The following is a 529,282-nucleotide window of genomic DNA, read 5'->3' as shown; positions in this document are numbered from 1 at the left end:
CAATATTGGAAAGTTGAATGGGAGGAAAAAATTTAGAAGAGAGGGTAGCACAGCCAACAGATAATTAAAGAAACCCCAAATCAAGTGTTTTTATTATACGCTACACAGTGATGCTTTCACATATACAGAACTAAAAGTCAGTTTTTATTAGTCATATGTAAAGTTGTTTTTTTGGGGGGGTGGGGCGGGGCTGAGAGGCTGGCATACTTTTGAGATTTCACTACATGTAAGTCACAATCATTAAAACTGACAGAGTAAAATAAGCACCTCAAATATAAACAGAATATGTCACTCTGTCTAATAAATCTGTGAATTATGAGTTTAATTTTTCAGAATTGAACTACTGGTATAAATTAACTTTTCAACACATTCAAGTGCCTTGAGATTCTCTAATATTTCTTCTTCTTCTCTCCCAGGCTTCTACCATATGGTAAGAAAATGGAGACAGTGGCTGATGATGTGTTAACTCAGTGGAAATGTGGTCTGATTGCAGTGTCAGCTCGTAGAAACACGTGACATTATATAAGTTGAATTTACCAGAAAATGTATGAAAGATGAAGAAGGATAAAACACAATCTAATCTACGCACAAGCATAAACTGAAATGACAGGAAAAAGCATGAATAATGATAATGAAAGTGATTATCCGCAGAGACTTGCTAAGAAAATACCATGCTACTTAGATGAATTGCTTAAGCCTCTCATCTCTTTGATTTCCAAAAAGAAGGTGGTTTAGAATATCTTTGTGCAGTAATTGAAGTTGGAGAGCTCAAACATCGCAGTCAGTAATTAACTAGAAGATTTATTTTTTTTTAACCTACAGCATTAAAAGAAGATCAGACACAGTTCTTGATAAGGCTGTTAAAAAATAGTTGAGGAAGAACTAAATTTGCACTATAGGACAAACTAGCATAAACAGAAAACACAATTAAACTTAACATATTAAAAAAATCATAGATTTTGATTTTGAGTCATGCCCATCATTCACCTAAACACAGAATTTATTGGTATTTTGCAGCTCCAGGGGCACACAGTGTCGAATTCAGGGAAGTAAATTTAATAGTGCAGCGCTTTTGTTTTATTCAGCAGCTGTATTTCTTATTGCAGAGAACTGTAATTACCTCTGACATGCAGGCACTTCTTCCCCCAGAGCCACTGAGCATACATCTGTATTGTCAGGATTTATGGGGTGAAGCAGCCCAGACGCTTGCTAACAGCAAGTAATTTTATTGGATGCATGTAGTGAAACAGCAATTACCAGTAATTGGAAATAACTGTCAGAAATGTGGCCAGATCATTAACGTACAAATGGACAATGTTCAGAACCAGTGCAAGGGTCGCCATGTTTGTTTATTTCCAGCAACAAATATCAATATGATCAGAGCAAAAATAATGTCCTATTATTTTCTATATTCATTACTTACAGGCTTTCCTAGGTACAACTCCAAACTAATCTGTGATTATGTACCCATGTGTATGTAAGGAACATAGTAGTTTGTTGTTATAATGTGACAAAATGAGAAAAGGTTCAAGGGGAGTTGAATATTTTTTTGATGCTCTGTATAGCTCAAATACCTACAGTTGAAGTCAAAACTTATTTTTATGCTTGCAGTTTTACAGTATTCCAACACAAACACAGACAGTCAGCACAGTTACGACTAAGCTATTGGTCTGAAATGTTACAGACTAGACTGATTCATTTCATCTGCTGAGGAAAAACATATCAAGAGCTCATCGTTGTTAATGTTGCTTCTTCATCTTTATGGTTGATATGAATCCTATAAGCCGTCCTAAAGAAACACTTAAACCCTGCAAACTGCCCCAAAAGGAAAAAAATATATTACACCCTGCATTTTGGAATTTATTAAGGATCCATGTTGTGGGTTGTAAAACAGTCTGCAGCTCAGATTAAACATGAACTCACCCATAAATAGATGAATCAAGCTCTGCTCCTGTGCCTCAGTGAGAGAGAAGCACATTTATAGAATGATGCACAGAAAACTCTTGGTTGCTCACATCACCCCCACCTCTTGCAGCGCTCTGACTCTGGGGTCATTCAGGACAGGGGCTGAGTTGGTGCACAGCGACAACTGGCATCTACTCTTCAGCACTGTTTTCTGATGGTGGAGCAACTCTATTTTTATCCACACAGACACGTGCACGCACACACACACACACGGGGACTATCTGAATGCAGGAGGCCTGAAGCACAAACGCTCCTCTGCGCCAACTCTGTAACTGCTCTCATGTGAAAAATTTTTGCTTTTGTTGAAAGAGCAAAATTAGGTTCCAGTTTTCTAAGCAATATCGCAAATCAACTTTTGTCTGAAAAGAAAGAATAATGCAGTGGTTGTGCTTAGGGTTTGAAATTGATAGATTTGGATTGCAGCACTAAACAGTTTGTAGAAAATCCATACACACTGCCCCAGTTCACTCTCTGCTGAATGTATATGAGGAGCAACAAACTGACAGGACAGAAAAAGAGGAAAAACCAGGGAGTGGTGAATGGATGCTGCAGCCACAGGCATTTACTCTCTCAGAACTGTTTTGCACTCAGAGCTCTTTCTCTGCAATGTGGTTGATGTTTTTAGCACATCAACCCCTGAAGCCAGCTCTCATTGTGTCTTTATTCCCTCCCCTTACCCTCAAAAAGAAAAAAAGAGTTAAATTAAAAACCTGTTTTTCTGAAAATTAATGAATCTCAAGTGGGATTGCAACACAGAAGACATGTTGTGCATTCCTCTGTGTTTTCCACCTTGTCATCTCGCAAAGTTAAAATGAGATCTGAGACTAATCAAAAAGGTTGTGTGAGATGCAACCCAGCAATGCGAGAACAGAAAGAAAACACTTTTCTTTTAAGAGCCCAACAAGAGCCCACTAATGAGATGACAGAAGTGCAATTTCACAACTCGAGTCAAATCAAATAACGATGCTAGCTGGGACAGTATTGACCAATTGTCGTGTGTTAAGCATCAAAGAGCCTTAAAAATAATTAGGAACATCAAATCTACATAGTGCGCAGATTTGCATTGATCAACGGTTCAACAAGCATGTGATTGCTTGTTTTAAAAAACAAAAGTAGAACAGTTATGTGTAAATATACAAGAAAACATATAGTTTATTGGTTATAATGCTGACAAATTGGAAAACAATAAAAAACAAACACAAGAAGCATAAATTGTCTAAAATAAAACTGAGGGTGTAGGTGTTTTTTTTCCCCTCTGTTTATGTTTTTTTTTTCTTTTTTTCTTCATCATGCGTCTTGTCGTGGCATATCCAGCACATGACATACAGAAACTAGCTGCCTGCATGTGTTAGAGTAGCTTCACTTTTCTAAAAGGATATCCATCTACTTTTACTAGCTCATACCGAATAGACTTTGTCATCCACGTGACAAACCAGCATCCATAACCCATTTTCTTTGAAGTATAGTCAGCTAAGGAGCACATCTGAAGCCAAATTTCAGAAATGTCTTTTAATATTTATAGACAACAGAGACAAGTGGCTTGGCAGCTCTGTGAGGCTTAATCACTAATTCTTAGCCTGATTTGTTTGTCAGCAAATGAAAAAGATCCAAAAAACATCTAGTAACAGGCAATAATAGAAATCAGTTCAGTTCAAGATTGTCGAGGAATAAAAAACAAAGAGGCCAATTGTTGGGCTCTTAAAGAAAACTGCTTCACTATGTTTACACCTAAAGCAAGACCTGGAACCTTTGGGAATTCTGCTTTCTGCTCTCCAGATGTTAGTCAGTTGTACAAATGATGATGGATGAATAACACATGTAGCCTACAGGAAATCAGAAAAGCTGTTGAGACTACAGGATGCTACATTCAGAAAGGTTCGATGTTTCTGTAGCTGGAAGAACATTTTATCAGGCAGCAGAGGAGCAGCAGAGGAGGGCAGATTTGTCTCTCTGGGCTTACAGCAAGAAACTACCCCGTTTGACTGCATACCAAATCCAAAAATGAATAATCAACTTCTCTAATAAGAAAAGGAACATGTAATACACTACATACTCAAATGAATTAGATGAATTTAACTTGTTTTTTTTTTTACTGGCTCAGAGTTTCCATTGTGCTATTGTGGAGACCAATCAGCAATGGACTGTCACTGTTTCTAAGCGGAGAGAGCTGCATCAAATATTAATGATGCTAAAAGACAGAGTCTGCACCATCTTATGTAAAAATGACTTCCAAACTGTTTGCAATGCTATAGAAGAAATAATAGAAATTATTAACACAACATATTCATGTTTAAAAGGACAGTATTTGTTTCTGACTGCAGTTTATGTTGAAACAGAGTAGTATTAAACAGGGAAAAAGCATAAAAATATAGGATAATAAAATGTAAAAGTTGACAACTGTTGCATCACACATTAGCAGCAGTAGTTTTGGGCTAATTTACATAAATATTGGTGGAGATATATTGCTGAAAGATTTCAGTAGTTGTCGCATCTGATCGACATATCAGTGGAAAAATAAGGGGGAGTTTAGAGGAGTAGATCTATAATTGATATATCAATAACACCAGTTTTGTGTTCATTAATTATCCTTCTTTATCCTGATTATTGTGGCGAGGTATCAAGGCCTAATCCTGCTGTCACTGAGTAAGATGGAGGATAAGTTTTGGGGGCTTTGAAAGTCCATCACATTGTCTTTCATTTTAAGCTTCTAAATTTTCCTGAAGAAAAGACAAAGACTTAAATAAAACAGTCAAATGTTGAAATGTGATAAAAACAGCATTCACTTTGTAGGAACGCAAGTTGGTAATGTGATCTGTAAAAACTCATTAATTAGCAAAGAAATTAGGTTCCTAAATTGTTTACCTATATTAGGATAAATCCTCAAAATAAAAATCCTCAAATAAAAAATAAAAATATTTCTACCATTGCCAAGTAAATAATTGCTGTGCCAAATAACCTTTAAAAATTCAAAATGGTTGCCAGCTTATGTAAATGTTACACCCCAATAATCAATGCATATTTTCAATTAATTACTTAGTAACAAAATACATTCACTCACTGTGATTGGAAGCTTTAATGTATTTTTAGAGCATTCACAGCATTTACAACACACAGTGTGAAGTGTCAGAATATGATTAAATAAAAACCTGTGACATAGACTCATATTTAGCACCTTTACTCTGACATCCCCAATCTAAATACAAAAAAATGTCTTTGTTATTGCTATTTATATAGTCTGACTATTTTGCAAATTCAGTTTGCAACTGATAGAGAAAAGCCCGAAATACTTGAAGGTCTTATTGCAGTGAAAGCTGTTGTCAGGATCTTGGGTTGTTTGAGCTGATTTCGGGTTTTGTTATTTCTATGTTCCTTAGTTTCCTTTATTTTATTAGATCTGGCATGTTTCTGTTTTCTTTTGTTCAGTCCTGTCTTAGTGATTCTAGTTTATTAGGTTTATTTCTTGTGTCTAGTCCTTTCTTAGTTTAGTTCTGTTTCTTATGTTTACTCATTCTTTAATGTTAGTCAGTGTGCCTTCCCTCACTCTGCCTTGCCACTTCCTCTTTCTCTCTCTTCCCTCACACCTGCAACCCATTAGCTCATCAGCTCAGGTCTTTTGTTCCAGCATTCACCCTCACAGTATTCAAACTCTTCTGCTGCCCTGCTGTTTCCTCCAGTTAAATCCTATCCATTCTTCTTTCCCCCCCACTGCTGCGCTTCTTGTTCCAGTTTAGTTTTTTTGATCTCCTGGCTGCTTGTAAGTTTCTGTTTTCCCATCATTATTTTAATTAAACCTTCACTATCAATTTGACCTCTCTGCCTATGGGTCCACTTCAACCGCCACGTGACATGACGGTTTTTGCAAAGTGTTGACTCACAGTTGCTGAAATCAAATGCATGCCACATCATAATTAATTACTACTCTGTGTTAACACATCATATAAAATCCCAATAAAATACATCAAAGTTAATTGAATGACAAAACTACAAGAATTGTGAATCTTCTTGCAAGGCATTTTAAATGAATACCTTAGAGACAAACCTGCAAGTCTCTTGTTGACACTTGGGTCTGGAATACAGGTATTGTTTAGAATATTTGATCATGTTAAAATGTCACCAACCGGCTAATACATCCCAGTATTAAAAAATGATGCAGTTACTGACACTTGTCTACTAGATTGCAGCATGTTGTACAGTCCACCAGGTAAGGCTACGAAGCATCATGACACTCCAACTGTTGTAGCTAATATTGCTGTTCAGATCATCCCTTCAGTGATCATTTCATGTTTCTTGGCCCTGGGCTTTGGTCCTAGCTTCATCTTTCATCCATATTTAGAAAGGAGTGCATTGCCCTGTAGATTGAGGGCACCAATTAGATCACTCTGAGAGGTCTGCTGAAGTGGAACATGGTGTGCTGGATAGCAGAGGACGACTTGAATACATGAGTACTCCTTTAGAACCGCTGTTTGGATATGTATGAGCTGTGTCTCCCTTTAAGGCGAGGCACAGTTCAATCTTGAATTTATGTTGGCAGACAGGAACATCCTGATGGGAGGAATCAATTTGGTTTTGGCCGAGCTGTGAAGCTGGGGAGAGGCATCATTTAAGATGAACTTGAGCCTCTCCTCCTGATGAGTGTCGATGTGAGAAGTTGACCAGCTTATTGATGACTAAACATCTTCTTTTTTTCTGCTTGACTAAGCAAAGCTCACCCCAACTCACACACACACACCCACGCACACGCACGCCCACACACTTCCACCATTTACCAAATATACCTTAAGCCCTATGGAGTTAGCCACTGATCAATGTAAAACCTGTCTCCTAAAAAGAGTCACAGCTCTGCAGTCAGGAGCTCACACATTGCAGCAATGCAGGGAGTGGACCACAGACCGGGAAGAGGTGGAAAACACCCCTCAATTCATGCAAGGTAGATTTCTCCTACAAAATGCTTTTTAATATGCATGTTCTTCAGATTTATCTAAAAAAGATAGACACACAGAGGCTTTGCTAAACTTGATAAAATAAGGTTAGAATAAAATGCATATTACAATTGGGCTTATTACTTCTTAGGAAGCAGACTGCAAATGTATTATTTATTATTGCACAACTTATAACAGAGCCAAAGTGAAGCTGATAAAACGACCACCAGTGAGCATAATTGCTCCATGCAATCAACCGGAGGAGTCGTGTTTGATTCTGCTATAATGGACAGTTTTCTACTGTCTCAGGTTTTGGCTCAGAAAATATAGAGAATAACAAAACAAGAAAACTTTCAGCTTCTGGTGTTGTGTTGAAATGCTGCTGGTGTCCTTAGGTGATGCAAGCTGGGAATGACGGAACAGAGGGAAACCCAGAGGCTCTTCATGGTGCAAAAAGTTGTCTGCTAACTGAGCTGGTTTGAATCACTTCTGTGCTAGAGAATATTTTGAACATTTGAATTTTTTATGGTACAATTGTCCCCAAGAAAAAAAAAAAAAATAAAAATATATATATATATATATATATATATATATACATGAACTGTTGGCTATAAGAAGCATCACAAGGTAAAAAGGAAGTCATGAAATATTGAAACCCTAACAAATGTGAAAACAGTGCATGCAGCTATTTGAGCTTTAACGTGTGTCTGTTGAACCTAACTTATGTATTTTGTTAATGGGAGAAATGTTAGTTGCAATGCTAATTTAATATAAGACAATTGCTTATTTATTTATTTATTTTTGTATTTTCTAATCAATTCTGGCCAAGCCCTACTTTTGAAGTTAATTTTTAACTTTTGAAAATTAACAAAGGTCTGCGCCCCTTGAAGGAGATATTTTCTTGTCTTTCCCACTTTGAAGAGCTGCTTAGAAAAAAACTACAAGGATTTGTGAATGCTAATAGCTCTTTGACAATGTGATGGACAAAAATCAAACGAATCGTTTAGTTAATGTTACTTTATAGGGTTGGTGTTTTTCTAAATAAATAAATAAAAAAACTAAAAATAACAACAAAACAAAATAAAAAAAATAAAAAATAAAGTAAAAATATAAAATGTTTGAGTTCATTCCTCTGTGACAAAAAAAGGATTTACTTTGACGGCTTTTACACGTTTAGAATTTAAAAACGAAGTCAGAGCTGTAAACCTTGTTTGGATCAAAGATGGAACAGATCGCTCTTCATAGTGGAAGAGCGGTCTTCCATCATAATCCTGGCTATCCGGGAGATGACGCTGTTGCCGTGCCGCCGTCAAGGCGCGCGCGCGCAGCGGCAGGCATCCAGAGCGGTGCGCATCCAGTTAGTTGAAACAGTCTGCGCTGTAGTGGCCAGGCATATGCTCGAGGAGATGAGCAGAAGACGGACGATGGTGCTTTTGCATGTTTCCGCCAGCCTGGATGAGGTTTTAGATTATCTGTAATCGTGCGCTGCAGTGCGTCGCCCCCTCTCACCTCCGGAGGATGTTCGGCGACAGAGAGGGCATTGTGTGGGACCGGGTCGGACGGCCACACCGGGACTACATGTGCTACCTTGGACCTCCTGCCACTCTTTTGCCTATGTAAGACATCTTAACTTAAAAAAGAAATACTCTAAGGGAAGCGGGAGAACCTGTTGCGCTCTTGATTTCACCTGTGCGCATGGAAAGTTGACTTTATGTGCTGAGCTGCTGCACTTTATGCGTGATGAATGGTTCAAATGCAAATAAGTAGCTAAACTTACGTGGCATTTACATTTGAATGGATTTCCAGAATGGGTCGGTAAATGCTATTTTACCGCCACATGACGATGGTTTTATAACAGCTTAGGGGCTGACAGATCAACACGAGCCTCATTGTTGGGTTGCTGCTTTTTCCTCTTTTTCCAACTGGTGCTTATTTGGTATCAAATAGGCTACTTATCTTCTCTGCATGCAAACATAACCCTGGATAAGCTCATGCAGGTTTTGTGGTCCAGTGCCCACTGGACGCCCTGAGGTGTCACTGGAGTTGCCTCTCCATCTCTGCAAATCACTCATGATCGATTCATTAGCTACACACTCAGATAAGCCTATAATAAGAGATGCCCTGTGCGTAGTGTACAATTGCAGGACCAGTCAGTTTGGTTTAGTGTCATTCAGTCTGCCGCTGTGCGGACCACTGAGAGATGATGATGATCATGACTTCTCTACGGTACAAGGGAGGCGCTACGGAGGCCCTCGACGCCTGTGGGACACGCAATACCAACCTCCCTGGTTTAGCCTCTTATTTCTCCAGGTCAAATTTTATATGCTCCCCTTCCCTTTACCAAGCGGCCTCGCTCGGTCTGATAACATTGTCAGCCCCCTTTTGTTTTCTCTTCCCAGCGGGATGCGCAAGTCGCCCGACGTGAGCCCCAGAAGGCTTTCGGACATCAGCCCTCAGCTCAGACAGCTCAAGTACCTGGTAGTGGACGAGGCCATCAAGGAGGACCTCAAATCATCGCGCTCAGTGGAGGACATCAACAGCGCGTCCATAGAGGAGCGGATATTGCGAATCACAGGCTACTATGGATACCAGCCTTGGAGTACAAGCTACAAGAGTAAGTCTCCAAACTTGGATCTCTTTGTCGATTTGATCTCTTGATGACAAGTCGATGTGAAATTTTAATAAGAAAACAAGCTTCCTGAATAAGACACTAAAAGAAGTCTCATTAGATACAGAGTTGACAGCTTTCATTGTGTACTTAATCAGAATACTTTATATAAAGAAACTTTGAAAGTGAATAACTATTGGTATTGAAATTAATCAAGCAAATATGTTTAGTATTGGGTAAATTCAGTCCATTTTAACAGAGTAGTGCCCTATTATTCATGGTTTTGCAAGTTTCACATTGTGTGCTTTCCAAAGATGGTGGAAACTATGCAGCCTTCAGTTTGGGCCCTCCGATTTCCAAAACCTCTTTCTTCTTTGCTAATTAGTTTATAGAGCAAATATAGTTCGTAATATTATGTCTTCAGCACTGAATAAATTTACCGTTCCTTCTGAATCAATACGGAAGAAGCTTTAATTCCAGGCATGATCTTATTCAGTGTTGCCGATAAGCACACTTGCTTTGTGTTTCTCAGTTGCTAAATCCTCAAAGTAGTTTTCTTTTGTTGTTGTTGTTGCTGTTGCTGCAGAAAAGTGGAGCTTGTCTTTGCTTCTGTGGATCTCAAGCTTGGATTAGATCAGTGTGAATGTTGCTCCAATTAGCGGATTCTTTGAAGAAAGTTTGCTGTCAAAGCATCTTATAGCTTTTATTCCTCATTCTCCTCTTCCACATTGCAAACAGAGGTTGCTTGTGTGAGGAGTATTGGATCTGATGCATAATAGCTGCAGATGTTGTTTGGTTTGTTCATCTGGCATCATACTGTTGCTGTCCTTCTCTTATGACAATACGCAGAATCAATGATCAGCCTTCTTGTGTTTGCTATTCTTCTGCTGCTGTCGGTTAACCGGTGGCAAATCTGCGCAATTTTATGAGAATGTAATATTTAACAGATGCAGCATCTTCAGAAATTATATGACTGTACATAACACCATCTGAGCCCTGCAGAGCTAGACGGAAACTGTTCATATTTGAGTAGTGTGTTTATTTTGTAGAACTGGCTTAATGTGGTGTAATGAAAGAAAGTGAAAAAATAAAATAAAATAAGAGCTCTAAAATTTTATGAAAAGTGCATGTTTTTTTCTGTTTTTGACACCTTTCTAGTAATATATCCTGATGGTTGTAATTGTTGTAGTCATAGAGTGCAGAATACAACTCCTGACCAAGTTTCTTTGCAATGCAGTAGATTTGAAAGTTGCTTTGTTCAAGATACAACTTTAGAAAGGGCAGATGTGAGCAAAGATAAAGTAAATTCTGAAAGTTCCTAAAGAGGAAAAAAAAAATCTTTGCCAAAATAAATATTTTTGAAGAATTCTGATGAACTTCTAGAACACTCCAGTCTTCAGGTCCCATCTCTGCACAAAAGCTTTTGTTTCATACAAATTGTCTCTCAAAATGGAAGCTTGTTAGCTCCAGTTTAATGTGTCAGATATTCTGGTGGTTCTTCACGTTGTATTCAAAGAATTCCTGAAGAACTTGTGAACTCCTGTAGGCAAAACCTCCAGCTCATTCTCATTTTTTCCTCTTTGAGGTTTAACCTTAAAAACCAACTCCCTCAGGAGCTGGCAGGTTCTCGGGTAGGAGTCATCCATAGATCGTGAGCAACCAATCAGAAGCATAATATGGATGGGTTAGGTCACATGAAACTTAGCCAAGACAAAAGGATTTTTTTCTATTTTTGTTCACTATTTTTAACGCAACAATGAAACCATTAATGCCAAATACCTTTACCATGCATCAAACACCATTTCCAGAAGTTTTTCCCACATAAGATTTCAAAAACCATACTGATTCTAATTAATAAAAAGAAGACTTCTGATTAAGAGTTAAACATCTTTACTTAAAGTTATCTAACCTACGTCAAAGCCTTTCTGAATTTCTGCATCAGCAAAGTAAGATTTTCTCTTTTCTGCGATTTACAGATACTACTGAGGCGATAAAAATATTAATGTGTTATAGATTTAGGGACACCATCAGTGTCACCAACTGTTAAGTTAAATATAAATCAGGTCCATCAGGTACAGCTTAAAGGGCCTTCGAAGCATGGAATTAAAGTAAATGAAAGATCATATCTCATGTATTATGTGCAGTAGATAAATTATTTCATACCATAAATCTAGCCTATTCATTTGCACCAGTTAATGACAAAATGCTAACTAAGAAATATTGCAGAAGAATTATTGCAGAATAAGGACAAGACTCAAGTAACTTCATGTGCTGAGAATTTACAGATATCATTATGAGCAATGTTTTAAAATCATTAAGGCAACTTGTTATTTTTGAGTGTTCATTTTACCAACTCGGCTGACCGATTTTGCATGATTTGCTTTCAGACATAATTGTCAAAACTAGTCATGAGAGCACTTGAGCTGCCATTAAAAGCAGTGAGAGGCATGACACTTTTTTCTTTATTTTGCTGGATGTCCAAAAACATTGTAGATCCAGTGGGAGAGAAGGAAGTGTTAATCTAAACTGTATGTAGGTTTTTTTTTAAATATAGCAAATTTTAAAGCGCATCCAAAAATGTTGGAAATACTTACAATTATACATGGTTGTGGAACTCCAGTCATACCATTTCCAAGGCACAATTATTTCCAGCAAATTTGCGCCATTGTCTAAATGAACTTATTTAGACATTTACTGTACCCAAAGCTGTGGTGTGTGGTGACAGAATCTGCACACACTTCAGACAGATTTCATTGTCAAAGAAACCAGTTCTCCCTAGCAATCAAACTACCTGCCACCAGGACTCGCTGGGAACAACAAAAGCAACATTTAATGCTAAGGAGTGGAGGACTCGATGCTGAAGGCAGCCAATTTCAAAAGAGGCTGCAGGCAGAGTGCTTTTCAGCAGAGCGCAAACAGAATCCTGCTTGTTTCATTTAGCACCAACCTTTCCAAATTGGCACTTGTGCTCTTTTGCACAGCGGTAAGCTGGGTGAAAGCGGGAGTTGCTGGTCAGCCATGACTCAGGCTGCAGCTGAGAGGTGGCTTTGCCTTTTGTATGGACTTAATAGATCATCTCAGTGTCCTAAGAGGGAGGCTTCAGGGTTCACACACACGCACGGAGACATGCTGTATTCTGTAACAGACATTTGAGGTTAACAAAGTGTGAAAAAAACTTGGCTTTTCGTTGAGTCAGTGAGTCATGTTCCCCCTGAATCCAGTACATGCAAACTCAAAGCAGCATAGAAGTAGTGTTTTGCTTTTGATGTGGCAGACATTAGTCATTTATGCTGCTGCTTTGTCCATTTTATCCCTTGGTACCACTGCCCTGTATTTAAGCTGAGTTAGGCTTTTGTGGACAAGGCTATGATAGCCACAATAATGTACCCACTATGTCTACTGTTTGAATGCAAGATTAATGTGAGAGCTTTCTCCTTTCAAACAGTACAGCCAAAATGGTAGCAGCCATTTCCCTTTTGGAAGATGAAAGTGTTGCTCCATCTTCCTGAGAGAATTTTTTTTTTACTTTACTTTGAAAAACAGATAGAGAGATCGGTCTCAGATTAAGAGAAAATGAAGACTTAACAAAGAAAAGATAGTGAGAACAGATGACCAAATGTAATTCCAATCAGAAGTTTGTATTCACTCATCATGGATATGTTTTTTCTAGGAAGCGACCATAGGGCATTCAGCATGAATGATTCTGTAAAACAAGAATTCCCAGGAAGGTGAATAGGATTTCTCTCATTTTTACAAACACAGTTGAAACAAATATCAGCATTCATCATCTAAAGTGAATTTTAAATTAAAGGAAGCTAACATCAAGCTTCTGGAATGTTCTGTCTTAATTCCAAAATGAGACATTGTGAAAACTATTAAACTGTACTAAAAGTCTCTGTCCAGGACAGAAAACCTACCAACACTTCTGATAATAAGGGATGTCTAGCAGGTAGAATTATGACTGAACTATTTTTGATATCTACAAAGCGAGTACCTTGTCTGCAATATTTAGCTAAACCTCTATATACCTATTGTCTATTCACACTTATTTGAGTGATTGTTGTGCTGGTTGTATGTCCGGCAGTTATTTGGCAAGAGGCGAGGTTGAGCTGTGCAGGTCATCAGTCCATCATGGAGCAACACAGAGTCACATAAGATCAACAACTGTGCACAAACACACTCATGCAGGACAAGAAATGCAAAAAGGACAAATTAAGCAAACGATTGTGATTGTGGGAGAAAGCTGATGTACTGAGAGAGAAGCATTGAAAACGAGGGGAGAATAAGCTGACTTCATGCATAAATAACCTAGGTGCTAAATCCTAACCAAAATTTCCTTTATGTGTATTTTGACCCTACGTGCACTAGGCATAGTCTGTAAAAAAAAAGAAGAAAAAATTTAACGTGTGCTCAATTATTATTTCTAAAATTCACTGAAGTCCTTGGTTATTTAAATATTCCGGTGACGAAGGAAAAAAAATCAATCATTATGAGCCTAAAATTTATTCATTCATGCCGTGTATGTAAATATCTCCCTGGAGTTGTACACCATAAATTAGTATCTCACCCATCATTTCATGTATTCATGTATTCTCTATATATAACTACTTATTTTGTGTCTTTTCATCTTTGCAGATGGTAAATTTGCTTAGCTTGAATATTTAAGGGTTTAACAAAAAAAGTGGCTGACGGACTTCTCATCACTGAAAAAAATTTGAACTTTCCAGTTTTATTACAGAGCGGAAGAACTATCACAGTCAGATGCATTCTGACTTTTCTGCCTCATGTGTTCCCTCTCACCGCTCAGTATTACTTCTGCTGAATTTGAGCAGGATGTCATCCGATAACACCTCCCTGATATTACGGATAATAAAACCCATCAGAGTGTCATCTTCTCAGATAGATAAGAATTTCAAGTGGAAAAAATGGTGAAATGTTAAAGTTACCAAAAATGTTTTTACTTGCTGAAACCATGAAAAGAAAATGGATGAGAGTGGGTAATTACCATTTTCTTCATCCAAAGAAAACACCACATTTTTTTGTTTCTTAATTAAATTAAGAAAATTAAGAAACCTAAGAAAACATGAGAAACGATTAACAGGGGCAATTTGTCAGAACATTAACTAAAAACAATGACCTACATTTTTTTGTGTTGTTCTGAATGCATTAGTGACTGTATAGTTGCTCAGGAAGACTTTCTAGGCATGAGTTAAGTTTGAGGGCAAACAGAGGATGATGTTTGAGCAGATAGAAAGTATGTTTTCTTAGCTCAGGTCACTGCCTTTGTCAGTGCAATTGTTATTTTGGGTTTGTGATGGTCTTCTGAGAAGTGAACCATTTGTCAGACAAACAGACTTGGTTTATTTTCCTAATTTACTCACACTATCCATCACAAATGTAACTCCCCTCTGGAGCAAATTTAGAGCTTCGCGAGGCATGAAATGAGGTTGAGTTCTATTTTAAGCTGAGGGGTTGGACGTGGTGAGACACAACAGTAGGGCAGGTTTGAGTGAACATGTACCCACATACATGTTCAGTGCTGCCAGTTACAGGTTTGGGGAGATATGGCTCAACGGTGGAGGACTCCTTTCAACTCAGCCGGAGCTGAGAGGAAAAGCGCAGTAGCTGGGTAAATGCAGAGGGTTTACTAATCTTTCTGTGAAAGAAAACTATTTGAGTTGAGGAAAACATCCATTGTACAGCAGTTTTCATGTTTTGTGATTGAGCAGTGAGGCAAATTTACTTTAGGCTACAAAAAGCGAATTTAGATTCAATGCTTAGAGCCCTTTGTTATTCCTGTAAAGGCGTCCCTGAGCAGTTTTTCTGTTAGTTTATGCTCATTTTGTTTTGTTTTTTTCTTTGCCGTTGCCATGGCAAAGTTTTTTTTTGGTCTGCAACAGAGACACAAAATGAAAAGAAAAAGGCTGACTTTTGTGTGACTTTCTCATTATTTACATGCAAAATGTGCTTAGTAAGTCGTTTTATGTTTTTGACAAGTTTTTCTCCTCTGTGCACATCTGTAGCTGCTGTCAAAGGAAAACTCCTGCTCTCAGTGAATGTATTAGAGATCTATCAAGGGTCAGAACCACATGTGCGTGGCATTTTGGCTCTCGGATTCTGCATGCTCACATGCTCATCTACAGTCCTCCATAAGGAGATAAGACAAAAACAGATCGAGGTGGTCGTATCTCTGTCCAGTTATCTCTAAGAGGCTACTGGTGCTGTGCATAACATATAATATTCTAAAACTATCTGATACCACTAGCTCTATAACATCTGGGTATTATTAATAATTTATATATTTATGTAAGTGGGTTGTAGGACATTTTGAAATGTGTATTAATGAGAACATGCTGCCACGTTGAGTTCATCCAAACATGCCGGCTTTTCTATTTGTAGTTACTAATGTATCAATAGCTGTGAAGTCATGCCGACTAACTGGAAGAGCAGAATCTTTAGTTTCGATTCTGTCTCTGCCAAAGGGAGTAAAATGTTGGAGACAGAGTCTGCAGATATAGACTTTCCTTGGATTGTGAGCCATTTCAGCAGATTTTTATTAAAAAGAAAGTAATTTTTAGAGTTGTACTATGAAATTGTATCCACCAATCTGTGACTAAAAAGCTTCCTGTTTGTTTTTGGTTGTTTTTAGGTTTTGCTATCAAGAAAAAAAAAACCCTAAGGTGTTGTTTGGCACATCTAATAATGTAGTTTCTCCTACTACTCCCACTGTACCAGAATTTTCAAGATGTGAGAGAAATGTTTTATACTTTTTGGCTAACAAATTTGGAGCCATCAGGTTCAACATAACATTTCTCACCATCCATTTCCCTCAGAGTCTGATCTCAGACATAAACAGGAAATCATAGCTCTAATTGGTGACGTAAAATCTGCTTCATGCCCTCTAAGCATTTGTGTTCAGACTTCTTTATTCTTTAGGATGTTTGATACGCTCAGCCTCTGCATGGTGGACATGCTTCATGTGTCCTTAAAATCTTTTAAGAATACATAATAGCTCAAAAAAGTGCTTTTCTGAGCTATTAAAATCTATTGTTGGTAATTTTTTGAGCCATTAGAGAAAAACACAATTTAGACCAATCTCCTTCAAGCAGCCACAGATGTGGTGTCAACCAAATTTAAAATTTTCTCTCCAAAGACTCTTTGCTCTTTAGATTAATAATATACTGTAGTTGACCAGCTAAAGTTTTATTATTCATTTATTATTCATCACAGGGCATTGCCAAGACCATCAGTCATGTCTTTGGGCTGTAGGAGGAACCCAGAGCACTGAACGACTCCCACGCATACATGTTGAGAAAGTGCAAACTTCTTGCAGAAAGACCCCCTTCTTGCTGCAAGGCAACAGTAAAGCTGTTAGCGTGATCTATTTATAACCCGCTACATGATTTAGCTACATAATTTCTGCAATTAAGCAACATCCCAGCAGGCTTCTTTAGAAACTGGCCTCTGAAATCTGTTTTTTTTTTCTTCACTTGAGAATCAATCCAAACTGCTGATTTGAATTTGCTGTTATAATTTGAGAAATATATATATATATATATATATATATATATATATATATATATATATATATATATATATATATATATATATATATATATATATATATATATATATATATATATATATATATATACAGTGGTGCCTGTGGTCATCGGGACCCTCGGGGCAGTCACCCCCAAACTGGAACAGTGGCTACAACAGATCCCAGGAACAACATCAGACATCTCAGTCCAGAAATGTGCAGTCCTAGGCACAGCCAAGATACTGCGCAGAACCCTCAAGCTCCCAGGCCTCTGGTAGAGGACCCGAGCTAAGAGGAAGAAGAATCACCACCCGCGGTGGGTGAGAAGGGAATTTTTTTTTTTATATATATATATATATATATATAAACTGAACCTCTTGCTGTCAAACGCTGAATGGGAGATCAGTATGCATGTTTTTTATACAGAATTATGCTGATAGTCATACCTCTTTTAGCCAAAACTTCAGTTTGTATGAAATGCAACAACTAGACTATAAACAGTTTACAGCAGAGCTGTTTTGGCTTACTTAAACTGCTCAAAATCAAATCTTAAAATCTGTTTATCTTTTAGTACCTGCCTTATATTGAGAAGCTGGATACATTTCAGACTTACTGTAGCCCTTTTTGTTCTGTATGGTTCTTAGCTCTGTAGGCTTAAGGTTGCTGATGGTGACATTTCCTTGTAGTTCAACTCAGTGGAAGAGAGAAAAGAGGTTTCAAAAGCATCCATAAGGGTTTTTATATAATATCTACAATTAGATCTATAACTTTATTGTTTGCTGCTTTAAAGTTGCAGAAAACATTATGTATTTTAAGATAATCAATTTTGCGAATTTATCTGTGAAAAATGCGACATAAATTAACTTTACTTGTACATTTTTATGTTCAGTCAGAACACCACTGTCAAAGCTTGTCTGCAGAAGTTTATTTTGAGCTGTTATCCCTCCAGTACAGTGAGAGCAGCTTCTGTTGTGTAACATTGCATCTATAATTGAAGAGGATGCATAGATCAGCACACACCTGCTTCAGAAGTCTCTTTTGTGCATATAGAGCTGGAGGAGCTGCAGATCAGATCTGTCACACTGAGGAAGAAAACCTCCAATCTTGTCTCTCACAGCTGTTCATCTGGCTTTGTGTGCCATGCAAAGTGGTGGAGTTTACTGTAGTGTGGAGGGAGTTAGCAGAGCTGCTGACAGTCCACCAAACTTAAAACAAAAAATGCAGTTTATCTCAGAAGTCAGACTAAAGTCTTCTTGTATGTCACCTCGCATGGGTTATAAAATTATATTTCAAAAATACTGCATGCATGAAACAAATGCATCTATTTCAACGCTCAATGTAGCTATTTATACAGTCAGCTACTGTTACTGGTCGTACTTTTCAGAATTATTCCTAAGGACAAAACCTCTAACCAAATCATGGCTTTGATCCTCAGTTCTTGGGACTAGTGCTTCCTTCTCATGGAAATTTTGCTCAGAGGAAAATCCTGTCCTCCTGTCATCCCTTTCTCTTCCTCACTTCTTTTATCTGTTGTTAATTAGAATCTGTGAAGTGATGACTCCTATCTCTGTGTAATTAATTAAGGGTCAGTTGTGGTCATACACAGCACATCATTTCTTGCTCTGGCCACTGAACAGCCAGGCTCAACAGGGAGAGCAAACTGTCAAGAGGGGTTCCTGAAGTAATTAAGGTACTTATTTGGGTATTTTAATAGAAGAACACTGAGAGAATCAGAACATGTGACACTATGAAACGTGGACGTAAGCTTTCCTTATGTGATTGATGCACTTCTGAACTTGAATATATTCTCGTAAAAGAAAAGTGACAAGGAAGGTAAGGTAAGGTTATCTTAACAGTCTTCACACACAAAACAAGTTGAAGTGCTTTACAGAACGTCAAAAGAAAGACAAGTAGAAAACAATTGAAAAAAAACAACAGCTTTGTTCTCTGAAACAGAGTTAATATGTCAAACATATTATGCCATAGCTTAAAAGTGACAAATGTTGAAATTCAGTAAATAAACATTTTCAGTCCTGATTTAAAGGAGCCAACAGTGTCAGCACATCTGAGAATTTTAGGGAGCTTGTTGCAGAACCAAGAAGCATGAAGACTTTAGAGCAATGAAAATTACTTTCAATTGCAATATAAACTATTTACTGCATGTTCACTTAACATCAAATTGCACAGTAGGCTCAGTAGTAGACACACAGCTATGTGTGTCTGTGCCTGATATATTTTTGGTTAAAATGTGTTGGTACGTCATGCAGTGAAGTAACTTACTGTAGATCAGCCAGGCATTGTAGGAGCCAGTAGGAGAAGTGATATTTCAAGATACGTAATAAAATTCAAGTAGAAGTAAAATTTCTACTTGAGTTAGCTGAATCTATGCTAGAAATGCTTTTATTTGTCTATTTAAAGTTACTCATACACATGGAAATCACTAAATGTAACTAGTTACTGCCCACCTCTGATAAAAATAAATGTTAAGTTACCAGCAGATCATATCACTGACTCAAACACTTAAAGAAATCAGCTGTGGGAAAGTGTTATATGGGTGTATCACACCCACTGTACAATATATTAATCATTTCCCTGCCCTTCAATAAAAAATAGAAATCTGAAAGTGTTTGTTACTCATCCGTGACTCAGAGCACAGGCCTGAGTCACAACATGAGTCAGGAAGAGTTTACAACATGTTGTGAACTTTTCGAGGATGTCTCCAGCTGGCACTCAGAGAGCATCTGTAACCAGAACTGTGACAATAATAATAATAATAATAATAATAATAATAATAATAATAATAATAATAATAATAATAATAATAATAATAATAATAATAATAATAATAATAATAATAATAATAATAATAATAATAATAATAATAATAATAATAATAATAATAATAATAATAATAATAATAATAATGGAGGAAGTGGGTTGCAGTCTAAGAGAGAAATTAAAATGACTGACGTTTGAAGTATTATTCTGCTATGATATAAAACAGTATTACTTTAATTGGCAAAACCAAAAAGAACTTTGTTTGCAGGAGACAGTTGGCAGTGGTATAACTTATTTGACTCTGCAACCAATTTACTCTGCAAACTGCAAACTGCAAACTGCAAAAGCATTAGCGAAACTAACAATGATGCCCTGACATTGACAGTTTTATTGCCTTGCTCAACATCATATTACCAGCAGGCATGACACAATACTATAAAATTAAATACGGTTCAATTAAAAGACTTTTCCAGTGGCAAAAGTTCACATTGGAAAGGTCATATTCCCCCGGTGGCAAATTTTCTTTCAACAAACAATTTTGTTTTGGCTTTTCAGAGACAAAGCATGCCCAAGTTTCACATTAGCAATAAAAGAAAATAAAATATATTAATGTTGTCATTCTGCATCTGGTATCATCTTCCTAATTTGTGCCGTTGGGTGTCGATGCTGACATTGTGGATTACACTTTGTGTTACTAAACACTTTGGATGAAAGACCCACACAGTTTGTGGTGCGTGTGTATTTATACACACAGTGAGCCAACTATGACTATTTTTTATTTTTTTTGGCAGGATAGGACCATTAATCACTTGAATCTTAGCCATGTTCTTAATAAAACCTCTTACTTCTTTCACATCCATCTCAGTTTTCTATTGGAGAAATATTGACTAAGTATCTGATGTCTGTAGCATCTGATGGATCATTGCTTTTTTTTAAGAGACCAGAACAGATCTTTCTATTTTTGAAAGGAAAAACTGAGGGAAAATGACACTTTAATAAAGAATTTAACATGACACAATGTAACATGACAGAAAGGAATCACATTTAACTAAAGATAAACATTAACATAAAATCTAAACCCATACACCAAGAACAGAGCACAACAAGGAACTAAAAATCAAAAGTGAATACAGTTAGGAATCATACTGACAAACTGAAAAATAACAGCAACTCAAAATGATCCCAATACAAAACCAAGTAGCAATCAAAACAGAAAGACCCTCAGATTCTGACAAATAACAGTTCTGGCACATTTTGATTTCTCTTTAAGATCTGTATGCAACATTGAAATGTTTGTTTTCTACTTTCTGCATCCACTGGAAATGTTGCTGTCTTTGCAACAAAATGTTTATAGTCAACTTCTTACAGTTAAATAGCTATTGTTCTCTGAATAAATGATAATCTTCAAGAAAAGAGTTAAAGCCTCCCTGGTCCAACACACTGACTTGATTCCAATAGCTGAATCACCTCCTCAGTGCAGTCAGGTTCTACAGAGTCCTGCTAATGACCTCATTATTTGACTCAGGTGTGTTGAAGTAGAGATACATCTAAAAGTTGCAGGAGACCGGCCCTCGAGGACCAGGAGTACCCACCCCTGCTCTAGGTGATGGGACCATTAAATATAAGCCATTAAACGTGTCTCATTCTGTGATATTTGTTTTCTTGCCAGTTTGTACATTTCAAAATGTAATAGTCACCATATCAAATTACTTTTTTTGACAAAATTTATTAAAACAAGTAACTGCTGGGCCCAATTTAATTTTGTTTGACATGGTCATGGAAATGTCTCAGAGTGGACGGGAAGATTGATGAAGCTAAATACAATCCTGAAAGAAAATCTTTTCAGAATTACACACTCACTCACACTAAAGACTATGGCAGAGTAGGGCATAAATACAATACTACAGTGGAATAGTTTAAATTGAAGCATGTTCATGATTTGAAATGGTCCAAAGAAATTCCAAACTGAAATGAAATTATGAATGTAGGAATTTAAACTTGAAATGTGTTTGCAGTCCAGTCCAATCTGACTGATCTTCTGTTTTGTAAAGAAAAATGGCAAAATAAATTAGTCTGTGGTGTAAAAAATGGGCAAAACAAACACCAGAAAACTAGAAGGTATAACAGCAGAGAAATGTGGTTCTACAAAGTAGCGACTGAGCGAAGCTGGTCACATGTAAATGTACAGGCCTCATTTTCACATTTATTTGTACAATGAATTGAAAACTCTATCATTTTTCCTCTACTAATTGATGTGACATTAAAGTTGTTATGCAACTTTTCTCAACAAATCAAGAAAATTAATCTGTACCTTTTATAAAACAGTGTATTCTTGATAAGAATATGGGTTCTCTGTTCACCTCAGAGGTCACCTGGTGAATTTAAAGTGCAACTCTCTGAATCTGAATTTAGAGAAGGATCTTTAGATGATTTTGTGTGACTTCAAATTTCAGGGGTGCATGGTTGTTAGACATGACCCAGAACATTTTATGTGGGAAACACTCTTGTACTGTCTGATATGAGTTGTAAATTTGGGTCTCTGCTGGGGCTGTAGACTGTAAGCAAGAGCTGGCATAGCCGAGGGAGTGAGTTTTCCCCATGGATGTCACTATACTTCACTATTATAACCCCTAAGCCCTAGTGTACCAAGTATTCAACGTGGGGTCAGGAATCAGGCAATTAAGAGTGCTGTGGATGTGAATGAGAACCGACAATTGATGGGGGAGTGCAGAAGGAGTCAGGAAGGCTTGAACCTCTTCTCCCCCCTCAGGGAACTGACTGGTTTGCAATCCTCTCCCATCTACATGTACAGAGCAACTACTTAGTCATAGTGCTTATTCAAATCAAGCCAGTACACAGGCTTCCATTTGTGCTGGGACTTACTGTACGATGTTCAAACCTTGCTATAAGCATAATTTTGATAGTGTACGATGAATTGATAGAATAAACAAGGTCCAAATGAGACCTTGTTGAATAATTTTTATAGATTACAACGGACTGGTATTTTGGTATCTAAATATAGTTTAATTAACTGTGTGTAGAAAAGAAAGAATCCTTTTTTTAGTTTTTAAAAATAGTCAAATAGCCTAATCGAAAGGAAATTGTAGAACATACCCTTCATAAACCGTTTGGTTTTAAAGCGCCTCTCCCACTATCATTGGTGTAAATACTGCTGAGAACTGAACACAAGTAAGTCATCCTTGTTGCTTACACCGCACATAATGAGAGCACTTCATCATAATAAAAACCTTCCTCAGCGGGATGATAAATTGCCTCATCTTTTCTAATTCCATCTCCAGCTGATAAAGAAACAGCTCTCCCTCAAACCCCACAACAGGAGCACAAAGATGCACATTTACAGCTATGGGAACATGAGAGCATCAAGTTCTATTTTTGTCCGAAAGTGACTGCTCTTTATTTGCCTACATGCTCTGCTCTGTGAATGCAGAATTGATGGACGAAAGAAAGGGTATGAGTTTTAGACCACTGACAGTGCAGTGCATCCGCTTTTCTCTTTTGAAAGGTTTTCAAACACCTGCTGCTGCTGCTGCTGCTATGGATGGGAAAGCTACGTTTTGCTGATCAAACACTGTTTTTATCAGAGTCTAAAGGGAGTTGGCTGTTCCTGCATTCCAATCTGAACACCTCAAAAACTGCTCTAATGCATTAGGAGTCTGTGGATCCTGATTTATTGGCATAACTTCAAAGACATCTCAAAGGAAGAAACACAAATAATGACAACTGACCTTTCAGCAGTTTTTTTTAATAAATAAGTAATTTTAGGAACCAAAATGAATGTTGACGTTCACCTTCATACATAAATGATAACCTAGCACAGTGGTCCCCAACCACCGGGCCGCGGACCGGTACCGGTCCGTGGACCAATTGGTACCGGGCCGCGCAAGAAATAATTAAATATGTCCGTTCTATGTATTGAGTCTGGAGGAGCTTTTATTTTGAAAATCGTACACCGGATGCCGAGGGTTGAGTCTTGCGCCAGCTCACAACGCGCCACCCCTTTCGATCCTCACAACGCACGCAGTCCCCCCCCCCCCGGTCCGCAGGAAGTTTACGAAGGCTTGGGCCGGTCCGCTGTAATAAAAAGGTTGGGGACCACTGACCTAGCATACATACCACACTGTTTTGAAGTTCATCTGTGGTTGTAAACTAACTAACTGATTTCATCATTAACAGTACATTGTTGAGTGACTGGTTGGCTACTTAATGGTTAAACAGATAAAGGATGGCGTGAACACTTTTGCTACAAAGATCATTTATCCAGAAGATGTGTGCGAACTTGGGGAATAAGCACAGGGGAATAGTCAAGTCAAGTTAAATTTATTTGTATTGCAATTTTAGCAACAAGGCAGTTCAAGGTGCTTCACACTAGTGTGAGTATGTAGATACTAAATAGGAGGGACTGACCTGTGTGGTAGCCCACATGTGACTTCTGCCCATTCTGGTGAGAAATTATCTGTAGACACAAAGAAGTACCTGTTTGATTGGTAAGATTTGAACCAATTAAGTACTAGACCAGAGTCCAACCCAGATCTCCAGTCACTTCAATAATATAACAAAAACAGCTTCTCAGTACTTTTTACCCAGGACAATAAAAAACAAATTAGATCTATGGTAAAAAAAAAAAAAAAAAAAAAAGCATGTTTGATGTAAGAGGAAAATAAAAGTTTAATCATGGCTAAGGCAACTATGATGAGCAGAGAGTGTGTTGGCAGATCCCTGTGTGTTTGGGGGAATTGTTAGTGGGAAATATGTTTTATCAAGTCAGAAAATGTTTTTTGCTTTTTTTTTTTACTGCAGCATTTACTTTTCAATGCATTTTATGTCTATTTGTGTCTACTTATGATGGACAGTATCCTCAGAACAACATTTTGTCAGCTACATTACTGTTTCTTTTTTTAGTCATAAAAGATCAGAACAATATTAAGAGGTGACGCAATGGTCTTGCTAGGTAAAGCAGAAGTATTGCAAGGGAATCCAAAAGAAAAAAAAAAAAATCCTCCATATCCCCCTATGGGGGCTCCGTGAATTCTTGTACATCATGATAGTTGTATTTCCTTTTAGAATTAACGCAAAATGAATAGTTATTTAAAAAAGAACAAAGTGTGCTCTTTAATTCTGCATGTCACTGTGGGACATGGGGAGAAGGTTGTAACAAGCTTTTTTCCACAGTTTCCTTTTTGGAATTTCTGCTAATTTATTTATGTCAGACATCGGTGCCAAGTGTTTCTAAGTTGTACATCAAGACAACTCAGAAACATATGTGTTATATATATAAAACACATGTATAACGTGTTATATATTTATGCAAATATGTAACACATTTGTATAAATAATATTTACGTAGGATATATTTTTCTTCTGTACAGATCTATTTTACTCTGTCTATCATTATTGTTTTTTTGGTCCAACAACAATTTCAGTTGATTTATGGATGTCAGAGCTGCCAGACACAATTGTCTTGATGCAAAAATGATGAAAATCACTAAATCTCATCATAATTGAGTTTCAGAGTCTCAGGTGTATTATTTCCCTGTTTTGTCAGCTATCTCCTCAACAGCTGTTACAAAAATGGAGATTTGTTGAAGCCCTCATTTAAGCTTCCATGTCAGCGCTGGTGAGACAGCTGATGGCTGTTTGTGCTGTTCTAAAGAGAAAAAGGGTTTCAACAAGTCCAACGTCCAGAGTAGGATTCTTCAGGCTCCGATAAGGCTCTTTTATTTGTCACTCACGAGACGCAGGTTCTGCCTTGTGGTCAGAGCTTAGCTGTTTCCAGACAGGATGTAAGGATTAAAGAAAGAAGGAAAAAAAATACAATTCAGTGTGCACTTTAATTAGCCGTAAAATAGCAGATAGGACTACGGGTCATTTTTTACCCGTACTCTTCATTTCCAGTTGTGTTTGAGCTTGTAGCGAAATCATCTTTTCAAAAAGTGTGATTGACAGAAAGCGAAGCTAAAGAAATAGAGCATTGAGAAATCAATGCAAAACACAATGGCCACTTAAAACGTCCATCCATCCATTGTCTAAGCTTGCTTATTCTGGCAGGGTCGAGGGGCGGCTCGTGCAAATCTTTTCAGTCACTTGACAAGAACCAGGTCTGCTTAGAATAGTAGTTTTAAGTGGACCCTTAAAACTACTTTACTACTACTTTACTACTTTATCAGACCAAGTCTTATTGCTTTAATACGGTAACTGTTGTCTAACAAGGGACAGAAAATCAGGAGAATTGTTTCTAGTACCCATACATTTAAAAGTGCTCTATATCGAAGCATATGCCTTTAATTCACTACAATGGGGACTATCTACTTAAAAACTGTAATTCTAAAAACCAAAATGGTGGCAGCCTTCAGGTAGACATTCTAGTTTTTGCTTTAGTTCTGATCAGCATTTTTGTGCTGAGAGTTAGCACTTCAGTTTCTTCAAAGACGTTAGCACCAGAATGTTTTATAATATATTTGTAAGAGATTGTGTGGAACATAGCAGCAATTAATGGAGGCAGCTGAAGGTTTTCTACACTTGACTAGCTCATGCTTTTCATTGAGTGGGTTTAACTACCAAAAATTAAACATCAAATCTTAATTCAAGGAGAAGGACAAGACATTCAAGCTACATAAATCTGAATGTAGATTTTAAAAAATGCAGACATGCAGCAGTAATGTCTGGAGAGAGCAGTAATTGGTTCAATTATTAACTAAAGATGCCAGTCGGTACTTTATACTGGCAGAGGACATGGTGAATACAAATCCCACTGCAAAACGACATAATCACCCGATTATGTTGATGACCAACACAAGCCATCACCTTGAAGATTTGGCCATAGCATAAAATGCACCCTTGGTGCTTCTCTGGAATCCCAATAATTGCTACAGAAACACAGTTTTTGGTGAGTAAGGAGAGATCGCCCTTCAACTGCTGACTTTTATGACTCTGATCGACTTTTAGTACTTTGGCTCTCGCAAGAGCTTTCACACCATCCTTTATTGTTTTATCAATTGAGCCACACCTTCAGTGCTTTCATTGCATATATGCTCTTTTTTCAGAAAAACACTTTTTTCTGGTGAAACCAATTGGCTGTCGCACTCTGCATTTACATATGAAGTATAATTATTCATATTTAACTGTCGTATAGTATTAGAAAGTTGTTGCTCCATAAGCAGGTTTTGTGCCAAAAGCATGAAATTTATAACTACTGAGCTGTTTTGAAAAATAATGGAAAGTCAGTTTGTGATTTATTTATGCATCATACCTTTCAAGATTTCTACGTTTTCTACCCTTAAATTTTGATTCAGTTTGCCCTTTAATGTTGAATCTCTGAGTCGATAAAAGGGAATATATACTTTTTTTGCTTGAGGGATGAATAAAAATTTTCAGCACAGAGGGGAAACTCTGGAACCTTGTTTGGGAATTTATTAAACCTCATTGGGATTCATGCTCATTTACAGCTCTAACAGTGGGGATAAAAAAAAAGAAACCTGCAATGCAGTAGTGCATGAAATCCTTTTTTTTTGCATGTTAAGTGCATGCTTTTTACACGCTTCATGCTTTTCTGTTTCTGTTAATGATGAACATGTGTCTGCGTAAAATTTGCAAAACTCATCTATTTAAAAAAATTACTAATTTTGTCAGATATAGATGTTAACCGTCTTCTAAGAGTCAAGTTTTTTAAAAACAACTGACATTCATTAAAAAAAAAAAAACTTGCACTGAAAAAGTATGCATTTCTTTTTACCTTCTATTGACTGTAATCTTTCAGTGTAAAAGCCCATTTAAATGTCAATTTGCAATAAACAATATATATTCCATGGCTTCTTTAAGAGCTGCCAGTGTTTTCCAGGTCACTCTGGACTCCCTGCAGCTTTTTGTCACCAGACAACGGAGTAAAAAAAATGTCATAGATTGGAGTGAGTGCCTCACACTCTCTTTGTGCTTTAAAAATATGCTCCAAAGGAGTGATGTCATCCCAAAGAACAGTTTCTATTTATGTATTTTTACTATATTTTACCTATTATTATATCATGTTTAATTCATTCACTTATTCATCATCTGTTACGTTTCATTACTGTAAGTTCTTGAAGGTATCTGTCCTTACATATTTCTTGTACGGGTAGGCGTTGTGTAGGCGTGTGTGTGTGCGTGTGTGTGTGTGTGTGTGTGTTAAAGCAGTGTATCTGGGTCACTTTATAACCTCCATTGCTGCTATCCTGTCTTTCCTTTAGTACTGTCCTGGAGGTTGATTTCCTAGCCGCCTTTTATCTAAACCCTGATCAGGTGTCATTTTTGTCTGACACTGTGGTCGCAGTGCCCTCCAGAGGAGTAATAGTTCAACTGCAGTGTTACAAATCCTTCAGGACAGTGAGAACACCTGAGAAAAGAATGGCATGAATTAGACCCTCCAGCAAGTTGAGCTGATGCAAATTAACTCTTTCTGTAATTTTTTTAGTATGATATATTTGATGACAATTGTATATCTTCATAGATGGGAAATGTTTGGTACAACACAAAAGTATTCAGTTTTTATTACATTTTTCTTTTCTTTTGCTTTTTAGGGCATTGTTCCAACAATGCCTTTGTTTTACCATGAAGTCCAGAGTTTTGGACTTTATGATAAAACAATCAATCCAGACTGATTGTTGTCTTGCTGACATATTATTTACCTGAATCTCTGCAACTTCTTGGCTGCTTCTCTGATTAATGTTTTTCTTGCCTGGCCTATTAGATTTCAGTGAATATTTTTTAGATTTTTACCTTTGCACTTGTACCAAAGTCTTGTCACTGAACGTTGCTCTATTATATGGTTAAAACTTGGAATCTTGTCTGTAATCTAAGTCTGCTTTAAACTGATGTTTGTTCACTAATATTCTTCAGCTATGTCATATTGAGGTTAAATTATTCACAGATGGCGTCTATTTACTAATTGGGTAGCTATGGAAGGTAATTGGTTGCAGTGGCTTTACATGTATCAGAATAAAGGAGATTGGAGACAAGTGTCTGACATATATTTTTTCCTAATTAGATTTGCAAAAACCTTTTAAAATCATCCATCCCTCTTCTTCCAATGCACAATTAGGCACTACTTTGACTTGCATCTTTCACATAAAGTTCTAAGAAGTCTGAAAAACTAAAACCCTTGTAGTTCTAATGTGACAAAATATGTAAAATATATTTTGCCAGGCAATATAAGAACAAAAAAAAACAAAACAAAAAAAAACATCACATCTGGATGATTGCAGTTATTCATGTTATAACTGCTCTGATGTTTAAATGCATGAAGCAATTATCTGTATTCTGGGATTGCTGTCTTATAATCACAGCAATTGTGAACAATTTAAGTAATTCAAGCACAGAGCAACAAGCTTGGTTCAAAGGGGAGCTTTCATTCTGAACAGCTGGGGAGCAGCTCAGACTGTTTAAAATGCTTTAAATGTACAAAATGGAAAGGAGCTGCTAATGTTCGAGACATGAAGATTATGAAATGTGTCTAAAGGTTGTGTAAAGCTATTGAGGAGTCTTTAAAACTCTTACTATGCTCCCGTTTTGGGATGGTAAGATAGATCTGTGGAAAAGACAAGCATTTCAGAGAGACATGTGATATGCAGTCTGGGGGAGTTGAATTTTAGGCAGGGGACTTTTAGAAGGACAGTTAACTAGAGCATCCATTCAAAATCACAAATCAATGGCTGAAAAGAACAAATAAATTGGCTTACATATACTCAGAATGAGCCCATTTTCAAATTGCTGAAATTTAGAACTGGGGAAAAGAATCCTGTGCAAAATAAAAAGAAACTGAACACATTGGAACAGAAGAGAGGCAAAAACTTAATGCTGGTTCTGTTTTTATATCACAATAATAACACTATATGTGTGTTTTGTTTCACTGTCTGATAGCCATTGCTATTGTTAAAATGTTTCTTAGAGTTCGCCTTCTCTCTCTGAGGTTGTGTTTCACCCCTAGGAATTACTACTAGAACCAGTAAAGCATTTTCATAATTAAAATATTCATATCACATGGTAGCTTGACAATAGGGGGAGCCAGTGTTACTTACTGAAGAAAATGTGTATCCAGCAGCTGTTTAGGTTGGAGGAGGAAATGGTAGATGAATACAGTTGAAAAATGATATTTATATACACTATATGAAAAGACACATTCTCTGTCTGACATTAAATCAAACTGAATTTTTCCTCCTTTAGATTTGTTACAATTGCCAAAATTATTTCTATTTCCTAATTTCCAGTATTATAACAAACGTCTTTTTATCTCTTTCTTCAAATTCAGAAATGTACATTAGGAACACCAACAGGATCACCAATCTTTTTGTTACATAAGATTGCCTCAAAATGTTACCAACAAGATGGTTTAAACCAAATAAAACTCTTAATATGCAGCATTAAAATATTAAAAATGCTAAATGTCCTGCTACATCCAATGACTTACTCATAAACACATTCACACAATGTGAAAGAGAACTCCAAATAAGTATAATTTCTTAAAGAATCCAAGTTTGATGTAGGTGCAGTAAAGACTGCATTAAATAGCTGTTCCAATTGTTCAACAAGGAATTGATTTGTCTTAAGATTAGCTTTGTAATGGGATTGGAAATGCCAATAACAAATCTATTAATGCTCTGGCAAAGAAAGAGTCTATGCCACTGCTGTACGCAAATTGAGTCAGGCACATTCTCACACAGGCCTTATTGTTTAATTTTAATCAAATCATCCCCAATCATTCACACTTAAATGCACCTAACAGCAGTCTGGGCTGATTAGTTTCCACTAAAAAGTAATCAATATCCTCTTCTCAATTGCAACAGTGTGCTGTTTCATGTTCAGCTGTAGAAATAGTAATTATGTAAGCTATTAAAGAAAACATTGTATAACTAGAGATTTGTTAATACTGTTTAGTGTTGTATACACATTGTCATCTCCTGTGATCCGTTCTTTGAACTCACTGTTTGTTTTATAAAATTGCTTTGCTTTAATAAATACTTGTGGGATTAGCTCTAGTGTCAATTTAGGTTGTGAAAATGTTGTATAAATGCTTTTGTTTTTGTTTTGCTACAAAGCCTTTCCTGCAGTAAGATTACTCCAGTACTAACATACAGATTCTTAGATGTAATTCACTATTTTTTTCCATCCCAGAAGTGTCTCGAAATCCAAGCACCAGTTAAAGATTGTGTGACCTGGCAGTCTGTATCTTCCCTCTTTCAGCTTAAATAAACAAAAGACAGAAAAAGCTCATAGTGCTCTTTGGAGAAATCCAGAACATTCCAGTGCGTGTTGAAGAAAAATCACCTTCCTTTCCAGATCTGCTTCTTTCTGCCTCTAGATAAAAAGAGTGTGCAGATGCAGCCACCTCAGAGCATTTTCTTCTTCTTCTTTTTTTTTTTAGTCGACATGCTTGACTATGTGCAATTATCCCAAATAGTGTATGTTACAAAGATGAAGTTGTCATGTGGTATTTTGGAGGGTTCACTTGTTTGATCCTCCTCCATGTTTGCAGATAAAAGTCTACGAATCACTGACCAGAATCTCTTAATGATCTCAACTGCTCCAATCTTTCCTCCTCCCTGGTTTATTGTGACTGCTATATCACATGCGCTCCTTTCATTAAGTCTTCAACCTTTCTTCATGCTGAACGACTGAAAATTGATTACCTTGAAGTAAATGCAAGAGATACAGGTGACAGGTGCAAGAATGTGACTCAGGCAGAGACAAGTTTGCCTTTTGCACCGTACAATTCATAGACGTCATGTTCACAATTTTTATCCACTCTGTTCTGTCCACTGAGGCCATTTAGTATAAATTTTTGTTCTTCGTTTGTTTCCTCCTTTTGAGTTTTCCCAGGCAATTCCCATTTACATATCCAAATGCAGACCGTATGGGAAGGGAGCAGTGGATTTGGTTGCAGCGTTTGAGTTTCTTTGGAGCTCCCTGTCCTATTTTGGCACAAGAGGGGATTCTTGTATGAGTGTGTGGTACAGTGTAAGTGATGAATTATTCAGAACAGCTTCCTTTACGCATGCTCTTATTAAGTGGATTTTGTACACACATCTGCAAAAGGCTTAGCTGACACACTAGCCTGTATTTAAATTACTTTAAGTTTACATTGCAGAATTGGGAAAGGCCCCTACAGATTAATATTCTGCAGACCTCTCCCTGCTTACCTCTCCTCCTCTTATCATGTACTATGGCTTCCTTGGGATCCAACAAAAATGAGATTGTGTGAAGTTACAGATACACTAAGCCACTCTCTCAGATGAACAGCTGGCCTTATCAGTTGTCTGACAGCTTGGAGTTTGAGAAAAATTGATCTGAAGGTCGAAATTGCCACTTGAGGCTCCAACACCAATCTCTTCCTGATTCAAAGTCAGAACAAGAGTTAAGAAGCAGTCAGAAATGTATGGAAAAGCCTCTGAACAAAATTGGTTTTGGTAAAGTTATGGTCAGGAACAATGAAGACATGGTAGAACAAGAAAACCAGACTGGGGCTTCAGTTGTAGCCACTAATCAAGTTCATTAATCATGTTCAGGCACAACAAGAGTTTGACTTTAGGTTAAACTAACAGAAATGAGTTTAACCTACCTGTGTGACAGCTCTGTACTGTAGGAGCTCTGTACTGTACTGTACACAGTCTGTACACAGCTTGGTATATAGATGAGAAAAAAGATTAAATATATTTGTCAAAGTTATGAACACTACAAAGAAGATTTATAATGAAAAGAATGCTCATATCTAGTCTTGTGATTTGTTATAAGCTGAGTGACCAATCAGATTTTCAAAGGACTTAATGAATAAATAAAGGCCATGCATAAAAAGTGTTCTCCTACCTTGCATATTTTCCCCAAACATAGATTTTTGTGAATTGTTTACTTATTTGCCTTCATCAGAAGAGGTGAAGATAAAAGATTTCTGAGTATTGGTGTTTGCAACCAAAATTGTACACACAAATTCTCAGTTCACCAGGATTGTTGACACCAAACTTTTGATTGGTGTTTACAAGATTTTGTAAACACTGATCACAATTGTGGCTGATAAAGTACTTTGCATAGGTAGGCTATTCATGTCATTTGAACTTGTTCTGCTGTATATTTCCCTGGTGGTTGGTGGCCATAGAAGACGCAGTGGAGAAAAAAAATTACTTCACAATTAAAAAACTGTGGAGCATTAGTAATCCAGGCTTTTAAAGCCAAACATTCTACCTGCGGCTACAAGCCATACACTGTTCAAAAAAAATAAAATAAAAGATTTCAGAAGAGCACATTTTTGTTCAGTAGAAAAAGGAAAGGTCATCTAGCACCTCCTAGTTTATATTTGTGCACATCTCTTTAAGCCTTAAACACCAACTTTATCATAGCAGGTATATTTTCTTCCACAGTTCATGCCCACACATTGACTAGACGTGATAAAAACTAAAATTTAGAGTCCCAACTGATTTATATCAGCAACCCAATGTGGTGTAATCCCATCAGCGTCCAGGGTGATGAGCCATATTGGCAAAAGTATATTAATTGCCTGCTGTTCATTGGAAAACCAGCACATAACCCTCCCATCCCCGATGTCTTGGTCCCATTTCTGTCACTAACTGTCCATTTATAGAGCTGAAATTTGTTTTTACGCCTCCGAACCGGGTCAGCGTCTCTTGCTTCTGGGCTGCATGCGGAGTTTCCTTTTTCCATATGGAGACCGCGGCGGGAGGAGGAGGAGGACAATCTGGGAGGACCACCGGGCTCCAACATGAGGGGTGATGTGTGGACGGACGGACGTGGTTGTGAAACTAATTAGTTCGTGACGTGGGCGAATTGCAGCAAATGCCCAACTATACGTGAAGGAGATTGCAGCCAGGACGCACCGAGTGAGGCAGATTTGGGACGGAAAGGAGGGAGAAGGTAGTGGGGAGAAGGGAGGGGGGGAATAAATCTGAAGCAGTGGAGTCGGATGGATACGAGGGGACAGAGAGCAGGGGGCCGAGTGTGAGGGGTCCCATCAAGAGGTCTGGAATCTGCACCGAACCAGCTTCAGGGATGTAGTCGAAGCGGTCTGGAGCTCAGCCCATCCGAGCTCATCATCATGAAGAAACACTCCGCCAGGGTTGCCCCGCTGTCCGCCTGCAACAGTCCGGTGCTCACCCTCACCAAAGTGGAAGGTAGGGAGAGTCTTTGCCCATTCAGAGCGCATCTGCACAGCGGGACTCCGGGACTCCGACCACCGCTTTATTTCACAAACCCGCAACCAATAGGCAGGAACAGGGTTAAAAAAGGAGACTGCGACTAAGATAAAAAGGCTTTAAATCAACTTTGCACTCTTCCAGCATTTGGACATCTGAACATTTTTAAAACAATTCCCTCTGTTTTCTGTTCATTTTGATCAATAGTCCTTGAAATTAGTCCAAGTCACAAGCTATTTTTCCAGACGCTTGTGTTGGTGTGATGTGCTAAAAACCCAGCACGTCCTCAGGGAGCGTTTTAAGTTGTTATTGCAGCAGGGATTCCCTATCATTCTCCCCACCCTTCATCCATTCCTGGCTGCAAGTGTAAGTAGAATACAGAAGAGCAGCTGGAATGCGAGCATAGATCTTATGCCTCTTTTTCATGAAATTTACTGAGAAGAGGTTCAATCTAACAGTATTTTGATGCTGTGATTTGCTGGGACCAGAGAGGCGTACCTCACTTATACATCATCTGATTTTCTCTACTGACTCATGCTTGTGCAATGATGCAGCCTTTTAAAAATTTCAGCTCAGGGTTTTTGCCTGAGCTGAAAGCAAAAAGAAAAGTTGAGTGGCTGCTGATTTCACAGTGCCGTTAACACAAGTGTTCTGGATCATGTTTTATTAAACACATCCAGATTAATATGGTGCAAATGGTGCTATTATTTATTTTGAAAAATAGGGGCGAAAGAAATTAAGCACAAAAAATACAGAGGCGGGTAACTTCTAAAGGATTTGCTCTGAAAGGTTGTTGCTTTGGGAATGACCTTTAATTTTTTACTGCAGCCCTGCTAATGTTGCATTTGACTGCTTGTCTATGTACTTTGTAGATTATGAAATTTTACTATTTTTCAAGCAGTTTGCACATCATCTTTCTTTCTAAGATCAGCTCCTGGAGTTACAGAGCAACAACAACAAATGGCCTGCATTTTTAAAGAGGGGGAGTATTGTACAGAATCAACTATTTTTGAGCTTTACATCATGTTATAATGTTATTCCCTCATCAAAAATATACCTGGAGTGTTGTTTTGATTCCATCATGCATGTTAGAAGAATCCCTGAATCTCCCATATCAGCCATTGAAGGGTGTCTAAACATTTGTTCTTACAAAGCGCTGCCTATTTCTACAAAGCACCTCCTCAGAGTTGCGGTCTCTGGCCGAGCTTCCGCCTCACAGTTGGTAATCCTGGCTCATCTGATTAACTGGACTCTCAGCCACAGAGATTTTGGAAGATATGCAGTATCTTGCTACAGGCATCAAATGGCCTGTGTGCCTTCAAGAAGTGCAGTGTTTCTGTCCGTTCTTGTAAACTTGCTTTTCTTGTCTAAACTGATGTGCTCCATCACCTCCACCTCTTCTTCCAGGGTAAAACTAGGGTGTTGCTTGTTCATACTGCTTCTAAAGTCTACAGCATCGTATTTTGTCTAGTTCACATTCCGGATGAAGAGACTGTTCCCACGTGAAATGACCCAGTGGTTCATCTCTGATCCATGGGTTGTCTGAGTATTTCTGTGGATGACAGGATTTAGAGTTACCAGATGCATCTTGTGGTGCATCTTGTGTCAGATTTGCAAAATTTCTGCTTTTTTTTTTTTTTGGTTTTTGTTTTTGCAGTGATAATGTCCCTGTGACTTTAGTCCCCTTGTCACATGTTGTATGTGCTGTTTTCAAATGAACAATCCTTTATTAGTTTGGAATCTGTTTGACCACAAAAATATATCTTATGTTACTTTAAATAAATTCAGGCATTAAGAGTTAAAGTTCTACCATGAGCCATGCAGAGAACAAAGCAACCATGTTGAAGGAGATTCCAGTAAGATTATGAATAGAAAACAACTTTTTGCCTACGTTTAATATACATGGGTGAGAAGCTGTGTGATAGAAAACTAACTGCACCGTGTCCAGGTCACACATGGCCAGGACGCTTTACTTAAGCAGGGAAAGGCAACTTAGTCAGTGATATATGCAAAGATGTGTGGACCTAAACACAAGGCAGTCCTGAAAAAAAATCTGCTAAAATTATCTACAAAATACATATATGTTATACACAAACCATGTAGACAGTACTGTGTATCATCTTTTTATCTCTTTACCCCTATAATGCAGGTATTTTGTCCTGTTTGCTGACTAATACGCATCAGTTCTCACCTCTCTGTCTGCACTCACTGTGTTCGAGAGCTGCAGTGTTGGGGTCTCGATCCGGAAATGCCTGACTGCTTTATTCATAATAAATGACCAGCTGCAAGAATATGAATAAGGAATTCCAATGCAGTTTTAGATGCACACTGCAGAAAATTAACTAATAAAATGCCTGAGTTGTTTACACCATGTTCCCTGCAGAATAATCACAACTGCTGAATTCTCAGCTTATTACTGCAAAATTTTATTTATTTTCAGAACAACTGAGATATTAGGCCACAGTTCGACAAGCTCCTTGTTCGACAGAATTTCCAAAAGTAAACCGAAAGTGACCAAAAAGAGAGGAGAAAGACACATTTGGGAATGTTTGTTTAGGGTGATACTATATTGTAAACCAGCGAGAGGAGATGTGAACATTCAGCAGCTGCTTTGAAGGAGACAGGAATCACAGGGGGCCTTAGCAGATCAACACTCAGCCTGTCAGAGTCTCACTGTTGCTTATGTAACACCAGCTTTAAGAAAAAAAAAACTCTGTTCTCCTCACTAACAACTTGCACCCAGCTGACAAAAAGTTCCTGTTTTTGCAGTTTGGGGTGTACAGTGGACTCCTTTTTATTTATTTATTTTTTGTCTCCAGTTAGCATCCCCACAGGTTTATATAAAATATGTTCCACAAGATGGAACCAAAGCCACGGGTCTAATTGGCTGTTTTTCAAATTCAGATACAAAATTATAGCTTACCCAATAATGTCAGTAATCCTCATAAGCTCCATGGGGCCAGTCACATTGTGTACTTTTAGGGAGCGTCTGAAACAGACACAGATCAATGCTGACACCAGCCTTGGTGGAAACTCATCTTGAAGACAGCAGCAAAACAATTCAGAGAGATCCATTCTGGGTATATACTGACATTTTCTCTCGCCCTGGGTTTGATTCACTGACATCGTCTGAAATAGTTACTGCCTCCTCTGTGCGCTCTGACAAATTCACTGGCCAGGAGGCGGGGAGGGTGATTATTGATTTCTCTTTAAATGAAAGAGTGTCCTTGGGGAGTGTGTGTGTGTGTTGTCCCTGTGTTGCTAGAACAAGGGGTAAGAAGTTCATATCAGTCCCTTTAATCTCCATAACTTCATTATGCAAGCTTTGAAAGAGAGCAGGCATCTAATAAAGGTGATTCAGCGTTCATGAGTCCCTCAGGATGACGGCCATATTTCACCAGCTGCTGTTCTGTCTCAAGGGTCTCGTGTGTTTTTAGCATGAATAACTGTTTATAGTCAGACCGAAGCAAAGTCAAGCAAATGATAGGGACAATCATAATTTCACTGCAGCAAACTTACCCATTTTTAAAATGATCTTGATTTATTGCATGACGGATATCTTTACGAGTTTAATTAGCCTAAATTCTAAACTATGAAGATATTTTGATCAACCCTAAAACATAAATGACATCATTATTTCTGCAAGTTTATTTGCATGGAAGAATGCTTCTACGCTTGGTATGAATAGAACAACTTCAATATGGAGATGACGTTTCATCTTTCAAAACACATTGTTAGCACCCATACATATTGAAGGAGTATCACAAATATTAGCAACAAATGCTTTCATTTTGAAGGTTTCCTTTAGAAACACCTTTAAATAGTTTATTCTTCCAGTGCTTTTGGCTTTTGAGTGTGACTGAAGTTGAATTTGAAGGTAGTCGATGAAGTAGAAATGAGACTTCTTATGGAAGAGGCCCATTTTGCTTGATAAGTGTGGAATAAATTCACAATGACAGAACTTCTAACTTTTTTAGGAGGTAAAGCTTTTACATATGTTAATCAAACGCAGAATCAGTGCAGATAATTGGAATAGAAGCAAGACATTTTAATTCATTTGTCATTTATTTGAAGTTTATTGTAAAAATTGTTTGTAATCAGAGTTGTATTCACTACTGCAGGTAAAATGTGAACCACTTATAACCGTCAAGCAGTCTCACTTCAAAAACATTCAAATGTCCCTTTAACTCAAGTTGATTTAGTTTTTCTTGTGTTTTCACTAGACTTTAAGTTGAAAGAAGAGTAAAACTATTCCTTGTGAGTCACACACCAGCAGTGTTAGCCTATCCATTATTTTAACAAGGATGTTGTGGCCAATCTTTTAAATATTGATTTGCCATGCAGTGTACTGGGCCTTTTGCCAGTCTATTAAAGTTCAGGGCCTTCCACAGTGATTCACTCCTCTAAGGAACTGCAGGAGAGAGGATTGAATGGGTCAAAGCAGGTAGTGTTGGCGTTTTGGGGTTTTTATGGAGGGCTAAATACAAATAGATTTTTATGCTATTTTTAGGTTATTTCTTGTAATAAAACCCAGAGACCCACACAAACTTGAGCAAGGTCATCTTTCACACACAAGTGGGTCTTCGAGGAGACGCATCGACCATTGTCATCTGCAGATTAGAGCCCCAAGACTTCATGGGGCCCTAAGCAAAATGTGGTTTTGGGGCCCGCTAGTGGACTGGCTACAATCAGTAGCCCTATCCTTAGATCATTCACACACCTGCTATAAACTTATTGCGTCTTTGGCAGTGCTGTTTACATTATATACCTGTATAATAGGATACATTTATTAGCCAATTGATTTGTTTATCAACCAGTTGATTTCTGGGTGTTGATTTCCTTAATTTTTGGGGATCATGATCAGCCAATATTTACATGTGAAGCCCTTTTTGTCCCCTAATCTTATCTTTGTCAGCAAAGGTTTAAAAATCGGCCTCTGTCCTCTTCTGCTCTACAGTGAGAGGTGTGACTGACAGACCGGCCCACCAGGTCAGGTCTGAACATTTGCAGTTAACAATATTCACCCCTGTACATTTCAGACCAAAAAGAATCAAATCAGCCAAAATCAAAATCGGCAGGTCAGACTTTTTAGAGATCGGTAACCAGGGATCGGCCAGAAAATTGCAATCGGTGCAGCCCAACTTAAGATGGAATACATACACACATATTCATGACATTTTTTGATTAAATATATATATTTTTTAAGTGTTACTCCAATAGCTAAACATTTAATTTATACCAGGTGAGTCTTTCTCCCCTGAGAATGTGGATTGATACTGGACTTATTCTGAGCCTTCAAATGATTTTAACAAAAGTTTCCCATAACTTAGCAACAGCAACAAACAAAAAGTTTGCTGATGCTCTAAGAGGAAGTTGCTTCGCCGTCCTTTGAGGCTGAAGGAGAAAGTGATCCAGACTGAAGTCTAGGGGGATCAGTAACACTTGTCCCTCCCTTGTCTGTCCTCTGGGGCCGTTGTCCCCGCAGCCCACGCGGTCAAGCCTATCAGCTGTTTGACGCAGCAGGGTGTGTTTTTAGCTCCTGTGATATGGAGTCAGACAGGCTTGTCAGAAGATCTTGCTTTGTTGTGTTGAACGGGCTCTTACTGACAGGATGGCCTGACCCAGCTGTCAGAGCCAAGTTTCACAGACCACTTCTGTCTGTCAGAGTCAGATATTACAAAGACAGTGACTGATGTCTGCCGGACTGTCTCTGCTGTGGTAAAACTACGACTCTTATGTGTAGTCTTAGCCTAACAAACATTTCACACTCAGACTTGTCTTTCACTCTGTGTTTGTCCTCACCTTTAGAAACGACAAACCTCGTAGGTCAAGCGGGGACGGAAGGATTTTTTTTTTTTGTTATTGATTTATTGACTGATGCTGCGTGACAAAGATCAAGAAAAAAATGGCCTGAGTGTCATTTATAATAATTCTCCTATAAGCTTAGCTATAGATTAGAGGTTATGAAGTGGACATTTGAGGTTTTGACCATTCAATATATTATTTGAGTGCATAACTTCTTTGTCGTTAAGCTTACATGCAAAAGTATAACTGTATCTTAATATTCAGTTTATGTTTTTACATTTTTACACTACTACCAGATGTGTGTTGAAAAGTTATTTAATCATCTGGAATGTAGACAATAAAGTTTCATTAAATATTGGAAATATGGCTAAGTCAAGAAAATTGTTCAGATGGTTCAGAGAACATACATTCTTGTTGCACAAGGAAAATGATCTGAAAAATACTGAAATTGGTGGTGACACTTGGTAACAGAGTTGGCGAGATTATCAGTAGCTACACGAGGTAGATGTGGCAGAAAGATGAAGCTATCTGGAGGTCAAAAACCCTCAAGTGACTGGAATATGTTCCACTTCTGACCCAAAATCACAAGGAGTTGGCTCCAATTCACTCATGAGCTAAAACAATTTTTGGATTCTGTTTTGCTTTAACCTGGGAACCTGGGAAAATGAGCTTGACAATTTCCATTCTGATGATGTTTTTCAAAAGGGAATTTTGTTTACAGAGACATAATAATTTATTTGATTAGGTTTTGTTTATATGTGATTTTTATTTTATTAAATTTTTTGGTTGTTGTTCTTAATTTTAGATATTTAAATTTCTTCCACTTCCAGTGTGAACTCTTCTTTACAAAATTAAAGTTTACTTGTCTTTGAGAGAGCAAACTTCTATTTGTATGGCATTATCAATATAATACTGGAAGATGGTTTTAAAACGACAGGATTATTGTTTTTCGCAATAATTACTGTGACAGACCTAATCTTGGTACAACATAAATAACTGAGAAACATGTCTACATTTAGAGCTTTCACTGTATTGATTTCAGTGACATAAGCTGAGTACGTAAATAGCTATGGCAGGAGCTCATGTGTTTAATTAGAAGAGTGGCGGTCAGTTCCCCAGGTCAGTTCATATTCATCACCAAGCTGAGCCAGTAGCAAGACAAGGAGAAGTGTTCTTCTGAAGTGTGTACGGGTGATTGATTTGTTTACACTCATAAATCAGTGAGGCAAAGCGCTGCAGTGCACTCCTGCTTCTATGGAGTTGTGACCTAACAGCCAGCCAGATAAAACTCCCTCATAGATCTATTTCTCCCACTCACCCAAATCTCCAGAAATGTTGCAAGGGCCACCCTGTCTAACCAACACAAGCCTGATGCTACCTTACACACAACGCTGCTCAAATGGATCCATGTTCTTGCTTTCGGGAAAGCAGGGCACGACAGAGTGGTGAGTGCCATGGGTTGCAACCGACTTCTCAGCCTGTCATAACCAAGTTGTGAGACGTGTGAGGTGGGACAGCCAGGCAGGGTTCTGCTGGCACATTTGGGATTTGCATCTATCAGCAGGAGAGATCTGCACTGCAGAGGTTGCAGGGGGAGGGAGGAGAACAGACGTAGAAGAGAGGCTGGTTGGGAATCGGGGAAAAATGGGCTTGAAGGGTGGAGAAGAGCTTAGAAAATAGACTAACTAATGGGAAAAATAAGCTGAACATCTTTTGGTGTGCTCCCATGAACAAGTAATAAGTATGCTAAAATAAAGCAAACTGATAAGTGAGGATGTAAGATAAATAAATATCTCCAATATTTTGCCCAAGTAAACTTGAGGGACCTAAACAGATGCAAGTTTACACAAGTGGAATTCTTTGTTAAGGGAGGAGAAAATGTACAACAGACCTAGAATAATAAGAATTTTTAAAAAATTCCTGTGCTTAGTAAATCTAGAGAAGTTCTGATTTATAGAAACAGCTGAGAATAAATACCTGAAGAGAAGGAAAAACCGTACAGAGCTGTCAGAGCAGATCAGTTTGTGTCTTACTTTCAAGCCAAAACACTCAACCTGTCTCCAGGGATTCCACAGCTTCCTGTTATGATTGATTTAAGTGCATTTGGACACAAAATGGTTCAGGTACATGAAGCTGTTGAGTTAAAGATCTCTGTTAATGCAGCAATAAAAGGTTTTAACCACATTTAGAGCTGCTGTTCATTCCCAAATGCTTATTTTTGAGCTAAGACAATTTGTTCCCACTAGTATTCCATACATACAGTATCCTTGGTGTCTCCTTGACAGGAAATTTGTTTATGCACTGATGGGTTTAAAAGATCACAGTTAACAATTTAGCTGTTACATCATTTTTCAAGCGTTTTATTTACAATTAATTGCTTCAAATGGCATTACCGGCAAAGCCTCCTTTTTTTTTTTTTTGCTCTGCCAGTCCAGCCATTCAGCTCCATCACAGTAATTAGTTCATCCTACTCTATATTGTTCATCAACAGCACTCACTGTTGGTATGATATGATTAATCAGCTAGTGTTTCCATCAAACCATTAATGGTTGATGTCCTGCTGGACGTTGAAGGAAAGACCATCTGGATGTATTTAGCGCCATCAGTCTTCACGTAAATCAACCAGCTTCCCATTCTTTAATAAAGAAAAACATTTCTAAAGGAAGATACTGCCACCGTCAGAGATCATCATGGTGTGTTGAGGGTGATGTGTACTGTTAGTTTTCTTTTCACACTGCATTTTACATATTAACCTGAAATTGTGGTATAATTTTACCAAAGTTATCTAAAAAACCTATGGCAAACTTTAAATAGAACTGCCTTTCTTTTGACAATGTCTTTTTTCTTGCCTCTCCAGCACGATTAATAGTTATCCTGTGGACATTTGGACTTTCTCACATTTGGTCTTCATGTGGTCAATTTCCCCCACCAGAGCTGTGGATCTCCAGCCCCTCTAGACTTTTGGTCGTGTCTCTCTTTGTTTTGCAAGGCACTAACTATGTAATAACATCTGAGAAGTTAATCAAAGGAGCTCCAATAAAGCAACAACCCTCTTTTACATGTAAATAAAAACTTATATTTTGTTTTCCCGTCAGGGAGGCTTGAACGTGTGGTTCAAGGATGATCAATATTTTCTTCCTGCCATTTTTATTGCCATGTCACTAGAAAGGGCCTGCTTAAGACCCTGAGCGTGCCTGGGGGCTGATTGGATTGGCTGAAGGTTGCATTTGAGAGATTAAGCCTTGGTGCATTATAGAGCGGTAGGCGGGAGCGGCAGGATGTGGGACGGGTTCCCAGGAAAGACACAAACTGGGCAGCACAGACATGAGATGACCTTCAGAAGAAGACAAAGAGGTTTGGAGCTCAGAATAGAGAAACTTAACTCTCATCCTTTTGCACCAGACATGTATAGACATCCATATTTCTCTTTCTTCCTTTTTCAAGGTTTTACTGATTCATCATGTCACAACAAAAACAGACTGTGATTTAGAATTATATGTTACTGGTAGAAAAATTGCTCTTGGTGCTTTCATTGCAGACACTGATTGGATACAAAATCATTTCATTGTTTTTTTTGTTGTTTTTTTGTTGTTTTTTTCTAGTAGCAATACTCAAGCTTTGAAATTTGAAATACAGTTACATGCATTATGAAGCCTGAGGGTGGGCATTGGGGGAGGGGTAGAGTATTAGCACTAGAGTTCATAGAGGGAGTTAATTTGTGATGAGCTCACCTGGCAAGGTCAGCCGTTCTCAGGAGAATGAGCCGCTTCATTGGGCATGATGGATGACAATTTATGCAGCTCCCTTACAACATCTTAGCAATGCACTTAAACAAAAGGGGAAAAATCAAGTGCATTTGGTTTCACAGATTAGATTAATGCAGATATTTTCTTTTTCTTCTGGTTACCTTCAAACCTTTCCAATAAGATTTATATTTGTTGACTGAGATTGCCATTGCAGAAGGTTAATCTTATGCTTCTTATACTTTTTGGATCATTATCCTTTTCAAAGATCCAATCATGAATCATTTTCAGTTTTTAAGCAGGTGGCAAATGGTTTTTAATTAAAATATTGCTGTACTTTGAGCATGATGCCATGCCCTCTAATACCTTTGAAAAAAGAGCACACCCTCAGCATCACTGGCCCTCTACCATACTTAACTGTGGAGATAATGTGCTTTGCAATGTATTCATCCTTTGCTTTACATCCACCTGGAGTTTGTTTTGAATCTGATCAAAGTAAGAGTAATATAAAGTTAGATTAATCATTTTCAATTGATTTAACGTCAGAATAATATAAATAATCAGCTACTACAATAATCGTTATCTGCAGCCAGACATCTTCTAGAAATCTAAAAATGTGCTGTTTTTATGACAGTTGCGCTCAAAAACAAACCAGATTTTTATTGTTCTTTACCAAATAACTTCTTTAGAGAGGGTCTAATGGTTATTATGCAGACTTTGCACATCCAACATGTACTTGATTTATAGCATTAAAACAATATAAACAATACAGGATACTTTTCCTCACAGAGTAAATTTATAGCTTAATATGGGCTACTTACATTTAAGAGGGAGGTTAGGCTATCACAACAACAGATACATTTGCTTTGATGCTTTTTATTGATGTTTTGCAGTGGTTTCTATATGTGGCATGATGTGGCAGCTGCCTCCAACTGGACAACCAGCTAAAAGCAAAGGCTTAGTTGAATGTCCTGTTATTTCAGCACAAAATACAATTTATACAGTTAGAATAATTGTTTTCTCACTGAAGCTTGTTTAAGTGTGTTCAGTATTTCAGTCAGGTGCATACAGCAGGGATGAATCAGCTTATTGTCTCCTGCGGCACCTCATCATATTTTAAACTCTATCGGGGACGTACTCCCTTTTAACTTTTTGGAAGGCAGCCATAGAAGATAAACGGATCTTATCATAAAGCTGCATTGAAACAAAGCTGCTGTTGGGTTGCTGTGTGCTGTTTACTATTCTGTTGCTGTTACTGGAGACATATGGTTGACCGATAGCCACAAGACAGACATGAATGTGTTAAAATGAATTTGAATAAAAGGTTTTGATATGGGTAATGTGACACAATTGTGAAGAAAAAAAAGCAAGAGCATGTTCATAGGGGCTTCCCTGCTGTGCAACTCCTGGCCCCACTCCAAGTGACTTTTTTTGCTGAGATGTACCAAAACCTAGATATGCTCCATGAAGCTCTATGCTGTAACTTAGAGCAGTCAGTCCTTTGTTACAATTTAGGATTTTTGGAGAGGTCTTTGTGTGTCCACTTTCAGGTTGAAATCTCTTAGACAGTCAGGCCTGGTCAGTGGGGTTGAACATTCCTCACTGAAGATTATTTTTTCATACCGTATGATGGCAGATTTTAAATTCCCTCGAAATCCCATTATAGACTCATATGGTACTACTATCCTCCAGGGCTTCAGAAGATAGTAGTATTCTTTTGACCACACCATGGTGGTTTCTTTCAACAGTCAGGACTTCCTAAAATATTTGTTTATTTTTGACTGTTCATATTCTTTTCTTTACAAATAATATTCTTCATCCATACATAGTATGTATAGTACACAATAGTATTCTTCTGTAAGCTGTTTTAAAGGATAAATGCAACAAAATAATCTAGATAAGCAGATCTAAAGCAGTCGAGTGTGTGTATGTGTGTGTGTTGGATGATAGACACTAGGATTTATTGAAGACATATGGAGGCTGTTACATTTTTTGACAGGAAAAATGGAAAAGTTAAAAGGTGCTGTGTGTGCATGTGCCATTGTTGGCTTGTACAAATGCACATGCACCCCCGCCCCTACCGTCTATAGGAGAGGAGGTTTTGGATTAGATATCAGATCTGTCCTCTTTTGTCCTCTGTTTGGCTGATGCCTGTCAGGCTTCATTATCATATTTTTAACTCAGATGTTTGACTATTTTCAAGTTCATATAAACCACAGAAGCAGCTATTCTTATCTGGAATAGTAAGTGGTGCAGCACACACAATTAACACTTCTTCTTTTGCTTTGACTGCAAATGTAATTATAACTATACCCGTTTGTATTAAGTTCCTTTTAAAACTCATATTTTCACGTTTTGTCAAGTTTTATCTACAAACTATAAAGCCTTTTATTGTGATTTTTATGTGACATACCAACATAAGGTAATTCATAATTGTTCAGTACAAGGAAAGTGAGGAATTGTTTTCTTTTTATTTTGCTGATAAACATCTGGAAGCTGATGCAATGCATATGTATTCATTGATGTTACATCGTAATACCCTAAATAAAATCTGGGCAAATAAATGCCTGCCAACAACCTCTTTATGGGAAATGGAGTCCTGTATATAATTTTATATACAGCAGATCATCTGGTCAGATGGGAACAAAGATTGAGCTTTTTGGCACACGTTGAAAATGTGTTAGAAAATGTGCATCTCACCCTGATATATATATATACAGTACAGACCAAAAGTTTGGACACACCTTCTAATTCAATTCAATTAGAAGGTGTGTCCAAACTTTAGGTCTGTACTGTATATCTGTGGAGCACATGGTATATATGGTTTGAGCTGATGGATGGATGGATGAAACTAAATTCAGTGAAATGTGAACCAGGTTCCAGAAGACTTGAGAATGGGGCTGATCATCACTTTCCAGCTGCGGATTCCTGAAAAAAGTCTTCAGCTGCAATTGCAACTGAAGACTTTGGAGATCATGTGTCATTCTCCTTCCACACTCCTTTACAAATTGTTAAAATTGTTCATATGATTGTTTAACTTCTCTCTTATGTTTTTGTCTGTCCACAGGAGAAGACCGGACCAGAGAGAATGTGGTGGGCTCCACAGATGCACAGTCGGCCAGTGCAGCTGGCGGAGAGACTAGCACCAGCAGGCGGAGGCTACACTGTTGCGTCAGAGTAACAGCCGTGCAGGTGCGGAAGGCCCTGTGGGGGGTCGCCATGGTGATGTGCGTGTGCTCGTCCTGGGCGGGTTCCACCCAGCTGGCCAAGCTGACCTTTAAGCAGTTTGATGCCCCCTTCACGCTCACCTGGTTCGCCACCTCCTGGAACTGCCTCTTCTTCCCAGTCTACTACGTCGGCCATTTGTGCAAGAGTCCTGAGAGGCAGACGCCCAGGCAGAGATTGAGGTTGGAAGAATTGCCCTCTGTCAGCAAAAAAAAAAAAAAAAAAAAAGAGTAAATATAATATCCAAATTTAAAAACTTGTGTGCCAATTTCTGCTTGCCCGAAGCAAAGTTTGAACCCCTACAGCCCAAATATTTCCATTCCACTGCACCAGGCTTCACTTCATAGCTGAGTTGACTACAGAGGTTTCATGCTTTGACTTAGGTATTTTACAGCTTACATCCTATTACATTACCACACTGAAAAGCATGATTTATTTTCCAGATGTTTGTAGAAGCAGTCTGTATACGTAGGTGATGAATGATTTTGGTCATGGAGGTGATCACATCATTTGAATTCACTTTTTTTGACGACTCACCCAGTGCTTTCTGGCAAAACTTTGTAGTTTAGCTAACTAACAACCATTCTGTTTCTGTACAAGAAATAGCTCAGCTCTACTGTATATAAACCAGCTTCTTTATCATATTGTAGTTCAACTAGCAATATAATCTGTCATTTCCATATTCCCAGTTGGGTGACTTTAGAGATCAAGATGCTTGTTTAAAGAGGCATTAGCTCTGTACGTCCGACACAGTTTTATGATGTAAATCTTCCTTCTGAGATGCAACCTCTCAACTGGAGCTGATCTGCTCTGACTGTGAAATGTTTCATCTGCTTAGTTTTCTTCTCAAACCATTAACCTCTAGAACCCGACGGACCCACCGGTGGGTCCAGCTGTCATGTGACCTCGGCTCGCTTAGGGTGTAAGAGGTTAACAGAACTATGAGCAGGACATGTAGGACAGTTATTGCTGCAACACAATTCAAAGCTAAATAAATAAAAATCAATCTAATCTTTAAATCCAAATTTTGATTAATTAAAATTGTATTTAGACTTTTGATTTGATGAGGTCTCACTCTGCAATGCTTTTAGAAATCCCACCCTAAATCCGATCACTTACTAGAAAGAAATGTTTTAATTAGTTTTGCACGTGTTTATCAAGATATAATTGCACAAGTTGATCAGTTTGAAAAAGAAGATTAAATTAGATGTGTACAGGTATCAGAGAACAATTAGCAAATACGCAGCTTTTCTACAATATCTGCTGTTGTCTAATATCTGTCCAGGTTTTGACTTTCATCATGAACCAATTAACAATCTTTTAAAATGTTGATTGAAGCAACCATTTCTGTTTGCAATTTGCTAACACAGAGGTCAGAAATTTGCAAAGAAATTGAAAGTGCAGAAGGCACATTAGGTTGAAAAAAAGGGGACAATAAAAAAAGGCTTCCAGGAAGCTTAGAGGCTGCAGGTGTTTTGAGACTCCTCTATTATCCCCATGTTCTGACTCTACTCCATCTTCATAATTTTATCCTTTTATATGTAGCGCTTTGAGAAAAGTCCAAAAATGCTGAGCTTAATATTGTCATTAAAGGCTGTTTTAGATTTCTTTATGGAAATGTCCACAGTGCAATAACTTATTCCTGTGGCATTTCAAATAAACGAACACAATGGAATGGTACTATTTCCTCACAGGATTTGCCCTGGTTCCACGCAAAAAAGTTAAAGCAATATTTATTTTATGTGTACAAAAACATGAATCCATATTAAATTCCTTTCCATAAATCTTGATGTACCAGGAATAATTTGATTTGCTGCTTAGTGTTTTTCTCTACATTGGCAACTCAAGCTTTGAGGCACAAACCTTATTTTTTTTATAAATTTTTATCAAAATCCAGAGATTTTGTTTATGCCAGAATCAAGACTTTCCACAGGTATGGATATTTTGAGTCACCACAGAGCAGCATGCCATGTTATAAAACAAACCATGAGGTTGAAGGATGGAGGGCAGACTTTTCTTCAACAACTCAGGCCAATAATTTCTAGTTTGCCAGTTTTTATTGAAAGAATTTTCTAGCTGGAATCTCCCTTTATAGATCAATGAGCTGCAAGTTTTCAAAGTTGCTGCGTCTGTGGTTAGCATATTCAGCCTCTGATTGAGAAATAAATAAATATATGGAGGATTCACTCATGTTGGTATGAAATGCTAAGATGTTGGACCTTCATCAAAACACTTCTGCAGATGTTTTTTATCAAAAACTTAACATGATGATGAAAGACAGCTTTTTTGTGGTAAGAAACTTCTTCCTTTTATCCAAATAATTTTTATTTGTTTTTAATGATTTGTAGCACATCCAGCCCTAGTTGTAGCTAAAACTAACATATGGTAATTCCTTAGACAATTATATCTGCGAACTTGGAAACAGATGTGAGTCCAACGAACTGGTACAGCCTCAAACTCTTTGTAATAAAAATCTAGAAAGTAAGACCTGCATTTGTATTTTGCTCCATTTTCAATTACAAGTTTTTGGGTGTATGTTTCAACCATCTTTGAACATCTAGACACTGATTTATTTTTATTTTTCAATTTTTCTTTGCAAAATAACTAAAACAAATTCAGACTAGCTGTAAACATTCTTGTATAAGTCTTGACAAAGATCCTTATTAGGATTTATACTGGACTTTGATTGGACCACTCAAAATCACAAATACAATTTAATTTAATCCAACTGTAAGGTTCTGGGTTACAGTAACTCAAAGTTATTGACTAAATTTCTTTATTTTGAGATTAAATAATAAAAAAAAACACTAATAATCTTTGATCATATTCATGCCCTAAATGTCATGAGAGTCAAAAAAGCTAATTAGATAAAAACTATATGTTTGCTGTAGATGATGTTTGTGTCATTATAATTCTGCTTTTTCAATGACTTAACAACAGTCATTTAAACAGGGCTTCACTACGTTGGGGGTTGAGTCACAAAATTCTTCCAATTTATTCACAGTGACAGGAGAAAATTAATCGCTTTGTGGCTTTTTGGCAGATCTTATTGTATTTCTAAATGTTTACTCATTTCTCCCTTACACAGTATGATGTGGGACAAAAATCTGTTTGATCAAACTGCTGAGGTGGGAATTGCTATGCACACTCATTACAGATAAGTTTTTAGGCTACAGTGTGATGAGACAAATTTTTTCATTTGAATAAATCTTAACCTCAGTTCCAAAGTAGTACTACAGTGCTCTACATTTTGCATTTCTACACAGGGAGTGCTGCAGGTTTTTCGGGGACGAGGGCCTGACCCCCAAGGTGTTCTTCACCAAGGTCGCTCCCTTTGGCCTGCTGTGGATCCTCACCAACTACCTGTACCTGCAGGCCCTCAGGAAGATCAACACAACAGATGTTTCTGCACTTTTCTGCTGTAACAAAGCCTTCGTCTTTCTGCTGTCCTGGATTGTGCTCAGAGACCGCTTCATGGGGGTTAGGGTGAGTGTATTTGATTTGCTGTATCAAATCACAAGAGAAAACATATTTGTATCAGGAGATGACTGACAAAAGAAGCTGCAGCATTTCATCCTTTTTAAAGTTTTTTTTTTTTTTTTGGCATAAAAGTGACACTTTGATGTAAGAAGTGACTCACAGAATTCCCAAAAATGCTTGAGCTATTTTTACATCAGCATCTATGGGTAAATCCTTTGTCTCTTGGAATCTACTGAGTCAAGTGATCCTAATCTTTTAATTTAGTGTTTCCTGGCTTTTATCTTGCAAAATAATGTTTTTCACGGATTTGTACTAAGATCAAATCATGACGTGTAGTCAAAAATAGAGAAAGCAATTGGTTTATCTTATTTATGGTTATCATAGACAAACATGTTCTTCTAGATTAAATCTATTTCATGATGCTTAGAGAAGAGACATGGAATTCCATCACAGCATAAAAAATTGCAACTCCTCTCTTCTCCTTCTTCACATCTTCATGCTTCAGGCTAACAGTGCTGTGGAAAATATTTTACAAATTTCTTCTGTTTTATTTGTCACAGCTAAGTAGTCAAATTATCAAGCAAACTGTAATAATAAAGGTAACTAGAGTAAATATAAAAAGCAGTTTTTAAATGATTATTTCATTTATAAAGAGAAAAACGATCTCCAAACCAATATGGCTCTGCGTAAAACATTTAATAGATAAACCAGATGTTTTTGGTTCAATTTCATCAGCCTAACCAAATCCTGTTTACTGTCTGAATTGTAATTGACTTACCTGTCTGACAACATGGAGTAGGAAGAATGAAGATCTCAGAAAGCAACACGTCATGTCTCGATCTAAAAGAAAAATTATTAACAGATGAGAAACAAAAGTTATTGACATTTGTCAGTATGAAAAGGTTTATAAAGCCATTTTTAAAGCTCTGGGACTGCAGCAAACGACTGCAGAGAAAGGGAGTTTAGCCTCGCTATGTTTTTGTTTCATTTACATTTATTTAGAGGACAACGGAGGTCATCCGATTGTCCTCTCCGTAAAGGCAATAGAGGACAATTGGATGACCTTCAATTGACGATCAGGTTCTATTTGTCCCTCTCTAAGCTTTTGTACAATATAAATGGGACACATTTTATCTTAGCTCTAATGGTCAGTGATAAGTTAAAATGTTGCCTCCAATTAAGCAAATAACTCTTAAGGTTCTTACTTGGTTGTATGAGTTAAATAAACAGTACTAGAGAGTAGAATGACAGCATGTTCAGTCACGATGATCCTGTCTAATTTAATCTTGTCTTGCCTGGACAAGAAGAGACAAGCAGAAAAGTAATGGTTGGAGAGTGAAGCGTGCCCTTCTCTTTTCCCACTGTAGTTTCTAAACCACTCACCTCTGCAGACGTTACGGACTCTGCAGAAAGCATTGCCCTTATTTAAATTTTTTTCAAACCCTGACAAACCACCCTATCATTCTCTCATGCGTTCCCCCACTCCCTACTGCCATTATTTGTAATAAAAAGCGTCAGTAAGGCAACCGTAAGAATGCTGCTTGACTGCCTCTTGTACATCCTCTCGCTCTGCTCCTTGGTGGTGAGGACTGCATTGTGTGAAAAGTCTGCAGCAATGCAGGGGATCTACAATGGGTTTGTCACAGAAGAAAGAGAAAGATGGAGTATGCTAAAATGGCTTTGTTGAACAGATGTTAGCGATATATTAGTGTTATTGTGTCCCTAAAGACATGATAGTAGTCCGTTACCTTCTTTTGTGGCATCAGTGGAATCACTATGAAGAATTTATGGGAACCTATTATGTGAGTTGTGTTTGGGTTTATGTCTTATAAGGCTGAGTTTGTTCATTGTTCGCTTACACAGTAACTTGCAAAAGTGTTCAAAGGAAGTGTTAAGAAATTCACTCAAAAGCTGAAATTGAAATGCACAAATGCACCTTACTGTTCTGACCAAAACTGATAAAAGATTCCTTCCCACTCCAAGGCATTTTGTGCAACATTAGATTGTACTAATAATGTTGAGATTGCCTGAATGCTATCATTGTGCTTTTGTCCTGATAAAATGTTTGAAACATCTTTTAAAAATGTACTTTCTCCTCAAATGTATTAGTTCTTTCCTGTGAGGGTAATACCTATGTTTCTCTTTTTGACAAAGTACAGAACTCAGACCTTGAAGAAATACACTCTTCCAGACTGTAGTATTTGTATCCGGCATGTTATGAATTCCCTGTCCTCTGAGGATTTAAACAAAACCTTTTGAAAGAATAACAGAATCAGTTTTTCCCAACAGTTATCTAATGTAGATAAAGTAAAAACACTTTCTTCTGTGTGGGTGAGAGCTTAGTCACACCGATGAGCAGATAATAGGAAAATACATTTTCCTACCAGAGGAATAAGTAAACATTCTAAAACCTTCTGCCCAGAGAGACTTGAATGAACCTGGAACAAAGGCCCAAGCTGGTTCTGAGAAAATAAACAGCTTCTAAGAAGCCTGGAGAGTCTCTCCATCTTGTCTGATGATGACGCTGTCTTTTGGCACCCAACCTCACTTTATTAGGATCCTCTTGTGAATTCTTCCAAAGTTTTCTTTGGAGACCTGACAGGTGTATAGAAATCCAACTTCTTTGTGTCTAAAAGTCACTTTTCAAGCCGACAGAAGTCACAAATGAGGATTACCCCATGGTTCACTCCTGGGGCCCTTTCAGTTTAATATCTACTTGCTCTCACTAGCTCAGATTATAGTAACTAATAATATTAGTTGCCTTAGCTAAATTACAGTGTGAACAAATGAGATTTGAACCCAGGACCTTCGTCCTGTAAGGCAAAAAAGCTGACAACTGTGCTTCCATACAACTCCAGGCATTCTAAACTTTTAAAACTTTATTTCTAAATTAATTTGAAAAGTACAACGTGAAAAATTTATTCACTTTGCAATTTTGGTCTAACTTGTGTTGGTCTGTCAGATAAACTGCTGTTAACACACATTAGTTTGTGTTTGTAACTCTAGAGTTCGAGGAATATAAATACTCTTGCAAATTACTGTCATATGTAGCCATATCCAACACTGTTTGTGCCAGTAAAGGTAAAGTCTTGCTTTTTTTGAGCTTCTGACAAAACGCTTGTGCTGAAACATCTTTCGTTGTTGCTGATCCGGCAGGCAAACTGGCGTTCACTAAAATGAAACGTACTGCTGTGACTGACAGGCAGCCTGCAGTGCGGAAAGAGCAATTTTGCCAAAAGAAGAAAAAAAGTGCCTCGGTGCTAAGGCCAAGCAAAAACACACGGCTCATTTATCTTCTTGACACCTTCTTAACGCAAGAGCTAATCCACTCAGCTGGGCTCCACCGTGAGCCCAGCGCCGATTCCTGCTTTTTGTACAATTCTAGGAAGAAAACAAAACATGTGACAGACACAAATGAGTGATGCTTATTTGGGTACATCCAGGCTGACTGCGAGCGGGATGAAACAGATGATCTGGTGTCATCTTGGAGGCATGTTAATCATAAAGGCAGAGAGTGGGAGAAGTGTGGGGGGACTGCTGGATCATGGTGGCGTGTTTGGTTTGTAATCACGATGGCAGCGCAATGGAAATCAATGTCAGCACTATAGAAGCTGCTGCTTGTGTACTGAAAGCTCTTGCACTCTGAACCCAAAGCGTGAAGCGTGACTGTTAGGATTTAGAAGAATGTGAATCAAAAATCAGATGCCTTCTGCAAACAAACCGCAACTCAAGCCTTATTAGATATTTTGTATACCCTTGTGGGGCATTCTCATTTAAAGAGCAGGTGAAACCTACTGGGGCCCCAAACTGCAATAAAATATTAATTATCATAATTACTAAACTAGATAATGTGTCGCCCATCCATAACTCACTGCTGCTTTGTCTCTCCACAGATAGTAGCAGCTATCTTGGCCATAGCAGGCATTGTCATGATGACCTATGCTGATGGGTTTCACAGCCACTCAGTCATCGGCATCACTCTGGTCGTGGCATCTGCTTCAATGTCAGCGCTCTACAAGGTAGACTCTGTTTTCATTCAATCAAAGCTCAGAATCAATGAGTCTAAAGGCTTTTTATTGATATATTTGGCCTCAAGGGAGCAAACATTCAAAATGGCTTTGCATATTTCATCTGGCTTATTTATGAAATCCTTCTTAGGTGGCAGAAGAGAGGAAAAGATTATAGTGTAAAAGCCTCATTCTTTATTGCAGTAACGACATTTTACAGAAATTTAGAAAAATCCAAATGTAGTTCATTCATTGGGGGGGGGGGGGGGGTGATTCATGTTATTAATATCTTTTAATAAAAGCAACACTGGCACAATTATTGATACCCATGATGACAAAGTCTAAAAAATGAACAGAACTGAAGAATTGTTTCTAATCTTGCCCTACTTTTTTCAATTCAACATGAGCTTGGAAACCTGTAATTAGTCTTGACTCTTTCCTTGGGGTATAAATATTACATGACACAGAGACCCATTTCTTTTAGCCACCGGCCACAAGGCCGGATGAGGACCTAAATGTATTTTTAACCACACACAAAATCTGTGGGTGATGAGCTGTAGAGGGCATAAGAAATGACAATGGACAGAGATTATGCGAAGAGGAAGGGGCAAAGTGAGATATTTTGACTTGCAAAATGCTATATTTTGTTTTGCTTCAGTTTGTTAGTGTTAAATTGACAACAAAATAAAGCATTTTTAAAACATACACGTATATTTTGTTTTGCTTCAGTTTGTTAGTGTTAAATTGACAACAAAATAAAGCAGTTTTAAAACATACACGTATATTTTTTTTACTAGGGAGTTGAGAGTTTGGTAAATGAAGTTGCAAGTTCACATTTAAACTTTTAAAATCTAGCAAAGTATGCAGTTTCATAAACTACAGTGAAATGACAACTTTTTTGTAATTGTTCTACAAGACTACTGTAATTTTATTGTGATAAAAATGTGATGAAATCATAGTAACCATGTTATATAATTACTGTGCTACTTTAAAGAAATTACAGTTAAACTAATCAAATTACAATAAGATTGTAATAAAATTACAGCAAACCTGCAATAAAATCACAGTAAAAGTGAAAGTAAGGCTACATTTTTTTTACAGTAAGGATACCGTAAAAAAGAATTACAGTAAGGTTACTGTAACGTTACTGTAATTTCTTTACCGTAAATTACAGTAACTGGCTGGCAACCCTGCTGCCAGTAAGTCACTGTAAATTCTACAGTGAATTTTCTTACAGTGCACCCTACTGTCTTTGTGTTCTAATGTGATACAAAGCAACAGCCATAACATGGCAGGTAGCTGGCAGGCAAACCCTCTGTAATACCCTTCAGCTCTATAAAGTGGGAGAGTTTTTTTGGGTTTTTTTCCAAACACATTTCCCCTCTTATGTATCCTCAGGTGCTCTTCAAGATGGTCCTGGGTAGTGCCAAATTTGGAGAGGCTGCACTCTTCCTGAGCATTGTCGGAAGCGCCAACTTTGTTTTCATCAGTTTTGTGCCAGTAATCCTGTATTTTACTCATGTGGAGTACACTGGCTCGCCTGCAGATATCCCCTGGGCCTACCTCTGTGGAGTCGCAGCATTGCTTTTTGGTATAAGACAAATATGAGATTTTCATACAAAACCAAGAGTTCTCCTTCACATTCTCAATGCGTAACATATTTGTAATATGTTTTCTCTCAACAGCTTTCAACATCCTGGTGAACTTCGGCATTGCAATAACATACCCAACATTAATTTCCCTTGGCATTGTCCTAAGTGTCCCTGTGAATGCCAGTAAGTGTCTCAACCTTTCATCCAGTCCTGAATCTTCAGATTTGATTACAATTTAAAATTTTGTGGGTTTGGAATTAATAAATATACTCTTAAAGTCAGTTTAAGTGCCAGTGATATGTTTATATACATGTGTAGCTGTTAATTAACATTTACTGATTTTATTGATACACTTGTGCCACACCTTTCACTAAAGAAATATTAAAACAGGCGTTGAAAGACTCTGCTTAATGGACCAATTAGGTACTACAGTAGTACGTAGTACCTAATGCAGTGTCCTCGTCTTGTTGCAGCAGGGAGTTAGCAATTGGTATGACTAACATTTTCCTTATTTTTTTCCACATAAGGTTTATTCAAAAACATTATAACAAAGACATGCCGTTAATTTGCAAGAATCAAAATGTCCATGTGTGGATCGTTTGCACACATTATTTTTAGAAATTTAAAAAGGTAACTGAACCCTTAAAGATTTCTTCTGTTTTGCATTTTTTGGCACATTTATTGTTTCAGATCAGTATTAAAAAGACTGTCTTAGGAAACACAACAAAACTGCCATAAAACAGTAAAAAAAATTTGCATCCGTGTGGAGGAATTTTGGTCCAGTCTTTAGAACTGTTGTAATTCAACCACAGTGGACTGGTGTTCAAAGCTTATTTTTTTGCTTGTTTGTTTGTTTTTCTGTGGACAGTCACATTTTCACAAAGGGCTGAGTTGTTTTGGATATATTTTTCTCTTAATGCAAGAAATCAACATTTCAAAACTGAATTGTATATTTACTTATTTTTGCTTGATATTAACATTTTGAAGGCAAAAAAAAAGAACAAACAGAAGACACTTGTGGAAGTTGACACAAATACCTGCTTATAGTCCTGTATTAACACATTCTGGTTTGATTTCCCAGTGGTTGACTTCTACACCTGTGACATCAATTTCAACACAGTGCGCCTGATTGCTGTGTTCATCATCTGCCTGGGATTCCTCATGCTGCTGCTGCCAGAGGACTGGGACCAGTGTATCATCCGGCTCACTACAAAGTTGCGTAAACGGGACGATCCTGCCGAGGTTGCCGGGGAGACGGGCGCCAACGCAGGCCTCAACTGGAGAGGGAGAGGCAGGACCTCCCTGTCAACATATGCACGTTGACTCCATTATAACTAAACGGGGAACATTAACACATCTTATCTGGCTAGTGGCTAGTGGCCTACATTGTGTTTTGCAAAGCTACCATAGGTTTAGACTGTGTTATGATCAGACAATTCAACAAAGGGAGAGAGATACCAGAGCCTCAGAATGCATAGGAATTAAACACATTCTCATCTTTTTTTATTACTTAAAAATGGTATCAACTATGACTAAAGTCTCACTCTTGCAGAACCTTTAAATTCTTCTAATTATTCATCATATCCCTTAAAGACTTGCCAGCTTGCCTGATCAATTCCAGTTACAAAAACAGAAAAAGAAACACGACAGGTTCGCATTTACTCACATTTTCATCCAAAGAAAAATGCCTGAGAACAAAAGAAACCCCTTCCTGCCTTTTCTGTACTGTACATAGCTATATTTCACACTTGGAATGCCCTGGGAGCTGTGGACTAATAGGCTCATTTGTTGTGAGGAGATCTGTCTGATCATCTGAGGATCAATCGGCGCTAAAAACACATCTTTTCAAAACTCCTTTCTTTTGGATTAGAACAGAAGAGCTACTTTTAACCTCCATCCTGTGGGTCTGGGCTTTCATGGGGCTAATCTTCCACAATCATTGCTCACATCTCAATATGGCCAACATGAAAGTGTCTTGAAAAAAATTCGAATTTTTTCCACATTTTGCCAAGTTATAACCATAAAACTCACTGTGTTTTTACAATCTAATGAGATAGATCAATACAAAGTGGTCCGTAGTTGTAAAGTGAAAGGAAAATATGTGATTTTCAATTAAATCTAAGAAGAAAGGGGTTCATTTGTTTTCTGACACTCCCTGATTCAATACTCTACAATACTAAGTCTTTCCAGTATAACCAAACTCAGTCATAATGAGTGATCCCTGGCCCTTACATTCCCATGGCCCTTCAGATTATGGGAATTGTGTGTCAGAGGTGATGCAAAGTGTTTCTGCCAGCAGTGTATCTTTTTCCCTTCACCTACCAATAATGTGCTATTTTATTTTTATCTATAACATAAAATCCCAATAAAATATATTGTGGTTAGAATTTGACAAAATGTGGAAAGATTCTAGAAATAAGAATACCTCCACAAGGGACTGTATTTAAACCAGTACATTCTCATTCAGTGCATGAGATACACAAAGTTTGGTTGCTAAATATATATGTGCTTCAAGAAACCCAGACAATGGGTTTGGTTAAAAGCTTACTTCAAAACCAGCAGCCAAAATGAAAACTAACCAGTTATTAAATCTGAACATGAATAAAGGCAATCCCCGAGCTTCTTAATATAACACATTACACCTTTTAGACTTTTAGGCTATCCTATAGAGCTACAGCAGTTTTATTTCTGGAGAAAACAACAGATGGTAAAAATCTATCTCACTGTGACTTTAGGAGAGAGTTTATAAAACATGGCGTGGATTTTCTCCAGCTTCTATACAAAAGTAAAATATATCATTTGATCTATTTTCAATGATCATATTTCAAACATTCGCATCTTTTAGGAAAAGGTAAACAGGAGAGCGAGTGAGGCCCTCGCCTTGTGAAGCGACACACCTGAACTCTGCCTTGTTGTGAATGTATGAATATCACACTACACACGCTCACTACGAGCTGCTAATACAGTGCTACCAGACTGCTGCAGAGAGATACACTTTATTATGACTCTCCTTGTCCTCATCTGGATGAGTTATTGCTTTTTTTTTTGTGGGGGGACAATTTCTTGATGTATTGCAGAAGACTTTTTATATCGCTTTTTGCATTCAGTTGCTGACTCACTTCAAGGACCTGTAGGAGAAAAAAAAATCTGATGACTGAAAACCACAGAACGAGCATGCACATACCAGCTGAAATGTCCACTTCACTGCATTTTTTTTATTTTATTTTTTGCAATACAGTACATTTAGCACTGTTTCCCATTGTCATTTTCTATGGCAATAAATAATTATATTGTATTCCTCTGGAATTAACGCAAGACTTAAATGTAAACCTTTGTAAGGAATGATTTTTACACTAAGATGATGCAACATATGGCTATATCACGTCTGAGGAAGAAATATTTAGAGCGTGAATAAATGATGGATTTGTTAGATCTGCTACTGAGTGTCTTCAAGTGTAATCACATGACGTAAGATATAAAAAGATTTGTTTTTGATAAGTTTCCTTGACAAGGTTTGTTCTTCCATAGCTTTCTGTTGTGGTTCAACAATTAAGGTAAAAAGGTATATTTATCGTAAAAGCAAAAAAAATATATTTTGACTTACCATATTTGCATCGTATCTACAATGATTATTTTTAGTTTGTTTTTTTCCCCAATAAAGTAATTGATAGGAGAAATACAAGTCTGCAACATCAGTTGCTAGTGATAATTCTGAAAGATGTAATATCTAATTAACTTATTCACTCAAAAGTAAAACAAATTTTTTGTATTTTACAGATTAAATGCACACGGACTAATCCATTTCCAGCAGTTATTTCTCCTTGCTTTGATGATTATGGCTGAAATAAAGACCCAAAATACAGTTTCTAAGAAAATCAGAAAAAAGTCATTTTTAATACAGAACTGTCATGTTCTCTCCATGTTGTTGCCAACACAATCATGGGAAAGACTACTGACTTTGCAGTTGTGCAGCAGACAGTCATTGAATCCCATCATAAGGAGGGTACACAACAAGAAGCTGCCTCTTCACAGCTTGCATGCACAAGCGTAACCTCATTCTTCAGAGGATTAGAAAACAAAGTCGATTGTCTCGAAAGACTAAATTCATCCTTCATACAACTTCTGTATTTCTTGTTTTCATTTCTGAATTTAAGTTTATCAGCTCCTTAGGAAATCCCAGTCCAAATCATGGCAAGGGTGGAGAAACACACAGTCTATGTTGCAGTGTGAAGTTATCACAGTCAGTAATGAATGGAGGAACTGTCATCTGTTGGTTCACTGTTGTTGTTTTTTTTCTTTAATCAAGTTCAAAGTTAGTCTAGTCCTCTACCAGGTAATGTTAGAGCACCTCAGAATTTCCTCTGCTGATAAACTCTATGCTGCAAACACTGCTAAAAGTACCAACATCTGGTTTAATGAACGTGGTATTCCTGCTTAATTGGCAATTTGGCAAGCAACCTAAACCCCATAGTTTGTTGTCAAGAGTAAGACTGATGCAGATAAACTGAAGGCTGTTATTAACCAAGTAACTTGGTTTTCTTTAAGCCCTTACAGCAGATCACCTCCCTTCCACACTGCAATGATGCAGTAATTTATAGAAAAGGAACCAAAACCAAGCTCTGAGTGTATTTAATACAAAGTACATGAATAGACTTTTCAGTACAAAGTCGTTTCAATATTAAAAATTCCTTTCTTTTTGTCTTTAGAAACATATTTTCAGAGAAACTGAGTTTGGGGATTTATATACTAAACAGATTTTAATTTAGAAATGTTTTAATGCCTCAATAGGTCTTTTGGAACTGAACTACTGAAACAAATGACCTTTTCAATATTATTCCAATTTATTAAGAATCAACAGTAAATAACTAACAGACATCATGCTCCACTGTCACTGTGATCTGGCCATAGAAAAAAGTGGCCTGCCGCTCCTTAGTTAGAGCGGAGAACGGAAGTCTGCTGCCCTCTTGAGGACGAGAAGGGACCTGCAGATTGTGTGTCTTCTCACTATCAGCCTCCTGGAACACAGAGGGCGTGTTTTCATGGTGGTACACGTTACAAAGATACACCTCAGAGTGGCTTTTGAAGTCGGTGCTAACAGTGAAAACAGACGAGGAGAAGTTTGAGTTGTCACAGTTCAAACTCTCTGTGCTGGCATGTGTACTGGGATGGGCTGTGGTCAACGTGCCTGGGTCAGTAATTCTGACGTCATCCCCATCTCCTCTGACCTCCCATTCTGTGCTAAACAAGCTGCACAGATGAGCTCTAATTCTGTGCCAGAGTCCCTGAAGAGCAATCTGGAAGCGCTGGCTAAGCAGAGCATACAACAAAGGATTGATGTCAGAGTTGAGCAACATCAGCCAGTAGGAGAAGGTGATGGCAGAGTCTGGCACGAGGGTGGACTGGCCTGTAATGGCAGTTTCTGTGGCCTGAACCAGAGACACACAGATGTAGGGTGTCCAGCAGAGGAGGAAAGCGGAGATGATCAGGATGAGGCGCAGCGCTCCATGATGCGGCTGCTGGTGGTTTGGCTCGGGTGGCTGTGAGTTTTTCTGAGCCAGGATGGAAAACAAACCCCTCACTTTGTTTCCCTGCTGTTTTGGAGCTTCCTGAACAACCTGGCTGATATTCTCTCCCTGTTTATTGGTTTGAGATTCAAATTCATTGTTCTTGTGACATTTAACACTCCAGGGTCTATGGAGGTTCCCGCAGTTCTGTTGGGATGAATCCCCTGGACAAGAGGGGGACCTGCTGCGCTGGATGGAGTCGTGTAGGGAGTGAATCCTACGTGCGTGCCTGCGTGCCACCCTGATTATGTTCACATAGCAGAAGAGAATCACCACTGCAGGCATGAGATAGATCAGAGCAGCCATGAAGGCTGTGTAGCTGACAGTGCTGGCCCAGGTGATTGCACAGTTATACATGGGGACCACATAGCTGACAGAGCTCCAGCCCAGCAGAGGAGGGCTGCAGATGACCAGAGCCTGAAGCCAGATCCACAGGACCACAGCAAAAGTCTTCCACAGGGTGCAGCGGGAACTGTAGCGCAGGCAGTCCATGATGGAGTAGTAGCGGTCCAGAGCAATAGCAGTCAGTGTGAGCACAGAAGCTGTGCAGTACACAGTGGAGGAGTACCCAACATATAGACAGAGAACCTGGCAGAGGAGACATAGTTAATGGATCAAAGACACTAAAGGTCACCTAAACAAAAAACATAATGCGACAGGACAGAATATGCTTACAGGACAACACACCCATCCTGGGTTCATGATGGACATAGCAACAAAAGGCATGACTCCAATGCCTACCAGGAGGTCACTGACGGCCAGGTTCAGGATCAGGATAGACGTCACTGCATGGAGGGTCTTGGTAGCTGCCACAATAATGATGACAAGAACATTGCCTGCACAAAAACACATCGTAGAGATTCAAACCCTGAGGTCAGAGGTCACATTGGCTGGACTTTAACCAGCCAATGGTTAAAGTCCATTGGCTGGTTAATGGACTTAACCAGCCAGTTTAGAAATCATCCCAAACCGTGGAAGCACAATTCTGCCTCTTTGGTAAAAAACAAACAAGCAAAAAAAAAAAAAAAAATGGATCTCATGTATTTTGGATATTCATATCTGAATTACATGATATTTCAGAGATACAGAATCTTTTTTTATTACAGTGGCAAAAAGACTTATGAACTAACCCATTTTATTCCTAGATGGAAAGGGTTTATTAAATCATCATAAAAACAAAAATGCTAGAATTCCTAAGACATTTTTTTTTCCATTTATAAAATTACAAAATAAAAAAAGTAGGAGCATTTTGTTCTTTTTAAATCTTATGGTTAGTGTTTTGAGAAATGATAATGTTCTTAAGTTAGATACACTTTCAAAATTTAATCTATTTTCTCTTCCTGTTCTGCACCAACAGTTTGCTAAAAGAAATTTTAAAAAAGTCAGACATAGTGTCACATTTTCACACACAACTTAAGCGTAGGTTGTAATGAAAAATTTAATTATTTCAAAGTTATGGATAGTTCATTACAGATAACTTGGAATGTGTTTCTGACCTGGTAACAATGAATTATTATTAACAAGCTGCAGGTGTTAATAAATACAGGCCAGCTGATATCACTCTGTCAACCAGATGAAATCAGATGAAATCAGATGGGCAGAATGGTTGCCTTAAAAGGGAGGAGGTGTAAAAAATTTATTTTGCATTTGTCATTCATTACATCTAAGAAAATAGATGCTGTCACTATTACTTTGCATCAAAAGAGCCTCACAGGTAAGATTATTGGTGCCAGTAAGATTGAACCCAAATCAACTATTTAGGCAGTAACTTCAAGGAGAGAAGTTCATTTGCTTTGTTGGTAGTATTAGGGTTCCCAAGAAGTCTAACAGGTGGGGGGGGGGAACCTCCTAGAGAGGATTTAAATGAGGAGTTAATTTTCCACCAGTGACAAGCTTGCTCTAGAAATAGTGTAATCATTTCTACACACACATAAAGGCACTGGCCTAGTTTCAGAAAGGGATAAAAAGAAACCACTTTTCTATCTGAACAACATTCAGGACAGACTAACATTCTGCAGGAAGTCACTTAAAGTTTCCATCACAATATTTGGGACACCTTGACAGAGGACGGTCTAGATAAGAAAATGCGTCCAGAAACCACTCATGTGGGGTTGCCTCTCGTCCAGAGGATGGACTCACTAACAATTTTGGCTAAAATCATCGACATTAATAAAAGAAAATACACAGAAAGATCAAAACATCCTACAAGGTGAACTTTACTAAAAGACTCATGCGTTCACAAACCCTCATGTATTAGGCACTGATATTTTGAGTCTATTGACACTAAACTCTCATTGTAACTTATGTTTGAAGTTGTGACTTTTTCTTATTACTGAACGAGATCCAAAAAAATCATGGTAAAAATCATAAAAAGCAAGAGCTTCAATATTTCAGGCACAATTTTAATGTTATATTTCCTAAAATATCTTGGAGCAAAATGATCAAATATTAACATGTTATCTTCTCTACAGCAATAGAAGTAAAACTGTAACTTAAGTATTCTCAAATTAAATTTTCTACAGAAAAAAACAAAACATAACTGTATAAAAATAAAGATGTAAGCAATATTTAAGTATTATAAACAAAGTTAGGTTTCCACAGGTCAGTGTCGTACCTATGATAGCTCCCAAACACATGAGCACCAGAAGAGCCTCCAGCAGCAGCCGGGTCTGCTTGGACAACCCGCCCTCCGTCTCTTCTGTTTGGCTTGCGTTGATCCCCGCAGCCTGCAGAGGCGACCTGAAGCCATCCTGATCATCCATACTACTGTAACTATAGAACTGTCGTGTTTACATGTTGAAGAAATGATAAGCATTATATCTTTGAAAAAGCAAGTGATTGCTGTCTCTTGTGACCCATATCCGCTTGAGCTAATGACCGTCTCCAGGTAAAGCAGACAGTTTTTTTATGCGAGGGGGAGGAGAATACACACATGCAAACATGGCTGTACTCTTTAACCCTTTTAAGGTTTTAGTTCTTAATGTTTTTTTCTTAATAATTAGTAATTTTATGATGAAGGGGAGCAAATGAAGTCAAGTGTGAAAAAAGGTTAGTTTATTTTTAGAATATAAAAAGTATGACTTGATTTTAAAAAACAAAACAAAAAAAAACATAAAACATTTAGAGCATAGACAATTTAGCAAAAACTAATATATACAGTGGTATGTTACATCGTTTGCAATTAGAACAAAGTCCATAAACAACTTTCTGCCCGGAGCAACAAATGGCTTCTCATACAGCAGTTCTGCCAACACAGATACAATCTCTGTTCATTTATGATAAGCAATATTTAGATAAAATTACTGACCCCCATACAGGGATCTTATTAAAACATAAAATGACTGCCTACCAGACTGAACCCTGACAGGACTCTGGGTCACATACAACATGCAAGACCTTATGGTCCTCTAACACACCAACTGTGTGTACGTTTCTTTAGGCTCTGTGGCAGGTTCGACATCGGCTGTGTTGCCATGTCTGCATCTTCTTCTTCTTCAGCCGCAATGTGAATGGACTTCTTGTGATTCGGTGATGAGGTGCTGCCGCGTATATTCCCAGATCAACAGGGCAGCGCTCACGTGGACATTGAGTGAGCGGATGATCCCTTGTTGAGGGATCTCCACACACACATCCAACATCTGGAGCAGATTGGCAGGAATACCTTCCCGCTCGTTGCTGTCAAAGGGAGATGGATGTTAAACGGTTTGACGTGGGAAAAAGTTTTAGTTCAACTCCAACAGGGTTTTGGTACTATTTTGAAAACAACAGTAAAAGGACATTCAAGAACCATGTTTCTAGTCTTAATTGTAATTCAAACTCTTCTAATAAACATGAAGTTTCAACAAAAACTTCTAAAATAATTTAATGCAATTACATTGCATGATGGCTGAATGATTGACTGTAGTGGAAACGCTCTGAAGTCCTCAAACTTGATAAGGCATTTTACAAAGCAGACCATTTACCTTGTTTTATTAGTCACCCTAAATAAAATCCAGTTCAACCAACTGCATTTAGAATCACAATTAAGAAACCGAGTCAATCTGTCCTATTAATACTTTCAAAAGCCAATATGTATTTATTATTCCTCTTCATAATGACACACCATTTGGTGTTGGTCAATCCCAGAAAACCCCAATAACACATGTTAAAGTTTGTAATTTTACAAAATCTTTAATTTTTTTTTTTTTTTTAATTCCCAGTCAAGCACACCTGTAGTAATCATTGAAATTAAAATTTAGCTTTTTATGAAGATGATTTATTAGTTTAATTCCGAGAGCAAAACAAACTGTAATAAAGCGAGAACGCTCGCTGCCCCATATCGGCCACGGAAAGTAAACATAAAAGGGCAATAAGTGCCTGGCCGTTTAATCTCGGCAGTCGGCCCCACAGCGAGGAAACACTTGGTGATGGGTTACATTCATCTGGAGGGCAAGTGGCTGAGACAATAGAGAGGCTGATGGGAAATTAGAGCCAATCCACGCGGTGCAGAGTAGAGCGCAGCTGTGAGAGCATTAAAGTGAGAGTTTACACATGAGGCCCTTAAGCCAACACCACAGCTTCCATGTTTGAACTGAAGAAAACAAACTGGCACGCCTAAAGGGCGGGGGATCTGTACTGTTCTTCTGCCTCATGAGTGCCACTATATGCCACTCATGTTCCAACTGTATGCAGCTGGTACATGAAAGAAAATCTGGTGACCAAACTAGTGGATGTAACAGATTATAGAAGTGAAAGACTCTTGTAATCATGCTCATTGTGTCATTTTGAGTAATTCCTATCCCTCGTTTCCCTCAGGAACAGCCAATTATAGACCAGCATGCCCCGACAGGTACACAAGGCGAAGGAGGGGAGCAAACTCCACGGGGGCGACAACTTAACGGGTGAGAGGACACTAAAACAGCCTTGTCAGCTCTCGGCTTCAGCACTAAGAGACCCACAAGGGCATGGAAGACAGAGACCGGTGGCTGCTTTGATGGAAAAAAACAGAACTCTGACCGCCTTTTTAAAATATAATGTTCTTAGTGCCTTCCTACCCCAGAAGTAGCAGAGTTTTTTCAGGGAACTTGAAGTCCTGGAGCTTCTGACTATTGGCAGTCTGCTCCACTCCGATAATACAGTAACCTTCGCTCTTCTTTAACTGGAGGAAATGAGTGAGCTCCACGGGCTTCACCTGAAAGAAAACAGAAGAATGTTGGAAATGAAATAAACCATCAAACTGTAAAGCATCTGCAGAATTTAAAAACGGCACAAAAGTTCAACACACAGCAAAACAAAAGCTGTTTGCACACAGATATGGACTACACTAAATCAGGATTCACACAGTGTAACAATCATTCAGAATGGCTATTACTTATGTATGTGTTATCTCCCTACTGGGATTTCCTCTTTATCTACACTAAGCTTTTCCAAAACATTCACACACCATGAACTTTGTTCTATTTTTTTTTTTTACATTTCATCGACAAACATTCTTTCATTTTATTACAATTCAGACCCCACTTACTCTACCAATACAACCCAATCCAACTAAGTGTAATTTCTACTCAGTTCACAACAACTGCTTTTAGAAAACTTTAGAGAACAACCCACATGATGAAAAACAGTCTTGAACATTCTGGGCTAAGAACAACATGCTTTATTTGGAGAAGGTGGCAGCAAAAAATTTGAAAGGCTTCAAAAGACCTAAAACTAGGGTGAAGGTTGACGCACCAGCAGCATAACCATAAACATACAGCCAGAGCTGCACTGTAATAGTTTACATTACAGGTAATTTACATGGTTAAGTCAAAGGCCAGATCTAAATCAAACTGAAAATGTGTTGCTAATTTTTAAAATTGTGCTTCATAGATGTGGGAGAGCTATTATTACTGTTGATGGGCACTGTACTTTAATCCTCAGCAAATGTTGCTAAGGCTAAATTCCACAATTCACCTCTAGCAAAGGAAGCCAAAGCTCAGCTGAAACGCTCAGAGACTGGAAGTGTTTGTCATTGAGATGGTGCAGACTGTCCAGAACCAGACCGCTCGCCCCAAATATCTCACATGTTCTGCAGAGACCTGGAACAACAACAGCAACAAGTCAAAAATTTTAAGTCCTGTTTCATGGAATTTCACTCAACATGATGGTGGCAGCATCATGCTGTGAGGAACATTTCAAAGGCTACAAAAGACTTGGGACTGGTGCAGAGGTTAGCCTTCTGGCAGGAGAGCGACCTGAAACATACAGCCAGAGCTCCACTAAAACAGTTTGGATGAAAAATACTCATGCATTAGAATGGCCCAGTCAAAGCCCAGACCCAATATAGTATGTGTGATAAGGTTTGAATAATTACATTTAGACACAAACCTCCTAAATTAGTGGGCTTGTCAATCAAGGAGGCCACCACCAGCAGGGTGCCGTGCTGTTTGCCCAGCCGAGCTGCCCGCTGAGCTGGAACCAGCTTCAGTTCGGCCTCCTGATCGTTGACCCCTGACCTCCAGGGTGTGATCTTCTTCTGCACCTCAGACCAGCGCTCCTCTTTATCCTGCTCACCTGGGAAATATGACATTACACACACACACAGTAAGGATAAGATGTGCTAGCCTCATGGATTAGTTACTCCAGCTGAGAGAAACATATCTGTACTTCGATCTTGCTGGACCCAATCTCCAGCCTGGAGCTGGCCCAACTCAGGAGCAGCATTCTTCAACGGGATTAACAGACTTTCAGGAAAGAATGTCAGCTTTTCAAACTTCCACAGTGGGATCCACTCATCGTCGGCTAACTCTGACAGACTGGGAAAAGTTTGAAATATGGTCTAAAAGACAAAAAAGGAAAACAGTTGATTTGTGTGACTGTGCTTCAGCAGACCTTATGTGTTCATAGAACAATGAACCCACCTCCATGCTGTAATCCCTGATGGGATGAAAGGCTCCGAAAAAGAAGTGTCCCTGAATCCTCAGCCAGTTCTTGTTGGCATTTCTTAGAGAAAAACAGCAAAAACCATCTTTGAATAAACTCATTATGTGCATTGAAACACGTTATTGCTGCAGCTGTTCGCATCTAACCCAGTGCTCTGCATGGCCTCAGCCTGGTTCAGACAGGCTGTCACCACAGAAGACAACCCTTTGAAAGCTTCCTCATCCTCTTTCTCTGCGAGGCTCCACACCTTCTTCAACGCTAGTAACGCATACAGGCGCACGCTGAAGTTGTGGTTGAAACACGACTGCAGGATGACGTCCAGAGCTCTACGCAGCTGCCCGACCTTTTAACAGAAACAGTGAAAAACAAAAGCTGACCATAAATATTCAGGAATGGCACTAGAATATAGAAAGCTAAAGAGAGTTACCTTATCCTTAACCTGTGGAATGATGACATTGAAGTGAACCAGGACAGACAGGAAGGTGCAGATGCTCGTCTTGGTCTTTTCATGATCCTGTGCAATACAACAGTAAAAATTATGGCTCTCTGATGTTTTACTTTTATTTGTTTAACCATATAAGTAGAAGATGAGCTCACAAAGTTGAAGCAGCTCCAAAATTTGTGAATATGATGCGGATACTTGACAAGAATAAGAATCATCATCCATTCAATCAGGTACTTCACTGAGGCCTGGTTGCTGCAAAATCCAGCTTCAAAGACGTGGTTCAACAGAGTGGCAACAAAATCCTGCAGGCACAAACTCAGGTTTTATTCTGGAATCTCTTCGTTTCAGAGAAACTGTCAGTAAACATCTTTTTAACTCACCTCTTTGAGTTTGGGAAGCAACAGCAACAGTGTTTGCCATGCTCTGTTTTTGATCCGATGCTGCAGGGAGTTACCATAGTAACGGACTTTGGACTTTGATATGAGACTGTCCTATGGAGAGAAATGGTGTGAACTGCATTGGCTGAATTAGTTCATGCATTTATGGTACAAATAAATCAGTAAAACTGCAATTTTAAATATTACAGAGCAAATACAAAAAGCTGATTTTATTTATTAAATGGAAAAAGTTATCTAAATTAACCTAGCCCTATGTACCTTCCTTTGCTAAATAACTAGTCACTGTGACTAACCCGAGCTGAGTTTAATTTTACTAGCATTTTGTATTTAATCTTTTTCTGACAGTGAAATGTGTCAAAAAGAAACAAGCATTACAAATCTGGAAATTTACCAATTCTTTTCAAAGCACTGTAGCAATTTTCTTGTAGCCATTTCTGGCTTATGGAAATCATAACCCATTTATCTTACTGCTTCTCTTTTCCAGTTTGGTGAAAAATGACTGCTAATTTTCTACTACAGGAAAGAAGGATGTCATGTATTACTAGTTCAGTGTTTTATGTCTAACTTAAAAAATTTTTTACTTACATTTATTTATTATCAAGAGTAGCAATTTGTGTAGCAGATGTTAGACTAGTTTTACTTTAAACTATATATATATATATATATATATATATATATATATATATATAGGTTCTTACAGAGCTCCTCTTAAACTTGTTTCCACCACAACACTATCTTAAAATAAAAAGTAAAACATTTTGGTAAACTGATTTGCATGCTGCATTGGTCCATTTTCCCATCCACCCAAAGTACAACTAGTACCTTTCTCAGCAGCTCCATCACTAATTCCTCCATGAATCTCTGATGCTGCTCAATAGAAGGATCCAGGCGGCTAAGAAATGTCAGCACCCATGTGCGGGGCAGTTGATCATCCCTGACATCACTGGGAAACAAAAGCAGCAAATCAGCAACAGTGACCTCTAGTGGTGATCTTGTTATCTCGCAGCATCTGGCGAATTATCAAGCCAGATGCTAGTTCTCCATAGAGGTAAGACGTTGCCTACCTTGTAACTGCAACATTAGCGGCACACTTTGCACCAAGTTGCTCTACATATATCTGGACGTCCAGGACGAGTCTTTGAAAAATGAAAAAAGTAACATTGTGAAAAGAACATTGAGGAACAAGAACAGAAGCCTAGGGAATGTTGCTTGGATTAACCGTTGATCTCTCCTGAACACTGGTCCATAAACACAGGCCTCAGTGACTATATCCAGGTGGTTAAAAACACTAGAGAACATAGCAGCAGCCTGATCTCTGATGGCTGGGTCATTGGGCAGCCAGGTCTGACAGCAGTGCTGAAGTAGCACACCGAAGACACCGCTCTTCGACTGAGACAGCTCCAATAAGTCTGAGAAAATCTAAACACAAACATTTAACACCATCATAGATTTGAAATTCGAACATAGAAAATGGAAAATATCGAGAGGGGAAAAGTTGCTTTGTCTCAGTGTGGATAACCTTTTTCAGTGCAGTCGTGAGAATCGGAGCCTGATCATGTGTCAGCTGCAGGAGTTTGTGCTGGAAGGCCATGGAGATGAAGCCCTTTAGTGCTGGCCAGAAGTCATGAGCATTTGTGCTAAGCCCCTGTACAAGCTCCCAACTCAGAGTGACCGCCTGCACACAGAGATTTTCCTGATCCTGCACCAACTGCAATCAGAAACACAGATTATGAGAATGAAGGTTAACAGCCTCAGAACTTCCTTAGTGTCATCATGTCCTTAAATTTCTCATTCTTGCTGGACTGACACTCACTTGTGGGAGCAGCGTGTTCATGAAGTTTAGCACGGGCAGCACAAGGTCACTGGGCAGCAGAGCCAGGGCCTCAATGCTGCAACTCAGAGCAGCTCCAAGGGTCTCGGATACTTGGGAAATTTCTACAGATGCTTTAATCCCTACAGTCCTAATCAGGAAGTTTAGACAAATCCACTGGTCCCGCAAGAAATTGGCAGCAATGCGTCCCCAGTCCTGTTGCAGGAGGCCTTGGGCTTCAAGGTCACTACCCCAAAAATATAAAAATTATTTAAAAAAATTGTAATTATGGCACCACAATACTGAATTTAGATTTTTTTTTTTCAGTTTAGTATGGAGTCTCCACAAACCTTGAACTACCTAATAGCTGTGGTTTCATCAAAGATTTATTAATGTTTCCAAGAGAAGACTGACACTGTGAGGAAGTCTTCAAAGTGCAGAAATAATCATTCATGGACTTCAGGGCAGAAGCAGTATCTGCTCTGATACTAATTCCCCCTTGCTGCAAGAGCTCACACACAGCAGCCAAAGAAGCCATACTGACAGCCTTGGACACCTGATTGGCCACAGATGGAACCTAAGACAAACACAAAACAGTCCTTGCTTAACTTTAGGGCAGCAAATCTGATGATGAGCGCATATATTTAAATGTATACCTGTTGGGTTGGCTCAAGCAAAACTGAAAGGCTGTACTTTATGAGTTTGGGGAAAGCAAACTGCTGGATATTCTTGTGGCAGTGAGACGAAGAGCTGCACATAACAACCAGCTGCCTCAGGACACACAGATACAGCTCGGCCCGTTCAACGTCAAAGAGCTGTCAAAGAATAAAGCATGTGCAGACATCTGAGTTCTTGAGCACTTCTTTGTAATTGGACAGTCATGTAGAATGCTTTTCTTCCTGATTACCTCCTGCAGCTCCCCACACAGCCTCCTCAGGATAAAATCCTGGACTGGGTCGACAAGTTTAAGAAAGGTTTGTTCAATGGCAAACATGACCTCATCCTCTGTGAAACAAACATAAGGCTTAATAAGTGCAAACCAAAATGTCTTCTTGTGTTTTACTCCCATTCATTATGAAGTTCCTATTGTATTTCTTTGACACATTTCTCAGTAAAATTTCCACCATTTTGATTTCTTTAGGTGTTTTTTCCTCAGTTCAGCTTCTTCAGCAATTTGGCTTACTAACTCAGCTTAGTACTCTACCATGTACAATGCCTATTTAAAAGAAATGCTAATTGTTCTTGGCGTAATTAGTCAAAAACTAAATCAATCAAAGCAGAAAAGGCTTACACTGGCAATTTCATTATGCTGGGTAGTAAAATGAACCCAGCATTACAGTAAGTCTAAATCTGTAAGAACTGAGGGTCGGGCACTTTCGAATTAAAAGTAAAACTGCTTGGTGTGTTTGTTTTTACAGGCAAAAAAGTGTCTTATGCTAACTTATTTTGGAAAATATTTATACACTTAGTTAAGGGGCCAGAATGAATGGTGCCTACTTTTTAGTGTTGGAGAATATTCCGAGAATATTTGTGATTTTTTTACCTGCCGTCACTCAAAGAGAAGTACTTTGGATTGCTAATAGGTTTTGTAAATCATGTAGTGCATTTTTACTTTCCAGCCCATCAAATAAATTGTTGGATTTTCTGGAACACTCAGAAAAAGACAGGAAAGAGCCTAGAAGTCTTCTTTCACTGAATTAAATCTATGTATAAATTGAATTTACTGTATTAAAGCCAAAATTTATAGGGGAAGATTTAAGGAGTTTCAACGCAAACCTTCCACTTCTTTTTGCTGACCACAAGGCTTCGTCCCAAGCTGCAGCAGTCTAAGCAGGAGCTGCAGACTCTTGTCACTCTTACGGACAGGCAGGTAGATATTGGTATAAACTCTGCTCAGGGTGTCCAGTAGCGGAGACAGCAGTGAACCCAAAATTTCACTGGTTTCTCCTCCCAGTCGCCTCCTCTCCATGTCCACACACAGCAGAAGGGCTCTTGCCAGCTTATCAGCCTCTCTAGTGTCAGGTAACTGTTCTGCCTGACCTGTGTGACAGAGAAACTGACTCTGATAAGAATCACATGCAAATACATCACATATAGATACAATTCTTCTCTGTATCTAAAACACTCCCACAACAGACTCACCTGTGCTTGCTGGAACACGAAGATAAGCAAGTACCTCTTGTTGAACATAGGCTCTTATGGTTTCTTTTTGTGTGGGATCATCGGTGAAATCGCCATCCAGAATTCTGGACTTGAAGCTGCATTCATGTTCCAATAACCAGATGCACAACTGTCCCAAGTACATGAAGTGATAATCAGTTGTTGCAACCTTTCTAATACAGTATTTGAATATACTTAAGTGCGCATGTGTATGTAAAGAGCAAACCTCATTCCATAACTCTGTCCCCCTACACAAAGACTCATCAGCACGAAAATGCATCAGGAAACTAAATATGTCATCTATAGTCACTTCACTCTGAAATCGAAAAAAAAAAAAAAAAAAAAAAGATTAAAACAACTTAAAACTTTGTTGGATTTTTCCAAGTACCCAATACAACTAGTACACATAATATGGAAAGCAGTGAAACTTGCTTGTGCATAATATTTATTAGCGCCAGCAAATCGTTACACTTGGTTTAAAATCACATTTTCTGATTTTTAACCATGTGTTTTCACAATTGACTTAAAATAATGACTTACTATGAAATAGTTACCAGGAGTGTAACAAATGAAAGTCATTTGTTTATTTTTTTCTGATAAGTTTTTGTTTCTAACGGCATCAGTTACTAAAATGTCAAAACAACTTCTACTTACCAAAAGTATTTCTTGCGATATTCATCTTAAACCATTTATTTTATTTTTTTAAAGTACGTTTCTCATACAACCATAATTATTTTAAGGATATTGCTTTTTATTTTTAACATTCTAGATCACCATTGTCATCTTACCACATCCATCAGAGAGAGGGCGCTCTTTAGTAAAAAACACTGTGCAGCTCCTCTTAGCAGAACCTGATGAGTGATCATGGTGCAGCGTAGCACCTCCCTAGAATGCCAGGCACAAATATTGTAAAATCAGCCTCATCGCCTAAAATAATGTGTCCAAAGATAACGCATCAATTACCGTAGAGCAGATAGGCCACTGATCTTCAGCAGAGGACTTGGAGGGAGATGTGAAAAAGCCTGACAGACAAAGAGGAGCGGTACGGCACACCAGTGCTTGGCGCTGAGCTGCTGAATCAGCTGAAACAAAACACAACCTGCAGAGCAAACACAACAGTTAGAAACAGATTATGAAATGTGATTCATGGATTTGGATTTGTTTTCCGGCTGCACCTCTGTCTTCCGATGGCAGGCTTGTGAAGAAGGTGACCAGGAAGACCTGGAGTTTAACCGCCAGCTCAGGACAGTCTCCTACACTCTGCCCTGGTGATCTACATTTGACAGAAGCTGAGTTAGATAAAACTAATATGAAACTAATGGCATAATCTCCTGAATTTGAAGAAAACAAAACAAATTTAAATCCTCACCTACAGAAGAGGGACGTTTCAGACAGAACATTTATGAAGGAACTCACGACAAACTACAAGAGCAATGCATCAAAAGAAGAATTTTAAAAGAAAGGAAAGAAAGAAAAGGAAACTATTTTTGTGACTTATGATTTGAATTGCTTTGCAGCAAATACACTGTGCACCTGAGAAAAGGCTGCTGCAAAGGCCGGCTGCTGAAGAACCTGCAGCTGAAGCAGATGGCACACTCCTTCTCTCATTAAGGATTTATTCTCACTGTGGAACATGCGCTGGTACACACACAGCAGCCAGGACGGGTGGAACAGGCCTGACCCTGCAGCACCGGTCAACAAACTCAGAGTTAATTCACTACAGTCTTGATGTATGCTAGTTGTTTTTAAAAACTTTCATAATTATGTCAATAGATTTCAGGTTTTTGTTTAGAACCTTCAAGAAAGCAACAAAAAATTATTGAGAAAACATTCCAAGTATTTATTATCTTTAGCTAATTAAGAATAGCGCACTTCTACCATTAGACAAAACTAGAATGAATAAAAAGATAAGTCATTTGTCCAAAGATGACACAGCATTCAAACAATTAAAACTTACCTTCACTATCATTCACTGTTGCTTGGATTAACGTGTCAATTCTGTTTAAAACTGGCCGAACAACATGAACCTGCAAAGAGGGGCACAGGAGGAGGCTGAGCATCGTTCATATTATAACGTCTCAAAAAGGGTGTGAGACAACAACTCCGCAGAACTTTCTACCTGATTCTCCTCCAGCGTTTCCATCACCAGAGTGTAATCCTCCCAGAACTCCCTCAGCGCTTTGCTTTTGCTGGGGGCCCATTTAAACAATGTCTCTCCTACAAAAAAAAATTTTTTTTAGCCAACTGCATACCATTCTGAAAGGTGAGAGTTCTCTGTGTTGCATCAATTATGTAGAAAAAAATATCGTCTGCTGAAAGGTGGATGTAGAAATAGAGAAAAAAGGCTGCCTGTTTTGCTGCCATTAGATATAAAAAAGTCAAGAATGCCACAAAAGGTACACTTGATTTTCTTGTGTTTTAAGGCCAGCCTGTTGCTTTTGCAAATAATTTCTCTATTCAAGTAAAATAGCTTATCTATGCAAGAAAAACATTTCTGCCACTTTTTAAAATGTAAACATTACTGCAGAATATTCCAACGGAATCTTCACCAGCTGAGTTTTAAATACACTGAAAAAAAATATCTTTACTCAACTGCAGAGGGGAAGCAAGAAAATTCTGCTTTCTCCACTGTTGCTATAGGTGATTTAATCAGTGAAAATGTTACATTTTCATTCTGATGCAATTACAAGATGGTACACCGAATCTGTATAGATTGTATGTAATGTGAGAATTTTATTATCCAAAATATTTTGTCCAAAATCAAAGCTAATTAGTTCAAACATTTAAACGAGGGATTAATAGTTGCAGTGCTACTTAGATTGCAATGTGATTCCTCCAGTCAGATTAATCAGTTTTATAAGTTAAAAGTCTTTCTCTTTTGCCTGCTTCCGGACTTTTTTGTCTATGATGTTTTGCGTGAGAAGCATGAAACAAATACTCCGCATAACTTGTCAGCATGTGATTTTGACAAAGTATGAAAAAAGCTGAATGGGTAAGATCGCTTTTGCACGGCACTCTGTATGTTACCATCCTGTGATGTAGAAGAACGGGAATCAAAACCCTCCTCTTCGGATAATGCTGCGCATCTTTTCAACAGGTACAGTGCCCTCTTGCGTGACACGCTGTCCCTGTGCGTCAGTCCGTCCTGACAAATCATCCAGAACTGAGGACGCAGACGTGGGTCGGCCTCGCCACACTCGGAGGAGGTGGCGATGTGAGATTTCAGGAGATGGTCTGACAGGACGGTCAAACACAGCAGGGTCCTCTCTGTGACCACCGGTGTTCGTTCCGTGGAGTGCCAGCTGCAAACATCATCCAGGATGCGCTTGAGAATGATGTTGGACCTCGCATCGCTGCAGCAACTGAGCGAAGTTAAAATTATCCTAACCATTATTTTGGGTACCAGATGATCGGGGAGTGATCTGACAGAGGACAGCGCGCAGTTTAAAGTGTGGAGTGTGAGTTCTTCATCCGCTGTAAGAAGAGGCATGAGAGCAGCCAGGACTTCAGCAGCAATCTGCACACTTAGAGTCCCCGGCGTAAGGAGCTCCTCCTCTGACATCCGCTGTAACGACGGCAGGATTGATGAAACCACTCTAGTCCGCACGTTTTCCCCGCACACAACCACGGAGACACGGAGCAATCTGCAGACAGTGGCTGTGCTGTCTCTGTAGCGCGTGTCATCTCTTGCTTCTGCTGAGAGTCTGCAAAGAAATGGCAGACATTTCGACCAAATGACCGACTCAATTTTGTCACGAATGCCACTTCTGTTTACACCTGTGAGTGGAGTCTGAACCGAATCTGAATCGGTCAGAAACGGTCCTAGAGCTTCGATAAGAGCAGTGAGCGCATCAACACGCTCCGTCTGCGGCCACGAATCCTCCGGCCAGCATAGAGATTCAAACAAAGTATCGTAATTAGGAGAGCTGCTCAGTACCGCCTGAATCAAAGTGGAAGACATTGTTTATGAGCTAGGCTGATACTGCCAAGCATGCAAAAGATACGACAACCGGCTTTTTAGCAGATAAATGGCACAGACTGCACGTTTTCCAATAAGAATGTAAACTTCCGTAAACGTAATCCAGAATTCTCGCGAGAGTAGAATGAAACACACGTTCGCGTAATTTTGCGGCTCACCAAATAAACAGGTTCATCTCTAAATTATGTAAACTGCTGATGTGTTCCTTGGTGCTTTAGTTGTACTAAAACATTAAAAAATGTTTAAGCTCGTGTTTTAACAATGTACTCAATTTTTTTTGTTCATGCCTGTATGAAATAATCTGTTCACTTTGATTATTGAAAAGCCCATGTATTTAACCTAGGACCTTCATCACAATAAAACACGCTGATGGACGTCTGCTAATTAGATTTTTTTTTTCTCAAAGCTAACCTAAGATTTAAAATTAGAATATTACATCAGACCATTAAAATAAACATTAAAGAAGAGAAATTTGAGCTTAATTATGAGTATGTTTAATGTCTGCATAGATGTTATTTTCAAAAGGTATTTTACAAGCGTGCGTCATCTGAACTCAATTCTAATTTTATAAATATGAAGATATGTGCATTTGTTAAATTCTTTTCTATGTGTCACATGCAGTTCAGATGTGTGATATATTAAATAATTTTGAAGATGTTGCCACATATGTGACGTTCTCTACATTTAGGATATTAAAATATTAAATAATCAAATATGTTGGATGTTGAAATGCGGAATTAAAAGGTTCTTTTTTCTATTTTCAACTGCAGAAAAAGTAACATGTGAAGCATTCAATAACTCTTGTCAAATAGTCGTCTGCTTTAAGGTAAAATATTGCTAGTGATTCAAGATGTTCACTTTTAACATTATGGCAATTTTGTACCAGCAGTCAATTGCTGTTCATGGATTTTACACATATATAGTTTGAGCCTGAAAGTGTACTGGCCTTGGGATTTGAATTTCTTTGTGAACTTACACCTACTGTCCAGTTGGAGGCAGTTTATGGAACGACAAGGATCATACAGTACAGCGTCAACATTTACTTTCAAACTACTGTCTGTAATGCAAGAAAAACTAGACATGCATCATAAAACAGAAATACAAAAATTCTTGAATAATTTCATACCATGAGTATTTTTTTATTTTTACTGGCATTTAAAAAAATTGTGTTTTTTTACAGTTTAACATTTAGAGTTTTTGCAAAGCAAGGCTGTTTTTAATAACAATTTGGCATTATGTAAATGTGTGTATGTTTCATGACAGAACATAAATCCAAGTGGCTCATATTAGCTAAAGACTTCACTTTGCACCAATAACCAAGGTTGTGACAAAATTGAGAGGGAAAACCAACAAAGGCTTTTTGTTCTGGGAGGAGTTACATAATACAAAAATGCTTTGGATCCATAAAAAAAAAAAAAAAAAAAAAATAAAATGGAAGAAAAAGTACTGGTTACAAAAATAGTGCTTCACCAATAGCACATTTGTCTTGCAATTATGGCAGACAGAAAATAGGATAGACTGGAGAAACTTTGGATTAAGGCACTGCCATCTGTGAAAGGTTAAATGTTGTACATTTGTAGATAGTGGTTAAAGACTGAATGAATGGAGACTGACAAAGATCTATGCAAGACAGCATATCATAAAAGATAAAAAAAAATACAAAAGTTCTACATCAAATTTGATTACAATATTAGAGTAAAAAAAGCAATGCGAGTGGGTTGTTAGTGTTAAATGTACAATTGCAATGGATGGATTTAAAAAAAACAAACATGAAATTCTACTCCATTTTAAGAAAGACTTAAGGAAATGTTCATATCGTGGTCTTTACAAAAGACAATAAAAAAAAAAAAATCCATGTCTTTAATAAATGATTTAAATGCATGTCAATAAAACAAGTGCAATATGTAAAAAATAATCATCATGAATAAATATGGGCGGCTTATTTGTTGAAATCTTGCTGTTTTAGTTTCCCGCCATTGGAATCACATCTTAACAGAATTTCCATATCTTGCCTCCAATATGAAATACAAATATCCCTCATGACACAAAACGCAGTCAGAATGCCTCAAGCTTCGCTGCTCTCTAAATGAAGGAACACCAAGTATATTACTCATGATCTCAGAGTATGAATTCCAGGAACTGTTCATCACTTAAAGTGTCCAGGGAGAGGCAGTTGGTCGACCTGTGGCCATAGAAGGAGGGTTTGGCTTGGCAGTGCAAATAGGGGTAATAACTGGGATCTACTGATGTCTTTGTGCCTGATGTGACGTCTGGGAGCCCAGAGGTGTAGTTGTGGGACGAAACAGATGGTAAGGCCATTCTAGCGGGTGCAGAGGGTGGACAAAGACGGACATCATCTAGGCTGTGGCGACTGGGGAAAGTCTGCGGCCTGGACTTCAGGATCGATGAGAAAGAAGAAAAAAAAAAAGTTAAATGAAGGAATTACAATCTAACACGAACTAAAGGCGTGTTGGGTTATAAAATTTCAGAGTGACTGATTTTTACCATTTTCTTGATGGGCAACAAAGTATCATGATCAGCATGTTGAGGCTGCCTTTTGTATTCTGTGGAGCCCATATTATTTAAATTGTCAATATTGATAATGATGAAAGTGGATCGAGTTTCAGAATAAAAGCCACTACTTTTACAAAGTGTGGAGGAAGACATGCACTTCTATGATACCTGGTGATTGAGTCTCTGCAGAGCGTCTTGCAAAATCCACAGACACTCCATCAAGGAGATCAGCCAGCTGGGACATTTCGCACCGCTCATCAACAAAAGCCCCCTCTGGAACACCAACACTGGTTTTGATCGCTAGAAAACAGCATACATTTTAAGCAGGCAAAATAATTTTTCACAATCATGAATCTAGAAAAAATAAGTTTTCAATTTAATATTAAGGTCTAATAGACATTAGAAAAATAATTCTAGAATACAACAATACAGTGCTTTGAAAATTCATTAGTCTGCATACATAATTCTGTCTTTGCTTTACTGTTGCAGTTAAACTTTTCAGGTCATTAAATTAACTTTTTTTTTATTAGAAGCAGTTCTCAAACGATAACCTAATTTACTAAAAAGGCCTAAAAGCCATCACAACCATCCTGGCCATGTGTGAAATTTAATGCTCCTTAAGCATAACTGGTTTTGCCAACTTTGAGATATATATCGGGTTGCTGTGTGGCTCCTAGATGAGGCATTAATGTACACTTGGAGAAATTTTGGAAGGCTAGTCTGGGAATTCATTCATCATTGTTCCAGGTTTCCTCTATTTAAGGTTAAAGGTTCTCACTGTGATTTTCTGATATCCCAAATCTTTAGCCTTAGACATCAATGACTTTCATCTGTTTTTGAATTTCAGCTTATTGGGATATGATGCGTTACATATTTTAGCCTAATTCAGACTAGTTCTACACTAGTGATTTCTTAGTTTGACAGGTCTGGCAGTAATCTGATATGGATGTGGCTAGTAGCATAGGATCAGAAATTGTGCTTAGTTATAATTAATTTATGATTTAAGCTTTCAACATAAGGCCAAATTAGACTAGATAGCTCCTCAACCCCACTTATAAAAGAAAAATAATCACTGAAAATTACATTTTAATTTAATAACGTTACCTTTGACTGCTATGAAAGATAACTGATTAGGACTGTAGGGAATTAGTATCATGTGACTAAGAGCAAAAACGGAAACAAAAAGAAACCACAAATTCTGTGAAAACCTTTTCAAGTATTTAATGCAAGAACAAATCCCACCTCCATCTTGTTGCTCTTCTCTTCGATTTTTACTGCCTACATCAGAGTCGGCGATAGAGGCGCTGTCCTGGCTGGTTGCTGAGCTCAAACATTTCTCCCTGTGTTGTAGACCGTCTTCCCCCATGGAGGTAATATCTGTGCTGATGCTGTGTTGGCGGGCGTCTGCTTCAATGCCTGAGCTGCCAGTGGAGCGTCGAGACAGACCAGGGCTGCTCTCACTGCCAGGCGGATCCAAATCCAGGTCGTCACTGATGTAGGACTCTCTGTAGCGCTTCTTCTCTAAAGATTAAGACAAGTGACATTGAAAGTTGTAAAGCCAAACATTTAATATGTGCTTAAGTTAGATAGACTCCTTTTTTCAGTGGAACGATTTTTATTAATGACAGATTTTATTACCAGGTCAGAGTGGTAAATTTTGTTTCATTGAGTGTCTTCTTAAACCTCCTGGTGTTGTTTGGCTGTACTCTCAATAAGAGGGACTGTAGAAGTTAGCTTGTGTGGTATTGGATGTTCATATTTAGGTATATTTGGTGTTTCAACTATTTAAATATAAATTTGACTTGGATACTCTAAGGGAGGTTTATTTATAGGTTGAGGGAAAGTCAGGAACTGGAAACAATGCTGTTAAATTGTCAAATAGAAGTGGGCACTGTATTTGTGTTCATAGTGTAGAGGTCCTAAGTACTGAGGTCTGTACAGCGGCTCTACCAAACAGCACTAATCCCACACTTTCTTCTCTTTACCTTTGCTTTCCTCCACCTGTCGCAGGTGTTTGAGGGCCGGCTGCAGGCTGAGGTAGACCTGGTGGCTGTTGCTCAGATGCAAGAGGAGGTGTCGAGAACGGAATGACGAGCCGGTGTAGTAAACCAGCTTCCTGGCTGATGGCAAGCCATCTGGCTGGATCTCAAATTTCTTACCCTAAACAAGACAATGTAAAATTAACTGTGAATGTCCATTAAATAATTATAAGGAGTCCTCTTACTCCCAAGAGGGAACAGAAATGAGAAAACAAGAAGCGTCCGTACCAGGAAAGTTAGACGGCCGACATTTGACCAAGGGAAGTCGTACAGCAGCTGTCGTATGTTGTTCACTTCCTATAGAGACAAAGCAGACATTTAATTAGCAGCCTTTTGAATGTGGAATCTGCTTTAATATCTTTTAGAACAAGTGATAATTAAGTCATTTTTTTTTTATTTTGGTGCCATCTGGACTTAAATAAGACCAAGAGATTCTCCAGATATCTCACGGTCTGTTGGCTTCAAAAATCAGTCAGGCCTGGTGGCTAATCGCTAATCCCTCCACCCCCACGCTAACGGCCCGTGATTGACAGATCAAACAACTGACAGGCACAGCAGGCGGCTATCTCTTAACGGATTACTTGGTGGCAATCCCACACATTCCTCTCACAGCTAGTCGGGGGGGGGGGGTTACTAGGACTACGGATACAAAGGAGAACATCTTTGAGCTAACACAGAATCGGTTTTTGTGTACACATACGGTGATGTACAAACTGTGCATTAATAACACGCACCTGATAAACCTGCATTCCTCGCAGGGTAAGACCAAGCAGCGCTGTTCCTTTCTCCTCCTTTTTGTCCTGAAGGAAAGAATGATGAGATGTCAGAGAGGCATCCGAGCTGCTCAGATAAGATAACTTTTTCACAGCCAAACCTCCCTCTTAGGTCATGGGGAGAAGCAGAGCTGATGCCAACAGAACATTTCAAACTGCAGTCTATTGTGCAATAAATTGATCAGGTTTCAAAATATGACTCAGTAGATAAGTTGCTTCAAATATGAAAGATGACATACTGGAAACACAATTGCTAATGTAACAGTATGAGCCATCAAATGAACACGATTACCCGAGTTAAACTTTCCTGGCAGTTGCTACAACATTCTGTTAAGATTCCATAATCCATGTATGTTCATAAAATTGTAAAAAAAAAAAAAAAAAAAAAAAAATAACTTTGATCATTGCAAAGAAAAAAAAAAAAAAAAAAAAAAAAATAAAATAAAAAAAATCGCAAGTACAATATAAGTCTGGACTGGATTATCTGGAAAACCTTTTTCCATACTTGTCTAGAATGACAAAAATCTAATTTCATCCTTCTCAAAACTCCATGGGCCACTTTAACTGAAACTTCAATCCAGTTGCCCAATAATTCAAAGAGTTACACCCATAAATCGGAAGGACTCCCTTTGAAGCACCATGATGAAGTGTCCTGACCTTTTGAAGCCTGTAAAATGTGACGGGGACATCTTCCAGTTGGCACGATTCTCTGATGAAGGAGAAAATAGCATCACGAGTGGACATGCCCCACAGCTCCTGGTGCACTTTGGGCCCATGACAGAGAAGGTACTTCACCCCACGTTTAGCTATGATCTTCAGAAGAAAGGTGGGACACACACAGCTGACATTTAGTGCCTTGCAAAAGTATTCAGACCTCTTGAGCTTCTTCAGACTTTGCCACAAACATCTTTGACCAAACAACCTAAATACAATCTGCTACACTTTGATTTTTATTTATTCAAAAGAATGGTGAGAATCATGTATCATTTTTCTTTCACTTTACAGTTTCGCAATGCATTTTGTGATAGTTTATCAAACATGGTAAAAAAAATGAAGGTGTTTGAAACTTCATTTTCTACAAGTAATCACTAAATTTTTTTTTAAATGTTTAAGGAGAAAATATCAATTTCATACACAGGTTTTTTTTGTGCTTTTCTGGCAGATGTTAGTACATACCCAGGGGGGAAAGTAGTCCTTAGGTTCAAAATAGGAGGTGACCTCCATGCCCTCCCTCTGCATCGGGCAGTCACTGAGGTCAGCCTGCAGAGCGTAACCTGCCAGCTGGAAGTACACCTCCTCCTGCTGACGACATTCAGAGCGCCGGACCCGCTCCCGCAGATCAGAGTAGTAGAGATGCCGCGCCTTTCTCTCACTGGTGCCAGGAAAACAAAAACAATCCCCCCAAAACAATTCAGATATCAGTTACAAAAATGACAAATGTTGATGGAAAATAGGGAAAAGAAAAAACGTCATGAGCAGAAGTGGAGGCAGTGCATGTTAGGACATACCAAAAAAGTCTTCCATTTTCAACATAGAATTGCACTTTAAGGAAGAGCAGTAAAGGGATTTGTCTCTTGAGTGTTCCCTGTGGGGGGAAAAAAAAGAAAAAAAGGGAAATATTGCACTAGGGTTGCATGTGTCACCAAATAAAAAAAACAGCTTTTATAATGCCTTGTCAAATATTTCCCATTTGGTTGGGTTCGAATCACAAATACTGGATGCCATTAGAATTAAAATAAAATGACAATAACAACCAGTGCATACTTGTGACACTGAAAAATGTGGTGTGCACCAGAGCAGCTTGTTCCATATGCTTGCTGCGTCCCCTGCATTGACTAATGGAAAACTTGTGGTTTTGTCTCACGTAAATTGCTTTATCATTAATAAAGATACATTCTCTGGAGATTACAAATAGTGACTCCGTCTCATTCTTCCACATCCTGTCAATCAAAGTAGACGGCTACATTTGGGTAAGCCTGCAGTTTTTTGACAAACTTTCCATTTTTAGATGATGTATTGAATGGTGCTTCATTAGATGTACCGAGCTTGTGTCATTTTATAGCCCAACTCTACTTCTCCGTATTGTTGTTCCAGGCATAACTGCTGTATTCCCTGATTTTCATAATGCTGCTGTTCTCTTAAACCTCTGGGGCTGTTAGCTGTTCATTTACAGACAGGTAAACTCTATCCACTCCAAATATATCTAGGTGATTCCTTGCACTTATTTAGGGGTATCAAAGTATGTAAATATAACCCATACTGCTTATATATATTTTTAAAATATATATTTTATTCCACATTGAAGTACTACTTTGTTCTGTGAAGTTTTGTGTTTGCAGTGTGACAAAAATGTGTAACATTCCAAGTCATATATAGACTTATGCAAAGCAACGACATGTCCTGCTTAACTGTCAGGTATAATTTAGTAAGTAGGCTAAACAAAAAAAGGGCAAAAAGAAAAATCATTAAAATTCACTGCAGGTGTTAGCTGCTTTACCTTTCCTGAATCTTGCCTCCACTCCTTGGAAAAGTACTTGGCAAGTTTCTCTTCCATGTCTAAAAATATGTGTTCATTGTCTAGGATGGAAATAGAAAAAAAACAATATCAAAGAAAAGGAGACAAAAAACAAAAATAATGACATGGGCTATAAAAATCTACTCCCACTCTAACTAGAGTCATTAGAGTGATAGAAGAGCAGCCTGATATGGCACATTCGAGATAATCTGCCCAGGAAGCTGCAAACACAGTGGTAATTTATGTGGTGTAGTCTTCTGCCAGATCTATGAGTCATGACTTGGACAATATTTTTTCTTTTTTTTTCGATTTTGTTCAACGGTGTGTAGCCAAAACACGCCCGTCAAGTTATTTCACAACTTGTTCATTTAACAACCCATCTCCTCATTTCCACTCTGACTCACTCAGACTCCCTTGCCTCATATTCCTCATCGAGGCCCTTTGTGTAACAGCTGAATGTGGCTGCCTGTGTCATGACAGATCCATCCCCAACTCCCACTCTCCTCTTCTCATCATCATCATCATCAACCCGTCCCTCCTCAGTGAAGCAGAGGAATGCAAGCGTGCATTCCAGGATTAATGAAGTTAATATTACAGGAATCCAGGCCCGAGTGATCGCTGAACCAACACCACAAAAACAAAAGGCTGTTTGTTGAAGTGGTGAGCCGAACATGATTAGCAGGGCATTTCCACACATTTGTAAAACAGGAACGCTGGAAAACAGAAAGTTCAGGACTTTGCTCTGCGGCTAAACTCGATTACGCTGTTACATTACGCAAACGTGGAGAGCAGAGTGGCATTTCTTGTTTGAGCAAAACGGTTAAATTGTGGACAAGTTGTTTCTAAAGTTACATAAACAATTGACAGTGGAGCAAACCATTGTCGCATAGTGTAAAGAGAAATAAAGCAGGCTGTTAATGGTCATGTCTTCTCAGGCTTTGAAATACCTTTGTAGGAGTTGAGTGTCAACAGGAAACTTACCTCTAACTACTGTGAGGCCAAAGAAGTGCATCTCTTTAATTCCAAGAAGCTCCGCAATACTGTTAAAAACATCCTGTCCGGTAGACTTCAACTGAAGTTGGTGAATAAGAAAAATAAAACGGAGAATTATGTGTTTACTACACATTCACACTGAACATATCACTGTGTAGACAGGGGCTGGTCATTGGTATCAAGGTAAGCCAAACTTTTAGAAGCTAAAAACTTTGTAATTGGTAAAAAAAATTTATACCATTCCCTAGGTTTTTAATGAGATGCATTAGAAAGTGCTGGGGTGACCACAATTTTCTCTTTCTGTAAGGAGTTCTGCCCCAACCCCCACCTATTGCTGAGCAAAGGCAGGAAAGTATAGAAGCTTAATAAGAAAACACAAAAATAATAATAATAAAAAAAAAGCTCTTGCACTTTCCCCATTGCGTACAAGCAAGTTAAATGAGGTTGTTTAGAAATATTTCTGGACACGCACACAAAAAATATGGCAGACTATAAACAACATGTCTGTACAATCGCAGACTGCAGGTTTAGAAAAATATACCAGTCTGTGCCATAAACATGTTTATATAAGAACAAAAATTATTATTACTATAATAATCCATAAAGTGTACCATTTCACTAGAAATATTTATAGCATTTCTTTGTTTTTAATAAACTTATTTAGATTGCGTTCATCACCGCTAGGTTATCCTGCAGTAATTTCTGATTTTATTAAAGCACAGCTTGCAATCTGTGCCACCTTTACTTTGTATTCTGTCCTGAGAGACTGTCAACAGTATGGTGGGTGTGGCTCTCCTGCAGTGTCAGGCCAGATTTGCTCCAAAGGGGTGGGAGGATTGAGATAGCTCTCCTCTTGCAAAACTGACTGTTTGTGAAAAAAAAAAATAACCTGGCTAATTAAAATGCCCAATATCTGCTTTTCATATATACTTTTTTAATCTAGAAATAAATCAGAACAGTTAATACAGGATGACATTGCAAGCAATGAGAATGTTAACTTAGTAAGTAAAGGTTTACTCATTTAACACCTTTCAGAGAAATAAAGCAATTACAAGAAATAAACTTAAATAACCAAGAACCATGAAATATATCCTTAAAGACACAAGATCACAGTTTTTAAATGGAACTGCAATTAGATTTTGATTTAAGGACGTGAAGCCTCAAGTTGAGTTATTGATATAGATGACAGGTACTGATTAAATTTAGGGTCTATTTATTTAATGCTTTTGCTGAAGTGTATACAGTAGGCTCAAATTATTTACTACACGTGATAAAAAAATAAATAAATAAAAAAGGATTTTCAATAATCAATGTTTTGTTTTAGAAGTTTTAGAATATATTGTAGCTTTAAAAATCAATTAGTACCTGTTTTTCTATTAAATGTATTACTTTGCAACAGGTTATCATGCCTTGAGAATATTATACCAGCCCACGCCTATCACTGTGATAAAACAAAACCATCAAAATATGGAGATTTAGATTGAAAGCTCCATTGAGCACTCACCCCGATAGTGACGTCCAGCTGGCTTTTGTTGGGAAGGAGAACACAAACGGTTCTCTCATGCTTGGTAGGTGTTGACATGTCTCATATGGGTCTGTGAAAAGTTCTGTCTGAAATTAACCGCTTCACAACTGTTTCCACTTCTCCTGGCTTTTGCTTTTTATGTGTTCAAGTCAAGTTCAGCCATGTTGCATCTAGTAAAAGAAAAGTACACAAATAGCATGATAATTAAAGAAGCAATAGAATAAAGAAAAATAAATAATGTGGTGCAGCTAAATTCAGAAAACGATCAACTCAAGTGTGATCTGATGTACTAATTTGGCATCACAAGTCATGTTCCATACTAATGTTGAAGCAGTTTTTGAATTGTCAAACAATAAACAAATTATCCAGTTTATGTTTTAGCTATAATCAAATTATTCCGCATATTTTACTTCTGCCACATGTAAAAGGCAGATGGAGGAAAACTGGAATATTGTGCGACGCTCTTTTAATATCCTGTATTACTGCTAGTCATTTATGAAATGATGTCCACAAAGAAAGAATCCTGATATTACTTTAATTTACTATGATTACTATGATTTTTCCCAAAAATCAATCAGTCTAAAATAATCCCCGACTAGGATATTTAATTATCCAACAAGCTTTTATTTATTTATTTTTTGTTAAATTTGGTAAAATGAATCCAATAAACTTGAATTTAACAATACTTAACAGTTTAAGAAATTTTGCTGTTAAGTAAAGACATGTGAATATCTTAGATTCCTTGCACAAGCTGCATTTTATCATGATAATAGTTTCTAGACTGGAAATATTGGAACAACTATGTTGATTGTGTTTGTAGTGTACCCAACATAAAATCTGAAGTGATAATTTCGTTCTTCCAACAACTAAGGTTCATATATTTTGCCTCGTGGGGGCCCAAAGCCCCACCTGGTACGTCTAAGAATCATTTAATCAGGTTAATTACTGCTGTGCCCTGACTCTGATTCTCTTAATCCCCACCCTGACCAAAAAAAATGAAGCAAAAACAGAACAGGGACCTGAAGGGAAAAAAAGAAAACACACAACTTCCAAAACTAATGCTTCCTCTTGTGTAAAGATCTATAGATAGCCGCAGTTAATTAAGTTGTATTTATTTATTTATGTCTGTTTGACACCGAGAGACCTCAGGAATTGAGTTTACAGGAAGATACAAGATAAGATTAATCTACAGGAGAAAAAAGGAAACATTAAGAAGAGGTGTTGCCAGTGAGAATAACAAGTTGCGTGAACTACCAGAGCAAGTTTTCTTGGCTTTTAGGGTCCAACTGAATATGATTTAGGAACAAGTTCAAACAAGACCTTGCTGATGACTGGGTGTCGACACAAACAGACATTAAAACAAACCTGAAATTCCAGTAGCATGAACTCAAGGAAGTCGTACTGAACTTTAAATTAACATTGAAAAAAAAAATAAGCCAAAGTTGCAACACTAAGTTTATTTCCACACTGGAAATCAACTTTAAAATACTTTTTTTTTTGTTTTACTTTAGGTAAGATTACTCTAAACTAAACATTCAGATCTGCTACTTGAACCGACTCAACATTTAAAAGAAGGTCGAGAGGTTTCTTCAGGAAGGTACCAGCTGTAGGAAATTATGTTTTTAAGTTGCAAAAAAAGGAGAAAGAAATAAAAATATGATATGAACATAGACCACATTTATATATTGGATTGTATGTCTGAAAAAAGAGTAAACCTTTGCCGTTACTGCATTTAGCTGCAAAATAAGTAATAAGCAAATAAAAGTCCAAACTGCTCAGATGGCATCACATGAGAACTGCCATCTGTATGCTTTAATTCCCCTCCAAGACTGGTATAATCCTGACCTCTGAGCACAGTGCTCCTGGCCCGGGAAAAAAAACAACATCGCTTTTCTGCAATGTGCAACCTCTCTCAGGTTTGAGGAATACTTCACTAGAACCCTTAAAAACCCGACTAGGAAATATAAAAGGGAGCATTAGCATAAACAGGGGAACACCATGTACATTCATCCCACTTTAAAACAATAGAGTGAGCCAGATTTTCAGCTTGAGGGGAGCGCGTTGGCATATGAGTCCTGACAGGCGTTAAGAGTTTACAGCTTTGCAATATAGATTGTACTGAATGTACAAATTTTAATATTTTAATATTGTGTTTTATTTAAGGAAATGGCTACTTGTAGGCAACTGACGCAACATCCCTAAAAGTTTCTACCAAAGTTATTTACTCGTTTTACTAGTTAAATCACGAATCAAAAATCTGGAAGGGAAAAAAACCCAACATTCTGCTCGTTTCTATTTTATAAAAAAAGTTCGGTTACTCAGATACTGCAACAAATGTAGTGCAAATAGTTTAACGAATAACTTACTCTTACAGAAATTACTGCCAGAGGCGAAGGAGCCCAGTTGTCCACTTGCAGGTATTTTCACGGCTTGATAAAAACGTTTTTAATCAAAGAATGATGAGCAAAAAAACTACAACAGTTGTACTTCTTAAATGTTGTACTCCACCTTGCATGTGTATGCCTGCGTTTAACCACCCTGAAACCCAAACGTTTGAGCGACACCATCTGGGATTTTTTATGGGGGTGTTGAATGGTTCTTTCAAAAACTTTTCTTCGCGGATGTTGCGATTTAAAGCTCCCTTTTTAATACATTTTCGGTTAAAGTAGTTCATAAGAGAAAAACCAACATGTTAATTAATGGACAAGGTTCAACCCATTAATATTTGAAAGAAGCAGTTTTTCCTCCCCCCAACTTGGGTGGTTTGTGAGCTGTGCTAATTAGAGGCCCAGGCTCTAGTCTACAGGATCAGTAGGGGCATGTGTTATGCAATTAATTTGAGTTAGGCTATTATTAAAACATTTAAGAGAAGGAATGTGCTGAGTAAAATCCACTTCATACCGTCAAAATTCATCACGAAATAAGTAAACAATATGACCAAAAAAACTTTAGCCAGGATTTCATCCGATCAGATCTAATTTAGTAAATACTGCCACCTTCAGGATAATTTGCGTCATTGCAAATGCAGGGAAACAATACAAGACCTGACATTCTTCTAGTTTTGCTCGTTATTGCATAATTAGCAGCACAAACGTCAGCTGCTGATAAACATGGGGTCTGCAACTTTTACGATCCATAAAGCTATGTTTGCCCACAGTTCAGCTAAATACAACTCACTTATACGTGAGCTTTATTTAAAAAATACACGACAGTACGTTTGACAGCAGTTTAATTCTATTCCTGGTTTTAAAAGAAAAACACAAGACTTGCAATACGCTGACTAATATTTCCTTCTATAGGATGTTAAAATGTGTGAAAAAAGATAGTGTCAACCTAATGTCAGGAGAAAATAGATGTAAAAATATTATTTGTACTTTTGGTGTCCTTTTCAATTCAATTGTATGACACAAATGGAGACATGCAGGGATTTCATCAGAGATGCAGACATGAGGAGCTTGATAAATATAGAGGAGTTGTAGAAATCCTCAGTTCAGATAAAGAAACATTTAACAGGACATGGGCTAGTTGAGCATGCCACAGATTCTGGCTCTACAGAGGAGAAAAAGATACTAGTTTGTTACTAGCCATGTTGGGACCAAACAAAAATGTGGATGTTGCTACGCTCAGAGGAGACAAAACACTAAACATTTTGACTGGCGTGAAAAAAAAAAGCTGTGACAGAAAACCAACACTGTAAGCCATACGTGACACACACTCACGCACAAATGCACTAAGTTATGTTGGTCTAACGCAAACACCTGATAAGTTATGTAGTTTTCAGTTGCAACAAATATTAAAAACTTCCAAGGGGCATCATTACGTTTACAAAGTAATTTAAATTCCAGAACTGCGTTTAAAAAGAGCACATTTACTCATAACAATAAATGTCATGAATAAATGTCCTTTTTAGGACTTTATAAAATCAAAAGACCACACTTTAAAATGTGTTTGATAAAATTGTATTGACATTAGCATTGTAACAATTTATTTTATTTGCTATAATTTACTAAAGTTTTTGAAGTGTCAGTTCTTTTTTTTCAAAAATGAACATAAAGACAGACAAGTTAGGTTATCTACTGTATAGTGTACATTTTAATGGTAGAGTACAATGATATATATAAACAACTGTTCAGAAAACAAATCACCAGATACTTTCATTATGTGCTTTTTTTCCCTGTATGATCGTTACTTTGAATCTGTATAATGAAATGCCATCATGTTAAAGGCAAAGCTTTAGTCTCCCAACACCAGGCTGGGTACATGTTCAGAATGCTCCACATAAAGTATCAAGAACAAAGCCAAAGCTGAAAAAATCTGAGCAATAATCCTATTTCAGATGGAACCTTTGCCTTTAAAAGTGATGGGAAATCGTTGATAGAAAAGTAACTTTTATTTATTTATTTTACAAATGATGTTTTCAGTAAAAAAGCTTGTAAAATGTACTTGGTGCAAAAAATGCTATGTCTCTTAAAATTGGTGGAAAAACATTTGCAATGCAGAGCACAGTATGTGCACAACTGACTTGGGACAGCTCACCAAAAACAGCCATTATAATATGTAGCAGCTACATTTCCAGTTCAGCATTTAAAATATCTCAATTAGCTTAAAGTAAAATAGCTCAAATAAAGACATAGCACATAAATACTAAAATATACTTTAATGGGAGAAATTAATTCTTAAACAGAAAAAAGTTAAAAAATTAAGGTAGAAAAATAAAAAATGGTAAACTCCACATCTACTGATTCCAGTATAAACATAAAAAAAAAAACATGATCTTTCCTAAAATGTGCTTGAATGGTAATTAAGTGTATTTTAAAAGGAGATAATCTAAATCCCACTACCAGAAGAAAATACAAACAAAACAATATATAGTAGCAGTGAGGTATCAGCACCACATTCCTTTTGTCCAGCCAAGTGTTTGATTCAGATTCTGTTCTACTGAAAGTATTTGAGGCCAGCAACGAGGAAGAACTTCTCCAGAAAGATCTCAGAATCCAGGACGGCGATGTGCGCTGCGCGGCCAATGAGGGAGTTGGCTGTGTTGGGCAGGGCATGAATGACGTCATACCTGACTAAATTACAGTCCTTGTTCTGAAGTACTGGCAGCAGCAGATTTTCAATCATCTCAGCATACACGGGCCCTGGTGTTCACAGGAGAGACGTATAAGGCTACTTTCCAAACATAAATTAAAAAAAGTGCTTTTGTGTAATATTCAAACTTTGAATTTCCATCAGCTACTGGCCATTATAATTAAGAAAAAAAAAACAAACAAAAAAAAAACATCAGATTAATCACTGTGTAATGATTTTTTTTTAATTACTGGAATAAATTGAGTGTTGTCTTATTTGTATTATAAGTACAGAAGAGTCAGAAGTAAACTCTTAAAAAATTTCCTCTTAACTAAAAAAAAATTAAATAAATTGAGTGTTGTCTTATTTGTATTATAAGTACAGAAGAGACAGAAGTAAACTCTTAAAAAATTTCCTCTTAACTAAAAAACAAAAAAAAAAAAAAAAAAAAAACACTATGGGAACGCTCTGAAGCAAGACGTTTTCAGAGTCTTGCTTCATGTGGATCTTTGTGATTACATGCAACTCTCTAAAGAGAAAAGTGGACAGTGGCTTTGATCTTAGCTCAACTCACCTGTTTGTTTGTCTTTTAATGCCGTTTTGCACATCTCTATTCGAGCAGAATGATAGGGAACATAGCGATCCTGCAGTGACCCCACCAGCACCACATTCCTGAAGAACTGCAGACCTTAAAAGGCAGATGGTGAGGCAAGTTAGAACTATAATCTCATTCTTCCTTTGAAATTTACAACTATAAATACCAAAGCTAACCAGATTTTTTGCTGAGTTTGTACAGAAACGTTTGGCGAGGGTCAGAGTGATCCCGACACGTCAGCTGCAAGAGAGATCCTGATTTTTTCCATTTCTGCATGAACCAAAGGCCTGAGACAGAAAAACATTTACATTTTAGTGCTCATTACTTTTAACCGTGACATAAAATTAGCTGAACCAAATGGCCAGTAATGTATATGTTATGTTTACCTGTGTTGACCAGAGCAGAGCTATTGTACAGTGTGCCCAGATGAGGTCCTGAGAGGGAAAGAAATGTGTGTAGCTTGCTCAGGTAGCATTTAAACCTGGGTCTGGTTAACACTGAGCGAACTATAAGGTTCCCCAAAGAATGCCCCACAAAGCTGGAAAGTAACAACATGGAAGGTTATTGGTCAGCTATAATGTGGTTAATTCAAGATCAAAATGAGCAGAAAATTACAACAAGTTGTATTTATTAATAAAATATTTTGATAGTAGTTTGGGACTGAACAGTTTACCTTATCTTTGATATAGTGAGATTGTAAAGCTGAATGTACTGGACGATTTCATCCAGCAGGCGGTCTGTCATTGACTCAAAGTCAGCAAATGTGTCATTCTGGAAATAGAAATGGTGAGAGAAACAAGAAGAGGGAAGCTGTCAAAACTGTTTTAATTGAAAAAAAGACCCAACAAAATCTGAGTAAAAGATCTGTTGATCAGCTGTGATCAATGATCAGCAGGCCAGGTGCTCAAAAGTCAATTTTATATTTATTAAATGGATCAAAACTAAGAACTACCACCACTCCAGATGGTGAGTTCAATAAAATATAAGACATCACATAAAAAGTTAGAAACATCGATGATAATCAATTAATCTTGCAATTGTTTAATTTTGTTCAACTCAAATCCCATACATCTGTAGCATATTTTTGATTCTTTATCTCTTAGTGTCCTTAGAAAGGCAGATCAGACCTAAAATGAATGGAACAAGACAGGAAATTCTGATCAGTGAATCTCCATTCATAATGGCAAGCAAAGATTTCATAATCTGAATACCTGATTCCTCTCAGACATTAGGAAGTCTATCCGAGCGCCAGGCAGACCAAGCTCCAGGTACGTCTTCACCAGCCTCAAGTCTGCACTATTACCTGCCGCGATAAAAGAAAAGGAGCGACTTTAAAACTGGCTGACTAATTTTACCGTCAGAGATTCTGAAGGAAGGTCACCCACCATCCAGACCATGCACACACACAATGAGATGGATGCCTTCCTCACAGCTCTCATCCTCCTCCAAGCTGAAATAGGGAACGGTGGAGGCCAATTCAGGGACCTCGCTGTACAGGAAACCAGGGAGCTTTAACTGCTTCATTTCCTCTTTAGCTTTGATGAAACTGTATATGTGGAATGAAATGCATTAATTATTAATTAGGTATAAAACACAGCACTGAAAATTTATATACATTTTTATATATGCACTGAAGATTTTATGTTTCAGAGATGACTCACGCTTTCATCTGTGGCGTGGGTGCACATTCGTACCAGTGCAGACTGGATGATGTGGAGGAGGAATAGGGAGACTTACTTAAACTATACCTAGTGCTGCTGGAGGGCAGGTTGGAGCATAAAGGAGCTTTTGATGAACCTTTAGTTTCATGGAGATGAGCAGCGCTGAGCTGCTCAAACAGTAGGCGTGGCTCTTGAGGCGCAGCAACCCCAGCTGGATCATCATCGGCAACGCCGTTCACAAAATCATAGCCATCGCCTTCTTCGTAGTAACCGTTCTCAATCATCTCATGTTCCGTTTGATCCTCATCCTCCTCAACCTGTGCTTCTGCCCGGATACCAAGAGTAATGGCGGACGTTTCTACAGGGCTGATCTCAGACACGTCTGTGCTGGAGCATGAGCCAAAGTAATTCTCTACCATCCCACGCTTCACCAGATCAGTGCTACTTGTGGCAGAGTTACTGGAAGGGCAAGCTGTGTGAGGATCGCTACGGGATTCCTTAGATGTTCCCTGTCCACCGGCTTCCTCTACTCCAATGTCCAAACTTCCTGCAGATTTTAAATCTGCTGGAAGTTGAAAATCACCAGCAATTGTGTCAAGGTTGCAGGCTACATCAGTTCTTAGAGTAACATCTCCAGAGAACACAACACTCTGCTCTTGTACCAGAACACTGGATTTTCTGCCACTGGAACTTTTAGAAGAACCTTCGCACTCATCATCTGAGGGCAGGGAGTTGATGGAAGCAAGCGAGGACTGGACTCCGCTTAAAGCACTTGTACTTTCTGGACACAGAATTTCTCCTGTGCCGCTAGGTCGTTGCGTTATGTTCTGCTGGACAGGGAGCGGAGCGGGAATTTGGACTGTTCTTTCTGTGTGTGAAGCAGCGAAACCTGATTCAGTGAAGCCTACTTGTGGTCCTTGAGCCAGCTGAGTGGCAAAGGAGCTGGACTCACTCTCAATGCCGGAGTCCGAGAGGCGAGATGAGGCACTAGGGGCCCCTACATCTTGGAACCTGATACAGTCGCTCTTCACCTGCACTGTGACCGCACAGGCCTGACTACGTTGTGCTGCAGTTTTACTTGGCCTTTCAAAAACAGATTCCAGGGCCGGCTGCTGCGAATCACACACATCCGTCTGGGTGAACTTAGGAATATTACTGCTATGGCCTGAAACAGTCTGATTTGGCAGAAGAATGTTTACTTGTTCAGCTTGGATGACATCCTTATTACTTGGTTTAGACTCATTTTCCATTAAGCCGAGAGAGCACTGTCGCTGTTGTTGGCCAAAGCGCTCTTCATGAACACCTTTATGAACATGTTGACTTGTCATAATAGCCCCAGAACCAGCCTGAGGGCTGCTTTTTGAGTCCAAAGTAGAAAGATTTTTATGAACATCTTTATTACAAGCAGCAGTTCTATTGTAGCTTGTAACAGAGTCATCAGCAGTGTTTCCCATATTTGTTGACGTCCCACTAAAATCAAAAACAGAGCTTACATTAGTCCGTGAATAGCTACTTGAGTCAAGCCGCAAGGTACCTTGCTCCTCGTCTTGGTTAACAGAGCCCTCCTCTTCTTTGTATTTTGTGCTAATATTGCTGTGGGGTGCTTTAAGGTTTTTATAACCCACTAAAACCACAGAGTCCTTGGAACCCTGTCTGGTCAACTTTTTGGAGTTCTCAGTTTTTGAGTTTTTCTTCAGTTTTACTGATTTGCCTTTGGACTTAGGTGGTGGATCAAAGTTTTCTGGCCAGGCATTATCCAGCAGAGCACTCTGTGATTCTGGTATTGTACTGGCTGATGCACTGCAGTCCTTTGAGTTAGCCTTGTCAGTTTTACTGGAAACAGAGGGAATTCTTGAATTGTGCATGCCCAGCCATGGTCCATCACGATCTTGAGGGAAAAAAAAAAAAAAGATTCAATTGAATGCAGACATGAAAAATGAGTGCAACCATATATTTTATCATAAACTATGAATCATAAATGCTGTGTTACTGACCTTCAGTGATAGATTCAAGGTATCTATCCTCAAAGATGATTGGCAAAGAACTAACGTCTCCATCAAGGTCTGCACATTCCACTGGTAGTGGAGGCAAACACAGGAAGTAACAGGAACTTTTGATGGCATTAGTCATCTGTTGGTGGCTGTGAGCACTGATGGATAAAAAACCCAGAAAGAAAAGTAAATCAAAGCTATTTATAAACAATCAAGACAAAGTCTGCAGAACAACTTACTATAGTTCCTGATATGCCAGTGCAGATTGCCTTGGATGTTCAAGACAAAAGAAAGCCTCTGCAAACCGTCTTACCTGTTAAAAAAAAAAAAATTAAATTAAAAAACAAGCTGTGCAAGTACAATTGCTCAGGTTTATTTTGATTCATTTAGATATCTGCATATTTGTTTTTTTAATGAATAATTTGACTGTGATATTTTGCAATGCATTTGTACTCAATCGTTCATTATTTTTTTGGTTTGTTTTAACAAATTTTGTTTTACTTTTCCTATGAAAATAATTTAAAAAAACTCAAAAAAAAAAAATACTATACATTTTAGGAGCAGTTGTCAGAAAAGAAAAAATCATCTTTGTAAATTAGTCATAACTATTGGTGTTTTTTTAAGCAGGAGAAGTAATTTTGTCATTGACAAACCAACTTGTACTTTACTAATTTGTGGGGAACACATTGCCACCAGTAAGGACAGTGACACTTATGTTGAGTGCAGCATAAATATGATAAAAAAAATAAAATGCATATACACCATGGCTGGATGGTGATGCTAAGATGAAACTAGTTTACTGTAGTGGGTAAAAAACATTTTTTGTGTTCTTTTCTTACAATGTCTAAACAAAGTTGGTGAAAGAACAAAATCTTTTTTGCAGAATGGACTATGTTGGTGGAGAGTGTGGGTTTAACCAGTTAAGTGTATCCAGATGTTTACATTTATGACCAACTGACATGCCGTACTCACTCTTAGTGTGTGGTGCTCCATTGCTAGTAGGGCAGCAACGTGTTCCTGCAGGGACACAACTTCCAGGAACTGTCCCCAGAGAGCCATGAGCAGAGAGCAGAGCTGCGCCAGGTTCATATTAATAAGTTCTGCAAGCTCGTCAGGTGACTCCGCCTTTAACTAAAAATATCAGAACAAAGGTTAAACAAATGAAAAGTGAACATATTTTTGTTAACAAGACAGTAAGTACCAGGAAGTCAAACAATTCAGCATTAAAATGAGGAATGTTTGTCACAACCTTATTGAATCAGTTTGTTGCAAAACTCTACAACAAACTGAGTTTTCCAACTATACAGAGTTAAGAAATTATGATATCACCTTGGTAATTATATCTAAAAGATAAACTACTTTTATTACCATTTTAATAACTGAAGAAAAATTTAAATAGCTCAGATTTTGATGACAAAATATTTGCTGTCGGCAGAAGCTGACATCACTCCATCATAGTTGAGTGCCACACCTTGAATCATAAAACAAAAGCTTCTAACCTACGAAAAAAGCTCTTCTTCATATTATCACTTCTATATAACTAATACTTGCACCAATATTTCACAAAATGTCAACACTACAAGCAGCAAAACACTTTCCTGTCAAGCAAATAAACGCTAAATGACAAAGACAAAAAGGGAAGGAACTCTGACCTTTACTTGTTCACACAATTCCGTTAGACGGGCCTCTAAGTCAAGTTGTTCTGAGCAGGAGGAAGTAAAAATAATAATAAAAATACTGTTATTTAACTGTACAGAAAATGACAAAAAGAATGTGAAAGCTGAAAAGGTTGTTGTGCCAGATAGAACAGATGTTGGAAGGTGCTTTCTATAAGACATGACCAGACAAAGCTGAGAATTTTGATAGAAAAGAAGCATCAATAAACTTTTTTGCCCTTGGTCTTTAAGCATATAAACCAGCAATAGAAGAAAAGTAGCTGAAGAATTTTTCTCTGGAAAGTGGATACAAATTCTGTTTTCTTGACGGAAGAAACTGGAGTGAAGAGAAGGAGGGAGAGAAAGGCAGGCTGATTCGATGAGCTGAAAGGGTCAGGACATACCTATGTAGACGTGCCTTTGCCCTCGAGGATATGGTCTTCTGAGTACTCTCTCATATAGCGCCTGCATGCTGGGCTTGGCTAGTAAGATTGCACATATAGGCATGTTTAACCTTCATTAATTATCAGATTAATAATTTGTCCACTCACTGGGATTAGCTACGGTAACCATGGTTAGTTGTGCTTTTGTTTTGGTTTTAGTCCACTTGTCTAATGAGTGCAGGCATTTTGTAAGCTTAATTACCCAAAATTGCTATGTGAATAAAAATACTTGTTTCTGAAGTTTCTACAATGGTTTAATATGGTAATGTGACAGGGCCAGGTGAGTTAACATGGGATTACAACTACAAACACACATTTTAAAATGGTAAAAGCAATGCATTAAAACAAAAAACAAATTTAAAAAAAAAAAGGTGAAAACAGGGTAATGCCTAATATTGTGTCCCATTTACACCCATAAGTTAAATCTGATTTAATACCCCTAAAGTCAGAAAAAACAACTTTGAATACTGGGGCTTCTTCAACATCTGACCTTTAAATGAAATGCTTATTTACACTTCTTTCTGCATATTAGGTCAGATGGACAAACAGTATTGTCCACCTGGTTCTACAAGTCGTTGCTAAAGGGCAGAAATGTCCAAAACCCAGATAAGTATGCTATCAGTAAATATTGTTATTAGCACAGAACATTCAGAGGGTAGCTGTTAATAAATCACAGGTTTTCTGAAGTGTGGCTAAATAATTATTAAGCGATTTAACTTCAAAGGTAAATGGAACAACATGGGCATTACTCATTTTCCTGTGTTTTAAAGAAAACAAAAACATGCAAAAATAAAAGTCACAACAATGCAGTTATATAATTCATAAAGTAATATTTAATACCTAGTTCCATTCGGTGTGAGGAGGGCAGGTCCTTGGTTATAGAGGTAAAGTAATCAAAGAGGCCCCGGTAGACTATTAGGAGAATGGAGCAGAGGTTATGGTGCATGCTGAAGGCATGTTGCAAACAGTTGTCGGATACCAGGAATGTCCTCCCCTAGTGGAAGACAAAAAAAACCCCAAAAAACCATTTGTAAGCACAATTACTTTTGCCAAGTGCATATTTTTACTTTAGGAACTGAGAGAACACAAGATCGAAAGTAATGTTTTAGAAGTTAAAAAAGAATATCTATTTTCTTGGCTAAAAACCCCCCAAACTGTCAATATTTTTAATTTTGGTAATGCAAGTGCTAAATTTATTCTGTCTTTAATCCCAATTCCCTTAGAATAATAAAAACAATCAATGAGTTGTTATTCACAAGCTGAGCATTAGTGATGCACCTGGGATTAAAGAGGACCGCCGTCTTTGTTCTGCCTAAATAACTGTTACGAGAGTTACAGTACAAAATCTCAGGGGAAGATCTGGATGGCTGACTTAGCTGAGAGCGCCAAATCACTCACATCCAATGGTGAAAAGAGCTCCAATTTTTTTCTCTCTTCTTCTAGCTTATCCATCAACAATCTGACACATACCTGCATGCTCCTACAGCTAAAAATGCAACTAAACACTACCTGAGGAGTAGAATTTCAAAAGTGTTAAACTAACAAACCCTAAATAAATTCATTGGGAAGAATTGTGTATTTTATTGATCATTCAACACCACCATTTCTCTTTCATAAGTCTAAAGTATTCCAATTCTCTTATTTTACTGATTGTTTAATGTATAAGAGTTCCAAACCTAATACTCCAACAGCTAAATAAATTTAATAGCATCCACAACTTATGTAGGTTTTTTTTTTAAATGATAACTTACATCTGGTGACACCTGCTTCACATAACTGCTGCCAAACACAACATTCTCGAGAAGTGGGATGATTGAATCTTTGCTCTGTGCGGGAGCATTTCGGTTCAGCCATGTGGTTTTCACAGGTCGAGGAAAACTAAAGAAACATAACCAGAGTTGTGATTAGGATAGTAAATACTTAAAAAAAAAATTTTTTATAGGCATGCATAAATATTTCTGCTCATCAAACCTGATTAGGGGTTGATGTAGCGCCACAAGGGAGGCATGAATGGCTACAGAGATGACAGATAGATGGAAGTAGTCAAACATGACATTGATGTGTTGGTGGATGCCCCGCTGAAGGCTAAAGTGCAAATGAAGTATGCGGCTGCTAATATTCTGCAGAGAACTTGGATCTTCTGGTCTGAAGGGATAATGATAAAAGGTTTTAGCAGTATGTGATTTACATTGGCACTGCTGTTAGAATCGCACTGTCATACACCTACGTATAATCGCCATCTGTGAAATACAAATCCAGGCAGAGCTGGAAATCCATTTCATTGAGGGACTCTTCTACCTGAGAACAAAAAACAGTCAAATCAGAAACCTCTCCACATAAAATAGGGTTTGTGTGGATGTAAAATGAACTAAATGGAAAGCAGAACAGACAATCAATAAATAGAAAAAAACAACATATTGCTTTATAATTATTAAACAAGAAGCAGTGGAATAGCAGAAAATGTATTTGCAATAACAAGTTAAAGCCACACTCCAAATCGTACCTTTTTCTCATCCAGAAGCATCATCACTTTGAAGAGAAGAACATCATTGACAACAATCTCTTCGTTCTTATACAGGATTTGGAAAGTTTTGCTGCAGATGACATCATCCTGGACTGAAGCAGGAAACGCCAAATCTGAGCCTAGAAAGAAACAATCATTAAATACATGTGGTTAATAAAGAAAATCCTAAATAAATGCAAAACTTTACATTTAAATTTAAGTTTGTTTTAAATGATGGCAGATACATTTTGTATAGTTATTCCACTATGGTAAAAGAATAGTTAAAAGGAGACATTTAATAACTGCCATATTATGCTTTAGCAATTCTGTGACTCATCAGATGAGCTGGACTCAAACAGGCAAGCATTAGAAAAATCCAAATAAAAGGCAGTGTCTCGTTACAAATTTACTACATTTTTACTAACAAGACACTGAAGGCTAAAGTGCAAATTATGCTTTTTTGAAACAAAAAGATTGTATGAAAATTAAAATAAATCTACTTTTCTTCCAAAAAATAAAGCAAAACATTAAAAAAATAATAAAAAAAATCACATTGCAGTCATAAGAGTACACAAAAACTAACATAAAAAAGTGGCAACAGAAACTAATTTCTAATTGCATGTTTGTTTGAAACTAGGTCTCTGTCTTGAATGATGCAAATGATGTACCTGAATTACTGCAGAAAATTGCAAACACTGTGCAAACCACATTATGTTAAAAACTATTTGGGAATTGCAGTTGCAAAATAACTCCTTTGTGCATATATGACTTTACCTCCTGGATGAAGGAGACTGGTCTCCACTTTGTGTGGGACACGAGGAGGCACCTTAAGACTGCCACGCATCTGGTAGAACCTGCAGAAGATTTAGATTTTTCAAAATGATTATAAGAAGGAAATCAATAAAACTGCATCATTGGCTTCCAGAACTTTCTTACAAACTCTGCAAATGGAGAACAAATTGCACATATTAGATACAAGTGTCCTGTAAAAGGACACTACACCTCTCATAAATGAATAATGAGCACTTCTTTTGCAGTCACTCATCTAATAAACCTAAGCTCTTAAAGCTCTGATGAGTCACAAGCCGCTGGAAAGAGCTTTATCAGAGAACACCAAAGTATCAGTACACAGCTGCTGTAAACAGAAACGTCTGAATACTGAAGAATTCAACAAGTGCAGCTTGAACACTGGTTGGCATTTTGTCCCTCTAAGTTTCTATGAAATTAGGTAAAAGTATTTTAATAACACATTTCAGTCTTGTTTTACCAGGCTATGAAAGAGTAGGCATATGTATTTATTTTTTTAACATTGAAAAGTATTTATTGTCCTACAAATCTTCATCAATACTTAAATAGCCTGTAGAAGTCAGGGATCAAACCAAAGAGATGACGATTAGCTCACAGTTTGAGTCACATCCGGCCCACAAATGTGGAAACAATGAGTTTGTTACACAATACTTGATACAGTCTGTGCTCTACATATATAGGATCCTAGTAGAAACAGTTACAAATTACATCTGTCAAATATGCCTATTCCTTTACTCAAGACAATGTTATTACATCATTAGAAGTATTGAAGGTGTCTTAAAATTTAGCAATAGTTCTACTGTAAAATAAAGATGACTTTAAATTTACTAATGCTCCCTTAATCAGACTGAGCCTAAAGTAAATTTGTGAAGCATTTATCTTCCCACAGGATTTATTTTCAATTTTTTGTTTAGATACATCATTCCATGATTGTTAGCCTTGTAGGACTGAGCACACCACAATAAATTTCAGATAAGCTGGTCACAGAAACACAGTTACAGTCATTTTTATTTAACAGTTGGAGGTTATTGTATCTATAAACATTTATTCTTGAGTCTTTGGGATTCTCTTATCAGAAAGATTTGGGTGAGAGAAAAAACAATAAGATGAATGTTTGACGCATTCAGTTACTAATGTCAAAAGGTTAAACTAAGAGTATATAATGTGTCCTGAGAAAATCTCCAAAGTACAAAGTCTTCCTATCAATTGAACTTAAACAGAGGTTGATGGATATGCATAGATATATTTAGCAACATTTCAGACAAAAAAAGTCAGTACATCCTAAAATTGAAATCGGCTGGCCAGGCTTTTTAAAGATTAGTAATTGGCGATCGGCCAGAAGACTGCAATTGGTGTACCTCTAGTTTTACAAAATGATCTAAATGCTTTCATTATAAATGTAATCCAAGACATGCCACATATAAATAAAGTGAATAATGCTAATTTAGTTTTCACATCATGACTGCCCATGCTCTTCACAACTGGAAATATTTACAAAAGAGACAACTCTGATTTCCTGCAAGTGAAGTAAACATGTAGTAACCTTTTTTCATTCAGGTGACTGACAGTTCTCTGCAACAAGTAGCATTCATCTATGGCATGTCTTTAAAACGGGATTTCAACAACAATTTAAGACCAAAAAATAAAAATAAAAATAATAAAAAATTGTTCATCTCTATCTTCAACCTGCATAAAAGATCTGCAAGATCTCAGAAACAATACATCACTCATGCCAGAAGTGTTGACTTTAACCTCACCCTGTCATCTGCATTTTTATAAAAATTTTTATCTAGACAGCAAAATGATGTCTTAAGTACTGCTTGAAATGTTTTATAAAAGAGGGCAAATTCTGTCTTTGCTAAGAACATCTGAGTCTGCTGAAAATGCCTGGAGGTGCAAGAGAGTCTGCCATCTGTCCTAGATTGGCTTGGTCAATCACAGAACACAATCTGTTCCCCCTACGAGACAAACCGCAACGCATTTGTTTTTGCAAATCCCTTTTAAGTACACAATAAAATTAATCACAAATGCCTTCAACAGAGCACTGGGTAAAGCATAAAACATCAACAAACTTCCATTGAGCTAAGTCTTAACAAAAAGAGAGAACAATCTTAAGCAACCTGGAAGCAAGAGAAAACTCACCCTCTCTGGAACAGGTCCACATTGTAGAACTTGTGGAGCTCTACAGAGAACTCCACTGTGGCCTGAACTTCAGTCATCTTGGTCAATACAGGCAGAGGTGCCTAACATTATCTCGGATACATCTGTACTCCTGAAAGGAAAATGAATATAGACTAATTATTCCTAGGAAGCTTTGGAGAAAACTTAGCAGAAATAGTTGAAAGAGTGGAATTACAGTTTAGGTATTGTCAATTACATGCTATATGTATGTAATATAACATAATTCTAAAGTATGTTACATGACATTTTAATGTTCTTATTGTACCAAATACAAAGACAGCCACAATTTGTCCATGATGTCTTTTGTATTTATTATTTCCAAAATACTTGGATTGATACTAATTGAGCTGACTGAGTCAAGCTATGTAATAATATCACAGACACAGGCACAGTGATATTATTAGCTGCTTATAGTCACTATGACAAAAGCAGAGTGGTGTAAATGCCAACACTAAACACCAACAACACCAACAAAGAAACATCAATAAAGAACCATTTATTCATGGTTCTTTATTTATGAATTTAAGATGGCATAATAGGCACTTCAGTGGTGTACAGATGATTTATCTAGTTGTTTAAAAAAATATCAAAATATATGACTAGATGTAAACAAACTTAAATCAAAATCTAATAACAGAGCAAACTGCAAAATAATGCAATAGAAAAATATCTAACTGCTAGCCTGCTGGTGTAAATGTGTATTCATATCCAAACTTATTAGTTGCAATACAATGGTAAACAGATAACTGGCAGATATTAATAGACAAAAACAACAACAGAGAGAAAAACTATGTAGTCTGCTTGATCAAAGGAGGGTCACACGTTTATAATAGCTAAGTAACGGGGACTTAGGCTTAAAGATCTGTTTGCACAGTGCTGACAACTAAAAATATCTGTTCAACAGGTCGTGATATTACTTAGTGTTGCTGAAACTTAAGGGCAACCAATTCCCGTAATCAAGAGGTCAACAGGAAACCACATACAAATACGACAGCACAGCCGTCTTTGGAAACTGCTATTCAAATACATGCAAACAAATCGGAAACTTTTCATCAGCAGCTTGGTTGTAATCATTTTAAGCCTGCAGTTTTCGATTTTGCTTTTCAGTAAAGAGAAATTCCGTCTTGCACTTAGAGCTCAAGCAAGGGCACATTAAAAAAAACAAAAACAAAAAATAAAAAAAAACTACACACATATAGTTAACATGTTAAGACGTAAGGCCTTAATCAATCGGCGAGACAGTTCCTCTTTTTCACAAGTCTGAAGAGTAGCTAACATTGACGAGTTTAACAATGAGTAGCGAAAAATCTTAAGACATGTAGTGAGTTTGATTCCATTTCGAATATGAGTGGGGGTGACAAGTCTACAAACCCTGGTGGGCAGAATCTCTGCACCGGTATGGTTTCACTTCTTGAGGTAACAAACGACAGAAAGGCCAACAAAACATAGGTTCGACACAAGGATGAAAGATATAAAAAAGGACGAAAATAATTCTATTTTGGTTGCCAGTCTGCAACCACGGTTAGCCACACACCGAGCAGTTGTCACTGGGAAACATTACACAGACAGACAAGCAAGATATCGCTACTCACCATTGCGTTGGCAAGCTAACATTAGCTCGCTAACCAACGTTAGCTCCAATTTCACTTCTGCTGTCGTCCCTTAACTAGTGGCTACAGACTAAAAACACCTCTCTTCGTTCTATTTTACTTTCTTATTCGGTAAAATTGACTTGACATGGACCGCTAAAATGGGATAAAAAGAAGAGCGGACATGTAGCCGTCAGACATAGCTGTGCTTGCTATGCCAATTCAGCTAACAGTGCTCAATCTGAGGAGTTGACGGCAGCTGCTGCTCCCTGAACACTTAACTGCGCTCAGCCGCACATTACACAGGGGCAGCTGACAAAATTGCTCCCTGTGATTGGACTATCAGTACCAACTACCACAAATACAACAGAGTCAGAAGCAATACGAATAATTATTATAATAGAAATAATAATTCCTAAAACAAATATTGATGGTTTCATGTTGCTTGTTTAGTCTTACAGGTTAATGACATAACCTAACATATAACATGCATCAAAATGGTCTTTTTGAGCCATTAGTTATTTCGCACTATCTTTTTTTTTAATAATCTAATACGTTAAATAATTTCATTCTAAAGGTAATCTGCGATATTTATTTTGAAGGTTAATTAAGGTTTAAATTAAGGCTAAGATATGCAAGATATGTCAGGCTTCTATTTCTAAGACTAACATTGCTTTATTTTATTTTATTTTTATTTTTTATTTTATTTTATTATTATTATTTTTTTAAAAAGCTCAAATGTGTCTCTGCTTTTAAAATAAGCAGAGACACATAACCATAATATACCCCAAAATGTTTCTGACAACCAGTTAGTTTTATTCAGACTCTCTCCGTCCATCATTTGCCAAATGATCCGTCCCGCTGTATTTTCATGTCAAGTTAATATATCTGCTGTGAGCGACGTCAAGTTTGGCGTTCTGCTCCAGAAAACTGCAAACATCGAGACTAATGAAGAGCGCAATAAACGTGAAAACAGTCATGAAAGAACGTGTCCGTAGAGTTGCGCAACTAAACGCCATTATAATCATCAATATTAAGATAAGTGTCACAAATCTGTGCATCGGGCCATCTAAGTTGTGGAGCAGCAGGAGGAGCGATGTGCACTGCGCTGTGACAGCAAACGCAGGGCCGTAACGCAGAACCTGGAGGCTGGGGCAAGGAGCAGGGTGGGGAGGGGAACTCAAAAATCCTACTTAGAGTTTCGCAGACAATAGTGGAACATTCAAAAACATGCAAAAATTTCTAAAGTCTGGTTTGTACTGTTGTAACCATTAAACAACCCCCCCCCCCCCCCCCCTCAGCTCAACCTTATAAGTAGAGACACATAATTGATGTTATCATCATACAATGACTTGCAATTAAGTATCGGCAAAGATCAATGTAATTTTCACAGGTGGTGGAACGTTATTGTCAACAGCTGCTGAAAGTAACTAAAAAAGTTACCATTAGCTACTTTCTAAATCAAGTAATCAGTAATCTGTTACTTTTTCAAGGAGTAATCAGTAATCCTATTAAAACTACTTTCTCAAAGTAACTATGCCATCACTGATATTAATTATATGTAATTAACATAAGTTAATTACATACAATTAAAGTTAAGCAAAACTTCAGTATTGATTAAACTGGACAGCAATTACTTCACTCTAGTTCAGAATTTATAATACATTAAGTTTAAATGTAGCAGAGATTAGTTAAAACTCAGATTAAGATTAATATAACCATCATTTAATTTTTTTGAAATAAAAGGAAATATTTTAATGCTTCTTTTTGCCCTTGGGACTATATTGAGAAAAATATGCGAACTTCAGGTTATAGACTACTCAAACCTGGATTGAGTTACACTAGAGAAATTTTGAAAATAGGGTTTTGAATTATGATACCTTTATTATATTTGTGAAAACAAATAAAGTGTATCACATGCTGAAGTAATGGGTTGCCTAGGAAACCCCTCATGCCCCAGCCATCTTGTTGGTACTATTGGAGGGTCATCATTTTATCATTTAAACCAAATTAAGAACAGAGGGATGTTGGAAGGAAATTTGATGGAGTCATATTAGTTCATCAGTTTCCGATGATTAACCATAAAATTCACATGAAGCAATTATCACAAAACATTTCTTTAAAATCCAGATCTCATCAGCATTTATTTCTTACCATCAATCAAAAGTGGGGAAAAGCCTCTGAGCTTGACACACCCTGGCCTGAGTTTTATCAGGCATTGGGCCTTTTCTTTTTTTACTGCATTGGAACTATGCAAACTGAATACCCTCCAACACAAGCGAAAGGAAGGAATTGTATTCTAAAAGTGAAGAAAAATAAAGTCATCCTGGGGTAATTCCCTGTTTTTCATCACTGTTAAAAACGGTGGTAAAGACTAAACAATGAGACCAAGGATGGCACTGGAATACAGAGTTGACATTGGGGAAACTGTTTACTTAGTAAAACCTATCAGGTACCTCACTGTGTGGTCTGAAGTTTTTCACTTCCACTTACAGTGTGACAATGCAAAATTATGTTCACTCTTGGAAATCTGACTAAAAATAACCAAATATCTATTGCGACATTCCAATTCAATCTGTAAAATAGGTGAATTCCCAAGGTAAACAATTACTCTAATAGCCACTGTCTCAGCTACCTGTCCTTTTATTGATGCAGATCAGGCATTAAAGCAATAATTAAACGGCAATTCCACTCTGCATGAAACTGTCTCTAGCTCATAAAGTGATACAAGCAGTTTGTTTCTGACTCTGTATTTCAGAAACTCCATGCTGTTCTTACGCCAGCAGCAGCTGCTGCTTTGTGATTCCACAGTGTTTTTGCGCTGGACCTTTCAGGGTAAGTAATCTGTGCTGCTTAGCACTCACACAGAGATATAAAAACAAGATGACTCATAAAAACACAAAACTTTTCTTTAAGCAAGACGTTTTTGTTTTGCTGTAATACAAAATGTCAAGCTTTGCTTTAAACATGACCAAGGTAATTTCTTTGCTTCTATGCAATGAGTCATTTGGTGTTTTAGGTTGTTTTATGTTTTCAGGTCTGCAAGATTGTTATACCACAGAGATGTATGTTTGCATTGTTTGCCTTTCCTCAGTTGGTTTCTCTACGGTGCTGCTGTGCTTGTCAATATTTGATGTTGCACATACTGTGGTTTGTGTTAACCTTATTTTAAAATGCACTGACATGTACAACTGTGGCAAATATGGAATAATAAAATATAAGCCCTGAGCCAAACTGCTGAATAGCATCAGGCTTTCAAAGCAGCACAGGCTCCTGGAAAATGGAAGAATAGCTCTTTTCCAGACAATTTATTCACACTTAATTAAAGTCTTTAGATTCAAATTCTGACATTTAGTAAAAACAAGTTAATCTTGAGAGCTTAAGTCCTGTTGCAAGAATCACAAACACTCAGAGAGATAGTCTAATATTTATTCAAGGCAGTGGCACAGCTTTCCAAACACAGAGCTTTTGTTCCCTTGCCACAAGATGCGCAGACTTACCCTGACTACTAACACACTGCTTTTGCTTTCTTCTCCCCGTTTTATAGCTGTGAGGATTCCACCTCAAGCTGGCAGTCATGTGAAGGAGGGGTTCTCATTTACTCAAACAAGCGGCGAGGAAAATAATTTCTAAGGTTGAATCACGGAACATAATTTCGAATACTACTGGAGGTCCCAAAAGAGTACATAAGTATTCCACCATGTTATGTGAAATTCAACTTAAAGATCAATTCAATAATGATTGTGCCAAGTAAAATAAAAGACAAGATTCATGCTTGAGTTTCTTGAGAGAATTATGCTTCAGGATTTGATGAGTTTGTATTTAACCATTGTTTAACCAATGTTCCACATTGTTGAGCTGGCAAGAAGAGAAGGACTTAGAATGTTTGCAGTACCATCTCTTCATGATGGCTCTCATGAGATAGACCCTGGCTTTAACTTCAGAATAAACACAAAGTTTACTGCAGTGGGTGGGTTTTTTGTTAGTTTTTTTTTGTGTGGGTGATGACTGACATCTAGTGGTTGAGTTGTTTTAAACACCACTTACCCTGTCCATGGTGCTGAACATCAAAGACTGATCTTATTTGAGCTGCACAACAATGCAACAATATGGCATCTTAACAACTGTGTAAATGATCTGTAGATCTAAAACGCAACAGGTGCTTAATTTTTATTACAGTCATCAGAGTCCATCTTTTCTGATTTAAATCAGTTTATCTACAGCAGGGGTCTCACACTCCAGGCCTCGAGGGCCGCAGTCCTGCAGTTTTTAGATGTGCCACAGGTACAAAACACTGGAATGAAATGGCTTAATTATCTCCACCTTGTGTAGATCAGGTCTCCAGAGCCTTAATTATTCTATTCAGGTGTGCTGCAGCAGAGGCACATCTAAAAGTTGCAGGACTGCGGCCCTCGAGGCCTGGAGTTTGAGACCCCTGATCTACAGGGAATACCGCTGGAATTTACCTTTGTGGCGGTACAGTCATGTTTGGTTCTCAGAATATTCCACTACACCAAAAAACTTAGTCACTGTGAAGGCATAGCTCATAAAGGAGCCAGCATGTCCTGCTACGATTGCAAACACATACACAGCAAAACTGTGAAAAGATTACAATTTCTGGATGAAAAGTAACCAACATATCATATGTCTGTTTAGGGAGAATATACTACTAAGAAATAAAATGAAGAATGAAAAGAAAAGAGCATAAAGAAGAGGTACTAATTATATTTTTCTCCTGGGGGAAGTTTCATGCGCCCTCTGACAACTGAGAATTGAAAGTAATTTAAACTTCAATAATTTATTCTTCAATAACAAATTAACTTTAATAATTCATGTCTAGTTGTAGAAAGTTGCTCAGAGATGTTTTGGTTTGATCCAGGGCCATGAGGCATTTTTTCATGCCAGTCATGAAAAATGACTGGCTTTAATTAAGGGTGAAGAAAAACAGAGCAACGGAATGAAAGAATGGTAGGAAAATCTTTTCTTCTTTCTCTGTTTATGTTTCTTTTCCTCTATTTTTTTTCTGCCACAGTAAGAGCAAAAGCGTCTTGACAAGTGTCAGAAACAAAGGTTTAATTATTAGATATTGTTCTAAAGGTAAATAATTGAGAGTACAGAAATACATTTAAGTAGTGTTCACAAAGTTTTGTTCTTCAAAATTTTAACAGTAAAAATCAATTGGACATAAAATGAAGAGTATGGACAAACTGCTGGTAGTCTGGATGTAGCAGAGGTTAAACTGCCCGCTGACACTGCTCATTGGTGCTTACTGCAGGGTGGCCCCTCCCCTGTGAAGGCCCCTGAAGGCCTCCTCCAATCTCCTTTCTGTTTCCCCTCTCTATATGAATATGCATGAGCCCCTGACAGCCCTGGGACCTTGCACCTAGCAGGAAAGCTGCAGTGGACTTAGCTGCCTTGTTTTGACGGGGGCTCCCTCTAGCCAACAAATCCCTAGGAAAGGACTCCAACGTTCACCTTTCCTGGTCCTGGGAAGATCATGGCTGGGTTTGTGTCTTTTCTGGTGGTGATCCTGCAGCTTGTTCTCCTTTGCTTCTCTCAAGTAAGACCTTGTAATATGCATCTATCTTTGTGATTCTGTCTTAACCTTTAGACTGATTCTACAGAGGAGCAAATGAGTATTCTCTATTTGCATGCAAAATCTATTTTTTTACAAACTTTTGTGATTGATTGTTCAGATTATTTTATAAAACTAAATTATTTGACAATCTACTGACAATTTACTGGACATTTCCTTCAAAAACTTGATTTTCTTGTAAAGTCTGGTTTTATAACAGAAATATAGTTCAATCTCTAAAAGAAGCCAGCTTTTCCAGTCTAGGCAGTCTGATTCCAGTCGGATTTTAACTCGCATCATGCAATGAAGTGGTGCACCTGCTCTTTCTTTCACATTAGCTATACAGTTGCATGTTGATCTAAGAAAGGACAAATTTAGCAGAAACCTCAAATAAAAATCTGCATAAAACCTTCTTACTTTTCTAAAATAACCATTTCACACAGAGGAATCAAGGGCCCACTGGCCCACCTGGACCCCCAGGAGTCCCAGGAGTTGATGGCATAGCTGTGAGTTGCTTTAGCTTTGTAAAAATATCCATTTTTGGATTCAAATGCTAACAATGTTTGCGATTAGCTTTTGTTGACCAATAAAATTGCATGTCTTTTCTTCCAGGGTGAAAGGGGGATAGATGGCCAGGATGGTTTTCCTGTAACTATGAAATTTAATCAAATTCCAATCTCTTGATGTTTCCTGTAATTGCTGGTGAATCATTTGTGGGACCTTTAATCTTGTAGGGCCCTGATGGGGATGCAGGTAAACCCGGCTCCTCAGGATTACCCGGAATTCCTGGAAATGATGTGAGTAGTCTCTGTTTCATGTTTCATATAATAGCCGCTCGCCATGTTAATGGTCATGACGAGGTCAGCTTGCAATCTTTGAGCTGGTTCTGTGGGTGGTGACTGGGCGTTATCCTCCCACCAAAAGAGCTCATGTTTCACACTAGTTTTGTAGAGACCTAGGAAGTATTGTATGTGTACAGGGGGTTATTGAGGGAAAAAAGATGCAAAAAATTAAAGGAATTTATTTAACAGGATTAACTAATTCAGAGCAGAATTACGCCTCATTATAATTAAGTTAGAGGGCAAGGTTGTGATAGCAAGAGCCAATAAATCACACATTTTAGCTGTTGAATAAATTATAAAAATAACTGTATTATAATTTACCTTCATGTGATGGTTACATTTTACGTGCTTTATTAAATTCCCAGTTTAAAGGAAAAATTAACACTTCTATCTAGAACCTGTGTGGAGAATATGTAGCAGGATTCTGAAAACAATAGGTGCCCTATTGGGACACTGTTAGTGTCTCCAGTTGAGAATCCTCAAACAGGTGTGGAATGACTTCTTTCAGTTCATTTGTTTGAAGAGATCCGGACAGGAATGCTGCTCCCAATTGAACAGTCTGAGAGTTTAGGTGTCTGACTTAGGGTAGATAACTTTCTATGTACACTATTTAAAGTTGAAAACAGATACAGTGTATGATCAAAGGAAAACGGTCTGTTGTATGTAAATGTTTAATAAGCATAACTGTGTTTTGTCATCTCACACGTACATTAAGATTTTGATGGAATTTGACAAAGATATGCTTATGTGGGGTATAGATTTCTACCTATTTGTATTGAAAACATTGATACTAATTTGCTTCAAAATGTATGACATTATCTGGATGTGTTTCTGCTACAGGGTTTGACTGGCCCTGTTGGAGACCCTGGGCCTGATGGTCCCCCGGGACAGAAAGTGAGTGACCAGTGAGCCTTTACTTTTGCACTTCAGAGGCAGTCAGTGAAACTGTGCCAAGCTGCTGTCCGCTGTTTTGGCTTGGCAGCAAGCGTCGCAGCGCATAAACCAATTCCTCTTGACAAATGAGACATAATCCTGCAAGCCTAAGTAATCCCTGTAGGGCATGAAGCTCCAACATTGCTCCTCATTAGGCTTAATATTGCTGGGTCAAGTATGCCCAGTCCCAGTCATATGATTGTGCCTGTGGAATGTTAATTCTGACAGTCTGCAAGTTCGCACAGCTTAATTTTACTTGCTCAGTATTTCTGTTTGTCTCACTTCCTGCGGTATTTCTGAAGAAAATGTGTTTATTCCTTTTCTTCAGGGTGAACCTGGAAAGTCCGGACCTCGTGGAGCTGCTGTGAGTAAACATGGCAGTCCAAGAGTCATCATATCTTCACATATTCCAGTTTTAGAGTTTTGTACAAACCCAATTTTCACACTGCCAACTTCCCTTTAGGGTGTTGGGCCTGATGGATCCCCTGTAAGTAACTCCTATATGTAACAATATCAAAACAAACATTTGCAATGAACAAAAATAACAATATAATATAATACATGAAATGTACTTTTAAACAGGGACCACCTGGGCCTGGAGGACTTCTGGGTGAATTGGGAAAAGTTGGACCTCCTGTAAGTAAAAACAATCTCTACTGCAAAGGAATTCCTGTGTATCCAAACTAAGTATCTGCTCTGAAATGTCAAATAAAGATCTGAATAGCCCGACTTAGATCTACTTCCTGGACAATCTACAGCAGCATCTGAAGCCTTATGCATATAATCAACAAAATTGTTGCAACACATTTCACATCAAATGTAAGTTAAACTAGAGTATTTTTAATATTAGTTTTAGATAAAGTAAAATATCCTGTATTAAAACAGAATTCAAGGAGTCATGTAAAACAAGGTGAAGCCACACAAGAATGTATTTTGTTCTGTGGAGCACTTAAAATATTTATGCAAACACAAAATAGCCGACAGCACATTTATATGCTATGCAACACAAACTAGTTTGCAAAAAAATATTCTTCACCACTGCATCTGTTTTCAAATGTTTCAGTATTTTTCTGTCAGACTAATTACACATTCAGCTTTTTATTTACTCACATATAATAGAGGTGAAAGCTAAAAATAGTTTTTTATGGAACTTTGAAAGAACCTCATTTTTTTATTTCAGCTTCAACTTTTGGATGTACTTTTCATTAATATACTTACTAGGATAAGTTATTGTTGTAACTTATCTACTGGCTAGTAGATTTAGTGCTGTGGAACTGAAGACCTCTGTTTTTCTCAATATCTTTCAATTGGTATCTGTGGATAACACATAAAACCTATAAGTACAATTAAACAATTTTCTGAATGGTGAAATAATCTATGTTAATTAGAATACTCAGTCGTCCTAGTAGCAGTTTAATCAAGTTCAGATAGTTTTAAAATGCTTAGTTATTATGAAGCATGGACAAGATAGTGCTAAATAGTTTAAACTGAAAATCACATTGTAAGCAATAATGCTTTTTTAGGATTTCTACAGCTGTGGAATCTTGAGAATGATTATTAATCTAATCTCTAGTTTGTTTTTATGCATTTATGTTTTTTCATAGGGAGCAATGGGTGTGAGAGGGCCACAAGGACCCCGTGGACCATCAGGGCCCAGAGTAAGTGAGAAAACGTGTTTAATTTGAATACGTTTTCATACACAAGTGCATCTGAAATAAAATGAGTATCATCAAAGATGTAATTAAATTCAGTAATTCAATTTAAAAAAATTAAACCTGCATCCTATTTTGATTCATTACAGACAGTAAAATATTTCAAGTTATTATTACAGAATTACGATTAACAACTAATCATAATCAAAAACTGAGTTTCACAAAATATTGAAATTATATATGAGACCAATAAGGAGTAGTCTGAGTACAGAAATCTTATTTTTTTGCATACATAATCATGTGAAACAATGTTGAGAGGCTTCTGACTTGACAATTATCCCACATACAATAATACAGATTTTTTTATAATTAAGTTGGAGAACACCTTTATTCTAAAAGTAAAGATGCTACCCATTCACTGAGTGCTGTATCCAAACATATTCATGGAAAATTCAGTGAGAGAGAAAACATGTGGCCATAAAGGATGCACAAGTAACATGGATAACAACATACTGGAGGGGATTTTAAAGCAGAGGTTCAGTTCAACTTCAGCATGTGGACTGAAGCTGGAGCCAGTCCACAGAGTTAACACACACTGACAACCCAGGAAGTGTTGTCTTTGAACTGTCTCTTAGTGTCCCAAATGGGCGTGTTCATAATGAAGTGCATTTTTCACTCCATTTACAAATCATTGTCTCAGAGTGTGTGAGGAGAGTGAAGAGGCATAGAATTAAAGTTGCCTGTGCAAGATGAAGTTTTCACAGTCAGTGAACATTTAGGGGACCATACCATCTGCTTGTGTTCTCTGTTTTATCAAGTCCAAAGACAACAAATGTAAGAGCCCTTCATACTTCTCTCTGCTGGCAAGTTTTATGAGAAAAGGCTTGCCACCAGAAGCTGGTAGGACTTGGCTTCTGCCTACTCTGCCAAAAGTAGCCATGGCATTACCATGCTTGATTTGTTGGCAAACTCACCTGCAGCAAAATAACTAAGACACCTGATCTAACTATGCAGAAAAACTGATGCTTGCCACAGGATGATCACCCTGATCCCTGCCACACTGAATTGGTGGAGTTATTCATGGAGGAGTAACTCAAGTATTAAGCTCATAGCACATGAACATACTAATCTCTAGGCAAATGCTTTGGTGTTTAAATGTATTTTGCTGAGAAAACTTTTTTTTTCTCCCCCCCACCAGGGGGTCCTTTTTGTGGGCTCTAGTGTCCCTTTTTTCATAGTAGGCTGACAGGAAAGGGGGGAAGACATGCGGCAAATGTCGTCGGGTCTGGGAATCGAACCCGCGACGGCCGCGTCGAGGACTGGGGGCCTCCAAGCGTGGGGCGCGCTAGCCTCTACGCCACCGGAGCACGCCCCAGAGAAAACTGAATATTTTTACTAGCTCTAAGCCATAATCATCAAAACTGGTCATAAAAAAGTAGATTACATTAGTCTGAGTGTAATAAATAATAAACATATGTAATATATGAGCTTCACCTTTTAAATTGAATTCCTGAGATATATGAACTTTTGTAGGATGTTTGAATTTATTTAGAGTAATTGCATATTTTTTAAGGGAAGACGCAAGATGTATTAGTTAGTTTCTCATTATGGCAGATTTTGTCTCTACAGCAGCAAAAAGCTGAATGTGTTCAGTAAAAAGTCACAAATAACAAGCAAGGTCCCTGTTGCCTCTTGTCTTTATTTGACAACATTTATGATCTGTTTCCATCATCATAAGATATCAGTGTTTTATGAATACATATGTTGAAACTCTTTTATGTCCCAGCTGGCGTGGTCCCACTGCTGGTTGGCATCTGGTCGTTTATAATGCACTGATTATGTTAATAGTGCCAACGTAATAACTTTATTTTTCCCACTTTCAGGGTGCAGCTGGGATGCTCGGTACTTCTGATCTGGTAGAGAATTGTTTCATATAAAAACATGTAGAGGTAATTTCTTTGCACATGGTGCCAAGCATAGCGACTGACTGACTTATTTTGGTATTTAGTGTCCAAACTCTTGTCCACCTGGTACCCCAGGGCATCCTGGTCTACCTGGTATGAAGGTGAGGTTGTTTGCTTCTCTTCTAAAATCAATCCATCAAAAATCATTACCAGTTTTACTGATCTTTCTGGGATGTTTCCAGGGTCACAAAGGTGTGAAAGGCGAAGCAGGAGAACCTGGGAAACAGGGACACAAGGTAAAAAATGATGTTTACTTAAAAAAAAAAGGTTCAAATTTGTCACTATTTACAAATTAATCAAAATTGCATCATTTATCACTAGAAAATGCAAATTCTTGAAAAACAGTGTCAGTTAACATTGCTCCAAATTAAAAAAACCTGCATTATAGACCTGTTTGTTACCTTTTAGAAACTTTTTACAGATGCTGCTCTGTTTAAAACAGCAGGGATGCAAGAGCATTTGTGCAATTCCTCTGACATTTTGCAATTCGGAAAGGATGACGTATTTGAAATGATGTGCAAGCATGGCAATGCTTACCTGTTAATATTCCTGTGCACCATATGTATGGAAATGAGTCTGGTCTAATCTTCTGTTATCTCCCTCATGCTGGAATATAATTTACTGTCAGTCGACTCTCCCTCTCAGATGCAATTTTCATACTTGCTTGTCACATATATGAACATATACTGAATATGTACAACAACCAAGAAAACACACCAGCTGTTTAGGTGTGTAGGTATATTATTCAAATAGAGAATCATTTTGAGATGTATTTACTGTGTTGTGAAAAACTGATTGCCCTGTTTTTGTTTATTATTATTATTATTATTATTATTATTATTATTATTATTATTATTATTATTATTATTATTATTATTATTATTATTATTATTATTATTATTATTATTATTGTTATTAATAAATTCAAATATGGAAATTACAGTAAATTCATAATCCTACAAGGGGGGACAATTTCTCTTTTTCATATTTTCTTTTTTTCTTTTTAATATAATAAGTGGAACCATTATTTACTCAAGTTGTTTGCTTTGTAATTTTTGTGTGTAAAATAGAAAAAAAAAAAATAAAGGCTGTTTTTTTTTTTAAACATCCTTCTCATCCCAACATTTGCATATAAAAGAAAAAAAATGTTCTTAACAAGAGAAAATAAGAAAAACTCCAGGTATTAAGCACAATCTCTCCAAATGTAAGATCATCCTCTTGTTACCTCTGATGCAGAGTAGGGAATTATTTGCAATGATTATTTTCCTTTGGAACAATTTGCATCGCAATTTGTATTTAAATGCTTTTTCACTCATGCAATCCATTAAGAAATGTGCATGAGACTTTTATTTAGAGCGGCAACCTCGCTGTATGATTAACACACAGCAAATAAGGTCAACATTTTGCTGGAAAAGAGACTGATGGAACGTCAGTCCTAATCAGATTAGAGGACTCACTCTTAGTTAGGGCTGCTGCTAATTATTTCGTCTCATTAAGGTTATTCTGATTTTTGTCTGTTTTTTTTTCTTTTGTTTGCTCAGGGTGAGGAAGGAGACCAGGGAGGTCCAGGAGACGTTGGGTCCCAGGGTCCAATGGTGAGATAATGTCTCTATTACATGATGTTAGGTGGTATTTATTTTTGGAATCAGAATTCAATCTCATATCTGCCTCATCCTCATCCTCTTCCTTCTGACGTTTCTGTTTGATCCAACCGTTATTTTAGGGACCACAGGGAATACGAGGAGCCACGGGAATGATGGGCCCCAAGGGAGAGATCGTAAGTGTTTTGAATTACAATTAGGGTAGTTGTGCTTGTCAACTTTCCTAATTACTTCTAATTACATAATTACCTTCATTTATTAAAAAATAAATTGCTGTTTTACCGCAGGGTGCTCGAGGTCCTGATGGAGATCCAGGTCCACAGGGAGTTGCGGGGGCGACTGTAAGCTCTTCAGTCAGAACATGTCTATGTACGTGTGTGTCAGCTGTGTATTATATGTTTTGACCTTTTATTTCAGGGAGACAGGGGTCAAAGAGGAGTAATGGGGGAACCTGGGATTAAAGGTGAAATGGTTAGTGGGTAAACCTCAACATCACAGACACAAATAAATCAGGGGTATAAGATAGTTCTGGAAACCTGGGTGTTGTTTGTCATGTAGGGTGTTTTAGGGCCACGGGGGATCACAGGGCTTCCAGGTCCAAAAGGAGAAGCTGTAAGTCTCTAATCATTGTTGAATAATTCTGCATTAGTCTCAGATATATTGTCCTAAGTGACACGTATTTTAATGTATTCTTTTTACACTCAGGGTTTACCCGGTGTTGACGGCCGTGATGGCATTCCTGGGTTGCCGGGTGCAAAGGTAGAGAGTGATCTGCGCTGTTTCACTGATCATTTTACATGCCTCAGTCATTCACATGAAGGCATTGCTTAGATCTTTATTTAACATTCAGAAGCTGAGGTAGCTAAAACTTTTTTCCCCTCCATGTTTCTCTGCAGGGAAACATCGGCAAGCCAGGAGTTCCTGGAGAGATTGGACTTCAGGGGCTTCCTGTGAGTATGACCCTTGACCTCAAACTGTTTTGGCTGACTTTAATTGGACTGAACAGTTTTGGTGCACTTTAAAGCATCACAGCTCATGGTTTCTGCACAGCAGGACTCAGTTTGCCTCCTGCCTTGGAATGACTTAAAACTCCTTAATAAATGCTTTTGCTTCTTACATTTTTGAATAGCATAGGTTTCAGAGCCTAGCCTCTGAGACAATACAGAAAAACATTCAGTGCCTTTTGATTTGTCTGGTTCAAGGAAATAATGGCTATCATTTTATCACATAGCTGACTAAAACAACCTTATGAATGATTTTAATTTGCATTTCTTCACAAAAGCAGTGAAATGTAATTATTTTCAGAAGTTTTAGTGTTTTATTTTACTAGGAAAAAACACAAATGTAGTTTTCAAATGTGTGATTCAACTTCAAATCTGTTTTTTCCTAGTAAAAAAGGAAAAATATTAATGTGTTCTACTAACACAAACTAATGGTGTGAATTTGTTTTGAACCCCCTTTATTCCAATACCGTTTAATATAATCTATTGCAAATAATTTCAAAACACTGTGAAGGCCAAGAGAGATACCAAACATAGGTTATTTTTTATTTAATGTCATCTGTTGCATGATATACTATTTTTCTCTCTTGTTAGGTTAAAATTAAATTTTAAAAAATTTCACAACATGCTTTTTGTTTTCAGGGTTTGCCTGGAACACCTGGACCAAAAGGCTTGAGTGGCCCAAAGGTTAATTGCTCTATTAATTAATAGCAGTGATTGCTTTTTTTTTTTGTCATCAAAAACATGAATGAAATCAGACATGAATGATTTCTTTATTTCCAATCAGGGAGATTCTGGGAAGCCTGGGTTTCCTGGGACATTGGGATCTTCTGGAAAACAAGTAAGTGTGAGCATAAACATTCTGAAACTTCAGCATGGTTCGAGTCTTTTTTGCATAATTTTACTGTTACACCACAGGGTGAAAGGGGAGAACAGGGAGAAGTGGGACCCATCGGACCCATCGGGGAGCCTGTGAGTGTTCAAAGCCATCTGATGCAGCTGAATAGAAACAAATGAACTAACAGTAACGGGCCAAAGATCCTCCACAGTAATGTAAGAGTAATCGTTATTGAAGAAAAATACATCCTCTTGTTTATCTGCTCTGGTGATCAAGGTCTAAAATGTTTTAGTGTTTGATTATTTGAAAGGTTTAAGTGGGACAAAAATACAGCCAAATCTTTGGACTTATTATTAGATTTAATTTTGACCTGGCTATAGTAAAACAGAATTGAGTGGAGCTAATACTTCTGATTTTTTTCCTCATGCATTCAATTTAACTTCCCTTGACCTCTTCATTGTGTTTTCATTTTATTCTTAGGGAGATCCTGGAGAGCAAGGTCCTGTAGGTCCAGCTGGCAAGCCAGGTGCAAGGGTGAGTCATAAAACACAAATTGAAGAAATTGAATGCATATCTAGATTGATAAAATGTAATAAATGATATATTAGCTTACTCTGTATATATGTAGCTTTATCTTGAATTTTCAATATTCTTGCAACATTCTTCAACAAATGGGACCATACCATAACTGATTCTATAGAAAAACCATAGAAAGACTCATAACACTGTGAGAGTGTTAATCTCACACATTCCTGATAACTTAAATGAAGGAAGTTTACAAGAGGAAAACATTGGGAGTCTGTCGGGCAGGTCATTGTTTCTCTGGAATTTCTAGGGGAGTAAAAAAGACTGGATCTCACTTGAGGTCTATTTTCACAGTAAGGGGAGACTAAGCAGCAGGCTGAAAGAGCTCTCTGTCTCCTCTGCATTCCTCTGTTGGTCGGTGATTAAAGGCAGAGCGGCACACAGAAACATACCTGAGAAAATCCCGATCCTATAGTTTAAAATAACGTTCACCCTGCGCTCATGTAACTGACAGAAAGCCAACTTCACCCTTATGTTCTGTTGTTGAAGCAGTTTCAGAATGAATGATGGTTCGTCATAATAATCCAGCCTCTTGTTTTCCCCTTTGATTGCAATATTTCAAATCCTGCTGATGTCATTCTGTTTATTAGAGGTTTATGTTTTTTTTTTGTTTTTTTTTTATAAAAGGGACCAAAAGGTGATCCTGGTCTTCCTGGTCTCCCAGGGCCCCCAGGCCTGCCTGGAGTGAAGGGAGAAAGGGTAAGAAATGAAGACATATTCATTAAAGAGCAGCTGTATAATACCAGTCAGCAAATCACAACATATATAAACATAAACAAAGCCTTATGTTTTGAATTTTCAATTTTGCATTCAGGTTTGGTAACCCCTTCAATGTGTTAATTACAGGGTGAGCGTGGAGAAGCAGGTCCCAAAGGAGAACAAGTAAAAAACACATCAAGGCCAACAACAAAGTATTTGAAAAAAAAAAGTCGTCTGCTTTACTTAAATTAATACACAGGCTTTGCTTTGACAGGGGGCTCAAGGTGATGAGGGAAATCCTGGAGACAGAGGGGAACTTGTAAGTTCTTACCTGACCGCTATCAACAATCAGAATTTATTTATATATTTTTTTGTTTGCGCCAGAGCACATTATTAAGTTTCAGTGATGTCATAGGGAGATGCTGGGGAATCTGGATCAAAAGGAGAGGTGAGTCCCTGTTTCTATAAATGCCAATAAAGTTAAGCACTTTTGTAATATTTGTGTGGTGATTAAATGATTTACTCCCAGGCTGGTATTCCTGGTGAACCTGGCAAAAGGGGTCCTGAGGGAAGTCGAGGCCAACCTGGCATCGAGGGCCCTCCTGGCACACCTGGACCACGTGGCATGCAGGGGAACAGAGGTCCACGTGGGATCCGGGGGTCTCAGGGGCCTGCGGTAGGTTATCTGCTTCTGAATTGAACTTTTCTCTGTGCTGTGCAGGGAATAGATGTTTAAATAAGTTTATCCTGTTTATACAATAAAATTATTTTTATCCTAGATATGATCAAATGAAAATTTCAACTATCAGTGCGATACTTTCATCATTTCTGTCATGTCTGTATAAATATGGCATTTTGTGTTAAATATTTTATCATTACACAAGAAGAATGTATATCCCAGTTTGATATTCCTCAAGTTAAATAAATTCCCTTAAACTGATTCCCAGGAGTCACATGATCACAGTGAAAAACTTTGACAAATCCAACCTTTGATTTTTTTTTTTTCAGTTGAACCTAAACATTAAGTTTTTTTAATAGTCTCAGTGCTTACATTGATGTTTTTTTTTTATTCAAGTATATAAGTATATTAGTTTTTCTTCCCCTCTGCAGCATAAACATGCTTTATCTCTTAAAATAGGAAAGACACAAGAACTTACCATTTGAGCAGGTCAGGTGTGAATTGATCTTCATAAGTACAAAGTAGCTTTAAGATAATAGTTACTTTACCTGAAAAAGTAGAATTGTGTTGAGGACTGTTAGAGTAAAAAGAAAATCTTCAAAGCTCACACTTCAAAGCTAGTTTCCTGTGTTGGATTCTGATGTTCCAATAAAAGGAACAGTTTTAAGATGTTTTATGTATCTTTAAGAAGGGTGGCAGTAAATGTGAAGGATGAAATAAGGAACTTTCCTCTGTAGAATCAATTTTTGGATTTAATAATGTGTTTTACTTTTTAACCAAGGGTTACTAAATTTAATATTAAGATGTCAAAGGTTGATATCCAGATAAGGGTGATTTTTATACAAATGATAAATACATCACTTTTTATTACATTTGCTCACAAGGCAAGAGTTAAGAAAATCACAATTGGTATCACCACTTGTAACTTAAAGCTACTTTTACTTTTCACAGAAAATCTTAATGAGAATTAATAAAAAAAACTAAAAAAAAAACTTGATCCCCTTAATTGCTTTTAAAGGCCTCAACAAATGAGCCTAAAGTGAAATGAGACTCACACATACCCAAAGACATTTATAGTGCAACTTAATAGGAAACATGGCACTGTTTGCCTCTAATGAAGCTCCATTAAACTAGTTTTAAGCTGCTACTGTTCCCTGTTCATTAAATGCATCACATCTAAGTAGCTCCACCATTTCCATTCTATAAAAACATCAATCAACACTTTTCTGAGTTTAATGCAAATCAAATTAAGTTTGAATCAGCAAGTAAAACATAAATTAAAACCAGAAAAAGAGCAAAGAGAATAACTGACAGTACAATATAAAAAGAATTGTTCCAACCTTCTCAATGATTCACAAAAAATTGGGACTCTGGCACCTTCTGTAAAGTGCGTGTGACATGATGAACAGTGTTTGGGAATCATCGCTCCTATAGGTCCACTTTCATCCTTCACCAGAATATAAAATGAGAACTAAAACTTCGGGATAGAAGCGATGGATTTATCTCATATGGAAAAGGACCGGGGCAAATTCTAAGCACATACAGTCAGGTAGTTTGAAACAAAAGGAATTATATCAAACTTTGTTTAAAGTGAATCATCTCTTGTTTGGCTTTACTTGCCAGCAGCCGAAACCCCCCCACCCCCAAAAACAAACAAACAAAAAAAAAGTATACCTCCTTATAAGAGCCAGCTGAATATTGTAAAATCCATGAAATGTTTTGTTTTCAACTTTTCTGCTTCGGATGCAGGGACAAAAAGAAGCCCTTTTCTTTTATTAATGAGAAATATAATTAATTTTCTTCACCTACTTAGTCTTTCAGCTAAAGCAAATGAGCAAACGGCATCATGGAGTCTATGTCTCAGGCACCGGGATGAAAGGTATTAAAATATTTGTTTCCTTTATAGGGCAAGGAGCCAAGCGATCAGCACATCAAGCAAGTCTGCATGCGAGTTATGCAAGGTAAGAAAAGAAAAGAAAAGCAAAGCTTTTGACCCCATTTATTATTCCCTTGTGTCCTATTTCATGGCTGTAATGTTTCTCATTACCACCTCAAAGCGTTGTTTCATTGATCAGGGCTGTCGCTGGATGGTCTGTGGTTAAAAAACCGGAGGGTCCTATAACAAAACCATGAAATAAGCTTCAGCCTTTGTTCATGTGATGGATGAAAGCCTCCTTCTCTGAGCCCTTCGAAATGTTTCACTGAAGTCACAACATCTGCTCCCTTCATTCTTCTGTTCTTACATCTTCACAACTCATCTCCTGCTCTCATGACTTTTTTATACCCGCCGTGTTGAAAAATTAATCTCACCTCTAGGAGACCTGCTCTTCCCCGCTCCGAGCAAAGTCAGCCTGGAAAGGAAATCTTAAGAAAAGGAGCAGGCTAACTGCTTCTGCGGCATGAATCTCCTTCAGACACAAGAAAACTGAAATCTAGATAAAAAGATACAGGAGATTAATTTTAGTTTGTTGGCACTGTGGGCTTAAAGTTTCTGTTTTGTATGGCAGAATATTATTTCTGTTTGGCTCAGCTTAGTGATGCTTATTAAAAAAAAACTGAACAACAGAAGGCGCTCAAGGGATATTATGACCAAGGTTCACCTCACTTAAATTCAGTATTCAAGACATGCAGGAGACATTGCATAATCTCCGCAATATGCATTGCTTTGAGCTGTCAGAAATAAGCCATGTAAGCTTCCTGTATTATTTATTACGATATGTTATGTGCTTAGAGATCCCTTCGCAGCTATAAGCTGTGAACGAGCGTTCATGCTGATAATCGTCTTCTTTCTTTTGTTCCTCAACAGAGCAGCTGGCTCAGTTAGCTGCTAGTCTAAGGAGGCCAGAGTCTGGCGTTGCAGGTTTACCAGGAAAACCTGGCCCTCCTGGGCCTCCAGGACCCCCAGGAGACAACGGTTTTCCAGGGCAAGCTGGAGCAAGGGGTCTTCCAGGACTCAAAGGACCACCAGGGGCAATGGGAAATAAAGGTCCCAAAGGTACTAAATATTTTGGCTGTGTTCTCTTTTAAAGGGTCAAACTTGGTCAAACTTGGTCAAACGAGACAGGAGACAGTGGAACAACTTGTATAACTGTTTTTACTAATCTGCTGCAGGTGACATGGGAGATAGAGGTTCCAGAGGGCCCACTGTACGAGGACCTAAAGGCCAGTCAGGACCTCCTGGGCTTCCAGGTGACTATATATTTATTATTTATAATGTTGCAGTTCAGGTCTTGGATCTTTGAATGTTGATCTGACGACTTGCCTCAGGTTCTTCATAAGATTTAGATCTGGACTTTGACTTGGCCAGTTTTAACATATGAATATGCTTTGATCCAAATCATACCATTGTAGCTCTGGCTTCTATTATAGAGCGGTTGTCATGCTAGAGGGTGGACAGGTCTGCTACCTCAGCAGGACTCAGGACTGTCCTGTATTTGGTTGTGTCCATCTTCCCATCAAAGCTGACCAGTCACTTTTTCCCTTCTGAGGAATGATGCTGCCACTGTTTAATGTTTCAGAGGACTAGAAAGTATTGCTTTCCTCCACATAGAATTTTCCACATAGGTGAAAAAGTTTGGTTTTGCACTTTAGATTAGACTTTTGATAACTTTCATGTTAGTCATCCTGAGTCTTGTGACTGGGTCTCTATGGATCGTCCAGAGTAACCAGGAGCTTCTTGGCAGCCTCTCTGCTTGATGCTCTCTTGGTGGGTTGGGTTACCATCCCATTTATATTTTCAGACAATGATAGTGAAAACATTTGGAAATTAGGGATGAATTAATGCGAAAAGTTTGGGCGATATTGATATCCGATATTAAAGTTGATATTATGGCCTATAACAAAAATTTACAAAAATATATGTGATATATATTTCACTTTTATATATGTAAAATTACCCTCCAGAACCAAATGGCAACGAGTTTTATCTTTTGGACCAATACCGATATTTTAAAAGATGACAAATATCGTTCAATACCATTGATAGAGCTGATATATTTTTCCTTCACAAATTCGTGATACTTTGTAATAGTCTATCACGTTAAAAGTCAATATAACGTATGGAATTTTGTAGAGCTGTGTCAAACGTTTACAGGGTACAAATACATTTGCATAGCATCATAGAATCCTAAACACCACAATGAATTGATGGCATAAAAAAACATTTGAATCTGATACAAATTAATAGTCTCTTTAAAGTTGAACCTGGAATTTTAATTCACCCATTTTGTAATCACAGGAGAGCCAGGGAAACCTGGGTATGGTCAAGATGGTCAGGATGGGCAGAGGGGACCTCCTGGCGTGCCAGGACAGCCTGGCGTACCTGGTCCTCCTGGTCCAGCTGGCCTGAACGGCTATTGTGACCCGTCAGCCTGCAACCTCCAGGCAGGAGCTGTCCAGCAGTCTCTGGATGTGAAGGGACCTGCAGGGAACTAAGAGCCACTCTGGCAGAGACACAAAGACTGCTGGATAATCTCCCCAAGCACACAGCATTTGCCACGCTCTCCTCCCAGGGGCCGTCGTCGCCGTTGTGTCTTTGATACATTAACCTCTTTGTGTGAGCATGTTTCCTGCCAATAACATCTCCATCAAAAGGAGTCATCATCTTTGAGTTGTGAAAAAAGGGCTTATTTCATTGTGCTTTTCTGGATGAGAGGTGTTTAAATAAACCCAGAACTGGGCTCACATCTCTAAATGAAATGATCAAAAAAATACATATTGTTTATCCCATTTTCCTTTTATCCCATCCTCTCTTTATGCGCCTCATTTTGAGTTTTCTCTTTCACTTTCTCACAGAACAGCTCACAGAATCCCCCAGTGCCAATCAGTCTATTTTGATTTTGCATTATTTTCTCTTATGATGTTGTCTTTGTGAAAGGACAATCAAGAGGAAATCTGTTAAAGTCCAAAAGTCTGATTTCCTGTCCAACTGCTTTATGAGCAAACAAAACAGACAGGCTGAAAATCTCTTAAAGTCACGCTGACTTTAGTACATTTTGTAAATCTGTAAAAAATAATTGTGAAATGTGGTTAATTATATTTCCTACAAAAAATAAATAAATAAATAAATAAATCTCCTGATGTGAGACTTTGCTTCACTGCACAGAATAACAGGATGCATCTGTACATGAATGAGAATAGATTTTGCCAGTGAGAAAAATGTGCAATAGTCTAACAAAATAAATATAACATGAAGTTTTTTTATTTATTTATTTGGTACACTGATAATCTTTATATTTTCTGAGGTATCTCAAAATGCATTTAAAATGAATAATACAAATAACATTTTAATAAAATAGTTCTGAGATAACTAAAATATGTCATTAGCAATTGTTTCTTTTAAAGGCAAACAAATCTGTGAATTGTTTCACTCAAAGTGGGTTTTATTTCTCACCATCTCCATAATTATAATGACATAACACAGACCTTACATCTTGTACTGCCACGCACACCTCTGTGCCCTGTATTTTTAGGACTGGCATGATGAGTTCAGGAATAATAGCTCAGGTTTATATGTATTGGGTTTTGATTTCCAGCAACGGTTCAAAATCATGCAAGTAAGGTGGATTGATGCTTCAAAATATACTTTAACACTGAATGAGTCATTTATCTCATTTGTCAAGACTGTGTGTGTGCTTGTGTGTTGACAACAACCTTCACCTACAGCTGTAGGTTATATAGCTAGATGTTTTCCCATTCTTCAGTTATATCACAGTTTTATTGTTTTGTAGCTTTATGGCTTTCAGTTCACTTCATAGAATGGAGAGATTTAAACATGTGGAACAGAGAACCCATCTTAAAGAGCATACATCATAACTTATTCTTTTCGGTTGTGTTCTGGTCTGTAACATTTATTGTTAATTTACATGAATGAGAAATATCTAGAAAGCATGAATATACAAGGCAGCCCAGAATGTAGCTGCAGCTAAAAATGGCCAGTAAGAGAGATAATGTTGCATTTAGAACAACAAACTCAGGAATTGTGGCAGTAAAACAATGGCCACTAATGACAAACGAAGTAATAGCAAATGTGAAACTGCAGTTTGAATGCACAAATCAATTACTTAAATTGCAATAACAACTGGGAAACTTAAGTCAGAAAAAAAAACACTGTCTGAGCACACTGTCTTTGAGACTTAACAATCTGGCACCATATGGTTGATTTAAAAGCACTTTGTTGCACGTCTTCCTGTAATACGCTACAATGGTGAATGGCCATTCATACCAAAATCTGTCATTCAAACAACTTCTGATAACATTTGAATATCAGATATAAATTCTGCTTCACTTTAAACAACATTGTATCAGGACAATGTGTTGTAATATTGGATGACACATCAAAATAATTTTAAAAAGACAGGCAAGATTTATTTCCACAAACAACAGTTACTGTGGCACAGCATAGACGTTGTTGTGTCCGCTTCCCTCAGGGTTACGGTAACTTCATTCTTCCTTTTAATCCAAGTTTCCAATTGCTTCATTAACCTGGGGCAAAAGGTTTTCTCACCAGAGTTTTTTTTTTTCACTTGTTCACCCCTAAATTATTTTTGTAGAAAATTATATTTTTTCTGTTGCCAGTAAGCAGCAACACTACATTTTTTTTTAAAATAAAGAAAACAACCCATTCTATAATTAGTGTGGTGGAACTGTTGAAGGTGCGTTTACAGATGGTATGTCAATATTGATTTATGGTAGTTTTTACCTGTTTTTCTTGTGAGTCATATCCATGAAAGAAAAATGAGGAAAATGTGTTTAAAAATTACTTATCTTTTGAAACACAATAAGATAATGAGTCATGAATGTTTCTCACAAATTCCAGATATTAAACTTAATCTTATGCAGTATGCAGAAGTTTTAATTTGGATCATAGATGTGAAAATGAACAGTTAAAATGAATTTGTCTACCTAAATGTCTTTATTTTAATTCAAATATTGCAAAAGAGACAAAATAATTCTAATACAACAACCAAGTTGTTATTAAAGCCTAATAAATATTACTTAACTAATATTTCAACAAGCAGTAAAAAATAGACACATTTTAAAGCATTCAGGCTTTGTCTTTGTTCTGTTTTTGCCTCAAGGAAACCACAGATAAGAAATACTTAAGAGTCTCAAACACCTATTAGGCTACATAAAGGTGTAAATAAAGTAGACTTTTTGAAGGAACTACTAAAATAAAACCCAGCACAAAATATAAAGCACTTGAGAACATTTATTGCACACAGAAAGGCAGATGGCATTAATAGACGCAAATAAAAGATTCTGCAAAGAGTAAAATACAACCTCTGATACCTGGTAACCACAGTTACATTTTCTTTTTTTGTTTGTCAGTGAACTCACACCGACATTGACAAAAATCCAACAATTGTTTCTTGCATAAACACATGAGGGTTTTTCCATTTTTCCAAGGCAATATTTCACCTATTTTTTTTCCTGATCACGTAGACATGCGATAAACCAAGAATGAGGTAGTTATTCAACTGAACAAAAACTTTTAACCCCCCCCGCCCCCCCCAAAAAACCAAACGTTAAAGTCACACAGCATGACAAACTTATGCGAGAGTAAAGATACGTTTCAGTGAGAGCAGCAGGTAGGCGCTTTTAATCTTGAGGGTCCTCGCTGCGAGGCTGATCCATATTTTCCCTCATTACAAGCTTGCTCACAAGATTAGATTACACGTGGCAACAGGATCACCTTACATTACAGTTAAACACAAGCAATGATGAAATATGTGGACATCTGAGGTTCATTGTCTTGAGTGAATTTTACATTATTTAGCAAGCTTTTGTTCAGATTCATTCTCAAAGGAAGCTGCTCCTTTGATTTTGCCTCCATCAGACAATTTCCACTTAGAATAAATTGAGCTTAACTTGGTGTGATGGATAATAGCTTGAATTTGTAGCGAAGTGAGCTGTGACATTAACGTCCTCCCTTCTTATCACAGTTTGGATAAATGGGAGTACTAAAGTGGAGCATATTAATAACAATTCATGCTAAATTCAATAGGCAGTGGGAGTTGCTCTCAGCAGTACACAGCAGAAAAAAGTTTAGATGACATTAATCTGCTGTTGCTGTCTCATTTGAATCTCATCAAGATCAGCATAATTGTCTCTGGTGGGAGCCCATAAACTAAACATAGAAATTACAAAGATGAAAGGACAAGATTAGGTAGAAGGAAGGGGAATTCAAGTGGCCCTAAACCCAAAGATGGTTTTCCCTTGCAGACTACAAGGTGGATGGAAATCCAAAGACGTCCAGCAGGGGGCTCCTTTTACTCACAAATAAAATCAGCTAGATGCCTTATATCTAAAATTAGACTCCCTCACACTGATAAAACCAAGCTGGCATCATAAAAAAATAATTGTTCTGCAGCATTTAAGTCATGTGTGATTGGAAAAGAAAAACATAACGTCAAAGTCTTGAGACAAGTAAAAGCAAAGGCAGAAAAAAATTATCAAAAGGATATCCTAACACACAAAAGAGCACTAACCTTTTAAACATTGAACTGAAGCCAAACAAAAAAAAAAAAGTAAAGCTTTTCAGTCAAACCCCTTATTAAAAATAACTGAAAATGAAAGCTTAATATTAATCATATACATTCATCACTGTCCAGTTACCACTTTGCTGTTCAATATGTTATGTATTGACTAATAAAATTGAAGTAAAATAAGCTAGTTAGCAGCTTAAATCTTTGCTAACGGGATGTAAATTCAAATCAAGGGATCAGGAAGAAAGTGTTTGCAGATGATCAAAGGAGTTTCTAGAAATTAGAGTGGTCTGGTTGGGTACAATAATCTCAAACCATAAAAACAAAACAAGTGAACACATTAAACTAATTCAGAAAAAAAACTTAAAATAAATAAATAAAGCAAAACAGCAGCCTCAAAGCAATCAAAAGCCAGACAATTTATGATGACACACAGTGCTGGTTAGAAACTGGAAAACCTGGATGTAGAGTATGAAGCAGCTTAGACAGTTCAAGTACATTCACGAGTAAAACGTCTCCTCCAAACTGAAAACAACCGTCTGTTAGCTGTAGTGTGGTAGTCCGATTTCCTTCGTAGTGATGAAGTTAAATAATTCACACTCAAACCAGAGGAATCATCATTCGTGACACTATGTAAACGGCGTATGTGAATAATAATCTCAGATGCAACACATTCTTGTACAGTTGCAGCAACGTATGATTGACAAGTGATAACCTTGAAGTGTTGTTACAATGACAGCCAGCTTTTAAAGTTATATTGTCAGGTCCCTTTTCAAGACTAGAAGAGTTAGACTTAGAAGAAAAAAGTTGAAATAAAGCACATGAAAGATATTTACAGTTAAAAACAAAGTACAGAGTAAATGAAGAGCTACATTAATTGAAAATAGACATTATTTCAAAGTACATTCTTTGTTTTTTTGTGGAAGAATCTGCCTTGAAATGGATCGTAGGGGCTGATTTGAAAGAGGCCATCTCAGTGTTTGTAAAAATAATGAAGGATACCTTCGAGTGGTTGAAGGCTAACTGCTAGTTTGATGAGATTTCTGCAAATGAAACACCTTGAACTGAGCAAACTATGGGAACCTAATGTTAAATTTGTAGCCCTCTTATTTAAACAAATTCAGTTTTTTGTATTTAAGAGTTATATGGATTAACTGCAAGCTGTATTCATTCACTTTATCAGTTGCAACTCATCGATCTGCCAAGAGCGGATTGAGGATTTGGATAGCGTGTCCCGCTGTGATTTGAGCAACAGCATTAGTGAGAATAGGTTCCTTTCCAGGTCTCTCAAGTCTTTGGAAAACAAAATGGCAGACTCAAGATCAGTTGCAACGATACAATGGCCAACCTTTGCATTGTTATGTTGTTTGGGGTGACAGTGTTAGGACTCGGTTTGATTCCCGCTTCACCTGCCTCTGTCTTTGTGTCCTTGGGCAAGACACTTCACTTGTTTTGTCAGAAGGGCGATAGTACAAAATGCCCTCCATGCTTCTGTCAGACTGCCCCAGGGCTGCTGTTGCTACACTCCAGTAGCTTGCCATGAATGAAAACGACTGATTTCATTGTAAAATGTCTTTGAAAGGGTTGGAAAATGCTACATAAGTCTGATGTCACTTCATTAACATTTGTGTAGAAACACAAAGGTTTTTTGGCTGTAAAAATCGCAACAAATGTTTTGCTTGTGAAAGTGGAAACATCTATTATTTGCTAATCTAGCATTGTATTTCATGAATGGAAACATAATCAGCTGTGTAGTCAAGGAAACTACTCTGGATATTTTGAAACTGGTGTTCCTGTATATTTTATGTATGTTCCTGAATATACAGGAACATACATAAAAACAACAAACATTGTTGACATTCTGGACTAAAAACGCCTTTTCCCAAAGTTGTTCCAGCTTACGTTTTATTTGAGTGTTTTGAAACTTTTTCTCTCAGTCAAAACTTTTTCTATTCACATTTTGCATTTACTGATAACAAAATCAGGGCAAAGGGAGAAATATGTGGGAAGAAGAAAGAAATATGACTTCTTTTGGCTGCTGTTGAAGTCGTTTTTAACAATGAGAAAATGTGAAACGGTCTCTGTGTTACTGTTTTCAATAATCTGTGCAACCAGTCATATACAGTACAGACCAAAGGTTTGGACACACCTTCTAATTGAACTCAATTAGAAGGTGTGTCCAAACCTTTGGTCTGTACTGTATATATAGATATAGATATATCACAAAGAGCATTTACATTTTGGAAACCATTTGAAAAATCTATCTTTTTGCAGGGCCTAGCTATTAGCCTCAACCACTCTCAGGATTTATAAATTTTTCATGGAAATATTACATCTTCCTTTGTCAGGTAATGAGAAATATATCTAACAAAACCAAACTCATAAACGAATCCCTACAATAGTTTAATGTAATGAAATAAATCTGCCCTTAATTCTTTGCTTGTATTAAAAATAATACCAGCCGGGTTTCTTGGGTTTAAAAAACTGCTTTGGCAACTTAATAAGTGCTCAGTAATGACACGTGAATAACAGAAAATGGGAAGACATCTTCAGCTATAGTTTTGCCACGGATTCTTAAAAAAACACAAACACCTCATCAGTTCAAAGAAACAGAAACATTGAAAGTTATCAGCAACTAAAACTTGTATGACCTCATGTCTTTATAACCTAATTACTAAACAAAATGACATGTTTTCCATGCTACATTTCTAGCTGGCGAGTACCATCTTTTAAATACATTCTTAAGGAGCACACTTAAAATAAATAATTTCCATATCAGACAAACTGGCTGCTTTAGTTACAGAGGAAGTCCTTTTACTTACATTTGCTTAAAAATAAGTACATTCACTCAGTTGATCATTCTCTCTCTCTTTCTCTCTCTCTCACACATAAACAAACAGCTAAAAATCAAACTTACCTACAGCCAGTTTAACCGAGTAAGAATAGAAGAGTGCATCAACAAGCCCGTTACAGAGGCAAACAAATAATTATTAATGTTATTCAGCTGGGGCTGAACCTGATGAAACAGTTATCTCTAGGTCTTGAAAGACGACTTCAGTCGATAAGGAATGCATTGCATCACAGTAAGAGTTGGAAAGACAAGAAAAATACTTCAAAGTACAGCACTGCAAGAAGTTTTCGGCTGCATTCAAAATAAAACACAACAGCACACCTAGAAAAAACCCCCACAGCACCCAAATGTTATTGTGAAGTGAACAAAAGAGGTCAGTTTTGAGTCCGTTTGATACAGCAGAACAGTAGAAGCTGTCAGACACAGCGAGGTCATCCACTTTTTTTGCTCTGTGGCTGCAGCTTGGAGATCATGGATGACAACCTTCTTCGGAACGCACAATAACATTTTAGACTCCTGCTCTCTGCTTACAAGGTAGGAAGAATGCAGTCATTCGGGTCACAAATTCCTGGGGGTCCACGAGGCCCAGGAGAGCCAGGGGGGCCTTGTGAAGGAATCCCAGGTGGCCCTTTGAGAGAGAATTTTGTTAATTACTGAAATAGGCTACACCTTATCAGCGCTAGGAAGAGCTTTCCATTGACAGCTAATCTGAAGGGTGGCAAAGTCATAATTTTCTTCATACAAACTGTAATTATCTAATATATAGCAAGTAATCAGAAGTACAATGTTCTGCTTAGAAATGCTCTGCTATCAGGCTGCAAGCAGAGCATTCCTAAGGATTTAGTAGGGCAGGAGAGGGCACAAAACTATAAAGACTCTGACATTTTACTGCCACTTGACAGACATGGCCTCAAATCACCCCCAGAAAAGCAGATCAGGAGATTCTTAAGACGGAAAGAAGATGCAGAAGAACTGACTTAGCCTTCAAACTCCTCAGACAAGTCTGATGTTTTCACACTGCCTCACGTTCATGAAATGTCAAACTTAGGAGTACGAGGTTTCCTGGACTAGAGCCAGTTTTTTGCGTGCTATCCACCCTTTTACTCTGGAAAATTTGGTTTAATTATAGGAAGGTCCACACATCAGTGAGTAAATTTAATGTGTGGTTTAAAACATCCCCTGGTATGCATCAAAATCTTGCTGTTGTTCAATTTGACTTGGGTTTGATCAGAAGAGGGGCTATGACTTCACAATTTTCAAACACTTTAGTATTGTTAATATTCGTAAAATATCAACAAAATTGAGACACCTTGACTGATACTTGGCTTAGACTCTCAAATGAAGCAAAAATGTTGCAGAACATACATTCATTGAAGAAAAAAAAGAAAGATGGGTCATCAAAGCCCTTTCTAAAGTTTAACTAGTTTCAAGCTGTTTCAATGAATGAAGTGAGATGTGAGTAACATTAGGGTAGGGACCTTTGATGATCAAGGTGGAGCAACTTGTAACTCTCAAAGTCATGAAATATCAGAATCATGGTTTTACGTGAGCAGAACAAGATGCTATGAAATCCAATTAAAATTGTAGGGACATAATTGAATTGCTCACTTTTGAAATGCAGTGATATCAGATGGACTAACAATCAAAAAAAGGACAATAATAATTTTTGATGATCTTAAAACCTCTGAAAAACCATAGACAGATAGAGAGAGGAGAAGAAAGAGGGGACAGTTGAAAGGAATGAAGGCTGCAAGGAAGAAACAATGTAAAGACAGGATCAGAAGAAAGAAGGAAGAAATGGAGGATGGAAGCAAAGAAGGACGTAAGAGAGGAACAAACAAGCAAACAAAAGAACAAATGAAGGACAGAATGATGAAATGAAGGAAGAGGAACCAACAAGGAAGTTCTGAAGAAACAAACTGAGGACAAAATGTACAGAATAAACAAGATAACAAAGGAGAAGGAAAGGAGGGAAGGAAGGACCAATGGAAAATAAACAAAAGCAGAAAGGAGCAAAGGAAGGAAGGCTACGAAAACATTCAGACGGACGGCAGCATTCATGATGCTAAATAAATGTAGTGCGGTATTTCACCGCACTTGAAATCTTCAGAATTTTCAAGCATAAACAAACCATTGCTTTCATTAATCATAATACAATGTCAGACTGTGATTTGGTATTTACAAAGACCCATTTTAAAATGACTCAAATTGTTTTAGAGGGAAATAAAGTGATTAGAACATCACCTTTAGTGATCAGTTTGTTATATTATCTTAGCATCAGTACAAGTACCTTTTGATTTTCTGTTTCTAATGCCAGCAATTGGATTGGAGCAATTAGATGTTATGCATACTTGCTTAAAAATCGAAATATTCTGAAAACAACACTATGTTACTCAAGGTTATATTGACACGTGCCTGTTTGGGCTGCTTGCTTTTAATTCCTGTAGTTTGTCATAATTATTTTATTTACAAAGTAAGAAAGGTTTCACTGGTTTGTTTGGAAATGAAGTCATGGATCATTATGTTCCAAAGTGACTTTGGAAATGTTCACAACATCTGTGTTTGAAATGTATTCATACCAAAGGATTTCTCAATTACAATTAATGAATTTTTTAGCTGCACTAATGAGGATGAAAAGGAGAACTAACATTTCTCTGCGCTCTAATATGTTGAGGCGATTATGGCATCTGGGACATTATTATCTCATCTCACCTACCAAACAGGTTGTTGAAGCTACAGTGCCTGTGACTTTTCATTTACGGTCTTTTTCGCACTGTTTATATTCTGGTCATCAGATACAGTGGCCAGCGTTAACACCGTCTGTTAGAGAATTTTCGGAATTATCATTTTGTTATTACTTTAGTTGAAATTCAGTCTAATTAAAGTGTTCTCTTTCTTATGTGTGTATTTTCTGACGTGGAGGTCAGGATGTCTGTTTATCTTCATGTGAGCAGTTGAGTAGTTTTCTAGTTGATTAGGTTACATGTTGATTAGGCTACACGTTTACAACCTCTGTTCTTTTTACGACCTCTGCCCCTTTGACTGTTTTGACTGTTTTTCTTTGACAATAAAACAGGAGCTCGCCTAAAAGGAAATCAGAACTCTCTGAAAAACAGCTTGGAGAAGCTGCTTCGGAGACTTCTCCTTTTGCAAAAGCTTTGTCATAAAATTCATATACGTTGTCTGTGATTCTTTATTTAGGTATATAGGAAAAGTACCTATCACCGTCTTTTAAACAGATCTCGATAAGCCTAGAAAAAAACAAGAGTCCTCCTTTGCTTCAGTCCTCCCAAAGGACTGTCCATTACATCACTCAGAGCAGTGACAGCTCAACAAAGGCCTGCTCACTTTGAACAAAGAGACCTGCTTGGCTTTTACTTCAGTGTGATAACACAGCTTGCCCCTTCCATCACTGCCACAGCCATCTACTGCTTAACCGCTCACACAAACAAAACGATTTGGTAAACTGTTAACACAGACTGTACGAGAAAAGAGGTGTTTGTTAAATCTCTCCACTTGGGCAGCAGGGTTAAAACTACTAATTAACAATTCCAGACAAATGTTTCACTTGTGGACATAAGGACAAAGACTACAGATGGAACATGTGGACATGCCAACTTAATTATTTTCAGTTTAATGCATTGGGGTTGTCTTTGCTCCTGTGTTAATTTTCCCACTTTCAGAGCACAGACATTGGAGCCCAACATGAGAATTTTTAGTTCTCAGCATTTGAACTGATACAACAGCTGGGTGAATCTCCAGAATGGAGCGGATCCCAGCCTTTAGACTCCAAGGGAAACCAGCTCTGAGTAGATGCCAAGGATACTGGATATCTTTGATCAAGATGGCAAGGTGGAAGAAATTTTGGCTGAAAGAAAAAAACCTTTCTCCTCTAGTTTACAGGAACCTTGTAAATCTAAAGGTATGGAGGAAAAAAAAACAAAAAACCCAGAAGTCTGTGGACCTGCATTCATATCAGTCAGTTTGAAAAACTTTCTGATTTTTTTTCCAAGATACAACTACAGCTTAAGTCTAACCCCCACTAGTTATGCCGCAGGTGCTTCCCATAACCGAGCACCTCTAGAGATGATTTCTTTCAACAGCTGTGATTTATCCTCTCCAGCGGAGCTACAGCCAACTTTCCTTTGCCCCCGCACATACATTATGCACAGATTGCATGAGTGACTTCAAGTTCAATGATAAACTCCTGCTGTCACAGACTTGAAGTAAGTGAAGTAATCCCACTTCTCAAACCGGCAGGGGGATATGCCAACATCATGGCTTGGTCTTTTTGTTCAGGAAGTTGGCACAATAGGATTTTAGTTTTCAGAACAGATGCCATTTTCCATTACTGCAGAAATTTCTCTTCTCTGGGGGGTATTTTTTATTTATTTATTTTGTCAAAGCAGCATGAGGGTTTAACAAATAGAATGCAGCCTGGGGACTGCATTTTGCCACCAAGATGAAGATAATAAATGATGGCTTAAAAAGCTGTGAAGGTGTTAGTCTGACACAAGTCTAATGCATTTCCTTCTTTTCAGCAACTATGTAAGAAAACTGATAAAAAAAAAAGCGAATGTGGAAGGAAATAGCTGTCAGTACAATGTCTGGTCAATCTGACCTAAAAGTGGCAGCTCAGAAAAGCGCTCTTACATTTTTCTCTACATATTTTACTTTATGTGAGTGCTTAAATGACCATAACATAGCTGTCAGAGCAAAATTCAAACTCTGACAGAGGAAAATTGTGAATATTACGATTTTATTTATTTGTTTTTAGAATGATTGGTAATAGTTTGGCTATGTCTACAATCTGTGTCTACGGTTGCTTTTAATTTTTAACTTAAAAATTAATCGACATTACAGTTGTCTTGTTTAAGTAACTTAAATTATTAATGCCAGTATCAAGAACGTCATATTCACTTGTTTTTTAAGGATTAATGAAAAATATTCTGATTGCAAAAAACAAACTCTTATGTTGCACTTGCCAAATCTACATTTAACTAAATGATTAATATTATGTTAAACTAATTTAACACAATATACTATAAACTATAGTAAGCATGCTTATGCTTACTATATTAGTGGTGGGCAAGGGAAGGGGAAGAGGTCAGGTTTGTCAATACAATCAGCATTCAAGTTAAAAGGCCTTCTATGTTTCTTTCTCACCTGGTGGCCCAGTGGGTCCTGGGTCTCCTGGTAACCCCAGACCAAGCTGTCCTCGTTCTCCTTTCTGACCCCGATATCCTGAGGACACACAGATATACAATAACACAAATAAATACAAAAAAAAACTATCGTTTATATAGAGTACGCAGTACAGTTAGAAAAATTAGAACAAATGCCACAGCATGTTAAAGTGTCAACATGGCAACACATTGTGCAACCTTTTTATCTGGCAAAGAACCAAGACATTGTATCATCTTAAATACTGCTAGCAGGACAAAAATGTCAGACATCTGTTGAGCCCTGTGTTTGTCTGAAGGACACAGCTTTAGTCTGTAGATACTGACAGCCGAGAATCCCCCTTTTCAGTGTTACGTCTTTAAATAATAAAAGATGTGCTGACATATTGTCAAAGCAGAAATCCTCAAACAATTCATCTGCAGGTTAGTTTCTTGAAGGGCGTCATGGACAATGACAGGATCACAAGAACATGTCTTTCAAGACTTCAGAGGAGAGTAAAGAGGATTATTTCAACCAGCCATCAAATATGTGGGTCACTGCAGGTGCTCTGATTTTGGAAACTGGAGGGCGAATAAAAAACAACCAAATCAAAAATACACACACAAAAACTGTTACGATTAGAAAAATCCCTGTTGATAATCTAAATTGTGTTTATCCTTTTTCCATGACTCTACAGCACTGTCCACTTTTATTGGAAACAGTCGTCAAGATGTTCAAGAAGCAATGAAATTACACCATCTTTTCATATAGTAGCATAATCTCACACTAAAGACATCAGAAAAAAACAATATTTACCCAATAATTTATTCAGAAGCAAAAAATTCCATGTTGATAAAAACCCCCAAAACAAAACAAAAAAAAACAACAACAACATTGTTTTAGGTATGGCACAGTTTTAGGCAACCCTAACGATTTCTATAAAATAAATGTAGTTGGCCAGACTCAAAGCGATGACAAAAATGAATTGATGAACTCCAAGTTTATCTTACCACCAAGTACGCTGAGCAGGATGGTGAGGAGGAAAAACAAGGAAACTGTAATATTTCTAATTTGATTATGCTCCTTCAATAAAAGATGACTATGATATTGAAGCCACCATTTCTTAAAGATATTTTTACATCTTTAAAAAGAGTGGTAATAACCGTAGAGGACACTGAAAATATTTGAAATTAATTATTCACAAACATGCTGTTTTTTTACGCATTTGTTAAAACTGTCAATGTGTTGTGACAGAATAACATGAGTCAGAAAATATGAGGAAAAAAAATTGAACTCCTCCACTTCCTCCCAGTGCTCCAATTGCCATCTGCAGCAATACATATACTGCTCCTGATTAGAAACAAACAATCAGAACTAGAAAGAAGGTCTTGGCGCTGTCAGTCATGTTTGTGTATATGCTGCAGCTGTGCTAATAGCTTAGAAACAACTTACCAGTACAAGAAAACAGTTTCTCAGCATCATTGGTAGCCATGCTTAATAGCTCGCAAGCATTTACAACAGGTTCGACTGTGGGGATGTTTATGTAGCGTAACAGAGAGCAATGGGGAGACAGTGAGCAGTGCATACATGAGCCTGATAGACAGTGCTAAGACTCTCCTTCTGGCTCTGATTGGTTAGTGACAAGGAGCAGGTTGTTCATGCAGATGGAAGACGGAATAACACAAAGGAGCTACATTTTTTTCATAGGTTATTTGTCTCATATTATGCTGTCACGACATAGTGAGAAGTTTTAACAAATATGCAAAAAAAAAAAATATTTTTATAAATGTTACCTACAGCAGCTGCAATAAAAAAGCTTTTTAGGCAATTCTTGCTGCCAGTGATAGTGCAGGCAGGCTTGACTTGACAAGCTCTCTGCCTTTAATAAATTAAATCATTCATTGAAAAATGACTTTTTGTATTTAATCAGGTGGGGTTTTTTTTTCCTGGTATTAAAATTAGTTTGATCATCTCATGCAATTACCTGAAACAAAATGCAAAACTAAAAGAAATTTCTAAGGGGAAAAAATACTTTTTTATAGCGCTCTAATAATAAAACCATGTGTTACAGCAGCTCCTTTCTGACTCACACAGATGTTGTCTATGCTTTGAATATACAGAAACATGCACTCCAGGAAACCTAGAGAAAATTTTTTTGAACACTGTTAGACATTGTTCTTAAACATAAATAATAATTGGATTACCATGAGGTTTGAAAATTGATCAAATTTCAGACCAGTGCATTTCCACAAGCGTGTTAAGAAAAAAAACGCCCCCACCCCCCAAAAAAAACCAAACATTAAAAAGGCAGACCAGGCAATGTTGGTGTTCATAGCAAAAAACACACAATCATCCTTTAAAAGCTTTTCTCTGCATGCAAAGTGGGTAAGTCTTCACAGCTGAGAACAGCAGCATACCAAGTAAAAAGGCAAGGGGCCACAACAATATTTCCCCATGAGGCACTTAAAGTAATGGAGTCTCACGACCAGGAGTTGCATGGAGTGCGTCAGAAACATTGACAGGAGTATCAAGCATCTTGCTGCCTGGCCCAAAGGGGAAACGCTTCAACGCTTACATGTCAGAGAAAATCTCAGAAGAAAAGGCTCATGAATGCTCCAAAACGGAATCTCAAAGAAAGTGGGGCTATCCACACATCCCTGCAATAATGAGAGTTCTTTTAACACTCACAGGGCCGGGGGCATTCATTCAGGGAGGAGACGTTCCATGGAGAAAAGTGCACTGTACCTTAAGCAAAATGAAAAAAATTTACTGAATAGCACACAAAGCAATAAGCTTGGAAGCCACGCTGGATTGGTGCACCCTGATGAAATCGAAAATGTCACATTGGGCTTGGTTGAAAACAAATTGTTTCCAGGAACACTACTGGACAAAGTACAAAAAATAGAGATATTGTCATATAATACTGTTTCATTGTTGATTGATAAGACTGCAGCAGTACACCTCCATGTACCCAATCAAAAACATTATTGACAGCAACAACCATGAATTCATGCTAACAGCATGCGCTAAAAATGTATAACACACACCTATCCATAAGGAGTTTCTCTAGCGAAAACATTCGGATTTTCATCCATCCTGCACAAGAAAGATCAGAGCAATTCCAAAACAGAATGCACTGACTGAAACTGCAAATAATATTAATAATAAAAAAAACAACACTTTTTTTCAGTAGGTATAAATAAGCATACAAAGAATAAATTACAACATTAAAATAAAAGCAACAACAAAAGAAACTAAATAAAGAGTTAATTAATTATACAATGACACTAGAGATTTTTATTGTGCTACTAAAAAGTAAAAAAAATGAATAAGGTTATAGAAAATCACCAGCTTACAAAAACAAGAGTACAGTAAAAGAATAACTGCTTTTTAGCATGTGTCCTCAAGGGCACATGCTCTAACAGTTGGAGACCTCCTCGCCTGTGCAATCAAACCACAAACAAGAAAAAAATAAAAGAAAGACAATGATTTCAACAGGGTTATTTTTCTCCATAAACAATTCATTTTGCCACAATAGGGAAGAAGTCAAATTGGATATTCCAGAGGAGCATGGTCTCCAGTGGAGGATGACGAGAAATAATGAGGAAATATTACCCCAAACTCCCTCACCAGCTGAGTGGAGTCACAAGTCAACAAAGAAAAGAAAATTAAGAAGTTTTTGAATTCTTGATGCATCAAGGGAAATAACTTTTCTCTTTATTTTCAATAAATATTTATTGCAAAGCTGCACTTTAAATGGCCTATAAAACACACTTTAAAAGCATAAAAAGCACAAACAAGCAAACAAAATCCAAGACGTGTAATGCCTGTGGCAAATATTTAGAGTTGAGTAGTTACTTACATTAACTACAGTGGAAACCAGATATTTACATGCACTTTACATGCACACCACCTTTTTCTCATTGAAATAAATCAGTCCAAATGTTTCTTGTTTTAGTTCAATTAGGACTAATAAAAATAGTTTTTTCACCTCTTTCTTCACCTCGACCACACTGCTTCTTGTGTGGCATCATTGGGAAAACTAAAGAAATCATCAAAGATATCAGAAAAGTAGTTGTGAACCTGAATTATCTGAATAATTATCAAGCAATTATGCAAGTTTAAACACCGTGGGACTTCCAAGCCATCATAAAGTTCAGGAAGGACATGGGTTCTGTGTCCCACATGTGACAGCCCTGCTGTGCGGTCCGGTATGCATGTGTGCTATATTGCTGTCAATTAACTCTATCAATTAAGGTCCTCTAAGTGGGAGGCACTTCCATTATGCGGCCACCTGGGTGGTATTTAAGGAGTGGAGGGACCAGGCATGATCGCCCCATCCGAGTTGCCATCTGATGCCGACGCCTAGACCATTTTTGATTCTTTTAAATAAATGCCTTTTATAGGCTTAAAGCACTGCCTGTTTCCTTGTCCCCCCAGTTTTTTGCTGCGACCAATCGAGCTGGGTCGTAACACACATATGACTGTGTTTTGAATTGAGATGTGCATATTAACAAAAGCAAAAGAGCTTGTTAAAGTGCCAGTTAAAGCAGGTAATCCACAAAGAAACAAGTTCTGTATCAGCATGGGCTGAAAGGCCATTTCGCAAAGACATTAATTTGAAAATAACATAAAATGCAGGGAGCAAGACCTTCCTTTTCAAAGACCTGTCCTGTGTTATGACAAAATTAAATTTGAAGTGTTCCACCGTAATGACCATCGGTTCAAGTCAGAGGAAATTATTATAGCTGTGAAGTACAGAAGTATGGCATTACGCTGAGCTGATCTCATGCTTCTGAACTGACTGTTGTGCTTTGAAAAATGTAGTTATATTCAATCAATATTACACACCCTTTTCATTAAGCCCACATTTCTGAATTAAAAATGCTTTTTTTATTAGTCTAATGTTTTATTCTGATCTCAAATCTTATGTTTTCACTATCTGTAAATGGAACAATCATTTAGGGAAAAAAAAGAGTCTATTTTGAAGTGTTTGTAAACATCTGGTTTCAGCTGTATTTTATTCATGAATGAAACGAGCATTAGAAGTTCTAGCTTTGAGTTAAAATATATGTATGGTCTTGAACAATGTGAGGTAGATACAAAAGTTTAAAGAGAAAAGCCAATGCAGCAGTGCTTTGATGTGCACCAACACATGAAGCACTCCTTCTCTTTCAAAGCTTTACCAAAGTTCTGCTGAGGACACAAAATAAATCTAAGCATGTTGGAGGTACAAAGCCTGACCAGCAAACCATTAGTGTTGTGTGAGCAATCAGAGAGTCAGGATTAGTCCTATAATGAATGTCCATCCTCCAACTCAACTACGCTCCTTTTGTATTTCAGAAGCTTTCTCTCCTTGAGTGAGGTATCAATAATGGAGCTCTTTTCTGTCCACACTGATAACATTTTCTCTTATTCACAGCCAATTCTTCGTTTGTCTTCATATTTCCCAGAGAGCTGCAGTGCACCACACTCCTGGCCTTTCCTCTGCTCCCAGCCCCTCAGTCTGCATTGATATATGGCTCTATGCAAGAGAAAAATACTCATGAATCCATACAGAGTAGAACTGTCAGCCTGACCCCATTCCAAGCAATCTACAACAGTTCAGATCAGCTCTTCTCATAACAAAAACATGCATAAGTGAGTAGCCTACATGAGATGGAAAACAGTGCGATTTTACAACGGTAACTCTTCCGTCTATCAAGTGCAGTCTGGGCAACAGTGCAGAGTGCAGTTGTTTGCTCAAAGTTTCATTTTATTTATTCATTCATTTTTAAAGCTCTGGTGCAAGTATTAATTTTCCTAAATGTTTTCACATTTTGTCATGCTGCAAAGACAAGCTTCTGTTTACTTTATTGGGATTACATGTATTGATAGATAACTAACATAAATGCTAAATTGTGAAATGAAAGGGAATTAAATAGGGTTTTCCAAATGTTTAGACATGAAAATTTTAAAATGTGGGATGCATTTTTATTTGCTATTTGCAAGAAATATTTAATAGAAAACTGGAAGATGGCATTAGTTCTCATTCTTCCAAAATTGCAAAATACAAAATTGCTCAAATTAATGAAATCCGACTGGATGAAGAGGATGTCTGAAAAACAATAGTGAAGTCTTGCCACAGATCCCTGAAGAACTTAGGTGTGGTCTCTAAGAAATTTTAACACCTGAATATGCTTTGATCTTGGTGGAAGATAAACCTTCACTCTGGTCTCAAGTTTCTTTTGCAACCTCTAACAGGTTTTTGTTCCAGGATTGTCTTGTCTTTAGCTCCAGCTGTCTTCCATTCATCTATTACCAGATTCACCATCTGTGCTGAACAAGAAACATCCTCATAGCAAACTGTTTTATACTCGACTATAAAGCAGTTTGTTCCTTTATTGTTTCGCTATGTACCTTACATGACTTTTGGCAAACTGTAAACTGGACTTCTTATGGCTTTCTTTTAACAATGGCTTTCTTCTTGGAACGCTTTCATAAAGTCCAGGTTTGTGGAGTGCATGACTAATAGCTTTCCTGTCAAAAGATTCTTCGCTCTGAGCCGTGGAACTGTGCAGCTCCTTCTGAGTTACAATGGGGCTCTTGGCTGCGTCTTTGATTATTGATCTCCTCCCAGCCTGTCAGGCTAGGTCCAATCCTTGAAAGCTACAATCCTGAAACTTTTACATGGTTGCCTTCTCCACCACACCTGAATCAAAAGAATATCTCACTACTAGGCATCTGTAGAGTTGAATATCATGCTGATGAGGGAAGACAGCCAAGTGATTCAGATATGTTGGAGTAGAGACATATCTTAGCTGTCGCTCTCCAGGTCTGGACTGGATGGCCGTGTCTCGGTAGACTTTGCTTCAAATCCTAATCTTAAACTTGTTCACAACGTTCTCTTGGACCTTTCTGGTGTGTTCACTAGTCTTCATTACGCTGTTCTCTAGGAGTTTACAAAACCGTCGCATTTATATTAAAAATGAAGTTAAACACAAGAGGACGCCAGTTATGAAATAGGAAAACTGTGAAGACGATTGATAGCATGAGATTTTTCTGAAAATTACCGTAGAGTCGTGGGTTAAGGACACAACCTTATGCAACCCTTTTCAGATTTTTATTTGTCAAAAAACATAAAACTGTGAATTATTTCCTTTTGCTTTAATTTTAATTATTCACTACTTTGAGTTGATTTATCACAAAAGAGACAAGAAAAATGCACTAAGTTTTGGTGAGTGTAAGATGGCAAAATGTGGAAAAGTTCAAAGCACTTGATGGGTCAGTATTAGTATATTAAGACACCAACAGGTAATCCAAGCCATTTATGGTTATTTTTTAGTTTAATGAGTTGGTGGTTAAATCAAGCCTTCAAACTCAGAGAATTAAGCTACTACCTTGAGTTCCAGGTGGCCCAGGCTCTCCTGGTGGACCTGGGGATCCATCCTTGCCCGGGGGTCCTGGAGGACCTTGGAAAGTTGAAGCTAAGATGCCGGCAGGTGTCTTCTGTTGCGTGGCGGCACCAGACACTTTCTCTGCAGGGCAGGAAAATATTTTCAAAAAGGCTGTATGAGTAAAAACTTGGAGAATGGCAAAAAGTGGAGGTGTTAGCGTGAACAAGAACACATCAACTAAATTAAATGTCAGACTATTTTTACCTTCAAAAATCCTCATTACTTCACTTTGGATAAAGATTTTGAGTTCTTCTGTAAAGCTGGGATCATCCTGTGTGAAGGGAGAATAAAAGATCACTTACTGAAGCATTTTAACTCGGGCAAGAAAGATGGAAAATCCAATTAAGAGACAACACAAGCTAAACCTTCATTCTGAGGCATATGGAGGCAAAGAACATACAGCGAAGATTAAAGTTATCATGGCATAACAATTAAATGGATACTCCTCATGTATTCATACTCCACAAAGTCCGCCAACAGACATTATTGAAACCAAAAATTGTCAAAAGAAAGAACAACAGAGAATAGTAAATGCTATAAAAATCTTTCTTTAAGACCTCTTTCAATCTCAACTCAAGATCGGAACTCAGCAAGAAATAAAACATATTCAGGAAGAAATATTAAATTTGATACCATAACTCTCCAAAGTGGTATTACTTTATGTTCAGCTCAGCAGTGATGCACCCCGTGCCACGAAGGAATTATGTTAGCTCTGTGTGCCTCTAAAATATAGCAAGCTATTATGAAGATGCATAATATAAATATAATATCCAGAAATATTTCCACAGTCAGAAAGTCTTTAAGCCGCTTGTAAAAGAAGAGCATAGTTATGACCGCCTAAGAATATGAACTTGAAAGGTAGGACAGTCAGCAGTAATCAAATTGGAAGAAGAGTTTATTCCTTGTAAGGGTGCAATATGCAAATCTTGCTCCGTTCAGGACTTACTTTCGACTGTGCAAATTGAAATAAGCAAAAAAATACATGTTAATTTAATTATTGTTCTCAGAATCTCCAGTGACAAATGCCTGAAGCGTGTCTCTTCTGAGTGTCTTTGTGACAGGCTTCATCTTTTGTATAATTCTTTGTGATTGTTTTGGTTACATGGCCTGCACAGTGGCGCAGTTGGTAGAGCTGTTGCCTTGCAGCAAGAAGGTCCTGGGTTCGATTCCCGGCCGGGGGTCTTTCTGCATGGAGTTTGCATGTTCTCCCTGTGCATGCGTGGGTTCTCTCTGGGTTCTCTGGCTTCCTCCCACAGTCCAAAAACATGACTGTCAGGTTAATTGGGCTCTACAAATTCTCCCTAGGTGTGAGTGTGTGTGTGAATGGTTGTTTGTCCTGTCTGTTTTCTGTGTTGCCCTGCGACAGACTGGCGACCTGTCCAGGGTGAACCCTGCCTCTCGCCCGGAACGTTAGCTGGGGATAGGCACCAGCAACCCTCCCGACCCCATTAGGGACGAAGGGTGATTAGACAATGGATGGATGGATGGATGGATGGATGTTTTGATTACCTAATGTATGTTCCAGGGTTTCCTCACTTTCTCTGAAAATGGAAAAGGATAGGGCTGCCCTACAAATACAGCATAATGAGAACTGCGGGACAAAATTATGCATTTGCTTTTCTGGTGATCCCTCTACTACTGAACCAGTTCAACACATTGGGCTATACTATCTCCATGTGCGAACATGTTTATTTAGGGTCTGGATTCATAATATGGAAATCAATACACAATAGATAGCCTGGTTCCTGACTATAACAATTAATGAGCTTTACTGGTATCTGATTTGCAGCTAAGTCCTGCTAAAATTGGGTGTTATGTGATTCTCGTATGTGAAATCCAATTTCCAAGGGAAATAAAATGGGGAATAAGCCCCACCTTTTGAGCAAACAGTTCATCTTAAAATCAGAAGTCCTTGGGATGTACACTCCATGTCCTACGAGCTGGACTCTGTTGCTAAGGATCAGACTGCCAAGGTCAACATAGCACCTGAGCCCTTTGTCTATGAGCTCATGATGGATGGGAAGGAAGACCCAGGTTTACATCTCGGGTTCTGCCCAGCGGGGCTCTAGGGATACCTGGTCCTCCCCAGCATACCCTACCCCTAGATGTGACTCCAGCAGGGGGCCCCAATGACCTGCATCCAAGTGAGGAAACATTGTTTCCATTTATGTTCCCCATAGTAAGGGGTCATTAGATTGTGCTTTGTCTGTAGTTCATCTGGGGTCTTGTTCAGGGATAAAGGAAAAAATAGAGTGGGCGATCGATAAGCAAATTGGTGTGGTGTCTGCAATGATATAAGTGCTGCACTGAGCTACCCTTTAAGTCTGATTGTTCACCCAGCCCTGCCAGCCACCCTCAATGGAGCAGTCAGTTAGACTGTTTGTGTTGCAAATAGATTAGCATTTCAAATTGAAACTTTCACACTGAAGACCAATTTCTGGAAGGATACAAAATAGTCCCCCCACCCCATCTTTTTAACTTCATATCTTGGCATGCTATTCATTGCGATCTAAGACTACAGGGAGTTTTGATAAAATTGCAATTTCAGTGTGTCACCCTTCTACCATCTGTGCCCCTGCTTCGTTCCCCCCAAGAAGGAAAAAAATAAAATAAAATCTAGATATATCTCTGACTGCATCAGGCTCTTTTTAAGTCACCTAAAATAAAAAAAAGTGCTTCAGTTTTTATTTTTGTTTACTTTATTTAGCTTGTCAATATCTCAACAGTGTCTCCAAAACATTTTGGCTAGCCTCCTTTCTGCAGTTCAAGCTGTGTTAAAGCTACAGCTGCTCTGTAGGGCACAGAGAAGCAATGGAGGCAAAGTGAGTGCTAACACTATGAATGCTCTGGCACATCGCTTTAACAAAAAAGAGCTGTTTTGTCCAAAAACATCAACACATTTTCCCATAGTTGATTTAAAAAAAAAAGAAAGCTGCCAAAGCTCCTCAGAAGCCAGTCTGACAGCTCTGCAGCCAAACCCCCTCCGACCCCCCACTGTCTTTGAACTAAATTCAGAAAATATTTCAGACGAATGAATGGATGCGAAATACAGCCAAATGCTCAAGTTTACAGATAATTTCTAATAATTTGTTCATTAATAACATCTTTGACTGTGAAGTTTTTCTGCTGCGGTAAACCGCTAAAACAACTTTACTTCTCTGCATACAGTACATGTTGTTCCACTCAAAGAACTTTCAGGCTCAAGTTTATGTCAGTCGGGAGAACTGTTCTCAACTGCATTACTTTCCAGTGCAGCATTCATAACAATAACACACAACAGGCTCCAATGTTGTATCGTTGCACTCAAAACGGCTTTTCATCGCTGTGAATGTTATATAACTACTGTGAGCGTAAAAATGTCTGTGACAGATGGAGGTGTTTTCTCCGCTCTGCAGAGCTCTTGGCACGCCCACATATCTCTGTCTTTCCCTCTGTTTCCGACTCTCTCCTGCTTTGACCTTCTGTTACGCCTAGATGATCGGGAGTGGGAAGCGCTGAGCAGAGAACGAACAACGAGCTCCCTCGCTCAGCTTTGTTTGATGTTTCATGCAAAAAGCTGTAGATACATTGCTTCCCAACCAGGCAGGAAGAACTAAGCTAGTTACACAAACTGCCACCTCCTGTCAGATGATTTAAGTTATACGAGAAGAAAGAACTTTAATGTGAAAGCGTTTGCAAATTTTCAACTTACCAGGAGTTTTACGCTCCCCAGCTGTCCAGGGGGCCCAGGATCTCCTTTTTCACCTGGAGGCCCCATCGGTCCAACCATGCCAGGGTCACCCATGCGACCCCTTTCACCTTGAACGCCTCTTTCTCCAGGAATGCCTGGATCACCCTGCATTAAAAAGAAAGCTCTGCTGTTTATTAAGCTTGCTGTCTGTGCAAATTCCACATGTATATGTGGCACACAGGTTTTACCTAGTTGAGACTTACTTGTAGTTTTTTTTTTTTTTTGAAGTTGGAACATATTATTCCAATCCCCCCGCCCGCCTAGAAAGGCCTGCTGTTGGTAGATTTAATTTGCCAAAATCCTACAACTTCCTAGTTTTATTGCATTTAATTTACAAAAAATTGGCTGATTGTATCCGACTGATTGTTCAGCATTCATTTGGGTTTCCTACATAAACCCATAGGTCTCAGTTTTGTCTCTAATGATTATTAAGAAAATCCATTCAAACTGATCAACACATCTTTTTATTAAGACTTGTCTTGGATCAAAACCACAAAGGCAATGAACATTGCTCTATTATGTAACCCAGAAAAAAGAGCATATGGGATAATTTTTCAGATCATTTCCCCCAATGTGGGCCCAATTTGTAAATGCTGGATCGGGCTTTAGCTGCTGAAATCAGTGTAAGGTCTGATACTTCCCTAAAGCTTCCATAAATTGCAGCATTTGCCTTTGCATTTACCTGTTCTGCCTTAGTAGCAAAAAAAGTAAAAAGTCTACTTTTTCCCTTCTCTATTAGCTACATTTTAAAAAAAGAAGAAAAATTAACTAAGTATAAAAGTTAAGCAAAATTATTCCAGAACTGTGACAAAATTTGGCAAACACAATAGAAAACCCACAATGAGCATTACATGCCCTTTTTTATGTTTATGTGCTTGTGGGGATTTGTAATATTTGTGCTGAAATGGACATTCCTTGTAACTTTGATTGCTATCCTTTCATCACCATTTCATGAACATGTTCTTTCCATTGTTGTTAGAGACATAAACCAGATTCTACTCCAGAGAAGAGGATAATGCAACTTACACGTTCACCTTTGGATCCTCTGTCACCTGGTGTACCTGTGAAGCCCTTTGAAAAAAATAGGCAAAACAAACTTTAAGACTGTGGCAGAAAAATGAGATCCTTAAAATAATAACTGTAATAGACATATACTCTTTTCTAGTAATAGGAACCAATAAATATTATAAAAGCCTCCATCATTAGAGATGCACAATTGGCAGGTGACAGGAATTTGGTGATTTTATGTGTTATACAACCTGGTCCATCATAAGCAAGATGCAAGCTTTTTGAAACATTACAACTTGCTTTGAAACACTTTGAAACTTTATGCTTCCTATATCATATTTGACTCACAATATGTTAATGCCAACATCACCAATATTGGAGCCATGGGCTAACCTCAAAATAAGTCAGAAAATGAAGTGAAGCCATTTTTAATTTTTAATTAAAAATGGCTTCACTTCACTTTCTCTCTTTTAAACACATATCTGATCAAACTCATCATAGAGCTGTCCTTTTAGAAAAAGATTCAGTATAGCCTTTAGGCATTGGTCATCAAATGTTATCAAAAGCTTTCTGCTACATCAAAGCATGTGGGTGTGGCCAAACTTCAAAATCAGCATTTTCACCATAAAAAACAAATAAATAAATAATGACTTCTACACATAAGGTTGGAGTTGTACCTAAAATGATGTGTGTGTCATCACAGAACAGCCATCAAAACATTCACATGCTCATTTTCTGACATTACTTGTGCTCCACCCACTTAGAACAAGAAGGGACTGACTTTAAAGTCAGACTTATACACATTTCAAGTTGCCTTTGATGAGAGAGATTACGTTCTTGTTAAATCATACGCTGAACAGACACTGTCGGCTACACAATGTTGGTGTGATAAGTTTGTACATCACACGTGTACGTTTTGATTTGCACTAAGCTAGATATGAATAATTTCTGTCAACCCCAAAGAATCTCATTAGGATTACATTGGAATTTTAATCAGCTGCGACTCCTGGAATGTTTCATACAGATCCATACCAAATTTTGTGCATTTCCATGGGAACGACCATTTAACATATTGATGTGGTAAATTTATTACATCACCTTAGCTCCAACAAGGTCATAGATTATTATGGTGAATGACCCTCCATGACACTGTAAACCTTTCAAAGTTTCTCCAATAATAGATAATAATGTCATATTCAAAATATTTCATTAATGCTGCACCTTCCATTAAGAAGGTAAGTTTTACACCAAACTTTGAATGCTTGTCCACGGAATACAAATGAGCCTGACTTAATGTAATATTGAAACTTCCACATTGTACCACCTGGTGGCAATATCTAGAATTGATTTGCAGCTTGGTAGAGCCATTGGGTTGTGAACCTTGAGATGTACATTCATAAAGTGAAACTGTAATTGGCTACACCAGGGGTTTTCAAAGTATGAAAGGGTGAGCCCCCCTTCAAGGAGCTTAAGGCCTGCTGCGCCTCCCCCCCCCCCCCCACCCCCCACCACCTTCAGCCCTGCTCTGGCCAAAACCAGTGATGTCATAGTTACTTTGAAAAAGTAACTTTAATCGGACTACTGATTACTCCTTGAAAAAGTAACTTAGTTATATTACTGACTACTTGACTTGGAAAGTAACTAAGTTACTTTCCAAGTCAAGTAGTAACTAACTGCAGGAAAGTAACTAACTGCAGGATTAAGTAACTTTTTAGTTACTTTCAGCAGCTGCTAACAACTGCTGGCAGAGCGCCTCCTGTGAAAATCACATTGAGCTTTGCCAATACTTAATTGTAAGTTATTTTATAATGGTAACATCAACAATGTGTCTCCACTGATAAGGTTGAACTGAAGAGGAGATTGTACAAAAAACAGTACAAAAAATAAAAAACATGAGTAATTTGTGTGGTCCACTGTTGTCTGGAAAACTCTAAGAAGGATTTTAAAGCCCCCCTCCCCCCAGCCTCCAGATTCTGCGTTACGCCCCTGAGTTTGATGTCGCAGCACAGAGCTCCTCCTGCAGCTCCACAGCTCCGATGGCTGCGACACTAACCGTAATATTAATAATTATAACGGTGCTAACTTGCCATTATAACTATTGCCAACTACGGACACGTTTATTCGTGGCTGTTTTCACGTTTATTGCGCTGTTCATATTGGTCTCGATGTTTGCAGTTTTCTGGAGCGCAACGCGAAGCTCGATGTCATTGAGAGGTAATAAATTAAGTTGACATTTACAAAGACACAGCGGGACGGATCATCCGGGAAATGATGAACAGGGAGAGACGGAGTAAAACTACCTTAATGACGGACAAATTCTGGGATTTATTGCGTCTCTGCTTATTTCCAAGCCCAAATGAGCAACTTCACGTTCAAAAACGAGCCCAAAAAGGCGCAACCCGCCGCTCATTAAATCTGCAAGCGACTTTAAAAAAATGAAGCCCAAAGCCGCTTATAATAATCGGACTTGTCGACAGAAACTCAAAATAGTTCCAGTTTTTCCACCAACAAAACGCGCATCTCCCTCCATTGTTTACATTTCTGTCGCATAGAGACGTCGGTCACTCGACAAGACACGTAGAGGAAATACGATTAAATAACAAAAGAAGACAGTAACGCACAGTGATTTTGATAAGTAACTGTAGTCTGACTACTGGATTTGAAATAGCAACGCGTTAGATTACTCATTACTGAAAAAAGTGGTCCGACGTCAGTAACGTTACTGACATCACTGGCCAAAACATCCTCTAAGGGGGGAAACATTTCCACTGATCCCCGCTCCACACGCGCACCCCACAGTACCAACTTTTTCCTAAATCCACAGAGTTGATCGTGTGCGTAAAAGACGTTTCTCTCACATCAGTAGACAGCAAGCAGATAGCTTTTCCGGTTTATTTTTTTCCCTCGCACCGCGCCTCCCCTAAAGTGCTCTGGCGCCCCCCCGGGGAGGCGCGCCTCACACTTTGAAAACCGCCGGGCTACACAATTGGTGAATAGAAATTGGCAACAAAATCTGATGATGCAACCTGTGGAAAAAACCAAGATGATGAACATTACATAAGTGTTGTTTGGAAATGTTCCAGTATTTTACAGTGAATCTTTACAAAAACTCCTACTGTTACTTTTATACAAACTCCAGGTACACTCTTATCAGATGACTGTGCATTGACTGCTTTAGACTCTGCTCAGGTTCTACTGCTTGTATAATATTTCCCATTATAGTGCTTCACCTTCTGCAATGTCACGGCTCCTCTGCATCACTCCGGTTTTGTTTGACAAAGGCCTGCTTTCCCACCAGCTGTCTTTACTGTACGGATGAGCCGCGAGGAAAATACCTGTCTCCGGCTTCATGTCACAACATTTTGAGTCATCTGGTCCCCTCCCTGTCACTCCTCATTGCTTCCTTTTACTTTGCTCACAGCATTACCTCGGGGAGCATCTTTGTATCAATTTCCCGCTGGATTACAGGAGGCACGCAAAAGACAATCTGGCATGATGTGGTTTTAAAGCGGGCACCGCTTTGTGATGCCATTCTCCCTTGCCTGCTTTAATCTGCAGCATGCTGTATTCCCCACTGCCTGATGGGAAGCTTAAATCTATCATCTTGCCCACTGAAATGTGCTTCCTTGAGCATTATATTAAAGCTCAAAGGAGTGAGCAAGCAATCTATGCAGATGAGAGAAGCCACCAACTAGATGGCACTGTTGTTCCACTAGAATGAGAGCCTCAGTGGAATGGAGAGATTATAGTGGAGGAATACTAAATAATAAAAATGAACAAACAATAAAGCGTTGGGTCTGCCATTTAGGTGTAAGGTGGAAAACATCTTGTATATCTGGGCAAAACAGTAATAACCACAATCAGTCAAGTTTTGGTGTTGGATCATATAATGTGTGTGGGACGGCCATTCAAGCGGATCCATTCTGCATCCTCCAGGACCATTCTTAGTTTTCATGAGGTAAACGGTGCATAGTAAATTTGATCAGCAATCTAAAAGCAGACTTTTTTCTGCTGGATTTGTCTCAGTTCAAGCCAGGTTCAGCAAGCAAAAAAAACAAAAAAACAACAAAAAAACAACAAAAAAACCCCAAAACCAAACACATCATTAATTTGAAGTGTCTAACGCCCTCCATTACAAACATTTTATCATTGTCTGAAAGCCTTAACTGTATAATTAGGGTAAGAAGAATAAAAGTCAACAAACCCTTAAACCTTCAGGATTCCATTTAGTTTCTATCGCTAAAATCTCAAATATGCAAATCGCTTTAATGCAGTCAGCACACTGTTGCCGTAGGGGGGGATAAAAATCTGCTGTGCCATCTCTCTGTAGCCCGGCTGATGTAAAGCACTTTCTATAAGGGGATTTAAAACTACTCACCTTGTATCCAGGAGTTCCATCTTTTCCAGGCCTCCCCTGCTCAGGAACCGCAACACAAACAAAGACATTTTGTATCAGCTCCCACCTTCGATTGGATCAGCACTGTTGCACTCCTAGTAATCTCCACAGTTAATGAGATATCTCAACCGAGGGATAATGATCCTGATTGCTGAGTGAACACTGTTCCATTGTGCACTTACAGGGAATATTACAGAAACTATCTCTGATGGTAATTACATAGAGGAATGTGGGAATATAATAATCTACAGGACGAGTGGTAGATAACATACATATTTCATCCATATTGTCCTTGAACCATGTTGGCCTTTGTTAGCACAAAAGCTGGAATTGTGAATGAATCTACAAGTGCAAAGGTGTGTGGACAGTGCTGTAGGGTTCTCTAATGAAAAGATTTGCATCCTTACAGGAAGACCTTGAGGTCCCTCGGGTCCAGGGAATCCGGTCTCTCCGATGGGCCCCCTCTCGCCCTGTCCAAGAACAGAGACAGTTGGTGTGTCAGACTGAAGTGGCAAGGGGATCATACGTGGATTGACAGTTAAAAGAGAGCTAGAGACTGCTCCTCACCGGCTCTCCTGGGATCCCTGGCTCTCCCCGTGTTCCGGGTTTCCCCTGTCAATCACAGACAGTAGGGGAACATGTCTTGTTTGATAGGTCCTCAGTAGTGTCATGTCTGCAGCCTTGCATTTATAATATAGTCACTCTATAATCCCTTTATATACTCCAAATGATTACTAGTGTTAACTAACTCATGTTGTTCAATTCTTAATGGAAACACAGCTGAACTGATGCTAGCAGAGGACTTAAAGAATACAGATCTTGGGTCAAAAACAATTATGACACAAATGAGTAGAAATAATAATAAGCAGAACATACATAAATTACTTACTGGAGGACCTGATGTCCCAGGAGGACCAGGCAGACCGATATCGCCCTGAAAATACAACATAAATCAGGGAGATGACAAACTGTAAAAACCTGTCATATCCAGGAGATACAATACACAGTAGGTAAAGTGCCCTGCAAAGGTTTTCACAAGCTTTGAATTATTATTCTAATTTTGTCATGTTATAGGCACAAACTTAAAAAAAAATCACTGGGACTAAAAGTCAAATGTGAAAAAGTTCAAACGTTTTCATTATAAGACCCTGCACTTACATGTGCTGTGAATGTTACTGTGAAACTCATGGTTTAATGAAGCAAATGCGGGAGGAGATAAAAAGGCTAACACTCCTTAGCAATCCACTTAGATGCATAAATTAAGTTTGAATAAGCTTTATTATTATTATTGTTTTGCACAGCTGACACTTATGTGCGCATACGAAACCTCCGACAGCATTTCCTAGAAGAATAAATGTCCCTTGATGTCACATATTCCAGTTTCACAAAATCTCCACTCAGCTCATAGTCACACACTGCCAGTCACACAAAGTTGGATGCTGGTTCCGTCCAGCCCAGTTTCGTTATCTTCAAGAAAATGCATCTCCCTAGTGTTTGCAATTCATTGTGCAGCCATTTTATTAAATTGCAGTATATCCTTTCTGGACATGTAGACCTGAAATTGCTCCAGGCAATATTTAAACAGAAACACAAGTAATTGAATTTCTCTAAAACAACAAAAAACCCAAAACATTTAGTTTCCTTGAAGCTGGCTCATAACTTTAACTAGCACCTATAATGTTCACAGTGCCAAGCATTTTTACTCTTCCGAAGATGGATATGTCCTTTCACAAAGAAGCTCTTTAGAACTTTGTATAATGAGAATGCTCCAGAGAGAATGCATTTTACTCATGCTGCAATCAAGGGAAGCTCATTTGCGGGAGAGAAACGGCTCTGTTGCCTACCTTGGCACCGGGGAGCCCTTCAAGCCCGGGTAAGCCCATGGGTCCTGGTTCCCCCTGTGAGAGAAGAGCACACCACCTGCAGTGTTAAGCTGATCAGGTCACTAATAAAGTAGATTAAGAGTTGCTGCTTCCACCTATTTCGAAATAAAGAATGGTGCTATTTTTACCTCACATCCCACAAATGCAATGCCATTGGCAAAAGGCATAATTATAAACCTAAATTGAAATGCATAATAATGAATCTTCATAAACAAGGAAATACAAACTAAAGTCACAGGACTGCAAATAAGTTAGTTGCCAAATATGTTTCTGCTCAACAAACAAATTTTAACATCAGACAACGATAAACCAGTTTGAAAACATTTTTCCAATAATGCCAAACATTATTCAGGAAAAAAAGCAAGCCAATCCACCCTGACTATGTGAAAAAGCAAAATCTCAGTTGGCCTAAAAATTGGTTGCTGCACCCCTTTAATGATAACTGCAAAACAGTTTTCTCCATTGGCATGGGGGAGTTTGCCTTTAAAAAAATTGTTCAATGGAAGAACTTTCTCTTTACCCAATCTCAAGATTAAAGTCCAAAATCTTCATTTAATTTTTTATTCTAGTCATTTCTTTTCCCCATGGGTTTAATATGTTGCTTTTTCAATCATTTTCAAAGTGTTTTTGAAAAATATTAGACACGCCATTGTGTGTTTTTCAATCTTACTTTTCAGTTTCATGGTGAGATTTTTTTTTACCTTGTAACTCTCCCATCAACACCCTTTGTACACATCGTCCCTCTAACTGTTGTACTAGTAAACTCAACTGAGTTTATTGCAGTGAGTAAGATGCTGAGTTGTTTTTTTTTAGCAAATTTCTGGATGTCGATGCATTATTTGAATAAGTGTGAAGGCTGGTCACTCCTTGGAAGGTTCACATCTGTTTTCCTCCATTCAAGAACATTTCTAAGCTATACATTCTTAAGTTCTTTAAGTTCTTGTGATTGTGTTTTGAGATCCTCCAGCCTAAGTCATATTGTCAAATATGTTCTATTTAGGTGTTCTGTTGATTCTTCTGATCTGGCAGTAAAGACGACTAGGTGTGTCAAAGTTTTCTTTGTCTGATATTAAAATATGCTGTATTATTTGAAACATGTAAGCTGCAAAAGAGAAGAAAATTGTATGGGTAAAACCTTGCTCCATTTGCTTGGTAATTTTTGATTTATGTCTATGAATTTACCTGTAGGAGGAAAGTAATTTTTCAAAGAAATGTACATAGAAAAGAAAAGTGTATTTGGTTGCATAATGCAGTTTCTGCATTCTGTCTCTTATCTTAATATTTTTAGTCCTCAATTGATGCGTGTCCCTATGTATCCATTTGTTTCAAACGGCTTTGGGTTAAAAGCTTCAAGTCTTCTACTGCACATACTGTTACATCATGTGGGCTACAGGAACATTAGAAAGAAAACAACCTCATTTCAAAATCAGTCTTTCATCTGCTCTAAAAATAAAGATCCATTCCCGGTTCTTGCGCAAGTGATGGCCTCTGTCTACCTCCTCTTGCTCAGGCTGCCATGGAAAAACACCATTACACAGAACAGAGAAGCAACCGGTGCCGACATAGATGAATTGTCCGGGTAATTGTCACACATGCAGATTGTCACGAATAAGCCATTGTGGCTAACGGAAAGAAGGGAGAGGGTGGATGAGCCAGAGGATCAGCTGTGAGACAGATTGGGGCAATTCCAGCATGGCTCTGTGGCCGGACGGCACAATTTATTAGGATGTCAAATTAACATTCTGGTGAAAAATCACTGTGCGACCAACACAATAAAAAATGGAATTGGTCCCATGAGGATGAGGAATTCGGGGTTACAGCAGAAACGTCAAGTCGGTTGCATGTATATGTGGATTGCAAACGGATTGTTTTCCCAATTTGGTACAAAAGCAAGCGGCTGAGGAGCACATTAGAAATGCAGTAAGTGTTTGTAGGTCCCTACTAGCAAAACAATATATTAAAAAAGCTTCATATTTGTTTGAGACAAGGTCATTTCTTTTCGTTTTTGTGTACTTTGAGTTTCTACTGAGAGTGTTTAAGCACTCAGGCTTGAGGCTTTATTGACTTATGCTATATAGTGAAAAAACCTGTGAGATCATGATAAAAAGCAGCTCTGAATTCTTCCTTTCTGTGTTGTATGAAAAATACACATTTCAGAACGAACAGTTTCTACTCACGACAGGTCCTTCATCTCCTTTTGGGCCCTTAAAGGAAAAAGAAACAAAGAAGACAGATTACTGCCATAGATGTGACAACCAGAATAATAGAAAGTCTAAACTCAGTCTGAAATGACAGGTAGATATATTCTGTTGTAGGTAAAACTCATACTATTCATTGTTGCTTCATTTTCCCTCAAACGTGTCTGTCTGTAAATGATGACAATTCTGCAGTATTATTTCAGGTGAGCATTATACAATCCAATATGACTTTACACACCAAAGCTGCATTTTTCTAATAAATAAAAAGAAAAAAAAAAAGATACATTATCTGTCTTATACCTCTTAACACTGATGAGGAAGCTCTCTTATTGATTGCTCCCGAGGAGGTGTTGGGCTGTGATAGATGCAGTACAGGCTGAGACGTTCTTGAGATTTAGCTGTAGTTCATGTGCATTGTGCACTGGGGGGACAGCACAACGTCTGCTCTTTGTCACCTCCCTAAGTGTTCGTTTCAGCGAATGGATGCCTGCAGGCCCTGTGACTGAACGTCTCCCTGGACTGGACAAGATTACAAACTGTCTGATAAGGCAAAAGGAGGTTGGGAGCGATAAGCAAATCGGGCCACGTCTCCACCGCTCAGAGCATACCAACTTCTAAAGTTTCCTTTTGCATATCAATGATGTTGTGAGTCCCGGCGTTGATCAGAGGCACCTGTTTGGGAGTCAGGAAGCCTCTTGGCCTTTGCCAACCCTAAGTGATTGACTGTGATATAAATGCTTCAGAACCATGATAACACTGGAGGCCTGGTCAGGTTGTTTGTTATTCAGCCCTCGCAGGCTCTGCAGCTCATACAGTATCAGCATGCCTGTTTGCTAGAGTTCCTTACAGCACACTTTAAAGGATTTACCTGAGGCACAACAACACTTACCGGAGCACCGGGCGCTCCAGGAGGTCCTAAAATAGCTCCACCACTCTGCAAAGACATTTCTTTATGTAATGACTAAATATTTTACAATGTGGGTCAAATTCAATTCACTAGCCAGGCATCATCAAATTCATTAAATCAAATTACAAACATAACTTAAAATCTATATATCTTTTTTACCTGCAGCTTGTACAGACTGCTCATCCCGTTTCCCTCCACATATGGGGCACCCTGAAACACAGTCAGAGAATCACACATCCCCTCTGCAAGAGTTCTCTGGTTTCAGGTAGAAAACTATACTCTGGGTCTTGAGCAATTATACACAGCTAAGCCCTTAAAAGCAACATAGCATCTGCATCTGGTGACTACACTGAGAAAGAAAGAGAACGAATGTGTGGCTGAGAAAAGAAAAGAGTTGAACAAGTAGAAAATAACAGATTTTCATAAACCTGGAAGCAGTCCGAATCCAAAAGACACGGATGTTAAAGAAGTACAAAAGATCTCTTATAATTTAAAAGATTTTGGGTATCACGAGGTAATCCTGAATTTATGTTTTAGCATTGTAAGGATGTTCTTTAGTGATAGATTTTTAGAGGGCAACTAATGTAAACCAAGAAGAAGTCAAGGCTCTCATTTAGAAGCAAGTGAAGGCCTGTGCCCTTTTCAGGCCACTAAGCCATCCCCTTTCCTCCCTAGCTGCAGGTTTATAAGACCAAGGTGTACGTGTGTGTGCGTGTGTGTGTTCCAGAGGCGCTCAGTAAGTTCAAGGAGATAGCCAATGAATTATAGATTTGCCACTGGAAGTGCTTACTCACTCGTCTTTTAAAAAGGATGGAATGAGACTCGGTGCCAGCAAGCATGTGGCCGCAATTTCATCATGTTTGTACTTGTTTGTCAGTTGTGCTGTGCTATTACGAGAAACGCTAAACAAGCACCAAACAGACGACTTTCACACTCTAACCTTTAAAGGTAACATTACATGTCCAGCCAAAATAAAACCTGTGACCCTTGTGGGGTTTTGAGACACTATAGGAAACTAAATCCTGTGAAGACTGGAGCAACTTACTGGAGGCCCTGGAAGTCCTTGTCTGCCTGGAGCTCCATCGTTTCCCTGTTAGACATAAACAAAAGAAAATCTTGAGCGTAGTGAAATTATTGCTTAATATTGGACATATTTTCAGAAGACTCATACTTGAATTTATTCACATAACATTGAAAATTACCTATATTTTAATGTTTTAAATAAACAATTCTCAAATATTTTTGAAATTGCCAAATTGTAAAATCCTACATACAGCTTTGATAATGTTGATGTTAAAATTCACAATCATTTTTTAAATTCTGATTTTAATGCGATGCAAAGACAATAATGAGTCTCTTGGGGATTCAATTTTGAGACATTTACTCGGGTCATTAAAAATGAGCTTGGCATCGACAAATGTTCACTCTGAATGACTCAGATCAGAATTAGGAATACAAATCGGTATCTGGTATTGGAACATCTCAGGCAGCCTACATAGACAAGATATAAAACATTGTTTCACAGAGTTAAAAAACACATATATGCAACAAATGTACATATTATTATAGAAACAACTCAAGAAAGACACAAAGATACACATATTACGTACACATTATACATAACTACAACTGCAACAATACACTGACATGAAAACAAGCACTTAGACATTAGGTGCAATAAAAATAATAGCAAAACACAAATTGATTGTTTTCATACCACCAGCCTAGTAATACACTACTTTTCCTCTAACAATGTGTCGACCTTAAATAAGGTCTCAAAAATCACTTTGCGTCATTTTAGTACAGAGTTGTTGACAAGATTTTTAGTGTGTCCTCTCAGGTGTTTGATTCCATTGTTTGATTCCATTGTGCCAACATACCTCCACATACACCCAGGTACATATCACAAAAAGACCAAAACATACTGTTGGTTTTATTCTTAAAGCTAAGAGAAATTATAAGCAAAACTAGATGTTTCAAACACCACTTTTGTACTTTCCAGGATTTTGTAAGTTTTTAAAACTTTATCTACTTCAGATCCTGTCACTGTAAACAAAAACTGTTGACTTCAGTCACTGTTACATTCTTTTAGAAATGTAGCTAAAAGAAAGCATTATGCCTTTTCCTGTACCTCCGCAAAGTCAAGTAAAGATGACTCAGTAAAAGCAATGCTGCTTTTAACATTCATCAGAAAACTTTGAAAGAAAATGCATTCTCTAGAAATGGGACATTTTGTCTTCTTTTGCATTGCTGTTAAAAGTAGCAAAGCACTTTATCCCTGTGACTAACAAAGACATCAATAAGATATTTAATAGAAGGTCATTTATGAGAAATAACACCTTCCTTTTTCATCAACCTCATCTACCAAATTGTGAACAAGAATGACATTTACTTTACTTTTTGTTAAACTACATTTCATAGAAAGCATTTCTTACTTTTTCCCCCTTTGATCCTTGTGGGCCCATAGAACCAGGTCTACCTACAACTCCCTGCAAAAAAAAAAAAAAAAAACAACAACCATGAAATCTGATTTCAGCACAAATTATATTTAAAAATGTCATTTTCCCTTATGCATAACTGAGTGATTGTTGTAGAGATGTTCAATCTGCCCAGGCCTTTGAACTCTTTTTCACACTTTCCAACTTTTTAAACTGCATTTATTTATTTCAGACATCTTACTTCCACGACACCTTTTTACAGGGGCAACAGAGCGCTTAAGTTCACATTTCAAAGGTCCAAAACTGATGTTTTAAGTCCAATTGTCTTGGACTTAAAACATTGTTATCTGGATACTAAAGTAATGTTAACCATCTTGTGGTGTATGTTGGGATATTGAAAAAAGAATATCTTGTATAAAACCAAATCCTTCAATTCCATTAAAGTATGGGTTCTAATTTTAAAGTTATCTAAGTTGAATGGTGTGCGTGCATTGGGATCAATGATGTGGAATTTACTGTGTTATGTGTTACTTTCATTATTGCGTTGCTGGCGTTATCTTTTTTTTAATGCACGAATTAACTGAAAGACTGTGGGGGAAAATTCAATGCTCTGTTTGAGCCTCAAGTGATCAGACAATTATCATCTAAATTGATCCTAAAGTAAGTCACCCTGACAGTTCCACTTTTTCTCTCAGTCATCTTTAAATCTACATAAATTGCCAACAGAGCTTTTGCTTAATTGTGTATGAAACTAAATAATGTTGTCATTGTGTCACTGCTGTCATGACACAATGCTGTCGTGACACAAAAATGATGCATTCTACAGTGCCAAATGAACCATGATGCTGGAGTATCATTTAACTAAGAAAACTATTTTTCTACACAATTATTTTTCTATGCATCATCTGCAAGGTAGACATGTATTGGTGTGAGGCGGACACACAAATATTGTTCATTTTGCATAGTTATTTCAAGTTTGCTGTAAATTTTGATTTCCACAATCTTATTCTTGCTGCTTCCAAATCAGGTATTAGAATCAGGTATCTGCTCATCTCAATAAGAGACACTTGGTTGTGAATGCTGAGCAAACATCAGTTGCGGAAGAGCAATACAACTTTGATTGTATTCCATTAACACTCAATACAAGGTGATAAAAGACAAAGTCATTTGTGGACCTGATTACTCCAAAGTAAACCCAATGTAGCCTCAATTATCCCGAGTTTGGGATAAGTGTCTTCCTACTGAGCGGTCAATGGCACACCAGATTTTATGCTGTCTGGTGTTAGCTACCTTTTAGACAGCACTTTTGGTACATTTTAAGATCATACTGCAGCAGCATCTCAAACCACTAAGGACCTGGACGGATGCTTCCATTCTGTGTTCAGATGAGTGTGCACTTTGGAATGGTCGTACCAAAGAAACTAATTCTGTTCAACTAGAAATTTGTGACCTAAACAAGCTACAATGTGGGGATGTGTGAGCTCTTCCTTCCTTACATGTAGCATTAACCCTCATTTCAGAGAACATGTTGAATACCTGCAACTCATTTTGTCCTTAATGTCATTAAAAGATTAAAACATGTTTAATCAATCATCCTATGTTAGTGTTGTTATGAGATCAATATGAACTGCATTTCATTTTAACCTTTTTTTTTGTTGTCATTGCTGTATCTCATGCCCCTTTTGCGATGGTATTTTTTTTTTTTATTATAAAAATGCCAAAGTAAAAAAAAAAAAAAAAAAAAAGACTTACTGGGGCTCCTGTTCGACCTGTTACGCCTGGAAGTCCTGGAGCCCCTGGAGGGCCCTGGAGACGACAGTAAATTGATGCTCAGTTTAAAAATCTAAGAATAATTGCTTCAAATAATTGCAATAACTGATTTGCAGAAGTTGGCATTTACAAATACTTGAGGAGAACAGCACAGAGAGCTTTAGCATTCACATCAGCAAACCCTTCAGTCAGTCAGAGCCTCTATTCTGTCTGCACATCTGCTCAGGAGCACATGTTTATAAAATGAGATATCAGCTTCAATATGAACACTAAGCAGGTGTGAGTTTCAATAATCCGCCACCTTGTGTGAAAAGTATAATATCCGTTTATTTGAGTGTTTCGATCTGTGACAGTACTGTAGGCATCTGGACCTGCAGAGTGCTGCACAGCTGACAACAGCTGGGAGTGGGAGTGAGGCCTGCTGCATGATGAATGCTATCAACCTATAGGATCAATTTATATATTAAATCTAAAAGTAAAACAAACAAAAAAAAATGCAAATTGAGAAAATCTTACAGTACAAAGCTTTTAAAAAATGTTTTTCAAATTTCCTGCTGTCCTACTGCATAACCCAAAGCTGCTTGACTTTAAGGTCATGAACTGATGGCTGATCTTTCTTCTTTCTTGAAGATTACAATTCCACATTGGGACAGACTGGTTTGAAAAATAGTTATTTGAAAACTGCCTCTGTTTACTCAAGACATCTCTTTTTTTTATTGCAAAACGGGTTGTATGTTCTGAAACATCGACGAAAGACAAAGAAGCCAGAAGAAAATAAGTAGTGTGTTTTTCACAGCCTGCAGTTGTCCATTCCACTGTCCATTCCAAACAGCCTGATGACAAGTGGTTTAATTTGCTGGATTAAACATCGTCCTTGCTTACCTCATCACCCTTGTCTCCGGTGGGGCCTGGGAAGCCTCTCTCTCCCTTTACACCCTGCAGGGTGAGCAGAACCAGTGAGATAAAGAAAAAGTGAATGTTTTTCACCAACCACCAAAAAGCCTCTAACTAAAGGCTGACAGGGGTAAACTTCAAAATGTCTCTTCCAGCACACAACGTGAAATTGCTGAGCCTGTTTCACTGGTGCAAGGCTGTATCCATAGCAACAATTTCTGCAGAGAGCACCAAGTGATCCTAATAATATTAATAACAGAAAAACTCTGTAGGTTGCCAGCAATGACAACCACACATGCAAAACGTAAATATTTGATTTTAAAATGTATGCATATTTTATTAAACAACATCAAATCACCACAATTAATTAAATATTTTTTCTTCCATGGGTTAAAAGCTGCGTAATTAAAGTCAATTCTAACATATTGTACTAGTTTTTAAAACCCTGATGTTACCTTTGGGCCTTCTTTTCCTGGATTACCCATCGGACCTCTTACACCTGGATCCCCCTGTGCAGAACACACATACTGAATGTTACTATAGGCACACCGCTCCGGTTTATGTTACTGTCAGCATAAGTATAATCTCTTTGCTGATTTTTGTGTAATGTGACATTACTTTGACACTTTAGGATATATATTTTTAAGCTTCTCATTTCACAGTGTGTTAGTGTTTGGCACATTTATGTGTCTGCTACGCGTTACCCCAGTTTTCCAACATAAACCGCCTTAGTTCTGAAAATAAGTGTATATAACTGCTCCACCTCAACAACTGAGTCTAGTTGTCAACAACTCATTTTCCAGCTTCAGCAGTCTGCACAACTTCCAAGAATTCAGTTTGAAGGACCTCTGTTTCTAAATGTTTTATCAGGATGCAACAGATTTTTGCCTCTGAAGAAAGTTTTCTGAAGATGGTAGGAACTTTTGGCTATGAATCAGCAGTACATTGATGAGTCACACCTGTAAAAAATTATAATTCTGTTGCTTATATTTGGGCTTCTATCAGCCTATTTTATGGCAGACATTTGGGGCATATGCATCTGTTTCAATCAGTGCTGCTTGTCATCTCTAAATTCATGCATGTTGGATATTTTGTAAAATGCAGGTAAAAACAGAACTGTATTTAAATTAAATATCCCCCTTATTAGCAAGTCTTTGTTCTTCTTTCCCTTTTTCATAAAAATATCAGCTGTGAAATAAACTGTCTGTCTGAAAAGACTCTTTTTTTTTCAAATAATACATTAATACGACACAGATCAATTTGAGCTCAGTCCTTTGTGTAGATTTTTCTGTTTCTGAGTTATTTTCTTATTATCCAATTATTTTGCTGTATCAAAGTCTTTTTTTATGGCACCAGAGCTAAATCCAAGATTTGTTTAGATGTTGCAGTTTGAAAAAAAAGTATATTTGCTTTTTGTGTCAATTTGGAGTAAGCTTCAAAATATCTCAAAGCAATTTCTTTTTTTTATATTTTGCGAGGTTAATTCTAAAACTGCTATAAAAGAAACATGTAACTGATTCAATTAGCATGTTATAACTAGTAAGATGAGTTTGATCCTTTTTAGTAAAGTTTTGTTTCTTTTCATCCGTCTTTGTCAAATGTTTTTATATTTTTTTTATTGTACTAAATTCTGTAGTTGTTTTCATTCAGACTTCTTATTCTTTCCATGGTTTTATTTGAAACTGCTTTAATTTCAGGCAACTACTTGTCAACAGTTAGTGTGCATGAAAGATTACAGCTGAGACACAAGGAGCAGAATTTACAAAATTTATTTTAAGCAGCAAAAACTCAGATTTTATCAATTTTGAAAACAGTAAGCATACACTTAGTGCATATTTTTTTTCTTAAGCCTTTTACAAAACCTTCTCATTGAGCCTAAGCAGAAGAAAGTCTTGCACTTTCAAATATATCACCTTGTTTTTGGTTTATATAATCTTGAGCCATATTTGGACAGTAAACTGTTGCAATGCAGTCGTGTCTAAAATATTTAAATGTGACTACATCAAGCCCCAAAGGCTGAATTACATATGCAAAATAAATTAAAAATGTCTAGAACTGGATGTACCTTTTCTCCAACCAAGCCTTCCACTCCTTGCACTCCAGGGGAACCTTTCTCTCCCTTCTGCCCCGGCAGCCCAGGAACTCTTGTCTGGCAAAGACTGCAGGCGTTCTGCCAAGGCAGGCAAGGCGAGAAGCAAAACCAGCGGCACAGATAAGATTTCATCAAGCAGAGCTGGCACACTGCATTTTCACCTCATATTATGTGACATCAACCCGGTAGGACTAAGGACCTTGACTGACACAAAATGTTCCCTGAATGTCTCCTGAGCAGAATTAATGGGAACCAAGTAGTCTCACACCATGTCACAGTCATGGAGTGAGACTTTTAGGATTGTGTAATTCCAGGAAACAGGTGCAAAGTTGGGCCGAATTAATGAATAGGAAAAAAAGTAAATACAAAAACCAAATGTGTTTATTGTTTGTCAAAAGTATGATTATGTTTCACCATTAAATAAGTCTGTAAGCAATAAATGAATTTGACTGGATAAAAGGCTTAAAATCAGTTTTGCTCTGAATAAATAAATAAATAATAATAATAATAATAATAATAATAATAATAATAATAATAATAATAATAATAATAATAATAATAATAATAATAATAATAATAATAATAATTATAATAATAATAATAATAATCACAACATCAATATTTTTGCAAAATAAAGAAAGGTAACAGCTGTAAGTGTCTAAAACTATGCAGAGGACATACCTTCAGTAATGCACCCATGTCTCCAACGATAGGCAGGGCAGTCTGTCAGTTAAAGAAGAGAGGGTTTTGGTCTTTCAGGGCAAATCTTTCATGGTATTTAATAACATGCTGCAGCTGTTTGGTTCAGCTGCATCTTGTAAATTGAACACACTCACACACACCTACACAAAAACTTTACCAGATCCACCAGGCCATTATTTATTCCAAGATGAGTTTTTACACACACACATACACGCCTTTATCAAACTGTTTTGTTCCAGTTTTTATTTGCAGCACTTGAGGAAAACCTTAAATCATAAAGCTTCGGGATTCTAACATACTAAAAATATCCCTGCCAAAAACCTAAAATCATTATAAAGCCAAAAATGAATGAGAAAGGTGTTATGGATCTTTAGTTTGCAGGAGATTTAGTATATTGAAAGACTGTAATTACATAAAGGCTCCAGTTCCTATAGGGTAAAGGTGTGATGTATATTCGTGGCACAAATTTTCCATATAGTCTTTTTGGTATGGCACTTATATGCACATAAACATTATAGCATTGCTTTAAACCTGCACATATGCACAAAACTAAAGTTCCACCATGTAACCTTTAAAATGCAGCACATGCTGCAACATGCCCAGAAATCCATCTGCTGGTCAAAGACAACATGAAAGTCATATATAATATGTTGAGTAATATTCTGCCACAGAGCTGCCAAGGAAATGGCAGCTAAGTAAAAGATAGTAAAGACAGCATCATTACAATCCATCTTCAATAAATTGATGGTAAGAATTATTTTTAAGAATGTTGGCTGTTTCAGGACAGAGCAGATGGTGCCCACTTGTCAGTGTAACCCTGACAGAGTTTTAGATGTAGAATAACGATCTGTTTAATCAAGTCAGCATTAACATTAATAAGTACTGATGATGTTAATTAACCAGCAGATCAGAGTCAGATATGTAAATGTTGGGCAATTTTAACTAGGTTTCTTGCTGAAAAATGAAAGGATTTTTTATTTCTACCTCCACAAAACATGTAGGTTCTTATTTGACTAACTGTGTCACTGCTGCAGGTGTAATGTTCAGATGTTTGGAGCTGTGACATTGGGAAAACCATTATTTATATACAGAGTATGGCACATATACAGCTTGCAGTGCACAACGCAAGGTTTCTGTGTTTTTTTTTTCTTGGAGTCAGTGATGTATCTTCTCTGTTTCTGCAACAGAATGTGACAGGATATTTCTCTAAGCTGGGACAGCACTCTTTGCATCTTCATCTTCCTCCTGGTTTTTGAGTGTGAATTGTTTCTGGTGTTGAGTCACAGATTAAAGTTGCAGATTCTCCAGGTGGTACGCCACACACTATCTCCATTTACAGGTTGTGCACTCTCTCAGGGAGGGTAATAGGTTTTTACTGATCTGAGTTTTTTTTTAGTACAACATGCAGTTTTTATGCAGGAATATATATATTTTTTTACTGGCTTAAAATACAAGCCAGCAACTGGCTTAAAATACAACCGAGTACAATCCCAAATGTTCTCAAAAGTAAAAATAAATATTTTATATTATAGATATTATATGTGCTCAAATACAATAACACAAGTAAATTTAATTCCTTATTTTCTAAATCTGAAAATGGAATGTAAAATATTCAAAGAACTTGCTGTGACATAGAAACCAATGTTTTTCATTCATTGCAGTGTTTAATCAAGGTAAGGGGCTGTGGCATTGCTGATGGAAAGCCATAAAAAATGCTACAGAAGTGGTTTTATAAATACAAACATGCTATTTTACATAAAACAGGGGTCACAACCTGCAGTCCTCAGTGTCCAGACTTCTGCAACTTTTAGATGTGTTCCTTGTCTTACATACTTGAATTAAATGATAAACATGCCTCACCAGTCACTTTGCTAATGTGCTAATATTGGAGGTGGGTGTGTTGAACCACAGAAATGTCTAAAGGTTGCAGAACACCGGCCCCTGAGGGCTGGAGTTTGAGACTACTGACCTAAAGCCTTGGTTCTGAACACATGCTAAAAGTGACATATCTGTACTTCCCACTGCTGCTCAGTGATCCTGAATTGGACAACAGTGATATTCTTACTTACTGGTTCACCTGGAGGTCCAGCAGGGCCCGGTGGACCTGGTCTACCAGGGGAGCCCTTTAATTGAGACAAAGAATAGATTTAACAGTCCTACTGGGAGCAATATCATGCAGACGTGAAGGTCTATAACTTTTCACAATCATCTCAGTTGGTGGTGATTTGTGGCCGGCAGCAGTGACATGACGCACTTGAACATCCACAGCAGGAAGCTGACAATCTTTTATGCAGCCAGTTATCTTTTATCTGCATACTTGTGGGACTGGATAAAAATAAAGTAATAGACTGTACCCACTAACCTCTCTTCCTGGAGCTCCAGGAGGGCCGGATAAACCTGGTGGTCCGCGGAGACCCTAAAGAAGACTTATAGTTAGTTTATAGATTTATTTTGGCAGAATTAATTCGTTTTTATTTGTAGCACAAAAGATTCTGATGAAATTGTTCACATCCCAATTTTACCGAACCTCTGTGAAAAACATGAACATGCTGTTTCTGTGTTGCTTGCGAAAGTGAGAATTTGCTACAGACCTCAGCTCCTGGCTTCCCAGGGGGTCCCGTGGGGCCCTACAAACACATCACACATCTTGTTAACACCATCCGCCCTCTACCACCCAGATCCAGTACAGTAATTGTGTTAGGCACCTTTTTCTCTATTGATTCTTTGTCTCAAATATCCTGTGTTTCAAAACTGAACACGCTCATTCACAGTCAAATTTGCGAAGTTCAAAGTATGTATCGATGGAAAGCTACACTTTGTAATGAATCACAAATGTGATGCGCCGACCCCTTGAAATAATACCCAATGTGTTCACCTGAAGAGGTATTTAATGAGCACTTATCTTGAGACTCTTTAGTGTCTATGATAAGTTATCATGGTTTGAGCTAAATAATAAATGAAAGAATGATAGGTGGATCAATACAACACTGTACTCACAATGATACTCTCTCCAGGTTCTCCCTTTTCTCCATGGTCTCCAGGCACTCCAGGCACACCTCTTTCACCCTGACACAAACAAAAGGTGTGATGAATTCGGAAGACGGGAGAGCTCCTGCACTGCATGATAACTAACTATTGAACTCAGTGTGCCTTATCGCTTGTGTCTGAAGAAAGACGGTGTATTATCCATTACTTTCAAACTCAGAATTCAGTTTTGTCTATGTAAATAACAACACTAGTAATAACGGAATCACCAGAAGGGAAAAACTTCACCAACACACAACATTAACCAGAATGTGAAAATATTTTCAAAACTGCATCACCTTCATAAAAGCTGTGTGGTCTATTGAAAAATCAAGCACAGCAAAGTCATTTAAATTAATCCTATTTTATTACTGCCACCAGTTGCCTTCTGATGACTCATAAGCAGTAAATAGGAGTCCAGATATGTACAATGTAAGCTCAATATATAGCTGTTCTGGAAAGGTTTCAAGCAAGATTAGGTTTAAAAAGTATTTCCTAAGGGTTCAACAGGACACTGTTTAATTCGTCGTCTAAAATGAAAATGTATAAAGAACATGGCTCAACTGCAAACCCAACAAGTCACATGTCTGTCTGTCTAAAACCGACAAAGAAGTCAACGAAGCAGCAGTGAAGATTACAGTAACCTTGAAAGCACAGCAAGGATTCAGAGTCCAAGTAATGGAATCTGTTTAAAGGACAACTATTAGCTATGCCCTTAAAAAAGAGGTTTCTGAAAGTAAATGGAAAAAAAACAAAAAAAAACTTTTTGGAATAAAGTGGTTTCCAGGTGCAGTAAACAAGACGTGTAGAAAACACAGTAACCATGTAGAAGATGCTCTAGTCTAGTCAGATGAGCCCATCATGTGGCTTTTGTTCCCTGTTAGCAACCTAAACAGGTAGTGGGATTGCTCTGAGTACAACCTATCCATATGATTAATCCATTCTGTATTCAGAAACAAAGATGATTTTTGGATGGAAGAAATGAGAAAAGATTCTACTACTTTCTACTAAAGCATTGAGATGGTTATCTCCAGGACAGAGAAATTACAGCAACATACTGTTCACATCAACTCTAACTAGTTTTTCCATTTATGCTGAACAAAAACAACTTCACTTCATAATACCAGCACCTTATTAGAAGATTAATGGAGATAAATATTGGACAACTCTGAAAAACAAAACTGTTTAGTGTGTGTAAAAGTCCTGATACTGGGGTGGAGGTTCATTTTTAGCGGGGCAACAACCCTGAACATACAACGTCATCACAAGGGAGCAATTAAATGGTTTAGATTAAAGCATTTTTGTATGTCAGGATGACAAAGTCAAAGTCTTGACCTCAATTTTACTGCGCATCTTTGACAAAACTTCAAAACATCTTGTCTCAGAGAGCACCAATCTAATTTGCTTGACTTAATCTATTTGGCAAAAGTTGGATAACATTTCTCCAGATGTTAAAAGCTGTTAGAGGAACACCTAAAACAACCTTCAACTGAATTGAAGGTTGGTGGTAAAAACATAAACAGATTTTTTTTCTTTAAGAAGATGTCTATGGTAACTATGCTCATATCCAAAATGCTGTATAAGACTATACAAGTTTTACAATCTGGAATTTTTTTTTTTTTTTTTATTTTTTATAAATGATCAATCAGCTTTTAATTTAAGCTTGGTTTTTCATAGTGTGAAAAATTTTGTACATTGTGGCTTGATCTCTTTTTGTTACACTTTTATTTCAGCAACCTCATATATTTTTCTTTAACTTGAAATAGATATTACTTGTCAACACCAAAATACACCCATCAACATTGAAAAGGCAATACATGGACCAGTTTCAAGAGAGATTTAGACCAAATCCCTAAATGCCGTTTGATCAGCCAAGCAGCAAGATTCTACTGTACTTTTATTTCTTGGTTTTAACTTAGGCCAAGCTCCACAGATCATGTCTAAGTTGTTAAAGGCTTATTCTTCTAGACACGCCCTCCAGTCTTCTAACAAGAGATTATTGGTAGTTTTCTAGCCAGAGCTCGGTTAAAAACAGGAGGGGAAGAGGTTGGAGAACGGGGGGTTGTTCTTTTTAAGCTGTCACATCTTGACTGTAAAATGATCTTCTCATTGCCTTTTTACATTGCATTGACTGGGCTGGCTGCTTTAAAATGCAACTAAAGCGTTGTTTTTAATTATTGAATCAATCAACCAATCAGTCAATGAGTTATTCATTTCAACCATTTTCCTCCTCCCCATAGTATGCACAATACATAAAGATAATTGACATGTCAATATCAAACAGCTGCACTATATATGCAAATCTATAATAATATAAGCAGTTCTCCAAACAATTAATTTAGTTGAAATTTAGATAATGTTTGTTCTTTTGCTGATTTAGTTTCACATATAATCTAGTCATGTCTGACTATAGTTCTAATGTTGTGGAATTTGGTTTGTAAGCACTGCAGTCTAATTGTTTTGTTTTTCTCTCATTTATTGACCAAACATTGAAGAAAGAATAAACATGTTCACTGCTGAGATCATAACTGGTAACTAATTGACATTACTGCCATAATCATCAGTTACTCTCCAATGACTAATATTGGAAAATAGTAAAAAGTGAAAAAAAATAAATATGTGTAAGAACAGGATGTTTTGTACATTAACAAATTCCAATTCTTAAGATCCAAGTTAAAGGTCAGGAGGTTCTTATTTATTTTGCCTTGAGACATATACCTGTAGCTTGCTCATGTTTTGAAAAAATAAATAAATAAATACAAATAGATATGTTCTCTTTGGTTCTTACCTTCGGCCCACGAGACCCCCTGCTCAGAGACAGCCCATCACTCTGAAAAAACAACAGGAAGAACGAGTCAGATCTGGACCTCTGTCTGCAAATCTTGTCAACTGAGCAGCTGCTCTCCTCTCTTAGTATAAATTATACAGCTTTAATTAAAACTGGATTCTTGAACTTGTACAACCTCTACAGACGACAGCAACCTGAACACAGGAATGCATTATGAGTTCATGTTCGGTGCTGTTTTATTACTTCCAATGTGAAGAGGCACAGCGATAATGCTACAACGTGGAGAACAAAACGTTGATTGGAACCGAGGCTAGTGTAAGCATTATTTACTGTGCCATCCAGATGAGACATTGATTTCTTTGGTCAGCATGTATTTGTGTTACAAGCTCTACAATGCACAATGTAAATTAGTTCTGCCGAAGTTGGATTTGGACTAACACAGCAATTCTACGGTATTGAAAAGGGTGGGGTGTGGTGCACACTTAAACTTGAAACAAAAAAGTTGGGGAAGTAAAGCATTTTTCTAAGTACAGTTTAATGATTGCTTTTTTTAAAAAGAGAAAACTTCTAATAAATTTAATGCATCTGCACTTTAGGGAAACAAATAAAACATTTGCCATTGTTTGAGACAACAGAGTGATTGCTAATTTGAGATAATAAAGGCACAAAAAGCAAACAATAAGAAGTTGATTGTTATTTATTTGAAGGCAAAACCAATTAAGTTACTTAAAGTACACATTAAAAAGGCCTAAATTCTTCTTTATTTATTTTTAGTCCTAAAATGTTATAAATGTGCTTCTCATAGAAATGACCTCTGTAAAACAGAGCTATAAATAAAAGCTTTTTCTCTTTATATTGAGGTCAATAAATCACCATAAACACAAATCCTTCAAAGAATGCATGTAGAAAATTTTGAAAGCTGGAGCATTTTCAAGAGGTTTATATATTTCTCCCTGTTATTGCACTGCTTACAGTGGGGCTTATTGCTGAGACTCACATTTCTACAGACAAACAAACATGATTGTTTAAAGAGCATTGCCTGTGACTAAGGAGCGCGAGTGCTATTGAGCACGACTCAGGCACTTCTGTGAGTGTGAAGCTGTTTCCATAAAGGAAAGTGCTTAAACAGCTATCAGCCCCAAAATGGAAGAAAAGGTGATTACACAGGTTGGAAACATCCAGAAATTGATTGGTTAATGGCCTTGCATCTCTCTAATATCACAGAGTGGTAAACCGTCCAACAGGAATGCTGGGGCAGCAAGTGCACTCACTGGTGGCAGAACACGATTCCAGTACAAGGATTTCTTCCCCAGTGCAACCCTTGTTTCCGTATATCCAGGAATAAAGAAATTCTGGGTTCAGTTGGACATTAGAGGCTCAGACAATTTAAAGTCGTTGTTAATGAATCAGAGGGTTTAATGTTCACCTTGTCAGCGAAATCAGAATGTAAAATTAAATGATTAGGTAACTCATATATGTATTAATTATATTCAAAAACAGTTTTACGTGGACATTTCCTCTGTTTAACAACTGAACTAAATCAATGTATAATGGCCTAACTGGTATGTGTATTGCATGACACCCACCATATATGCACCACCAGGTTCTCCAGGCTCCCCCTTAGGACCAGGAGGCCCTTGTGGCCCAATCACTCCACCAGAGTCTCCCTGTGGGCAGGAAACCAGATGCAAGTTAATAAAGTGGCAAGTTGGTTGTCATCTACTCAGTGAAATGGAAAACAGAAGTTGAAATCTTTTTCTAAACAAGAGTTCACATGACAATTTTTTCTGATTTTAGGTTTTTTGTTTTGTACACATGAAGTCTTTGTGGATTATTAATATAGCTTATGCTTCTTTTTCAGTCTGAGATGTCACTAAACACATGTATAAATTTCATTAAGGAAAAAGCAAATTAAAAAAAAGCATGTTTTCAAAGATTCTGCAAAAAGGACAAGAAGTATTTCACTTATTACTAAGATACCATAATAAAGAAAAACATCACATTGCGTTATTTGGTAAATCAAATTTGAGGTAACTACAAAAAACTAACTTGACAACAAAACTGAAAATACAACACACAGTAAAAAATTTAATCAGTGTTTTATGAAGTGAGTTTTGTCAAATGTTGACCTTTGTGTTTTTGTTGTGCTTTGGATTTATAGTTTTGCTCCGGTCAGATTATAGTTCTGCAATTACAGATCAGCTGGTCATTTATGTTATATGAATTGATGCACTGAGATTATTTACCAAGATTTTTATGACATGCAGCTCAGATTATGGAACTGAACGTTTGCAGCATTCGCCTCAGCTTTGCATCAGACAAAACTGAGCTCCATGTTGGGATCCTCACACAGGCTGTTGTAAACACATTCAGGATTTTAATACAAGCAAAGAGGAATGAAAAGTTGATTGGAAAAGTGCTTATTTTTATTGTTTTGTTTTTGTCCTTGTGATTTACCATTGTGTACTTTTACTGATCTTAGCATATCCAGATTTGTGGGCACCACAAAGGAGCCACCTGTCATCTGCTTTAAATTGGTTTAGTAATAAAAACAGATCTCAATTCAGAATGAGTCCCCAATGTCAAATGTCCCTAATGTCTGAATCTCAACTGACTACTTCTTTCTTTATAGATCAAATTTAAGTTAGAAAAAAATATTTGATTGAAGACAAATGTCAAATTAATATGAATTCAGTGTTTTGCAGTCTTAACCAAACCTCAAATGTTTTAAAAACAGAAAGGCAAAAAACACATTGAATAGGCTATCACCTATAATCTATTTAATAAGTAAACTAAATGCAAATTGCAAATTATACTGTCCAAAATTAAAATGTTGACAAAAGTACTCCCACGAGGGATTTTGGTTTATTTCACTCTTAAGTACACCAAAGTGACTCCAGTGGAGAGGAAACCTCGAGTACATCGTTGGAGGTTAAATTTAAACTACACACTTTTCCACTTTCCTACTTTGCTCCTTTCAACTCTTCCATTGAAAGAAATCCAGCATGAGAACATAAAGCCACAATGTAATTGAGGCTGGTGTGCAGGACGAGCAATCTGAAATGTGTCTGCACAAGTTGTCTAGCATGTTCAAGTTGTGATAAAAGATCTTTGGTTTATATTTGTCTTAGAGGTGAAAGCTTGATTTGATGTTTACCTACCTTTTCTCCTTTCAGGCCATCTCTCCCAGGCACCCCCGGATCCCCCGGTACGCCCTGTAAATAGTGGTAAAAAGAGACACATCTATCACCAGGCCTTCATCTCCCCACACACATTTATCTCCTCCTCCTCACTGCTTCAGCGGGCAGCTGTGCTCCAACAAAACTTCCCCTGGCCAGGATTTATGAAATGCCTCTTTCCCTCCCTGGTTTTGAATAAAGACAGATGCTCATTACCGAAGCAGGTGCAGAGAACAGATTGGGCTGCTGCCTCCGTCGCTGGCATAAAGCGCTTAGATTTGCCTCTTTCCACTACTTAATTCTTAAATTTGATTACTGATCGTCTATGTAAAATAAAAAATACTAATCTGGACTTTTTCTCCTGACCTGAACTCTGCCTGTTCAGGTTCTCTCTTTTGCCTTGACAGGATGAGTTAGTAGAGTAAAGGATATGGCAAAGTGACAGATAAGGCACTGGGGGAAAAGAAAAGCTTGACATTAAGTGCTGCTGTTTAGTGCCAGACTACTTACAGAATCGCCTGGGAGTCCAGGAAGCCCAATGGATCCAGGTACACCTTGTTTTCCCTGGTAAAGTATAAAGCAAAAAGCAACACCTTAGGCTACCTTTTGCATTTAACTATATACTATCTGGCCCAGCATTTATGGCCGGGCTTAGTTGACAAAATCCCTAATCAGAGGAGTTACATTGTTGGTCTGGCAAGTAGGAGTTTCTACCTGCTATTTAATGTTAAAGATCGTTTTGCAATGTGTGATGTGACAAATTTTTCCCATATGGAATTTGCAAATCTAATGGAAGGCTCAAATCCAGACAAGTGAATTCTATGTGTAGCTTGCATGTTTTTCCACTGCTGTGAGATGCATTCTTGGATTTTCTCTGGGTACGGTACTCTGTTTTCCTGCCACAGTCCAAAACCATGTATTTTTTAAATGAATTAGAGATAAATGGAGATAGAGTCACAGTCCTGAGTAGCATTAAGCAAGTTTGATGTAACTGGTAGAATTCAACTTAGTATTTTTGGAAAGTTGTCACTTTTTTGAACAATTTTTTAAACTAATAGTCTGAAAAGTGTGGTGCGTGTTTGTATTCAGCCCCCTTAAAATACTGTAGAATTAACTTGTGCTGGAATAATAGCCGAGACAAACTCCAATCCTCAAAGGCTGGTGTCCTGCAACTTTTAGATCTCTCTTTGCTTCAGTACACCTGGCCAGATTAGGAGAGTCTGTAAACAAAGGTTTACACATTTACAATTGGGTTAAGTTTTAGACTCGGATTGGGCCATTATGATACATTATAACACACCTTCTTCCATATAGAAGAAGGTGTGTTCTTCTATGTGGAAGAAACATATTCTTCCACATATTTCATGTATCTTCTCCAAGGCTTCCAGCAAAGTCCAAGATGACCTTCTTATAACTTTTTTTTTCTGAGATGGCTTTTTCCTTGCCATTCTTTCATAAGTGATGACCGTGTCTCAGTACATGTGCAACTGAGCCAGACTCTTTTTATATTTAGACGGATGGAAGTGTCCTCTGAAATATTCAAAAAGCTTTGCATATTGTTCTATATATAGAAACACAGCTTTAAACTACTACAAACATGACTGGTGTGTTCCTTGATTTTCATGATACTGTTTGTTAACTAATGCTCTCTGTCAAAGAGAAACCAGCTGGATTTAAACACTATCCTATGTGATCTGTCATATGAAATCAAAAATGTCTTGAGGTTGTTGGTTGTAAGATGACATTTCCCAAGATTCATGGGTCGTTGAAATGTTTTTGCAAGGCATTGCTTTCATGAAGACATTTTCCCTAGACAAAACCACTCCTCAAAGAAATGTAACAATTCTTCACACAAAATCTGAAAATTAAAACTACCTGCGTGTCACAGCAAAATCTTAGATCCAAGTCTTACCTCCAATCCTTGATCTCCCTTCAGTCCCGGAGGTCCCATGCTTCCCTGTTACATCACCACAAAGCGAAAATAAGAGGGAAAAGGAAAAAAGGAAAATTTGAAAAGAAAAACAAACACATTTGTATTTGTGCTTTGTTAGAAATCATGTGTTTATTTATGACTCCTATTTCAATCAAAAAGTATTAGAACTTTTTGTATATATAAACACTATTTCTTAAACCTTTTGGAAAACAAATCGGCACTTTCCTTGAAGAGGAAATAAATGAAATGACTGATGACAGCTCAAAAGTATACCTCTTGGTCTTATCTGAGAACTTGTGTCAAAGGAAGAGTTTTTTCCAGAGTAAAATTACTTTTAACAGTCTATAAACCTAAAGTACTATAACCTTCTGGTACAGTTTCTCAAATCCTGAGAAAGACTACAATGGTTCTTTACAGATATGAAGGTCTTTTGAGCCTTATTTTGGTGGCAGTGGGTATTGATGTTCAGAATTTAGTGCCAGAGTGAAGTCCTCAATAAGTCACCTTTAGGCCCGGCAGTCCTTGAGCTCCTTTCTCGCCCTGCAGACAGGTAAAGAAACAAGAGAGCATCCTTTGTCAACACAGACACAAAAAAGACAGTGAAGCAACTCATTCGTCTTCCTGATGATGGCGAGCATTAAAAAGACTCCATGAGGAATTTCAAGAAGTAAGTTTTTGGGTTAAAGCTATTAGTGGCAAGAAAAAAAGAATGAAGTCTCTGTAGAGTCTGAATAAAATCAAAATATTTTTTTTTTCTTGCTTTATAAACTTTAGCCTCATTTTAACCAAACAAACAAATGTTCACCAAACTGCAGAACATCTTCCGTCTTTTGCACACTATATAGAATGTAATATAGCATAGTACATTGTCACCTTTCAGGAGAAAGCTCATCTATGTGTGCCTCTAGTGAAGATGAGATAGGGAACGCTCATCTTCACAAGTTCTCGTCTTGTGAAGATGAACTCTCGTCTTTGGAAGATTTGCATAATCCTGAGTCATGGATCCTTCCTTATGTTGCCGTTTGTTTCAACTCTCACACAAGTTTTCTATTGGATTTAGTTCTGGGGACTGAGGCGGCCACCAAAAAAGGTAGATTTTATATCCGGTGAACTATTTCAGAGGCTGTTTAATAGCCTCAGAGAATATGTTTTATGTCATGTCCTGTTTAAAGACCACATACCAACCCAGCTCTTACCATATGCTTTTTATCAAGACCTATCAGATTTCTATTTAAAATTGTCTTTATTTTGCATGCAAAAAAGCTCCAACATCATCTTATCTGACCAAAACAAATTATTCTGATTGAGATCCATGCATATTTAGAAAACATATAGATATATTTGGGACTGCAGGACAGAAAATGGCTTTTTTTAATTTTATTTCTGGCATTATTCTCCATCAGCCAAGGTGGCATGTTGAAAATATAATGATTCTAATGGAGACAAAATAACCTTAAGACCACCTCCCTCCTTTCCTGCAGTCCCCTAATAGTGATCTTTGAACACTGTTGTACTTGTTTTTCCATCCTGCTCATTGTGATTGAAGGCAAAATAAAAATATGGGTTCTTTCTCTGCCTCATGGCCAGCATCTGAAAGAAATGGGCCTCTGTGTCATGTGATGTTTATATCCCGGGGAAAGAAAAATGTGTCCATCACAAATTAGACGTTTCTGCAAAGTCTCACCACCTTAAAAAATAAAGTAGCACATTGGAAAAAATATTTTAATGGCAACAAATGCTCTATAGTGGTTTTGATAAAACCAATTTGTTTCTTAACACGTCGTTACCAGGAGTGTTAATACTGTAAATGCAACCAAATCCTCTCTGCCAACACTAAGCAAGCCATTTTGTCACTGACTTTTTTTCAGAGTAATGAAGTCTGAAGAAAGAAGTAATATGCTGGAGAACTATACTGGCATTTCTTTTTCATGGCGGTCAGCAGAGTGGTCACACACTGCTGTAGTGTGGCATGTCAATTCATCAACAAGGACTTTTCAATGTGATTGTGTTGATTAGTCTGGCACAAACGGTGGTTAGGATTGCAGGAAGGCCGTTCCATCAACTTCACTCCCAAATTCTGGAGGTAGCCCATGTCATGTATTGGCATCTTGGATGATAGAATTTGGTCTCAAAAGCCCTTTTTTTCACTGACTGGCCTGGTTTCAAAAGCCAGGTCTGCAGTTTTTGCATTAGCACTTCCATCCTGGTCCTACCCTGCTGTCTGGAACCCTGAGAGCTGAGATCCCAATCGGACTGGCCAGTCAGGGCTGGTTTGAAGTCAGCTGTTGATTGGTGCATTGGCTGTGGGGGTGGATCTCCCAGGAGTGTTTTGGGCTTTCTTGATGTCTGTTATCTGGCATCAAAAAATTCATAATCCATCTCAACTTGCAAGTTTTTAAATGATAAAATGGCAACAAGAAACAAAAGGGTTCCTTCCTGAGAGGCCAGCCTTGGTAACTTCAACAATAATTTAATTGATATGATGCCCACTTTTGAGGCGGCAATCGGCTCCATGCAAAAACAACCAGCGTGGGTGTACAACAGGGCAGAGCTGAAGGAGGCCGGGCCCAGCAGCGAAAAAAGGCCTAACTGTAGCGATATGGGATTGCTACTGGTTGCAGAATCTTATCTGAATTTGGTTAGCTTTGAGCCAAAGCTTTGAGTCATAGTCCTCCTTGTTTTACTAGGGAGGACAATGTCAACACACCATCAAACTGCTTCCATCAAAAGCTGTATGGTATTAGAAGAGATGATTTGTCCAGTTTTTCATGGAACAGATATCGCAGATGCTGTTGCATTAGCCAAAGGAGTATTTTCCTTAAAACAAAGCATCATTTAAGAGGAAGTTATCAGACTTCCCAAGTGTGTGAATTGCTGGCATTATTTCTAGAAGAAGAAAAAAATGACTGAACAGAAAGGTTCTTAATTTTTGTGTTTTTATTTAAACTATAAGTTTGGAAATATACAGTTTTGATACATTACGATTTAAAAATTTAGTTGGTATTAAAGTAAATGAGATGTCTCATCACAATGCCTTCACTTTGATTGCATTTGCAATATCCTTGGTAACGTCTTTAGGATGCAAAATACATCCTAAAGAATATAATAATTTGATTAAATGAAAGTTTCAACTGTTAACTAAAAATGTTATGCTTTTATAGTTTTGTAGTTCCTGCTGTAATTCCCATGTAATTCAGGTTCACAGGAATTACACCAACAGTATGTTAGATAAGTGGCTTTATTTTTGCAGCAGATCAGTATAAATAAAGTCTTGTTCTTTATTCCCCAACCACATCTTTTTAGCTTTGTTCACCTCTGCACTGCTACCAATTTTTCTGTTCTATAAAATGTTTGCTGAGCCCTGATTTTTCTTTTTCTGTTGCTTCATGGCGTTCCTATGTGGCCTTGATCATCTGAACTCTGGTCTTCTTCTGCCCTTTTTCTTTAACACCTGTTTGTTGTGTTTGTCTCCCTGTGTGTCTGTGTTTTGACCACTGACAGAAAAGGTATGGTTTTGGGTTATCTGCGTATTAGGTTTAGCAGATCTAGATCTAAACTTTACAAAGAAATTGTGATTACCCCTGTTTGCAAGACGCCATTTAGTGTTCTTTTTTATGCATATGCGTCAATCTGTGTGCTCAATTCTTGCTTTTGTCTGCCTCCGTTTTCAAGGTGATGTTTTCAGAGTAAGGCATTTGACACCTATGCAACTATTTGATCAAAAAAGAAGCTGATGTATGTTGTTTATTTTTTTTTTTGCAAACCTCTCTTATGAAAAAACATTTATTACTGGCAGTGAGGTTAATTTGTGTTTTCTTTAAACATTTTTTTCTCAATTTTCTTGTGTGTCACATTTGATCTTGCTTCTTATTTCAGCATCCTCTATATCATTTTCTCGATCATATCAGAAGCTGTTGATTCCTAACTTTCTATCATCGCTGAGCCACAAATGACATTTTCTGTACTTTAACAATGATTCCCTATCAAACACAGCACTTATATAAACCTACTCCAGTGGAAGTTCAAATGGGGCCCTTTAATATTGTTTATTTCAGAATGCGGTCACACATAAAATCCCTGAAGATAAAAAATGAACTACTGCCTAAATATTTATGATGTGGATTATATGGAGATGCCTTTTGATGTCTGGTCAAAAGCTGCATCAGAGGCTTTTATAATTTGCTGGCCTGAAGTGGATGCATCTACAATTCTTGGATCCAAACAATAACTCCAAGCCGCTTTATTCTGCAATTTGCTTTGTGCTTTCGATTGAGCACAAGGGTGCTATAAAACCTTCCATCTGAACAGCAGGTGATCAATTGTTATTTCGCAATCAAATGTCAATAACACGTTTGTTGACATTACATAAGGAATGTAAAGTGTTATTCATGCTGTGGTGTAGGATGCAGTGCTTGAAAATCAGAGTTGAATCACAGTACAGCTTTCTTCTGCAAGCAATAACAAGAGAGAATAGTTACCTCATCTCCCTTCTCACCCTTCTGGGCTCTTTCATCCTTGAAAAACAAAAGAAAACACACCTCATCAAAAATATAACTGGGTAATGTATTTGGTGCAGCTTCAACAGAGAACATGAGACAATAAGAAGGCGTATGCAAACACGCAAAATATGTATTGCATACACGTTTGCTTACAGTTCCAGAGAGCTGTCTTAACCCATGAGCTGTCATCACCTACAAGTAATGAAAGACACAATATTCTGGAAATGCTCTTCAAAAATCTGGTAGTTACTGCCAATAAACAGTAAGCAGTCTACATAAACATGGGAAATGACTCTCTGGAGCTAACTCACTGATTCAGAGTTTAATTAGAAAATATAACATGTATAATTAGGCCACTAGCTTGTATTTTTTTAAATCTTTACAAACCTTGTCTATTTTACATCTGAACAATCCAAACAATTTGTCAAAAAAAAAAAAAAAGACATTGTTGCAATTAATGGCACAATATTTCCATTGATAGTCCAACCCATCCTCAATCCCTACTTGTCATATATTGACGTATGGCAAGGTCCGTCATCGTCATTGATAGTCATATGTACCCTGACTCTGTGCAAGTATGGCTACTTCAGACTTTGCAAGACAATATAGACTGTAGACTATAAGCTGATCTATATCTAGCATATGTTGGTGATATTTTGCTGTTTTCATTAGATGTAAATTTTGTGAAGCTTTTATTGTCTTTTTTATACGACTTTATTTTCAATTTGTATGGTTCTGATTCTCCTGATTAAAGTGTGCCTTTGAGCCCTATCTGATCATTTCTCTGATTACAAGCTCTATGAACTTGACATGAATGGCTCTCTTTAGCAGAAGCGTTCCAGGCAAGTGCTGATTCCCGGTGGCATAATCAGTAAGTCCTTACCTGCTGTTAGAAAACAAAGAGGTCGCTTTGTCCTCAGATATGTAACAAAGCTTGATTGCCATTAGTATAAGACAAAATTTCTTGAAAAGCTTTCTTGCAAGAACAGGGCTGTTCTGCAAAACACCATTTCCTTTTAACATAATTTGGCACAACAGATTTGGCTTCATAGATTATAAAACACCAGTGTTCAGAGGTGGAGCAATAAAAAGAGGACTGTTTTCTCCCTTAAAGGGCATTGCTTGATGTGACAGCCGAGCATGCCTGTGAGTCGACTTCCCCTCCTTGTCACTAATAAACAGAGGCACGGAAGTTTTATGAAGGGAGGGTAATGATGTGAACCCTTGCTTCTGCTGCGTAAGGGAAATCAATGCGTAACTGCCAAAATTATCTGCCGTGGGAAGGAGCAGAGCACAGACAGAGACCGGTATACTAAAATATTCAAACAGACTCATTTATCAAGTGACTAATGCCTCCCTCTCCACTGCACATCCATAGAGGCAAACACCTCACTAAACAACAATGTTCATATGCTCAACCCTTTCATTTATAGCCAGGCAAAAACTACTAACTAAACCCTTGGTGCTTTATAAAGCCTTCCAAACCTTCTCTCCCATTAAATTAACTGCCTTTTCTTTGGTAAGATTGAAACCAGTGAAACCAAAAGAGAGCAAGCGATATTTCTTCAATCTATAATTAACATGTCTCATTTCCATATGAATTGCTCGTTAACAACCAGGGAAAATGAGAATATGAATGAGAGCGTTCAAACTTTGTTTCCAAGCTCTTGTCCAAGGCCTTCAGTGGGTTCAATATACAGCTGTTCTTCAGAACAAAAACCATTAGCAGACAGTAATCAAAATGCCAAAGCCCTCACTTTGAGAAACAAAGGCTTCAAGAACATGTTTTTATTTGACCATTTAAAGCATTTTTTTCAACTGGTTTTTGTGATATTGCCACCTTACACGTCCTAATTGTTTCCTCCCACAAAATTTTCCTTTTACTTTTAAATATCTAAGAAATTAGTTCTACTATTCAGCCACTTTGTGTTTCCTTTAGTACTTGCCAGAGCTTCACACTGACATAAGTTTCTTCTCAAAGTGTGTCCCTACTTTTTAACTAAAAGCTCCACTTACCCAAACCACATAATTTTCTATAATTTACAATTATTAACATAAAAAACAATCCGTGCCCAGTGACCCTCATTTATTCACACTATGAAGCCTTTTGAGTATCACGAAGAAGATTAAGCCATCATCTGGAGCCAGAGTTTCTTTTTTTTTCTTCAACGATTCTCTGCAATCAGCAAAGATCTTTCACATGGTGCTTTCTGGAAATGAGAAAATAATTACTCAAAAGTAACAAAGAAGTTTTTTCTCAGTTAAGTTGAACTCAAAACAGCTCATCTACCATAAAAATAAAAGGTTTTCCAAAGTTCAAGCTCTTATGTACTCTTTTCTGCTGTTCATACACAGCACACAAATCAAATCAAAACAAAACTCCAGACAGAATAAGTCCATAGAATCTTCGAAAGAGAGGAAATTGTGTACAAAGTCACATGGTAGCATGTTGGGGGTGTGACAGCAGATGCAAACACTGTTCTGCCTTTTGATTCCTTCTGCTTTGTCTCGAGATGGTATCAGGTCAACACTCACTGATGAAGAGATGTTCTGGTCTGTTCTCACGCTGGTGTAAGGTTAGGCAATGTATCACTCTTACTATAAATGTAAGTAAAATAGAAAGAAAAAAAAAACTGTTGTGGAGCTTGATCCCAAAATTGTACTTACAGAACTAGGAGGACAAGGAGGACCAACATCGCCCTGATGATAACAAGAGAAACAAATTGCCTGTTACTTCCTGCAAGCATTACTAACAATAAAATTAGCAAAAATAAACGTGCCTAGCTCTGCATTGCAGATCTTTTGAAACACCACAGAAGATTTTCCCGTTATACCCCCAAACCCTTTTTTGATTTATTAACCAGTGTTTTGGAGTTCATGTAATTTTTTTTTAGAATCTTGTAAAAAAGGTTACAGTTCTTAGCTCAAGTTATTTTTTTGCAATGGATTTACGGGGAGCTCCGGGGAACCTTACAGAGTTCTTAATTGTGACACTTGCTGGAGGGAGCCTCCACATTCATAATTTACATCTCAGAAATGTTTTCCCTCCAACAAAACTAGAAAGCATCATGTTTGTACTCTGTGCCATACTGAACAATTAACAAGCATGCGGGGAGCACATGCTGTGGTTTACCAAGTATTCAAACTGCTGTTAAACTCGTAATTTTGATCACAAATGGAGGTTTTTGAAGTCTTTAAATCCCCATCAGTGTGAAGATACAAGACATGCCGATATTCTGAGACAATATGTAAATCCTGAAATTGTAAGGGTTGTTCAGTAAACCAGTCAATTATTTAATTTGAAGCATTGCTTCAGGAGCCTGTCATTATTTATTTGAGTGAGACTGAAATGTTGTTGTGAACTAGACTGCTTAGAATGTAAATCATTTAAAAGAGAGGATTAAAAACAGCAAGTTTCTCTTTCATTCCTTGAGTGCCAATCTACATAAATAATCTTTTTTTCTTCTCTTTGCACCACCAGCAGAACTATTCACAGCTTGCTTTTAAAGAAACTGTGAAATATACATAACCTCTTGAATGGTGGGTGATATATTGAAGTTACATGCTGGAAATCAAAAGCAATGGCAAAACACAGTAAAATAGCAGCTTGGTACCAACAAGACAAAGAAAAGTCTGCTTTGAGGACAGAAAAAATTTGTACAAATTCAGCAGATTATGCCAAGTGGTCGGTATTGGAGTTCATGGCATCACAACCCGTATTTGAGTTTTAAGTGGTTCAGGCAACTTTCATTTTTAGCTCGACATGAAACCAAGAAATTGACTGTTGACAGGAGTCAGACGGTCTGATCAGGCCAGACCGTCTGATCAAAAACTTAAAACTCAATCTCTCTTCTTTCTTCTTTTGATCAGCAAAGGTGCCTTAGGTAAGTCTCACAGGTCACACTGGAAGTTATACAGAGTGAATAAGGCTCAATTCACTATTTTCTAAATCAATAAAGTAAATAAAGCTGAAGTCAGATATCTATGGAGGCATGGAGACTGTTTATTCAGACTGAATTAGCCAGGTGTTAAACTTCAGCAAAAAACAGGGAGTGGAACAAAGTTTCTCTGTTGTATCCTTTTGACTCCATGCTAAATTATATCATGCTAAGATAAGGACATACATAAGTCTACAAAGAATATAAAAAGTGATTTGTTTATTAGTAACATGGAATTGACATACTTTTAACTGTTTGCAGGTGGATGTGTTCTGCCACACACTGATTTTAGAATATAAATTACACAAGGGGGATTTGATTTATATTTAATCTTTAGATGAATTCCGAAGGCAGCAGGGTTTTTATTTTTGGCATTTTAAAATAAAGAGCCAGAAATGCAAATGCATACTTTTGACATAATAAAAAATGCACAATATATTTTTCCTGAATTTCAATTTTGCACTGCTTTGTCATGATCTATCACATAAATCACAAAACAGTGCAGTGAAGTTTGGAGTTTAAATGTGACAAAATGCAGTAAAATTAAAAAGTAGACTTCCACAACCAACTTTCTGTGTTCAAGTCTTCCTTCAAAATATTCAAAAAATATATTTTTAGATGCTCGAATGAATGAAAACAAACTGAGAAAAAAAAAATCAAAGCAAGGTTAAGTAGTTTTGTTTTTTTTAAACAGTTGTCGGTTTCTAATGCAAAACATAAGTTGTACACTGATAAAAAGGAACAAAGCGAGCCACTCAACGACACACACCCAGAGATTAAACACAATCTGTCAGTAGTAAGTAAATCACTGGAAACATACTTACTGGAGCACAAGAGACAAACAGGTAATACACACCTGCAGATTCATTATTTGATGCATTACAATTTCAAAGACCTTTGAAAGGTACCCTATTCAGAGTCCAGGAACATAACTAGCACAAAAGAGACTGAATCAAGGTGTCAGTAAATCTGCTTGAACTTGCCTACACCCTTTCCGCACCCAAGCACAGTGAGTTTGAGGGAGCATAAACAGAGGGACTCATCATGCTTGACATTTGACATTGATGTGACTTACTTTTTGTCCTTTCGCACCGCCAGTCCCCTTGGCACCTGGCTGACCCTGTGGGAGGAGGCCTCGGTTAATGACTCTGTAACACAGCATCATTGTAAATGTCACGGCAGGAAAATACGTACGGGATCTCCTCTCTCTCCCTTTTCCCCAGGGACGGCGCACTCCCCCTTCTCTTTCTGCGTGTGAACAGAGCAGAGCGCTGACAGTGACTGACAGCAGAAGCGGGATAAAAAGACAGACAGATTTGAGACTGACGCTAAGGCATGGACAGTTGCTATGAATAAGTAATCAGAAAAACATACAGTCCTGTGTCATCTCATACTCCTGCCATGGTGGAGTAAAACAGAAACCCATTTTACACATATGGCTTCATGAGGCTGTGGTGTTACATGAGTCTTGCAAGATAATGAACATTTTTAAGCTCCTGTTGCACTGCAGTATGTGTCTGTTTTCATAGGAAATAATTTCTTTGTCTGCCAACAGATGGCACTTTAACACAGCTGGTGCAGGCTCCTTAGAGCTTTTTGATTGGATTTTCTTTTCTCAGTTATATTGAGAAAACTGAAAGAAAAACTTAAAGTGAGACACATGGACTTGAACCGTGGTCCAGGTGGTAATGAACACTTATGAGGCTGAAATCTGTATTTTGAGCAACATAAACCCAGGAGAATGTGAACATTTCACCTCACAGGTTTGAATTTCTTCTTGAGACACTTTGTCACAAAAATCCCAAGCCACAAATGATTATTTTCAATCAACTTTTTCATCTCAGCTTTGAGTAAATATGGAAAAAAGCAATCAAGTACAGCAGAGAAACTAAATCCTTCCCTCCACTGAAACAATTCTGTAAGCGTAAACTAGCATAAGATTTTCTACTGTGGGGGAAAAAAAAAAGTTATTTCACAGTTTAGCAATGTCACTGTAACTACACTAATATGTAAAAGAGAATTCATCGTGTAAGTGTAGTTACTGTTATTTTGTAAATTTTACACATTTCAGCAACAATGCAGTTCAAAGTGTTTTATGTCATAAAAACACAGAAATACAAAGTTATATAAACTTCAGCATCTTAACAGTAAACAATTGAGAAAACCAGAGACACATATTACATTTTGATGAGTGCCATCACCAAAATTATTGATGAACATCAAATAAGTTGTTCAATGGTTCATTTATTATGGTTCAAAAACAACTATAAACAGGTGAGGATTTTAGTCTTGATGTAAAGTAATTCAGCATTTCTGCTGTTTTGCAGTTTTCTGAAAGTTTGTTCCAGATTTTTGGTACATAGAAGCTGAATGCTCGTTTAGCTTAGACACCTTGACTATTGTGTATTATTATGTATTCTTGTTTTATTATAATGCATTCCGGCAGTGTGCAGCAACAAAAGGTGGAGGGGCAACGATGTGCTGCTCTGGTCACTCTTGTTTTCTTCAGCAACTTAACAGAAATGCTTTAAACATGGGAACTGTGCAGCATAACATAGATTAGAATAATTTAGAAACCCTAATTTGCAAAACCATTGTGTCTCTTGATACCAGTAACCAGCCCATCCCTGCTATTCTGTGATTTCCAATCATACGTTAGCTAAAGCAGCAGGTAGATCAACAAACATTGCTGGTTTGTTTTACATGTGTGAATATTTACAGGGATAGTTTCAGATACTCTGGAGACATTATAGAGCATATGTTTAGAGATCTGAGGAGAAAGAAAGAATGACATGTATTTGCTCACTTTTTTGCAGTTCCTAGACAGATGATACCATAGAGCTTTGAGTTTCGCTTCTCCCATTTCTTCGACTTCTTACTATGACAACCACAGTAATACTGCACCACTCTTTTAATGAGACATAGTCACTGTTTCCTCATCCAAATTAGGAGCTGTTATTAAGTCAGTGGACTGCTGGCATATATGAACAGATGGACTGTCTTATTAATATTTCAGCCGAGGAGGAGGGACTAGCAGTAACTCTGACTATAAGATTTAATTGAATTCTGAAGAGCTTTAGCAACCATATGTATTATAACCAAAATACAACTTCACAACTTTGTTGAAGGTGGTTGATGTAGTGATTAAGAATGCAAGCCCAACTTGTAATTGTAAATTAACTTTATATCAAATATAAAATCTGTGAATACTAATTTTTTTAACTGTTCTTTGAAAACATACTGGCTCAGCTTTGTTTTAGACGTTTCTCTTAAAGCTACTCACTGCATGAAAGCCTAAAAGTAGGAATTACTTTGACTTTGATTTTTGCATCTTTTATTTCTTGATGGTTTTTTTTGGTTATTTGATGTAAGTTTAATGAAAACAAATATATATATTTTGCGGATTCAAACTGAAAAGTTTTATCACTAAATTTATCAACCTTTTGGTTTTTGCATTTTATTTTTAAAACAAAGGGTCCAAAGCTTTCTATGATTACACAGGCAAACTAGACCTCTTATCAAACTACCAGTATGGCAGTGATTTTAACAGAAAGATTGGCTTTTTTCATACAATTGAAAGATTGCTGATTTAGTATTAACTACATGGTCAATGAGGACCATAAACTCACTTAAGTAGACTCTTAGTCTTGCTGTTATGTAAGTTTATGTTATTAACTTATTTGTTGTTAGACAATACATTTGTAAGTTTCTTGTCAAGGTTATTTGCATTCCCAGCCTACTCAGTCTTTTGTTGCTCGAAAAAAGAACATTAATTCCAATTTGAAACCATTATGTATATTTTGTAAAGAAAATAATCTTTCAACTATTTTCACATTTTCCACCTTTATTTAGAATCCCATCATTCAAAAAAATAAAAATAAATAAAAAATCACAATTGTGTATAAATATTGCTCTATCTCATTTCCTGAACTGTTTTCTCCATGCTACACTATACACCGAAAGTGATTTGCCACTCTGGAGGCGGTTTGCACTGAGTTATGACTGACACTCAACGTAAATCATATCTAATGGAAAGTTGGAATTACCCGGGATGTCACCTGTTGTGAAAAAAACTTGTGCGCTGCATTCTGTCACAGACTCAAAGCTCCATACTTCTCTCGTTATCTCAGTTAGATCTACACAGAACATCATTCACAGTCAATTTACTAGCAGAGGACCACGTAACAAGTGAATAAACCTTTCAAATGAGATTAACTGCAGCACGGTCAATGTTTATGTAGATTACTGCTGTATTTACACAATGATAAAGCCCAGGGAACTGTTCCACCTGTGGCTGACTCTGGGTGAGGTGTTGACTTTGAGCCACCCAGAGTCATCAAACTGCAATTAAGACTGTCAGCATCACTCACTCTGTCAATGTCTGCAGTGTGCTGTCAGAGCCCATTTGAGACTGTCGGTGGGGGGACACAGTTATTGAGATGTAATTCACAAAGACACTGACTTTTCCAGCACATCCTGCACAGCAGACCTCTTGTTCTGTCTTTTCTTCCTAAAACATTCACACTCTGCTGAGGGAGTGAGAGGAGCCTTAGTTCACACAGACGCTACACCAGCACCAGCATGGTCTCACCTCAATCTATTTCATTCTGACTGAAAAATGTAAAAGAAAGGGCACTGAGGATGGCTGTTTAATTATTGCTGCCTATCAAGACATGTTCCCTCTTCAAAGTGTTTAGTTTATTTTCTCTCACCATTCGTTTCGGGCCTTTGTAAATGTGTTAATGTGACCGGCTTTACTGTTTTCATCATAAATTGAAATGTTCTTTAGGACAGTGATTTCACTGTTGTGTACCTAAAACATAAATTTATAATGTTACAGTAAAAATGCAACCACAATGTAGGGGCACGACTCATTCATAGTCAGGGAGGAGCTTGCATTTATGTGCATCCTGTAGGAATTAAAAGACAACTCAGTGCTTGTTGCTCGGGACATTTTTCCTAACATATGTAACAGGTATTAAAGAAAATACGGAAACAATTTTCCTTCTGTTTCATAAAATTAGATTTGATGTAATATTATCTGGGAAGTTTTAGACTTCTGCAGGCATTGTCACCAGCAGATATTATTCAGCATTGCCTTTGTATTCATTTGAAGTAAATGAGTTACAGTAAGTTGTTTACACTCTTGTGTTTTTTTTTTTTTAACAAACTAACAGAAATACCACTTGTTAATGCTACAATGAGTTAGCTTTACACATCTTGTACATGTACTGTTTTTACATTTCATTGAAAGAAGACCTATAAAGCTTCTATCTTACAGGGTGTTTTTTTCTTTCCTGTTTTAGATAGGGCAAATGTAAAGAAATAAAAAGCAATTTCTGTTTTACTTCTAAAGGTGACAGTGTACTGGGATTTAGAGTGTTAGATGTACAATAACTCTACAGTTACAATAACCAGGCTGAATAGTTAGTTTTGCCATAATGTCTTGTTTTTGTTTAATTTTCTATTTTTATTGATAATCATCGTTGTCAGTGTTAGCCAGTTTATACTTTCCCTTCCTCTAGACAGAAGGACCAGTGAAAGCCTTGCAGTATACAAGAATGAGTGATGAATCCACACACCTGATGAATAGGCGTGGTCAAGAGGTTATTCACTACCCAATGGCTTCCACTCTCAGAGTGATCACAAGTATTTACCACTGGAGGCTTGGTGGGCAGCGGGTGGTTTGTAGGTGGATCGGTGAAGATAGCATGTTGCAAGAAAATTTGTAAGGAGACTGACAAAGGGGCATATCTGAGCGTTTTTGTGTTTATTATTTTTAAATCTTACAATCCATATCTCATGTGCTGCTAGTGAGCCAAATCACCCCTGGGCATCAAGAAAATGATTGCAGACCTTTTTTTTTTTTTTTTTTTTGCAAAAGCACGGTATGTAATAGCCATCTGTCAGTTTGGAGTGTGAGCACTGAGTCATGCTGAGTTGTACTGCAGGAGGCACACAGGCAGGGAGCAGCTATTTAACTTGCAGCAGAAACGCTTCGACTCACTGAGCGGTGCCATTTCTGACGAGGGAGATCTGTTCCTGACTATTAACCCAAAAAGGTGTCAGTCATGGACAAAAGAGATCATTCTGCTATCCTTTTACATACATCTGGCTTGTCTGTGCTGGCTTAGAGGGGCAACAAGTGTACAGCTTATATGCAGCCATCAGCCATCACACCATTCAGGGAAGAAACAGGGTCTGTGTTCCAGAAATGAACATGTCTTGATATGAAATGTGCACCATATCGACATTCTAGGACACAGAAAAGAATGCAAGGAACTTAATTTTTGTAGACTTGTCGTGTGTTCTGATGGGGCTACAACGAGGGTGCTTGGACACAGTGAGAATCGTTGAATTAGGAGGAAACGTGTGAAGCTTGTAAGCGTTTGAACACTATCCAGTCTGTGAAGTACAGGTGTGACAACATCATGTTGTGTGGGTGCACCAGTGCACTTCACAAAATACATAGCACCATGAGGAAAGAACAATATGCAAAAAAAAAAAAAAAAAAAAACAAAAAAAAAAAAAAAACTGAGGTAACATCTCAAGACATCAGAAAGGACATTAAAGATCAGGTACAAATGGGTCTTCCAAATGGACAATGGTCCCAAGCACACAAGCAAATTGACTATAAAGTTGTTTTCAGGAAGAAAACGTCAATGTTTTGCAGTGGCTATCAAAAAGTGCTGATCTAAATTCCACATAAAATATATTGGCAGAGCAGAATGCCAGCAAATGTACAACCTGATTTGGACACAGAAGTTTTATCAGGAGGACAACTTTCCAATAAGCTACTGTGAAAAGTTTGTGAAAGAATAGCCAGAATATTTGGCCAAAAACATGCAGTTTAAAAGGAAATGTTATTCCACATATGAAGAAAATAAATGTATATCTCTGACTTTGAAGAAAGTTGTTAAACTTCTCTCCCATTTATTAATTTACTATCTAGTAAAAAATATTTTACTAATCCTAATACGCCTAAAACATAGAAAGTTGATTCTAATTTAATGTCACACAGTCAGAAAAATTGGTATCGGTCCTTTGATAGAGAGTAGATGAATTTCCCACCTTCACTGGTTTTAAATGTATGTACACAACATAATTTTTAGAACCCATCACATAATTTGCAAAATGTCCAGACATCATTATGTTTGTTTTGCGCTAACATTTTAGATATTACCTTGACACTTGCTCCCTCCAGGGCTCCTGAGGGACCCTGTAGGAATAAAAAAACACAAAGGATAATCACATGAATGATCTTATGGATAGCAGAAAGTTGTTATTCTAAATTGCAAATTTAGTTGGAAGCAATCCACTTTGCAGTTGATTTTCTGTGACATTATATTTTCTAACCTTTGCACTAGTATAAAGTCAAATAATAACACAACTGGACCTTGGTCGTCTGCAGGTAAATTTGGATTATGGCTTAGTCATGCCCTTCTGACACACACCATGGTTGTTATGTTATGCTAATTTGACATTGAAAGCTTACACTGTCCCCCTTTGAATGCCCTCAATGTCCTGCTGCCACTGGACAAAGCAGAGTGATGCCCTGTAGTGTGTTTTGAATACAAGATTTCACCCCTGAGATCAACCTCAGCAAAACAGGTGACCATAATAAAATGCCAATACCAATGGATGGAAGTTAATCTGGCACATGTGGATTGTATTATGAGGACATTGCCATTTAGAAATGTCACACCTCTGTTCTGTCGTTTTAATCTCCCACAACTCTGTGTCCAAAAAGTGTAAGATTTATTAAGTAAGTATAGGTGACACTCAGTTATGCTGTAAAGTTTTACCATTCAGTAGCTCAATTATACCCAAAACAACTGAACAGGAACACTGACAGTAAAATCAGAACAGAGTGTCTCTTTATTTCTCAGTGAAATAAAGACAACCCCTAATAGTGTCCTGATAGTGCAATCAAGGCAGTCGTGCTTGAAAATAATTGCACACTCAATGTATCTGAGCTACACAATAGCTAGACCTTCCCGTTTGTTCTGACATCAGCAGGTAAGAGTCTGACAAGCTGTCTCCTCTAATGCTCACTGTTGTTTGTGCCCTTTAGTCAGTGGGTTACCACACAAGCACACACACACACACCACAGCCCCCCCACCCATCCTTCCAACACATACACCCACAAGAACACACAACGTTTGAGATTGGTTTGGACATCAGAGGTAAGGACCATAAATCAAAGACTCAATAGGTCTATGAGACAAACTTGCACTACTCATCTATACAAACACATTCAAGTGCTACCTTAAAATCCATTTTGGGGTTTGTGCAAAGACTCGTCTGTTTGTGCAATAACTTTCGAAACAGATCGATACTGTCCAGACATGGAACGACTTAGCACATGTTTTTGTTTATTTTCATTTCTTTTGTCACTTTGACTTATTGCTGCAGCACATTGCAGAAATGTTGAACTTTTTCAGATGTTGCAACATAACAACCACAAGCTTTAATGTGAATTATTGGCATTCAATGTGACTGACCAACCTAAGTGTTAAATGTAAGTAAAATGATACAAGGGTATAAAACACACTTCCTTGTTTTTGTGTTAAGCCCCCTTCATACTGATAAATGTCAAATATTTAATAAATGTAATTCACTTGTATGCATTTTTAGATAATTATAAATTAATTTATTCTGCGAAGGTATCAGAGGTCTGCTAAGTGCTGCTGCAGTAGATCACTTACAGGTGGGCCTCTTGGTCCAGGCTCCCCCGGCTTTCCTCTCCGTCCCTGAGGATGTTAGTGAAAAGAAACAGAAAAAAATAGGATGAGTAAAGGATGAGTGGATGTACGACAACAGGTGCAGCAAGACATGGAAGCTGCCAGCAAATAAGGCTAGACAGCAACTCCTGTCGCAGTCTCTAATTCACTTTTAATTAAGAACAAGAAAACAGCTTAATTGCTGCACCCTGTGTGGCCCACCACTCTTTGTTCCCTCGTTTGGTTTACTGCCTCCTTTCCAGCTGCGTGATTCTCTTAGTGTATCAATCAACCTAAGGAGCAAACAGGACAAGCCAAACAATGCTGCATATTATCACAAAGCAAGGTTTGGAAGAAGTCATTTCTGTCAGTTGTTTTTGAGAACTTGGAAACCGTGAAATAGTAAGAATAATACAACAAAAGGTTAGTGGTGTAAATCTAGCATCTTATTAAGATCAAATGATTTCTGAAGTGAAGCCAAGTGAGTGGTTACATCAACAGATTGTGTGCATACGCAAAGATAACTCTGTGTATTTCTGCACAGCTCTGGAGGAGCAGAGAATAGTTGGATCAGACAGGGAAGGTTCTAGGAACTTTAGCTGGCAAGAAGTTTATAAAATTAACTGCAGCCAGAATAAATCCACTACACAAATGAATGGCAAATGCCTGGTGCACCACACAGGCCTTTACCGGGGTTAAATGCCATTACCTCCTTCTAGTATGAGTTTCATCATATGTGCTTCTCTGTTACTGTATGTGTTATTGCAAGTGACGCAAAAACACTTCTTTCCTCTGCAGAGTTAGCTGTAGTGTGGATCTGTGAAAAGCTAAGCTTTCTGGCTGCTGAAAGAAAAGTTGAGAATCAAAAAGTGACGCCCCCGAATCTTTCCTCTGACACTCCATATGCACACTTTGATTAACTGGGTCAAACTTGACATGTACAATTGCCTGCAACAAAGACGAGGGAAGGAATTTCTCCTCAGCGAGAGCTACTTCTTTTAATCATCTGTTTGCATGTGTGCTCAGGTTCCTAGGCTGCATGTGTACTTTTACATTTGTAGTCCAGAGATAGAAGGATTATGGCAAAGGTAGAAAGCAAGGTGTAGTAATGCAAATATTAACCCTAATACCAACACAACACAGCCAATGTGTGACTTCTCTCTGAAATTACCTCCTTTCCTCTTTCTCCTGCTGTTTGATGTACCAACAAAGCCCTGACCACCATCTTTTGATCAGTGGTGTTAATGCACCTCTAATGCCTCAGTATGGAGGCTTTAATGTGAACACAAATGGGTGAAGAACTTGTAGAAGTCAAATTGCCTTGATGTGTAGAAGCAGCATCTTCAAACCGTGTAATCTTTTTACTTCATATGGCCGCAATTATAAAACACCTGAGTAGCCCCTTTGAAGGCTTTGCTCTGTTCGCGGCACAAAAGCTGTCAGAAAAGGAAGCCAGTGTTCAGTCAGTAGGTGCTTATGCATGTGGGTGTAACATGCGCATTCAAAACAGAATTTTTTGTGTTCAAGGTCTTTTTCTCAAAAGATACGATAATGGCAAGACACTATTTGACTTTTCCTCTTTCAGTGATAACTAACAGTTAGGCTCTGACTCATTGCTATAGTTGAGAAAAGGAAACAGAAAACAATGTGTTCTTGCTTCGGCCCCCACTGCTGCCCTTTCCTCCTCTGAGCAAAACAACAAAACCAGAGTATGCAGATAAGTAATTTACCTGATGAATATTTCATGGACTATTATTCCAAGTAGGTCATGTATTATGCAATTTCCAAAATTATTTCCCAACACTTGCCCTTAAAACCTCTTTCAACACCAAGGTACGCACTGATTTTATGTTCATTTATTTACATATAATCACAAGAACAAGTGGTACCCCATTTCTCATCAAGAGGACTGAGACAAATAGCTAAGGTTCACCATTATGAAGCTTTCTTACATTATTGAGAACATTTGAATTTCTTTGGTTCTTAATGAGGAGTTTGGAGGTTGGTAGCTATTTCCTTGCATATCCCCCTTTAAAAAAAGATTGACTTGTACACCTGGAAAGTGTTAAAAAGACAAAAATATTTTACAAAGAATTTATATTGGTTTACTTGACCATCAGTTAACTAAAGATAAATTAGAACAGTAGATAATCCAAATCTTTGTCCCACCCAACAACATTGTGGATTAGTTGTAAAATTGCTGTGGCTGCTTGTTGTGTTTATCTTATTTACAAATTTGCATTTGACTGTTTCTTTCTCTTCATCTCATGTTCATATAAGAGACAATATTTCAATGTTTTTGGACTCATCACAGAGAATAATTTTCAATATAGTGCAATCTACTGGAGTTAGACCGACAAGGAGACCCCCAGGTAGCACTTTATCTCAAATAAACCTGAGCACACAATGACAAGAGAAAATTGGGCTTCAAGCTGTCATTGCCATTTGCACTGAGTAGATTGTCCAAACTGAAAGAACTGGCAGTGTCGCAGAAGGATAGTCACCTTTAAGTAGACAAAACAGATTAAGACTTATGAGATAGTCAAGAAAGGAACAACAACTTAGTATTAGAAGATGCACAGCAAAGCAGTTTGCCTCAAGGATCTATAGTGCCTAAAGGATATGAATGTAGGTTGTTCTTGCCTGATATAGAGGTGTTTTGCTAGTTTGTGTTTTTCAGAACTTGAAGAGCATAATTTGCTTTACTTACATTATCTGTTTGTTCTTGCAACTTTAGTTATGGTACATATAACTAATCAAATGATCTTTAGTTTTTTTAATTCACTTACAATTTTTTTTTATTAAATTCTGTTTAAAAGACATCCTCATTCCAAAATATACACCTAGTTATTATTTATGTATCAGATGTTTACTAATGTACTCCTTATCTTAACTCTCATATTATTTAATTATTTATCTATTTATATATATTCTTACTCATGAACTTATCACATATTTTGTTATCATTCATGTAAAACTGCATGCCAATTTACTACTTATTTGTGTACTTATTTACTTGCTTAGTTTTTACTATTTTTTGTGATGACTAGAATGTGTCAAGAAAGGTGAAAAGTGCTGCAGTCTCTAGGTAACAAGGACGAAAAATAAAATAAAAAATTAAATTTGAACTTCATTACAATGCTCGAAAGATTCAAAACAGACAGTGTGATAGTTTTGAAATAAAGAAATGAGTCAGAATGAAATTAATCAGAAATTAGCATTTTTCATTTGTGTAAAATTTCAAAGTAAAAATATCCATGGGGTTTTAGCAAACTTGACAAAAAGGTAAAGCACGCATTACTACATATAAGAAGTTGCTGTCTTTGAATCATTTTATGGCAGACAACTTCAACTTTATTTCTTGATGTGCTTTTTGCAGTTATTAATCACATTCCTCCTTCTGGGAAAGCGATTTTTTTTTTTTAATTTTGATTTCCTTTATCTCTCCTATCTGCTGCTTTTCTTGTTACCTCATCTACCTTCCCCTGTTTTCTGTCATTTAGCCTTTTTCTTTCTTCACCCAACCTCCAGTGTCTGTTGAATCACCCTGACAATCTCTGTTGCCATGCAACGCTCAGTGTCCTATAAATTTGACAACATCCTAGTGCTTGATTATTATTTGAGCGCTGCAGTGTGAAGCCCTCCTTCAGGTCACTGCAGTAGATTAGATGGAGGTTGAGATGGAGAAAAGCAAGGAAGGACATGATTGCTGAAGAGATGGAAGAGAGTCGGAGAAAGGTGGAGGGAGTGTGGAAGAGTGAAAAGTGGAAAACTCTGAGTTTCAGAAGTAGCTGTCTACATAAATCAAAATTAAACCACACATTCTCATAAAGTACTTATCTGTTCCACTATAAAAACTTGCAAACCAAAGTGAAAATCTAGATCACAAGAATTAATTCAATTACAGTGCAAGCTAAAGCTACAGTTGGCACAGATCCGAGCAGAAAGTAAAGCAGCCTCATGTAGACTGACAGGGAGTTTGAACTTCCAGTGTAATCCACACAGATTCGAGTCTTTGGCTCCAGCTCAGCGGTGAATTGAAAAGTATAAAAGAGCCAGCAGCCACGGGGCTCTGCTCAGTCCTGCAACACAAGCCTCAATCTGAGTGCAAAGTCAACAGCAACGGTGACACACAGCAGAGGCACTCCTTTATGGCGACTTCCTAATCCTTATCCCAAATGTCAACATGTTCCCTGAGACATTCCATATCGTACAATCCATGCCGGGTGCAATACAACAAAACAGAGGACAGAATTCTCATGTGAAGCACTGAGACAGATGCATCACTAAAACCCATTTAATTCTGATAAATTACCTTATCAACTGGGGTGCGCACGCCAACTAAAGGAGCCACAGAGAAATGATCACTCCAGGACCATATTCACACCTAACACATACCAGAAAACCCAATAATTATTCTACACCTGCAATAATTTTCCTAAATGTTGCTTTGAGAGATCTATTTGAGTCCCATCAAAATGTTATGCTGAACTTTTGTGTCCTCCAGAAAGCTAAATCACTGACACTGAAACAAAAATTGGAATTGTGTTCTGGGAGATATACCCTTTTCCTGACTGAAAAACCTATATGCCACCCTATTTTTCTGAGTGAACCGAGTCCCGCCTGCCTTCAGGGACATGTTTTAAAGCTACCTGAGCCTTTTTGTGGAACTCTTGTGCTCGGTTTATAAAAAATAACTGCTTACTTCATAAGCAACTGCTGTGTTTCTTTGATAAAAAAGAAAGTGTATGTAACAATTAAGGTGGTAAACTTTTCACATTATAATGACTAAGAAATATGTTTTAATATAACAAAAGCAGATATAATGTTCAGAGAGACAAATAAGCCATAACTCTTTACTTGTGTTACAAAAGAGACTGAACTTCAAATATAGACATGTAAGCAATAGAAATGTGAACTTATTTTTTAACAAAAAAATAGGCACAAACACAGAGACCGGCTGCCACTGCACAGCCTGTCCAAATGTTTACTCCCTGTTTAAAATGTTTATTTGCACCAAAACTGGCTGAAAAATCTAAGACATACATTACAAATGCTTCAAATCTTCTTTGGTCTTTGGTCAGAGCCACTGTTCCCTGTGAAAACTTGGGACCATTTGCTACATTTTTACACACAAGCCACCAATTCAAGACAGCATCCTAACCAGTAATAGCTGACAAGAAACAGAATGATTTCAGGAAAAACAGAGACAAAAACAATCATTTTCATTTCAGGCAATGTCACTGTTGATGTTACAAGTCACACCATACACAAAATGTGCAGAATGTGTTCAGTTCTTAACCAGGACTAGGGCTGAGCCAGTTTTTAACAAGTCCCATAAATAATCTCATTGGCTTTCTTCTGCCAGAGCACAAGCATGGTGCCACATCAATGTGTGAACTTAAATGTCTCAACAAGTGAATTATATACAGTTTAATTTTTCTGGAGGATTGCAGTGCAGCACACTAATTACATTAAACAGAAAATGTATTACAGTATACCCTCAAAAAATGCTTTACTATCATCTTTTTAGTGGACTATTGCTGTTTTAAATAAAATTGCTGTCAGCCTGTTTCTGCATAATATACACAAGCTGTAAATAGTAAAGCACTGCACAGATAACACTATCTGAAGATGTTAAACGACTGGCAGTGAGTAAAAATGGCTTCTGAAATAATATTTGTTTTAAGAGTAAACTACAGTGACCTACTTAAAATTTGTGAAGGTTAACATTAAAACAAATATTGGGAAGATTAAAGAAAGTGTGAACGTGGTGCTAATTAATGTTGATGATCAATTTTTTTTTCAGCTTTTTTTCTTAAGTAAAGCAGATCAAAAACTAAACTATACTTGTAATTTTAAAAGAATAGTCAAGATATTGACTGGTTGTTTGTCTCTATAAGACTACTTTCAGCTACTGAAAAAGCAGATTTTTGGAGTTAAGAAATAAAATTTTAAAAGTGTTCATCAGAGCCAGAGTTGGAGTAATGATCGAAACACAAGCATTAGCATCAGTAAGCTAAATTGTTCACCCAAAAATGAGTCAAATTTGCTAATGTATAACATTGAGACTACCAAACAGTGGACTAGCAAGAAAAGGACATGAGGTAGATAGCCAACAGCCTTTTTTTTGTTTAAAATTAATATTTTTTTTATCATTTGTTTTGTATGAGAAATAATCGGACTGAAAAAATATTGATACTATTCACAACATGTCTGATAAGAATTTTATTAAGTATTTTGAGCATAACAACACACACTCAATATTCTCTGTATAAAATATTGCCCTTGTGAATGCTGAAGCCTAGCACTAGTAGTTTGCATGAACAGTAACAATGCAGCAAGTAAAAGGCTTTGCTATGACAAGTAAACTCAAGTAAAATTGTTTAGTGTGAACTCAAGTCACACAAATCCCTGAAATTAAGATTACTTTTCAGCATAACTTTACTATGTTACTATTTTCTATTTATTTTTGTACAAGGTGTTCACTAATGTCTGACTAGTTGATTGTGTATTTAAAAATGACTGTTAAAAAGAATAAGCCGGGTAAAATCTTTTTGGCTCAATGTATGTTTGAATTTACCCAGCCTCGGTTCCATAATAACAGACCAACCATTTGGGTTAAATAATAACACAGCAATGTTTTTTTGTGTGTACATAGTAATCAGTCTAGGCATTAATGATAATACCGTACATTAATAATCAGTTAGTGAAAGGACTATGTTTACACAGCCCAGCATAGTGTGCATTGTCAAAATCTTCACCAAAGCCATTTTTTAAAATTTGCTATCAGTGCTTCTGGGGTAAATATAGATCATACCACTTGCTTGAAAAGGCACAAAATGCACTACACAGAGCACGGCTGCACCTGTTTGTTATTAAAGACACAATTAGGGGCAGACAGTGCAAATTTTCCACTTCTGAGTATGCTCCCTAAATGCCATCTTAGGACACTGCACAATCTTTGAAAAAGCCTGGGCACTGGAGCTTCCAGAGATCCCTCACACTTGGTAAAAGCCGCAATAAAATAGGATTTGTTCCAGTTGTTTACTGAGGGTTAAGAGGAGCGGCCGGGGCAGGAAGAGAACGGCAAAGCCGACAGCTGCCTGGCAGGGTCTCAAATGCAGCTTAGCATTTTTCACCATTCTGACTGGCACACAATGCGCTCTTTAACTCCCAGCCATCTAAATATTCAAGGAAGTATAAAGAGATGCCTGACACTGCAGCCGACTTAAGACACAGCTCAGCTGGCCAAGATTGCACCTATAGTCCCTTGGCTGAAGCGTTCCATGAAGGCTCCCCCTCACAGAGGCTCAATCACGGACCCTGTACAACAAAATAGTTATTTGCACAAGTGCCACTAGATGGCAAACTGGTTTCATCACAAATCTTGTGCATTGGAGGATATAAAGCCAGTGAAGAGACTGTAGGCTCTCTTTGAGAGAGGATGGATGTCCTCAATGCATGAATGTATGATGTGTGTTGGGTAACATCCCTAATTAGGCAGTCTGGCAATTAAAGACTGAATACTGTAAAGGAGATTTTTTTTTGAGGGCCTACAAAGATAAGAAGAAGGAAACAAACACAAGACAAGAAGCTGTTTGAAAGTGAGAAAATAATTTCCATTCAGCATTACATGTCTTTTCAGCCATCACACAATAGTAGGGGACAGAGGTGATAGTACAAGGGTAAACAGCGACAAAATGCAGCACAGTGCTGGTTAAAATAATCATTACAGAGCATTTTCAGCAAACCTCCTGCTAATAACTAGTACACAGTGTGCAAACACTGAAGCCAAAGGCAAACACAGGAAGCACAGACAGTAGATGTCTATAGAAACTGAGCCACACGGGTCCTAAGGGAGCCTGAATACAGCTCTTTACAACAGCCATGTTTCTACCACATCTTCAGCTATGAGTTTTAAGAGCTCATTGACTTTAACGTCTCCTAAGGAGTGGAAAGAAGGCTGCTTTACTGTATGAATTTGCATCTTTATGTGGCGAGGAAGTGATGATAAATCTATATTTAACTATGAGCTCAATACCCACCCATCAGCTGAATGTCTGCACAGCCTTTCATAGTGTTTCAGTGCAAGCTGGGTGCCTATTGCATTGACTCCTTACTGGGTCAGTGAGGCTTTTTCAATGTTCACATTCCCAAACGGATGCTGTTATTAGTCTTGGCTGTTTCACAGCTTTACAGTCTCATCTGGACTTTTGGCCATACTATTCATACACACCAGATTGCTTCCATCCTGTGTTTACAGATACAGAGTGTTTTATGTCCACAATATCTAACAACTGAAGAGAAAATGCACTTTGAATAAACCCTGATTCATATTACAAACCAAATATTTAAGGTCAGGAATCCACAGGGTGCTCGCTCTATGTAGTCTGTGGTCCACAGCAAGTCCCACGCTTCACATAACCAAGCAAAACAGATTACAAAAATGTCCTATACAGTACCATATGTATGATATCAGGCCAGTGCCAATGCATTGCTCCCTTACATTCCATTAAAGTGGACACAGATGGATGTATTTAAATTGGTTGCAGGGCAGGATGACAGTGTGAAAAATCAGAATATGGATGGCAGGCTGTAACATGGCTGTAAGTGATGCAGCCTCCCACTACCACGCCTCTGTGCTCTGCAGCGTTCAGGGCTACTTCTCCCCCCATCCAGCTTCCTATTCCCATGCAACACTCTGCTTTTCGTGTCTTCCTCTCTCCCTTGACCGACTTGGGGGAAAACAACTGACACAGACTGAGCTTACTTGGGGTTCGCTCCAATCAAAGCATCAAGGATGAAAAATGTCTGTTTGAAGGTATTCAGATTTTAAAACCATGGAATCTCTTTAGAGTGACTGAAAGTATTGCTTGTGCTTTCCTAACAGCTTGAAGCCATTGAGGTTTCTACAGTTTGAGTGAGTAAAATTGTGCCTAGTCACCTCCTGCATGTTGACATATTTCATTAAATCAGTTTTGCTTACCAGACCGTGTTGGACACATGACTCTCTGATAGAGCTGACCTTGGTAGCTTTAAAGCTGTTTAGAAAAAAAAAAAAGGTAAATATAAAACATGTGGGGTTCCCAGACACTTATGGACAAGTTGTTAATTATATTCTGCATTTTATATAGAAGCATTCTATTAGTTATTTTTTAAGGACTTGCTCAAGTGCAACTTTCCCCTTTTTATTACTTGTTATTATGTACTTCTTTAGCTATTTATGTTTTTATTATTTTCTCACCAGTTCATTATTTGTCCCTCCTTTCCTTACTGCCTCTTTCTCTCCATCCCACACATTTTTACAGTCTCATCTGGACTTTTCATTCTTTTCTTCCTTCCTTTCTTCCATGTAAGCTTATTTACCTAATTGCACATTACTTACTCATGTACTACCAATTTATGTTTTACCTATTTTAGGTTTAAAATTTAAAGGTATGACCCAAAATTGGTCCGGGTCAGGCCCAATGTTATTTAACACTTTTTAATGTTATTTGCTTGATGTGGGCTCAAGTCAGGCGTCTGTGTCATGTTTAATAAGCCTGTAATCCATCCTGCACAGAAAAAATGGACAGGAATGCATGATATAAAGTCATATTAATCTACCTACTAAGTAGGTGGGAGTAGGCAACTTACCCTGTTGAGGAAAGAAAGAAAGTAAGGTGCAGAAGTTAATTAGACTTAGCACAGCATAATGCTAAATAAATACGCAAGCGGTCCCACCCTTCTCTGCTCCTATCAATCTCACATCCCAGATGATTTGCACTTGACTCACCCTGCAGTTACAACAAGCGACAAAATGGTCTAAGACCAAAAGCAGTAAAATCTTAATTAAAATGATATGTTGGGTTTATTTTGGACTCATGCCTCTAATTAAAATGAATTACGGTAGTCTGGTCGAATCGGGTCCAGACACAATGTCTACGGGCTCAGGCCGGGTTAACTACTTCTGGAGTATTCTTTGAGCATTGTCCAACAGCTTAGGGTAACTTAGTTCTGATTGATTAATACTTTGGTCATTTCTTACATATCAGCACATTTCAAAATCAGTTTTGTTTGCCCTATCATGTTTGACATGGGATTCTGACAAATCCATACATTGCCTCCTGTGGTAAAATTAGCTCATGAAAAATGACTGTAGATTTGTGAGTGAGGGGCTGTGTTTGGGCTAGCTACAACAGGTCTATGTAATACTCAAAGGGTGTGTTGACCTACATTACCCCTTGTTGAGCATCAGTTTTTCACACCTAAACTAACACACATCGACTTAGTCACACACACAAACATAAATACACAGAAAATTGAGAAAAGCCACAGACCAAGGTGCAATAAAAGTGGCCCAATTAAAGTCTTGCCTTCTGTATTCATCCCTGTAATTAATTGGCCAATTAATGCATGTTTATTCTGGACACTCATAGATGTAACAAAATTGTGTCTCACTGGGAGGGACGAGAGTCAGACAGATAAATCAAAGCTTTATGCATCTGTCCTTGCATGTGCCAAACGCTTTCCCCTGTAACCCTCTGCTCTCCCAACAGGGCCCAAATGAGAGACCTTTTCATAGCCAATCAGGTCAAATCTTTGTTTCATCCTCTCTCCCAATGCACTTGACATTGACAAGATTAATTGCCTTGTGCTCTGGGCAAATGTGTTACCTCGTAGTGTAATACAGGTGTCAAAAGCATGCCTCTCTGATTTTCCTCAATGTGAATGTGTGTAGAAAGGGGGAGAATAACCTATTCTACTTTGTTCTGCAAAGGGTTAATGAGTCTTCTGCCTGCTTGTAAAATCACAAAGGGTGTAAAATCCTGCCTTAAAGTCTCAGCTGTGAGCCCTGCTGACCTGTAAATTCTTCTCTCTGTGTTTCTCTGTCATTGAGCTTCTGCAGGTCAAGCCAAAACTGTAACTACACATCTACATCATGCAGCTGCCTTTAAACACTGCTTTAAAAAGCATGCTGTTTGTATAGTAATGGGCTGTTACACAACTATTTCTACTGAAAAACAAGAGTAAAACATATAGTGCAATGAAAAAGTTTTGCCCTCTTACATATTTTTCAGTTTGTGCCTTTTTGCAACAGCTAAATGTTTTGGATAATAAAAATAATTATAAGCCATAGAATACCTGAGTAATTGGCTGCATATGGAAACGTAGTTACAACTTTTTAAATTATAAATTAACTCCAACTGACATTTATTTTTGGTTTGTTGTCTCCTAGCTGGGTTATTGCCAGGATTAAGATTGATCGATCCATCCATCTATCAATCTGTCCATCCGTCCATCCATCCATCGAACCCTAACGCTAATCCTAAGTATTTGTTATCTATTATATATGACTGGGCAAAAGTGATACTCATGTGAAATTTCCCAGGTTAAAACCACTGCTGACTAATGAGAACACAAAGATTTTCTTCATCAATATCCATCTCACCTTCATACATAGAGTCAAACATTGTAGTGGCAGTGTGTTGGTTTGGAGCTGCTTTGCCCCTAGTAGAGAATGTCTTGCAGTTTGCTGCATTAAATTGAGGTGAATTTAGTTAAGGCAGAAGGTCAGTGACCCAAGTTCACCTCTTTGAGGTGAATGAAAGCAAAATGAAGGTTTTAAAGTGGCCTAATCAGACTGAAAGCGAATTGAAATGTTGTTTGTTGACCTTGAACAAGCCATGCTCCAACACCTTCCTTTGTGGCTGCGTTAAAAAAATAAAAAAATAAAAAAAACTACTAAGAAGAGTAGGGTCCTCCTCACCAAAGGAAAAAAAAATAAAAAATTTCTCGGTTATTCCACAAACATAATAGCAATTGTTGCAATAATAGTTTGAACGCACTAGAAAACCAGTAATGTTGTAATGTTTGTGTGACTGTATTTAATTTGTATATAATATGACATAGACGTGTTATTTTCATTGTAAATATGAATCCTAGTTTACCTTCTTGTGTTTATAAACTAAGTATAAATAAAATAAATAAGTACATAAAAAAAAACATGTAGATCATCATTATACAGCATCCTTAATTAGACAGTAGGGAAAAAAACAGAATCTGGCTCCAATCAAGGTGCTGTTATTTTATGCATTTACTGTATCACCAAAATCAACAGCAATCTCCCATGGCGAACGTCTGGCAGGAAGGCTGGTATTCTCACCAGGGACTCGTTACTTAATAATCTTGCACCGCAGGTGCTCTGATAGAGGTCAACAGCCTGCAACAGCGACGGTTCAGATCTGCTTCCACCTATAGTGTAAGAAGTCGCTGCCAAATGTTCCATTGCTCCCGGACTACAGCCATTACTCCCACCCCATCACTGCCAAAGCCCTCGCTCGTCTCCACAGATGCGTAGATCATTGAAATTAATCTCAGTCAAGTGCATTAGATATGATATGAATGTCATCCATACTGTGCTGCCTCAATTATCTCAAAGCATTTGCTCCATCCTGCAGAGGAGAGGCATCTACATTATAGTTAGAGCATGCATGTGATTTGCAGAGAGTGGCATACTTTTTCAAATTAGGTTAAATGACAACATGTATTAACTGTACAATGAGGATACGTAGCATTAGGTTTGGGGTAGATGAGTGTTATTATATCACATCTGACACTAATGCCTTGACCACTGAGAAACCACAGAAAGCCAACCACGAAAGCACCCATATGATAATGGTGCCAAGTTAAACTTTCATTTTCTTTTTTTTTTTGACACAAGAGAAAAATAAATCTCTTAAGTTTACAAAGACATACTGCTTTGGAGTCCACACTTACTTTAATTTGTATCTACAGGGCAAACAACTTTTGAAATGTCTGATTAAAAGAGAAAAAGTGGTGAATACAGGGGGGGTGGAAACCAGTGCTGAGGTTAGGACATATAGAAAGCTGTCTCTGTCATTCACTTCAGAGCACACAAGAAAAATGTAAACATCCCAATTTTCTCCCAAAGATGGAAATTACCTCTCTCTTCTGTCAAGAAGTAGACCAGTCCAGTCACCAAGCAGGCATGAGACAGGATATCTTCCCTACTGTTTTGACAGATCAAATCGATGCAACTTCAAAGAGCCTCAACAGCTGCTGTTGACATTACTCAAATTCTAAGATTTTCAGACACAAGGGAATAACAGAGTGTTTCTGATCAACTGTTTGTGATGTAAATTAATGAGGAATATTTCTAGGAAATCATTTTAAAATAGTGGCAGCACATGTATGTCAATTAACTACAAGTGAAGTTCAGAAACACACAGTTGTTTTATATTAAAATTGACTGAAAGAACAATCTTTAGATCACCTCTGATGAGGTGGTTTAAAGGTCTCTAAGTCTCTATGTGTATGACTGGTCTAGATTACTATATTTACTGAAGCATTTGTGCTGAAGTAACCACTAATACAACATGAGGTAGAACCAGTTGAAGTTAAGGGCATATTCTGTGACTGTTCAATACCTCCTACTGGCCTAAGGGCCTCAGAGTACTTGAATTCATGCAGGAATGGTTTAACAAAAGTACTTGTTGAGTGGAACCCCCACAAAAGTTGAGTTATCATAACGCTTACACCGCAAAGTATTTTCCCTTTTTTTCAATGGAGACGATGCCGGACAATGTTTAAAATGTATTTCTAGAATATATTACCACAGATTTGAATAAATGCATTCCCTCCATCCTCCAAAGGTTAAACTCCTATTTTGTCTTTGTTGCATGTGAACAAAAACACAAACTTTTCCCATCCTTCTTGACTTTGAGCATATAATAAATGCTTAACTGGAAGTGGGCCCTGATATGAAATTCTGCTTAGGGCCCCATACAACCTTGGATTGGCTCCCACATGAGGCTATATTAAATTCACATGTATTTCTCTTCCAGTGCAATATTTGTACTCATTGCCACCATATCTCTGTGAAAAAAAAACATTGCCTTAAAAATCTTTTTCACATTTAGTCATATATAATTTCAAAGGGAACAATAGACGTGAAAGCACATAGTGACTTGGAAGTGAGTAATTGCTGTGTTGGACACTATAATTAGTAACCATGGTGGCTCTAATGCAGGAAGACAGAAAAAGGAGAGCTGATTTCACACAGGATAAATCACCTGTTAGTAAAATCAAAAGCCTGTCATTTCTCACAGTCCCTCTCTGCAATGTTTTTCCAATAGCCATCAATAATCTGGTGGGATTCTTTCATTACTATCATTGATGTGGCACATTTTTGTAGGAAACGTTTCCTCCCACATTTCAGCTGACCTTTAGTGGCTTCTTCCTCTGTGTTTTGTATTACCTAGATAGCAACATATTCTAGGCCTTTTAACCTTTATTATTTTGTGAAACAAACACAAGGTATTCAGAAACAGTTGGACAGTCGTAATAATGGAAAATGTCACGACTTACTCAATAAAAACTCTGCAGCAAAGAATGTGAGTTATTCACAGCAGACTGAACACACCGCAAAATCTCGCAAAAGTCACCTCCATGGATCTCATTGAGCAGCCACTATCCAAAAACCCAGCTACTTATTTACCAACTGTAATAAGCTGTATGTCCTTTTAAAGTAAAAAAAAAAAAAAGTTAGTTAAATCTGAATATATTAGGAATTAAATGGATGAAAAGGAAAAGGCCTTAGCTTCATCATTAATTTGAAGAATTATGTCTATAAGCAGAACAGAAGCTCCTTCCTTCTTGTCTGTTTTTTTTCATTGTCTCTAGCCCATAGTCTAATAAGAGGCTGTGCAGCTCATCTGTCAACTGTGTACATTGTCCAAAGCATAATTCTATGGCACCTTGACAAAGAAGAGACTATTTAGAGAGGGGTTTCAGACGTACATTCATGTCAATAACACTCTGCAAGTTCAGCCAGTTCTTGGGTTTTAACACATACATATGTGATTCTCAAAATATGGAATCATTTCTGCATAGAGAATGAAAGCAGAAGTTACCATGCACCAAGACCACATATTATTTTTTACCATTTTGATTTTAAAATACAGTACAGACCAAAAGTTTGGACACACCTTCTCATTGAATTCAATTAGAAAGTGTGTCCAAACATTTGGTCTGTACTGTATGTCTGAAGTTAGGATAAGAATTAAATGAAATCAATCTTAAAACAAGTAATATTATAGAATATGGTAATTTATAGATTTGGTTGAAAAAATCTGGGTTTTTGTTTGAACAGTCTTAAGTCTCGGTGTACTCTTTACATTGACAATCACTGTGGAACAGAATTAAAAGAGAAGCTTTGGCTTTTGCTCATCCTGCCTTGCCTGCCAGTGTGATGTGACCTGGTTAGATGTGCCTCATCTCTTTGAAAAACCTGAACTGAGCGTAGTCTGCTGCTATGACACTAATCATTAATAATTACAACCTACTCATTTTAAAGCAAAGCACCTAGTTTGTGAAAAGGCAGAATGACTTTGTGTGTGTGTTTTGTCATTAAAATATTCAAAAGGGGAACATGTCAGCAAACACCTCACATTGCAATGAACCTCAGCTTAGAGAGATGTGAATTTGCTGACTTCTTAAGCAATAGGTCAGAAGCTCCTTTAGAGAAATAAGATAATATTTTGAATGCTTTAGGTAAAGTGTTATTAGAACATTATTGCATCTTAATAAAACCCAGCAAATAAAGCTTAATGCTAAAGGTCCAATATATGCTCTGGTAATGGGAATTTTCAAAGTGATTCATAATCCAGGAGGAACCTGCTAACATTCTTGGGTATGATCCCAGTGACTATACTGAACCCACTCACTGCTACAGAAGCAGTGTATGCTGGGAAGTCTTGGCACAACATGAATAAACCAAGCCCGTAGAGGCATTCCCATGTACTTCAGTATTAAGGAAGCAGTGTGTGCACTGTGTAGGTTTTCAGTCCTATTTTGAGCGAGTAAAATTATGCAATTTGTCACTTTTGTAATACTCGCTGGCACAAAACGCACATTACTTTTGTATGTGTACAGAACTTTAATATGCTCAGACTGTTGTGATGCAGACAGGCACTTCTCTGCCATTCACCCTGAATGGGCATACCTAATACTTGGCTTTCCAAGTGACTAAACAAAAACTGTTTAGCATGCTTGTCTTTCACCTCCGCCATCAGTATGGAACAGAGCCAGCGTACAATGACAACACTGAGCTTAGAACATCATTACTGAGTGTGATGAACATTTCAGCTCACCATAGACAGCACAGGGCACATATGATTTTTACCAGTGATCCCCGTCCCTTTTGATTGGCTATAATGGGCCTCTGAATCCCAGAGTCCTACTCTTGGCCTACCATTCTGTGTCAATGCTGCCCAGATTAGACAGAACCAAGCACATTCACATTATCACTAATGGAAATGTGCAATGTGGGGACACATTCCCATTAATTACTTGTCATGGTTGTCACCCTGACAAACTTGACCAGACATCGATCAAGGTAATAAGACAAGATCAAGATTCTGTGGATATTAGTTACAAGGTTGCAGATGGGTTTGGGTGATTACCCTTGATATTCTCTGTTGCATATGTTGCTTTAAGCTTTGGAGAAGGATCCGAGAAAATGGCATCATTCCTCTTTTCCCCCACTACAATGTCCTCCACATCTCCTTGAAGTAAATCTAGATGGCTTAGAGTGGTCGTATTTTGCTCAACAATAAATTAAAGCGGACAGTTTGAGAGATGGTCAGGCTTGAATCTAAGACTTTGTGAAAGCTTTTCACTCCCGGCTATTCCATGAAGGATATAGAGCAGTCCTTCTGCATCAAGCATTTCTGCATCATTTGTATAGCAGCTGTAGCTCTTTGTAAAACCAATAAGATGCAGGCATGGCCAAGAATTGCTAATTGGGTGAGAGGCTCTGATAATGATACGTGCCCCCTCCTTCCTAAAATAGGTTGTCAGACTGCAGAAACACACAGTGGTCAACAAACTGGACTCCATGTGACTCTTGGAGCTAAGAATAAGCAGAAACCTTAGTACATTAACAGTCACGACAAAGTCAGCCAACCATCAAAGATGAGGTATTAATAGATCAGAACTGTGTCTTCAGCAGCAACAACCGAACAAAATCTGGAATTGACTCTTAAATGCCTTGTAGCTATTTACCTATCAACTCTTCAAAGAAATATGTATAGTAAAATAAAAAGGAAACCAAGAGGGTACAACATTAGTAAGAGCAGCATTCTGTCTCCTTTCATGCAGTTATGCTTTGAATTTCATCATCAAGATGTATTTCAGAACATCCTGCCTCTAAAGCACAGCTTCTGTATATCCCAGCCTCTTCTCAGGCAGGGTTATGTCTTAAAAAGCAATATGACTAATGATGTGGAGACAATAGTATCAAAACATCTGCACTCACTTATTTTCAATGGGAATAACTTCAGCTACAACAGATTCAGTAACTTCATTCAGTGAAATGATCCATTGAGGGGAAAAAAAGCACAGCTGATGATTCAACACAATGTTAAGAGACATTTTCTGATTAAGAAGGGCAAAATTCATGACAAACACATATCTACATGGTTTGAGTCGGCTGCCATTGAATTCATGAAGTTCATTTTATATTTGCTTGATATAAAATGAATATCTCCCTGACCTACTTGCGGTTGCGCTAAAGCTCTCATGTGGATTTTATATTTTGCAGCAATATTTTCTTCTGTTTTATAACCATACTATGTAGGACAACCAAAACTACAGAGCTCAATTTTTATTATTTTAGAAAGACATTTTCCACCCCATCCCTAAATTCTTGACTGCTGTTAGGTCAAACAAAAATAATCTACCTGCCACCATAACTTCATGTTCACTCTATTAATATTAATAGAATAGATAACAATCACCTACCTTGTTCAAATTTGATTAATTTGTAATAATGTCTGTTTCACAAACTTGCAGAGGTATTTTCAAAATGCCCAAAAGTTATTAAAGACATGGTTTGTGCTCAGAATTATGATGCTACTGCCTATAGAGTCCTTGAAAGTCCCAGGGAAATAAATCAAAAGTAACCTTTAACAGGATAATGGGTGCATTTCTGTAAGAGCTCAGACTCACTGTGAATACTTGCTTGACGGTATCATTAAATAAATCAGATAAACTTAGAAGCAATCATTAAAGTATTTTACTGACAAATGATCCAGAATGATTGCAGAGAAGCCACACAGTTAAGCTAAAAAGTATTCACACCTAAGGTACATTTATATTCAAACTAATCTAATTAAACCAACTTTTTATTTTCACTAGAAATGATATCAGAGTTTTGGAGTGGTCCAGTCAAAGTCCTGACTTAAATCTGGATGAAAATCTGTGGAGGGAACAAAGAATTTGGGTGAAGACTTGGAGCTCATAACCATAAATAAATTCTCAAAATGCCATTGAAAAAATTCAAAAAGCTGATCAACAAGAAGGGCTTATGGCTGCATTGACAATGAAAATTTTCCAATGATTATTCCATAAATAATTTTAGACATCGCATTTTTTGATGTAAGGAATCAGAAACAAACTTTGTGGTTGTTTCTGATAGCAGGTGTGCGAATGGCTTGGTCCTAAACTGTATGTAATCTGTGCAGTGTAACCATGATGACCAAGCTTTTATTTATGCCATAATCTAACTCAGAGGAGACAAGAAAAAAATATTTACTCAAACCATCTGCACTTACCTTGACACCGTAGACTGGATAAAGATTGTTTATAAGACTTAAGGCTCAGAATTTGAGTCTGAGTAGAGTCGGAAATCTTTAGAGAGAGACTCTAAGCCAAGTCTGAAGTCTTTGTAGCTTAAATGCAACTCAAATCTAAGTCATGAACTTGAGGCACTGTGTCTGTCATCTAGACATCATTTAGCAATCCAGCACGTTTCCTACATTAAGAAGTGACAAATAAATAAACATGACATTATATAGCCATTGAATCAGTCACGGACATTGTGTCTATTCCAAATCGAGCTTTTAGAAACTTAATACTACCCAACAGAGCTACCCACTGGGATGTCACCATGTGTGCTGCCAGTCATACTGTGAGTGTGTGCATGACCCTTTGACCATGGATCCCATTCATTAATTGTCATACAGCATGCCCTCACGGACTCGTCCCTGTTTTTTTAGGCCCACTGCCACGAAGGGTCACATACAACAACAGCCACTCAGTAGCTGTTCCTGCAGGCCAAGACCTCCCAGTCATTGCAAGATCAACTCAGGCCACACAACTGGTTAACTGTCGCTGTTTACTCACCCTCTTGCCCTCTTTGCCTGGCTGACCCGGCTCTCCAGCTGATCCCTAGGGGGAGGACATGTATTATAGAGAATTAGATGCTATATTTAGCAATCCACAGAGACTTTGTTTTGCATCTCGTGACACGAGCTGATGTCTGCAACGCAAGTTGTCAGCAGACCAAAGGAGTTTATTTGTAACATTAAGATTCAACTTAACTCAGCAAATAACAAAAGAATTAGTTTGGTTAAAATTAAGTGCATAGGTAGGAAGGAGTATGTAAAGTTGCAGTTTAAATACTTGAATAGCTTCTAGGTGACTTCTCCAATATCTCCCTAATAGGCAATTTGCAGCCTCAGTTGATCAGGGCTTCATTCCATTACTCTATAAAGTATCCAGATGCAAAAAAAAAACAAAAAACTATTAGCAACCTAATCAAGGTGTATTCTGAGTTCATGTTCTTGTTAAAGAGAGTGCATATGGTGCTTCAGTAGTATTTTGTCCAACCTAATAGTTGTATATGGCTGGAAGACAAAGCATGCCAGGAGAACTTTGTTCAGCAAGAAAAACAATCACTTGTTGGCATGTTTTTTTTTTTTTTAAAGTGTGGATCTTGATTTTACCTTTTCTCCTTTATCTCCTCGAGGGCCCTGAAAGAGTTAAATTAAAAGTTGTTATTTACAAGATAACAAAATTTGAAAACAACTAAGAAAAAGTGCATTGCAAAAGTATTCATGCCACTAAAAATTCTCCACATCTTGTCATGTTACAATGATGCACACTAACAAATTCTGTATGTGCTGTGAGAACCCATTGTATGTGGTTTGTACACCCACCGAATGTGTGGATTTGCACACAGTGGGCTGAAATAAAGAAAAAATAATACTTTTCAAAAACTTAATATGAATAAGTATTACACAAAAATCAAATCTTATTCCTTTTACTCTGAAATTCCTAAATTAAACAACTGACAATAATTTGTTTTTAGTAATACAAGACAAAAGAAAATTGCAACTCAGTTTGGAAGAAAATGTAGCAAAGTTCAAAGTTGGATTAGATATAGAACAATATCCACTATTTTGAACATCACATTAATCGCTGTTCACTCCATCCTCTGAAAAGGGCAACAAAAAACAGGACATTGTAAAACTGAAAACCATCAGACCTCATTTTAGTTGATCATCTATTCCCCAGCCAAATTTAGGATGAAATTTCATCAAAATGTTATTTCAGAAGACACCAAAGGTAAACCTTTTTGCCTCTATGCAAAACAAAAATAAATAAAAAACTGGATTCTGGTGGGAAACTAACACGTTACATGATTCTAAATATACCATCTTCATTGAGAAATATGTTGGTGGCAGCATTATGTTGAGGGCATAATTTTCTTGAGCAAGGCCAAAGAAGCTGGTAAAATTTTATGGCAAGTTAGATTGAGGAAAATCCAAGAGGAAAATCTGTCAGATGCTACAAAAGACTAAAAACTGGAGCAGGAGTTCCGCTTTATGTGAAACAGCAACCTTAAACATGCAAGCAGAGCTACAATGGAATGGCATAAATCTTAGCATTTTCAAAACATGGAAATGTTTAAATGGTATGAATGTTTTTGTAGGACACTAGTTTAAACCTTGAGGCAGTAATTTCTAGCCTAAAATTTTAAGTAAATATTAACAATTAAGATGCTTTTATTCAGATAAAAATATTGACATTATCACATGCAAATAACATAAAGGCTAATGAGGTCATTTTTGACACCAGGATGATATGAAGAGAGCCAAGTCTATAGCAGTCTCTCCTCACACCTTGCTGGGTATGAGCTTGGGAGAGAATGCAGAGTCATCAACCCCCCAGGCTGCAGAGTAAATACAAGACCATGAACTTCTTGTGTCCACTTTCCAATTTCTGCTAGACAATTCTTGATTCTTTCAGTGGGCAAAAGTCACACACACACACACACGGCTGATTTCCCAAATACACCCTTATAAAACGTTTCACGTGAGTCAGCTGCCTTGTGCAAAGTAATGAGGGAGAATGAAAGAAACAGCACAAGATGGCAGACAACCCAAAAGATTTTGCTGATTCATCTATGAAGAAAAAGACAGCTGTGACCTGTGATGCTTTAAATTAAATATGCCTCAGTCTTTCAGCAGTTGTTTTGTTAATAAATCATCATATGCTCCTCTAGTCAGATCGTGCGCTCGGTTTGACCTCAAGCAACAAGCAATACAATACAACTGCAATAACAGCAAGTCAGCATTTTAATAGCCTACCTTCAACATTTTCTGCTTAGGCTCACCAACTCATTTACTGCCGTAATGTGAGAAAGTTAGCTAAAACTGCATTTGCCTGTCAGGGAATGCTTGTTACTTTGCTTGTTAAATAAAATTAGCATGAGAGTGCAGCTAATGAATGGTGGCAGAGGTCTGTGGAAATCGTAAGCATTTTGGCGACATAAAAGGAGCAAGTCATCAGCAGAGGGACTGTGTTTTTTTTTTTTTTTCATATATCCCTGCAGTGTTGATTTAGAATGATAGGCTGATCCCCTCATGATGTGCACATAATTAACTACCCACCCACAGAACACCTTTAATCTGCAACAGCCTTCAACTCTCTGATCTGAATCTATTGAGAGCATTTACTTTTTGCATCCGTGTCCACACATTTGTTAAAAGTGTTGATGGGAACATACGGATACATATCAAATGCCTTGCAAAAGTTTTCATACTGCCTCATACTCTCAGATTTCAAATGAAAGTCACATTACATCCACAAACTTCAATGCATCTTGGAATTTTATGTTACAGACCAACACAAAGTGGTGCAACTAAGAATTTTTCAATTTGTTTTAAATACGAATCTGTGTGCCAGTGTGACAGCATGCATATTTAGTTTCCTGATACCTTCAAAGAAAACCAATTGCCTTCAGAAGTCACATCATTAGTAAGTACAAGGTTCAGTGTTTAGAGCAATTCCAATTCCAAAAAAATATTAAAAACTAACAAGCTGGAAAACTTCTCAGACTCTTACCAGTCCAGAACTAAATCCAACTGGCAAACCTTGAAAATATTTTTCAGAGACACTTTCAGTTCAACCTAACTGTGCCTGAATTATGTTACAATAAAAACCGGCAAAGGTAGCTAAAAATTGAGAGGTGGATACAATGCATGCCGGAATCTCAGGTTTTTATTTGCAAAAATATACGTAAATCACTTATCCTTTTCTTTTCTCCACTTCACAAATATGCAGTTACTTATGTTTATATACCACATGAAATCCTATTAAAACAAACTGAAGTTGATGGTTATAATATGACAGAATGTGGAAAAGTTCAAGGGATATGAACAACCAATATCAGTGTATGCTCACTGAACTATGTCAACTGTTAAATTTTACATGACCAGAGTAACAACACAAGTCAGTCTAATTACAAGGGTGAAAAATACATTAGGTGTGCAGAAGCAGGCACCAGCCCAGAGAGAGGACATTTTACCCATGTAAGAAACAGCCAGTAACTACCTGTCACTCTCCACCTCTCGCTCAGGGCTTTGGAGCTGAACTCTTCCCGCCTGGCTGCTCATCCCTATCCTTTTTGGCCCGAGTGAGAAGGCCTTATGAGCCCCTTTTCCTGTCTGCTCCTTGCTTGAACTCTTCCAAGGCAACGGTACTGTGACACAGAGCCACCTCAGCTGGCGCCTCACTTCCCATCACCAGATTTTTTAACTCCACAACCAGTTCCTGATCTGCCAAAGTGCCGAGATGTTTTCAAAGCTCTATCTAACCATTTCAGGTCATACTTTTGTGTGTCCACTACAACCTCAAAGTTGTGTTGAATGACCTTACATACACAAAGTAGCATAATGAGATGTAAATGAAACGGTTTGAACTTACAGGGAGCCCTGGGTTTTCAGCCAGGCCTTCATCCCCCTGTGTAGGAAGACCATAGCATGAATTTGCAGCATCTTCATCACATGCCGCTAAATTCATTTTTAACTATTTGACACCCAACCTATTTGCCATCCATCATGTTTGTGACAAAACCTGAAGGTCAGTTAAAATGAGATCAACTATGCATGGAGGTAATTTTTCAACACATGCTCCAGTGCAGTAGAGGACCATTAACTGGTATTTACAGTATGTCGAGAAATGAAGCATGTCTGATGACTGTCACACTGTCAAACAGCTGGCAGGCAGTTTGGAGCTATTAAATGTGGCGGGCCCTAAAATAAACACAAACGTGCTATATCATATAAAAGCTCTGAAGCATTAACAGCAGACAGGTATGATAACATTGTTTGGTGACTGCAGAGCAGGTTGTCAACAAAAAGTACTACGGAAAAGAAGGAGATACCTTTTGACACCAGGATAAATTAATATAAGCACGGTAAACACATTTTGGATTTCTAGATTGGTGTGCCGTGTTTCTTTTTCAATCTTTTAGATAAATCCATTTTATTGCTATATAAGCAGCGTTACCATAAAACAGTAGACTTCAAAACTGGCAATATCCTGCTTTCTGGGTTTTGAAAGAAAGAAAGGGGGAAGCAAAGAGGGAGTGGGAAGCATTTACTTCATATCTATTTTTTCTGTCTAAATGAATGTCACAGCTAAAATATGCCTGGTATGTGATATTCAGAAGACTCATTACTTTATGCTTCCAAAGCTACCCCCCTCTGTCAGTTTCAATACAAACAGAGGCCCCCTTCATGCCACTTCCCCACAACCTTCCATCCAGAAAATAGGATAAAATAGCCTGTGATTCTCTGTTGTCTTTGCAGAGACCTCATTATAACTTCAAGGCTGGCAGGCAGTGCAATGCACCTACAATTATGTGGTGCATTCTATGAAAAGACAACAACACTATAAAAAATAAAACAAGCGGGGAGAATAAAAGAGCAGGATATACCAACTAATTACAGAAGAAGCATCCCATCTCATACCTGGAAAATAATTCCAGAACAAAAAGGGAGGAGAAAAATAAGAAATATATAAAAAGTACTTCCTGCCCCCTTTCTACATTTGTACAAAAGTTAATCAAATGCATGCCACTGATGTCAGAGAACTGACAATGAGGAAGCTGTATTTTTACATCAAACTACCAGCTAGTTTTGAACACATATTATAAAACCACTTTCATCTTTTGTGCAGGACTTTCCTGTGTGCCACCTGCCTTTTTACACAATTTTAAAGACAAATGTAAACTGTATTCCTACTCGTGAACCGATCTGCAGAGATCAAAATAAAAGACAATATCGTGTAGCTCATACTTAGCTGGAAGTTTGGAAATGAGAAGGTAAAAGGATTTAGTTATAGATGTTCTTTACATAGAAGGATACAAAACCATACTTTGAATTCAGTAACGTAAACTGAGGGGAAATGCTTATTTCAGGAACATTGAAAGCTACTACCACTTTATTGACTATTACAAAAGCATTCAGCGTCATGAAAAAATATTCAGCCACAAACTAAAATATTTGGAGGGAGGTTTTGTGTGTGCTCAATAACATGTTCAGAATTGATAAGACTGTTTAATAATCTTAGAGAAATTTTAACTCCTCCACCTCTTCATTACAGATTTCTTTGTTATGTTCTTTGCTTTTGGTGTCACTGAACAGTTGTCTTTATTCTGAGAATAAACTATGCAAAGCTGAAATCCATAGTAAGGGGGGGATTGTGTCCTAAACACTTACCAGTTTAACAAACAAGGAAAAAAGTTCAAAAAGAATACTTTTTGCCTCAAAATATTACTGAAAATATACATTGAAGTTTGTGGTTTTAATTTGATTTAAAGAAGTTCAGGTGGTATAAATGATTTCATAGGGAACTGCATCACTGGTAATGCTTATCATTCCATAAATCGGGCAAACACATATTGAAAGCACTTTTCAAAGATCAAAGTGATTCCCTCAACTTTACACTCATAAACAGTGATAAATAAACCACAAAACCTATACTATATATCAAGGCCAGTCTGTTCAGCAGATTTCCTCACTTGAGTTTCATTTTGACCAGCCAGAACAAAAAATTGTTAAAACACCCTTCAGCTTCTGAAAATTTACAACACATTCTCACATGGTATTCTTACTTGTAGTTTCGAAGTTGTTTTGTTTTTTAATGCTGCAGAAAACATCCTGTGTAATTGCATGTCAGCATATTGTCACACAGCGTACAATCACATGCGAGTATAACATTCTCAGCGACTCAAAAGATCAGATAATGTCAATCACATGCCACCCAGTTCCGCAGTGTGATTCACAATCTGCTGGCTACGACGTGTCTGCCCCCCGTTCCGTTTCCCTGTCTCCCCATGCTGCACTTTGGTTTAGCAAGGACACTGCTTGTCATTGCCTTTGAACCTTGAAGCAGGGAACCTCAGGGTGGGACTGAACTATGCAGGCTCAGGGAGCAGTCAAGCCTCCCGGTGGTGAAATGTGAAAGTAGAAGGACAGCTCAGATGAAGAGTTATAGCTGATGAATGAGGCCTGACACATATTGACAGGCTAAATTTGCAGCAAGCCTTGTTAGGTGTGACACATTTGGGCCATTGGCACCAACACTTTAAAATATGTTAGGGCAGGAGTAGGAAAGATGGAGAGTGTGAGCAGCCTGTAAAATGACTTAGAAATCCAATAATTTGTCATGGTTAAATTTAGAGTCAGATGGGCTATTAATAGTGAATTATATATCTGCAGAGGATGATTACCTACTCTTATCACATTAAGTCTTGCTACCAGAGACGTGACTAATTCATTGCCGCTTCTCAGCAAGCCTTGTATGAACCACTGCTATTCAGAAAACAGAAGCCATGATTACAATGGTGCGACTGCATGTGTAGTAGTGATGGCGATACAATAACATGGCTACTATTTGTGGATACTGAAAAGTCTATGCCATGATTTAATCAGACTGTGAGTTAAAGTGCTCCCTTAGCCCGCAGACTGTCAGGAACAAGGTGACTGTCAAATCATTCACACACAGGGACTGAGCAGAATATTTCTCCATTAGGATTTTATTGTTATTACGAGATCTGGGGCAGAAATTAAAGATTAAGGAGAGAGAAAAAGAACTTTTTACTCTTCACTTTTTGATAGGCTTTATATTAGGCTTTATATTATTTTATATTATTTTGAAATTCAACAAAACAACAACAAAAAAACCCCCAATGTTGACAATGTTGAAATGTAACAATGTAATACATTCACCAGTTCTGTTATGTTAAATAACATCCGTAAATCAACGCTTCCACACCTAATAACTGGAATTATTGAAATAGAACATGATGTATCTAATAAAAATGAGTCTATTCGCAAGAAGATACAAGCACCAAGACATCTTATGCTTTATAAATATAGTCGATCTAATCCTTTCCACATTTTTTGCAGCAGCATTTTAAAAGAAATATTACCAATATGTTGAAACACATTTTCAAATAAACACAGACTTGCAATGTTTTCCACAGATGCAGGAGCTGTGCTCAGTTGCACAATTTATTGTAAGAAACAGTTCTTTTTGGTTTTCATGTGCTATGCAAAGATTATTAGCAGCATTCATTTGGCCACCTTCAACAAAACCTTCTTTTGTTTGTTTCTTGAATCAGATTCAAGCCTTCTAATTTTTGAAGCGTCCAGATTTTAAAAGCCCTGGATTCTTGCTTTGTACATTTATTTGGAGATACATTTAACTTTAATTTATAGTTTATTGTGTCCAATTTAATTGCCAGTGACACCTTTTATTGCTCCACCCCTGCTATAAGCTTTATGATCACTGTTTGTCTCTGTAAAGCCTTGCAGTGCTGTCAGTGTAGCTGCTCTGGAAAGATCTGGAAAGACTTTGTTCAGTATGCATTCAACTTCTAGGTGAGGAGGAGAGGAGAAGTGCATGAAAACAGGAAAAGCTTTTATCATTACTTTTGTTAATTTTTAATTAGCGGGTTGACTAGTTGACACTCATGAGCAATAAACCTCACAAAATAGATATTTTATCTTTTTTTGACACAATATGAAGAAAAAAAATTAAATTTGCATGCTGTGAAGAAACAGCAAGTAACATAGCATTTGTTTTGAAAAGTATTCTACCTAAAGAATTATAGAATGCTAAGTATTCTACCTTTTAACACTCCAGATTTTTCTTTTTGTATTTTGTTATGATGTAAAGTTATGAATAAATAGAAAAAAAAATCATCATGATCATGGACAATTCTCCAATTTTCTTTAATCTTGCAAACTAATAAGATTAACAAAGAAAAACCTCATGTCACATGATTATAACATATGAATCACAATGCAGTTACCTCTTAGAAACTGTTTGAATTAAACAATAATAAAGTGAAATATATTATTTGAGGATCAGATAAGCAATGTAAGCCCATGTTGAAAATTGTTGACATCTACACATTTGCAGCGGGACATTAAGGAGGAAAAAGTTGATAAAGAAAAGGCTGGAGTCTGGCTGGGTGGCAGTTGTTCCTGCAGCACGAGGTCAGAACACTGTGGGGAGCTGTGCACACTCGTCTGCTAATTACACACTGGTCTGTGTCTCGTCAGTCCCGAAACTGTGGGGCCACAGGACAATCTGGCAACTCCCCAGCAGAAGACAACTAACACAAGCAAACAAAGAGCCAGGGGAAGGAAGGAGGAACACATGCAGCCTAATTATGTTTACTCAGAACTTTTACCAGGCAGAGCATCTGCGGGTCAGAAAACTTGTCTCATAAGAAGTAAAACCATTTCAAATTCCAATCACTGCAGAGAAGTTTGCCATTTCCAGATAGAGCTACCAAACCAGATAGAAGTTATTCAACATCAAAACTGAAGATACACTAAATATTTGTATTAGTTTGAGGCAAGATTTTGCTCTTGTGGGCAATGAATCTTTAAAGCTCTGTGAAACAAGATCTGTAAGTAACACAGATATCTTGAGTGCTGGCCTACAAATGCCAGGGAGGTTACAGCAGGAAATGCCTTTTGTGACTTTCCATCCACTCAGCGATACGCCACCATCTTCAGCGTGGTGGAAGACTACCCTTACTGACACTGAGTCTTAAAAACGAAAACAAATTAGCATGTCCATTACACTCCGAATAAATAAAACACTGCTCCATAGTGTGGGGATATCATAGTACACCGTCAGAGATCCTCTTGTGCAGAGGATATCATGTTCTATCAGTGTTGCTCAACTCCGCTTTCTTTTACACTTCACTCTACAGCCGAACATCATGTATCCACTTGAATTACCCACAAGATAACACAGAGTAGCCTACACTCCCCTTTTCCCATAGGAGGTGTATCTGCAAAGCGATACTACATCACATGCACATACTCAGAATTCTGGTTTCTCAGGTGTCAACAGGAGCTTTAAATAACACATTAGCTTTAAAAATGGAATATGAGCTAATTGCAGTAAAAGGCCGGTTTGGGTATCAGAATTTGCCGCATGAGTACTCAACAGTAAAGGGGTGATCAGTTTAGGTGGAGAACATACATTTATTCACATTATTTTTATTGTTCCTTTTCTCATACATTCAGTTATTTTCCAAATAAACAGATTGCAATCAGGTCTTTTAAAATATAATAGCAAAGGTTTTCTGTTGAAGACTGAACCAATTTCAACCTGTTGGATTTGTAGTGGATGAAACACCAGAAATAAGAAATTATTTTAGAATGGATAAATGTTTAAAACCTTGAATGTGAAAACAGCCACTGTCACAATGAGAGTTTTTGTCTTAATGAGAATATTTTTTGAAGAAAATAATAAAGCCTATTTTTATTCTTGGCTTTCTTATGTGACGTATTTCATTTTATTTTGAGTCAACTTTCTGACTGATTTATCAGCACATTGTTATAACGCTTTCCTTGAAGGTGCTGGCTAACAGTGAGCTGCTGGATTTCTCAAACTCAATTAGAAAGGAGAACATTTTGTAGTTTAATTAAACATCTTATGTCTAATTTTTGTCTAATGTTCCTGCAAAGGTTTTTTCTTCTATGCCTTGAATGTGTATCCACCATCCCTTTGCAACTCTCTTCATGAAATGTTCTTTTTGTGTCCAACCCAGCTCGAAATCCAAAGAGAAAAACGACTGAGAAATTTATCGAAACCAACCTGAACCAATAGCCTCCAGTCTGAGTAACCTGCCAGTCAGAACGACAGTCGGTGAGCTTTCACTGTTATCTGAACCAAAGTTCATTCCTTGGCTGCCTTCATTCAGTTCTGCTACAAGATCAGAGGTGGTTCCTCAAGCTTCGAATGGTCTTGCCTTTTAGGTTGCCCTTCAGTTACCTGGAGACATGAGAACTCAGAGTGGCAGTCATTCAGTAGAATTGATGGTTTAATTGTCTTGTCATAAAATTTTCCTAGGTTAGCCTGTAAAAAAAGCTTGTAGTATTACATTTTTTACTTTGTTTTTATTTCTCTTTCTGCACTAAACCATTAGTAAGAACTTTAGTCTGTTTTTTTCTGATTTTATTTCATAATTTCTATATCTTAAACTGAGAAATATAGAAATTTACTTGATTCTTTAAACATCTATTATTATTGTTAAATAAGAATGAACTCTTCAGAATTGATTTGAGATAGATCATGGAGCACATATATTTATTTAACTTAATTTAATTTAGTATGAACACTAAAAATAAAATTACAAAATTCTACCCATGTTCATTGAGTATATATTGACAAATGAAAAAATATCTAACTGTTTATTAATTTACACAATGTGTTTATATGTCTATGACCATATGACCCACTTCTATCATATAACATAATCTTCATTGTTATTTTGCTGCAAATAAATATATTTGGGAATTTTAAGTCACTAAGAGTAGATTACTGTAAATTATTACCAGACGAGAAAAATAATCCATCCTCCAGTCTTATTTGGTCTTATGAAGCTCAACTTTGTGGAGACACAGGGGATAGTGGTTTTAACCCATTAATCATCTGATTTTCAAAGCTCACTGATAAACCACAGGGACCGGCTACATCCTGTCTTTTATTCTAGTGTCTCGCCTACATATTGTTCTAAATCATATACAAGTGTTGGGTCAAGAAATCAAATAAATCACAAGAACACAGCTGCAGAAAAGACTAATAATGAACAGTCCACCACATATTGATTTATGTTGTAATTTCTTTGGTAGGGAGACTTTCTGCAGGTTTCTTGAAAAAGGATGATCACAAGGAAAAGAAAAAAAAAAAAAAAACTACATCGATTGTGATTAATGGGAAAACTTGTGTTTGGGCTCAGCCTCAAAACAAAGATGATGTTAGAAATGAACAACTCAACTGCAATCAATATTCTTAAATTGGAGCAAATATGTGATATCTTTGTAAACAAGAAGCACTTTTGTAAAATCTTTTTTGTTGAGAGTTGAAGAACCACAACCAAAATGCATTTTCATCCATGTTACCTTGTGCTAACATTTAGGAGTTAAATTTAAGAATTTCGAGAGAGAAGACCACAAACAAGAGAGGTAGAAAAACTGGAGAGAGTAACATTTGATCAGTGTTTACTGCAAGTGTAAATTATGCAGACTGGAAACCCATCTGTTCATTCTTACAAAGTTAGTTGATGGTAAATCTGAATAAACTGTATTTTTTATACTAAAAAATATAACATCACTAAAGATGCACTTGCCTTTTTATTCATTTATCCAATAGAATTCTTACACCTATATATCACAACAACTAAGAGGTCAAGTAAAATAAATATTAATTATTTTTATCATATACATAAAAAAAGAAATATCCTGAAATTTCTTTCTGGTAAACTTTATACGCTAGAAGGAGTACAATTCTCCTAATGAAACAACACTTGGACTTTTGATGAAAATACTATTGACAGCTCTGAAGGTGCTCCTGAATTTAACTGATTTACTTTCAAAGATTTCACTGAAGAATCTGTAATTAAATATGGTAGTGCAGCAGTTTTTGTGGGCACACACACACACACACACACACACACACACACAAAAAAACATTTAGTCTTTGTAAGTGAAATTATAATGGTAAGTTTAAAATGTAAATTCTAAATTTAGTTAGCGATGCTGTGCTCTGTCCATTAAATGCACTCACAACCTCTGTAAATCTGGAGACAGTATCGATCTTACTGCTGCTGCATAAACTTAGAACAGTTCAAGTGAAGGAGGCAGCAGCCTACATTTGTGTTATTTGAAAACAGTCATACTGGAAAGGAAAGAGATGTGGCAGGATAGTAAGCTAGTTCAAATGTTGAATCAACATTGTAAATACTCCAATGTTGGAGTAAATAGAATTTTTTCTTTTTTTTTTAAACAGATGTGGTCCACATAAGTTAAATTGCCTTCAGAAATGCATGTGATGTTTTTTGTATTTTGTGTGTCTCTGTGTTTCCCTGTGGTTTACTGGCACCCTGTCCAATGAGCACAATATATCAGATTCCAGTCATCCTCATAAAATCAGTGTGAGCAATACTGTAGATACAAAGAGCAACTTGGATGCAACATCTGGAAGTATTTTATATCTGAAGATCTCTTAATGCCTTAACCTACTGGATGGACTCTAACAGCCTCTAATCTTCACACTTAATGTATATTTTTACTGGCTGAAATACTAATGATCTCAAGGTGTGGTTGGAACATTGTGCAATGGTAAAGATAAAAAAAGAATCAGGGAAATGTTTATAAATCATAATCAATATTGTAACTACAATTTTAAGCAAGAGTATTGCAATTACTTTCTTGAAATAATGAAGCCTTGGATGCTACCATAAAGATTAAAGTTTGAAATTAAGCTTAAAGTTTAAGAATCACTAAATGGAAGGATAAATTTGACATTTAATTTCAGTGCATTTTCCATCTAAGAAGGCTTAAATAAAGGTGTCAGCATATCACTTTGTATCACTTGTCAGATGAATAAGATACGACCACTATTTCCCTCTTGGTTCAGCTAGTGTTGTTTTTGCAAAGGTCGCCAGTTCTAAACACGTTTCAGAAAATCTTTTTCTTCCATTATACGTATCTAAAACGATGGACTAACCCACCTGCCAGAGGCAAAGTTGCCTCGGGCACAGAAAAATTACTACCTGGAGAGTAGAGATAGTGAGTCATGTGTACATGACCAAAGCAAAGACAATCAGCTAAGGGATGTTTGTAGCTCAAAAACAATTACTGCTCCAGGCAAACTTATTTGAGTTCCTGGAACTGTTGCTCATGACAGGATAGTTGGTATAAAATGGGATTGTCAATTTCAATGTTTATAGCTGAATACTGATCGGGTATTTTCTGGTTTGCATCCACAGAGAGCAGAAGGAAGCAGGGCAACCTTAAAAACACACACAAAAAAAGAAAAAAATATCAGCAGACTTATCAGCCTCACATTAGAAAAATTATTTACCTCTTGAAGACGCCTGTGTCTTTGAAGGGTCCAAGTAAATTGCCAAAAATGATTTTGTGAGTTTTTCTTGTTAACTTACAAACTGTTTCAGTCTCACTGCAGTGAACATGATTTCAGCTGTTTTCAGTTTATGTACTGCTATCAAGTCAAGGGGAGCCCTGGCTGAAGAGCTCTGTGGTTTTCCAACTGATCATTGAAGGCACCTCTTCCAATCAGTAAATACTGTGTATGATCCAAGGCACTGCATGCAGTTACAACCTTCCAATATAGTTTGTGTGATGTTGTGACTACAAATCAGTCAGTCTTTGATGTGCATGGAGCTAATTTCTTGTTAGGTGGTCTTGAGATTCCTCTGTAAATAAACCTGATTATGTCATTCATATGCAAATGGTCACATGACGTCAACTGGCTTTTCAACATTTCGGGAGGTACTTATCCTCGAACAAAAGGGCCCATGCTGGTTGTCGGGGTACAAACCAATGCTTGAATTTAGACACTGCCAATTCAGTTTTTTTTTCCACCTTAATTGGTTTACTGCTCAATTCCAGTTACTTTTATCTCAGGTTTGCAACAAGAAGCTGATACAAGTGGTCAGGGCTGGAAGTCATGCAGTCAAAAAAGCACATGACTATGTGCCTCAGAGCTGTGTAATACACCTCATTTATCTATCCTTAAATGGTGCATTTTCTTGAGAGTAAAGAGAAGAAAGCTCACACTGAGCAGAACTGCACAGGAAGGCAATAGCCAGACTTGAGCTGGTGTGAATGGACCGTAAAACAGAGTGTCAACTACGACATCTGACTTTTATTTCAGAAATTAGGAATTTGAGTCCGTAAATGTATGTAAATTTGTCTGCAAAATTACAAGAACCTCTATAGTTTTAGGTCTACTTGATTGCTTACTTAACTACAGATAATTTTTAGGGTGGTGGTGGCGCAGGGGTTAAAGAGTGACCCATGTATGGAGTCCTTAATCCTTGATGCAGCCATCACAAGTTCAATTCCTGGCCTGAAGACCTTTGCTGCATGTCTTTTCTCACAACCCACTTTCCTGTCTGACAGCTATCAAGTAACGACCACTGCCGTCAACAAAAGCAGAAGAACATGATCTATCAAAATTGTATCACTTTTTGTGACAACACAGGTTGAGTGTGACAACAATGCATAGTGATTACCATTCATCCATCCATTTTCTGTACACCCTTGTCCCTTAGTGGGGTCGGGGTGGGTGCTGGTGCCTATCTCCAGTTGACATTCCGGGCAAGAGGCGGGGGACACCCTGGACAGGTCGCCAGTCTGTCGCAGGGCAGCATAGTGATTACAATACTCTTATTCAAAGGTGAAACAAGCACATATAAACAAAAAAGATCTAGTCTCAGATTATGAGTGGAGATTGCTGATGAAGCTAACCTTAAAAATAGCATATTGATGCTATTTTTAAGGTTAGCTCATAAGCATATATGTATTTGTAAGCTTCTACTGGCTTTTAAGTGTGGATGTGGAGTAATGTATAAAATCTTTTAGGCCCTACCATGCTGACTTGTGCCACCAGCCAAAACAATATTGAAGAGAAAGTACACATTCCCATGACAACACAATTCCCTGACTTCAGCAGCCTCCCCAAGCAGGACAAAGAGCTCTGAACTCTTCCATTCCCCTTCTCACAGAACCTGGGTTTGTTGCCAACATTTTGCTACCCATGCTCCAGTGGGTCAGAAAGGTTTATGTAGTACAAAAATAATCTACACAATACTGGGCATGTGTTTTAGAACTGTGGTTGATGGATGGATGTTCACTTCTGATTTTATTTTATTTTATTTTCCTCTGTGATAGACTACAGCTCTATAGCTGACTTCCAGTGTTGCTTTTTGTTAACTAAAATGTAACATGGTTATGATAACCATTTCTTTATGAAACTACTCTGACCATCCATACCTTTTCCTTTGGACTTTCAATAAATGGAAACACTTATTGTTTTTTTTTTTTTTTTTTTTTTTTTTTTTTCAGCATCAGACACTTAAGAGGAACATATTTAAAAACTAAATAATTCTAAATAATATTTACCATAATTACCATTTCTGATGATTAGTGCATTCCCATTTTTAAAAATAAATGCCCTTGACCGTATTAATAAAAAAATAAAAACAAAGTATTAGACAATGTTCACACTGTACTTCCTAAAACTCCAGGAATACAACATTCCATACTTATTCAACCAAACTATAAAATTATTTTTTGTAAAAATATGTAAAGTAGCAATAAAAACAAAAAAAATGACCAGCATCTCCAATCACTTTCATCCTATGAACACCACCAGCAGTTAGAGCCTGCTTATGGATATTTACAAGGATCTGTCACAAAGATTTGAAATATTTTCTTAAAAATATAAACCAGAAACCATATCCCTGATTTATTTAAATGAATCAACCCTTTGCACTTTCTGAACGTCTAAATCTCCAGCAATACATATTTGTTTCTGTAATTACATTGAAACTTGGGTTCACAAATATTTAAGCACCACTATACATTAATTGCACCACTATACATTAATTTAATCAGTGCAGCCAGATCTGAGTGCATGCAATAAAAAATGACCTTAACATGGTACAGAATGATCTCATGGTAATTTGAAAAATTAGTTCAGTCCATTGGTATGCCAGTCTATGGCTGCATTCTGTACATATCAATTAAATCTAGGACAAGGATAGTGTAGTCCAGAATACTCTTACTACTTGAGAAATGACAGAAAAGCCACATAGAAAACTCAGCTTTGTTTATACCTCCAGGAGATGGCACACAAAAAATGAGAAGCCTTAAAGAATTGATTGCCTGACAAAATAAAGTGGAACTTGTTGATGTGCTGTGTATGGACTGTATGTCTGCTGGAGATAGCAGTACTCACCCTCTCTCGATCGATTGCCTTTTGACCTTCTGATTCAAGTTCCCCCTGCAATGACAAGATTGAAAGTGTATAAGACACAAAATGGCCTCTTGAAATTTTCATTTAAATATTTTTTGTGATTTTCTACATATCAGTTTCCTTGCAGTGTGATTCAGCTCACATATAACTGCAGAACTGCAGCTTTAGTAAAGTTTGTAACATATGCGAGATTATACGCAGCTTGTGAATAAGCTGACTGAGCTTTACTAGCTCACTGCTTTCCACACACTCTGCCAGAAATGTGTGAGAGGTTTTGGTTGTCTCGTTGACTCTTTATTAGTGTGCAACTCATAAATGTACTAGGATGACCTCGGCCATCCCAATGCTCAAACAGGCTGCACTGTTTGAGTGTCCAGGCCAACTGGCTCTTTGCATTTATTGTATTAACAAATAGGGGACAATTTTGCTCGCAAACATTTCCCCAAATAGTGTAAAAATGTTTGTCTCAGTCAAATATATTTCAGAACAACATTAACAATTCACATGGCTATAATAAATCAGTCTGACTTTCTTTTCTTATCTGTAATATCCCATGTATCAAGGTTTGTGAGAAAATAAGTCACTGTGGTATGAGCTCAAAGTCTTCAGTGCAACAATATCCTGGATTAAGCCATCTCCCATACTCAAGAATAATCCCATTGGCTGGCGTTTCAAAAGCCCCTTTCCAAAAGCTCTTCACAATTGGTATGCATGTAGATAGTATCAAATATAGGGGTCTGAAAATTTTACAATCAAGAAACATTGTTGTCACAAATGTTACAAAAGCTTTTAAAAAATACAATTCATAGTACTATAGAAAATTTGGTGTGTAGCAAATTTTCTATAGTACTATAGAAACTATAGAAATTTTCTATAGGTACTATAAGAACCATCCACTTATTTTTTCAGGTTTGAAAATAAAGAAAAAGTAAATATTTTGCAAAAAGAAGATGGATACATTTTCTGCTGTAGGATTTTGACATTTGTGGAAAATGATAACCTGATAAGAAAATTTGTTCTTAAAAATAATAATAACACTCTGTGTTGTTTTGTTGTGGTAATTCATTGCAGTTATGCCACAAAAAATTTAAACATTACTAAAAAATTTAATGCTGTTGGAACTCATATTAATTTACATTTTTCAAAGAGTTATTGTAGATTGCAATGGATGTTGGCAGCAAAGGTATCTTGTAGCGGTCTGTATTATAATGAATTTGAAGAAACCTCTGACTGAAGAGATTGTTCTCCCAAGACAGTCTCATGAAGTGGAAGGTCAGGGTTGTCCATAATTGTCTTGATGTTATGAAGAATCCTTCTTTGCATTGTCATCTCCAGAGGTTGCACAGCTTTCTCCATAACAGAACCAGAACAGAAACAGCCTTCTTTATCAGGTTGTTGAGCCTTTTTAGGTTCCTGGCTCTGATGCTGCTGCCCCAACAGGTGATGGCAAAAGAGTTTCTGAACAACAGACTTATAGAAGATCTCCAGCAACTTGCTGCAAACCTTGAATGATCTTAGCTTCCTCAAGAAGTACAGTCTGTTCTGTCCCTTCTTATACATGGCTTCCCTGTTGCATCTCCAGTCCAGTCTGATAGAAATAGGGTTTGAGCTAACCTTGTTTCTCCTGAAATTTACAGTAATCTTAGTTTTGTTTGCATTTAAGATGAGACGATTGTTCCCATGCCATGCCACAAAGCGATCCATCAGCTCTCCGTACTCAGCCTCTTGTCCATCTCCTATACACCCGATTACTGCAGAGTCTTCTGAGTGTTTCTGTAGATGACAAGAGTTGGACTTGTACTCAAAGTCTGAATTGTACAGAATGAAAAGCGGCCGAAATGGGTTTTCTCCATAGGGTGTCCGGGCTCTCCCTTAGAGATAGGGTGATAATCTCAGTCATCCGGAAGGGACTCAGAGTAGAGCCGCTGCTCTTTCACATCGAGAGGAGTCAGTTGAGGTGGTTCGGGAATCTGGTCAAAATGCCTCCTGGACGCCTCCCTGGTGAGGCGTTCCGGGCACGTCCCACCGAGAGGAGGTCCCAGGGAAGACTCAGGACACGCTGGAGAGACTATGTCTCTCAGCTGGGCTTGGAACGCCTTGAGATTCCCCCGGAGGAGCTGGAACAAGTGGCTGGGGAGAGGGAAGTCTGGGCCTCCCTTCTAAAGCTGCTACCCCCGTGACCCGACCCCAGATAAGCGGAAGAAAATGGATGGATGAATGGATGTTATAACTTATTTTCTTCTAACCCAGAAACACACCCCATGCTTTCTTGTTTCATGTTATAAAAAAGCTGCAGGGCAGTTTCAGTTTCAATGAGAGATTACAAAAGTGTTGACGGTACAGCAAGTGGTTGTTCCTGACTATCAGAGAGGAACTGTAGTAGATTAAGACAGCCATCTCTGATGCAAGTCTTGATAAAATGGAAGATTACTGGAAAAACAATTAAATCTACAAAAACATCTTTACACACACGCATGTATATATATATACATATATATATATATATATTAAACTTACAACTCTAACAATAATTGTATACATAATATGGAGAAAATCTCTAACGTATTGTGACATATACTTTACCATTTTCAGTCTGAAACATCCAGGGATATTAAATGAGTAATTCAGTGACCTTCTGCTGTAAATATGATGTGACACACAGGAACATTTCTCTTAGGCGTCTTTCTCACTGTGGTGATGGTGAGGCACCACAGTGAGAAAGATGACAAGATAGGTAAAAAAAACAAAAACAAAAAAAACTTCTCAATGCTGACTGAGAACAAGAGCATTTTAAGTTTATTGGATCTCAATAGAAACTATCCACATTCATGCTAGCTGTTTAAGAGCTGTGGTGGAAATTCAAATACTCAAAACACAAATGTGTCAGCTTAGCTACACTGTATGAGGACATTAATCAGAATAGCATAGTTTGGTCAGATGAAACAAGATGTTTTTTGACAACAAACACTCCAGGTGGGTCTGGCATGACTCAACAAAGGATATGTGGAAAACTACCTCATGCCCATTGTTAAGTGTGGTGAAACATGTGTGATGCTGAGGTTATACTGTTCCACATTGAAAGGCACTGAGAGCTAGGAGATGTTAAACAAAAAGTTAGTGACCTGTGAAAGATGAAAAGGGATAGATTTTGGGTTTTTCTTCAAAATATCAATCCAAGATGTATGACTAAATCAACCTAGAAAGGGCTCACCAAATGTGGAATTAACCTTTTTCTATCACTGTCTCAATGCAAAGCTCTAAGTCCTGAAGAAAGGTTGTAGTGGACCAGAATAGAAAAGAGAAACAGAAGAGAGGACACAGGACTCTAGAGAAGAATGACCAATGATTCCTCACCTATGGCTCCACCTGTTGAAATGATATTTAAGACTAAGTGCTGTTTTACGGGCAAAACAGTGTGAGGGGGCAATAATTGTAGTCTTAGTGACCTAAAAAAGTGATTAATGAGAGAAATCTTTGCCACTCAGTAAATGTCCATAGAAGCAAAGATGACTTTATTTTTACACATCTTTAGCAGTGGTGCCAATAATCATGGGGTGTGCTGTATATGTAAGCCATTTGTTGTTCACACAGCAGCAGAAAGCTTTATCAACTGGGTATGCTTAGAGCTGTTCACACTCAGATCCTAACCCCCTTTGCACAAACAGCTCAAACATCTAGTAGACGTTAGTGCTGCAGTGACAAGGACATGATTCCTTTCTGGACCCCACCCAGGACGAATGCCAAGTATGTCCAACACGGCAGACAGCCAAGCCCGAAATGCCAGTGCTAGGAACTGAAACACACATCTCTGCAGCAGTATGCAAAAAGGCACCCATGTTTTGGGTTAGTGAGTTTATAGCATCACTGTCCCCTATATAACTTCAATTTATTTCAGTAACATCAAAAACTTGCTTCAGTTACAGCAACAATATCTAACTCCATCAACTCAAAAACAAAAAAAGGAACACCCCAAAGTTATGTCCAGTGCTTCTTGGCAGCCTGACCTCCCTGTGTGTCCCACTGTGATGAAAACAGTATGGACAAAGGTTAGAGTAAGGTCTCTCATTCACACATTAGTGAATAGCATTATGGAGGCTTGTCATTGCGTCTGTGCTCTTGCTACTACAGCTGTCACACAGGTTCTTGCTGACACTATGGCTCAGCAGCTGCAGATTGGTATACTGTTTCTTAACAACTACAAAATGCTAATCCCTATCACTGTAAGAGTCATTGTGTTATACCAACAACTGTGATGATAACTCTATTAACTTGAAAACAGAGAAACATGCACTCAGTACTGGATTTTGATATGTTCATAGGCAATCTGAAACAAGACTTGAGGTATTGACATACATTTTAATGGAAAGGACATTGTGCTTTGTAAAGGTATTCAAACCTATGGACAAAATTGTACTTCAAATTCATTTTGTTCATTTTTGGTCTAATCTGATCAGAGGATCTTCTTCCACATTCCTACTTGGCTTGTGGAATAACCACAAATGAACCTCTTTTAAAATTTGCACTCTTCATGCCAAAGTTTCTTGCTTTTGTCTGTTTGAATGATATACTAAGAAGTACAAAGCAAGCTATTTTGGGATATTATTTCATAGCCTAAATCTGCTTAAAATCTTTTTACCTGTTTAAAGCTTACATGCCTCTAACCGGTCTGGTGTGGTCCCTGGTCTTGTTTGTTTACTAAAGTCTTGAGACAAATGACTAGCATTTGTCAGTCATTTGACTAATCGCAGTGTACAGCTATTGTACACTGCGATTAGACACAGGTGTTTTTCTAAATAGGAGATGTCTGAAGAATCTGTATATCATTACATTTTTCATTTTCAGTTGACAACCAAAACAGGCAAAAAAACAACAACAAAAAAAGAGAAATTTATGTTTTTTTGTTGGTTTTTTCAAATCAGATTAAAAAAGTGCTTGTTTTTCATATTTTCAATTTTAGTCTTGGATCAGAAATACAAAATGGAAAAACAAAGTCTAGGACAGAATTTAATTTTGATAATTAATAAATGCTTGTGACAAGCAAATTTGCGAGACATGGCACTAGAGAGGGTTTTGGTTGATATACAGTAAATGTATGTTCAAATTTTCACAATTTCATTAGCAAACATTGCCATTAAATTTGTAATTCTCTGACAGGACCATCAAACGACCAAAGGTTCATGACAAACGGAGGTCGGGCTGGAAGAATCCTAAAGGAGCAGATGAGTTTGACGGTCCTGCGCCTGTTTTTCTATTGCGTAAGTTGGTCAGAAATTAAAATTCAAAATATGAAGAATAAGTATTAAAAATTAATAACAAACAAAAAAAACAATAACTTTTTTTATATTTTGAGAATGAAAAAGAGTTAGTGAAGAATGGAAAGTACATATGATACATAGACTATGAAAAAAAGTTGGGAGCACTGTTTTTATTTTAGGGCATCAGAGTAAAGGAAGCTGAATACAAACATGTGAGACACTTTTCAAATTTGTCTTTGTAAAAGCATTTGCAAACCACTTCCAGCCAAATTAATAAATTTTCTGGGCACTGTAACTGATAAATAGGCAGATGCTTCACATTTCTTTGGACAAGAAAGAAAGAAAACTACAGGTGCCAATTCTAGGTTAAAATGTAGCACACCACACAAGCTGAGCTGCTATATTTTTATAATAGTTTGACCATTATTGTTACTTTTATTAAAAACAACAAAGTCCGTGTAACTTTTGCATTTATGAAGGTGACTCATACCATTTGTGAAGATATGAATAATGATATAATTTGGTTTTAATATGAATTGTAAGAATTCGCCATTTGCTAATGTCACTCATTGACAAAAAGATAAACCCAGTGTGAGGAAACTATATTCTGCATTGTTCCATCAGTTATTCAAATTTCCTTTCAGGCCTCTGACATAAAACCTTTCTTCAAGAAAACCTAATAACATTTTAACACAGATGAGCATAATAGAAACACTGAGCGGTTTAGGAAGCTTATCAAAATTTATGGTCAGCAACATACTGCTCAGACTGAAACTCCTGCAGCAATTCACTTTACAGGTGCAATGTACGTTCATTGAATTCAAGAGTATAAATGAAAACAGAAATCACAAGAGCATCAGATTTATGAACTGTGCAAAATAAATTAAATGTATTGTAAAAGTGGAAAAAAAACTTTTTCTTTCTTTGCATGTACATGCAGGAGCTGTAAATCTAGCAATAACAGGGTCTATGTGCAAGGCCAAAGAAAATGGATTTCCTTTCAAGTAAGCTGCATTCTTATAACCCACTACTTATCTGTTTAATTTCCTGGGGGATTCTGGATTAATCATAGCACTTTAATCCCCTTGCACTGCATAAGAATCCTCCATCAAACTCACTGTAATGCGGGATAGTACTTTCTATTGGAGTAGCACAGTTGAAGTAATCCCCTCACACTTTCCCAAGAAATTTTCGCCGTATAGGTCATGATGATTGCCCAGCAGCTCTCATTATGGGCTTTTTAAATGCCTCAAATTATCCAGATGCCTTTGATTAATCTCTACAAAGTCAAGTTAAGTTGTTACAGAGTATACTCACACTATTTTGAATCTCCCACCAAATTAGATGTTTCTGTTGCTAATTGAAAGTATTATGAGCTCACCTTATTAATCTTTTTTTCTTTTTGTTAACTCCCTTTATTTTTTAAGAGTGAAGATCCATGTAATAATCTCTGTTGGAGATTCAGAAATCAGTATGACTTAACAGAATTGTGCTGCTCTCATAATTTAGTTGTGGAGTAACGACAGGAAAGCTCAGCGTGAGTAAAAGAAAAGAAGCGGCCAGACGCTGCTCACACAAAGCCTGATGTTTTGGAATATCATGTGATATTCAATGGATAGTTTAATAGAACTGATATCTGTGCTAATGGAGATTTTTATAACAGCGGTGGTTGCAAAGAAATACAGTAAATGCAAATTTAACAAGATGTAAGAAGCATTTTTACCCCATAATGGGTGGCATTCTGCTGTTTGCAACTATCATCTGCTCGCTCCAAATGATGATCATATTCCAACTGTGCTAAGTACTTATAGTGCAGTATATGGTTTCATATCATATCACATAAAATCCCTATTTACTCAATTAAATCAAACCACCCTTTCAATGTGTTTAGCGAATGTACCATCAAAACTATTTGCCTCACTTTATTAAACCCATCAAACTCAGTTTGTTTAGACTCATTAAAACTTCAAATCAGGTGCATTAAATTATTTCAAAGCACCGCTCTGCGCTAATGGCTTGAGAGGCACTCTAGCTGCTGTGCCTTTTTAAGTGCTGATTTGAATTGTAATTTAAATATGGCCCTTCCAAACAGTCATTATGTCAGCGTTAACCTCAAGCTACTGTCTTTTTCCACGTTTTAAATGTGCGTCTTGTGTGCATCTGTTAAAGGCAATCACTTCTACTACAGGGGAGAAATATTAGCTAGCAAATTTATTGTAAACAAAGAGTAAATTGGAGCGAATTAACTTATCATTACTCAAAGTAGGAAAATACACAAGACACAAAATAACAATAACAATAATAATAAAAAACTGAGATCATAATTAAACAGAAAATTGTTAGTTATGTTGTAGAATCAATGTCTTCAGATTGACCAGATTGCACTGTGACATGATTTTGTGCAAATAGCTTTACTGATGTGTTGACAACATATAGTGCGCAAGAGAGGCTGAATGATAAACTATAAAAATGGATATCATAATTTAAATTAAACATCACATAATTTAAGACCTTTGCTAAATTTCGCTCACTTATAGAAATGACCCTCTGTGTTTCAATCCACAGATGTTTGTGTTTTGACCGTTTCGCTGTTGTTCTGTAATGTTCTTTATCATTATCATCATTATCTTAGCCTGTTCGATATTGTTACAAGGGTATTCCCATTTTTGATCTGTGTACTTTTGAATTTACTGTACTTATCTTATGCTATTCTCTGACCTTTTCCTTATCTATTTGTTAGACACAGGAATCTTCATAGGAATGTTCATCTCCATTTGGTATTCTTCCGTCAATTTCCCTGCTGTCATTCTGCCACATATGTTCCACATAGACAGTGACTAGTTTATCTGATTCTTTTGTCATTTTACCACCCAAACTTCAGCATGTAAGTTCTTGGTTTTTCAGAGTTTCTTGGCTGGATTTTTCCTTTCCACTGCTAGTTACTCTTTTCATGTTCCATATCCTGTTAACTCTGTTTCAAGATTTGTGACTTTTCTTTCTTATTATACCCGCTACATACCTTTCTCAAGTGGTTATCATTTTGTCCTTGCTTCAACAGCACACTATGGTAAACATACTACATTCAGAACTAGTCTAATCATTAAATTAGACTAGTGTGAAAACAGAAAAGAGTAAGAATAAAATAATACTTTTTTTTTTCTTTACTTGTTAAAATTTTTTACAGCAGGGCTTATGGTGTTAAATGCATTGTCCCTGAGCATGTTTTCCTTAACTTGATCAATTCTGTGTTCAAGTCTGTAATGGGATTTGCTGTCAATTCTGTTGTCTGGTCAGTAAACAAATGGTGCTAAGTATTGATTTTAAATAAAGACCTGAAATTTGATTTCAGGTGTGAGAAACTGACTCATGGCCAGTGAGCACACAATCAATGACAATATTGATACTAAAGGATTGACCTTTATTCATGAATAGCCTGCTTCATATCCATATCAAACCATTTACACAAAGAAAACAGATTTGACTAAATGTCATTTTAATATTCATTTTGTCCTTAAAGTCTAAAAAAGTATTGGAAGATTCAGCATTTGTAGAAAATGAGAAAGTATTAGAGGTCAAACTTGTTGAAAAAAATTTATTTTGACTTTCTTATTTTATTACTTCGGAAAAACAGGGGAACAGTCATAACCATCAAAATGTGACACTTGAGTAAACTCTAACAAAATATGTTTGAACTGTGCACACTGTGGCTACTGCGCACACTGTGGCTAACTTAATGTTAGGCTACATCAGTGACAGCGACAATATATTTGAGTTGCTGCTAAGTAAAGTGCATCGTAAATATTTTTATTTGCATCTGCTTTTAGAAAAATCCTCTGAAATAACTGTAGCTTAGCATTCCTTCATCAGTGTCTTGGCCAAGAAGTTGGAGGTGGGTCCTGCTAGTTAAAGGATGACTGTACAAAACCTTGATGCATAATGTTTAACAAGGTTCTTTTGGGATTTTTACTGTCCTTACATCAGGTGGTGTATGTTCATCCATTTTTTCCAATCTATAACTTAATTGTATGTAACTATATCCAGGGATGTTTTACCACCCAAAGTTTCTTTTTAAGTGAAGATGCCAACTGTACTGTTAACAAGTCAGGATTTTTTTTTTTCTATCCTTTGTCACATAGTTTCTAATTGTTGTTTTAAGCCATAAATTTAGTTATTGACAGTAAGCTAATTTTGTTATCAGATATGTGGATGTGTTGTTTACCTGCCTGACATGATACCTTCTCCCTGATAAAGTTTGGCCCAAAGGCTTTCAAATAACAGATAGTAATGAATCACCAACACTGCTTATCTTTTCAATTAAAAACAATAAGCAGCCAGTTATAACTTATGGAAAATTTTATTTAACACATTTATATATGCTTCATAGAATATCTAAAATAGTTTTAAGATGGGTTATATGGCATGTGTGGAGAGCATTGTGAGCATAACAACATATACTGGGTATGAGTGATGGATTGTTTGTTTGAGGTGATTGAGTCTTCAATTGAAGGGGAAACTTTTGCTTCACAGACAAAAAGTTCTAGTAACAATCTTACATATTTTAATACCACAACTACATGATGTTAATTAAGAGACCCTGAAAGCCCTCTGGTCTTATCACACACACAGTACTGCCACCTGTTCTGCTATGAATTCCATTCCTAGTTGAATGCATTCTCCTTTACAGCATTCTTTAACCTTGCATGAACAGTCAAAAGGGGATTTAATCGGCCAAACAATGGGTTTTGTCTGGGGAAAAATAACACTTTGTCAGGGGATTCAATGGTTTGGGTTTCCCCATGTCCTCCAGCTGACATAACACCAGCAATTTTCAGTAAGTGGGCATTTACAATTTACAATTCAACATGTCTATTGTGTTGTCATGAAAAAGGGGCATTCTCTTTTCAAACTATACCTGTTTTCTACTGATTGTACAAATCTATGATTTCCCAATTCACACTCCTTGGGTGAGTTGGGAAAAATTTCACCTTGTGGAGGTAATTGTATGGTAGCCCCACTGAAGGACCTTGACAGAAGAACATGAGACTTTGCCAGACACTACACACTGACATTTGCTCTCTGTGGGAGAGATGGATCCTTTCTTTTCCCAAACACTCAAGGATAAATTTGTCCTACAGAAAATTGCTGTCTACCCTGACATTTAGACCGTACAGAGTTCCTGAAAAACTAGCTGCACTGGCTAAATAAATTAATTCACAAAGGGATAAAGCAAAAGCAATGTCAGAGTCAAAACTGTTTGTGGAACTGACCAACTAGCTAACCTAAAATGGAAGAAGACTTCAAGCTCCAACATTTATTTAACACTGATTCAATTGTTTTCCTTACCTTGTCTCCTTTTTCCCCGTTTTGTTTAAACAGCCCAAGCATGCCTGGAACACCAGCATCTTCCTGTGAACACAAATTAGAAAGATATTTCAGAAGAGCCATTTGTATTAGGAAAAATTTAAAAGTAAACTGTTTTCTGACAGATTTAAAGTTGACTGGGATTACTTATTCAAATTCAGAAAAAATCCTATTGACTCTTTCCTTAAAAATACCTCACTCATTACTGCTGTTAAACATCTCTAATTGAAATGACTTTCTTCCCTTGTATATTTTGTACAAACACTCTTGGTCACCTCCGTGGATATTGACTCCCAGCACAAGCTATTTGTCTTTGGCAAGTCATTGTTTTTCAGCCTTGGGCTCCTTCATGAAAGATTCCAAATGCTAAATAGTCTTGGGGCAAAGAGAAATCTTTTCTTCATGTTAAACTTCAATATGTTTATCAATGTATCCTGCTTCAATGATCTTCTAAGATCTGTCATTAAACCTCCATTTAACATATTGCTAGAAAAGACTTGTGTTTTTTAATGGGGGGGTTTGTAAAGTAGACAATTCAGTCCTTAAAAAATGTAGAGGTGTTGCCTTTAGAACACGCTACAATGTTCTCCAGATTGGGAAGTCTACATTCTGAGATAGGCTACTTTTATTTCATAAAAGTATTTTTTTAGTATTATTTCTAAATTCCTTTAAAAATTTAAGGTAAGGCTGATTGTGATTAATTTATGTTTAATTTATGTTTCATACTTTCAAGGTATGTAGTTTTTCTGGATTTGATATTTGGACTTTACAGTTGTCAAAACATTAAATATGGAACTGGACATAAGCAGTATGAAGAACACAATTTTAATTTTAAAAAGGAGATTAATATTTGAGGTAAAATAATATTTTTCCCACATTTACAAAAGCACTGAACACTGTATATCCACCATGTGTAGAAGAATTGCACCAGCACCTTTTGGTTGGCTTTCAAAGAAAAATAACTTCAGGAAAGATTACATGATATATCAAATCAGAACTGGCACACTTACAGTAACCATTACCCTGTCGTCAATTTGAGGCTCCTGTTGGGAGGAATTGATTGTACCTTCTCTCCTGGACAGTGACATGTGTCAATTGATTGTGAGGTCGGCTGAGACGGCATCAGGGGACTCTGGGCTGTAACCAGAGGAGGGGAGGTCCCAATAAATGTCCTGTTGACTCCACACTGCATCAGTACAGAAATTTCACCAATTAGACATTTTATTTTGAGTTTGTCTCACAGTATAAAAATACTCCTTTATATACACCGGTATATCATATCTTCATGAACACATTGTTTGAGGTTAAAAGGTCATTAATAACTATAACATTAGCTCTCATTGACTCAATCGTGATGGAAGAGTCCTCTTATTTTGTTTCAGGGAGGGTATAATTTTCAAACAAATATATTCAATTATTATACTTTAATTATCTTATTCCACTGTGTAAGACAATTTGTTGAATCACAAATTTAATGTCAACTAAAAACCACAAAAAGTGTCTTCCTCTGAGGATATTCATTTTGAATTACAGAAATGTAGAAACGACCATTTCTATAATTTGCTACACTTTTTTCTAGTTACACTTTTTTTATTGCCAACTTAAATTCAAATTAAGGTTGCAGTAGGCAACGTTTATAAAAAAAAAAAATATATATATATATATATATATATATATATATATATATATATATATATATATATATATATATATATATTATTTTTATTAATTTGTTAAAGCTGTCACTGTCCTGACAGCATAATTTGAGACAGATATAATCTGTAAAAACATTAAGCTCATCTGCCTCCTCCCTGAGGTCCTACTAATATCTGCAGATGTACACTTTCTGACAGCCCCTTCAGAAACAACTAATCAGGTTTTTGTCTCAGATTACATTGTCAGGACAAAGTGACAGTTTAGCAAATTTATAAAAAAGTATATTTTTATTAAAGTTACCTACCTAAAACATGAATTAAAAGCAATACACTCTTTCTCTGGTTGAAATACAGTCATCAACACAATCCATTGACATATTTTCAGATAAAAGTTTTTATATTTTACAATTTCTTTTAAAAAACTGGAACGTAAATGTTTATTTCAGACTATCCAAGCACGCATCCTTTATTTTTGCTACAACCCAGCAGTTTTGTTGTGAGAATAAGTTGTGAAAAATGAAAACAGTTTACCTTTGGTTCAAGCAGCTCACAGCAGTTTTCCATTTCAGCCATGTAAGGGTCACAGTAGATCAGAATTTGCCTCAACTCAATCTATAAAGAAGAGTTCGAGTTAATACAAGATTAATGTCATTATCACGCTGTTTCTTTGGTTGCAACATTACAAATTGTCACTGGTTTGCTCTTTTATATTTACAGGATTGAGTGGAGTCTTCATCACAGCAAACAGCTTAAAAATTCTAGATCTAAATAACAATACTTCCTTAAGTGCTTTACCTTCTGCAACACGTTTACTGATTTATGTAATTCATGAATTACATGGGGTAAAAAGTCAGCTGTTAATCCTACTTAAGCCAAAGTCTATTCAAAGGCATGAGTGATCAAATGGCAAAGCTGACCTTAGTTTTTTTTTTAGCCGCCTGGTCAAGCTACGAGAGGAGGCGTACTGCTATGAATCAATAGAAGATTTATACCAATCAGAAAGGCATGTCCCTAAAGGATCATTTAAAATGTTGGAGTGCATTTTAATTGGTTGTCCAGGCTTGATCAAATTAGAGAAAAGTACCAAAACTTTCAGGACAAAACACTGTTTAATCTTTATACTATCCCTCATAATTATTGGCATCCTTGATAGATGATCTGTTAATACCCTCAGTATAAATTCATCTTCATCAATTAATCTTCAATCAAATTGTAGCTTCATCTTCTCACACACACTGGGGAATTTGAAGCTGCTCTCTACCAATGTGCTTTGGTGTTTTTGTGTTTTACCTAATTGACAGAACAAAGATTTTTTTTATCCAGTGCTGTATGACACAGCTTGACTTGAACTGTGGCTCTCACTATAGATAAGTAGGTATTTTCCTCAAAACATTTCTTAACGTATGTAAATCAACACATCTGCCTTACTTAAAGCACATGTTTTTTGGTCTTTCTCGTTTAATAAAATGACTAAGAAAAAAGTATCATTACTGTTCACCAGACAAACAGCAAGTTATAGAGTACTAATTAAAAATTTGATCCATTTGAATATACATTTAATATAAAAATATAAAAATTCTAAAATTACATGCTTAAATTACATACACTACTTAATTGCAACACCCACAGTAAAAAAATAACATCTATAATTTTTCGCACTCAGATTAATATTGTCATTTTAAAAAATAAAAAAAAATTGAATAAATTGAAGGCCACATGTGTAATAATCCAATAAAAAAAACATTCTGCTAAGTAATGCAACACTTTTTTGAAAAAAATATGCTAAGACTTAAAGATAGGGACCAGCACCATTTCCAACGCCACTAGGGACAAAGGTGTACAGAAAATGGATGGATGGATTTTAAGACTTAATTCATAGAAGCCTATTATATGAATTATCAAAATAATGCATTAGATACTCAAGTACTGGCATGCTGACATTATTATTTAAGCTAAATTTGTGAAGTGATAAACTCTCTCTTTTTTTTTATCACTTTCTATCATTTTAGCAACTGTGCCAGTAAATATGGTGCTGGATGTGAATTTATTCCAGAACAAAAATATGTATTTTAAAAATGAGTCTTTGGGAACATACATCCACCGGCCTTCCATCTTCCACTCGTGTACTGATGAGTGTGCGCCCGTTGAGATCGATGCTGTCCCTCTCATCAGTCATTTTCTTTTCAGCCAGCGTGCAATCGACATAAATGGAAACTGTGTCGCTGTGAACAGAAATGCCGAGCTTGTGCCATTGGCGATCAAAGAGGGCATGCAGGTCACGACTCTTAAACGTGTAGCGGAAAGAGTTTTTCAGCAGACCCTGGGAAGAAAACTCCACTGCTTTCTTATCACCATCAACCACCACAGACACCTGAGGGATTAAGAAGAGTTTAATAAGTGATTGCGCATAAAAAAAAAATAAAAAAAATTAGAATAGTATTTTGATTAATATGTAATCAAAATACATATACATAGAGCTGATCAGAAGTTTACATACATTCAACAAAGACATGAATGTCAAATGAATTGGGGGACTTTAAAATAAAATTTATGCTCATTGGGAAATTTTTCAAATCCACACAGGGTGCATACAATCTCAAATATACTGTATACAATATACATAAGCCAACTCTTTTAGGGGCAGCAACAAGTCTGGCAGGGTATTTGACCAATATTTCATTCAGTTAAACTGTCAGGTCTGATTAAAGGAAAATGACTACACATTTTTAAGAACATAGGAACCACTAAGACTCAGACCTATAATAAACTATAGAAATACTGGCATTGCTGTCCACAGGTAAGCAAGTTGAACAATATTCTCTGAAGAAAAGTCTTACGTCCTGACAAGTTGAGATTTAAAAGTTGTTTCTTTTGTTTTTTAGTTGTTTTTTTTTAACCTCACCACAAATCAGCAACCAACTGGGTGATGAACCCATCACAAAGAAGGCTGGTTTTGGAATGACAACAGAGTGACATTAAATGTCTCAACCTTAATGAAAATATATCCTAAAAAAACTGGTTCATTACAACACACCTACCTGACTGCTTCCTGATTGGTCAAATATTTGCCAAAGGTACCAGCGGTCTTTTTTTGTAGTTCGTCTCACACGGAAGATGGTGACCAGGGAATACTCATTTGAAAGTCCGTCTGGAAATATCGATCTGAAATAAATGTATCTTTATATTAAACATTTATTTTTTAATTGTCCAAACAGTCTCAGTCGATGGTGTCAGTGGTCAAAATTCTTTAGTTAATGTTAAAAGCTTTCATGGGCTGCATATTGAATGAGCCAATCAACTTTTGTGATCAATAAAACATTTCAGAATCCTCTTGATGCAGCGGCATTCCCATAAATAAACATGACTAACGCAATTCCATTTAGTGTGGATTTTTTATTTTTTTTTCCAGGATCTGATGTCATTCAGATAATGAAAGCATGTAGACATTGATCCAAAGCTTAATCTTTTAGTACACCAGAACACCAGTTACACATGAAAAATAAGATGCAATCACATGTTCATCTCTATAATATGCACTGCTTAGCGAAGTGGAGTCCAGTTGAAGGAAAAAAATAAATAAAATGAGGCACATAAAGGAAAAACAATATCAAATACTAAACAAGCTTTTCCCCAAGTTTTTGCTAGACTTAAAATTGCAAGTTACATTGCATCAAAGAAAAGAAAAATCAAAAAAAGGATGCAAAGCATTTTGTTAAATATAATTATCTTCTGACCATAACTTCAGTCAAATTAACAATTAAGAATAAAAGAGCATAAATATACAACACGATCAACAAAAATAGTAATAATAATCCAATGATAAGGTCAGTGAGACTGCAGCACGTAGTTGTGAGACAGGAAGAGTGATACACCTTCCTCAGACAGATTGGAAATTAGTTTTCACTTCCATATATCATCTCCTATTCCCTCACTGCCTCATACCTGCTACTGTTGTATTTGCAGAGATTTTATTGTAAACGGTACATGACTAAAATAAGAAATGCACTGAGTTAGAGCACCTAAAAGAACCAAATTCCCCTGTAGCACCCTGAGGACTGTGAAGGTAATTTCTGGTCTTGTGCATGATACTATTTCAACTACAGATGAATATTATTATTAAAAGTGGCATCACAGTTTCCACAGATTTTACATTTAATTTTAATATAACATTCAATTCAAAATTTCAGAGAGAAAAAAAAGGCTATGGCACCTGTTGCTGTTAAATTTACCTTAAAAATTACATTATAAGGATAAGGAATTCACCTAAAAGAAGACACTGAACTCGCCAGAGCATATTTATTACACATAGCTACTGAGACATGGTAAATGAACACTCAGCAGACTGCATACTGTTTTATTTAAGGCCAATAGAGTTAACACTCCTATTTACTATTATTTCAAAGCTTGGTGCTTCTATGTTGAGGATACATTTTATTTCTGAGGGATTCAAAAGGTTAAACGTCTTGATCTAGTCCTGAGTGCTCTCAATGACTGAAGTGACAAAAACTCCAAATCTTAAAGTTTGAATGCTGTGTTTGATTCTTTGCTGAAACGCCACTCTGCATGCTTAAATAGATGTTAATGAGTGCATAAGAGGGATGTTCATTCATTCTCCTCACCACCGTGTTATATTGCCAAAAGCGCTTTTACACTGCGTGATTCTGCCAACTCCGTCTCTTACAAGTCTCATTTAAATATGACTAATGTGCAGTGGCTAATATGATGTGGAATCAATTTAATTGACTTTTTGATTACATACAGCAATGAACTTTTATTTTCTCTCAAGCCAAGTGATGGTTGAATGCTATGAAAGTCCACAGTACAGTTTGATGAAGACAAATACACCCCAGTATGGAGAAAAATCCTCCAATCACTACCACAACTCTCGAAAGTGTGCATAACTTGTAAAAGTATCAATATCCAGTATATAGTAATTTATGAGGTGTAAACTTTTTCACATTTTGTAACCAAAGGTCACATAAGTCAATGATTTTTATTGGAATTTTGTTTGATAGAACTATTAAACCAATGCTGCACACCAAGCTGACCAAATCTTACCCACGGTGAAACGTAGTGCAGGCACCATCATTAGGTGGTGTGTCTTTCCTTATACCTGATTTTGCTTAGGTGTAGCAACTGAAATATCAATAAAAGATAATAAAAAATACAGAACACTAAGGTTCTACATGGCAATATGCAAAAAGGTTCAAGAACCATGGATATTTTCAAAAGAAACTTTTAAAAATTAACTGACAGCTTATGCAACAGAAAAACAGATTTTAAATAAACAATAAAATTTTCTCTGTGGTGATGGTGGTTCTCATCACTCCTGTTACATGCTTTTGACCATATATCTTGCCTACGTGACGTGGTCCACAGTGTAATCAGAAGCAAAGGTTTGAAGGTCTGTCAGAGGAATGCTACCAGTTTCACCAAAGTGACCAGCTTAAAAGAAATCCAATCCTGGTGGATTCTTTTAAAGGAATCAGAGTCAAATTGCTGCAGTTCAATCAATCAAACTATAAATACTAACCTAGCTGGCTGACATTCCTCTCTCTCCTGAAAATGTTAAATGCATCATGATCAGTTAAAAGGATCTCCAGGATAACCACGTTTTCTGGAAAATTAGTCAATTGGGTTTTGCCAGGCTGATAGAGAAGTGACAAAACAGCCACTAATTACTGAAAAACACAAACGGAAAACAATCACAGAACACCCTGATTCCATATCATGTTTTTCTGTCTTAATGGGTCATGTACCAAATTATGACTATATGTGGCTGCTTGCAAAAGAAATGACAGCTCATTTCCTATTTCAAGATGAAAAATTACTCTCTGTCAAAGAGAACCTGCTGCCAGTTTCACTTAAAGGTTCTGATTGTCTCACAAATGTGTAAACAACATTGGCAATTTTGAAAGCCGACCCTCAAAGCATATGAAAGCCTAAATTTGAATAAGCACACAATAATGAGCCTGCATTCTGGCTTTACAACTCATTATGCTGCACAAAGAAACAAGCAAAAAGCTCCACTCAAGTGTGGCTGCCTGCTTTCTAACATACAACAAACAAGGAAACTCATTTGCAAAACCTTTAAGCAAAGAAAACTATATTCTTAAAAACACTCATTATCCTTACTGCACAAGAAAATCTCCAGTGTAGATTGCAGTGACATATTCAACTGCAATTTAATAAATGAATCATATATGGTTATAAACACGGGTTAAGATGTAAACAGACGTAGACGAAACACAGATGTTTCTAAAGAGAGTGAGCAACTGTTACTAAACTTTACCGCTGTATGGATGAGTGCACGGTGCATTATGGCAGGCAATTTGTCACTTCACATAACTGCTTGAAGAGTGTGTCAGCCGTGATCTATGTCCCATAATGTGCACTGTGTCGAGGCGCTGGCTGATCGTCAGCTGGATCTGGAGTATAAAGCATGGGGCTGCACTGCATATCCCCCCCCCCAGAGTATAGTGAGCAATGCTTTTTGCGGCAGGGGCAGCAGCTGAGGGTGCTTTGTTCTATACGTGCAACTGCCCTCACCTTCCCTCCTGAGCTGATGTGCTCTGTCACCTGTCAAAGTACTTAGATAATTGGATATGAGTGGGATCACAGCCTTGCCACTATAACCAACAACATTGCCAGCAGCGTCCCTGTGAAACCAACATCTACTTGCGTTAGGGGTCCAGCCTGAGTGAGAGGACTTAAACATAAATGTATTTTCAGTTGGCTGACAGAAGGGAAAAGCAGACCGCAAATCATCTGGCTCAAAGATACGTTAAACCAGCAAGCAGGAGGGTGGCAGTAAATGTTTACAAGTGCATGTAAAAATACTAAAAATACCCAGCCCTCCTTGAAGAATGACAGTATTCACTTTGAGTGTTATAACCAAAGGACAGGAAAGAATGATTGTCTCCAGAACTTCCAGAACAGTAAGAGTAAGCAAAGTCATAAATGACGTAGGCCTTCATAATACATTAAATAAGACGGCCACTTAAACAAATTCTCATTAGCATAGAAAAATCTTACCGTCCACCCAGTTAGCTGGAGAATAATGATCTCCCAGAAAAACGACACCTAAGTGTGTCATTTACAGAGTTATTTTAATATTCCTACCTTATTATACATAATCTGGATTTTATGTCCCTTTACGTCCCACATTCAGCCTCAAGGAGATTTCTTGAATAAATGCAATATATATTAATTCAAATTATTCTCTGTCAGCGAGTTCACCTCACTGCTTGCCCTTACTAAATGAGGTAAATGGGACTTTTGCTCTGAACATGATATATGTGGGTTTGTCTCAGTTCAACTCTTACATGAATTTTGTAACGATACAATTTCTCCGATAAAATCACCAGATCTGAATACAAGAAAACCACCCATTGTCCATCCAAGATCAGGTAGCAAACATAACCAGACATCCTTCTTACCAGAGACAATCTCCAGGACATTTGTGTTTGGGGAAAACTAAAGCATTTCTAGGTCAGAAGGGAGATGTAGATCCTCCTGCAAATTCTAACATTTCCTTGGTGTCACTAACCAAAATAAAATGCCCAGAAAACCTTCAAATGAATGCACCCACAAGGGATCTTGATTAGATATCTGAACCACTTTAAGTTACTTTTGATACAGCAGAAAATCAGCTCTGCTTTTAATCACCGGTGCATGCAAAATGTCATGGCTTGAGGATAGCAATAGAATCACATCATCTGCAAAAAGCAAATATGAGACTCTGAGGTTCCCACACCAGATAATATCTTCTATACGAGTACACGTTCATGTTGTTCATGAACATCACAAACAGGAATTGGTGACAAGCATCAGCACTGGTACAGTTCACTTTACACTGGTAACAAGCCAGACTTTGTGCAGACTCAACTCTTGCTGTGCTCCGACAAAAACTAAAAAGCCCTAGCCAAGCACCACACACTGCCACAGCTACCCAAACAATGTACATTTTAGAATAATTGTTAGAACTCCTGAGCCACAAATCCCATGTTGACTGAACAGCCACACTCCCATGACCATCTCAGTAATTATGCATAGTAAAGGTTTGGCTCACTATACCATGGTCATGGAAAATAACAACATAGTGAATCCCAGGTCAGAGCATTTCTTTTGCAATTCACTGAAGTATGCTTTCAAAGAAAGGCCCCAAAATGTTATTCCTCAATAACTGGAACATTCTCCCCTGTTCTCTTTTAAATCAATATTACAGGAAGAAAAACAATAATCTGCAATAGGACATCCAATTTTTTAAAAATCAACTTACTTTGTTGGTTTTATAAGAGGGCTGTTTCCCAGTCGAAATGATGGCAGTTCTTCTGTAACTGTTCCCTTTCGGAGAAGAAATTTTTCTGTGAGATCAAATCCTGTGAACAAAGCCATAATGTGTCATAATATAAACTTATAGTAGAGTTCTCAATGGATAAAATATTTTATATCAGCATTTACCCGTAATCTGTAAAGGACGGTCCAAAACATCAGAAAATCTGTAATCCTCAACACTCAAAGAGGGACATACACCACCTATAGAAAAGCAGCCAAGAAAAATGTTTTGAGACTATGTTTTAAATTGTGCATTCAAATTGTTTTTCTGAATGCAGAACTTCAATGAATTAATGTCAGACATTCTGCCTTAATCTCCTTGGTTATTCCTTTAAATTTTAAATAATACTCATAAAGATTAATAATTTTTTACAGGTTACACACTCCATTGCTAAATCTTTCATGCATCACATTTATCATTAAATGGTATCATTTTTTAAAGCGTTTCAGAACGTCAGATGAAAAGGAATTACCAACAAACTAATATACCTGTTTGTTCGCTCACAACCATTCCAAAAGCACAGGGAACTGAGTTCACAATCCAAACGAAAGCAACCCATCTTATCAAGTAGCAATTCATGGCTCTGATGCTGAAACGCAGCCCACCTGCAAAGCTGCAAAAAAGTAGAAGAACATTGCTTTAAAATTCATTTTAGAAATACTGATATAATTCAAGTATATAGCTAATTTTGAATAAATGCATAAATACTGTCATTGATGTCAACAAATGTACAACCCAAGGATCAAGACAGTGTACTATTGGAGTAAGGTTTTCTGGGGTGATGAAGTTTACAAAAAGCTTCAGGAAGCTGCTAAAAGACTTCTACACCTTAAACTTTCATGATATTCGCAAAACCGTGTAGGCGCTATTCAACCTTGTCCAAACACATCATTTCTAAAAAAAACTGAAAAAAATAAACAGACTTGCTTTTAAGTCAAGAAAAGCAAGGACCAAACCTTCAAAGAAGTATTTAAAACTTATTTCAATGTGCTAAACAAAATGGCTTAAATCTTTGATATCTGAAGAGTTTAAGAAGTATATTTTCAAAAAGATCCTTTCCACATAAGGATTTTGCTACACTAATGTTGAGAATTTATAACATTTATTTGAGGTCATTTAAGGGTTTTGGAACAATTTTGGCAATCCATAACAATATCATCTTTTGATGTTATCGTTATCCATCTGTGGATTGCTTAGCATTTTTGATAAATAGCTTTCTTGTATGTCATACCACAGTCAATATTTCATTCAGTTTTTTCCGGCAATGTCAGTTTGTTAATTGCCTTCATGTACATTATGTAAATTGTTAGTTTTATGTCAATAAGTTCTCACAAGATTTGCTTCTTAAACTCCTTTTTACTGCTTTTGTCTTAAACATCCAAGTATCTCTGTTATTTATGGCTATGTGATTGTAATCAATGAGGTTTCTTGAATTTTATTTGTAAATTAACCATTGATAAGTTCACACTTACCAATTGCAGCCAGATTGAGCGCAAAAAATTGAGACCTGTTTATTTGACCCTGACTGAGGTGAAGTTGTGTTGGCTCCCCTCACACAATTACACACTCCTCCAGAGTTTACTCCATCTAACACCAATTTTTGTGCCAACTCACCATGCCAACCGATCACTAACACTTCCCCGAAAACCATGCAGTGTGAACAAAGCTTAACCCTGAGCTGCTGTTAGTTAATTAGCCAATAATACTCCTGCAAACATACAATCCAGTGAAAGTTGCAGGTGGAAACTATTCATTAGTTGATTAGGGGGGTTGAATTCCATTAAACCAGTGACACACACAGCACTATACAACATCTAAATGAGCAAGGATAGGTTTAATATTTGAACCAATGAAATACAGAGATATACATTGTTACTTTCTTGTATTGCTATTAGTTGTTAGCACTAAAATAATTTGCAAATGCCAAATGTTTTCTGACCTGCAATTAAATTTAGAGTGCTCTCATCTCGGATGTAATACCTTCTCCAGTTACGAGTTCCAATTTCCAAGGCGAATAGAACAAAGCGTTGGGTGTAATAAGGATCCTATCTCGCATAGGTGAAATGCATTTGGTTGTAATCAAGTAAACCAATTAGCAGCTAATGACAACAACAAACCAGTGACAGTCATCCTTTTAATAGGCAGTCCTGCTTCTACAACATAATCCAGACACTCCACAAAGCCCACCTTTTTTGTCAAATGAGGCAAACACTATTAAGCAAATACAGTCATTTCTTAATTCAGAAAATTATGTAGTGCTTTTACTTTTTCAAGACTTACTGAGTATAAAGAATGTTTGTTTGTTTTTTGTTATTTTGTGGCAAGCAAAATCTGCTTAATATGTACTGTTTTATTTGTCTGTTTCCTGTAAATGGAAATCAGCAAAACATTTATGCCAATAACTTTGTTTTCTCTGTCTGCTGATGGCATTATTTTGTTCAGTGTTTGATTATGTCTCCTTCCTTGGAAACAGTTATGAAAGAAATTACTGCTGCAAATAAGATATATAAATGCTACATTGTGTCATAACAAGGATTTAATTCAGACCTGTTGAGATGACTGAGCTGACCTCAGTATTGGTATATATTCAGATATGCATTCGGACCTGTTTATCTTATAAAGTGCTACGTGATGAAACTTGTAGTGAACTTGCACTGTATAAATAAACTGAACTGGATAAATAAATTGAATGTTAAACAATTCCTAGAATTCCTAAAAGAAACACACATGTGTGGCATCAGCTTTGAAGGATTGCTTTCCAGTATCTTGCCCAAACATGGCTACTACTGTCCCAAAATGACCTAATGGCAAAGGATTCAAATCTACAGATGTTAAGGTAAAGGATGATGTTATCATTCATACACAGTGGATATCTTGTTGCAACAACAACAAAAAACTTCTAATTTATTATTACTAAAGGAGAGAAGTCGTATTATGGAATTAATAGTTCCTTTGAGTTTGATAGATTTGTCAGTATTGGCCCAGCAGATGAAAATTCAAATAATGATAAACAAAAGCAAAAATAGCTTTAGAATGAAGTGTGTTTTTTTGGGGGGGTTTTAAGTGTGCGGGGCAAACCATGCACAGACAGGGTAAAATATAACAATACAGAGAGAAGATAACAGTGATCGCTTTCAGCGATCACACTAATTAATAGCAGGGAGAGGCGAACAATGGGCTAAACATACAGGCCTATTATCCTGGTTGCAGTAGTAACCGACTTTAATTAGTTTCATTCAGCTCACCAAGAGAAACTGCTGGACTTCAATGTTGTAGCTTAGAAAGTTTATGACAGAAACTTCTAAACAATTCTTACATCTAAAAAGGGAAAATGTCTGTTATATTTTGTCTTTTGATTGGGTTTCTTAGCTTTAATGAAAGTTGTACTACTGTGGAAATAAACATTTCACCCTAATGGCAAATTATGCTAAAAGCTATTAGAAATAATTTACTCCTGACTAACATGTGTAATCAGAGGTTTCAAAAGGTGCCAGTCATCAAGGAGTCTGCACCTTTGTGCTTTTCATTCCTATGATATCATTAGCATCTAAGACCCTGTGATGAATGTAGATGTCAACAGTATACAACAGTAAGATCGTTACCCCGTAGCTTTGTTTGTGTTAAACTGCTGTAGCTTGTTAGCCAAGGTGACCTTATAAAATAGTCAAACTTTAGAATGGCTCTTAAATGAGTACTCCATCTTTTACAACTAATTGCATAAATGTACACACCCTTAAAATATTTTATTAAAATAAATTTTTGTTTTAATCACACCTTAAAAATACTATTTTAAGGGTGTGAATAAAAGGATTTTTTATTTTTTTATTTATTTTTTTTTAAAGACCTGAATCTGATTAACCTGAAATAAATTTCAGCTATCCTACTTGGGGTTTTGTGGCATTTAATCATGCAGAGCTTAGCTTAAAATCGAGGGTCATGATGCCACCTAAACAGGAAGCTGAAATAATGTTTCCAACTCTCTCTGTGTGTGGCTTTCATAATACAAAACTCTTGATCTCTGTCTCTTGTCACTCTGGCGTGTTTTGATCTAGGCAATTTCTGAAGCGGTCTTCATCGAGGATGTGACTTGTAAGGATGAAAGTTCGGAAAGACATTTGCCTAAGCTGCCAAACAAATCTTCAGGATTCCATGCATACCAGAGTATAAGCATCACTGTGGATGAAGTAGCTGTGGATGAGTTTCTAAATTGAAGCAGTATTAGATGTGGGTAATTTCTGAACTGAAGAAAACTTGCACGTAAACATAATGGTAACACCTAAAAGAGAAAATGGTGTAAAATACCATAAAGAAGCATATATATATTATTTATTTTTTTTTTTTCAAAGTAAAGAGTAACTTTCGAGCCTCAGTTAATTGACTATAATACCAGATTGAATAACCAGTTTAACCATCTAACTTTAGCAGCAATGCATCTGTAATGCCAGTAAAATTACCTGGCTAATACTTCTAAGGTGTAGCTCAGTATCTCTTTTGTGGGCAAAAGCCACAAAACTCAACAAAACACAGATACTAACTTAATTTATTTGTACACTGCAACTAGTAGCACTTCTTCATTTAACTTTCTTTTACTCCTTCACTGTCTTGTCCAAATAAATATTCCTGCCGAGATTAATTTCTATGGGTGCACATGCTCATCTCCCATTGGATCATAAAGTTTTGTGCATGCAGGCCCGCAGAAGGCTGTCATGGCATTTGGAGATGAGGCGAGTGCCACTTAAAACTTCAAGCATGCATGGGTAGTAGAGAAGCAGCCCAGCGCAGGTATCACATGTCTGTCTGTGAGAAGGCGTTATGTTATTCCTGTGTAGCCTAGTTTTGCAATGCAAAACATTGCACTGCATTTACTGCTTTTCCACACCTTCAAATAAGACTGTTTTTCTACAAAAAAAGATTTCAGGTTCTTCCTTAAGGTACAGACAGCAGAGATGGTGAAACATCTGCTGTCAGCCTGCATCGATTTATATTCTAAATCGACAATGTAGCAGCCAAGTCATTGTGTCACAGCTTGAGAAAAGAGCCCGGACAAGACTCAGGCATTTAACTTTCTCTCCATCATCCCCTCAGACACTTTTTTCCGTCAATGCAGTGTAGTTTAACACTAAGCGGTCGCTATGGAAAGAAGCGTCTTTCCCTGCCCGAATGCTGATTGGCTGCATGCTTATATTCTTTAATAACCACCAAATCTAGAGCCGTCTTCAGATAACGACATAATCTTACACTTTTTTGTGAGCAAGTTTTGCAAAGAGACGAATTACACGTTTGGCTTGTCGCGGCAGAGAGAGCGTTTGTAAAAGAGAAAGACAGCAGCTCATGAGACATGTGCCTTGAAGTTAGACCGTTCAGGACAAATAAAAACAAAAATAACATTAATTTCATAGGACCAGAGAAAACAAAATAACACCGTAATAAAGCGAGTTTTGGTGTTATTCCCAGTATAAAAATATATCATTAAAAAAATATATATATATAACTTATAATGGAATATTTTAATGAGTAAGGGATTACTTACAGGTGCTGATAAACTTTCCTTTAAAGCAAAAACAAATCAAAAGCAGCAATAACACCATAATCCATGCGTGATAACGATCAGACCAGCTCCGGATTCCGGGACTTGGAAATAAAAGTCACAGTGGGATCGCCCGCTCCGATCGCGGTCCTTTTTAGTTGCACTGAGTGGCCCTCCCACTCTGTCATTATTACTGAAATACACTGACAGAGACTTCTGCAAACACTCTGAAAGCTTTCTTATTAGGGGAAAATTAATGCCCTAAGGCAGTTCAAACAAGCGCTCTTATTAACAGAGCAGGTGCGGGAATTAACTACCGTTTGATGTATTGTGATTTATTCCAAATTGAATGTAGAAAGGCCTGAATCGTATGGATTTGCTCGCCTTTAATGTGGCTTTTTGTGTCTTGTTTGCAGTAAGTGCTCCCCAGATTAAAAGTGAATGTGAAAATACAAAAGGTGCTCACACCAGAGTTTTTATCTTGGTCCAAGTCATACCTGGCTTTTCATCATGTAGACAATGAAGCTTGCCAGCAACGACAATTACACCATATTATGAGCCCCATACACTCTGATTATCCGACATAATCCATTGACAGCAGTGGGTTCTTACATAAATGTGACCCTGGGCAAGCCCCTCTTTCTACTTCCCAACACTTACAGAAAGATGAAGAAGCCAGCATAGCAAGAAAATAACTTTTTTGTAATGTACTAATGTTCAAACATTAAGAACACACAAAAAATGCTGTTTAAACTTAAACCTTGTTTTCTAGAACAATAATTTTCAATGTAATAAAAAGTAATTCACATAAATCTATATAGTGTGTTTTCACAATTGTCTCAGTCTCAGATGGTTCTAATGCCTAAAAAGATTCAAAAAGTTTTCACAAATGAAATATATATTTTTCATAAATTGTAATAGCTGTTTTAAAGCATTTATGCTTAGTATCCCATGATCAAATTCAGATTTGGTTAACTGAAATATTTTAGGCTTTGACCCAGAGAAACTGATATGTTTTTGAAATTCAATTAAAAATGATAAAAACCTTTTAATCTGGTACTTCAAATTAAATACCAATATTTGTTCCTCAATGATTAGAAATATAATCATCCACTATTGTACAGCAAGCCTTTTTGTTTTTGGAATATTTTAGGTGTTCTATGTTGCACAGTAGAGCTCAAGTGAGCATTGATCAATGTAAAATAATCTATGGATAGTTAAGTGGGCATAAAATGTTTCCCAGCTCTGACAAATACAAAATTATTAGATTAACTTTAAATTATGACTTCTTCACCATTAACTTTCATTGGTTTTTCCTAGAATGTTTACAAATGAGATATTAGGGGTTGCTTATCAACTTATAGATATCAATGTCACTTTTTACAAATACTGGATGCCTCTTGCACAAACAGATTTCTGAACTGGATAGCTTTATCTAAATCACTGACGCATCTGAACAAAATAGGTAAATAATGGTATCTGGAAGCTCCAACTTGAAGAGTTAGCTGGCAAGCAGAAACTTCATATTTACATGAAAATAACATAGGTGTATTTTTTAATGCACATCATGTTGAGTCGGTGAATGTTGTCCTTCAACACGTTCTGTGCTAATTAAATCTTTTGTGGGGCTGTAAGCATTAATATAGTTTGGATGTATGTTGTGTCAGCCTCGTCTGCTCCTATCCTTTTGCCATTGTAGCAAAATAGCATGCTATTTTAGTGAAAAGATTAAAACACAATACTACACTTAAATATGGAAGCCACCAGCTTGAACATTCACTGTTAAGCTGAATGTCAACATGTTTACAGGTCCTGTGAGTGTTCTCTGCAAAATTAAATCCAGTGAAAACTGGATTTTCTTGACATGCCAAATACATAAGCCAAACTAAATAAAATAAATAAATAAATAAAGACACTTTCACATCAGCTTTCCTAAAGTGAGCTCCAACAAATCAAAGTTTCCAACAGAGAGAAACAGGTGTTCAGGCTGCACACATGCTAATGTTTAGACAGATGACATTAACTTGCCCTCCCTGCCCCCACCATCTTTAAAATAACAGCAAATTTCCAGGATTGTTCCGAAACGAATGCAATAAGAATGACTTAGCTTTTTTTGAGTGTCTGGATTTTCCTAAATCACTAAATCATCAATCTTGATTTAGGGAGACTACAACCACATACGCATACATGCATGTTCAGATTTGAGTTGCAGCAAGTCTTTCAGCCTTTACTATTCATGGGGAGACAGGGATTTTGAAAAATTACATGGTTTTTTTTCTTGACAGCATTCATTTGGGGATCTTAAGTTACTACAAGCACAAGAAATACTGTGAAAGCACATATATTGAGCCCTCCCTTGAGTTCCATCAGAGAGTTCTTCCTGCCATTGGCAATATGAATGACAATCACATCTCTTGTTATTCTTTCAGCTTTTATTTCAAATTGGTTTGTTTGGTTTTATTTTTGTTTTACCTTAAAATTTAAGTCATCAAAAAAAGCTATGCTTTTCTATAAAGTCTCTCACTGCTCCTGAGATTTACTGCAAAGAAAATGTCTCCAAAAACATGATATGCATTCTCTGCTATATTTCACAATTAATTAATTTCATTTATGAACATCCTCTTTTTTAAAGATTTTTTTTGCATCAAGCACCACAGGTGAAGGTCTACAAACAGTGCTGTGCTGGTAGGCCTTGTCAAGTTGTAATACAGAATGTGATGTATTCATTTTGACACAAACCATAATGTCTTCCTGCATGCACTCTATCTTGTTCATAATTCCAAACCTTATGCATGATGAAAGGAAATATGGAAACAGCAGGGTGTCCTAGATTGGCTTCTACAGCCTGAAGAGAACAGCATTTTATAACTGAAATATGCAATTTGTAGATAATTAAAGACATCACAACAAAATTTATATACACATCAGGATTTGCAACTTTGAATACACCACACTGCCTATATGAAGGAGTTTTAGTTTTAATCACAGCTGTAGGAATTTTGCCTATATTTCTTTACTGTTTTCACAAGACATGATGAGCATTCTGGGAATGGGAGGCATTATTTTTCCACCACATTCATTTGGACCTAATCCCACACTTGCTGGATTGCTAAAGAAAATATGGCGTTGCTCAGTTATGGGTGAGGCAGATTATGATGACGGCAGGGGTTCTGGTTGAGCTAACCTTAAAATCTTCACATAATCAAAAGCTGTCAGGAACTCTCACAAGTATTTCTTTGGCAGTCCCATTAAAAATGTGCTCATGGTGTCATTGGACAGACCATCCTGAGTCAATAGCATGTTGTTTCAAGCTGACAAATTGCTGTTGTTGTTTTTTTTTATGTGTGAACAGCTAAAAATTGAATCCCTCTTACTGAGGTACAGGTACAAATCTCAGTAGCTTTCAAGAATGTCTCTCTCAAAATATAAAAATATCAGTTTTCTAGCAGTGCCATTTGAGAGATATTTTTCATGACATTTTCACTATATTAGACATTAAAAAGCCAGATAACAGGGGGCTAAGGGAGCTCTGCCAAACAGCAGAAGGGCATACTGACTCTGACCCCAAGACATTCTTATATCTTTGGGGTTCCCTTGACAGAATCCCCCGAAAATCCACCCAAAGATGTGACAGAAAATGCCCTTTCAGAATTATGTGATACCCCTGTGATTTCTGTGCACTTATCTACAATCTGTTTTGTAAATTTGCATGAATGATTTGGGGAAGGCTCGCAGACTTTCCTTAAAAGAAAAAAACTGCTGTATCTTGCAAAAGAAAAACAGTGTCTTACATAAGACATTCATACGTCTTGAATCTTCCTCACATTTTTCACACTACAACCACAAAATGGAATAAGTCTTAGTGTAGTTTTATGCTATTAACCAAGGTGAATTCAAAGAAAAATGATACATACAAATTTAGAAACACACACACTAGAAAGAAATTTTGTAACTAACACAAAAATCTGAAAGGTGCGACATGTACTCATATTCACCACTTTACTCTGATTCCCTTAAATGAGCCCCAGCCTAAACAACTTCATTGATAATTAACCAAGTCAGTAACAATTTAACCTAGCATAAATCCAGCTGTTCTGTGAAGGCCTAAAACATTTGTCAGGGAACGTAAGTGAGCAAATACCACTATGGATATCACAAAACACAACTGGCATGTAGAAGTGTAGAAGTTTGCAGGAAGGAAATGAGATACTAAGAGGCCCATGAACTCTCTAGAGGACATGCAGAGATCCACAACTTGGGTGGGAGAATCTGTTGAACTATTAGCCATGCATTCCATGAATTAAACTTTGATGGAAGACTGGCAAGAAGGATTGTTGAAAGCCTTCAGATAACATGTGTGCGGTTTGCAAGATTTTTTTTGCGTAAATTCTGCACATAAAATAAGCACATCCCTGTGGTAAAAATATGGTGATGGCAGTATCAGGATGCTTTACTTAACAAGGACAGGGAAACTTGTCAGAGTATCTCAGAGATCAATACGGGGTAACAGGAAATAAATCTGTTAAATGGAGCAGAAGACATGAGGGTGTTGTAGATATTTTCCATAAAGCTGGATAGGATCCAAACCAACAACCAGAGCTGCGATGGAATAGTTTAAGAGTTGAAATGATCTAATTAAAGTCCAGACTGAGATTCTGAGGCAGCAGTTTAAAATGTTTTTCTCACTGACACTATTCAGTGTGATTTAGATTTTGCTTATTTAATAAGGAAACAAGTAAAAGTATGTACTCAGATATGCAGAAAATGTAGAGGCATAAACAAGAAAAATTGCAGCTGTAAATGCAGTTAAAAATGGGTCTAAATACAAAATCCCGCATTGACTTTGTTACAGTCACTGACCTCTAGGGGCTCTCTTCATGAAAGAGCTCTTTCTTTGTGTTTCAGTTCTACCTGGCTGCCACAGGTGTAATGTGTTGGAGCTCATCAGCCACCCCATAAAGAGCTTCATACCAGAGATGTCCGATCCCTTTTTCTCTGGGGTTTGATCTGACGTGATCTTACCTGTGAGCTGACTGTTTGTGGGGAATTAAAAGATTTTTGCTGTCAGCACATTGTGAAGCATCAAGTGTCTAACTAAAGTTGTGTTTCTATTCACAGTGGAAGCTGGTAGGGGTTCTCTGCCATTTTGTTTAACTGTTTTCTCCTGTTTTGTGGTTAGTCCAAGTTTTGTACTTTTTTTTTTATTTCCGTTCTCTTCTAGATAGTGTTTTATTTTTTATTTTATAATTATAAGGGGGGTGTTTTATTTGTTATTTTGGCCTTGGAGACCCAGAAGCTTAAAGCTTCCCTGTGTTTGTAGTGATTGAGATTTTACCTGAACTGTAAAATAAACTATATTTTGCTACTGACACCAACTGTTTAGGTTATCAAACTGATTTTTGTGTTACACCCAGTGCCAGAATTTACCCTTAGTAGTCTTGGGGAGGCAGGGAGGTTGTAAGAGACTTTCAGATTTTTTATTGTAAGTAATTTTACTTTATTTTAAATTACCATGCCGATTTAAAAAAAAAAAAAATGTTCACTAGTAGTTCTTTAAGCTACTAATGGATATCATTATATCATTATTGTAATGGTACTTTTTTTAGGATTCATGTACATATTGTGGATTTTTAAATCTGTGTTGCTTGGGAGCCTTGATGTTGGATTTGGACTATTTTAAAACTGTGTAAAGGCAAGATTATTTATACACTAAACCTTGGAACTAACAGAGACTGTACTTTCCTTTTGCCATGACAGCAATAACTTATTTGAGCAACGCTATCTATCAGTTTGTGAAGAGAGAAAGAAAAAGCTCTGCAATATAACTTTTTTCATTTATATTTTTAATGTGGCTATTCAAACGTTCATTCAATCTTCATAAAGAGCTATGTCAACAAGAAACATTCATTAGTCAGGACCCACTATCATCAGAGGTGATAATGAAACTTAACAGGTGGACTAAATCATATGATGAATTTGTGCTGGTCAGTACTTTAAATTATATTTAGTAAGTCCAAAAATGGTAATTATAAAATGTATTTCTCCTAATATTTTATGGTCATTTCTTTTAGCTATTTGTCTCCACACCATTCAGTTAAGTATGAACAGTTTTCAGTTTGATCAAATGATCATAATGAAATGCTTTGACATTTTAGACAGTGGCAGAAATTTACAGGTAAACTGATCTAACGCCATCAAATAGAATAAAAGCACTTTATCCACTAAAACAAACAAGAACGGTGCCTAATCTATCCTGCTTACGTAAATGGACTCCAGAGAAAGCAGATCCACAGGACAAATGAAAGACTTTTCTTGCTCAGCATAGTATCTGTTTCAACAGATGCAACATCCCATTTTAACTGACTATGCCTGAACATAAGCTCAGCAAACACTTGTGGCTAACCGTGGTTTACTTTTGCATGTGTACTCCTTCTTTCTATGGCTGAATCACTCCATTGTTGCTGAAAAGGTTTTGAGGCAAAACACCTGTCTCTTTCTCCTCACAATTTACTGTGTTTACATATGGCAAAGCATCAGACAAAGATTTCACATTATCTGTATGCCTACATAACCTTTCATGTGTTCATTGAAAATACAAGAACTCTGTTTACTATTTCAGAGAGTTCACCTGTGCATAAAAGCCAGGGGCATGGAGATAAAATATTTAATAGAATAAATAGATACAGTAACATTGTTTGTGTCATAACAACAAATTTGTCATTCTCTCAAGATTAATAAAAGAATATAAATTAATGGTAACCTTATCAAAGTGAAGTCTGGCTCTTTTTCGTCACTAAATATGTATTGGTTTCAAGCTTAGATTGTATTATTCATGACTACTTCACTTTATCTAATCTGTACAGATAACTACAGATTAGATAGTTATCTAGATAACTGTCTAATCACTACAGAGGTATTCTTTTCCTTTCCGTTTTTATGTATTCTTTTTCTTTGAATTCACCTTGGTATAGCATAAATCTACACTGACACTTATTGCATTTTTTGGTTATAGTGTGAAAAAATATGAGAAAGGTTCAAGGTGTATAAATGTCTTTTGTGAGACACTGCTTTTCTTTTGCAAGATACTGTAGTTTCTACTATGCTAGGTTATTAGATTGTTGTTAGATAACAATCTAATGACTACAGGTTATTAGTAGTTACACATGGCTCTCAACTTAATTTGAGAGCCATGTGTAAAGATTATGTGTAACAAAACATTAATACTGCATATCACCCTGAGCATACCACACCCAACCAACAAACATGATTTTGGTAGCATCATGCTATGGGGAAGGTTTTCATAGGGTGAAGGAGGCTGGTGAGAATTAATTGGACAATCTGCCACACTAAATAAAGGACAATCCCTGAAGTAACACTGTGAGTCCCTAAAAAGATTTGGGTCTGAACTATAAATATGCAAGGTATGGTTGAGGTAAAATTTAAAATAGATGTCCGTGCAGTCTTTTAGAATATGTGGTACTTCACAAAAAACTGAATAAAAATCTCACGCTCTAGATTTGCAAAGCAAAGAGACAGATTTGAAAAAGAATGACATGAGTTAAACAAAATTCCAACACAAAGTTGAACATTCAGCATTGAATATAATCAGTGACCTCAGATAAGTTCTGTAATGAAATCTAATAGATAAAAGAGTAATTTCAGTAAAAAAAAAAAAAAAAATCTTCTCAGTATGTGTGACTTTTTAAGTTAAGGAATACCATAGACAAAAAAAAAAAAAAACATAATACAGAAATCAATGTGCTAAACACAAAGATGGTTTGTAAGAGGGCTGAAAAGAATGGTGTTTTCAACAAAAGCTCGCTATTTCTAAAGAGTTACAGTTATGATAATCTTTTAGCCAATACTGCATATTTTATTCAAAATTATACATTGTGTTTCAGCCTTTAGTGATTAATCTTTAGTTTGCTTGCCACTAAGTTGGTGAAAATCCATTTTTACTGTAAAACATAAATATATAATTGCATTATGCCACAATGCTGTGGAACAGTTGTTAAAGTTAAGTTATTGTTTAAGGCAGAATAAAAAAGACACACAATCAAAACTGACAAAAAATGTAAAATACATTTTGATGTCTGATAAAACAATTCAAAAGAAAAGCAGAATTACAAATAATAAACAAGGTAATACACTATTGCACCGGAATGACTAAAGCCAACACCACACAGTTTGAATGCCGATAAAGAAAAATAATGAATCTTACTAGAAATCCAATAACATTTCAGCTCCCTGAAAATCATGCACATCCAAGAAAGAGGGGCACTGGAACAGATAAATGCCAGGAAGTAAGTAATTACAACCGCAAATCAAATACAAATGGAATACATCTACAGGCTCAGTATTTTACATTCCAGTTACACATTTAATATTAGATCTAGTTTAGTTTATATTGATTTATTTGTTTTCAATTTAGCTTCATATTTTAAATAACTTCCCCTTATTGAATATTTGGTTCAGTCTGACCACCTGTTCTCTATTATATGTATTTTGCGCTACTGAATAGTAGGACAAAATATGTTTTCATTTTAAATTATTTTATGAAGCCTTAGTCCTTTATTATATCTTTGGTAGTTTATTTTGGGAGCACTTGATTGGATTTTATGATGTTTTGCCTGTGCCTTTTGGTTATTGTTTTGTATACTGTTTACCAATGTGCATGTTGGCCTATTCTCATTTGAAAAAAAAAAAAATAAATATATATATATATATATCAAGGGACTTCCTGGTAAAATAGTGGTTAAAAAAAAACTTTACTTTTTTCTATCAACTCCATCCAGTTTCTTTGTCCTTTCTCAGGACTAAAAGTATTTTGTCAGGATGATGCTGCTACTGCAGGTTTTTCCATGTGAATTATGTTCAGAATATTATAGTTTTGAAAGTCAAAACAATTTTACTTTTGTGTTCTGATGTCTGTTCTTGTGTCTCATATTAAATATGGGAAACTGCAGACAAAACTCCTGGCTGTTATAACAATGGCTTTCTTTATGCTACTCTTGCATGAAAACCACATTTGTGGATTGCATAGATTTTTTTTTTGTCCTGTCAACATATTCTCCCACATATGCTGGGGATCTCTGGAACCCTCTAATCGCTGACAGGCCCTGCAAGGGTGTTGCTGGACCTGTCAGTTTAGGTGTATGAGCATGTCCTGACAGGTTTTCAGCTGTACAATGGACTTTCTGTTTTTTAAAAACAGATTTAAAAGTGTTTAAAAGGAATATGCTCAAAGTTTGGATTGTTGTCTTATACCATAATCACTGCTTTCAACTTCTCCTCAAGCTTAACTTTGATTTGTCTGGTGTGTCTCTTGGTCTTTGTAGTGTTCTTTGTTTACTAATGTTTTCTAACAAAACTCCAAAGAGGTTTCTTTGTTCACTAATGTTTTCTAACAAACCTCCAAAGACTTCACAGAACAGCTGTATTTTTTTGAGGTTAAATCACATACAGATGCATACATTTTGACTTCATGTTTTTAAGGAAAGTAAAGAGAACATAATGCACATCCCCCTTTTCAGTTTTATTTGTTGGAAATATTGAAACATTTGTTGTTTTTAATACACTGTAGTCTATGGTTGTGACAAGATAAAATGTGAAAATGTTCTAGGTGTATTAATGCTTTTAGAAAGTATTGTTTGTCTTTGTGGATTAGTATTGTATTTAAATACAAACCTTACAAATTCATAAATTTCCTTCAATTTTATATGCTAAAAACACAGGACGTAGACAGAAAAAACGTATGTTGTAAAGTGACAACCAAAATAAGTGCTTTACTTCCCTATATTTATTGTCCTTGCCTAGCTTTAATAATTTACTATACCATATGTTTCTTTAATGTGTAGTCTTTAAAATTATAGAGATTAGCTATTCCCATATTTAAACAAACAAAAAACAAATAAATAAATAAATAACTTTGGATCACCTGTGACCTTTGTTCACAATTACCATATTGCCTGATTTTCTACCATTGAAAGAAACGGGGACTTGTGTAATTTCACAATTTGCTTAGTCTTCCTTGTAATCTTACAACGTTTCAACTTGTAGAATCAAGATAATGATTTATTACCTTTTCCGTAACATAATAATGTTCATACATTTATGCTTACGCTCTTGGCTAAGCAGGTTTCCCCCAGCTTTGCTTTTATTTCGACACCTGGCTCCGTACAAACAAATCTTAGCATTCTATACTAAGTGCGGAGAATTTACGCAAGCTGCAGCACGCAAGGAGGTGACGTAACATGAACACGTGGGTTTGTTATTACAGGAAGTAAAGATGGCGGCTCAGTCCCTACTCTCAGAGTCTGTGATCGGATGGTCAATTTTCACAGTTGTTCTCCTGGTAAGCACATTAACATGACTTTTGGTCCCTTTATGAAAGACATAATTGTTACATATTTTAATTAGACTCGTTTTCCCGACGATTAATTCGGTTTTATTTTGCGCTATCTGCGCAATGTAGCTTCAGCGTATTAACGTCACTACTGGCTTTGGATTCGCTTTAGCCATGACACACTTTCAGACTCTTTAAATGTTCCGTTGACGGACTTAGTATTTGTCTTTAAACCGTTAAAGACACAACAGTATGAAACGTCGCAGTTTCACGAACGAGCCTGTGACTATTTATGTTGAATTGTTTTATTACATAACAAAATATGCACCTGAGGAGGATCTTCGTCAAGATTTAGGCGTTATTTTGTCTGATGTCATTCAGAGTCACGCCACTGAGAAAGGAATGCATTGTCGTGAACAAATTACCTTTTTATCTCTGCCCACTTTTCCGAGCGCTCTCATCTCTTATTTGGATGCAAAGCCTGCGTCATTACCTGGCAAAACAAGCAGCCAGAGGCTTAAAGCCTTTAATTGATTGATCTTGCCTGTGAATGGCAGACCTTGATATTAAGTAGCTGTTTTTTGCAGTGTCCGCAGTTGCAGCAGTTTGTGTCTAGAATACGATTAGATTTAGATAATTAGATTTAAAACCTGTCAAATCTCTCCTTTTTTAAAATTGTGGGGTGTCTGTTACCCTAGTAGTTTCAAATGGAGTCACTGGCTTGTTTAATTTACTTAAATCTATGTAAAAGTTTTTTTATGTAATTTCTAAAAAAAAAAAAAAAATGCATTTTTGCTTTGTATTAATCAGTCACTCTTTTGTTTTCTTTTAAACCACAGTTTTGTTACTGATCCTGGAAAATTGGTATAATATGTTCTGATCAGTTGGCTCTGAACAGCTTCAGATAGGCTTCTCTGTATGTGTAGACGTATGGACTCCCCACTTGTTTCAACACTTTGATAACATTTCTTTCTAATTTCTACACTGACATCCATGGACTTTTGCAACCTGAAAGCATATCTGGGTAAAACGTCAAACCTCTGTCTTCTGAATAAAGTATGATTACATTAAATCTTAAAGATTCATTTATTTTTTTATTTTTATTTTACTGGATTCTAGTAAAAAATCTGCTGCTTGAGTCCATTATCATATCTGGAATTTGTATATTTTTAAAAACGCTGATGCTAATGCTGCTAAGAATGACATTTTGTGCCAATATTTGTTTATTGGGGCCTGCCCATAGCAATGCATAAGGAGAGCAGTGACTGACTTGCGAAGCAAGTCAGTCACTGCCTCCATGCATTGCATGGCAGGCACCTATTGTTCTACACCCAATAGAATGTCTCTTTATTATTATTGGGGCCTGCCCATAGCAATGCATAAGGAGAGCAGTGGCTGACTTGCGAAGCAAGTCAGTCACTGCCTCCATGCATTGCATGGCAGGCACCTATTGTTCTACACCCAATAGAATGCCTCTTTATTATTTATTTTTCTTCCGTCTCCGTTAATGCGGCTCGTACCGCTGCGAGCCCACCCACAAAAGTGGTATCAAAGCGTGCGGCTCGAACCCGGCATTGGAGCTATTACTTTTGGTGGGATTTGGAGTTACCATGGCGACGTAAAGAGCAAGCGACCCCAAAATCACTCGAGCTCACCAGGTGCAAGTCTCGTCGTCAGGGGCAGGCAACCAGTAAATCCTGAAAATACCCTGGCCACGAGGATTTTTCGTGTCGTCATAACTTTATGTAGAAACGCCATTCAAACTTCATTTTGTAGATACGTCCGTGATCTCTTTTAAAGTGAAGACAGCACGTCAATATGTATTATGGTTTGTCCACAACTTCTTTCTAAGCGACCCAAAGTTTTGGATTTTTGGAAAAATCAGAGTGTGAAGGCCGCTCCGCTAGAGTGAGAGTCAGAGCGACATTTTGACCCCAAATCATTTTTTAACTCGCCCTCACGCTCACAAATATTGCATGATTGGTATCAAACTTGGTCATGACATTGATACGCGTGCCTGCTCCGGTCAAATGTTTTCAAAAATTATCTAGCGCTTACAGTTTTCTCTCCAGGTGCTTCAGAGCAAAGTCATGCGCCAGGGTAGCAGACAGATCTCACTGATTCACTTCCATGTATTTCTGAAAAATTACAGACCTTGGCACACACTTTTTTTATCTCATCGCTGTTAATACTGTGAGTGAGGTAGAGATATGAATGGCGGGACTATGTGAGACGACAAATAGCCCTCTCATATGCTTCAAACGGTTTTCGAATATGTATTACGGTTCCCGAACGGGAAACTGTTTTTTGCAATGCTTTTTTTAGTCAAACTGGCTGGCTCAAACAGAGAATTGTCTCCCCCTGGATGTCTCACTCACAGCTGGCAGAGAGGATTATTTACCATGGCAACGGAACCCAGAGCAGGGAGAGGTGCTGAGGACTACAAATACGCATCACTGTAGTTCGAACTACTAGTTCAGTTAAAACAGAGGAGGACTGAGCTGGCCTTTAGAAAAACTTGCTGCTATGGGCTGTATATAACTAATTTAACCCTGTCACTGTTACACATGGGATGAGTTTGGCCCTTTGAAATGAAGCTTACTGAAAATTTCAAAATAAAAGCCCTTGAAAATTTTTACATCAGGTCATTGCTTTTTTGAGCCTTATATGACTGATTTAATCCAATGACTGTTACACATGGGATGACTTTGACCCTTTCAAATGAAGCTTAACAAAAATTTCAAAATAAAAGCCTTGGCAATTTTTACATCATGTAATTGCTCTTTTTGGCTTTATGTGACTGGTTTATCCAAAGCAAAAAAATTTGCTCATTTTAGCTAATACACTTACTTTATCATACTGAATGTTGCATGTCCAGCTTACTTAACATTCTTGTGATTCTCCACATGCTATTGATTACATTGCAGCTTTCTTTAGCATTGATGCTAATTCTTAGCATCACAACGCTGGGTCCAAACCGACGGGCACACTTTGGCAGGCCCCAGTTAAATTTCTTCAGGAATTTTCTAGTTATTCTTAACTTATTCTTCCGTCACCGTGAATGCGGCTCGTACCGCTGCGAGCCCACCCACAAAAGTGGTATCAAAACGTGCGGCTCGATCCCGGGAGGTGTGCTATTACTTATGGTGGGATTTGGAGTTTCCATGGCGACGAACAAAGCAAAAAACGACCCCAACAACACTAACGAGCTCACCAGGTGCATCTCTCGTCGTCACGGGGACGAGGCAACCAGTAACTCCTGAAAATACCCTATTTTTGAGGATTTTCTGTGTAGTCATAACTTTATGTAGAAACGCCATTCAAACTTCATTTTGTAGATACGTCCGTGATCTCTTTTAAAGTGAAGACAGCACGTCAATATGAATTATGGTTTGTCCACAACTTCTTTCTAAGCGACCCAAAGTTTTTGATTTTTGGAAAAATCAGAGTGTGAAGGCCGCTCCGCTAGAGTGAAAGTCAGAGCGACATTTTGACCCCAAATAATTTTTAACGCTCACAAATATTGCATGATTGGTATCAAACTTGGTCATGACATTGATCGCGTGCCTGCTCCGGTCAAATGTTTTCAAAAATTATCTAGCGCTTACAGTTTTCTCTCCAGGTGCTTCAGAGCAAAGTCATGCGCCAGGGTAGCAGACAGATCTCACTGATTCACTTCCATGTATTTCTGAAAAATTTCAGACCTTGGCACACACTTTTTTATCTCATCGCTGTTAATACTGTGAGTGAGGTAGAGATATGAATGGCGGGACTATGTGAGGCGACAAATAGCCCTCTCATATGCTTCAAACGGTTTTCGAATATGTATTACGGTTCCCGAGCGGAAACAGTTTTTGCAATGCTTTTTTAGTCAAACTGGCTGGCTCAAACAGAGAATTGTCTCCCCTGGATGTCTCACTCACAGCTGGCAGAGAGGATTATTTACCATGGCAACGGAACCCAGAGCAGGAGAGCTGCTGAGGACTACAAATACGCATCACTGTAGTTCTAACTACTAGTTCAGTTAAAACAGAGGAGGACTGAGCTGGCCTTTAGAAAAACTTGCTGCTATGGGCTGTATATAACTAATTTAACCCTGTCACTGTTACACATGGGATGAGTTTGGCCCTTTGAAATGAAGCTTACTGAAAATTTCAAAATAAAAGCCCTGGAAAATTTGTACATCAGGTCATTGCTTTTTTGAGCGTTATATGACTGATTTAATCCAATGACTGTTACACATGGGATGACTTTGACCCTTTCAAATGAAGCTTAACAAAAATTTCAAAATAAAAGCCTTGGGAATTTTTACATCATGTAATTGCTCTTTTTGGCTTTATGTGACTGGTTTATCCAAAGCACTCTTACACATTGGATTAGTGTGGGCATTTAATATGAAGCTTACTGCAAATTTCAAAATAAAAGCCTCAAAATGCCCCTCTGGACAGTGCACCGCCGCAGGCGGTGCAGTGATATCATTCTGCATTATCTGTTTATCCGAGGTTAGGGAACTGCCTTGCGCAGCAAGGCAGTTGATTAGCATTAGCCTTTTAGCTTAAATAAGCTATTTTCTATTTTTCAGACTTATTAGCCATGTTTAGTATACTTAATGGAGTAAGTAAATGACAGTAAACATTCTAATGATACCCCACATGCTACTGAAAGTATTTATGCTTACATTAGCATATTTGCTCATTTTAGCTAATACACTTACTTTATCATACTGAATGTTGCATGTCCAGCTTACTTAACATTCTTGTGATTCTCCACATGCTATTGATTACATTGCAGCTTTCTTTAGCATCGATGGTAATTCTTAGCATCACAACGCTGGGTCCAAACCGACGGGCACACTTTGGCAGGCCCCAGTTAAATTTCTTCAGGAATTTTCTAGTTTTGTTTTCTGTGATTTCACTAAATGTACCATAATATTTCTGAATCATCTTCACTGGAATTTTTTTTTCAGGTGATCCTGGCTTTCTGCTGGATCTACATCCGCAAATTTCAGAGTCGACAAGATAGTGAAGTTATTTCAACAATCACAGCAATATGTGCTTTGGCCATAGCTTTGATAACCTCGGCTCTCCTCCCTGTGGACATATTCCTTGTTTCCTACATGAAGTATCCCAATGGTACCTTTAAGGTCAGTGTCTGTTCTGTTAAGAGCCACTGTAAAATCAGTTGCAAGTTGTTTACATTTAGTATATTCTTAATGAAAAATTGTTCTTAGTTATTTTTTTCTCAAAGAGGTAAAAGTTAAATGCATTTCTTAATCCATTTTTTTCTTCCTGTAGAACAGGGGTTTTCAAATCTCTTGAGGACTGGTGTCCTGCATGTTGTCTCTGGTTCAACACACCTCAATCAAATGAGTGAATTATGCAGTCAAGTTCTCCAGAGCTCTCCCAATGACCTGGTTATTTAACTTAGGTGTGTTGAAATAGAGACACTTCAAAAACTTGCAGGACACCGGCCCTAGAGGGCTGAATTTGAGAATCTTTGCCTTAGGTTGAACAAATAACCAACACAAAAACTGCTTTGATTGCTGCTTTGTTTATGGTTGAATAAAAAAAAATAAAAATCTGTTTTTATATTTTTGTCTAACTTATGAAGATAACAATATGTTCTTCAAAAATAATTACTGAGTAGAAAGAATAAAGGAAGTATTGTTTTTTCAATTGCTTTTCAAGATCTGAAAGATTTTCACATTTTTACTTAACAGAAATTTATTTAAATTTAATTTATCATTTAATATATTCATTCTGCAGTTTGTGCTTTAGCTCTATCTCTGTTTGTAGTTGAAACCAAATGCTTAAATACAAAGTATAAAAAATATATACATTTATTTCTCACTGTATAGTGAGAAATATGTACGACTAAATCTTTCCTGTCTTAAGTCAATTAGGATTATTGTGTGTGGTAAATGCCAGAATATTGAGATAATTTTTAGTACTTTCCTCAAATTCAGATATGGATATAAAAACATTATTCTAAAGCCTGAAAGGTTGTGTGTTGGTTTTGTATCCTTCTGATTGGTTAATTCACAACATATGAGCTAACTGGGGGTTGTCCCAAGTACACACAAACACTCTTTGTATGACATCATGCAAAAATTGAGAAGAAAAGAAAAATAAATCAAATATCAGGAAGAGTATTGCAGACATACACTACTGTGGTTCATCTGTTGAAACAACTATCTACAAGTATAAACATTGTGGATATGGATTCTGTGTCCCATGGATAAACATAGTTTGGTGTGAAATTTGCTTATGAAACCAAGAACAAAACCAACAAGCAGCTGATTGCTGAAGCTGTTAGGAGTGTCACAATTCAAGGTGGAAAACTACTATACTGACATAGATTTGAGAGGAAGAAGCTATAATTCACACAGGAACGAAGGCCTTAATTTCTGAAGACATGCACTGTTGTCTGAATAAACTAAATTAAAAGTTTTTGACTTAATTTACCATCTATACTTATTGTCGTGGCAGAAATTACCTCCTTCCACATTGCTTTAGTCAGTAATTTGTATAATTTATGTTTATCTAAATCACATTCTGTCATCCTAAAACTAACTCTTGTCTGTTGTTGTAACAAGTTCCCTTTCTATGAAGCTTAAAAAATATCTTTTTTCTTGTTTTCCAGCAATGGGCTGCAAACAATGAGACAAGAGGACAAATTGAAGCCACTGTGCTGTATGGTTATTACAGTAAGTGTGTTCTACTGAACGTTAATGACAAAACACAATGAATTATGGCAAGCCGTTTTAACATAAATTCAGTTTCGTCTGACTCTCCGTAATTACATTCTAGATACCTAAAAATGACATTATATTTTATCTTACATATAGGTGGGGTATCCCATGTCTTGTGATATCATCTCTGTGCTGTTTTTGTATTGATGGTCATGTTGGGTCAGTTTTAATAACACTTGGGACCCGTCTCATGTAATCACTGTTTCTTGGGAGGTTAGCATACAACCTATGGGATTCATGCTAGCATTTTGGTGTCACAGTGGTGACTCATTTGCACTCAGGGTTTTTATATAGATCTTTATGGCAGAAGTAGTGCAAAAACAAATCCATTAGTGTATTATAAAAGTCTTATGAAAGTAAGAAACCATATACAATATGTGTAGCTTGTTTGAAACACTGCAATTCCAGTAGTTAATCTAAAAATCTATATTATGTGTCATCATGCTATACGAAAGCATTTGAGCCATAACACTATCTTTATAATTAAATTAGTAGTTGACTTTTTTTTCCTTTTTAAGTGATGTCTTCAGTTTTGACAGAAACATGAACAAACTATTTGTAAGAGTACAATAGCAGTAACTTTACAGGCGACTTGCTGTAGCTAAAATTGAATTAAAACCTTTCTCTTGATCCACGTGAACTCCAAAGTGAGTGCTGCCTTAGAACTTAAGAAGCTTTAAAGAAAACTTCTTAAGAAGGATTCGTGATTTTGTTATGCTTCTCTGTCTTGGGTAGGCACTGGTAGGTTAGGAAGGGTTTATGTGGACATGGAGATTATACCCATTTATAGCTATACCCAGAATGACTGCCTGTGTGAATTTGATGCCATAATTAAGATAAAACTCAATGTACTTATAGATGAAGTCAGAAATTAAACATTAGTTTTCTTCAACTGTGATTTAGAAAATTTTGCTATGGTGAAAATACTGGTAAATGTCAGTTGCTCTGTATCCATATTGTCCACTTTCCCACTCTTTCTTGTCTCTGCTTCAATCACTCTGTGACTTTTAGCATTTTGGGTAATGGTGTTTATGACCAACAGTCCTTTGCGATATAAATATTGCACATTTGTGACTGGCCAGTGAGGTACAGTGAACCCTCGTTTTTCACGGGGGTTAGGTTCCAAAGAGAACTCGTGATAGGCAAAATCCGTGAAGTAGTTACCTTTATTTTTTACAATTATTATGCAGCATAATAAAATACTCTACATTGAAACCAAAGAGCAAAAACTGTTTTCAGGTCTAAGCCTTTTTTTAACAAATAGAACGCTTTCTTACAAACAAGTAGAGTAAAATAATTATTTTAGTCATCAATACAAAGTATAGCAGGATATATTGGGACAAATTGTGACTAGCGTATTTTACTGTTCCTCTGACGGTGACACTGCCGCCTCACTCTGCTCTCTAGGGTTTTTTTCTTCTGAAGCCTGTGGTGCAGGTGTGTTTTTTTGAGAGAAGAACATAGTTATCGGTAGTTGTCACTCTTTTGTCTTCTGGGCAAAAATATTTTCCAAAATTTGCCGAGCTGTATTACATATATTTAAATACAGTAACGTTATTGGCACACAGGTAGAGAAGAAGCACAAAGACTGTTTAGCCAATCAGGATGCAGAACACAATGCACTGTGAAAAAAAAAACTGCACAAAAAACTCCGCGAAGCAGCGAGGCTGTGAAAGATGAACCGTGTTATAGCGAAGGTTCACCGTAGTTTGGTATCCAATGGGACAGAGAGCGGTCCACTACTGACAGCTCAAGCTTGTCGCTTAGAAGCCCTGGTGGGATGATGGTGAAAGCGCTCGAGAAATCAAAGAACGTGATCCTCTTCAGGCTTTTCCAGGTGGGCTAGAGCTCAGTGCAGGAAGTAGATGATAACGTCATCCATCCCAATGACAGGCTATCAGGTGAACTTCATCAGGCACCAGGAGTTGTAAATGACTGAAGACCAGCCTCTCGACAGTCTTCATCAGATGTAAAGTTAGTCCTATGGGCCTGTTGCTTCCGAGTTCCTTTGGTTGTTTGGTTTTTGATTCCAGTACCACACAGGAGGCTTTGCACAGATATACATTTTTTCTTCAGGCTCCAGTTGAATATGTTACCCAGGATTCCACACAGTTGATCATCGGCGCACATCAGGAGCCTGGAACTGACACCATTCAGACTTGTAGCCTTTTGCACCTTGATCTTTCATAGCTCCTTCCTCACCTTAAGTGTAGAAAGAGATAAGATGAAGGTAGGAATGGAGGCGGTGGGGTGGAGTCCTCTGAAGTGGAAGGGGTTGATAATGACTGAGAGCTGAACGGTGTGAAGTCTTGAGAAGAAAATCAGGCAGTCATCAAAGATGAGGGGTTAACAACAGGAGAGACTGGGCTGGGGGAGTGCTGGGTGACTGATCTAACCTGTTTTGTAAGGTTTTCTGTAAAATGTTTAACATGAAACGTCTCAGTGTATTTGTTGTTATCTCCTATAGATAACCAATTATTGTAATCTATGTATTTACAGCCTTTCGTATACATGTTTTACTTGCTTTTCTTGGGACACCAAAATATTCACATTGCTGCAACTTCAATATGTGGGCTAACAGTTTCATCAAGTGTATAATGATGCTTAGGCTTTTCTGATGTTGATTGTGACTGGTTTGAAACTTTATCTTATTGTGCAGAAAGTCAGAACAACAAAAGAAATCCTGAAATCACAAACTGATAATCAAGATTTGTTGATTGTGATTGTGTAGTTTTGACAGAGTCACAACCATGGTTTTTGCAATAGGTGAAGTGTCACTTTAGAACTCCTACCATTCCCACTTGTTGATTTTCCCTTTATTTACGGCCTTCAATAGAAAACATAAAATTACATGCTCCTTAATGGAATTTTTGCTACTTAGTAATGAAATTAGCAGTGATCTAAAGATGAATGCTTTTTTAGCTCGCATAAAACATGATTGCCTTTTAAATTTATACCATGCAGAATGTTATTTTTTATTTGCTTTTTACAGGCTTACTCCCAAGGAACACTAGTCTTTTATGTTGAAACTAAAAGGCAGTAAAAACAGGAGATTTGTCTTTGATACAGGTTAGTTCTCTGAAGCATTGGCATATTGTTCCAGTGTTTAGATCTAGCTTTTCTCCATGGCTTTTTTTTTTTTACTGCGTTTTGCATGTTTTTCTGTAAACAAAGCTATACGTCTGTTAATGGGTTATAAAACTAAACTAGCTTTTGTTTATTATGGCTCTGTCTTGGGTTTAAGTTTCTATCATTGCCTTTTGTCCCTTTAATTGCAGATGTTATTGTTTTCTACATGTGCTTTGATTTGCCATTGTTGCTCCTTAATGTTGTATGCAGCATTTCAGTAAACATTCCATTTTAAAATGTGCTGGTATAAATAAATGTGAGTTAACTTGATTATTCTATATACATCCTCTGATTGCTTTATATACAGTCTGTAAAGTTCTCTTAATCTTCTGTAAATTTTACCGTAATCCATGTTAAACATCTATCCATCAAGTTTGCTCATGGTGTTGTTGGAGTAGCTCCTCGTTGTTTGCCTTTATTGAGTAGAGACAGGAATCAGTTTTTGGCACATTTGTTGAGTCTTCAACTGTTATGCATAGGATTATGTTTTTCAGAAATTAGTTAATCTGTCATCTCTTAATCTGAATGGCTATCTCACTCATAGTTTTTTATATATCTTCTGATATTAAATGTATATTGCAAATTAGACGATTTCTGCACAAGTGTTAATCATTTGTCCTAGCTATAGTTTTTGGTCTGGTTTGTTTGTCAAACAAGTAAATCTGCTCCAGCTATCTGAACATCTGTAATTTTTGCAACATTTCCATGTTGAATTTCCACAATATTATAGTTATATTTGTGCTCTGTGCGGTGAAGCAAAACTATTAAACTGTCTCCACGGCAAGGGCACAGTTTTTAAGTGATGATGTGCACTTCATCATTATTTGTTATGTGTTTTTTTATAGGCTTTTTATTTGGGTTTACAACAAAGCCCCTGGGAAATAATTTGTCAGATTCACTCCTGATATGATTTGAGTTTTTTCCTCATTAATTTGTGAACTTGCTAAATTCACACAACTTTGAGATGCCAGCTGTCTTTTCCCATCTGTTTGAAGTGAACATGGAAGGCTGAAAGTAAAATACTTTAACTGACTTTTTTTTGTTAACCTCGGGATACAGTTTAACATGAACAGATATTAAAAGATATGGCCAAATATTGAAAGTGAGATGACTTGAATAGAAAGTCATAAATGCACTCAAAATGCCATAGCGATTAGGAACATAGCACTGCAAGCCCCCACTCTGAAGTTTACTTCCCTCCAACAAGGCTAATCCCTTTATCCCTGTAGGAGAAATGGAGTGGTTAAAAGACAAAAACCTAGCAGGACCAAGCTCTTCCTGCAGAGAAAATCAATTTAAATAAATCAGTCAGCACCTTTCAAAAAAAAAAAAAACAGAAAAAAACAAAGCTAACAAAATTAAAATTTAAAGACATTAACCACCTCACCCCAAAACAAGAGAACAGAAATGTGCATGTAACATGTAGGGACAGACATACATATATGATTATTTGTGTGATTTAGTATTTCATTATAAATTTGCCTCCTAATCAGGAGTCTGAACCTTTGTACAAGTTCACGGTAGTCTGATTTTGATTTTATTCTACTTTGGAAAATATCTGTCAAGATATGTATGTGCTGCCTAAATGGAAAAGATGGAATAAATGTCATTATGACCCTGTAAGTCTATTTTTCCCCCACACCTTTTACATTTTGTACAAAACCTGACATCATTTTGATGTCCCTGTTTTTTCTTTATTTTAGAAGCATCACTTTGACATTTGCCAGTAGGTGGAGACCAACTTCCATGTCAAGCTATGCAGCTTTATTTCCATTCAAGCATTTAAGGTTAAATTTTCCTCCAGGACACAGCTATGTCCATTTGTATTTCACAAACAGTGTAATTACAGGGTTGACATATAGTTTTATACGTCCTCTGGTGAAACATGCTTCTCTCCAGAGTCAACTGATTTGTATTCACTGCCGATCACAGTTAATAAGCATGTGAATGCTCAGTGATTTGAAGAGCTTTTGGCATAATTTACGTACTCTTTGAATTCACATATTGTTTCAGATAATGGTCTTTCAATTATGTCTTGCAGTTTAACAATGTTATGTGCATGCACAAAATTATATAAATGATAGATCTTTTCAGCAACATTCTTTACTGTTGCATAATTAGCTACAAGAGTTAGGACCAAAGATGTTTTACTATTGGTTTGGTTTTCATCACCACTCTATCCTTCATTTTGACCATCAATCCCTTCGATCAGGGACATCTCAGGTTGTTATTCACAATTGAGATGACAGCTGGGGACATTATTCAAGCTTAAGTTTATCAGAAAAAAAAAGAAAAAAAAAATCAATTTCAAAATTTTCAGCCGAGGCACCTTTCATTAAAAGGTATTTACAAGGGAAAAAAAAACAAACATTTCTATGAAAAATTAGCTAAATTTCCAGAAAAACTTGAAACCCCTGGCAAACAAAACTATAACCAACAACTTAATTTCTAATAATGTCTATTGATGCTGTAGCAAATGACTCTTTCAAAAGCTGCTATTCAGATCCTCTATGAAATGCGGTTGGGTGAATATTTTTCTTGTCTAATGTGTCCTTCAATGTTCTTTTAGAGCTTCTCGTCCATACACACACTAACTATGGGTTGCACTCATAATTTCATGACAATTACTGTCTGTCCCCTGCTAGTTTTTCTACTGACCTTTGTTTTGATACTTGGTATTAGACTACATAGATGTTGAGGTATTTTGGGCTTAAATGTGAATACATAGCTGTTGAGTTGGAAAGCAGATTTCTATTTTGTTTTCTGAAGATATAATTGGAGTAAAACACATGGAGACAGCAGAACTTATTTGATATGTTGATACGCAATGAGAACATCATAAAGTATGTTCTCATTAAGCCAGTTATTGATGATTTGTTGATTGTGCATACATACAGTATCTTGAATATTTCATGATGTATGGTCAAATTATGAGCAGGTGATTAATCAAAGACATTGATCAACTGAGAGAAAAACCTCAGAAATTCTGAATTCCATATAATAAATCTATTTCTTTACTTAATAAATTGAATATCAAACAAATGCCAGTGGAAGAGGTGCCTAAATTTAACTTGATATTAGGGATGAATGTCTGCTACAGAGATGCCCACATCCTTTTATACAACATGCTTTTGTGATCTGGCATAAAAAGGTTAGCTTTCAAGCTTGAGGTTTGTTCACTTTTACATTTCCTCTGACTTTTCAGTTCTTCAAAGCAGTGACGCATAAGACCCTTAAGCAACAGGGCAAAATACCCTGGGCCTCCTGAATAAATCATTGGCTTTCTCTTCGGCTTGTCTCAAAGCCATTTAAGAAAAGTAGCGAGACAGGAAGCAGTCCTTGTGCACACTACTATAACTTTGTTTTTGTCAATAATAATGTGCCTGCCAACAAATGTGGACAAATTTCACTGAAAGCTGGTAACTTTAAATCTTCAAAGAATTCCTAAAACTACTGAGAATTTTCTGTTTTACTCTGAAGAGCAGCTTTGGGTGATTCAGAGAGGCCTTCAGTGAAAAAAAAAAAAACAAAAAAAAAAAACAGTCAAGCACATAAAAGAAATAAAAGGCTACTTTTTTGATGTTATAATTAAATGCAGTTCAATTCAGTTTATTTATATTGCACCAATTCACAACAAACATCATGTCTAGGGCTCTTACCAAAATAGTCAGTTTAACCTAGTCATACAAACAGATTCAAGTTAAGTTCCTTTCAACTTGATCCTAGTAATCAGACAATGAAATCAACTTCTGTAATTGCACAAATAATTCTTTTCTTTAATTAAGTAAAGAAAGTGCTGCTTAACAGACATTTTTAAAAAAGCTCACGACCTGCTTTGGGCAATTTGGCAGTTTTTACTTCCATTTCCTACCCTTAAACAAAAAAAAACAAAAAAAAAAAAAACATATATATATATATATATATATATATATATATATATATATATATATATATATATATATATATATATATATATATATATATATATATATATATATATATATATATATATATATATATATTGTACTTTGAAAGGTAAAATTTTCTTATACTATTAAGACTAGTAGTCATAAAAACATCAAATCATGATGATGATAAAAAAAATAAAAAAAATAAAAAAATCTTCACATTCCGGTTTGGTTGGATGCTATTTATTTGAAGCAGAACAACAACTTCAAATCATCAGCTGTCAAAGAAGAAACATTTGCTTATTGTTTTATTAACTGGTGTGTGGTTTGTATGAAAAGTATTATTTTTTGAATAATACTTTTATTCTAAAAGGGAGATAAGTTGTGATAAACATGCTCTTTATATATTATTATTTTAACGCTATTTCCATTTTTTTCTTTGTTTATTTTGATACCTGTTTGGGCTCAGTGACTTCTCAAAGCTCCATATTATGACTACAGATCAAACTCCTGTCCTGCTTAACTGACCGCCAGCTATTAAATATTATTAAGTGGAGTAATATCAAATCTCCTTCAGGTTAACTAAGAGTAGGTTATATAAAATGATTTTTAAATTCTTTACTTGTCAAAGCTGTAGCAAAACATCCAGCTTGGTAAGAAAAGACAGAAGGTAGAAATTGCAAGGGGGAAATTAAAAAGTATTTAATGTAAATGGCTATTAATTCATTATGTAAAACATCTTGTGTGTTATTTTGTATTTTGAAAGAAATTGTAACAAAGAAAATACAAATATTTTTCAACCAGCGATGGAAATTAATAAATATTATTGCATTTATTATTATTGCATAAATATTTCAAAAACAGAGAAGTATATAACATCTGCTTGTCATTTCAGTAGATTTCAATCTATATAACACACAAACAAAGTACCTAAGTAAAAGGTTAAGGGGATTCAATTATTTAGCACTCTTATTCTGTGAAAGGGATAAATGGGCTACGTTTTAATAGTGATAATGCATTTTTTCCGGTAGATGATCTGCATATAGAGTAATGACTGATTCATAATAATTCAATATGACCTATTCTCTTTGTATGTTAATTTTCATGGTGTTATGATTAATTTTACCCAGTACTTTAACCTCCAGGCATACATCAGCAGCTGCATACTGAACGTGGTTTGCATTTATCGGCTCTTGGCATCGTCCTCAACTCAGTTTGTCTAGCTGAAAATGAGTGCTAATGGATACATTGGTGAAGCAATGAGCATGTGCATATTGAAAGCAATGCCCTGTCACGATCACAGCTGGCAAAAGGCAAACGTTCTATAACAGCAACATTCATTTTCCTGCAGCAGAGAGAACCTTTTATGAAAATGGTTCATTTTGGAGAGAGAGGTTTTCCTACATGCCTGGAGCACACTTTTTTGTCATTAGCGTGGCTGCTTTGTTGAAGTATGCTACTGATCAAAACTATTAAGCAGTCGTTAAAATTATTTTACTTGTTTCTTTTTCTCGTTCTTATTTTTCATGTATCGGGCTCATATTCAGAACTGAAACTGTTTATTTTGTAAGAAATAAACAGTTTGAATTGTTTTGAGATTTGTGACAAAATGGTAAAACTGAGATCATATTAATATCTGTAAAACTTCTCCTTATACAAGCTGTTTAAGTTTGAAGAAAAGAGAAATTGGTGCTGTAACTTGTTTGCATTCATTTGCATTTGTTTTTGTTGCTTCTCGTGCTAATGATTCACATTATCACCTCAGGGTGTTGAACAAACCATGCCAAGTGGCTGATTACGTCTTTGTGACATGCTTTTCAGAGAGTTATTTTTGGATTGTCTGGACTGTCTTCCTTGACATCAGTTTGAGGCAAGACAAAAATGCCCCCATCTTAAAATGGCTTCCTTCTATGAATGTTTTCTCTTGGTATATTGCATCCACTTAATATAATAGGTCACCAATTTCAGTGGAGGGAAGCTGTTTTTTTTTTTCTTCTGCTACAGAGAACTTTTTCTTTTGCTATAGTAATGGTCATCTTTGACATGAAGACATATACTATCTGCTTTGTCAAATAGGATTAAGCAGTATTAATCCATTCGATAGCAGGCTAGAGGCTTCACCACATGTTATTCAGGACTAGACAGTTTTCTGGTCCAAACCACAGTGGGTTTTTTTTTGTTTGATTTTATTTTATTTTTTTCAAATTGTTAACAGATGCAGACATACTTATCTTACCAACAGAATAATCTGAATAATAGAGAAGGTAATTTGTATTAGGCTGGCAATTTATTTCAGTATGATTCTGAATTTGTTTCTCATTTTGAGTAAATGGGTAAAGCCAGGTTTTCTCTCACAAACCTTTTGTTTGTAAGGTGTTTGCGATTAATAGTTTGCAATGGTAAGTCAACTCCTAATTAATATATAATATTTCCAGCAACCTAAGCAATCATATTTCAGACTACAATTGATATATAGCATCTGGTTTTTGTCAAGGCCATCAAATAAATCTTAAATTTTCTTTGAAAATGTCCTTATCTTCCTTACTGTTTCTAATAGTTTCTCCAGTTTTCCTACATCTGTCTCCATTATTAAGCTAATAAGTTTTGTTTTTTTTCCACAGTGATAGGAGTTATCTAACTGTCAGATAGCTTTGCAATTTGCCAAATTGTTTTTCAATAGATCTCAACACTGCAGATGGTATGTTAAATTGGTACTTGGCTGTCTTAGTGGCATAATTTACCATTGGAAAAGGAAACTGGCATTTAGTTTTAGTAAATTATATTAGAAAAATATATTGTGACTAATTTTTGCCCTTTCTTTGTATCCCTGTAGCACTCTACTCCATAATACTATTCTGTGTCTTCCTCTGGATCCCCTTTGTTTACTTCTACTATGAAGAAAAGGATGACAACAATGTAAACAAATGTTCGGTAAGAATATGCCTTTGTTTCCCTGCATGCAGCACTGCAACCTTCCTGTTACCTCTTTTAAACAGGCTGAATAAACCAAAGATGAGTCTAATCAAGTCATAAAAAATATAGTTTTTTAGTCATACATCATACTTTTTTAAGTGAGATGTGCTTCACCAAATCTTTTACACAGTGGATTAAAGGATAAGCTTGTTTTCTGTGAAGAGTTGTAACTCACCTTTGGCCATGATTTCTAGTTTTTAATCCCGTTCAGATAAAATTAAATATGTTGAGTATTTCAAATTTTTTTAAGCCTCCTTGCTAAAATTATTATAAACAAAACTGGGATTTTTGCTTGTTTTGGTAACTCAAAAATCCACATGCATCCCTAATGCATAGATGCAAATAAATATTCCAAGCTTAAGAAGAATTGCTTTTGGTATTTAATGTGACATTATTAGGTTTTGCAAAGTATAAAACTAGATGACTGCTTACTTGTATAGCTTTTTGTTTAAGAAATAGTACATTAATAGCCACAGATAATTCTGTTTTACAGTCATCAGGATTACATGTGCCTAATACTGACTTTGTTCACTTCACTAAATACAGTTTAAGTTTGAGGGTTTTTTTTTCTTTTGCACAATTTCCAAGTATCATCTTGTAAATAAATTCCAGGAGATGGAATAAGTCATGCAGTTTTTTTAAGCACTTGAGTGCAAAAAGAAAATAAGAATTTGCAACATGATTACTGGCAGAAACAACACATGGGTGTTTATAGACCGAGAAGACTGAACTGTGAAAAAGACCTGAGAACATTGAGACATTTAGTAAATGTTTCATGACAGCAGTCTACATTGTTTTCAATACCTCAGTTGAAAACAATATGCCCATCATGTGGAGCAAAATGTAAGGCAGATGGATCAAAACCAGGTAAAAGTTTGACTAAAATTCACTGTGATGAAAACATGTTTTTCAACCTTGTACCACCTTATTCAATTGTCTGTTTTAGGTCCTTTTATTTTAATTTTGCAGCTGACATTTGTTTTAAACTCCTCTCTTTGAAAGTTTTTTGAGTGACTGATGGTACAAATCAGTAATTAGTGAGTATGATCTATCAGCCATAGCAATGTACTGGTCTCCTTGCCATGTGTCAGTTTTGAGCTGAGTGAGGCACTTTCTCACAAAGATAAGAAGGTCTTTTGTGTAGGAACTTTAAAAGCACCTTGAATGGCGCGGGATGTGAAATGCTATCTCCGCCGTCACACTGGATCTACGCCCACTTTGTCTTGCGCACACTTGCTATAGTTCTTATCTAAATGCAGTCTGAGCTTCTTATCATATTCACAGTGAATAATAATATTTCACTTTATGACCATGATTGACCAGTTTAATTATTTCTTACATTGCAGCAAGTGAAAAATGCTCTGAAGTACACGGTTGGATTTGTCCTCGTCTGCGTGGCGCTCCTTTTAATTGGGTGAGTTTTAGACATAAATTGCTTCTTATGCTTCACTACACAACAGGTAAAAGGGACATAAATACATTATTGTGTTGATAATGAGAAGAAAACCCTTTCAAACAACTAAAGCAATATTTGTCTGCCCACGATAAAACATCAAGAGGGAAAAATAAACACCTCTGTTTACAAAAAGGCATATTTTGTAGATAGGAGTCTAAACTAAGTTATGTGAATCCTCAAACCCAAATCACCTTCAGAGGGAGTATCAGACCTTCCCCTGTGTTGATCTATATTGAATTAAGAAATGCAGTATGTACTGGCGCACATATTCAGTCATGTTCTATTTATCTTCAGATTTTACACAGGTTGCTTTCAGTAACACCAGGGAAACTTAATGGATTTCTTTGGGAGCTGTGACAGCAACATAGCTAGAGTCCAACCTGTGCGATTGAATGTGTTCTCTGAACCATAAAATGGGACATTGAAGGAAAGCTTATTTGCTTTGAGAAATAAAGAGCACATGGCTATACTGTCTCACACATAGAAGTTTAGAAGATACAATGTAGACCGAAGTAGCATAAATGCTCTTTTACTAAATAAACTGTAACTGTTGTCGCTTTATCCTGTCGGTGATTGGTTTCTTGCTCTGAATTCTGATTGCGATGCTGAAATACCAAGAGGTCAGTGTACAGTCAGTCGGTATTTAGTTGAAGTTACAAGATTGGACAGCTGGATACAAGTTTTGTTTTGATACAAGTCTGGATATGTTGGTGTTTTAAAAATGTAAATTTACTTTATAGAAGTTTGCAACAAAGAAAAAAAATGGTCAGGAATGGTCAGATGTTTTTCTGCTCAAACATTCTACACCGGGTAAAATATGTGTGGAACACATCATACTTTTTTTTTAGTGGAGCATGAAGTTTACACCATTGTAAAAAAATAAATAATAATTCCAAACACAAAAGTCAATAAATTAATTTATTTGTAAAAAAATGAAATGTTATAGATAACTAGAAAATTCCTGAAGAAATTTAACTGGGGCCTGCCAAAGTGTGCCCGTCGGTTTGGACCCAGCGTTGTGATGCTAGAAGTAGCATCAATGCTAAAGAAAACTGCAATGTAATCAATAGCATGTGGAGAATCACAAGAATGTTAAGTAAGCTGGACATGCAACATTCAGTATGATAAAGCAAGTGCATTAGCTAAAATGAGCAAATATGCTAATGTAAGCATAAATACTTTCAGTAGCATGTGGGGTATCATTAGAATGTTTACTGTCATTTACTTACTCCATTAAGTATACTAAACATGGCTAATAAGTCTGAAAAATAGAAAATAGCTTATTTAAGCTAAAAGGCTAATGCTAATAAACTGCCTTGCTGCGCAAGGCAGTTCCATAACCTCGGATAAACAGATAATGCAGAATGATATCACTGCACCGCCTGCGTGATACACTACTGTCCAGAGGGCATTTTGAGGCTTTTATTTTGAAATTTGCAGTAAGCTTCATATTAAATGCCCACACTAATCCAATGTGTAAGAGTGCTTTGGATAAACCAGTCACATAAAGCCAAAAAGAGCAATTACATGATGTAAAAATTCCCAAGGCTTTTATTTTGAAATTTTTGTTAAGCTTCATTTGAAAGGGTCAAAGTCATCCCATGTGTAACAGTCATTGGATTAAATCAGTCATATAACGCTCAAAAAAGCAATGACCTGATGTAAAAAATTTTCAAGGGCTTTTATTTTGAAATTTTCAGTAAGCTTCATTTCAAAGGGCCAAACTCATCCCATGTGTAACAGTGACTGGGTTAAATGAGTTATATACAGCCCATAGCAGCAAGTTTTTCTAAAGGCCAGCTCAGTCCTCCTCTGTTTTAACTGAACTAGTAGTTCGAACTACAGTGATGCGTGTTGTAGTCTCAGCAGCTCTCCCTGCTCTGGGTTCCGTTGCCATGGTAAATAATCCTCTCTGCCAGCTGTGAGTGAGACATCCAGGGAGACAATTCTCTGTTTGAGCCAGCCAGTTTGACTAAAAAAGCATTGCAAAAAACTGTTTCCCGTTGGGAACCGTAATACATATTCGAAAACCGTTTGAAGCATATGAGAGGGCTATTTGTCTCACATAGTCCCGCCATTCATATCTCTACCTCACTCACAGTATTAACAGCGATGAGATAAAAAAAAGTGTGTGCCAAGGTCTGAATTTTTTCAGAAATACATGGAAGTGAATCAGTGAGATCTGTCTGCTACCCTGGCGCATGACTTTGCTCTGAAGCACCTGGAGAGAAAACTGTAAGCGCTAGATAATTTTGAAAACATTTGACCGGAGCAGGCAGCGTATCAATGTCATGACCAAGTTTGATACCAATCATGCAATATTTGTGGCGTGAGGCGAGTTAAAAAATGATTTGGGGTCAAAATGTCGCTCTGACTCTCACTCTAGCGGAGCTGACCTTCACCTCTGATTTTTCCAAAAATCAAAAACTTTGGGTCGCTTAGAAAGAAGTTGTGGACAAACCATAATTCATATCGATGTGCTGTCTTCACTTTAAAAGAGATCACGGACGTATCTACAAAATGAAGTTTGAATGGCGTTTCTACATGAAGTTATGACGACACAGAAAATCCTCAAAAATAGGGTATTTTTAAGATTTAGAGGTTGCTTCGTCCCCTTGACGACGAGATTTCACCTGGTGAGCTCGTTAGTGATTTTGGGGTCGTTTTTTGCTTTTTACGTCGCCATGGTAACTCCAAAGCCCACCAAAAGTAATAGCACACCACCCGGGATCGAGCCGCACCGTGTGAAAACACTTTTGTGGGTGGGCTCGCAGCGGCATACCGCATTCCGGGTGACGGAAGAATAATAAATAATAATACTTAAAGAGACATTCTATTGGGTGTAGAACAATAGGTGCCTGCCATGCAATGCATGGAGGCAGTGACTGACTTGCTTCGCAAGTCAGTCACTGCTCTCCTTATGCATTGCTATGGGCAGGCCCCAATAAGTATTGAACACAGGAATAAAATAAACCATTGTCCTGTCTAACAGATCTAATTTGCACACCTATCCCCTGGTTTGGAATTCTGCATGCAAGAACTTCAATGGGCACAAAAAACTGAAAAGCAAATTGAAATTACTTATCAATTATCTACACGCTCCAAAATCCACAGCATATTTTCTGGGTGAAAGCTTTGTTTTCTTGTGGCTCCCTTAATGGGTTTCAGCTGTCAGTGGATAGGATTGCTTTGAATTTTCAGATTATGAAAAGCGTAATAATATTAAAAGAGGAGCTGTCTTTTTTTAAATTATTATTATTATTCTTTCAGAGCATTTGTTCCACTTGAGGCCCCACCTGGACAAAATTCCACTCAGTGGGAGAAGGTGCAGTACCTCTTTGATGAGCTTGGCAGTAGCCGTAAGTACAGTTACTACGAAACATACTTCCTGCAATTTTCAGCAAAACCTGAATTTTAAATATCTTCTGGTTGTTATAATTACCTTTGAAGCCCATTTATAGTTCAGATTAATTTTTCAACTTGACACCTTTTATTTCTTCATGCATTCTTCATTTACTCTCATATTTTTCCTCAACTGCCACACAGGCTTATTGGTTAATGTAATTTTTAGGATTTATAGAAATAGTTTGACTCTATGAAAAAAAAAAAAAAAAGAGAGAGAGAGACATTTATGACTTTTTCCAGTTTCTCTGTATGAACTGTAATTAATTTAGTTTTAGTTTACTTTTTGTGAGCACTTAATTAAATATTTATATAAGGAGCAGTGAATCGGTGTTCTGTCTTAAAATTATATTTCATTATTTTAGAACAGCCACAACATTTTAGTAGTGTGGATGGCTGGCATTACCTTAATGATGACACTTCTGAAAGTCTGCCAATCTATAAAAAAAAAAAAGTTTTATGAAAGAGATTGAAAGCTCAAATAAATAAAGCTTTACATCTTTACAGAACCACAGTACAATTACATTCTCATGATCTTCAGACCCCACAGCCTTCCTGTTATCTGCTTTAACTCACGGTCTTCATTAGTCTGAATGAGCCAGACATATCTCAATAAGTCATACAAAAATACTGTCTTCTGTCGATTGAAGTTGAGAGTTGTAATCAAACAAACACAGCCACTTTGCTTCAGTGTCTTACAGATCCAATAAGAAGCACATTGAATTTGCTTTCCTATTATGCCCTGTTTAGAAGTAACAGTGTAAATAAATAGGAAATGTGACTCAGTAGAGAATGCCGTTTCTTTGTAATGAGGTTTTTCCCTACTTTTTGTAGATTCTTGGAAATCATTATGAAACATGATACTGAAAATCGTGAACTTTCTTCTTTCTTCAGTAGCTACTTCCACATCAAAAAGAGTGGCTGTTTGCACTGTCTATGAGTAACAAAAATGGATTTCTATAAATTGTCAGATTTTCTTCATCATGAAAATTTCGTAGTGCATTTTACGCAAGACTAAAAAAATATCAATTAATTATTAAGTTCTTTATTGATTACTACGGAATGTTTCTTTTTCAGTCATAACTACTTAATTGTCATCTTACCACATTTAAGTCATTTATTTTCTTTTTATTTGCACCGGTTAAGAGCTGGAATTAACCTTTATTAAATCTGCATAAAACATATTATGGCAGGAGTTTCCCACAATTAATGCTTTTTGGTCAGATTTAATCACAATTACCTCTAATGCAAAAAACTTCAGTTTTGATGTTTGTCCAATATCATTGTTTATTGTCAAAATTGTTTTCCTTTGGTTAAGAGTCATGTTTTAAATGAAATAACTCCTCTCTTGTGTTCACAAATCAGAGTGAAAACAACCATCTGGTGTAGATTCCAGGCTCTTGACCTCTGGTCAACGCGGCCATTTATTCAGCAATCAACAGTTTTATAAACATTGTGCCAACAATATGTTTACATTTTTTCTGGAATTGATTAAATGAAAACAATTCTTTAAAAGGGTTCAGTAATTCTATAAATACTAAATTAAGTATTTTATGCTTATGCAATACAATAGATTATGGAACAAATGCATATACCGTACATAAAATGCATTTGTTTTTTCAAATTTTCCACCATAAATTGCATCATAAAATCTTTAGGAAATAGCTTTTTCCCATCACACTAATACACACATCTTCACATTTTCATTAGAATAAGGCCTTTTACTGTTTCAGCGCTAATGCAGGAACTTTAGCTAGTATGGATTATTAACAGTTGCGTGGCATGTTGCCATATGGGGACCAAAGAGAAAGTTGAACCATCTGCCTCTGTGCTTAATTGGAATCTCCTAAGCGATGTCCCTAACCTTCCTCCATTGGTGCAATGGGTGGAATTGCTGGGCTGCAGAGGAAATTTGAGCATTATCCTTTTTTCTAATTCCTTGATTCTTTTTTTTTCCAGATGGGAAGTTAATTGTGTGAAGAAAAAACACTTTGGCCACATAATTCTCCTGACTTTTCTGGAACAACAGTTCCTTAAAGTTGATACATCTTTTAATAGTTATAACATTACACTTGTTAAACCAGTGTTCCTTGAATAATTTACAGATCAGTACTGTAGCTCTTGATTTCTTATTCAGGACAAGGACAGTGTAGTTTTCTAATTTTTGGCTTTGCTTTGGGGAAGTACCTGAGGCTGGATTGTAACATTTAACTTTTTTTTAAATTAGCATAGAGAAGAACAGTTTCGCTTGACTGCACATAGAGACACACAAAATTGTGTTGCCATATTTCTATGGGACAATCTATTTCTGAAACTAATTTAACACATTTTTGCCATTTTTTGACTAACTGACAAATTTGCAGCACTTTGATCAACAGTTGGATTTTAAACATCATAGTCCATTGAATAGCACTTTTCTGTATTCTACTGGGAGAACCTAACCTGATCAGATAATAATCACATTGAATCAGACATCTTTTGGAGGCAAGCCCATTGCAGAGACCCTGCCCCAGAATCTTCAGAACCCATGAAACATATTTATGTCCCAGTAACAGATGCCCACTGGTCTGTACAAAGCTCTATATGGTACAGAGGTTTGTACAATAGCTCAAAGCTTTGAGCTTTTTTGCCAGTACAAATCTCTATATGGTGAATTTGGTCACCTATTCAGGTGGCCTATTCAGAGAGCATCAATGGATGGATGAACAGACGAACTAATCATCACCACTGACATCTGCAGAGTTGTTTAACTGCAGATGATTGGCTTTAACTGTCTCAAAGCAGTTACCAAAATGACATAATATTGTTTAGATAATTCAATGCAAGAAGGTGGGAAAATTATTATTTTTGTTTTATTTTATTTTTTTAAATGAATAACACATTGATGTTATGGATCTTTATCATTAAATTCCAGTTAAGAACAGTTTTTTCATATGTTATAAACCATCCAAACTCATTCATTATATTTTAAGAAGTAGTCCACATCCACATTGCTGTGCAGCTTAGTACTGTGAAAGTTCCTCGGCCCTTCTCCAGCTTTTTGCAACTTTACATATGCTGCGGTTTATCATAGTCTGTGTTCCAACATATGGCTGCCTTTGTAGCTGCTTTTGATGATTCTGTCATTTCACCGAAATTCCACTGATGTAGGGCGCCAGAGCTAAAGGAGCTCCTGAAAGAACACCTTCATGCATGAGGCTCATACATGAACACAAGCCCGAAGGGCTATATGTGGAGAGAGATAAGAGCTTCTTCATTCCACTGGTTTTTGAATTGACACTATACAGATGTGGAAGCATAACCAATAATGGACAATATTTCCTACGTATAATCCCTGGAAAATCTGCTTGAGAAACGAAGAAGACTGGCAGCAAACATCCATCCTTCGCTTTGTGTCGAGCCTATGAGCAGAATGTTCTCTCTACAGAACAGGAGGCTATTGTCTTTTTTCACTAAGCACACCACCAAACAAAGGAAGTAAGAGTGCAATGAAACACCCGGGAATCAGAAAAAGGTATTCAAATGTTAATGTTCAGCCTGGTTGTCAGACTTCAAAGTTTCCTTATTGCATAGAATGAGGACAACATATATATTATATCACACTTTTTTGCCCTTGTGCACATACAAACTGTCTCTAGAAGAATGTGATTAATGATGTAAACAGCACACATTATACATGCCCTGAATACTGACTTAATTTTGCAATTGAAATGCTGCTGTCAAGGAGATAGACAAGGAGAGACCCACCTATGACCATGGTGACAGGTGGTCTGGGCTTTATGAAGTTGCTGTTGAGTGGATGAGGGATATTTATAAAAGGACAAATGTGTGGCTTTTTACTTAGAATGCTATGACAGGTGGGATCTTGACAGGGGAGTGAGGCAATCACTCTCCTCATCAATCCCTGTCTTCTAACTTTATCTCTGGCAGCTGGCCTGACACCTACTGTTGTGCTTTCCTGATAGGTGGTCCTCTTTCTCTCTTGTGGGTTACACACATTAACTCAACCTATATGGGCTGAAAAACCAAGCTGTTTGAACACCTATTGTGTAAAGCTTTACATTTAAGGGGAATGTGATTACTAATATCATCTGTCCTTGTCTAAAAGGACACAATATATTAGTTACAAGAATGTTTACCTCAAATCCCATGGCAGTTTTTAGGGCTTTCATTTCATATTTTTGATCTAAATTATTTGCTATGTTGTACTGTAGCAATTCAGAAGTCCCATCTGTAAATTTAACATCTTGAAAGAGGGATTCTGGAGATAAAACAACATAATTTTAACCTAATAAAAATTTCCCAAATTTTATCTAGGATACTTATATAAGATTCTATTTCAATTCACTTCAGATTACTTCTGTTGTATGCCTTTCAATTCAAATCATTTCTCATTTGCAACATTGGAACATCATTAGTGTAATAAAATTCTTGAGTTATCATTGCAGAGTAAAGTTAATTTTGTAAGAAAAAGTAATAGTCAATTGGCGTTCTAAAAAAACAACCAAAGAAGACATTATAAATAATGTAGGAAACAGTACACTTCAAAGTCTTAGTACTTTGTTACTCTGAATACTTTAAGCCTGAAGTGGCTGCAGAAAAACTCAGATATTCAGTTTTTCAGGCAGTTTAATATCCTGATGGCTTGTGGATAGAAAGTGTTCTTAAATTTGCTGGTGCATGTCGGTATGCTTCTGCACCAACTGCCTGACTGGACAAGCATGAACAGCGTGTAGCTGGGATGGCAGAGGTCAGAGATGATCTTGTCTGCCTTTCTTCTACAGTCCAGTCTGTGAAGTTGCTGGAAGGCTGGCAGTTCAGTCCTGGTAATGCGTTGTGCCAATCTAATCACCTTTTGTCAAGCCTTTGCTGTCCAGAGCATTACAGCTGCCATACATAGCTGTGGCATGCCCTGCCTGAAAAATCTCTACTGGCAGACCACCTTTCATCTGCCTGTCCAAAAGAAGTAACGATTAGCAAATCCTGTATCCTCATTGATGAGTAAGGCTGTAACAATACAACCAGGTGATTCACAAAATCTATGTTTGGCAAGTCCAGTTATTTTGCTTGTGGTTTGTCTAATTCCAGAGTGGCCCTCATGTCATGTGTTGTGCTTTTACAAATAGAATAAAGGTTTTTGAATCACATACTGTGTTTTAAAGATTCTCAGTTCAGTGTAGAAGTGTCCAGTTTTGGTTTAGTGAGGGAGTGTGCTTTTTGGGTCTTTGTGACATGAATGCAAATGTGAGAAACTCTTTAAAATGATAGAGAAAGCAGCATAACTCAGCACTATCTCTGCCACAAATTCTAGCACCTGTGTTTTTAGGAGCTCAAGGCAAGTCAAGGTTTTCCAAATCATTTGCGTCATGTCTGTCACTGTTTTTGTTTTTCTATTGGGAAGCCAAAGTACTGCCAGATAAAATATGTAAAAGCAGTGGGTGCTTCATTAATGGTTTAATAACAGTTTTCTGGTTCAGTCCAGCTAAAACTTCTTATTAGTTTACTCTGTAAATCAAAAGGGTAACTAAAGAACAACTTCCTTAATTATTTCACAATGTGACTCCCAAACACAGATACAGAAAGCCTGAAACTATAACACTCACCTTCTTGTCTGGCACATATAGTGTCTCTTCACCAGAAGATGACCGCTGCTAGCCATAAAAAGTCTATCACTTCCTGAATCTTTGGTGAGCAATACTGTGAGATCTTGTACCGCGCTATGTTGTTACACTCTAAATTTCAGCCTGGGTGAAATATTACTATTAAAAGCAAAGCTGTGACTATTGTATCATATGTGGATCAGTTTAAAAAAAAAAAAAAGCAGTTTGTGCAGAAAGTATAGGCTTTCATAAATCAACTTTGTTTACTAAAGCCTTTGTAATACTTATGCTTCTTAGTCTTTTTAGTGATCAAACTAGCTTATTAGATATACTTGTGTAGATTTTTAATTTAGAAAACCAATGATCTTTATAATAAAATAATCTTTACAATAGCTATAGCAAAGCTTAAGTGAAAACATGTACTGTATATAGGATTTTTTCTAGTCCTGCTCACATTCTTTGCACACACATTTATGCAATGTCTTCCACATTAATGCTCCCCACATAACATGGATCAGGAGTTGAGCTAAAATCAAAATCGCATGCTTACATCTACAATGCCTTGTGAAAGTATTCACCGCCATTGCCATGTTTTGTGTTTTGTTACCTCACAACATAGAATTAAAATGTATATATATATGTATATATATATATATATCTTTTTTTTAGGGTTTGCATCATTTCATTTAGAGAACATAACTTTCAACATTTCATTTTCCTTTTATTGTGAAGCAAACAACAAACAAGAAAAAATAACAAACAACTTCTTTGTGTATGTGTGTTCACCCCTCTAAATTTGATATTTTGTAGAGCTTTCTGTAGCAATCACAGCTGAAGTTTGCTTTGCATAAATCCTTATGAGCTTGCCACACCTTACCACTGGGATTTTTGCCCATTCCTCAAAGCAAAACTCCCCCAGCTCTTTCCAGTTAAGTGGTTTCCGCTGGTGACCAACAACCTGCTTTGGCAGTATGCTTTGGCTCATTGTTGTGTTTGAAGACAGACCATCAACCCAGTCCCAAATTACTGAGAGATCGAAACAAGTTTTGCTCAAAAATATCCCCGTATTTATTACCATCCTTCTTCCCCTCGATCTAATCAGTTTTCCAGTCCTTTCTGATGAAAAACATTGCCACAGAATAATGGTGCCACCACGTTTCACTGTTGAGATGGTACTCTCGCAGCAATAAAATGTCTTAATTTTTCCACCAGACATAGTGCTTTCAATGGTGGCCAAAGATTTCAATTAAAAATATTATTCTACTGAAACATAATACTCGGTTTAAATACTAGCATCTTTTAAAGTTAAAAATCATAGTTAAGCATATTAGTCAGAGATAGTAAAACATCTTTATTTTCTATTTAAAAATGCATCTGGCTGTTGAGTAACATTTATTTTGGTAAAGAAAAACCTTTTTAAAATACAACAAAAATGCACAACAAAGTAGCCTTTTGATGTGAGATGTATTAAGATTTTCCCTCAATGCTTAGGGAGAATCTACAATGGTTTCCTTTTCTCTTACAGATGGCCTTCCTGCTCTATCCTTCTCGATCAGCTCCTTGACCTTGATTGGTATGTTGGCAGTGATCACTTACACGGTGAGTTGAGATCTATTAGAGTATTCTTTTTTTTTTTCTCGTAATTGGTAATTAGAAAGGGGAAGGAGCTCAAACTCTTTACAGTCTTATGACTTTGATTTGTCTTAAATAGACTTTTCAAAATAAATGGAAATATCTTTGTGAGACATTATTTACTAGTCATAACTGTGTTTATCGTATGATATTCATGTTCTTTGTCTTTGTGATATAGTTGTGATTGAGAGGATTTAATGGCAAAACTTTATCATTTTAAAGCTCTGACATTCAATCACTCAAAATACTCAGACTGCTGTCACTTCACCTGAACACCTGAGGCTCTTCATGATGTATTGGTGCATCTTATAGGCTTATCAACCACTTATTCAGTGTCTATTTATATACATAGATCTCCCTCAGTGCACATTAATAAATGCCTTGATCCCCATGGCATTTTGCTTTTTCTTTTTTGATCAGAAATCATTGACTCTTTAATGGCATACACTTTTCATAGCATTATCTTTATAACTGGAATGTGAATATTACCCAAAGCTGATGTTACTGATGTTAGAGCCACATAATGCGTAATGGTTTCTGCTGCAGAGAGACGCATGCAGAAAAAATCCCCTGTGCTATCGGATCTGAGACTGAGAAAAAAGTGACAGCTAACTCCAATCTATCCAGTTTCTGTTGAGCTAAAAGAGTCCTGTTTGACAAATTACACAACCATACAACTGAATGTGGAACTGTTGATGAATAAAACACTAAGTAGCCAAGTAAATTGTAAAACCAATTTCCCTTTAGGACGTACAATTAGTCTCAGCTGGGATTTTCTTCACCGTTTTCACATGCCTTTCGCTGTTCTCTATAGAGCAGATAATTACCTAGTTCAATTGGACAGTGGGACTGTGCTCAGATTTGCACTGACCAGTCTCGCTATGGACCTGGTGAATGCTCTGTGGAAATCAAGATTCCCACAGTGTCTTTGTTTTTGTTTTTTCATCTTGTTTTTTGAAGTCAGTCAGAAAAATAAGCCCTTCAGGCTGTAGCTGCAAGTAGCCTTCTCTTTTTTTGGTTGTCACTGGTTGCAGAAGCCACAGTTGATCATTTTATTGTCTACATTTGGTTTTTATTCTAAATGAAAAAAAAAATAAATAAATAAATGATAATAATATATATACACATTAGTGGCATTCAACCCAAATTTGCAAAAATCTGTAAAGCTTAACATTATTTAAAACAGATTTATACCGCACACAGCAATCTTAATTGTGTATTACAAAATAATCTGCTTGTTTTTAGCAGAGATCTAGCTTTTTCCCATGTAATGTAAAGAGTATAAAACATGACAATGTTGTGCCATGTACATAACGCTGTCAAAAATCCAAAGTGAAGCAAAGTTATGATGCGTTTGCTTCTTTGAAAATCTAAGTTTGTGTTAACTGACATATCTCAGACCAGCTTCTAATAACAGGTCTAATTAGGCAGTTTCACCAAAGCAAAGCAAGAGATGTGAAACTCCAAATGCATTTACTTTTTATCTTAAATATTTGGTGACCCAGCTTTGATCTATCATGATCATATGTTGTTGCGGATCATATCCTTTGACCTTAATTTGCCGCAATTAAAGCCTACAAAGTTAGTAGTTTTAAAAAAAAAGTTATAGATATGTTATCCTTGAGTCCCCATCGATGTACCTTCATTCTGTCTTTGTTTGTCCTTTCTATTTAAACCCACGGTTACATTGGTGTACTGCATATTCAAACACACATACTTATTATGTCCTCCCAAAAAAATTCATATCACCTTCACTGTTTTAATCCTTCATTTATATTATCTTGCTACTGTTTAAAATAATATTAGCAGAATAGCATTCTCAAGTGATGAGGTAGAAAGATAAAATAAACCATTTTATTAAACAGGTAAAGGTCATTTGTGTTGAACTTAGAGCCATCTAATGATCAAGTCACCAAGTCACAGATACTAATTGAATAAATAGCTGATTCCTTTCCAAGACTGTAGGAGGATTTAACTAAGACTCAAATAACAATAAAATAAATCTGCATAAAATCTGAAACCTACATAGTTGTTTCCATAAGAAAGGGACCTTGAGCAACCCTGAATATAGATTCTAAGCTCACAAAATCTCAACAGTTTTATTTAACTCACTCTGCTCCACTTCCTCTTCCTTTTGGCTTCACCATCACAAGTATATAAAGCAACAAAGGGGAGGCTTGTGTCGGAAACCTGTATCCAACTAAATCTCCCTCTTCCCTCTCAGCAGGCATAGGGATCACTCTCTCTCCGAGTCTCCCTCTTAGCCAACACTCACATGGAGTCACACACATGCACATTCCTCTCTTCTCTAATAAGGCATTTCTGGTTATTATTAACTGTGGTTGGTGTTAAAATCAATTTGATCAGCGTGCGTCATTACACTTAAACTGGAAATGTGACCTCAGAATGGCAGAAGTCATTTTAGATTTCTATGATGTAGTTGGACATTTGAAAGGGGAGGGAAATGTTTCTCGTGGGATCTGGAACAGGTTTTCCTTTTATGAGTGTATTTGATATTCGGGACATGCTCTGGCCTTAAGAGCTTCATGATTCATTGCAGGAGGCGACATTCGCCCATAGCATAGATCCACTGCAGAGACTAATAATAGTGTAGCCTGACTTTGTATCCCATGTGGCTTTTTTAATGTGCCTTAACACTCAAACTGATAAGTTATTTTGCAAAAAGAATGAAGTAAAATGTTTCAGGGCTTGAAAGGTTGTAGCATGTTTTGAATTGATCTTCACACAGAATGACAGTTTTATTTTGGCCCAATATAATAGCACTCCTGAAAGTTTGTAAAAGCAACGGAACACAGTAAAAGCATTTGACTGGTGCCTTTAGTTTCATTTCTAATGAATGGGTTTGTTTTCTTTTTATTAAACATTCCCTTCATATTTTTTTATATAAAAGATCTTTCCAAGTGGCTAAATACCCCAGAATTTGAATTACCATTTTATTTTTGGTTACATAACCCATTGCGGGTTTTTTTGTTGTTTTTTTTTACATTGCTGCTCCTGTCTGTCTCTTTCTATCTAACTGCTATTGTTTATCGTCATTGCTTCCAGTCAAATAAAAAAATAAATAAATTTAAACACCAACAAAAAGATAAATAAAAATTAAGAAAATGTAATGTGCAGTCCAGATTTTTCTCTACAGGCCGATTTGTTGTTTAAAGCAAAAATAAATCTGAAATTCAGAGTTAGAGGACACTGCTGTCACATGGGGGCACTGTTAAGCTGTAAATGCATCATCGTGATATAAGGCAGTGATATCCACACAAAATGGTTGCAGCAAATTTTTCAATAAGCCTTAGCACAATTATAGATTCCACCATTTTAATCTTCCCCACCTCTTCCCCCCCTCTGCCAAAAATGACACCGCCTAGGAGGCCAGGATCTGTGGGATTTTTGCCGTGCACGCACGCGCATATGTGCGTTCATGTGTTTGCTTGCCCTCATTTGACTGTTGTCATGTGCCACAATGTGATGGGTTTGCCACCAGGCAGGAGTGACTGTGTGTGGGAGGATACACATGGCATATGTGCCACCCTTGCTCTGACAATAGTGTGTGATTATAATGGTACTTTTGCATCTTGCAGGCATATGGAATGTCTGTCATGCCTTTGAATCTGATAAAAGGCACACGGAGTGTCGCGTACGAACGCCTTGAGAACACAGAGGACATTGACGAGGTTGAACACCAGATAGAAAATCTGAAATCCAAGGTAGGTCTTTAAGTGGTATGACCTGTCTTCAGTACACATACAAGTTGCATAAACATGAATATGTTGAAGTTTCATTTAATTGCATCAAAATTAATATATTAGGAATTTTCTAATAATAAAAATACATATTTATTTGCTACTTTTTCTCTTCATGTTAAACATCTGGATCAATGTTCATGATGCAAGGTCCACAAAAAAATGCATTAACTAACAGCTTCACTAAAAAGCCACGTGTGCTGTGTGGTTAAGTACCACCACTTCTTTATTTTTATGCCCCCTGTCTTTGCAAGTTCTTACATAGTGTCAGTTATGTCCTTTTCAAACGCCCACTCAGATTCTTTCTGTCCAAACAGGACATTTCAAGTAAACACATTTTTGAAATTAAGTAAAGTAAGAGTTATGCATTTATCACTCTTCTAATTTCAATGTCTAGTGGTTGCAAACAGGAGGTAGTAATAAAACATAAACTATGACATTTAAATTTATTGATCACTTAATACTTGTAAATATATGCTATTTTAAAAAATGTGTTAACTAAGTAGTTAACACATTTTCTTTGTCACTTTTTTTCTTTGTCACTTTTTAGATTATGGTTTTGATTATGCTCTGCTTCATAAACAGTACTAAATGGTAAATGGTAAATGGACTGAACTTAAATAGCGCTTTTCCAGTCATTTTGACCACTCAAAGCGCTTTACACTAGAGTCACATTCACCCATTCGCACTCACAAACACACACCCATTCATACACCGATACGCAGATCGGTAGGCAATTTGGGGTTAAGTGCCTTGCCCAGAGGCACATCAACATGTGGCAGGAGGAAGCTGGAATCGAACCTACAATCTTCCGATTGCAAGACGACTACTCTACCATAGAGCCACAGTCGCCCCACTACTAAATGTTTTCAGCCTTAATACACCCATTCACTGGCATCTTGCTAAATCTCAAGATTCTTCTAAATCAGTTAATAAGGCAATCATTAACTGACTGACAGACATGAATTTCCATAAGCCCTGTTACCTGAATTATTCCTTTAATTCATAGGATGCTCTAAATATGGGTTTGAAGCCAACAACCATAACGTATCGAAAGCATGCATATATTTAACAATGCATCTCCTTTCTGTTGGTTTCTTTGGCAGTGTAAGGATGGTCGTCCTTTATCCTCAAAGGACAGATCCAACCTGCAGGAGCTTGAGGGAAAACTACAGGTCCTCCAGCGCAGAGGAAGACACCTGGACATTGCAGAGAGCCACTGTTGCTCTAAAGTTGGCAGTGCTCTCAGACCTGTCAAGGTAAGTCTCCATTGTAAAATTGGCTCCCATTCACAGATGTCAATTTTATGTGCATTGTGTGCAGCGGCCTAAGTCAAGGCAAAATGTGAGAATCTCAATACCCGTTTTGTTCCTTTTCTAAATTTATGTTGGGTTCTTCTGAGAAAACAAAATAAACGATATTCATGTCTTCTAAGGTTTTTCCATATATGAAAAGGAAAATTGTGGTGTCCATTTGTTTTTAGCCCCTTTTAATCTGATATCCCTGAATAAAATCCAAACCAATCAATTGCCTTCAAAAGCCACCTTAACTTACATGCCCATGTTAACTGTAGAGGAGCTGCAAAAGTCCACAGTCTGAGTGGGAGGATTCTGATGTCAAGACAGCCAGTGGTCATTGGGCGATATGTGGCATATATACGCTTGACAAACATGAATTTCCAACAAAATAAAGTGAAGTTTGTGCAAACGTTGAGAGGAAGTCACTGTACACTTGATATACACAAATCCACAAGTGTCTGGTTGTTGCTGTGTGTTAAAGAGATAAAAAAAGATAGTTTCAACTTGTTTTTTATTTAGCAGCTTAGACTGCTTCTACCAAAGAAAATCCTAATATTGTAGCTCTCATTTAAACTGCTCTAGATTTACTTTCAGTTCTACTTTACAGCACAGCATATTTACATGAGTCCCACGGGTAGTCTCTTCACCTAATTTACTGTGAAGTCTCTAAGGGAGACTTGTATTTCTCAAACAGGATCTCATAGTTCCCATGAGGAACTAAATCAACTGTAAACCTGTGTCATTTTACTCCTTTTTGGTCCACTCAGCCAGGAGCTCAACTTTATGCATAGTAATAATATTATTGCTGTACTTTTAAGAGGGTCACACATTTGTTATTTTTGATCACATTTTGTTGGTGCATGATGAACTCTACAACTTATCAGAACAACAACAAACAATGATTTTAAAGAATAAAATCAATCTAAAATATAAATGTTTCTTTAAAAAAGTACATTAAGAAATATTTGAGAAGATAGCGTGGATTACAACATTCTATCCCTGAAGAAAGCACTAGAAGTATGCACATTGTTTTTGGACAGATACTTGAATGAGATCTTTCTACTGAAAATATTACACCTTTCTTTCTTTAAATCTTGTCATTGAAAGAGTGCGTCAAGAACATGGTACTAGAGTTTTTAGGCTCAAGCTTGTCATTTGGTCTTTTTGAGCGGAAGAAATCAGTAACTATGGATTATTTTTAGAAAAGGTTAATACATTAGACCTTTAAAAAATATTTCTGCCATGTGGTTCTTTTTTCATTAGTGATTATCCTCTCTGGTGTGTCATACAACTTTACCATTCTCACAATTCTGAGGACTATAAAATGTATTGCCCTGTTCCTGAAAATGTGCTCCACAAATAAATTGGCTTGCCTTGTCATTTACCCTTCTAAGGCCCCGGTCTAGACGACAATGGGGGGGAAAGTACAGAATGTCCCATCACTTGCTGTTACAACAAGTTCAATATATTCAGTTTATTAGCAAAAGTCACAACTTTAATCTGTTGAATTGACAATTTGGATCCAATAGTGTTAGAAGCCTGGAAAACGGCTGTGAGGTTAAACAGATAAACAAGACCACAGACATATTATTCAGCTGGTGTGACAGAATTACTCATGTCATATCCTTCTGCAAACAAAAACTGGTGTACCTTCCACAGTAATAATGTCTCTAACCGACTCCATTTAAGACTTTGTGCTCTATGGTGGTTAAAATAACTCTACATTAGTTTCACCACCTTCTGCTTACATAGGGAAGCATCTGAAATAAGGTGTTTGATGGGCATCACAATGTTTCCACATCTAGGTATTCATATCTCACTTCACGCTACCTTCATGCTCTTCTATTTAGGATAGCATACCTGCATATTCAATTTATTTGATAATGGAGACAAAGTGGCATGCAAGCTTGATATACCATGGATGACTCATCCAATGCAGTGCACAGATTGAATAGTTCATTCTATTTTTATTAGCATCTTCATGTTAGTTCACAGTACTTCCCCCACTGTTGTTTGTTTGCTGCTATTTGAGTTTGTTCCAAGCTAGCACAAATGTTTTAAACCAGTGTCTGTAGCAGTCTGTCTTTGACCAAAGGGGATTGTGGCTAATGACAATCCCCAGACTCAAATTTGGGCAGCAGTATTTAGGGAGATTAATTCACTATATGCTAGGATCCTGGTGCAGAGTGATAAGCAAAACAATTGTGATTTCAGCGGGACCACTGTTTGCCAGGCACCGACTCATGTTTTTATAGTAACAGCAATGGTGAGCCGAGCTACTAAACATGTTGAACATTCCAAGCTGAAACGGCCTCTCATATAATTGTCAGCGTTTGGCTGTGATTATATAAAAAAAAAAAAAAAAAAAAAAAAAAATCAACCCTTAGTTACAAATGGCCGATTAAAATGTCATGCCCTTTTGTATTAAGAAAGAAAAACCTCCACATTTGAAAATAAGTGACCTAAAAGTCCCTAGTTATTTTCAGTCAGTCAATGACTTGGCCGCTAAAAAATGTTATCTCATATTTTGATTGCATTTAGACAGAAGCTGCTGCAAACCCTGAAAATATACTCACTGCCCCAGTGGTTGGTATTGATATAATGGATCTAGTCCAGTCATTGATGCAGCTATTTTTGACCTTCAAACATTTTACATGCATACAATTTTTGATTATTTTATTAAGAACATGACATACTGGCATCATGATTCTGATGCTTGATAGTTTGTGACTTGATATATATGTAAATATACACATTCAGTAGCCAACCAATCCCATTTATCAGCACTGATTACTAATTGGCAGATCATGTACTAAAATGTCTGTTTTTCTTTTCTTTTAATGAACAAAAGCAAACAATTTATTAGTTTTTAAAGTTTTAAAATCTAATTATCATAGTGTATTATAGTCTTTTGAGGGAAACATGTAATCATTAAAATAATAATTGACAGGTCAAAAAAAAACAAAAAAAAAACAGAAATCTTTGTTAGCAAGAAAGATCCTGTCTGGTCGGGGGCATCTCTACTGGATACACAATGCCAAATGAGGCACAATGTTTGTTAGAGATGTGGTTGTTCCTACCCATCAGTCTGGAAAAAATTATTAGGCATTTTCAAATTGTAGTCCACCTTCCTGTGGTTAGAAAGGTTATTCTCAAATGAATACAAGATAGCTGCTGATCTTGTCAGCACCGGACGTTGTAGGAGGTTGGTCTGCCAATTACAAGATTTGCATCTCAAACTGCAAATATCCCAGTTCACATATAAAATGTCAAACTTTATGACAGTCTAATTAAAAAAAAAAATATATATATATATATATATATATATATATATATATATATATAAGTACAGCTTTTTTGGAAGGGTAGCCAGAGGACGGCTCATTTCTCTAAAAAGTACACAGCAGCACAGGCTAGATTACTAAACTGAAGGCGAACAAACCAGAAGACTACAGATCCTGCCAGTCAATCAGGCAGAAATTGAAAAGTAATTTTCAAGCTACTCCCAATACCACAATCAGCCCAATAACCAGTAGATGTTTTTCAACTCACTTATTGTGGATTAAAGTGAATTTCTGAAAAGCATGTTCTTCTCCAACAGAGAGACACTGCGTGAAGTTCTGCATCAGATAATCAGCAACGTAGCATTGGTTCTACAAGCTATTTAATGTGTGTTTTCAATTTCCCTTACACTAATTCATTATGTGTGGTCTGTTAGACAAATAATTGCATAGTGTATGCAATAAAAAAGCTTCACCTAAAAGTATCTCCACTAAAACGCTGCAATTTGTCAGATGGCATATGGATATTTCTCTCTTTTTATTCACTACAATTTTGTTCAACACAAGTCAAACTGTTTGTTAGTTTGAATTCAGATTTTATTGCCAAGCAGTATTTGTTTTTCTAGTTTATAGTTTTTCTAGAGTTGTGAGTGCCGGCACAGCTGTTGTTTCTGTTCATGTGAGTACAGAAGTGGATCCTTACAAATATTGTGCTTTAATTACCTGACCACTACATTACATCAGTCCAGTTAAACCATCAGAAATATGATCATATTGTATTTTATTTGTATATTTTTTTTCTGCCCTCTCGTATCAGGTAAATGACATCACCCAATACCAATGGTAATGGTGATACATTTGTGAATCACGTAAAATAGTTAAGTTAGAAAACAGATAACTTTATATGTTAAGCCACAAATACTACTTACTAATTTTTCCATGACATGTTGAGTGAAGTATCAGGAATTAAAGTAATTTAGATGATTTATAGATGTCAAATAGCAGATTAATAAACATGTTAATGAAGCTCCTGTCTTACATTTCATCTGTGCCTTTTCTGTATAATTTGTTCATTTATTGAAAATTAATATCCTTATATACCAATAAGAGCTCAAATTGTTAGTTTGCAGAATTTATTATATATTTGGCTTTTACCAATCTTTTCCTTGTGTGGTTGCAATCTTTCTACCTGACCAATCCTTGAAATAGCTGTGCCAAAATTCCCCCCCCCCCTGTTGCCATGGGCACCAGTGCCAATCTGAGGCTCTACATGCCATATGGTCTGTCTTTGACCTGGCACAAGTGTATACAATAGTTTTAATAGTTTTTCTTTTACCAAGGTTCACAAAGGATCTGAATGAGTGCTCATTTTCCCCTTGGTTATTTATTTAACATGAATGTTGACTGTCATTTCTTTGCAGATAATACTTGGGGTTTTCTTCATCCTGGTTGCACTGCTCTTCACTATTTCCCTGTTTATTTCAAAGTAAGTAATTGTTTTACAGAATCTGATTCTTTAAATTGTAACTATATTTCAAAAGAAACAAGAGCCATGAAAAAGGATCTGCACAATTCTTGTTTTAGTATTTTTTACATATTGTTTAAAAAATGAAATCATGTATTTGGTTGTGTGTTCAGTCTGGACAAAGCACTTCACTCTGCTGGCCTTAGCTATGGATTCATAATCTTTGGCACCAACCTAACCAATCCTCTCAATGAACTTCTGCTGACTTTACAGCCGGTAAGTAATCTTTCAAGTTTTATGTCATACAGATGATTGTCCTCAATTAAGATAGGCTTAAAGCCAATATTTTTATCACAATAGTCTCAAATAAAACCTAACTTAGCTTTATCACGGTTAATTCACGGGTAAGTATTACTTCTTAAAATTATGTCAGAATGTTGCAGCAAAGGAGGAGCACATCAAAGGTGAATTGATTAAAATTTCATTCTGTTGACTGATCTGCAGTTTAGCTGTATAAAATGAACAAAACTCATTTTACATTAATGTATCTGTAGACAGAATCTTGTATTCCCATTTTTCCAGTCTTTAGACTGAGCAAAGTTTGGGCTGTTCAGGATAAAGGATAGCTATGTGTATTATTAAAATATGACCAGCCTTTTTGAAAAAGCTAATCTAATATGCATATAATGTGAATCTATTTAGTCAGATTATTTTTCTGCAGACTGAGACTGTAAAAAGCAACAAGTAGATAAAATAAAGAGAAACAAGTCAGTGCTATCAATTCTGTCCTTACACAGGTGTGACGGACTGTGTTACAGATAGCGAACAAAAAACTCTAAACGTTGAGCCGTCTGAGCTTTAATTTTGTAAAAAAAATTAATTAAATGATTAAAATAAGCATTAATTAAAAAATAATTAAAATAAGCATAAAAAACATACATGAACAGCTTGCACGTCTCGAGTACAGACACTGCTATATGAAAGACATAATTTTAACACGCAGTGCCACGAAGGATGGCATTCAACAAGGTTAAGGATGACACAAAAACTTAAATAGCAGACATTATTGCAAACAACATTTGAGCACAATGGCAGTACTTACCGACAAAGATACTTGAGGCTTGAAGCAAACTGTCGCTCTGCCACGTTCATCGATCAGAATTTTGGGGCCGATCTGTGATCTCCTGTTGTGTAAAAGTTGAAGCTGACAAACACTGTTTTATTGATTTCTATTTTTCTTTATAAACTATTTTATCAGAAGATGTACAAAACTGCATTACAGATTTCGTCCTTATATTCTTTCCTTATATTCACTGTGTGTGTTAGAGCAATTTTTAAAAGAAAAAAAAAAATAACTCACCACAAAATTCACATTTTAATACACGGTTGATTAGAGTGGCTCTCGTTATAAAACCAGCGGTTACACTCTGCATAATCTAGATACATAACAGATACATAACATGAGAAGTTTCCAAAAGCCTTTCAGCATTTCCTAATTTCATCCGTTTAAAAGCAAACATAAAGTACATTTGCTGCGCAGAGTCTTGCTTTGTCTTTCTCTCTTTCAGTATGAAAATATGACAGACACGTCCCAGCATGTCCTAGACCTAGACACTAGTTTCTTGTTAAGTAGTTTTTTACATCTCCTCCATAATATCAAAAACAGGTATCATTGTATCGTCTTCCCCCATCCAAAGAGTTTTGGATGTGTTGTTGTTTGTGAGACTTAGTATGGCCTGTACATTAATAGAATAAGAAAAAAAAAAAGATTTTGGAGATTCCAATCAGGCAGTTATTGATCTTGTCCAGCCAAGCTAAAAATCAGCATATTTTGATCATCACCTGATTTTGTTTGTTTATTTTTGTGTCTGTGTCTGTGTGTGTGTGTTTGTGTGTAAGGGTCAAAAGTCTATCATAGTAAATAATACTTGGTTGAAGTGTTAGACTGATAAAAAAATCAAATCACTGTCTTCTCCTCTTTCCTCTAGGTTTTAGCTCATGGACATAAGTATGCAATAGAAAACACTCTGCTGTAATTAGTATTCTACTGCAGGTTCTGCAGGGAAAAAAAAATGACAGACAGCTCAGGCCAATAAAGAATCGCTTCACAGATAGCGGCATTGATTAAATGTCTAAGATGAGTGCCTAGTATGACTATGGTGTTTAAGATATTAAGTGCTCCACAACAAGAGTGGGTTGTTAAATATGTAGCAGTCAGGTTGTAGGTTAAGTCTGAACATTTACAATTGCCCAACTTTGTAATTGCTATTCAGTGGTTTTAATGAAGCACAGTGTTCAACATAGATGCGTTGTTGTTGTTTTTTTTTTTTTTCTGTTAGAGTTACATAAACATTATTGATGGTAGAATTCTATTAATATTGCTAGTTTTATTTTGTTTGTTTTTTTGTACATGTAGCTGATTTCTGTTCCTGATATTACAGGTTTTTCCATTGGATTACATCCTAATTACAGTCATGACAATGTACTTTGTGCTGACATCCATGGCTGGTATTCGTAACATGGGCATCTGGTTCTTCTGGATAAGGGTAAGCTAAAGATACTTTCTGTGTTACCTCAACAAATATGCTAGTGTTGTTTTAAAGATCTCCGATAAATATTAAACCCATCTCAAAAGAGATTTCTCCATAAATACTCTCTTGTGACAGCACTGCCAGCAGTTATGTCATGTCATAATTTCTACATAGCTTTGTTAAGAATGCCACACCAGATTTTTCTGTCCTCACTAACAGCTGAACTGCAATGGATGTCATCATCAGCATAAAACTACGGTACCTCCAGAAAGAACTTTGGCTTTTTGTGTCTCCTTTTGGAGACTACACTTCACAACTCTGTGTACTAAGACACAAGGAGTTTATTTGTCTTTTGTGAGACTGAATAAAATAAGCATTAGGAGCCTTCTCTGACACTAACAGTCTTGCTTCACATTGCCTAATTAGATGGTGATGCATGTTTTTCTTTAAGAGCTAGGACACAACTTTTAACATATATGTATTCCTTATTTCATATTTGAGGAGCAGAGGCGATGCAAGGCTTTGTGAGCCGATCCAATAAAAAGGGTTTTGCTACTAGTGTAAAACTAAATAAATAAATACACACTGATGGACATCTGAAAGTCTTTATTTCTGTTAATTATGATGCTTTTTCATTTACAGTTAAAGAGAACATGATTTTTAAAATTAGGATGAAATTTATTGAGAAGTATGCTTAATACATGTTTGAGTGTTCTTTTCAAAAGTTTTGTTTTGTTCTGACAAATGATACTCTCTGGGACATACTTTGTAAATATCGGGTTTCAACTGTATTTAACATTAGGTTGCTGACTTTGCAAGTATTGGAGTACAAGGACAATGGGAGATGAACTGTCCCAGGACAGTTATACTGCTGGGGCTGCAGCACCTCCGCCTACAGCATTTTAATAGCAGAAATCAATTAATTGGGCTTTATAGAATACAGTAATATTAAAAGGATCTTTTTTGAGTTCTTTAATTTGTTTAACTTTTCCTTTTTAATAATAGCGACTCAACTGAGGTTTTTCCCTCCAATTTATGTATCCATGTAAATAAAAAAATATCTGTTTCACAAAAATAAATGTATTACTGTTGCAGAATAGTTTAAAAAAAGTTTTAGTGAAGCTGGTGTAGAATTGAAATACTCAGTTTTCAGTTTTCAACATTGTTAATAATAGCGTAAAATAGTTGTTAAATAAAAACAATGTTGATACTTATAAATTGTAATTTTCTCCATCTACAGAGTATAGTGTGTTTTTTCCAAGGCATCAGTCCTAAGTTAAAAATTCTGGTACAACTGCTTCCACCAGAATAAACAGTGAACAGCACATTCCTGTGTTTTTCTTCGTAGCTGTACAAAATAAGACCAAAGAGAACACGTCCCCAGGCCCTCCTCTTCCTCTGCATGATTCTGCTGTTGATTGTTCTCCACACCAGCTACATGATCTACAGTCTGGCCCCACAGTATGTCATGTATGGGAGCCAGAAATATCTTGCGCAGGTGAGAAAAAAACAATTCATGTAATTTCCCATGTCTTACTATGTTTTTTGGTCTCCCTGATGAGATCTAGCTCCTACTGTGGGTTTCTAACAGTGTCAGTACCAGTGGGTTTAAACCACTATGGTCCAGCTCTGTGTAGGCAGCAATATGGTCTCTATAGGCCAACAGCCAGCCTTTTGTGCTCTTGTTCTTTTTAAATTCTTTCTATCCGTCTGACAATGTAGCTTTTGCTGTGTGGATTTGTTGTTTGACAGTATACCCTTTGTGTGTTGTAGCTCTGCGCTTTTTGTGTGGGTGTCTACATTTGGATTTAATGCAGAGCTATGTGTGTGTTCTCTATAAAAACATCCTTTAAGGAGCATAATTAAAATAAACCATGGCATTGTTTTGCTAAAGCATTATCTCCCCTACTGAAAGACGAGAATAAATTTAAAACTAGCTTCACAGGTCGAACATACTTTATTCCTACCTGTTCATTTGTTTTTACTGCTGGACTTCTAATTAATTTCTTTCTTTGCTGTGCCAGGACTCTGAGTGTAAGCAACAATTCCCAAGGCTAAGTTGTATTTATGCTACCCTGAGTTATCATTACTTTATTTGGACAAAGTAAAAGTAAAGTAGCCTCAGCAAGCAGATTTAAAACCAGAATATGACTTCTGTGTCAAACAAAAAAAAGGCAGAAAGAAAATATTTATTGGCATTGCATGACTGATTAAAGGCCACTCAGACCACTCAAAAGTTTACATTTTTAGGTTTAAGAGTGACAATTTCTCACCAATCTAATCTAGAAATTCAAAATGGTGACACAAAGGAGCTTGTTGATAGCTGCAGTAAATGTTATTTGCTATACAGTACAAGCTTCTTTTGCAAACTATGCAAAAACACAAAATGAAGATGAAGTCATTATTAGCATTTATTACAATTTATAGTTTGCCTGATCACTTAGTATGTCACTTAATAAATTCCTCTGTTTTTTGGAAATTTTGTATTAAGTTGCATTTACTATGCAAATAAGAACCAAATTTCTTCTTAACACCTAAAAAGCAGCATAATCAGTATTTCTCTGTTTAGATAAGAGTGATCCAGGTATTTCTACTTCACCATTATAAGACTCGTCGAATTGTCTGGACAAAAATGCTTTTGTTATTCTGCAAGAAGTAGTTGCTGTGTTTTTTTTTATTTTTATTTTTTTCTGTTCGAGTCAGGCACCCTCAACTGATCCAGTCTCTGGGAATGCTACTGTTAGCACTACAAAGATCTGTGATGCAGACGCACCTGAGGGTAAGTTTCCGACCGCTTCTTTTTACAGTTAAGAGTCAATACACTCACACTATCAAAGACGTCCTCCTCACAGGTTTATTCTACCGTAGCAAACGTAAAGGACTGATACAAACTCAGCTTCTTAATGTGGTACATTGTTTTCTAGCTTTGATTATCTTTTATTGTCAATAAGAGCAAATTATACAAAGAACAGCCATTAACTCATGCGAGACATAGCATGTACTTGTGCCCATGCCAAACGCTAATTACAGTACATCAGCCATGAAAACATAAATGTGTAAATTTACATCACACCAGTGAGCTTTATTATGGTAATTTATTCATCTTACTAATGGCCAACTTGTGATAGGTAGTGAAAGGAGCGCTGCAGTACAAAGATGGGTTTATAATGCACTTTTTTACCAAGTTATTTGTGCTAAATTACTGAATTATCTGTATGAGTGTCTCGTTCAGCGATTACAAGAGACTTTGTTAAATACAATAAGATGATCACTGTGGGCATGTCCTTTTACTATTCCATCATGAAATGTTTACAATCGGCTTTACAACTTTCATATATATATCATAACAAGCCAAACTTTGTTGGGTATTCAAGCCACAGCTTTCTGCATTTACTTTGCACAGAGTGAAATTTGGGCTTTCTGAAACGAGTCTGCTTGAGTGAGTGCTCTGTCGTAACAGTAGGCATTAACTCATGCAGGTAATTTGGTAGCACCTTGTGGGCATAAATGACCAGTGACCAGTCGTGCATGGTTCTAAATTTTCCAAAGCCTGAACCAGTGCCAAAAGGAGGTGCCAAAGCCTGGGTTCCTCTCAGACCACTTAAATTACAGCATGCTGAAAGGTTATTATGGATTTGTTGCCTAAATCTGCTCTAAATCTGCCTACTTTAGATTTAGAGCCACCAGGCTAACATTGTATATCTTCCACTAATGCTGACGCAACTGCTGAGACTTGTTAGAGAATTGACAAGGAATCTCTGTGGGGTCTAGTGGAATCTGCCAGAAAATGTTAGCAGCAGATTCTTTGGGCCTTAGTGATATGTGTGTTTGAGAGGTCAATTTTTGGATTTTAATATTAGAAATTTGTAGGATGGATTGGTATTGAGGTTTTTTTTCTGCCTTAAGGAAAACCTTTCATACTGGCCGAGTAATATTCAATAATATAAAATGACATATAAGGTCTAATCTTACGAAAGTATCAGATCCCAAACGTTCTTTGCCTGGCATTTCATATTACTGATATAATCAGTAATGCACTTCACTAATCAGTGACAACATCATTGTCACTGATCAGTGTTCCTTTCCATTTAAAATACTCAGACCTCTGACAGGAGGAAGTCACCTGTACAAAATAGTCTGTCTTTCACCTGTTTAAAGAATTGGCTTTCTGTACTTGTTATTGCTTGTTGTTGTTATCAGAAGATTATTAGCGCTGTGAAAAGTTAATGACTCAACGAGTGCCTCAATGCTTTCCCAAATGACAATTCACAGAACTGGAATGCAATCAGAGTTGCTAATGTGATATAATAAGTTAAAATGACAAGTTTATAATAAAACTTAAATAGAAGTTCAGATCTTAAAAGTGAAGTAGGAGTTGATTGTTATCGCAAACAAACATTTAGACTGTTCACTGTTCTAAGGAAGGATGTGATGTATATTGATAGACCATATCTTGGATGAAAAAACTGAGATAAAGTGAATACTAAAAAGTCCTTTTCTTTAAAAAAATTAAAAATGAATTGTTTTAAATAACTTGAATTTGTTTATAAAGCTGTAATGTCATTATATATTGTGCATAGAATTTTGTTTTGAATTACTTTTAAGAGAATCATTAAAATCTGAATCCAAGCCAGAAAACATAATTGGTATGGCTACATATAGCAAGGATATTAAAGCAAATTTATTGATGTCTTGATTTTATTTCAACCATGCTAAAATGCAGCAAGGGAGTCTGCAGAGATTAATGACAAGGTATTGACTGAAAGAGTTTGAGATACGACTAATGGACAGATAGTGGCCAACTTTGATTGAAGAACATTATCTGATCTTTTACAAATTATTCTGCTTCTCAGTACATAAACAAAACAAGAATACTCGGTGTAACTGCCATTTAGACAAGGGCTCTGTTTTGCAGTTTTAATGAAAGAGGTCCTGATCCCCTTCAAAAGTTAATGGATTTCTTCCTTTACTCATTACCTTGTTGGAAGCATTACCCTTTATTTAGCTTCTGCTAAACCCTAATTAAACACAGTATAGTTTATGTGTTGGCTATCTGTGTATTAAGTAAAATATGGGCGTAGCATAAAAGGCAGGAGTCAAAACTAATTAAATTAAGTTTAAAAAAAACATGCAATTAATAGGATGCTCCATAACAGAAATTGTTTCACCGAGTGTGAAATAAATATTTATTTTGTTCGTAGTATTGTCACATAAGATGACTGAATGAGTTAAAAGGAAAGTTGTGATTGGTGCAACCAGTTCTCTTGGAAAAGTATTGTTTCCCTTGAACCTCTTCACATTTTGTCATGTGGTATATAGATAGATATTTCATTGGGTTATTTAATTATTTTAAGCATATTAATTAAATAACCCTAACGCCTTCATGTCCCTACACTCAAGAAAAAACACAGCGCGCGCCGTGAGGATCGACACCGACGCCGTTGTTTATTATTCATTCTGCTGCATGTTGGCGCGCAAGACGTAACCGACCGCTTCCGGTTTAGTATTTTCAAAATATAAGCTCTTCCAGACTCAATACATAGAATGGACATATTTAATTATTTATTGCGTGGCCCGGTACCGGTCCGCAGCCCGGTGGTTGGGGACCACTACTCTAGATCATTATGGAGGACACTGCTCCATCTGCCTTCACTCTAGAACAAGATCCCAATGTCAAAAACGTGTGACTTTAGGCATAAATCATGCGTTCCGAGGTCAGGCAGGATACAGAAGTCCTCCAGGTAATTGTGGGTCTACCCCAGAGTTTTGGGACGTGTCTGGAAAACCTCCTGAAGGAGAAGCCCAGGGGCTTCCTGATCAGATGCCAGAACCACTTCAACTGATTCCTTTCAATATGGAGAAGACTCAGCAGAGCTCCATTTGGACGACAGAGCTCCCCACCCTGTCTCTAAGCCTAAGTCTAGCCACTCTCAGGAGGAAGTTCATTTCAGCCTCTTGTATCCAGGATCTTATTCTTTTGCTCATGATCCATATCTCATGACTATACAGTAAGTTATCGTCCATCATATGAGTGGTTGCAATTACTCTGCTTCAGTGACTGCTTTAAGTCAAGATTGATTATTCGCGCAACCTATACAGCATTCTCTCAAACCTTTGCTTTAGCCCTACAGAATACAATTAAGGTTGGTTTGTTGTGGGGCATGCTGTGATGGCGCAGGGGGTTAGCACAGCCCACGTCTGGAGGCCTTAGTCCTCGATGCGGACGTCGTGGGTTTGACTCCCGGTCCCGACGACCTTTGCCGCATGTCTTCCCCTCTCTCCTCGCCCTCTTTCCTGTCTGCCTACTGTCACAAAAAATACGAGCCACTAGCGCCAAAAGTTGGTTTGTTGTAATGGTATATTATATCCAGCTAAATACCAAATTACAACAAAATGCAAAACAAGCAGAAACGTTTAAGATTATATTAATTCAGTGAGAAACCTAAAGTACTAAAGTTATAACCAAAGGCAGAGTTTCAAGCTATCTGCATGGAAGAGAAAAGGCATACATGCAAGAAGTGGAAAAATATATACGTAGAAAAATATACAATACAAAAATCTCTATAGCATGTCAGTAGATGAAATACCATTGGAACAAAATACGCTCTGATTTATTCAACCCAGATAACAACTGTGAAAATGTGAAGTTCTTTGCAACTTTTGTGTGCAGATCCTTAAATCTGTTGGAAACTGTCTTGACGGTAGCTTTTAATCCTTGGCCCTGTTGCCACCTTCCTGCTCTCATCAGCTTTACAAAGAAGGCACAGTTCTTTTTGAACAAGACTGCATCAATTACAGAGTGAGAGCTGATCTACTGAGAGTGACTTCTTCCTGGCATGGCATTCCAACTTCCTGAAGCCAGAGAAACCATTACTCTCTTGTCTGCATTAACACTAAATTGTCGTCTTCTCCATTTTTCCATTTTACTGGGAGTGTTCTACACTTCTGTCTTCACTCTGTCATTGTTACACATGAAATGAAGCAAAGTATTCTACTAGAGATAAAAAAGGCTTTATAGTAAGAATAAAAACCTTGATTTATGTCAAAAAATGTGCTCTTAATAAAAATATATGCAACGTTTTCTCTTAATACCTGAACACTGCATGCATCTAGCTATTTGCCTGTCAAACATACAGCCATTATTTCTTCTAAACTTCTCAGCAAACATTTCAGTTACAAAAGAAAACATATTTCAGTCAGAGTAAACACTCCCTTCCTCTTTGTAAGAGTTAGATAAAGATTTTTTAAAAAGTTCAGATCAAATTCTTTGTTTTCCAATCATTTAAAAACATTCGCCTGCAAAATATCCACAGAATCTGCTGATTAGTGAATGTATTCCTTCTCAGTCGCATGCATCTTTCAGCTTGACACATCCTCCTACTCATGGAAGCTGGTACCGCGGTTCTGAAAGCAGAAGGTGTCTCAAAGAATGCCCAAAAACAAACAAACAAACAAACAAAAAAAACCTACACATTTTTTGGTCAAATTATTGATTTCTCAGACTCTCAACACCTTCATATTGTGACTCTATAATTATTCATATATAATGAGCATATATTTACAGTCAAACACAATGAAGCAGTGGAGAACCATAGCTCAGTCTTCTAAAGCTAGACGTCATATTAGAGGGTCAGAAAAAGATATACCATATATTTTAAGAAATATATGGTATGCATAAAAGTTATTTTATGCATGGGCCCAATTTTCTGGACTGGAAAAAGGTGAATTGTCCCCTAGTGGTTAGGGGTCTGTCTCTGCCTCAAGTGGACAAGTTTAAGAATCATGGGGTCTTGTTCAGGAGTGATGGCAGGATGAAGCAATACATGCAGTGAGCTGTATTGCAGCTTCACCTTCAGTAATGCAGCCCCTTTCCCAGTCTTTTTGTGGTAGAGATAGAGCAGAGGCAAAACGCAAAATTCCAGATTTCACAATCATAATCAGGCTATGAAAAAAATAGCTCTGCTATTTCTTCTGCTTTTGTCTCGGAAAAATTACAACTCTCGGTTGGGCGCGCAGTACATGGCATAGGATGCCTGAGGCGGGACTCAATACCACCGATTACCAGGAGGTGTTGCCCTGCTACAGACCTAGCCAAGTCAGTGGAAACATGATTACTTCGGAGTGGAGCAAGGCCAGGTAGAGTAGAGTGAGAAGTAAGGGGCACATGTTCAAACCCTCACGTAGATACAGGGACTGATGAGGATTCAGTCAAACCTAAGCTGAAACGTATAGGGTTGATCCTCTCAGCTGAAACACCCCATCTGTCTGATTGTCTCCTTCAATTAAGTTGTAAAAGTATGTCGGATTAGATTTAAATTATTTGAAACCTACATATTAATCTGTTTAAAGTTGCTTTTTGACATTGATCCAAGATGTTTACTACTATTTGTGTCTCTATTATGTGTTCTCACAACCCCCTTAGACATAAAGTGGTTAATATGTTGAACAGTTTTGTTATGGTGTTTGTTTGTAAAACATTGCATTGGAAATTCAGAGGGGTTTTTTATACTGGTTTTTTATTATTATTTTATAATAAAGCAGCAGTTGAAATAGGAATGTACCTCTTGCCATTTACTTTAATTGAAGATGAACTTTTCCTTGGTTACTTGCTGAGTGAAATGATATTCACAGAAACACTTGTCTGTTATACTTTAGGACCAAATGTGTATTACTTTATTAGGCAAATTGTATTTTAGAGGATAAATTTAATTATTGAACAATTACTGTGCTAGCAAAAATATTAAACTTCAGACATGAATATTTCAGAAAGTAGAAGTGGGTTTTTAGCTTTTCAAGGAGAATATTTGTATACGGCTATTACTGTGTATAATTATTTTGTAGCTTAATTATAAATGAAGATTTTCCCATTCCATGTCTTTTTTCTTATGTACTAAAGATAGAATAACAAAAATATTTAAAAGTTTGCAAAACACACTTCTGACATAAAACCCGGTTTAGCCACTTCTTTTTTTTCAATTACCATCATGGCCCTTCCATTCTTGAAGCTTGACATCTTCTTGACCTTTTGACAATCAACATTTTTGGGCGGCAGCAACCACAGCCTAGCAGATGCTGTTCACAGAGCTGGACTGTTCTCTTTTTGCGTAAAACTCCTGTTTAGCAATTCTCCACAGGTTCTCAGTTACTTTAGATCGGATGAAGAAGGGAGCCATGTCATTATTATTTAACATTTAAGACTTTTACTGCAAGCCTTAAAGTGCAGTACTTCAATGCAAGTGATGAAGCATTGCACTGCATAAAAACTGTGGTCATCTTGAAAGATGCAGACCTTTTTTTCTACTACTTCTTGAAGGTTACTTCTAAAAACAGATGGTAAGCTTGGGAGTTGATTTTGCATCCTTCTTTAATTTGAAAATGTCCAACTAGCTCATGTTTAAGTAAAATACCAGCCTTTCCAAGTACCTTTCTTTCACCTCACTATCATCTGACTCAAGTGGAGCTTTATGGCTGGTACTGATCAAACCACGTATTCATCACTCCATAAAACCTTTGAAAAACCTGCTTTCAGATCAGTTTTGCCCCCAGTCATGACTTTTAAACTCGTGCCATGTTCTTTCATCTTGGTCTGGTTTTAGCCTGTCTGTCTCTGGCCGTCTATCTGAGAACTGAACACATTTTACTTCTCGTAAGCCTATCTCAGATGAGGTGGGGGAAAAAAAGGAAGGGCATTCTTTGGTAAAAATGTTTCCTCAGTTCACACATATGCACTCGAGGGGCATTCTTTTGTAATAATCGCTCGTTTTACACTGAGGCAAAGGAGTGTAGAAGTCAAGCTTGTGACTGAGTGGCCAGCTGGACACAATGCGTTAATGACACAAACATCTTGGCAAGCAGGTGCTCTGTGCAAAAATATCCATTATCTCCTCTAAGGTCACAGCCATATCATTACTCATTTATTCAGCGTAGTGGAAATAAATGGTCAGAAATTACAGGTTCTCCACAGCAGTGATGGCACATTTGTTTTAATATTTTTTTTTTTTTATTATTCTATTAACCCTGGTATTGATCAGGCAACTTATACACACTTAAATTCTTGTAGTACAAAAATTTCCAAGTGGTTTTACTTCATTACAACGACCTGAATGAAACTCACAGAAGGCTATGCATCAATGAAGGCTGTTTTCTCAAATTATTGCTCTGCAAAATAGCTCTTTGCAGGAGATGAGTCTATTTCACACTTTATATCTACCAGTCTAGCCACAAGTTTTGCTTTTGACCCTGTAGATCAATTTTCCAATCAAAATCTCATGGACTTTGGCCCATTATCCCTCTAATCATTGTCTTTTTGTCAGGTAGTTTCACAGCATGTGAGATTCTTTGGTTGTCAATTTAAGTTGTATTATAGCCGCAATCATATGGGCGCTTTTCACCCAACAAGACATATTGACTCAGCGAGGAAAATTTTTAATACACAGAAATGTTTTTTTGTTTTTTTTTTTTACACTAGACTCCTGTCTGTTTCCTAGCAACTTGCCAGTTTCCATAGCATTGTTTTCAAAGAGCTTCAGGAAAACGATGGTCACAATTTATGTTGCCTCTGAGATCTCAGGTGCCCGAGCAATTTTCAACAGCAGCCTTTCACAGCACCAACACAAATTAATAGTAATTTTCTTTGCTGCAGGGGGATCATTATCAATTTGCATTACAATGGAAGGTGTCACTCTAAAACTATCTTTCTGAAAGAAAAATCTCCATCTTGTTGCCAACAGACCGCCATTACCTATTGAGGCCCTTCTTAGCTGGTATTATCATGTTTTAATGATTAGAATTCAAACTCTTATCAATATTGAACCTAAAAGAAAGTAAAATAATGAATGTGTCCTTTATATTTCAAGCACTGTAAATTGTCCAGTTTTATAACGTGGATAACTTTTAACATTTATTTGACCAGTTGGATGGGTTTTAACTTTTCTCATTGATCATGTCTTTAGGTTTATCTATTGTGACTGAAATACAGAGAAAGTGTTGATAAAAAAAAAAAAAAGGTGTTAGGAAGAATTCTAATCGATGTCATTGCAATTTTCAGTAGTGACATCACAATCAAATATTGTTATCACGTGTCCTTAAACAGGATCAACATTTCTGATATATCTATTTTTTTCTTGTTAATTTGGGAGTTACTTTCTGTTTAAATATTTTTTTTAATGAAACCAAGAGTTTGGTATGTTTGTCTTTTTGCTGTTTTGCAGTGCGAAGCCATGACCCAAAAACCGGGAAACGTACCAAAGCATGTTTTTACTGCTTCCCCCTCACTCTAAACCTATACATAAGACATCAGATTCCGAAAAGGCTGCACCATGACAACGCATTACCTGATGTTGTATAACCCGCAGGAATGAAAAAAACAGGACCTAGATTTTAGATACCTGTGTTTTTCTTCTCCTTCTTCGACTCGTGTTATATCCAGCTTACTTGATGAGGTCAAGTAATGATGGATCGTTTTAGTCTTAGACATTTTGTGTGTCTGCGTTGAGAGCTCTTGTAGATGCCGCAAATATTTTTTTCTACCTTGAAAGAGGCTTTCTGTGAATTTTCATGGCCTGTGTTTCTTTGAGAAGTGTTGTGTCTTAAAAATTATTTTACTGAAGGAACATCAGCATTCTCAGAGGACACTTGAACAAAAATGCCCCTTTGCATTTCAGAAAAAAAATATATATAAGTGCACAGTGATGCTACCAGAGTACTTGCTTATAAGAGAACCTTCAAAAGAACACAGAGTGCTTGCATGTGTGCACTGGGCTTTCTGCATGGGTTTGACTGTGGAGATGAAAGACATACATTATTCATCATCATGGTACACAGGGCAGCACTCACCTGAGGATCACAAGTCAAGGTGAAATTACCTGCACCCACACGCTGGGCCCATGCTCTTATGAAACACCAGTAATGATTTCAAGGTGAAGCCGGTCAGTGTTGTACATGATAATATATTTAGGCAGACCACTGTTGTGAACCATCTGTAGGTCCCACTCAGACCTCAGTGGTTCTGTGAAGCAGCTGTAGAGCTGCAGATGGCTGTGAGAAGGAGTGGAAACATGGGGATTAGGAAAGACTCTGCTGCTTGCTCCTCCTCCTTATCGTCATCATCATCATCATCATCATCATCATCCTCTTCTTCTCATCTCTTGGTCCTGGGATTTAAATGCCTTTCTTCCACCTCTGTCATAAGTGGAGCAGGGCAGAGGTGAATACTTTTCTTGAATTCCAGCTTTCTGTCTGGATAAGCTTTGATTGCATTGGGTTTTAATGCATCAGTTTTGAACCTCGGTCATGACCAGCTGTGGCTTTGGATTTTGATGTCCTGTAGCTCCATATACGTGTGTCTGCACTGTTTATGGAGTTCAAGTCAGTGTGAAGACCTCTGTTAGAAACAGCGTGACAGGAGCGGCACAGCAGGGTCAGTGTTAATGCTCCAGATGGCTCTCTAATAAAGCCAGACAGAGCAACTGTCTCTTGATCAGGCAACTCCATCTTTTTTGGACTTTCTGTTCCTTTATCCTCTTGAAATAAGTTTTAATAAGGAATATATTTGCATGACGTTCTTTCTACTGTCTGTATATGGCAGCTCATTAAGAAATTAGACCTTGGTGGGGATTTTTTATTTTTTTTATTTTTCACCATTTCTCTATGTTAAGAATCAAACTGAAGAGTATAAACACTGCACCCTTTCAGACAGCACCCCTTCTAATATCCATTCACTTAGTGACTGAATATTGTTATTCAGTCACTAATAGTAATATTACTATTACTGGCTGTCCTTTCTTGTCTGAATCTGTCTGACCAATACATGTATCAGTTTAAGGAGACTCAAAAAATGGCATCATGAGGAAATCCAGGTTTGTTCAGCAGAATGAGAAATTATTTATAAAATTGAATAGCTGCATTACTGTAATTTATTTTTGATTCTGATTTATTTTTGTTTTCATGGCCACTTTTGAGAGATGTTAAAGACATTAGTTTTGCTTTTGTCTGCCAGCGCTTCTAGGGAATTAAAAAGCCTAATACAGAAAAAGTGTTTATTGGTCCAGTAAATGAGCTGCAGCTGAGTAAGTGGTTAATCATTCAGTGCTTCAAGTAGAGGTAGGCTGATTTTATCAGTGGCCTTATAAATTGACCCATACTTAGTTTTCTAACTAAACCTTTCTGGGGATTTTTCTTATCAGCAATCAGCTGTGCACTTCACATATTTTTAAACAGGCATGTTTTTGAACATCACACTGTTGTTGTTCAGTTGTCAGAATGAAAACAAATGAAACTTGTCCTCCCTTTAAATGGATACAGACAGACTGAACAAACCAGTGGCCATTTAAAAAATAGCTATAAACATACCTATGGCAAAAGTACAGAGTTTTTAGTTAACAGTAGGGATGTAGAACTGTTGAGAGAGGGTACTCCTCCCTTAATTTGTAGAATTTAATGTTTTCTACATTTTCCTGTAGAAAATGTAGAATACACAGATGATCTTAATCATCTGTGTAGAAAATGTAAAATACATTTTCTACACAGATGATTTAGATCATCTGTGGTTGGTAGTTTTGTACACTTTTTGTGAGATTTAATATTTTCAGGCACTATTAAAGACTTACAACTGATAGAGTGTATGATTTATTGATTTATTGGTCTTTATTAATTTTCTGAGCTGCAGGTGTAGTTGTTATGGGTTAAAACCGAAGCCATAAACTTGCACATTCAGGAATGTTGAAAGCAGGACTTGAGACAGTTTCTCATGTGTGTTTGTGCATTTATTGTAATATTTCCCTCCAGTCTTGAGACTGAGGTCATGTGGGTGACCCTCTTAGTTCTTTTCATTATTGAGAATGGGTTCATTATTTTTTCATCATTTCTACCGAATCACAAATTGGACCGTGTAAGATTAAAGATATTTTTTCCAAACTTGCAGCTATGCGACTCTTTGGCTGCAAGTTTTTTGAAATACATTAGGATGCATTTTGCGTGTTCTGTGGCTGTCTGTATGTATACCCTGTAAACACTGGTGTACAGTCTTTATGATTTGTTGATGTCTGCTTCATGCTTTTTTACCTTTTGGCTTTTCCGCAAGTGAAACTCAATATGTTTGAGGCGAGGCACCATTAAATGTTACATCATTCTAGCTTTATTCATTGGTTCTGCCAGATTCACATCGACAGTGACACAACTATCTTCTTCTCCAACTGCTGGTTGTCTTTTACGGTTAGAATAACAAAATTGCCTAAGGCACTGCTCCATTTTGTAATGGCTGCCTGTTTTTAGCTCTTAAGTGAGTTCAGACACCTTTATAACTCAGACATATCATACACCATGTAGCGATGGATGTGTCACATTTTATTTGATTCTTGATGTGTTTTTTTTTTCCTTCTCGGTAACAGCACATAGAATCTAGCTGTGTTAGCAGGCAGGAAAAATGTAGGGGGCGGAGCTGTATCTAAAAACCAGGAATATACCCATCATACTTGTGTTGGTCATCTTTTTCTAAGAACTATTAGAAATAGACAGAAAGACACAGGTTATTTTAGAGTGGTAGTTTTAATCAAGCAAAAAGTGATTAAATTACAATATCATCCTGATTTGTTCATTGGAGAACACGTCTAACTTTTATGTTAAAACAAAGTACATTTCAGACGAAAGAAGCATTTTAAAACTGTAAAATGTTCCTTGCGTGTTGTCTTTATCTTCTGCTGCTAACAAAAACTTTAAAAGTTCTTACCTCTCTTTTTCAGATGAGTGCACTGTGACGAGAACCTATCTCTTCCTACACAAGTTCTGGTTCTTTAGCACCATCTACTACTTTGGGAACTGGGCTTTTATTGGGGTAAGTTGCAAAACGTTGAAAAATCTCTTCACTTTTAGATGAAAGAGGAGGGAGTTGGAATGAGGTGTTCTGGAACAGAACATCTCATCATGTGACATCCTGGAGTCATAATGTTGTGAGAGAGGATTCAGAAATGCAGCTTAGTTACTGCAACACATCAGAAGGATTAAACATATATTTCAAAAGCATTCCTGGTAAAAAAATAAAATAAAATTTAGGGAGTGGCAGAAAGGTTTATGATTCAACTTCTGGATGTAAAATAATGTTTTGTTTTTCTCATTATTTCAGGCTTTCCTTATTGGCCTGGTGGTGTCATGCTGCAGAGGAAAGAAATCTGTGATCGAAGGAGAGGTGGAGGCCGATGACTCAGACTTGAGCGATGATGAATATGTGCACTGAAAAAAAGCAACAAAATCTTTTCACTTGCAGTCATTATTTAAAGGGACAAAAAAAAACATGTTTTCTTTAACAAATAAATGAGTGAACTAATTAAATGTATTATTCTGGATTTCTTTTTCTGGATACCAGGCTTGGTTGAGTTGACTCGTTCATCCCCTTTAATGAGACAGCTCAGACTGATTGTAGTGTCCTCCTCACTCAATTTTATTGATGGCTCGGGGATTCTGGGAGTGTCCTTCAACTCAATCCTACTCACAGGATTCACATTTTGACAGTCTGACTCAAATTAGTAATTCTTTAGAAGAAACACTGACATAAAACATTTGCTGTTCCAAAACTCAATGTTTAGGCTTTTTCTGTCACACAGTAGATTTTTATTTTTACATCCTTAAAGTACTCTTTGTTGTCCCCTTAAATGATTTATTTATAACTACTTCTACACCTTCTTTGGTACATATTTGAAACCTACCAGTAGTTATACTTAATAGCTGGTTGTTGAAAAAAAACGGTGATTTCTAAGAGTGAACATTTGTGACACTGTGAAAGGCTTGCTTTAAGTTGCATAAAGTTCAAGTGGAAATGCTGTATTTTCTTCCATCTACTGTTATGTAATGAAGATTACCTGCGCCTGAAGACCCGCTTGATGCGTGAAATGCAAAGAACTAGTTGCATCTGTTGTGTTTTCAGGTTTGTTTGTTTTGTTTTTTTGGGTTTTTTTTTTTTTTTGGTGTTTCTGCAGCTTCAACATGGATTTTTTGGTGGAATTGAGGAAAAAGAGAAACTGAGAGGCGAAAGTAACCGGTTACAGATGATGTGTTTTTCTTTTAATAAAGGCTTTGTCATTTTAGTTTTACTTTGAAGTTAATCAGCTGCAGCCCTGTGAAGTAGCTTTTAATGGCACCTTTTAGCCATACACAGATTTATTTCTCTATGTACATATCTCAAATTAAGACCAAATCATAATGTTTTTTTTTTTTTTTTTTTTTTTTTTAATGTTAGTGCCTCGTGAATGCAAACTACTATGATGGGCACATGCACTTTTATTTGTTCAGGCTTTCATAACTCAGTTTAGTAGAGTTTCCAGTTTTGAAATTACCTGGTCATCCTTACAGATGGTTGCATAATGATTTTTGGGAAGCTGTGCTATTATTCAATGGTACCTGTATTTGAAAAATTAAAACAATTTAAAACATTCTTTGTGTATTAAAGTTTATTTAATCAGTTTTCAGTGAAGTGTTTTTATTTGAACAGAGCAACCTAGATTTTTTTTAAGGATTCTAGGGTGTATTTTGGGATTTCTTGAACAAAATCTAATATTCAGTCTACATTATTTTACATTGAAGATTAAGCAGTTAGTCTTACTCAAAGTTTAGCTAAAATAAGTTTTTTCTAATAACTCTATGTTGGTTCAGCTATTCTCTTGCAATCTAAAAGTTGTGCTCTTTAGTCACAAAGCTAAAGAGCACAATGGTACAGTTCCATAAAGTAGTTTCAAAAGTAGTGACAAAAATATTAAACTCCCACATAATGTTTTAATTTCTCTGAGCTGTACTTGTGAATGTTCAAAAAGTTGTATGGTAATTATCAATAGTTAGAGTAAGAAAAATACTAATGATTAGTATTATCAGTATGGCTTTGACTGTGTCCCACTGTCACAGTCTTCTGGTCGTAATGTTCTAAAGGTAACTGAAAAATGAAGAACTCCATAAATATGTTTAATTCCACATGAAAAAAATCATGAAGAAAACATGATGCTGAACGTGTGGTGCTGCTTTGCACCTTTGTTTCTGGTAGGCATTGAATATACACAGAAAGAATATGAAAGAGATTAGCCGCATATATTAAAAGTGCAAGATATAAATTTCAATCTGCTTTGAAAAGATGAGCAGATGAAACAGTAAAACTGCCTGGCCTTTAGTTCTACTCTGCAGTATATACATTTTTACTGAGGAACATAAAGGAAATGGTTTCTTTATTATGTACTGTACGTGCATCAAGTGTTAGAGAGGGCATCAGTGTAGTATCAGTAGACAGACCTGTTCACTTCTGAAGTAAACAGGTCTGTAGATTGAATGCTATTTCAAAACTTCCTCTTTGGCTCATATTTGAAGGAAAAAAAACTGGAAGTTGCTGCAGGTTGAGTGAAAATTGCCCACTTTCCCAATCATCCATCATTACAATGTCTGACCCTGTTATCAAAGCCCCTCCTAGATTCCCTTTCATTTTTTGTCCATCATACTCTGTATGGAATTTCTTTTTAATATCTGTCCTGGTCAAATTGGTGATGGAACTATAATTTAAAATCCCACTTTCACACTATTCAGATGCTAAATACAAAATTGCCATCAGCCCAAAGCTTGGGCTTTGACACAGAAGAAGTGTAAAAACATGAAACCTTTTTGAGTCATTAATGCTTGTGGGCTGACAGTTAAATACACCAATTTCTGGATTAGCTTACACACATACTACTCACTGCCTGCTTTAAATGGATTTGCATATGATTTTTATGTCCAATTAGGGTTTGAGGTATCCCTACCTTGTAATATGAGTTAAGCCGCAATGTTAAGTTCCATCCATGCATTTATCAATAAAGTAAAGACGATTTGTGCCAAAAACATGAGTTTTATACATTTAACAGGGAGGATTTTCTGATCACATCAGAGGATTCTGGCTGTTCAGAGAGCTACTTTACTTGTTATACCTTATATTTAAAAGCCTTCTGTCTAAATGTCTTCTTGTACGCCTTCAAAAAGTGTTGCAACTCTTGCAAGGAGAAATGTGAATATAATTTAGTAAAATAATGTCTGAATAAAAGAAATAACTCTGCTTTACAAGGGAGTATTGGTACGATGTGTCTATTGGCCATCCATAACAGTTATGCAGACTTCTGTTTCCCTTCTTTTAATCAATTTGTACCTCCACCAGTCCACAGGCATTCACTAGGAATGTAATAATTTATATCAGTAGTTAGGTCAGGTGTTCTGTCTCTACACACATCTAGCCCTGGCACCAGTTGAAACAGGAACTTGAGTTAAGTCCCACTGAACATAAATTGATTCAACTAATAAATTTGATCAAGCATTTTTTAACAAATATTTGATAACTAACAAGGATCACAACACCATTTGAGCTCATGAATACAGCACAATATGTGGCACATTACTTAAGACAAACATCTGGTCTTGCAATCAGACACATCCTTAAATTAAACATTATTGTAGATTAGATTCAAATACACTTCTAGGTTCCTCACAAGTATCCAAAGTCTGCTTTATCACCCATGAAACTGTTAAACACACTTACTTGTGTTTAGTTTACTATCAGAACATGTCAATAACCAGGGGCACCTTGACACAGACTCTCTCTGTTTTACAAACTCTGCTGTTGCTTTTCTGTAAAATATATTCACTCTGATTGGAGACTCCAACTGACTCCCTTGGCGGAGATTGCAGTGGTTTTGATTTTCCTGGAGCAGTACCAAGGCTGCACTCTGCTCCCTGATTGTGTTATCTAGTGCTGATCAAGAGACACAAATTGACTGCATTTTGAGCAGATGTTTGTGTTTGCTAATTTTGGTGGTTGTGCACATTTATGTTTGAAGGGATGCCTTTCATAGGGGAGCCTTGAGCATTTAAGTCTGACTTTGAATTATTATTGATGTCATAACATTTATTAGATAAACCTGGAATTTTAATTTTAAACTCCTGGGAATTGATCTGTTTAAATGGTTTTGTGATAAAAGATGTTGATGTCTGAGAGAGGCCTCGGTGGAATTCTTGTTCAAGCTCCAAGCTGGGAGAACAATGGTTCTGACACAATACAGACAACAACAGATGAAAATCCAAAAGCAGTTAGGAGAATTAAATCATAAACTTACTAAATTTAGACTAATTAATTTGGTTCCATCATCATGGACAACAATTGTATCACCAAATTGCCACTTATAGCAGCTTGTTGCGATCATGGTTAAAACACGGAACACACTGCCATCAGTAAATTCACATGTTTTGTTAAGTATTACCAGATTATGCAATTATTAAAATCTATAATTTGGATACCAAGACAACTTTTACACTTCTTGGTGAACAAGCAGATGAGAACTGCTCATGCTTGATATGTATTTGGTAGTTCATGTTGTCAAAAACTCTGATCTGAATATGAGAGCTGGATAAAGTCCATCTTATACTGTTTGCCCAATATCAAACCTTGCAAAGCAATTAAAACTTAAGTTGCAAACAAACTTTAACAAGATCAAAGTGGCCATTGTTTGGTCATTTGTCTAGAGAGATGGGTGAGATGGGTTTTATATAAAGGCAAAATATGATTTTCTGTAATACTATAGAGAATAAAATAGATACCTAGAGGAATTACAGACTACTGTCACTATTTTCCTGGCCCTCTGTTGCTATCATCCATCTTACTGTTCTCCGAGAAAGGGGACTGAAATTTATTTTATGCTGCATACCAAATACCTTCTGGGTACTCTTCTAGTGATGCACTCTATCAAGAGTCTGAAACTTTTACTTCTATTCTAACATAGTTGTGGAGTAGAAAAAACTAACATATATATATATATATATATATATATATATATATATATATATATATATATATATATTTTATTTACACATTTTTCTATCTTCATTAGTTTTTTTGCTAAATTGTATTCAAATGTGAGCTTTGCATCTGTAAGTTAAAAAAATAAATAAAATAAATAAGCAAATCGGTTCCTCCTGTGCTTGAAGTCCTCAGACAGCTCTGTGACAAAGGAGCCGCCTGCCTCACCTCTCAGTCAGGCCTCAGGGGACACATGTGATTCAGGATCAATGTGATTATGTTGATTTAGTGTTTAGAGGCACAAAGCAGCTTCACCTCTTTGCTCTTATGAGCCTGTGGGACATGCCACTTTCCACTCAATGAAAACATGTCCAGCAGTCTTGTCAGCATGTCCATTACGAACAGCTAAACAGAGCTTGCTGCTTTTGCATAAACAGGCCATTGGGAGGAAAACTGTTTTCTAAATAAAAAGTGGCATGCGGTAAAGACCATGAAAGTGAGAAAGATCAAATCAATAAGTATCACCATTAGGCTTCCCAGAGTATGATCATTTTGAGTAAAAAAAATGTCATGTTTTTCAGCATCATGCTATTACCCATCCATCCACCATCATCTCTGCCTGCTTCTCCTTGTCTTCAGCACTGACTGAGTGAGAGGTGAGTTACACTCTGGACAAGTCACCAGTCCAACACAAGGCAACATAGAGACATATAGAACAGACACATGCATGTGCACAATCATACCAAAAGGTAAATTAATGTTTTTTTTGTTTGTTTGTTTTAAATTGCCATTTAGATTTTGACATTAACACATAAACACCCATGAATACCAGTAACCAGCACATCCATAGTCATCAGGTTAACAAAGCAGCATTTTTACTGTTTACCTTAAAGGCTTTAGTAGACAAATAAGTTGTGATACAACATAACTGCTGCAGCTCATGCAGAAGAAACATGAATAGTTTTTATCCCCCATATTTTTTCATATGAAACAATACTTAAATGGAGGACAATCAATTTATTCAATAAATGTCTTTGTTAAAACTCTTTTTTTATTCCTAAGATGGTCTACAACAACTTTTATGCCTGAGATGTACTTATCAATATGACAAAAAAAAAAACTTTACATGTGGAACCTTCAATTTTTGGAGCAAATTTGCAATAAATGCCAAAAGCAAAGTAGTAACTACTTTTATATATGCAGGAAATAGAAGATAGTTACATGCAATCTTGAAGTAGTAATACTGAGGGGGACAATACAACATATTTAAGAACTTTTTTCCTTGGTGCATTGAGGTCTGCACTGAGCAAATATGTGAATCTGATAAAATTTTTGTGTAGGTTCATGAGCACCAGAAATAAAAATTTTTTAGTTTTTTTTCTATTTTTATCTGCTGCATAGCAACACTGATGGCTACCAAGGCCTAGAAAAGATATTCTTAACCCTCCATTATTTTTTATACCAACCACAAAAGTTATGGTTTTAATTTATTTTATTTTCTGTAATAAGTCAACACAGTACAGTGCAAATTGTAAAGTAGAAGGGAGCCAATACATGAATATCAATATCAAAACTTTTTTACAACTAAAAACCTGAAAAAAGTATTTTGTTCTCAGCCTCGTTTACGCTGATATTTCAGAATGAAACCCTGAGCAACCATCTGCTTTCAAAAATTCTAAGAAATCTAACCTCAGTTTAAATACAGTTACACAAAGGCCTACGTCATTTGAAAGAAATCAATTTTGGGAGCAAGCAGCATTACAAATATTAAAGAACCTACCATACAGGTCAAGGATAAACTAGTAGATAAGTTTAAAGCAGCTTTATGGTATGAAACAGATTTGGGCCCCATGTCTCGAGTTTGACACATGCTGTAGGATATTGGTATAATAAAAATGAAATGAAAAAAACACAGCAGCAAAGCCAATAACAGTAGTGGATATAATTAACCCAATTATGTCTTGTAATCTAAATTGAAAGGCACTGTAAATTCAGACGTTATTGTGCTGAATGAACTCCAAATTTCATCACTTTAATTTGTGTGCAGACAACATTAGAGGACTCCAGAGTCCTCATCCCAGTCCACCTGGGATCATTCTGTTTCTTTGTCTTTTCTCTCTTGTCCTTGTTCTTCACTGAAAATGAAGTCATGCCTCTTCTTCCTCCTCCCACTTCTTCAGGCACTTCCTCTTCTCCTGTTCGGTGGATCCCCACATCCCAGATGGAGAAGGGAGCACATGCTTGCCGCACTCATTGCCATACTGCACAGACCAGCAGACAATACAAACAAGATTTTCCCTCAGCTCTGGCAGCTTCCTCCCATTAGAGCTCTGTGTGGACCTGTCTGTCTGAGGAAGCTGATCTTATCAGCAGAACCCTCAGGAGGCCCACAAACCTATTAGAGGTATAAATGGTTCCCAGCCAAATTTGGAAATTGAATACAGTTGGTGGATTGAAGAGAAGAGGCAGAAAACAGTACAGAGCAAATTTTTAACTGTAGTTGGAAGTTTTAAGTCATTGATTCCGCCTGAGATAAAAGTCAATATAGCAGATGTCTTATAAGGCACTCTTGGGGACCTTTTGAATTGTTCCATCTGCCCAAATTTAAACAGAATCTAGTTTAGTTTTTTTAAAGAGAGAGATGTTAAATCAGTTGTGTATTTTGATCATAAATTTTCTTAAAGGTATACTTCTATGTTTTTGAAGCAAGATTCTGGTAATAGATTATAAGTACTTACTAATTCATATTAGTAAGGATGAGGCTAACAACTAGTCAGAGTGGCCAAGGCCAAAGTAAGCTGTCATCGTGTTAACACAATCCTTTAAAACATCACATTTGCACTGGATAGTTATTTACAAAGATGATGATTACTTGCACAGAAAATTGACAATGGAGGATGTGCAACACTTATTATATACTTCAATAAAATACATCCTAAGAGTGGAAATTGTAAATTAAGCGTGGTAAGATGAATTGAACTGTATCGGTTCATAAACTATGGACTGTATAGCATGAGTGGCAGAAGTAAAACAGTCATGATAAGACAGATAATTTTGAATTTCAAATGTTTGCAAATATTAGATCTTTTCTTTTCTTGTAGGTTGTTTAAGGCTCTTTTAGTGCTGACATTCCTGCTGTGGAATGATATTATTTTCTCTGTACTGCCTCCAGTATTTGGGAAGAGAACTGCAGGGAGTGCTCCAAAAATAAACATGGTTTTTTTATGAACTCAAGAGAACAGCATAGCTTTTTCTTTTCATCCTCATCACATGAATTAACTATTATTCTTGAAGAAACATGTTGTGTGGCATGTGTGTTGAATACAGTGTGGACCATTGTCTGACTTTATATTTATTATTTAGATTTGTCACAAGGTGTTTCGCTACTGCATTTGCATTATTTTGGTCAGTGTTTTAAAAATGTTACCACTGCTTATTTTAACAATTACACTAGTTTTTGACCATGTTAATGTCACCAAGTTTACAATTATAAAAATAAAATCTAGTTGTAGTTTTACAATATTATTTAATGTTCATAATCCAGAAAATCCAGTTCATGCTTACTTTTAATGACTGATTTGCACTACAGATTTCGTCAAGAATGTTTATACCATGAGCTAAATTGCAACACTTATCTCTAGATGGGCTTTAATAAACAGCCCATTTTACTGTAATAGTTCATCATATGGTGTTTTAGTTCAATTAAAATAATTTAATTAAGCTGAGTTGTGGTTGAGTCCTAATCAGATAGTATCTAATCAGTCCTTACTGCTCCTGTAACTTTAATTTATTGGATTGTTGGTGGTGCGTTGAGATCCATTTTGTATTGGCTTTACAAGCAAATATCCAACTCTATGAATCATTTCCAGTCTATTACTTATATAACAGAAAAGCAAAGTAATGCAAAAATGTGTAAAATTGTGTTCATTAATGCTATTATGTTTTTTGCTTTTTATATCACTTTGATTTTACAAGACAGTTGCTCTGACCAGAAATGTTTCAAATGTTCCAGTTTTAGCACATTTCATCCAGGAAGATCATTTCATTTCCCATTTAAATAACTATTAGCATGAGTGTAGCTAACCTACTTCAGTGATACTTATTTCTTTCAAATAATGTCTCATTCAAGGCGAGTGGTGCATTTGACAACCAACACACAACATAAACTTGACACGACCTCTGAAGCAGTACGAACATATTTCCTCTTTTATTTACATTCCTTTTCAAATGTTAACATTTTTCGCTATAACTTCTGGTCAAGTTGGCATTTTTTTTTCCTCATTAAAATAAATTGGCACAAGTAAAACATATGTAGACAAAAGTTTATTTACACCATACAACATTTTTGTTTTTAAATATTTTATACAGAGCTGCAGATGAGAGAGCTTGCTGGGATCCTTCAAGCAGATTCTGCAGTATTAAAGTTGTGAAATATATTATTTATATAAAAGTGAGTATTATCTTTATTGCATTTAAAGCAATGAAGAATGTAGCTTGACAAACATTCATTTTAATATGACAGGAAAAAATCCTCTTTGCCTCCCATGTTTTTATATTATAAAGTAAAAAGTGTAGTAATGGCCAAACGGACTGTTATAAACTTTTTAAAAACTGCATAAATATATACATTGTGCTCCCAGGTCCAGTTTTAGGAAATCAAAACTAGACCTGATGAAGCTGGGACGACATGGCATGTCATTTGCTTTGTGAGGTTTCATTAAGAGAGTTGTTGTTTTTTTTCAGCCAATTCCTCCACAGATAATTGGTAACACAGGATGGTAAATATTGTACACCAGGCTGCCCCACACTAAGTACACTAGTGAGAATACAAAAAGTAACACTGATGTTTTTATCCCTTTTTATTTTTCTTTTTTTTCCTCTCTCCCCAGTCCTTATATTGTATTGGCACATTATGTCCCTGCCACGCTCGTAAGATCCAGATATGTTTGCCAAGGCTGTTAGAAAAGTCTGTTGCTTTATCAGTGCAAAATACATCCCCTTTTCCTCCTTTCCAAGTTTGCATTTTTTCCCCCTCCATCTTCTTCACCCTTTACACTTCTGTCTGGAAGTCTCCTTCCTGGACATCTAAGGGTAGGTTGACACACTTCTCCCACTCTGCAGCCGTCATCTCCAGTGAGTCCTTGGGGTCGGATTCTAGTACATTCATAGTGGCGTAGTTCTGGTACTCACAGGCTGGATTGTAGCTCTCCCATGGATTCTGTTTTGGCATTGCCTTGTCCTGCGAACACGGCCAACAGCAGGTGTTGTTAGTAGCATGACATCCTCAGCAGCTTAACTGCTACTTGTCTCTCAAAATGTACTTTTTTTTTTCCAATGAGGTCAGTTCATTCAGAAGGGCATTATATGAGTTCCTAGCATTGCTAATTGAAAGTAATGAATTAATGCTGGGAGAAGCATCGAATAACAAAAAGATAATGGCAGTGTATTAAATGGGAACATGCGTACTATTAACATGGAGCAGATCTCTGCTTTCCTCAGCTCGGAAACTAGAGCACTGGATGTGTTGCATGTGTGAGCCATTCATTCGTCTGAATGTGCTCTCACTGACAGTCCCAAAGACATTAGTGCAAATAAGGGAAAGAAGTAGCTCCCCATCAGGGAATATAAAATGGATACTAATGTTTGCTGCCAGCTCTGCAATAGATTCATTTGGGAGGGGAAAGGAAAATAGGGGAAGTAAGTAGTTATCGTTTTCTACAAAAAAAGGTACTTGCACTGTAACTAGGCAACGGTCCTGAAGCTGCAATGTACTGCAGCGGTGACTAAAACTGGGAGGGTAGTAGTGTGAAGTCAAAAGGCTACTATTTATAGTGATGTAAAGTAGATTTATATATATATATATATATATATATATATATATATATATATATATATATATATTTCCCTGTTTTAGCTTTTCTGTCATACCTCAATGTTTCATATCATCAGGTAAATTTTGATATCAAAGATATCCAGAGTAAATGCAAAATGCAGTTTTGCAATAATGATTTAATTTCTTATCAAAAAATAGCAGCCCAAATTAAATGGATCTTAAGTGAAAACTTGAATTGCCCATAAACACAATAACTGGTTGTTCCACTCTTGGTAATTATAAGGTGAAAACAAACATTTATCATTTGAATTCTTTACATCGCAATGGAGCAATTTGACCGTTTTTTGCTACAATAACAGTACTTTGCTCTTCTTGGCATTGCTGTTCTAGTTTTACAACAGAGTAAATTAGAGGACCATCTCCCCAAAGCATTCATGTTTATATTTTCTCTCCACAGAATTTTGTTTTGACCCTGGAACTATCCTATGCACAATATCTTTAACAGGTCTCTTTCTTTTTGTTGAATCATGAATACTAACCTGAGCTGAAACAAGGATGGCTGTAAGGGCTTTAGATTTTGTTTTGTCATCTTTTGTGATCGACTGGATAAGCTGTTGATGCAGTCTCGTGGGAACGCTCTTCATTTCTACATGTCTTTCCCATTGATGGATACCAACTTTCATTGCGGTTCATTGGCATCCCAAGAGTTTATAAATGGCTGCTATTTGTCACAGATAATAAAACTGAGCACAAATGTCCCCAGAAAATATGGTTAACCCCCATTGTTTTATTATTTAACAGGAGGGGTGATTTCAGATTAGGTTGGATAACTTTCTTTCCTTTGGTAAATTAAATAATTTAAAAACAGATTTTTTGTATTTACTCAGGTTATTTTTGGTATCAAATTTATTTGAAACGTTGAGGTGAGGCAAGGAGCAAAAACAGAAGTAATTTATCTTCACAGAGCTGTATCTGATATGGCTTAAGTGTTCGAAAAAAAAAAAAAAAGAGGCTCGGCTCATCTCAATCTCAAACAGATGGATTAAGTCTGATGTCCCCATTGTCTACACATCCAGTCAGGTGTGTAGACAGATGGTGAGTCTTTTGGTTTGCAGCAAGGTCATGAGGTATTGCATAATTAGCCCGACTTCTTAATGGAGTCAAGTCCCAACTCCCACACAGTTGCAGAGAGAGACTCCCCTTATTAGGCTAATATTTATGTTATTGCTGATATAATAAATAATCTGCCATGCATTAATGAATAAAAACATGATGGGTTTGCTAAGTAGATAAATGTGCATGTAAAGAAAAGTGCATTTATGGCCTTGCATTGGAATGGATGCACTCCACTATAGCAAAATTGCCTAAGATCATGTTTTTTCATTTATTTAATTTTTCTTGAGACATGCCTCATTCTTCAAGGCTTTAAAGAGGCAGCCCTTCTTCTGATTGCAGGCACATTAGATGTAGAAAGGCAGACTTTTGCTACATAACCACTCATTTGCACAATCACACGTAAATGTGTCCTGCACCAAATATCTAAATAGATCATTTGGATGTTGAGTTCTTTATTTAGCTGACAGCCACCCCCCTGGGTTTCCTGTTACTCACCATGCTGCCCATATTTGGTATGTCTCGAAATCGGTCCAGGGTTTGAAATTTCTGATTCAGTTCCTGGAACAGCTCCATGTGTCTTTTCCTGGTGTGCATGACTTTCTGCAATGGCAAGGGGTTTTGCTTTGGTATTGACAGCCAATAATGGAAATGCATCTTCCTCTCCACCCCCTCCACCTTTGATCAATTTGTTAGTGTAGTTTACTTAGAGGCCAGGTCTGAAACAAATTTACTTTCCTCTGCATATACAAGAATGACTGCCAAAATAAAGGAAACACAGTGATAACTTAGGCTTATGGGATACCTAATGCTTAAACATAATTGTTTTGTGATAAATCACCTCATTTAGGGCTTTGTTGGTGTAAAGGAAATCCTTTTGATAAACCTTGGCACAAATCTTCCATTTGAAGTCTTTGTGTGCATCTAAGCTATAAACTAGAGCCAAAGTAGCTGCCAGAAGCAACATGTTTCCCATGTTTTGACAGAGATTACAAAATATATATGCAGTAAAACTTTGACAATGCAAAAGGAAATACTAAAAATCTGCCAAAGGGGGTTTGATTATGTACTTGCAAACCAATATTTTTATTGCTGACCAGTGATAAAATCAGATGTGAAATGTGCAAATGACTTTAAAAGCATACAGTTTGAAAATCAACATATAGCTAATGGATGAAGGAGATGGAGGAGGATAAAATGTTGATGAGAGCTACTGCCCTGTTTGTCAGCTGACAGCCTTGCTTTTACCTTAACTACACAGTAAGTCAATAAATCCTGAGAGTCAAGGCTATGCCACAGCAATAAGCTTAAGAGGCACAAGAGACACTACTAAATCAAATGGCTAACACAACCGCAAAACAGCCTTTTATACATAAATAGCTAAGCTCAACTTCAGAAAGATTGATCTTTTTTTTTTTTTTTACGTACCTCAAAGTCTAGATCGGAATATCTCGACTTTCTTCTCTGTTGGGACAAAAATAAAAGGAGTCATCTTAGTAAGTCATCAGAACACTTCAACAATAAGATAAATATTTGGATAGGTGGAATTTGGTGTTGCTTGTGTATATTCCGCATGACAATATGTACCTCCAGGGAGCTCATTGATATTGTGGAGCCAGTGTCACTCCGAGATAGGCCCCCAGTTTCCTCCATTTCTGCAAGGAAGTTCTTAACAGCTGTGCGAGGTTCAAAGGGCAGGGTTTGCATCTGCTCTGGAGCACTAGGATACTGGTGCTCCAGGTTCACATTCATGTGGTCCATGCCTGACGGGTTGATATTGAAGTCAGGGCTTATCTTGTAATGCTTTAGCCTCTCGTGGGGCAGCGTATCCATGGCAGCGGTCATCTTGGGCTCCTCTTTAATAAGGGTGGGCAGGGTAGCCGACCCCGACACTACACCCGCCGAGGCTCGAGGCATCACTATGTAGTCCGTCTCCATCATTTGGCCCTGCGTCGGACGGGCCTCCATGTCGTGGTCGCTCTGGCGCATGCCGTCATCAGTGCACAGGTAGACTGTGCGGCGCATGTCGGCATTGCTGTCAGACATACACTGGTCTTTCAGGTCGCCAATTCCCACTGGCATGTGCAAAGCTGAAGGCTGCTGGATTATCACTTTGGAGATGATGTTGCCTGGCAACGTGGAGTAGTTGAGGCCCTCAGGCACTTTCTCATCCTCCTCATCGTTGAGGGAAATGCGGGAGAGTGTGCCTGTTATGGTGGCGGCACGACACGAGCCCATGTCCTTGTGGAGCGCTGGAGGTCAGAGCGATACAGATATTAGTTTGTTAGCCTAATCAAAAGAACTTCAATGTCATAAACTTTGCAAAATAAGAACTAAAGAACAATCAAAATTCAAATCAATATTAGCAATCCTTAAGGGAGGTTGTAGTGTCAAGGGAAAATTGCAATCATAGAATGAGTAACTACTAAAATGCTCTGAGTGTGATATTACACTAAATACAAAAAAGACACAACAACACACTCTGGAATCTCAAGAGAATGTTGCTGTAAATAAGAAAGTAGTTTCATTCTCTCCTTAAACTCCCCTCAGGTTTACTAATGCTGTTAGTGATTGCTGATGACCTGATAAAGCACCACATCCAGTGATTTGAAAAAATATTGATTCTTTTTCATATTGTGTCACATTGAAACCCAGAACTGTAATGTATTTCAATATGATATTACATGTCAAAATAACACATAATACTGCATACTTGTAAAGAAGAAGGAATATATTCTTTTTCTTGCCACTCTTTTACAAAGTTCATGTTGTGACCAAAAGTTTTCCTTCTGACACTTTGGGGCCGTAACTCTCTCGCAGCTCCTCCAGAGTTACCATGAACCTCTTTGCTGCTTCTCAGAAATGCTCTCCCTGCCTGAAACTTTGAGACTCTTACAGTCTGACTTTTGAAAGGAGTTGGCTACACTGGATTTTATTCAGGGTACTAAGAGTAAATGTGGCTCAATAAGTACAGATGCCACATTTTCAGACTTGTCTGTAAGAATAGACACTTTTGTTATTTCCCATCTACTTCACAGTCATGTGCTGCATTAAATCCAAATTAAATGTATCGCAGATTGTCATGGTGAAATTAAAAACCCAAATAGGTACAGTGCCTCTAAAAAGTATTCACCCTTTTGGATGTTTACCATTTTCATTGTGTTTACAAAGCAGTCATGACACTTAAAATGTGCCTTTTTTTTGACAAAAAAAATAATTACAAAATAATAACAATTACATAAAATATTTTAAATAAAACATGTGACTAACTATTCACGCCCTTTAAACTGAATTACCTAATTGAACAAAGCCAGCCAGCTGGAGCTAGTAGTCTCATAATGAGTGGAATGGAGAACACCTGAGTGCAGTGACCGTGTCTTAAGTGATTGTAGTATGAAGACACTTGTTTCTGGAAGGTCACCCCACTGTGTAATCAGTATTCCTGGCTGGCATTACAGCATGAAGACAAAATAAAACACCAAGTAAATTAGACATGAGGTTATTAAGAAGTATAAGTCAGGGAATTGGATAATAAAGGGTAAAACATCTGAGAGTTTCAATATTTTTAGAAGCACTCTATGAATACTTTTGCAGGCTTTTTTATAATTAAAGAAACAACTGTTTTCTTTCACTGTCATAACAAACATGAAAACTGCAGACTGACAGAATTTTCTGAGCAACGTACCTCTGGACAGTTTTTATTTGGTCTTAAATTTGGTCATGATTTATAAATCACACCTGTCAGCTCAGCCTCCTGCTACAGCACATCCACTTTAGCTCGCAAGACAGCACCATGTAAGTCAAGCATGCCAGACAGCGGCTTTAGCTTCAGTATCTCGCTGAGCTCTGAATAATGGTCAGTATAGTAATTCATTTAAGCTCCATTTAGGATGTGCTCTTCACTGGTTTAGAAGAGACTGGAGATAGATGACGCTTCAGTCTAGTGCAAGTTGCTAGTCCCATTTATATTGGGGGAAGCTTATATACTTTTTCTGTTGATGGTTCTCATTATTTTAACACTTCGAGTGATTAATCCTATCCCTTTTCAATGACAACATTAATATGTAAATAAGAAAAACGTAACAAATATCAGATATACAAAAATACTGAGCATACCAGTAGTTTTGTTTCTGATATTTTGTTCTCACAATAAAGTTTGGTGTTTTCAGAATTGTGAAAAGTGACTGTGGGGCTGTGTTGGTTGTTATATAACCTGAGCTGTTTTCTGACTGTTTACACCTTTTTCAACCAGAGCTAGGGGAATCTTGTTAGTAAGAGACCATCTGTTCTGTACCTGATCGGCAGGCGATGTCCACATCTTTCTCAAAGTCTGTCTGTAGAAAGAGAACAGTCGGCGGTAAGTTTCACTTCACATATTATACATTTTATTTTGAACAGTGCCTTCCACGTTTATGTGCGCAGTCGGGTAACATGATTTTAAATGCTTTAAGTTTACTATTTTTGCTTTTTTGCAATCAGATCAAGTACAACTGCAAAGAATTTTGAAAAATGTGAAAACGCTTAAGTGGAAAACAAAAACTATTCATGCCAACAAATGTACTTTCTTCAAAAATCCCCCAGGGGTCACATCTGTCCTACAAGCTATATCAAATTGAAGCATTTTCCTGAAGTTGATAGGAGTGACATTACTTGTTTGTTTTTTTTTGTTTTCTTTTAGGTATAAATATGATATTACACAAGTGCCCATTTCTCTTATTTAATCTTCAAAATGGGAAAAACTAGAGAACATGTTATTTGAGGTTTAGGGTGTCTTCATGCATTAGGAAAAGACTTCAAGAAAATAGTTATTGACCAAACTTGTTGAAATATATAGTCAGAATGTTTTCAGCACTAGAGCTGAGATGATTCCAATGACCACAAGAAACGACAGAGGGAGCCATTTTAGCCTCTGTCTAAAGGGTTTTAACTATATCAAAAAAGGCATAAAAAGGTGGCCTTTCACTTCTTTTCAACAGTTTGATAAAAATGATATAACAAAACAAAAAACATATATGGAAAAATGTACACACAATAATATTAGCTGCTTCTCCTGCAATGACTCAACAGACATATAGTAGCTATTAACAGTTTAACACATTCATTAATATTTTAAAATATTACACAGCAGCAGAGTAATACCTGGCAGCCTTGTTGTGTTTTTCTTTTCTTCTCTTTTTCAAGCAAACAAACCGTCATACAAAACCAGATTGGCATAGTTAAGCAGTACTCAAATCTAAACTGCTCAGCTAAGCACACATGATTTCATTCTTTATTGTTTCAATAGTCAAAATTAACCCTCTAGCGTTCCACCACCTGCAATACAAGGTATAAGTGGTCAAAACTCTCAGATTTCATGTGACAAAGATGCAAACATTTCATTGTTACTGCAGCAATAGAATTACGATACTACAATAAAAGGAATTTACTTGAAAGTTTTTTTTTGTTGTTTTTTTTTTATACTTCCCTAACCAGGATCTGCCAATAAATGTGACGGGTGCTACATGCTATGCAAGAAAATAAAGTGGCAACTCAATCATAGCTAGCTATAAAAATCAATATAAAACATTTATTATTATTTCCAAGTAGCCGAAACAACATTAGTTCTTTTCTGCTTCAAGAAAGGAAAATAAATGCAGCTGAAGCAGTTGCAAAGCTTTTGTGCTCACTGCTAGCAGACTGTATGTCAGCAGCTTTGACACCATTCTGCTAATGTGTGAAAACTGTACCACTCAAATGGCTATGATAATCTTAATGGCAGAACATTGCTTTGAGTTGCCAATGGTGGGACTGTGCAACATCAAAATACTCTTGTCCTCTTTCAAAGGTCAGGGAGGGTAGCAGTCGCCTGCTATCCCATGAGAGAAAATCAAAGAGATGCAAGGGAAAGTATAAGTTCATACTAGAAACAATTAGACCTGGGGACTTTGAAAGGAAAACAAAACTAATGACTTCCATTATGGTCAGAGGTTTTACCCTGCATGTTGTGGCACATTTGTGGTATTTATTTTTTAAATCTAAGGAAAAGAATGTTACATGTCTAGTTGTTGAAAACTACAAATATGAACAAAAATAAGACAATTGAAATACAAAAATCAAATAATAAGTTTATTCAAGGTCGGTAAAGAACAAAAAGGATGGTGGAAATGTTTTATATGTCACAAAGGAACATTGGATCAAATATCAGTCTCTCTAATGACTGTAGATAACAGGGTGACTGTGCCTACCATTATCTGAGCATGCCCATTAGGGAAGGTTCCTGTTGCATCACCACTGATTGGATCTTGACAGTTTCTGAGCCGGCATCTGAAAGCATCTTGCACCTAAACACGAGGGGAATTTCAGTGTGACTAAACTTATTTACCCAAACATCGACAGATTTGATTGTTCCAGCAGGACATTTGCTTTAAATCCCATGTCAATAATAGAGAAATAACAAGGCGGATTGATTCTACCTCTCTCCGTAGGATGCAGTGCACCATAACAATGACAAAACCCTGCAAGGAGTCAAAGACGGCAAAGAGGATCTGGAAGAGAATGGAACGCTTGTCCGTTATGGCGAGCACTGCGGACATCCAGGTCAGAGCCAGCAGAGGTAGGACGACACAGGAGCTCCACAACGACGCCCTGGAAGAAGAGAGGAAGGATTTTGTACAGGAGATAAATGAGATAAGGTCTGGAGATCTGAGTTAAATCTCCATGACGACCTCTTTCCTCCAGAATGATGGTGGGGCTTTGCTCTGCATACTGATGTTTATGTAAGCTCATTTCAAAAGCTCCTCCACACTGTAGTTCTGAGATACTGTGGGTGCATCTGGAAACTGAATTTAGCGCACCCTGCAGTGGATACCCTGTACAGAAAGAAACTCCCCGCAGCATCGTTTTATTGATTCACAGACACTGACAGGCACTTACATTGCATTGCTTGCTGTTGTTGCTGATAAAGCAGTTGTTGATACAACACCGCATTTGGCACACTTGAGAGTTAATCCTGTATGCGGCTCACTCATCTGTCTGTGGGACACAAGAGACATTGGGACAACATCATGACAAACAACTCTGACATCCACCTGACTTCTCTTTTCCTCCATCAAATGCTATAACAACAGTATGGCCGATGAGTGTGTGGGTGTTAAAGTCATTTTCATCTTGGACTCATTCTGCCAGAGAAATGCAAAGCCATGTCACTCCCAAGAGGGAACTAACCTCTTTATGCCTCAATTTTTTTCCCAACATAAAGTAAAAAGGTAGGTACAGATCTCCATATGTACATGAAAATAATCAAAGCATGCAGTAATTAACCAGTCATATTCAAATAATTAGAATTTGTTTCAGTAACTCCACTCGGTGAAACACATTATATGGATTAATTATACACAGTCTGATGTACTTCTTTCCTTCCTTTCTGGTATTTTATTGTAATTTTGTGCTTACAGCAAATGGAAACATGATATTTAAGATTAGAACACTACATCATTCCAATAAACAAAAATACATACAATACAATACAATACATCAGACCAAGAAATACATGTTTACAAATTATGTTACTGCCTTCTAAATGGTTGTTATTTTTCAAAGGCTACTTTTATTCCGATAGGCAACCTTCACTGGAATAGCTATTCTAATTTATTGAATATGACTGTAATTCGTAAAATGTTAATATTCAAAAATGAAGAAGAAAAACTGGTACTAACAAGGATGTGCTGTCATACCCTGCACGATGCTTCAGCTTCTTGTCCAGGATTCCATCTCTGGACACTAACTTATTGAATACCAGGATACCGATCACCATGTTGACCTGTTAGAAGAGAGGAAAGCAGAATATGCAGACTCAGACGACTGATGTCATTATTCTGCAAAGAGCTTTGACCTCTAGCTTGTATTGTTTGCTCTTCTCTATGACATTTCAGGCAATGGATGAGACATAGCTTGCACACTCATCCCATCCCAGTACCCAGAAGAAAAAAATCTGTCTGCCAGATTGGCCACATCACACTCACGAACTTCAATTTATTTTCGGGGAATTTTATGGGTTAGAGCAACCTGATGAACGATAGGAAACATACACATGACTGGGTGATAAAGCAATATCCTGAGCTCTAAATAAATCATGGAGAAATGTTCACTGCTTGATTTTAAAAAATGTGAGTATGCCTTGATTACAAACCCAGAAAGAAATGGCTATTCACCTAACGTGACAGGTTAGGCAGATACATCAATGCAAAACTGAAGCATTTAGGTGGCAGCATTGGTATGGGGTTTATTTAGCTCTGCAAAGTGAGGTTGACAGGAGACAGGAGAATGGTTTAGAATGAATGCAACAGATTTAAGATAGGGGTACAAAGATTCACCTTTCAGCAACAGAGCTGCCCTAAATATTGTCAGAGTTGCAACTGACTATTTGGATCAAAGCATATTTGGCAGTGAGAATAGCAAAGTCAAAGTTCAGACTAAAATCCACCTGAGAGTATTTAACAGTATTTGAGTAGTCATGTTTCCATACATTCTCCATTTAATTTGACTGAACTTTAGAAGAATAGCAAAAAAGGACTAACCTTGACCCAAAATAACTACAGAGGTAATAGACCCATGTCATACTTTTGTTTGTATCTTCAAAAAACAATTATGTTCTACTTTGACCTCTAGCCACAAAATATAGTCCATAAAAAAAATAAAAAAAAAACATAAAAATGTAAATGAACCACTGATAAAAGATACTGAAATGTTCTCTCAACAGGACTATGGTATTTGGCTGCTGTAAGGAGCAGTGGAGGTAAAGTATCAGCACAACTACAACTTGACAACTCTGTGGCATGATATTCTCACTGCAGATGGTTAGACGGGAGCTGGTGTTCCTCTGAAGTACATCACAAAAGAAAATTACAGCCAAGAAAGACTTAAAAAGTTTTAATTGTTTTTCTTCACTCAAATCAAATTCTACCAAAGTACAGAAACTCAACACTGAAAAATAGCATTACGTTTCTGCTGTCTGAGTAATTTAGAAATGATGAGTCTGTGGGTCATTTTCTAATTACTACTATGTAAATATAGGGAAATTAAATTAGCCTCCTATATGAGATGCTGGACAAATCTTAATCATAAATACTTAATAACCCCATTGCTGCATGGGAGATTATTATATGGTGAATAAAAATGGATTATTTGAACACAGGGCCTGATTGAATGCTCATTACTTTGACTTGGAAACCACATCACAGCTAAACAGCAATCATATTGAATCATGACTAAAATAAATGAACATTATCATTAGTTAAAATATGTTTCCTTCCTAATAAAATAATTGATGAAGTGACAAATACATTCACATTTTTAAGTAGATTGTATTATATAAACAAGTAAAGTGGGATAAAAAAAAGCAGACATCGGTAACCAAGACGTACCAAAACAACAGCTGCTGCGGGTCCAACAAAGGCATACAGGAGCCCACCCTCCAAGGAGAGCCAACAGCTGCGGGGGAAACAAGGAAAAAAACAATTAACTCCCACTACAGCATTAACTTCCACGTTAATGGTGCACTCCAGCACACCATTGTTATTTTGCTCAATTGTCAGCGGAGATGTGCCATATGTTGTTACTCCACAACCAAAGTTTCACAGAGCAATAAAATGCTAAGGAGATTTTAAGCAGTGTTTATGCATTCGGTTTCCAGCAGAGAGGCAGCTCACATGAAATTGGGGTCTTGCTGTGCTATTTTGAAATTTGATTGGGTTCATGGGACTTTGTTTATGGCTCTATTTAGGATAAGTAAGCCACTGCAGAAGGATTTGATCATTATTCTTAAGTGTTGCCATGAACCCAGCCTGTCTGTGTGCAGAATATTAAAGAGAGGCGTAAAGGGAAAAAAAAGCAAAAACTTACTATCCTGGTGTCCCGTAGCCTTTGGTTTTGGTGAATCCCATTGAAATGGCAACAACTAAAGCTGGCAATCCTTAAAAAACAAAAAAAAAAAAAAAAAAAAACAGAACATCAAATAGTTACTTGAGCAGTTTAACTCACAAGAACATAAATGTACTTCAGTGCACCCAAAAAAGAAGCAAGGCAATGTACTTTCCAATCATTAAACAAAGTGCAGCTAAAGTGATTCCATTAGAGACCACAGCATGAGGCTATGCAGACATCTGAGAGTATATGATGAGCTATATATATTTCACCATTTTACTCATTATATTGTAAAAATCCCATTAAGAGGTGACGGAAAAAAGACTACATGGTGCTTTAACAAAATGGCAGTAGTGCATCACACATAGGAAGCCACGTAGCTAAATTTCATCTCTGTATTGTAAGAAATTTCACCTCTCTTCAACCCTCCACCCCTTTCCCTAGCAATAGAAATAGAGTTTTTTTTCGCTATGTGGCTCCTCATTATGGATCAGTGTAATTGATTCAGTCTTCACTATTGTGTGCTCAGAATATTAAAGCGTTTCCTCTCCGAGTGGCGCGGGCAGGTGCAATTGATGTAATCAGTTTCCTGGAGGCACGAGCCAAAGACCCCGTGGCCATCCTGTGCCTCTCTGCAGTGCTGAAGAGGTAAAGTGTGCTGAGTGCTCACAAGCACGCCATAAATCAGAGCGCGGCAACAGCGCAGTGTGGGTGCTGTACTGTGACGAGCTGAATTAAGACACGAACAGCATTCTTTGGGCCGCATGTTGCTTCATAGATGATCGTTGATTATGTCAGTGTCCCCTGTTTTGTTACATGTCAAAATCACTAAATGTTTTTCCACGCTTTGTGCGGGCATGCCTTTGTTTCTTTTTATTTTTATTTTTATGCATCTTTTCTTAAATGTTACTTGCCTGGGGTTTACCTTTCACCAAAATGCCTGCTCAGGCATTCTTTAAGCAGTCCAAGTGATAGTAAAACAGCCTTTGTCCATGTTTTGCAGCAAGCAGTGGCACTGCAATGACTAAGAGAGCCTTGTTTGTTGCTAGGTAACAAGAAGAATGAGAGTGGGCTCTTTCATAATCAGATTGATTTTTTTAAGAAGAGATTTTTGCAGTAGTCTGAAATGACGAGCTATTTGGACAGGGGATTCGGACCGACTTTTATCACAGGGAGGAGAAATCTTTGCATTTTGATATAGATAATTTGCCTGTCAGGGTTTATTACCAGATGTGCTTATGTGCTAATATTTTGCACAGTGTTTTTTTTTTTTTTTTTTTTTTTTTTTAAATAGAATCTGATATGATCAAATTATGTTATGCTGTTTGATTGCAACCAACTGCATTTCTTTAATGGAATATGAAACAAAATTGACTATGAGACTTTGCCAAACATAAAAATTTGAATTGATACTTCCTTATATTAAATTCAGCTTTAGCATGTAATTTTTCAAAATTTTAAATGTTTAAACCCCAAACAGTATTCTGCTGCAATGTACTGTAAATGCCAGGCTCCCACCCTCTCTATCAGACATAAGGTCCTTGCAACCTGCTACAGTACAGGAGAGCTGCACCAACACTCCCCCACCCTGATCCCTTCTTACATACACATACACTCTCTGCTCAAGGCCGGTCTATTTATCCAGTCCTCTGAGAGCTTGACTGAAGCACAAAGGAATCACAACAAAGAGCCTGACAGAATGAAGATCCAGCCGCCCTACAGAGACGACAAGAGCAGCACTCTGGAAAGACGCACAGTGTGCTGTGGAAAGACACCTCGCCGAAAGCTGCTGCGAGAAAACGGCAGCTATAAGAAGTAACGTGAGGAGTTTGGTGAAATGAGCCTCTCACTCACCCCAGCCAAGACACAGGAAACGTTTCCGGATGAGCCTGGTGCGAACCTTCCCTGTCACCGCCATGTAGGACTGCCAGGCTTCCGTAAGGACCCAGCAGAAGGACGCGAGGAAAAAGAAGTGCAGGAAGGCAGTTGTCATGATGCACACACCCTGTTGATGGAAGACAAAAAAACTGTCAGGGATTTCTTGAAATCTGGGTTACCTTTAATCCACTATGCATACTTATATGCAACTCTAATACCGCTGAAACACAAAACAGTTGATAGCTCTCAAATTTGTAAATATTCCTGTAAACCAAGACACTCCCTGCAGATACACAGCAGCTACATTAATGTTCCTTCATTTCTTGGAAGTGCTCTTTGATGAGCATGTGCAGTCACATGGTAGATGTTGAATATGGCTTGCAGCTAATCAAAACCCAGAATTCAGTTTTTCTGAAAATTCTATGGTCATATGGATGCATCGAAAAAACAAAACATAAAAAAAAAAGGTTACTCAACTAATAACTATGTACTTTACAGCAAATAGACTAAATGCTTGGCTTTGACTCCTTTTGCATGTATTACTGCATCTGTGCTGAATTGCATACAGATGGCCAGCATGTGTTAAGGAAGCCCTGCTTGGTTTAGCATCAGTTTTCAGCTTCTCTGTATTATTTGGTCTGCTGTCTCTCGTGTTACTCTGAACAATACTCAATATTTTCCAGACGGGGGTTTAGGTCAGAGAGTTTGATGGTCAGGCAAGCACACATATACCATGGCCATTAAAGGAGGTGTGGGTACTGTTGGCAGTGTCAGCAGGTGCCAAAAACAGTTGGAAAATGAAGTCAGCATCACCAGCAAGCTTGTCATCATGCTTGCTGGTGAAGGCATGAAGAGCTCTCGAATTTACTGGTAGACAGCTGGGCTGACGTTGGACTTGAGAAAGCACAGAGGACCAACACCAGTAATTGACATGATTCCCCAATTCATCACTGGCTGTGGAGACCTCAAACTGGATTTCTAATGACCTGGATTATGTGCCTCTTCCCTGTTTCTCCAGCTTCTAGGACCTTGATTTTCAAATAAAATCCAACATTTACTTTCACTTGAAAAGAGAAATGTATTCCCCAGAGTCACAATCCAGTCCTTTTACTTCTAGGGAAACTTCTGCAATTGTTTCTGGTTCAAGAATGACCTAACACAAGCGATGCAACATCTGCTACTCATGTCCTCGATATATCTGTGAAGAGTGACTTGTGTTGACTCTCTCAAACTTTTAAATGGACCCCATAATCCTCTCAAAGCTGTGCGTATTTCCTTTATCCTTCCACAACCTTATTTTGTCTTACAACCAACTTGGATACATCAGACTCAGCTGTTTATTTAGAACTGACTTTAGAAAGGATTTATATATTTTGTAAATATCTGTAGTTTTTAGGGTTCTCTTACTTTTCCACAAACATTTTTATTTTGTCTTCCTATTTGTTTATAAAAACAATGACTTATTGGGAATTTGCTCTTTGGTTTTCTGTGCACTTGAGCTACAATTTAAACAAATTTACAACCTACTAGAGACTACATTATTTATACATTAAAACAGTGAATTACTTTCGTACATTCTTATTTCTACCTTGGTTGAAACATTTTGTGCAACGAATGAGACATGGCATCAGTTTGAACTGCAAACACCAGAGGTGCTGAAGGTAGTTCAGCTCAAGTCCCAGCCAGACAAGCTGACACAGAAAGAGATGGCGTAGCATTCCTCCGCACTAACCCTCATTAGTATGCTGGGGATCCCACCTGGAGGCATGTGAGCCAAGGTCAAGTGTTTTACACAGACAAGAGGGGGGGGGGGGGAGCTACAACACTGCTTAAAAAGAAACAGAGTGCATATATGGTATTTTAAGGCTTGACAACATTGCATTACTTTTCCATATTTGCTCCACGTGATTGTAAATGAGTATTTTAGAAATTGTGTCAACGCACACGGCTTTTTTGAGTATAATAGGTGTCTATGGGACAAAGAAATAGAATCCCATTACTTTACAAAGAGAGCTAAGAAGCACATTCACATTCCAGAGTGTCCACACCATAATGTGAGATTTAACATAAAGTTTACATTCCTAAGGCGAAAGCCATCCTAAATCCATGAATCCCCTACAGTGATCAAAGGGTTCACACAAGTCAATAATCCAGAGTTAGTTCATTCCTGGGAACGATATCCTCAAGACATATTACTAACCTACACACCAATGTTAATATAGAAAAACACTTAAATAAATGCATGTATTAACTTTGAAGACTTCAACTTAAATCTTACAGAATATCAGAACTCAGATGTGCTGTGAATTTTAAAACTACCCAAACGTCTTAATTTTACTCTTACCAATGGCAAGTGAATAACTGTGAAATAAAAGTGTAAGGAAAAGTTTACAAATCATTTTTACAATGCTTTATAAAAAAGAATCAAGAACCATTTCATGGGGTATGACAGGTAACTTGCAAAATAACATTAATCATTATGTAATTACAACTTTCATATTTATCTATGTGAATTTACAAAGTACTCCACACGATAATGGCATACACATCAACACACCTTAACAAGCACAGAATAATGCCTCTAAAATATTTTCAAAGATTTAAGGACTTGTAAATTCTAATGCAAAAGAATGTTAAGCAGACATCAATCAAGTCCAGGACGGACAACCTGGCTCAGTGTGATGTCAAATTTATGTTCTGATTTTAAGGTATCGAAGAAAAATGAAACCATGTTAGTTTGGTTGCCATTCTGCCTCTCGGACTTTCCCCTAAAGCTAGCTCTGATGTGGCTGCTGCTCATGTGCTGTCCATGGTGCTGAAAATAGAGCCTGCCTTGTTACTTGGAAACAGGTCATTTGCAACTGTTATGTTTCACGGTTCACTTGGATGCCTATGCTATCCAGCCTCATTATTCTAGAACAATAAAACAGTTTTTTTTTTAGAGGGAAGAGAAAGATACAACATGGCCACATTGTGATAGCACAGATTTGGTACAGACTGTGAAACCAAAAAAGAGATATAAACCGATAGTTAACTTTGCCCTTTTGAAAGGCAAATGCTGGGAGATGTTGAGCACACTGTGTCGGTATCCATGGAAACAAAGGCACAGAGGAAGAGCCCGTATTAAAACGAGGCAGGGCTGATAGACACAGAGGTGAGGGGAGGCAGTGATGGGGTGTCTTCAGGCCAGCTCGGTAATGGCAGTTTTAGATGAGGGGAGAAAATGTGAGAAATGTCTTGTCTGTGGCCTCAATAAACTCCAAAGGTTCAGCTAAGACCTTTCAGTCTTTATCCTCTCCCAGATATTAAGAACTGAAACAATATTGTCAAGCGATCAAAAAAAACAAAACAAAAAAAACCCAGCAGTGATGGATTATAGTAGCAAATATGGACAGAGAGAAAGCAGTGCCTATGACACAGAAATGTAGAATGTGTAGTTAATTGAAAGCATATTGTTGGATACTGCTAGTTAAAATTACTCAATGTATGCCAACTGTACTTCCAAAGGAGATAGAGAATTCTGTCCAAGGTTTAGGTTTGCTAACACAGATATTAGTGTGTACTAGTCAAGAAATCTTGAATAATTATCCAAATTTCATCCAACAATGGAAAGAGTACGACTGAGAAGACATTGAGGACCAACATAACTGAAAACCCCACCAGGAGGATAATTAACCGGAGAAGGAGCCAAGAGTACCACGATAACCCCGAACATCTGGTCTTTTGATGGACACTGCTGACTGAGGTATATTTCCAAATGACAGCTGCAATGAAATACACATCTACAAAGTAGAAGCCGCATACATTTCTGAACCACATTTTAAGAGTTCTATTTGTAAAACTTTTGAAAGTCATGTGTCATTTTTATTCCAGTTCACATTTTTGTTATTTGCTACAGTGTGTTGGCCTATTACGAAGAATCATAAAGGTTCAATTGTTATGAATAATGACATATTCATACACTTTCTTAATATGAATACAACCTATTTCACTCATTGCTTGAAATATGCACTTGAGGACTTATGTGTCATTGGTAAAAGAGTCAAACTTAACAGTTTGTCAAAGCAGAATATTTAAAATGCATGGCGTCAAGGCATACTAGATCTGCAACACATCTGTGGAAAGTCTAGCAGAGACTGGCATTATTTAAAATGCTTTATAACTATGAAAAAAAAAAGATTTCATGTGACTTTCTAATTACAATTCCAATTTGCTCTGACTCAGTGTAGGTGGCAGAGGCTGGTTGTTATTTTGGCTGAAGCACCCTTCCTTGGTGCTTTAAAGAATACCTGTTTGGGTGGTAAGCTTTTTCAAGAGCAGCTAACAAAAGAGTAGTGCTGGTGGAAAAGTGTTGTTAACATACACAAGGCTGGAAATAGTTTTAAAAATATTATTTAGCATTACTACTTCTGCTGATCATGAATCAACTTCTTCATTACATAGTTAAATGTGTGACACTCATAAGTCCTAAATATATTTAATTACTCATTTAAGTATGGCCAGAAGATTTCTGTCATTTAACTATTACAGAGCAATTTGAGATGACTAAAATTTAAAAACAGAAAAAAAAATGTAAAGACAGAAAAAAACAAGTATACTGTATGTACATTATTATTTATTTTAGTTAAGGTAAAAAAAAATATGATTATTTAATTTTTTAAAATCTTGTACAAAACACTGTAAATATAATGCATTTGACCATCTTGCCGGCAATCATCAGATAATGCAGGATGACATCCTTATAAACATATCTGTTCAATATTTTTGAAACTGATAAAACCTTTAGTTTGGCAACTCAAATCTTTAATAAGATATTTGTACTAAAACATTATTTGCCACATTCTCTCAAAGTAAGAATTTCTCAATGCGTCAGTTTATAAAGATAAGCTTCTCTTATCTTGCTCTTATTGGACTTCCGATGCCTGTTGTGTAAATGCTCGTTAGAGTATTCATTTTTATACATTCATCCTAATGCTGCCTGCTTGTTAAATCTGCTTCTTTCTGCTTCCTTCCCTTCCATAAACCAGATGAAGAGGGACGGCAGACAGCAGAACAGCGTAGAGACGCACACACAGGTGACTCACTGACTTCCTGCTCCCAGTGGACACCTCCACAGAGAAGAGATGATTTCTATTAGATGACGAGCAACCCTGAATTCACAAACAGAGGAGCCAATTATATGCACTTCTTACAGAAGATGGAGGAAAAACAAGTGAGGCAGTGTCAGGCACCATGGCAATTAAACCCACACAGGGATGGTGTTTTCTCCTCTTTCTGGCCCACCACTCAAACATGGGGCTCGACTGTACGTCTGATCAAACAGATGAAATATTTTTCAAATATTTTTCCCCGCAGATTTTCAACGTGGAGCAAAGGTGGAAATGTTGACAATTTTGATGCCCTGGACGTTGTTCTTTTCCAACAGCACAAATGTGACTGAATAATCTACCATATTGAGCTCCTTTTCAACTTTAACTGGATCGTTTGGCTTCTAGCTACCATTAGAATTCAAGATTTCACAAGTCAGCTAAAGGAGGAGAAAAAAGTAAACAATGGCACAAAAAATGTACATAAGATGAAAACTAGGAAATCTGTTTGTTTTTGTTCACGTCTGGAACACAACATCCTAAAGGTGCAACGTGATAGTGACAGTATAATGCTATGGGGATGATTTACTTCACCAAGGATGGAAAAAAATACAAAACAATATAGGAAGAAAAGATGTCTAAGGCTTCGAAAGAGCCACAGATATGTAGCAAGACTTTTCACACTCTTTCCTGACTTTAAAACTAACTGAGTTTAAGCTTTTTTTCAAAGAAACATGGACACTAATCCTTTTTTTCAAAGGCAATCATTTATCTCTTTGATATTTCATTGTTATTTACTTATTGCTAAATCAAAAATGTTGAAGGTCGGCCCATTACAAATCACTTGAATTGAATCAAAGTGTCAAAGTTCCTTACTGAGTCTGTCTAAACCACTTCAAAATGACATCTTCAGTACAACAGTGGATTTTCTGAAATGTGTGTCATCTCTTCGATTTTATAGACAGACATCCTATTAGAGGCCTGCAGAGTGAGTGTTACATGTTAACCAATGGTTCTTGTAATCAACAAAAGGTGGATGAATAGAGGCCTGATTAAACCTGACAAGGCTTCAAATCAGTTCAGCTTTATAAAAAATGTCCTGAGGCATTGTACATTCATGGAATAAGCTACTACTGTTTGTCAGCTATGCAAGGGCCAGTAAACAAGCAGATGAGCTCATGCAGTTTCTGATATTTTCTGACTGGCATAAAATGAGTCAGTTTTGTTTCAAGTAACTGCTTATATGAACTGTGTCACATTTAATGCGCAGCGTTTCAAGAAAAAAAAAAGTTTGATTAATCAAAGGATTTTTATATTAACTTCTTATTTCAAATCATTTATTTATCAACCAATCAGCATTATGGTATTAAATGGTGCAAGGGCACATGGATTTATCAAACACATCTGGATCCAAAGGAGTCACTTAATATATCAAATCCTAATCATTACATTTTCAATCTTTCCCACACTGAAGTTGGACTCCAGCAGGGAAAGTGACCATCATTTAAGTGCAATGCATTTATGATCTGCATTGATGCAGATTGTTGTGGCTGACATGTTAAAGCTTGCTGAGAGTTGTACAGTCATCATGATGATGGAAAAGGAGAAGAGTATCAAGGACAATGTGTTTTAATCACAACTGAAACCATCATTGTAATACAAGTAATTTGCATTGCATCCTTAGTAAAAAAAATACATGTAGCTATATGACATTTTAAGCTCTAACTAAAACGTGTGTAACGTGTTTAAAATCTACGCTGACTGCACTGTAGTAAAATCCAAGTGATGAAAAGTTTACCATGCTAATGATGCAGCAGACTAAAAGACCCTCGATCCATGCAGAGAAAGTGGAAAATGATAAGTTTCAGAATTAAAAAAGGCCTTTTGCAAAAGGTACAAACACACTGAGAAAACTGTTATACAATAAAATGCCAGTAGTTGGACAATGCATCTTTCTGTAGAGCTGCCAAATGACTGAGAAGGGCATCTGTGTGGGCAGTTTGTGAATTCAAACTAATTTTCTCTCCCCAAGCAATCTTTTACATCAGCCACTTGTTTACTGGCTGGTTATGACAATAGAGAAAGAAAGGAGGTATTTTAGTGGAAGAAGTCTTCCACTTACAGTTCTCCGATTTTCTATCTAAAAGCTAAAGTGGTTTAAGCTGTAGTTATTGGTATGCCTGATGGCATGTTCTCTTTCTGTGCTGCCAATAAAACATATGCTGCAAAACCTCTGCACTTTGAATTGTCTTTGACTGAAAGGTGCTATATAAATAAAGTTGCCTTGCCTTGCCCATTTAAATAGGTTCCTTGTGTGTGCAAGGTCTGATTGCAATAAAACCAGATTCAGAGTCACTCAACAGTCCCTAATGTCCACAGTTGTACTCTTCTTTATGGATTCTCAATTTTAATTACCTTTAAATTGCCTCTTTCAATACCAGATTGGTCTAATAAAGTTCACCACAGGGAAATAGTTTTAAGCAAATAACAGTCTTGTCAAGGCTTTAGAACACTTCCATTTTTGTTGTCATTATCGGAAAATACTTGCATGAACAAAACACAATTTTCTAAAAATCTTTTTCTCGTAATCTGACAAAACACATTCAAAAGCAGCTATTGAATATAAGAGGAGAATGAATCTGACACTTCCAAAGTGACTGGGAACTGCTAAGTACTACGAAGAAAGCTTTAATACATGGTAAAAAAATAAAAGTTTTATAACCATCTGGCATTAGTGATGTACTTGATTTTATTTAATGTCTTTATTTCCTTTCGGAAATAAACAATGCCATTGTCAGAATATGTGATGTGTGGTTTTGTCCACTTGAGTTTAGATTTAAATAATTTCAAAGCATGAAGAAGGCTCCATTGGTTAATGCCACACATTTTCATCATGTTGCTCTTTAGGACCTCTGCTGTGTATCTTAATTACAGAACAAAAAGTGTATGAAAAGGAACAATGTTTTTAATCACAAAGGCAATGGAAAAAAGTGGGTTTGACAGTTTTTCTGGATAGTTTTATGCAATATCTGCATGGATTTTTTTTAACTTTAGAACAACACCAATACTACATTTTTTTAGACACTTTAAGGTATCCATCTCCAAACTATTCATTTATATTATTAAGTAGGGTAAATTTTATTTCATATAAATATGGGAAGAATTTACAATAGTAACATAAGTCTACAAAAGGAAGACAGTTCCTTTTAAATGATAAATGGTATATTGCTTTTTTGTTAAAATCTAGAATAAAACTAAATTATATTTCACAAAGGATGTTGTCTTGTTTTTTGTTGTTGTTGTTTTTTGTTTTAGCCAAATTTTATAACTGCAAAAGAAAAAATGGCTTTTAGAAATGAAAAAGTTTGGCGGCAGTGATATACTTTATAACCATACAATTGATGGTTAACAATGACTGTAGAAGCACTTTTGTTAACAATGACTGTAAAAGCAGAGAATCACAGCAAAACATGTCTACAAACACTTTCCAAACTGTTCCTGTTGTATCTGTATGTCAGACTTACCACATTGTGGGTTTGTGTTTGTCCAACAAGTATTAGTATGTTCGAGCAGACTATAGATAGGCAGAAATTCAGCAGGATAATGGATCGTTCAGATCGAATATATCTAAAAGAAAAAAATACAAGAGAAAAAAAAACAACTATTCTTGAGCACTTTTCAACTGTATGTTTTACTCATAGAACATGAAATGTAGTAATACCACATCAAATATGTGACAATAACTCAAATCCACCATCATATGACATGGCTAAAGCATATGTCTTTGGAGTTTTTCATTTACCTCCATAAGATGGCGTAGATGACCGCCAGTGTGATCAAGGCGAGGCAAGACAAACCACAGCCAACTATCAGTGTCACAGATGGGACCCCTGAGTACTCCATAGTCTGTTGAGAAGACAAAGACAAAGAGAGACAAACCAGTTGGTGAGAGGCTGTATGTGTGGTTTATGTAGGACAGTAAATCTTTATTATCGCCTGAAGTAGAGAAGCAATCAAAACAACCACCAATCTGAAACCCAATCCACAGTGGGCCCCTTAATTAACTGGGTGGTTTGAGGTGTATAGCACAAAAGAAGGGTTTCTATTTCATAGTAGATAGATGTTAAATTTAAAAAAAACAATAAAAACCCAATGAGTGGAAAAACAGTATTAATGTTTAATTCTGCAGGTCTGCATCTCAAATTTAGGGAACTGGAACCCAAACAGACAAATCTATAACAACACATTAACATATACACGCATATACACATACATACATTCATACATATATCAACATATATCATAGATTTGCACACTGGAGACCCTTCCACATCCTTTGTACAAGGTGTTGACCAATCAGGGGCTTGTGGACTAATCACAACCTGCAGCCATCAAGGTTATGTATATATGCTACCTCCAAGGTAGCACAAGGTAGCACATGTGCTGGTTATTTGCTATTTGACTGTAAATGTTTCAGGCCTCCAGACAAAGTATGTAACATATTTTATTTGTTGTTGCAGTAACAGAATCAGATCTTATGTCAAATGTTCCATGTTATCAGTGCTAGTTCCCTTATCTTGAAATTACAGGTTTCTGCTTCCACTGATGATGGAAAAATCTTAGTAACACTACACTTTTTGTTTTTACTTATCCCTAAACAAATTTGATTGATGGAAATATAAGAACATGCCACACAAGTACGAGCATGTACACACCCTCTCTCACATCCATGTTCCTACAGTAGACCATGCCAATCTGAGCAGAAATTAGGAAATATCCCCACACACGCGCCCTGCACAGCTCAATTACTATTTAAGGGGATTAGCACGCCAAAGATTCAATTTTCGCTTCTCACCATCTCTCTCTCTCTTTCTCTCTCTATCTCTCTCACTCTCTCTCTCTCCCACGCACGCACACACGCACGCACAAACACGCAGGGTTTCACCTTTACATTAGCCCATCAAACCCACACTGAATAACAAATCAATACGCTACTCACTATTCCTCTCGGTTGCTGAGCCAAAATGGCGAAGGTAGATACACGATCACACGAGCATTTTGTATGGGATGCATCTGTGAGCACCGTTTTGCATCCTTTCGCGGACCAGGCTCCCCAAGAATCGTTCCTGCAAGGAGGAGGCAAAGGCAGTTAAAGATTTCTTCTTTCTTTTCTTTTCCCTTTTTTTTTTTTTTTCCAGCGGTGGTGACACGACTACTTCACAGGACTCATTGGGATACAGGTTCAGGTTTTTCAAAAGGCGAGATGAAACAAGAGTAGATCCGCAGAGATAGAGAGGGATAAGGGAAAAAGAAAAAAAAGGAGAGGCGAGCAGACAAGACACGGCTCGTTGTGCGGCTCCAAGCAACGTTTCAGCTGGAGCGGATAGAGAGAGGCAGAGATACGGAGGAGGAGGAGGGAGGAAGCGCGGAGCTGTCTAAGCAGACCGGTGCTGATTGATTCGCTATACGCGCATAAATACCAGCCGGCCTCCTGGTATCAAAACACCGTCAACCCCGCATAGTACTCAAGATGAAAACATTTACAATTACCTTGGATTTTCCTTCTTGTAGATTTTTTCTTTAATCCAAACGGTTGATTTAGGTAACCCCTCTATTTTCCTGTATCTTTTTTTTTCTTCTTCCCTCAACTGTTTTAATTAGCAGCTTTTGAATGCTTCCTTAGGGGGGGTTCACCCTGGAAACGATGGACAGCATCAGATTGATACTCTGTTCCACACCGCCAGAGTAAGAGAAGGGGGGAGGGTTCTGAACAATAATAAAAAAATAAATTCTCTCACGATCTGCTTATTCTGTTTTTATTTTAGCGGTTGAGAGCAAGGGGGATATAGAAGCTCTCATGACAGCTATTGCACACAAAAGTTGTCAAAAATCCACAGACAAATAAACCAGAGCAAAAGTCGGATCACCCTGCAGAGACGGCGCAAGTGGTTGCGGCCAGTCCCCACTTTACAGCGCTGGAAAGAGAAATGAAAGGAGGCTAAAATCACTTGATTTTAGTGATTTTGAGACTTCAAGTAGAAAAACCTATGAGAAAACCTAACCTGTTTACAGAAAGGCTAGAAGCGAGTGAGCGTAATCAGGTGTCATTACTGCAACAGGATCACAAAGACCTGTTGTCAGGGGACCAGAAGACAAACCCCAAAGTTTAAATACAAAACACCAATTATTTTAGTTTGTTGATTTATTAACGGAAACAATAATTCAAACGAACGTATACACTAAGTGTTTTTTCCCCCTCTCTACTGTAGTTACAGCCCTTCGCGGTATGAAGGATTGTTGTAAAGTCAACGACACAACGCAGCGTGTCGCTACGTGCGACACACTGTCTCTACTGTCGCTACGCGCTGATCCAGGAGGAGTGGATGCCGCACGTCAATGACTCGACGCAATCTGTTAGGATTCTTTTTACAGAAAGTCTTTAAGCCAATTTGGAACAATAAACCAAGCTTAATGTATTGTTTGATAGCATCGATTGAAACGTATGCGTGATTGAATTGATTGAATTGAAATGTCTTTCTTGTAGAGTGCCTCAGAAAGCATTTGTTGAGAAACGGCACTATGTAAACAGAACTGAAATTTAATAGAAATTCTGATCTGAGGTTACTGAAAACCTTAAATTCCTCTGGTGAGATATGCTCTAAAGCTCTAAAGATTTATTGCTGAAGAATATTGTAGCCAAAAGAATAAATTCAAAGTTGTGTGGAAGGAAAAAGGCAACACGATTAACTGTAGAACTGCAGCCAGAGTCATTACATTGAGATTCACCACAGATGTATTCAGAGGACTTTACTTTGGCTAGGTAGAGAAGGGACAAAACTTTTCTTACTTTTCCTGTTAATGTCCTGTTTTCCGTGTAATGACCATGGTATCACTGTGCATGATTGGCTACAAACCTCTGTAACCTAAACTACAGAGAGAATCTGTGAAGTATTGTCAAGAGTAAGACTAGAGACACAAGACCCAACAAGGCATCTGAGTTGAAGACCTCTATTTCAATAGACTCCAATTTAAGTTTCCCTAATGCCTTACTACGGCCAGTTTAAACATTACTATGTCCAATTTTTAACTTAGACATCTTATCTCAGTGTCATTTGTGCCAGGAGTTAATGAGACACATTGAAAATAGTGTTCTATGAAGGATGAAAATCAAAAGTACATAAAGACGTTCATAATAAACAAGCAAATAGTACTCCAGCTATACATCTTGTCCTATTCTTTCTTAAGTTCTTGGAGAAAGATATTATGAATATAAAATTGCCTTAGCTAGAGGGGGTGGTGGGAGGCAGCCAGCAGCTTAATAGACATGGCCATTACCCTGTATGTCCTGTAAAACATGTCTGTCTCTCTGCTCTCCTCTGCATCAACCCTTTTCATGACAAAAAGACAAAACAAGATGCATGCGGCTGATTTACGACAACAGAGAACATTCTGCATGTTGATTTGTGAGAGCAGTGCAGTGCAAGGCAATCCTGCTTTGTCATTTGATCAATATGGCAGAAATATTTATTATTCCTGAAAGGAACCTTGGAGCTAGTTGCAAACTTCAAACCACTGCTAGCGGTAAATGCATCCACATCACAGCTCTCCTCTTGTTTCCACTCTGCTTTACTAAACTGCTGCACTGTGTTACCAACTGATACACATTATAACCCATATTGGATGCAACTAGCAAGTTAATGCATTTTAGTTGGTATTGGTCCAATAGACAGACTCATAAAGAAATTTTAGGAGGGCATTTGTTTAATTAGACATAAGACAGAATGGCTGTAAGAAGTAAGTAAATTAAATACACTAAATTCAGTAAACGCTTTGTTTAAAATGCACTTTATTATCCATGCATAATAAAGTTAATTTATGAAGCTCATTTTTCCTGACAGAGTGGGAGAATAATTTAACAGAGAAGGAATCAAGAGCTATAACCCATAAAATAAAAGTTAGAGGAATTTCAAAGATGGATGGTTTGGGTAATATAAACTGCTTAAATAACTTTCTCTATGGCTTCTTGTGGATAATATCACTGATATACAGCAATAACTGTGACTATTTAGGAATCACAAATCAAAACATTTGATCAAAAATAGGTTTAGTTGTTTCCACCTGCCGGAGCAAGGAGGCATTAGTGGGTGTAGGGAAGTTATCATGAGAAATATAAGGAAAAAGACATGACAGAAAGCAAAAAGCCCCTGTGTGCAAACCCTTCAAAAAATCAACAGGTTGCTGATGGTTGGTGGTGACAAGTTAAACGCAAACAAGTTTTTCAAAATTGTAATCCTTAAGGAAGGTCTCTTGCAAAGTAAGAGAGGATGAAAAGAAAAACTTTTTATTTGGTTAAAAAATAATATGCGAACAGAGAAAGAAAATGCACATTTGGACCAATATGCTTTTTTATTTTTTTTTAATAAAGAGCTTGATCACAGTTTGCAGTAGCGGGCTTGAAGTCTTAACATTTATATGGAAACTCTGTCTCCAGTGCTGAATGACAAAGTGACATATTTGATATCTCTTTGTGTTTGACTTTTGAATGTATTCTTCTTATCTCCCCTGGTGAAAAGTCTATCTCTAACTTTGACTTGCTAGATAATGGCTTACCCTTTGTGTATTGCACAGAAGAATCTGAAAGGAGAGCAGGAGCTGACTGGGGACTTTCTGCAGGCTACTTTTGACATGTTGCATGACCTTATGAAGCCTCAGTGGCCTCCAGAATGTAAAATGGCCTCAGGAGAAAGTGTCACTGTTGATGTTAACCAAACTGAAACTGATGACATGACATTCATAATATACCCTTTGCTGACTGCATTGTTATGCATGTACTCAGTGATGCATCTACAGCCATATGCCAAAACCTACTAGACTTGGAATCTGTTTTGACCTGTTGAAAACACAACCTTTATTACGGACATTATGTATTTTCCAGCCACCTTGGGCCATTTTTATAGCACAGCTAAGTAACTAAAATGTTGTATACATCAATTACAACTTAGAATAAATTTAGCTTCACAATTTGACATCTTGAAATTGACTTCAGTCTCTTTAAGAAGGTCAATCCATCATTCTGTCAAGTTTATCTGTGGTACTTTTCAGCAATATGGCAGTTCAAAGAGCTTTATATCATATAGAAACACCAAAATACAAAGTCATATAAAACACCATACAGTCAGCATTTGAGAAAATTAGCAATAAACATTATATTCTGATGAGTACTATCATCAAAATCATCAATACACATTGATGATTAGTCAATATTTCATTTATTATAGTTATAGAGAAGCTCTAAAAAATATGGCTTTTTAGCTTGATTTAAAGGAACTCTGCAGTTTTCTGGAAGTTTGTTCCAGAATTGTGGTGTATAGAAGCTGAATGCTGCTTTTCCATGTTTGGTTCTGAACACCAGACAGCCAGTCCTCCTCTAGAGGCTCAGGGAGCAGGCGACACATTGACCACCACAGAGTTCAGACGTTAACAATATGTAGACATTTTGATATGTGCTGGAGAAGATACTGCAAAGTGGTTGGACTTTTCCCTTATCAGTACAAGCTCTTGGGAAAAACTTAATGCAAAGCTTCATAGAAATAAATCTTGGGACTGTGCAGAAGCTTTGAAACAAAGCTAACCCTAACCCTGGGATTCCTAACTTGTATTGCTTACTGTTGAAAAATTTGCTAAAGATTGATTCATATTACTTAGAAAATTGTTCAAATGTATTAATAACCCCATAAGAGATATAAACCCTGTTTCGAACTGTAAGCAACATTAGTTTTTTATCTTTGTAATGACTAACACATGTTGGTATCCCTGTCTTTATGTTGTCCACTATACTCCTTCGCAATAAGTTTTTATTTTTATTTATTTATTTATTTTTTGGCAAATTCAGGATGGACCTGGCATATAATGCTTAAAGAGATTTGGGTTGATTTAGTATTTAAACCTTAAAATAAAGAAATGCTTGTCTCAATTTTCATAACCTTTTGCATACCCCAGAAACAGAGATCCTGCAGCGATTTGATTTTTTTTAAATGTCAATGAAATCCACTTACAATGTATATTAAATGTGGCCATGGAGCTAACGAGATGACACAGAAGCACATTCTGAAATAACACACTAAGCAGCAGTTATTTGCTCTGTGCTCCTACAACAGCAGATAAGCACTACTCATCACATCACTGAATATTCCCATGCATGTTATAACATCTTTAAATTCCTTGCATGTCCACATTGTAATATTCAGACACTACAGTGGAGGGCGGGAGGGTTGGCAAATTCCTAGAGCTATGCACTTCAGGCAGTTTTTTATAAATTCTTGAAAGACTGACACATGATGATTGGGAGAGGAGGGTGGGAAGCCAGTGCTGTAAAATGATTCCATCCATCTTGGATATCTTGATGATAGGCGATTTATATCAGCCTTTAGGCCACACAGAGTATTTTAACTGGATGAAGAGAATGAAAAATGAGTGTGAATTTCCATGTAGCAGGAAAGGTTTTATTAACTCAAAGTGAGGAAAAAGTCTAATAATGTGGTAGACATATAAGAGTCTGAATATTCAGATGAGTCTGTCGGGTGTAAAATCGTTTCAGCTACTGGTCTGTAGTACCGTTTGCGCGTCATGCAAAATCTAAATAGGCATTTCTCTAAATGTATGTAATTATATAAAATAAAATAAAATGAAAATAGTGCCTCTGAAATGTCACAGAAACATGTTCATGCTGCTTTCAAACTATTACACAAAAATACAAAGACAGGGTACACACACTTAGACCAATTCATATTGTGCCGATACGCACATGCAACAATAACACCTATTATAAATTAATGCAAAATGTGTTCCCAAGAGTCCATCATTAGTCACCGCGAGAGCGAAGCTTGGAATTACAGTCTATATCACCCACATTGTTTTTTAAGCTTACATTCTTTTGCCATATAGAATAAATTACAGCACAATGCACAACCCCATATCCTAATCAAACCCAAAGTGAATTAATTAGCAAACGTAAAGAGTTTTCAGGTTGACATTTGTATGTTAAACTGTCTACAATCATGCATTTCAAAACATTGCTGCATGTCTGCTAGCAGTAAGGCAACATTAATCTATATGCTATTTTAATCCTTTGTGTGAACACAAATGAATTTTTATTTTTACATATTGGTATCATTCCATGATAATGACATGCCCTATTAGAAATAGTCAGTGTCTAGGATAAAATACATTATTTGTAATGACAGCTCATTCAGGATTACAGATAATTAGTATTTAGTATTAAAGAATAAATCTTTGTCTTCATATTTCTAATCCGTTATTAGGTTGTGATTTGAATTTCAGCTCATTAAACAAAGAATATGACTTTTATATCTTCTGATGTTGCAACATAGAGCTTAGGTTCTTATGATCTGCAGTGCATGGCAGTGCTTGTTGTTGCCTATTTGGCTCTAATCCAAGTTCTCCAGATGTTTATGGAACCTGAAGCTGTGCCTGCTGCTTTCCATCTTTTAAATATTAATGAAAAACAGGATCTGATTCCTCAAGAAGAAAACAGTGAAAGATGTACGAAAAGGTTACCACATCTTCTTTGGTTTTGCTTAACACATTCTAAGTTGTCATCACGTTTCCGTTATTATTGTTTGGTTTTTTTTGCATGATGACAAAGCTTTGTAATCTATGGTTTTTTTTGTTTCAGATGTTGTTTGGCTCATCTTGGTTTTCTGCTTTAGTCACTCATTTCCATCCTCTGTCTTGTGTTATCATTTGTGCGTTCCCAGGTTTATGGTCCATCTCTCATTCTGCTCTCTCTGTTCACCTGGCTTCAGTTAATTATTAACACCTGCCTGCTGTTAGTCATTAGCTACCCAAGTGTATAAATACCCAGACTGTCTTCTTTGTTCCAATTCTGTGTTTCTGCTTGGTTTTGCAAAAAAAATGATTGAAGTCCTTAGTGTAGTTTTTTCAACCTATACAATTTTTTTATTTTGAAAGCTAATTTCTGCCACACTGCTAAAAAAACAACTACTTTTATCTTGTAATTTTGACTTTGCTTTCTCATTATTGTGACTTAGCTATTTCATAAAAATAAAATTCTATCACATTATTATGAGGTAGCTAAGTCATAATTATGAGATAGTATCTCATTAGTATGAGATAGTGTCTCATAATATTTATAAGCTAGTATCTCATTATCTCATTTATATGAAACTGAAAATGTTCACAGAGGTGATATTTAATATAAAACATTTGTTGAACATTATTATTATTTTTTTTGAATGAATCTTATGCGCATTGGAAGTATGTTTACTTTAAATGTTAATAGGTCAATGACATTAATCTTCTTTCCCTTCAAAATAAACACACGCTAATATATAAAAAAAAGTATTACAGATGTGTGAAAGAAGAGAAACATATTGGAAGAAGTTGATTTAACAACAACAAAAAAAAGTTGTCCCAGGGGTAAATTGTAATTCTGTTCTGTTTGATATTTGAAATTAGACACTTTTGAATAATCTGAGAGGGGATTTCTAAAGATTAAAATATCCCACAGTGAGGTGAGTTTTTAAGCACTGATTACAGGCATTCAGAGGATGCTACAGTCATCCAACTACAGCAGAAGACCAGATGAAGTGAAACATTTAACATTGGTGTTACATGTTTTAAGAGATTAATTAATTCCCACAGCAGCAGTATTAAATATGATATACATAATAAAGTAAATACTTCAAATACACAAAGTGTGTGTCCAAACTTTTGGTCTGTACTGTATATAATTCAGTTTAGTCATATAATCCAATTTAGGCATAAGTTACCCACTTAGAAGATATTATATTTTTATGAAATAAAAAAAAACAAAAAACAAAATGTTAAAAAATGAGCTGATCAAGTTCTTCTGCAGTGATCTAAATTGTGTTTTAATTTATTTAGTTTTTCATTTCCTCAGAGGTGGGCTGCTGGTACTCTTAAATCTGCTTGAGAGCAGAAAACATTGACATTTAAAATGTAATAAAAGGTTGTGTATTTGAAGTATTTACTGTTCTTGCTGTAGAGCTACTGACTTCAGGAGTATATTAAAAAAGTGGGAGGATGTCTCAGAATGATCCATGTGTTTTGTCTTTCTCACTATCACAATAAAACACAATGCAGAATTTAATTAAAGAAATCAAATTATCTCAGCATATGACATAACATTTGAAACTTTTTACAAAAGTAATACACATAAGAATAATTTCATAAGGACTTTTTTTTCCACTGAACACCAATTGTTTCCATTACGAGTATTAATGTAAAGATAATTCTGTTATGAATACAAATATATGAATGTTTATGAATTACGATTACCGGTAAATATAATTAGTGACTCACTTTTACACTGTGGTTTTCAATTTAATATAAATGTTATTTTTACAAATATTCATTTTTAACCTATTTTTAGTCATGGAAATAACAGCTTTGTTAGTTTGAAATTAGTCTTATTAAAACAATTTTAAAAGCTTTTAAGTTCTCATAGTCTTAAATAAAACTGGGCATTGTCATAGTGATCCACCATTCAATTTTTTCCCCACAACTTTCCTTTGCCAAGAGTTTCAAAGAGCACCCTAATTTGGTTTAAACCAACGTGTTCGACAGATGGTGCATTGTCCCATCATCAAGTCTTGAGAGTGCTTGCAATTGGGTAATGGGCAGAGCCAAATGTTTGAAATGAAGATGATTATGTTCCCACAGAGTCATTCAGCAGCACTCTGATTAAAATGACTTAATGCAGATCAGAAAAAATGCTGATCTGAAAGCATATGGTTTGTGAAAAATTATTAAGCGAATGGAGCAGAGTTGTCCTAGTTGTACCTTTGCAGTTCAAAAATAGACCAGTTGGCCTCAAAGGCTGTTAGTGAGGAACAGCAGGCTGAAATCAAATGCTGTTTAATTATATATTTCCATCATGAACTGTTTACCAACAGTTTTGTCTATGGTTGTGCTTACAATTTTACAAAAATAATGAGAAACAGTTTGTTCTACTAAATTCTATCTTTTGAAAAAATATATAATACTTGATACAAATATTATTTACAGTTTGATATTGTTTATTTCAATAGACTGGCAGTTCTCTTAAAATGTGTAACAGTGATGTTTTGAAATAATTAATTTTAAACCATTTTAATCTAAGCACAAGACTGTCAACTATGAATACTGTCACAAACCTTTTTATTAAGTTTAAGTCTATATTGAGTAAATTACAATTTTCACTTTATATGCTATATAGTCTGCACTGTTTTACCATAGGTTATATTTTTTTTCTAGACCTAATTTACTGATATGCATTTAACATCTTTATCTTTTCCATAACATTCATTTCTTTATAAGTGTATACATGACACATTTTTATGCTCAAAGGAAAATAGAACACCAGTTTATGTCAATAATCTGAATGAATCAAACAGGAAGATGTTTTACACTGAAGAACTGGAAGCATATTTTAGTGAAGCAAGCTTACCAGTTAAAACATAGAAAACTGGAGAAATGTCTTGATGATTTTGTTTCAAAATGATCAAAATCATCTGATGCAGAGTTAATTTTGAGACACAAATTGGTGTGGTTGTCATCGTAAAGGTACACCTAAGATGAACCGCTGTTCTAACAGCATAACAGGGTATAACAACAGTAATAACCAACAATCTGAAGAAAAAAAAATCTAAGTTTCCTTTTTCACGTGCCAACAGACAAACTTGGCACGAGCAATTCATCGCAGCAGTTCTCTGCTGTGCTGTGTGTGTAGTGTTATCATAAGAACTCATTTTTTGGTGTAACTTGGAGGAGCAAACAAGATTATTTATTTAATTAAATAATCACACTTGCACACTTGCTTACATGAGAGAAAGATTATTTATAAAATCCAGATCACAAGTTAAAGGTTTTAATCATGTCTTGATTCTTTAGGGTAGATGTTCAAGTCAAGACAATCTTTGTTCGAGCAAATTCATTGTGATTCCAGGGTAAGTAAATGGTATGAGTTCCTATTTTAACTAGAGACTACCAGTGAAACAACAATTATCTGAAAATGTGAACATATATTCATTGCATTCACCATTTACATCCCATTTCCAAGTTCTCAACTTTGGTCTTAAGTTGTCTATTGTACCCAATCTGATGACCATTTTTCCAGGTCATGATAGTAAGTGATGGTATTGCTGTTCCCAAGTCCAGTCCTTAAGAGCTTCAATGCTTCAAAATGCACACATTTTCCAACAACCCTGAATCAAATAAACGACTCCTTTAAAACGTGTCTATAGAGTTGAGTGTCATACTGATAATGTAATTTATTTCTTTTAGCTGTGTTGGAGCAAGGAGGCATCCTACAATTGCAGGGTGGTAAATTTCAAGGTCTGCACCTGCACACCAGGTCTATGTCCTTAAAATGGATTATGCTTTTTGGCTATATCAAGCAAAAAAGAAAAATCAAAACAGCATTAACTGATAAACCTCTTCAAAATACATAATACCTAACACCAAAGGTCTGCTCTGGTGTTAGGTATTATGTATTTTCAAGCCTTCTTTACCTACCCATCATTCCTATGAGCTACCACCCTCATCTGCCCTGCAATATGTTCGTCATTGTACTAAAAACATTTACCCTCAGTTTCCTAGCAACAGTTCAATCAGCCTCTTCTGCTGTTTGTCCTTTAGAGGATGGCCTTATCTCTCTTTGCCTAGAGAGGCCAACTACTCATACTACTCAGCTTCTTACTTCTATCTCCAACCCCCACCAGAGTTTACTTGCTCTCTAGTGTCCTACTATTGAATCCCTGTGTGAATAAAGACTGTTTCTAGATTTTAGTGTAGCGTGAAGAGATAGGATGAGGAGAACACTGGCAACAGAGAAACAAAACCAATCAAGTGGCAAAGAAAGAACCATAAGCCACTTAACCATCACCACAATGCCAAGTACAGGTAAAGTTTTCAATGAAATATAAATTACTGATCAGAACCTATGAGCAGAGAAATGGACAAATCACACTGCTTAAGGTTAGCAGTGTGAAATGTTTTGACATTCAGTGTTTATAGCACCTTGTCAGATTATTCATATCCATAAAACATTTCAACCACAAACTTTAATGTATTCTATTTGATAAGTGCAAGGACAATGAATCATGCATTTCAACATAATCTACAAATTTGTCATTTGAAGGGAGAGGGGTGTATTTGCTTTCAGCCATCCTGAGTAAGTACTTTATAAAACTACCTTTTGCTGAAATTAAGGCATGTCTTTATGACATGTTTCAGAAATGAAGCCTAGGCGAAAATTCAAGCTGGGAGACAAAACACAGCCGTCACACATCAGACACTCACCACGCTCCCGCCGCAGCCAATCAGGACAGGTGCGCCGCACCGCTTCAGCCAATCGTCGTTCACGGATCCCTTCAAAGGACAAGCTTCCCCGGATCTTCTTGCTCGTCAGCCGTGCTTCGACTCTACGTATGCGCTTTTCAACCTCTCCCACATTCAGTCAGCTAGTCAGCTGCCTCCCGTCCGCCAGCAATCCCGGTCCTTCAGTCCCTAATTCAGCTCGCAGAAGCACCTTCCGATCATCTTCGCCCTCTTTCAGAACCAGATACAGGGAGTGTCCCTCACCTGCCGGCTGCGCTCCTGTCGACTCCCAGTCATTCCTCACCGATCTAACCACCCTATCAAGCCTGCATTCGGCCTCCATTGATGTCTTCCCCTCATTGATGACGCAGGGCGCCCTCTGGCATCCGCCTGGTTCCCTGCTCCGCTCACCATCGTCAGTTGCTACGGCTCACTGGCGCTGTCAACCTGCAGCCAAGCGCTGGTTGTCTCCACGATCCGCCGTGGCTCCATTGACGCACGTCGGCTCTTCCTCCTCGTCCCATCATGGACTCGATCCGTTGCCCATCTTCTCTACCAGTCCACCTCCAGGAGAAAACCGAAATCAGACCGCTACGCTCACCTCCGCGTATCTCAGCTCGCAGCTGACCCTTCAACCTCATCAACCGGGAACCGTTCGCCCATCGGGCGTTGTCTAGGTAAGACGCCACTCCTGATTCGCTCATTTTCATACGCATCATGTCACCGTCAGCGCACCAGTACCTTTAATTCAAGTTTATTTCGCCTCCTATTGCTGGTCAGTTGGCATCTTCAAGGTCTCGACTAGCTCAATTAGTTAGAAGAGCCGAGGTTCCCTCGGCCCCGCCATTTAATGGCGGACGCTTTTGTCAACCTCATTCCGTTATTTCCCCGCTCAGGCCGCCGTAGCCCTCTCTTTCCTCCGTTGTTAGCTCGCTCCAAATTCTGTCAGAAGTCCCAGTCTGTATCTCAGCACATTCTGCCCTCCAGCCCAGCTGCCGCTGGTCTCCTAATCACAGCACTATATTTCTTTAAGCTCTTTTCACTAATGGAGAGGATTCTTTTAAAGCTACACATGAAACGCACCGAAAACAAACGAGTTTGGTGCAATCTTTTATTTTCAAATTCCTCTTTTATTAGGGGAGAGAGAGAGAAAAAAAAAAAAACGTTGGACCTGCCGCCTCGCCTAGTTCACACTTCTTTTGATCAGGGTCAAAGGACCTTCAGCCACGTAGTCCCAGTCGCCTCCAACCTCAACCCTCTAACAGTCAGTTTCACCTGCACAGCAATCCGCACTGCACGAGCGTTCTCTTTCAAGTCATTCACTTGTGGCAATACCACCCGCACCGACGGCTTCCTTTCCTCCTCATTCATTGGTTCCGACTCCTCTCAAGGAGGCACTCACGCAGCGAATAAGCAGGCATGCGCTCTAAGAGGTCCGTGCCATCTGCACAGTCGCAGTCCAACACACGCGTCAGGATACGACTAGCCAGCGTTTTGATAAATGCACGATCTCTCACGTTTGTCACAATTGCTACGTAATCTCTGCTGGAGCTATTCGCAATGAACCACAAAGCGCACTCGCATAAACAAGCGTCGTCCTTGATAGCCTGATGGCTTATCACCAAGTCTAACCGTCGTGTGGAGGCCAAGTTTATGTAGAAAATATTCAGTTACAAAAAAAAAAAAAAAAAAAAAAACGTATTCGTTTAATCAGTGATTTAATAAAAGAATTTGTTGAGGTTTAGGAAGTATTATTATATTGTATGTAGCTTAATTCATAATGTTTTAAGTGTTTTATTTTAAGTTTGTATGCCTTATAACTTCATTGGCCACTTTGAAATTTATGCAAAAGAGGTGAGGAGCCTGGTGTTATAGAGGGGGAAAAAGGCGAGGTCGCTGCAGTGAGAATCGACAGAGCCGCACAGTTTTTTAACCGTAGTTCGTTCTGTGGAGGTTATTTAAGATTTGACTGCTCATGTAAAGGATAACACAAGTAACTGTGGAATAAATCTTTTTGTTTTACATCTTTACATCGGAGCGCTGTGGGAGATTTTGTTTTTCCTCCTCAAACACACGAGTGAAATCAGCGAAATTAACCTTGTGGCAACACACGTCACCTGCGATAAAGCTTACAAAGATCTAACTTCCCTGGCATGTGGCCGTTTACCTAAAACTGTTATCGCTTGTCCCTCCCTGTCGGTTGCAAACGTAACCCAGGCTTTCCCTCTTCAAACCTGCAGCGGTGGAGACACTTTAAGGGCTCTGCGTTGTCACGTTGTATGTGTGAAGGTAGGATGTGTTCCTCACAGAAGAGTAATCAGGCGCAGGGCTGTTCGCCGTGGGGAGACAACACAGCTTACGGCCATCAAGTCGCACAGTCTGCAGGTCCCTGTCCACGCGGCTCGCGCCTAACAAGTCTATCAGACTGCAGGCCCCCGCCAACACAGCTCACGCCCAAGTCTCACAGACTGCAGGTCCCTGTCCACGCGGCTCGCGCCTAACAAGTCTATCAGATTGCAGGCCCCCGCCAACACAGCTCACGCCCAAGCCTCACAGACTGCAGGTCCCTGTCCACGCGGCTCACGCCTAACAAGTCTATCACACCGCAGGCCCCCGCCAACGCTGCTCACGCCCAAGCCTCACAGACTGCAGGTCCCTGTCCACGCGGCTCACGCCTAACAAGTCTATCACACCGCAGGCCCCCGCCAACGCTGCTCACGCCCAAGCCTCACAGACTGTAGGTCCCTGTCCACGCGGCTCGCGCCTAACAAGTCTATCAGACTGCAGGCCCCCGCCAACGCGGCTCACGCCCAAGCCTCACAGACTGCAGGTCCCTGTCCACGCGGCTCGCGCCTAACAAGTCTGTCAGACTGCAGGCCCCCGCCAATGCGGCTCACGCCCAAGTCTCACAGACCGCAACCCCGCCACGCGTCATTCTCTCGACCGACTCGCTTCAGTTCTCCACGGACGCTGCCCGTCCTCTGGTTTTGGGGGCTTTAAAAGCTAAATGGTTGCCGGAAAGTGGCCTTCCTATTTTCCTCAGTCCGAATCCTCTACATTTTATGAAATATTTCCCTTTGCCGTAGCTTGCCGCCTCTGGGGCCATCCTTGGAGCAGAATGCGTTTATTAGCGCGCTGCGATAATATTACCATGGTCCAAGCATTAATAAAGGCTGCCCATCCGTTAGCTCCATTATGCCTTTCATTCGCCGCTGCACATGGCAAGCTGTCAACAACATATCATCATCTCAGCTCAGCACGTTTCCAGTTATTACAATGCTATCGCCGACTCTCCGTCCCGTTCTAAGTTTCAGGTTTCGCTGTCCATGCCTTGCTGCCGACGCTCAACCCGAGCTAACGCTTTCAAGATCTGATGCTTAATGAATGGCTCTCTCCACTCCCTCTCGCGTTCATCACGCCACTACATAAAGTTGGTCTTCGCCCCATCTACACTCTCCACATACTCTCTCCTGGCAAACCTTCACCAAGTTCTGCTCTGATATCAATTCTCCCCTTTACCCTGGTAGTATATCCACAGTTCTCGCTTTCATCACCTACTGTTCGACCACCGTCCGATTCAGACTGTCCTACATCCGCAGTCCGTTCATGGGCATCAGTTTTCACGTGAAGCTACAGAAACCTAGTTAATCACCTAGCCTCTTCTCGAACTCTGCTCCTTCTCCAAGGGATTGCTAAGCACAGCACCTCTATTCCCGATAGCAGAGACTGATCACACTCCTATTACCTAAGAGTCTCATCACTGCGCTCTGTTCCAGAGCTTTCTCCTCCTACACCTAAGCTCTCCTCCATGCGCTTCCTCCTAGCCTTCCATGGATTTCTTGGGCTGAGTGAGTTCACATCTGCATCAAAAGTATTCAGTTTGTCATGAGATCTATCTATATTTGATCTAAAATTCTTCGCGGACCACTACAATCCTTCACATCAACACACCAAAACGAAGGTTGTGTACTATCGCTATCGCACGCATGAACGTTCCGTTCTGCTCTTTTCACGCCATGCTCAAATTCACATGTAAAGACATCAACTCTGCCACGAATCCAAATCTCTGTTTCTCACACCTGAATGCTTCGCCATGACTGCTAACTGGTTCACTCACCACCTCAGACTGACGTTAGCAGCTTGCGGTCTTCCACCTAGTCACTTTTCAGGCCATTCTTTTAGAATAAGTGCCGCTACGTCTACCGCCGTTCAAGGCGTCCCTGTAGCTTCTCTTCTTCAGCTCGGACGCTTGGCGTCCTCAGCCTTCTCATCTTACATCAGACCCGATCTCTCAATCCTACTCGAAGCTCAACGTTCCATAACTGCAGGTAAGCATCTCATCATATCTGGTGGTGGAGCATCGCCATCCCTAACAGTCCCATTCTGCCTAGGAGATCCGGCCGGACCAGCGGTCCTCTGCCCTCGGCTCGACAGCAGCCATTCCATCCTCCACAGATCATCAAGCGGTTCGCGCCTAACAAGTCTATCAGACTGCAGGCCCCCGCCAACGCAGCTCGCGCCTAACAAGTCTATCAGACTGCAGGCCCCTGCCAACGCGGCTCGTGCCTAACAAGTCATGTGACTGCAGGCCCCCGCCAACGTAGCTGCGCCTAACAAGTCTTGCAGACTGCAGGCCAGCTAGGCCTCAACCCGGCACCCTCTTTTGGGGGGAAGACTACCCTGAGCTAAACCTGGACCGATCACCTGCCTGGTGATCCTCAGCTCACAAGTCTTCCGCCGGGTTCGAGCGCCAAAGTTTCTGTATCATTAAATCTTCTAACTGCTTCTCTTTCTCTGTGTGAGTCTATCCAGATTGAAATGAAGCCTAGGCGAAAATTCAAGCTGGGAGACAAAACACAGCCGTCACACATCAGACACTCACCACGCTCCCGCCGCAGCCAATCAGGACAGGTGCGCCGCACCGCTTCAGCCAATCGTCGTTCACGGATCCCTTCAAAGGACAAGCTTCCCCGGATCTTCTTGCTCGTCAGCCGTGCTTCGACCCACCTCCTCCCCATCTCCACCATCATCCCAGGGACATCTTCCTAGCTCCCCCTCTGCTCCTTCGTTCAAGGCTCCGTTCCACCACCAGTATTCGGACCGGGGGGAAGACTACCCTGAGCTAAACCTGGACCGATCACCTGCCTGGTGATCCTCAGCTCACAAGTCTTCCGCCGGGTTCGAGCGCCAAAGTTTCTGTATCATTAAATCTTCTAACTGCTTCTCTTTCTCTGTGTGAGTCTATCCAGATTGAAATACAATTTCCCTCTCTAAATAGCTCAACCTCAGTCAGACTACAAGGAGCAAATCTATAAACAAATGAACAGATTCTTAACTGAAGTCAGGTCTTTGATATGCTTTGATCTAAGCCATTCCATCAGTCATTCCTCAAGAGTTGGTATCCTTCCTGTCTTAGTTCTCTTCTTAGTGGTAGTTACTACTTCCTCACCATGTCAATGTTCTGCAGGAGCCTGCCAATGAGACATCATTTGATCCAGATGTGTTGAACCGGGAGAGAACAACATGCTGGATCCTGGCTCTTGAGGACTGACATTGGACACCTCGACATAACATTATTTTTGTGGCTGTATGTTCTCTGTCGACCTGTATTTACCTCCATCCATCTTCCAAATCAACTCTGCTTCCCTGTTCCTGCCACAGAAAAGTGCATGACTCTACAGTTATCAAGTTGACAGATTCACCCAGCTGAGCAGTGGATCTCTACAGCTTCACTGGAATTACCAGTGAAGCTGGCGAGCCTCTCCGCTTACTTTAAAGCTCTCAATAACTTTCTCCTTGACATGTCTGAGGGGTGAATTGGTCTTCATGAGGCTGATTTTTCACTAAAGCTTTGTAAGAAACCCCTGAGGCCTTCACAGAGCAGCAGTATTTATACTGAAATTATTTTACACACAGGCTTTTGAAAGCAATTGGTTTCACTGGATTTCACTTTTGGGGGATACAAATGCACCACACACTTTTTAGGCTTTTATTTGTGAATAATTTGAAAAGCACATTTTCATTTTTCTTTCATTCACAATGATGCTGTGCTTAGTGTTGGTTTGTCATATAAAATCCCAATAAAACACATTGAAGTGTGACAAAGGTCACTGGGAAATAGTTGCATTAATATTGAATACATTTGGATTGCAATGCATGACTGATGCTTTAGCACTCTTTTAATCAAGTAGATGCCTATATCAACACCTGCTGCTAATTTGTTCACTTTCTACATCTGCAGTTGTTGTTCTTTGTCGCTTAAGAATATGGCACCATTAAAAACAAAACCTGATTTCTCTACAATTATGATTTTCAGGAGTGAGCATATAACTCAAGTGTGACTCATGTCTTTCAGAAATCATGGTGGCAATTACTGCAGAGGAACACTGCAGCTGCAGTTTCTGAACAAATCTCACCCAGGGACATTGAAAAAATTCCCATAAACTAAATCCACATGAACAGGCGGGCGTCTCAACAAACATAACATAATATTTTTTGCTTAACTGTACAACTGCTTAATGTATTGTGGAGCATCAAATTGTATCCAAGATATGTTCACTCATATGGATTAGATTATCGCATGCCCACTTACATTATGGTGCTGTCCCAGAGTGCACAGTACGGCTTCAATGTTCCCTGGAATACAAGAAAGGTGCAACAAATCTCAGTAAATCACAAAGATAATTAATCATTTTTGTCATCACAACACCATCATTATTACATACTTGTGTGTTTGTCCAATGTTAGTCATCTAAAAATACAGCTAATGGATCACAGAAATCCATAAATTTGGCCACGGTTTGCACTATCAGAGCACCGCACAGTGAGACACATTTGATGACGCGCTCAGATTTACTTGTGCTTTATGTCTACGATGCATAAAAAAGGTCTGGACCATAAAAAGGAATTGTCCTTGTAATTAACTGAATGCAGCTCCAGACACTCTGTGCCCACAAATTAATTATCAAACCATTTGTCTGACACTGTGTCTCTCCTAAAGGAAGGTGATAGACAATGTGATCTTTGTAGAAGATTCAATAAAGAAATATCAAACATCTGTTCAAATAACACCAGGCAGAACATGGCAGCCGCCATACGAAATGTGAAAATTACTGGTCACATATCTTTAAAAAAATGCATGGGATTTATCATTCCTTTTCAAGCTACGGTGCTGGTGAAAAGTTTACATGTGCAGTATTAATCATGAGTATGAAAGCTGTTTAATTTTAAGCCTTGACTAATTTGTCTGAATGGTTCATTTTTTTTAACATGGATCAATTGAATGAAAAACAAGAAATAGTTGCATAAGTCTGATTTAATTGTTGATTTTCTCTTATCCAAACATGGTCAGATGTAATGCATTACATAGACATATTTGACTGCTCTTCTTATCAACAATAAAAGCATTAATTTTATTCCTCATTATTTGGTTCCCTCATAGCTTAGATCACACAATATCAAAAGGGAAGACATTGGGATCATTTCACAAGGTTAATGTTAGCCATTGTCTTCCTGGAGTGCCCAACTGCATAAACCATTCAAGGCAAAGTGTCCAACTCATATGAAAGAAGATTAGTTAAAATGTAGGAAAAAAAAATAGGAACCACCAAGCCAAGGCTCACCCTGATCCGAAATCAGAAGATGCTGGAACACCAGTGTAACTTTCAACGGAGAAGTGGAAATGAGAAGACCGGTGTCTTTTCTAGACAAAAGTCCCTGCTGGTGCTATGAAGCTTAGTTAAGATTTGCAGCGACCCATACGGACTTAAGGTTTCTTCATGAAACATTTTTTTTTTCTTTTTGTGAAATGAGACTTAGGAGACCTGTCCAGAATGAGATAGGAACCATCAAGGACAGGGTTTCAAATCTAAGAAGACTGTACTAACTGTCACACATGGTGGTGGTAGCAGCAAGCTGTGCTATGGTTTAGTGCAAGTTATTCTAGTTTGTCTTGTACAGAGAGAGTGGAATAGTGAATTTTTCATTTATCAAATCAGCCAAATGTCTGAAAATTGATGTACTAAATTAGTACATCAAGATACAAAACGCAAATCTAAGCCAGATCTGGAATAAATGAAACAGATTTGACATAAACCTTCTACCTGTCTCTCTCCTTCTCTGTCTGTCTGTGTAAAAATTGCTAAAATTGTGGTTATTTATTCTAAATTAATTACCAATTTTTATTCTTACTTTTGAAATTAATTTTAGGTATTTCTTGTATCATCACTCCACCCTAGAAATGGACAATGGAATTATAACAGATAACATGGCTCAAAATTACTGTGGTGCTTACATTTGCCAGGTGAGCCAACTCAATCTCCAGGTGGGACTCAGTTGCCTTGGGCTCAGGTCTTATAGTCACAGCAATAACCTTGGAGTTCACAGCAGTGAGATTCCTGAGTAAAAAACATAGATTCATAAATGCTGTTACTAAACCCCTCCCGCTGCTTCGTTTTTTTTTTGTTTGTTTTTTTTTTTTTTTTTTTTTTTTTTTTTTACCAGATTGCTTATTGTTATTCATTATTTCAAAGCAAGTGTTTTTGCATATTTTTGTAAATCTATATAAGTTATCTTCTTTCTGTAGTCAACAAAAAAAGCAATTATGTAAAGCTCAGCAAGAATCACAAACAACAAACCATAATCTGTGTTTTAAAAATCTTGCTTTTAAAACTTTCCTTTACTTTAATTGTTTTCAGAAAGAACAAAAGGTTTCCAGAACATTTTTAACTGATAGTAACACCAGCATACGGAAGGAAAAGTTGAGCTAAAAGACCAGTGGAGCTACTCCTATTTTCCAGTATTTTTTCTGTATCTGCCTTTTGCCTGTGAAACAACTCTATTTTCAAGACTTATTTCTAAATGGACATCAATGAACAAAATTGCTCCATCCAGAATATATATCCGACATTTAATTGTGCAAAAGTTACTTGTTTTGTCAAAGCATTGCATGCTTCAAAAGTGACGAATGGAAACTATTCAACTCTAACAGTCCTTTCTTGATAAGCTTATCCCCATGTCGGTATGGAAAGGGCAATTTGAAGTGGCCCATTATGGTTTTCACATAGACACTGAGGGCTGCTGCTGCTCTACTGCACAGCTTTGTCGACATGTCCTGGAATCACCGCTCTGCCCTTCATTATCAGTGCCAAAGAATTGTTGTCTTGAAGCACTCATCTGATGGTTACATGGCCCACCCTACAGTTCTTCAAGACAATTGTGTCTTTTCTAATTAACAATATACTCCCCACTACAGTGAATGTGTTTTATTTCTTAAATTAGAGCCAACAAAGCCCTCTAACGTTCTTCTTTAGCTTTGCTTAATCTTTGTTTCTTTATGTCTCTCTCTCTTTTTCCCTCTAAGTAAAGATATATATATATATATATATATATATATATATATATATATATATATATATATATATATATATATATTATATAACTATATAACTATATGTATGAATAATATAATATCATATATTACTGTAGGTTTATATGTGTGTGTGCGTGTGTGCTTCCCTTACTTTGGTGAAGGTAGCATGAGTCCAAGAGTTTTGTAGAGAACAGTTCCCAAAATGAACACAGGTGATCCTTCCATGTCTGAAATAGAAAATAGGAAATCAGTTTCCGAGTTTGAATATATATTTGAATTTGTAAAACATGACTCATGTTTTTTATAACATTTGCTTTCTATAGAATCTGCTTTCTGGACTAAAGCAGCTGGGATTGCATTTGACTCAGTCCTAATCAATAATTTCCTTTGTTAAGTTGGAGTCATAACAGATAAGACTGATTAAACCAATTGACAATTTTGCCTGGTTTCGGACTGGGATATGAAGTGGCAGCTGTAGTTTTTGAATTCATGCTATAAAAGGAGTAAGACAAAGTCTTGACTGAAAAACAACAAGCAAGTTAACATTTTCTTTTTGCTACATATTCAAAATACTTAAAAACAAATGTGCAATGCTACATAAAAACAACAATTCTGCTTAGGATCGATGGATCTTTGATAAAAGTGTTTTTAAAAACATTTCTGTAAATGTTTATTTAAAGTTTGATGAAAAAATAGGCTTACGCATAAAGACAGTCTGTATGGCTTTGAATCTTGTAGAATAAAATTATTTCAACAGGAGGTGATGCAGCTCTATAAAATACTGGATGTGTTCAGTGATATACCTGCTGACTGGGAAACAAAAAGGCCCTTTGGGATGACCACTTTATCTTCCGAGTTCCTGGCCCAGTCAACCATGCCTTTACGACCTTTCATGGGGAAGTTGATGTCAGTCATCACGGACACGGCTGGAAGTCTCTGGATGCTGGCCACTGCAGAAACCAATAAATAATTATAGATCACAGATGTTCTCCAGGATATTTATGTGTCTGAAGATCATTTTATGAGCAGTTAAACCAGATAAAAATAGGAGTGTAAAGATTCCAGTCTTTTCGCTTTTACATTTCATAGAAAATCTAATGTCAAACTTAAAATTTGGCATTAGACATCATAACTGGACCACAAGAAATTTCATTAAACTCTCATTCTCACATCTACCCACAGTAAAGCTAAAAAAAACCAAAAAAAAACCTTGGTGTACTGAGGCGATAACAAATCCCCCATAAAAAAAAAAAAAAAAAAAAAATTCCACAGATTAACAAATAAAAGATCTTAAATTTACAAGGAAGGAGGACAAAGCTGAACTGTTTTCTACCTGCTATCATATCAGGCCCCAGTCAGGTGGCGGCTAAGCAAGGGGGAAGCTCTGGCTAATCCTACCATTGATGTAAAAACGGCATTGTTCATTGTGTTGTTCTGGTAGTACAATTTATATCCTGGCATGACTCCATGATTGAGGGGAATCTGTGACAGCGGAGGTGTGCCTGTGTATTTGGGATGATCCTATAGTGAGCATGAAATCAGCGAGCACCAGGAGGCTTGTTCCTAGTGCCAGATGTTGAGAGCAGTGGTGGTAAGAGCGTGTTTATTTGAGCTTGTGGTGTTAGTCACAGGGCACACAATGAAAAATAACAATATCTTAGGAAAGCTGTGTTCCACGTTTCTTTTAGGTAGTTGTACAAATTAATGAAATATTTTGCATCTGCCATATTGTGTTTGGAAGCTTAATAAGGCAAGTCACATTATTTATATGTTCAGTGCAAATTACTCATATTAATTTTGTTTATTATTATCCTTTTCATTATATCTAAACATAATAAACATAGTGCTTAAAAAAGGGGTTTATTACTTTTCTTTATGTGTAACAAACATTAATAACAAAACTTCTTAAACTACAATAAAACAAATATAGCTAGGCTGCACTGTATGTTCACCATTTATCCTTTTTTAAGATGTCTTATGCTTTATTGTGTGCTCTAAATGTTTTAAGCAGTGATAATAAGTTGCTGGATAAAAAGTCTTTTGCAATCAAGGTTATTTAGCTAAAAGTAGCAGGGCAGAAGATGGGACAGAAGTGGCAGCTACTATTTATCTGGGAGTCAAGAGGCTGCCATAAATAAGTGACAAAATGATACAGCAATGTCTTACTCAGCCACATGCTTCCCACTTGGCTCTCACAAATGGATCCACAAAACCTTCCATTGCTCTACTCAAAATGGCCACTGTGAGAATATATAGGTGTGAGCTGAATTAATTATATGTGTCTTCTAATGTATACGATGTATCCCAGTATATATTAATTAACGACATACAAAGACCTCTTTGTAGGTTGCATGAAGTACTAGGACTTATTTGGGTAGATTGAATACTTTTCTAAGTAAAATGCCATGCAAAGTTATTAACAAACATTTTTTTTACACTTAGTCTCACTACCACCAAGATATTCAAAGAATTGCATTGGGATTGTATTAAATATTATTTTCTTGTAAAGGATCTGTTTAAGGACTGGCCTGCACTCCCAAGACATTTCTCTTGAACTGATCAGTTCTCTAGTTAATGGTGTGGAAGAATTTGGTTTTATAACCTAAATCTGATTTAAGTGTCCCAATTACTTTATCCTTGACTTGTCCTTTATCTCTTGGACTTCATAAGACTGTTTGTTCATTGATGTTTTCCAGATGCCAAACATCTTTGACTTTTATTAAAATTAAGACAATAAAAAGTTGAAGGGCCATGTAATATTCTCCTTCCACTTCGCATTTGTGCACTGTTTGTGTTTGATCTATTACATAAAATCCTAAGAAAATACATTGACTGTGAAACTATATAATTTGAAAAACACTTAAGGGATAGTGACACATTTTCCATTACCCTAGACTTGTAGACAGGAATACATACTGTATTTACAAAACAAAATAATAATTTCTAACCAATGACTAGATAAATTTCCCTCAATAATCTACATTTTTCTTTTGAAAATAACTCACAGCTGCATCGTTAACCCCAAATGAAAAAATATATTGCTTTTCACTAGCTTGCCAGGTTTGGGCCTACAAATAATATTCATGTACTCTTAACATTTTCATTTATTTGTCTGGGAAGTTCACGTGATACTGATAGGAGTTTGAAACACGAAAAAGACTTTCTATATCTACCAGTTTCTTTTATCTATTCAGTTTTGTAAAATAAAACATTTCACAACAAACAATTTGCTATTTAGATGATACAATACTTTTGAAATTGTTCACTAAGCAATTAGTTTATTGCACAGTCCAAAGATGAATTTTATGCTTGAGCTTATTTTAAGCTTTGAATACTGTATTTTGAATTAATTTTGAATGTAACGCAGATTCTTTATCAACACCTCTCCAAATATTGTTTTCAGGTTGCCCATTGAATAAAACAAGTCATATGTATTGTAAGTGTGAACTTTATGAAGTTTTGCTGTTCAGATCCCATGCAGGGCAAACATATTTATGAGTAAAGTTTGAATTTGCCTGTGTATTAATGAGTTTTCTTTGAATACGCTGCCTCTTCTTCCCACAGTTCAAAAACATGCATATATTTTTAATATGAGACTCTAATTGGGGCCTGCCCCATAGCAATGCATAAGGAGAGCAGTGACTGACTTGCGAAGCAAGTCAGTCACTGCCTCCATGCATTGCATGGGCAGGAACCTATTGTTCTACACCCAATAGAACGCCTCTTTATTGGGGCCTGCCCATAGCAATGCATAAGGAGAGCAGTGACAGACTTGCGAAGCAAGTCTGTCACTGCCTCCATGCATTGCATGGCAGGCACCTATTGTTCTACACCCAATAGAATGTCTCTTTATTGGGGCCTGCCCATAGCAATGCATAAGGAGAGCAGTGACTGACTTGCGAAGCAAGTCAGTCACTGCCTCCATGCATTGCATGGCAGGCACCTATTGTTCTACACCCAATAGAATGTTTCTTTAATACGTATTATTTATTATTCTTCCGTTACCGTTAATGCGGCTCGTACCGCTACGAGCCCACCCACAAAAGTGGTATCAAAACGTGCGGCTCGTTCCCGGGAGGGGAGCTATTACTTTTGGTGGGCTTTGGAGTTACCATGGCGACGTAAAAAGCAAAAAACGACCCCAAAATCACTAACGAGCTCACCAGGTGCATCTCTCGTCGTCAAGGGGACGAGGCAACCAGTAAATCCTGAAAATACCCTATTTTTGAGGATTTTCTGTGTCGTCATAACTTTATGTAGAAACGCCATTCAAACTTCATTTTGTAGATACGTCCGTGATCTCTTTTAAAGTGAAGACAGCACGTCAATATGTATTATGGTTTGTCCACAACTTCTTTCTAAGCGACCCAAAGTTTTTGATTTTTGGAAAATCAGAGTGTGAAGGCCGCTCCGCTAGAGTGAGAGTCAGAGCGACATTTTGACCCCAAATCATTTTTTAACTCGCCCTCACGCTCACAAATATTGCATGATTGGTATCAAACTTGGTCATGACATTGATACGCGTGCCTGCTCCGGTCAAATGTTTTCAAAAATTATCTAGCGCTTACAGTTTTCTCTCCAGGTGCTTCAGAGCAAAGTCATGCGCCAGGGTAGCAGACAGATCTCACTGATTCACTTCCATGTATTTCTGAAAAATTTCAGACCTTGGCACACACTTTTTTATCTCATGCTGTTAATACTGTGAGTGAGGTAGAGATAAGAATGGCGGGACAATGTGAGAAGACAAATAGCCCTCTCATATGCTTCAAACGGTTTTCGAATATGTATTACGGTTCTTAACGGGAAACAGTTTTTGCAATGCTTTTTAGTCAAACTGGCTGGCTCAAACAGAGAATTGTCTCCCCTGGATGTCTCACTCACAGCTGGCAGAGAGGATTATTTACCATGGCAACGGAACCCAGAGCAGGGAGATTTGCTGAGGACTACAAAGACGCATCACTGTAGTTCGAACTACTAGTTCAGTTAAAACAGAGGAGGACTGAGCTGGCCTTTAGAAAACTTGCTGCTATGGGCTGTATATAACTAATTTAACCCTGTCACTGTTACACATGGGATGAGTTTGGCCCTTTGAAATGAAGCTTACTGAAAATTTCAAAATAAAAGCCCTTGAAAATTTTTACATCAGGTCATTGCTTTTTTGAGCGTTATATGACTGATTTAATCCAATGACTGTTACACATGGGATGACTTTGACCCTTTCAAATGAAGCTTAACAAAAATTTCAAAATAAAAGCCTTGGGAATTTTTACATCATGTAATTGCTCTTTTTGGCTTTATGTGACTGGTTTATCCAAAGCACTCTTACACATTGGATTAGTGTGGGCATTTAATATGAAGCTTACTGCAAATTTCAAAATAAAAGCCTCAAAATGCCCCTCTGACAGTGCACCACCGAGGCGGTGCAGTGATATCATTCTGCATTATCTGTTTATCCCAGGTTAGGGAACTGCCTTGCACAGCAAGGCAGTTGATTAGCATTAGCCTTTTAGCTTAAATAAGCTATTACCTATTTTTCTTACTTATCTGCCATGTTTAGTATTCTGAAGGAATTAAGTAAATTACAGAGAACATTCTAATAATATCCCACATGCTACAGAGAGCATTCACGCTAACATTAGCATATTTGCTCATTTTAGCTAATACACTTACTTTATCATACTGAATGGTGCATGTCCAGTTTACTTAACATTATTGTGATTCTATTGATTGTATTGATTACATTGCAGCTTTCTTTAGCATTGATGCAAATTGTTAGCATCAGAACGCTGGGTCCAAACCGACGGGCACACTTTGGCAGGCCCCAGTTAAATTTCTTCAGGAATTTTCTAGTATATTATATTTTATTCTTCCGTTATCAAGCAATGCGGCTCGTGCCAAGTAGCCCACCCATAAAAGTGGTATCAAAACGTGCGGCTCGAACCCGGCATTGGAGCTATTACTTTTGGTGGGATTTGGAGTTACCATGGCGACGTAAAAAGCAAAAAACGACCCCAAAATCACTAACGAGCTCACCAGCTGCATCTCTCGTCGTCAAGGGGATGAGGCAACCAGTAAATCCTGAAAATACCCTATTTTTGAGGATTTTCTGTGTCGTCATAACTTTATGTAGAAACGCCATTCAAACTTCATTTTGTAGATATGTCCGTGATCTCTTTTAAAGTGAAGACAGCACGTCGATATGAATTATGGTTTGTCCACAACTTCTTTCTAAGCGACCCAAAGTTTTTGATTTTTGGAAAAATCAGAGTGTGAAGGCCGCTCCGCTAGAGTGAGAGTCAGAGCGACATTTTGACCCCAAATCATTTTTTAACTCGCCCTCACGCTCACAAATATTGCATGATTGGTATCAAACTTGGTCATGACATTGATACGCGTGCCTGCTCCGGTCAAATGTTTTCAAAAATTATCTAGCGCTTACAGTTTTCTCTCCAGGTGCTTCAGAGCAAAGTCATGCGCCAGGGTAGCAGACAGATCTCACTGATTCACTTCCATGTATTTCTGAAAAATTTCAGACCTTGGCACACACTTTTTTTATCTCATCGCTGTTAATACTGTGAGTGAGGTAGAGATATGAATGGCGGGACTATGTGAGACGACAAATAGCCCTCTCATATGCTTCAAACGGTTTTCGAATATGTATTACGGTTCCCAACGGGAAACAGTTTTTTGCAATGCTTTTTTTAGTCAAACTGGCTGGCTCAAACAGAGAATTGTCTCCCCCTGGATGTCTCACTCACAGCTGGCAGAGAGGATTATTCACCATGGCAACGGAACCCAGAGCAGGGAGAGGTGCTGAGGACTACAAATACGCATCACTGTAGTTCGAACTACTAGTTCAGTTAAAACAGAGGAGGACTGAGCTGGCCTTTAGAAAAACTTGCTGCTATGGGCTGTATATAACTAATTTAACCCTGTCACTGTTACACATGGGATGAGTTTGGCCCTTTGAAATGAAGCTTACTGAAAATTTCAAAATAAAAGCCCTTGAAAATTTTTACATCAGGTCATTGCTTTTTTGAGCATTATATGACTGATTTAATCCAATGACTGTTACACATGGGATGACTTTGACCCTTTCAAATGAAGCTTAACAAAAATTTCAAAATAAAAGCCTTGGGAATTTTTACATCATGCAATTGCTCTTTTTGGCTTTATGTGACTGGTTTATCCAAAGCACTCTTACACATTGGATTAGTGTGGGCATTTAATATGAAGCTTACTGCAAATTTCAAAATAAAAGCCTCAAAATGCCCCTCTGACAGTGCACCGCCGGAGGCGGTGCAGTGATATCATTCTGCATTATCTGTTTATCCGAGGTTAGGGAACTGCCTTGCGCAGCAAGGCAGTTCATTAGCATTAGCCTTTTAGCTTAAATAAGCTATTTTCTATTTTTCAGACTTATTAGCCATGTTTAGTATACTTAATGGAGTAAGTGAATGACAGTAAACATTCTAATGATACCCCACATGCTACTGAAAGTATTTATGCTTACATTAGCATATTTGCTCATTTTAGCTAATACACTTACTTTATCATACTGAATGTTGCATGTCCAGCTTACTTAACATTCTTGTGATTCTCCACATGCTATTGATTACATTGCAGCTTTTTAGCATTGATGCTAATTCTTAGCATCACAACGCTGGTCCAAACCGACGGGCACACTTTGGCAGGCCCCAGTTAAATTTCTTCAGGAATTTTCTAGTTTATTTATTTTTCTTCCGTCAACCGGAATGCGGCTCGCATCGTAGCCCACCCACAAAAGTGGTATCAAAACGCGTGCTCGATCCCGGAGGGGAGCTATTACTTTTGGTGGGATTTGGAGTTACCATGGCGCGTAAAAGCAAAAAACGACCCCAAAATCACTAACGAGCTCACCAGGTGCAAGTCTCATTCAAGGGGACGAGGCAACCAGTAAATCCTGAAAATACCCTATTTTTGAGGATTTTCTGTGTCGTCATAACTTTATGTAGAAACGCCATTCAAACTTCATTTTGTAGATACGTCCGTTATCTCTTTTAAAGTGAAGACAGCACGTCAATATGTATTATGGTTTGTCCACAACTTCTTTCTAAGCGACCCAAAGTTTTTGATTTTTGGAAAAATCAGAGTGTGAAGGTCATCCGCTTAGAGTGAGAGTCAGAGCGACATTTTGACCCCAAATCATTTTTTAACTCGCCCTCACGCTCACAAATATTGCATGATTGGTATCAAACTTGGTCATGACATTGATACGCGTGCCTGCTCCGGTCAAATGTTTTCAAAAATTATCTAGCGCTTACAGTTTTCTCTCCAGGTGCTTCAGAGCAAAGTCATGCGCCAGGGTAGCAGACGGATCTCACTGATTCACTTCCATGTATTTCTGATAAATTTCAGACCTTGGCACACACTTTTTTTATCTCATCGCTGTTAATACTGTGAGTGAGGTAGAGATATGAATGGCGGGACTATGTGAGACGACAAATAGCCCTCTCATATGCTTCAAACGGTTTTCGAATATGTATTACGGTTCCCGAACGGGAAACAGTTGTTTGCAATGCTTTTTTTAGTCAAACTGGCTGGCTCAAACAGAGAATTGTCTCCCCCTGGATGTCTCACTCACAGCTGGCAGAGAGGATTATTTACCATGGCAACGGAACCCAGAGCAGGGAGAGCTGCTGAGAGCAGGGAGAGCTGCTGAGAGCAGGGAGAGCTGCTGAGGACTACAAATACGCATCACTGTAGTTCGAACTACTAGTTCAGTTAAAACAGAGGAGGACTGAGCTGGCCTTTAGAAAAACTTGCTGCTATGGGCTGTATATAACTAATTTAACCCTGTCACTGTTACACATGGGATGAGTCTAGCCCTTTGAAATGAAGCTTACTGAAAATTTCAAAATAAAAGCCCTTGAAAATTTTTACATCAGGTCATTGCTTTTTTGAGCGTTATATGACTGATTTAATCCAATGACTGTTACACATGGGATGACTTTGACCCTTTCAAATGAAGCTTAACAAAAATTTCAAAATAAAAGCCTTGGGAATTTTTACATCATGTAATTGCTCTTTTTGGCTTTATGTGACTGGTTTATCCAAAGCACTCTTACACATTGGATTAGTGTGGGCATTTAATATGAAGCTTACTGCAAATTTCAAAATAAAAGCCTCAAAATGCCCTTCTGATAGTGCACACCGGAGTGCAGTGATATCATTCTGCATTATCTGTTTATCCGAGGTTAGGGAACTGCCTTGCGTAGCAAGGCTGTTCATTAGCATTAGCCTTTTAGCTTAAATAAGCTATTTTCTATTTTTCAGACTTATTAGCCATGTTTAGTATACTTAATGGAGTAAGTAAATGACAGTAAACATTCTAATGATACCCCACATGCTACTGAAAGTATTTATGCTTACATTAGCATATTTGCTCATTTTAGCTAATACACTTACTTTATCATACTGAATGTTGCATGTCCAGCTTACTTAACATTCTTGTGATTCTCCACATGCTATTGATTACATTGCAGCTTTCTTTAGCATTGATGCTAATTCTTAGCATCACAACGCTGGGTCCAAACCGACGGGCACACTTTGGCAGGCCCCAGTTAAATTTCTTCAGGAATTTTCTAGTTCTTAACTTCTTCTTCCGTCAACCGGAATGCGGCTCGCACCGCTGCGAGCCCACCCACAAAAGTGGTATCAAAACGTGCGGCCCGTTCCCGGCAGGTGTGCTATTATTTTTATAAGGAATCGGACTTAAGATGGCGAAGTAAAAAGCGAAAAACGAGCAAAATTTCCAACTGCCGAAACGCAGAGCATAACTGACACCAACTGACGCTTTTTTAGAGTGAGAATTTAAGCAGATTTTTGACCCCAAAGCGATTTTTAAATCGCCGTCACGCCCACAAATATCGCCCGATTGGTATCAAACTCGGTCATGACATTGATACGCTTGCCTGCTCCGGTAAAATGTGTTCGATATTTCTCTAGCATTTACGGTTTTCTGTCAAGGTGCTTCAGAGTGAAATCATGGGACAGGGTAACTGACGCTCTCCCTGATTCACTTCCATGTATTTCTGAAAAGTTTCTGCACAATTTTTTGTCTCATCACTGCAATTACTGTGAATGAGGTAAAAATATGAATTGCGGTACTATCGGAGAAGACAAATAGCCCTCTCATACGCTTCAAACGGTTTTTGAATATGTATTACGGTTCCTGAACGGCAAAGGTTTGTTCGGAGTGCTTTTTCCATATTAATTGGCTGGGTGTCTCACAAAGATAGAATTTTTTCTCCCCCTTTCTGTCTCAAACACACATGACAGTAAGCAGCTGATCCATTACCATAGCAACGGAACACATGAGGCCAGAGCAGCTGATTTATGGGAGGACTCTCTGGAATGAGCTGGCCTTTATAACTACTTGTGTTTTGGGCATTTTATAACTGATTTTAACAAACCATTCTTACACATAGGATTAGTGTGTAATTTTTAAATAAAGCTTAATGGAAATTTCCCAATAAAAGCCCCAATATCTCTGTCAGGTGAGTGCAGCGCCGTAAGGCGCTGCAAAATCTCTGCCTATATTATCTTTTCCTCTCAGGTTATGGCACTGGCTTGCGCAGCAAGCCAGTGCAATGGCATTAACCTTTGACCTAATGATATTAAATAGGACAATCAGAACACCATATCTGTAGTTCTAACTAACACTCAGTTAAAACAGAGCTTCCAATTAGAACTACTGGCTGTTTAGGCCAGTAAATAAGAGATTTAACTCAAACACTGTTAGCCATTGGATTAGTGTGGGCATTTAATATGAAGCTTATGTTTATATTTCAAAATAAAAGCCTTCTTATTTCCCTCAGGTTAATGCATCGCCGCAAATATGCAATAATATTAGAATGCTTTATATTCTTCTCTCAGGTTAGGGATCTCATTACCTTTGACCTAATGATATTAAATAGGACAATCAGAACAATAATGCATCGCCGTTATGTGCAATACAATATTAGAATGCTTTATTAGTCTTATCTTAAATAAACTATTAGCTATTTTTCTTACTTATTAGTCATTTTAAATATACTGAATGGAGTAAATCAATTACAGAAAACATTCTAATGATGCAATGGCATTAACCTTTGACCTAATGATAATAAATAGGACGACCAAAACGCCATAGTGTGGGCATTTAATATGATGCTTATGTTTATTTTTCAAAAAAAGCCTTCATATTGCCCTCAGGTTAATGCATCGCCGTGAAGCGATGCAATAATATTAGAATGCTTTATATTCTTCTCTCAGGTTAGGGATCTGCCTTGCATGCAGCAAGGCAGTCAATTAAGATAAGACTTTTACCTTAAATAAACTATTAGCTATTTTTCTTACTTATTAGTCATTTTAAATATACTGAATTGAGTAAGTCAGTTACAGACAACATTCAAATGATACCCCACATGCTATTGGCAGCATTTAGGTAAGGAGATGTTTGGCCTGCTTTGATCAGAAAAACTAACTGCTTCAAACTATTAGGATTCCATCTCTCCCTGTGTTTCATTCACATGACAGTTGAGCTGCTCTTTAGAACTACAAAGACTGAAGGTTAGAACTACAACATGGTGGAACTGTCAGTTACTACAGAGGAGGACTGAGCTGGCCTTTAGAACTACTTGTGTTTTGAGCATTATAGAAACGATTTAACACATTCACTGTTACACATGGGATGAGTTTGACCATTTCTTATGATGCTTACTGAAAATTTCAAAATAAAAGCCTTGGCAATTTTTACATCATATATTTGCTCATTTTTGCTTGACGGATTGGTTTATCCAAAGCACTCTTAGACACTGGATTAGTGTGGGTATTTAATATGGAAGCTTACTGCAATTTCAAAATAAAAGCCTCAATATGACCCTCAGGTTAATGCATCGCCGTGAGGCGATGCAATAATATTAGAATGCTTTATATTCTTCTCTCAGGTTAGGGAACTGCCTTGCGCAGCAAGGCAGTTCATTAGCATTAGCATTTTATCTTAAATAAGCTATTGGGTATTTTTTTGTCTTTTTAGCCATGTTTAGTATACTTAATGGTGTAAGTCAAGTATAGACAACATGCTAGTGAGCTGATTATCATGCTGAATCGTGCATGTCCATGTTAGTCAACATTCTTGTGATTCTCCACATGGTTCTTTGGAAGTTTTTAAGCTTAGCATTGATGCAAATTGTTAGCATCAGAACGCTGGGTCCAAACCGACGGGCACACTTTGGCAGGCCCCAGTTAAATTTCTTCAGGAATTTTCTAGTTTACAATTTAAGGGTGTGAGCATGAAACTGTTTTTGTTTGTGTTGTCCCTGTTATGGATAATTCATTTGACCAGGTTGTAATACAGAAACAAGGCAATGATATAACTAAATACTATTTTATAAACAGTTTTCTAACGCCCTCCACATCTTTGTGATAATTACTCTTTTTGAAAAATGTTTAGTTGTAGGTTTGGCGTCAGCTTAACATTGTGGTCATATGTTGATAGTTATTTGTCAGTAAAATGACACGACCACAAATAGAAAAAAAAAGTATGCATTTAAAGAAAAGCGCAGAGATATTCTTACATAAAAATAACTAAAACTCTCTAATGCTTAGGATAATAAAGAGCTTTTGAGCTTCATTTCCAGGTTTAAATTTATCAGTTAATTTGACTCACACGGATCCATAGTGTAATTTTTATATATATATTGAATGACAGGGTGTGCTGTTTTAGGGAGCTAAGTATTCATCGTTATGGAAATCATACGCTTTCCCTTTCACATAGTGAATTATTGTGAATCCACATAGTAAATGTATGCATTCAAGTCCATGAATGAGTCTAGACCACAGTTCTAGTCCATTCTAGTAAGACACCATTCATTGTAAGGAAAGGAATGAATAAGACCACAGGGACTTTAGATTTTCCAAGATGGTATGCAACAGAAATTAAAATAACACAGAGGAACTCCATGGAAATAAAATGTTACATAAACTCTGTAGTCAGACTCCAGACACCAACAAGAGGAGATGTAAAAAAGACAAAAATCAGTGTAGCAGAAAAGTCCATTACAGCTGCAAAGAATAACGTTGCTAATTTCACTTCCAATTTTATAGCCTTTCATCAGTAACTTGCATAGTATGTTTTTCTTAAGAATGTTGCAAGGAACTGACAAAGAGTGGATTTTGTGATGATGCGTTACAGAATAAAAAAAACATGCCTCAGGGTACAAAGTGCTAATCAAGCCTTACTCAAAGAGCTGCATGGCAATGTCATGTCAGACATGATTATTTCAACTTCAAATACACAATTAATATGTTATGTTACTTTTGAAACAAACATTTGAAACAATAAATGTGCATTGAAAGTACTTTTAGTGAGTTCCTTCTCTCCTTTATTTTTGTGAAACTGGAATTGTCGGTGTCATAGGAATTTAGCACATTGAGACCAGAGGATCAGTTTTAATTAAGATTATTGATTTGCAGTAATTTTACTCCCTTCAATCCCTTCAACCTTACCCACCACCATTTATCCTAATTTAATGATGGTGGGGAAATTGACTCAGAGAGACAGCGGAGCGCTGGGATTATATGTCCACATCGAGATGAGATAAGTGGTGAAATGAACTCACAGGCAGTGGATCTGGGAGGGGAAAAGGGAGTTGATTCTTACCCAAGTTTCCGGTCATCAGATAGGCATTGTGGAAATCCTTCATGCCCAGTCCAACAATATGGATGAACTCCTCTATGACCTGCATGAGTTCCACTGCTGCAGGATAGATCTGAACAAGATAAGAAGGACAAAAGGATGCTAAAAAATGCTTTAATTTTCTTACAACTCAACACTGGTAAATGTTTGTTGAGAGATGCTAAGGATTAAAACAAACCCAAATACTGTTTGCTGTACAGTTACACATAAGTTGAAACCAAATATTTAGATACACTGCATAAAAGTAGAGATTAATCTTTTGTCTCTCCCCTTCAGGGACACTTTTTTAAACTGTTCTAGACCAGTTTGGAGTACCAAAATAATTTTTATTAGCTAAATGTCATAAAAAGGAGTGCTAATGTCTTTGAAAGATTTGCTTTCATTGTCTTCAAAGTCATGAAGTCATTTGTTTTGTAGCATTGGCCTTAAAATGCAAACATGGCTAGAGTATTCTTATGCAAACTTTGCAAAGTATTTTGCTGGAATTTTCCATCAAAGCCTATCCCATTTCTGAACTAAAGATGTCTGAACATTGATATTATGCTTTATCTTGCAAATAGCTGTTTGAACAAATGACTGTGGTGTCTTCAAGCATCTGTAAATATTGATAAATCAGACCTGTGGACAAACACAATTTTCTTCCTGATTTTTGTATTTATTTATTTTTTACCTAGGATTTGATGGCACACAATTGTGTTTATGTTGTAGTCTTAGAAATAAAGCCACAGCAGTGTGATGAGTTAACTCAAATGTGGTTTTCCTTATCCTATCCTTCCTAGCTCAAAAATTTCTATTAGTAAAAAGAACAAAAAAAATATATACAGACTTCTGAAAAGACAAACTAAAAATCATGAGTTCCAGCTGGGATTGAATCACTCAAGTGACATCAGCAGTAGAGCTTTAATCAGCAGCTTTGCCAGCACAGTTTCTGGTTGGCTTCTTCTTTTAAAGGCCCAGCCAAGTTAAGGGTAATTGCTTCTGTCCATGTGCCACCTGATGTGCCCTGGCACTAAGCAAGAGCATGCAACATGGGCAGAGACATGGCATGACCTGTAGCACAACTGGTCCAGTCAGCTGTGATGTACAAATAAAGAATTTGAGGGATGTTTCTTTAATAGATGGGTCTTAAATGTTTGAACCTCTGTTCTGAAAGAATCTCGGATTTTATGAATAACCAAATTCACATAAATGCAAATGTGTTGTGCATGATCATGTTTCAGACTCACAAACCAGTGATGCAATACATTTCAGTGCTAGACATGGATTATTTCAAATCATACAAATATTAGCGCATGGCTTAGATAAATGTGTGAGCACATCTATCAAGGCGAGGTTAGACAAACCTTTGAGTGGCAATTAACAATTTACACCCTGGTCTAAGCTGATATGATACAAACACCCGAGGCAGGTATTCCAGTCTCTCCTTTGTAACACCTTGTGCACTGTGTGTTAACATGTGCCTCCACATGAGCTGCTGTTAAGCCGGCTAAGTTGCTCACAGATGCTTAAGTCAAAAGCCTCTGACACAGCAAAGTGAAAGCCATAACGGGTTGGGGCTGGGGGTGGAGCGTCATATCGCCCCTTCTGACGCAGAGTGCAGTCATGTTCACTCTGCTCATCTCCATGGTAACCGTAGGATGTGAAGGCAGCATGGGAAAATGGCTGCAGTGGAGGTTGTGTAGACAGAGCTCTTCCTTCGCTTGCCATGGTAACAGTGACAAGAGGTGAATTTATAGTGATCTCTGCACAGAGCCAGCCCTGCAGCCAGTAAAAGCTCATAGTGAGGTGTGTCATGTAAGAGGAGTTTTATACCTCCACAGTGTGCAGCACATGTGTGGGTGCTGTGGAGACGGAGCTCACAAATGCAAGCAAAACCCACAAGTGAGAAGAACATTTAGCTGTGAAGTGTGAGTGTCGTCTGTTGAAATCAGGCAATATCACTGTCCAAACGCTGGGGTGATGAAACCAGACACACACATTAATCACTACAAAAATAATTTATCTTGTCACATCTACATTCTCGATGTTCAATCAGTGGCAAACATTTCCACAGTCTACATTTTCTCTAGTCTGTCTGTACCCGTCTCTGACGCATTCTGACTAATGAAACTTGTTTATGAGCTCTTCTAACAGACAACATTTCGATGGGGGGTGGTAAACGGAGGCTCCAGTATGTAAACAACTAATTACTACCTGTATCGACTGCAAAGGCAGGCTCTCTGTGCACTGCTTAAAATTGCTTCAATTTCAGCTAAGCAAGGTAACTTTCAGCCGGGGGGTTCTGGCTTATTTCAAGGGAAAAGCTTCGTCTTGATGTGTCAGAACAGATGACACCCTATTTCAGTCAGTTTACCACTGAAAGTGACACCTGAGCAGATGCCCTTTGCAGACCTGTGGTTATTGCAGATGGCATCTCTGTCAGAGTCTGGACATGTGTGATTTCAGAGTTGAAGATGCCTTAGACACTGGGATAGTTTTCAAAACAAGATATGCCACCTCTCAAGAAGGGGGTCAGTGTCAAGGAGGGTTCCCGGCAGAAGTCCTGGGGTATCTTCTTTTATTTGTATTTACTTTTATCAGGGTTGCAGTTTCAATGTCACACATGAAAAGCAGGAAATGGAGATGTGGCTGCTTTGCCTCAAGCTATAAAATGTCTGAATTGAGTGTGCATTTGTTAAAATTCAACTTAAACACTACTATAATCACACAATGATCTGTGTGGGCTGAATAAAACAATGTGCATGCAGGAGGAATGAATCCTGCAGTGTTAATGGCTGGACAGTTTCTATGACTGTGCTGCTGCCATCAAGTGGAAGTCTGAGGTACTGGTTTTTTAAATGAGGCCAGATGTCAAGTCTGCTAAATGACCTCGCCTTCCTTTGGGGAGTATCTTCACAAAACACACCTGACTTTTATTTATCCCATTTTGCCTTTTATTTATCTGAGGGTTTTTTTTTTTTCCAGATGGAATTTTAGATAGAGTGAGTAGCAACATTTCTGACAAAGTATTCATCTAAGAATATGGATTTAGGAGCACTGCACATTTGCTTACCTTTTGTGCATCTTCCCATTTCTCCTGATTTTCCTCCTCCAAGAGGTTGCTGATGATTTGAAAAAAGTTCTGTGGAAAAGGATGAAAGGGGAAAATACATAACTCACCCACGCACAAGTATTACAGGCACTGCAGCAGGCTTACTTTTTAAAAAAATCATCACATTATCACCCTGAGCTCACAAAGAACTAGACTAAATAATATACCGATATTTGCAAATGTGTATTAAAAAAACATGGATTTCTATAAGGGGATAATGATGGTCCCTGCAGGGCTCAGTAACACTAGAGAATGTGCAACTAAAACCTTCTCGGTAAACAAATGGAGAAAATATGAAATTCGTGTTTCAGTTACAGAAGGGAAAAAAAAATACACCTTCAAATCTCCTGCAGCTTGCAGAGAACACTTATTGCTACAGGAGACAAGCACAAGCTGCAATAAGAAAAAAAAGGAGAGATGAAAGTGAATGTTTGAGCAGCTGTGCGGATTGTCTTCTTCAGCAGTGAAAAGCAGGGCCAGCTCGGGGTGCATGCCTACAGTAGTAATAGGACCCCTGTCTGATCTTTCGCCTTGTTATTTTGTCTGGTCTACAATATGCCGGAGGGAGTGGCTCTTTCTCTCTCCCTCTCTTGACACAGGCTATCTTGTTTTCTACTTGAATGCTTATGCTCCCTCTGGTGGTAATGTGCCCACTTTAACACTGCATTAGCGCACAGGCACAAGGATGGGTTGGGCTGGCTGACTGCTCTCCCGCCTGCCCACACATATACACACTACAGAGCTCTCCTAATAACCAGAGATAGGATGTTCTCCTCATCCCATAGCTTTTCCGGGGCATGGAGAGAATTGGTTGAATGGGGCCAGGTTCCACATCCATGGCCAAGACATTTGGGTTTCATTTCCACAGAAGATAACAAGCACCACATTTATTGCAGAAAGATAGTGTTTATGAAACAGAGAACCAGGAAAATAGTATGCTTTAGTTTACATATCAGCTTTTGGAGAAGCAACTAAAGGGTATATTTCTTTTTTTCAATTTCATTTTTGAAAAAAAAAAAAATGTATCATTAACTTTTTCAAACATAACTCCAAGCATCAATCTATTTGAACCTAATTTTGAAGTGATGTTTTTTTTTTTGTTTCGTTTTTTATCACAAATTAAGGTATGAAAAATGTCTAAAGGCCCTTTATCTGATACCCTAAACATAATACTGTGGAATAAGTTGCTTTGAGAAATCACTTTGTGAATAGAGTCTATTTCTGTGTAATCAAATGTCAGTACCAAATAAAAATTTCTATTATAAGGACTATGGAACACAATAAGTCAGGTATAAAGCTGTGGCACCTTGATCTATCTTGGTTTTATTTGTCACATGTGGTGTTTAGTATTTAGTTGCTCACAGATCATAACAAGTCAATGTTGAAACCCAGGACAACTATGCACAAACAAACACTCACTCCCAAAAGCAAGTTAGAGTGACCAACTTAACAGATGTGTTGGGAGAATATTCAATAAACATAAAATATTTTGGCCACTGCTTCATTGTGAATAATAATAATAATAATAATAATAATAATAATAATAATAATAATAATAATAATAATAATAATAATAATAATAATAATATTATTATTATTATTATTATTATTATTATTATTATTATTATTATTATTATTATTATTATTATTATTATTATCACCAACCATGGAAATTAGAGAACTTTAAGAGCTTTGAACATCACAAAGCATTTATCAATGCATCATCAGAAAAAGGAAAGGGTGTAGCATAGATGTAAAGTCAGCAAGGCATACCATTAATCTAATATCACAAGCTCAGCCTGCTGAGCAGTACTAGCCAAGACACCAGTGGTAAATCTGTATGGCACTGATCCATGTTTAGGAAAATCATTTTGAAACTCGATAAATTAGTTGTGCACTTTTCAAATTTGTTCTTTGTACAAGAGTGGCAAGAAGAATGCTAATGTTGGAGGAAAACCAAAGAAAGTCCATTTGTAAGTTATAAGAAATGAAGAAGACACATGTCGAAGAAGGGATTCTGGTCAGGTGAGACTCACTGTAATAACCTTTTGGCCTACTTGCAAAACACTCGGTATGACACAACCCTTCAAGTTACTCTGAACACATCATTCCACCATGAAACATTGGTGGCTGCATCATATTGTGGGAATTATTTGGTAGAGACAAAAAAGGTAGTGAGAGTTGATGCCAAGATGGATACAAACCAATTCTCAAAGGAAATATGTTACATGCAACAAATGACCTTAGACTCGATTCACCTTCCAGCAGGACAAGGGATGTAAAAATACAGCCAGAGCAATGACAGAATAGTTTAGAGCAACTACTATTCATTGGTCGGAATGGCACAGACTAAAATTAGGTTGAGAATCTGTGACAAGACTTGAAAATTGATGTTCACAGAAGCTCTGCATCTAGTCTGTCTGACCTTGAGCTATCTTCTGAAGAAGAATAAGAAAGAATAAGGAATCATTTTTTCAGATATGTAAAGTCAGTGGAGACACCCCCAGACCCCAAAAAACTGAACTGTAATTGAACTGGCTCAGTAGAGCTCAATATAATGTAATGACACATTTTGCATTTTTATTTCTAAAAAAAAAAAATTTATCAAGTATGAGATCTGTATTACTTAATATTACTTAAAGCTGGTCTACCACATAACATCTTAATAAATTCTCATTAAATTTGCTAATGTAATGTGACAAGTTCTGTAAAAGTTAAAGTGGCATTAATGCTTTGCAAGGAGGCAAAACTCTTTTATATATTTCAAGTTATTCTATGCTAATTCCTTCTGCAGATTGCACAGGTACCATTTCTTATTTAATACATTATAAAGGCTCATTAGTCAGCAGATGCTGCACTGTGTGATATGAAACTCACTATGCACTTCTAAAAAATTCAGTCATGAATTACTTCTACTTTTAAACAAATAAATTGCTCCTTCTGTTTTCATTCACCTTCTCACATCTTTTAAGGAATGGCATTAAAATAAGTTTGATAATGTAAAAAAATGGGATAAGAACTTTATAAAATTAATGATAGGAAGGAATACATTTCCTCAATTACACACACATAGATGCCTACAATATTCAAAATGTATCTCTTTGCTATTCATCTTTGCTGTAACCGTAAATATCCCCAGGCGTAATACAGTCACCAAAGCATGAACTGTAACACATATGCAGCCAGAAGGAGGCCTGAGAATCACGTCTTTGAAAATGGCACAACTTTCAGGGCATAAATTGTCTTATTGGAGATGGGGTGGAGCTTTAGCTATAATCTCTATCATCCTATTGACAAAAAGAGGATCAGACTGCAGTTAACCCCAGCATGATGAGATGAAACAGATTAGGATGTATCAAGATTCCTTGATATGATAAAGCCGCAAGGGGTATATGTGAGCCTTTGTGATATTTCAGACATATTAGAAACGGTTTTATCTGATATAATGCAGGATTGAGCAAAAAAAAAAAATCCTTTGTCTATTTGATATATTTTGGCTGAAGAGATTCTCTTCTCTTCTCATGTCAAACTTAAGTCACTGGAAGACTTACTTGAACATCATCTGAGGAAGGCTCGTAGCTCGCCCTCTTGAAGGTCTCTGTCACATTGCGAAGGATCTCCACTGATGAGAGCAGGTCACCGGCATAGAAGTTCCTCGGCTGGGTATAGTTCAGTAGGTTCTTGGTAACCTTTGACATGCCGTCCCCCGCCAGAGTCCTCTGGCCCTTCGCAAGATGGCTCTGAACCTCCAAGAACAGGAGAAGAAAGAACTTGGGGCATCAGTGTCCTCTTGCCAGTTTGTAAGGCACACATAGAGTTACACATTTAGAGTAAATGGAGTGCAAAAAATCGTGAAGAAAAGAGTCGACTCTTCAAGGCCCTTCATTTGACACTTATATCTTAGCTGGGCTGAAATGCTTTGTGCCTCACGGATGTTTTGAAATGAGCCAATATGAATAAAGGAGGTAACTGGAGCAGAAGACACATATTTAGGCAGAAACTGCATGGAGAAATTACATTTCACATCATTGCACAGGAATTATGTCCATAAATACATGTTCACAGGTGCAGGACCGTATGTGCTATCTCAGCCTTTGTAGATTATTTTATTCTAACAGTGAGGGGGAGCTTAGCAGAATTATCTATTCAAGGTAATGCACTACTGTGTTTTCAGACTATGCAGAGGAAACTTGCAAATGTATTTCAGAATATACTGCATTGGCTTTCAAAAAACTAAGGATTTTGGGGTGTAGAAAAAAGTGGAAAAGACAGAGGTCACATAAATTAATAGATTTTTCTCCAATTTTTTCCTGCCTACATGCTTGTTTTAAAGAACAAACAGTTCAAAATACAAATAATATATTATAGCAAATTACATTCAGCCAATACGTCATCAGAATAAGAACAGCGACACAGATAAGAAAATGCCTTAAACCAGGCATGCCCAGGTCCAGTCTTTACCACTCTGCAACTTATAGATTCCTCCCTGCTCCTATGCGTTGAGTAAAAAGGCTGACTTCTCTTACTAGCAGTAACTCAGCCCTGTAGAGGCCTGCTAACGAGCCATTCATTTGATCAAAGTGTGTTGGAGTATTTGTGATGGTAGCTCTCGAGGACTGGACTTGGGCACCCCTGCTATGAAACAACAAATCAAACAGTCTGATATCCAGACATTAAAAAGATAATATGATCAAATCTGTACTTTAATTTACAGATTAACCACTTTCACTATTGAAAGTGGTTAATCTTTGGCTACAGTGTGATGAGATCAAGGGGGCGGGAAAACACTGGGGAGGTAATTTATGATCCATTGGACACAGAGGCTGTGAAAGGAAGCTGACTTTGCACCTACTGTTTGCTGCAAGTATCTGAATTCATTTGTTATGCATCGAGCGTAGCTGGGCTTCTCCCAAAAGGCCATGCCGCGGTGATCCAAAGAGCAGCGTCGACTAGTGGTGCCTGCAAGAGCGAAGGGGAGACAGCGACAGATTCAGAGAGGGGAATCAGAGAAGGAGGGATAAGAGCAGAGATGAGTAAGCACAGAGAACACAAAGAGAGGTAAGGGTATATGGGATTAGGGGGAAAGCAAAGGAAGGCAGGAAGGCAATTGGGAGTGGTGGAAAGGAAAGGGGGCAAGAAAAAAAACAACAGAGAAATAACTTTTTTGTCAGAGAATTATCACTTTTTCCATGTTCATTTTATATGCATGTAGTTCAAAAGCAAAATACTTTGATTTTTGTTATCAGGGTTTGTGTAGAAAATAAATTGTTTTGTTATAAAAAGAAGAAAACCAGGTAATCTGGCAAGAAAACAATGGCATTTAAGAATAATGTTGCTTTGCTATAACAAACCACACAATCTGATTGCTTTTTATTCGTATTTTACAGACCGTGTTGATACAGCTTTTAGCTTCGAGTCACACCATGGAGCAGCACAATAATAATAAATAAAAACCAGGTTATACCAAATTATCACTATGTACTACCGGTACATACCGATAACAGCTGCTTTGCTATCTGCACTTCAGACAAGCTCTTTACTATTTCCTCTATCTCCACACACACACACAGTAAGATCCAAACCAGACCTCCAACACTCATCCTGCTCCACAGCCACAGCTTGGTGGCTTGTCTAAAATCTTAAACATGCACAAAACACTATTACACCCTGGAAGCACCCATGCAGCACCATGAGCCAGCCCACAGGACAGCATCACATGCCTTCTGCTTTATACTGCGCTAAGCATCTGTCTCCATCTAAACTGGCTTCTCCTGGGTGCTGTATGTCACATTTCAGCCATCAAAAGAATACGCTGAGGCTCGACTACTCAGTGAAGTCACCAGAGGTGTATCGTATTACAGCTTGATACCTGGAAATTAGGCATTCATTTAGTGGTCTAACTGTGACATTTCTAAATGTCACAGTTAACTAAGAGAGGCAACACACCATTCACTGTGAGAATTGGTAAAACGACACAGAGTTCAGAAACAAAATTGAATCCCAGCCATGTTCTATTTTACTTAAAATAAGAGTTTAAATTAACAGTGAAACATGTTGTCTTTTTTTTTTTTGAAAGTCAAATTTTTAATGACAGATGTTACTATTTGAGTCTTGCATTCACATTAATGACTAAGCTGTTGAATGTGTAAAATTTACCAGAAATTCCGCAATGATAGATTCAAGGCTAAATTAATTTTTAATAGGCAAGACTGGACCAGAGATTGCTTCTGTGCATAAAAGCTTTACCGGGAAAATATTTATATATTAGTTATGTCTGGTGTATGCATTACTGAGAGGAGAAGTAACATCTATTTTTCAGTTATTCAAAAAAGTGTCTCTCATTTTGCTTTGATCCATTTTTATAGTGGGATCATACAGGGTCAGCGGTAAAAAATCAAGACCTTGACATTGAATCCTTACTAATAAGTCTTTCTGGCCTTGCATCATCTGTGAAGTACGTACAGTACCCTGCACATGAAATATAGGTCGGTGGAGATGTGTTTGATCAAATTCAAGGCTGCACTCACTACGACGCTGACCTGTTACTGTCTTCTTTAGCAGTATACTGCTTTTATATCCTTATAAAAGAGAAACTTTTGTACAAACAGCCTGTCCTCAAGATAAAAGACTCAGTCAGAAATGATTAACAAAGCAGGTCTTCAAAGTTTTGAGAAATATTTTTTGTAACCTTACCACGACAAATGGTAGGAATATAAAAATAACAAGTCTCTGGATGATGGAGAAAATTTTTATGTCTTAGTGCTCAAAAGGTGTCAGTACAATACTACTACTCACACAGCAAAGCTAAATAGAAAAAACACGCCACAACTAATATCATTTGGAACCTATTTTGAAAGCTACTTGTAGTTTTCTTCCCATTTCTCAGTAGTGAATGATTGTGATTGCAGTCTACATATTGCTGACATGTAGATTTATGTCAGAAATATAGTATCATGGTGCGATGTCAAAAAAGTGGTATAAAATATTTGCATGTGTCTGTACTGTTCCTACTAAAAACAATTTTACACATATCAGCAATTACAAAATCCAACTGTGCATATACATGTTAAAGAATGATGAAACATTTTGCTAAATGTGTAGTAAGTTTGGCTTTTTATTCATTAACAGATTGTTTTATTTGGAAGAAAGGAACTTTAACCAATAAATAGGTTTTTATGATCTACTAAATCTTTATAACACATGGACAACATGAACATTGAAATACTTCTTCTGCTTGTTTAATTTTTCTTTGATAATTTCTTTCAGCTTAGGTTTATCTAATGCAAGATGATATATGCATTAAATGTATCCTTTATACTGTGCTACTTAGGAATATTTATTAAATAAAATATAACATAGATCTATGTGCTGCCTATGTCAATCCTCATGTTTTGTCTTTACTTCCCGTCTCTGACACCACTTGTCATCTATGATCACCAAGGCAGTGCTGATGGCCCTGCTCTCCTCCTGTGATGACCTTGATGATCCCACCGACAGGGAGTGAGGTTGTGGAAAAGCCTCTAAACATGTCTGTACTATATTCATGCTTCACTGTTGTTTTTTCAGCTCAGTAGTTCAACCTTTTATTACTCATGCTCTCAGAAGTCACTGGAAAAAGTCAAAGGTTGTGTTTTTCTTTAATAGTTTTTTAATGCGGACCCCTGTGAAAAAAAAACAAAAACCTACTGACATTGAAAGTAAGATTAACGGCTTTACAAATAAATCTGACCTCACCTCAATTGTAGTTAGTCATGATCTTTTTCTGTGGTCTGTGCCAGCTTTGACAAGCAGAGGTGCTGTGCTTAAATATGAAATATGTCTGCCTTGTCGTGTGTTGTACTTCATCATAATACTGCTCAGAGATAAAGTAGCTCTCTGGCAAAGAGGTATGATAACATTAGGAGCAAACTCATGTTTTGGTGCACTGTGCAAAAAAGTCTTTCAGCATTGATTATTGCAAAGAATATAGATCTGAACTTCTCAGCTCCAAATTTTGTAGTTCTTTAGACTCAAATCTTCAGGGTTCTTGGTCTTTTTCAGCTCATTAAAAAAAAAAGAAATGCAAAATTTCAGGAAGGAAGTTTTGATGGATGGATGGATGGATGGATGGAATAAAGCCTTGAAATACAATTATTTTCTGTAATCTGTATATCTTTATGCCTTTCCAAACTTAGAACAGAATTAAATAAAATTACAAACTTTTTCTATGGGAACTCATTAAAGTGCTTTCAATAAAAAAATCCCCTGATAAAAAAACTAAAACAAAACCAAGTGCTAGATTTTGGCTGAATTTGGTCATATAACCTTTCCACAAATTCAGGGTTAATGTTTCCCTTAACAAGTCCAAAATAAGTAAAAAGAAACACACACACACACACACACACACACCCACACACACACACCTATATATATATATATATATATATATATATATATATATATATATACAGGACACACTCAAAGCTACTGCAAGCACAGTGTCAAACAGTTATTGACCATGAAACTAATGTCAAGCCTGAAAGTTAATGTCATCCTAGTAAATCTTCCTCAGCTTAACTTTGCCGCAGGTGAGCCATCTGTGAATAACAGTGAGTTTGCAACCAGTTTGCCAGAGTCCCATTTCTTTCCTATGAAATAAATGTCAGATAGGAACACCAGAGCAACACTCACTGTGCCAAACACACATCTAACCTCAGCATTCAAACCCCCTCCTCATTGTTCTGTTGCATGTTGGTTAGCAGTTTAACCTTCAACAAAAACAAAGGTTTCCCAGCAGATATATCTGAGGCTCCAGTCTTTCTCTTTCTCTTCTTATTTTTTTCTCTTTTTCCCCTTCTTCTTATCCTATTCCATCCCCCAAATTCAAAACATGCATCACCTATTCTCTTCTCTCAGTCTGCACATCCATTTCCTTTGCTTCATGTTTGATAAGGCATCTCAGTGTGGCTTTCTTCAACCTTTAACAATGCCTTTGGGATCAAAGTCAACTATTTTTCCTATTCAGTGCACAGACTGTGGTCTGACAGGGGCAGCCCGGAGTAACCCCAGAGAATATGGAAATGGACTGAATGAATATGTGCTGTGTTCTCTGATGAAGAAACACATTCTGGTATATAACCATAGAAGCATATTGTTCATTTGGGAGAGGCTTTCGCTGCATAAAAATTGGGAGGAATACTTTCTTTAAAAAGAAGAGCACAAAAACTGGAGGAAGTTTAAAAAATTTAACCTATAACAAAAGCATTGTAAAACTATCCTCCAAATTAGATGAAAATGTGTTGACACACTAACTAACTTGCATGCATAATCATTGTGAAACAATAGAGTAACCTTTGCAGTATTTCTAACACTGATCCTCTGTAGATGTGATTGTACTATTTCAGTGTTTGTTAACTTGCTTTTCTCATTTCATACTGGACTATCATTTCTTACCTGTAGCATTGGGTGGGCATCGGTTGAAAGCAAGCTCTCCCGAAGGGGTCCGTCTCCACACCATCGACATTGCATAGTCCTCTGGACAAATCTCATACGGTGCTGGAGAGTAAAATGATACAAGTGATGCTACAATAAACCAAAGAGGTTTTTTTAGGATTTCCAAAGTGATGCAACAATTTCTTCATACTTCAGACTAGAATGTATGGAAATATAAGAGATCAAAGCTGCAACAGTGTCAATGACTATCACCATGTAATTTAGGGATTGTCATAAAACGGTTGCTTCTTAAATTGTGTTTTTTTGTGAGTGTAGGGGCTACAAAGTTAAAAGGGGTTTTGATGTTATTTTATTTATTTATTTATTAAATTGCTTTGTGTATTTCACAGAATGGAAGCATTAAGAGACTTTACTTCAGACTCCACTTCAAAAAGACACACAATGCAACTTGATGATTATTCTGTTTCTCAGTCTGCCCTTAATGCATCAAAGCATACATATTCATACTCTGTCATTCACGTCATCTTATCTCCGTCTCCTTCTGATTCTGCGCTATCTTATCTTGTATAACATGACACGTCACTTATTCTGCACAGATAATTATCACCCCACATCCCTCTTTCTTTAACTGTGGCTCCTCAGACTCGAGGCTTATTATCCTCTGACTCACCTGGGCAGCGTTGGTCACTACACTTTCGAACTTCTTCTCCGTTCCCATCACACTGCTGCCCGGTCACCGCCACCCCCTGACACACTCTGACACGCCTTTGCCCTCCTCCATCACAGGACTTAGAGCAGCCGCTCCACGGACCCCAGGGATTCCACTGGCCATTAGCTAAAACAGAATCAATACTGATGAGAAACCGATACTTTCAGAGAAGAAGAGAGAAAGCAAAGCCAAAGATACAGTCTGTCTTTGTGTTTTATGTGGTCGCCTTAAAGCTTTTAATTTGAATGTCATTTTGATATATGTTTGATGTGTTTGTTCTTTTAATAAAGTTGTTAGGTGGAAGTTTTGGCAACATTGAAAGAAAGAAGAAAACATCCCATGTTAACTGGTTAAAGAAGCTGCTAAAAGAGTAATCAATGAGTCACTTGCAAATGTAATTACACCCCTGAATCTTTCTCACATTTTCTTATGCTACACCAATGAACATCAAGGTATTCGGGATGAATAGATAGACCAACACATAATTGCACATATAGTGAAATAAAATTATATGCAGTGTTCATAAAATTCTACAAACAAAAGTCTGAAACATGTGGTCTGCATTTGCATTCAGCCTTCTTTACCCCATGACTAGCAGATGTGACCTTATTGTAATTTTTCCATGACACACCCAAACACAACCAGGACTATTAGTTATCTCCAGACATTCTGAATACTAAATACAGCCCATCTGTAAGTAATCAGTAGATATGCAGCTGTTGTTTACAGGCCTCAGATGTTTGTTAGAGAACTTTAGAGAACAAACAATATCACAGCACACAGATCTGAAATGGAACTATATGTATATAAAAAAATAGATCAAGGTTTATAGAACAATACCCAAAGATTTGGACATCTAATAAAGTATTGTTCAATCCATCTCTTGAAAACTAACAAAGAATGGCCCAGCTCAAACTTAGAAAGAGAGAATATAATTTTTCTTCCCTTCAACATTGACGCACTACTTTCTGTTGGTTTATCATATTGAAGCCAAATGTTACTGAATTGTTGTTGCAAGATGACAAAATCACAAAAATAAAACAGACATCTATGACGTTTTTCATTCACAAGAATTCTCAGATGAAGCAGTATGTTTTCTGTCCTTGTTATGACCACCATTAAGCAACAAAAACTCCTTCCCTTCAGCAACGTATTCAGTAACATGCACTTGTCTGAACAGAAAGGCACAACACCCTCTAAGCAGGAAACACGCTCCACTCTCATTTTAACCTCCACTTATCCTTTGCTTCACACTTAAACACATCCTCTGTCAGAACAACTTCCAGATGAGACAAACAGCAGAAAACCTTTTGACCTGTTGGCTAAAACTCTCTGAATACATTGATCAGATCTTGTTACTTACTCATGGATTGGTTCACATAGGAGCGATTGATTCCTCAAACAGATGCATGCTCATGTGCTACGAAGAACTCAATGTGGCAGCAGTTCAAAAAATAAATTTCAATCCAGCATAGGCCTGAATTATTTTTTATTTGGGAGTTTTTCTATTCCTTTTCAGACCAATAAGTCTTGGTTCTACAAATGTTGTCTTGGATCTCTCATGGTCGATATGTGTACTTTTCAAAGTAATAATTTATTTTCTGAATAATACTTGACATACAGCTTGGAAAAAGCTGATAACTGCTAAGCAGACACAACTTAAAAGATTAGCAAATGGTGCAATGTGTTGATTCATTTGGAGGCAGCACTATCTAAACATAAAATGAAAACTATGACTTCTTACGCTTTAATATTTCATGGATCAAAAAGAGAACAAGGTCAGAGAGCTGGTTGCAAATTTTGGACGGATGGTCTGAAATAAAGAAGTGAACTCCTCGTTGATACAATTGAAACACTCAAAAAAGCCTTCCAGTGAAACACAGCACTGAAACCTTGCTGTTTTACACTGCTGCAGTGAAAATTGCATCAGGAGATTATGGGAGTGCTCAGACCCTTCACATGATCAGACAATTCAAAGCCTGATCAAGACTATTAAGCTGACGTCTCTGAACGTCTAATACATTCACAATGTTGACAGAGAGTTTTGGGCAGCTAACATTAAATTATGTGAAATGCATACAGTCTATCTGATCAGATTTTTTCAAATCCATTTGATAAAGCAAGGTATTAAACATAAGTCTTGATTCTTACAACACAGCTTTGATTCTTGCTATTGGGCAAAGGCAAGTGTGCACAATCTGTAAAAAGCAAGTTGAAAGTCTATCCAAACCCATTGGTAATGATACCAGTATTTAACAATTGTAATAATGTGCATTAAAATACAAGAGACATGCATATAAGCCTCTGTTTGTCATCATTTCCAATTTAGACATAAAAGTGGATAAAGAATTAAGAGGCTCAGGATTTTTACCTGTGCAGTCAGGATTATGGCACTCTCTGCTTTCTGCCCAGTGACCGCGACACTCAGATCCCCCATGGGCGGCTGCTGAGCACTGCCTGGTCCTCTGCTGAGTGCCATTGGCACAGGTCACCGAGCAATCGCTCCAAGAGCTCCACTCCTGCCACTGTCCGTCCACTGAGGCACCAACCACAACCCAACAAGCATGTCCCAAGCAAGGGGGAAAAGAGGGCAGACAGAAACAGGGGGTGATATTCAGATTTTTGTATCCTCTCTCAGATTGAAAGCCAATAAAACAGATATCAAGCAGCGAGCAAACTGTTACATGAACTCTTGTCTTTTTTTTTTTTTTTTTTAGAAAATTGTGCAGGCTGGGCTTCTGTGCTGCAGTGCCTTGCAAAAACAAAAAACAAAAAAACAAAAAAAACACTCCCTTTGAGATTTTATTCACATTCACAAAGGAAATTATATTTTTATTTTTGTCCAAATAAAAATCTAATAAGTGTGGTGGGAAAATACATTTAGCCATCATTTCATCATAGTTGTACCTGCAAAGCTTTCAACATGTTTCTATTGACTTTTTACAAATAGAGATTGGATTTGTTTTCTCATCCTTCTTTGTAAAATAGCTCATGGTCAGTAGGAAGTGTCTGTTGACAACATTTTTAAGTTGTGACAGGGCCAGCCACTCCAACAGATTTGTATTGTTTGATCTAAACAAATGCATTTTAGCACGGACATTTGTTATGTAATGTCAAGTTTCATGCTTTTGGTGGCTCTAGCAAATTTACTGCAGTGTTGCCACACATTAAGGTCAATTCATCTTATTATAACTGTGGTCATTCCTGCACCAGCTATAGAAAAGCATCTCCATAGAGCACCTTCTTTTACACTTGTCTTGTATATGGTTTGTGGCATTTGCAAATGGTCTATTGAAATTTGTTGTAGTAATAAAACAAAATATGGAAAAGTTTAAAATGTTTAAATATTTTTGCAAGGCACTGTAGTTTTTTTATTTTATTTTTTATTTATTTTTTATTTTTTTATAAACTGGCCTAAATGAGAATTAATCAAAATCTAAATTATTTTAAACATTCTAAAAAATAGGTTGGTAAAGAATCCCACACATCAAAATGTATATTATGACGATTTATAGTTTCTTGCAAGCTGCTTCCAGGAAAAGAGCAAGAACTTAAGGGTTTTTCATAAACTCTGCTTCCAGAGCACAGTTAACATCCACTGTGTGGAAAAACTCATCACCACTAATCTGCTTACCATTCCCAGGCAATTGCTAGTAAGTGATTTTGATGTTAGTATTACTGTCTTCAATCTCAACAGGGTTTCCTAAACCGCATTATTGTGCAAGAAGGCTCAAAAGCAGTACAAATCCTCTATCCAATATTTCTTGTTGACTTACCTTGACAGTATTGCATAAGTTAAAGACAACGCAGCTTAAGCTGTGTAATTCGGATAAACACATATTTTAAAAATAAGGACTTCAATTTTTGAAATCTTCTTATATCCATACCTTTAGAGAATATTGTTGCAATTGTAAGATAGTAATATATTTAGAGAGCAGACAGGTGATACCTGGGCACAGGGCTATGTTGCAAAGTTTAGTCTGGGTCTCAGGTCCATCACAGGCCCTGCCTCCATGCTGGGGAGGAGCACACATCCTAGTCCTAGTGCGGTGACCCCGGCCACATGTGAATGAGCACAGGCTCCATGGTGACCATTCCTCCCATACACCGTGTACTGCGGGCACAGAAAGGGCGTCAGGCCTAATCAATGTCTCCTTCTTTGTTACAGCATAAACAAACCACTCACACGTCACTGAGCCAGAAAGGAAATAAAATCAATCACAGTATTTGGCAACATGTTAGTGATACACGCAACACACAGTGCAGAGATTTGCAAAGTCTCCACCACAGATATCCACCTTCTCTGCTCTTTTGGGTATTTATTATTTCCAAAACCAGAGCAAATACTTCTTCACAACCAATTTCACTAAACACCTTAAAATATTGATTAGAAAAAGGAAGTAAATCTCACATAGATGGTTCTACACAGAACTCAGCCCATTTCCTTCAGCTTGAGGCTTGCTGGTTGAAAGGAAGTGTAATAGCAACCAGCCTGTGATGTAATGTGACCTGACAATGGTTGCAGGAATCTGTCCATACACCAAAATATATATTAAGGGGTACACACACAAGTCACAACTCGTAACTTGTTTCTAGACCTCTAAATAGTTTGTGAACGAAAGAGAAAAGGAAGCATATTTTATTGTGCAATAGCAACCGGTCATCAAAATGGAATTATTTGGAAATTTGGAATTTTCTGGGTTTTTTGACTCTAAGTAGTAGAATAGTAGGTCAAAAGTAACAGCTTAAAAAATTAAAAAGACATACCTATTTCTTTCTTTATTTGGATGAAAACACATAGTTTATTTAAAAACAGGATGTGGCATACTCTAATTCCCAGGGTATTTCTTTGCAGTCCAGCTAAATGTGTTATTAAAATGCATTGCTCAAAATAATAATAAACTGCATATCTATCTATCTATCTATCTATCTATCTATCTATCTATCTATCTATCTATCTATCTATCTATCTATCTATCTATCTATCTATCTATCTATCTATCTATCTATCTATCTATCTATCTATCTATCTATCTATCTATCTATCTATCTATCTATCTATCTATCTATCTATCTATCTATCTATCTATCTATCTATCTATCTATCTATCTATCTATCTATCTATCTATCTATCTATCTATCTATCTATCTATCTATCTATCTATCTATATACTGTATATCCAATATATTTTGTATTTTTCTGATATACTTTTTGTAATACATTTGTTTTTCAATTTGTACAAACAACATTGTTGTGAGCAATAGCCACTTAAAGATGAGATTGTGGTGTCTAGGTTTGCCTCTAGGCTTAGCCATATTTAACTGACAGAAGGTGAATTTTTACTGAGCTGCAGAGAATATTTGTCATTGGCTAAAAAGTTTTATTTTGGAGAGTAAAATGTGGAAATCTGAAAAGCATGCAGAAGAAGCACATCTCCCATTTCACCTGGTGCTTGCTGTAATAAAACTGACTTCTTCCAAATGTGAGATTAACCTCTTGTTAAATATTTGAAGTTACAGTTGAGTTTTTATTTGAACCAATACATGCATTCACTGATACAATTGAAAAACAGACAGAAAAAATAGCTTTTACAGATGCATGATGTTAATAAAAACATGTTTTAGCTAATTCAAAAATAATGATCTCTATTGACCTACACAATATTGTAGTAAGAATGGTAGGAATTGATCTACCAAGCTTTGCAAACAACATTTCCCTAAAAAAAAGCAACTTGAGGGTATAATTTATGAAAAATTGATGTAAATCCAGAGTCTCTGTTGACCTTTTTTCGTTTCTTCACTGCAAATAGGGCTTAAGAACTTAAAATCTGACATCTTTATCCACAGGGAGTGGATGATTCTTCCTCAGAAGGGTCACTATCCATGAAGCACAAATCTTGGGATCAGGTTCATGGTAGGAAGGTAAACCATCATCTGTCCCTGCCTCTAGGTGCTCCTTTGATGCTCTTAGCTAAGAGTACCCTTGTGGTTGAAGCATTTACTTTGAAAATTTAGGGTTCAAAGAGGCCATTCAACACAGCTAGCTGATGAAACAGGATTGAGTATTTTTGTCTTTTTTTTCTGAACGACAGCCATTATTACAGCCAAGAGCAATCACAATATGCTACAATAAGTAAATTATTTTTAAACCAGATTAAGATCAAAGGCAAAACATTTGCAAAAAAATAATGTTATATAGCTATATTGAACTAGACTATCTCGAATTCAATTGTACTTCAAAACTCCTCATTGAGATTCAACCTTGTTATCTTGGACTAGCTGCAACCAGAATGCAAAAGTTTAACATTTTTCTTGAAGGATCTATCCATCTTCATGTTTTTTTGTTGTTTTTTTTGCTTGTTTTCCTCCAGTAACTGCTGCAGTGCATGCTTTAAATTTCTTGATGCATATGATCAAGCTCAGATTGGGAACATAAAGAGAAAGGTTTTTGATTCATATGTTTGCTTAAACATTAAATATGATGCTTAAACATTAAATATGATGCTGGTGGCGAAATTAAAACTTGGAATATCAACCAAACATAATGTTTAATTGCATGTTGTAGAGACATTTAGTCACAAGTAACACATATAATAATAGCATTTCCAATAAAAAAGCCTATTCTTTGTCTGAAACAATATTTTACAGATGGAAATTATAAATTGAGTCCAAGTTTTGGGCCACAATCAGGAGACAAATGTAAACTGAAACTCATCATAACTAGATGTAAAAATTCATAGGCTCAAAGCCACCAAAACAGTTCACCATCATCATTACCATGATTAAAATTTTGTTCACAGTACTATGTTTTTTTCTGCTTATATATAATGTAGCACAGTGTAACTCTGGAGACTGATTTGGTGATCTGTGACTCTTCAGAAGGATGAGTTCACCACTGTTGCAAAAATAATACCTCCAACAAACATCTGGCAGTAGAAGGAATTTCCTGAGAAGATTGTGCTAAAACCAACTTGCTATTATTGACCTCCCATTTTGAGGTATAAGAGTGTCCACCACAGTCTTCTTTTGCTCACCCATCTTTAATATTAGAAGAATTTAATATCAGAAGAATCACTGCTTGTAATTTCTATGCATTTATTATCAAATATCTATTACTCGACTTTACTAAGGCAACCATTTGCACAGTCTAGAATCCGTGTGACCGTTTGATGGTGTTGAGTTTAAGCTGAGTGACACCTTCAAGTCCTTAAAGATTTTTTTTTCATATATCACAATGTGTGGTTGGCTTGGCACTTCCTCTATGCAAAAACAAAACAAAAAACTTTTCTGATTTAGTTTAGTTCAGTTGAGATTTTTGGCACCAAAGGACCACAAGCAGCCCCTTTTTGAGATAATATTGTTTAAAAAAGTAATGTTAGCTTATCTGTCGGTACAATAAACAGACTACTCAGATTACTAACTCCATAACATCCACTTTTTGGTCCCCTGGTATGATTTTATAGAGCGCAGCATCAGAAAAAAAAATTAAGATTTTGTTCAATAAGCACAATTATTTTGGAAATACTGGAAAATGAAACTGCACTTTAATGTGTTAACTTTTGAGGTTGCCCTTCCCTGTAAACATATGCTGTAAGCTTTAGCCAACATCCACTTTTAATTTACTCTAGATACTACATTTCCACCTTAATCTTTAAACTATCGTAAGCTAGTTCTGACTTAACTAATGAACTTACTCTCATTTCCATTTGACTGTTGAGGAAACATGTCTATGCTGTCTTATTATTATTTTGTGTCAAGAGGAAGCAAAACTCAAATTATTATTCATAATAAAACTATAGTTTATATAGAAATAGTTATTATTATATTTAATAATAAGTGAGGTAGTTTCTCCAAAAAATACTAACACAAGTTGCAAACATATTTTTTATGCAATGTGATAAATTTTTATATTTTTTTCTTCACTTTTTGTTTTCAGTGCCATGTCTCTATGAAACCAAATCGGTTTTGCTCATTTATCAAACCATCAGAAGTTTAGGCCTGTGCTTAACAAAAGACGTCATAATAAATAAAATTTGATAACAATTTATATGACTTTGGTAGCAAAAAAAAATAAATAAAAATGCTGTAAATTGATGATGTCATTTAATCAGAATCAAGCAACAATGTCACATTTGTCAACATGGCTAAATAAGTGCACCAATAAAACATCTTAACATTATTGTTTGTACTGTTTGCTTATCTTGCACATATCCTTTGGGGATGCATTTTTTCAGAATTCCTGAGCTGTTTTCCTTCTGCAACATAAAGTGAATGGAATTCAAAGGCAGAAAGGTGAGCACTGTCAGTTCAGCTTTAAAGGGGACTAAAGAATCAAAGGAGATATTTCATGAAGCAGAAATCTGTTTTGGCAGATGCTTTGTTTTGAGAACAGTCTCACAACTTTTGTGGAAGCCTTGGTTTCCTAATAGCATGTTTGATTTCACCCTGCAGTGCTCACCAGTAGTGTTGCTATTTTCACTGATTGTGCCAACAAGCCTTGTATTTGTCTTAGACTGGAAATATTTATATATTAATCTTGGCATAATACAGGTAGTTTAAAGAAAGACAATCTGTTATTCCTATGAGGTTTTAATTATACAAATGTTTTGTTTGGACTGACCCAGTACAGTGGTGTAACAAGGTTTACTACAACTGTACTAACTAATAACTGATTTTAGAAGACAGAATAAAAAAAAAAATAGGTTCTGATTTTATAATAGGTGAAAAAAATCTGTTTATCGCAACAGGAAACAGAATTATTAAACAGTTAAAATGGCAGAAATTACATATTAGCAAACTAAATAAAATAAAAAAAAGATTTGGTACACTAAGCTTTTGTTCAGTAAGTGTCTTGTCGCAAATATGTTTTAGAATCTTCTTTTTTCTTTTTTGTGTTAATGACAAATTGCTTAACATAGTGTGACAATCTTACATTATTCCAGTTTTGGACAAGGTTGGGGTCCGTTTCTCAGAGTTCACATTCAACAAAAGATCATTACCTGCTTGAAAGCCACCAAGTACTTACTTACACATGTCCCATCTGGTAAAAGAAGTATGGTTCATCAAAAATCTTTGAAGCTACAGTGCAGCTTACAGTGTTTTCTAATCATTTCAATTACTTTGGTGTTTGCAAAGTAGTCTCAGAAACACCGCATTTATCAGCTTTGTCAAACTAACCACGAGTGCAGAATTTAATTACTAAATCTACTTATTTTCCTGTGTAAATAATTCAAAAAATGGATAATGGTGGCAGGGGAGTTTGCATTCCTTTTAGATGAATACTAACAAGCATTAGCATGCTGCAATCACCAGTCAGAAAAGCTTCTTATTCTGATACCTGACTACCAGTGACTCATTTGCCATGCCATTATAAGTTTATGATGAAATGCCTTCCAGCTTGTTTGGAGAAACTCTGCCAAGCTATTTTTAAATGCACAGTTGACCTTCAAGGAAATGACGCTGACGACATCAGTATCTATGACTCCCCGAGCTCCATGCAGGTCCACATGTCATGAAGCCATTTTTTTATGCTGATGTATTGCTTTACAGTTATATGGAATGGGAAAACTAAAAAAAGTGGCAATGGAAAAAAACAAAAACAAAAAAACAATTACAAAAATATTTGGAAATAGGAAAGATTAGATTAGTTATAATAGCTCTAAATAATAACAGCACATTCTTAAATATAGACACATTCAAAGTTTTGTTAGAACAGAGCAACAAAATTCCTCCCATGTCAACAACAAAGAAGCAAAACATTAATAGTCAAGAATCTGCGGCTAACACTACCTGGACAAGGGGCAGTGTTATTGCAAACCCTTGATTCTCTTAAAGGGCCGCTGCAGTGTGTTCCGTATGGTGAGACACATGTTCTTGTTCGCACGTGCGACCCTTGACCACATGTTACAGAGCATGAGCTCCACTGGGACCACTCCTCTGCACCTGATTCACCTGTGTGGGAGAAGGGTGACACTAGTTAAATGCAGCAATACGGTCCTGCGCACGGCTTACGGAGTGTGGGTGGGGCAAGTTGGGCTGGGTTGAGTAAAGTTGGAAGGGGCCCACATGAGTCACGTTGGGATTAGAAAGGGGACTCTAAAGATTTACAGAAATGCTATTATACAGTCTGTGCCACCTTTATGTGATCTTTGATGAATACTGGAGCCTAATTCATCTGACTTCATATTTAATTAGCATGCAGCACATAAGTGTTTTTGCAACTGCGATTACAGAGAGTAGTTACATTAATTATGTTTGCAGTGTCGCAGAGCTGTGTAAATTAATCAGACTTCCACCATAAAGTAAAAGTGTGTATTTATGCAAAGATCACAGAGAAGGTATTACAGTAGACATCAGGGTTACATCTAACTTTTTACTTCATTTTTTTTTTTAAAGAAATGCATGCATTTTGGTAAAACTGAAAGCAAAACAAAAAAATTACAAGAGTGTGGTGACATGCAAGAAAGACAACATCTGCAAAAAAATAATAGAAAATGGAATTTAATGGTGTTAGTTCAGGAAAAAGGTGTTTTAGAGGTGGATTCCCTTACACTGCGGTGAACCATCTATGTTTGATAACACTGATGAAAGGCTATTGGTTTTGAAACTTGTTTTTATATGATGACCTTGTTATTGTTATCAAGGAAAGTTATAACTTTAGCAGTATTTTTTTTTTTTTTTTTTTTTTTTTAGCAGACATCGACCAACTTCAAGTTTGGGTTAGACCTTTTCTCAAATTAAGTTCAAATTGTGGTGCCAAAAGGTTTCTTTGAACTACAAAGAAAGGAGAATTCTGGTTCCACAGATCAAGTTTTTAAGACTATAATTCCACAGTTATGTAAATCTGTATGCAGACTTCAGATAAAATTACCACATATATTTCTTGATGGGTATGTAAGTAATATAGGAACCCCTATGGGGCCCTTTGTGATTAAAAAAGGCCTTGAATGAAGCCATGTAAATATAATGAAGCATTGAGATGAATTTCAAATTCCTGATAGTCTAAATGCAAAAGGAATCATTTAGTGAGAGTTGTGGAGACAAATTCATCAGAGTTGTCACCAAATAATTGATGTCTGATTATGTCAAACCCCCAGGTGAAGTATTAATTTTCTTCGAGGCTTAATGTTTGAGAGAAACAATTTAACACAGAGATGAACATTTTCTTTTAGTTGCAGCTCTGAATACATTTATGTCATTGTGAGTCATCAGACTGGATCAGATCAAAAAAAAAGAAGAAGAACAAAAAGACACGGTATGCTTTTAACTTGTTTCACGGGACAGAGATTCAGCCAAATAGGATCTTAATCCTGCCTTTAATTTTTGGAGATCATAAAATAGACTGAAAGGTGGATCAATTTGTTCAATGAGGCAGTATAGGGAGAGTAAATCGGGTGAGAATGAGAAACAGAAAAGCCCAGCAATGTGACTCAACAGGGGAACAGACACACCTGCGGCGAATGGAGAGGAGGAATGTTAATGACTGTGTATTAGTACAGGCATGTATGTGTTGGATGCACAGTGTTTTATAAATCAAAATGGCAATGAAAGGAAAGACGGTTGTCAAACAATGACAGAAATATAAATGGATCAACCCATGACAATTATAAAAACATTTCCCAAAATCAAAATAAGGAAAATAAAAATCTCAAAAACAGTTAGATATAAACCCACCCATGTCAGAACAAAAAGATTTTTCTAACTAAAACACAAAAGAACTGAAATCTGAAAACTAAACATTGTTGATTTAATTTCTGTCAGCCTTATTTTCTTTTTAATTAAAGTTAGAAAAGCAAAGGGTGACATGTCATAAGATGCATTAAATGAATTTAAATCCCTTCTGGCTTTAACAATGAATTTGATGCTACACTTGATAAAGCCAAAAAGCTTCAGTGATTCTCTAAGGGCAGCATCTATCAGTTCACTTTTAGAAAGTGTTTAATTTTTGCTTAAGGGTCTTTTTTTTTCAAATGACATTTAATTTATTGTGTCTAGGAGGAAATGATTAACCACATCACTTCCTTATTTCGATCTGCTGTTTAATTAATGTTCTTCAAAAAGTCTGTCTGAATAAGCCACTTGTCACCTCACTATATGACAATAAATGAAACACTCACAAAAAATTAGGCTCTAAATTCAAAGTAAATACCCATGAAGAGATGGGAAATTTATTGTCCTTAATTTTATATGTGGCGTTTGAGAATGGGAAGGAAAAAATTAAAATGCAAAACATTTCCACTTGAAAAGTGCAGTACAAGAGAGAGCATGCATGATGAAATAAATTAAGTTTAGTTAACAAAATAAAGTAAAGAAACATAACTATTTCATTACCAGTTTGTGCCATAAATTTAGCAGATTCAGCTTGCTCCTTCAGGGCCTTTGTGTCATGAACTGATCGTGGCCGCTGACTTTTTACTGTATGCTCTCCGATCATTCCATATTCTATGGGACAAAATAGAGGTTCATATGAAAGCTAGGCTTAAACATGATCTTCTTAAAGAACAAAAGCTTATTACATTCTGTTTTCAGGATATTTGAAGCAAACTGCAATACATGGCTAGAAACAAAGACCACACAAGTTTGTTTTTTTTTTCTTTTAGAAATCTTGTTTTGTTCTCTCTATGGCATAGAACAATGCAACAAAATTTTAAGGGTGAGTTGGAAGTATTAATTGAACTTGACAGCACAGCGAAGACATATAGAAAACATGCAAGTAATTTCACTCTGGTTTAGAAGAATCTAGCAACTTATTCAACCAGCTACAAACCCGCCCACCTTCCTTCCCTCCTGTACACCCATAAAAGAAAACAAAGATAAATGAAAGTAAAAATGTGTAAGCCATCAGAAAGCCACATAGGAAGGGGGTCATGGACATAGCATGCTATTGATCCACGGTTTCCTCAGTAAACTCACATTTTCATTCAATTCGTTTTGGTTGACCAAAGCCCAAAATATAACCGTATACAAATGTATTCTGAGCTGTATACATTACAGTGCATGTCCTCTTTGTTTCCCACAGAGGAACAAAGACACAATGAGAACAGTGCAATGACACTGAGAAAAGTGATGCTAGTAATAATGTGTTTGGAATTTGCATCAGCTGTTTGAAGTAAATCCGAGACAGCAATCAATACTTAAATAGCTTATGCAAATTATTTGTTACTTCAAGTTTTGATTTAAAACTAGCATTACTTCTGGCAGTGTGGGCCGAATGGGATGATTTTGTCGTTTGCTGTTTGGCAATACATGTGATGCATTAACAACAGATTCACACATAACTTATGTTAGTACATCAGACAGTACAATGCATCAGCCAGTGATATGGATGTTTAAAGTCTTGACTCTTGTTTAAAGGGCTGGTGCAGAATTTTTGAAGTGAGATTTTGTCAATGAAAATAAGTGATGCATATCTTACCTGCAGTAGTTAGTTCTCTTGGCCCAATAAGGTACCAAGAGCAAAACAGACTTAAAGTGGTTTATGTGCAAGTCAGTTTATTATTGATTTACAAAGGAAATGATAATTATTTACACAGTGAATGGAGGCAGAAGCAGTGCAAGGCCAATTATTTTTCAGAGTGTAACCCACATTAAGAATGAAACCAAAAGTTTTTGTTCAGAGAAACTGATTGATAGAGTTGTATGAAGCGTAAAAATGTATAAAGTTAGCATACACTTAAATCACTATTGTCTGTTTGCTTTTTACAACATTTAAACATCAAAATATTTAGTTCATAACTTTGCTCTGTTCTCAGTACACACAGGAAAACCTTGGTGGAGCACTGCCTCTAAAATCCTCTTCTATAAATATCCATTAGCTTAGTCATAAATAATCTCCTGCTCCAAATGTATTGGTGGTTTTAACATAACTAAAATTGAACTTATATGAACTGCTTTGACAATTTTTAACAGGAGTTAATATGATAGAAGTTTGTCTTGGTCTTGGTCCCTTCTTGGACTGGCTATTATTTAAAGCTATTATGGATTTATACTAAATAATAATGCCGAGAGAGTTGTCCACTGCAGGCAAGATTTGAACTGGCTTCATGGTTTTCATCAGAAACTCTCTTCAAAATATGAAACTGCCTCAGATCCCTGCATTCCCCAACTTTCAGACAGTTAACATCTTCTGACTTCAATGTCCACAAGGTATAAAATGGACAATCAGTCGTCTCATATGATCTATTCATTATTTTTTCAAAATGTTTTAATAAACTATGTGGTCACAACCAGAAGACCAGACAATAATCTGATTGTGTTAAATGGTTCCATAATTGGAATGGGGGGAGAGGGGGTGTGATCCAAAGTCTAGCTTAAGTTAAAAGACACCACTTCTCTGGAGTAGCACCAAAAAAGCTGTGTTTGTGTTTGCGCATGGAATGAGAATATTACAAGGGTATAATGAACGGAGGAAAAACCCGCCAGGTAGAAACACCAAGGCTTTTTTGATGCAGATAACGATCTTCAGCACTATAAGCTCATAAAGTACCCAGCTTCAAAGGCATGTTCACAAGGTCTTTGAATATGAGTTGATTGTGTCCAAATCTGTTTTGCTGAAATTAAGCTGAAAGCCTCTGTGTGAACTCGTGTGCCCTAAAAGAGAAATGTGCATCTGCACTGATGGCTGGAAAAAACAGTAGGCGGTTGAACTAATAGCCAGATGTGTCAGTGGAGTTAACCACTACAGACATGTATCGCTCCATCAGTACTTTCTGTAGTACTTGGTGGTGTCATTAATTTTCTGCCTATTTTCTGTCTTTAGCAAAACAAAAAAAAAACATCATCTTGAATTCTTCCATATTATAAGTAAATTAAACAAGTGATGTACTTCTTCAATTAATTTCCCCAAATAAAGATAAATGTATGATTCAATTTTAATTATTTTAATTTGTTTAGGTGTGACAATGCTCTCAATTCATCTTTGCCTCAAATTGACCACTGTTGTTACAGGTTAACAGTTTATTTTTGGGAAGGTCAATGCCAAAGCATCATAGATGAGTGTAAAACAAAAAAGTTAAATGGTTAATTTTTTTAACCTAACTCAAAGGTTAGGTTAAGAGTAACCCTTGCAGGATTCACTGACAATAAAAAAAACAAAAAACATCAGCCTTACTAACCTTCCTTATCTAATGCTAATTACAAACAAGAGTGAATATAGCTGAGTAGGGAATCTGTTGATGAATTCAAAGCTTTTTTTTCTTTTTTTCTACACATCTTCATCATCAACCAATGACTTCAGTGTATTTTCACTGGATTTTACATGGGAAACCAACATAACATAGTTATAACTGTAGAGAAAAGGGAGAATAACATACCATAATAATAATTTGTATTCAACCTCCTTTACTACAGTACCTCAAAATAAGATGTAGCGCAACCAGTTTCCTCTAGAAGTCAGCAAATAAGACTGAGAACACCTGTGTCTATCTGATCTCGGTATAAATACAGTTGTTCTGTTAAAGTAACTTTCATTAAAATTATTTTTTATATATATTTGATTGAGCTCTCACTATGTGCTGACAGTAGAATATGAGACAGATAATAAGTAAAAAAAAAGTATCTCCCCTGCTTCCTCCCTGTAGTCCATCTGCCATCTGAAGTAATACACTGCTCCCGGTGAGAAGCAACCAATCAGTACCAGAAGAAAACTGTTACCGCTGTTAAGCTCATGTACACACTGCTCACACACTTCCCTTGTTTAGCGTGTAGCGTTGTTTAAGCTCAATGTTGCCGGTGTGCTGGAGCGGTGGCAATGACTGAGAAACAGAAAAACTAGGCTGGTGAAAACCAGCCCCTTGTCCTAAGCTATTTTCTTCATACGGAGAGTCTGAACTCTCTGCTATCAAGAAACAATTGCTGGACTCTGTGGAAGTTTTACATTTTACCCAATGTTTGCCCGTAACTTGGGGAGTTCCAAATTACAAAGCTTACCAGAAATTGCCTGCACTGTAAACAACCATCCTTCACCGCAAAGAGAGAAGTGCCAACCCTAACGAGGCAGCTGTTAATGTTAATTCAGTATTTGGAATGTTAAATTAGGTTGAAAGGCCCTCTTGTTCAAATTCCCAGGCTAAGTTCACGGTTTTCTCAAAACTCCCGGCCTCTGAAATATATTTACCTAAGAATATTATTGTACAAAACAAATCACAAAGAGCAAGAAAAACACCAGACAATTTGGAGATAAAGTTGTGGAAAACATTTAAAGCAGGGCTATTTTAGAAAAAACACTATACAAAACTTAAAAAAGTCAAGGAGCAAGAAAAAAAGTGTTGAGCGAAAAGGAAGAAGACATTCTGGTCAGATAACAATAAAACTGAACTTTCTGGCAAAGCAAATCAAATAGGACTCCACATAACCCTTAAAATACAACCACAATAGAGCAACATGGTGGAGGTGTTACTATGCTGTAGTTTCAGATTTGGGTGCAAAATATTTTCAACATGTAGATGTTCTTTATCTCTGGCAATTATGTGCTAGTTTGATTTTGGTCTTTCGCATAAAAAAAAAAAATCAAAAAGGGAAATGCTGAAGGGGTTACTTTTGCAAGGCACTATAGAAACATTTTATTATATTTACCAAGTAACAGTTTTTCAGGAAGTGGCTGTTGCACTTTGAAATGTTTGTTATCAATACTTGCTTCAGAATAGTTTTAATAATTTTTTCCATGATTATCTACCTCTGCCAGTCATTTATCAACTCTATTACTAACATGACATTATGCTTACAGTCAATTCCATGTGATTTAATTCATCTCCTAACAGAGCACAATGAGCAACACAAGAAAGGCAGCCAGCAAATTGTCATCCATTGTAAACTTTGCAAGCTATTTAGATTTCAAACAGTAATTACCCGTCACACTCTCTATGATTCAAAGGTTCTGACATTTGAGCAATTATAACTACAGCAGATTGATCAGGAGAATAACAAAAAACCTTACACTATCTACAATCTGTTAATGCAGTGCACGATACGTCTCAACTTTAACTCTTTTAGACTGAATATACTTTTCCGTGAAACCAAGATGGTTTTTGAAAGAAACAAGGTGTCAAAAGACAAAAGAAGAAAAGCACTGATAAATATGGTTTAATTGAACTGCTTAGATGGTAGCTAGGCCTGTGGCCATGTGACGGTAAACATGAGAGATGAACGAGAATTTTAATAACCAGAGGGGTGAGCTGTTGTCATTTGTCAAAGCAACAAGGCAACAAGGCATTACAAGGCAGAAAGCACAGGTGATGCATATACCGTGTCATTACTAAGGAACATTTTCACCGTTCTTGGCCAGTATTCAAAACTTATGAACGATGTACTTGTAAAGAAATTAACTTTAAGATTTATGAGGTGTCTGTCATTCAGTCAAAACTAAACAGAATACTTATTATCGATATCCATCAGCCTTAGCACTTCAGCAACAAAGGAGAGACAATAACATTCAGACAAATCCATCACATAGAGCTTTCTTTCCTTTTGTGCAGTGAAAAAAAAATGATGTATTTACTTTGTTTTGCTTGCACTTTACCTCATAGCCATGAATCATTATATCAAAGACAGAAGTCTCAGAGCTACAATGGTGTCCCTGAAAAAGTGCGTCATTAAGCAAATTGGGGGAAAGAGGGATTGCTCATCAATGCTCATTTACCAAGAATTTTTGGCATACATTTGCTTAAAATAGTAGGACCATTTGCATATGCAGCAAGTATCTTTTCTTCCATTGTAAGCTCACGAACATAAAATTAAGGTCATGGCAAATTATGGCACAATTCATCTTTATTTGTTGGTTTATGCATAATCAAGGAACATTCTGCATTAAAAGACATATGTTCTTAGAGTTTGCATAAAATGTGTGCATCAGTTTATCAAATATGGAGTCGGTGACATATAGTACTCTGGGAAGAATATGATCTAGATATCACTTGCAAACATTTTAAACAGCAGAAAATTGTTCAAGGAGTTCGTTACTTGCAAGATGTTGGTAAAGTCTTTCAAAAACTAGGACTAAAACTCTCAACACTCATCAAACTGTAACCACTGACATCAGCTATTTTCCTCATATAATGAGCAATTTTTACATGAAATTAAAGAGATCAGGGGTAGTTGGAGAGCATAGTCCTTCACCAAGTTCAATATCCTAAACCTCAACATTGCTGTTTTAATTTGAAAAGTTTGAAAAGGTTTGCTCAAGGTTTTGATAAATGTGGCAGGAACAAGGACAAAGTTACCATCGTTTAGCTCAAAGATGCTGCAGCAACCATAATGTCAGAGTCACTTGAATGAGTTAAGTAGAATGAAATGTGATATAATATTTAATTGGACTTTTAAATCTAATAAAACTTTGAGCATATATATAACATGTTGCAATACTTGGCATTGACTACTATACCAGACTGAGCATTGTATTGGCAAATGCACCGTGATTATTTAAACATCATTATCGTATTTGATAACAGCTTTTTTTTCTCTCTCTCTGTAGCTGTTAGCAACCTACATCTCAATATGTTTAACAAATAAATTAGAAATTTTAAGGAAAATGTTAACAAGGTAGGACATATTCAGGGTAGTATGGCCTTTGAGTTAATTTGCTTTAGATACAGCTAGCAAGTCAAAAGGAGAGAAAACTAACTTTTCCCTCCAATCAGATTCACAAGCTGGTCTTCAGTAGTACGCCTGTTAGCAAAGCTCAAAATCACATTCTGAAACAGAAACAGCATGGCAGGTGTGGAGCATTGGAAACAATATATAAAAATAAAAATCTTTGGCTAAAACATAAAAAAAGCATGTCTGTTCAGATTACTGGCTACCAATGCCCGGCAACAACCCGGTTACTGCTGGGCTGCAAACACAGCAGATGATCTTGTTATAACAGAATGATAACAGGGCTCAGAATTTGAGGCAATAGTGTTACATTTGCTGTAGGCTCACACGAGCCATCATCATATTGTCAGGAGTTTTTATACATGAATGTAACTGGACAGGATGATTCTTCATCTGAAAAATAGCTTGTTGACTGTAATTCCCTTTTAGATTCATTCCTTTACCAACACAGTTCACTGGAGCTTTTAGCTAATTAGGAAATATACATAAAGCTATCTCTGGCCTTGATATAGCTAATGTCTTGCTAATAAAAACACTCACTATGTTCAAACAGAGTGAACATTTCTAGGGTCTGTGGCTGCGGCCCTCATTGAAGCTTTGATCCGCTATGTGCCGCAAACTTTTAGCTGAGGTTGACAGCGGCCACACCAGGTGCAGAGAATCCAGACGTAGACATTTTATATCCAGGTTCTACTTCACCTTGTGGACACGTTCCATGTGTAATTTTATTGAAAGGCAGTAAAAGCCAGCCCCATGTCCAATGACTGATGTGTCTAACCTTGCATGAAATGAGCCTTTATTCAGAAGCCACGACGAGTAGCTTCTATCTGGGGCACTTCGGTTACTGCCTTCCCATGCATTCCTGACTGACTGACTGACTGGCACAAATGCAGGTTTTAATGAGAGGCACTTGATTGCTACTGCACTTTGAAACGGTAAAGTCCCTGGAAATAGAGAGAACGCTGCACACAGACGGCAAAGGAGAAAACCTCCTTAACCTGTGATTGTCTGTGATCCATTACTCATCTCTTGCTAAGCTACTAGGGCTGAAAAAAGTGTTTTTGTTTGAAGTCACATGTTGGTATTGGGTGCTGAAAGTATATTTAAGGACACATTTATTGAATTAAAAGCATAGGGAGATAGTTTTATTTATTTATTTACGCCGAACAATGTTGAACAATTAAAATACCCATAGCAGTAAGATTAAGCTAGCCATCTGTCAGTCTAAAATTTTGAGCAAAAATACCACAACTTTAACCCTTTAAGCACAAAAATAAAGTATAAGTTTTCTCCCTTTACAAATTTCTTCAGTTTTTGCTTTTGTGTCAAACTTAAATGCTACATATTCTATTTTTTAATACAAAAATATTAAGTAAATAGAAGAAGCATTTTAAACTGATGATTTCAGTTACTAAGGAAATTGCTATCGGTTTTAACCACAGTTTTTGATTACAAGCAAAATCTGTAGTGCAGATATATCCAATCAAGAAATTACTTCAATGGAACATGTCAGACAATGTGAAATAGGCTAGGAGATTTTAAAATAAAACACATCTTGTTCTGATCTAATGCAATGCAAACGACGCTCACATTGGTCAGTCTAGAAAGGATTACAAAGCTTCTAAATCTCTTGAACTCCAAAAAAACTACAGTGAGGGACATTAAACATAAAAAAGCAAAAGAATTGTGGGCAACTTTCACCATAGTGACTGCAAAGTCAAAATTAGCTCTAGCACAAATTTTGCTGCAAACAACCTTGCTGCAAACAACAGTAACTGAAAAAGAACAACATCTAAAGCAGTGCAGGGCCGACAACAATAAGCAAAAGACAAAAATAGGCAAAAATAGGATTGCATCCACAGGAGAGTTCTGAGGAAAAAATGTCTGCTCACTAAAATAAATGTAGAAATGTAATAAAAACACATTCCAGTGTAAAGCGACTACGAAAGGGAATGCGTAAAATATGCATTATATAAAAAACATTGAATACACATTTATTCAAAGTGCAGATTCTGATTCTGTGTTTTATTTATTTTATGGTTGTCAGCCACAAAATAGCACATCAATGTCATTTTGATGCTAAGTTAAAACAAAAAAAAACAACAACTATTTTTGGATTAAAAAATGCTTCAAATATGATAATGAAAGACAAAGTGATTATGATGTGATGAATACCCATCATATTCTGGCACATGAGTATACTTTCACTTCCAGGCTCAGCATTAAATGACCATCCAATCATATGAAGTTCATCTTGGTGTCCTCAACATATGTCCTTTTTGCCACTACCCCATCTAGCTAGGACCACATGCTTGAGCCAACGTAAAAGGAAAAAAAAAAAAAAAAAAAAAAAAAAAAAACTCAATTAGTCTCTCATTAAGAAAATGAGGGGGTTGCTCGGAATCAGATACAAATTACGAATTGTCCTCTGAGACGTACAATTATCCATCATATTCCTTCTGCCATCTGTTTGCTTCCTGTTGACTCTCCTAATGACTGAGATTGAAGCCAAATTAGAATTCTGTGCAACTGCCACTGCACCTCATTGAAAAGTCATGTGAACTTGCTCAAAAATGGAGGATATGTGCTGGGATAAACAACCAGCATGCAATCTGTTCTATGCAGAGAGAATATGCTTTGTACAACTAATGCACATTCAAATGAGTGGCTATGGAAGATTGCTATGATAATTTACAGCACAATCTAAAATCACAAGGTTATTGAGCAGTACCTCACACAGCAACCTAGATGGAGCTCTGACGTTATCAAAGCACTGCATCAAGAAGCCCTGTTGCTGGGTGCCGTGAGCAGATATTTTCTTCTCTTTTTCCCCTCGCACTTTGGCAAGCAGTTTGTTTTTCAATCATTTCAACACAACCAAACATGTATATTGCTGTGAAAAGTCAAACAACTGAGGTACAGATTCCAGTCTAAGCAGCTGATTTAATCATGCTGCCACAATAAACATCCAGGGGGGGAAAAAAAAAACAGCAACCACAAAAGTGTGGCAGGGTATCAAATGCTTGCTTGAATGTAAATCTTAATTAGCTATAGACACAACAGAGAGGAAAAAAATCAATTAAGAAATCTAAGAAACTGTCAACAGCCCAATATGGAATACTATGCAAGTCATCTTTTAAGCTACAAGAGGCTTTTAGAAATGCAACTGCCTATGCAGGTTGGCTAAGCTTATCGTAGTTCCAGGACTTTAGCTTCTAACTTGCAGAATTACCAGCCTTTTAGAAAGACGACGCTGCTGAACCACCCGTGACTAAAAGTAGGGCTGCTGCAGGGCCACAACTGAAAGGACTTACTGTGCACTGACAGAAACAAAGATGGAAGCGGATTACTAATGAAACCATTTCAGAGAGAAGTCAAGTTATATGAATAGTGCAGAAACAATTCTTTGGACAGCGCTGAAATACTGAGATGTTCCAAAATCTAGGACACTACCATGAAGCACTTGATGGAATATTCCTTTGTAAAATGTATCGAAGTTGCTTCAAATATGTACTCTGTCAGCAGCATTTGGGAAAAAAATAAAAATTCCCTTAATTGGCTCTCAGGATATAGATTTCCACAGTTCTGCTATACAGGACACTGAAAGAAATTATGGCAGGCACTCTTGGCAACAGTATAGAAAAACAGAACCTGAGCAAATAACCTGATAGTCACATGTACTGCCAAGTCAACGCCACCATGCCAAGCAATGCATCTGTCAAGTGAGAATTCTGACACATTTTTTAACACCTTTATAACTGCGGCCAATATCCAAAGAGCATAACTGTCCTTTTCTGAGCTATTTTGTCTGGCGGACCAGACAGTGACCTTCCGTTTAATAGAGTTACGCTTTAACATCCATGGAAATCCCCTACTAATAAGTGGAAAATTACACACCTAAGAAATTAAGTGAGCAAAAGCACAATATGGACCCTGTAACCTAGGAGACAAATGTGGTTGAATGATCATATTTTGTGGTAAGATAAATCATTACCTACAGCCCTTAATGAGACTTTCATAATTTATGCTGTCAGCTTTTCTACAGCACCAATCACGTCTGATCTTTTCACAGCAGCGAAACCCACTGCCTCAGACTGCCACCCTGCATCTATCAGCACAGGGAACATTGTGTCATGTGCAAGTTAGTCATGAGGAAGATGCCTGCAACATGCCCTGTCGTGGCTCATTGGCTGAGCTCATGTTAAACCAAATACGCTCTCCAAAATAATTACAAGGACACTGACACGATCCCGCAACATCCACAGACAAGTCAGCGTAGCAATAGTGCAGTTGGATTGGACTTTAATGGATTTTGATGCCTAGTCTTGGAGCATGAGGACAATCAGAGTTGTTGCAAGCTGTCATAGCCATGCAAGGATGCACTGCAGCATAATTTGTTTTTTGTATTTCTTTATGATCTGCGCATGTATATTTTTTAGGCACCATTAATTAAATTAAATTAATGTCCTTCCTGAACAGTTAATATTTGAGTCCTGCTTGAGCTGCTTGAGTTTATCGAATAAATTAAAACTTGCCCAGTGTTGCAAGTGAATATATTTTCTTAGAAATCGATTGCTCCTAATAACCAGTTGATAATTCTATGCAGAAAAAAGAGGTCAACTCCAATGACCTCTGAATGATTTTCATTCCAACAAAAACTGGCTGGTCTTTATGATTTTTATAGTCTTTATATAAATTGTAGAACACAGTGGAAAAGGGAAACCTGAAAGCAGAGGAAAGAAAACTCCTCTGGGATTATGTGCCAGAACAACGAGAGCATTTACTTTTAGAGACAAGTGACATTGCCACCTGATGACCTCTAGAAACATTACTAACCTCTTTAAACATTTGTAATATGCTTCCTTTCTTATTGTCAGATGTACAATTAGAGTGATTCTAAAACAAATATAAGGTTCATTGACATTAGTTTTCATGTGAAAATAAAGATTCAAAGATTTAGAAATAAAATACTTTTGAAGTTGAGTTTTACCTTACTAAACGGAATAGTAAGGAAGACAGAAGAAACGAAGATTTCTGCTGCATTTATTTTGAAAATGGCTAAAACAAACAAGAGTAATAAATGATGCCTTCTCGCATATTTCCTTTGAGTTACTTTCTCCTTGACCAAACTGCAAACAGTTTTATGGTGGGTGGACAACAGCCAAAAGCACTTTATCTTTTTTTTTTCTTTTTAAATCATGCAGGCAAGCACCCACATCTACCTTAGCATTAAATGAATGAAAAAAAAAAAAATCACTTGTTGGATTGACTGATTATAAAAGGTTATTGTACATTGTTTTGTTTTTTGTTTGTTTTTTTTGTTTTTTTGCTTTTAAATTCTTGCTATGTAACAATATTGGTTAAATTTGATTAAAAATCTGAGTAAATATCTGTGAATGTACAAGAAAATAAAATTTCCCATGGCTCTAAGTCAAACTGCCATGCAAACATATACTACAAAGAGAAAGCTGAATTTATTAATTATGTCTTAAACTGTTGACAGTTATATATATATATATATATATATATGACATATATATATATATATATATATATATATATATATATATATATATATATATTTGATATATATATATATATATATATATATATATATATATATATATATATAAGCTTTAAAATTAGCTGTCACCTGGACTTGGACAATTTTAAATATGACTGACTGTGACCAATGTTTGGCCACAACATTGGTCACTGACTGTTTGGTCACAGTCAGAGACTTTTTGTTTGAAAATCCATACTTAAGCACTACAACATTACAACACTCATCAGAGTAAAAGTTCTTAGTGAGTAAAAAAAGGCTCAGTATTTGATATTTCCAGAGTCATTGAAGTGTACAAAAATTAAAGGAAGGAAACACAATGTGCAAGACACTTCTAGAAGAGAAACTGTAACAAGAGAATTAAAAACTGAACTTCTTAAAAAAATAAATAAATAACGAGTGCAGTTTCATTACCAATCCTGTCTAACACATGCTAGATTAGAAAATGTTGGGATTTTCTTAGAAATTTTAGTTTAAGTAATGGTCTACATTCTCCACAGGAAACACAGGCTTCTGTTTACAGCACTGAGTTTTAGTTGCTAATATAAGTTGGCAAAGAGTTTAAAATATCCACATTGTTATCTTTGTTTTCAAAAAATTGTAAAATAAAATTAGGTGGTTGATTGTTCTCTTGCTATTTTCTACTTTCTCAGATCCACCCAAAAATGGCATGACCCCCTTCAAATGGGGTTTAATGGGTGGAGTGAGATATAGGACTAAGAATCTAAGTCCACTCTGTCAAACCAACAGAAACTGAGTAACAAGCTTTTTCAGCAGGGTAAGAGAAGGACTCAGGAAATTCTGAAAAACCTGTCAGAAAATGATAGATGCATTTTGAACAAATTTGGCTTAAAGGAAATATAAAGAAAAATCAATCTTGGATCATAACCCGCCACTGTGTCGTCACACAGAAGGTTAAAAACGGTATGAGATAATCTGATGAAGTGAGTCTTTCACACGAAATAATACAATGTTCCTAAATCCAACAAATAGTCCCTGTGGCATTGCCCAGCCTGGATCAAATCGCACTTTAGATGAAGTGTGAAATGACTTATCACTGACAGCTCCTTGTTATAAGCGGCGGCAAAGGCAGCCAAGAGTGACATTAGTATTGGAAATTAATTGTTTCTTAATGTGCATGTCTTCATCGTCCACCACCACACAGCTATGCACCATTACTGTGGTCAATTAGCCATTCAGCATCCTACCGTTGGCCAATGTATGGAATTGATTACCACACCACAAGCTTTCCCTGCAGCCCAACATGTCTGGAATATTAAGTGTTATGTAAAAAAAAAGTGGACTTAATCAGCTTTAACATAAACAGGAGTATTTAATTGCTTTGGTTCCATGGGCTACTAACCACTGTGGATAAAAACACGACTGCAGCGCTGCTCCACATCTGCGATGTTACATACAAAACAACTTTTAGATCATAAATTAAAAATAATTAGTGTGTAAAACAATAACAGTCCCCACTCCTATTGTTAAAGTTACCCTCTTCTTCCTGGGATGTAGAAGCCCGTTTAGCTTCGGAGCCTTTTCTGGCCACATTGACATTAAGGATGACTGAAGAGTATTATCTGTGAACACAATGGTGGCTGTCTATCTAGGTCTGCTCTGCAGAGCACTGAAAAAGGCAGCTGGTGACACACTCACAGCAAGGAAACGTGAAGTTCTAAAGGCCAACAACACCAAAGGTTCCATAACCATCCTGACCTACTGACAGCAAGTCTGCATTATTATCGATACATCTTACTGATATGTAGTCAATGCATTTAAGTAGCCTGCCTCTTAGTCAGACTGTGGTGATGGTGAGGATGGAGGGGAGTGCTGATTTAAGACATGTCTTTCTACAAGTCACTGATGGAACCAGGGGAGGCTATTAATTTGCAGGAAATAATGCATCTGTAATGGCTATGGCAAGTATATAATGTTCCTCAGTTTATCTAAGTCTCGCCTGCATGAGTTTAATAAAATAACTCACCATGTTAGAATTAATCACAAGGCTTGCAACACCACAAAATTCTGAAAAGTAGGGATGTTGAATAAATGTGTCTGTATACAAGCAGTAAAAAAAAAAAAAAAAAAAAAAAATCAATAGTTATTATTTTCAAATGTTGCACCAGAGCATAAAACATTTCTCTTAATGTGGAAGCAATCATACGTGGCTTCTGCTGCGCACACATCAAACGAAGCATGATCTGTTAGTTAGCATGAGTAACAAACCAATTTTTCTTCCACTTCTGTGAAGGCAGCTTTAATGAGCTTCTCAGTGCCCAAAATGTTACCACATGCATATGTTTTTTAGTTCTAATCAGCATAAGAAAAAAGGACTGAGCTCATATACTGTAGGCTTGTTACCATGTCTTAGATAAATCAAAAGGTTTTGGACATTGTTTTATGCACATGAAGTTAACTTTTTCGACTAGAAAAGGTTTTAGGTCATCAAACGGGAGTGGCACCTTGAATTGCTAACTTACAACTCATTATGAGATATTAGAGCACTGATAAATGCATCGTATCTTTTCTTCTCTTGATTCTAATTTATGCGACAATGAATAGACCCATAAATCAGGTGCACTAATTGAATTTCCACAGACATAAGATCATATTAAAGTAGAGGTCATTTATATGGAAATCCAGTTTGACTGCAATTGCAGTCAAACTGCTAGTTTATTTATTTTTTCTAGAAAAAAAATTTAATTTCTAGAAAATCAACAATTTCTATGTCATTGATCTTTTTCTGCTACATTATTTTTCATCTTATTATTCACATTTGCTCTTCTATTTTAGGTCATTTCAGTGGGACAGGTTTATCAGCAGCCAGCAGGAGGGAGATGAGTCTGTGCAAGATACTCCTGTTTCATAAAATTTAGCAAAAACTTTACAGCATCTAGATCAAATAAATGTTTACTCCATCACTGCTCTACTTTTTCTGTCTTCAATAAATATATACCAGAAAAGCAGACATAAAATATTTATCTGCTGTGTAATCATATTTATCTAATTCTTACATTAAAACACTGATCTGTAATGCTAATATTAAGTTAGGATTAAAACTTTTAAGAGTTGAAAATAATTATACTTTAAAAGGTTAATACCATTTATAATTTAACTTTGACTATACAACCAAATATGCTCTCAGCTATTTTGTTGGCTGCTTCTTTTTTTTCTTAGCATGAAGTGGGATGAATATGAATATTAATTAGTAACTGTAAAACGTGTTTTACATTTTTCTAAAACAGCTTAATTTTTTTTCTTATGTTTTTTCTTGAATATTTCTTTATGCTAGTCTTTTTTAATTATGTATTTTAAAGCTGCTGTAGTGGGTAATTTGACATGCCAATAGAAGAAAATCAAATTCCACATTTTTTTCTCTCTTTTAATTCACAACAGATGTATTCTCAAGGCACCTTACAGGAAACACATTATATGCTATTTTCAATTACATAAAATCAAGTCTGAATCAAATTCAGTTCTCAAAACTCCTGAGTTTAATGATCTGGGGATTAAAACTCAATTTTACAAATCACAATGCTTGAGTGTCACCACACATTAATTATTAAATGGTTTAGAATCTGTCTGTTGGAGCCACTACTAACATTAATCGTGCCGAAGTGAGTGAATTTAGTTCACAACAGACAGAGCAGAGGGTCTGTATAAAACAGCATGAGATTCAGAGATGTCATTAAAAGAGTCGTTGTTGCGGCATTCCAGTAGCACTTACATCAAATTTGTCCAAGTCTAAAGTATGTGTGGCATAGTCATATTCAAAATGATACAATATTATTAAAAATATTATTTTTCATAATTTTGATAACTGAGCTACACTATGTGAAATACATTATGTGGAGTACATAGACAGACTGATGTATGCAAGCCTTTATTTATGTTAATTATAATGATTACAGCTAATGAAAATATGATTTTTTTGTGAGAATATTGCATAATCCATTCATTAAAAACGTTTTTAAAACTGAACTGTGCATGTTTATTGCCTACTTAATGGTTGTTAGGTATGAAAGGTACCTACTTTGAAACCAACATAGGTTCATCCCGACATATTAAGATGTTCTCAACTATCCAAGTCCGCATTGAGTCCCCCACTAGTATGCACCGACCTCAGCAGAGTGAAGTATGCCTGAGAATGTGGGAGCCCTAAGGCTTTCCTTTCACCGTCCATGTGTTGGTAAATCTTATATAAAAAAGAAAATATCTGTTTTCTCACTCTCTTGTGCTGTAGGCCCTCTATGAACAAACATGTAAATAGTGATACCAATGCTCCATTAAGTACATCCCTCTGTGGCATTTATTCATCTTGAAGCAAGTTCATTCATCTCACTCTTTGTTAGGTGTGCAGACAGAACAGGCCATTAGTTGAAATTACTGCCAGTCTGAAATTAATAAAATAATCCCAATAGGTCTCCTACTGGGAAGATTAGATCAACTCTACAATATTATCATCAAATCAGTTTGATCTCAGACTAGAGAGGAGAGAAAAACAGAACTGGCACATTTATTGTGCGTCACAGACATAAGATCTCAGTCAATTGTTATGTGGTTTCCTGACCAGTCAAATGAATTCACATAATTTATAATTTTGATCCCTTTTGGTAATATTGCAAACCATATCAAAACATCTTAAAAAGGTAGCACTTGTAGTATATCAGGACCGTGGTGTCAGTATTAGAAAAAGTTTGTTTTCTGAAAACGGCTGGAGTATAGCTGAAAGAACACAAAAAGAATACGAAAACTGAAAAAAAAAAAGAAAAAAACATTTCACTAATGACAGCTGCAGTCTATCCCAAAATAGAGAAATACCATGCTATCCGATCGCATTGGCATTTTTATCCAGTACTTGTCAGAACTAGTCCAAGCGCTCCCACACAGCTCCTGTTCTTCAGTCTTGTTTCCCTGACTATCTCATACTTTGGGTCCAAGTAAGAAACAGCCAGATCTCATCCACAACGCACATGTGTTCTGTCACACAAGATGTTCCCTAATTCAGTCTTTGAGATAACAGATGCATCACGACTACCAGCTGCTATAAACTACTGTTAAAATACAACATTAACAGCTTTGCACACATTTGTTCTTATATAACATACCCAGAATATTTATAATCATGCCAGAAGATTTTGAGAGGTTTTTTTTTTTTTTTTTCCATGTGGTGTAAGATTTAAAAAAACCTTATTGATTTATGCTGATTACATATGATTTACAGGTTTTATGGAACAATTTGTTTTTTCTCATTAAAATAGCTCTTACAGTGTATTTGCACATTTACTGCTCCCCAGAGGATGATTTATTTATTTATTTATTTATTACCAATTCTACAATAGTAGGTGTTATTTTAAAGATATGTTCATATGCTGCAACAATTATTTATACATAGATTTGTTCATTTGCTCATCATAATAATGGGCAAAATCAAGTCAATTGCTACCAAGATAAGGAGACTAAGAAAAAAATACTTTATAGATACATTTCTTAATATTTTTAAAATAGAAAATTGACTAGGAAAAGGACCTGAAGTATGAAAAGTTAGAACCTACATATCCTTTTTTCTCAGACACAAGGTTGTGCTGTGATTGTAAATTCAGCTGATGTATAGTTCTAAAGTAAAATCACAAATACTAAATCAGCTGTTGCGCCATGTGTGATGTCGCTTTGAAAAACAATGAGACATTAAAATTTGTGGAACAAGTCCTGTCATATCTTTGAAGTGTTTATGTGTAAGTTCAGAATACTGCATGTCTTTTGGGATCGGGTGTGTTGAACTGACCATAAAGTGATGGTTTTTAGTAATTCTGTAGTAGAGTTAGCTGAGCATCTGGAAATGAAAATGCAATGCTGAATGGTTGCCTCCAATTTGTGTGTGGTCATTGGAACACCTTTATAGTGTTGGATGAGTTTAAGTAATGTTACTGATGGGTTATCATTGTGATGATGATTTAAAAAGTAGATGTGGAAATCATGGAGTCACATACATGTCCAGTATACATGGTGGGTGAGATCTGTTCCTCTTATGAAGCTTTAACTTTTTGATACTGTATGTCTGAAAATTTTGGGGTAGCATAGTACAGTGGTAAATGTATTACATGACAACATTTTAATATGGCAATGTGTCCTCCTACATAGCTGAAAATAAAAGATAGAGCTACAGTGGAAAGAGGGTATTTAATATTTGTAGATAATATTTATCTAGCATTTCTCCTAATGCAAGCTGGCAAATAAATTGCTAATACTGATGAATCCAGACGGTTTCTCCCTGACTATATTTAAAAGTCAATGAAAAATGCAGTACATTCATTTGAAGTTGGAGCAATCAGTGAATCCTGTGTCTCTGGGCACCCTGCAGAGATGGGAAACAGGATTCATTATATGACATGTTTAATAATTTATTACAAATGAGGCATCCCTATTTCTTCTTGTTTTAATGTCTCTGCTAAGCATTGCTTTGCAGTGAGTGCTGAATGACCTCCTTCCTGATCAACTTATGATTAGCAAAGAAAGACTGAGTGAAAGCTCATTTTTACCACAAATCCCGTCTTTACATTGTAGGCATGTGACACATGAGCAGAAGTAACTTCCAAGGGGAATTTCATCACAAGAGCACAAATCTGTTTGAGATTTTCTCTCATTATTTCCTCTTCCCAGAAGCAGACGTAGTTATTCAAGGCTCCAGCTTCAATTCTTTCTTTTTCGTCTTTATTCTCCACAGTTTTGGAGATCTGGACTATTAATGGCGTCTAAATTCCTTTAACTTAAAGCAAAGTATAAAATATCAATTTTGATGAGATACCGCCATAAACATCATAGTTAATCATACCCATGAAGTTCAGTGTCAAAGTCTATCTAGTTTATCAATGCATTGAAAGGATGTGTCTGAAAAGGGTCAGTTTATATTCTATTACATTGTTACAGCAAAGAGCTTCTTGGCCGGTTGTAGTGCTCACTTCCTTGACCTATTAAACCTTGTTATGTTTAAATGAGTATTGCTACTACTACAATAATGTCTACTTTAATTTGTATGCAAAATATTTAGATAAATCCTTTCAAGTGGACAACAAAACATTCATTAAATAGAATAAGTGAGAAATTATGTTGTTGTGTTTTTTTTTTTTTGTTTGTTTTTTTCTTTCCAGAATTAATTTAGAAAAAAAATAGTTAAATTAGCAAATTAATTTGTATGATGGCTTTTTCAAAACTCTAACTCAGTTCATGGTGTATATGAAAAATACAAAAAGAAAATAAATAGTAGAACACATTGGTGTAGAAGTACATAAAAGTGTAATAAAAAGAGAAAGCAGAGTTTGAACTTAATAAATTGCATTTCAATTACTTTAACATTTGTTAAAAAATAACTGGCTAAGTCATTTTTTGCCAAAAGCAATGATTTATTTATTTGTTTATTTATTTGCATAAGTCATCATTTGGCAATAAGAATGGGCTGAGAATCTGTAAACTAAAAAGTGAGCACGGACCTTCAAAATAACAACTTGATTTTATTCTTTAAATATTACTGTTCCAAATCACAGGCGTAAAGAACCACTCTAGACTTAATTGTGTTGGTGAGGAATTGGGTTAGTAAGCTATATTTGTTAATGGGAAATAGCAAGTACATTCACATAATCAAACAGATCTAAGGAAAAGGGTTTATTTAACAGCATTACTGCAAGTAAAATATCTCATCCAATTCGTTCTGCTTGTAATTTCACCATAGGCTCACCAACTATTTATTCAGCAGCATGTCAAAGGCACTAAAGGAGGATGGCAATGAAGACTGCAGTGGTGGAGACCGCTTCCAGAGAACAAGAGCACTTTTGTTTACCACCGCAGTGAGTTTCCGTCCTGTGATGTTGCATTTAGCTGATGCTGTGAAAATTAACTAATTTTATTAATGGGAGCAATGAAACTGGCAGCACTGCTTTCACTTTAGTTCCAGCAGAAGTCAGGTAACATTTATGAAGGATCACTAACTTTTTGTATTGATTCTTCAGCACTCATTTTAATGTTGTACTTCCAGTTTCTGACTTGTCTGATCTTAAACCAGATTTGTTCAGAATGAAACAATCTGCCTTTTTCTTAAAATAATTAAATTTAAAACAGCTAAGAATAAAATGAGATTCCTGATTCCGTGTTACTAAGCAACTCAGTAAAATTCAACCCGCATACCACTTTGTTCATATTAAAGACAGCATAGGGGGGAACTGGAGTGGTGTGTCTATTTCCAAAGCCTTTTTTTTTTTAGATGTATCCTTTTAATGGACACAGAAATAGGATTGTGGACGACAGATAATGCTTAAGTAGGGTGTTTGAAATTCCTTTAATGAGAAATTGGCTCATGTAGAGGCATTATTGAGACTACCAAGAGGATGTGTCTGGAATCTTAAGCAGTTGGCCCATGGTGGCTAGTGTAATAAATTCTCTACAGAGGTTTAAAACAAGTGAGTAGGTGATGGGCACAAATATGTAGATTGGGGCAATGTTTGCAACAAAGTTAGACGAAGGCATTAGGACACAAAAAACTACCACACATTTAATGTTTACTATTAAAGATAGTAAACAGACTTTAAAAATTCATTTATGATTTGATGGATATACAAGAGAACATATTTACAGTTAAGTAGCATGAATTATTATGTTCTGAAATTATTTTTTGAAGGTGCTAATTTATGCATTATTTAAACGTGCTTGAAAAAAATGCACAGAGCATTAGATTATGCAAATTACTATTTTGAGATTTCCATCACCATTAATTAAAATGTATTTGCATGATGTAACACTGCTTAGCATTTGCTGGAATTTAGATTTTGAAAACCATGCATTGTTCTGAACTTAAAGCCATCCTAGTGTAGCATGAGACTGTGCATTCACCCTCACACACTCATCCACTCACAACAAATATCTGTCCCTGGCTTAATGCTTCCACCTATATGTCAAGTTCATTTCAGGTCCGTAGGAAGAGAAACACGCAAAAAATGCACCACCCACACTTGTATAGCCTTTGGTAGGCCTTTGCGTGACAGATGACAGAGACCCAAATTGCATTTGAATAATGCAGTCATTCACTGTGCTTTGCAGTAAAACAAAGTGAGGTAATGGTCAAAAGGCATTTGAACACATACAGTCTGGGTGAGTGGTGCTCTGCAAGCTGTCTACGTTACTCAGAAAAACACAGCTAAGCATCGAGTCTTTAGTGGTTTATTCTAATAATAGAAAAGACTAGCTTGTTATGGAATCAAATTCACCTCACAGTTGCGTTATGAAATTTGAGCAGCCCTTTATTCAATTTTATTTTAATTTATTTTATTGTTTTTACGGTATTGTCTTTTCATCTTTTGCAAATGTATTAGGTTTTTATATGTTAGACCAACAAACAGAAGTTCATATTTGTGAAATGAAAATGAAATATGGGTATGTATATTTGTGTTCATCCCTCTTTACTCTGATGCCCCAAAATGAAATCCAAACTAATTACCTTGAAAACTGATTTAATTACTAAAATAAAGATCATCTGTTTGTCATTCAGTCTTAGTTTAAAAATAGTTGTTCTGTTAAGGCTTAAAACTTCTGCCATAGAACATTAGTGAACAATATCATCATAATGTGGGAAAGCATTTCTTTAAAATTGACTGGGAAACTTCTCAAATTTCATGAGAAGATAACAAGAAGTAAAAACAGGGTAGCAAACCAATTCAAGGCTCCAAGAAACATGAGAAAATGGAAGGGGATTATATTCTTACAGAAGGTCAACTTGCATTAAATAATTAAAAGTTGTAAAAACAGTCCAATCGAAGTCAAGACCTAAGTCTGGGTAAGAATAAAAAAAAGAAAAAACTTAAAATTCCATGTTCACATTTTGCTCTCCATCCAATCTGAGTGTTTGAGCTGTAAAGCCAAAAAGAACATTAAATAGTTCAGTCTCTAGATGTGCAAAGTTGTGAGAAACATACCCCAAAAGACTTGAAGTACGCAATTTCAGTAATTTCAGCAAAACTTCTACAAAGTACTTCCTTGGAGTGAGGGATGGGGTTGGGGATGATATACAAAGTTTTTAGATTTTTATTCTTAAAATACCGTGTATAATGCAACACACACTTCACAACTAGAATGTTTAGGGATGTGAATACTTTTTCAGGTCACTGCAGTTTTCATCATACTTCTCTTAAGTTAGCTAATGAAATTGTGGATAGAGGCTTTGCAATTACTCCATTCTAAGAGATGCAATTGCCTTGTTAATAAAATTTGCACTTGTACAATTGAAAAATTTAACTACCCTGTGCTTTTTGTTCCCATCACCTTCATTAAAACCCCTCTGTCTCTGAAGAGCTGGGCTGTCAAAAGCTTTGCAGAGTTCCTCAAACCTCCCCCATGCCATTAATCTAAATTAATGCCCTGACAAGTATGTCATAATATTAGGTACAAAATGTGATAAATGTTCACTCCATCCCATCCATAATTAAATCTCTTTAGCAAAATGGCAAAATTTCAAATTGCAGAGCTGCAGTGGCCTATTCAAGTAACAATAGTGACCTTCTGCTTTTGTTCCAAACAACCAACAAATAATTGAGTTTGCCCTTTAAAGGACTTGACAGGTGAGTGGGCCAGATGACTATACAGCGGATGCAAACCCCATACAAATTTAAACCTGAAGTCTAAATGCATTTTGTCTTGCTTTTCATAACAGCTTATTCAAAAAGAATGTTGCTATTATTATGCTGAATATTATTACCAAGAATTTTGACACATACCGTATGATTAAAAAATACTACACAGTGTTTTGTTTGCTATTAAGAATTTAATGAGCTATGACTGCACTTAATGTACTCAGATCAGGCTCGTGGACCAAAACAAATAGCAGCAAGCATTATCACAGAACGAATCATTGTATCATTAAATTACCAGCTTAATGGTGCAAATGTTTCGGAGCCCATTCCAAGGAGAAGTTTAGGGTGTGTGTATGAATATTCTTTGACAATCTTGCCTACTTTGATATAGTTTATGAGCAGGATAATTTCTAGTCTACTATTCAGATGGGGCACATTTGTAATTAGTTGCCACAAATTTCAAATGTGTCCCATCAAAATTCAAAATAATAACAAAAAATAACTCTTGCCTGAGTGATTTATTCCTGAGTGGCTTGCTTCAGTTCTTAATTTTCTAAGGAAAAGTAGTGTGAAGCCGCAGGTGGCAACCTCTAAATAGACTATCACTTCATTTGCTGGCCTTTCCAGTAGCGAGATGGGGACAGAGCCTATGGCCAGATGGTAGGCATAGCCCACTGCTGACTCAGTCAGTGTCATAGGTTAAACAAAGAAATGATGACATGATGGTGAAGATACCTTTTATCACCAGCAAATTTCTTAAAATGAACTAAAACTTAATAAAAACTGAAATTGAGAAAACATTTTTGTTAATTGAAATACATATAAATGGTAACTGATGGGGTAAAACTAATTGGCTTTTATAAAACTAACTAGAATGTACTAAAATTATTGTTATAATACTGTTCATTTTCATGTTTATGAATCCCTTTATTAGTCTTTCTAACTGATGTAATTTTCCTTTTGTCCTCACACAAGCAGTTTATGTCAATTGTCTTCAAAATATTGCACTTCATACTTCTCCTGTTGGCACTTGCGCTAGTCCACAAAATGAAAAGAACAAAAGTTGGGAGAGTCAGCTGGTTGTACTCTGGTTGTTGGACAACCAGAGTCCAACAACCAGAGTCCAACAACCAGACTCTGATTAAAGATTAAATAACTCAATCTTGTTTTCAATATTTTGAAAATTGTGTCATTATTGAATATTTATTACCTAATCCATGTATAGATAATCACAATACAGTATTTTGAGCTTTTTGAACTCTGCACCTAATTTTTAACTAAAGTATGAATAAACTAAAACTACTACTAAACTAAGCTAAACCTAAACAAGATTTAAGTAATAATAACTAATAAAATCTAGCAAATAGCCTGTAAAAACTAATGAAAGCTACCTGATTTGGACGAACATAAAGTTACAACAAAATAAAACTGAACTACAATAAAAATTGCAAAACTATTATAACCGTGATCAGTGATCACCAATGTTGGAGGAAAAGCAATGTTGGTAAAATGGCTGCTTTTGTTGGCATCAGAATATACCAAGCTAGTTTCCAATATTGTTTTAAACTAAAGCCTGGTTTAAAACTCTGCAAAACAACAACTCTGACTTGGCTAATGTGTTCCTCGCTCTTCATGCTGATGTTTGTTCTTGTAATGTGCTCTAGAAAACCTCTGAGGCATTCACAGACCAGCTGTTTTTAAAGAGAAATTAAATTACACACAGGTGGACTCTATCAAATAGTTAGGTAACTTCTGGGAGAAGTTACCGTAACGTGCTTGGGATTTCAGAGTGACAAGTGGTATGAATTTGTTCTGAATAGCCCTGCAAAATGCTGAGGAAGATTGCTCAAAATAAAGGGAAAATCAGTTATAGCATATTGTTAGTGATTTCTTTGTTGTTTCAAATTTCTGTAGTGTTTGTCAAAACATTATTTTCTGATTAGATAATTTATTCGGGTGTTGTTGCATCTTAGTACAGGGACCAAAAATCTAAATACTTAAAGAATGATTGATTAAAGATTATGCAAGTAAAATATAGAGAATTTGTTGCATTTATACAATAAATCCATGGCAAAAGTATGTATACCCTTTTCATTTTTTCTCCTTTTGATCTAGGTACAACCACATACTTTATTGTATTTCATTGGTATTATCTAAAGATTAACTCAAAAGAGTGCAAAAACGTAAAATGGAAGAGAAAAACACATTATTTTCAAAATGTTTTTTGAATTAAAATGAGAAAAAATATGGCATGAATTTGTATTCATTCTCTGCTGAGACAACACTTTGTACAAACAACCTATTTAACATTTACACAAGCAAAAAATAACTTATGCCACTATATGTACTTTTACATCAGTCATACACATGTGCTTGGTGTATTTGATCTTCTTAATCCAAAAAAAATAAATAACTCAATCTTAAAACTATTTCCATGATGGACTTTTTAATCACAGTAACTGTTTTAACAACTACAGTATGAACAAAGCTTTCAAGTGTGTTGGGAACACAAGTCGAACTTCCCCACAGGCATTTAACTGACTTTTTAAAGTCTCATGAGAAAATGTAGTGCTAACATAACCAAGGTAGCAACTGATTTGGGTGGGTGTTTACTCTGTCGAAGCCAGCAGCAACATTATCTGGTGGTGTTTATTTCTTTTTGCTGTTGAGGTCTTGAATAATTAATTGGCATCGACTCACTCCTCCCTTTTGTTAAAGACAGCGGGTATTGTGACAGTCCTTGTTTGACAGGCTCTGACCTACCCAGGAGCGTGAGGGGCCTTCGAAATAAAGCTTTTTCTTCTGTGCATTAAAAGCAGAGAGACAGTGTCCAGACCAAATACCTCTTTCACACTAACTTTACCAATGCTGCGTTGTCCTGAAAGGCAGACTCCTTCAGAAATCTCATTGCTTGTTTTAGATTTGTCTGTCTGGCCAACACTGATGGCTTCAGTCGATCTGGGAATTCAGTCAGGTTTGCAAGTTATACACCTGACACCCTGCAGGAATGGACACAAACCAACACTCCCCCTGAGATCAAATGTGTGTGTGTTTTTTTTTTTTCCCTTTTTTTTCATTGCTAATGTCTAAAAAAGCTGCGGGCAAATAAATCAATGCCTTTTCAGAGTATCTCATAAAGACACTGATGGAGGACATTTGTAGGACAGGCACAAATAAAGAAGTGACCAAACATCCAAATATGCCCCCGCAACCTCAAGGACAAAGCATTGTTTTCTGCGCTGTTCACTGTGAACAATTGTGGCCTTAGGGCAGAAATCATACACAGAAATTTGTTTAGTGTTTTGTGTTTATATAAAGTATCTCACCTCTTAATGCTTACTTGAGGATAAAAGAAAAAAAAAATAGAAAGAAAAATAGGAAGAAAACTGATTCACAGTTGGTTGTAGGTGTACTGACATAAAATCAGTAAAGTCAGTCAGTGCCCCCCCCCCCCCCCAAAAAAAAAAAAAAAAAAGCTATCAAAGCTCTAATTAATCAAAGAGATTAAACATTTTGTACATATGCATGATAATACACTGAGATGGCCATTAGCAGAATGAAAATTAAGGTACATCTAAAGAAAGAACGAAATAATTGATTCAAAGGAAAACAGAACATGGTCTGGAATAAATTCTGGTAGTTTTTAGCAGGACTAGGTTCTAAAACTAAATATCAATCTTATCGAGTAGGGTTTTAGAAAGTCATTGGAAAATTTAAAGATGAGAGCACAGCTGCAAAAGGCAGCATATCTCTACTTTCTTGGTTTTAGTTAAGGTTATAATTGAATTAAATTTTACATCCACAACAATTAGATAACACAAGTTTGTCTGCTACACTGTTTGGCTTAGCGCAAGCCTGGCCATTGCCTACACAATTCTGCTTCATGCTCATCTCATTACAGTGCTCCTACTGGCATTTCTCCCAATGAGCTTAATTTCTTCCATCGAGATTCAACCAGGTCAGTCAGTGAACAGAAGGAGTACTTGTGAAAGATGATGTTGATTTTCTGTGCTGTTTTAGAATTATAGACTCCCTCTATTTTTAATTTGGCAATGGTAGAGGAGGAAGTGAACAAAGCCATTTAGTGCAAATATTGACTTAACATTTACAACAATCTTCCTTGGCTCGGTATTTCTCTCTTCTCAGTAGAGGAAGTTTTTTTTACATCATGAGCAATTTCTGGTAACCTTCATAGCAGTGAACTGGCACATTACAAAACTTAGCAATTGAATACAGTTTTAAACTCCAAAAAGTTCACATCCCTACATCAAGCAATTGTTTCCCAATAATCGAGGGACTAGACATTTTTTACAAAGAGAAGCACAGAAAAAGGGGTTTGTTGTTACAAGGCTAGTTTATCACCCAGGGCACAGAGTGCACCATTTGTCACATATTAAACCCAATAAACACTCCATTCAAACATTGCTTATACTTTTCTGTGCATTTAATGGATGTTTTGTGTACCACTTAGTTTCCTTGTCTTTGCGCTGAAATAACCAGGAATAATACAATCCACCCCTGAAACATTTTGTATGTGATGTAAATGGGTTTTGTTTTTAGTCTAGCTCTTATGGTTTCAGAACCTATTTAAATTTAATATTCAAAGTATCATCTGTTTCAGATTCAATTAACTTGTTTTTCCTAAGCATTCAATATAAAATACAATAATATTTGACCTAGACTTAATGAGATCATCCACTTCAAGAAGCCACATTTTTCATAAAGAACAGAGAAAGCAAGATTCCTTTTTGAGGACTTTGAAATTAAAATTGATCATTATTTTATTCAAAGTCCACATTTTTATCAGAATCCAACAGTAAATGTGGACATCTTTAAAATCCATTGTCTTTCATTCTTATCTCAACAAGACATGTACAAGACATAACAGTTTCAATAAGTGATCTTTAAACTGGGCCTATCAGAATCATAACAGCAGATGGAAAGTCAACACTATGGCAGCAAGTGAGGGGTGAAATTCACCTCAAGGACTCAACTGTGAGCCCTTGGATGAAGACTTATCATAACAGGACTGTGCAGACATGGATACTTCGCAGCACGATGCTGTGATAAGAGTTGACAGTAGGGATGAGGAATATATTCATCTGCCTGCAGCCCCTGATCTCTGAAGGTTATTGTAAAGCCATTCTTAATACCAATACAACTGTATCAGCATTTTCTTATCATGAGCCCTTTGGTTCAAAACTGGGAGATAAAAGTTACAGGTGCAGATTATTATTTGTAGCTCATGACCTGTCATTTTCAAAGAAAAGGGCCCAGAAGTCCTAGTCTTCATGTGAAGACTACCCACTTCTGTGCTAAGCTCCCTAAAAGAACAATGTTCACAAAATTATCTATTTGAATATTTCCCACAATTTGGTTTGTGCATATTCACATTGCCAAAAGACAAAAATATTCTCTCACATTCACACCTAATGTTCAACTTACAACCATGCCTCTAATTGTCACCTCATTTCAGAGAACAAAGCTGTAATTATTGCACTCCAGTAACTGTTGAGACAACATCACAACAGTGGAACTGTGGACACCGCTGAGCTGATGGTTCGACAAGATGGTCTGTGGAGCAGAACTCTTTGACTGGAGCGTCTCCAAATTCGAAGGCCCCCGCTAATTGATCACTTTAGATCACTGCTTGAGTGAACTGCGTTGTAAGGATGTTTTCATATAAATGAAAACATAGAGCGGAATCTCCTTGAAGCACTTCCAGGTGTTTGTAACCAAAGAAAACCTAAAGTGGCTACATCAGTGCCACATTGGCACTGATTTTGAATTTTAAGTAAGGTGAAGTATGAATACACTTTAAAGGATTTTCAAAGGATTTTTAAATAAATTTAGATACACTGTACACAAAAAGCATTCTTCTTTCTCATTACCTGACCACTATATCATCATATTCTTGTCATGCATCTTTTAGTTCAAAACTACAAGGCATGTTTGTTTTGAACTAAATACTACGCTTTTTCCTTCTTACGAAAGGTAATATTAAGAGAATTATTGCAAAATGCCAAAATAATGAAACATTTTTTTATTCCTTTCTTTCTAAATATGAAATTTCCTTGCTTTCCTATGGAATTCCACTCAATTCTCATCTCCCTTCAGTGCTGTGTCTCGGTTTTCTCCCAGTGAACTAGATTTCTCAGACAGAATTTCAACCAGCTCAATCTCCAAAGTTGTCATTGGCCAATAATAAGGTTGATTTTCTGCTCAATTTTAGAATTGTAGTCTTGGCTGTAGTTTGGCAATGGCAGCAGAGGGAATGAACTATGTCCTAAGGCCTTCAATATTTAGAAGGCCACACTTACAAATATTGAATTAACATTAACAGCCATCTGGTTTGACTAAGAACTTCTCTCTTCATAGTGGGGGCTGATTGTTTACAGTGCAGGCGATTTCCGTTAAGCTTTGTGAAGTAAAACTGGTGCCATATCCTTGTGTTTGTCTGGTGAAGCAAGTTCGGCCAAACATTTGCGACTGAGTACATTTTAAAACTTCAATTGACTCCACCCATCCAGAAAGAAGTTGTTTTTCAACAAACATGTGTCCAGACAACGAGGTTGTTTTTTTTTTTACCAAGCTGGAGGTTTCCAGACCTAAACATTAATTTGCCTTTCAGCAGTTTGGGAAAGCAATGTAGAAGATGGAATGGATTTATAATCTTTTAAATAATTCACATTTTTTCCACATAAATTTACTGAAATTAACTCAAATTTCGGTTAATTTGAGTTAATGTTGCAATACCTCAAAAATATTTCTTTCAAAAATGACATATCCACAGTGAAACAAGTCCTTACCAGTGTGGGCCTAAATAAGGCTTATTCTAAACACAACATAAAAATGACAAACTGCAGTTCCCATATGTATTCTGGGAACACCTAAGTTTTAAAAGACATCTCCTGTTTTCACTGTCATATTTGAAGGAAAAAGGCAGAATAGAATGTCAACTGTGAAGTATCAAGTGGCAGAATCTTGTTGTGTTTGTGTTTAGTTTCAGAAGGAACTGGAACACCTAAAAAAAACTTGGCATTGTGGAAAAAATGACTGGAAGTAAATATTAAAGCAACATCTCATGAGATAAGTCAGGATGTTAATGTTAGCCACAAGTGATTTTAGAAAAAAGGGACCAAAAGTTATTCTGTTTAAAAGTCAAAAACATTTTTACACTACAGGAATGAAAAAAAATAAAAATAATAATAAAAAGTGCCCCACATATGATCTCTAGTTCTACTGGTATTTAGCAAATATAAAATTATTTAGATAATTTTAAGTGACTTGGAACCAGAAAAGTATATTTTGATTTATTGTGAGAAAGAATCTATGTTACTGACAGTCATAAATTCTTTTCTTTGATGAAAAGAATTTGACACATTAATAGGAAAATCTTAATAGCATCAAATGCATTTTGTATTGCTGTAATTAAATATGAAACACAATGTAGAATGTTAAAGTAATTATTCAATAAATATGGAAAGCTAAATTGTTAACTGTTAGTTTTAGCATTTTAAAACTGAATGACTCAAAAATTTAATTTTCTACAATCACATCTTTTTTTAACGTAATAAAAATTTTAAAAATGAAACACGACACTCATACTGTCATGGAAAATATGCATAAGTTTGGCCGTGACAATCTGCATCTTTCACTTTTTTCAGTAGCTATGCATACTCACAGTTTCAATATTCGTTGTTGTCCTTGCCTTGACCTGACAAAAATTATTATATACTAATTCATGTTGTTATTATTCTGCAAATCTTTAAATTCTGCATTTGTCTGAAAGGTTACTCTTTGGCATATAGAGGCACTATCTATTTATTATGTGAAATGTGTCAATGTACATAAAGAGTGTGGGTCCTTCAAATTGAACAGCGATTAGGGATGCTACACAACACAAGACCTCTGACTATTAATGCACCATCAATTTTTGCAGTGGTTTCCATGGATACCAATGTTCTTGGAGAAGTCTTTACACACAGCGTGATAGCTTGCTTGATGCTGTTATTTTATCATTTGAAAGCTGTGTTTCATAAAGTTTTGAAATTCAGATTTAGTGATGAAATTAGCCAGAGCTGTGAAAATAAGTGAAACATATCACATGCCTATATATAGAACTATATCTTTGTTCTGACCAGAAACAAAAGCTTGAAAAAGCACAAATTGCAGCATTATCACACATTATCTTTTATATTCCCCTTTTTTGAAACAGATAATTTGCCAAATATCTAAAATATTTGGCTAATTATTATGAATTATTATTATTAATATCTAAGAAGCATATTTTGTGAAATGTAAACTCCCTTAACATATATTTTTTTAATGTTGATGATGGCCTGACATCCAATTCACTTTAGTTTATTTATATGGCACTCATTCACAACAAATGATCTTCCAGGACACTTTACATTGCACTTTGCTTACGTGTGTTATTGTGTTTATTTTTGATTAATTTAAAACCAGTTTTTTTTTTTGTTTTTTTTTTTTTTATGAAGACGAAAGTACTTTACACAATGTTTATCTTTGTACAAAACTTTTACTTTAACATGTGCATGCAACTGCACTCTGTAATTTTTGGTGAAAATTATCTTGACAATCTTGTGCTCTCTCATTTTTAGAATAAACCAAAAGGAAATTCAGATATAGAATAAAGTATATTTATGTTTAGTTTTGAAAAGACAAAAGCAGTAGTTCTTTAGTGAGCACAAGGACACCTAATGAGCCACAAGGACACACCATTTAGACAAAATAGTGCTAATGTTTTAGTCAATATCATTCAATATGTGTGAGAATGTGATTTGGCTTTTAGTTTTCCTTTTTGAATTTAGAAGTGACCATGAGACACTGCAGAAGATTTATGCCATGCCCTTTACTTATAAGGGCAGCATGAATACATACAAAAACTTGAACAGAAATAAGGTAATTTAAATTTCCATTGATTCTTTCTTTTTTTCTACAGTCATTTTTTGCGTTCTGTGGATATGGGGCGGTCGCAAACCTGTATTAAATTTGAAGTCATTTTTTGTGAAAGAAAAGGAAATGTTGAAAGTCAATATGATGCAAGGGTTCAAGATTTTATTGTTTTTAGAGTGACACATTTTAAAAACAGGCTCAGACAGGAGAATGGAATAGAATTGTGATTATTTTCCTCATCAGTACTTTAGTGTCATTTGCTCTGTACTCATTAGCTTTAGAAAACAGTCACACAAACACGTGCATGCACACACAGCAGCTGTGTGTCACATGACCTCTTTTCATGGATTTGTTTTTCAAAGGGACAAAATCAAAGGCTTATAAAAGTGCTTCACACATTAAAACGATCTATTAATGTTTCCTTTGGAAACAAAGGTGTCTTTGAATGCACCGAATCAAAGACTAAACAGATTACACAAGTGAACACTGAATTAACATAGCAGCCATTTTTTATTTGGATCCCCCTCAGTGAGCCAGTAGACAGCTTTCTGTGACACACCAAACACAAAATAGAAATGTACCTTTGTACTATCAACACAATGACAACACTAACTTGTACAAAACACAATGATTATGTATGATAATGTAATGCTTATCTACAGATTCTGGGCAATCTTTAAAAATAATACAGTTGTTACAAAATTTAAATGCCATATGTGTATTTCTTTTTTTTTTTTTTTTTTTTTTTACATTTTTGAATGTTCAAACAATATAGCATGGATCAGCAGATGCATACACTACAACAAAGTACTGTTAAAAAAAAACTACAATGCTCCTAGTAGCAGATGCAAAGAGCATCAATGGACAGCACAGAGAAGCAGGGTGGTAATGATGTGCTGCAGGAAAACTGACAAATGTATTTTAATGTATTTTTGATATATACAACATTTTATAACAACTGAAGGTAGCATAGTTACTTGATTGCGCTATAGCTATTTTTTCAGTTATAAGTCTCGACAGAATTAACTTGCTTCTTTGGAGGGAGTGCACTACTTTGACCGAAATATTCAGTCAGATATTGGATGGATGGTTGGGATCTAAAAACATAAAGAGGAATAAGAAATAAAAACAAAAGCTTTACATGCAGATAAATACTGTGTAACCAATTTGAAAGACCTTGCTGTGAATAAGAGGAGATAATGTGCAAAAAACTTATCTTCTAATTTCTTTCATGTACTAGTATTAAGTGCAGGCCTTTTATAATGCATAATAAAAATGTTTTCAACATCATCTAGCTTGAAATATTGTGTCTTTCCATGCTGTTAGTTCAGGAATTGCAATATCTCCTTAAAATAATTGATGATGGTCTTGGAAGACAAAACCTACAAGTTTGTCTTCAGTTTTTTAAGGACTAAATTGCTGGTTTCTGTGAAAATAAAGTAGCCAACACAGAGTCGACTAGACCACATCTCATCTGAGTCATTTGTGCCTGTCTCCTTTCTCCTCTTTTGTTCTCTCCTGCTTAGAGCTGAAAAAGTGAGTTCACAAAAATATTGTGCGGGGTGTTTCAAATCTAAAAAGGCAGATGAGTGAAGATCAAGTACAGAGGAAACTATTTATGAAGAGTACAAGTGAAGAAGCGGCATTAAGCGGCAACTGATTGTTTGCTAAATGACCTCTTGAAATCTGTTTGGTCTGAAGAGGGCATGAGATTTTCAACTAACAGTACAAACTTCACAAAAAATAAACATGTTTTATTAAAAGCTTACTTTGTGCTTATCTTGAGAGTATAATTAAATTTGACTGTACACATATAACAAAACAATGGATATATGATGCGGCTTTGTCACACACCATTTCAAATTGATTGGTTTAGCATGATGGCTGTCAAGATAGAATGCCTGATAAATAATAAGTGCTGGTTCTCTCTAGCTTTCATCCTTGTTTTGTCGCTCTCTCTCTCTCTTTCTGTTTGTCCTCATCTCTTCTGATGGAAGGGACAGGAGTGGAGTCATGAAGAGGAACTTAGAAATTATAAAATTGGAACTTGTTGTGTGAGTGAGTGCAAAGAAACAATGCCAAAGGTAAAAACACAAAAGGGAAGGAAAGCAGAGTAATTCCATATAGAACCCCAGATAGGAAAATGAGATCTATACATATGTAAAATGAATAGTATGAATACTATTTGTTTATCAAACATCCTATTAGTATTTATTGGGCAAAATGTGCCATACACTGAGACTCTTCTAGAAGTCTGACTAACAAAGCCACTTTGAAATCAGAAAAGGAATTTTTGCAATTACAACAGCACCTTCTGTCTCCACAGACCCCCGGGACTTGCTGCAGGAAACTATGCTGCCCTGTCGGCTACCAACTGTGAGGTATAACAGAGTGAATAAAAGCCAGTGCTCTCAAAACTACAAGCATGCTTTATTCTGCAGAGGATACCTCTAAAATGTACTTGGCTCTAACCTTCTCTTTTAAAAGTTGCCACTTTTTTGATAGTGGTGAGTTCTAAAGCTCTTCCATAAAGACACCATCAGCTGTGAACTGTCCACGGGGGACTTGTTAAAGGGTCAGGTCCTTGTTTTGACAAACAAAGGTGAGACTGGAGTTTGTGTCTAAGTTTCTGATAGTATGTAAAAACATGTTTTTTAGATTATTTCTTTCATAGTTAGAGATTTAACACTGATTTTACAAACATTGCATAAGCATGAATTTAAGTAAGTTAAGAGACAAAACTCTAAAGATTACGTAGTCTATTTCAGTATATTAGAGCAGTATTGTCATGAAAAAAAAATGTCTGTACAGAAAAGCATTGGCTATTTGTTTCAGCAGGTTAACAATGAGCTGTAAAACTAACAAAAAAAAAAAAATTCATGACATAATGAGTCACAGGTTTTGTGTCGAGATATTCACTTGGTCACATTTCACAGGAATTGTAAGTCACACTCACTGTTCCTGGGAAACAACTGATTTTTAACTGGCTCATGATTAAGAAACTATTAATAAGTTGTTCTTGAATCATCCTAAACTAACGATAACTTTCAACAAGAGAACTGAATTGAGACCTCCCCACGCTGCTTTCTGATGCATTTCTTTAAATAAATCATATTTAATATGCCTAGTTTATGTTGTGCAATCTATAAGCTTTGCCATAAAATGTCAGCATTATGAACCAAAAGCACCTTCCGTCCACCACAACATATTGCACTGCACTGTAATTACGGGCCATTTTTATATTTTGTGAAGTCCATGAAGTTTGGAAATCAGGTGGGAGTACTCAATTGTGTGAAAATTGTGCTACTAGATGCCCTCCTATCCTACAGAGGACTTTTGGATTGCTTTTTTTTGTTTTGTTTTGTTTGTTTGTTTGTTTGTTTTAATTATGTGAATAGTTTGATTGTGTTATGATGAAGTCGGTGATTAATAGAGTTTTTCTTCTTTTCAACACCCCTGAACTTTGAATTGCCTTGTTGCTGAAAATGTGCCACATAAATAAAATTATCCAGCTACAAGAAATCAAGCTTTCACAATTTGCTTAAGATGCTTACAGATGAGTTTGTATGTATTAAAGTCAAATGAATTTACCCTTGGGCATTGAAATGATTAAAGTACAAAAGCAAACAATACATAAAGCATGTAGCAACACAAAGTAAAAACAAAAATTTATGTTGCAGTGTTGATATTTTGTCCTCCTTTCTTTCCGATGATGACACATAGATTGGCACTGAGTGTCTTGTCTGGTGGCACATTGATTTTTAAAAGGAGGAAACTGGAGTAGAACCTACGACCTTCCCATTGTAAGACAACTACTCTACCGCTGAACCCCAGTCACACAGAAAAAGATGCTTGAGAGCTTTGCTTGTCAAAACATCTATAAACTTTTTCTATCAAACTGAAGTGTATTCTACAAAGCACTTGGCAGTTGTCAGCATTTTTGTTTTAACAACTTTTATGGTTTATGTTTTTACTATTGATGTTATATATGTTTGAGGCTATTATTTTGAAGTAATAAAGGAAACTGCTTTTAAAGTGTTGTGTCCACAAATGCCATGAATAAACACTTCAATTGGGCTCTCTGAAATTATTGAAGACTTATGTGTGGTAACATTTTGGCAACACATTGGACAAACTAAACAGCGACAGATAAAATATCCTATAGCTGAAATTTTATTATGAGTTTCCAATCAGTACTAAATAGGTTTTTTCACAATTTTTTCATGTGATCATCTTAAATCTAAAATTCAAAAACATTTCATGAACATTTATTGCAAATAAAAGAGGTGAATTTGCAATGTTTTTGGCATGACAATAAATTTAAAATTGGAAAGGCATAAAATCTACACCAAATTGACTAAAGTCTATTGTTAGATGCTCAAAGAATATAGCAAAAGTGTTCTCTTTTTTTCTCATAAAAAAAAAATAAGAAAGCACAAAGTCATGAATCATTAGCACAAAGTCTCAAAGCAGTGATGAGTTGTTCACAAGCAAGCTGGCTTCTAGCCGTTTGTAACAAACAAGAAAACCCTATTCTTCAGATAGCCTACTCCTCTCTCTTGAGAATCCATGTGGGTAAGGACAGGATTTTACTTTGAATGGAATATCATGCAGCCAATCTCATGTAAAGAGGCGAGAGTCATTCCCACTATGAAAAAGATTAAAGCTTAGGAGACTGGCATGGTGGTACAATTGGCACAGAGAATGAGCCAAATAGAAAGGCATAAGTGTTAGGAAAAAGTGAAGACGCACTTGGCTTTATTCCAGTGATATTGGAGAGTACAAAATGCTGATTACAAAATGTGTAAAAGAAAAATATTCATCTATGCAGGATCAAAAACAAACCTGTGTGCTCTTTATATAACACTAGAAAAAAGGATTGCTTAGTAACACACAAACCAATCATACTTAAAATGAAAAAGAATAAAATTTTGAAAGTATATTAAGTTTCATTGTACTTGGTGTAAAAAAGTCTGTGATTGACATTAAATGAACAGGCATTTTAAGAGTCAGCACTTCTGCAGGACCAAACCAAAAGAGCTGGATCTTTAAAAATACGTGAACCCCCCTATCATCATTGCAAAGGAAGCTTTGAATACTAAAACCCAGCTGCAATTGCTGAAATCAAAATATCTCAAGATATCTCTCTGTTGACTCTAAATGAAGATTTTCTGATTTTAATTAGAAAAAAGCTACACAGAGATTTACAGCTTCTCTTTTGAAAAGTACAGACACTGTGTGCAATCTGGCACAAGAAAGTTGCAGAGCGATAATTTCTATGTCTCATATTGCATTACATAACAGTCCTACTTTAAAGACAGTGGAGCTAAACAGCAGAGTAAAACATGCAGGCAATGCAAGTGTGTGTAACCTGCCTTGGTTAGAAACAGTTTTGTTACTGAATTATTCCACCTTACATCTGTCTAGCACAACTGCTGCAATTTGCAAGGCAGAAATGTCTAAAATTACAAATAATTGTGATTGTTTGAATGTAAGCAGAATGTTAGAGTGCAAACACCCTTCTGCATTGCATTTAATCATAGCCTATTTAACCAGCTTTTTTGTGAAACCAAAAAGAAATTAAAAATACAATAATCTTTTACAGTCAGTCAGACATAAAAAAAAAAAAAATGTAAGTGGATCAGCTAAAAAAAACTGTATTTTCTGTGTAATGATATTTATTTATTCATGGAGTTTTTTTATTCATGCAGTTGCTGAATTTTGGAAGCTATTTCTAGATTCTGTTTAGTATTTGCTAAACATAATGCACTCTTTCTTTGACAAAGTCCATATTGCCAAATATCTCCATCTTACAATAACTGTTTCAGCTAATCTTGTTTGCTTAATTCTTGTTCACCTATGTATTTTTGATTTTTTTTTCTAATTACTTTTATGCTATTCTTGTGGGTTCAAGGAGTACCTACATGAATCACCTTCATGCAAACAAGAAACAAGCTTGGTTTGTTTATACAGAAGGACAACCGAAAGAAATATTGTGCGGTGTGTAGACAGGTGCAGAATTAATTGGCTTTCCTCATCTTGACAAATAGCTATGAATTTACATATTAGTGGAATCACCGGAGGTAAAAATGTGGACCTGAGATAAAATTATCATTTTTTCCTCATAAAATTCAACTCTAGACTAAATGCCTCAAACAGAGGGTGCAAGTACTTTGGGTCAAACAGATGTTACATTATTTACCTGGAGCCACATAGACTGCATGCTATTAGTACTTGGGATGATTATGTATGCTGCCCTAGATCACAGCATACGCTCTAAGTTTAAAGGCAGCATCCATTACAGTTACACGAGGACACTTGCCATACCCTGCAAACAGACTGCCTGTTAGAGCAGCTAGAGACCCCTTGAGATAAAAAAAGAAAAAAAAAGAAAAAGATTTTTGCCTCCACTTTACCACACAGACAGTGTTTTTGAGTGACAGACTCATTTGCCAGATTTTGTGGGTGGATGTTTATGCAAATGCTTCTCCTCTGTGGGCTGAAATAGCCATCCAGTGACAGACCAAAACTAACTGTGCTGAAATGCAAACGCCATGTATCTTAGAAGGTTGAAAGCTGAGCATAATTCACATTGAAATCTCTAGCTCCACACAACTAGAGCTTGATAAACTATCCTGCACTAAGCTTCTCCCCATAAAAGTGAACATTATTTTTTGTATTTATTTTTTTGTGAAGAAAAGATGGGGATGATAATTGGGTGTGTTTATCCAAACAATATCGTCCTAAGTCTTGCTCTCCCTTCAAGGCTGTGGGCTATTGCTGCAGTACACTCACATGAATCTTGGTCATGTTTTTGTCAGAGGATGAATAGTGCTTGGAGCAATTTGGCATTCCAAAAAAAATGTCATATGAGAATCACAACTGTTGTATAAATTCCTTTTTACAAGTCAGCTGAATTGCTTATATTTGGTATTTAGCAAAAATATAAAACCTTCACTTCACACCAAGTGCTGACTGCAGGCTATAAAATCAAGACGACTCTTCTCTTCTGGGCAATCCTTGTTGTTAAGTTGTTGTTGTTAAGGCAAGAAATGAGAAATTGTTGCACTGAATTATGCATATGATGATAATAAACAACCAGCATAATTATAAGATGGGCAGGTCATCTTCACTTACAGGGATACATCATTTGTTACATTTATGCGAACAGAAAAATCATTTTAATGTGAGATGGGTTTTTTATGCTCCTCTGAATCATAAGGTCATCATAAGGTCAATAAAGGTTTATTGTAGTGGTGGCAAAGCAGTGCAGCGTTGAATATGAATTACAAAAGATATAGTAAGAACTCAGATCAACTTCTGATCATCCCTGATTGACTTGATTTAACAATGACAGCACTTTGGTGTGAATGCTGACATTAATCAAACTTAATAGCTCTGTTCATCTTAAGTGAAGTCCAAGGACGTACAACAATGTTTGAAATTATTTGAAAGAAAATTTCAAATAATTTGAAATTATTGTCAAAATGTGTGTTATTTATTCAGGTTGCAGGAGAAAGCAATATCTTTAACATATAACAGGAAGGCTGAACAGAGTACAGCATAGTTACTATTTTATCTTTATTAGGCCCGAGCAGCAAAGCGCTGCGAAGGCCTATTGTATCTGTACTGTTTCTTATTAGGCCCGAGCAGCAAAGCGCTGCGAAGGCCTATTGTATCTGTACTGTTTCTTATTAGGCCCGAGCAGCAAAGCGCTGCGAAGGCCTATTGTATCTGTACTGTTTCTTATTATTATTAGGCCCGAGCAGCAAAGCGCTGCGAAGGCCTATTGTTTTTGTACTGTTTATTAGGCCCGAGCAGCAAAGCGCTGCGAAGGCCTATTGTATCTGTACTGTTTATTATTAGGCCCGAGCAGCAAAGCGCTGCGAAGGCCTATTGTTTTCATACTGTTTTATTATTATTCTTCCTCCAAATGAATTGCCTTTTTGGAGGCTTTATCATATTCAAAAACTCACCAAATTTGGCGGGCGCATAGAGACTGTTTAAAATTTACGTATTTTAAGGTCGTCGCAAAAATCTAAAAAAAAATGGCTCAACAGCGCCAACTAGCAATTTTCAAAGGACCCTTTGCTATTCACTTACTTCGTCGTAGAGACTTGAAATTTGGTACAGTTGTAGAGCTCACCAAGATGCTCAGAATTTACAATTATTGTTATAGTCCAACTATCACAGGAAGTCGGCCATTTTGGATGGAAGGTCACATTTTGACCCCATTTTGGCCGTTTACAGCATTGGTATTTGATCGAACTCCTCCTAGGGATTTCGATTGATCGGCTTCAAACTTGGTGAGTCTGATCAGAAGGCATGGCCGATTAAAAGTTATCAAAATGGTGAGTTTTTGAGCATGTTGAAGGGGGGTTAGCAGGGGTCAAAGTTCACCGACTCGCCACGAAATTCAAAACAGTTATAACTCCTACAATAAAACTGTCAGAGGAACCAAACTTTCAGTGATTGACCGTCATGGGTTCACCTAAAATACCCTGGGGTCAAATGATGACATTACTAAGGCCACGCCCCCTGAGAACAGGAAGTGTCATATTTTACTGGGAACGGTCCCTATATTACACCTTTGACCTAATCAACATGAAACTGTGTTAATAGACAGGAAACATGTTGCTGTATTGAAGATTCCAGCCCCGACCGGCTTTGATGGAGCAGGTGGGCGTGGCGGCGTGGCGAAGTGACCTCTAACGCCGCTGTCATACGTTTGGCTCTGAATTCCACAGTTTTGGGCCAAACTTCTCCAAACTCACTAGGATGGATCTTTATCCACCCCAAGACAGGAATCCATAATAAAATTTGGTGGGCGTGGCCTAATTTCTCTATAGCGCCCCCTAGAAAATTTGAAAATGATCAGCCCCAAGCTATGGTTTAACCTAGAATTATGAAACTTGGCACACATTTGTATCTTGTCAGGACGTACAAAAAAGTCTCTTGGAGCCATGGTCTCAACCCAACAGGAAGTCGGCCATTTTGGAATGAAGTTCCAAAATTGACCCCATTTTTGATGTTTACAGCCTTCGTATTTGATCGAACTCCTCCTACAGTTTTTCAGATACAGACTTCAAAATCGCTCAGCACACACTTGAGGCATCAAAGGTGAAAAGTTATCAAAGGAATTGTCGTACTTCAAAGTATGTGGGCGTGGCTATGTGTCAAACTTTGACTATTCGCCATGAAACATAAAACTCTTATAACTCCTACAGTAAAACTCTCAGAGGAACCAAACTTTCAGTGATTGATAATCATGGGTTCACCTAAAAAACCCTGGGGTCAAATGATGACGTCACTCAGGCCACGCCCCCTGAGAACAGGAAGTGTCATGTTTTACTGGGAACGGTCGCTATCTTACACCTTTGACCTAATCAACTTGAAAGTTTTTCCAGAAACAGAAGACATGCTGGTGTATTTTGGATTCCAGCCCCGACCGGCTTTGATGGAGCAGGTGGGCGTGGCGGCATGCCGAAGTGACCTCTAACGCCGCTGTCATTCGTTTGGCTCTGATTTCCACAGTTTTGAAAAAAAAATACATGTAGTTCCCATATCGGCCACTTGGTGTCACTGTTACTCCACGCATGACTCTGGACAATTCCTCAGTATTAGAAAAGAGTTCTGTAATGGCCATATTCGCGAGTGGGGTCACTATTACTCCACACATGACTAAGCTCCAATTTGTTCAGTTTCGTTACTACATGTCCCATGATGCATCTGCTGAGTTTGTAGTTCTACTTTTACGTAGCAATCAAGTTGTTTTTTATGCTTCGGTAGGAAAAAATAGCATTCACGGATAAAATACAATATCAATGCTTTCTTAATCCAGTGTTGTCCTCATATTTCTCTAATGTACGATCACACAACAGAAACGGTGTTGTCTGTTAACAACGAGGAGGCTAAGCTAACACAGCTAAGCTATCGGAACTAAACTGTCGGAACTAATATGCTGGATAACAACAGTGAGCCGTCCTGATATTACTTCCTCCAACATCCCAAGTTATCTACAAGTTTGCTGGAGGCATGTCGATTCTGGTGAGTGTCAAAATTCACTCTGTTAGGTATTGTGTGATCATGTTTTGCTTTGATTTTTCTCCGGGTGTACACATGTTACGTTACGGAGTGGGTGAAGTTTGTTTCATACGTCGACTTGCATGGACGAGGAAATATTAGAAAACATATCGGTATTAATGCTCATAGCATACGAAGTGCTGATATGGAGAACTGCTCAGAAGCCTACAGCATTTGCAGTGAGATCGCAAAATTGATGCAAAGATTTCTTTCTAGCTTAGTGGTTTCTGTTCTGTATATAAAGGATTATGTGAAGAATGAACGCGCTGCAGCAGCTTTCTGTTTTGTGCCGGAATACGAAGAGGGGAAACCCGAAGCCGCAATCTGAGCGCAGTGAGGATTGACATGATAACGATGGCAGATCGATCGTTCTTATTAGCAACTGACAGAGTATCAGAGACTGAGAGTATGATGAGATCCTGGCACTTTGAGAGGCAGATACTAAGAGATCCAAGCAGGGAAATGTGCAGCTCCGAGGAGTCGATCACTACGGAGTGATCCAGAGCCATCAGCAGCTAGTAGCAAACAGCTTACCTTGGCTATCTCCGGGAGCCAAGGTTTTTCCTATATTCCAAAAGACCTTTTTTTACCTTGTTCCCCCAAACAATTATAAATTTTTTGTCATCTTGTTTTGACTTATGATGTTTTTTCAAAAATTGCATACAAATGAATGAAGAATTGCCTTCATTTTCATGCTAATAATGTTATAAAACTGTTGTTTGCAATATTTTTACATCAGTTTAAGAAATTTACAGTATATATTGTAATTCTAAATTATAAAAAACATTTTTTTGTAAATATTTGACATTTTCACAGTGAAATTCTTTTTATTTTTTCAAATCCGATTTTGTTTTGATCAGATCAAATCAAAATCAATGATTTGAATGAGCTTTAAACTCATTCTTAGAGTTTAAATTAGAGTTTTAATTAATTTTAATGCCATGGCTCTTCAACATTTATGTGGGCTTTCGAGGATTAATCTTTGCTTTGAGATCTGTTTACATTGTTCCTAGTTAAAGGAAGCACATTTCAGCAGCAAGGCATTTCATAGTGCTTTACACCAAATCAAACACAAAAACACAATGCAACATAGAATCAACAATCAAAACAGAACATCAAGTCAGGTTTCGTCAAAAAATTTGCAATTGATTACATTTCAAATAAAACTCTAAACAAGTGGGTTTTTAGTTGAGATTTAAAGGAAGTCAGTGTTTCAGCTGTTTTACAATTTTCTGGAAGTTTGTTCCAGATTTGTGGTACATAGATGCTAAATGCCGCTTCTCCTCATTTGGTTCTGGTTCTGGGGATGCAGAGCAGACCAGAACCTGAGAGTTCTGGAAAGTTGATACAACAGCAGCAGATCTTTAATGTATTGTGGTGCTAAACCATTCAGTGATTTATAAACTAGCAACAATAGACTAGCAAAGTCTATTCTTTGAGATACAGGTAGCCAATGGAGGGACATTAAAACTGGTGTTATGTGCTCTATCGTCCTGGTTTTAGTGAGAATTTTATATGGATTTAATCCAGTGCAAACCCACGTGAAATGATAAGGTGATGACATCTGTCAATGCTGGCTGAACAGTGTGGGCGTAGCCAAATGGCGAATATCAGACCCTCGCCATATTCATACGATTGTCTTTAAATCACACATGGATGATCCGATTGGCACCAAACTTGAAATGTAAGACCTGTGGTAACCTTTAAAGAGCTCAAATGTTTTGAAATGTAATTTGACTCCACTGCGCCCTCTAGGTTAATCCATCAGCTATATCTCCGCCGTAAATGGACCGATCTGCGCCAGATTTTTTGCGAGTCGTCGGGAAGCGCTGCCGAACGCATCCGCGTGTGTCGTCTGGCGGGCGATCGGGCGGGGAAGGTTCGCGACGGCTCCAGCTGCGGCGAGCGGGCGCCGGCTCTGGAAACGGCGCGAGAGCTTCCGCGGCGGCTGGAACTCCGCGGTGGCCGGTGAGCCGGAGCAGCGCTTGCTGCGAGGGCCGCACGAGGCTGCTTGCAGCTTTAATTATTATTCTTTTTTTTCTGCCCCCCTCTTTGGGTGCCTTTTTGGGGGCTTTATCATATTCAAAAACTCACCAAACTTGGCAGACACATAGAGACTGTTTAAAAATTTTGAATTTTAAGGTCGACGCAAAAATCGCAGAAAAAATGGCTCAACAGCGCCAACTAGCAATTTTCAAAGGACCCTTTGCTATTCACTTACTTCGTCGTAGAGACTTGAAATTTGGTACAGTTGTAGAGATCCCCAAGATGCTCAGAATTTATAATTATAATCATAGTGCAAGTATCACAGGAAGTCGGCCATTTTGGATGGAAGGTCACATTTTGACCCCATTTTGGCCGTTTACAGCATTGGTATTTGATCGAACTCCTCCTAGGGATTTCGATTGATCGGCTTCAAACTTGGTGAGTCTGATCAGACGGCATGGGCGATTAAAAGTTATCAAAATGGTGACTTTTTGAGCATGTTGAAGGGGCGTTAGCAGGGGTCAAAGTTCACCGACTCGCCACAAAACTCAAAACAGTTATAACTCCTACACTAAAACTCTCAGGGGAACCAAACTTTCAGTGATTGAGCATCATGGGTTCACCTAAAATACCCTGAGGTCAAATGATGACATCACTAAGGCCACGCCCCCTGAGAACAGGAAGTGTCATATTTTACTGGGAACGGTCCCTATATTACACCTTTGACCTAATCAACATGAAACTGTGTTAACAGACAGGAAACATGTCGCTCTATAAGGGATTCCAGCCCCGACCGGCTTTGATGGAGCAGGTGGGCGTGGCGGCGTGGCGAAGTGACCTCTAGCGCCGCTGTCATACGTTTGGCTCTGAATTCCACAGTTTTGGGCCAAACTTCTCCAAACTCACTAGGATGGATCTTTATCCACCCCAACACAGGAATCCATAATAAAATTTGGTGGGCGTGGCCTAAGTTCTTTATGGCGCCCCCTAGAATATTTAAAATGATCAGCCCTGAGCCATGCTACAACCTATAATTACGAAACTTCTTATACATCTGTATATTGTCCTGATGTACAAAAAAGTCTCTTGGAGCCATGGTCTCAACCCAACAGGAAGTCGGCCATTTTGGAATGAAGTTCCAAAATTGACCCCATTTTTGATGTTTACAGCCTTCGTATTTGATCGAACTCCTCCTACAGTTTTTCAGATACAGACTTCAAAATCGCTCAGCACACACTTGAGGCATCAAAGGTCAAAAGTTATCAAAGGAATTCTCGTACTTCAAAGTATGTGGGCGTGGCTATGTGTCAAACTTTGACTATTCGCCATGAAACTCAAAACAGTTATAACTCCTACATTAAAACTGTCAGAGGAAGCAAACTTTCAGTGATTGATTATCCTGGGTTGACCTAAAAGACCCTGTGGTCAAATGATGACATCACTCAAGCCACGCCCCCTGAGAACAGGAAGTGTCATGTTTTACTGGGAACGGTCGCTATCTTACACCTTTGACCTAATCAACTTGAAAGTTTTTCCAGACACAGAAGACATTCTGGTGTATTTTGGATTCCAGCCCCGACCGGCTTTGATGGAGCAGGTGGGTGTGGCGGCGTGGCGAAGTGACCTCTAACGCCGCTGTCATTCGTTTGGCTCTGAATTCCACAGTTTTGGGCCAAACTTCTCCAAACTCACTAGGATGGATCTTTGTCCACCCCTGAAAGAAATCCATAATAAAATTTGGTGGGCGTGGCCTAATGTATTTATGGCGCCACATAGAAAATTTTAAATGATCAGCCCTAAGCCATGCTTTAACCTAGAATTACCAAACTTGGTACATATGTGTATCTTTTCAGGACGAACAAAAATGTCTCTTGGAGCCATATTCTAAATTCAACGGATTTTCTGTAATTTTAGATTTTTTAGAAAAAAAAATATGTTATTCCCATTAAGTCCTCTTGGTGTCACTGTTACTCCACACATGAATAAGGCGAGAATTACACAGTATGAGAGAGGTGCTGTAATGGCGATATTAACCACTTGGTGTCACTATCACGCCATACATGACTATGTGTACATTTTTACCACTGCAATTCCCAAAGATGCATCTGTGTATTTTGTAGTTCCACAGTTACGTTGTTTTCGATACTTCTGCTGGCTCGTTGGGATAAAAATAGCCTCCACGGATAACATTAACGATCAATCCTTCCTTAATCCCGTCTGCATGTGCGTTTTTATTATGTAAGTATACATTTCCATCTCCTATATTTGCGTTTATATCACTTATTAGCACTAGAGAACAGAATATGAATATGACGGTTCACAGTCAAGCTAACGCAGCTAAGCTATCTACGTGCACAGAACGTGCTACCTACGTGCTACATGCAGGATTTTATCGGAGAGAGCAGCGCCTGCAGCTGCAATCTGCTTATTAATTTTCCCTGAAGTAAGAAAAGAAGAATTTCTGATATTTTTATTATTGAATCATCTTTATAATTAACAAAATTGTGGAGAAAAAAGATTCTCTGTCAAAACATGTTGTATGCGTAAGCGCCGCCAAAGCTTAAATCTTATTTCTCAGTTCGCTTTTTATTTGAACCTCCGGTACTTCTAAGAGCGGTTTGCATCCCAGCGAAAACATCTTGTAATAGCACGCCCAAAGCTTAAATCTTATTTCTCATTTCGGTTTTGTTTATTTGGTGCTTTTCTGTAAGCTAAAATGAATAAGCAGAATTTGAACCTCCGGTAGTTCTAAGAGCGGTTTGGATCCCAGCAGAGATTTTTACTGTGTGCGGTTCTGGCTCAATCTTTAGCACACGCCGCATGCTTACGCCGCCGCCGCATACGCACGCGCACGCACGCACGCACGCACGCCTCCATCCCCCACCCTCGAAGGGTTGAATATGACGGTTGACAGTCAAGCTAACGCAGCTCCTTGTTTTGACTTATGATGTTTTTTCAAAATTGCATAGAAACGAATGAAGAATTGCCTTAATTTTCATGCTAATAATGTTGTAAAACTGTTGTTTGCAATATTTTACATCAGTTTAAGAAATTTACAGTATATATTGTAATTCTAAATTATAAAAATATTTTTGTAAATATTTGACATTTTCACAGTGAATTTTTTATTTATTTTTTCAAATCGGATTTTGTTTGAAATTAAAACAAAATTTGTTTTGATTTTGATCAAATCAAATAAAAATCAATGATTTGAATGAACTTTAAACTCATTCTTAGAGTTTAAATTAGAGTTTAAATTAATTTTAATTTTAATGCCATGGCTCTTCAGCATTTATGTGAGCTTTAAGGGATTAATTTTTGCTTTGAGATCTGTTTACTTTCTTCCTAGTTAAAGAAAGCACATTTCAGCAGCAAGGCATTTAAAAGTGCTTTACACCAAATCAAAGACAAAAACACAATGCAACATAGAATCAATAATCAAAACAAAACATCAAGTCAGGTTTTGTCAATACATTTGCAATTTATTACATTTCAAATACAACTCTATACAAGTGGGTTTTTAATTTAGATTTAAAGGAAGTCAGTGTTTCAGCTCTTTTACAATTTTCTGGAAGTTTGTTCCAGATTTGTGGTGCATAGATGCTAAATGCTGCTTCTCCTCATTTGGTTCTGGGGATGTAGAGCAGACCAGAACCAGAAGACCTGAGAGGTCTGGAAGGTTGATACAACAGCAGCAAATCTTTAATGTATTGTGGTGCTAAACCATTCAGTGATTTATAAACTAACAACAGTATTTTAAAGTCTATTGTTTGAGCTACAGGGAGCCAGTGGAGGGACTTTAAAACTGGTGTTATGTGCTCTATCTTCCTGGTTTTAGTGAGAACACGAGCAGCAGCATTATGGATCAGCTGCAGCTGTTTGATTGGTTGGACAGACCTGTGAAGACGCAGTTGTAATAATTAATGTGGCTGAAGATAAACGCATGGATGAGTTTCTCTAGATCTGGCTGAGACATTAGTCCTTTAATCCTGGAAATGTTCTTCAGGTTATAGTAGGCCATCTTTGTGACTGTCTTTATGTGGCTATGAAGGTTCAGGTCAGTGTCCATCACTACTCCCAGGATTCGGGCCTGATTGCTGATTTTTAGTTGTAATAACTGAAGCTTTGCACTGACTCTAGATTGTTCCTCTTTAGGTCCAAAGATAATAACTTCAGTTTTGTTTCTGTTCAGCTGGAGAAAGTTTGTCACATTATCTGTTCTAAGCATCTGTTCTGTGTTTGGATGGGTTCTGAGTAACCTGGTGACTTTAGATGTGCCGCTGCTGCACCACCTGGATAGAATGATTAGTTCATTAGCCCCACCCACTACCCACAGAAAGTCACCATTTTTTCCTGCAGTATGTCTAACTTTTCTCTGTTTTTTATATGGATTTAATCCAGTGCAAACCCACTTAAAATGATAAGGTGATGACATCTGTCAATGCTGGCTGAACAGTGTGGGCGTGGCCAGATGGCGAATGTCAGACCCTCGCCATATTCATACGATTGTCTTTAAATCACACATGGATGATCCGATTGGAACCAAACTTGAAATGTAAGACCTGTGGTAACCTTTAAAGAGCTCAAATGTTTTGAAATGTAATTTGACTCCACTGCTCCCCCTAGGTCAATCCATCCGCTATATCTCCGCCGTAAATGGACCGATCTCGCCAGATTTTTGTGAGTCGTCGGAAGCGCTGCGAACGATTCGCGTGTGTCGTGTGGCGGCGTCGGGCGGGAAAGGTTCGCGACGGCTCCGCTGCGGCGGGCGCCGGCTCTGGAAGCAGTGCGAGCTTTCGCGGCTGCTGTAACTCCGCGGTGGCCGGCGAGCCGGAGCAGCGCTTGCTGCGAGGGCCGCACGAGGCTGCTTGCAGCTTTAATTATTCTTCTTATTATTCTGCCCCCCCAAAGAGGGGCCTTTTTGGGGGATTTATCATATTCAAAAACTCACCAAACTTGGCGGAAGCATAGAGACTGGTGAAAAATTTTGAATTTTAAGGTCGTCATAAAAATCGCACAAAAAATGGCTCAACAGCGCCACCTAGCACTTTTCAAAAGACCCTTTGCTATTCACTTACTTTGTCGTAGAGACTTGAAATTTGGTACAGTTGTAGAGCTCCCCAAGACGCTCAGAATTTACAATTATTGTCATAGTCCAAGTATCACAGGAAGTCGGCCATTTTGGATCGAAGGTCACATTTTGACCCGATTTTTGCCGTTTACACCCTTCGTATTTGATCGAACTCCTCCTAGGGATTTCGATTGATCGGCTTCAAACTCGGTCAGTCTGATCATAAGGCATGGCCGATTAAAAGTTATCAAAACGGTGACTTTTTGAGTATGCTGAAGGGGGGTTAGCAGGGGTCAAAGTTCACCGACTCGCCACGAAACTCTAAACAGTTATAACTCCTACACTAAAACTCTCAGAGGAACCAAACTTTCAGTGATTGAGCATCATGGGTTGACCTAAAATACCCTGTGGTCAAATGATGACATCACTAAGGCCACGCCCCCTGAGAACAGGAAGTGTCATATTTTACTGAGCGGTCCCTATATTACACCTTTGAACTAATCAACATGAAACTGTGTTAACAGACAGGAAACATGTGGCTGTATAAATTCCAGCCCGACCGGCTTTGATGGAGCAGGTGGGCGTGGCGTGGCGTGAGTGACCTCTAACGCCGCTGTCATTCGTTTGGCTCTGAATTCCACAATTTTGGGGCGAGCTGCTCCAAACTCATTAGGATGGATCTTTATCCACCCCAAGACAGGAATCCATAATAAAATTTGGTGGGCGTGGCCTAATTTCTCTATAGCGCCCCCTAGAAAATTTTAAATGATCAGCCCCAAGCTATGGTTTAACCTAGAATTATGAAACTTGGCACACATTTGTATCTTGTCAGGACGTACAAAAAAGTCTCTTGGAGCCATGGTCTCAACCCAACAGGAAGTCGGCCATTTTGGAATAAAGTTCCAAAATTGACCCCATTACGAATGTTTACAGCCTTCAGTATTTGATCGAACTCCTCCTACAGTTTTTCAGATACAGACTTCAAAATCGCTCAGCACACACTTGAGGCATCAAAGGTGAAAAGTTATCAAAGGAATTGTCGTACTTCAAAGTATGTGGGCGTGGCTATGTGTCAAACTTTGACTATTAAGCCATGAAACATAAAACTCTTATAACTCCTACACTAAAACTCTCAGAGGAACCAAACTTTCAGTGATTGATCATCATAGTTTGACATAAAAGACCCTGTGGTCAAATGATGACATCACTCAGGCCACGCCCCCTGAGAACAGGAAGTGTCATGTTTTACTGGGAAGCAGTGGCTATCTTACACCTTTGACCTAATCAACTTGAAAGTTTTTCCAGAAACAGAAGACATGCTGGTGTATTTTGGATTCCAGCCCCGACCGGCTTTGATGGAGCAGGTGGGCGTGGCAGCGTGGCGAAGTGACCTCTAACGCCGCTGTCATTCGTTTAGCTCTGAATTCCACAGTTTTGGGCAAAACTTCTCCAAACTCTCTAGGATGGATCTTTATCCACCTCCTGAAAGAAATCCATAATAAAATTTGGTGGGCGTGGCCTAATGTATTTATGGCGCTGGCTAGAAAATTTTAAATGATCAGCCCCAAGTCATGCTTTAACCTAGAATTACCAAACTTGGTACATATGTGTATCTTTTCAGGACGAACAAAAAAGTCTCTGGGAGCCATATTCTAAATTCAACGGATTTTCTGTAATTTTAGATTTTTTAGAAAAAAAATATGTTATTCCCATTAAGTCCTCTTGGTGTCACTGTTACGCCACACATGAATAAGGCGAGAATTACACAGTATGAGAGAGGTGCTGTAATGGCGATATTAACCACTTGGTGTCACTATCACGCCATACATGACTATGTGTACATTTTTACCACTGCAATTCCCAAAGATGCATCTGTGTATTTTGTAGTTCCACAGTTACGTTGTTTTCGATACTTCTGCTGGCTCGTTGGGATAAAAATAGCCTCCACGGATAACATTAACGATCAATCCTTCCTTAATCCCGTCTGCATGTGCGTTTTTATTATGTAAGTATACATTTCCATCTCCTATATTTGCGTTTATATCACTTATTAGCACTAGAGAACAGAATATGAATATGACGGTTCACAGTCAAGCTAACGCAGCTAAGCTATCTACGTGCACAGAAGCATGCAGGATTTTATCGGAGAGAGCAGCGCCTGCAGCTGCACTCTGCTTATTAATTTTCCTGAAGTAAGAAAGAAGAATTTCTGATATTTTTATTATTGAATCATCTTTATAATTAACAAAATTGTGGAGAAAAAAAAAAGATTCTCTGTCAAAACATCTTGTACGTAGCGCACGCCAAAGCTTAAATCTTATTTCTCAGTTCGGTTTTGTTTATTTGGTGCTTTTTCTGTAAGCTAAAAATGAATAAGCAGAATTTGAACCTCCGGTAGTTCTAAGAGCGGTTTGGATCCCAGCAGAGATTTTTTACTGTGTGCGGTTCTGGCTCGATCTTTAGCACACGCCTTGCAACGCCGCACGCCTCCCATCCCCCACCCTCGAAGGGTTGAATATGACGGTTGACAGTCAAGCTAACGCAGCTCCTTGTTTTGACTTATGATGTTTTTTTCAAAAATTGCATAGAAACGAATGAAGAATTGCCTTAATTTTCATGCTAATAATGTTGTAAAACTGTTGTTTGCAATATTTTTACATCAGTTTAAGAAATTTACAGTATATATTGTAATTCTAAATTATAAAAAATATTTTTGTAAATATTTGACATTTTCACAGTGAATTTTTTATTTATTTTTTCAAATCGGATTTTGTTTGAAATCAAAACAAAATTTGTTTTGATTTTGATCAAATCAAATAAAAATCAATGATTTGATTGAACTTTAAACTCATTCTTAGAGTTTAAATTAGAGTTTAAATTAATTTTAATTTTAATGCCATGGCTCTTCAGCATTTATGTGAGCTTTAAGGGATTAATTTTTGCTTTGAGATCTGTTTACTTTCTTCCTAGTTAAAGAAAGCACATTTCAGCAGCAAGGCATTTAAAAGTGCTTTACACCAAATCAAAGACAAAAACACAATGCAACATAGAATCAACAATCAAAACAAAACATCAAGTCAGGTTTTGTCAATACATTTGCAATTTATTACATTTCAAATACAACTCTAAACAAGTGGGTTTTTAATTTAGATTTAAAGGAAGTCAGTGTTTCAGCTCTTTTACAATTTTCTTGAAGTTTGTTCCAGATTTGTGGTGCATAGATGCTAAATGCTGCTTCTCCTCATTTGGTTCTGGGGATGCAGAGCAGACCAGAACCAGAAGACCTGAGAGGTCTGGAAGGTTGATACAACAGCAGCAAATCTTTAATGTATTGTGGTGCTAAACCATTCAGTGATTTATAAACTAACAACAGTATTTTAAAGTCTATTGTTTGAGCTACAGGAGCCAGTGGAGGGACTTTAAAACTGGTGTTATGTGCTCTATCTTCCTGGTTTTAGTGAGAACACGAGCAGCAGCATTATGGATCAGCTGCAGCTGTTTGATTGGTTGGACAGACCTGTGAAGACGCAGTTGTAATAATCAATGTGGCTGAAGATAAACGCATGGATGAGTTTCTCTAGATCTGGCTGAGACATTAGTCCTTTAATCCTGGAAATGTTCTTCAGGTTATAGTAGGCCATCTTTGTGACTGTCTTTATGTGGCTATGAAGGTTCAGGTCAGTGTCCATCACTACTCCCAGGATTCGGGCCTGATTGCTGATTTTTGTTGTAATAACTGAAGCTTTGCACTGACTCTAGATTGTTCCTCTTTAGGTCCAAAGATAATAACTTCAGTTTTGTTTCTGTTCAGCTGGAGAAAGTTTGGCACATTATCTGTTCTAAGCATCTGTTCTGTGTTTGGATGGGTTCTGAGTAACCTGGTGACTTTAGATGTGCGCTGCTGCACCACCTGGATAGAATGATTAGTTCATTAGCCCCACCCACTACCCACAGAAAGTCACCATTTTTTCCTGCAGTATGTCTAACTTTTCTCTGTTTTTATATGGATTTAATCCAGTGCAAACCCACTTAAAATGATAAGGTGATGACATCTGTCAATGCTGGCTGAACAGTGTGGGCGTGGCCAGATGGCGAATGTCAGACCCTCGCCATATTCATACGATTGTCTTTAAATCACACATGGATGATCCGATTGGAACCAAACTTGAAATGTAAGACCTGTGGTAACCTTTAAAGAGCTCAATTGTTTTGAAGTGTAATTTGACTCCACTGCGCCCCCGAGGTAAATCCATCCGCTATATCTCCGCCGGAAATGGACCGATCTGCCAGATTTTTTGTGAGTCGTCGAAGCGCTGCGAACGCATTCGCGTGTGTCGTGTGGCGAGCGATCGGCGGGAAAGGTTATGACGGCTCCGCTGCGGCGGCCAGGCGCCCGGCTCTGGAAGCGGTGCGAGCTTCGCGGCTGCTGTAACTCCGCGGTGGCGGCGAGCGAAGCGCTGCTGCGAGGGCCGCACGAGGCTGCTTGCAGCTTTAATTAGGCCCGAGCAGCAAAGCGCTGCGAAGGCCTATTGTTTTTGTACTGTTTATTATTCTTCTTCTTCTTATTATTATTCTGCCCCCCAAAAGAGGGGCCTCTTTGGGGGACTTATCATATTCAAAAACTCACCAAACTTGGCGGAAGCATAGAGACTGGTGAAAAATTTTGAATTTTAAGGTCGTTGCAAAAATCGCACAAAAAATGACTCAACAGCGCCACCTAGCAATTTTCAAAAGACCCTTTTCTATTCACTTACTTTGTCGTAGAGACTTGAAATTTGGTACAGTTGTAGAGCTCCCCAAGACGCTCAGAATTTACAATTATAGTCATAGTGCAAGTATCACAGGAAGTCGGCCATTTTGGATCGAAGGTCACATTTTGACCCGATTTTTGCCGTTTACAGCCTTCGTATTTGATCGAACTCCTCCTAGGGATTTCGATTGATCGGCTTCAAACTCGGTCAGTCTGATCATAAGGCATGGCCGATTAAAAGTTATCAAAACGGTGACTTTTTGAGTATGCTGAAGGGGGGTTAGCAGGGGTCAAAGTTCACCGACTCGCCACGAAACTCTAAACAGTTATAACTCCTACACTAAAAGTCTCAGAGGAACCAAACTTTCAGTGATTGAGCATAATGGGTTGACCTAAAATACCCTGGGGTCAAATGATGACATCACTAAGGCCACGCCCCCTGAGAACAGGAAGTGTCATATTTTACTGGGAACGGTCCCTATATTACACCTTTGACCTAATCAACATGAAACTGTGTTAACAGACAGGAAACATGTTGCTGTATTGAAGATTCCAGCCCCGACCGGCTTTGATGGAGCAGGTGGGCGTGGCGGCGTGGCGACGTGACCTCTAACGCCGCTGTCATACGTTTGGCTCTGAATTTCACAATTTTGGGGCAAGGTGCTCCAAACTCACTAGGATGGATCTTTATCCACCCCAAGACGGGAATCCATAATAAAATTTGGTGGGCGTGGCCTAATTTCTCTATAGCGCCCCCTAGAAAATTTTAAATGATCAGCCCCAAGCTATGGTTTAACCTAGAATTATGAAACTTGGCACACATTTGTATCTTGTCAGGACGTACAAAAAAGTCTCTTGGAGCCATGGTCTCAACCCAACAGGAAGTCGGCCATTTTGGAATAAAGTTCCAAAATTGACCCCATTTTTGATGTTTACAGCCTTCGTATTTGATCGAACTTCTCCTACAGTTTTTCAGATACAGACTTCAAAATCGCTCAGCACACACGTGAGGCATCAAAGGTGAAAAGTTATCAAAGGAATTGTCGTACTTCAAAGTATGTGGGCGTGGCTATGTGTCAAACTTTGACTATTCGCCATGAAACATAAAACTCTTATAACTCCTACAGTAAAACTCTCAGAGGAACCAAACTTTCAGTGATTGATCATCATGGGTTGACCTAAAAGACCCTGTGGTCAAATGATGACATCACTCAGGCCACGCCCCCTGAGAACAGGAAGTGTCATGTTTTACTGGGAACGGTCGCTATCTTACACCTTTGACCTTATCAACTTGAAAGTTTTTCCAGAAACAGAAGACATGCTGGTGTATTTTGGATTCCAGCCCCGACCGGCTTTGATGGAGCAGGTGGGCGTGGCGGCGTGGCGAAGTGACCTCTAACGCCGCTGTCATACGTTTGGCTCTGATTTCCACAGTTTTGGGCCGAGCTGTTCCAAACTCACTAGGATGGATCCTTATCCACCCCCTGAAAGAAATCCATAATAAAATTTGGTGGGCGTGGCCTAATGTATTTATGGCGCCGGCTAGAAAATTTTAAATGATCAGCCTCAAGCCATGTTTCAACCTAGAATTACCAAACTTGGTACATATGTGTATCTTTTCAGGACGAACAAAAAAGTCTCTTGTAGCCATATTCTAAATTCAACGGATTTTCTGTAATTTTAGATTTTTTAGAAAAAAACATATGTTATTCCCATTAAGTCCTCTTGGTGTCACTGTTACTCCACACATGAATAAGTAGAATTACACAGTATGAGAGAGGTGCTGTAATGGCGATATTAACCACTTGGTGTCACTATCACGCCATACATGACTATGTGTACATTTTTACCACTGCAATTCCCAAAGATGCATCTGTGTATTTTGTAGTTCCACAGTTACGTTGCTTTCGATACTTCTGCTGGCTCGTTGGGATAAAAATAGCCTCCACGGATAACATTAACGATCAATCCTTCCTTAATCCCGTCTGCATGTGCGTTTTTATTATGTAAGTATACATTTCCATCTCCTATATTTGCGTTTATATCACTTATTAGCACTAGAGAACTGAATATGACGGTTGACAGTCAAGCTAACGCAGCTAAGCTATTAAGTGCACAGAAGCATGCTTGATTTAACGGAGAGAGCAGCGCCTGCAGCTGTACGGCTGCTTATTAATTTTCCCTGAAGTAAAAAAAGAAAAGAAGAATTTCTGATATTTTTATTATTGAATCATCTTTATAATTAACAAAATTGTGGAGAAAAAAAAAAGATTCTCTGTCAAAACATGTTGTACGTAGCGCACGCCAAAGCTTAAATCTTATTTCTCAGTTCGCTTTTTTTATTTGAACCTCCGGTACTTCTAAGAGCGGTTTGCATCCCAGCGAAAACATCTTGTACGTAGCGCACGCCAAAGCTTAAATCTTATTTCTCAGTTCGGTTTTGTTTATTTGGTGCTTTTTCTGTAAGCTAAAAATGAATAAGCAGAATTTGAACCTCCGGTAGTTCTAAGAGCGGTTTGGATCCCAGCAGAGATTTTTACTGTGTGCGGTTCTGGCTCGATCTTTAGCACACACGCACGCACGCACGCACGCCTCCATCCCCCCACCCTCGAAGGGTTGAATATGACGGTTGACAGTCAAGCTAACGCAGCTCCCTTGTTTTGACTTATGATGTTTTTTTCAAAAATTGCATAGAAACGAATGAAGAATTGCCTTAATTTTCATGCTAATAATGTTGTAAAACTGTTGTTTGCAATATTTTTACATCAGTTTAAGAAATTTACAGTATATATTGTAATTCTAAATTATAAAAAATATTTTTGTAAATATTTGACATTTTCACAGTTAATTTTTTATTTATTTTTTCAAATTGGATTTTGTTTGAAATCAAAACAAAATTTGTTTTGATTTTGATCAAATCAAAATTTGTTTTGATTTTGATCAAATCAAATAAAAATCAATGATTTGAATGAACTTTAAACTCATTCTTAGAGTTTAAATTAGAGTTTAAATTAATTTTAATTTTAATGCCATGGCTCTTCAGCATTTATGTGAGCTTTAAGGGATTAATTTTTGCTTTGAGATCTGTTTACTTTCTTCCTAGTTAAAGAAAGCACATTTCAGCAGCAAGGCATTTAAAAGTGCTTTACACCAAATCAAAGACAAAAACACAATGCAACATAGAATCAACAATCAAAACAAAACATCAAGTCAGGTTTTGTCAATACATTTGCAATTTATTACATTTCAAATACAACTCTAAACAAGTGGGTTTTTAATTTAGATTTAAATGAAGTCAGTGTTTCATCTCTTTTACAATTTTCTGGAAGTTTGTTCCAGATTTGTGGTGCATAGATGCTAAATGCTGCTTCTCCTCATTTGGTTCTGGGGATGTAGAGCAGACCAGAACCAGAAGACCTGAGAGGTCTGGAAGGTTGATACAACAGCAGCAAATCTTTAATGTATTGTGGTGCTAAACCATTCAGTGATTTATAAACTAACAACAGTATTTTAAAGTCTATTGTTTGAGCTACAGGGAGCCAGTGGAGGGACTTTAAAACTGGTGTTATGTGCTCTATCTTCCTGGTTTTAGTGAGAACACGAGCAGCAGCATTATGGATCAGCTGCAGCTGTTTGATTGGTTGGACAGACCTGTGAAGACGCAGTTGTAATAATCAATGTGGCTGAAGATAAACGCATGGATGAGTTTCTCTAGATCTGGCTGAGACATTAGTCCTTTAATCCTGGAAATGTTCTTCAGGTTATAGTAGGCCATCTTTGTGACTGTCTTTATGTGGCTATGAAGGTTCAGGTCAGTGTCCATCACTACTCCCAGGATTCGGGCCTGATTGCTGATTTTTAGTTGTAATAACTGAAGCTTTGCACTGACTCTAGATTGTTCCTCTTTAGGTCCAAAGATAATAACTTCAGTTTTGTTTCTGTTCAGCTGGAGAAAGTTTGGCACATTATCTGTTCTAAGCATGTGTTCTGTGTTTGGATGGGTTCTGAGTAACCTGGTGACTTTAGATGTGCTGCTGCTGCACCACCTGGATAGAATGATTAGTTCATTAGCCCCACCACTACCCACAGAAAGTCACCATTTTTCCTGCAGTATGTCTAACTTTTCTCTGTTTTATATGGATTTAATCCAGTGCAAACCCACTTAAAATGATAAGGTGATGACATCTGTCAATGCTGGCTGAACAGTGTGGGCGTGGCCAGATGGCGAATGTCAGACCCTCGCCATATTCATACGATTGTCTTTAAATCACACATGGATGATCCGATTGGAACCAAACTTGAAATGTAAGACCTGTGGTAACCTTTAAAGAGCTCAAATGTTTTGAAATGTAATTTGACTCCACTGCGCCCCCTAGGTCAATCCATCCGCTATATCTCCGCCGTAAATGGACCGATCTGCGCCAGATTTTTCGTGAGTCGTCGGAAGCGCTGCGAGCATTCACGTGTGTCGTGTGGCGGGCGTCGGGCGGGAAAAGGTTGACGGCTCCCGCTGCGGCAGCGCGGCTCTGGAAAGCAGTGCGAGCTTCCGCGGCTGCTGTAACTCCGCGGTGGCCGGCGAGCCGGAGCAGCGCTTGCTGCGAGGGCCGCACGAGGCTGCTTGCAGCTTTAATTTTTTTTATTTTTCTGCCCCCCCAAAGAGGGGCCATTTTGGAGGCTTTATCATATTCAAAAACTCACCAAACTTGGCGGACGCATAGAGACTGTTTAAAATTTACGTATTTTAAGGTCGCCGCAAAAATCGCCAAAAAAAACGCTCAACGGCGCCACCTAGAAATTTTCAAAAGACCCAAACCAATCACTTTACTTTATCGTAGAGACTTGAAATTTGGTACAGTTGTAGAGCTCCCCAAGACGCTCAGAATTTACAATTATAGTCATAGTGCAAGTATCACAGGAAGTCGGCCATTTTGGATCGAAGGTCACATTTTGACCCGATTTTTGCCGTTTACAGCCTTCGTATTTGATCGAACTCCTCCTAGGGATTTCGATTGATCGGCTTCAAACTCGGTCAGTCTGATCATAAGGCATGGCCGATTAAAAGTTATCAAAACGGTGACTTTTTGAGTATGCTGAAGGGGGGTTAGGAGGGGTCAAAGTTCACCTACTCGCCACCAAATTCAAAACAGTTATAACTCCTACACTAAAACTCTCAGAGGAACCAAACTTTCAGTGATTGAGCATCATGGGTTGACCTAAAATACCCTGGGGTCAAATGATGACATCACTAAGGCCACGCCCCCTGAGAACAGGAAGTGTCATATTTTTACTGGGAACGGTCCCTATATTACACCTTTGACCTAATCAACATGAAACTGTGTTAACAGACAGGAAACATGTTGCTGTATTGAAGATTCCAGCCCGACCGGCTTTGATGGAGCAGGTGGGCGTGGCGAAGTGACCTCTAACGCCGCTGTCATACGTTTGGCTCTGAATTCCACAGTTTTGGGCCAAACTTCTCCAAACTCACTAGGATGGATCTTTATCCACCCCAAGACAGGAATCCATAATTAAATTTGGTGGGCGTGGCCTAATTTCTCTATAGCGCCCCCTAGAAAATTTTAAATGATCAGCCCCAAGCTATGGTTTAACCTAGAATTATGAAACTTGGCACACATTTGTATCTTGTCAGGACGTACAAAAAGTCTCTTGGAGCCATGGTCTCAACCCAACAGGAAGTCGGCCATTTTGGAATAAAGTTCAAAATTGACCCCATTTTGATGTTTACAGCCTTCGTATTTGATCGAACTCCTCCTACAGTTTTTCAGATACAGACTTCAAAATCGCTCAGCACACACTTGAGGCATCAAAGGTGAAAAGTTATCAAAGGAATTTTCGTACTTCAAAGTATGTGGGCGTGGCTATGTGTCAAACTTTGACTATTAAGCCATGAAACATAAAACTCTTATAACTCCTACACTAAAACTCTCAGAGGAACCAAACTTTCAGTGATTGATCATCATAGTTTGACATAAAAGACCCTGTGGTCAAATGATGACATCACTCAGGCCACGCCCCCTGAGAACAGGAAGTGTCATGTTTTACTGGGAACGGTCGCTATCTTACCTTTGACCTAATCAACTTGAAAGTTTTTCCAGAAACAGAAGACATGCTGGTGTATTTTGGATTCCAGCCCCGACCGGCTTTGATGGAGCAGGTGGGCGTGGCGGCGTGCCGAAGTGACCTCTAACGCCGCTGTCATTCGTTTGGCTCTGAATTCCACAGTTTTGGGCAAAGCTGTTCCAAACTCACTAGGATGGATCCTTATCCACTCCCCGAAAGAAATCCATAATAAAATTTGGTGGGCGTGGCCTAATGTATTTATGGCGCCGGCTAGAAAATTTTAAATGATCAGCCCCAAGACATGCTTTAACCTAGAATTACCAAACTTGGTACATATGTGTATCTTTTCAGGACGAACAAAAAAGTCTCTTGGAGCCATATTCTAAATTCAACGGATTTTCTGTAATTTTAGATTTTTTAGAAAAAAAATATGTTATTCCCATTAAGTCCTCTTGGTGTCACTGTTACTCCACACATGAATAAGGCGAATTACACAGTATGAGAGAGGTGCTGTAATGGCGATATTAACCACTTGGTGTCACTATCACGCCATACATGACTATGTGTACATTTTACCACTGCAATTCCCAAAGATGCATCTGTGTATTTTGTAGTTCCACAGTTACGTTGTTTTCGATACTTCTGCTGGCTCGTTGGGATAAAAATAGCCTCCACGGATAACATTAACGATCAATCCTTCCTTAATCCCGTCTGCATGTGCGTTTTTATTATGTAAGTATACATTTCCATCTCCTATATTTGCGTTTATATCACTTATTAGCACTAGAGAACAGAATATGAATATGACGGTTCACAGTCAAGCTAACGCAGCGAAGCTATCATCGTGCACAGTAACATGCAGGAATTTATCGGAGAGAGCAGCGCCTGCAGCTGCACTCTGCTTATTAATTTTCCTGAAGTAAGAAAGAAGAATTTCTGATATTTTTATTATTGAATCATCTTTATAATTAACAAAATTGTGGAGAAAAAAAAGATTCTCTGTCAAAACATGTTGTACGTAAGCGCCGCGCAAAGCTTAAATCTTATTTCTCAGTTCGCTTTTTTATTTGAACCTCCGGTACTTCTAAGGCGGTTTGCATCCCAGCGAAAACATCTTGTCGTGGCGCACGCCAAAGCTTAAATCTTATTTCTCAGTTCGGTTTTGTTTATTTGGTGCTTTTTCTGTAAGCTAAAAATGAATAAGCAGAATTTGAACCTCCGGTAGTTCTAAGAGCGGTTTGGATCCCAGCAGAGATTTTTACTGTGTGCGGTTCTGGCTCGATCTTTAGCACACACGCACGCACGCCTCCATCCCCCCACCCTCGAAGGGTTGAATATGACGGTTGACAGTCAAGCTAAGCAGCTCCTTGTTTTGACTTATGATGTTTTTTCAAAAATTGCATAGAAACGAATGAAGAATTGCCTTAATTTTCATGCTAATAATGTTGTAAAACTGTTGTTTGCAATATTTTTACATCAGTTTAAGAAATTTACAGTATATATTGTAATTCTAAATTATAAAAAATATTTTTGTAAATATTTGACATTTTCACAGTGAATTTTTTATTTATTTTTTCAAATCGGATTTTGTTTGAAATCAAAACAAAATTTGTTTTGATTTTGATCAAATTAAATAAAAATCAATGATTTGAATGAACTTTAAACTCATTCTTAGAGTTTATATTAGAGTTTAAATTAATTTTAATTTTAATGCCATGGCTCTTCAGCATTTATGTGAGCTTTAAAGGGATTAATTTTGCTTTGAGATCTGTTTACTTTCTTCCTAGTTAAAGAAAGCACATTTCAGCAGCAAGGCATTTAAAAGTGCTTTACACCAAATCAAAGACAAAAACACAATGCAACATAGAATCAACAATCAAAACAAAACATCAAGTCAGGTTTTGTCAATACATTTGCAATTTATTACATTTCAAATACAACTCTAAACAAGTGGGTTTTTAATTTAGATTTAAAGGAAGTCAGTGTTTCAGCTCTTTTACAATTTTCTGGAAGTTTGTTCCAGATTTGTGGTGCATAGATGCTAAATGCTGCTTCTCCTCATTTGGTTCTGGGGATGTAGAGCAGACCAGAACCAGAAGACCTGAGAGGTCTGGAAGGTTGATACAACAGCAGCAAATCTTTAATGTATTGAGGTGCTAAATCATTCAGTGATTTATAAACTAACAACAGTATTTTAAAGTCTATTGTTTGAGCTACAGGGAGCCAGTGGAGGGACTTGAAAACTGGTGTTATGTGCTCTATCTTCCTGGTTTTAGTGAGAACACGAGCAGCAGCATTATGGATCAGCTGCAGCTGTTTGATTGGTTGGACAGACCTGTGAAGACGCCGTTACAATAATCAATACGACTGAAGATAAACGCATGGATGAGTTTCTCTAGATCTGGCTGAGACATTAGTCCTTTAATCCTGGAAATGTTCTTCAGGTTATAGTAGGCCATCTTTGTGACTGTCTTTATGTGGCTATGAAGGTTCAGGTCAGTGTCCATCACTACTCCCAGGATTCGGGCCTGATTGCTGATTTTTAGTTGTAATAACTGAAGCTTTGCACTGACTCTAGATTGTTCCTCTTTAGGTCCAAAGATAATAACTTCAGTTTTGTTTCTGTTCAGCTGGAGAAAGTTTGGCACATTATCTGTTCTAAGCATCTGTTCTGTGTTTGGATGGGTTCTGAGTAACCTGGTGACTTTAGATGTGCCGCTGCTGCACCACCTGGATAGAATGATTAGTTCATTAGTTTGGAACCAAACTTGAAATGTAAGACCTGTGGTAACCTTTAAAGAGCTCAAATGTTTTGAAATGTAATTTGACTCCACTGCGCCCCCTAGGTCAATCCATCCGCTATATCTCCGCCGTAAATGGACCGATCTGCGCCAGATTTTTTGTGAGTCGTCGGGAAGCGCTGCCGAACGCATTCGCGTGTTGTCTGGTGTGGATCGAAAGGTTCGGCGAAAGGTTATGACAGCTCCGCTGCGGCGGGCGCCGGCTCTGGAAGCGGTCTTGCGAGAGCTTCGCGGCTGCTGTAACTCCGCGGTGGCCGGCGAGCCGGAGCAGCGCTTGCTGCGAGGGCCGCACGAGGCTGCTTGCAGCTTTAATTCTTTATTATTCTTCCACCCAAATGAATTGCCTTTTTGGAGGCTTTATCATATTCAAAAACTCACCAAATTTGGCGGACACATAGAGACTGTTTAAAATTTACGTATTTTAAGGTCATTGCAAAAATCGCAACAAAAATGGCTCAACAGCGCCACCTAGCAATTTTCAAAAGACCCTTTGCTATTCACTTACTTTGTCGTAGAGACTTGAAATTTGGTACAGTTGTAGAGCTCCCCAAGACGCTCAGAATTTACAATTATTGTCATAGTCCAAGTATCACAGGCAGTCGGCCATTTTGGATCGCAGGTCACATTTTGACCCGATTTTTGCCGTTACACTTCAGATTTGATCGAACTCCTCCTAGGGATTTTGATTGATCGGCTTCAAACTTCGGTCAGTCTGATCATAAGGCATGGCCGATTAAAAGTTATCAAAAGCGGTGACTTTTTGAGTATGCTGAAAGGGGGCTAGCAGGGGTCAAAGTTCACCAACCGCTAAGAAACTCTAAACAGTTATAACTCCTACACTAAAACTCTCAGAGGAACCAAACTTTCAGTGATTGAGCATCATGGGTTGACCTAAAATACCCTGTGGTCAAATGATGACATCACTAAGGCCACGCCCCCTGAGAACAGGAAGTGTCATATTTTACTGGGAACGGTCCCTATATTACACCTTTGACCTAATCAACATGAAACTGTGTTAATAGACAGGAAACATGTTGCTGTATTGAAGATTCCAGCCCCGACCGGCTTTGATGGAGCAGGTGGGCGTGGCGACGTGCCCACAAACGCCGCAGTCAAACGTTTGGATCTGAATTCCCCAATATTTGGGCTAGCTGCTCCATACTCACTAGGATGGATCTTTATCCACCCCAAGACAGGAATCCATAATAAAATTTGGTGGGCGTGGCCTAATTTCTCTATAGCGCCCCCTAGAAAATTTTAAATGATCAGCCCCAAGCTATGGTTTAACCTAGAATTATGAAACTTGGCACACATTTGTATCTTGTCAGGACGTACAAAAAAGTCTCTTGGAGCCATGGTCTCAACCCAACAGGAAGTCGGCCATTTTGGAATAAAGTTCCAAAATTGACCCCATTTTTGATGTTTACAGCCTTCGTATTTGATCGAACTCCTCCTACAGTTTTTCAGATACAGACTTCAAAATCGCTCAGCACACACTTGAGGCATCAAAGGTGAAAAGTTATCAAAGGAATTGTCGTACTTCAAAGTATGTGGGCGTGGCTATGTGTCAAACTTTGACTATTCGCCATGAAACATAAAACTCTTATAACTCCTACACTAAAACTCTCAGAGGAACCAAACTTTCAGTGATTGATCATCATAGTTTGACATAAAAGACCCTGTGGTCAAATGATGACATCACTCAGGCCGCGCCCCCTGAGAACAGGAAGTGTCATGTTTTACTGGGAACGGTCGCTATCTTACACCTTTGACCTAATCAACTTGAAAGTTTTTCCAGAAACAGAAGACATGCTGGTGTATTTTGGATTCCAGCCCCGACCGGCTTTGATGGAGCAGGTGGGCGTGGCGTGAGTGACCTCTAACGCCGCTGTCATTCGTTTGGCTCTGAATTCCACAGTTTTGGGCAAAACTTCTCCAAACTCTCTAGGATGGATCTTTATCCACCTCCTGAAAGAAATCCATAATAAAATTTGGTGGGCGTGGCCTAATGTATTTATGGCGCTGGCTAGAAAATTTTAAATGATCAGCCCCAAGTCATGCTTTAACCTAGAATTACCAAACTTGGTACATATGTGTATCTTTTCAGGACGAACAAAAAAGTCTCTGGGAGCCATATTCTAAATTCAACGGATTTTCTGTAATTTTAGATTTTTTAGAAAAAAAAATGTTATTCCCATTAAGTCCTCTTGGTGTCACTGTTACTCCACACATGAATAAGGCGAGAATTACACAGTATGAGAGAGGTGCTGTAATGGCGATATTAACCACTTGGTGTCACTATCACGCCATACATGACTATGTGTACATTTTTACCACTGCAATTCCCAAAGATGCATCTGTGTATTTTGTAGTTCCACAGTTACGTTGTTTTCGATACTTCTGCTGGCTCGTTGGGATAAAAATAGCCTCCACGGATAACATTAACGATCAATCCTTCCCTTAATCCACGTCTGCATATGCGTTTTATATCACTTATTAGCACTAGAGAACAGAATATGAATATGACGGTTCACAGTCAAGCTAACGCAGCTAAGCTATCTACGTGGACAGAAGCATGCAGGATTTTATCGGAGAGAGCAGCGACTGCAGCTGCACTCTGCTTATTAATTTTCCCTGAAGTAAGAAAAGAAGAATTTCTGATATTTTTATTATTGAATCATCTTTATAATTAACAAAATTGTGGAGAAAAAAAAAAGATTCTCTGTCAAAACATCTTGTACGTGAAGCACGCCAAAGCTTAAATCTTATTTCTCAGTTCGCTTTTTTTTATTTGAACCTCCGGTACTTCTAAGAGCGGTTTGCATCCCAGCGAAAACATCTTGTACGTGGCATGCCAAAGCTTAAATCTTATTTCTCAGTTCGGTTTTGTTTATTTGGTGCTTTTTCTGTAAGCTAAAAATGAATAAGCAGAATTTGAACCTCGGTAGTTCTAAAAGGCGGTTTGGATCCCAGCAGAGATTTTTTACTGTGTGCGGTTCTGGCTCGATCTTTAGCTTATACGCTTGCGCATGCCTTACGCCTCCATCCCCCACCCTCGAAGGGTTGAATATGACGGTTGACAGTCAAGCTAACGCAGCTCCTTGTTTTGACTTATGATGTTTTTTCAAAATTGCATAGAAACGAATGAAGAATTGCCTTAATTTTCATGCTAATAATGTTGTAAAACTGTTGTTTGCAATATTTTTACATCAGTTTAAGAAATTTACAGTATATATTGTAATTCTAAATTATAAAAATATTTTTGTAAATATTTGACATTTTCACAGTGAATTTTTATTTATTTTTTCAAATCGGATTTTGTTTGAAATCAAAACAAAATTTGTTTTGATTTTGATCAAATCAAATAAAAATCAATGATTTGAATGAACTTTAAACTCATTCTTAGAGCTTAAATTAGAGTTTAAATTAATTTTAATTTTAATGCCATGGCTCTTCAGTATTTATGTGAGCTTTAAGGGATTAATTTTTGCTTTGAGATCTGTTTACTTTCTTCCTAGTTAAAGAAAGCACATTTCAGCAGCAAGGCATTTAAAAGTGCTTTACACCAAATCAAAGACAAAAACACAATGCAACATAGAATCAACAATCAAAACAAAACATCAAGTCAGGTTTTGTCAATACATTTGCAATTTATTACATTTCAAATACAACTCTAAACAAGTGGGTTTTTAATTTAGATTTAAAGGAAGTCAGTGTTTCAGCTCTTTTACAATTTTCTGGAAGTTTGTTCCAGATTTGTGGTGCATAGATGCTAAATGCTGCTTCTCCTCATTTGGTTCTGGGGATGCAGAGCAGACCAGAACCAGAAGACCTGAGAGGTCTGGAAGGTTGATACAACAGCAGCAAATCTTTAATGTATTGTGGTGCTAAACCATTCAGTGATTTATAAACTAACAACAGTATTTTAAAGTCTATTCTTTGAGCTACAGGGAGCCAGTGGAGGGACTTTAAAACTGGTGTTATGTGCTCTATCTTCCTGGTTTTAGTGAGAACACGAGCAGCAGCATTATGGATCAGCTGCAGCTGTTTGATTGGTTGGACAGACCTGTGAAGAGGCAGTTGTAATAATCAATGTGGCTGAAGATAAACGCATGGATGAGTTTCTCTAGATCTGGCTGAGACATTAGTCCTTTAATCCTGGAAATGTTCTTCAGGTTATAGTAGGCCATCTTTGTGACTGTCTTTATGTGGCTATGAATGTTCAGGTCAGTGTCCATCACTACTCCCAGGATTCGGGCCTGATTGCTGATTTTTAGTTGTAATAACTGAAGCTTTGCACTGACTCTAGATTGTTCCTCTTTACGTCCAAAGATAATAACTTCAGTTTTGTTTCTGTTCAGCTGGAGAAAGTTTGGCACATTATCTGTTCTAAGCATCTGTTCTGTGTTTGGATGGGTTCTGAGTAACCTGGTGACTTTAGATGTGCCGCTGCTGCACCTGGATAGAATGATTAGTTCATTAGCCCCACCCACTACCCACAGAAAGTCACCATTTTTTCCTGCAGTATGTCTAACTTTTCTCTGTTTTTTATATGGATTTAATCCAGTGCAAACCCACTTAAAATGATAAGGTGATGACATCTGTCAATGCTGGCTGAACAGTGTGGGCGTGGCCAGATGGCGAATGTCAGACCCTCGCCATATTCATACGATTGTCTTTAAATCACACATGGATGATCCGATTGGAACCAAACTTGAAATGTAAGACCTGTGGTAACCTTTAAAGAGCTCAAATGTTTTGAAATGTAATTTGACTCCACTGCGCCCCCTAGGTCAATCCATCCGCTATATCTCCGCCGTAAATGGACCGATCTGCCAGATTTTTTGTGAGTCGTCGGGAAGCGCTGCAGCATTCGCGTGTGTGTGTCGTGTGGCGGGCGATCGGGCGGAAGGGTTCTGACGCTCCGCTCGGCGGAGCGCGCCCGGCTCTGGAAGCGGTCGAGCTTCCGCGGCTGCTGTAACTCCGCGGTGGCCGGCGAGCCGGAGCAGCGCTTGCTGCGAGGGCCGCACGAGGCTGCTTGCAGCTTTAATTATTATTATTCTTTATTATTCTTCCACCCAAATGAATTGCCTTTTTGGAGGCTTTAACATATTCAAAAACTCACCAAATTTGGCGGACGCATAGAGACTGTTTAAAATTTACGTATTTTAAGGTCGTTGCAAAAATCGCAACAAAAATGGCTCAACAGCGCCACCTAGCAATTTTCAAAAGACCCTTTTCTATTCACTTACTTTGTCGTAGAGACTTGAAATTTGGTACAGTTGTAGAGCTCCCCAAGACGCTCAGAATTTACAATTATTGTCATAGTGCAAGTATCACAGGAAGTCGGCCATTTTGGATCGAAGGTCACATTTTGACCCGATTTTTACCGTTTACACCCTTCGTATTTGATCGAACTCCTCCTAGGGATTTCGATTGATCGGCTTCAAACTCGGTCAGTCTGATCATAAGGGATGGCCGATTAAAAGTTATCAAAACGGTGACTTTTTGAGTATGCTGAAGGGGGGTTAGCAGGGGTCAAAGTTCACCAACTCGCCACGAAACTCTAAACAGTTATAACTCCTACACTAAAACTCTCAGAGGAACCAAACTTTCAGTGATTGAGCATCATGGGTTGACCTAAAATACCCTGGGGTCAAATGATGACATCACTAAGGCCACGCCCCCTGAGAACAGGAAGTGTCATGTTTTACTGGAAACGGTCCCTATATTACACCTTTGAACTAATCAACATGAAACTGTGTTAACAGTCAGGAAACATGTTGCTGTATTGAAGATTCCAGCCCCGACCGGATTTGATGGAGCAGGTGGGCGTGGCGGCGTGGCGAAGTGACCTCTAACGCCGCTGTCATACGTTTGGCTCTGAATTCCACAGTTTTGGGCCAAACTTCTCCAAACTCACTAGGATGGATCTTTATCCACCCCAAGACAGGAATCCATAATAAAATTTGGTGGGCGTGGCCTAATTTCTCTATAGCGCCCCCTAGAAAATTTTAAATGACCAGCCCCTAGCCATGGTTTAACCTACAATTACGAAACTTCTTACACATCTGTATATTGTCCTGATGTACAAAAAAGTCTCTTGGATCCATGGTCTCAACCCAACAGGAAGTCGGCCATTTTGAAATGAAGTTCCAAAATTGACCTCATTTTTGATGTTTACAGCCTTCGTATTTGATCGAACTCCTCCTACAGTTTTTCAGATACAGACTTCAAAATCGCTCAGCACACACTTGAGGCATCAAAGGTCAAAAGTTATCAAAGGAATTCTCGTACTTCAAAGTATGTGGGCGTGGCTATGTGTCAAACTTTGACTATTCGCCGTGAAACATAAAACTCTTATAACTTCTACAGTAAAACTCTCAGAAGAACCAAACTTTCAGTGATTGATCATCATGGATTGACCCAAAAGACCCTGTGGTCAAATGATGACATCACTCAGGCCACGTCCCCTGAGAACAGGAAGTGTCATGTTTTACTGGGAACGGTCGCTATCTTACACCTTTGACCTAATCAACTTGAAAGTTTTTCCAGACACAGAAGACATTCTGGTGTATTTTGGATTCCAGCCCCGACCGGCTTTGATGGAGCAGGTGGGCGTGGCGGCGTGGCGAAGTGACCTCTAACGCCGCTGTCATACGTTTGGCTCTGATTTCCACAGTTTTGGGCCGAGCTGTTCCAAACTCACTAGGATGGATCCTTATCCACCCCCTGAAAGAAATCCATAATAAAATTTGGTGGGCGTGGCCTAATGTATTTATGGCGCCGGCTAGAAAATTTTAAATGATCAGCCTCAAGCCATGCTTCAACCTAGAATTACCAAACTTGGTACATATGTGTATCTTTTCAGGACGAACAAAAAAGTCTCTTGTAGCCATATTCTAAATTCAACGGATTTTCTGTAATTTTAGATTTTTTAGAAAAAAACATATGTTATTCCCATTAAGTCCTCTTGGTGTCACTGTTACTCCACACATGAATAAGGCGAGAATTACACAGTATGAGAGAGGTGCTGTAATGGCGATATTAACCACTTGGTGTCACTATCACGCCATACATGACTATGTGTACATTTTACCACTGCAATTCCCAAAGATGCATCTGTGTATTTTGTAGTTCCACAGTTACGCGTTGTTTCGATACTTCTGCTGGCTCGTTGGGATAAAAATAGCCTCCACGGATAACATTAACGATCAATCCTTCCTTAATCCCGTCTGCATGTGCGTTTTTATTATGTAAGTATACATTTCCATCTCCTATATTTGCGTTTATATCACTTATTAGCACTAGAGAACTGAATATGACGGTTGACAGTCAAGCTAACGCAGCTAAGCTATTAAGTGCACAGAAGCATGCTTGATTTAACGGAGAGAGCAGCGCCTGCAGCTGTACGGCTGCTTATTAATTTTCCCTGAAGTAAAAAAAGAAAAGAAGAATTTCTGATATCTTTATTATTGAACCCTCTTTATAATTAAGAAAATTATGGAAACATTGTTTCAAAACATCTTGTACGTAGCGCATGCCAAAGCTTAAATCTTATTTCTCAGTTCGGTTTCATGACGCCTCACCTCCTCCTCCCTCCTCGCCCACTTATACGTAGCAATGGCTGGCTCGTTGGGATAAAAATAGCCTCCACGGATAACATTCACGATCAATCAAGCCGTCATGATATGTGTGCAGTTCGATCTTTATAAGCACGCACCTCCCTCCCCTCCTCCCGCTCCCCGAAGAAATAATATGACGGTTGACAGTCAAGCTAACGTAGCTAAGCTGTCGGACCTAACGAATAGGAGACAGATGTCATGGGTATTAGCGGTGAGATGTCCTGTTGTTGCATTCCAACTTATCAACGTGTTTGCTGCAGAGATGTGGATTCTGGTGAGTCTGATATGCTAAACAATTTCTTGCTCATTTAATGGAAGCCACATTATTTTGTTTTAACCGTACATGGGCTGCACACTCAAAGCTGTGGAGTTTAGTACTTTCAAAATATCCTTACAGTTAAAAGTTTGCCTGGCAAACCTATTAAACGATATTACCTCAAAAGTGTTGACAGGAAGTGAATTTTATTTATTAGACAATAAAATAAACTGGTCCAAAAAACGTGGAAACAGCCACGAATGAACGTGTCCGTAGTTGCCAAGAATTATAATGGCAACTTAACGCCACTATAATAATTAATATTGAGATAAGTGTCACAAATCTGTGCAGCAATCTGAGCTGTGGAATTGCAGGAGGATCGCTGAGCTTTGATATTAAACGCAGGGCCGTAACGCAGAATCTGGAGGCGGTGGGTGGGGTGGGGGGCTTTAAAGTAATTCTTAGAGTTTTCCACACAGCAGTGAACCACACAAATTACTCACGTTTTTATTTTTTGGACAATCTCCTCTTCAGTTCAACCTTACCAGTGGAGAAACATTGTTGATGTTACCAACAATAGCTTACAATTAAGAATTGGCAAAGCTCAATGTGATTTTCACAGTAGACGGAGCTCAGAGTAACCAAACTTTCAGTGATTAATCGTCATGTGGTCAAATGATGACATCACTAAGGTTAAACTGTCACAACTGTCACACTTAAAGTAAATATTTGTTGTATTTAACATGTTTCATGTAAGAAGTGAGCATGTGATGAAATAGATTCTGTCCTCCAATTTTATGTAATTGAACATTACAGCTAACAAATGTGATGATCATGTGAGGTAATACATTTTATGAATTTTTCTTATATACAGTATATTTTTAAATATAAAATTAGTTAAATAAAAGGGGGTCAAATGTAATAAAGATGAATGTCACAATTTCACCTTGATTTTGAGTTAATGGGGCACACGATTTGGAAGCTATTGAAGAAATCATATTATTTAATATTAAAATTATTTATCCAACCATCTTCTTACAGCAGGGGTGTCAAACTCCAGTCCTCAAGGGCCGCTGTCCTGCAACTTTTAGATGTGCCGCTGCTGCACCACCTGGATAGAATGATTTGATCATTAGCCCCACCCACTTCCAAATGACCCTCGCCATATTCATACGATTGTCTTTAAATCACACATGGATGATCCGATTGGCACCAAACTTGAAATGTAAGACCTGTGGTAACCTTTAAAGAGCTCAAATGTTTTGAAATGTAATTTTACGCCACTGCGCCCCCTAGGTCAATCCATCCGCTATATCTCCGCCGTAAATGGACCGATCTGCGCTAGATTTTTTGTGAGTCGTCGGGGAGCGCTGCCGAACGCATTCACGTGTGCCGTCTGGCCAGGCGGGGAAGGTTGGCGACGGCTCCAGCTGCGGCGAGCGGGCGCCGGCTCTGGAAACGGCGCGAGAGCTTCCGCGGCGGCTGGAACTCCGCGGTGGCCAGTGAGCCGGAGCAGCGCTTGCTGCGAGGGCCGCACGAGGCTGCTTGCAGCTTTAATTATTATTATTCTTTATTATTCTTCCACCCAAATGAATTGCCTTTTTGGAGGCTTTAACATATTCAAAAACTCACCAAATTTGGCGGACGCATAGAGACTGTTTAAAATTTACGTATTTTAAGGTCGTTGCAAAAATCGCAACAAAAATGGCTCAACAGCGCCACCTAGCAATTTTCAAAAGACCCTTTTCTATTCACTTACTTTGTCGTAGAGACTTGAAATTTGGTACAGTTGTAGAGCTCCCCAAGACGCTCAGAATTTACAATTATTGTCATAGTGCAAGTATCACAGGAAGTCGGCCATTTTGGATCGAAGGTCACATTTTGACCCGATTTTTACCGTTTACACCCTTCGTATTTGATCGAACTCCTCCTAGGGATTTCGATTGATCGGCTTCAAACTCGGTCAGTCTGATCATAAGGGATGGCCGATTAAAAGTTATCAAAACGGTGACTTTTTGAGTATGCTGAAGGGGGGTTAGCAGGGGTCAAAGTTCACCAACTCGCCACGAAACTCTAAACAGTTATAACTCCTACACTAAAACTCTCAGAGGAACCAAACTTTCAGTGATTGAGCATCATGGGTTGACCTAAAATACCCTGGGGTCAAATGATGACATCACTAAGGCCACGCCCCCTGAGAACAGGAAGTGTCATGTTTTACTGGGAACGGTCCCTATATTACACCTTTGAACTAATCAACATGAAACTGTGTTAACAGTCAGGAAACATGTTGCTGTATTGAAGATTCCAGCCCCGACCGGATTTGATGGAGCAGGTGGGCGTGGCGGCGTGGCGAAGTGACCTCTAACGCCGCTGTCATACGTTTGGCTCTGAATTCCACAGTTTTGGGCCAAACTTCTCCAAACTCACTAGGATGGATCCTTATCCACCCCCTGAAAGAAATCCATAATAAAATTTGGTGGGCGTGGCCTAATGTATTTATGGCGCCGGCTAGAAAATTTTAAATGATCAGCCTCAAGCCATGCTTCAACCTAGAATTACCAAACTTGGTACATATGTGTATCTTTTCAGGACGAACAAAAAAGTCTCTTGTAGCCATATTCTAAATTCAACGGATTTTCTGTAATTTTAGATTTTTTAGAAAAAAACATATGTTATTCCCATTAAGTCCTCTTGGTGTCACTGTTACTCCACACATGAATAAGGCGAGAATTACACAGTATGAGAGAGGTGCTGTAATGGCGATATTAACCACTTGGTGTCACTATCACGCCATACATGACTATGTGTACATTTTTACCACTGCAATTCCCAAAGATGCATTTGTGTATTTTGTAGTTCCACAGTTACGTTGTTTTCGATACTTCTGCTGGCTCGTTGGGATAAAAATAGCCTCCACGGATAACATTAACGATCAATCCTTCCTTAATCCCGTCTGCATGTGCGTTTTTATTATGTAAGTATACATTTCCATCTCCTATATTTGCGTTTATATCACTTATTAGCACTAGAGAACTGAATATGACGGTTGACAGTCAAGCTAACGCAGCTAAGCTATTAAGTGCACAGAAGCATGCTTGATTTAACGGAGAGAGCAGCGCCTGCAGCTGTACGGCTGCTTATTAATTTTCCCTGAAGTAAAAAAAGAAAAGAAGAATTTCTGATATCTTTATTATTGAACCCTCTTTATAATTAAGAAAATTATGGAAACATTGTTTCAAAACATCTTGTACGTAGCGCATGCCAAAGCTTAAATCTTATTTCTCAGTTCGGTTTTCGCACGCCCCCACCCCTCCTCCCCCGCCGCCGCCCACATTTACGTAGCAATGTCTGGCTCGTTGGGATAAAAATAGCCTCCACGGATAACATTCACGATCAATCAAGCCGTCATGATATGTGTGCAGTTCGAACTTTATAACGCACGCACGCACGCGCACCTCCCCCCCCCCCTCCTCCCCGCTCCCCCCCGAAGGGGTGAATATGACGGTTGACAGTCAAGCTAACGTAGCTAAGCTGTCGGACCTAACGAATAGGAGACAGATGTCATGGGTATTAGCGGTGAGATGTCCTGTTGTTGCATTCCAACTTATCAACGTGTTTGCTGCAGAGATGTGGATTCTGGTGAGTCTGATATGCTAAACAATTTCTTGCTCATTTAATGGAAGCCACATTATTTTGTTTTAACCGTACATGGGCTGCACACTCAAAGCTGTGGAGTTTAGTACTTTCAAAATATCCTTACAGTTAAAAGTTTGCCTGGCAAACCTATTAAACGATATTACCTCAAAAGTGTTGACAGGAAGTGAATTTTATTTATTAGACAATAAAATAAACTGGTCCAAAAAACGTGAAAACAGCCACGAATGAACGTGTCCGTAGTTGCCAAGAATTATAATGGCAACTTAACGCCACTATAATAATTAATATTGAGATAAGTGTCACAAATCTGTGCAGCAATCTGAGCTGTGGAATTGCAGGAGGATCGCTGAGCTTTGATATTAAACGCAGGGCCGTAACGCAGAACCTGGAGGCGGTGGGTGGGGTGGGGGGCTTTAAAGTAATTCTTAGAGTTTTCCACACAGCAGTGAACCACACAAATTACTCACGTTTTTATTTTTTGGACAATCTCCTCTTCAGTTCAACCTTACCAGTGGAGAAACATTGTTGATGTTACCAACAATAGCTTACAATTAAGAATTGGCAAAGCTCAATGTGATTTTCACAGTAGACGGAGCTCAGAGTAACCAAACTTTCAGTGATTAATCGTCATGTGGTCAAATGATGACATCACTAAGGTTAAACTGTCACAACTGTCACACTTAAAGTAAATATTTGTTGTATTTAACATGTTTCATGTAAGAAGTGAGCATGTGATGAAATAGATTCTGTCCTCCAATTTTATGTAATTGAACATTACAGCTAACAAATGTGATGATCATGTGAGGTAATACATTTTATGCAAATTTTCTTATATACAGTATATTTTTTAAATATAAAATTAGTTAAATAAAAGGGGGTCAAATGTAATAAAGATGAATGTAACAATTTCACCTTGATTTTGAGTTAATGGGGCACACGATTTGGAAGCTATTGAAGAAATCATATTATTTAATATTAAAATTATTTATCCAACCATCTTCTTACAGCAGGGGTGTCACACTCCAGTCCTCAAGGGCTGTCCTGCAACTTTTAGATGTGCGCTGCTGCACCCTGGATAGAATGATTTGATCATTAGCCCCACCCACTTCCAAATGACCTCGCCATATTCATACGATTGTCTTTAAATCACACATGGATGATCCGATTGGCACCAAACTTGAAATGTAAGACCTGTGGTAACCTTTAAAGAGCTCAAATGTTTTGAAATGTAATTTTCGCCACTCGCCCCTAGGTCAATCCATCCGCTATATCTCCGCCCGTAAATGGACCGATCTGCGCTAGATTTTTGTGAGTCGTCGGAGCGCTGCGAAACGCATTCACGTGTGCCGTCTGGCGGGCGTCGGGCGGGGAAGGTTCGCGACGGCTCCAGCTGCGGCGAGCGTGCGCCGGCTCTGTAAACGGTGCGAGAGCTTCCGCGGCGGCTGGAACTCCGCGGTGGCCGGTGAGCCGGAGCAGCGCTTGCTGCGAGGGCCGCACGAGGCTGCTTGCAGCTTTAATTATTATTATTTTTTTTACCTCCCTCCTTTCATGAAACATGCTGATTTTGGGAATGCTGATAGCCTTTTGGAAATCTCAGTTAAACTGATATTGTGGATTATCCAGAATATTTACATATTTACTCATGTTTTCTAATGTTAGATAAGCTAATAACTAACATAAGATGCAAAACCAAGTTTAAAATACCAGTGTTAAAATGACTGAAAAGGTGGCAACAAGTGGTGTTAAAGTGAACAAGTAAAGACTGATCACAATGAACTATATTTTCAAAGTTGCTCCAGAATCTTCTAATTCTGTAACATTTAAGTAAAGCTGAACTCAGCTACAGTCTGTATTGGCATAGTAATGCTTTGAAAAAAACCAAAGAACCATAAATAGGCCACAGAATTCTGACCAGTGCATATCTAATGCATATTAAAGCTTTTGGCAAAATATGAAAAAACTACCATCCATAATAATAGTATGGATGGTATTAATAGTAAAAGAGGAATTTGATCTGCAAAGCACTCTGACAGAAGTTGTCTATACTGTGAAAAATCAAAAAGATAAAGTAGCTGCTTTTCCAACCCCTTCATGACCAATTCTGTCTAAGCCAGGCTTTTTTTCACCATTTCCACGTCACAAATCAGTGACAGTCGATGCCTATGACTTTGGTTTTGTTCACCTTTTCTTAACAAACAAAGTTGGAAGAGTTAAACAGAAACTTCCAAGCATGTCTGATAAACCTGTAGATTTTCAATAATAATTTACGAGCCCTTGTAGAAGACCAGATATACAGGTACACAAATCTAGCCATGATTCATAACACAAAAGATGCATATGGGCAGAATGCAAACACTAATAAACCTGACTTGCACATTCACTTATGGCTCATATTTGATTTTATTGGGTAAGCACCACACTTTTAGGAACAAAAGGTATTGCATCCTCACATCACAGGATTGAAACCATTATATAAGCCATTTCTCTAATTACAAATCCTACTATAGTATTATGGGAAACAACCATTACTCACAATGTTCATATTGTTTGTTGTAGACAAGAAAGGTAAAAAGAGAGACTTGTTATTATCTCTACGACAGAGCACTGAGAAAGAAAAAACAGATATATTGATTAAAATATAAGTTTGATCAAGTTTAAACTTGTTTGGGTAAATTTAAGAACTTTGCTTTGGTATTTAATGACTTGTGATGGAAGGTAACTAAAATAGGAAGCTGCATTTGAAATACTTGGGAAAAAAATAGCATTTTGTATAGAACATTTTGCTTATTTAGAAACTGAGGTTTGACATTGGGTTCTTCTAACACTTCTGAATCATCCCATTTAGACTTTGATTGTATGTTTAGGGTCATTGTCCTGACTGAAGTTGCCAGTTTCTGGGAGTTTGCAGCATCTACAAGCTCTTCCATATCTGCTTATATTGATTTATAAAATTTTCTAATTAGCTTTCACCAAGACTCCTGTCTCGGCTAAAAGCATGCTTTATCAGGTGTCTCATTAGCCAAATATTTTGATGAGTCGACTAGTTTTTGTCTTTTTAAATTAAGGAAAAATCTGAAGGTCTGCTGTCATTTTGACAAGTAAAAATTCACACTCCTGGTATAACTAATTCAATTAAAATAATATTCCCATGACATCATCTGAGCATCATCCCAGACTTTGACACTATATACGGTCCATCTCAAAATCTGGTAATTGATAGTTTGTCAATCTTCTCCACAATTTTATTTCTGACCTATGTCTTGTATTCCTTGGTTTTTAGGATGCTATTTGCTCACAAATGATCCTTTATAAATCTCTCAGGCCTTTACAAGAGAAATGTGCTTATATTGAAATTAAATGGGACACAAATGAAGTCCTCTTTCTAATTAGGTAACATAAATGCTGCAGGTTAGCTAACACTGTCGAACTAGAGGGACAAATGCAGATCCATAATTACACTGTAAATATTGTGAATAATATGCCATTTCCCTTCCACTTTATTACAGTTAACTACTTTGTAACACTAAATTTCATTGAAATAAACTGAATTCTAAAATCTAAGTTGGGCAAGTACAAATATAGGTGACTAAAAGCCCTTTTCTAAAATTGTGGTAAATAACACATCAACACAGTAATGTGTTGAATTTTCTACACAGTATGAAGCACACACTTTGGAATCTCAAGAGGCTTTCGCACCTGGAAATCTTTGTCAGTGACTCAGACTTAAACTACCTTATTTAGGCTATGCTTTGATTTGTTTTTTTCTTCGGAGAGGAACGTTATAGAGCAGGCAAGCACTATAAAATTTAAAATAATTCATTTTCACATGTACCGGTAATCAAAAAAATTAAGATCATAATGCAATTCATCTTCATCTTATGTTTGAAAGATCCTCAACACATGGTAATAGAACAGAAAATATTGAGTTTTGAAAAGCCAAGCAAACTTTCCAAGAACTTCATATGACTAGAGAGGGAAATTATAGCCTCTGCTTAAAAGCAGAAGATCTTCAGTAAACTCAAATGACTTTTGAGGTTTGTGCCTTGATCTACTAAGCTGCATACACACACACTCACACACGCACATATAAATAGGACTTTCATGAAAGAATCATCTGAAGAGAACCTTATCTTCATCCTCATCTCATAATTTATACTCAGAACTTCACAGCACAACCTTCAAATACTGGCTGGTACAAAAAGAGTCTTGTGAGTTGAGTTAAGTTAATAAAGAACTTTTCAGCCGCTTTGAGCAAAGATCTGTTATAAATTTAAAAAAAGGAGGAAACTGGAAGTTTATAAAATTAATTGCTCTGACTATGTAGTTAAAGAAGTGGAACAATAATCTTTAGAACTTGTGCTGCAGTCTGTTGCAGGTAGAGAGAAGGTAGCATATTCTCAAGTGCAAGCAAATGAAAATCAGACAACGTGCAGAACCAAATCCTGAGCATTTTCGAATAAACGCATCTGTAGACCTGCAGATGTCCTTACTGAATATACAAGCATCTACAATGTAACCATCTGATACATGTGCAAATTGGAAACATAAAAACCCTCATAAGCAACTGAGCTAAATAGATGGACTGTATATAAGCTACTAACAACACCTGCTAAGATGTTGATACCATGCTCTGACCTTGCCTTTGCTTATAGTTCAGTTACTTTTTGACATTATTTTTTTCTTTCTTTCCTTTTTTGCAACTTGAGAATGATTTACAAAGAGATTTTTGCAAATACGTATTATGCATATTTCAAATATTCTGATCTTTAATTGCCCTATTTATTGCTGAACACTTTTGCATTTCACTGGCATTAAAAAAAAAAAAAAGTTACAGACCTAATCATGTGAATCCACACCTCTCCAAGGGGTTATTGCTTTTTAAAAGCCTGTTAAACTGTTGTTTCCAACTTGTTCATCTTGAAGTATTCTTCTGATATTTCAAGTCGGTTCATGCTGTTGTGAGCACAACACAGAATTTGTGGATGTCGGGCATGTTTTTGACTGCATATTATAGATATTGCTTTTTATTTGCTACGTGGGTCCTGGAGTCTATGACAAGTATGGCAATATGAGTAAGAGAATGACCCGAGGTTGATAAATCTGAGGAAGGTTTGTCTTGAAAACAGAAAATTTTACATCCATTTTTCTCAAAATATTATTTGAAACTGAAAACAATTTTCTGATCTTCAGAGCCAAGGTAATCTAGTTATTAAACCCTTCTAAAGGTTTCAAAGTCATGACGAGTACTTTTCATCACTTCTTTCTCAGCACAAGAGTTAAAATTCTTGCAAACTGTGTTTTTGGCTCAAGAAGATACACAGAGACTTTACCAACAGACTATTTCACTAGCAGTGAATATTCCTGAAGCCTTCATTTGACATTTCTAACTCTATGCTGCAGTTGGCACATTGAGTGCGCAACATCTGTTTATAGGTGAAACTGTACACAGGTGAGGCAATCAAGTGAATCTGCAAGGCATGACAATTTCATCAAAAATCAAAACACATCTGCTTTCTGTTTATCAAAAGCTGTCTATTGATATTTTTATTTTTAATAAAAAAGAAACACGTGCCAAAGGAAGCATTGCCTCTCACAACAGTCTTCAATGCACTTAATCTTTTCCCAGAATTGTTTTGTTCCAGTAAGTGTTTTATTATTCTGCAAATGTGTAAAACTAGAGCGTTGGTCATTTCACTTCCTTTCCAATTTCTTCCTTTGTTTATTGGGGGGTTTTTTATAACTGATTTATCAAGTATGAAATGTGTTTTGAACCAAATGTGCATCATTCTCCAACTGCCAAGGTTATCAGTCACACCTACTTTGGCAACCAGGGATAAAAAAAAAATAATTTTCTGTAATGTGCTGTTAGTGTACTGTAATGAACTGTACTTATGTTGCCTCAATAAATATTAAGAAAGAGGTCACTGAGTTGGTCTCAATGCTGAATGACGGTCTCACAGAGACCTATTTTGGTTTGGTCAATAATCTCTTATATTTTATCAGCCATCTGGCCAAAACAAGGGTCAGGAATTAACTAAATATAAAGAGCTTGTTTTAGTTTACGGAAAATAATTTATAAATAAATTCAATTAAAGCGGAAATCATTGGAAGGGGTGTGGTAATCCAGCAACACCATAGAAAACTCATCGCCTTTGGAAGTAGAGAGAAACAAAATGTTTTGTTTAGAGAAGGAGGAAAGGGCAATATGACATAACTGAATCTGAAGACTACGTGTTGTAAACATTTGTGCAGCAAGTGAGATTTTTGCCACCCCTATTTTTAGGAAGAAGTCCTCCAGATATGTAACCACTGCTGGAAATAGTGTCCTTACTTATCAAACTCAGGCTTGCAGACTTTCATTACACTAATTTTAATTACTAAATAATTAAGTCTTATAATTTTATGTATTGTCTGGAAGAATATTTTCATGTTATCTGATCACAATTAAGCCTCAACACTGAGATATCCAATATGACAAATCATTCCTAGAAAAACATAAAAAACTTTAGTGACCTCCATCTTAAAATGTACAGCTGTATTTGAATTGTTAAAGGTGCAAAGTTGTCCATATATAATTATATTTGTTCATGTTTACATGCTTTTTACAATGTGTTAGGTTTAATAGAACATGCTTATCAATAATGATTTTCTGTATATTTCTTATGGATATATTTTGATAGGAAATAGTATAAAGTCACACTAACAACATAATTTATGGGCTAAAAATGGACAAATGTTTCCAGACTTGAATATCTATATGGAATGTGTCTTGGTTTAACTCTATCATCCCTACTGTCTGGTTTCCTTTGTTAAAGGGAATAGCTCACATTAGGGCTAAAAGTAGATTTTGGTTTTAAGTCATCTTTCAATTTCACTCTGTCAGATTCAAGGCCCAGACTTGAATCTCATAAAGAATCTGTAAAGGGGGGAAAGGATTAGAGTGATATCAACAAGGCTTTTAACCTTAAGTTATTAGGAGCCCATCACTAAAGAAACTTTGTCAAAATGCGAGTGGAAACATACAAAAACTGGTCAGCAATTACAATGTCTTTGAGTGCTGTAATGCTAATATGTTTTTCCACTGATGGCAAGAGGAGTTATTTATTATTTTACCTTTTTGTTTTTTTTATATTCTATTCAGTAATATGTAAATGTTTTACAGTCTTTTAAAATATCCCTGTCTCATTTCCACAAACCTCTTGTTTAAATTAGAATGTTTTACATCTAAGTCTACCAGGGTGTGAATAATTTTGGATTTAACTTTAGTGTAAGTGAAAGATATAAAAAGCACTATTGTATCAAAATGTTCAAGAATGATGGTTTATTAGTTTACAGATTGGAACTAAAAATATGCTTTTCTTCCAAAAGGCATTCTTTAGCTGATCTATAAAATCATTTAATCACAAAACTCAAGAGCCTCAGAGGGAGAAGACAAACTGGAAAGTAGTAGTAATTAGTAAGAAACTAGCTGGTAAAATATACAATATATTTTCCATATGTTTATGAATGTGCTTTATTTTTTAGCTTTGCAACATAAACTAGATGCAGAAAACACTTTCCTGTATTGCTCGATTGTAAGAAATATGAAATACAGAAAAAAATAATTATTTTAAGAATAAACAGAACAGCACTTTTTGCTTTCCAATACATAATAATAAAGGAGTCATGTCAAAGTACCTTAAGAGTATAGATCATTTATAAAATACGCATTTTCAGATTTGTACCAGACCCTGAGAACTGCTTATATATTTTAGTACGCTATATAAAATATAAAGTAACAATTTAGCTCAATGTTTCTGGTTTTGATATTTGACATTTTCTGAACTGTATGTATCATGCATGCTGCAGGAACAGTCATATGCAAAGGTTTTAAAAGTGAACTCAGCTACATATACAAGCTAAAGATACTAAACCTAAAAATCCAACAACTTAACATGGAAAAAAATATCTGCTGAGGCTCAGAAAACCTTAAAAAAGGAGAGATCTCTTAGGAAATGGGACACAGGCTATTTGAGATGCCTACTGTAACTAATGACAGATAATGCCTGTATAAGACAAAACAGATTCTGTGCTGTTGATCTGAGCGCTTTCCTTCACTGAATTGGAACTAAAATGGCCTCCAAGTGTACTGAACAATGGGAGTGAGTATAATGCAGTGTGACTACTGAGTGACTTGACAGAGATCCAAAGTGAATAAAGGCCCTCACTATATGCAGCAGCCAGGATAAGCTGCTGCAGTGCTCAGGACTTTGGCGGGTGACGGTGCATCATAACGCTTCATACACATTTAATTTGCTAATAAATCCTTTTGTCATTTTCTACACGGCATATTGTCTGTGTCGTAAGAAGCTGTTGAGATGAAAAAGCTTCTTTTGAGAATCTTGGCAATTTCACTTGGGGAAATCTCCTTCCTTCTTTTGTTTCTGTAATAGTTGAATTATTTCTTACTAAGAGACCCCGAATAAAACATTGAGTTAGATCATGCACTTTATTGTAATAAATCCTTTTTCTGAAATAAATAGGACAAATGTATGTGATGTCAAACTCAATTCTAGCCTACGGTGCTCATTGTTCTAATAAAGTGGGGGAAACACTGAGTTATAAAATTTTCATCTGATAACTTTTGGAATTTCATTTCTAATGTTGAATCATTTGGACCAATTTGAACATTTTTCTTTTTAATTTTTTCAAATCCATGGAACCCATACATAATTTTCTTCATTTTCACATTATCTTTTAATTAAATCTCCTCATGGAGTTATAAGGGGATGCTGTTATTTCAGAGTTCAATGTTTGGGTAAAATAAGTTGCTATCAGTCATGCAGAAAATTTCATTAAGTCACCTTAATGAAATTAGAGTAATTAAGGTGACTCTAATTTCTAGTTTTCTGTGAAGACATGACAAAATCACTTGACAAAATAATGCTAGAGGTTGATTTTTTTTTTTTTTTTTTTTTTTTTTTTTTCAGCAGCCAGAGTCTACAAAGTATAAGCATGTAGTGGTTGCTGATGCTGAGATATAGCATCGTAAAATTAAAAACTACTGTCACTCCTGGATACTTCTTTAGGTTAAAGTCCATTTAATGAGATTGAAAAAGGGAAAGTATCAGATCAGCCCTTATCGAAAGGTGACTTTTCACCACTCTCCAGTGGCTGAAGAGAGGCAAAATAATCAATTTAGAAATGCTTTCCAATGCAAAAAAAAAAATATTAATAAATAAAATTAAAATAAGACTTTCTGAGTGAACTAAAGAAGCACCACTTCATCAGTCTTATGAACATAGCACTTTTTTAAACTGCAGTCAGCAAAGTCAAGGTCGCCTATCTTCTAATCAGCCAACTTAAGGCAAGCTACCCCAGCAGGTAAGTTAACTTTTAATTTTACCCATGCTAAAAGTCTTGGTGTATGCCTTTCAGTTCAGCACACTTTACAAAATTACTTTAAACTCCTACACATGGAGAAGAAACATCTACATTACAACTTTTAAAAGAGGCACCAAAGCAGAGTTTGAAGCATTCCAACAAGCACTGAAGTCTTCTATAAAGGAAAATTATGGAGTCTTAGTCAGCTGTAGAGACAATGGAGAAAGAAAGGTTGACCGAACCCAAGGTTTTTGTCAGGAAGGTTTAACAGCGAAAGGATGCAACTTACTATATCTGGAGTGTAATTGCTCACTTAAGATGACATTAAGTATAAGGTACACATCACAGGTATAAAGTAAAATAAGTTTAGTGCAGACTCAACTCTTGTAGTGGTCAACCAATGCCCAAAGACAATTTGAGTCTTCATTCTGGAAACACACTCAGATTGTACGTTACATTATCACAAGAAAATGTAAACAATATTTGTTTAATGCCAAATAAAAAAAACGACGTTCTTCATTTCTCTTGATTTAAATGTACAAAATACATACCAAACTTTAACTTGATGAAGTAATCCATCAAACTCCAGTTTTTTTGTGAATTACATTGCAAATACTTAACCATTTTATTCTCCAGAGTTAAACTAGAAAGCGCAAAATACAAGAAACTATGTGCTTTTACTATCAATGATATAACTTCAAATAATCAGTAATCAATCACCAATATTTATTTTAATAGCAGTAGTTCTGGCTTTTCTCTTTTGAATGACATTGTAACACTTTCTTTTATGCAAAAACCCTGAAAATATAGAGCTAAATAATTTTTGTTTACGGTTATAACGCTATGAGAATTTCATGCCAACCCATGGGTACCAAAGAGTTTGGCTACTGAACGTCTGCCTACTCTCACCTTAAATTTATGTTAAACGTGGAAATCTGTAAAACACTCTAAAGCTTCCCTCTGCTTAAACCAGCAATTACCTCCCATGCTCCAAAATTCAGTCACACTAGCTTGAGTTAATCCGAGCATTAATTGGATTTCAAAGCAAAAGGAAGAAGAGGAAGAAGAACACCGTCATTCACTTTGCAGGAGCTAAGACTCATCAGCCTGCTTGATTTTGATTGTGAGGGATGTGGGAGGAAAAACCCACACAAACAGAGAACACCCAGGACAAAAAAAAGAGAAGGAGAATTTTAATCTGCCATGCTGTGAGTGCCACTCTGCCTCGGTTTACAACTTTTTTATTCATGAAAGGGGAACGTGTGATTAAAAATAACACCGAATATATGAGTCATCCAAGTGGCACATCTGGATTCTGTTATGCTGGTTTGGCTTGTGAAAATGATACAATATCAAGAAATGAGGTCTGTCTTTTTGTCTGCCTAATCACCTTAACTAGGTAAGAGCTTTAACCTTTAAGTGCTATACATCTTCAACGTGGAGCACCGCTGGGGTATTGAGGTTCCAATAACTTGAGTATACAACCTCCAGCCTGGCTTTTCTTTGATGTGCTCCAAAAGCAATGGCCTACCAGGAACTGAGAAGATCAAAGACTTGTGATTTTTATCAAATGGAGCTCTTGTCGGCTGTTTGTAATGCTTTGCTCTTCATCAGCAACACCCACTCTGTCACTACGATGCCACAGGAAGCACAGTGCTCTTTTAAACCCAGTGGTGATCTCCCGGTTATCCAGATGAAAAAGGATTTATTAAAACCTCCCATCAACCAACTCTATAAATAGAAGCTCATAGAAAATCTTCTGACAGGAGAAAAAAAAAAATAAGCTGTACTCTTAAGCTGTTATTAACATGCGAACAGAAAAAATATGTGAAGTGTTATTTTGAAGCAGCAAATATTTTTCCATGAAAGTAATAATATTGCTTCCTGGTAGTATGTCTGTCACTAAATCATACAGTAATAAAAAAAAAAAGTAATACAAAGCTGAATCATACTCGCTTTCACTGCACTTGTTACTTGACCACAGGCTGAATTTTAATAGTAATTTACATCAGATACTACATGCATTATTGCTTAAGGGACTGAAGTGGTTGTCAAATTGCAGTTAAAGTGGTTTTGTCATCCATACTTGTCACATTATTTAAAGAATGACACATAATTTACTGTGTAAAAGTTATCTTTAAAATAACAGAAATTACACAATTCAAACATGTCCCACAGATTTTAATGCTTTCGCAACTCTCAGAGGGAGTTGACCAAACTGCTTAACATCTGCAATACACATTCTGCTATTTGCCTGGATAAGAGAACTGCCACCTGTTTTCCAGGATGCTGCTTGCTTTACTTAACAATAACATGTATCTGCAAGTAACATTTTTCTGCCAAAATCCTAAAAGTTAGGTTATTGTTATTGGGGCTGTGTTCAACTTCTGTGTCTAGTGGGAAATTCAATTCAATTTAATTACAATTAAATTACAATGCTTTATTTTTTTCTCCAAAGTGAAATAAAATGTTGTTTTAACTCATATTAATTAAAGATTCAGTGAAAGTAGTTTTTCAGACATATGCTACAAACTAAACTGTGTGAGGTTTTATTTTATTTCCTTTTTTTTTTGTTTGATTTACATATTTCTGTTAAGATATAACCATTCATGTGTCTAAAAACAACTTTCCAGATATAAGGAAAGGAAACAACACTTATCTAATACCTTGAAAAACACCCTCTTCTAAGTGTGCAAGCCTAATTGAGAAACTAAATACCATCCTTATCATGACAGCTCATTAATGTGTGAATGCATGGGGATGTATGCATATCATGTGAATGTGTGAATTTCAATAGCAAACAGGTACCACGATTGTGACATTTTCTCCAGTAAGCATTCCACTGCATAAATTATTGCTGATTTCCAACAAACACATGAAAGACGTTGCATTGCTCTATGGCAACACTGAAAGGGCAACATACCTGCTGAACACCTCCAAAACTGTGAAGGTTTTATTCAAACATTGTTGATTACAGTGTCTTGTGAAAGTATCAATACCCCCTTTGTTTCACACATGTTCAACTGTAACAAATATACATGTGAATGTAGTTTATTGGGATTGTATGTGATAGACTACCACAAAAAAGCTCAGAATTATAAAGTGGCAGGGAAAGAATACACAATTTTACATTTTCTTATAAAAAACTAAATGTGTGGCATACGTATAATCATGACATCTTACTGTGATTACAGCTGCAACATCTGGCACATCTAAAGCTGTTGACCACTTTTATTGCAGAACATTTCTAACTTACTTATGTAAATTAGAAATTTTCACAAAGCACATGGAGTGTCTGTGAAACATTACTGGCCTGTGAACTAGATCTATCTGAGAATCTTAGTATATAATTTCAGACAGATTTTGTTCTACACTATTGAACCAAATAATCTTTTAAACTCAACAATTACACTGAAGCTCTGGTGATAACAGTAGTGTCATCATCCTGCCAAAATGTTAACCACAGTCTCAAGTCTTTTCCAGTATCTCACTGGTTTTTTGATTGTCCTATATTTATTTCCATCTCTCAACTCTGACCAACTTCCATATTCATGTAGGAGAAAAGCATCTCCACAGTATCATGCTGCCACTATGCTTTATGGTGGAGATGGTAAGTTTAGGGGATTAGTTTTCAGTCACACAGTATTTTTCATATAGGCCAAAAAGATTAATTCTCTAATCTCACCACAGGAGACTTCCTCCACAATGTTTGCTGTTTCCTGTACATTGCTCGTAAATATCAGCAAATTTAATTCATATGAATTTATTTTAATAATTCAACAATCTAACCACTCTTTCATAAAGGATACATTTGTGGACTGCCCAACAGATTCTTCCATCTCTGCAGCTCCACCACAGTTACCATAAACCAGAGTTTGTCAGTGTAGGTGCTTGGCCATGTTTGATCATTTTTTTTCAGGATTTAAAAAAAAAATGGTCCCTGAGATGCTGGGAGCTGGAGAGTTGCTGAATTTGTGTTTTTTTACTTTTTTACAGCAATTCATTTGTATTGGATTTTGATTTTATTTTATTTTATTGTTTTACAAAAATGCATGTATTCTTTTCCTTTCACTATACAGTTTTGAATAATGTTGTATTTGTCTATCACAAAAATATCCACCAGGTCAAGGTTTTGAGAAGATATTCAAAAATTCAAGGGGTATGAATACTTTTGAAAAGAACTACAGCTTGTAGAATTTAAGACAAAGCACCGAAGTTTTAAGTCCTGGCTTGGACAATGTAATTTGACACTGCTGCATCAATGATCCCATTCTTTTCCAGTGGCTTGAATGCCAAATAATAAAGAAAAATGTGTCCAGATTAGTATTGTCAATTGTTGTAAGGATGACTGTGACATAAATGTATAAACAAACACAAACAGAGTATCTTTGGATTTGCAGCCATTTTAGCTTTGTGCTGATGTGCACAAAAAAAATAAAATAAAATAAAATAAAAAAACATCCATTTTAAATTCACTGCAATGCGTTTTTAATTTAGTCTGACCAAATGAAAGAACCCTTTAGGTGGTCTGCTTTGTGCAAGTGTGGTCTTTACTTCACCCAACTCCCCTGTCAGCTTTGAATCTGCAGTTGACACATTTCTAAGTCAACTGCGGTCCATATATCTATGTGTGCTCTTTGTTTCATGGGCCATCATAGTTCAAACATGCATTTAGGGCAGAGGAAGGAGTGACAGACGTGCACATTTCATTGACATGTTTACTATCAGATCTATGCAGAGAGTACAGTGCATTACATCTTGAGCAAAACAAATAAGATAAGAGGATACTTACCTTCTTTAGGAGGCCGTCTTACTTCTGCACTCAGATTGCAGATTTGACCGACATGTAGCTGAGGTGACAAGCAACCCTCCGTTTGTGGGTTTAAAGGTAAAACCACATTATTGAGCATGAGCATGCTCTCTGATTCTCCATCGCCTAAATGCTGAGGACATGTGCATTTGGTGTACACGATCCCACATGCCTCCACTGTCCCTTTCTCTGCTTTCAGGCAGTTTTCCAGCCACGTACAAAGCACTTGACACCCAAACTGGCTAGGGCTCGCCTTATTCAATACTAAGAACTCCAGGATAGACTGCTCCTCCTCATCCAGCTTCTGCGGCGTCAATCCATTGTAATCGTAAGGAAAAACTCTCCGCAGCTGAGCAAAATTTTTGTCGTACAGCAAAAATATGTAATTATTCTTTGAATCACAGAGATATACAATGGATGCGTTCACTTTGAGCAACTCGTTTATCTTCTCGTGTGAGTAGTGATCAAACTGATAAGCAAGTAAAGAGTATTCAGAGCAGCTCAAGTCTCGCTTGTATAGTTTAAGGTAGATGCTGTATTTGGTTGGGTCTGGGTTCTCCAGCGTCCATGTACAGTTTGTGTAGTTCTTGGGAAACATTTCAGACACCGAGTATGATCCATAAATGACCCCCTTGACCAGAGTGGAACACCAATAATCTTGGGCACCAGTTAATCCAAACATAACCAGAAGATAGGTGGAAAATATATAAATCAACAGGTTTCGAACAGCCTTCATCCTATGTCATTTGGCCTGCAGGGAAAGATGAAGAACATCATGCAAAAAGAATATTAAATCAGAGCACAGACACATTATGGATGATTTCTGTCAAGTCTAATTGACATGCTTCACATAGTTCTCGCCAAGTCCTTCCATAGAGAGGGTGAAAAAAGACACATTAACCTCAGCAGCATGTCTTTTGCAACCCCCTCATGCTGTCTCCTTTTTTCCACTATACTTTGTGCAAACATTGCCACCTTGTGGCAGCTTAAGCCCTTTTGTGGGTTTTTTTTTGTTTTTTTTTTATTATTTATTTTTGAGGGAGGTGGGCGCAATAATGTGAGTCATTTAGACTTTATTAATTGGGTCATATTTGAATTGGCACCGTCTCGGGAGATATTTGAATAAAGCTGTTTAGAATGGCATATTGATCAAACACAAATTGCGAATATTGGCATGGAGGTCTTCAAGAGTTTTAGTATGCGACGGTTTTTTGTTTTTTTTTGTTGTTTTTTTATGCAGTAACCAGGGTTTTTTCAGTCAATCTGTATTCTTTTGACTATAGACTGAACAGTCAGATAATGAGAGGAGGATAAATTTCATTTAAAAAACATAAATAAGCCAATATGTCTTTAATGCATCCTCATGCATGACCATTGGTTTTTTTTCTTTCTTTTCTATATATCTCTCTCTCTTTCTTTCTACGCGCTTTCAGAAATACGCACGAACCTGCTCTCGAATTCAGAGCTTGCCATATTTGATAATGTAATTTGATAAAGAGCCAGTATTTGAGTGGGTTTGAGCGTGTGTTGGCGCGTGCGCGAGTGTTGCATGAACGCAGGCCCATGAGAGGGGAGAGGGAGAGAATGCAATGCGATGTCCTGATTGCTTTAATCCTACAGGCAATGCAGCTGTGAGCAGTGTCACAGCAGAATGTGCATGCGTGTGCGCGTTTCTCAAACCGTGTGTACCCCCTGTGTGCGCGCGCACGTGTGTATGAGCGTGTAGGCGTCAAAAATCCCAAAGTAGGCTGCAGATTGCAGTTTTTCAGAGAATAAATACATTTGCGTCTCCCAACTTCTTTTAGGATGATGAGGGGGGGGCTCTCCGTTCGAGCAGACTGGCATAATATGTGTCATGTAAGGATTTGCGGAAGCTGTGCAGAGTTAGATCAGCTTTTGCTGCGATATGTAAACCCATATGATCCCACAGCCCTCCCGCAAGATTTGTGGCCATGCAAGGCATTAACAAAAAACAAACAAAAATAAATAAATAAATACATGAAATCAGTATTCCAGAGATGAGAAATCGCTCGTCAAGAGAGTCCCGGTTTTACTGCCCAGGCTTCCTGGAGCAATTTTGTCTTAAGAGTAGATGTGAATAAAAAGGCACGTAGGGGCTACATCTCATACCGCAGCACTTTAAAGTGCTTTTTGTCTCTTAAGGGGGAGATCAGATCTTTAAAAAAAAAATCATCTGTTAAGCACCCCAGACTAATGCGAGCGGATGAACGTTCGTCGTGTTGAATATTGACGAGGCAAATATGTAACAACTTTATCAGAGACATGACACAGGAAAATTACCTCATCTCTAACAATCGTAATCATTGTTACAATTAAAACAATATCTTACCTTACACTGCGGAAGCTATGGCTATTTTCCCAACACTGGCCACATCCTTATAAATAAATTCTGCAGCCCTTCGCTGAATCAATACTCCCCATTCCCAACAATAGAAGTCCGGCGCAACAAGATGGTTCAGTGGATGGAAATAAAATGCGTTACACTCCGCTCTGCCCGCTCATATCCTCCCTGTCCTCTTCCTCTTCTTCTGCTGGCTTTTTCCCATCAAAACCGGAGCGCAACAAACGCACGACAGCCACCGAGCAGAAGAGAGAAATACCAAGAGAGAGAGAGGAGACAGGGAAAAAAAGCAGAAGGAGACAAGAAATTCTTGGAGTGATGAGAAGAACCGAGCGAATTCTTTACTGTGTAACCGTAAATGAAACCGTCTCTATTTTTTCTCCCAAATTGTTTCGCCTCTGGTAAAGTCGCGTTTCTCCACTCGTTTTTGGAAAAAAAAGATGAGTAGAGGGGGGAAAGAAAGCAAAGATCCTTTTGGTGGGTGGATGTGAGATGTTTGGCTTGACTTGTGAGTTATAACACAAAGAGAAATAGACGCGCTTTTGCTTGGTGCTTGCAGAGCTCTCGAAGCAAGGCTGCAATATCACGTCACACTCAGCCGTTAAGATAAAGCACGTACGTACGCTTCTTACTGCCGCTGCGTCTGGCACCACCACGACTTTCTTTCTTGCCATCCTCCTCCCCCTTTTTCTTTTTTTTCTTCCTTTTTTATATATACCCAACACAACCTTCTCTTATTTCGAGTCAAAAGGGTTTCCCCGTGAACTGGACCCTCCTCAGTGCTCAGACAATACTGCTGTTTTTTTTTTTGTTTGTTTGTTTTTTTTACCCAAGCAGGAATATGTTTATGGAGTTTTTGTAGTGATTTTTTTTTTTTTTTTTTTTTCCACAGGACAGGTGGAGTAAATATGATCAGAACTGCAATCCATACGCTCTATCAATGGGACCTGGTTTGCTAACTCCTCTCCTGCTACTTCTCTAGTGGGTCAAAGCCACTGCTTCCACTTTTCACGTTGCTGGAATAACAAACGCTTGCGGAACAACTTGAGCTGTCTTCGGGAAAAAAAAAAAAAAAAAACAAGAAAAACAAAAACAAAACAAAAAACAAACAAACAAAAAAAAGTTGTTGCGAGTTACTTGTCTCTTTGTTTGCAGGTGCAGTTTCTCCATTCACGCTCTCCTCAGACATGTGTTCACAGGGAAGCGCTTGTGTATCCTATGCGCCTATTCAACAACTTTTGACCTTTCCTTGTTTTTTATTTTCTTCAAACGCTTTGCCCTGATATTTTAAGAGGCATTTATTTAACAATCAACAGTCAATTAAATATTGACTGTTGACTGGCTTCAACAGTTTGTCGGTGACAATACGTTACCAATGAGTCTGCAACAGCCTCATTTGCCTTCTGGCTGAATTCATGCGGAGAATGCAAACATAATGGACACGGGGATGGATCTGATTGCATTTTTTAAATTAAGGATGGAGAAGGGATTTGTTCACATAGGTGGGTGTTCTTTATGACAGGAGGCAAACAAATATTTAGAGCATAATTATTTTTCAGTTTTCTTTAGCGCATAATGCAAAATCAATCTATGTTTTCTTATTTTGTGGAGGCCTGTAAAATTACAGTATCTTTCAAAAGTATCCATTGAACCTTTTCACCTTTTTTGCATATATATATATGTGTGTGTGTGTGTGTGTGTGTGTGTGTGTGGCGGGGGTTGGGGGGGTGCAGGTGTGTAAAAGCTTTTTTTTTTTTTTTTTGCTTTTTTGTTTTGCTGTCAAAAGATTTTCTCAACTTAGGTGCACAGCTCTGTTCAATCTCCATATATGCTGTGGGTCTCTTAACTTCTTTTCTTGGTGATGCTCTCCTTGAGAGTTACTTGGGAGCTTTGCTTGTTACAGCATACTCTTTCCATGTAACATTTTTGAAGCTTGTAAAATGTTTTGTAACCTTATCTTGCCATGATCTCTAGGTTGTGCTTTGGTTTCCAAAATGTGGTTTATTTTCCTAATTTGAAGAATCCTCTAAGACCTCCACAGAGAAAATTAATTGCAGTTACTTGTACTGGATTTTGTTTACTGGTTTCAGCAGATGACTGAATACAAAACATTGATAGTGTAATGTATTTGTGACATAGGAAAGCGTTTCTTGGATGGTTGGGTCAGCTGCTTTAATCATTAGTACCATAAACATCTAACTCTTATTCGCTTAGTCATTTCTTTCCATCTTTGACTGAATTGATTCCATCTGAGCAGATGCTACCTAAGAAAGTCCATTTGTTGATTTGTTTCCAGGAAGTTTCAGCTTGAAGTGTTTGTGAGCCAGCTTCACCAAAGAGTGCTCCAAAACCATTCAGAGAGCATACCAAAATAGAGCACTGTGACAATTTGAAAGAACTTGTTTTCATCCCCAGCGTTCTGTGGCTTGCAGTGTTTACAGAATTGTTAATTCTTTGCCAGATTTATGACAGAGATCGCAGCAATTCTAGCATAGTTGGTCTCCATGTTGTGTGACTGGCAGCTTTTCATTTTGGGCCTTTCCCAGGCAGCCAGTAAAACATCAGGGGTCATCTCAAGCCAGTCCACTTTCCACAGCCCTAATAAAGACCCCAGCAATCATGGGCCTTTTGACTTAGAGACAGCTAATAGGAGGGAGAAATTCAAGTGAAGCCTTATTGAATAATAAGGTTTTCATTCAATGAAAACTTCATGTATCACTCAACTGATGCACAAAGTGGCAAATTTCCAAACTTTGGAACCTGGCCATTAGTCTCTTGAGCAAGGATGATTATTTTAGAGCTGAAATGGGACCCTGCATGTTTCAGCTTTATATGACCAGGAGGAAAGAGGAAATTCATCACAAAGTGTGGCTAAATATGGACTAGCTACAAGATGAAAAGAAATAATAGCACAGCAGGGAAGTCATTATCTATAATAGAACTGTGTGACTCAATGTGGAATTACTAAAACTGAACTGAAATGAAGAGGTAATTGAGAAAACGTGCAGTGGATTATTTACATACATTTTTCATTACTTTTGTTTACCCACACATACCTGGACTACAGCTTCCTTCTTTCCGATTTTGGCTGCATGTTCAAAACTTAGCTGTTACTTCGGAGATAAATATTATTCCAACATTGTTTTACGATTAGTTTAGGATTTTTTCCAAGGCTCCATAGTGAGCCAACTGCCATGAATTCATTAAATGGCGATAAATGTTTTATATTTATTTTTACATAGAAAATAAAAACTAGCAAATAACCATCAACATTAAGAAAGATCAAATCTGTGTTTTTTTACAGTCAAGTTAATAATTGCATATTTGGACTGCAACAGCTTGAATAGCTGGTGTTGGGAAAAAAAATGTACACAATCATAAATACTTTTCAAAAAATCACTTTTATATCAAGTCGCTTAAACTCTCACACTGCATACAGCAATACACCCTCTGGTATCTCCAAAGCATTTGCAATATTTCTCATCACTTGCAAAATCTGTCATATTACTCTGTCAACTCAAGAATCTGTTTGGGTGTATAGATTTTGAATTATTCATTGCTCTGAATAAAGAATAGCCCTATTACCACCTGCTTCTGTTTGTGTGACTGAGCCTAGACTCAAGCGTGCATGTGTGTGTGTGTGTGTGTGTGTGTTTGACTGTCCATTGTTACAACTCTTTGATATAAGAGCTGTTACAACACATTCAGGCCTGTAAACAAAATCCTTAGTGATGAATGTCAGGTTATGGATCACATATTAGGCGTCGGATTATTTATGTCAATGGCTTTTCATTCCTCCATACAACATGAGTAATTTAAATATTCAAAAATGGTTTTGAAGGATTTGTGATAGATTTATTGCGTGGTTCTAATGTAAAAATGCAACTGTTAAATAAATTAACTCTTAATTGTTTTTAAAGTAAATTTTTTTCTCAGCACTGAGATAAGACTTTGTCATTCTGGAAGTCCTGGTGACTGAATAGTGATTCACATATGATCATGTTATTATTATCATCATAGTCTCTTTTTTCATAGTTTTTTTCTGATTTATGGTTACAAAGATGCAATGCTTGGTTCAAGAAATATAACTTGTCTTCTTTACCACAGAAATACTGTTTTTTTTCTCCCATGTTCTTAGAAACTGGTACTCAGTGATTGTTTGAAGGACACAGTAGAATTATTTATTCCAGTTTTACTAAAACGTTAATGTGCACAGTGATTTTGTTGTTGGAAAGAAAATGTTATTTTGATTGGGGAAAGTAAGAATTTTCTCACCAATACTGACCTCACTGTCCAGTATGTCAAGCCTGCAAAGATAAATTTGTGTAAGCCATCAGAGCTTGCTCAGTATTTTATAGGTCCCTAAGCAGAATTTTATTTACAGGTCTCACCTTAATTAAAGCTAATCATCCACATGTAATCATGGCACTAGAAGTGAAAGACATGGCAGCTGCATTAAGGACTAATGCCTCTGTATACGAATGATGCGCCATTGCTGCGCACACAGTACTGGAATTTTGCAACTGCATTGTAAAACTTTGCTCTTTTATTACATAAAAAAATACTTCTTTTACACATGCAAAACTTTATCAGATAATGAAAAATATCCCCTTTAAGTCAATAACAATAGCCTATTTAATTTCAAGTTGAAGTATTGGCTGTTTTGTAAAGCTAGATAATGCTACTGTATTTCCTGAATACATTTATTCAAAATAAACTTTAAAAATGTTTATTTTCGCAGCAAAATGCAAACAGATGAATTATTGCCAGCTTGTGTTTCTACTAGTATTTCAATTGGTCATTCAGAATATAAACAGGTAAATCCCACACATTTTCAAATTTGATAATTAAAAACACTTCAGAGACACATGGGAAACTATCCACCAGCACTTGTTATTGGTTGGAGTGATTAAAGAACTGATAGTCTTAACTATTAGCTTGTACCACAGTGTGAGAGTTTTGGTACAAGTAATAAGGTTAATTTTGTGCAGAAATGTAATTTCCTTTTTATTCATCAGAAAAGCTGAATTGCCTTTAGGATGAAGTAGGAATGGATAATATTTCAGACTCTGTTAGATTGTTCTTAGTACTGTGTAACCAAATAAAGTTAGCAATATTCATCCACAGTAAACCAAACAATCATGGTTCACTGATGAATTTTACTAACTTTTCTGTTTTTTTCCTACCTTTTCCCTTTAGCGATGCCACAGATTTCATTTTATTAATGGAAGTCGCAAATGTCAACTCATCTTGTTTTTATTACAATGGCAGTTTTTCTCAGTGTGTTTCATTTTATTGAACATGCTCTCAGTGACCTGCACTTGAAAGTTTTACATAAACAACTTTAGCTTAAGTTCACTGATGAATGACACATTTACAGTGCTTTGAAATGTAATGTGGAATGTACCTAAAGTTGTGTGACAGGAATGCATTATATTATTTTTCAACATCCATTGAAACTGGGATGCAAGTTTGAAATGAAAACTTTATTTATACTTCTTTATTCAGTATCACTTGAAGGACAAATTACAAAACTCTTGTTACATAGCTTCAGATGTCTTTCAGTATTATGTATAAACAATAACTTCACAGTAAGATCTCTGAGATCTCGTAATATTTAGGGCAACATCGTTATGTAAAGTAACAGTACCATACCTAGGAATATGACTAGAAGAGAATGATCTCTTTCACACACACAGTGTCACAGTGTGGCTATATCTAGACCCCACTGTGAGTCTGCCGGTATCCACAAACACTTCATATGCCTCTATCTTAACAGTCCCATAAATTGTTATGGATTAATACTCCCAGTTATGGGTTTACTTGATTCATGACACATGAATGTCACTATCAGTGTAAACAGGTGCAAGTCTTGTGATTCAACACAGTTATTATAATAATGATTTACCACCCTATTAACAAATTAAAGTGTTTGCGCTGCCCTTCTTCCCCTCAAGGGCTGTTTATCTCAATTTTTTCTTGTTTAATTATTTAAATAAGTTTTTATTAAATTAAAAGCTGTCCCTGAAATTGCAGATTGTCGTAGTCTAGATATTCTGGCTCTTTGTCTTGTTTTCTAGTCATAAGTTAGTGCAAAAGAAAATGTTAACTGTACAAGATGGTCAATTCCTGTCTGTAAGATACATAGCCCATAGTTTCTACAAGTTATAGTGGTCATGAAATCGATGTCTCTAAATTACTTTCGATGAGTGAATATGGGTTCTTGACCAGTTGATGCTATAATGAATTGTTCATGACTTTTCTACCTGATAACAAGTGTATTTTTTCATTAATAATTTGATTGTTTTTCTTTTTATTCCCAAGGAAATGGTAAATAAAACCAGCTATGTTCAAATGTCTAAGATTAACTGCAGATGAGCTAGGTGATGAAGTTTTAAACAAGAAAAATGTTTGTTCTTGTCATTTATCAATAAAACTATTTTTTTCCCAGACCAAATGCCTCAAATTCTGAGTGAGTCTAAAGGTTTTAGCTTCCCCAGAGCATTAAAATTTACACCCTTTATTATTTTATAAGTGAAAAGTAGTTCAAATATTTTCAAAGACTGTTATAACTTATTTGCAATGACAGCCTTATACAGCTCCACTTTAGAACAACCTTGCGTGATTAATGTGGTGAACAATATAGTGCACTACACCATGCACTTTGATACCCGCTGCAGTAAGAAAAGAGTCTTGAAACGTCTTTGCTCTGAGACATTGGGCTAAGGTCTATCTCATATGGTGTTTTTAGTCTAAATGCGACTGTGCTTCTGACCCTGCAGCATCTTCTCAGTAATCTGGGAAATCTAAAAGTCAGTTAGCCAGCAGTGTAAAAATGTTTTATGGGGGCGATATGATCTCATCTCTTTCACAGCAGCTACTGTGCTGCCTTTAAGTCTTTCTCCTGCTCATTGTCAGGCAAAAGATGTTAAGCAATAATAGGTATTAAAATTCACTGAAAATGTTTGAGTGCGGCTTTGATACCGCCTTAAGATAATAGAAATAAAAGATAGAGCCAAAGCATGAGTACAACACAAAGTGAAAAAGAAGCATTTGTCATTACATTGCTTTAGGAAATATATCACAGAAAGATGTAATATTGGACTGGAAATTCTACTTTTTGCATTTTATTTAATGCTGCATTTACTGTTATGGGGAGGTATTGTGGTGGGACTTTCTGCAGGTAATTAATGTTCTTTGTATATATCAAAGCCATTCCAGACAAACTTGCAAAATTAAGCATAAAACTGGATGAGGTTTGTATTTTAGGGTTTACACCAGCTTTAAAAACAACAGCATTAAAAATTGTTTTCAATGGATAAATTACTTCAGAGGAAATGTGTATTTTACTTACAAAAGTAGTACCGGTAAAATCCAAACTGTTGTAGAGTTTCTAGGGAGATTGTCTGATTATAAGGTTCTCCTGCAGTGGAACAAACTCTCAGCTTTAATTCATGATTCCGACACCCTGTCTAATTTTAATACTATGGTTAAATTTTACGTTTTGATAAAGCTTATAGTTCAGGGTAACTAAGTTACCCTGAACTATGGTATATCTGCAGTTATGTTGCTTTATGCTTCGGATTATAGAGAACCCATTGACCACTCTTGCTAAATTTTCTCGCTTCTCTCCAATTTGCCACTATGTGCAGTTATTTTTGTTTTTAACTTTACATACTCTTTTTCCACTTCATAGAAGCCACATGCCTTGCAAGGCCTGAAAGGGACATGTTTAACCAAGACTCTCTCCTAGAAAAAAGCAATTCAGGTATGTTTTCTTTAATGAAGAAAATACTCCTGGATCAGTGCTTCTGTGTTTTTTTTTGGGGGGGTGTTGTGTTAGCTCTGTCTTCTTAACCCCCTAGTTGTGGCAGATGGCCACTCACACTGAGTCAGATTCTGTTGGAGGTTTATTTCCAGTCAGGCAGTTTTCCTCTACATACACTACATACATGGTTAGTACAATGGATTGCTGCAAAGTTAATGACTCGGTGACAGAAAATTCATTTATTTCTTCTTATTATTTTTATAATAAATGTAACATGACTGCAATGTTTAATAACTAGGATCAAGTTGAAACAGTCTCTATGATTGGATTGAACTGATTATGTATTTTGTAATTTTTGTAAAATGCCTTGCAATGATTTTTGTTGTGAACATTGCAGTCTTGCCTTTTCTTTAATTTAACTTGAATGTTTGTGAAAAATTGATTGAGAAGATTATAATTACAACTCTGGTTGTCAGTTTTATGCACAAGCTGCTTTGACAATGTTGCTGTTATTTATTGTGAAACATTTTGCAGCATAACATAAAATGTGATGAAACTTGAGTTTTAGATAATATTTTGTAGCATCATTTGCTTATTAAACATTCACAAAAAGTTATTAAATAACAAGTTAATCTATTTCATGCTGTTTACAAGTGTCATGCACCACTTTTCCAAACAGATTTTTTTTTTTTTTCAAATAAAATATATTAATCTTACTCCAAGTCTTAACTCTAAGAAATCTACTTTTGAAAAGTTTCCTTTAAAGACTGAGATTCTGCTATCCACCAAAGCAGACCTAAAATCTAAGCCACATAGCTCCTTGTTTATTAGATAGCTGGGTTTACATATTTTCACATTCACTTTCATTCTTAAATCTATGTGTGAAAAAGATTCAGCCCAATTTGCTAAAATAGACATTACATGAAATTAAATGTTCTTTTTTTTATCTCTATGAAAATAAAACTACTGTGTGTGTTAATGTAGCATTTTCTGAATGGAATATTTTCATCTTGGTAAAATAATATATTAAAAAAATGTTAGGTCATCCTTATGTTTCTATTCACACAAATACTGTTCACATTCAGCCCTCACTCTTATTTGCCTTTCCATGCCTGGGTTTGGAAATGAATTTTAAATCAAGGTATTTTTTTCCCAGCAAGGTTTAGTTTCCCATCAGAGACAATACGCACTGCATGATTCCTCGGGGCCTTTATCCATTCCTTTGAATGTGCTTCCAAACAGGCCCTCAACTTCCAGCAAACATCATCCCTCCATCTCCCCTCCCTCTCTCTTGCTATGTAAATATTCCATGAGCGGCAGCCCCCGCACTGTGGACCTACAAGAATCTGTTTAGAAAATCTAATCTTTGACAGCAGGTTGGATGAAAGACTAAAACCAAATATAGTACCAGTACAATAAGTTGTATATATTTTCTTTGAGAAACAGGAAGGAGTGAGCAAGCCATCATTTCCACTAACATACGTGTTGATCTCGAGTAATAAACAAGTAGAGAAAAAGCAAGACATTATTTTTTTTCTCACAAATGTAGGTTTTTGGTTTTCAATACCAGCTTGATTTATTCCATACAAAGGGAAATAAAATCATAATAAAAGAAAAAAAATATATCTGGAAATATCCTTTTTATCTACAGTCCTCATATAGTGAAATGCATCCATGTTAATTACGGAGATCATAGGTCACCTATGCAATTATCAGTTCGGAATGTGCATAATAACAAACTATCTTTCCGACAAATCACCTGTCACATTTTAATTTCTCTTTCATAATTTATTTTAGCCTGTGAGGAAGTGTGAACTTCTGTGCTAGGAAATGCCTTGAAGAGAGCTGCTTAATCATTAATAATGAACAAAATACAAGCATGGCATTGGGATGATACTAGTAACTCAAGTGTCTTCTGTAGCCTGTAGTCCTTATCAATCATAAGCCATTGATTAGTCTACGGTAGCTTCACTATTTAACCCTCTCTTATCTCCTCTACTTTTACAAAATAATTCCTAGATCCTAGGTGTTTGTTGAACTAACCTTTACAAGGCTTAGTTGGGTTTATACATAATCCTATCATTTGCAAAAATCTTTCATCCCATTCATCTTTTCTCTCTCACAACTGTAGGTGGAAATCCAACTCTAGTGAGTCTTTTGCAGCTTAAGCACTCATTCAACCAGTAGCTGTTTTGTGAGACGGACTCTGCATTAATACAGACATTCCCCTGAAGCTCAACCGGATGTATTGTGAAATGCTGTGCAGAGAATATTTGAGCATAACAAGCACTATTTTTTTCAGTTCATCCTGTTAGCGCCTTGTTCTTTGTACTTTTCTATCTGAAATATAAAGCCCGAACACAGACCATTGGATTTATCTGGGTTTTGTTGCTCCTTGGACAACACTGAGATACTGCTAATTGGAATTTCTACGATCAAATAATTAGCCTCTCTGGCAGACAATGGAAGATGAATTTCTCATATAATCACTAAATTGAAATGATAAAGTTTCCAGACAACAGCTGTCAAGAGGGCAAACAGAAAATTATACCACACAAACTTTAGCTATTGAATTAGAAGTGAAAGACAAGTTTCTTCTAAAATGTCTACACCTCAGAAGAGAAATATTCTGAATCAAAATGTGATGAAACACAAAAACTTCATTTTAATGAATTAATCAATCCAAATCTGAAATTCACCAGGCTTATTTGTGTTGCAGTGGTAAGTAGGATTACAGTAAATGAAAACAGATGTTTGCAACCAATAAGAAGATAAAAGCTTTTTTGCAAGCTGAGGAGGTAATTCAAATATCTGAATCAAATGTGTTGGTGAAGAGAGACACTAGCTTGGTGTCCTAAAGCATACAGGACACCAAGCTAGGAATGGAGCAGGCCCACCTGTGTAACCGGTTCCAAAAACAACTGACTGGGTGAAGGTTAATCTGTAATTGTCAAATGTAATCACAAGACACCTTTAGAAACAAGATACCGGTAGATGAAAAAAAAGGTTTCACAATTTCACCAAACAAACAGTAAAATACATACAGAGTTAAACAGTAAAATTCAATAAAAATACTAAAAAAGAGAATATTTTTTATACACATTTCTATGGTGCTGGTCATAGGATGTGCATATTTGTAAAAGTAAAACATTCTGCAATTAAAGGCAGCAATCTCAAATAGCTCAATAGGCTCTCAATTTCAGTTGTGATTTGGGAACATTCAGTAAGCTGTATTGTGGGGGCCAGAGTGCTGGTGTGTGGATCACATAGAAGGATCCGAGTTCACATAAGATTGGATCATTAAAAACTTTACAAGCAAGTAATAAAATTTCAGAATCCAGCAGGACAACAACCCCAAACATAGCCTACAGCATGGGTGTCTAAAGTCGGTTCTCAAGGGCCGGGATATCTTGCATGTTGCAGTTCTCTCTTTGGTGGTAGTTAATTTTTGAGAGGGGTCCTTGTCTCTTATAGCATCCATTCTGGTGTTTGGTTTCACTGAGAACTGCCTTTTCCATGCAGTCCCTCTCCAGAGCGGCAGTTCCCAAGCCAAGCTTCCACTTCACAGAGATTGTAAAATAATCATGAATGGTGGGAAAGTGTTTTAAGAATCATTCCTAATAGTTTGGAAATGTCGCGATATTAAATCATGTATGCACACTTTTGATTGGGAACATGCGCTTTCAACAGTCATTCTTTGCGAAGGGAATTTTAGTTTATTTGACTCTAAACATGCCACTTGAATTATTTAATAGCTCGGCTGATTAAAAAAGTAAATGCTCCAACATTATGTTGTTGCTGCCCTAAGAGACGTGAAAACATACTGGAAATGGCACAGGCACAACTCTTATGTAATGTTCTTTAGTAGATGAGCTTTAACCACTGCTCTGGTACAAGATAAGTGGAATGAAAAACCATGTTCCTTCATTACACTAATTGTGATTTTAATTGTAGCATGCCCAATTTGAATTAAGGTTTTAAAGTTTTATTCTGACAAGCATGCATTTTGAAAAGAAGCCTATAGTAACAAATATAGTTTTCAGGACCTCTCAAATATTTTTTCTCACACCTATTGTTCAATGGTGCTTGAATTCGCTGCTAACAATACAGCACACACATGCCTCATTCTACTCCAATAAAAGCAAACATCCTAATTGTTAACTGTCATTTTTAACACTAGAGAGCTCAATCATTTTGCTGAAGCCCACCTTGTCTGAGGAGCAATTGCCTGCATCAACCTGTCCGGGGTAATGAGACTGGCTGAAAACTGCCTGCACCACTGCTTTCCTGCAGCCCAGCTGTCCCCTGTGATATCCATCTCCTGAGTTTGGTCTGGCTTGTCAATCTGAGCTTGAGGTAGGCTCTGCCTCTGCTGATCGCATCTGCTCACATAGCTGCTTTCAGCAATAGGAACGGTCACGGTAAACTGTGTTTGTGTCATCACAACCAGACAGTCCATTTAAATTGCGACACACAGCTTTACAGGGAATTTCCTCCTCTAGCGTTACAAGGATATAAGATGAATGTGCTTATACGGTCTGTTATTCAGGAGGATGGGCTTCATCGATGTATTGTTTGGTTAACTATTTGTTTTAAAAATCTGATGAAAGTTAGATCTTTTCACATGCATCAGCAATAAAATTGCTGGTATTATATTTAATTTTTCTTCAACTTTACTTCTGTTTAATTGTTTCTGCAGTAGGTGACTTTTATTGAATAGGAGTGACAGCTGGTGCAACTCACTCCCTTTCCATTACACATTAGAGCCTGTCACAACCTTTCCATCTCTGCAGTCAAGAAGCTGGAAGAAAGCAGAAATTCTTGGTGCCAAAAAAGTGAAATGCATTTTCTATTACTCTAAAAGTGCACTTTAAAATATTGTTAATATTATGTCAATGAAGATGGTCAGTGAAATCTAGGTTCTGTCGATTTCCACGTCTTCTAAGAGATGTGGAAATGGCCATTTCAATTTGCCATCAAAGCAAATCTCTAATCTCAAAAGTAGGGTGGGATGGACCAGAAGATTAGAATTTATATATTTTTAATTAGATTATGCAGGATATCTATTTCTAATTGTGTATCAAGATTAAACTGTTGCAATAGCCAGATTATATAGAGGATCTATCCTAGAACTATTTTTTTAATATATTTATGTGACTGGCTACCAAATGTCCTCTCTCTAGTTATGTTTATCAAGGTTACAACTCTTTTTCATGCCTATTCAAATTTTAATTCACTGATTCAAGTCAATGTTTATTTATATAGCACACTTACAACAGTCTCAGGTGACCAAAATGTTTTCACATCACATCGCAATGAATGTCATTGCTGATTTTAAAAATATTATTGAATAATTTAATGGCTGAATTTGCTGCAGCAGAATGGAACTAATAAAATTTTTAAGCCATTTATCTTGAAAATTCTTTAGAACTACTGAAGATAGGAATCAGAAAACATACTGACTGGTTTTGAAAGTAGATATTAACTAGACAAAATGCATTTCCTGCAAGAAAATGGTATGAATGTTTTTGATGAAAATTGCAGAAGAATTTGAAGTTAAGAAATGGGCAAAATGCACGTAGAAAAAGAAGCATGGAAACATTCAGTCAATGCAAAAATTTCTAAGGAATTGCTGTAGAATATTGCTTTCAAACCATTACTGTAAGGTTTGAAAGGTGATAAGGTAAAATGAACTAAAAAGCTAAAGTTAGCTGAAATACGAATGGTAGCATGTAGGCTATCACTAACAAGTTGGCCTAAATTCCCCATGTAGTGAAACAACTCTATGTACAATCTAAAATGAGCTGATAGGTAAAACTACCTAATAAACTAATAATAGCATCAGCTTAGCACTAGCATTTTGACCGACAATGACAAACTCCATTCAGAGTGAAAAAAAAACACACAAAAAAACATGTAAAGGCTAAAACTAGCTGATAACTAAAACCAGCTAAAAACTAATAATTGCATCAGCTGGCTTGTTGACATACAATAACAGTGTATTATTGTTGATTTCCATCTGTACAGTAGAATTTAATTTATCAAAGAGGTGAGACAGAGTCTTAATAATTAATCAAAGAAACCCACCCTTGTCACTGATGATCAAAAGCACAACCATTCAGATGCACAATGTCTACTAGCAGATATGCACACTTCAATTCAGCCATACACAGTCTATAAAGAGTTTGTTTATGTGCCTTCTGATAAGTACTTTTCCTTGAACCTAAATAAAGAACCACAGACAACGTATATATGAATTTTATGATAAAGCTTTTGCAAAAGGAGAATTCTCCGGAACAGCTTCTCCAAGCCGTTCAGAAAGAGTTCTGATCTCCTTTCACGCAAACCCCTGTTTTATTGTCAAAGAAAAACAGCCAAGGGGCAGTTAGTAAAAACAACAGAGGTCGTAAAACATGTAACCTAAACAACCAGCAACCCATTTCCAGGTGTGATAACTAATCTGCGATCTGAGCCCGGTTCAAATCTCGGTCAAGCTGTTAACAAAACAAAATACGACTGCTCACAGACAGTTTAGAGGGCTTTCTGGTTGATAAGAATTTAGGGTCTGAGAACACAGAATTAACAGGCAAGCCTGACCTCCAGGTCAGAAGATAAACAGAACACTTTAAACAGACTGAATTTGAACTAAAGTAATAACAAAATGATAATACCAAAATTCTCTAACACCTTCAATGCTGGCAGTTTTTGAAATCAAGGTTTCTTCAAATGGTTTCTTCAGGTATGAGTTCTGTTGTGTAATGATTAGCAATCTGACCTTTGAATTTTTCTTCTAAAAACATTATTGACGTTAATAGGTTTATGTCTAGTACAAAATTATGCTTTAAAGTAAAAAAAATAAATAAATAAATTGTCTTTGAAAATAGTAATAATTTCATAATGTAGAATAATAATCCAGAAAGAAAATGTATGGATTGACCTAGTATTGAAGAAAGAGCATCCAGAAGTTGTTAATTCTTTAACAACAGTCAGTCATAAAAAAAAAAAGAAAAAAAGAATGACTGTAAAGCTCTGAGTATTATTTGTCAGGAGAACCTGGGTTATTATACCAATGATGATGAATGGCTTAAAATATTGTCAGATAATGGGAAACATATTAAAGAGCCAAGGAGAAATGTATTCATTATTAAATGCAAAGATTTTATTTTACTCCTTTATAGAATGGGTTAACTAACCAATAACGCTGGAAATGTCATTCAGAATTTGGAAACTTTTTACATGCAATTTAGGAATATGTTTTCCCATTTTGAAAAGGAGAATCAAGACACACAAAAGTGGCAGAGCATGGAAATGCCCATATCACCAAGACGATGCTTATGGAGAGAACAGACAGAATAACTTAGTATATCAATCAAAACATAAAAACACAGCAATGTTGGTCAGAGAGAGTCTCAGATTACGGAACATGATTCTTCTTTATTTTTATTTAACCTTTATTTTACCAGGGAGGTTGGCTAAGAACAAATTCCTTATTTACAGCAGTGACCTGACCGAGCCAAATGTTGATAAAGAATTTTTTTAAGTATCATGATTCTGCTTTTTTTATTGACCTTGAAATGTGCTAAGTGTTTCTTGCTATCTGTTCTGCATTTCATTGTGGTAAACAAACAAATTAAAAACAAAACTAAACATGCTGTAGTACAATACTTAAAGATGGGAAGGTAACTTGAATTGAGAGGCACAAATGTCTGTTTATTCAAAAAGGCCCATCAAAAATGTCAATTGAGTTATTTAATACTTACAAAGTCACCAGGACATTCCAAGGAAGCTTGCAGAGTTAAGGCCACCTGTGGTGTCCTGCACATGTGCATTAATGGGAAACTACCTCACACACACCCCGGTGAGTAGTGGGGTATATTAATGGGGTAATCTCTTGAGTACATCTCTAAGGGATCTGGAGAGTAACACCACTAACAAGTCCTATCCTTTCCTCTGGGGGCCTTTGCAGGTGTGCTAATAGGATATCAGGGCTTTCGAAATAATTTATTTTGCATAGGAAGACCAGAAGAGGTGAATTTCAGAGGCATCTTAATTTAATGGCAAGTCATCTTCTCCATTTCTCAGCTCTCCAGTCATCCAGACAACCTGCTACACATTTACTCCAGCCAGGTCGCCAGCATGGGGATGACCCATCAGTCTGCCATGCGTTACACAAGCCAATCTGTTGGGATGATAAATGATAAGCAGGAGCTCAGTGCTGTTGGATCTGTCAGAAAAAATCTTGGATGGGAGGGATGATGGGGTTACCACACCAAAGCATAGTGTGGGCTCACAGCGGGTACAGACCACAGGACCCAGTGCCACCAATTAATGTTTGTCTTACTGCACCCTGGATATCAAGAGAGTGCTGCACACCATGCAAGCATAGCGCTGCCCCTGCAAATAACAGCCGAGCAAATGTGCTTTACTCCAGGGAACGAGAGAAAAGATGCAAGGTATTATGTGAATATCAAACAACCAACAGCGACAATTAGTCTGGAGTTCCTTTGGGGATGGGGGAAAAGAACTTTGAACACGCAAAAGAGAAAAACAGCTTTAACCCCCTTTTTTTTTCTTTTTACAAATTTTATTTGTACTCTACAAGAGACTCCTCTAATGACAGGAGACCTTTAAAAAAAAACCAAATCTAAATAATTGATCTCACTACTTCCTCCATACTCACATGCGTCACCATGTCAAGAAAGACATGACAAAAACACTTTAATAGGGCACTGATCTGAGCATGATAAACCTCAAAGTCAGATAGAGAGGAAGCCTTTTACCTCCCCCTCTCCACCAAGCATGCTGTTCTTTCTGCCCTCTGCCATGTCTGCATCTCAATAGCAGCTCTGTGTAAATATCAACCATCTGGGAAACCCTTAGACAGCAGAGGGTGCCAAAGCTTTTCCATTTCAGTGCATTTCACAGGCACACAGAATCCTGCTACCTTTAAAGATCCAGTTTTAGATGCAACATTTTGTTTCTGTCACATTTAGCAATGTCCAACATCTCAATCATACCAGTTGAAGACAGTAAACAAAGGGAAGGGGGTTTCATGTAAATACTAAAACCTGCTCCTGCCTGTTGGACAAATGGTAAGAACAACATTATGTAATACCTGTGAGCTGTGATCAATCTTTTTTTTTTCTATCTTGACTGCTGCAAAGTTATAGGTGCATCCTTAAAATGTCTTCAGAATGTTAATTTTACTTCCGCAACTGATCAAAAAACAAAATTCATTATATAGATTCATGTAATAGTGATGTAATTCAAGTGTGTATTTGTGTTCATTTTGATCATTCTAGTTTATGGCTAATGAAAACTCAAAACTAGTTTAGCAGAAAACACTTAAAACAAGCAAAACATATCTGTAACACAAGGAAGACTGCTGACCTAATCGAGTAGCAAGGAGGGGAAACCACAGAAGATCATCACTTAAAAAGCTGATTATTTACAGAGTGCTATATACCAAGCAAATTTGTATAAAGTTGAGTGGAAGAATAAAGTGTGGTCACAAGAAAAGTGGAGAGAGACAGACTCACATTGTCTTTGTAAACAACCATCACCTACTATTGAGTAGAGACGTGCCAACCTGAACAAGGTGGCCATTAATGTTAATTCAATATTTGGAAGACTGAATGGCTTTGCTCACATCTTTGGCAGTCATTGACCAATAGGTGCACTATAATTTTAAAATTGCGCTGAAAATTAGTGTCGCTATTCACATCTTCTCCTTCTTTTCTTTTGGCCCTGTTGAAATTCAACCAGACAAAACAAGCTCAATGGGGGAAATCCCAGACGGAACAGTGAAGGGAGATGAAAAAGAGCAGAACTGTATAAGAAAGCAATTATCGGGATATAACTAAACAATAAAAGCTACCTTAAGACATCAGGCTGAGTGCCTCCATGTCAGACTGCATCATTGCTGTAATTCAATCAGAATTTATGCAAAAGAAGACTCGACCAAGTGCAGCATCCATCCAGTGTACAATATGTTGACATACTTTTCACAAGACCCACATTTCCATGTTAAAAATCACTTTTTAGAGTTAGTTAGTATTATAGTTTTCCTAATTTTTGGGTTGATTTAAATTGTTAGGCTTAATAATCAAAATAAATAGCAATAACTGCCTAGAAACACATCACTTGGTTTGGAATGAATCTACTTGTGAGTTTCAGTTTTAGAATTGAATTACAGGATGAAGTTAGCAACTCAATGAAAGGCAAATTTACTACAATCCATTCTGAATATATGATCTTTGCATATCACTAAAAAATCAAAAAGATCTGTGTTGAAGTCACTGTGTGAAATACTTTTGTTCCTGAAATTGGGGATATGCTCCAACAAGATCCAAGTCACCACTCTAAGTGATAACTTCATAGCATGTAAATCTAATGGAGGAGTGATTTCCAAACCAATCACAGTTCTAGGAAACCGTGAGAGGATGTGAAAGAATAACTACTGTCAAGAAAAGAGAATAGGGTTATAACAATCTGCTACATTTTCTCTCACCTAAACATTGCAGGAAGCTAATTGTTTGTTTTGAGGCCATCACAGACCCATAGTGTGTCTGCATCTGCTCACATCTCATTTGTTTTCACAGTACCACAGCTTAGGTGAGTAACATTATCTCCTGGTGGTGCAGCCCATCATTCCAGGCACCCACTCGCTGAGCTGTCTGTAAGTTAATTCTGTCTGCTAAAAATGAGCATCTGTCTGACATTTAAACCACAGGGAGCCCTTGATATGTTGGCAGCCGGAATAAAGAGCATGCACCGTGAAAGTATAGAGAGAGATATGTAGCAGCATAATCTGAAGATTGTCTCCAAAATCTTTAGCTTCGAGTGCCAAATGAGCTTGCGAAGCAGAAGGCTGGCCAGTGCTTCAAGTGACAGATGCCTGATATGTTTGGCATGGATTAGCTAAAAGCTTATTTCCGCACTTTTTCTGTCACTGCGGAGCTTAGGTTTCTCAGACAATGCGCCGTTTTTCCAAACTATGCGTAGGCTGTGAATCGGCCAAGTAGCAGAGCTTTTGCTTTTGAACAGCCAACATTTTAATGCAGATGGAATCTGTATTACTGTGGGATACTAAATAAATTTACCATGTTGTTTTTATGTTATTCCTGTAAATAACGCAGAAATAGTTGATATCTGTAATTGACACTCACTATCTTCTGCTGGTTTCACTCGCTACGAAGAGCAATAGATGAGCAATCTAAACACTCAAACAACCACTCGGTAAACACTAATGTAAAATGTACAAATTTGACATAAATCTTTTTCAAAGCAAATTTAAACATGCATATATTAAACGTCAAGCACTTATGCAAAATAAAAAGCTCCATCCACCTCACATAATGTTCCATCCAGTATCGCCCACAGTGATGGCCAGTCAAATTGGATTAAGCTGAGGTGGCTCAGGGCTTCTCTGCAGCTGCTGCTGTTTGATATGGGGTTTAGGTGTGCTGCAAGTGTTAACTTGGCTAGACTTAAAAGACCTACAGAGATACATTAATATTTTATTTAAACCACAGACTATGATGCTAATGACTCATTGGTTGTCCAAATAAAAGACAAAAAAAAGTGTTATCATAGATAACAATTACTTTAACTTAAAATCACTTTTCAGGGTGTTACTTCTCAACCTTGATTAAATTATTTTAAGCTTTTATTCATCCTTCTATGTTTTTCATCATAAGTACAGACGAAGTTTTAAAAAATTAAAATGTACCACATGAACATTCAGGCATTTTTATATACATTTCTTCATCCATTCAATGTCTAAATCTTGTACTGCAGCTTATAGAATTCTCTCATGATATTAGAAACACAAAACGTCACCCCAGGAAAAGATCTTCATTGTTATGGGGATCATGTTATGCTTAGCCTTTATTCTGTTAAAACGCACAAGCCAAGTGACCACATGGCCAAGAATTTATGGCAGTGCCAAAGTGCCTCTGGATACATCACAGGTAACTCCCAGAAACAGCTTTTACGAAACAAACAGCAGCATTGATCAACTGCGTTGGGCCTTCAAATGATCTGTACCAGTCAACCTGGCAAATCGGTCATGTCCTATTCAAATAAATTTCCAACAGCACATAATGTACGTCTTCTGAAATGTTATTTTGTTGTTTGCTTTGCAAATCCATATAATATTTCAAAAAGCTCATGTGTTTTAAACACTAAACTTAACATTAGTTTTGCACTATGGTTTTAAATCATTAAATTTAGAATTTAGCTTTCTGCATCACATAGCGTTACAGACATGAGCAAGATTATATCTAATTAGCATCATAAAACATTTCAGTTTGTACAGTTTTCCTGTCAATTTTTCCATAAAGGCCAGATTTGTAGAGTGCCATGATTGCCATGTCAAAAAAATTATTAATATAGTAGGGTGAGAGCCACTATTTGACATTAAATAAGGTTGAAAAAAAAAATAAAAAAAATGACCTATTGCTTAAAATAAAAAAGTTTACAAATATATTTATAGATTTTATTGTTGAGTTGGAGAGACTTGCTGATCACCCAATGCTCTGCCCCTCACAACCATTTCTAGCTGTGGTGAGTGACATCATGGATAAAGGTGGCAGAAGAAATTTCTCTCCTAAGGGTGAACCAGGATGCAAGGGACTCAGAGCAGCCACATTGCTCCTCCATATTCGAAAAGTGTCCATTGATGTGTTTTGAGGATGTGCCAAGCATGCCACCCACATGTATGCCAAGTGCGGTGTTTGGAGCAGTTCCAAAAGGGACATAACCTGTGGGCAATATAATAACACAAGAGAATTTGAGCCTTTGACTATGATGGGAAAGTCTTGGTTTCTTCTAAGGAAAACTGAAAAAGAGGCCTGGAAGAAGGAATGCATTGAAACCTCTGCTTGGGTCTCTTACCGTTAGGAATTATTAAAGACACAATCTAATCTAATAGGTGGATGAATGTTTGCATATATATATACATGTCTAATATGTATACATGTAAGACAGGAACTTGTTTCCCAGTTGTTACTCCTGACAGCAGTAGGTCCTGTGTACAGTGGAGCACAAATTATGACTACTGTTAGACCTCTGATCACAATGCTTGATTAATGTTAGCTGAGATTGAGAAAGTTGGATTGCATTCATAATTTAATTTCAGAGATGCAGTTGGTCAGAGCAGAGTGAATTACCACAGTGATGGATTTTGGTGCAGATGCAGAGTAAGAAT

The 529,282-nt window shown here is 37.2% G+C and overlaps 9 protein-coding genes and 1 long non-coding RNA gene across 27 annotated transcripts; 4 read left to right on the top strand and 6 right to left on the bottom strand.

Moving 5' to 3' along the window:
- Nucleotides 1–8,277: 8,277 nt before the first annotated feature.
- slc35f3b (solute carrier family 35 member F3b) lies at nucleotides 8,278–59,692 on the top strand. 2 transcript variants are annotated; one of them, XM_044136720.1, is made up of 8 exons: nucleotides 8,278–8,500; nucleotides 9,284–9,498; nucleotides 46,612–46,951; nucleotides 50,036–50,255; nucleotides 54,143–54,268; nucleotides 55,655–55,847; nucleotides 55,942–56,031; nucleotides 56,930–59,692. In XM_044136720.1, the coding sequence occupies exons 1-8, from the start codon at nucleotides 8,403–8,405 to the stop codon at nucleotides 57,169–57,171; spliced, it is 1,524 nt and encodes a 507-aa protein (XP_043992655.1). In that variant the 5' UTR covers nucleotides 8,278–8,402; the 3' UTR covers nucleotides 57,172–59,692. The 2 variants fall into 2 exon arrangements, with proteins under 2 accessions (XP_043992655.1, XP_043992656.1); XM_044136721.1 differs by lacking the exons at nucleotides 8,278–8,500; nucleotides 9,284–9,498 and adding an exon at nucleotides 33,793–33,975.
- LOC122842655 lies at nucleotides 42,337–43,181 on the top strand. 2 transcript variants are annotated; one of them, XR_006372594.1, is made up of 3 exons: nucleotides 42,337–42,494; nucleotides 42,659–42,862; nucleotides 42,967–43,181. It is a non-coding gene; the product is annotated as an uncharacterized LOC122842655 (long non-coding RNA). The 2 variants fall into 2 exon arrangements; XR_006372595.1 differs by lacking the exon at nucleotides 42,967–43,181 and having other exon boundaries at nucleotides 42,659–42,895.
- Nucleotides 59,693–60,603: 911 nt separating the features above from the next.
- Nucleotides 60,604–64,256, bottom strand: LOC122842422 (5-hydroxytryptamine receptor 1D). Its single transcript, XM_044136255.1, has 3 exons — nucleotides 64,027–64,256; nucleotides 62,088–62,248; nucleotides 60,604–62,000 (listed from the first exon to the last, which is right to left on the bottom strand). The coding sequence occupies exons 1-3, from the start codon at nucleotides 64,172–64,174 to the stop codon at nucleotides 60,714–60,716; spliced, it is 1,596 nt and encodes a 531-aa protein (XP_043992190.1). The 5' UTR covers nucleotides 64,175–64,256; the 3' UTR covers nucleotides 60,604–60,713.
- Nucleotides 64,257–64,448: 192 nt separating this feature from the next.
- tarbp1 (TAR (HIV-1) RNA binding protein 1) lies at nucleotides 64,449–78,143 on the bottom strand. Of its 2 annotated transcripts, none has more exons than XM_044136250.1 (29): nucleotides 76,153–78,143; nucleotides 75,245–75,342; nucleotides 75,083–75,152; nucleotides 74,659–74,807; nucleotides 74,495–74,547; nucleotides 74,301–74,398; nucleotides 74,089–74,224; nucleotides 73,914–74,010; nucleotides 73,352–73,441; nucleotides 73,108–73,255; nucleotides 72,742–73,005; nucleotides 71,873–71,970; nucleotides 71,622–71,780; nucleotides 71,316–71,542; nucleotides 70,969–71,212; nucleotides 70,675–70,863; nucleotides 70,375–70,574; nucleotides 70,220–70,291; nucleotides 69,978–70,098; nucleotides 69,138–69,248; nucleotides 68,910–69,059; nucleotides 68,740–68,826; nucleotides 68,459–68,655; nucleotides 68,291–68,372; nucleotides 68,037–68,208; nucleotides 67,758–67,943; nucleotides 67,344–67,468; nucleotides 66,446–66,582; nucleotides 64,449–65,087 (listed from the first exon to the last, which is right to left on the bottom strand). In XM_044136250.1, the coding sequence occupies exons 1-29, from the start codon at nucleotides 77,084–77,086 to the stop codon at nucleotides 64,907–64,909; spliced, it is 4,875 nt and encodes a 1,624-aa protein (XP_043992185.1). In that variant the 5' UTR covers nucleotides 77,087–78,143; the 3' UTR covers nucleotides 64,449–64,906. The 2 variants fall into 2 exon arrangements, with proteins under 2 accessions (XP_043992185.1, XP_043992186.1); XM_044136251.1 differs by having other exon boundaries at nucleotides 68,752–68,826.
- A 128-nt stretch (nucleotides 78,144–78,271) lies between these two features.
- On the bottom strand, nucleotides 78,272–90,019 carry zgc:172136 (uncharacterized protein LOC566376 homolog). Of its 2 annotated transcripts, none has more exons than XM_044136253.1 (14): nucleotides 89,830–90,019; nucleotides 87,443–87,633; nucleotides 85,927–86,017; nucleotides 84,928–85,007; nucleotides 83,939–84,015; nucleotides 83,607–83,802; nucleotides 83,088–83,243; nucleotides 82,392–82,457; nucleotides 81,886–81,954; nucleotides 81,604–81,778; nucleotides 80,861–81,139; nucleotides 79,787–79,918; nucleotides 79,610–79,668; nucleotides 78,272–79,498 (listed from the first exon to the last, which is right to left on the bottom strand). In XM_044136253.1, the coding sequence occupies exons 2-14, from the start codon at nucleotides 87,518–87,520 to the stop codon at nucleotides 79,223–79,225; spliced, it is 1,734 nt and encodes a 577-aa protein (XP_043992188.1). In that variant the 5' UTR covers nucleotides 87,521–87,633; nucleotides 89,830–90,019; the 3' UTR covers nucleotides 78,272–79,222. The 2 variants fall into 2 exon arrangements, with proteins under 2 accessions (XP_043992188.1, XP_043992189.1); XM_044136254.1 differs by having other exon boundaries at nucleotides 89,836–90,019.
- Nucleotides 90,020–91,535: 1,516 nt separating this feature from the next.
- fam135a (family with sequence similarity 135 member A) lies at nucleotides 91,536–106,240 on the bottom strand. 2 transcript variants are annotated; one of them, XM_044136475.1, is made up of 21 exons: nucleotides 105,962–106,240; nucleotides 104,331–104,460; nucleotides 102,156–102,235; nucleotides 101,382–101,521; nucleotides 101,106–101,176; nucleotides 100,850–101,023; nucleotides 100,630–100,756; nucleotides 99,719–99,872; nucleotides 98,840–98,917; nucleotides 98,433–98,482; nucleotides 97,753–97,911; nucleotides 97,020–97,093; nucleotides 96,784–96,938; nucleotides 94,790–96,677; nucleotides 94,514–94,674; nucleotides 94,340–94,431; nucleotides 93,802–93,899; nucleotides 93,515–93,666; nucleotides 93,305–93,415; nucleotides 93,108–93,221; nucleotides 91,536–92,604 (listed from the first exon to the last, which is right to left on the bottom strand). In XM_044136475.1, exons 2-21 carry the CDS (start codon nucleotides 104,405–104,407, stop codon nucleotides 92,399–92,401), a joined length of 4,161 nt encoding a protein of 1,386 aa, XP_043992410.1. In that variant the 5' UTR covers nucleotides 104,408–104,460; nucleotides 105,962–106,240; the 3' UTR covers nucleotides 91,536–92,398. The 2 variants fall into 2 exon arrangements, with proteins under 2 accessions (XP_043992410.1, XP_043992411.1); XM_044136476.1 differs by lacking the exon at nucleotides 98,840–98,917.
- A 5,083-nt stretch (nucleotides 106,241–111,323) lies between these two features.
- On the top strand, nucleotides 111,324–127,309 carry LOC122842365 (collagen alpha-1(IX) chain-like). The gene is made up of 32 exons (XM_044136157.1): nucleotides 111,324–111,518; nucleotides 111,977–112,039; nucleotides 112,146–112,181; nucleotides 112,268–112,330; nucleotides 113,216–113,269; nucleotides 113,637–113,672; nucleotides 113,772–113,795; nucleotides 113,891–113,944; nucleotides 114,913–114,966; nucleotides 116,844–116,876; nucleotides 116,969–117,025; nucleotides 117,107–117,160; nucleotides 118,466–118,519; nucleotides 118,648–118,701; nucleotides 118,813–118,866; nucleotides 118,943–118,996; nucleotides 119,084–119,137; nucleotides 119,231–119,284; nucleotides 119,422–119,475; nucleotides 120,169–120,213; nucleotides 120,314–120,367; nucleotides 120,445–120,498; nucleotides 120,845–120,898; nucleotides 121,577–121,648; nucleotides 121,796–121,831; nucleotides 121,923–121,967; nucleotides 122,064–122,096; nucleotides 122,178–122,324; nucleotides 124,234–124,288; nucleotides 125,134–125,322; nucleotides 125,439–125,516; nucleotides 126,565–127,309. Exons 1-32 carry the CDS (start codon nucleotides 111,456–111,458, stop codon nucleotides 126,759–126,761), a joined length of 2,028 nt encoding a protein of 675 aa, XP_043992092.1. The 5' UTR covers nucleotides 111,324–111,455; the 3' UTR covers nucleotides 126,762–127,309.
- Nucleotides 127,310–129,532: 2,223 nt separating this feature from the next.
- LOC122842560 (collagen alpha-1(XIX) chain-like) lies at nucleotides 129,533–258,074 on the bottom strand. Of its 5 annotated transcripts, none has more exons than XM_044136543.1 (51): nucleotides 257,960–258,074; nucleotides 252,918–253,042; nucleotides 252,555–252,629; nucleotides 252,373–252,472; nucleotides 247,130–247,253; nucleotides 246,187–246,462; nucleotides 244,623–244,703; nucleotides 243,503–243,622; nucleotides 242,419–242,481; nucleotides 231,803–231,847; nucleotides 219,425–219,460; nucleotides 216,160–216,186; nucleotides 215,558–215,602; nucleotides 196,352–196,396; nucleotides 194,826–194,861; nucleotides 188,837–188,923; nucleotides 188,718–188,762; nucleotides 186,372–186,404; nucleotides 183,858–183,896; nucleotides 183,684–183,719; nucleotides 179,710–179,745; nucleotides 179,185–179,229; nucleotides 177,783–177,836; nucleotides 177,255–177,308; nucleotides 175,680–175,760; nucleotides 174,094–174,135; nucleotides 171,279–171,347; nucleotides 170,873–170,908; nucleotides 170,644–170,697; nucleotides 170,351–170,404; nucleotides 168,261–168,302; nucleotides 167,553–167,657; nucleotides 165,943–165,996; nucleotides 165,476–165,529; nucleotides 164,576–164,629; nucleotides 162,821–162,874; nucleotides 161,431–161,475; nucleotides 160,545–160,595; nucleotides 160,368–160,412; nucleotides 159,458–159,484; nucleotides 157,242–157,295; nucleotides 156,287–156,331; nucleotides 155,965–156,009; nucleotides 155,805–155,867; nucleotides 155,380–155,415; nucleotides 151,020–151,064; nucleotides 149,955–150,098; nucleotides 146,468–146,534; nucleotides 146,207–146,344; nucleotides 138,831–138,908; nucleotides 129,533–134,292 (listed from the first exon to the last, which is right to left on the bottom strand). In XM_044136543.1, exons 2-51 carry the CDS (start codon nucleotides 253,006–253,008, stop codon nucleotides 134,192–134,194), a joined length of 3,276 nt encoding a protein of 1,091 aa, XP_043992478.1. In that variant the 5' UTR covers nucleotides 253,009–253,042; nucleotides 257,960–258,074; the 3' UTR covers nucleotides 129,533–134,191. The 5 variants fall into 5 exon arrangements, 4 of the variants coding, with proteins under 4 accessions (XP_043992478.1, XP_043992479.1, XP_043992480.1 ...); XM_044136544.1 differs by having other exon boundaries at nucleotides 188,837–188,890; XR_006372582.1 differs by lacking the exon at nucleotides 129,533–134,292 and adding an exon at nucleotides 141,875–144,351.
- A 10,124-nt stretch (nucleotides 258,075–268,198) lies between these two features.
- On the top strand, nucleotides 268,199–325,912 carry lmbrd1 (LMBR1 domain containing 1). 2 transcript variants are annotated; one of them, XM_044136394.1, is made up of 16 exons: nucleotides 268,199–268,310; nucleotides 273,268–273,444; nucleotides 274,944–275,007; nucleotides 284,923–285,020; nucleotides 286,409–286,476; nucleotides 289,789–289,877; nucleotides 297,046–297,119; nucleotides 300,752–300,877; nucleotides 302,020–302,172; nucleotides 306,914–306,978; nucleotides 307,131–307,233; nucleotides 309,399–309,503; nucleotides 310,837–310,986; nucleotides 312,192–312,267; nucleotides 324,227–324,318; nucleotides 324,607–325,912. In XM_044136394.1, the coding sequence occupies exons 1-16, from the start codon at nucleotides 268,245–268,247 to the stop codon at nucleotides 324,715–324,717; spliced, it is 1,617 nt and encodes a 538-aa protein (XP_043992329.1). In that variant the 5' UTR covers nucleotides 268,199–268,244; the 3' UTR covers nucleotides 324,718–325,912. The 2 variants fall into 2 exon arrangements, with proteins under 2 accessions (XP_043992329.1, XP_043992330.1); XM_044136395.1 differs by lacking the exon at nucleotides 268,199–268,310 and adding an exon at nucleotides 269,187–269,325.
- Nucleotides 325,913–333,458: 7,546 nt separating this feature from the next.
- On the bottom strand, nucleotides 333,459–508,884 carry adgrb3 (adhesion G protein-coupled receptor B3). 8 transcript variants are annotated; one of them, XM_044137162.1, is made up of 31 exons: nucleotides 508,293–508,883; nucleotides 505,925–506,693; nucleotides 418,101–418,211; nucleotides 415,560–415,721; nucleotides 409,719–409,883; nucleotides 408,141–408,305; nucleotides 405,731–405,895; nucleotides 405,061–405,162; nucleotides 400,481–400,587; nucleotides 399,180–399,383; nucleotides 395,590–395,658; nucleotides 392,502–392,610; nucleotides 379,621–379,767; nucleotides 378,969–379,044; nucleotides 377,741–377,843; nucleotides 376,040–376,083; nucleotides 358,085–358,211; nucleotides 356,888–356,991; nucleotides 356,610–356,712; nucleotides 347,975–348,125; nucleotides 346,100–346,169; nucleotides 345,622–345,688; nucleotides 343,915–344,018; nucleotides 343,133–343,231; nucleotides 342,673–342,844; nucleotides 342,445–342,540; nucleotides 340,515–340,554; nucleotides 337,808–338,472; nucleotides 337,649–337,684; nucleotides 336,719–336,823; nucleotides 333,459–334,513 (listed from the first exon to the last, which is right to left on the bottom strand). In XM_044137162.1, exons 2-31 carry the CDS (start codon nucleotides 506,676–506,678, stop codon nucleotides 334,325–334,327), a joined length of 4,611 nt encoding a protein of 1,536 aa, XP_043993097.1. In that variant the 5' UTR covers nucleotides 506,679–506,693; nucleotides 508,293–508,883; the 3' UTR covers nucleotides 333,459–334,324. The 8 variants fall into 8 exon arrangements, with proteins under 8 accessions (XP_043993097.1, XP_043993099.1, XP_043993098.1 ...); XM_044137164.1 differs by having other exon boundaries at nucleotides 343,933–344,018; XM_044137163.1 differs by having other exon boundaries at nucleotides 399,180–399,374.
- Between the last annotated feature and the right edge of the window lie 20,398 nt (nucleotides 508,885–529,282).

This window comes from Gambusia affinis, linkage group LG13, assembly GCF_019740435.1.
Source record: "Gambusia affinis linkage group LG13, SWU_Gaff_1.0, whole genome shotgun sequence".
NCBI lineage: Eukaryota > Metazoa > Chordata > Actinopteri > Cyprinodontiformes > Poeciliidae > Gambusia > Gambusia affinis.
Note: the sequence above shows the minus strand (reverse complement) of the source record. Positions and strands in the feature narration are given on the sequence as shown.

Bases quoted from the DNA above. Each gene is read 5' to 3' on its own strand.
- slc35f3b (XM_044136720.1), top strand. From the start codon at position 8,403: ATGTTCGGCGACAGAGAGGGCATTGTGTGGGACCGGGTCGGACGGCCA. The intron at 46,952-50,035 runs GTTGGAAGAATT...ATTTCTACACAG, and splicing joins ACGCCCAGGCAGAGATTGAG to GGAGTGCTGCAGGTTTTTCG. The intron at 50,256-54,142 runs GTGAGTGTATTT...GTCTCTCCACAG, and splicing joins ACCGCTTCATGGGGGTTAGG to ATAGTAGCAGCTATCTTGGC.
- LOC122842422 (XM_044136255.1), bottom strand. From the start codon at position 64,174: ATGGATGATCAGGATGGCTTCAGGTCGCCTCTGCAGGCTGCGGGGATC. The intron at 62,249-64,026 runs GTACGACACTGA...GTTTTTGTGCAG, and splicing joins GTGTTTGGGAGCTATCATAG to GCAATGTTCTTGTCATCATT. The intron at 62,001-62,087 runs GTAAGCATATTC...CTCCTCTGCCAG, and splicing joins CAGGATGGGTGTGTTGTCCT to GTTCTCTGTCTATATGTTGG.
- tarbp1 (XM_044136250.1), bottom strand. From the start codon at position 77,086: ATGTCTTCCACTTTGATTCAGGCGGTACTGAGCAGCTCTCCTAATTAC. The intron at 66,583-67,343 runs GTGAATTGTGGA...GTTTTCTTTCAG, and splicing joins TTTGGCTTCCTTTGCTAGAG to GTGAAGCCCGTGGAGCTCAC. The intron at 65,088-66,445 runs GTAGGAAGGCAC...TCCCTTTGACAG, and splicing joins AAAACTCTGCTACTTCTGGG to CAACGAGCGGGAAGGTATTC.
- zgc:172136 (XM_044136253.1), bottom strand. From the start codon at position 87,520: ATGTCAACACCTACCAAGCATGAGAGAACCGTTTGTGTTCTCCTTCCC. The intron at 84,016-84,927 runs GTAAAGCAGCTA...TTCCCCCCACAG, and splicing joins GGAGGCAAGATTCAGGAAAG to GGAACACTCAAGAGACAAAT. The intron at 83,244-83,606 runs GTATGTACTAAC...TTTCTTCTGAAG, and splicing joins AGGACTACTTTCCCCCCTGG to ATCATAGCTAAACGTGGGGT.
- fam135a (XM_044136475.1), bottom strand. From the start codon at position 104,407: ATGACTGAAGTTCAGGCCACAGTGGAGTTCTCTGTAGAGCTCCACAAG. The intron at 97,094-97,752 runs GTGAGTACGGCA...TTTTTTTAACAG, and splicing joins TGGAGCACCACACACTAAGA to GTAAGACGGTTTGCAGAGGC. The intron at 92,605-93,107 runs GTGAGTTGAGCT...TGTGAACACCAG, and splicing joins ATTAAAAGACAAACAAACAG to GGCCCGTGTATGCTGAGATG.
- LOC122842365 (XM_044136157.1), top strand. From the start codon at position 111,456: ATGGCTGGGTTTGTGTCTTTTCTGGTGGTGATCCTGCAGCTTGTTCTC. The intron at 112,040-112,145 runs GTGAGTTGCTTT...CTTTTCTTCCAG, and splicing joins CAGGAGTTGATGGCATAGCT to GGTGAAAGGGGGATAGATGG. The intron at 118,997-119,083 runs GTTAGTGGGTAA...TTTGTCATGTAG, and splicing joins CTGGGATTAAAGGTGAAATG to GGTGTTTTAGGGCCACGGGG.
- LOC122842560 (XM_044136543.1), bottom strand. From the start codon at position 253,008: ATGAATTGCTACTTGATAAGATGGGTTGCTTTCGTTTGGATTGTGAAC. The intron at 175,761-177,254 runs GTAGGTAAACAT...TCCTGCCCACAG, and splicing joins ATGGCCTGAAAGGAGAAAAG to GGAGACTCTGGTGGAGTGAT. The intron at 156,332-157,241 runs GTAGGCAACAGA...TTGTATTTTCAG, and splicing joins AAGGGCTCCCCGGTGCCAAG to GGCGATATCGGTCTGCCTGG.
- lmbrd1 (XM_044136394.1), top strand. From the start codon at position 268,245: ATGGCGGCTCAGTCCCTACTCTCAGAGTCTGTGATCGGATGGTCAATT. The intron at 268,311-273,267 runs GTAAGCACATTA...TTTTTTTTTCAG, and splicing joins TTTTCACAGTTGTTCTCCTG to GTGATCCTGGCTTTCTGCTG. The intron at 312,268-324,226 runs GTAAGTTTCCGA...TCTCTTTTTCAG, and splicing joins TGATGCAGACGCACCTGAGG to ATGAGTGCACTGTGACGAGA.
- adgrb3 (XM_044137162.1), bottom strand. From the start codon at position 506,678: ATGAAGGCTGTTCGAAACCTGTTGATTTATATATTTTCCACCTATCTT. The intron at 392,611-395,589 runs GTAAGCAAATGT...TATCTTGTTCAG, and splicing joins AATGGGAAGATGCACAAAAG to ATCTATCCTGCAGCAGTGGA. The intron at 356,992-358,084 runs GTGAGTAGCGTA...TCTTCTCAACAG, and splicing joins CTCAGCAACCGAGAGGAATA to ACTATGGAGTACTCAGGGGT.